This window comes from Schistocerca gregaria, chromosome 9 (genome assembly GCF_023897955.1).
Source record: "Schistocerca gregaria isolate iqSchGreg1 chromosome 9, iqSchGreg1.2, whole genome shotgun sequence".
Taxonomy (NCBI): Eukaryota; Metazoa; Arthropoda; class Insecta; order Orthoptera; family Acrididae; genus Schistocerca; species Schistocerca gregaria.
In genome coordinates this window covers 30,015,738-30,592,453 of record NC_064928.1, presented here as the reverse complement: position 1 = coordinate 30,592,453, position 576,716 = coordinate 30,015,738, and the positions used below count along the sequence as shown (strand labels likewise).

Sequence of the window (576,716 nt, the reverse complement as noted above, 5' to 3'; positions counted from 1 at the left end):
CAATGGCAGACAACAATGCAAACCAGCCACTGACTGCACACAGAACAGCCAGTTTTCATACAGAGCGCTATGTGGCGTTACCAATAAAAATAACCTTAACAGCCTTCTTGCAAGAGAACCACTTCTATGAATATCAAGAGCTCAGATGGCAACCCAGTTCTAAGCAAAGAAAGGAAGCCACAAAGGTGGAAGGATTTATACAAGGGCAATGTGCTTGAGGACAATATTATGGAAATGGAAGAGGATGTGGATGAAGACGAAATGGGAGATAAGATACTGCGTGAAGAGTTTGACAGAGCACTGAAAGACCTGAGTCGAAACAAGGCCCCAGGAGTAGACAACATTCCATTAGAGCTACTGACGGCCTTGGGAGAGCCAGTCACGACAAAACTCTACCAGCTGGTGAGCAAGATGTATGAGACAGGCGAAATACCCTCAGACTTCAAGAAGAATTTAATAATTCCAATCCCAAAGAAAGCAGGTGCTGGCAGATGTGAAAATTAACGAACTATCAGTTTAATAAATCAAAGCTTCAAAATACTAATGCGAATTCTTTACAGACGCATAGAAAAACTGGTAGATGCGGACCTCGGGGAGGATCAGTTTGGATTCCGTAGAAATGTTGGAACACGTGAGGCAATACTGACCTTACGACTTATCTTAGAAGAAAGATTAAGAAAAGGAAAACCTACATTTCTAGCATTTGTAGACTTGGAGAAAGCTTTTGACAATGTTGACTGGAATACTCTCTTTCAAATTCTGAAGGTGGCAGGGGTAAAATACAGGGAGCGAAAGGCTATTTACAATTTGTACAGAAACCAGATGGCAGTCATAAGAGTCGAGGGGCATGAAAGGGAAGCAGGCGAAAGGGAAAGGAGGGAGACAGGGTTGTAGCCTCTCCCCCATGTTATTCAACCTCTATATTGAGCAAGCAGTAAAGGAAACAATAGAAAAATTCGGAGTAGGTATTAAAATCCATGAAGTAAAAACTTTGAGGTTTGCCGATGACATTGTAATTCTGTCAGAGACAGCAAAGTACTTGGAAGAGCATTTGAACGGAATGGACAGTGTCTTGAAAGGAGGATATAAGAAGAACATGAACGAAAGCAAAACGAGGATAATGGAATGTAGTCAAATTAAATCGGTTGATGCTGAGGCACTTAAAGTAGTAAAGGAGTTTTGCTATTTGGGGAGCAAAATAACTGATGATGGTCGAAGTAGAGAGGATAAATGTAGACTGGCAATGGCCAGGAAAGCGTTTCTGAAGAAGAGAAATTTGTTAACTTCGAGTATAGATTTATGTATCAGGAAGTCGTTTCTGAAAGTATTTGTATGGAGTGTAGCCATGTATGGAAGTGAAACATGAACGATAAATAGTTTGGTCAAGAAGAGAATAGAAGCTTTCGAAATGTGGTGCTACAGAAGAATGCTGAAGATAAGGTTGATAGATCACGTAACTAATGAGGAGGTATTCAAATGGCTCTGAGCACGATGGGACTCAACTACTGTGGTCATCAGTCGCCTAGAACTTAGACCTACTTAAACCTAAGTAACCTAAGGACATCACACACATCCATGCCCGAGGCAGGATTCGAACCTGCGATCGTAGTGGTCCCACGGTTCCGGACTGCGCGCCTAGAACCGCGAGACCACCGCGGCCGGCTGAGGAGGTATTGAATAGATTTGGGGAGAAGAGGAGTTTGTGGCACAACTTGACCAGAAAAACATGTTTTGAGGCATCAAGGGATCACAAATTTAGCACTGGAGGGCAGCGTTAAGGGTAAAAATCGTAGAGGGAGACCAAGAGATGAATACACTAAGCAGATTCAGAAGGATGTAAGCTGCAGTAGGTACTGGGAGATGAAGAAGCTTGCACAGGACAGAGTAGCATGGAGAGCTGCATCAAACCAGTCTCAGGACTGAAGACAACAACAACAACAACAGGGAACCGTATACACAACGGTTTATCCCTGGCTTTGTTCGCGACGGCAACAGGAAAGGAAATGACTAGCAGCGGTACAGGATAGCCTCTGCCATGCACCGTACGGTGGACTGCGGAGTTTGAAAGTGTATGTAGATGTAGAAAGTTAAACGGCTTTTTATAAATTATGTGGGTTACTATCGAAATATCAGATTCTGTTTCCTAATGTCCAGTCACCTGGTGAATAGTTGTAGGTATAGTTAGAGATTGTGGTGTCCCTCCACTATTCTTTATAATATATATAAATACTTAAAGTTAACGCTTTTAGAGTCAAAAGAGTACAAATCCGAAAACATTTTATTTACTGTGCTATATTTTGAAGCTTTTAATACACAGTAAAATACATGCTCATTATAACATAAGAATACGTGAGTAATTAAAGCGAAATCGATACGACAATCTTAAAAACAATAAGTAAATATGGCTACCTGACATGATCAATCAGTGCAGGAGGCGATCAAAAAATCTGTATACCGGCCCTCTTGCGAAAACCAATTCATTTGCCTAGGTCGTTATGTTCTGTTTCTTTACTGGATTACTAGTTTCAGCAATATGTATTTACCAGAAAATATGTATTGTCATCATCAGATGGTAGTTACATCGCACAATGCTTAAAAAACTCTGTTCCGGTAGGACTTTGTTACACCTATTGCACTGTCCTAATGTGTGAGAGTGCTTTAAGCACTGTATAAGATAAGTACTACCGGCCGGTTTTATGGCTTTGAATATGGCACTTCATCTTGTCCAAACTAATAATCCAGTAACTGCATTAACATAGTGATCTTGGGAAATAATTTAGTTTTCACAAGAAGACTTCAGTACTATAAGTAAACAGCAAATAAAATGAAAGTACCAAAACGAAAATATATATTGGTGTAGTTCCAGGAGATACAAAAGATCATTCACAATCACTTTCTATAGTCCCCGCTCAACCAGCGTCAGTAAAGTCATTTCTTTCTGTGGTTCCTCTCGAGAAATGTCCGTCCGGGTCAACACGCGTGATGTTTTACCATTGCGTTGTGCATTTTTCAGTTTCCCTTGTTTGATCTCATCCTCCTCTTTCTGCTCTCCCTTTTCTTACATCCATGGTAACTGCTATCTGCGAATGAGGTGTATTGTTATTTTAAAAAAATGGTTCCAATAGCTTTGAGCTCTATGAGACTTAACTTCTGAGGTTATCTGTCCCCTAGAACTTAGAACTACTGAAACCTAACTAACCTAAGTACATCACACACATCCATGCCCGAGGCAGGATTCGAACCTGCGACCGTAGCGGTTGCGCGGTTCCAGACTGTAGCGCCTAGAACCGGTCGGCCACTCTGGCCGGCGTTATTTTTAAGTGGAGGGATGCAGTGCATCACCTGCTGAAGACAGGGCAAAATCATCATTTTAGCGTTCAATATTTTCCGTTGAGCGCGTGCACTTTACACCCGCCTGGAGTAGCTTCTTGGAAAGTGGTCTAATAGAAGAGTCAAATGCTCTTTAAGGCTCTCTGCCTCGTGATGACTGGGTGTTGTGTGCTGTCCTTAGGTTTTTTAGGTTTAAGTAGTTCTATGTTCTAGGGAACTGATAACCATAGATGTTAAGTCCCATAGTGCTCAAAGCCTTCTTTAAGGCTGTTCGCAGATGATGTGGTTGTTCGTAACAAAGATACTAACGATTTGCAGAGTGACCTCCAGAGAACTGATGAATGGTGCAGTGTCTGGTAGATGACCCTGAACGTGAATAAATGTAACGTATTGCGCATACATAAGCAAAGAAATCCGCTGCTGTATAGCTACACTGTTGATGGCAAACCAGTGGAAACAGTGTCTGCCGTAAAATATCTCGGAATTACTACCCGGCGTGATCTTACCTGTAATGACCGTATATAACAAACAGTGGGTGAAGCAATGACAGACTCAGACTCGTAGGATGAGTCTGATGAACTCACCCACGAAGGAAGCGGTTCATAAGCCGCTTGTTCGACCCATTCTCAACGACTGTCCATCTATCGGGATCCCTACCAGATAGGACTGATAGAAGACATAGAGAAGATTCAACGAAGAGCGGGATCGTTTAGTCGGCACGACACCGTTACGGAGATACTCAACAAACTCCACTAGCAGACGTTACAAGGGAGGCGTTGCGCATCACGGCGAGATTTACCATTGAAAGAGCGCTTTCCGGGACAACATATGACTTCTCCCCATATAAGTCTCGAGAAATGACGAAGAGGAGAAAATTCGAAAAATTAGATCTAATACAGAGGCTTACCGAAAATGATTCTTTCGAAGAGCGGTTTGGAAGGCTCAGTTAGTGGTACAAAAGGCACCCCCGCCACACACCGTTAGGTGGCTTGCGGAGTATGCTGTAAATGTAGATGTTCTGCTGCTCGGAGACCATTTGCAGCCGTTCACGGAGTTGATGTTTCCAGTCAACGATGTCGACGGGAAACAAACGTTCGCAGTTGGCTCGAGGAATGTTCCGAGAAATTACAGCGAATAATGTGGCTACCCAGATCGCCCGACACGAATCAAATCGACATTTGTGTGACATAATCGGGAAGTCAGTCCCCGCACAAAATCCTACAACGGCAACACTTTGGCAAATATGGACGGCAATACAGGCAGAATGACTCAATATTTGTGCAGGGAACTCGTGAAGTGCATTGCCGCTTCGAGCTGCCGCACTGCGCCGGAAGAAAAGGCGGTCCGGCTCGGTAGAAGCAGCCGTCCCACGACTCTCGTCGCCGCAGTGTACTCCAGGTCTGCACGCGCTTCTGCTCCACGGTACTGCCCTACACTGCTGCACAATTCTCTACTTCAGTATACAACACAACGGTACACTACGCAGCAATATGCCACAGAAAATAGCTGTAATCGGTACCAGACTTGAAGTAAATTTCCTCATTCTGTCTGGATAGTTAGCGTCTGACACACTGGGGCACAACTCAGGATTCACAGGGGCTGTAGTGTCGTCCCATGCGTGGTGCAGAGACTGGGAGATGGCTGTCGAGATCTCAGGGAGTCCTTCCCACTCATCCTCGAGGCTCATCTTCTCACTGCTTCCGGAATGTTGTGGGTGCTCTGCCACGGCGTGTCTCGTTGCCATGAGGTACGGCTTCCTCTTGCTTGTCTCTCGGCCACGTAGGTTTGCAGCTCGTAAGCTGATATTTTGGCTGTTAGCAGTTTCAGCTCGTGACACGGCTTCCTTCCTTTTATGCTATGCACCGAGGTTTTATCAAACACATCCGTGTCCAGGTCAGCTGGACCACTCTCAAGTAAAGTGCCCCACAGTGCAATTTCCTCCGCATTGACAAGTGTCCTTGGTGCGATGCCGTACTTTCAGCAAGCAGCTGGGATATGCACCGAGCCCTGACAGGTACTGTATATTTCCGTAGTTTGGACGTAGGTATGTCATTCTTGTTCTTTCTTCTCTGTTAGGAAGGAACTGATAGGTTCTGCCCTGTCCCAGATTTCTTGCCTTCATTCCCTTGTATGACATGACTCGTGTGCCCAGCATCTCCTTAACCTTGTCATATTCGCAATGTTTGCGCACCTCTCTTTCGCACAGCTAGGTAAGCTGCATGTCTTGTTCTGTATGCACCTGCCAGGCGCAGGAGTACACTTCTCTGTGCCCGCCGGACACCATGTGCTGCCTCTCGTTTTCCGCCTCTGTGACGCCATTACTTCACAGTAGCGCTCACGATTGCGCTTTGGTACATTCTCATTGCACTCAGAGGCGCTGAAAGAATTATTTGGGCCAATTTTTTCTCTTTGCTTCTAGATTTTGATGCCTCTCTGGCAAACGATTTCTGCATATGGACTGAAAGTTTTGATTTTCGTCGATGTTTCGACAAAGGTGCCTAAAGACTTCATTTCTCTTCACGGATCGATCATTTATTCTCATTGTAGAGTTTCTCGTTCTTGAAAAGGTTCCATTCAGTAAGATGTAATTCATTTTCTTTGCACCAAATACTGTTTCAAGCACTTGCCTATTACTTTCCTCTACTTTAGCTCTTGCGTTGTCGGACGCTATTACTATTGGAACGACTTTGTAGTCCAGCGACACTCAGTGACACTCCGAGACGCCGCTCTGCGAGGCCTCTGTGGGGGCTACGCCAAAATAACATCAACTGTAGAACAAACTACATCAAGTCCTGTCACACACCGAGAAATATCGTATCCATGTTGATATCAGAAAAGTTATTTTTACTCTCAGAGAGTATTAGCCGAAAATGAGGTGACAAGTAGCATAGTAGATTTAGTCAGGCTACGATCAAAACGTAGAAACAAAGAATGTGGTTTTTACGAGTAGGTGTGTGGAGACTCGATACTAATCACTGTACAAGAAATGAACGGCCGTGCTGGAGCTTCCTCCCTCCCTTCCTCCCACCTTCTCTCTCTCTCTCTCTCTCTCTCTCTCTCTGTCTCTCTCTCTGTCTCTCTCTCTCTTTCTCTCTCTCCGCAACATGTTTCACCTACACACGCGGTATATATATATATATATATATATATATATATATATATATATATATATATATATATATATATGAACCCCTCTAATCCGTAACCTTCGGGACCATGGTCGGAACGAAAAAAAGGTCGGATTATCCGAAAAATCCAATAGTTATTGCAAAAAATATAAAAATTATTTAGTACAAAAAATTAAACGATTTAACGATTTAAGAACTAAAAGACGTCTACAGTATAATAAAAAGATGTTTTTTACACAGTGTTAAACAATATATTAACTAAAAAATGTCTACACACGTTATAATACGTATTGGTTATAAAAGGAAAAACGACAAACAAATTACGGTACTGTAATGTACTTAAAACGTATATACGATGTATGCTGTAAACTAAAAATTGTTTATAGCACTGTATATAAAAATTTTTTTACAAAGAAATAAACTACTGCGTGTGTAAACTAAGAAATGATTATACTGTATGCATTGTTTTTACAGTAAAACGAAAACAAATTACTTGGAAAAAAGGGCAATATTACATTTTTTGTTTAGCAGATGTTATTCTAGATTCAGCTGCAGTTACCCTGCATTTTTTTTATTCACAAAACGTCCATTGGAGTTGGATTCTGCTCGATGTATTGAAGGGCGATGTCAAAGGCGTCTTCTGCATCGTTGTGTGAACCCGGTGGGGGGTTCGTCTTCGCCGCCCGAGCCCTCACTCACAGTTTCCTGGCTAACAGCGGCGACAGTCTGGTCGTCACTCAGCTCTTCCAAAGTGGCACAGTCTTTCTCACGTTCGTTGATCCACTCCACTCTTCACCGTCATTGGCAGGGACGTTCGGCTCCAGAGTTTGTAGATTTTTTAACGATTTCCAGTGCGTCGTTGTTTTGCTCATCTTCGGTATGCTCATTTTCAGTCATAACTTGTGGCCAAAGCTTACACCACGATATCCGCAGTGTGCCAGGTTGCAGTTCATCCCATGCTGCAGCGATTGTGTAGATAGCATCTTTGATGTTCAGGGATTTCATTGCCTCAAGTAAGTTATGACCTCCTTCAGATTTTTCCAAGATTGAGTTGATATACTTTCTGCGATATCGCCTTTTTAACCATTCGATAACGCCCTGATCCATTGGTTGGATGAGTGAGATCACGTAAGGAGGTAGAAAGAGAACTTTTATGTCCCCTTTCACCAAATCTTCCTCAGACGAATGTGATGGTGCGTTAGCCAACAGCAGTAGAGCACGAACAGGCACATTTTTTTGCTTCAAGTCTTTTTCGACCGATGGCACAAACTCGTCGAAAAACCAGGATTTAAAAAGGTTGCCGTCTATCCAAGCAGGTTTTTGATTGCGGTAATAAACCGGCAAGGAAGATAAGTTTATATTGTTGAATGCCCTCGGCTTCTTAGATTTGCCAATGACGAACAAGGGGGTCTTCGCCAGAAATCGCAGTTTATTAGAAGTTAAGTGACAGGAGATATGTTGTTTCATTTACTTGTTAAATTCTACTTGTTTTCTTGGTGAGGTCACCAGCCGCTTTGTTTTGGGGTCGTCCCCCATTATTCTCCGTTTGCCCACTGGACTGCCGTGGCGACCTCACATGCGCCGACGCTCAAGACGGGCAAGTCATCTTGTGTCCCAGTGCGCGACCGACCAACCGATCGATCCAACCGCCAATGACCATTGCCTGAGCAAACTCAAGCAGACTGGCGGCCTAACACATACTAGCACTCCGGACGACAGACAGACACTGACTATCACGCAAATGGGAACGAGAGACAGACCAGCAACCGGTGACCAGTGACTGACCCAGACTCACTCCGGCTGACCCACTGACTAGACTCGACGAGACTGACAGACTTCCTACCTTTTCGAGCTCATCGCGCCCCCTTAAATGCACCTGAACAGGCAACTTTTCCCGTTTCCACCAGAGGGAGACACCAAAGCTGCGATTGCCACAGCGGCGCTACCGCCAGAAACAGAGGGCGACTGCTTCACAGTACGCGCTGCGGAGCGCTCTTGAAAACAGCAAATTTTACCATGGCTCAGTAGACATGAAGAACAAAGATGTAGAGTGTTAAGGCATTTTATTATATTTAAAACGCTGTAAGAGTTATCACGTAAACCGGTTATCGATGTAGCGTCCGTCTGTACTAAGTCACACTTACTATCTGATTCAACTAGAAGCAATGCGAGCCGCAAATGAGGAACTCCTGTGACATAAGGAACTTGGACAGAGGAAGGGGCATGGCGGAAACGGCGAATTTGGTCGGCTGTCCCCGGACTGGTGTCGTGAGCATTTCTGGAAAGCTGTTGAAGGATGGCGAGACCACCCGCGGACTACGAGGAGCTGGACGCGCTATTCTGGAGAACGCTCTGGACTGCACGTGGATGAAGAAGAGCCTCCGCAACGGACGGTTCCAGCCTGTTACCACGTTACCGCGGTGACAACGTCAGCCGAGATCGCAGTGGGCGTGAATCACGGAGACTGGACCGTGGATCGATGGAAACCTGTGAACCGGTCTTGTTACACTAGGCCCGGATGTGGCATCATACCTCTGAAAATTTACCAAACAGGTTTCGAGTCCATGTTACGCAGAATAGCAGCTGCATTGCCTTCCAAAGGTTGACCAACACTCGAGTGACCAAATGGTCATAATATACTGTAAGATAAAAGAAGAGAAATACCACGAAGCAGGTATCCGAATGGGACGAAATTGGCCTATCTGATGTGCATGCACAAACAAGCAAATGATTACAATTCCAAGAAAAGTGCGTTATTTATTCGAGAGAAAGAGCTTCACAAATTGAGCAAGTCACTAACACGATGGTTCACCTCTGGCCCTTATGCGAGCAGTTATTCGCCTCGGCATTGATTGATAGAGTTGTTGAATATCCTCCTGAGGATATCGTACCAAATTCTGTCCAATCGACGAGTGAGATGGAGAAAATCCCGGAGGCCCTGTCCTTAGTGCTCAAAACGTTCTCAGCTGGACATAGATCCGGCCGAAGTAAGGTTTGGGAAGCACAAAGACAATAAATAGGATCTCTCGTCATGTGCGGACAGGCATTATCTTGAAACTTCCTGGCAGATTAAAACTGTTTACCGGATCGACTCGAACTCGGGACCTTTGCCTTTCACGGGCAAGTGCTCTACCAACTGAGCTACCCAAGCACGACTCACGCCCTGTCCTCACAGCTTTACTTCTTCGAGTATCTGGTCTCCTACCTTCCAAAGCTGTGAGAACGGGGCGTGAGTCGTTCTTGGGTAGCTCAGTTGGTAGAACACTTGCCAGTGAAAGGCAAAGGTCCCGAGTTCGAGCCTCGGTCCGGCACACAGTTTTAATCTTTAATCATATCAGCACACACTCCGCTGCAGAGTGAAAATCTCATTCTCGGGGCATTATCTTGCTAAAATGTAATGCCAGAATGGTTTTCCACGAAGAGAATCAAAACGGGTCCCAGAATATTGTTGTGCTGTAAGAACGCTGCAGTTGGCAACCGAAGCGGTCCTGCTGTGAGGTGAAGTGAAGCGGCACCCCGGACCACCCACCACCCACGTGCGTCGGGACGCACGCTGCGTGTCGCACAGTGGGGCTGGTGTCCCACCGCCGTCCATGGCGCCTCCAGACGCCTCTTCGCTGGCCACTGGCGCTCAGTTCGAAGCAGGACTCGTCACTGGAGACAATTCTACTACACTCAATGATATTGCCATGCGTAAGGCTTGTCTGGAGTCCCCGTGGACAGCGGCGCAATACCATCCTGACTGGGGCCCGGTAGTGAGACGGTCTGGGGACCCATTTCTTCTTAAAACATGACGTGTTTGTTTGCCATTCGCTGCACCATCACAGCATACAGGTATCTCGACAATATTCTGCGCCCCTCTTTGTTGCCCTTAATGGCAAACTATCCTGTGCATACATTTCAGAAAGATAATGCCCGCGCGCACACGACGACATTTTCTACTACTTGGTCAGAAAGGTCGCCAGATCTCTCCGCAACTGAGAATGTTTGATGCATTATGGACAGAGCCCTTCAACCGTCTCCAGATTTTGACAATCTAACTCACAACTTCGACAGAATTACTGCTTGCGTACAGGCCAGAGCTGTACTGACACTTTATTGACGTGCTCAATTTGTGAAGGCCTTTCTCTTGAATAAATAACACAGTTTTCCTGAAACTGTAATGACTTGCTTGTTTGTACAAGTGCATCGCGTCTGCCGATTTTCTACTCATCCGACTGTTTTCCTCGGTGGTCAGCCTTTTTTTTCTGTGGCGAATTTCCGCCAGGTTTGCTGGTGAGAGACTGCGCCCCGAGCCGGCTCACGGCCCGGACCACCCGACGGCCTCCTACACACGACGCCTACGCCATATTGGCGCGTGACTTCACAAACTGTTGGCCATCTTATCGTTACTCGGCAGTCCTGTTGGAGTGTATGTTGTGTTGAAAGTGTGTGCGCCGTGAAACTGATACACTCCTGGAAATTGAAATAAGAACACTGTGTATTCATTCTCCCAGGAAGGGGAAACTTTATTGACACATTCCTGGGGTCAGATACATCACATGATCACACTGACAGAACCACAGGCACATAGACATAGGCAACAGAGCATGCACAATGTCGTCACTAGTACAGTGTATATCCACATTTCGCAGCATCGCAGGCTGCTATTCTCCCATGGAGACAATCGTAGAGATGCTGGATGTAGTCCTGTGGAACGGCTTGCCATGCCATTTCCACCTGGCGCCTCAGTTGGACCAGCGTTCGTGCTGGACGTGCAGACCGCGTGAGACGACGCTTCATCCAGTCCCAAACATGCTCAATGGGGGACAGATACGGAGATCTTACTGGCCAGGGTAGTTGACTTACACCTTCTAGAGCACGTTGGGTGGCACGGGATACATGCGGACGTGCGTTGTCCTGTTGGAACAGCAAGTTCCCTTGCCGGTCTAGGAATGGTAGAACGATGGGTTCGATGACGGTTTGGATGTACCGTGCACTATTCAGTGTCCCCTCGACGATCACCAGAGGTGTACGGCCAGTGTAAGAGATCGCTCCCCACACCATGATGCCGGGTGTTGGCCCTGTGTGCCTCGGTCGTATGCAGCCCTGATTCTGGCGCTCACCTGCACGGCGCCAAACACGCATACGACCATCATTGGCACCAAGGCAGAAGCGACTCTCATCGCTGAAGACGACACGTCTCCATTCGTCCCTCCATTCACGCCTGTCGCGACACCACTGGAGGCGGGCTGCATGATGTTGGGGCGTGAGCGGAAGACGGCCTGACGGTGTGCGGGACCGTAGCCCAGCTTCATGGAGACGGTTGCGAATGGGCCTCGCCGATACCCCAGGAGCAACAGTGTCCCTAATTTGCTGGGAAGTGGCGGTGCGGTCCCCTACGGCACTGCGTAGGATCCTACGGTCTTGGCGTGCATCCGTGCGTCGCTGCGGGCCGGTCCCAGGTCGACGGGCACGTGCACCTTCCGCCGACCACTGGCGACAACATCGATGTACTGTGGAGACCTCACGCCCCACGTGTTGAGCAATTCGGCGGTACGTCCACCCGGCCTCCCGCATGCCCACTATACGCCCTCGCTCAAAGTCCGTCAACTGCACATACGGTTCACGTCCACACTGTCGCGGCATGCTACCAGTGTTAAAGACTGCGATGGAGCTCCGTATGCCACGGCAAACTGGCTGACACTGACGGCGGCGGTGAACAAATGCTGCACAACTAGCGCCATTCGACGGTCAACACCGCGGTTCCTGGTGTGTCCGCTGTGCCGTGCGTGTGATCATTGCTTGTACAGCCCTCTCGCAGTGTCCGGAGCAAGTATGGTGGGTCTGACACACCGGCGTCAATGTGTTCTTTTTTCCATTTCCAGGAGTGTATATATTTCATACAGTATTCGCCTACAGTTCTTCGAAGTATGGGATACACGTGTTGCGTTCCCTATTGCCAGGGAAGTTATAAATCCCAAAAAGGCATGAAAGTGTACATGTTTCGATTTCGCTAATGTGTGAAGTTGACAAATCGCTGGATTGCAGCTATTCCGAGACAGGAATTTGTGTCTACGCAACATTCGAGGGTAAGTAAATGATAAAAAAAATTAATAGCCTGTTACTTGTTCCCATTGCACCATATTTGCCAATTGTTTTTAAAAGCAATTATGTATCATGTACCAGTATAATTTGTTTCTTAATTCTGGACCATTGCTGCGAGGTTAATACGAATCTGGCTGTGAAATGTGTCTCATATTTGCATCCATTGTCACACAGAATAGTCGTATTAATTAGTGTGGCTCGAAAATGTTTAGTATTCCTTATCATTCCTACCAGATTGTTGTGTTTCCAATACTTTTACTTGGAAGAGCTACAGAATGATTTTGTTCAGTTTTACACATTTTTACAGTTATTAGGAAATAATTTCTACTTGAGTAAACTACCTTAGAAAATTGCTTTAATGAATTCAGTGTTCGACAGATTAAGCAGTATAGGAAGCAGAATTTCGAGGTAAGTGCATTGTGATTAAATTAGCATCACTCTGTCATTAAATTAACAGCACTCATTAAATTCACAACACTAAACTAGCAGCACTATCCTTCTGTCAAGGATACAGGAGAAACAATATTTTCATGTTTAAGGTTCTAAAGTTCTGGAGAAACAGGGAAATAAAATATTTTTTCGGGTTTTTTGATTCATTAAACATTATGTCAGGAGGTGCCACATTTCGTCGAATGATTTGAGTTTCGTGCAAGGTCAGCAAATTTTGAAGTGGAGACGAAAATGTAAGAAAATAACCGGGGAAACAAATTCTTAAATTCTGTAGGAGCTCCAGCTGCTTTATTTAAAACCGAAAACGTCTGGTTGTTGTTGCATATTGCCGATTTTTTACTGCAAGAAAACGTAGCTCCTGAGGTAAAAGACAGAATTTATAATTGTTGTTGTGGTCTTCAGTCCTGAGATTGGTTTGATGCAGCTCTCCATGCTACTCTATCCTGTGCAAGCGTCTTCATCTCCCAGTACCTACTGCAACCTACATCCTTCTGAATCTGTTTAGTGTATTCATCTCTTGGTCTCCCTCTACGATTTTTACCCTCCACGATGCCCTCCAATACTAAATTGGTGATCCCTCGATGTCTCAGAACATGTCCTACCAACCGATCCCTTCTTCTAGTCAAGTTGTGCCACAAGCTGCTCTTCTCCCCAATTCTACTCAATACCTCCTCATTAGTTATGTGATCAACCCGTCTTATCTTCAGCATTCTTCTGTAGCACCACATTTCGAAAGCTTCTATTCTCTTCTTGTCTAAGCTATTTATCGTCCATGTTTCACTTCCATACATGGCTACACTCCATACAAATACTTTGGGAAACAACTTCCTGACACTTAAATCAATACTCGATGTTAACAAATTCCTCTTCTTAAGAAACGCTTCCCTTGCCATTGCCAGTCTACATTTTATATCCTGCTTTCTTTGGGATTGCAGTTTGTATTCGAGCCTAGAAACGAGTATTTAAGGTAAATCGTCAAGATAATCTTACATCTTGAAATAACATATGGCAGTTTTGTTCAGTTACTTCACGCAGTGATATAAATTTCCACGCTTTCATTACAAGGCCATGTAGAAGTGGAAGCACGAGAATCCCTATGGAGTTTCAGCTCTAAAACACGTAAAGTTGGTATAACTGCAGAGTGCTTAGCAGCGTTCCCATACAGACCCGGCTATCAGTATGTGACGTCACAAGTGTGGGCGCAGGCGGTGTTGCGCTGAGGCGTCTGCCGCTGCGGGCGTGACAGCAGCAGCAGTCCGGGGAGGAGAGAGGCAGGCGGGCGTCCAGTCCAGGGAGGCCGCTCCTCTCGTTGCCCAACGCCGCGGCAGGAAATCGTCCGCGCTAAGCAGGCGCTGCGCTGGCACTAATGCTTTTTGCCGCCGCTTTCCTGTTATTACGCCGCTAGCTTTACGCGCAATGAAATCGTGCCGTAATCACTGTTAATGGCCAGTTGACGTGGCATTAAAACAATCGCTGATGGTGGTTTAAACAGGCACTGCTTTTGTCACCTCTAAAACGTTCTTCACAGATTTTATCTACCGTTGATGTCTGGATGGTTTTGATTCGCCCTCTTTTACAGCAGTGCCCGGATAATAACGCGTACAATATACAATTTTACCTACAAAGAGGTATCGTTGGATTCAATAAATATCTCGTGGATGTGCGGTCGTGATGTGATGTGATTTGTGTCGCCGTTGATGCTGATGTCATCACAATACATACAGTGCGAAGCAATCGTGAGCTAAACGTGAGACGCCTCACGTTATAAAATGGCCACCTCACAGCGTTACGACAGCCTGTTGCTCCTGAAGTAGTCGTGGAAACCTGTCATTTACACCTTGATTTGGCGTTACACGAATATCAGGAATATTTTATGCACGGTTGTCGACGCCAGAAACTTTGATCGTAGATAATGTCTTTAGTGAATCAAAATACATCTGACGGCAAAAGTTACTTGCACCGTACTTCTGTTATTTCTTATATCATGTTTTAATACAAGTGAAAAGAGAACGGGGCCAGTAGCAATCAACAGAGGAGTACGTCAAGAATGCAGTCTCCCACGCACATTATTTAACGTATATACATACCGATGACATATTTAGACAATGGAAACAAGAAGTAAAACCAGGAAAAAATTAATTTCTAGAAACATACATTTAAATACTCTACTCCTTGCAAAATCAGGTAGGAACGGAATATGTGGAAAACTTCCGTGGTCCTTTAGGGTGCTGTAGAGGGCAAAAACAATAGAGGAAGATTGGGATAGATCCACCAATTGAGTACGTAAGTTGCAAGTGATGAAGAGGTCGGCAAAAAAAAAAAAAAAAAGAAAAAAAAGAAAAAAAAGTCGTTGCTAACGGCAAAATAATTTGACGACAGACAGAGGATGAGTTACGTTTTGTTCTACATCGCTTGAACTTAACGAGAAAACCCTATAATCTAAGAAAATATAATCAAAGTTATGGCTTTTAAAGGAAACTATTCTATAGATTGTAAAAATTGCTAAATGGAAAACTACTGGAATATACATCTCGTTTCGTTTTCAGCTCTTAGAATTTGATATAAATTGTGGATATGATACTATGATAAGAGCCACTGTACGTAGCACTTCAGTCAAAAAAAAAAAAATAGACGGAAAGACAAGAAGAGAAAATTGAACAAAGTAATGCCACCACTTATGCACAGATACCGAAGTGAGACCTCGCCAGTAACTAAAGAAGACCAAAGAAAATACAATCAGCTGAAACGTAATTTTTAAATAAGACAAATGGATGAACTCTGAGGGATCAAATAGAGAATTCTGAAATAAGGAAAGAAATATTTTTAATGAATGAAAGAACAGAATACGAGATAATAAAATGTATGATACGTTTTGAAAGAATGGGGGGAAATAATAGTGAGACATACAATAGCTAAGAGATGCAGGAAAATCAAGGAAAGGCCTGTGTTGCTGTAATATACTAATGTATACACTGTGCAGTCACGTTAATGTGACCGCCTGTGAAGAGCCTGCCGCAGCGCGGACCGGTACGAGACACGCTGGAAGTGAGTGAGTCGACGGTGCTCTGGAAGGTAGCCTACTGCCAGGGGTGAGGTAGCGTGCCGGCGGTTCCAGCACCGCGGCCAGCTGCGCAACGTTTCTCGGTTGAGGATCCGTGGTGCAAACAGCCCGAATGAGGTGGTCCGCGGTTTGTAGACTGGCTTTTAATCCGAGGAGTTTGGTGGCGAGGGGAGTACGGAAAACTCGTGCCGGTCCTCAGCCAACCACACTGCTGCCTTTGTGATATGTTGCACGATACATGCCACTGCGCCGAGGAAAAACAAACTGCTTATAGACGTGGACGCGGTTTCCAAAGATAGACGTGTACTCGATCACTTTTGCCTTCCACAATGACGAGCTGGTCCAGCGAAAGCCTTCTGGCCCCTACCCTTCCGACGAGTGTGCGGTGTGTTTGCCTTCAGATGTTCCACGTCGTACTCGCTAAAGGCCATTTGTCCGATGAAGCGTGAAAGGTGATCCATCTGTAAAGGCCACCTGTCGCCACTCAGTAGACGGCAAGCTGCGGTGCTGGCGTACAAATTCCAGCCTTTGTCGACAATGAGTACCATTCAGCAGCACGGGTGCACGAACTGGGTGCCTGCGGTCTGGTCGGGTTATCGTCGTAAGTGACATTGCCATGAGCGATCGCGGCCCGAAAGCCAGGAAACTGGAAGGAAAGTTGGTGCCTGCTCCAGAGCCCCACACAGAGCATCACCTGCTGAGCGGTCATCGAGGAGACGGTGTCGGTAGCCCCTCGGTTCATCCGGGCCCTAGGTTGCTCACCAGTTGCTCGTCTGCTCGCCCTCAGACACATCCGCAGTCGTCACTCACCCCTGTCATCCGTGGCACTTGCTTCACCACAGTTGCCCCGCTCTCCGACAGCTCCATTTTGTCATGCACCGTACACTTTAACCACGGTCTCAGAACTTAGTTGTAAGGTGTCAGGCAAATCTAACACCTTCCATGAAAATCCTGACATGATAGCAAATCCAGCAATATGTACATAGCTCTGAATAAGTCCTGACATTAAATTAACCAAACTAATACGATCGACGAGTGAGCAAATGGAATACCACAATCTAACTCAAGGAGACCTAAATGCATGTCATACCTTCCCACCGTGAAACAGATGCAGTTCCAAGGGAAGAATCGAGAAGCAGAGAGCAGAGCTGTGTAGGCTAGAAGGCCCTACGATAAAAGCGGGACGGTGGGACACCCACATCGCCGGCCGACCACCAAGAGATCCACCCTCCAGCCCATGTTAAAAGATAGAGCCCTCCAGAAGAACAGTATAGATCTTACGATAACACTAAAAGGGCCACACCAGCTGCGAGTTTTAGCGTGACACTATAGGCGTTTCTGTTACGTTACAAACATTAAAAACATTTCCCCACCACGAAAAGTATAACGTTTCTCATTGGATAGACAGAATTTTTGTAGGCGGAGCTTAAGGTTAACATTGAGACACTGATTGGTCAGTTGAAAACACAACCACATACTTTTTCTTAAACCAAATTCGGTAAACAGTAGTAAGGATAAGTTCGAGAGTTGCTATCGAGACGGCGAGGTGTGTGGAGCTGCACAGCCTGCCCCCCCCCCTCCCCCCTCCCCCCAAATCCGCTTCTAATGCTGCCTAAGCACCGACAAGGTAATGGACGCACGCGATGCCGCATAAGATCGCATAAGGCTTCTCTCAGAACTGCAGAAATCTCTTCTGTTACATCCTCTTTTTATGTAATACTAGTGTCGATCGTCAATTAAACTTCATGGTATTCACATTTGCTACTTGAAGTTAAAATCTGAAGCGCGATGATTTTTCTGTTATATAATTATTCAGAAGCCACATCAGCCACTGTAATTTACGACAAGTTAAATAACTAATTAAAGAGAATTGAGGGTCACTGTAGACAATTTTTGATAGTTTTCTTTTTTTTTACCCTTAATTTTAACCTAGATTATAGATGTGATAGGGCACAGGGCACAGGTCATCCTTCGATCCACTGTAGAACTTGGAAACCCATTCAGGGAATATTCGTTCACATTTTTGTTGAATGCAGTTGGTTTTTATCATCCTGTATTAAAATATTTCCTTTTATCAATAGTAAAATTTATAAACAATGTTTTGTGAGTAGAATAAAAATTCCAATGGTAAACTTAACTGCTTTGAAATCCTTGAACCCCTTCCACTAAATTTTTTAGTATTAAGATTATTTTACAGGGAGTGCAGTGGAGCTGACGCTGAAATAATGAAGTATTTGATTATATCGTCGCTAGTCTCACTGAACTCTTCTGAACTCTACATGGCATGTGTGATCTGGCGTCTCCTTACCAGCAACAGGTCCCAGGTTCAAACTAGTCAATTCCGTAAAAACACGCTCAGAGCGTCGTTGCGTGAAAGTGGTAGGGAGACAAGACTTAGAACAAACAGACACCACGCAGAATGTTAGATAGTCACTTGGTAAGTGCTTCCATCATTGATCCGAAAGGAAATGATCATGTCCTCTTGGGCGTCAGATAAATCGCTCAGATTGCCCACAACGACAATAAGTGCGCTGTTTCTCGCATCCCCGCAACACACTTGTTATATCTCAGTTACACGTTGACGTCGTCACACGAATTCGAGGGAAAATATAAAAAAAAGCTAGACAAAGGTTACTAGTTGCAGAGTCATAGTGAAGAGAGCAGGTTTATGCACAAGATACTTCCGAAGAAGCTGTCCATCTACTCTCAGTCCCAAGAGTTTAAAATGGTGAACAGCACTGACTGTTTCAACACCTAGGGATAGTAAAATTTGATGGGAGAAACTGCTGCCATAGAATTTTGCTGAACTTAACTAACTGCAGAGGGAAACTGCAGGGATGATAGCGAAACAAGTGGTGGGTGACTTGAATGAGTACGTGGGACAGCAACATATCCAAAATTTCGATTAGTATTTAATGAAAGCCATTATTCCTAATTAGTTTTTCCCCAACATTTGTTTTGAGGCTAGCAATAGTACATCTACATCGACAGAGATACCCTGCAAGCCACCGTGGCGGAGTGCACCCCCGTACCACCACTCGTCACTTCCTTTCCTTTTAAACTCGCAAACAGAGCGAGGGAAAAACGACTATCTATGTGCCTCCGTATCAACCCTAATTTCTCGTATCCTATCTACGTGGCCCCCACGCGTAATGTATGTTGGCGGCAGCAAAATCATTCGACAGTCAGCTTCAAATGCAGGTTTGCTGTAGTTTCGCAATAGTGTTCTTCCATTTCCCTCCAGGAATTCCCATTTCTGTTCCCGAAACATCTCCCTAACTTACCGCTAACAAATCCGCCTCTGTATTGCTTCGATGTGATGCTCCAATCCGACGTTTTACGCATCCAAAACACTCGAGCAGTATTCAAGAACAGGTGGCGTCAGCGTCCTACATGCGGCCTCCTTTACAGATGAATGACTCTTTCCTAAAATTCTCTCAATAAACCTAAGACGACCATTTGTCTTCTCTACCACAGCCCTCACAAGCTGTTTCCATTTCGTTTCACCCACATATTTAAACGACGTGACTGTGTCAAGAAGTACACTTCTAAAGCTGTATCCGAACATCATTTACTTCTATTTTCCCATATTCAGAGCTAGTTGCCGTTCATCACACCAACTATAAATTTTGCCCAAGCCATCTCCCATGTTGCTACAGTCACTCAACTCCGACACCTTACCGTACACCACAGCATCATCAGCGAACAACGCCAGATTGCTGGTCATCTCGTCCGCCAAATCATTTATGTATGTAGAGAACAACAGCGATCCTATCACGCCGGCAGCGGTGGCCGTGCGGTTCTAGGCGCTGCAGTCCGGAACCGCGGGAGTGCTACGGACGCAGGTTCGAATCATGCCTTGGGCATGGATGTGTGTGATGTCCTTAGGTTAGTTACGTTTAAGTTGCTCTAAGTTCTAGGGGACTGATGACCTCAGATGTTAAGTCCCATAGAGCTCAGAGCCATTTGAACCATTTTTTGATCCTATCACACTTCCTTGTATTCCTGGCGATAACCTTATCTCTGATGAACATTCGCCGTCGAGGACAACATACTGGGTTCTACTGTTTAAGAAGTCTTCGAGCCACCCACATATCTGTGAACTTATTCCGTATGTCCGTAATAACCTACCTGCAATGCGGCATCGTGTCAAATGCTTTCCGGAAATCTAGAAATATGGAATCTTCGCAGTGAAACAAGGGCATGCTGATTTTCACACGAATGATTCCTTCTAAAACCATGTTGATTTGTGGACATAAGCTTCTCGGTCTCAAGAAAATTTATGATATTCGAAAGGTGAATATGTCCAAGGATTCTGCAGGAAACTGAAGTTAGGAATACTGTTCTGTAATTTTGCGTGTCCGTTCTTTTGCCCTTCTTATAGACAGGAGTCACCTGCGCATTTCTCCTCTCGTTTGGGACTTTGTGCGGGTCGATAGATTCGCGATAAATGAAAGCTAAGGCTGTAGACTATCTTTATAAAATCAAATCGGTATTCTCTCCGGACATGGTGACTTTTTCTTTCAAATCTTTTAGTCATTTCTCCACGCGAGGGATGCTTATTACTATCTCATCCATACGGGAGTCTGTCCGATGGTCAAACGACGGTATATTTGAACGCGAAATTTAAAACTTCGGCTTTCGTTTTGCTATCTTGAATTGCCTCTCCAGACTGTTCAAAAAGGGACTGAACGGAAGCCTTAGGCCCACTTAGGTATTTTGCACAGGACCAGAATTTTCTCGGGTTCTGCGCCAGATTTGTTGCTAAGCTATGACGGTGGTAGTTCTTGTATGCCTCATACAGAGATTTTTTTACAGTCGTCATTTGTGCCTTCTCTTTAGAACGGAGAGTGCAACGGCCTCTGCGTGCTCGGGATTTCTCAGTTTCATTATTAAACCATGATGATGATGATGAGTCCCATACTCCGTTTACCGAGCGTAGGGGAGCGACGCGGGAGACCCGCGCCGCCATACTAGGCAAGGTCCTAGTGGAGGTGGTTTGCCATTGCCTTCCTCCGACCGTAATGGGGATGATTGATGATGATGATGAAGACGACACAAACACCCAGTCATCACGAGGCAGGTGAAAAATCCCTGACCCCGCCGGGAATCGAACCCGGGACCCCGTGCTCGGGAAGCGAGAACGCTACCGCGAGACCACGAGCTGGTTCTTTTCGATGCTTTATCCGCTTACTAGACACATAACAGCAAGTAAAAAACCGTTAGCGGTAGAGATGTTTTGGGAGATTCAGTAGCTGCAGTATACTAAGTGGTAACACAGTGTAAAATTAGAGATATGTATCTGTAATAGTTCCTGAGATAATGGTTCAAATAATTTTAAAAATGTCATTTCCGGCAAATCAAGATCAAACATTTTATTTGATATCAACTTACACATGGAGGCATGCCAGCTTCTAGAAACAGCCAGGCCGATAATGAGCATTATCTGGATCCTGTACTTGACTATCCTGCAAACCTAGAAGCTTCCTTCTTTTCCTGTCTCTTGCTTCTTTAGTCATTTCCTCTTCTGCACGCTGGGCTTTCATGATCCTAAGTCGATTCATTCACTTAAAGGCCTGCAGTGTGTTGGCACCTGGAGTGATACCAATTTCCTTTAGTACCCCAATTCTTCCCTTTATACCATCATTAAACGTTATCACAGCATCACAAACACCCAAGCATGGAGTTTTCATTCCTACAAAGACTTTTTTGGTATGCGGGTCCAAATTACATTACTGAAAGACTCATTCGGGTTTTGTGTTCGACCATGGAGACATTTGGAAAAAAGGTCTCTATATATTGGTTTTACAGCTTACATCACTGCAGATGGTTCGCTATTTTTGTGCCTAAATTGTCCCTCGCTACCCGGTGCCTGAGCTTTGCCGTACTTGCACCATGAATCAGCACCAGGTGGACAAAGACCGTGTATAGGTGTGTCATCAGTGGGAGATTTGTGGAAGAATGTAGCCCGCACTGCTCGTTTCATCTCTTGTAGGTCATCTGCATTGTTTCTTTTTGCCATTCCATAAAAATTGCTGGAGTTCATCAATTTTTTTGTCTGTAAGTCTTCATTTACCATTTAGAGTCTTTCCATCTGATAACTTCTCTTTTCCTTTTGTCTGCTTCAATTTTCGGAGACGTGTTCCCATCCGTTTTTGAACGTGACCCACACATTCAATCTTAACAATCTGCTTATTATCATAAGGTTGGCTTTCCACTACTGATCTGTAAGCTTTCAAATCACCATCCCCCCAAGTACTGAGTGTAACACACACCTCTCTCCTGTTGTGAACGTCTGAACACAGAAACAACTGCAGTAGCCTCCATACACCCACTAGTTCTTAGCACAATTTGTTTTATGGCTTTCACTTGTTTCATCAACTGATTTACACTGATGACAGTATTTAGTTAGCTCTTCAAAGTCTAAAACTTTACCTGTGTCAACACTAGTGACAGTTGCAACTGCATTTTTTGATGTGTGACCTCTCTTCTGTCATGTGCCATCAATTGCCACAGATAAGTCTGTTGTGTTATTTAATTCTACTGCTTTCTTGCAAAACTTGTCCTAACACACTCAAATCTAAAAGAACATAACCTAAACTCCGCACTAGTAGGCGTGTCCTTGTCACGGGTCTGTGAAAAATCTATTTCAGGATCAACATTGGATTCAGATTTTGTGATATGCTGATTTCCATGGAAACGTCGCTTCTCAAAACAACCCTTTTTTTCGTCATGTTGAAAAGAGGTATAAGAGCGTATAATAACACACCAAACCACTATGTTTTCAGTTCAAAACTTATGAAACACGACAACCACAAAGTAAATAAACAAAATGCATGTGCTACACCGCCATTTCTGTTTACACAGTGCATCCAACCTCTTAACACGAACATTAACATGATTTCAAGGAATAAATAGCTGAAAACCACAACGTTCTAGATTGAATAGTTCAAGAGATAGAGATACTTAGGCAAGTCAGTGCACAGCGACCAGATGATCTTACATACGCATTATTGAAATGATAAAAACTACACTTCCAATTGGAATTTTTCGACAAATAATGCATCAAATTATTCAGGAGAGATCAAATATTAATAAGAGATAATAATCCGAAAATATCTCTTTTCGACCAATTCCGCCATACGTACTCCCCTTAAACGTGGTTCAGGAATGTAACTGAGGACTTCAGCTCTCCAACCATCCCCCGAGTGCAAACACGCCCGTGCTGAACTGTAACTTGTTACAGACACTACTTGGTAAATCGCTACTACTGGGCCTTCAGCCATAGCTGCTTACTCTCAAAAGCTTCAGCATCATCTGATATTAAGTGCACTGCTCTGAAGCACCAGAAAAGGTTTAATACGTCCTAGTCTGAAAAAATGTGAGCGAAATAAATAATGTTTTAGTTGTACTAATCAAGCTGCCACTTCCAACTCTTTTCTATCCACTGAAATCTCTTTATCTATGCACAAATGCTGCAGCCGATATCCGCCTCCGTCGGCTTGCTATGGTCAAGCCCAAGTCTCCCTCCACAATTTTTAGCCTTTTGTGTAGCAGTAGTTTCTGCCTAAAATCACAATTTATTAATTTCGTTTTGGAGTGCCAATGCCTTTAACATGAAACCACCGTTACTGTTGCAAGACAGAGACATCTGGTGTACTTCTACGAATGTAGTGCATGGCAGCAGTCACTCACAACTTTGGAAGCATCAGTCGGGCAAAAATCGGGCTACGTGATTGTAGGTGGTTGTGATGTGTTGTTTTCATCATGGTGACGTTACTGAGGAGATTATCGGCAGTGGAACTAAGTGTGTCTAAGGTTTCTGTAAATTAAATTTTAGTTTTTACTACTGCTTTTACGAGTGGTTCTGGTAATAGAGCCACTGGCGCTGAATGTAATTCTGAATAAAAATTTATTAAATTTTAGGCTCATTTTTTTGTTATTTAAGACTATATTTTGTTTTAGGCGTTATGAGGACATGGAAGTTTCGATATGTGGCATTTTGTCTAGAAAAATGTGAATTTACGTTGAGATATATCGCATGAAATTATGAGTGGTGGAAAAATATATGTCCCAGTGGTTCCAATGTGAAACCACCTCCTTAAAACAACTGACTGTTAACTTTTGCCGATTTCTTTTTGTATTCTTACTATAATAATAAAAATTAATTTGGTGAAAATTCTAAATTTATATTTCAAAGTGAAGCTACGTCCTTAATATAGCTGACTGCTTCTTTTTGGATGCATTTCAAAGCCCACGTATACTGGACATTTTTGTCCTATTTTGGTCTATACTGCAATCTGTAACAATATGGGATACTTTTAACATCATCCATACAACAGCCTCATGCATACACTGACGATATCCATCAGAACCTTTAACAATCTCTGTCTTGTAATATAACCTTGGCGTATGTACGAAACTACATTCACACATACGCCAGATTTTTCCCGCTACAAATGATGCATCGATTCTGACGCCTACTAGGTCTTCTGCGCCGTTAGGAGGCTAGCTGAGGATACTGTGAGCTCGTTAGACCGATAGTCTCCGTACCAAACAGGGTTAAAGAGAAGACAGAAACAACCACGAAGGTGTTTATCAAACTCCCGTAACAGACACTGCACGAAAGTCGTCGTGCATCGCGAAGAAATGTTGCGTTAAAATCCCGCGAGCCTGAATTCCAAGAGGAGTCGGACAACATTTTACTGCCTTCCACAAACATCTCGCGAAATGGCGCGAAAAATGTGAGAAATCAGTGCTCCTATAATAGCCTTATCAAATCGTTCTTCCCGACCGCCGTCCCTAAACAAAAATGGCTCTGAGCTCTATGGGACTCAACTGCTGTTGTCATCAGTCCCCTAGAACCTAGAACTACTTAAACCTAACTAACCTAAGGACATCACACACATCCATGTCCGAGGCAGGATTCGAACCTGCGACCATAGCAGTCGCACGGTTCCGGACTGCGCGCCTAGAACCGCGAGACCACCGCGGCCGGCCGTTCCTAAACGCATAAGAACATGTGAAGATTGTTCTGACGCAGGATGTATCCTCCGCTAGTGTCAGGAAGTGACTCTTGGATTACGTATGTAAGCCTGAAAGTGTGCGGTGTGTCGACATTTGGCGACGGGAAGTGGCGACCCAGAGGAAAAGGAGCCAGCTCGCTGACCCGGTAGCCGACTTCTCTAACAGCGGCAGGGCTGCGCGCAGATACTGCATTCACATCCCCACTCACTTCTCGTAGACATGTAACGTAATGAACATCATGTAGTCCAGCTGCAGCGTGCGCTGGAGTCAGTGTAACGGATCACGTACTTCGCGCGGTTTTTCCATCTGTGCTTGTATTGGAGCAGAAATCCAAAGGCACTACATGAGTAGAAATTTATGGTTCCTTGCCGCTATTTTTTTTCGACTTCCTAGAACAATGAATGAATTAAAATGGTATGCCTGAATCAAAAAAATAAATTCTATCTTTATCGATGAATTAGATATGAAAAAGCTGACCTATCTCAAAATCACACTCTCACTTCAGTAGTGGAGGGCACTGACAAATGGACAAGTACAAATTTTTCCTAATTTTATTTTATCAAATAACTCTAAAGGAGCAGCTAGCTTAGAAAACCTGATGTCACAATAAACCCACCTATGGAACCACCATGTATTTTTAAGACACGTGCAGATTAAATGTTTAATTAGATACAGTCCGACATTTTACAATCCGACATCTTACAACAAGTCAATTGCAGTAGCTGCAATGTAACATTTATTTGCTTGTATGTAGGTATTTCTGCACAACAAACTTGCCTGTTGCGAATTACAATGCCATTTTCAAATGCACCTGTGGGTGTTGTGAATAATTTATCTTATTTACGTCTTATCTTATTTACATCTTACTTACGATCTAGAGGGTATTTTTTATAGATTATATTCCTCTAAGTCGAGTTGACGATCGTGTGGCATCCATCTGGGAGCTTTTTGTTGTGAAACATCGTTTTTATAATCACGCAGCTCTTATGATACGAAATTTTTCGTCTGGTATGGTGTGTTTGTTGCATAGATATTGTATGGTTAAAGTTTTCTGTGTATACGTTATCTGTGATTACATACGCTTATTCTTTCTGTAGTCGAAAATTTCAATTAAACTTTGTAATCCCATCCCGACTTGCTTCTCGTATCGCTGCACAATCTCCCACAGTGTGTGATAAAACAGACACACCTACTCTTCTTTGCATTTGAAGTACGGCTTTTGTTTAAGATCAGTTTGTTTATTCAATAAGCCGTTCGAGAAATTTGTCCTCTGAAGTTATATCTCCAGTTCTTCCAAAGTATTCATAGTGCGTCCTTAAGATACATTGTGTAAAATTTGTTCGCTGTTTTCACTGTCTTCTCCTTCCTGATTCTCATTTTTAAGATGTAGCTAGAACGTTGACTGATTGCTTTCAGACGCTGTCGTATGTTCTTCCCTTTTTGGAGTACATCTCATAACAATTTCAAAGACTATCGCAGAATCTGGCCTTCAGAGATGTTCCCTTCTCAAACAGGTTAATTACGATTTAGGGAGGATAACACTCTTCAGTGATAAAACTCACATAAGAAACAATAATAATACATGTCTTAAAATGGAAAGAGCAAATATATTCTTGAATTCTAAACCGAGATGGAATTTCTTGGGGAATGCGATTTGAAAACCAAGTAACGGATGTAAACGGGATTATAAATCAGGGGCCCTGGTGAATAAAGTTCTACTATTAAATGTTGTTGTTGTTGTGGTCTTCAGTCCAGAGACTGATTTGATGCAGCTCTCCATGCTACTCTATCCTGTGCAAGCTTCTTCATCTCCCAGTACCTACTGCAATCTACATCCTCCTGAATCTGCTTAATGTATTCATCTCTTCGTCTCCCTCTACTATTTTTACACTCCACGCTGGCCTCCAGTACTAAATTGGTGATCCCATCAAGCCTCAGAACATGTCCTCCCAACCAACCCCCTTCTTCAAGTCAACTTCTGCCACAAATTTCTCTTCTCCCCAATTCCATTCAATACCTCCTCATTTGTTATGTGATCTACCCATCTAATCTTCAGAATTCTTCTGTAGCACCACATTTCGAAAGCTTCTATTCTCTTCTTGTCTAAACCATTTATCGTGCATGTTTCACTTCCATACGTGGCTACACTCCATACAAATACTTTCAGAAATGACTTCCTGACACTTAAATCTATACTTGATGTTAACAAACTTCTGTTCTTCAGAAACGCTTTCCTTGCCATTGCCATATCCACTCTACTTCGATCATCATTAATTATTTTGCTCCCCAAATAGCAAAACTCATTTACTACTTTAAGTGACTCATTTCCTAATCCAATTCCCTCGGCATCACCCGACTTAATTCGACTACATTCCATTATCCTCGTTTTGCTTTTGTTGATATTCATCCTATACCCTCCTTTTAAGACAATGTCCATTCCGTTCAACTGCTCTTCCAAGTACTTTGCTGTCTCTGACAGAATTACAATGTCATCGGCGAATGTCAAAGATTTTATTTCTTCTCCTACTCCAAATATTTCTTTTGTTTTCCTTACTGCTTGCTCAATACGCAGATTGAATAACATCAGGGAGTGGCTACAACCCTATCTCACTCCCTTCGCAACCACTGCTTCCCTTTCGTGCCCCTCGAATTTTATATCTGATATCTGGATTCTGAACAAATTGTAAATAGCCTTTCACTCCCTGTATTTTACTCCTGCCACCTCAAGAATTTGAAAGAGAGTATTCCAGTCAACGTTGTCAAAATCTTTCTCTAAGTCTACAAAAGCTAGAAACGTAGGTTTGCCTTTTCTTAAACTAAGATAAGTCGTAGGGTTAGTATTGGCTCATGTATTCCAACATTTCTACGGAATCCAAACTGATCTTCCCCGAGGTCAGCTTCTACCAGTTTTTCCATTCGTCTGTAAAGAATTCGTGTTAGTATTTTGCAGCTGTGACTTATTAAAGTGATAGTTCGGTAATTTTCACATCTATCAACACCTGATTTCTTTGGGATTGTAATTATTATTTTCTTCTTGAAGTATGAAGGTATTTCACCTGTCTCATACCTCTTGCTCGCCAGATTGCAGAGTTATGGCAGGGTTGGGTGTCCCAAGGCCGTCAGTAGTTCTGAGCTGTCTTTTCCCGAGTTCTGGTACCGCGCACTGCGGAATTCTAATCCGCGCCAGACGTCATGGACGTCGAAGGCCCATGGAGGTCGCCGTAAGCTGTGGTGGCGCGCGCTTCCTGGTCCGCTTTTAGTGTGGGAGCGCCACGTGGTGCCAGCGGCCAGTAGTGGCGTCCCTGATAGCGTACTTAAGCGCCGGCCTCTCGCTCAGCCTGCCCCTCACCCCCTGGTGTGTCCCTTCCTCTCCACCCCCAACCAGTTGCCGCCCCTTTACCGTTGTGTCCCACCCTCTCTCCATCTCCACACCCTCCATCACCTTCCCCAACGCAACTTCCACCGCCTACCCCTCCCAGATGGTGAGCTTTGCCCTGACATCTACCCTTCCTACCAACTCTAACTCCTACCTCCTCCTCCCCCTCCCTCTTCTTGAGCGGCTTCCCCCTCCTACTCCCCCTCTCTCTCTTGTGCCCCCTTTCAGTGTCTCTGCACTCCTTCCTGCCCAGTCTTCCCTCTTCATCTCCCACCCCACGTGTCTCCTGCCTCTTCGTGTACACGCTGACGCTTGTACTCTCTTCATACTGCCGCTTCCCCAGCTGCCCTTTGCTCTTCCCTCCTTTTCCATCCTCTCTGACCTTTCCCTCAGCAGGTCCCACCTGACAGTTTTATTCTTCGTCGTGTGTGCTACAAGTGGGTTTTAATTGTATTGTTCTGGAGTGTTTTTAATACTGTGGCCGACTTTTAACCTGTGGATGTTCATTCAGTGTCTTCTCTGTGTTTTAAGAATCGGCGACTGTGTTTTTAACTTTATGGTGACTTTTTTAACTGCCCCCCATGAACGTCTCCATGTCAGTCTATTTTTCCCTTCATTTTCTCCCATTACTCTGTTTTATGTTCCCCTTTATTATCACCTTATGTATGTACCATTTTATTCTCATTTTAGTTGTCATGTCACTCGGCTGAAGAGCGGCGGATTGTGCTGTTGACAGCCCTCCCCTGCCCATATGGGGCAGGGGAACGAAATCACAATAAAGGAAAAAAAAGCTCAGCCAGCAGTTTAACATCGCGTTGTGTCTCAGTACATATAGTCTCAGACAGTGTATTGACTTCGTGTTTCGATTCCAGTGGATGTGGTTGTCTTGTTTGGTTTGTGACTCTGTTGTCTATTCTTGTTGTGTTGTTGGTCGTGTCTGTCCTCTCCCATTGTGTTGTGTTTCGCGGGCCGCTCCATCACTTCAAACCCGCGACCGTTCCAGTCGCCATTACAACAGGGGTTTTGCGTGTTTCAGTGCTCTCTCAAATTCTTCACGCAGTATCGTATATCCCATTTCATCTTCATCTACGCGGTCTTCCATTCCCGTAATATTGCCCTCAAGTACATCGCCCTTGTATAGATCCTCTACATACTCCTTCCACATTTCTGCTTTCCTTTCTTTGCTTAGAACTGGTTTTCGATCTGAAATTCTGATATTTGTACAAATGGTTCTCTTTTCTCCAAAGCCCTCTTTAATCTTCTTGTAGGCAGTATCTATCTTACCCCTAGTGATATATATACGTCTACATTCTTACATTTGTCACCTAATCATTCCTGCTTAACCATTTTGCACTTCCTGTAGATCTCATTTTTGAGACGTTTGTATTCCTTTTTGCCTGCTTCATTAACTGCATTTTTATATTTTCTCATTTCATCAATTAAATTCAGTATTTCTTCTGTTACTCAAGGATTTCTACTAGCCCTTGTCTTTTTACCTACTTGATCCTCTGCTGCCTTCACTACTTCATCCCTCAAAGCTACCCATTCTTCTTCTACTGTATTTATTTCCCCCATTCTTGTCAGTCGTTCCCTAATGCTCTTTCTGAAAATCTCTACAACCTCTGGTTTTGTCAGTTTATCCAGCTCCCATCTCCTTATATTGCCCCCCTTTTGCAGTTTCTTCAGTTTTAATCTACAGTTCATAACCAGTAGATTGTGGTCAGGGTCCACATCTGCCCCTGCTTCCTAAATTTCTGTCTTACATTTATATAATCTATCTCAAACATTCCAGTATCTTCAGGTCTCTTCCATGTATACAACCTTCTTTCATGGTTCTTGAGCCAAGTGTTGGCTATGATTAAGATACGCTCCGTGAAAAATTCTACCAGGCGGCTTCCTCTTTCATTCCTTACCCCCATTCCACATTCACATACTACGTTACCTTCTATAAATTTTCGTCTCCCTTCACTATCTGAATAATTTCTTTTATCTCATCATACATTTCATCAATCTCTTCATCAACTGCAGAGATAGTGGACATATGAAGTTGTACTACTGGGGTAGGTGTGGGCTTAGTTTCTGCGTTGGCCACAATAATGCGCTCACTATGCAGTTTGTAGTAGCTTACCCGCTCTCCTAGTTTTTTATTCAGTATTAAACGTTCTCCTGAATTACCCCTATTTTATTTTGTATTTATAACCCTGACCATAAGCCTTGTTCGTCCTGCCACCGAACTCGACTAATTTCCGCTATATCTAACCTCACCCTTTGCATTTCCCTTTTAAAATTTTCTAACCTACCTGTCTGATTAAGGGATCTGACATTACACACTCCGATCCATAGAACACCAGTTTTCTTTCTCTCGCCCAGAGATCCGAATGGGGGACTATTTTACCTCTGGAATATTTTACCGAAGAGGACGCCATCATTATTTAACCCTACAGTAAAGCTGCTTGCCCTCGGGAAATATTACGGCTGTAGTTTCCCCTTGCTTTCAGCCGTTCGCAGTACCAGCACAGAAAGGCCGTTTTGGTTAATGTTACAAGGCCAGATCAGTCAATCAACCACACTGTTGCCCCTGCGACTACTGAAAAGGCTGATGCCCCTCTTCAGGAACCACATGTTTGTCTGGCCTCTCAACAGATACCCCTCCGTTTTGGTTTCACCTACGGTAGGGTTACCTGTATCGCTGAGACTCGCAAGCCTCCCCACCAACGGCAAGGTCCATGGTTCATTGTGGGGTAACTCTTAACTATGACTTAAAAATCGTTTAGCATTTCTTTGAACAAAGTAGTATAACTGTACCCCCAACACAACAAAGAGTCCTGTCATAGGAAAAGCGACGTATGTCTCTATTATACGGGGAAGTGTGCATACTTGATATACGTCAAAAACATGCATGTTTTTCACTACTGTCGTATACCTTTAACCCCTTTTACAGGTTTCAGCTTGATGTATGACTAACCGAGATGTAAATCAGATTATTAGTTATTTCCCTGTGTTTTCTAGCTCCTAGAAAGAAATGCACTAAAAATGAAACAATACTGATCTAAGACATTTCTGTACCAAGTTCACTAGGTGGGTTGTCTTATCGATTTACGGTCGTCATCCTATCTAGACAAAAAACAATGGTTAAGTTTGAGGAATACAAAAGAAATAAATTTGGCCTACTTTCCTGATTTTCTCTAATATAATTTCACAAATAAATAAAACTTTTCACTATATGGTTCTGAGAATGACACACGATTCGTTTTACCTACTACACCCACATACGTATATAGTTTTGATTTAGAAAGGTCACGAATTTTTAATAATCACTTCGTGCTAAGAAAAAATTTTGTCCAGTGGGACGTCTGTGTTCGCTTTTTTTATGACCAACAAATAAAATACTCAAATACTCTATAGCATAATACAGACATTTAAATTTATTAAGACACTTTGTTTATACCTTCTCTTTAAAAATGATCTGTCAAAAGCCAAAGGTAGGGTGTGGTAACTCTGTATTGTCATTAAGTACTTTTTTACTGAGCTACATAAGCAACTTTCGTTTTATAACTCTTTTTACTTTACGGAATTTCATTTATTGTTGTTGTTGTTGTTGTCTTCAGTCCTGAGACTGGTTTGATGCAGCTCTCCATGCTACTCTGTCCTGTGCAAGCTGCTTCATCTCCCAGTACCTACTACAACCTACATCCTTCTGAATCTGCTTAGTGTACTCATCTCTCGGTCTCCCTCTACGATTTTTACCCTCCACACTGCCCTCCAATGCTAAATTTGTGATCCCTTGATGCCTCAAAACATGTCCTACCAACCGATCCCTTCTTCTAGTCAAGTTGTGCCACAAACTTCTCTTCTCCCCAATCCTATTCAATACCTCATCATTAGTTACGTGCTCTATCCACCTTATCTTCAGTATTCTTCTGTAGCACCACATTTCGAAAGCTTCTATTCTCTTCTTGTCCAAACTAGTTATCGTCCATGTTTCACTTCCATACATGGCTACACTCCAAACAAATATTTTCAGAAATGACTTCCTGACACTTAAATCTATATTCGATGTTAACAAATTTCTCTTCTTCAGAAACGCTTTCCTTGCCATTGCCAGTCTACATTTTATATCCTCTCTACTTCGACCATCATCAGTTATTTTACTTCCTAAATAGCAAAACTCCTTTACTGCTTTAAGTGTCTCATTTCCTAATCTAATTCCCTCAGCATCACCCGATTTAATTTGACTACATTCCATTATCCCCGTTTTGCTTTTGTTGATGCTCATCTTATATCCTCCTTTCAAGACACTGTCCATTCCGTTCAACTGCTCTTCCAAGTCCTTTGCCGTCTCTGACAGAATTACAATGTCATCGGCGAACCTCAAAGTTTTTACTTCGTCTCCATGAATTTTAATACCTACTCCAAATTTTTCTTTTGTTTCCTTTACTGCTTGCTCAATATACAGATTGAATAACATCGGGGAGAGGCTACAATCCTGTCTCACTCCTTTCCCAACCACTGCTTCCCTTTCATGCCCCTCGACTCTTATGACTGCCATCTGGTTTCTGTACAAATTGTAAATAGCCTTTCGCTCCCTGTATTTTACCCCTGCCACCTTTAGAATTTGAAAAAGAGTATTCCAGTCAACATTGTCAAAAGCTTTCTCTAAGTCTACAAATGCTAGAAACGTAGGTTTGCCTTTTCTTAATCTTTCTTCTAAGATAAGTCGTAAGGTCAGTATTGCCTCACGTGTTCCAACATTTCGACGGAATCCGAACTGATCCTCCCCGAGGTCCGCATCTACCAGTTTTTCCATTCGTCTGTAAAGAATTCGTGTTAGTATTTTGCAGCTGTGACTTATTAAACTGATAGTTCGGTAATTTTCACATCTGTCAGCACCTGCTTTCTTTGGGATTGGAATTATTATATTCTTCTTGAAGTCTGAGGGTATTTCGCCTGTCTCATACATCTTGCTCACCAGCTGGTAGAGTTTTGTCATGACTGGCTCTCCCAAGGCCGTCAGTAGCTCTAATGGAATGTTGTCTACTCCGGGGGCCTTGTTTCGACTCAGGTCTTTCAGTGCTCTGTCAAACTCTTCACGCAGTATAGTGTCTCCCATTTCGTCTTCATCTACATCCTCTTCCATTTCCATAATATTGTCCTCAAGTACATCACCCTTGTATAAACCTTCTATATACTCCTTCCACCTTTCTGCCTTCCCTTCTTTGCTTAGAACTGGGTTGCCATCTGAGCTCTTGATATTCATACACGTGGTTCTCTTCTCTCCAAAGGTCTCTTTAATTTTCCTGTAGGCAGTATCTATCTTACCCCTAGTGAGATAAGCTTCTACCTCCTTACATTTGTCCTCTAGCCATCCCTGTTTAGCCATTTTGCACTTCCTGTCGATCTCATTTTTGAGACGTTTGTATTCCTTTTTGCCTGCTTCATTTACTACATTTTTATATTTTCTCCTTTCATCAATTAAATTCAATATTTCTTCTGTTACCCAAGGATTTCTAGCAGCCCTCGTCTTTTTACCTACTTTATCCTCTGCTGCCTTCACTACTTCATCCCTCAGAGCTACCCATTCTTCTTCTACTGTATTTCTTTCCCCTATTCCTGTCAATTGTTCCCTTATGCTCTCCCTGAAACTCTGTACAACCTCTGGTTCTTTCAGTTTATCCAGGTCCCATCTCCTTAATTTCCCACATTTTTGCAGTTTCTTCAGTTTTAATCTACAGGTCATAACCAATAGATTGTGGTCAGAGTCCACATCTGCCCCTGGAAATGTCTTACAATTTAAAACCTGGTTCCTAAATCTCTGTCTTACCATTATATAATCTATCTGATACCTTTTAGTATCTCCAGGGTTCTTCCACGTATACAACCTTCTTTCATGATTCTTAAACCAAGTGTTACCTATGATTAAGTTGTGCTCTGTACAAAATTCTACTAGGCGGCTTCCTCTTTCATTTCTTAGCCCCAATCCATATTCCCCTACTATGTTTCCTTCTCTCCCTTTTCCTACACTCGAATTCCAGTCACCCATTACTATTAAATTTTCGTCTCCCTTCACTATCTGAATAATTTCTTTTAGTTCATCGTACATTTCTTCAATTTCTTCGTCATCTGCAGAGCTAGTTGGCATATAAACTTGTACTACTGTAGTAGGTGTGGGCTTCGTATCTATCTTGGCCACAATAATGCGTTCACTATGCTGTTTGTAGTAGCTTACCCGCATTCCTATTTTCCTATTCATTATTAAACATACTCCTGCGTTACCCCTATTTGATTTTGTGTTTATAACCCTGTAGTCACCTGACCAGAAGTCTTGTTCCTCCTGCCACCGAACTTCACTAATTCCCACTATATCTAACTTTAACCTATCCATTTCCCTTTTTAAATTTTCTAACCTACCTGCCCGATTAAGGGATCTGACATTCCACGCTCCGATCCGTAGAACGCCAGTTTTCTTTCTCCTGATAACGACATCCTCCTGAGTAGTCCCCGCCCGGAGATCCGAATGGGGGACTATTTTACCTCCGGAATATTTTACCCAAGAGGATGCCATCATCATTTAGTCATACAGTAAAGCTGCATGTCCTCGGGAAAAATTACGGCTGTAGTTTCCCCTTCCTTTCAGCCGTTCGCAGTACCAGCACAGCAAGGCCGTTTTGGTTAATGTTGCAAGGCCAGATCAGTCAATCATCCAGACTGTTGCCCCTGCAACTACTGAAAAGGCTGCTGCCCCTCTTCAGGAACCACACGTTTGTCTGGCCTCTCAACAGATACCCCTCCGTTGTGGTTGCACCTACGGTACGGCCATCTGTATCGCTGAGGCACGCAAGCCTCCCCACCAACGGCAAGGTCCATGGTTCATGGGGGGGATTTCATTTATAACGGAAAGAATTTTATTTTTACTTTACTGAAAACTTAATTTTGCAAAACCTCCGTATTTATTCATTACAAATTCGTCATTTTAGCAAAACTTATTTAGACACTTTAACTTTACTGATTACCACAAGAAGAGTAAGAACAGTGAAATCGTTATCTGAAAACATTTACTTCAGCAGTTAAGAAAAGTGTCACCTCAGGACATCTACTACATAAATCTTACAGTACTTTTACCTACACTTTAAAAGTGAGTCTACAACTATTATTTTCAGACATTTACTCAGAGATGAAAATTAGTGCTTTTCGAAACTGAATAAAGCATTTCGAATGTTTTTTATAACAGGTTCACTTGAAATAATCAAACTCCAGGAAAAGACCCTATATAGGTGAAATATTAGGAATAAAATAACAGGGTGAGCCAAATTTTATGTTTAACACAATAATTAGTGAAAAAAGTTAATGGCTCACAGTTCTTCAATTCTAGTGTTACAGTTCATAACTCGTTGGCTATTTTCGTTGGGCGTGGCGGGTAGTAATGGTGACAATACTACCCATGGTACGGCGTACAAGTTTCTTGAAGTGTGGACTAATTAATTCTTGTTGTCGTTTTGAAACGTCCCCCTAGAAAAATTAATGAATTACTGTGCTGATAAACCTCGTACATAATTTGATTTTCAAACAGCTGAGCAGAACTGAACGTACTCAGACATTTCACTCTTTACCTGTTCTGATCAACACTAAAGTGACACACAACATTTTTACCGCAACGCAATCTGACTTTCAATAATCCCTACAAGAGAATGGCCCTGACTAACATTAACCTATACCTTTCACGAATCACTTACCTCACAAAAATCTTCGTTACTCGAGCTACTGCAATACAGCGAGCGCCACTACTGCCAGCTAAATAAAAGATTCAAACTACGGAAGGCACTAACTACTGATAGGCATAGTTAGCGAATGAAAGATTTTAATAGAGAACAAACAATGTATTTACCTTAATAGTCATAATATATATAGCTGTTCATGACATACAGTCTTACAAATTTCAAAACTCCGCCATCACTCTCCCCACATCAACCACTGCTGGCGGCTCACCTCCAACTGCGCAACGCTACGCGCTGTTCACATCCAACTGCCCAACAATACAATAGGGAATATCCCAACAAGGCCACCCAGCCACAGACTGCACACAGCACAGCCAGTGATTTTCATACAGAGCGCTAGGTGACGTTACCAACATAAAAACCTAAACAGCCTACTTACAGTTTTAACGCGCAAAACGTAACCCACTAACTTGTACCAAAGCCGTAATTATTCAGCAGTCGTCACCCAAGACTACTGTGCAACAACTTTGAGGCAAGGCATCACCTGTTCCGTCCGAGTCCTCTCGTTACCGCTCCCTCTACAGGTCGCGCGCTAAGTAACCCAAGCCACTTTTCACGCATGCCACAGTAGCTTTCGTACATTACAAAAGCCCTCCATATTTTCCATAACACATATCCTACTACCAAAAAAAATTAGTTCTGCCTCTGAATAAATTGTAACTTGATATTTACAGGGTGCTTTCTAATTATAATTTTAAATTTCCATTTATTGAAAAAAAGTTTTTTAAATTTGTTTCTTCAGTTATCATTTGGCAACTACTTCCACGCTCGCATAGTATGATTAAATGTATTAATGTTCTTGATGAATCGCTAGGAAATAAAGTAAATTTTTAAGAAAAGATTTTGAAAGTAAATTCACGGTTCACCTGCGTTTTATTGGTAAGACATTTAGTTAATGTAATAGATCTACTTCTTCGCTTGTCCGTCCTCTTTTAGAATACTGCTGCGCGGTGTCGGATCTTTACCAGGTAGGGTTCATGGAGTACATAAAAAAAGTTCAAAGAAGGGCAGCACGTTTTGTATTATCGCGAAATAGGGGAGAGAGTATCACTGAAATTATGCAGGATTTTGGGTGGACATCATTAAAACAAAGGCGTTTTTCGTTGCAGCGGAATCTTGTCACGAAATTCCAATCACCAGCCTCCTCCTCCGAATGCGGAAATATTTTGTTGACACCGACCTACATAGTGAGAACCGTCACCATGGTAAAATACGGGAAATCAGAGCTCGTAGACAGAGATATAAGTATTGGTTCTTCCCGCGCGCTAAGAGAGATTGGAATAATAGAGAATTGTGAAGGTCGTTCGATGAACCCTCTGCCAGGCACTTAAATGTGATTTGCAGGGTATCCATGGAGATGTAGATATAGATATCAGAAGTGCCCCTTCTTTCAAAAGGCGCCATACCGAAGGTTTACACCGCATAAAGGCGAAAGTGTGTTTTGAGTAAACGGATGGACCGTCATTGAAAAGGACTGTAACGAAAGATAAGAGGGCGACAGCTGCAGAACTGAGCGCCGCTGTCGCGAATCCCATCAGCACCAAAACAACATGAATCTTCGTAAGACGTTGCAGGTTGCGCTCGAATTGCAAAACCACTCATCAGAGATGCTGGCCCAAAAGTGAAACATGGCGCGGTTTCGGTAATAATATGGGCAGCCATGTCGTGATGTTTCTGCAAGTTACTCTGTAAGGTCGCATTACACGGATTATGTGGCCACCTTCGCTGATAAGGTCCGTTCCACGGTGCAGTGATGATGAGTTGGAAGAAGACAGGGCATCTGTTCACACAGCTCGTATCGTCCGGGATTGGTTTTGTCAGCACGAGGATGAACTGTCGCATCTCTCCTGGTTGCCCACGTCACCAGATCTGAATATTGTTGAGCCTTTGTGATCTCCTTTGGAGAGGAGATTGGGTGATCGCTATCCAGCATAACCGTTACCTCAACCTGCCGCTATTTTGCAGAAAAACTGGTATAATATTTCCTCGGAAAATACGATATCCATTTATCCGTTTGCTTGACGAATCGAAACTTTCCCGAATGCCAACGATTTCACTGCACCGTTTTAGGCATGGTAACACGTCGTATGTTTGGTGTTCCGACACTTTTACCCAGCCCCTGTATATCCTTTTCAGGAGACATGCCGTAACTATAGCTGATTGAAATACAATAGTTGTTCAGTGCCGTTGATCACAATTTTGCCGACACTCACGCGTATTGCAGAGAGGTGGCTGTTTAACGTTAGTCCTTTACGCCTTGCCGATCGACCTTCTCGTGACTGACAGTAATTATAGCGCCGGCTAATGGCAACAAGAAGGCAAAGAGTACAGCAGAAAAGAATTTCACTGCGCCTCATGCGTGCGTGTGCGCTTAATTTACGAGCAGACAAACCTGTTGCAGAGGTGAGCCTGTATCCCAGAACTGGCGATGACGCCTCGCGGTTACGCTCTGCAGCAACTGAAAGTCTGGTAACTGTGCGTGTGCCCAGAAGCACAGGGCACCCGAGGAACAGTAAGGCTGGCGAGGTAAGCACACTCTCAGGTCCATATGCTTAGTAGCAAAAACAGGTGTTTCAGAACCGCCCAGAGCTGCTGGTGACATAATTGTTTATCCCAGGATCAGATTTTCACTCTGCAGTGGAGTGTGCGCTGATATGAAACTTCCTGGCAGATTAAAACTGCGTGCCGGACCGAGACTCGAATTCGGGACCCTTGCCTTCCGCGGGCAAGCGCTCTACCATTTTTTCGTTTATTTAAATTTTTTTTTAAGGAACCACTGCAGGAGCAGGACGACGGGGTAGACACCCGAGGTGTGGCCTGATCGAAGCATCAGGAAGAGGATGTATCGGTTTGTGTATGTTGTTTTATTTATTTATTTAATTTTGATAACTTAATTTTTTAGTTTTCTTTGTATTATATTTATGGAATTCTTTTTGTTTCATTAAAAAAAACATCCAACAACTGCAGTAGCCCAGCCTGCGAGTCGCCTTCTCACCAGTTGTAAGTAGGCTGTTTAGGTTTTCTTATTGGTAACGCCACGTAGCGCTCTGTATGAAAAATCACTGGCTGTGCTGTGCGCAGTCTGTGGCTAGTTTGCATTGTTGTCTGCCATTGTAGTGTCGGGCAGTGGCAGCTGGATGCTAACAGCGCGTAGCGTTGTGCAGTTGGAGGTGAGCCGCCAGCAGTAGTGGATGTGGGTAGAGAGATGGCGGAGTTTTGAAATTTGTAAGAATTGGTGTCATGAAGTGATATATATATTATGACTACTAAGGTAAATACATTGTTTGTTCTCTATTAAAATCTTTCATTTGCTAACTATACCTATCAGTAGTTAGTGCCTTCCGTAGTTTGAATCTTTTATTTAGCTGGCAGTAGTGGCGCTCGCTGTATTGCAGTAGCTTGAGTAACGAAGATTTTTGTGAGGTAAGTGATTTGTGAAACGTATAGGTTAATGTTAACAGGGCCATTCTTTCGTAGGGATTTTTGGAAGTCAGATTGCGTTGCGCTAAAAATATTGTGAGTCAGTTTAAGCACAGTCTTGTATAAATTTTTCTAAGGGGACGTTTGACAGTTGGTAGAGGTTCCCCCCTGTTCAGTCCGAAGAGCATCAGCATGCACGAGGGTCCTTCTTCATGTTCAGCGTCTCACACGCAGAACGCCCCAAGTGAGCACGAGGATCCCCAAATAATGAGCCTAACGGTTTCTGTACTTCGGTTGGCGGCTGAAAGCTGCACGTGTCGTCATCAGTAAGGACCAAAAGTCGGGTGTGCCTTCATGAGCACCTCAAAATATGTAGTAAAGGGCCATGCTTTTTAGTCAGTTAACGGCGTTCGTCCTGGTCGATGGAAAGTATACGCCGTCGGAGCGTAATATATCACCAGGCGAGATAGACTCCGGTAATCGCCGCAAGAGTAACGCCAGCATGCGCTGCGTGAATAGCCAGCACCAGCTGGTCGTGGCACAAGGCAGGTGGTGTGCATCCGAGTCAGCGACTCAGCGTGTCGGACACGAGGGGTCGTCCGCCAGATGTATGGAATGTAGCGCCGGCCTGGGTGGCCGAGCGGTTCTAGGCGCTACAGTCAAGAACCGCGCGACCGCTACGGTCGCAGGTTCGAATCCTGCCTCGGGCATGGGTGTGTGTGACGTCCTGTTTAAGTAGGTCTAAGTTCTAGGGCACTGATGACCTCAGAAGTCCCATAGTGCTCAGAGCCATTTGAACAATTTTTTTTGGAATGTAGCCTCTGACGAGTAGCGAACCCGTTCACAACCAGATACCACAACGAACGCACCGTCGTAGGTAGAAAAGGCGTGTGTACTGCTCGCCACACCGTGTTCCAGGCAACTTCCGGATGTCTCTGTGCGACCGTACTGACAGGCTGCCGCTGTTGCTAAAGACGATAATAGCATCCGTGTCGTCGGAAGGGCTGATCTTAAGTATCTGAGGTCAATCAAGAACTCTCTGATGTGGGCGAGTGTCGGTGAGATGTGTCGTACAGAAACAGGAGGATGCAGAGAGTCTTCCGCTATCAGGGTGCCCGTCAGAGTGGCGCGGGCAGAGGTCCACGTGCGACGCATAGTGTGGAGACAAAGTGGACGCGCACGGTTATAGACATGATGAATTAAACTGACACCGCCCCTTCTCCCCCCCCCCCCCCCCCCCGTGCGGTAGTGTCACGGTGGCGTATCGGACTTCAATAAAATCAAGGCCGGCGCTCACCAAATGTCAATACGCTGCCTGAAATCTGTCGGTCATCGTAGCCATCAAGGGAAGGACATATGCAAAATAATTCAGTTTGGAGACAAGATAGGTGATGACATAACGTGTTCTGAGGAGCATATCCATGCGATGCAATTTGTTGTCCTGCAGCAGAGCACGCGCGTGGTGTAGGAGCCGGCGGTACGTAGCCGCCGCCGTGCGGCGAACATTGCTGTAGAATTGCACTCCTAAACATTTGAGTACGGGCACCTTGTCAAAGGGCACCGCTGTTGCGTGGGAAAGCCCTCCTCCCACATCCACGTATTTTGTCTGCTTCACGTTGATGACGCTCCTAGCGACCGCCACGTACTGGCGTAGCCACTGAAGCGCCATATGTATTTCATCCTTTGATCTGGCCAGGAACACAACGTCATCGGCGAATGCATCACAACGAAAGGTCACGTCCCGCATGGAAATGCCTGTTAATCGCTGCCGCAGACCATGTAAAGCTGGTTCAAGCGCTGCCTCAAATAATATACTCGACAGGGGGCACCCTTGTCGCACTGACCGTCCAACAACAATGTGACCAGACTGATAACCGTTGACCATCATGCGGGAGCGCGCTCCGTGGACCAGTCAAAGGAGAACCGGCAAGACTCTGCAGAGAGCCCATTGCGCTCCCAAAATTGCGCGTATTTTGCAGGCCGCCGTCGAAGGAATGACGTCGCAGTATGCTCCTACCGCTGTAAGAATGTTGCTGACACCACCTAAATGTGTGTGATCGGTGTGGATGTCTTTCCCGATAGCGGTGTGGAGACGCGCGCGGAGGATGCGAGCGAAGATCTTGTAGTCGTTGTTGAGGAGTGTGAGTGTGTAGCCTCCCCGTCACTTATCGACCTTAATGACAGTGAAAAATTAAACCGCGTGCACCTAATTTGGGAAAAGCAATCGTCACCAAAGTTAATCTGTTAGTACAGAGGGAGGAAGGGTTACATCTAAAAGAAAGGAAAAATACAAATGAAATTGGTAGAAATTAATTTTGAAAAAGGGTAAAGTTAATAAAGAAAGTAAATGTACAGTCGTTACGTTAACAATTAACTAGCGTTAATTACATATTTGAAATTTGGGGAAAATTACGGTCCCCATTTCTATGGACAACTACCGTAATAACTGAAAAAGAAAGGTTAATGCACATATAATTAGCACTAAAAGCGTGGCAACTGAAGGTTGAAACGTGTAGTGTGGAAACTGAATGTTTGTCAGAAGTTATATATTTCGCTACACTCTGACTTAATTTAGCAAAAGAATTAATAATACCGTAAAATTGAACGTTAATATAGTGACTGAAATTAATACTGAACTTTGTTTGTGAAGCACTACGAATTTAAATAAAATGAGGTTAGTTTCGGGCTAGCTCAACAATCATCTCAAAAGCAATTTGAATCTACGCAATTTAGAAATAAGTGATTTAACTTTGAACTTGAATTAAATGATTTTGAACAATTAACAATAGTAAAATTTAGTACGTACCAAGCTGAGCTGCAGTCACAGGTAAGCTAAAATATGGTAACAAAACTCGCACTCTTAATTTGTGCTTGTGTAATCTAAATATAGTTCTGTTTGGTTATTTCAGCCAGCTATGAATACTATAACTGAACTTCGAAATTCGAGCAGTGAAATGGAATGATATTGCTGTAATGCTGGCGTTTGAATTTCAACGACACTCGCGTTCATTTCGGAAAAGGAAGGGACCCTGTTTGGTAATGCAATTGGGACAACGAGCAGCAAAGGTTCATGCTAAGTTGCTGTATTTTAGTGATGCAAATGGAACGGTTTGAAAATCTGAGGTCTCCCATACAGTTCCAAAACATTACGTGCTTTCAGTCTTCCTTGTTTCTTGGTTCAAGGTCAGAAGTCGTCGATCGAGGAGGTGGCGACAGTTACTTATAGTCGACCGTCGCTGTTGCAGAAGCTGGATGTTGGCGCGCTTTCTTCTCGACACGGTCACCAGGCGAAACGGGCTCTTGATGTGCGCCAGCTAATGCTTCCTGTCCGCGACATCGTGCCAGAAACTATCATAGCAAGTCGCACGCAATTACATGCTGCCAAACTCCGAAAGCGCGGCAACTTGCGGGAGCGTCACTCGACACACCTCCTCCATCGCCCTACTCTAGCCAGACTCTGCTCTGCCCGCGCTCCACGCGGCACACTTAACACTACCAAAGATCCTAAACACTTTGGTTCTCCACACGACCTATCGATGTAATCGTTCGATAGCGTAGTTTTCCCAAGGCAAGACCCAGCGTAAAAACACAAATAATATTTACAAAACAAACCAATTATACATTGACATAAATGCATATATATATATATATATATATATATATATGTATATATATATATATATATATATATTGTAAAACAATTACAATATATAAAGACACAGAAATTTCTTCAGGTAATAAAATAAGGAAAAATTTATAGTACAATAGATGGGAAAAGGAGGATACGCATTTCCGGCGTGGCCCACATTGTGTGAGGATGTTCGTGTAACCTAAATAGACTCAGAAAATGTCCCTAAAAAAGAAAAAAAGCAGCGGAGATGCATATGCTCAAAACATCGAGAAAAATTATCATTAGGCTAATTAACCACTAATCAATTTTTAGACCATAATAATTGAGTGGAGACACACCTAATCTTATTCCACTCTGTCATCTTGCACAAAAGAAAACAGGTTGACAACATATTAAAATTCATAGAAAACATAGAAAATGGTTTAGCTACTCTAAAATCAGCAAAATTCCTCACAGTATCAAGAAATGGAATACTATTTACAAAATTAATCAGAGTACATGGTCATAAAAACAGGTAGATAAATTAATTACATAGATACAGATTTTTATATAACCTTTTCAGATTTAATATTCTCGCTAGGAGAGTCCACTTAATGCTAAACAAGAAAATAATATACAGCAGATCGAAAAAAACATAAATATTGACAGTAGTATTCTTTCACATCAGCTGTCCGGGAAGAAAAACAACTCCGCCTTCCGTACCCGCAAGTACAAAGAATGCCGACAGCGGCACAACAGCCGACAGCGGCTCCATCTCGCCACTATGGTTGCGCCCACCTGTGCGGCTCGCTTGATCTCACTCGCCTCTGCAACGGCATTTCCAAAACATCCGTTTCACTGAATTCTTTCGGAAAAACTCACTCCCGAGTAATCTCAAGGAGTCCCTTAATACTATCACAATGGACTGTCCATCATCACACGCATGTACTAGCCTGGAACTTATAACAGCGTCTAAGCACGTCGGCAATGACTAGTAAAACACATATTCATAGTCTTACAGCTAGTTACAAAATCATATTTACATGACTTAACCTACTGTTACTCGGCTGTAAACTTAAACTAGCAGCTTGGATTTTTCAATTGATTAATAATCAGTTACTCTTAAATCATTTAATCAAAATCAATTACTTATTAATTAAAACTTCTTTAATGACCTCTTGGTCAAGCAAAAGCATGGCAACATGATAAGTCCTTAAATCTTACACTCTATATTTACATACTGTACAAATTACCCATTCTGTGGTATTAATCAGTCCTTCGTTGGTACAATTTCAAGTCTACAATGTTCCGTATATCTAATAGTTTATCAGAGCTTGGATACTCTAAGCAATAAGCAATTGTGTGAGGTATACCAATGACTTTATATGGTCCATTATAAACAAACTTAAAGATTTCACTGTCTATCTCGCTCGATTTCTCATGAGCTTTTACAAGTACTAAGACTCCGATTGCAAGCTTAGCAAAATACGCTTTAGCGTCATGACGACGTATGCGATCATCGGCTTTTAACTTCATTATTTCTCGCAAACGATCTTTTTTCACACCAATACTAATGTCAATCCGTGAAGGGAATCTGATTATCTCTTCCACTAAACTTTTACTTCTGTCATGTAACAGGATTTCCTCTGGAGAAAATCCCGTAGATTCATGTCTCAAGGTGTTCATAATTCTCTCAAATTCTGCTATATATTTCCCCATGCCCTATGGTTGTGTTGGCAATAGGTATGGCAAAGTCGGCCGAGCTTGCGCATATACCTCTTACGGGATTTTCAGCACGACAGTAAGCTGAAATATGGATCACTTCGACCCCATTACTTACCATGCCTCCATTCCACAACTTAGAAATAAATTGTGCCTCATTGTCTGACAGACTTGGGCTTACCAATATTAACAAAAGAATCGTTCACAAGCTTGCTATAGACCGCTTTGGCTGTAGCTTTCCTAATCGGGAATAGTTTGATGAACTTGGACAAAGCTTCTAGCACTACAAAAATGTAGGCAAAGGTCCGTACAATTCCACGCATAGTAATTCAAAGGTGTCGTTAGGCCTTATACTTTGCATAGGACCACCGCTCGTACAGTTGGTAACCTTCACCTTCTGACATAAATCGCAGGTTTTAACTCTGTCAGTGAACGTGTTAAAATGCACTGCTTCACTCAGCTTTTCTATACATTTCTTTGGTCCACAGTCACCACACGCCAAATTGCAGTGGTCTATTAGCTCCGTGACGTATTTGGTGGGCCAGCATACCCGCCAAATATTACTATATTCACCCTTACGTATGATCGTATATCTTGTAATACTTCCTTAATTTCTATCTGTGGTAGTTGGCAGGAGAGCCAACACTGTGTAACTAAAGGAGGCCGAAATGCACGCGTTTTAGCTCACGCAGGCTGGCGTGAGGTCTGGAACATGACAAGGGAATTAGAATTGAGAAAAACGGACGTAGCTGGTGGAATACTTAACTTTCATCCATTAATGGCGAACGTCGCTCTTGACGGTACATGATTTACAATATCAATAGAAACTGATCATGGCGCCTTGCTAGGTCGTAGCAAATAACGTAGCTGAAGGCTATGCTAACTATCGTCTCGGCAAAGGAGAGCGTAGAAGTCAGTGTACCATCGCTAGCAAAGCCGGCTGTACAACTGCGCGAGTGCTAGGAAGTCTCTCTAGACCTGCTGTGTGGCGGCGCTCGGTCTGCAATCACTGATAGTGGCGACACGCGGGTCCGACGTATACTAACGGACCGCGACCGATTTAAAGGCTACCACCTAGCAAGTGAGGTGTCTGGCGGTGACACCACACTCTCCTTCTGGACTCCTTTCGTTATATCGGGTTTTCACCATATTTAAACAACCGTCCTTGTTCTGATGACGACGTAGATTCTTACAGATGTTCACTATTAATTTACGTCCCTCAACTTCTTTAAAATAGTATAATTTGACCACTCCATCTGACTCATCTTTCAATACATCTTGATTAGACTCGGGCAACCGCGATAGCGCATCCGCTACGCAGTTGTCGGTCCCTTTTACGTAACAGGAGTCACAGTTAAACTGCTGTAAATACAGCGACCACCTAGTCAGTCATTCGTAAAGTAGTTTACGATCTTCAGATAAGTGAGTCCCTTATGAATAATCACCTTATGGTTCCAAAGGTAACCTCTGAGCTTCTTGAATCCCCATATGATAGCGAGACACTCCTTCTCAGAAATCGTGTAGTTGCGCTCACTTTTTGATAAATTCCGACTCGCGAACGCTATCGTCCGGTGTTCCTTATCCTCTCCTCGACCAACTTCTTGGAACAGTTCTACCCCCACCCCGTCATTCGACGAATCGGTCCCCAGATGAAAGGGTAGCGATAAATCAGGATGAAATGGTATGTTACATCTTAACATCTCTCGAAAGCTGCCTGACACACGTCAGTCCACACAAACGGAACATTTTTGCGTAAGAGGTTTTTCTAATTTTCATCATTAAACACCTATCCTTTTACAAATTTACGGTAAAATCCTGTGATCCCTAGAAAACTTTTCAACTGTTTCCTAGACTTGGGTGGAGGACAATTCCTTATTGCCTCTAGTTTCTCTGGGTCCTTCATAATACCAGCAGTGGTAATTACATGCCCTAAAAATTTCAGTTGCTGCTTCACAAATTCGCATTTCTTTAGCTTTAGAGACATTCCGCCACGACGCAATGCTCTAAAAACTTCATCTAACAGGTCGCAATGATCATGCCAAGTGGCATTGGCCAACAACAGGTCGTCAACATGTACAGTTAATCTTGAACTCAAAGCCGGCCCTATCACTTTATCTAGGGCCCTGATGAATACGGACACAGATATATTTAGTCCAAACGGCATTACTCTATACTGATAACACCTGCCCGCAAACAAGAAGGCGGTGTATGGCCTAGATTCTAATTCGAGTTCTACTTGCCAGTAACTAGCCATCAGATCGAGGCTAGTCATGAACTTAACGTCATGAAAACGTTGCAAAATCTCCTCCATACTCTCTGGTCTGTTTGTTTCGCGTTGAACGACCCTGTTCAACATGCGTGCGTCAATCACAAAACGCACACTACCATCCCGTTTTGCTACGATGACCAAACCGTTATTGTGTGTACCCGTACTTCTTTCAATCACTCCCCATTCGATCATCTTACCTATCTCCCGTTGCACTGCTTCGTTTTTGGACAGCGGTATAGCATACGGCCTCACGAAGACAGGTTTGTGCGGAATTACATATATATTCTTCCACAAGTCCCGGTTTGTCTGAAAACACACTCTTATTCCTCATTATTACTTCATACAGGCCTCGTCTTTGTTCGTGTGTTACGTTTGACACACCGTCTACAATTCTTTCCAATTGACTTTCTACACTATTGTCAATGCCGAGATTCCTCACGTTCAAATTCATGCCTACGTCAGTGGCATCCGGCCAGTTAACAATGCGTAGAGGCTGGTACTGCCTATACACACCGTCTCCTGCCTCGTCAAAACTAACTATTATTGTTTTATCTTGTGACGTACATGTCAAAGTTTTGCTTTTGCAATTAGTCACTGCACGGTCTTACCTGAAAATTACTTCCGCAGTTAAGTCTAGCACGATGACAAACTCTTGTTCAAATCGTGCCCCACATATCTCGAAGTTGACAAAAATCTGTATTGTGACCGGTTTACTGGACTTCCCAGCAGCACCGATAATTTTCACTTCTGTTACTTTCGTAACTACGATACCAGGTCTGTCTTTCAGTAACTTAAACATTTTCCCAGATACAGCACTCAATTCTGCACCGCCGTCAATCAACACGTTTAGTTGTAGGTCGTGCGTATTAGCAGACACTACTATCTGTCTACACTTGTCCTCGACTGTTTCTTTATTTTCCCACAATAAATCCTTGTCTATCTCCAGGTCATTCCAGAAAAAACAATCCGGCTTTGATCCTAAATCCGGCTTATTTGGCGGCTTTTTCAGCCTCTGTTCACATACAGTTTTAATTTCAAAACGTTTGTCCTGAGGCTTAGTCTGTAGCTTTGCCTCCAATACCGAAACCTTTTCCTGTAAATCGTCAACTAGTGATTGTTTCTTTGCTATCATTTCGCTAATTGTCATCTTTGTTGATTCCTCTTTGGCCAGATTGATCTCATCTGCCAATCTACCTGGAGGAATGTGCTCCGTAGTACCTGAAATTACTTCCTCTGGATCTGCGCAACCCACGCTGCTACCATCCGAGCGTATAACGTCAGTTCTAACCTCATACACGCTGTAATCTACGTGCTTTTCTACCAATCCGGCAATCACTAAAACTCTCGTAATCTTTCTCCTTAATACTTTCGCAATGTTTAAACTGGAGTTTTGCGTCGGGTGAGTCGGCTACTTCTACCACTATAACTTTCGGTAGTCTGCCTGTTAGGGCCAGAACTGTCCGTTTCTACTTCAACATCCAACTCCCGCGGGATAAAACACGACGACTCTTGCTCGTCCTCCCCATTGACATCAACTATTTCTGGTAAAGTCTGCCGGTTAGGCCCAGAACTTTCTTTCACTTCAGAAACACTATCTTCCTGCCGGACGAGACGCTTCAAATTCTGCCCGCGCTCCCCATACAGGCTCCCCATACAAGCCCCTATAATCTCTTAGTTCATCGAATAAGCGACCGTACTGCCTTAACCAGACCTCATCCCTCTCTGCATCCCCTCGTTCGATGACGGACGTGTTATCCGACATCTGATCTTCTCTCAACACTTGCGAATCATTCTCAGACTCAATCTCCAGTTCCGCTGTGGGTGTTACAGCTGCCACTTTATAATCGATTTCCGGAACACTACTTAAATTGTTCTCACTGACAGTGAATGTATTTTCTGCTGCCGTGTCTACAGCTGATCTACTACCCGTGGGCGCACTCCTTTCTCCTAACACTGGCACACTCTCCCGCCGTTGATTATTCCATACGGAGTTTTCATAACGACGACACCTCGGTTTTCTGCTGTCATAGAGCCGCCAAAATTGCTCCACGCGCCTCACCGGCGCGGCTAATGGTTTCCCTGTCTCGTCCCAGCAGATCCGCTTCCCGGATGTTGCTGAGGCGGCTGACCACACCCTCTGGCGTTGTTACTATTCTGCGAAGCCCGTATCACTGGTTTCCGTCATTCCTGTTATTATTTGCATTGTACCGATTGTCATTACGCCCGGAACCATTATTATTATTTCTGCCATGGTTGCGGTATGCATTACTCCCATGGTAATTTTTGTTGTGGTACCCGTTGTTGTTACCACGGCCTCTACCAATATCGCGATTATTGCGCCAATTGTCCTCGTCTTCAACTCTTTCCAGGAAATCATTGATTCTCCTGTAATTGCTTCCTACGTAGCGTTTTGAATCATCTGGAAGCTTCTTGTAGAGTTCCTAGACTATTCTGGATTACGTGCGGCGATCACGCAAATATTCCAACTTGCGGATCCAGCCATCACACAACTCCTTCATCGAGCCGCGCGAATATGCATCGAAAGGCCTCGATACGACAAATTCGCGCCAGATACTTTATTGTTTTAGCTCTGACCAGTATTCAGCCAGAAACAAATTTTTAAACTCGCCGAAAGTCAGGTTAGTGATGTTGAGGTTTAAGTCTCAACGCTTGGCATCACCAGCCAACACGTTAATAACCGCATTAATTTTTCTCTCCGTAGTCCATGATCAGGGTAAAACTCTTTCACAATTTTTAATAAAATTGCATGTATACTGCCTTTTTTCAAGGGGTCGAACCGCTCCTCTTTCGTCAATGTTCCCAAACTACGAGGCGCAATCAAGTTCTAAGGCCTCCGATTCCATGATTCCATGGCAGCGGCGAAGGCTTCTTTAGGAGTCTGTTTTGACCACTGGAAAATCGCTGAGGCAATAGCAGCACGGCTGGTGAATGTGCGGCCACAGAGAGTGTCTTTCATTGTTGGAAAAAGCTGAAAGTCATTAGGAGCCAGGTCAGGTGAGAAGGGAGCATGAGGAATCACTTCAAAGTTGTTATCACGAAGAAACTGTTGCGTAACGTTAGCTCGATGTGCGGGTGCGTTGTCTTGGTGAAACAGCACACGCGCAGCCCTTCCCGGACGTTTTTGTTGCAGCTGCAGGAAGGAATTTGTTCTTCAAAACATTTTCGTAGGATGCACCTTTTACCGGAGTGCCCTTTGGAACGCAGTGGGTAAGGATTACGCCCTCGCTGTCCCAGAACATGGACACCATCATTTTTTCAGCACTGGCGGTTACTCGAAATTTTTTTGGTGGCGGTGAATCTGTGTGCTTCCATTGAGCTGACTGGCGCTTTGTTTCTGGATTGAAAAATGGCATCCACGTCTCAACCGACGAAAAGAAAGTGCCATTCATGCTGTCGTTGCGCGACAACATTGCTTGGCAACATGCCACACGGGCAGCCATGTGGTCGTCCATCAGCATTGGTGGCACCCATCTGGATGACACTTTTCGCATTTTCAGGTCGTCATGCAGGATTGTGTACACAGAACCCACAGAAATGCCAACTCTGGAGGCGATTTGTTCAACAGTCATTCGGCGATACCCCAAAACAATTCACTTTCTCGATCATGTCATCAGACCGGCTTGTGTAAGCCCGAGGTTGTTTCGGTTTGTTGTCACACGATGTTCTGCCTTCATTAAACTGTCGCACTCACGAACGCACTTTCGACACATCCATAACTCCATCACCACATGTCTCTTTCAACTGTCGACGAATTTCAATTGGTTTCACACCACGCAAATTCAGAAAACGAATGATTGCACGCTACGCTGTTCAAGTAAGGAAAACGTCGCCATTTTAAGTATTTAAAACAGTTCTCATTGTCGCCGCTGGCGGTAAAATTCCATCTGCCGTACGGTGCTGCCATCTCTGGGACGTATTGACAACGAACGCGGCCTCATTTTAAAACAATGCGCATGTTTCTATCTCTTTCCAGTCCGGAGAAAAAAAATCTGAGGCCTTAGAACTTGAATGCACCTCGTATGTGCACAGATTGGCACATAGCTGTTTTTTGTCAAGTTTCTTTTTTAATTCAGACATTGTCGTAATTACTTGGCAAGTGGTTGTCGCAAGCGTTTCCACTTCCCTCTTTTTCTCTTCGCAGGTATTAACCGGCTTCCTCAATTTGGTATATACCTCGGATACTAAAGCCTTTAAGGTTTCCAACTTCTGTTGACCCTCTTTTATCACTAATTTAATTTGTTCCGTCACCTTTATTCTCGATGATCGGAGCAACTGATTCTCCTACACTTTTCTCGAGCTTGCTAATTTCGGAGTCAAAACGAGTATTTATGCTCGCAACAACTCCAGCGTTGTTGTTAACAACATTAATAGTTTTGTTCTGATTGTCTAGCTTCCTGTCAATTTTTTCACCCTGAGCTTCTTGCTTGGCAGACTAAACTTTCATTGCCCGCATCTCGTGGTCGTGCGGTAGCGTTCCCGCTTCCCGCGCCCGGGTTCCCTGGCTCGATTCCCGGCGGGGTCAGGGATTTTCTCTGCCTCGTGATGGCTGGGTGTTGTGTGTTGTCCATCGGTTAGTTAGGTTTAAGTAGTTCTAAGTTCTAGGTGACTGATGACCATAGATGTTAAGTTCCATAGTGCTCAGAGCCATTTGAAGCCATAAACTTTCGTTTCTGCCGATTGAGTTTCTATCTTGCTAGACTGAGCCTCAATTTTGCTCGACTGAGCCTTGATTTCTTTAATCAAAACATTCAATAAATCGATTAAATTCCCGGAAACTACCGGTTTTACTTCCGTAGCGGGTTCCTCTTTAACTGTCCCTCCCTATTCGTCATCAAGGGGTTCAGATCTGATTTTTACTTCCGATTCCGAAACATTTGCTAAAGTTTGGAATTCCATTTCTCCTCCTTGTTGCGTTTCGGCGGTCGCGTCTTTCATGCTAGCCGCCTGCCCCTGAACAATGGGTTCCGCGGTGTGCGTTTCCCACTGTTCAACCGGTTGTTCCGTATCGAAGTCTACCAAATTTGGGTAATTATTGCCTTCACTCATTTTACTAATTTTCAATATAAATGCCAAATCTCAAATCTTATTAGAATTCCTCCCACTACTTATTCTCGCTGACGTAACGACCTGTTCGTAACCAGTGCTTTGTTACGAGATTTGCACAATGCCAAATTCGTGTCCAGAACAACCTCAAATCCGAAGATTGTCCTGTCACCAGGTCGCCACGTGTAGCCTCCTCCTCACTTATCGACCTTACTGACAGTGAAACATTAAACCGCGTGTACCTAATTTGAGAAAAGCAATCGTCACCAAAGTTAATCTGTCGGTAAAGAGGGAGGAAGGGTTACATCTAAATGAAAGGAAAAATGCAAATTAAATTGGTGGAAATTAATCTTGAAAAAGGGTAAAGTTAATAAAGAAAATAAATGTGCAGTCGTTACGTTCTCAAGCACTACGAATTTAAATAAAATGAGGTTAGTCTTGGGCTACCTCAACAATCATCTCAAAGGCAACTTGAATCTACGCAATTTAGAAATAAGTGATGTAACTTTAAACTTGAATTAAACGATTTTGAACAATTAACAGTAGTAAAATTTAGTACGTACCAAGCTGAGCTGCAGTCACAGGTAAGCTAAAATATGGTAACAAAACTCGCACATGCGGTTCTAGGTGCTGCAGTCTGGAACCGCGCGACCGCAACGGTCGCAGGTTCGAATCCTGCTTCGGGCATGGATGTGTGTGATGTCCTTAAGATTCAGTAATTTTAAGTTCTAGGGGACTGATGACCAAAGGAGTTAAGTCTCATTTTGCTCAGAGCCATTTGAACCAAAACTCGGACTCTTAATTTGTGCTTATGTAATCTAAATATATTTCTGTTTGGTTATTGTAGCCAGCTATGAATACTTTAACTGAACTTTGAAATTAAAGCAGTGAAATGGAACGATATTACTTTAATGCTGGCGTTTGAATTTTAACGACACTCGCGTTCATTTCGGAAAAGGAAGGAACCCTGCTTGGTAATGCAATTGGGACAACGAGCAGCAAAGGTTCATGCTAAGTTGCTGTATTTTAGTGATGCAAATCGAACAGTTTGAAAATCTGAGGTCTCCCATACAGTTCTAAAACTTTACGTGCTTTCAGTCTTCCTTGTTTCTTGGTTCAAGGTCAGAAGTCGTCGATCGAGGAGGTGGCGGCAGTTACTTATAGTCGACCGTCGCTGATGCAGAAGCTGGATGTTAGCGCGCTTTCTTCTCGACACGGTCACCAGGCGAAACAGGCTCTTGATGTGCGCCACCTAATATTGCCCGTTCGCGACACCGTGCCAGAAACTATCATAGCAAGTCGAGCGTAATTACATGCTGCCAAACCCCGAAAGCGCGGCAACTCGCGGGAGCGTCACTCAACACACCTCCACCATCGCCCTACTCTAGCCAGACTCTGCTCTGCCCGCGCTCCACGCGGCAGACTTAACAGTACCAAAGAACCTAAACACTTTGGTTCTCCACACGACCTATCGATGTAATCGTTCGATAGCATAGTTTTCCCAAGGCAAGACCCAGCGTAAAAATACAAATAATATTTACAAAACAAACCAATTACAGATTGACATAAATGCATAAATATATTATTATTATTATTATTATTATCGTTAATCCCCCATTATGGAGAGCGTTAAAACACTATCAGTATTCACAATGACAATATGGTACATAAATTGGTACATTTCAAATTCATTTCACTTTTTTCTGTCTCTTTCTTTTCTCTTCCCAAAAACCTCTCATAAATTCACTGTGTTTCTTCTTCCTCTCTTCTGTCCACTTCTTTCCTGATTTCTTCTCTTTTGGTGTTTCTTCAAATTTCTGTTTGTTGATTTTTTTCTCTGTATTTTCCTCTGTTTGATATTTCTTTTGTGGAGATGTTTAGATTTTGAGGTCTTCCATGGTTTCCTTTACCCAGTTAGTTTTCACCTTATTCGACACCACTATGTTAAAAATCTTCTTGGTCAGCCTATTTTCATTCTTCCTATGAATGTGCCTGTAGAATTTTGCCCTTCTTTTTCTGATATTGTCTGTAATTGTCTCTCCTGTTTGTACAATTCCTTTGTTGGTCTCTTTATCCAGATTCCCTGTCTCTGAACTGTCCAATAGATCATTCTCAGAATTTTCTTCTCTTGCTTTTCCATTTCCTTCATTTTAGTTGTTCCTCTGATTACTGTTGTTTCTGAGGCATACAAGACCTCAGGTAAGACTACTGTTTTGTAATGTCTTAATTTTGCATTGACCGAAATATTTCTTTTAATGTAATGGTTCCATGTAAGTCTGTATGCTTTTTGTAGTTCTGTAACCCTTTCTTCATTGGCTGTTGAATTCAGACCTGTTTTCTGTGTAATCTCTCCCAGGTATTTGAAACTTTCTTCGTGTGTTATCTTTCCGTACTTTGCTATCAATGGGCTTCTGTCTGTAGATTTTGTGTCCACGTGCTGGGTTTTTTCATATGATATTTGTAGTCCTGTTCTGGCTGCGATTTCATGCAATATCTCTAGGGCTTCTCTGGCTTCTTTTCTGTCATTTGTAATTTTGGCTATATCGTCGGCAAAGGCCAGACGTTTTATGTTGACGGTTCTATTTTTCTCTCTCCCCATCTTTACCCCATTGACTCCTTTGTCCCACGTCCTGATTATTTTCTCTAAAACAGTGTTAAATAAAATGGGTGACAGGCCATTTCCCTGTCTCACTCCTGTCTTGATTTCGAAAGATTCTGAGATCTCGCCCATGAACTTCACTTTTGACTTTGTATTTGTTAATGTTTCCTGAATTAGTTTTCTGGTCTTATTGTCTACCTTCATTTCTTCTAGTGTATTAAAAAGTGTTTCTCTGTCTATGGAATCGTAAGCCTCCTTGGAATCAACAAATGTTACTGTGGTCTTTCTGGACTTTCTCGTTGTTAATAATGTTCTCAGACACCAGATCTCCTCACTGCATGATCTTCCCTTCCTGAACCCTTCTTGGTATTCTCCGATCTGTGGATCTATCTGAGGTTCTAGGCGATTTAACAGAGCTTTTGATAGAATTTTGTATGCCACCGGCAGTAACGAAATTCCTCTATAGTTATTAGGGTCTGTTTTGTCTCCTTTCTTGTGGAGGGGGTGTATTAGCGCTAACTTCCATTCTTCTGGTATGTTTTCTGTTTCCCAGATGTTTTTGATTATACTATGAATTTTGAGTGTAATGTTTTCATAGTCTAATTTCAAGATTTCTGCAATCAGTCCATCTTCACATGGTGCTGTTATTTTTCAATGATTTTATTATTTTCTCGATTTCTTCATATTTTGGGGGTTCGGAGTCCCGGTTGGGTTCTCGTTTTGTGAACTGTAATCTCTGTTTTGGTTTATCACATTTAAGCAACGTGTCAAAGTATCTGGCTAATATTTCACAGTTTTTCTTCGGATTTGTCTCCAGTGTTCCATCCTGTCTTTTGAAGCATAAGCTTGCTGGCTGATATCCTGTCATATTTTCTCGATATACTCTGTAAAAATTTCGTGTGTTGTTTCTGGTGAAGTCTTCTTCTATCTCCTTCAACCTACTGTTTTCGTAACCTCTTTTTTCTCTTCGGATTATTTTTGAAGTGTTTTTCTGTATCCTGTTGAAGTCCTCCCATTTTTCTTGTGTTTTATGGCTGTTAAATTTTTTCCAGGCTTGTATTCTGTCTTCTATGGCCCTGTCGAATGTCATGTTCCACCATCGGTGTTTCCTTTTTCTCGGTGGCTGCCCCAGTTTTATCAGTTCTTTTATTTTTTCTGACAGTTCTGTCCAGTTGTTGCTATTGATTTTCGTAATTTCTTCTATTATTTCTTTCTTGTTTATTTGTAGGTACTCTGGATCTGTTCTGAAAGGTCTGTTGGTTCTCTTGATTTGTCTATTGAGTATAAATTTTACTTTAATTTGGAGAAGGTGATGATCATATTCGAAAACTCCTTTCATTCTTCTTACGTTCATTATTTCTTTAGTGTTTTTTGGGATATTGCTACGTGGTCTATCTGAAATTCTCCTAGACCATGGTTGGGGGATTTCCAAGTTACAAGTTTTCTGTGTGGTTTCTGGAACTGCGTTGACCTGATTTTCAGATCAAAATTTCTGCAGAGGTTTATCAAGTTCTCTCCATTTTTGTTTGTTCTCATGTGGGCCGTGTTTTTCCCCGTCGTGTCTCGGAATTTTCTTTCCTTTCCTTCCTGGGCATTGAAGTCTACTAGTAACACTTTTATGTGATTCTTGGGGATTTTGCTGGTAATTTCTTCCAGATCTTCCAAGAATTCCTCTGGGTTCTTCTTGTTATAATTGTTTGTGGGGGCATGTCCATTGATTAATGTATATGCTTTGTTTCCAGATCTTATCGTGAGTGTCGACATTTTTTCTGATTTTGAGGTGAAATCTATTACGGAGTCCAGTATCGATCTATGTACTACAAAACCAGTCCCGAAGAGTTTGAGATTTCTTCCTCGGATGTTTATGGCTGGTTTTCCCTTATACATTCTGTAATTTTCAGAATCAAAGTGGTTCTCATCTGCAAATCGTGTTTCCTGTATTGCCATAACTTTGATGTTGTATTTATCCATGGCGTTTGTTAATTGTTTCAGTTTACCTGGACTCAGTAGTGTGTTGGTGCTGAGTGTTCCCATGTAAAATACTTTCTTCATCTTGAGGGTTTTTGAGATGCTCCGATTCTTCTCTTCATGACATGCCCGATCCCCTGGAATCCGATGATCAGGTCTATTACTCAGTCTTACTGACTGGGGCCCAGGGTAGTGGATTCTTTCCCGTTGTTCTGTCATGATTATTGGTTTGTGTAGAGGTATTGGTGTTGAAATCACTAAGGCTCTCACATAATTTCCACTGGAGTTTTGAGTTCCAGAAGATTAACCTACAGCCGAGCTCACAGAGCCAACAGGCGCTGACCAGAGTACCGGCGGCTGACACGCAGACGTGTCTGGACTTTGGGGCTTCGCATGTAACCCTGTGCAGGGGCCCTCACAGGGTGCTACCATCCGGAGCCAGATGGACCCCGGTTTTTTTTTTTACGAGGTGTTACTCCTTCCCCTCCTCCTTCGTCATCACTTGCGAGATGAGGCTTGGGAACGGCAGTGGTGGAGTTGCAGATATATATATAGAAAAAATTTATAGTACAATAGATGGAAATAGGAGGATATGCATTTCCGGCGTTACAAGTGGGCGAAAGTCATGCCACCTACAACTACCTTCGGTTTCGGTACTGGAATTAAGAAGCCGTCTGTCAATTTCGTGGGGACCGTGAAATCAGGGCGGATCAATTCTTGAAACATTTGGAGCCACTTGTCGCCCATAAGGTCATAAAAACTGTGGTAGGATTCCAGGGGTAAACCGTACGCGCCTGGCGATTTGTTCGGTGCTCCACGTGCCATGGTCGATGTCAGCTCGTCGGATGTGATGGGCAACGACAGGGTATCATCGGATGCCACGTCCCTACGGCGAGAAAATCCTGCAGCAGCTCGCCAGAATCACGTACGTTTCGCGGATCTGCCATGTACAAGGTCCCATAGTGTCGGGCGAACGTGTGCGCTACGTCCGTTTGCGTCGCTGCGCGGCCGCCCTCCTCCGTGTTTACCGCCGTAATGAGCTGGCGTTTGCGGTGGCGCCTCTCGCGCTCAATCTGACAGACCTTTGCCACTTCGTCGAGGATGCAGTCTTGCACTCGCGCACGGATGCGGACGCCTTCTTGGTGCTCTGCCCTGATGTGAAGTAGACGAGCTTTGATGCGTTGTACGGATATCTGACGTTCGGGAGACAGCGGTTGCGTCTGCAGTTCACGTAACGCTGTGTAGTAAAATTCCGATGTCGCCTGCCAGTTCGATCTGTCACCCGTAGGCCATCAGGGTATTTCGGAGTGCAGGTTTGACACTTCCAGCCACCTCAGTAACATGGAAGCGTAGATAGGCAGGCGCCTGAAACAACGACGCCACGTGACAGTAACTGCTTGCCAGCACGTTTCCTCGCGTCGGAGGGCGACGTTTAGCGTCCACGGGCCTCTGATGCGCCTGGTAAGTTGTCAGGGTAGGATATACGCGAGATGATCAGTGCATGCCGTCGGCCAGAGTTGTGCATCGCGGGTCGGAGGGCACGCGAGACGTATATCCAGTCAAGACTACTGGCAGAGTGGCTGGTAAAGTGGTTCCCATGATGTAAGAGCCACGTGTCGTGGAGCGCGAGGTCACGCACCAGTGCTTCCAGAGCCGGACATGGGCCGTAATGCGGTACCTGGTCCTCGGGCCGCAGAACACCGTTAAAATCGCCGCCCACTATGTAATGGTCCATATTTCCTCCTCCGAATAGAAGACATGCCTGTCAGCGCAATGCGAATCACCTGAGGGAGCGTAGACGTTATCGAGGCGGTCTGCACTAAGTGTGAGTGCGATGCCTCGCCCGTTCGGCAAGTACGTCACGTCCGTCGCGTCTGTGCCGTCTCGGAGAAGGATGGCCGTTCCTCCTGCGCCGTCACCTGGAGAAGGGCGATGTCCAAATCTGCCGCTCTGATCATGTCGTGTAACATGCGGGTCTTGACAGTGGAGTGGACACCATAGACGTTGACTGTTCCCACACGGTACGACTGAGACATATCAAGTGGCGGTGGCAGCGTGCTGGTGCACGCCCACGGTGATCTCGTAAAGCACACAGCCATCCAGCCACAAGCCGGGCATTACTGTGCAGTAGGATCCCCTGACTGGCAGAGCTCTCCGGGCTCAATGTTAGCCGTGGGCTCTGCTGGAGGTATCGATGTGTGCTGTGCATCATCGGCCTCCATATCCTCTGCCGGATCACCAAGAGAGGATTGGGAGGTCAGTGGTGGCTGGTCGCTTTCACAGGAGCCCAAATTTTGGGAGTCGAAGTGATGCGCCTCGTTTTCAGGGCCACCAGGTGTAGGAGAATGTTATTTTTCTTCCAGGCGCCTTCTGGTGAATGAGGCCACTGGAATTAGTTGCAGCTGTTGATGTGTCGACGAAGTCGATGTCTTCCGCCAGCTTCACATTCCTGTCCCATTATTCGCCGGACGTCGTGGCTGAGCGGTTCTAGGCGCTTCAGCCCGGAACCGCCCTACTGCTAATCAGTTCGGGTGCACTTCAAGGCGGTACTGTCTCTGGTCACTTGACGACACTTTCGGAATGAATTTTGCGGACACTCGATGCATGTTCAGACCTTCAGTCAAAATTGACTGAACTAAATAGAAACTTAAATTAAGTTTATCAGGCTACGATCAGAGCGCACGAAGTCGCGACATTTCCGCCGGGCGGTGTGGCCGTGCGGTTCTAGGCGCTTCACGCCGCTACGGTCGCAGGTTCGAATCCTGCCTCGGGCATGGATGTGTGTGATGTCCATAGGTTAGTTAGGTTTAAGTAGTTCTAAGATCTAGGGGAGCGATGAGCTCAGGTGTTGTCCGATAGTGCTCAGAGCCATTTTGTCCCATTCTTCAACTAACAATCGCCTCTTCTTGAGTCGCTTGGGGGATTTTTGCTTGCAGGTCCACCGGAGGGCGGGGTTCAACACGGTCTCGGTCATCGGGAACCCCTGTCACGGCCGCGGTGGGCAGAGGCTGCAGGAACCTCTGCACCGTTTCGCTGCGGTGGCGTCGTCGGCGGCGGCGGCGGCGGCGCTGGCTCTCCAACGGAGCTCGCAGCGGTTTGATGTGGTAGAAGGTTTTGATCCTCCGTCACATCATGTCGTGCCGCCTCCACGTACGTCATCGTGGATCGTTTGGGAAGTTCATTGCGGGGCACCTGGACGATGTGGCGCTGCAGACACTCAGTTCAACATGGCCCTCCTGGCCGCTGCCCGAGAAGGTCCTCTTTTGGCCATCATGTTTAACAACGAAAACATATGATGGAACGTGCTTCTTAAGTTCTATGCACACTTGTCGTACCCCGTTAAGGACAGGGTACGTTTCGAATGTATTCCATTTCTCCTCTGTGTGGCTCAGAACTGTGTCACACGGCCGCAGCGCGCCGACGACAAGGCTGGCGGGAAGTTGGAAACGTAGTTCAGAGATGCAGACAGTACGCACCCCCGAACCGACACGGTCAACTGCTATCGTTGTCACGTTATCGTCTGCGTGGCAGAAGCGGAAGCCGGGTTTATATGGTTGCAGGAGTCTTTCGCTGGCGGCTTCGTCAGTCGGTCTGGGGTACAGTGTGCTGGATACAATAGGCAAACGGATGCCTTTCAGTTCTGGCGGTTCTACGTGTGTGACGTCTTGAAGAAAGCGTTCTATTTCGTGGCCCTTCGCTCTCGTGTACGATGCGTTGAACGTGAGTTTGGGTTGTCTATATGATAAAGCCCTGGCGGGTCGGTACCCGTACAAGGACGCAACCGCGTGCTAGCGGGTAAACAACTAGGCCTGCGGGGCGCTGCCCGGAGCGCCGAGTCCGTCAGCACGGTGTCAAGCCTGAAAACAAATGGTTCAAATGGCTCTGAGCACTATGGGACTGAGGTCATCAGTCCCCTAGAACTTAGAACTACTTAAACCTAACCAACCGAAGGACATCACACACATCCATGCCCGAGGCAGGATTCGAACATGTGACCGTAGCAGTCGCGCGGTTGCAGACTGTAGCGCCTAGAACCGCCCGGTCACTCCGGCCGGCATCACGCCTGAAAGCCGACGCCCATCCGAGCTACCGAAGCACGACTCACGCCCGGTACTCACAGCTTTACTTCCGCCAGTACCTCGTCTCCTACCTTCAAAAACTTCACAGAAGCTCTCCTGCGGACCTAGCAGAACTAGCGCTCCTGGAAGAAAGGATATTGCGGAGTCATGGCTTAGCCACGGCCTGGGGGATGTTTCCAGAACGAGATTTTCACTCTGTAGTGGATGGTGAGCTGATATGGAACCTCTTGGCAGATTAAAACTGTGTTCCGGACCGCGACCTTTGCCCCTCTTTATTAGCTACTGCTTGCGGTCATCTTATCACTGATTGCAACAGTCTTGATGGTAAATATCTTACTGTGGCCTTGTATAAAATATAAGCCATCCTGCGCTGCTGACGAAGATGAAAGAAGATCGCAAACGTATCTGTTCGAGAGTATTCCCCTGGACACCCGTTACTGGTTGTTAACACGGTGTGCCTCCACCCTCCGCCTTTGAGCCCGTATTGCTAGATGTGTCTAAACCGTACACTTATGCACCAGCTCCCCAAGCGTGCATATCTGTAACTACAGGCTGGTTCACGTGGACCTATTACACCATCCACGCGGCCTACACCTGGCGCACATACGCAGTGGGCAATAATAACGCGGGAACCGCAAACAGGACTGTCTGATCTCATTCATCCTACTGCGCGAAACACAAGGGGAACCATGTGACGTCATCCATTCTAATTATTTATGTGGCTCCAGGTTTATGTTTCATAAGAAATTGTTCAAAAAAATGTTCAAATGTGTGTGAAATCTTGTGGGACTTAACTCCTAAAATATCCTGAGGCCAAACACACACACCCATGCCCGAGGAAGGACTCGAACCTCCGCCGGGACGAGCCGCACAAGAAATTGTTTTTTATCATTATTTGTTAAGTAACTGTTATTCTCTTATGTAGGTTACCACTGTTCTGATTTACAGACCCAACAGTTAGTTTTATATTATGACACTTGGTTACACAGGTATATGTATTTATACAGCATTTTGCACATGGAGAACCCACTTGTTTTGCCCTGGCAGTGATAGCAAATCTTCGGATTGGGGCAGAACAACAACGAAACTACTTCACCAGTAGACCCAGAAGAAGGTCGCTGCAATCGTGGCCGAAACGTTGGTTCTCCTGTAGCAGCAGTAGTTTTTACATCATGACGCGGTACCAAACCCAGAAAACTTTTATGTCGACTGACTCTGGCCGCGGAAGCCTACGCAAGTATTTCAAAAATCGTTGTGGATATATGGACTGCAATTTGCAACGCTTTAATGGGCCGGTACTTATAGGTGCACTTGTGTTATTTTTCCAAGTTTGGAATATACGAGGTGTGACTGGAAAGTTTTAAGTATGGGCTCGTAATTGCACATTGTACTTACATGCTACTGTGGTGCATCCCCTTCAAAGTAGTCCCCTCCTGACTGAACACACCGACTCCAACGGTGTTCCCACTTCTGGAAACATTCCAGGAAATTTTTTCGTGAAGTGTGTTGCCTGAATGTCTTCAATCGAGTCAAAAGCGCTTCCCTTTCAGTGAAAATTTCAGTTTAGGAAACAGGCAGAAGTCCGCAAGGGCTAAATCTGGGGAAGATGGCAGTTTTGGAAACACAGGAACTTTGAATTTGGTCAAAAATTCAATGACGGAGAAGGTACAATGATCCGGAGCATTGGCTTGGCACTGCGTAGCACTGCACTCCTGTCTTTCCACAGTGCAGGTCGCGCAACGCTCAAGGAGCCATTGTAGTATTTCTGGTTAATTGTCTGTCCTCAAGGAGAAAATTCACGATGCACAATAGCGACAGAATCGAAAAAAATCACCAACATTGTCTTCACCTTCTACAGACTTTGCCATTTCGGGTCGCGGTGGAGTCTTCCACGGCGAAGACTGCATTTTTATTTCAGGACCATATCCATATACCCACGATTCGTCACCTGCAATTACCCTATTTAAGAAATCTGCGTCATTTTTTGTCCGATTAATCAGTTCGGGCGCACTTCAAGGCGGTACTGTCTCTGGTCGCTTGACGACACTTTCGGAATGAATTTTGCGGACACTCGATGCATGTTCAGACCTTCAGTCAAAATTGACTGAACTAAGTAGAAATTTAAATTAAGTTCCTGAGCCATCTCTCTAATTGTAAGCCTACGATCAGAGCGCACTAAGCCGCGAACTTTCACAACATCTTCATTTCTGAGCTGGAAGGACGGCCGGTCTGCGGTTCATCTTCAAATGATTCGTGGCCCTTTTCATATCTGTTGAACCGGACAAAAACAATGTATCGTCTCATCCAATATCACCAAGAGCTGTTTTTAATTGTTTGTAAGTCTCAGAAGCTGATTTCCCAGTTTAAAAGAAAAAGTTCTCGGAAACTCGTTGCTCCGGTTTTACATCCATTTTCACAGAGACAGAATCCGGCAACAAGGTCTAACAGACCTGCACTCAACCAGCTGCCAAACGAACAATAAAGGAAACGCAGTTTCCTGTCACAGGGCGTTCAAGGACAAAGCAATGACTCATTCCCCACCCTTCGTTTTCCTGCCCGCCGAACTAGTGCGCAGTAGCGGATCCATTCTTAAAACTTTCCAATCACACCTTGTACATATGTGCTGCTCAGTTTTTGCAGCCCTCGTGTGGCGCACTGGGCCAAACTGTACGGACTTCCTCCCCATCACTGCCAGTTCATCTTTTCTGGCATGCTGAAATAAAGCAAGAGATGAAATCATATCAAAGATGAACTTTCGTAAACGATACAAATGGAAAATCACCGTATACGCATATTACTCAGAAAGAAACAATTGCCGACGTACATTGTCGTGCTGATCCAAACAATCACCGAGTTGGAAATGTTTTTGAGTTCTGTGGAGTACAGAGCGCTGTAAAGCGTATTCATATCCTTCCTCATTTAGCGTTTTCTTAAGCGCAATAAGGGGGCCACAACTTACTGCGAGAAACACATCCAGACCGTAACACAACCTGCTAGCATTACAAACGACGGTCTGCATTCGCCAAACGCTAGCCCTTCCATCGAGCCGCCGCAGGGTACGCGTGATTCGTCACTACAAACCACTCCTTTCCAGCCAGCCGTTGCCTTTACACCACGTCAAGCTACAGGAATGCGTAGCTCTTGAGGTGTTGCTCGACCATTGTCCTCCGCCCTGGTTAGCTCCTTGTGTTAGCTTTACTTGTGAGGTAGCACTTTGGAACTTATTTCTGCCGATTACACGCGGTCTTTTAGAACCACCCTCCGCCGTGGTCGTCCGTCTGCAGTCACAGTGAGTTCCGATCTGCTTGTTCCTTCACCTTTCTGCTTCACGCACACATGACCGCCAGCTGACTTGGACAACTTTACTAGCTAAACTCCGCCCGAAGAGGCTACGAAGGCACAACGGTACCGACCGGCCGCCGTGTCCTCCCCATACCACTGGTGTCACTGGACGCGAATACGGAGTGGCGTGTGGTCAGCACACCGCTCTCCCGGCCGTATGTCGGTTTACGAGACCAGAGCCGCTGCTTCTCAATCTAGTAGCTCCCGGTTTGCCTCACAAGGTCTGAGTGCTCCCCACTTGCCAACAGCGCTCGGGAGACCGGGTGGTCTAGTGCTAGCCCATCCCGAGAGCGCTTAACTTGGGTGATCTGACACTTAAGCAACGTTAGAAAGGGTAAAATGTCCCTGATGGAACTGTTCCTTACATGATATCTGAAAACTAGCTCACGTTCAAAGTGACTGAGCTCTGCTGACGGACACATTCTGCTGTTTGATTCTCTGTTGACAGCACAACACTGCCCGCTTCGTTTTATACCGCCAGGCCCGCTTCTCGTGTCATTCCGCATTACATAGAGGTATCTGCATACTTTTAACCAGACAGTGTGTGGAGATAGGAAGAAAACAACAGATAAACAACATTTATAGCTTAAACGAAACAGTCTTATAACATCGGCAAAATTTTAGATTTAGGATAGAACATATAAGCGATCAGCGTTTGCCAGATTCGGTATAAACTATAGTGATTTCCGTATGTGCGTGGACCAGAGACAAGACGGGCAGCAAAGTATTCCTTTTATAAATCGAAACGCCGCTTTGTTAGTGCACTCTATATTTATTTTAAGTTCTGCACATATTCTGTTCATCCGGAATGATACAGATTTATTTTTTTATTCGATAGTAGTAGGTTACAAAACGGTGCACGTCGTACTTTTCACTTTAATAATTTATTACTTACAGTTATTCGATCGAGCAATCGCAATCTGCGTTTAATCTCATCTCGTCAGGGAGGTCACACATACATTTCACTTATAAAACACCGACAGATCTTTTTGTTTAGTAGTTTTCATACAGCGTAAGCTGTCTGCTGTTCAACACGGTTACCGGTCTGGCAAGTGCTGCTTACTTTTCTTACGATATCTGTAATCGATTGCTGTCGATACTTTTTTGTTCATCTGGTGTCTATTGTCTTGTTCGTCAGCGTAACTGTTGCAAAACTGCCGACTGCTGCAAACTGGGTCTGCCTGTCTGCCTCTCTCTGTGTCTGTTCTCTGCCACTGCGTGTGTCTCGCTATGCTCGTCCACGTAGATCTGCCTGGTTTTTAGGGTTCCACGCTTCTATCTGTAGAGCCCTTTAGGATCGGTTTGCTGTCTGTGTCTATGTCTGTCAGTTCGACTGTTAAAAATCCTTTTCCTCGGGATCGGTTAGACGTATTAACTTGAAATACGCGCCACTTACTCAGGTCTACGGTCCCTTGACGGTGTACAGACCGAAGCTTCTAAGCCCATAAAATTAGAATATATGAGCATTTATGTCAGATATTCTCATATTTGCAAACTAACTCATTAAAACCTGTGTGGTACTTCCCCTTGACCTAGAATCATGAAATTTGGCAACAAGCAAGATTTCACAGTACAAGTAAAGGAAAAGAAATTAGAAAAAATATTTCTTTTGTCATTTCTTTATCCGTCTGTGTGTTTTTCTGTACATCCTTTAAGATCCTGTGGAAGAGGTTTGTACATCGAGTTCAAATTGGTGTCACATATTAAGGTCAATAGTCGCTTGGTAGTGTGAAAAATTTAAGCTTCTAAAAAATGGTTCAAATCGCTCTGAGCAATATGGGACTTAACTTCTGAGGTCATCAGTCCCCTAGAACTTAGAACTACTTAAACCTAACTAACCTAAGGACATCACACACATCCATGCCCGAGGCAGGATTCGTGCCTGCGACCGTAGCAGTCGCGCTGTTCCTGACTGTAGCGCGTAGAAACGCTCAGCCACACCGGCCGGCTAAGCTTCTAACTCAATGTGATGATACATGTTTTCAAACTCATGAACTCACTCATCATAGCCTATATGGTACTCCAGATTAATCTAGAATCGTTAAATTCCTCAAGAAGCAAGGTTTCTCAGTACAAGTTAATTAAGACATCTGAAACTTATTATATTGTAATTATGTCACATACAAAATATATTTTTTGCCATTGCATTCATTATACGTCGAAAGCAATAGACGAACATTACTCCATGCAAACGTAAAATGTAAATAAATTTAGAAAAGCTTTATTAAATCCTCCCTCTCCACATAATACATAAATCGAAGTTCCCTGCTCGCTTTTCTTCTGTGTCTAGGCTCGTCTGAGGGCTACTGTAGCGATTCTGACACGACCTCATAGCTTGTGGGAGCAGTGTCTTGCCGGTGTTGACACCCACAGCAGGAAAAAGTGCTTGAGATTCTTGGTTCCCGGCACGAACTATGCGAATGGGCTGTTCGGAAAGTCCCGTTACAGACTTCTACGACTCGTAGGGAGGGGGAGTGAGTACGTAACATTTTGAACAGGAACTGATGATCGTTCTACGGCGGTTTCAATCCAAATGTGTAACTCATCGACTTCTGCTTGAAGAGCTGAATTAGGCGTGACGCAGTAGAATTATAAGGTAAACAATTCGAAAGGGAACAAAACGAAACACCCACTTATCACTTAACCGCATCTCTTTTGTATTAACACTTAAACATTACGTAATTACATTATTCCGAAACAAATAAGAGCCGGCCGCGGTGGCGAAGCGGTTCTAGGCGCTTCAGTCCGGAACCGCGCGACTGCGCGACCGTAGGGTCGCAGTTTCGAATCCTGCCTCGGGCATGGATGTGTGTGACGTCCTTAGGTTAGGTTTAAATAGTTCTAAGTTCTAGAGAACTGATGACCTCTGGTGTTAAGTCCCGTAGTGCTCAGAGCCATTTGAATCATTTGAACAAAAAAGAGTCCAGCATAGTGTACGTACAGAAGAGTTCTGACACTTTACAGCAGCGGCGACCACGACACGCTCCCCACCCGGCATGGCGTCTTGTCAGTTTCTGGTGCAGCGGCCATAACCTGATCCCGCACATCTTCCTCTGTTTCTGCAGGAGTACAGCCTATCAAACTTTGCGCTGTAGTCCGTAGGAGCTAACAGCGACGGCCACGCGGTTGCTCCACTTCGGCCTGTTCATCCTTCACGATACGGTCTGCTGAAATGTCTCGCACAAAGAGTGACAAGTGACACGGGGTGACCGTCTGGCGCTGTATACGACACCTTAACTACCCTGTTGTATACCGAGACAAGGACGTCTGAGACTTTTCTCTTTCCCTGGGCGGACGTGGACACGTTACACAACCGAATTGAAACCGTCGTAGAACGGAAACGGTACGTTTCCGGACATGAGTTCCTCTTCAAGGTATTATGTACTCACTCCCCTCTACACGTTCTACAAGTCTTTAACGTGAATTTCCGAACACCCTGTACAGACAATGAATTATACACATGGGGTGAATATTAATAAACCGACAAACTGCAGGGACGAATTTCTGAATGGATATAGAGCAAAAAAGGTCCTACGAACAGGTGACCGGAAATGCTTCGTTGCCACGGTATATGGCGCTGACGAATAAAAGTTCCTCTGGCCACGTCCCGTGTGTTCCCAGTGAGTTGCGGGCTGTGCGATTGACGCTGCGGACTGTGAGCAGCAGCGGGATCCAGTATTCGTGTCGCGAACAGGCCGAGATGATGATTCTGTACGGCCAAGCAGGTGGGGACGGTCGAGGCGTAACACGGCTACACCAGCGCCGACACCAGCCACATCACGCGGTATTTCACGTTCTTCTTGGGCGTTTGTGTGATCGAAGGTCCTCTGAGGGACGTGCAAGGAGGCGTCGGATTGCGCGTGTGCGTACACCAGATTTGGAGGACCGGCTTCAACAGGGTGTTGTCACCGTGGTCCACACTCCAGGCAAGTGGCCCGCCGACAGGCTGTAAGCGATAGTACGATTACGTGTAGCCTGCGTGACAACCGCTGCTACCCCTGCCAACTGCAACGGATGCGAGGATTATCAGCAGCCGATTTCCCTCTACGGGAAGGAGTTTTCTGTGATCAGCCCTCTTTACCGACGAACCAACGCGTACACTGCATCCCATGGAGGTCCCTTTGAACATCCGTTGCGACGTGGATGCGATCCAGCTGTGTGTACTGTGTTGTTGTTGCACGCACACCTCTCCTTACTGGAGACATGTTCACAGTACCTTTCATCCTCCATTTCATTCAGGAATCCGTCCCAGCAGTTTGTGGGTTTTATTAGTCTCCATCCTGTATGCATAATTAAGCTTGTAGGGCACCCTCAGTGCTCGCACTACAAATTTTTCAAAGAAATGGTTCAAATGGCTCTGAGCACTATCGGACTCAACTGCTGTCCCCTAGAACTTAGAACTACTTAAACCTAACTAACCTAAGGACATCACACACATCCATGCCCGAGGCAGGATTCGAACCTGTGACCGTAGCGGTCACGCGGCTCCACACTTTGGCGCCTAGAACAGCACGGCCACTACGGCCGGCCAACAAATTTTTGATCATCATCTCGCACGTACTTCGATGCGAGATGCCTTTAATAGGTTCCACAACGAAACATTGTCTCGAAATTTGGTAGAAAATCCGAAGAAATTCTGGTCGTATGTAAAGTACACAAGCGGCAAGACGCAGTCAATACCTTCGCTGCGCAGTGCCGATGGTACTGTTATCAACGACTGTGCCGCTAAAGCGGAGTTATTGAACGCAGTTTTCCGAAATTCCTTCACCAGGGAAGACGAATGGAATATTCCAGAATTTGAAACACGAACATCTGCTAGAATGAGTTTCTTAGAAGTAGATACCTTAGGGGTTGCGAAGCAACTCAAATCGCTTGATACGGGCAAGTCTTCAGGTCCACATTGTATACCGATTAGGTTCCTTTCAGATTACGCTGATACTATAGCTCCCTACTTAGCACTCATATACAACCGCTCGCTCACCGATAGATCTGTACCTACAGATTGGAAAATTGCGCAGGTCGCACCAGTGTTCAAGAAGGGTAGTAGGAGTAATCCATTTAACTACAGACCTATATCATTGACGTCGGTTTGCAGTAGGGGTTTGGAGCATATACTGTATTGAAACATTATGAATCACCTCGAAGGGAACGATCTATTGACACGTAATCAGCATGGCTTCAGAAAACATCGCTCTTGTGCAACGCAGCTAGCTCTTTATTCGCACGAAGTAATGGCCGCTATCGACAGGGGATCTCAAGTTGATTCCGTATTTCTAGATTTCCGGAAAGCTTTTGACACCGTTCCTCACAAGCGACTTCTAATCAAGCTGCGGAGCTATGGGGTATCGTCTCAGTTGTGCGACTGGATTCGTGATTTCCTGTCAGGAAGGTCGCAGTTCGTAGTAATAGACGGCAAATCATCGAGTAAAACTGAAGTGATATCAGGTGTTCCCCAGGGAAGCGTCCTGGGACCTCTACTGTTCCTGATATATATAAATGACCTGGGTGACAATCTGAGCAGTTCTCTTAGACTGTTCGCAGATGATGCTGTAATTTACCGTCTAGTAAGGTCATCCGAAGACCAGTATCAGCTGCAAAGCGATTTAGAAAAGATTGCTGTATGGTGTGTCAGGTGGCAGTTGACGCTAAATAACGAAAAGTGTGAGATGATCCACATGAGTTCCAAAAGAAATCCGTTGGGATTCGATTACTCGATAAATAGTACAATTCTCAAGGCTGTCAATTCAACTTAGTACCTGGGTGTTAAAATACGAACAACTTCAGTTGGAAGGACCACATAGATAATATTGTCGGGAAGGCGAGCCAAAGGTTGCGTTTCATTGGCAGGACACTTAGAAGATGCAACAAGTCCACTAAAGAGACAGCTTACACTACACTCGTTCGTCCTCTGTTAGAATATTGCTGCACGGTGTGGGATCCTTACCAGGTGGGATTGACGGAGGACATCGAAAGGGTGCAAAAAAGGGCAGCTCGTTTTGTATTATCGCGTTATAGGGAAGAGAGTGTGGCAGATACGATACACGAGTTGGGATGGAAGTCATTACAGCATAGACGTTTTTCGTCGCGGCGAGACCTTTTTACGAAATTTCAGTCACCAACTTTCTCTTCCGAATGCGAAAATATTTTGTTGAGCCCAACCTACATAGGTAGGAATGATCATCAAAATAAAATAAGAGAAATCAGAGCTCGAACAGAAAGGTTTAGGTGTTCGTTTTTCCCGCTCGCTGTTCGGGAGTGGAATAGTAGAGAGATAGTATGATTGTGGTTCGATGAACCCTCTGCCAAGCACTTAAATGTGAATTACAGAGTAGTCATGTAGATGTCATGTAGATGTAGATTCCAAGTATTAGGCTTCTTGTCTTCTTACGATCTAGTTGAAAAGTTATCCAATCTTTTCACTGTTCGATCGATCTTACACTGCTGGGGTGGTATTGTAGCATGGACTTTGGGATCCTCTTTGAGCTCATTCTCTACAGATGTTTTCTCCGGTCCTCCAGGTGGTTTTCAATACAGGCGTACATAAAAGAATGTCCCAGTTATAAATCGTAATAATATCAGTGGTAATCGTCGCAGAGTGCTGGTTCGAGGTTAGATAAGCTGATGCGTGAGTACTGCTTTGTTGTTTTCCCTTCTTGCAAAGCCACATCCGCCACATACCCAAAATGGCGATCCCAGAACATAAAGCTTTTTGTGCTCTGCTGTTTGCTAAGTCTGAATCTGTAATTTGAGTTCAACTTGCGTTTCGTTCAAAGTGATTCCCATGTGGTAAAAACATTCGCCGATCCATAATCAATTCGATACCACCAGATGTGTGTGTGTACGGGGAAAACAACGGGACACGGAAAGTGTCTGAAGAGGATGTTGACTGTCTCAGAGCATCTTGCCTTCGTAGTCCTAATAAATCTGTTCGGCTAGCAACTGTCAGGCCTTAGCTACCATAGGAGACAGTGTAGAAGACCTTAAGGAAACGTTTACGCATGCGTCCGTCCATACCGGTGAGTACGGTGTACGTTACAACTTTGCAAGTGAAGTGGTACAAATGGGAAGATGACTTCCTTGATCGTGAGTTTAGCGACTAGGGAACTTTTCATTTAACTGGGATGGGATATAAGCACAATGTTCGTATCTCCAATCAGATCTTCCTCACGAACCTGTAAAATACCAGACATATTCTCCAAAATTCGACGTTTTCTGCACTGTGTCGCTACGTCAAGAAATTCGATGAAGCTTCCGTAACAGGGGTGGCTTTTCTGAATATGTTGCAAGAATGGCTCTTTCTCCAGTTAGAAGTTGAACCTGAAAGCCATACATGGTAACAAGAGGGAGGCCCTCTGTATTGGCATTTCTTTGCACGAGAGTGGCTGAACTTCCAAGTTCCTTACCATTGGACTGATCAAAATGGTCAATGCGATTGAGCTCTTTTCTGCTAGTCTCCTTTGTTCATCTGACCTCAGGTTATGATATTTTCTCCTTTAGCTCTTTATAAAATATCGTGTCTACTTTCTGCTACCACGTAGTGATACGTCAGAGTTGAAACACCGAACTGAAGAGGCTGTTGCTTTCATTCCTCCGGATTTCTTAAGGAATGTATGGGAAGCATTGGATTTTAGGTTAGAAGTGTACCGTAAGAAAAAGATTTATATACTGAACATCTCGGTTTGATACGTAATTTGTTGTAAATAGTCAAAATTAAAACCCTGATGTCATGACATATGTTCTATCATTCTGTCCCTTCCTCGTGTCATTTTTTTCCATATGTTCCCTTGTTTGCCAACTCTGCAAAAAACCTCTTCTTATCAGTTCACCGGACTTTCAACATTCCTTTGTAGAACATCATCTCAAACTTTTCAATTCTCTTCTGTTCTGTTTTGCCTACTGTCCATTCACTACCGTGCAACGTTGGGCTTTTAACGCATGTTCTGAGAAATATATTCCTCTAATTAAGGCATATTTTTAATACCGGGTGACCTCTCTTGGCCAGAAACGCCCTCTTTGCCTGCGCGAGTCCGCGTTTAATGTCCTCCTTGCTTCGCCCGTCGTGGCTTATTTTGCTTCCAAGACATCAGGATTCCTCAACTTCATCCACTTGCTGTACTCTTTCAACCTATCCGCTCTCTCCTCTGTGTTTAACAATGGAATTCCCATTACACTCTCAATGATAACACCGTAGCTTTTACTTTCACCGAAGGTTGTTTTGACTTTCCTGTGTGCTGAGCCAGTCCCTCCCGACGATCACTTCTCTTTCGATTTCTTCGCGTATTTTCTACGGCCAGTTTGCCTTGGCTTCCCTCTACATCGTATTTATTTCATTCATAACTGATTGACATTACTGTATTCCTGTCTTTTCCTGAACATTTTTGTACTTCTTTTTTTGTCGATCAGTTACAGCATTTCTTCTGTTACCCAAGATTTATTCGCTGTACCTGTGTTTGCCTGTCTCGTTTCTGCGATTGTCCTTTGTAGAAATATCCACTCCTCTTTAACTTAACTGCCTACTGTGGTATTCCTTTCCGCAGTATTCACAACCTTATCGAAATTCATATGCATCTAATCATTTCTCAGTACTTCAGCATCCCACTTCCTTCCACACATTCTTCCATACGATTCTCTTGACCTTTAATCTGCTCTTCATCATTACTGAAATATTTGCATATTGGTGCGTCTTGCAATCGAACAGCTAATTTCGAAATCTCTGTCTGAATACGATTTAATCCAAGTGGTATCTTCCTGTGTCTCTGGGTCTCTTCGAAGCGCAGCTCTTCCTCTTGTGATTTAACTGGGTGTCGTAATATACACTCCTGGAAATGGAAAAAAGAACACATTGACACCGGTGTGTCAGACCCACCATACTTGCTCCGGAAACTGCGAGACGGCTGTACAAGCAATGATCACACGCACGGCACAGCGGACACACCAGGAACCGCGGTGTTGGCCGTCGAATGGCGCTAGCTGCGCAGCATTTGTGCACCGCCGCCGTCAGTGTCAGCCAGTTTGCCGTGGCATACAGAGCTCCATCGCAGTCTTTAACACTGGTAGCATGCCGCGACAGCGTGGACGTGAACCGTATGTGCAGTTGACGGACTTTGAGCGAGGGCGTATAGTGGGCATGCGGGAGGCCGGGTGGACGTACCGCCGAATTGCTCAACACGTGGGGCGTGAGGTCTCCACAGTACATCGATGTTGTCGCCAGTGGTCGGCGGAAGGTGCACGTGCCCGTCGACCTGGGACCGGACCGCAGCGACGCACGGATGCACGCCAAGACCGTAGGATCCTACGCAGTGCCGTAGGGGACCGCACCACCACTTCCCAGCAAATTAGGGACACTGTTGCTCCTGGGGTATCGGCGAGGACCATTCTCAACCGTCTCCATGAAGCTGGGCTACGGTCCCGCACACCGTTAGGCCGTCTTCCGCTCACGCCCCAACATCGTGCAGCCCGCCTCCAGTGGTGTCGCGACAGGCGTGAATGGAGGGACGAATGGAGACGTGTCGTCTTCAGCGATGAGAATCGCTTCTGCCGTGGTGCCAATGATGGTCGTATGCGTGTTTGGCGCCGTGCAGGTGAGCGCCACAATCAGGACTGCATACGACCGAGGCACACAGGGCCAACACCCGGCATCATGGTGTGGGGAGCGATCTCCTACACTGGCCGTACACCTCTGGTGATCGTCGAGGGGACACTGAATAGTGCACGGTACATCCAAACCGTCATCGTTCTACCATTCCTAGACCGGCAAGGCAACTTGCTGTTCCAACAGGACAATGCACGTCCGCATGTATCCCGTGCCACCCAACGTACTCTAGAAGGTGTAAGTCAACTACCCTGGCCAGCAAGATCTCCGGATCTGTCCCCCATTGAGCATGTTTGGGACTGGATGAAGCGTCGTCTCACGCGATCTGCACGTCCAGCACGAACGCTGGTCCAACTGAGGCGCCAGGTGGAAATGGCATGGCAAGCCGTTCCACAGGACTACATCCAGCATCTCTACGATCGTCTCCATGGGAGAATAGCAGCCTGCATTGCTGCGAAAGGTGGATATACACTGTACTAGTGCCGACATTGTGCATGCTCTGTTGCCTGTGTCTATGTGCATGTGGTTCTGCCAGTGTGATCATGTGATGTATCTGACCCCAGGAATGTGTCAATAAAGTTTCCCCTTCCTGGGACAATGAATTCACGGTGTTCTTATTTCAATTTCCAGGAGTGTATCATTTAAACTGGGCCCTCCTTTTATGGACACCCTGTACAATTTGTGATGTGTTCCATTTCAAGTTCCCTCAACACATCTTCGTTCCTTTTGTCAACCGAACTGCTGCAACCAAATGTTGGTATCAAGAGTTTTGTGGAAAATTGAAGTTTGTGTCAGTTTCCAATAACTTCAGTTCGAAAATGTTTTTTTAAGTTGTTACTAGTTTTTGATTATATGTCTACTTGATTTGATTTCACTTGCTGATTATTGGTGTGTGGCAGAGCAATAATGTAGCAAATAGACGACCAAATTCAGTAGTGACAAGATTCCCTCGATTTCAACGCGTTTAGATTTCAATAGAACAGTTATTCCTAGTTACATGACCATGTTGTACCTTTGGACATATTTTCACATATATAGAAACCTTAACTTCCCGGTGTCATTTTTTTAATTTCAGAAAAAGGACTGCAGTGCATAAAAAATGAATGTCATCATTTAAAAATGGGATAAGAAAAAATATTAAACTCATTTTATTGGGCTGGCTAGAAGCAACAGTATAAAAAGTGTTCGAAGGTGCAGCACTATCCCCTACTTGCGGCAGAGAATGGCCGCACAAACAAGCCTGGAAAAATCAGCTTAAAGGTTCGCAACAAGTCGAAGGGCGAAGGGCCTTGTATGATAATGATGATGATGGTGGTGACCTGTACTGATCTATTTAGATCTTTCACTGTTCTGTCATATTATTGTGTTAGTATCATGTCTCCCATCTGATCTCGATGTATTTCCTCTAACCACTCCATAATATTGCATTCAACAAGAGTTACTTCACTCGGTTCGTCTCATTGAGAATTGCTTTTGTGGCACAAATAATATCATTGATCCATATAAAAAGCATAGTTGCTGCCTGCATCTCGGTGATTAATTAAGTTTCGAAAGCACGTTTCGTAAGGCCATTATCACTGTTATTACAGGTGAAGAGAAATTACGTACAATGGTATATTTATCGATTCAAAACTTATTTGAGGTTCATAGACTACTGTGGCAGTACGGGATGAACATCTAGTCTAGTTAGCCATTAATGGAATGTAGTGCCGTGGTGTTTAGAAAGAAACATTGCACATTCACCGATACCTCGAGATGAACCGCGCCGTCGAAGACAAAAAAGTCTTCCTAGACACCAAATTCCACCACTGTGACCCGTCTTCGCTGTACCACAACATATCTCATGGACCGGTCATACCGGATAGCAAGTCAGAGATATCCTGCTTCTTAAGGGAGCACAGTGTTTGTAAACACGTAGCAGAGCTTGCTTCGGAAAAACACAGGTTTAAATGTTACGAAGGACGACCAGTGGGGTCTCCAAGGCGTCGGCGCTTGCTGCCCAGTAGAGAGCATATTTATGGGCCTCTGAAGTGACGCTGGCTCTTTTCGTTCACGAGGCCCAGATTACGTCAGACAGCGGTAAGCAAGATGGTGGATTTCTTCAATTTAGTACAGCGGCTATCTGTCTTCTTTGGAGGGGGGGGATTCGGCTGTTAAACAACTTGGTAAGAGTATCTCTACACAGAATTCACAGTATACAGAGTTCTAACAACAATTTAAGGTTCTTTAATAGTTTCCACATAGGCACAATACTTGCAGTTAAATAATCTTCACGTCATATCTACTACAGACAAAATAGAAAAGGGAGCAAAGGAAACACATAAAGCGTTTATGAAACCTCTGACTGGGCACCAAATTTTATGAGCACACATTATTCATGATTGGTGCCCGTTTATTCGGCACTTTCATTTCTTCCCTGTGTATCTTGTTTCTAGTAGATAATGATATTTACCTTTACTAAACTGTAGGCGAGCTGAGTGCGGTCAGAGTTGTTTAGTCGATACAAGCTGGTGGCTCACTGCGACAGTTTTAAGTCTTTGGAGTCAGTTTTTGCTTTCGACCAATCGGAGTTGTTCGCTTGAGGAGTTTTCTTCATTATCACACTGCATACGCTGTTCGGATATTGTTTTGTGAAGTCGAAGAGTCCGTTCCGTGGTGTGGTGGGGTTAGTTCAGCACTGCTCAGACAAGATCTTTCTACGAGTGGACCTCGTGTCGCAGTGAAACAGGAGCTCATAGCTTGCTTACACGTAACTAATTAAAAGCTAGCAATAGCAATGTACAGTGTTTTATTCCATTCGCTAGATGTTACCCTGTTCTGCAGTATGGATACTAACCTTAAACTCAATAACAGTCAAGAGTTATGAAAACGATGTTGCTTCCGCTTGCAAATTTGAATCTTGCAACAGGGCTGTATGGTTGTTTTCTTATATTCTGTCAATATACTCCTTGATAATTCACTGTCCTTCGTTTCACTGTACCACGAATCTTACCATTCTTTGTACTTCGTTACTTGAGTGCGCCACGTTGCTTCGGCGTGAGCCAAATAAACAACTGAGAGAGCACGACGTGCAGAGCTGGCACTAAGCAACGTTAGTAACGGGTAATACTTCTCTGCGTGCTACTATGTTTCATGTGCTAATAAAGGCAGTTCGACGTGAGCTGCTGTGCTGATTGGTGTTGGTAAGGTATTCTGGTGCGTATTCTTTCTCACTATTAATGTGTTATCTAGGAATACCGCACAATACTAATTTGAGACCGCTCTGTCAGAAGGGAACGTAAAATTTCGCTTTAAAAATTATTTTGGTGTGTATATGTAGCCTGAAGCGAAGAACGAAAATTTCTATCAAGGCCGCCTTTGGAAACCTGGTGACATGGTCATTAGGCAGACGCGCGAACGGTAGCCACCCTAGCACACTAGGTTTGTACAACACCCTGGGACGCCTCACTCCTCAAAGCAAATTTCCATTCACGCCTCAGCCCAGTTGTTAACCCCCCCAAGCATCGCAGGGACTCTTTAACTGTGTTGAGATAGCACCTCAACATGGGACGAAAGTGAGGGATCCTGCTGAAACTGTTTTGTTCGATGCTGAAGTGCTATCCCGACACACTCGGATAGCCTCTACAATGCTGTTCAAGTTTTGGAGAACACAAAGTGGTCTGAGGCTTGAATGAAAATTTGGACTGAGGAGGTAGGCGTGCTAGGGCACCCCACTCCATCCAGCTGTGCAGAGCCACTGTGGCAGGGTGGCGTGGTGGTCAGCGCGTGTGCCTACTGAGCAGCAGACCCGTGTTCCAAGTGTGGCTGTGGCACACATTTTTATTCGTCGTTTCAGCCTGCAGATACGCCATAGATGTGTGAGACTTGAAAATGTCTGTAGATCGACACCGTTTCATTTGAAATACAAGTTTACTTCTAACGGCAAACTGACCGATGCTTTCTGTCTACGCTGGCATTTCATGTGTAGTATTTGTTTGGACTGACTCCAGCTACGCATTGCAAAAACGAAATAGGAAATATCTGTCGGAACACCAGAGGAGGCGCGCCTGACTACTTTTAAAAGAGACACCCTGTATATCACGTATTATGTGTTCTACAATGATTCAATTTTTCAGATACATTCAGTGCTACATGTGGGTACTGTCTGCAAAATGTCTACATCCCACGATTGTGCATGCATGAATGTAAGTCTGAAGGCAAATTCCATCGAACTCTACAGGCATTGTAAAATACATCCTCTGCTCTACTGCATTTCATTCCAAAGCAAGGCAATATGTCTAGGAAAATAATGTGTCTTCTTATATGAGAATCATACAATTTGTGTGCGACCACTACGGGGTGCGGAAATTAGGACGTATGGAAGTTTGGGGCGATTTTGGAGGCGTGCTCTGACACGCCAGGCGGTTAGGTCACCCGCACGAGTAATGCGGGAAATGTAGGTTCGAGTCTCGATCCAAAAAAAATAATTTATATTACTAGTAAATCGTATAGCCGTTGTACAACCGTGTTCGCAATTTGTGAATACATTCCGTAAAATGTAAGTCCTTCATTTGTAGTTTCTATTACTGATTTTACGAGTTAATCACATTTTTATCCCTTAGTATTACTCATAAACACTTATACGATGAGCGCAACATGTTCGCCATTAATCTAGTAATGGCATAGTACCAGGTTCCGTGTCTATGTGACGTTACTGTCACATATCGCTGTACAGTACACTTCGTTTTTCGGCCACTATTTTGCGGTTACATCTCCGGCGCTGGAAGTGTGTCCTCGGAGAGGAAGCTTCGTACCCTCGTAGCAGTTCCGGTGCGGCCCAGTACGGTCTAGAGTTTTCTTCGTCGACAGAGGGCAGCCTGTGAACCTCGTTACGTGAAGCGCGGATGGCACGCCGTGGCTGCCGCATACTGGGCAGTGAACGGCGCACCCACCTCGCTTCTTGCTTTCCCACGGGATGATTCGAGCGAGACATTTTGACCTTTCTGCGTTCCAAAATCCCACACGCCACGGTGTTGGTCAGCTAGCGTGCTAGCGCCGGTTCCGTTTCGCTACAAAAGTTTGATTTATCCGTTGCGATTGTGTCGTGGCGCCAACCAATCAACATAGCACTGCTTCAGACCTGTGCCAACCTCTTGGTGGTAAAATGTGTGTCTTGCACACAAAACCTGGGTAGTTTGCTGTCCTTTTTGCGTGATTTTTCGCCTGGCTTATTGATAATAGCTAGGAGTCGTCACTTCCACACCGAAATTTTGAAAGGTTGGAAGCTGTGCAGGAGGAATTGATTGTTTGGGCAGTTGGCAATGGACTATGTGAGGAGTTAGGAGCTAACCGCCATCTGGGGCACTCTTTGCTCATCGTGAGGGGGTGTCAGTTTTCACAGGCTGTAATAGTACAACCCGTATTTGACCAGGTCGCTCCTGATATGTTTTCGATACGCACCCTGAATCCCTGATTTACTTACAATTTTTATTTCGTTTCCTTATGTTGCATTCTGCAAGCTGAACAGATAAAGATGTCTTGGTGCTTCATTTTCCAGGCAATCTTCCTTTCATTTGGTACCTCCCACTCTTTGTTAACGCAATTCGTAACTATATTATTCTTAGATATGTTAAAAGTAGACCTGAACTTAATTTCAATATCCCTAACTTGTCCTACAACTTTCCTGGTTATGTGACCCATTAAAAAATAAATATACTGCGAAGTAGCGTCTTGCTCTGTCGGCGCTTTCCTTTCCGTTCAATGACAAGATTAGACGATACGTTATTGATTATTTGATTCTGCAGTTGCAACGAGCATGGCACTCCGCTTGACGTCACTATGATATTTACTCCTGAATTGCCTTGCATTTATCTCCAGTTAAACTGATGTCATTCATTGCACCAAATGCAGCTTTGTCCAAGCCTTACTGCATTCCCTTACGATGATATAAACGACGACGATACTTCTGTGTAGACAACGGCATCATCAGTCATCACTCCTATGTTGCCACTGGTCCTGTCTTATAAATTATTTATGGACAGGGTGATTTTAATTAAAATTCCATTTTCAAAACACTGCAAAAGAACGATAGAACGATACTCAGAATGACGTCACGGAATGTTATAGAAGAACGGTAAACATTATGGAAACAAAAAAAAAACAATTAACAAAATTTTTAGCATTAGATAGAGCTGTAAGGATCAGAATATCCAAAATAAAAGATGCGGGGTACACGTATGTTCCTCACAGGTTCTGATGAGTCTTAGTTGTGTCGTAAAGTGACCTGTCCGGAGTATGTCGCTAGCGACGGCGAATACTTCCGAACAAATCGATTTTGAAATTTGTTTTTGCTCAGATCCGTTACCCGTAACGCTAGTGTCTTGTATCGACGTCGCGAGCTTTGGGCGTTCACGACTACCTTAAGGTACGATTTCAGCCTTGTTTGTGTATCTTTTCATTTCTCCTTTTCAATTTTGTCGTACAGAATATTATTAAATATTGAAAAACAATTTTTGCCGTGGTAATTTCATTGATAAATCAATCGTTACAGCAGACTTTCTTAATATGTGTATCCAGTCTGTTGCAGAACAGATTACAGGATCGCTTGCATCGTATGCCCTGCTAGGGTGTTTGTCTTAGAGGTAATGGAAACATAAATCCGTAAAGCACCAGCCACGTGTAGTGAAAGCTACAGCGCGGCAGCCACGCGGATTTTTCACGACGGATTCCGGGAAACAGAGTTTTCCTCAATCAACTTCGACGTGAACCACACTTATTTGATCATTCCTGAGGGAACAGGGGCACAGAACTAATGTAGATTTAAAGAATGTATTGTTGTGGAATCTTTCCTGGAAGATATTTGTCTATTAATCTTCAGCAATTTTGAAATTTTTTCTTGAAGAATTTAACATACCTGTAAAAATTAACATCAGAGGGACGTGCAGAATGAAGCACCTTTCGGTCCGATAACTGTTATGGTGAAAGGTGCTGGGTTCTGTTTTTTTTTTCTTTTTTTTCGTTAAGTGTCTGATGAGCCAGCCTTTCCAATGTAAATCAAATGTGAAGAACATTTTCTTTTCCTATGTTCGGAAGAGTTATATGTTTTAAAAACTCTTCGTATGGGACTTTTGTGAACCTCCCTCATTTCGTGGGTGTTTTAATTTATGAGTCAATGAGTCAACTCTATTTCTTGGAGAATCCGACCAGATATTTCGAATGGTTGTTCCATACCTAATAAAATTTACTAGAATATATTTTTTGACGCAAAAGTAGTGTACTGTGCTGTGAAAGAATGAGTAATCTTGTTCAGATATTCTTTCTGCACAGAAGCGGTTTTCCCTCCTTGTTCCGCATCTGTTGTACGCCCATTAGTACCGGCACCCGGCTGATCGCTGTGAAGTACATAATCGAGCACAAAATTAAGAAAGAGTCATTTCATCTGTACCTAACATCCTCCGCAGCTGCATACACCATTTAATGATATCCTGTAACATGAAACTGAAAAAAAAGGAAAATGTAGACACGATGGGCTGGAAACCGCACAGCCAGCGTCGTAGCCGTCAACGTTAGCACCTGCGCTACACTTTCTCGATGACGTGTGAGTAACGTTAGAGGTACACGAGATACGCGTAAACCGGTGTTATCGGAAACCAGAGGACGTTGCACAAAGTCGTAAAGTATAACACACCTATGACTCTTAAAAATCCGTGATTAACAGGTCTGATGCTGCCCTCGTGAGACACTCAGCATGACTGTCTAAATGTAGGGTCGCCTCTCGCTGATGAACAGTAGTTCAAATTAAATGCCGTGTGGCTGGGGCCTCCCGTCGGGTAGACCGTTCGCCGGGTGCAAATCTTTTGAGTTGACGCCACTTCGGCGACCTGCGCGTCGATGGGGATTAAACGATGATGATTAGGACAACACAACACCCAGTCCATTAGTCGGGAACCGAACCCGGGCCCTTAGGACTGACAGTCTGTCGCGCTGACCACTCAGCTACCGGGGGGCGGACATGAGCAGTAGTGACTGTGTGCCAGTTGTTGTGCAATTGAAAAGTGTACTGGTCCCATGTCTGCTAAGAGTCTGGAGAAAATGATTAAGAAATTCTAAGGGGCAGGTCCATTTCAAGTGCAGTGTGGCAAACAAACAAACACCGTCCGAAAAGGCCTCGAAGGCCCGACGGTGGCGACCGGGTGCCGCTTCATCCTCAGCCCGCAGGCGTGGCCGGCGCACCGCCGTCCCAGCCGTCGTCAGTTTCCGAGACCGGTGCCGGCACTTCTCAATTACTGAGCTCCTCAACTGGCGTCATACGGGCTGAGTGCACGCTGCTTCCCAACAGCGCTCGGTAGACCCAGATTGTGATCCAGCCAAGTGCCAGCCAAGCCCGACAGCGCTTATCTTTGGTGATCTGCGGGAACCGGTGTAACGGCTGCGGCAAGGCCGTTGGAGCAAGAGGGAAGAAAACAATTGATCGAATGCCAGTGGAAGATGTGGGGGGACAGTGCTGCGGTAGGCAAACACGCGGTGCACGAGGCATTGCCCGAACTGTGGAAATGCCGGTGAGCACGGTGCATAAAATTCTACGAAAGATCCAGCACTGCTATCCACACAAAAGATACATGTCCGAGAATAGCTTCCTCCTAACGTTTACTCTAGAACTTCTCGAATGGAAGTGGACAATGTCCGACAATGGAACATTCTAGGGACAGATGAATGCCATTTCCATCTCCAAGGAGATGTCAATACACGCAATTGCAGAACACGGACAACGGAAAAGGCACCTGCACATCAACAGGTACTGCTTCATTCTGGCGCCACCGTAATGGCCGAAGAGAAGGGTCCCGTGGGTCCTGTTGCCTGTGCCGTCACTGGCGAACGTTATGAGAGTCTTTTGGGCACCGACGTCATGCCAACAATTGAGCAGCGTGCCTGAGTGGGTCGCATCGTCGGTCCTTCTGTACAACAAGTGTAGCGGCTGCTGGAGGGGCGCACCGGAAGTGCTACAGTCATCAGCCGTCATTTCCCTACAGGCCGGCCGTCCAATCACCTGACCGTAATCCGTGTGCTTCTGGCTGTGGGGTTATCTGAAAGATGCTGCATTCAGTGCTCCGACTACAACGTAGCTGAAGCGAAGGCATGCATTGCGCAACGCTTTATGAATGTGAACTCTGGAGAGACACTCCGACCCGTTGTGGAACATGCTGTTTCTCCGTTCCAATCTGTGGCAGAAAACGGTGGACGGCATATTGAACATGTCATACTCCAGCCTCGTGGCAGTTAAAATCGATTTTATTGTTGCTTTTTGTGCAGTCTTTGGCCTCGGAACAATTAAAAACTCATGTTATTGTTACTTTTACGCAGTTTTCTCAGAACAATTAAAAACCGATCTTTCTTGCCAGATGAGGTACAATCTTGCCGTGGTAGATGGGGCATATCTAACCAACAGTGCCACAGCTGTTAAATGCTAAACCTGTACGGTCACGCATATTACATAGTACTGTTCGTTTAATATGCAAGTCACTCCACAGCCGTCGCATTCCGAGTCGTTTCTCACTTGTAGCCAAGCCCATTCACGTTATGACGCTTACGAAGCCATCCAGAGCGAAAATTTTCGTTAAAACGGTTTACTTGCCTAAAGTCTGCCCCTTCGTCGACAGTATTCCGTTCAAATTTGACGTCATTCTCAACGGAGGTCCTTTTCTACAACGTTTTGGAACTGGAACTTTAATTAAGATAATCCTGTATGTCGAAAACATCAGCTCTCCTCTTGTGCTTGCTTTTGACTCAGCCGATGTTGCTTTCGTTTCGGTGGAGCAGTTCCGTCCAGTACAACACAGGGGGAGCACAGCGAAGCGGCCTCGGTGGGCAAAGTGGGCCGTGAGGAACTGTCAGGTAGCGGGAGGGTCCAGTCACACAACGAAGACTGACCTGCTTACTGTGCCGCCGCTCACATTTACTGTAATTTTTGTGCTTTTTAGTTATCCTGATGTAAGGTAAGCGGTCAGTTTGTGTATTTATTGTGGAGAGCTAATGTCACGTACGTCTTTTTAATGACATTGTGTTTTGTCATATCAGTCAATCCTATTTTAGTCATACAAGTTTCGGTCATGCTATTAGACTATACAGCTTACGTGTAACTGGGTCAATGCAGGGAAACTGGGCTTCTCGGCAATGGCTCCTCGGCACTTTGTGTGTGTGTGTGTGGGCGGGGGGGGGGGGGGGGGGGGGGGGGGACGTAACAGCAGCTCACGAAACAAGGGCTCCACTGCGAAACTCAGAGCAAGTACTTATAATAGCTAGCAGCGGCAAATACAGAAAGGGAAGGAAACGAAGGAAAAGCGGAAAGCAGGCAGAGCGAACAGCACGAAACCCAACCCTAGACGAGGATGAAGACAGAGAGTATACGCCCCGGGGAAACAAAATATTCAGATTTGAGGCCAGAGGAGCAGTGGATTTACCGCCAGTTGTGCTCCCTCTGGGCCCACGAAACTCCTACACCTGTTGGAGAACACAGCTCAACTTTCATTTGTGAGAAGTGTTAATAATGTTTCTCGAATCATGTTTTACAGTAACGTATACTTCATTCGTTCTTTGATACAATTTTTTTTTATCCCTTACTTTTGAGTTTAAGGGGGGTAGGACGTGAAACAGGACGACTTGGAGCAGGAGAGGCACCAGAGGACATTTTAATTTCCACTGTCTATACTTTTACGAATAAATTCATAAAACTTTGTCAAAATGACCAGAAAGGATTCAGGATTTACAGTCATAGCAGTGGAAATTCAAAAATATAAGAAAATATATTACTTTTTTACATTTGAAATTTGACCTTTTTGCACTTACCATTGGCGGCATTTGTTGCTATAGGTACACTTTCCTTCATAAGTAAGGGAGATTCTTCGATGAATTTTGCACAGCTTACAAACAGTACTTACAGGTGTATGAAACTCTAGAATTTTCCAAATCTATTGAAAACTGTGGTAACAATTGAGATAATTAACTATAAAATTTGAGTTTTTTGTAAACGTGAAGTTTAAAATGTAACAGCACCTTCATTTTTTCATAAATTAAATAATTTCTAGAGTTTCATACACCTGTAAGTATGGTTTGTATGCTGTGCAAAATTCATCGAAGAATCTGTCTTACTTATGAAGAAAGGTGTACCTACAGCAACAAACGCAGCCAATAGTAAGTGAAAACATTATGAACTTTCAGATGTAAAGCAAAATTTATTATGTTTTCGAACTTCCACTGCTATGAGTGTGGATCCTGAATCCTTCCTGGTCATGCTGACAAAGTTTTATGAATTTATTCGTAAAAGTATAGACAGTGGGAATTAAAAAGGCCTGTGGCGTCTCTCCTGCTCCAAGACGACCCGTTTAACGTCCTACCCCACTAAGCGGATACTGTGTAAAAAGGAACTGTTTAAAGCACATAATTTGATCCTGCGGTAATTAAACTATTCAACATTGTACAGTGAGCTGGGCACCTCCGAATAACTTGCAGGACCTCCTTTTGCCCGGCATAGGACACCAACTCGATGTGGCATGGACTGAATAAGTTGTGGGAAGTGCGCTGCAGGAACATTGAGCCGTGCTGCCTCTATGTTCGTCCATTGCCGGCGCTGGTTCTTGCGCACGAACTGGTCTCTCGATTACGTCTCATAGATGTACGATGGGATTCATGTCTGACCATCTGGTTGTCCAAATTATTCGCTCGATTTGTCGAGAATTTTCTTCAGACCAGTCGTGAAGAACTGTGGCTCGGTGAACGACATGCTGTATTGTCATCCAGAAAAATTCCATCGTTGTTTCGGAACATGGAGTCCGCGAATGGCTGCAGATGGTCTGCAAGTAGCCGAACACAATCATATCCAGGCAATGAGAGGTTCAGTTGGACCAATGTGCGCAGTCCGTTCCATGTAAACACAGCTCACCCCATTATGGAACCACCACCGGCTTGCACAGTGCCTTGTTGACAAACCTTCGTGGGATCTGCGCCTCACCCGAATCCTACCATCAGCTCTCACGAACTGACATCGGGACTTATCACACCAGGCCACAGGGTCGAACCGATACGCTTGTTAATAAAGGCACTCGCGTCGATTGTCTGCTGCTATAACCCATTAACGCCGAAGTTCGACGCGCTGTCCTAAGGAATGCGTACGTCGTACGTTCCACATTCATTTCTACGGTTGTGTCGCTCACTGCTGGTTGTGTATTACCTCTGACAACTCTACGGCACTGAGTTGTCGATAGTGAGAGGTAATTCCTGAAATTCAGTATCCTCGGCACACTCTTGACACTATGGACTTCGTAATAATGAATTCCCTAACGAGTTCCGAAGTGGAATGTTCCGCGCGCCCTGCTCCACCTACAATTGCGCGTTCAAAGTCGCTTAATTCCCGTCGTGCGGACATAATTACGTGGGAAACCTTTTTACATGGATCACCTGAGTACAAATTTCAGTTCCGCAATTCGCACTGCCCTTTTATACCTTGTATAACCGATAATACCATCTGTATACGTGCATATCGGTGTCCCACGATTTTCGTCACCGCAGTGTACTTCAGTAGTTGCAGATCATAGGCATTCATTTTTATGCATTTTCGTGTGTTGCTGTTCAGCTTAAAAAACAAAAGTAACTTAGACTGGCAGTTTATCTCGGCTGGATTCTGTCAGTCAAATATTCCCAGGGATAGTGACATATATGCGAAGTACTCAATATGATCGTATGTCGGTTAGTAGTTGACAATTTGGTGCAGTGTCTAAGCCTTCTGGGGATCTAGGAAGGCGGAAAGTTTGTGTTCTCCTGCACCTACTGTTCGTAAGATGTCCTGTATTTGTATAGAGAGCTGCGTTTCACAAGGTAGTTTTCCTGCACCTTGTGGATTGTTGGAGAGAATGTTACATTTCTCTAGGCCCGTTATAATGTTTCAGCTCAGAATATGCCCTGGGATCTGCTACAGCGGGTGTCAACGGCTTTCGTCTGTGATTCTGTTTATCTTTGGCCCTTAACTTTCAACGGGACTCATCTCTGCTACCTTCCTGTCGCCACGAGTTACTATTCGCTGCGGAAGATAACCTCCATAAAAACACTGACGGAAAAAAATCGCGATACGAAGAAAAAAATTGTGCGCCGTAAACGAAAGTTGTTAGGCACGTTTCTACATCTAGGAAACGACATTTTTGCGCCATTCGCAGAAGAGTGATGCTCGCACAATGAGGATTTGAAACAAGTTTGCTTTAAATAAACGCTGTAACGGTCGTGAACATTAGTTACGTTTCAGATTGAACGTGGTGAGTTGATGTGAGCCAGGAATGCCTTTAAGGTGACAAAGAAGCCATAATCAACACTTGAGCCTGTACGACGTGGTGTAGTAGCCTACAGGGAGCTGGATGTTCCTTGTGCGATGTTCCGGGGGTGCAGCCACTGTACGTGACTGCTAGCAGCGGTGGTCACGAGAATGTACAGTCAGTCGCAAGGAGACCGGGTTCCGGACGGCCACGCGCCACTACCGAGAGGCGCCTGCCTCTGGCGCATCGTACCGTGCAGCAGCAGTGTGAGCAGCATTTGCCACCACCGTGATACAACGAGCTGCTACAAGTCGGTTACTGGAGGAAGCTTCGAGCCAGACGCCCTGTGGCGTTCGTTCCACTGACGCCAAACCACCTCCAGTAGAGACTCTAGTGGTGTCAAGCCAGATGTCGTTGGAGGGCATAGTGAAGCTCTGTCGTGTTTTCTGATGAAAGCTGGTTCTGCCTCCGCGCCAGTAACGGCCGTGTGTAGATTACAAGGAGGCCAGGTGAGGGCTGTCTGCATGCTAGACACACAGTGAAACGTCCCCTTTGGAAAAATTTTAATGACTGTGCTGATAAAACCTCTTACATTTCGCTCTTCACTTATTCTGATCAACACTAAACTGACACACAATATTTTTAGCGCAACGCTGTCTGACTTTCAATAATCCCCACAACAGAATGGCCCCGACCAACAATAATCTATACCTTTCATGAATCACTTACCTCACACAAATGTTCGTTACTCGAACTGCTGCAATACAGCGAGCGGCAATATTGCCAGCTAAATAAAAGATTCTAACTACTGAAGGCACTAACTACTGATAGGCATAGTTAGCAAATGAAAGATTTTGATGGAGAACAAACGATGTATTTGCCTTAATAGTGTTCAGTTCATGACATCCACTCTTACAAATTTCCTTTTTATGACGGATACACGTCCAGATGGTCCGCTCTCAAAATTCTGCCATCTCTCTCCCCACATCCACCACTGCTGTCTCTCTCCCCACATCCACCACTGCTGGCGGCTCACCTCCAACAGCGCAACCCAATGCCCTGTTCACATCCAACTGCCCAACACTACACTAACAAATATTCCGACAATGCAAATCAGCCACAGACTGCACACAGCGCAGTCCGTCATTTTCATACTGAGCGCTACGTGGCGTTAGCGACATAAAAACCTAAACAGCCTACTTACAACAGCTTAGCCAAGCTGCGTAGCCGCGCGGTCTGAGGCGCCTTGCCACTGTCCGTGCGCCCCCCCCCCCCTCTCCCCCCCCCCCCACCCCCGTCCGAGGTTCGAGTCCTCCCTCGGGCATGGGTGTGTGTGTTGTCCACACCTTAAGTTAATTTAATTTAGATTAAGTAGTGTGTAAGCTTAGGGACCGATGACCTCAGCCGTTTGGTTCCATAAGATCTTACCACAAATTTCCATTACTTACACCTGGACTTATGGTGTGGGGTGCATTTCTTGTCACAGCAGGACCATTCTTCTGGTTATTCCACACATCCTGACTCCAAATTTGTACGTGAGTCTGGTTATTCGATCTGCTGTACTATTCAAGAACAGAATTGGAGGGGGCGTTTTCCAACAGAATAACGCGCGCCCACTTACTGCTGTGGTAACCCAGCATGCTCCAAACACTGCCGGCGTGCTGCCTAGGGCTCCTCGATGGCCGGCCTGCCTCCAGTCGAGCACACACACGACGTCATCGGCCGGCAGCTGCGACGTCACGCACAGCCAGCACTATTCGAAGTTGCACTGACGGAGCAAGTGCAACAGGCACACAACTCGATCCCACAAACCTGTGCAACACAATGCATGCACGTTTCCACGCTTAAGAAAATGGCTCCCAGCACTATGGGACTTAACATTTCAGGTCATCAGTCCCCTAGACTTACAACTACTTAATCCTAACTAACCTAAAGACATCACACACATCCATTCCCGAGGCAGGATTCGAAACCGCGACCGTATCGGCAGCGCGGATCCGGACTGAAGCGCCTAGAACCGCTCGTCCACAGCGCTTCAGTTCCACAATCTGGCGGTTACACGGGTTATTAACGAACAAATATTTCACATTTTCAATGGTTTATCTCGCGCTTATGTTAACCTGCGACCTTTCAATGTTAATCACTTACATATATTACATAGTCAAATGTATTCCCGGAATTTCATTGTTCTACACTAATTATTTTTTGTTTTCTCTGTCAGTGTGTGAGCTACGAAAGGAACTAATTATACAGGCTTTTTAAGAGAAATTTCCCCTATTTGATTGTTAATTAGTATTCGTTTATTTCACAAAATGATTGTTTCGGTATTACAACCATTCTCAAGTGCATGTTGAACTGAAAATTATTATAACAGACATATCATATAGTGCAGGGCATAATATGAGGAACATGAGGTCATTACATAATTTAAGAACATGTTACGAAATATCCAAATTCCTAAATGGCGTAACATCGTCGAAATAGCATTATCCGGTCTTACAAACCAGTCGTCCTATTACAGATGAGTATATATCAAATACCCATAATAAATAAGACATGGTGCGACTGACTACATTGCCAAAATTTCCTTATTAAAGAGTAAGTATTGGAATTAGTACTGATTGACGAACTTCCGACTGTATGCAGAGAAAGTCCTGAACCTTGTATACATTTGCTAAAATGAGTTGTAGCTACCGTGGACGAAGTCATGTACACAGAGCCGGTGACTAACTATTATCGTTCCGTTTACTAAAGAAACGTGCCAGTACCAAGTGCGGCTGCACGCACGACACGATACGGAGGTGTCCCCAGCTGCCCAGCTACAACTGCGTCTACTCTGCCCACCCCAGCTCGGCTACTAACTCCGGCTGTCCCTGACAGCGCCGCTGCGTGTCCACTTCCAGCAGGGCCTCTGCCCTGACGACCCTCACTCTCTCTCCGGAACGTCCGCATACGAGTTTTAATCAATTTGCCAAAGCCCCCCCCCCCCCTCTTCCCCTTCCCAGTCTCTCGCTTGGCGTAGTGTTGAAGGGCTGTTTTTCAGAAACTGGGTGGAATAACGGAGGTGTTCGTTGTAAATTCGTGTCCTGCACTTGATGTAGGTTCGTCATGACGTATATGTGTCCCTTTCAGAGACTCTCTTCTTTGCCACTCTCTTACTCTCGCTCTGAAATTTCCGGCTCACAGTCTTATTTCTTAAGGGCCCCTGCCGTCTCCACGACGCCCTGGCTTACAGGTGACTCGAAGCAAGTAAACCTGTTGCCGTGCTCTGGTGCTCAGTACTGCCTACCTGGTTAGTAGCTTTATCCTAGTAATGCTCGTGAAGCTTCTCCCTGTTATTAGTTCCTCAGACTTGTTTGTCACTTCCGTGGATACAAGGCAGTGTGGGCCATATGATCTTTCGATTGCAAAGGGTATTACCATTAAGGGAAACTATATTATTTATTTGGTTACATGCTTAAATGCAACCATTTTTCGATGACATTTAAACATGATCCCAAGAAGTAATCGCAGCACCCATTTTCGAAATATCACTTCTACATCCCGCTCACTCCTAAATGATCCTCCTGAGCACTTCACCCTCACCATCCTTCCACCAAAACTCACCCTAAACCTTGCCACAATCTATCGCATGCTGCGCTTTCCTAACCTACATAGTATACATCTTCATCGCATACATAATTACTGCCGACCTCAGCCTTCACTCCCGCACACCTGCCGAAGAAAAACGGTGGCGTCAGTTTACCAGCATCCTAAATGGCAATGATATCCACATCCCTGTCCACATCCATGCTGACATACTACCCCGATGCCGTTATTTCCCCTGCACCACAGTACAAGTCCTAAATCCAACTGGGAGTGATCACCTACCTGTTCTTCTCCATATCTCACAGTGTGTACTAAACCCAAGTCACTGTGGCAAATTATGCCAGCCGAACGGAATGTATGCCATGCCCAAGTCCGTACCAGAATCGGAAGCCATATTTCTAACCTTCAAACTCCTGATGAAATCAGACTTAAGACTGACTTCCTTCAAAACAACATCTCAAACGCAGTTTCCAGTCATATCCCACACCGAACTATCTTCCATGACCGTCGTGTTCTCCCCCCAGGTGCTGTTGCCGCGCATTAAGAACCCCTGCGTCTACAGGGAAGTCCTTCGTACCCTACAATGGGGAACACTCTCATGCCACCAATAGCTCCACCGACATGTCTGTAGTAACCTACAAGGTGCATGATGTTGCAAATGGTACATGACATGCAGTAAACTAAACGAAACATCGACAAACTGTACGAAGTTTTGGAAAGCAGTCAATAGTCTCTCCAGAAACAACAGACCACTTCCTAGTAATCTCACCTAAGCCAACGACTTCGCATCCCACCATCCCACATGATCCCAACTTTGATTACTCGAGGGATCCTTACGTTACTAATGCACCAACACAGTTCTCTCATTTTAAACTTCCAGTGTTTACACAGCACTCGACGAACAAGAGAAAAGACGCCAGTAACACACGCTAAAAAGCGAAACACTGCACCATTACCTACCACCACCTCAAGGAATGTCCCAGCGCCTTACACGAAGCCCTTGCCGAGCCTTACACGAAACCTTTGCATCGTTTATATCATCCTCCACACAGATTGCGTGTTACACAGAACAGTGGAAAACTTCCAAAGCCCTCCTCTTTCTGAAACATGACAAGTCACCCTCAAGTCAGATTTCAGAACATTATTTGAAATCATTCTTACCACACCAATCCATCAGCACCGTGCATCTCACCTACCCATTTCCAACACCCAGTGCGGCTTTCTTCCCAACTATTCCACTGACGGCAAACTTTTTTACCTTATCCACATAACCTCCAATCAACGTATCAAATAAATACACTAAAAGTTGCCATATTTGTCTCCCTTGATATCCAAAAAGCCTTTGACCGGGTATGGCACTCTGGATTTCTCTTCAAGCTACAACCATATCCAGTCCTAGTTAGCTATGTCCACCTTATAGCATTCCTCCTTCACCACCGTCCCACAGTCAACCACACCTCCTCTCACACCTTTCACCAGACTGCAGGTGTGACCCGAGGCTCCGTCGTTTCACCCCTGCTTTACATCTTGTACAATGCAGACATTCCCAACCCGCCATCCCCGACCTAAATTATGCAATATGCTCGACCATTCACTCAACCTTTGTGATGAATAGTCCAGTTGTATCACGTGCATGTATAAGTCGTATTAATGATTTAAGTTACATTTACTGCACTGACGATGACCACACAATCACTAAAATTTGTATATGAAAAAGTCATTGTTTGCGACTGATTGCTTTACCGTTTAATACTTCCAATTTTATTACAATACAATAAGTAAACTTTCCGCTATACTTTTCTGTCGTGGGCGCATTTTAAATTTAACACAGTATATTATTGATTTTGGGAAAAATCTGTTCCTTGTTATTGGTGATATCCTGTTGATCATCAAATTTTCGACAAATAATGCAATGTAGTATTCCAAATTCCCCCATTTCTATTACAAGTGGGAAAAGGAACTGCACTGTTGATTCCATTGTCGAATTCGTCTTCGTCGTTTACATCGATGCGGTCTTTTGAGCTCTGGCCATCGTCTAAAATGTCTGTTAATATCGGAGCAGTGCATGCATCATCATTAACTGCATCAAACTCACTCAGTGACGGGATTGTTTATAAATAAGTATTCCGCTAACAGTTACGGGTTTCTTTTATTTGCATTTTACGCAACGCGTTTCGTGAAATGATTCCCATTTACTAGAGCATTTTTCTCCGTGTGATATTCCATTTTGGCGTAATGTGTTCGATGCGCAAAACGCCCATCTACTGTACCTCACTACATACCTCCTTTGTGTCTGTGTCTCAGTACTGTTTGCTGGAATTTACAGCTTCTTGTAAACTGTTACTCCTGTTGGGTCCAGACGGTACGACTAGAGCTCAACAAATATTCAACTCTCTATCCGCAGCTTTTGAAGCAATTCTGACAGGATATACGACGAACATTTTATTGCTAACTTGGATACATAGCTACCAATATCTGCTGGATTGGGGGTATTGCAAATGTGTGCCGGTAGTTCTACCAGTACGGTTTTCACAGTGCACTATCACTAGGTATCCTGTGTTCCATTTTAGTGTAGTTTACGCGTTTTGGTATATTCTGATAGTAAATCTTGTTTTATGTCGAATGGGGCGTTTCTTAATCCTTGGTAACATCGTACCAGGCTATGATGAAAATAACGGCCTCCGTAGCTCAGTAGGTAGAGTGTCCGGCTGTTACGCGGAGGTGCCGGGCCAGATTCCCCTTACTATCTAGCATGTTGTAGGGGAGAAGAGTGACCAGTCTTCTGACTGGGGATGTTGTAGGGGAGGAGAGTGACCAGTTTTCTGACTGGGGATGTTGTAGGGGAGGAGAGTGATCAGTCTTTTGACTAGGGATGTTGTAGGGGAGGAGAGTGATCAGTCTTCTGACTGGGGATGTTGTAGGGGAGGAGAGTGATCAGTCTTCTGACTGGGGATGTTGTAGGGGAGGAGGGTGATCAGTCTTCTGACTGGGGATGTTGTAGGGGTGGAGAGTGATCAGTCTTCTGACTGGGGATGTTGTAGGGGAGGAGAGTGATCAGTCTTCTGACTGGGGATGTTGTAGGGGAGGAGAGTGATCAGTCTTCTGACTGGAGATGTTGTAGGGGAGGAGAGTGATCAGTCTTCTGACTGGAGATGTTGTAGGGGAGGAGAGTGATCAGTCTTCTGACTGGAGATGTTGTAGGGGAGGAGAGTGATCAGTCTTCTGACTGGGGATGTTGAAGGATTGGAGAGTGATCAGTCTTCTGACTGGGGATGTTGTAGGGGAAGAGAGTGATCAGTCTTCTCACTGGTTTGATGCAGCCTGCGATGTCTCAGAATAGCACTTGCTCCTTACGCCCACAATTGTTTGCTGGCTGTGTCCCAATCTCTGTCTTCCTCTACAGCTCCCTGTATAACCATGAAAGTTATTTCCTGATGCCTTAACAGATTGCCCATCATCGTGTCGCTTCTTCTTGTCAGTGTTTTCTGCACTTTCCTGTGTTCGCCGATTCTGTGGAGAACCTTCTCATTTCTTACCTTATTAGTCCACCGAATTCTCAAGATTCTTTTGTAGGACCACATCCCAAATGCTTCGATTCTCTTCTCTGCCGGTTTTCCCACAGTGTATATTTCAATACTATAAAGTACTGTGCTCCGAACTTACATTATCAGAAATGTCTTCCTCAGATTAAGACGTATGTACGATACCAGTAGACTTCTCTTGGCCAGGAATGCCCTCTTTGCGTTTGGCTAGCTTGCCTTTATATCCTCCTCGCTTCGTCAGTAGTCGGTGGTTTTGCGACCAAAGTAGCAGAATTGTTTAAGGGCGATGTAACGTAAAATATTTCTTTAAAAAATATTTCTTTAACAAATAAAAAATAATGGTTCAAATGGTTCTGAGCACTATGGGACTTAACTTCTGAGGTCATCAGTCCCCTAGAACTTAGAACTACTTAAACCTAACTAAGCTGAGCACATCACACACACCCATGCCCGAGGCAGGATTTGATCCTGCGACTGTAGCGGTCGCGCGGTTTCAGACTGTAGCGCCTAGAACCGCTCAGCAACCCTGCCCTGCTTAAAAAATCATTACAGCCATATTTTTAATGTACAAACCTAAAATTTTGCATGTGTAAAGCAAAAGAATTGTGTTTTAACAGAAGATTATAATAAAACATGCAGGATTAACATTTTACAGAAGTTTGTTTAATTTTTATTGCTTTTTTTATTAAAAGCCATAACTCAAAATCTAAACATGTAATTAATCTGAAAATTTTATAGTAGTTTCCTGAAAAGGTTATAAGACCACTGAACTACAGTTATTAATTTATGGTACAAATTGTATCATTAACAGAGTTTATCATTTTGTACATCCAAATTAACTTTTTTTCTGCATAAAATCATCTAAAAACCGAAATGTAATTGCAGGATCGTGTAGTTTTCAGTTCCAGGGAGACAGCAACACGTTGCGAACAGTTCCTGAAAATTTCATAGCATTAGCGCAAATACCTTTTGAGAAAAGGCTTCTAATAATGTAAAAAATGTAAAACAGAGAAAATGAAGTTCAAAGATTTTCTTCTCATACTTCTTCATGTAAGAATCTTACCTCAGTTTTAAAATCCTCCATACTGATACTCTTCATCTTCCAGGTTTCTCTTCTCTCCTCTTCGAATCTGCCTAGTCTGTATTTGCAGGTAATATACTGATGTGTTAGCTTTCTTGATCTTGCTTTTCTTCTAAACGGACGAAGATATATACCAACTCTCTTCAGCACTTCTGTCATTATTTCCATTATTGTAACATAAAACTGCATCATAGAGGCCTATTTTGAGTACTTTAAGTCCACAGAATATCCTTTTTGAGCATCCAATCCAAATTAAATTATTGAGGCTTTCATTTTCATTTTGTGTCTTTCTTTGATTTCACAGGTACCAGTGTAAATTATTTTAGAAGAGGAAAATGGAAATTCATAGCCATACGAATTACAAATTAATTTAAAATATCAAGCTATTCCCACTCTTCTCTCTTCAACAACAATAATGCATTCCGTATTTTTACAGCTAACACATGAACATGAAAACTTTATAGCCTCGCAGAGAAGCTCTAAGTCATAAGTCTGAATCCAGTGGAATCCATATCAACATCATTCACGCTCCAGTACGAAGCTCCTCTCCCAAGTTTCGATGCTGAAGCTAAGAGTTTATGTTCTTCATTCAGAGCTGCTTCCTATTTTTTGTTGGTAAACCGATTTCCATGTATCCTCCGTTTCCTAAACATAATTATTCCTCCACCCATTTGCATAAATCTTGACTTCCACGTAAAGGTTTGCAAATTCAACTTTCCAACTACTAATATGTTAATAAACCACACGCAAGAAAGTTTTCAGGCAAAGATATCGATGTCAGCTAGAGACATAGATGTCAGTCAAAGATATCGAAAGAAAATAGCCTTCACACACAAGAATTCCGCAGAAGCAAGCAGTTTCCCACATGTCGGAAAAGATGGGAGTGACCACCAGGACAGAGTTAATCAGGTTAATAATTTAAAGGCATCTCTACAGCTCCTATCACGATAAAATTCACATACAACATAGATTAAACTGTGTAGATCAAGAAAATAACATTTTTGAAAAATCGATTTTTTCGGCCAAAATCGATTACATCCCTCTTAACTTCGGCTACTACGCGATATCCAAGTTTGATGTTAAGTTTCTCGCTGTTCTCTTTTGTGCCACGCCTCATTACTTTCGCCGGCCGCGGTGGTCGAGCGGTTCTAGACGCGAAGTCCAGAACCGCGAGACTGCTACGGTCGCAGGTTCGAATCCTGCCTCGGGCATGGACGTGTGTGATGTCCTTAGGTTAGTTAGGTTTAAGTAGTTCTAAGTTCTAGGGGACTGATGACCACAGATGTTAAGTCCCATACTGCTCAGAGCCATTTGAACCTAAAGCCAAACTGAAGGCTCTCAATTTTCTCTTCCATTCTTTTGTATATTATTCTTGTCAGCAACTTGGACGCATGTGCTGTTAAGCTGAATGTGCGATGGTTTTCGCTCTTACCCGCCCCAGCTACTTACCAGAATTGTGTGGATGATATTGTCCAGAAAGTCTGATTTTGCGTCGCCAGTCTGATAGATTCTACAGAAGTATTTGAATTGTTCTTTGGTCGCAACTTCCCCCCAATGATTTTAGAAAGTTCGATGGAATGTTACGTATCCGTTCTACCACATTTGAACTCAGGTCGTCCAAGGCTCTGTAATTTTCAACTCTTTGATGGTGATTCGGCGATTTTCCAGAATCATTTTTCTTTAGTTCTGCCACACGTTCGTCAGTAACTGATGTGCTAGGGTGCCCTGGGCGGTCGTCGTCTTCAACGTCTTTTCGACCCTCCTTGGAACCACTCATGAATTCTTGTCTTACTCATAGTAGATTCACCAAAAGCTCCAGTCAACAACTGGAGTACGGTGCAGCATTTCTTCTATTTTTCGAGCAAAATTTAATGCAAATTCTTTGACCGAGCTTTTTTGAAAGTAAAAACTCGCCAAGCACTCGAAAACACGTGTAATCTTTTCGACTGCCAACAATAAAATATGCTTTCAAAACAGCTGAAAGCGCAAAAGTCCATCAGGTATACGTGTACCAACGAGATCAAAAAAAGTTGGAAATCGAAGCGAAATTACGAAGGAAATTCCTTACTTTTTAATCAGACTTCGCATATTGTGAAGAAAGTCGAAGCGCCTTATTGCGTAAAATTCCCTTGTAAAATGGAGCTTCCGCATCCTGTGGTTTGTTGAGGAGTCAAGCCTGACGTATGCTTGCTCATGAAAGGCGTGCGGCCGTGAGCGCTCTCTCACACACACACACACACGTAGACAGAATCGCTGGTGTGAATACGGCCGCAGCGCAGCAGTACAACAGAGCAGTTCTTCGCGCGCCAAGTCTCCGGGCGTTAGTGTGTTGTCTCCTCGTCCCTCCCCCCCCCCTCCCCCCCCTGCCGTTCCTAGACACGGATACAGTCCGGCTACACTCAGCCGCCCGCCGACGCCGCCACGGCCTCCAAGCGCGCTCCACCCCCACCACGCCGTCTCCGGATTACATCATTGCTGGCCGGGCGGCCAATGGGCGCGCTCGGAGTGACGTTATGCGGCTATTTTTAGCCGGTATATAAGACCCGGTTCGGGCGCGCGCGTGCCCCGTTCGCGCCAGTCCGCCGCTCCGTGCACGTCGCTCCGACAGAGAGGAAAAACAAGCGAGGATCGCGCGTCGCGCCGAGGCTGCTGTGTGTTCACCGTCGGCCGCGTTTGTTTACGAGTGAGCGTGTTCCCGCAGCGCACCCGCGGTGCCAAACACCCCCTCGCCCCGCGCCTGGAATGATGCCTGCCTGCCCGTGCGCCGCCGGGTTCCATTGTTGCTGCCAGTGCTGCTTCCGCAATCGACGCCGACGCATCGACAGGCGACCGTAGCCTACCGCCGCCATTTTCGGGAGGTCGCCCAGTTGTGCCACAACAGCCCGCCTCCCTCCTCAGCACGCACTTCCGCCGCCTCTCCCACCCCAGTAACCCCTCCCCCACTCTCTAGCCCCCTACCCTTCCGGCGCAGTGCCTAAGCGTGCGCGACGCCTGACGTCCCAAGGCGTCGCCCGTTGTTGCCGCTGTCCATTACCGACCGCTTGCTGCCAGCGCCTACGCGAAGACAACAGGTGGTCGGAGAGAGACACTGGGACACCGTACCCTAGCTTTACCGCGTTCCTCCTCTGCATTCCTGACAGCCTGGACTGAGTTGGTTGTGTGGACTTCTTGCGGTTCCAGTTCCGACCACGGCCCTATCCGGCTAATTCGACAATCGCGCCAACAATCGAACTAAGGCGACGACCGCTGCTTCGTGCTCAGCTGCTTACAACTAAAAGGTGAGTACTCACACTGTTTTTCGCCTCTCTTTCGTCCGTTCTCACGCTTTTTGCAGATACTCTTTCTGTGTTTCAATCTCCCATTATACATCTACTTCTCTTATTTTCCTGTCCAACTCTTTTGATTTTTTTGTTGTTGCTGTCATTATTGGTGTGATTAAAACTACATTCAGATAAATTTATAGCGTAAATTCCCCTTGTTAATAATCCGATCGAGTAAAATATAGTTATGGCACAGATAAACTGCCGTAGGTAGCGTATTATTTGATTAAAATAGTGGCGAGCAGTATTTTAAACCTCTGAATATTAATTACAACGGCCACTGTGTCACAATCAAACGAAGCCTTCTGCTTGATAATTTTTGGTTTTGGATTTCTAATTTTAATTTGGTAGATGTCACGATATTGTGACGTCCTCGTCAGAAAGTTACAATGCATATTTTTCAGACGTATTTCATTTTTAATATCATCGTCAGTGATTTGAATATATTACAGCTATTAACATTTGTATGTGATTAAATTTTTAAGAAAACCTTCGTACGTCTGTAAAAGTTGGATTAGGAGCATGCACGACTTGTTAATTTGTCTAATAGTTTGGATTTGTGGTTAATATTTCTTTGACATTACAGTAATTGCATTGGCGCTGTCGTCAGTCCCCAACGTTGATAACTGGTCCGTATTTGAGCAACGTATACCATCACAATATTTTACTCAAATTCAAACTTTCTTGCAAATTCACCGGATATAGGAACCGACATATCAGATGGATGTAAAAAAATAACGACAAACAGATGTTTGCAAGTGTAATGTCATTTTTTTTCTTTCAGGACAGTGATGCGCCTAGAGTACCAAGAGTGAAACTTGTCTATCGTAAATACGCCTCGCAATTTTTAATCACCCAAGTGCGGATGTAAACTAACGTAGTGTATGTTAACACGCAGGCAATTGTCATGCAGCCAGAACGGCATGATTTTTATTTTTTATTACATCGTCATCGTGCACATTTCAAGAACATTGTAAACTTAGGTTATCAATATTTTGACAATATACGGATACATTCTGAGCTGGATAATTTCTCTCTCCAAATTTTACTGTACACAGAAAATATTTTACATAACAAGTGATTTTTTTTAATAAAATTATGTTTTGATCTTTTTGAGGTCTACTTTTTGTCAAAATTATTTGAGTCAAATCTGTCACGCATTCTACTTCAGTATTTCCTAATTTCTAAAACGAGAATGTCATTATTATTATTTTTTTGTAAGAAAATTCATCTTTGATTCTTCAAAAATAATGCTATGTGTGTATGTTAGACGATGTTACATTTGTAGCATGTGGCGTATCACGTCATTAAGTCCAATTATGGCCATATTAACCCTCGAACACTAAACGAAGGAAAATTTTACATTGTTACTAAATAATCGTAATTTTTACTACACCTTGTTTTATTTAAAGGAAGTCATAATTTATAGTTTATGCACTAGTTAATTACGATGATAAGGTCTTCAGTGGTATATCACATACAAAATAAGTAAAAAAAAGTTCTGTTTTACACCACACATTGACAATACCACAATGGCGGAGACCACGAGTTGGTACCAGCAGCAATCGTAAATGTTTAGTACTCTAGGGTTATGGTACGATATGGCTTCAGAAGGCGCTGAATGTTTGTCAACACGGCCTGATCGATATGCACTCATGCGCCCAGATTGCCTCCTTGCGCTTACATCTGATTTCCTGTTCATGATACGAAGGCTGAACCATTTACTAGAGACATGCTGTCCGAACTCGCTACCTCCTTATTGTCTGTTGGTTGTCTGACACGTTTAGAATTTGAAACTCCACTTTTAAGAACCAGAGTCACTGTTTTTTGCGGTACATTTGCGCGCAGCTTATCACCGTCTAATAAATGTCACCTACATCAGTGAAAAGCTTAAGCATTTTTCTATCTGAAAACGTCAGATGGTGCAGGAATGACCACGTATGGGCGCAAAACACTATACAACATTATCGCCGTTTCTGGTTGCTTACTTTGTTCAACAGCGCCTTTCCGATTGTACAGGATATTTTCTTATTGAATAGTATTGTATTATTACTCGGAGTGCTTTTCATCTGGTCACAGCGTAGTAGTGAAATTTTGTGAAGTACAGATGTACTTAGACGTTTTCTTTAAAAGCAATAGTACTAGACTTCATTGACAAGGTATACTTCCTTTGCCTTTACTAGTTTGCTTGTTGTACTTTCTTTGCTCTGTCTGTCTTGCGTTATTTCGCTTCTAATCCAGCAATATTCCTGTACTACATTTATTACTTGCTCCCCTATTTTGATGTTAAGTTTGTATTATACGTCTTCTCCTCCTCATTAATTCCATCTTTGTTTGGTTTACTCTCAGTCCATATTCAGTAGTCATTAAATTGTTTGTTCAAAAGAGATCCTGTGTTTGGATGGCAGAGTCGTCTTTTCCCGTGGATTTTAATCAAATACTTTTATTTCTTCAATTAAGCTTTTATTTCTTGGCAGGGCATTCAATGATTGTAATGAAAGCCTGAGTAAAGGGGTTGTCAAATAATAGGAGAAATAAAAAGTAAAGCATTGCTACATAAGTCTACGGCTGTGTAGTTTCAGATATCGCTAAGGCAAACTTAATGCATTTTTAATCCAAATTTTCCGTTTCGTACTTGTGTCTACCCCTTACGTTTTTATTGTACTCTTTGTTTTTTTATGTTCTGCGAAGGAGCACCTTGGTGTGGTATTTTGATTGGTTGGCTTGGTTGAATCGCGTTTCCCGTGCAACGTCGTACTCTGTAAATCGGTAACTATCCCAGCTGATTGCGTATTCATAGTGAGTTCATGGTATATCGGTGGAACTTAGAACACCGCTGCAAGTATGCGAGCTACGACCTCTATTACAAAGGGTCAACAGAAAATATTCCCCACCTGCTACGCAACTGCGCCATTACAGTTCGCTCTAAGCATTCAACATTTTCTACACATTTTATGTTCGTTTGTAATGCAAACTCGTTTAAACAGAACACAGGCGTACTTCTGCATTCAGCAGTAACCAACAGGACGTGCGAGAATGTTCTGGATGCCGCTCCTAATTGAATCGACCTTGCGGAAACCGCACCCAAGAATTTGAGATTTTCTCCTTTCGGCGTGCGCAATGTGGCCTTAACGAAAGGATTTTCTGTTACTTACGTCAGTGTCTTCTGAAATATTGCAATCATTTGTTTTGGGCATTGTGTCTTATGTTCACCTCATATGAAATTGCAAATTAATCCGTATTTATTCAAGAAACATCTGTAAGAATCCTGGGGGAAAAAAACCGCTATCGAGTTCCCGTTACTGCTCATAATCGAGTTTGCATAATAACTTTCCTTCAGATTTGTGAATTTATTGAAAATGCCTTCAAATTGCAGAAACGTGGTAGTTTTTGCTAACAGAGCAGTTTCCAACCGACACACCTGTGACGCAAAATTGATGTTTCTCATTTACCAAATATTCTTAGCAGGCACCGATTTTGTGGTCTTATATTATCTTATTCTGTACCTTATTATACGATCACAGACTATGTCGCAACATTAAATATGAAACAGAAGAGTAACAATTATAACAGCAATAATGCTGATATTTTGTTGTTGATGTCTTTAGTGTGAAGTCTGAAATCATGAAACAATTGAAGCTAGTCTACACCAGGCAAATCTCTTCGCCTCCCGATAAAGACTGCCCTTACGCACAATAATATCACTTCGAACAGATACAACAAAACAGTCACGAACCGAGGGTGTGAAACGAAGACATTATTGCACTGCAACAAATCTTGAACGGTTGTGCACACAAGACGGATTGATAATGAAAAATATGGAGAAGTAAGATAGAAAAAGTCCAATAATTTTTGCGTTTTCTACAGAAAGACTGTATATTTAAAGGAAAACCGGGAACTTCATCATCAGTGTGAAGAAAAAAATATCGAACACTTACAGCAAGAGGCGACTAAAATTTTACGACTACAATATGGGAATGAACAGTTACAATTAGAACAGTAGTCATCAATTGAAGACATAAAGTATGAGAATTAGTCCATGATCATGTTTTGGCATTTATTTTACAGGTCCGCATTGATAACACAAAGTTATACACTTCATACCGGTGTCAGCTACTGCCATCTACAGAGCAAAAAATATATTCTGATGTTGGCATCAACGTCAATCATACATGTAGGTACAAAGTAATATTCGCTGTCAACGAATCTTGTGAACAACTGGCGTAAAGAAATAGAAGGAGATTTTCTGGTAAATAGCATCGCAGTGGACTTTAGACAGGACAGAAACAAATTAAAAACTGATACATTACCTTCGGTTTAGACATAAACAGAATACTAGATTTAGAAGAGACGTCTACGAGATGCAGGAAGTTCTTTTTTGTGGGGGAGGGGAGGGGACTCCAGTTAGGAAAGGACACATATCAGTTATTTGTTTTAACTTACTATACTCTTTCACTACCAAAATTTTTTTAAGCTGCACGATTTTGAAAATTGAGAAAGTGTCCCATGGTTTCATGTGAACCTAGGATTTTCAAAGTCAAATTTTTAATTTTAGAATGACTTTATCAGGATGGCAACTATGGAAAAAGTTTAACAAATCAGTACCAAAACGCATTTAATCTTCTGGCAATGAAGAACATGAAATATCCCACACAAGTCTTCTACATAACATTTGACAATGCCTTTAAGATATCACAAAGAAATGTTTTCTACATTCTGTGAAGTTTTTGGGGCATATACGTCCGCCTACGCACAAATTATGTACAGAATTACTGAGCGTATACTACTGTTTAAAAACAGCGACTATGATGTATCAGAAAACAGAATCAGGTACTTCAGACATTCTTCGAATGGAGTAGATGGTAAGACGATCTGATTTTCGTGAAAGAGACACACCATTAGCACACGCTGCCCTGTTTGATCGCTCACAGCCCTGTATACAGTATAACTTCGTTAACACGAATCCGAAGGGACCGATAAATCAGGAGTTCCTGTTAAAAAAAATTCATGTTAAAAAGGTGAAAAACACGGATTTTAATAAGTATACACGTACAGCAGTACACTGATGTGTAATACACTACACTATCAATCACGTTATTGTAGACTTATAACACTATAAAGTGATTGCAAAATTACAAGTACTCACAAATTATGTACGTTACTTTCTTGGAGAAAATTCAGCCATGGTTCGCTGACGTTAATGGGAACGATAATATTTCGTAACTTCAAAACCAATTGTAGTGATAGCGTCGGTAAACCCAGCAGTGACGTCGGATGTTGAAGCGAACCGTTCTAAACAGTCCAAGGCTGTAAACATCTCCTGACGGGTAGGTGGAATGGAATCTGTATTCTCTTCCTCTCCACTTTCTTCTCATGGCCCTTCTTGCGCCTCGTTCACAGCTTTTGGCACATCCGATTCCACAGAAGCACACACGGCAACATCGTTGTCTACACTAATGAACTCTTCGAAGCTAATCCCAGGTTCGCAACGTCCTGCAGAACTGTCTGTTCATCAGGTGAAGTGGCATCTTCTAACTCGTGGACATCTTCAGTGTTGCTATGTCTCCAAGTTCTGTTAAAGCACTTCCCTATATGATGTGGCGATAATGAGTTCCAGGCTGCTGCAAAGGCTTTTATTGCGTCAAAATGGTTCAAATGGCTCTGAGCACTATGGAACTTAACAGCTGAGGTCATCAGTCCCCTATAACGTAGAACTACTTAAAAATAACTAACTTAAGGACATCACACATATCCATGCCCGAAGCAGGATTCGAACCTGCGTCCATTGCGGTCACGCGGTTCCAGACTGAAGCGCCTAGAACCGATCGGCCACACCAGCCGGCTTTTATTGCGTCAAGCAGATTCCAATTTGGGGTTGCACTGTTGCTTTCAGCAGCACGAATTGCAGCTCTTACAAGTCGGTTTCGATAAGCTCTCATTATGAGTGACATTATGCCTTGTTCCAAAGGCTGAAGGCGGCTTATGGCGTTGGGTGGAAAAAACCGAACCTTTATGTTGGATAGGTTCAGATCATTAACGTTATGGGCATTAGATCTGTCCAATGTAAGAAGAAAATTTCTATTTTGACCAACCATTCGACTGTTGAAACGAAGAAGCCACTTGCGAAATGATGTGCCAACGATCCAAGCTTTCTTGTGGTGAGAGTAGGTGCAAGGTAAAGTGTCCACATTTATGTTTTTAAAACAACGTGAGTTCTCGGATCTACCGATAACCCAGGGACGAAACTTCTCACTGCCGTCAGCATTACAGCACAGTACAACAATCACACGTTGTTTGCTTCGTGCTCCACCGTGAGACTTATCATCTTTCATCCCCAGGGTGTTATTTGGAAAAAGATTGTAGAAAAATCCAGTTTCATCCATGTTAAACACATCTCATGAGGCATACTTTTCCTTCACTCGGTTGAATTCATGCAACCAGCTGTTCGCACTTTCTTCATCAACTTTATTTGCTTCACCAAAAATCTGTACAGATGAAATTGAATGTTTCTTTTGGAACCAATACAACCAACCAGCAGAACAACGGAAGTCTTCGATGCCCATATCTTTAGCAATATTATTTGCTTTTCACTGAATCACAGGGCCAGTTAAACGTATGTTAGATGCACGCATATGATTGAACCATTCTAGCAGTAATGTCTCGATGTCTTCATACTTGGTGGTACGAAGTCGTTTAGATTTGTTTCCAGAACCTGATGCCGCGACATTAAAAAAATTTTCTCGATTGTCAATAATCGTAGATAAAGTAGGTTTAGGTATTCCAAACTGCTCTGCAATGCTGTTTCTTGGTACCACGGTCCACTTCATATGGAATCTTAAGCTTTAACTGTACATTTAGAGCTGTCTGTTTCCTCTTTGCCATTTTTGCGTGCTACGGTACCGGTTGTAACTGTAGTTTATATTCAGTATTCCAACTCAGAACTGCTACGACTAACAGAACAGCTGTCAAATCAGGCACTGAGTACGTTCCTAAATGCTGCTGCACATATTACTGAGTGTCTTACAATGTACAGCATCGCTGATTGTTGAGGTGATAATCGCGGCTACCGACCTGCAATACGTTACAAACGAGTCAACAATAAGTATAATTAGCTTTGTAGCCACATTTCCTACATTCATTTCGCAAAAAAAATACGCTTTGGAATACTCTAAGGTCGGAAGTTTGTGTTACAGTGAAATTTAATTACGCTAGGAACTGAAACAGAGTTCGTAATTCGCCTTAACCGAAATTCGTGTTAACCGATAAAACATACCATAAGGACTAATGTATTCCTGGTGGGACCAATATTTTTTTCGCGTTAACCGCGAATTCCTCTTATGCGAGATCGCGCTAACGAGATTATTCTGTATATATATTCAATCCATGGTCCGTAGATTTTTTCTCCAGGTTTCGAAATTAGATAGATGTGAGAGGTAGACTCACAAAGCGTATTACGTTAATGGCGCATAAGTATCCCATCAACCACGTAAGTCTTAATGACGAAGTATTGTCTACTTTTACCACAATCATTTTTTATGACACAATCATAACCAGCTTCGGCGTATTATGGTCATTTGGTGATGCATCTTGACGTCGCCGGAATATATAAAAATTGGTGGTTACTCCCTCATTGCCCAGAATTACTTCATTTCATAATCTGAATGTTTAACACTGCCATCATATTCCCTTAAGGGGCCCTCCTTGGGCTTCGGGTAAGTGACGCACGGAAAACGGTACTGCTTTGTAATAGCAGTCTGCGACGTTACCGAGGGAGAGTGAATTACCATTGCACAAAAAGCATATAGTAATTTTATTACTAGCAATCCTGGATCGTTCCCATGTGGTGTTAGGAAACCAACACACAAGAAATTCCCTGACACCGACAATGACATTGCCGCATATGAGAAAGGCATCTCCCTACCAGAAAATTAGTTAGATAGCTCCACGCGTGATTTTCACTTGGCGAATGTTTTCTGGCTCCAGTGCCTATGGGTGCTTCGTTGTCATTTACGCAATACCAAATAAAACAGTGACTTATATTTAATAAAAATGAACATGTTAGTCTTTCTCACTATTTGTGTTGCAAGTGAAATAAAAAATTATTTGTTTTTAATTTGTGGTAAGTTCCTAGGGATCAAACTGCTGAGGTCATCGGTCCCTAGGCTTACACACTACTTACTCTAACTTAAACTAGCTTAAGCTAAGGACAACACACACACACACACACACACATGCCCGAGGAAGGACTCGAACCTCCGGGGGGTGGGGGCAACGTGCCGAAGACCGCGCGGCTAAACGAGGTAAATTTGTTTGCTGTTAAACTAGTGTGAAAATCAGTATTTAATTCAGTATTTGTCAAAGGAAGAAAAAAAGTTGTACGAAAGAAATGATTGAGTAAATGATCAAAGTCACTGGCAACTTTAGTAACGAGTTAACAAATGTCAGTTTTTCTGTGGATGTTACTGTTCTCCTCATATTACGATGGATTATTTATGACAAATTTCATCAGAGAATAGACTTATTGTGATGCTGCAGTTATAACATGCAGCGCGTTGAAGAAGCACCTACATTTGTTAAATCAGTACCTTCTTACTAACCTATGAGAATATAGTAAATAGCAAGGTTTCTTCAGTCTCAATAAACTTTTCGTACTTTTTGCATAATCTTCAGAAACGGAAATGTGTTTTGTATTTAGTAAATTAAGGCGATTAGGTGCCCTTTAAATGGTTTTTGAGTAATGCCAAATTATCTACTTTGTTGCAATAAGTGCTTCTCTCGTCATTACAGAATCGTAATTACAACAGATTTTAAAAAACAAGTACAGTTAGGTTATAAATTGTTCTCCCCCGCATGTTGGTTATCAGATGTATCTCAGTGAGGTGGGAAATTTCTTGTAGCTCTATTTTAGTGTCGGGAATATGGCTATTAGGCGTGTAGTTCAATGTGTAATAAAAATTATATCGCATGCATCTGGTAATAGTATGACTCAGGACTCCCTCTTATATGCAATTTGGAAAGCGACGCACAAGAAATAGCTTACTACGGAAAAATCTGCGGTACTGCGTCGACTGGAGAAAAAAATCGGTATAGTCAGACACAGCAACCTGTCCGAATTAATAAAGTACAGTTTACATATATATCTTGCTCTAGGAGAAGTCTCTGAACTAGGTGGAACACGCTTGTCAGTGAAATCGTTGTGAGCACTATGGGACATCAGTCCCCTAGAACTTAGAACTTCCAGTCTGAAGCGCCTAGAACCGCTCGGCAACACCGGCTGGCTACCAGGTTTCAGATGTTCGTAATTTCTAATGATCCACAGATGGGTGTCCACAGGAATTTATCCAAGAGGGGACAAGATTCTAAAGTTGACGCTCTTATATAAGTGATTCAGTGAGTCTCAGAACGTTTTATGCCCTCAAGAACTTTAGTGGGCAGGAAGAACATAAAACGTATCTCAAATTTTGGCAGTTACCCACTCATCATATTTTTAGATCATATCTAAAAAGTATGCACATTTCTTCTTCTTTCGTTTCACCTTCTTTGGGGTACGCTGGATCAATCATTTCTTTGTGCGTTGTTCTTTTCTTAGGGCCCAGTATTCCTTCATTCTTTCTGATCTTCTTCTCCTCTCTTCTTCCGAGATGAACGGTATGGACTTTTGTGTGGATTTGCCTTGGAACCTTATGTTTTCATCTTTAGTAATTAATTTAGGAGTTCGATCAATAACTGAATGTTTTGAAATCTTTAATTCCACTGGGTCTTTCTCAGTTTCTTTAAACCAGTTGGGCTTCGTGTTTCGGTTACGGAAGAAGTCAAAGATTTGTTTAGTTAATCTGTTGGAATTCATTTTGAGAAGATGACCATAAAAATTTATTCTCCTTTTTCGCATAGAATATGAAAGATTTTCAATTTTCTTGTAGAGAGTTTCATTTTTGATGTATATAATCTTATTTGGCCCAATGATTTTTCTTAAAATTTTTCTTTCCTTTACCTCAAGTTGCTCCATTTGGCCTTTGAAATTCATGTTAAGTGTTTCTGCTGCATACAGTGCTTCTGGCTTAATCACTGTCTTGTAATGTGTAATTTTGGACCCCCACGAAAGGGATTTTTTGTTGTATGTATTTTTTGTTAGTTGGAAGGCCAATTCAAGTTTATTTTTTCTGGATTCCATTGCTTTGCTTTCCCCAGCATTCCACCTAATCCATTCTCCGAGATATTTGAATTCTTTTACTATTTCAATCTTCTGTTCTTGAACTTTCAGTTATTTACATGAGTGCTTGATGTTTATCAATATCTTAGATTTTCCAAAGGAGATGTGAAGACCTATTTTAGCTCAGTCTTTAGTTCAAGGATTTGCTCCCTTGCTTCTTCCATTGTTTCAGCAAACAGGACCATATCATCTGCAAAAGCAATGCAATTTACTTTAAGGTTCTTCTTTTTACAACCGAGTCTTATACCACTCTTTAATATTTGTGTTCCATTCTCTGACTACTTTCTCAAGCGCACAATTGAACAGCAACGGCGAGAGCCCATCGCCCTGTCGCACTCCCGTTTTTATTTCAAAGGGTTCCGATAGTTCGCCCATAAGTTTAACTTTCGAAAATGTATTTGTAATGGTCGTTTTATAATATTAGTTGTTTTCTTATACAAACCCATTTCTTCCAGGACTGATAAAAGATATTCCCTATCAATCGAATCATATGCTTTTTTTGAAATCAATGAAGGAGATTACGTATGTCTTTGCCCTTGATTTTTGGCATGCCATAATGTTTTTGAGGTTTAGTATTTGTTCCGAACATGATCTGCCCTTTCTATAACCTCCCTGGTATTCCCCGATTTGCGGATCCAACTGCGGTTCTGCCCTGTTCAAAAGGACTTTAGAAAGAATCTTGTACGTTATATCCAGCAGTGATATTCCTCTGTAATTGTTGAGGGTCTGTCTTCAAACCTTTCTTGCGGATAGGGTGGATGAGAGCTGTTCTCCATTCTGCGAGGATCTCTTCTTCTTTCCAGATTTGATCGAAAACACACTTTAGGGATGTAACTGCATTTTGGAAGCCTTTTTCCATATTTCGGCCACTATTTGATTTTCTCCGGACGCCTTGTTGTTTTTCAGTTCTGAAATGACCTTCTGTAGTTCTTCAGTCGTCGGTGGTTCTGAATCCGGCTTCTCACGGTTGTTTGGGATGGATTCAAATTTTTCAAGGATTGGTCCACAATTGAAGAGTTTCTTAAAGTAGCCTGCTAGTATTTTGCAGCTTTTCGTGATGTTGTGAGCGATGGTCCTATTTACATCTCAAAATTGGAGGGTCGGTGCTTTGTATCTTGATAATCTTTGAAAGTTCTGTAAAAGCTTCTTGTGTTGTTCTTAGCAAATTCTTCATCAATTTGGAGGAGAGTTTTGTTTTCATAAGTACCTCTTTTTATATTACATCCACCGGTTTACGAAATAAAGGTCGACAGTTTTTGCAAAATATATACTTTATTCATGCGTCATTAATGTTATCTGAATATAATTTAAAAAAATCTGAAACAGAAAGAGGAATCAGATCCGTTGAGAAATCCTCTTGGATATCACCAAAAATATCCAACAAAAAATGTCCTGTTGATACTCCTCTAAGTGCATAAACAGGAGATAAACTTATAGGCAAACGCTTATTCAACACTGACACCATCTCCCAACATAATAGCAAGTTTATTTCGTTATTTTCACGAGTTTTATATTTTTTAATATTGATTGTCAATCTAAAAGTTCAACAAATGTTTATAAAGAAATTTTCTTATATCCAAGAAAGCTTTCAGAACTATTTTTTTTTACTGTAAATGGAGAGCGTATTGTAAATTCTACATAGGTTTGCCAAAAATAAAATTTCAAACAAGTTTGTCACAAGTAAAATACAGACAGCTGAAATGCACGCTGTGTATATTTCACTTGTGGCAAACTTGTTTGTAACTTTATTTGTGACAAATCTCTTCTGGAATGTACAATATACTCTACACTAAAATGTTAACGCGGAACGAGTAACGAACGCACGATGGAACATGAAGCACAACCAAAAAGGTTTTGAAGATCTGAAGATGACAGTACTACGTGTCGAGAAAAAAAAAAGCTTTGAACGCGATCTTGGCTATAAAAGATTTGTTTAAAGTACATACAAGCCACTCCTTTTAATATCTCGTTATTAAAAGCTTCAATCAACAAAATGAGTTTTGAAGGATACATTTTTGTATTGTTTGGCTACGATGTAACCCAGGGCCAGTATCCGACCAGATGAACGTGAGAGCTCTTCCATATCGACCCTCCAATGTACCGGTAGGTTCGACTCTTTAACGTCCTGGGACTGAATCAAATGCACTCCTCGTCTCCCCAGTATCGATACCATGTGGCGCAGTCATGTCGGATCAACTGCACATTTGGTAACACGTTGCGTGCATGTTGCACTCTGCCGTATTTCGGTAGTGTTCTGTAAAGGTCCGCATCCTCCATCGCGCCGAATCCGCTGTGGGTTACCTGGGTGGGACATCCAGACAACCAAGCTTGCTGAAGACACACAGTGCTTCCCCGTCGCACTCGTCACTGCTGCATCTGCTGTTTCACCACATCGCAGCCACTCATTCCTAGAAAACTGTGAGTATCATGATGCGAGACGGCAAGCGAAATGTTCCGAGGAGCCAGATGCGTCCTCGTTGCTAATGATAAATGGGTGCAAGGTGGCCAAAGGGATCTGTCGTCGTAGCAGTCAGATTAGTTGACACAAGTGCACTTTAATTAAAAGAACTGACAACGTGGAGCATCCGTGGCTGGCTATAAGCAGAGATCTGTCTATGTACACTGAGTGTATGCCGGTGGCGGAGCTATCAACAGCACCAACTAGCGACACTAGAACTACAAGACTAGGTCAAAATTTCTGGAGAAATTTTAGGCTGTACAAAATTAGATCGGAATGGTTATTTTATTTAAAAGCAGCTACAGCAGTTTCAGCGATTGAGGTTTCCTGACTGTTCTGGCCATTGTCAACTTCAGCTGATGGTGCTATTCCGAAGATGTCCCAAGACTAGGCAGAAACCGGTCACATTAAATAACATAACCATTGCGATCTGGAGTGTTTTTCACTAATTCTGTATAGAAGAGCGTGTCAAGGTGCCCGCAGCTTACAACGCCGTCGTGGCGGTCTTCATTGGTTGGCAGCTTGGAGGTTGTTCATTGGTCAGGTCACCGTATGGGTGGAGATATTCAACGCGTAAATTATTTAGGCAATGCCATCCTCCACTGTAGAATGTTGTCTTGATATCTGACTTCAAGACGGGAAATTCTACGAAAAATTAGAAATCCGGTTTTTTAAATTGTGCCACTGAGTGCACAATTTGTACCACCCTTGTTTCTCTGTTTTTCTGTCGACTTCCACGCAACTCATTTTCTGGATTTCTTCACCACTGCTTGGGTAGGCCTTGGAGATTTTGTTTCGGCGGCAATATATCTTGGATGGATACCTTCAGTCCACGTTCTGCTTGTCATGGGTTCTTCTGCAGTGACGCTACGGAACAGTCCGTTTCATTTTCCAATATCGAAGTTTTTTTACGGGCAACATGCTTCAAGTGAAAACCATCTTTTCAAATGTAAGAACATGCTCTTCATTTCGTTTTCAACTTCACAGGAAAACGCTTTTCCCCACCCAAAAATTTTAATGTCTCAGTTTGCATTTTCGTTTTTATTTTAAGCGCGCGGCTTAACTGGTACCTGAGGCACTTTTGATACATCTGCACATTCCTTTAATCCGTGATCGCCATTTTAGATAGACTGTTACAGCCAAATGCAATACATCTGCGACCCTCTTTCCATAGCGCCTTTCTATCGCCATTGTTAAATTGAGAATAAATATTTAATTATTAAATTATGATAAAGAAAACATTATAAAATTCCCCTCACCACTTCTAAACATAATACTGCACTAAAAATGCTAAACGAATTTTTTTAAAGCTCACTATACGACCAAGTTTCTCAAACTGTGCCGGTACAGTATCGAACACCTACTGCGGTAGATTTTAGGCCAAGTCGCCACTGTCCTTGCTACAAACGAACCACAACGAATACAAATACATTAATGTCTGAAAACTAAGATTATTTCATCTATATTCACCCATGAACGAATCATTATGTTACCACTTACTTTATAACGGTAATTCTCTTCGCCACGCACTCTAAAATGTAGAGGAAAACTACAACAAAATCAGCGTTGTCTTCAGTTGATATGTTCAATACACAGAGTTTGTAGTTGGCAGCATAGCTTCGAGAAGCAAGCAGTTCGCTCTGACCTCACTAAATGCCTGTAAGATTTTCACAGTAGTGGTACAAATGAAACGTCGTGTGTCTACGACTTGCAATCTTTTTCGTTGACGCCACATTGAGCCACTTGCGTATCGGTGAGCACGAACTGGTGATGTGGACAACACAACACCCAGTCCCCGAACGGAGATGTCCCACCCGGCCGAGAATAAAATCCGGGACCCTCGCATGTCATTCTGCCACGCTAGCCACTTTTCTTTATCAGATTTTTTTCGTTATTGTTCGTTGCATTTGTTCGGGACGGACATCCTAGGACACCAGTTCAAGTTTATCGTTGACCCGTTCTTTCAGTTTTTTATTACATATGGGAGCTCGCCATCTGACCGAACACGCTCTTTTATTCTTTTTTACGTGTCAAGTTTGATCGTCACCACAGAGTACAAAATAATGCCACGTTTTACAAAACTTTCAGTACTGCAGCACATAGATATAAACTGTATCGTGGCCAGAATGTAACTCGTTCAGTATTAATATTCAGTCGTGTCTCTGTGAACATTCATAATCGTGCGACGTCACGCCAAGGCTTCGGGCTCCTCCTTCCGATAATGAGCGTCGCCCAGGTGAAGATTCAATCCGGCAAAGGAGAATTCCCGAGCCGCGCGACGGACTACCGCCAGCTTGTGTGTCTGTTGTCCTTCCGTGCCGCAGCTATAAAAGTGTGTCCTCCGGGGCGGATTCGAATATGACGTGTGCATCTTTGTTTACTTGCCGTCTTTGTTATCAGATATTGACAGGGTCCACTTTAGCCCATAACAGAGAAGAAACTTTCATCAGTTTCTTTGTGAGCTGATTTACCCGGTAGCTGTAGCGACGGAGCGGATCGTGAGGAGAATTTACCCAATCTCTAGTACGGAAGCGATAAGCGACAGGAGTAACTTTCAGTAAAACAAGAGGAGCGGCAATAATTTCTCCGTTGGACCTTAACGGGTAAAAAAAGAGAGAAACCCATTTCTGGAAAAGGTTTTTGCTGACATGGGCACTGTGAAGTAACACGTCATGTCGTAATCAATTACCCGTTTTGTACATTTCATCTTTACGAACCAGGCTTTTGAGCGAACACCGTAACATCCGATTATCTGATATGAACAAATTTCTTGCTTTCCTGTATCACTGAACTACATAGTGCAGTCAGCCAAAAAATCATTCAGAACTCTCATTTTCCTAAATTTATAATTCATAGGCTGTGGCATCGAAATATTTCAGTTTCGCAATTATCTTTACTTTATTACGGCCTAGGTTGGAGAAAACTGGTTCAGGACGCGTTAAATTATCGTATAACATGGAAAGTCGCGTGTTTAAATTCTAATTAAAACGTGCTCTAACACGCACCCATGAAACATAGTACTCTTGTTATGTGCCAACTGCGCTTACCGGTTGTTCCTGCTCTTCGTAATCCAGTTGATGAATGTTTCTCTATGTAATGACCTATGTTCACCTCGCTAGCTTATTTATTAACAGCCTGTTTTAATTTTTATTTTCAGAATCTTATTATCGTACGGCGGATATTTTTCTGTTATTTCTTGCACTTTCCTACATTTTTCCATATTTAGGCCTAGCTGTCATTCAGCATACCATCTGGAAATTTTGTGTAAGTCATTTTGCCTCTTCCTGCAGTCACTGTCACTCAACTTCCAATACCTTAGCGTACACAACAAACAACCGCAGTTTGATACCCACCCTGCGCGCTAGATAATTTATGTACGGGCTGTTCAAAAAGTCTCTCCGCAGTGCCATTGATTGTCCACCTGCTTGGGTTACTTCCCTTCACGTGGACTCTCCCAACATTCCACTCTTTCGTTTACCTCAGCCAGCGTTAGTAGTATCGTTGGTGTGTGTCGTTACGTGTTGACGTGAACGTTTAAGTTTAGTTCATTTGTTCGTTTGTGTCACTGTTAAAATGGTGTTTTTAGTCGAACAAGTGTTCAAAGCTGGCGGTAAATGCACAGTTTCAGTGCGTCAAACATTTAATTCAGTGTTCCCGGAGAGAACGCTCCCACATCGCGATACTGCGTGAGATTTGATTAACAAATTTCGAAGTGCGGGTTCAGTGACAGATGCACCGAGAAGTGGTCGTCCTGGCGCTTTGTCTGAGAATAAACTACTCGATATTTCCGATAAAATGTCCACGAGTCCGAACGAGTCAGTAAGAAAACCCGCCCAGGAAATCGATGTTAGTGTCGGAACGGCCCACACATTAGAACTTTTCCCGTACTAAGTGACAGTCGTGCAAGAACTGAAAAATACTGATCATGGCAAGAGACCGCATTATTGTGAATGGTTCAGAAATTTCGTTCTACAAAATGGAAGGGATATTCTCAATGAAACGTTTTTCACTGATGAGGCGTTGTTTCATTTATCCGGGTACATGAACTCGCAAAATTCTCGTATGTGGAGTACTGCAAATCCATTGTGTATTCATGAGGAACCACTTCATTCTGTCAAAATAGGAGTTTGGATTGCAGTTTCTAGACGTCCGATTGTGGATCCCATATTTCTCAACGAAACAATAAACGGACAACGAGACTGCGGTGATATTCTGTGCCCATTCATAGGAGAACTTGTGTTAAGTGAAATACTGAACGGTTAATTTCAACAAGATGGTGCAACCGCGCATACGGCTCTCGTTTCAATGTCACTGCTTGCTGAAGTTTTTGGTGATCCACAGGGACTTTGGCCTCCACGATCGCCTGACCTAACACCACCTGACTTTTTCTTCTGGGGTGCAGCGAATGCAACTGTCAATAAAAACCGACCAAAATTCATCGATGAATTGAAAACTGCAATATCCACTTTCACTGCTTCTGTTACAGAAGAAATGTTACAGCTTGTGTTTGGAAACATGACTAGACGAATTGACTTGTGTATTCAACAACAGGAGGAGGGGGGGGGGGCACTTTCAACATTTAATGTGAAAATTTGTAACTAAAAATGAATATTCTATAAATTAATAACTTGTATTTCACTGAGTTTCATTTCGGTATATTCACTGCGGCATACGGCACGCACGGCTAACAATCTCACGGCGCTGCGGTGAGACTTTTTCAAGAGCCCGTCTATAGAGAGGAACAGTCGTCCCATCACACTTCCCTGGGGCACTCCTGACGATTCCTTTGTACTATTTTCCTTCTCTTGTTTAGCTGCCTACACCAACGGGAAAATATCTCCTACTAACATTTCTATTCCCTGTTCATTTTCTGCTAATGCTATAGTGATGACACTGTAATTAGTAAAAAGAGCATTTTAATTGTCTTACAAAGTGTTGCATATGTCCTTTTTTTTCATCAAAGTTCTGTTACACAGTGTTTGAACATTCCTCGCACGTTTCCGCTCCTTGCTACTGACGCGGAAAACACATGACGTATGCGCCTGCTTAAAATCATTTTGATATGTATATAGAAGGGATACGTAGATTGCAAAAATCTTACGTTCGTTTGTTCAAAATCTTAAATCTCCGAAAGTTCTTCATCATTCCTTCAATTTTTGATGTGCATGTTCTTCAATACCTACTGGGACGCTATATGGTACATCTATTACACGCGTGATAAGTATGTATTGTATATACCATATGGCGCTCCAGTATTCGAATGCAAAGTTGGAATCATCCCGTTGCACGGCCATTCGGGCGAAGGTTACGATTCAGCTATTTGGTTGGGAAACGCTGCAACATTCTCTGTCAGCGTGGGTGTTTTACACCTTTGGCGACCTGGAGAAAGACCCGCTCGGACGTCGGTTTCAGTCAGACGAGGAATTACAAGAGTGGGTGTGGTTGTGGATTCGTCAGCGGCCGTCAGGAACTGATCTCGTCTCCCAGTGGGATAACCTGTTAACGCGTGTGGTGGCTACTTTTGGATGGAACGATTCCATAGTACTGTTGTTGCGGGTGTTCGGTTTTCATCTTTCTGCCCTTCATAGTAAGAAACGACTAATTTTGATTTTCCTCTATATTTAATAGTGTAAATTCTTAAATTTCAGTTAAGTTTGTGTATTTACCAACCACAGTTCCGTATTTTAATAATTGTTTAGTTCACTTTTCCACCTTCTTCATTAAGTTTAGGGGTTGCGATTCCTATGTTCGATGCTGGTTTTAAAAAGACTGCTTGCTACCACTGTGAATAATTTTGTAGCCATGTAAACGTAAAGGTTTTTGAGCATGTTTCTTAACACCAGTGCAACAGTTTTGCGACTTGACAAACATGTCCATGTTGTAGCTGAGCGTGGGCTAATGCCTTTTATGGTTCACTCAGTTCACAACTTCGTGGTGGTGCCAAATACAGAGTTCCCGTTTTGTTTGGAATTTTTGTAATTGTTAAAAACGATCATCCGAATGATGTATGTAACATTTCTGTTCACAATACGTCAGTTTAATTTTGGTCCACGTATGTAAGGTGTTCAGATATTTGCGTTAACCATTTCTCGAACTATATCACTATTTCCGTTTTTTTGCCTTGAAAGATAACAATTGCGAAAAATAAACACTTACCACTCTCTTTATCGTTGTCACACGGTCTGTATTAAGATTAAAGATGATTACGAAACGTCAAGACGATGTAGGGTCGGCGTGTTCGACGCCGAGCGACGGCAACCGTTGTTGGTGTTTTATTCTTTATACATTCTTTTTTTTTACCTGCGAAGGATTTTATTTTTCTAACTACGTAATAAGAACAAATAATATGCGACCTACACAGAAAAGTGTTTTGTGTAGAAGTTGGTCATGGTCTGCCTGTCTCGAATTACGAAATTTATTATTTTATTTTTTAATACTCAGTTTGTGACGAAACGTACTACAATAATGGATGAGAATACCTTGTCATGTTAATTGCGAGGTGACAATCAGTTTATACCTGGATCATTACTGGGACTACCAACAAATAACAGAAAAGGTTACAGTCTCTAGAGAAAATTTTTTGGCAGTGTTATTTTAATCGGTATTTATTGATTAACAAATATGACGTTAGATGTATTTGTACGTCGCTTTTTACGTCATTCCATATTTTCATCATTTTATATAAAAATATCGATATTCTGTGGGCGATTATTATCTGATATCGATATTAGGACGATGGTGATGAAATCAAAATCAGTGTCGATGTTTTGCCGCTATCGTACATCCTAGTGAAGGACGCAAAAAGACTGCTTGCATATAATACCTAGAAAACTACCACGTTCTCGAGATGAAGAACTGTACGTGAAAATACGAGAGAGTTTTAGTGATTGTTGAGAATTAGTCCACCATTTGGATAAGGTGCTGCCACGCAGTTTCAGCTCGTCCGAGGAATGGGATCGGCCGCCTTATAAACAGTTACACTCTCCCGCTACGCAGGCTTTCTTTGCGACCTACACTGGTTTGCCACCAGGAGAGCAATAAATCGCGATTAGCAATAAAGGCGTGCGGTGAAGATTGGAAAGCAATGCGGAGCTGTTGCTGTGATGAGAAACTCTCTGTATTTAAATGCGCGGCCCTACTCGGCTACAAAATGGCGTCGGCGGCGAGGCCTTGAGGCTGCAGTCGGCTCTCACCCGGTGGCCGCCAGTAGCCTATACGTCGCTTCAGCACGCACTTCAGCTAACGAGCCACAGTTATAGCTTCCAGCATACAAAAAAGAAAATTGTTTATGTATCCTACGAACATCGAGTGATTTGTGACCTGAATGTTTTTCCCCTCAAGTACCATTTGCTCTGTTACGCATGTTACGTGTTATAGGTACTACGCATATTTATATACGGTGCAAACCTATAAAGTATTTATAAGTAAGCAGGTTTTATCAGGTGCGACCATCACCGAACCGTCTGTTTAATAAATTATGATTGAAAAATACTAGCACGAATTATTTGCACAGGAATGGAAAGATTACTAGAAGCCGTCCTCGGGGGAGATTAGTTCTGGTTTCTGGGTAGATGGTGGAAGATGTTGGAAGAAGTATATGTAGTGAAGGAAGACAATCCTACGTGTATAACATCTGTAGATTTACAGAAAGCTTTTGACAGTGTTGACTGGAAGACAGGTTTGGAAATTCTAAAGGTAGCTTGGATAAGGGTGAACACTTGCACTAAAATCAGAGCGCAGTTCTAAGACTCAAAGGACATGAAACAGGAGCAGTGATTCGAAAGGGAGGCGGGACTGTACGTGATCCCAGGTGTTATTCAATAAGTGCACTAAGCGAGCAACAGAGTCTGCCAATTACTGGACGTATTCTGAAACAGTACTACACATTTGATAAATCACACTCAGTTAAGAACACAAAGGAATTAGCAACTAAAATTAACAACATATATTTTCCTGCAGGTGGTAGGCTTATCTCTTTTGGTGTAACTAACCTATTTACAAATGTAACAACTGAAGAGACAATAGACATAATTTTTGAAAACTTAATAAAACATTAAAAATTGTCAGTGGGAGAAATATCAGAAGTCAAGGACGTGTCGCAGCTGATATTATCTCACAATTACTTTGCATTTTTAATGCGAAAGTTTACCAACAGAATGAGGGTCTTGCCATGGGCAGTAGCATATCAAGTTTTCTGGCAGACATATTTCTCAATCATCTGGAAAGTAAGTTCTTTAATGAAAACAACAGATTCAAAAGTAAAATAATATATTATTGGACATATGTTGATGGCACCTTTCTTCTATTTCACGGAGCAAAAGATGAGATCGAAGAACTACTAGCAGTATTCAATTCTTTCCACAAAAACATAAAATTCACAGTAGAAGTGAGGACAACAAAAGCACAACATTCCTGGACCTTAAAATCATCAACCATCAACAAAAACATAAGTTCAGAATACACAGAAAACACACATAAAAAGCCATAACCCTGGACAACCCATCATGCCATCACATTACACAGAAACATGTTGCATTTATGTCCATGCTACACAAAGTACACTCTCTTGATCTGGAAGAAAACACCCTCAAGAATGAGATAGATACAATAAAGAGCATTGCCATAACCAATGGCTACACAACCAAAACAACTGACAATTTATACAGGCAAATACACAAAAGAAAGACAACGAATGGCAACACTATGAAAAAAGAGAAATCATTCGCCAGTATCGCATACCTGGACCCCTTCTTCTAGTGTTCAACCCTGAGGCTGGTTTGCAGCAGAGCGCCCTTCCTCTCTTCTGTCTGCCTTCCTCTTCATTTCCACGTATGTCTTACAGCCAACGTCATTCGTGATCTGTTGCATGCATGATATCCTTGGTCGCCCCCGCCGATTCCTTCCCTCAATAACTCCTTCTGCTATTGTTCCAATGATATTGTTGTGTCGTGGGATGTGCCCTACAAGTCTGTCTCTTCTTGTTTGGATGTGCCTCCACAGAGATCTGGTTTCCTGTACTCTTCTAAGCACCTCTTAATTTGTTACTTTTTGTCTCCAGTTGATCTTCATCATCCTTCTATAGCCTTCAAAAGCCGTTTTCAAGAACATGTAAATACTTTCAGGCTCAACCACTTTGTAAAATCAGTCACTGCACAACATATGTTGGAACCGAAACATGTTATCAAAATTCTACAAAACAATTTGGTAGTGTTACATAATGAAGCCAATGGTAATACCGTAAATCCCTTAGAACAACTGGAGATATACCTCCACAAAATCAAAAAACTAGAATCGATGTTAAATGAACAAACAGATTTCGCAAGCCACAGCTAATTCAGTAATTTTAAAGACCTATTCTAAAGTTATTTCCTGCATATGTCAATTATTTTCTGCATATGTCAGTTGTTTAATAATTATTTATTTCCTGCATATGTCAGTTGTTTTCTGCATATGTCAGTTGTTTAATAATTATATCTTTAGTACTATGAAAAATTCAACTTTGACCACACCATCTACAACATATGTGAAGTGTTTACAATTATTTGAGAATGTATCTCTTGACTGACGTGATATGTTTGAAAACGATGGAGAAAAAATCGTATGCTGTAGCTAAAATGTTAAAAACACTTTTCTTGGATTATTTGGTAAGTTTACACTATTTATCTTTTCCACTATTTCGTACATATTTACCGGGTTTTACTTACGAAATTCGTAACCTTTTCGTGATAGGAATATGCTTTGCACCTCATTCAAAAAAAAAAAAAAAAAAAAAAATGAAGTATGTATTAAGACGAATTACACCTGAAGATGGATGCACAGGGTCCGAAATGCATCGTGTACTGAATAAAACACGAAAAATTGTGACTGAAGGCATTTTTTAATCGATACCTCGAGTGTAAAAACTTTGATGCATGATCTGTCAGCGGTGGATTAGATGAGTGAATGTGAGGACATGCTGAAAAGTAATGTCTCCGAATTTTTAATGTGAAAACTCTTTAAGCTTTTTCAATAAAACAAACGTTATTAATATTCTACATCCTTACTCTTCATGTCTACATATTTTCAGTCCTTTGCAGCTAGAGAACTCCGAATTGTAGTGTGTAACTATGTGTGTGCGTGAGAAACAACGTGCCTTAATCGAGTTTCGAATTCGAAGAGTTGGCTCACACGCGGAGCTACAGCGTGACGACGCCAGACCGCTGCCACGTCTGCAACAATCCGACTCCTTCGGTCCACTGTCATCGATCATCCTTCATACAGTCCCGACTTGCCCCCTCCGATTTTCACCTGTGTACAAAACTTAAAATAAACCCTTGAGGACAATACCCTGAGAGTGATGAAGCTGTGCTAGCAGAGGTGAGGCAGTGGTTCTATCAACAAAGTCAAACATTCTACAGGGGCGCTACCAAGCAACCGTTGGGAAAAAGATGTTCGTCGCCAGGGTAACTATGTTGAGAAATAAATGTATAGGTATGAAGAGCAAAGACGTAGATTGTTAATAACGTTTGCTGTAATGAAATAGCTTTAAGAGTTTTCACATAAGTAATTCGGAGGCATTATTTTTAAGCGCGCTTTCGTAGAATTGAATGTAGAGTGTCTTGAAAAGGGGCTAAAATTTGAATCTTGTCATTATAGAGGTAATGAATGTTGGAGAATTAAACGACGCGATGGTGTGGATATGAGACACACAGTGTTGTACATGGGGTTTGCTATTTGGATAGTAAAATGGTTCAAATGGATCTACGCACTATGGGACTTAACTTCTGATGTCATCAGTTCCCTAGAACTTAGAACTACTTAAACCTAACTAGCCTAGAAACATCACACACATCCATGCCCGAGGCAGGATTCGAACCTGCGAACTTAGCGGTCGCGCGGTTCCAGACTGTAGCGCCTAGAACTTCTTGGCCGGCGATAGTAAAATAACTGACAGTGGTTGCAGTAGAGGCGATGTAAAATTCAAACCGACAATAACAAGAAAAGTGTTTCTGAAAAAGAGAAATGGACGATAAACAGTTCAGGCAAGAAGAAAATAGAAGCTTTTGAACTGTGGTGCTATAATTGATCGTTGAAAATTAAACTGGTGGTTCGGACAACCCAAGAAGTCGTATTAGAAGGAATCGGGGACAAAAGAAATTTGTGGCACTACTTGACTATAAGAAGATATGGGTTGATAGGAAACATCCTGGGACGTAAAGGAGTTTGGTAGTCGGACGCGAAGGCGTTACTACAGTAAAAAAGTTCACACTGGTGTAGTTGGCAGTAGTTACGGAAAGACGAGAAGGCTTGTACGGGACTGACCTGCGTGGAGCGTTTCATGAACCCGTCTTGACGCCAAGATCGCAAAAACAATGCAAAAAGAAATCGCAGAGAAACACTTTTTTCTACAGGAAATTGCAGCGGATGATTACCGTTATATCAGTAGCAGATAATGACGATTATCCCGGAATAGTGGGTTGTTTCGTGAATAATATTGTTCCATATCATTAGTGGTCTGACTAATACACGTAAATGAAGTTTCAACGTGAATTCCCCAGAAAACGGCGCACAAGTGTCAGCTTTCTGAGGAACATAAGCGTAGTTTCGGAGGTTTCGACGGTTTACTGAGTTGATGAAAGTCGCTGCCCTCTCATTTATCGTTTGACATAAGGAAGCAAGAAGAAGAAGGTGTTGGCCTAAAAATCAAATGAATATCCGGACTGAGATAATAATTGGATGTGTTTCTTCGACAAATACACTTTTTTCCCCATGCTGGCACTGTCATGATCCAGAATGATTCGACGCTTTCGGCTGATTTTCATGATTTCATAGGTGATTTGTAGCACACGAATTGCTCTGTTCCATTCAGCACTGCCAGTTTCTCCGTTCTCTAGTGGATGGTCACGACGTATCCGATGTAAGAACCGAGCGTTAATTTTCTAAGAATTGATTCTACAACGAAACTCTTTTATTGGCATCGAACTGTTTATTGCTGCTTAGGTACCGACCCACAACAATGTATCACATTTTCGTCTCCTGCTTCGATGTTGTGTACGAGCCAAAGTTTTTGAGCATTTGCTTACACCAGTGGACACAGCCAGTTTTTCAGCTTCGATCACTTTCTGCTGACGTGAAGATCAGAAATCGTTAGATTGGAGGAAAAGACAGGATAGGTAGTAGATCCGAAAACGACATACCGGTATTATGTCTGTATTTTGGAAAAATTCATGCCAACATAAATATACCGAAGGTTTCGGTCTGACAGTCTTTTGTAACGAGTATATAAATATTCGATTTATAAATTAAACGCCTTTATCTTGCTGGAAAAGTAACATTTGATGTATTGTTATCCTCTCGTAATATAGAGTTCGCCTCTCATAGTAAGAACATTTTTTTCCCAAACTCGTGATGATATCGATATCTGGCTTACGCAACATCGTCTCTCCCCAATTTCGGTTGCTGCAGCTAATTTTTCCACCTCTTCTTAGGACGCTCAAGTCTCTATTTCCTTGGGGTGTATATTTGTATATTAGTTTATGTATTCGTTCATCTGACTTCCTTTGAAAGTGTTCATGCCACTTGTTTTTACATGTTTTCTAATTTCAGTATTCTTTTTCCGATATGTGAGTTTGGAATACATCTCTGGTGCCTCAGCCCACCTCCTTTGAATTGCGGTTAGGGCACGAGTTTCTGGCCCGTACATTAGAACTCGTACTGTCACAATATAAAACTTTACTACTATCTAACTGTATTGAGCACACCGCGATATGTGGTACCTACAAACTGTTGAGATTTTTACAGTTTGAATTCCTGATAATTGTACGTAACGCATGACATCTCACATAGCAGGTATTTGGAAGTATTTGTCTGTTCTAGTAGCTTATCATCAGTTATAATTTTTGCTCTTAAATATTCCTTACCGTGGAATGCAGTTATCCTATCTTATACAATATTCTAACCAGGCTGTCTCCATAAAATTTCTTGAAATACGTAGGCTTACAACGTCCGTCAAAAGGTTCCGATAGTGATTTTATTACTGGCGTATAAACATCAGCGCAGTATGTACGGTGGCAGCTTGAACAAACAACTGCAAAAAATAGATATGCATTCGACCAGTTGTTTGTGAGCAGGCAGTGTTAAGTAATGGACGTACGGCAGTCGTTTGTCAATATTCGTGCGTCACAAACCGCAACAGAGCTAATCTGTAACTCAGGTGTTAAAGACACTTTACAGAATGTTTGTAAGAAGAGCAAAATATGTGCAAAGTAGCTCCTGCACACCTTGACTCGGTGCGTGGACGCCTCACGTGACGTGTTTGAAATGCAAAACGCGGACAAATCTTTTCTGAAAAAAATCATCACGGGTGACGAGACTTGGTGTTGTCGGTACGAATCTACCGCCAAACGACACAGTGTAGAAATTCACATGAACGGTCAACGCTTTGACGACATAACCGACATTCAAACCAATGTGACGCGCCAGTTGAACAACATCGGAAAGGACTTTTCTGATAGAATGCTGTTCGCAGTTGTACTCATGTGTGTGTGTGCGCGGGAGGGGGCAGAGTCTATGTATAACACCATCTTAAAGTTTTTCTACTTTTTATTGATTCAGTCTGGAAACTTTTTGGCTGACGGGGCCGTAGTGACAAGTTTAAATCCGTATATTTATTATTGCAGCAAGATGAAGCCCCTTAATTTAGAAAATGAATTGTTGTATTAATAGATTCGATTTTTATCGCTTGTATAACAATTCTGTTACTATAACATACGACACTTTCCAGGAGCCATGCTCCCACAGAAACCAATTACGACCGAAGCTTTCACATCGTAACGCTGCGTGGTAATATATTTCAGAATCAACTTGCAACTGGAAACGATGCATTTGGAATGAAATTGCGAATGGATTCGATATTTTGCTTTTGCTTCCATTTCGACGTTATTGCAGGTAATAAATTTAATTTCCGGTTGCGAAGAATGAAGACTAATGCACATGTTGGTTAATGATAATTTCACTAGTATTATTATTATTTATTGGAATTACGCATTAACAGAGCACGTCAAATCAATGTTTCAATTTTTGCTGCATGCTTTGTCCTTCGCCTTGACCCACATTCGTTTTTATATTTTCTTATCTCTGCTTCCGGAGCAGTTAGATGTTATGAGGCTGTGCCTGAAGATAACTCTCTGGATTTTGTTCTAAATAAATTCCTGTTATGTGTGTCCATCATGCTGAATATTGCTCCATTGAGGTTATTTAGAGTCTCTGTAAACTGTGCTAGTTGTCCTTTCAGCTTCATAATTCAGTAAACATTAGATTCGTCAGTCTGTTATCATCCATTCTAGCAAATGGCCGAAGAACATTATTCTTCCTTTGCGCGTGATGTGTATTATGTTCGCTACATGTTCATTTCTTTTTTAGGTCTCCGCCTGTTATATTCTGTTGTCCTTGGGTCAAGTATGCTTCTAACCACCTTCTCTCTATTTTCATGATTTTGTTGATGCCGCTCTATTTTGTGAGTTTCGGCACCGTAAAGAGCTTAAGAGCTCACTGCTGTATTGTAGTCCCTCGATGAATCTTTCTTCTTTTGTATGTTTCTGGTGCTCAGGAATGCAATTTTCACTTCTCTACACTGCCCTTCACATAGTTATTTATGCTTGGCCGCTCACCTAAATATTTGAATGAGCTCACTTTTTTGATTTTTTCATGTTCTATGAATAATTTATGTGGATAGTTTTTTTTATAAATTCTGTCTTTGAAAAAGAGTTTTTTCCTGCCTGCACAATTAGATTTTCTACTTGGATTTTGGAATTTCGTGGCTTGTCTGTTGCCAAGGCAGTGTCATCTGTGAATGCCAGGCAGTCCACATGGATGTTCCAGTTTTCGTTTCCCCATTTTACGCATTTCACTTCGGACTTTCTCACCTCTCGAATTGCCTTTCCCAGGGCACAGCTGAAAAGAAAAAATAACAGTACATCCCATTCGTCCTGTTTTTATCTTAAAATGTTTCGAGGATTCTCCACAGAACCTGAATTTAGGTGAAGCATTCGTCGATGTGTGTTGGATAATATTCCTACTTTTTGGATCCAACTTGAATTCTTTCATAATATTGATGAGAAATCTTCTGTGTCTGGTTTCATGCGCTATTCTTGAAATACACATATGTAGCTCCTGTGTCACAGTTTCTATGGCGTCTCATCTGCAAAACAGTTTTTAGGTCCAGATCGGTTCGTTGCGTGATCGCTAGCATTGTACTATATTCCGTCTCAATATTTTGTACTTGTGTGTACGTGCAACACGTTTCCAAGGTATAACTCTATATTAAAGGACTACCTCACTTTTTTAAAAAAAAGTTTAAATGCAAACTTGGAGGCTTATCACCAGCTCAGGAGACGAACATTCTGAGGCCAAATGAAGTTCGTAACTAATATTTTTATTTTTTGTTTTAATTTTTGGCGGTTCGGCCATCTAGGGACCACACTATTTTAAGCGTGCTTTTTTTGCGGCTGGACTTCAAACCCAGCATTGTGCATTGTATTTCTGTGGTGTTCTTTTCTCGCTTCAGTCCGCGTTTTTCGAGTTTTTATTTTGGAAACCAACGTATCAATGTGGTGTTAGAGTTTCTGAATATCCTCATGTCCACTTCCTGCAGATTTTTTTCTACCTCTTCCAACTATTCCTCCTTGGTTTTCTTGTTGAGAAAGTGGTGCAGGATCAAATTTCTCAACCCTGTGGGACTCCTACGAGTAGTGCTATCATGGAAAACAATTCTTTTGTACGAAGGGCGTCCGTGGTCTTTTTTACATGTATTTGGAATTCATCGTTGTGTCATCTTTAAATTCACCATTTTCTTTGACAGGATCTAGGATTTTCCCCAGAATTTATTTTTACTTACCCCTTATTTCTCGCTTTATTCATAGCATGGCCTTCTATGACGTATAGCACCTCTGACACTACTGCCGTGCCTTAGGGAAATGAATACTGATTTTTTTCTTGTAGACTCTTTTGATGAGTATACGTATAATCTTCAATTCACTGACACATAATGCAAAGACTTCTTTCTCGGAGAAGTTAGAATCTATCAACTCCTATAGGCAATTCACATTTCTGCGTGTGTTTGATTCCCTCTCCTCCTACTTGACAAGTGGTGGCCTGATATTTTTTTAATAAATTCTATTTCTCTAAGTCCCCAATCACACCGTAGCGAACAACGAACAAGCAATCTCTCTAGTGTGAACTGCATGCATGCGTCAGTAAACGCATTCGGTCGCTTTCGGTTCGAATTCATTAGTGTTGGCTCGTGTGCCGCTGGTTTTCGGTCCTTTAGCCCAACGTCAAAGCAGATCGCGCATTCACTTCGGCGCTACCAGTGCAGGTACTTTTGGTCTGCTGTCATGTCTACTTCTGTTTTTTGACATAGGTTGCGTGAACGATGGAGTAGGCCGAAGGAAAAGAAATACAATTAGTAGGAAGACAGTACTCAAATGGCCTACTGTGGACGAAAGATCACGGTGAATTAATTACATGTTTGCATTTCTTTTTATATATACGATATACTAGTATATAAAGACAAGTCGTTAAACGTTGTGACCAAAAATCTCGAAAAGTACGCCACTGATGTACTCCAACAGCGCGAGAAATGCAACGCAATGTTCATGGGCTAGGTTCTTCACGACTTTCGCTCGCTGTCTGGACACTGGGAGTGTTTCAGGTTCATCAGTCCACCATCTCGTTTTCTTATAGTTTGATCTTTAGTCTTCCATGTTTGTTTCCGTTTCTTAGTTCACAAAAAGTGGCTTCAGCTCATTGTTCAAAATGGCTCTGAGCACTATGGGACTTAACTTCTAAGGCCATCAGTCCCGTAGAACTTAGAACTACTTAAACCTAACTAACCTAAGGACATCACACACATCTACGCCCGAGGCAGGATTAGAACCTGCGACCGTAGCGTTCGCGCGGTTCCAGTCTGTAGCACCTAGAACCGCTCGGCCACCCCGGCTAGCGTGCTCATTGTGCTTCTGATTACGACTTCTCGTGTGCATTGCACTCTTCGAACTGCATCGTGAATATTTACCTCACATTCTGAGTTCTGCTCCCAACTTTAATATTGGGTGAGGTAAATAATTTCGTATTTGGTCTTGTTTCATACAAAACAGGAATGGGCTTCATCACTTTGTGTCCTGTGGACTTTTGTGTATTTGTTACTGCTTACGAATCTGCGTGTGAACTGCTCTATTTAAATGTATGTTAAGTCCATTGCTTTTGTTATACTTTATTTTCGTCAGCATCTGTTTTCCGTACTTTCTCACGTGGGGAACTCTAGCAGGTTTTGTCCGTATTTGTATTTAGCTGTATTGCAGATTGTCACGGAATGAGTATGTAATTCTGCGTCTAACTGTTTTGCTTCTTGCCAATAAGTGCCACGCATTTTACAGTGGCATGCATTTTACAGTGGCATGCATTTTACAGTGGCATGCATTTTACAGTGGCTTGCAGAGTACAGATGTCGATGTACACGAGTGTGCTTTGTAGTCCTGGTAGCCATGCAAATGTCTGCACTCGTTATTAACAGGTACTACAAACAGGACACTTCAGTAGAACTTAATAAAAACTTTGGTGGCCTCCGTTAAATGCGAGATGCACGATAAATCAGTAAATGTAAAGGTCGTAAAATCAACTGAACACCTAGGAATTAAAATTACGAACAACGTAAATTGGAAGGAACACGTAGAAAATGTTTGGGGAAAGCTAACCAAAGTCTGCGTTTTATTGAGAGGACACTTAGGAAATGTAACAGATCTACTAAGGAGACTGCCTACACTACGCTTGTCCTCTTTTGGAATACTGCTGCGCCGTATGGGATCCTTACCAGGTAGGACTGCGGAGTACACCGAAAAAGTTCAAAGAGGGGCAGCACGTTTTGTATTATCGCGAAATAGGGGAGACAGTGTCACTGAAATGATACAGGATTTCGGATGGACATCATTAAAACAAAGCCGTTTTTCAATGTGAAGGTATCTTCTCACGAAATTCCAATCACCAACTTTCCCCTCCGAATGCGAAAATGTTTTGTTGACGCCGACCTACATAGGGAGAAACGATCACCATGATAAATAAGGGAAATCATAGCTCGTACTAAAAGATATAGGTATTTGTTCTTCCCTCGCGCTATAAGAGATTGGAATAATACAGAATTGTAAAGGTGGTTCGATGAACCCTCTGCCAGGCACTTAAAAATGATTTGCAGAGTATCCATGTAGGTGTACATGTAGAAACTTCTCTTATCCCAATTCTTTTTAGTACCTCCTCATTAGTTTCGTGATCTATCCATCTAATCTTCGGCATTCTTCTGTAGCACCACATTTCAAAAGCTCCTATTCTCTTCACACACAGATTAGTAAACTGTAACAAAGAGACACGACGCCACAGAATACCACGAGACAAAACCAGCTTTTGTTTCGTTTGAAAGAAAACCAAATTCACTGCCCGCCCCAACCCCTATATTACAATGAGAGCAAGGATGATGCAGAATACGAGCAACATATTGACAATGCAGTTCAAAGAGTGCAACATGCACGAGAAGTTTGTAATCTGGATGATAACTTCCGGTTGGTAACATCCACACGATCGAAAATGCAATATTGTCTTTACAAATAAATACACTTTACCACCAGACTACCAATCTCACCCGTAAAGAATAAATGATAAATATTATCGTCTAGCAGTCGTACGTAGCAAAGCAAGAATGTAGATTATCGCGCCATATTTTCCGGAATTGGCCAGGGTACTGGGAACGCTACTGTCCGTTTGTGTTTCCGTACCGTAACACGGGCCTTGCACTTCCCATATTTTGGTGTTCTGTCACTTTCGGTACCACCTCCTCGGGTCCCCCTTCTGCACTGGGAACGCTACTGTCCGTTTGTGTTTCCGTACCGTAACACGGGCCTTGCACTTCCCATATTTTGGTGTTCTGTCACTTTCGGTACCACCTCCTCGGGTCCCCCTTCTGCAGACGCTTTTTCACATTTACCAACGACTGGTACTCGACGCTGGCGAATTGTTAGCGAATTCTCAGTGGCTGGTGTTCTTTTCCATTCGCTGCGGTGTAAAGCACGTGGAGTGGCGCCTTTGCTGCTCGTGTCTTCGTTTCATTGATTTGTTCAGCAGCTGTGTCTAGCCCGAGAATCAGAAAAGAACACCATTCCGTTAGTTGGCACAACCCATCTGTCGTAAAACCGACGAATATGGCATTCCTTCACTGCTGGGTGGTAAATTTAAGCAGATGTTACTAACTACCTATAACGTTACTGTAGTTAAAATATCCCTAAACTATAAGCTACAGCTATTCAGAAATTGCACCGACATTTTCTCCCAATAACGTATAACACATGTTCTTCTTAAAATATAGTGATTAGCCATTCAGGGTCTCAGATACCAGAACGGGGCGAAATGTTGGAAAGTACGCCCTACTGAAATTAGCGTTCTCGTCTCTACTGACCCCAATATCGACTGTACCTGGACCCTGCCCTTCCTTCCTTTTCGTTCGGAACGAACTTTCCGTGTCGCAATGCGGAGAAAACTCTCGCCGCTGCAAGCGCATACTTCTTTAGACTCTCCTTGACCTCATTCGCAACCTAGAGCTATGAAATACGGAGCCCGGTCGAACATCTAAATACTTTCTTCGGGACGTGTGGGAGCTACAAAAGTGCCTCCAAGTAGAACAGTAAAGCAAGGTGCGAACTGACCTAGCAGGAAAACCCGACCGCCCGTCACAGATTCTACGCCTTGCACCACAAACGCGCAAATTAGTTTGGATTCCAACTATTGAAGGAAAATCATCGGAAATAAATGCGAAGAATTAACGTGATTTCACTTTCAAATATATAATAGGAATGATGGTACAAAATTAATCAAACTATAATAATTTATTACTATTGGATTGTTCAAAAAATGTGTGTGAAATCTTATGGGGTTAACTGCTAAGGTCATCAGTCCCTAAGCTTACACACTACTTAACCTAAATTATCCTAAGGAGAGACACACACACCCATATCCGAAGGAAGACTCGAACCTCCGCTAGGACCAGCGGCACAGTCCATGACTGCAGCGCCCGAGACCGCTCGGCTAATCCCGCGCGGCACTATTGGATTATTATTACTAGTATTATTATTACTCATGTTTGGCCGCTATTGCACCATGCAATGTGCAACATTACTACGTAGCATTTCTGTGTCCAAAGTACTTTCATTCTCTGAGAATTTGCCACTCCTCAGAGCAAGTTGTTTTTCTGCGAGGCGAACCGTGCAGTTGCAAATTTTCAGATTAAATATTTTCCTGTCTTGTATATCACGCTTTCTTATTCCTGCTTCTTTCAGAACTTCTTTTACTGAATCGATTATTGTTTCTATTTTTGTTTTACAGTGATTTTGGTGGAGTTCTACAACCTTTCTACTTAATCTGGTTGGTTTTTAGTTTGCCCATAGAACTTTAGCCTGCGGTTTTTCACACCCGGTTACATTGATGACACATGTTTCAATTTCCTTATGCTCTCTTATTCTGTATGTTCCTTTTGCAATATAATTTAGATGTAAAATTTCCTCCCTATTTTCCGTTCTCTCTTCTGCATTTCTTCAGTGTCTCTCTGTCTGTTTAAAATGAGTTTTTCAGGACCATAAATTCGTTGATGATTGTGTTGTGTAGGCTGCGTTTGGGGCAGAGGATGATTCAGAAAGATACAAGACTTTCATTTTTATTACAGGAAAACGATGAAAGATAGAAACACATTGACCATGTCACTGGAAAGAGAAAGGTTCCAAATTTTATGACCTCAAAGGTATAATACCATATATTCACCATGAACACCATGCGTTGCTCGTGAAGCACCGAAAGTGTAGCCCTTTTCATTCCACACCCCTATTTACTGAATAGAAAGTTTCAACAGTTAGTTTCCCAGCAGTTGAAGAGTATCTGCCATAGGTGGGACAAAGACTCCGTCTTTTATGTACTCCACGAAACAAAATTCGCTACGTGTGAGGTCTAGTTTCCTCGGCGCTCAACATCTTGTCCACCTCTTCCAATCCGTGTTCATACAAACAAAAAACAGTGCACATGTGTCAAAACTTTCAACTTTCTTCTATCCATTGGCACGCGCCTTGTTTTACGATCTTTTATATCTACAATAAGTAGTTGAAGGATGTACAGGCCTAGATGATGGGGTCATGTTACACGCATGGGAGAAACAAGTTTACCCAAGAGACTCAAGGGTTCAGCAGTAGAGAGTAGGAGGAGTCAGGGCAGACCAAGGAGAAGGTACCTGGATTCGGTTAAGAATGATTTTGAAGTAATAGGTTTAACATCAGAAGAGGCACCTATAGGCACTGAATAGGGGATCGTGGAGGAATTTTATAAGGGGGCTATACTCCAGACTGAACGCTGAAAGGCATAATCAGTCTTAAATTATGATGATGATGATAAGTAGTTGAAATCTGTTCTTTGTTTTTGAATCAGCTAGTATTTTGAGATATATCTTTTCTGATATCTGTTCCCTTTTCGCCGTGAAAGGGGTACCCGACTTAATTCGACTACATTCCATTATCCTCGTTTTGCTTTTGTTGATGTTCATCTTATATACTTCTCTCAAGACACTGTCCATTCCATTCAACTCCTCTACCAAGTCCCTTGTCATCGGCGAACCTCAAAGTTTTTATTTCTTCTCCATGGATTTTAATACCTACTCCAAATTTTCCTTTTGTTTCCTTTACTTACAGATTGAATAACATCGGGGAGAGGCTACAACCCTGTCTTACTCCCTTCCCAACCACTGCTTCATTTTCATGTCCCTCGACTCTTATAACTGCCATCTGGTTTCCGTACAAATTGTAATAGCCTTTCGCTCCCTGTATTTTACCCCTGCCACCGTTATAATTTGAAAGAGAGTATTCCAGTCAACATTGTCAAAAGCTTTCTCTAAGTCTACAAATGCTAGAAACGTAGGTTTGCCTTTCCTTAATCTTTCTTCTAAGACAAGTCGTAAGGTCAGTATTGCCTCATGTGTTCCAGTATTTCTACGGAATCCAAGCTGTTCTTCCCCGAGGTCGGCTTCTACTAGTTTTTCCATTCGTCTGTAAAGAATTCGAGGTAGTATTTTGCAGCTAACTGATAGTTCGGTAATTTTCACATCTGTCAACACCTGCATTCTTTGTGATTGGAATTATTATATTCTTCTTGAAGTCTGAGGGTATTTCGCCTGTTTCATACATCTTGCTCACCAGATGGTAGAGTTTTGTCAGGACTGGCTCTCCCAAGGCCGTCAGTAGTTCCATTGGAATGTTGTCTACTCCGGGGGCCTTGTTTCGACTCAGGTCTTTCAGTGCTCTGTCAAACTCTTCACGCAGTATCGTACTCCCATTTCATTTTCATCTACATCATCTTCCATTTCCATAATATTGTCCTCAATTACATCGCCCTTGTATAGACCCTCTATATACTCCTTCCACCTTTCTGCTTTCCCTTCTTTGCTTAGAACTGGGTTCCCATCTGAGCTCTTGATGTTCATACAAGTGGTTCTCTTATCTCCAAAGGTCTCTTTAATTTTCCTGTAGGCAGTATCTATCTTACCCCTAGTGAGATAAGCCTCTACATCCTTACATTTCTCCTCTAGCCATCCCTGCTTAGCCATTTTGCACTTCCTGTCGATCTCATTTTTGAGACTTTTTTTGCCTGCTTCATTTATTGCATTTTTATATTTTCTCCTTTCATCAGTTAAATTCAGTATTTCTTCTGTTACCCAAGGATTTCTACTAGCCCTCGTCTTTTTACCTACTTGATCATCTGCTGCCTTCACTACCTCATCCCTCAAAGCTACCCATTCTTCTTATACTGTATTTCTTTCCCCCATTCCTGTCAATTGTTCCCTTATGCTCTCCCTGAAACTCTGTACAACCTCTGGCTCTTTCAGTTTATCCAAGTCCCATCTCCTTAAATTCCCACCTTTTTGCAGTTTCTTCAGTTTTAATCTACAGGTCATGACCAATAGATTGTGATCAGAGTCCACATCTGCCCCTGGAAATGTCTTACAATTTAAAACCTGGTTCCTAAATATCTGTCTTACCATTATATAATCTATCTGACACCTTTTAGTATCTCCAGGGTTCTTCCACGTATACAACCTTCTTTCATGATTCTTAAACCAAATGTTAGCTATGACTAAGTTGTGCTCTGTGCAAAATTCTACCAGGCGGCTTCCTCTTTCATTTCTTAGCCCCAATCCATATCCACCCTACTACGTTTCCTTCTCTCCCTTTTCCTACACTCGAATTCCAGTCACCCATGACTATTAAATTTTCATCTCCATTCACTATCTGTATAATTTCTTTTATTTCATCATACATTTCTTCAATTTCTTCGTCATCTGCAGAGCTAGTTGGCATATAAACTTGAACTACTGTAGTAGATGTGGGCTTCGTATCTATCTCGGCCACAATAATGCGCTCACTATGCTGTTTGTAGTAGCTTACGCGCATTCCTATTTTCTTATTCATTATTAAACCTACTCCTGCATTACCCCTATTTGATTTTGTGTTTATAACCCTGTAGTCACCTGCCCAGAAGTCTTGTTCCTCGTGCCACAGAACTTCCCTAATTCCCACTATATCAAACTTTAACCTGTCGATTTCCCTTTTTGAATTTTCTAACCTACCTGCCCGGTTAAGGGATCTGACATTCCGCGCTACGATCCGTAGAACGCCAGTTTTCTTTCTCCTGATAACGACATCCTCTTGAGTAGTCCCCGCCAGGAGATCCGAATGGCGGACTATTTTACCTCCGGAATATTTTACCCAAGAGGACGCCATCATCATTTAATCATACAGTAAAGCTGCATGCCCTCGGGAAAAATTACGGCTTAAGTTTCCCCTTGCTTTCAGCCGTTCGCAGTACCAGCACAGCAAGGCCGTTTTGGTTAGTGTTACAAGGCCAGATCAGTCAATCATCCAGACTGTTGCCCCTGCAACTACTGAAAAGGCTACTGCCCCTGTTCAGGAACCACAAGCTTGTCTGGCCTCTCAACAGATACCCCTCCGTTGTGGCTGCACCTACGGTACGGCTATCTGTAACGCTGAGGCACGCAAGCCTCCCCACCAACGGCAAGGTCCATGGTTCAGGGGGGGAAACTGCCGTATACGATGGTTTTCCACATGTCAACTTGTGTGCGTCGAGAATATGCGATTTCGATGCAACGGCACACGAAGGTCTCTGAAAAACGCTTCGCTTTTTTTCGATTTGTGGCGAGAAAATGTCGAGAATGTGGCAACGGCACTTGTTTTTTCTTAAAACTCCTGAACCTGCTAATGTGATGAGAGGGTTTTGCTTTTTTTCCTCGTCATGCTGCTGTTCCGGAATTACTGATCGTAAAATTAACCTGCCGCATGAAATGTTTTTCTCCATAAAATCTCTTTTTTTCCTTTTTTCTTGGTTACACGGTAAATGTCTCGATTATTCTTCAGACACGCCTGAACGAAGCTGGGATAGCGGGGAGGAAGGTTATAAGAAATAAAAATAAAACTTCAACAAGAACTCGCAAACTGCAGACGCTATGATTTCCAGGTCGCCATAATGCAACTCTTTCGGCAAGTGTGTGTGTGTGTGTGTGTGAATAACTAAGAAACGCGCACGAATTTGCTCGTGCTAAGCTGACTAGCCTCGGCTTCCTGTCGCTTCTCAAAATGGCGGATGTGCGCGCGCAGCCGTCACAGTATGAATTGCAATATGTCTGCCACAGTACGCGCCGTCAACACGTTACTGTGTCAGACTATAGAATATAAATATCTATGGAGTGAACATACGAATGCGCAGAATGAAAATTCTGTTCGCGACAGCTCCTGTAGCTGCAGTCGCGTGATTGCGGGACGGCGCATTTTAGCCTGTATAGCGCTTAGTGTATTTTTAATGCAATTATTTGGCTGCTACAAATAGTCACCTTCAGAAGTCCCGTGAAACTTTGTACAGACATCTTAAATATTTGATACCAGGAAGTGAAATTAGCTTGAAGATGCGAAAAGCAATGGAATTGTGCTTTTCGCCACAGTATCTTAGCTCAGATTCCACTTTATTTACGTTATTTTTTTCGTTGACGGGATAAGAAATGAAAGCCAGCGACATTTTTTTAAATATTTTCTACTGCATTTGTTCACATTGTCGAATCTCTGTTCTAATGAAATACATCACAGTGATCCTGTTGATGGCGTCGAAGTGTCACGAACAGACAACGCACTTGGAAGTATGAATTTGCTGCTGTAAATACCGCAAGTGATCTGCACCTCCTGCTTGTCCATTATTATTTTCAGTTTCTCTTTATTTGCCCATATGCTTTCTACAGACAAATAAAATATCTGTTTTTTCGTCATCTCATGAGAAAAATGTAACCGTACACTAAGCAGAAAAAAGTAAAAAATACAACATCATTGCTCAAATTTTAGGGTAATAAAAGAAGTGACAGTCAATAATATTTCCTTTACGTTTTCTATTGCACTGATTCATACTGCCGAACCCGTTCTAGTTAATTACGTTACAATGACGTTATATAGGCAGCCGTCCATGCAGAAATACGTAGATACACACAAGGGTTTGAGAACCGGCATAAGTAGGAGGATATTAATCCGATTGTAATGTATAAATTTTATCTGCAAATGAACACAGCAGAAATATGTATATTGTCTAGCACTTTTAAACATATGGCCATAAAATCACAGAAATTATCTCTGCAACACACTTTATAGTACCGCGTCTCGATATTTATCCACATATAAAGTGCCTCGTGTTCATAGTATGCATTTATGGTAGATACCTATGAAAAGGAACTGGTCTTCCTTTCGGATACTTCTCTTTACGTTCACAGCCACGACAGTACTGCGCCATAGCTGTTACATGCAGAAATGTATATAAAACAAGGCGAAACTGTGTAATATTCAAGTTTCGCTTTTACTACAAATTGTAGACAAGCAACGTCGTCCTAAAATCACATGAATAGCCAGGTGAGATGTTACAGTGGACTACGGTCGCTCCATAGATATACACACTCTATGGCCATAGATACAGATTGACCGCTCACGCCCATATCTCTGCTTTGTTAGTTTCTTTCAAACATCTAAGTAAAGTCCCTTTTATATCGGAACGAATGAATGCTAACATAAATGAATGGACATTCGAAGACAGTTTGCCATGTTTACCATTATTCGCTTGTATCTCTGAACAAGCGTTATACTGCACAGAACGGGAGAGAATATGATAATGAACCTGGCGTATGGAAGGTGCATTTTTGTTTTTTGGCGCTAATAAAAGGCACAACATACTTAAAGCCACGGTACAAACTTTTCAATACAGAAAGGGTAATTTTGCACGGCGAGCGCACTGTTCCTAACGAAGTCAGCAAAATTAAGGAAGAACTGAGGTGAAGCAGTTTGTATGTAAATGTGAAATGCGTGCAGGTTGTGCACTTAATACTGCAACCGCATCTCCGTTAGTTCAAATCTGTGCACTAACGTCGGTTCACGCTTTTCGTTGGCTTCTCATTACAACTGAGGAGCAAATCTAAAAGTAGAACACTAATTACCGACGACCAACATAACCAGAGGAAAGGATAGCATTTACACGCTGGCTATTAGCAATCTGAGACATTTGCTATAGTGATTGTTCCACATTTTAACAGCTGCTGTATACCAGATTACAGAATATCAGTTTATATTTTGGCTCTCACTTACTCCAGTAGAGCTGGATAGGTCTCTGTGTGCCCACCTCTTCAGTGATAGCTGTGGGACTCGCCTGTTCGCTACAGGATGTCAAATTTCCAAACTTATTTTATTTGCCTACCATATCTGCTGGTCATGGTTGAAGTGATCACCCTAGCACTAGCAAGAAGAAATCTACAGATACGAGTATTTGAACCGGGGTTGGAATCTTTCTCCACGGTGGTTAGGGGTCTCAAGATGGCATAGTATATCGCCGAAACTGGTAGCCAAATAAAATAAGTCGAGAAATTAGACGGCTGAAAGGTATTTGATTTGACATAGGATAAGGGGCATAGTATATTGTAAATCAGTTATAGAGAAAACTCTTGAAGTGATTAGACACGTTGTCCCAAGATCTTCGTCATGCTTGTTTTAGATCTGATATATGCGTTCAACTCGTGGAAATATATTTACGGCATTGCTCTGTGCAAGGTCGAAACATTCCTTTGTAACACATCAGTGCTGGTTGAAATTACATGAAAACAAATCGTGAAAAAACGGGGAAAGAAAGACTTAGACATGCATATTTCATAAATTTCCACACTTACCTATTAGATACATTAAGTGATGAAAAGTAACCGGACATCGGAATGAAAATGACTTACAAGTTCGTGGCGCCCTTCAACCATAATGCTGGAATTTAGCATGGTGTTGGTCCACCCTTAGCCTTGATCACAGCGTCCACTCTCGCAGGCATATGTTCAGTCAGGTGCTGGAAGGTTTCTTGGAGAATGGCAGCCCGTTCTTCACGGAGTGCTTCACTAAGGACAGGTATCGATGTCGGTCGGTGAGACCTGGCACGAAGCCGGCGTTCCAAAACATCCCAGAGGTGTTCTATAGGATTCAGGTCAGGACTCTGCGCAGGCCAGTCCATTACAAGGATGTTATTGACGTGTAACGACTCCGCCACAGGATATGTATTATGAAGAGGTGGCAAGCAAGGAGATGCTTGAAACATCAATGTAGGCCTGTGCTATTATAGTGCCACGCAAAACAACAAGGGGTGCAAGCCCCCTCCATGAGAAACCGACCACACCGTAACACCACCGCCTCCGAATTTTACTGTTGGTACTACACACGCTGGCAGATGACGTTCACCGGACATTCACCGTACCCACACCCTGCCATCGGATCGCCACATTGTCTACCGTGATTCGTCACTCCACACAACGTTTTTGCACAGTTCAAACGTCCAATGTTTACGCCCCTTACAGCAACCGAGGCGTCGTTTAGCATTAACCGGTGTGATGTGTGGCTTATGAGCAGCCTCTCGACCGTGAAATCCAAGTTTTCTCACCTCCCTCCTAACTGTCATAGTACTTGCAGTGGATCCTGATGCATTTTCGAATTCCTGTGTGGTGATCTGGATAGATGTCTGCCTATTACACATTACAACCCTCTTCAACTGTCGGCGGTCTCTGTCAGTCAACAGACGAGGTCAGCCTGTACGTTTTTGTGTTGTACGTGTCCCTTCCGGTTTCCACTTCACTATTACATCGGAAACAGTGGACCTAGGAATGTTTAGGAGTGTGGAAATCTCGCGTACAGACATATGACACAAGTGACACCCAGTCACCTGACCACGTTCGAAGTCCGTGAGTTCCGCGGAGCACCCCATTCTGCTCTCTCACGATGTTTAATGACTACTACGGTCGCTGATATGGAGTACCTGGAAGTAGGTGGCAGCACAATGTACCTAACAAGAAAAACGTATGTTTTTGGGAGTGTCCGAATATTTTTGGTAGCGTATATCATTCTGTTGATATATATAAAATAAAAAATCCACTTCAGGTGCCAGTTAAATTATTCTATAAATATGTTCCTCACTTGCAGATGTTCACCTGATCAAATATTTTACGTCAATTCGTAATATTTAGACACAAATAAATACTCTCGATTTGAAGACCAGTCTCATATGTTTAGTAAATATATCTGTCCTTATCTTCTACCTGTAAATTCGCTGACTTAATCTTGCAAAATGTGTTCGCAAATTAGTTTTTATATTGAGTACAAATTTATCCGTGGAAGTAAATAGTACATCTTTTCACATATCTTTTGGTGCAACTAGTCACGGCAATCTTTTCACCTGTTTAGTAAAGAAAATACTGCAACTGTTCGGTATACCTAACAGTATTAATAGTATTCCTGCAGTCGGCTGCAAATGAATTCCGCCACCAGTGAACTATTATCGATGTCGCTTTCGATATTGCAACGTCATACGCACGCTACATCATCAATACCAGTGGTTTCTAACATTTCTGAGATCATTACCCTTCAGTGCAATCAGGTATTAGCCAGTGTCCTCCCCCCACCATTATCGACATTAGAGCTTTACTAAACTTTATAAAGAAAAAGAATTTTCTTTGAACACTTTTATTTTTAGAACGGCCGAAGATAAATGATATTTTATTTCTGTAGGTTCTTTTTCAAACCAAAGACTAATACGTCATTGACATAACTGGTATTTCTTATTTCTAACAATCATTTTTATACAGTAGTGAAGGAATTCCCAGAGCACTGCAACGCGTTCTCGGGGAAGATAGTCACTTGCTAACAAAACAGTCTTCTTCTGCACCGCTCATCCCCCTGGTGACACTTGCTTCACCCACGCCCTTCTCCCCGACTTAAAATTCACCAGGTTAAAATGCGTACAAAATACTCACTGTAAATGAATTGATTGCTAGATTCCGTACTTCTGAACAGGCAAAGATTGAGACTTCACATACAACTGCTTTGTGTCCGACAACTGCCACTAATAATTACAATAATACTGTGTACGCCTTACAGCAGTAAAATCGCCATTGCATGGTTACTGTTACGTTGAAACTACCAATTAGTTTGTTGTTGTTGTACAGCGTATAATAAAGCAATTTCTGGTGTATTTCGGGAACTACGTACAACTCGTAGGAAGCATTTTTATGAGATGTTAAAGCGTATGTGGTGTATATGTACGTGACGTATATATATATATATATATTTTACTAAAAATTGGGCTGTCTTGAGAATCAGCCTCATCCAAACACAATTAGTTAATTTTTATATTTCCCCAGGCGTGTTTCGACACCTATGTGTCATCTTTCGTTGGTCAAATTTTTATTTCTGTAAAATACAATATCAAATTTATAATAATTTGTCTATTGTAGGCCTAAGAATTACAAGATATCAATTTTGCTTTTGTTTTGTTTAGACGCTCACTGTCAAATTACATCGCTAAATGAACTGTTGACATCTGCAAACTAGCCACGAAGAAAGTTTATGTGTATTTGTAAAGAACTGTTTCGTGGGTAGAGGTGTCACGTGCGTTTCTGTACCTACATTTTTCGTCCTGTTGCGTGTCTCTGGTTGATGTCCCGATCAACTGCTACTCAGTGTACCGTTTCCACAGTTTTTCACAAAAGTTTTGCTGACTGGTTGACCTCACCTGTTCTTTCACAAAATGTGGCGAAATGTGATCTGGGCAGACAATTCTGACTCCATACTCAGTGAGAAGTGTTATGTTATTGTCACTGTTCACTTGTTCATCGTTGGTCTTGTGCTTGTTGTAACGCAAATTATGAAAATTAAAAAAAATATTAATCGTGTTTGCGTGAGGCTGATTCTCAACCCAATTTTTAAATCTCAAACACGGAAAAACATCAAGAGGAGCTTCAGATCTTTGTAAAATGAATCAATTTTACTATCGTAACTCTAAGATACAAAGTTCAAAGTATGTTCGTATAGGTTCGGCTGCTTGACGAACATGATGTTTGACAAACTGCAGTCTCCACCATATTTTGAGTTGCATTAATGCTAGTACAGAGTATGAAAAAAGAGAATTATTGATGACTTCTGTAATCAGAATTACAATCTTATGAAATAGTGATACTTTAACAACCTTTTAAAAATAATAGAGGGTAGCGACTGAAACACAATCGAATCCTTTTGTTTTTACCCCTTTTAAATTCAGTTTCACCCCTCAGGGGGTTATTATCCCCAGAATGAGAACCACTGATCCGTATTTTAAGGTCAAGACGTTAAAACGTGTTCTGCTGCCAGTTTTGGTTGCAGCTTGCTCTAGAGGCAGAAGAGCCAAAATGACGTAACGCGACCATCAAGAGATTCCGGTACAAGGAAGTCGAACACGTAACGGTGCCATAGTCTGGGATACAAAATTGCACATGGCGCCATTTTATTAGTAAAATATTTTCTGTAAGCTTTTTTGTAGGGTGCACATTACATTTCATCCCCATTTCGGTCGAAGGAAGGCAATGGCAAACCGCCTCCGCTAGGACCTAGCCTAGACGGCGGCGCGGGTCTCCCGCATCGTCCCCCTGCGCTCCTCGGAGTATGGGACCCCACATTACATATGGTTGGCGAAAGCAATGGATTTGTATTTAAAATAAGTTTTTCTGCTGCCAGTCGCCATTGTTCTTGCGTGACGTGTTTCGGGAAACGGTTCTCATTTTAAAGTGCGTGCTTTCCTTTATTATGGCGTTAATAAGTTATGTTTTCGATGTGTGAGGCGCTGTATTATTCTGTTACCTTCACTGTTATCTAAAAAGGGCAATTTTGTAATTAATCGTGGTCCTTTGTATAGAGCTGATGAAGCCTACAGGTCCGAAGGAACAATTTTTTCGTACTTTTTAATATCACAGACATTAATATCTCGCATTTATTCGCCAATACCAGCACCTCGACTCCCAATAAAAATATCCTTCGTGGGCGGAAATATACAGAGTGTACGAGTACAGGTTGTGATGTATGTGGAAGTTTAAGTGTGGCAGTGAGTCGTGTTCGGGTAGTCGAAGCGGTTGCCGCGACCCTCGCCTAAAGCCCAGAAATCCTCGTTCGAGTCGCGGTCCGGCACAAGTTTCCATTGTCTTCATTCCAGTATAAACTGATGCTGACTCATATTCGCAACTGCGAACACATTTCCTCTAATTTTACGGCAGATAGGCAAGCCTTGCCCAGTAAAATTTCGCGTCTGTTGTGAACAGCTGTGGATATAAGTTTGAAGTCTCCCTTGATTTGACTGCCGAGCTGAAAGAATGACCTTCAACTAATTTAATTAGCAACTACGCAGTTGTTTAACATAACCAGGGGCAAATTAGTTTAAATGCTCGCACTTGCACGCCTCCTTCTCTGATTAGCTGCTGTTCTACGGCAGTATTTACGTGGCGGTGCGTTTCCGACTCGTAACTTTCTGAAAAATTTGCCTTTTCGTCACCGTGCACTTTCGGTTCAAAAAAATGGCTCTGAGCACTATGGGACTTAACATCTGAGGTCATCAGTCCCCGAGAACTAAGAACTACTTAAACCTAACTAACCTAAGGACACCACACACACCCATGCCCGAGGTAGGATTCGAACCTGCGACCGTAGCGGTCGCGCCGTTCCAGACTGAAGCGCCTAGAACCGCTCGGCCACTTTGACCGGCTGTAGTTTTCCTACGAGTTTGTGCACAGCTCGCCCGATTCATTTTTCTTCGGTCTGTTGTACTTTTGTATAAAGGCGTCTGCCGACACTTAAAAATGTTTCTCATCGCCGTAGTTGCTGTTTAGCAATACTATCTGCTGTTCCGCATGCTTTTATCATACAGTGATCTTTTCATGAAAAACATTTTCATTAGGCGTTTAGTGTCTTGTATTTCTTCTAAGACGTTCACTGTTCTACGTGTTACTGTGTCATTCACGTCGTTGGCGTTGTTAAATTCTAGATTCCTCCATAAAGAACTGAATTTCTGATGGTAAGAAGGCGTCGTCATATCGCTATAAGGCTAAAACTTTCATTTCCCAGAAAATGCTCTTGGGTGTACAACACAAGTTATTCCGTGGCGAAACAGGAATTCCAACATCAGCCACAGTCCGTCACTGAAATAAACTGAATGGCTGCCAGTGAAAATCTGTGGCGGTCCGCGACTCGAATCCCATATTCCCCGCTTTACGCGAGCGGCTATCTGAACAGGCTTCACGTCCAACCCAAGTTACCGCCGTGTCGCTCTATTTTCGTAGCGTCCCTTGTCCATCATCCCCATTGCTAACAGCGTCACGGTCACGCTTACTCCCACAAGAGGTCGGAAGAAGAGCGCGTCTGCACTGAATGATCATTAATTGCAGTCGACGCTTATGTACTTATATGTGCGTTGTGTGCTCTTTCGGACGTGTCCAAAAGAACAGGCATCAACACAAACACATTATTTCACTTATCATTCCAAACCACTCAGCTCTTTTACAATCACTGTTATGAACTGATGAGATTCGGACGTACAGAATGCTGGAAAACTATCTACTTTATTTTTGTATTTTACGTTTTGACGAATAAAGTACTTCCAACGGCAATAGAAAATTATTTTTTATACGTAAACATTTGGATTTTACATTACGACTAATGGCGCACTAGATGATGGTTCGATAAGGAAAGGGATAGTCAGCTCAACTGAAACAGAAAAAAAAGAAATAATAGGGCTGAAAACAGTCGCTGATTCTTCTGCCTAGGCAGTGTTGAAGTTCCACGAAGATATATAATGTTTTCCATCACAGCTTGTATTTTAGCTTGCAAGAGTAAATGAAGCCGTGATTTACTGTCAGGAAACAGCTTCTTCTGAGGAAAGGCGCGCTGTCGACTAAATTAACACGGCAATTGTGAAAGACTATTGGCAAAAGCTGGTGTAAAGGAAAGGAGAGTGCGATGTGATATTGTGTCATAAAATGGGTAGAGCGTAGGGAGGGGGGTGACGGTGTGTTGTGTAACGGGAGCCGCTTTGAAGTGAAGCCGCAGAAAACATGGCGAGGCGAACGCAAGGTGTAGGCCACGCCCACTCAGTTAACGGCGCAGTCATTAATTAAGAGTGCGCAGTAAACGTAAGGGAGGTTGCGAATCACACTCGGCCACTTCACCGCTGCCGCTGCCGACCTCAACGTTGTGAGGGCAGCATGGCTGCATGCTACACGTGGCGCCACTGAGTGCGTCCATCACACTATGTGTGTACGTCGCACGCAAAGAGTGGCCACATAGTTCTACTTATCACGTATAAAAACGCTAGCAGAACTTCACGAGGAACAAGAGTGCTCCACGGCAGACTTTACAGGAAATAACACAAAACGCAGAGAATGTCAGAAATTGCTTCTATCGAATTTAAAAAAAGCTTCCGACAACGTCCGTAGACATAAAATCTGGAAAATGACGACAAATCGCGGATACCCCAAACTTTTCATGAATAGCATAGAAAGGTTATATCAGAACCGACTGTCACTTTCGATCTGAACGGAGAAATGACCAGTGAGGTACCAACCAACGGAGCAGTACGGCAAGACAGCTTCCCAAGTTTGTTCAAGATTGACATACGTGAATTTCGGAACGATATATACCTAGACAGCGGAATTTCAGTACAAGACTTGCTACCGGGTGTTCACCTACGGTACCGCTATCTGTATCGCTGAGGCACGCAAGCCTCCCCATCAACAGCAAGGTTCTTGGGTGATCAAAAATTCAGTATAAATTTGAAACTGAATAAATCACGGAATAATGTAGATAGAGAGGTACAAATTGGCACACATGCTTGGAATGATATGGGGTTCTGCTAGAACTAAAAAAATACAAACGTTCACAAAATGTCTGACAGATGGCGCTTCATCTGATCAGAATAGCAATAATTAGCATAACAAAATAAGAAAAAGCAAAGGTAATGTTCTTTACAGGAAATTCTCAATACATCCACCATCATTCCTCAACAATAGCTGTAGTCGAGGAATAATGTTGAGAACAGCACTGTAAAGCATGTGCGGACATATGGCGAGGCATTGACATCTGATGTTGTCTTTCAGCATCCCTTGAGATGCCTGTCGATCACGATACACTTGCGACTTCAGGTAACCCCAAAGCCAATAATCGCACGGACTGAGGTCTGGGGACCTGGGAGGCCAAGCATGACGAAAGTGGCGGCAGAGCACACGATCATCACCAAACGACGCGCGCAAGAGAGCTTTCACGCGTCTAGCAGTATGGGATGGAGCGCCTGGTTCTAATACAACCCCATGTCATTCCAAGCCTGTGTGTCAACTTTTACCTCTCTATCTACATTATTCCGTGGTTTATTGAGTTTTCAAATTTATACTGACTTTTTGATCACCCAAGAACCATGAACCTTGCCGTTGGTGGGGAGGCTTGCGTGCCTCAGCGTTACAGATAGCCGTACCGTAGGTATAACCACAACGAAGGAGTATCTGTTGAGAGGCCAGACAAACGCGTGGTTCCTGAAGAGGGGCAGCAGCCTTTTCAGTACTTGCAGGGGCAACAGTCTGCATGATTGACTGATCTGGCCTTGTAACACCAACCAAAACGGCCTTGCTGTGCTGGTACTGCGAACGGCTGAAAGCAAGGGGAAGCTTAAGCCGTAATTTTTCCCGAGGGCATGCAGCTTTACTGTATGATTAAATGATGATGGCGTCCTCTTGGGTAAAATATTCCGGAGGTAAAACAGTCCGCCATTCGTATCTCCGGGCGGGGACTACTCAAGAGGATGTCGTTATCAGGAGAAAGAAAACTGGCGTTCTACGGATCGTAGCGCGGAATGTCAGACCACTTAATCGGGCAGGTAGGTTAGAAAATTTAAAAAGGGAAATGGATAGCTTATAGTTAGATATAGTGGAAATTAGGGAAGTTTTGTGGCAGGAGCAGCAAGACTTCTGGTCAGGTGACTACAGGGTTATAAACACAAAATCAAATAGGGGTAATGCAGGAGTAGGTTTAATAATGAATAGGAAAATAGGAATGCGGGTAAGCTACTACAAACAGCATAGTGAACGCATTATTGTAGCCAAGATAGATACGAAGCCCACACCTACTACAGAAGTACAAGTTTATATGCCAACTAGCTCTGCAGATGACGAAGAAATTGAAGAAATGTATGATGAAATCAAAGAAATTATTCAGATAGTGAAGGGTGATGAAAATTTAATAGTCATGGGTGACTGGAATTCGGCAGTAGGAAAAGGGAGAGAAGGAAACGTAGTAGGTGAATATGGTTTGGGGCTAAGAAATGAAAGAGGAAGCCGCCTGGTAGAATTTTGCACAGAGCACAACTTAATCATAGCTAACACTTGGTTTAAGAATCATGAAAGAAGATTGTATACATGGAAGACCCCTGGAGATACTAAAAGGTGTCAGATAGATTATATAATACACTCCTGGAAATTGAAATAAGAACACCGTGAATTCATTGTCCCAGGAGGGGGAAACTTTATTGACACATTCTTGGGGTCATATACATCACATGATCACACTGACAGAACCACAGGCACATATACACAGGCAACAGAGCATGCACAATGTCGGCACTAGTAAAGTGTATATCCACCTTTCGCAGCAATGCAGGCTGCTATTCTCCCATGGAGACAATCGTAGAGATGCTGGATGTAGTCCTGTGGAACAGCTTGCCATGCCATTTCCACCTGGCGTCTCAGTTGGACCAGCGTTCGTGCTGGACGTCCAGACCGCGTGAGACGACGCTTCATCCAGTCCCAAACATGCTCAATGGGGGACAGATCCGGAGATCTTGCTGGCCAGGGTAGTTGACTTACACCTTCTAGAGCACGTTGGGTGGCACGGGATACATGCGGACGTGCATTGTCCTGTTGGAACAGCAAGTTCCCTTGCCGGTCTAGGAATGGTAGAACGATGGGTTCGATGACGGTTTGGATGTACCGTGCACTATTCAGTGTCCCCTCGACGATCACCAGAGGTGTACGGCCAGTGTAGGAGATCGCTCCCCACACCATGATGCAGGGTGTTGGCCCTGTGTGCCTCGGTCGTATGCAGTCCTGATTGTGGCGCTCACCTGCACGGCGCCAAACACGCATACGACCATCATTGGCACCAAGGCAGAAGCGACTCTCATCGCTGAAGACGACACGTCTCCATTCGTCCCTCCATTCACGCCTGTCGCGACACCACTGGAGGCGGGCTGCACGACGTTGGGGCTTGAGCGGAAGACGGCCTAACGGCGTGCGGGACCGTAGCCCAGCTTCATGGAGACGGTTGCGAATGGTCCTCGCCGATACCCCAGGAGCAACAGTGTCCCTAATTTGCTGGGAAGTGGCGGTGCGGTCCCCTACGGCACTGCGTAGGATCCTACGTTCTTGACGTGCATCCGTGCGTCGCTGCGGTCCGGTCCCAGGTCGACGGGCACGTGCACCTTCCGCCGACCACTGGCGACAACATCGATGTACTGTGGAGACCTCACGCCCACGTGTTGAGCAATTCGGCGGTACGTCCACCCGGCCTCCCGCATGCCCACTATACGCCCTCGCTCAAAGTCCGTCAGCTGCACATACGGTTCACGTCCACGCTGTCGCGGCATGCTACCAGTGTTAAAGACTGCGATGGAGCTCCGTATGCCACGGCAAACTGGCTGACACTGACGGCGGCGGTGCCCAAATGCTGCGCAGCTAGCGCCAATCGGCGGCCAACACCGCGGTTCCTGGTGTGTCCGCTGTGCCGTGCGTGTGATCTTTGCTTGTACAGCCCTCTCGCAGTGTCCGGAGCAAGTATGGTGGGTCTGAGACACCGGTGTCAATGTGTTCTTTTTTCCATTTCCAGGAGTGTAGTTAGACATAGATTTAGGAACCAGGTTTTAAATTGTAAGACATTTTCGGGGGCAGACGTGAACTCTGACCACAATCTATTGGTTATGACCTGTAGATTAAAACTGAAGAAACTGCAAAAAGGTGGGAACTTAAGGAGATGGGACCTGGATAAACTGAAAGAACCAGAGGTTGTACAGAGTTTCAGGGAGAGCATAAGGGAACAATTGACAGGAATGGGGGAAAGAAATACAGTAGAAGAAGAATGGGTAGCTCTGAGGGATGAAGTAGTGAAGGCAGCAGAGCATCAAGTAGGTAAAAAGACGAGGGCTAGTAGAAATCCTTGGGTATCAGAAGAAAAATTGAATTTAATTTATGAAAGGAGAAAATATAAAAATACAGTAATGAAGCAGGCAAAAAGGAATACAAACGTCTCAAACGAGATCGACAGGAAGTGCAAAATGACTAAGGAGGGATGGCTAGAGGACAAATGTAAGGATGTAGAGGCTTATCTCACTAGGGGTAAGATAGATACTGCCTACAGGAAAATTAAAGAGACCTTTGTAAATAAGAGAACCACTTGAATGAACATCAAGAGCTGAGATGGAAACCCAGGTCTAAGCAAAGAAGGGAAAGCAGAAAGGTGGAAGGAGTATATAGAGGATCTATACAAGGGCGATGTACTTGAGGACAATATTATGGAAATGGAAGAGGACGTAGATGAAGATGAAATGGGAGATACGATACTGCGTGAAGAGTTTGACAGAGCACTGAAAGACCTGAGTCGAAACAAGGCCCCCAGAGTAGACAGCATTCCATTGGAACTACTGAAGGCCTTGGGAGAGCCAGTTCTGACAAAACTCTACCATCTGGTGAGCAAGATGTATGAAACAGGCGAAATACCCTCAGACTTCAAGAAGAAAGCAGGTGTTGACAATGTGAAAATTACCGAACAATCAGTTTAATAAGCTACAATTACAAAATACTAACACGAATTCTTCACAGAGGAATGGAAAAACTAGTAGAAGCCGACTTCGGGGAAGATCAGTTTGGATTCCGTAGAAGTACTGGAACACGTGAGGCAATACTGACCTTACGACTTATCTTAGAAAAAAGATTAAGGAAAGGCAAACCTACGTTTCTAGTATTTGTAGACTTAGAGAAAGCTTTTGACAATGTTGACTGGAATACTCTCTTTCAAATTCTAAAGGTGGCAGGGGTAAAATTCAGGGAGCGAAAGGCTATATACAATTTTTACAGAAACCAGATGGCAGTTATAAGAGTCGTAGGACATGAAAAGGAAGCAGTGGTTGGGAAGGGAGTAAGACAGGGTTGTAGCCTCTCCCCGATGTTATTCAAGCTGTGTATTGAGCAAACAGTAAAGGAAACAAAAGAAAAATTCGGCGTAGGTATTATAATCCATGGAGAAGAAATAAAAACTTTGAGGTTCGCCGATGACATTGTAATTCTGTCAGAGACAGCAAAGGACTTGGAAGTGGAGTTGAATGGAATGGATATCGTCTTGAAAGGAGGATATAAGATCAATATTAGATTAGGAAATGAGGCACTTAAAATAGTAAAAGAGTTTTTCTATTTGGGGAGTATAATAACGGATGATGGTCGAAGTAGAGAGGATATAAAATGTAGACTGGCAATGGCAAGGAAAGCGTTTCTGAAGAAGAGAAATTTGTTAACGTCGAGAATAGATTTAAGTGTCAGGAAGCCGTTTCAGAAATTATTTGTATGGAATGTAGCCATGTATGGAAGCGAAACCTGGACGATAAATAGTTTGGACAAGAAGAGAATAGAAGCTTTCGAAATGTGGTGCTACAGAAGAATGTTGAAGATTAGATGGGTAGATCACATAACTAATGAGGAAGTATTGATTAGGATTGGGGAGAAGAGAAGTTGGTGGCACAACTTGACCAGAAGAAGGCATCGGTTGCTAGGACATGTTCTGAGGCATCAAGGGATCATCAATTTAGTACTGGAGGGCCGCGTGGAGGGTAAAAATCGTAGAGGGAGACCAAGAGATGAATACACTAAGCAGATTCTGAAGGATGTAGGTCGCAGTATGTACTTGGAGATGAAGAAGCTTGCCCAGGATAGAGTAGCATGGAGAGCTGCATCAAACCAGTCTCAGGACTGAAGACCACAATAACAACAACTGACTTTTTGATCACCCGGTATATGATGACGATGAAGTGATCCTAACAGATAAAGACAAAGACCTCCAGAAACGAATTACCTTACCAAAACAAATATGTGCGAAACTTGATATGGAGACCACAACAGATAAAACTAAGACAGTGGCATTCATGAGGAGAGCCCAGGTTATGAGTGAACCAAAAAACTGTGCAGATCAGAAGATTCTAGAACAAATAAACTACCTTAGCTACCTAGGATATGAGGTGACATACAGCTGCAGCAAAGGTGTAAAAATTAAGCTCAGTAAATTCAGCCGGGTATTTCGACCAACTAAAAAAACAAAACTCGGAAATTTTTACAATGGTCTTGATTGACAGCCGTTCGAAACTAGATCGAAATAAATTCGCTTAGTGGGGAATAACCTGGCGTTAGCTGTATTAGGTACAGATGTTCTGCCTATTTCTGACATATGAGTATTTGTACCACACCCGGACCAGAGATCGGGATTGTCGCTTATAGCGAGGGGTTTACTTACCATACTGCTATCCGGTTCGCCTTCCCACCGATGCAGAAATAGAGCAAGACCGCGGCTGCGTTTTATTGCCAGGGCACGTAGAAAATGTAACAGAGCTACTAAAGAGACTACCTACGCTACGCCTGTCCGACCTCTTTTAGAATACTGCTGCGCAGTGTGGGGTCTTTACCAGACAGGATTGGTGGAGAAATTTCAAAGAAGGGCAGCACGTTTTGTATTATCGGTAAATAAGGGAGAGAGTGTGTCTGAAATGGTACAGGATTTGGGGTGGATATCATTAAAACAAAGGCGTTTTTCGTTGCGGCAGAAGCTTCTCACGAAATTTAGATCACCAATTTTCTCCTCCGAATGCGAAAATATTTTTTCGTTGCCGACATACATAGGGAGAAACTGTCATAAAAAAAGGGAAATCAGAGCTCGCACGAAAATATATAGGTGTTCCTTTTTTCTGCGCGCTTCACGAGACTGAAATAATGGAGAATTATTGTGAAGGTAGTTCAATGAACCCTCTGCCAGGCACGTAAATGTGATATGCAGAGTAACATTGTACATGTTGATTTTTTTGCGTGTTGTGTACAAAGAGTGATCGCCTTTGGCGATTTTTTCTTTTGGGATGGCAAAGTATGGATAATAGTTAGCTTTATTGTGTATTCGCTTTCAAAGGGACGCGGGCTCTGTGTGGATCCTCGAGTTCTTTGAGAACGTCGGTTATGTACTCGTACTAACGATTGACAGTAACTGTTTACATGTGAGATACTCAATAACTGAACATTGCGTAATCTTTGCTGGTCCTATAGGGGTACAATAATGGCTCGAGGCACCTTGCATTTGTGCGAGTGTCGTGGTAGGGTCTCGCCTACATTCGCAAGTTGACGGACTTTCCTCGGATATTCGTCTAATTTGTGAAAAAGACGAGTTGCCTGGTCTTTTATCTTCTCAGCGACGTATTTATAACCAGTCAGCTCGTGCATTTCTCTCGTCCTGGGCCACCTTGGGGAGCCTAGGCTCCACTTCAAGCAGCTGTTTTGTAGTGGCTGGAAACTGCGTATATTAGAGTCATATGTTGTTCCCCAAAACATCAAGCCGTACTGCAGGGAGGGTATAGATGTAGAAGATGGGTCCTGTAACAGGCTAGTTTACCTAATATATGAAGAGAAGAAGAAGAAGAAGAAGAATATGATGATGATGATGATGAGGATGACGATGACTTGGAAAAAACTCAATCTGCGATTATGAAACTTGGTTTGGTGCCAGCCTTTTTCTCCGTATTCACCCTTAAGCACGACACATTTTTCCCAACGGCGGATGGCTTGGAGGACACGTTGGATGTAGGAAGTTTGCATTTTGGGTGACCAGGAATCATTCCACGTTGACGATCTCCTCTTCTTCATTCCCGAAGTTGCTTCCACGCGATGCTTTCTCCACATGAGCAAAGAGAAAGAAGTCACTGGGTCTGATGTCAGCGGAATGCAGAGGATGAGGTAAAGTTTGATAACCCAGAGAAGCTGCACGTGGGACTCTGTATTGCGTTGACACGGAGCAGAAACACCTTGCTGGACACTTGTGCGGTCTTTCATAACCTCGTCTTGTAGGTTCCGCTAGTTTCGTGCTGTGACGGTTCGCCCATCACGGGTGTAGCCTGATAGCAGCTCACCACAGCAGGCACAAAGACCACTCATGGCCGAGTGCACCAATCTCGATTAACAGTTTCTTATTTTCAAGAACGGATGCATTTGCACCCACCAGTTCAAGAAGTACATCTATCTCGTACTTCGAGAAATTCGGTGTTCTTCTTTTATTCTCCATTATTCTCCAAAGAAGAAACCAACAGATCAGAAATAGGTACCGAGGTACGTACACACACTTCTGCTTGCCGACGGAAAAAACAGCAAAGATAGAACGTGGCAGCAGCGATTATCTGTGCAATTTCATGTTTACTAACATCTTTGCGTTGCCAGGGCACGTTCCATTGCAATGTAGAGAGTTTACCGCGGTCGAATGCACAGTTGTCTGACGACGGTTTGCTGACCAGCGATTAACGTTGGTGCACTTCAGAAACATTTTAAACGCGATTTGCTTTGAACCATGATCGTGGGACATTGGTTATCATGTTTTTTGACCGGGGTTGGTGTACTCGGCCATCAGCGTCGTCACCTCGGCGCACTATGGTTCCACATACAACTTTTGAGAGAGTACTCTGCAGCATGGGTCCTTGCTTAGCCTGCACTTACCTTGAATCTCTCGCCCAGCGAAGAGTCTCAAATGAATGGCCAAAAAGTTCAGGTGGCTGGTGTATATAAGAAAATGGCGGTTGCGCTTTCGTCTTTTCCTTGCTTTCCTCCTTTGTGGGTATCGCAGTGATAAACCGAACACCAGCGGTGAAAGAAGGCATCTGGCTCGGCGTCACACAGCTGCAACTTTTCCGCCGCTGCCTGTATTCGTCAAACTAGAATGAGTGAGCGGCCGCCGACATTCCTCACGTTCGGAATGTACTGCAGGGTGGCGAAAATCAACCCATGGCTGATTTTCACTTTTTGCACTGTTCCTTCTATTCTGCTACTACGGCGTTCCTGCCCCAGGGTCACCACGTCTCTTGCTGCTCCCGAGAAGAGATGGTCTGAGAGGTGGTTGGCTCTGGCTTCTTCGTCGTTCAGACTTGTTTAACCACGCTGGAAGAGTGGCGTGTCGAATGATGGTGCATTAACTGAGCTGCAGCGTTGCTCCCCTGGATATGTGGGAAACGATTTAGCTCGCGGCACTCTCTCACTGGTCTGCGTCATTCTGCTTCGGCTGCTCTAGCGGCGTGTTCCGGTACTGCGTCGCGGGGGTTTCACTGTGTCAACCACGTCTGCGGTCCAGCGTAAGGTCCAAGGCGTCATACCTCGCAGCCATCCACCCTGACGGTAGTAGTCGACACAAACAGTTCCGGCTGTCGCGTGATGCTCTACAGCTTTCAGAATAGTAAAGTTCATCAGACTGTTGCCGTAGCATAATGGTTATCGTGGGTTCCTGAAAACGAAAAGGTTGTCGATTCGAGTCTTGTCAGGTGCTTTGAAACGTTCTTTTTTCTTTAAATCTTTAACAAAATGACTTTGATCATGTATTATTCAGTTAACTGGTTTAAATGTAAATTTTATTTCGACTCCTTTGTTACGTCATTTTTACACTTCGTCCTTCCATCTTTTTGCTAGTCTTCTAGTGCGTCTTTAACCTTGCCCAAATTGGCAAAAATGAAGTATTAATCTTGACTCCTCCATTCGCAACTCGTGTAGTATCCATTTTTGTCCATTATCGTCTACCTTTTTGTTTTGATCAGATGTTTTAAATTCCTTCCTTATACTTAAATTTCTTTTTATAATCTAACTTCCTGTATGCTGCTATATTTTTGAGGAACTACGTTTCGTTGACCTATACTCTTATTTTTCTTTTTATTCTCATTATTCAAGTTTCACTCCCGTAGAGCAGCGTTCATATCGACATAACTTGATACAATTCAAGATAAGTTTCTGTTCTTACTTCCTTTTCGGGAGATCTACCCATGGTGCCGACTAGTAACTTCGCAGTTCTCTCTTATTGCTCTAGGTCTTCTCTGTACGTTAGCTCGGCCATTAAAAGTTTGTCTATCTAGTAGACGAAAACTTTACAACGTAGACGACAACATTACACTGATATGCGGAGTGCTTAACTTACCTGCCAGGATAGCAGCACGTATCAGCACACCGCTTCTGGTATTTATTCTCATTATTCAAGTTTCACTCCCGTAGAGCAGCGTTCATATCGACATAACTTGATAAAATTCAAGATAAGTTTCTGTTCTTACTTCCTTTTCGGGAGATCTTCCCATGGTGCCGACTAGTAACTTCGCAGTTCTCTCTTATTGCTCTAGGTCTTCTCTGTACGTTAGCTCGGCCATTAAAAGTTTGTCTATCTAGTAGACGAAAACTTTACAACGTAGACGACAACATTACACTGATATGCGGAGTGCTTAACTTACCTGCCAGGATAGCAGCACGTATCAGCACACCGCTTCTGGTATTTGGGAACGGTGGCCGGCCGCCTCGCTGTGGTCTTTAGGTGGTTCCTCAAGTCCCATTACGTGAATATCGGGCTGGCACCCGTGTCCCACCTCACCTGCACGATTCCCAAACGCTTAGATAACGTTCGCATAATTTCACACGGATGTCATTAGAAGTAGGCAGTTGTGTTACACAAATTCAGTCCCGGAGAATAAAGGGCTAAGGGTAGAAATTGCATCTGGCTACCCTCTATCGTTAACAATGATAATTTCGTTGATTAAAATGCCGACCCCTTGTAAATGCGGCGTAAAGGCAAAAGAAAAAGAAGATGGGGAGCATGTAACTACCTAACTAAGCAAGTAGAAAACATAACGCAGCCGTATTTTTTAAAAAAAATTTTGTTTTTTTGTTTTTTCGTTCTCAACTTCCGTCACACATTAGAGCCAAAGCGTCTGTAACGCGAGAGGAAATTGGACGCTGTTATTTAACGCAAGATTCAGCGTATGACAGCTTCATAAATAAATAAAAATAAATACAAAAAGGAGATGTACTCGCCATAAGGAGCGACTGCTACCGCAGCGGGAGTGGCTTCATCTTTACTTTTAATATCGTCCACTTCCTGGTGCAGTAGAAGCTGGTCACGTAAGCACCACATCCATCCAGTTGCGTACTATCTCCGTTTCCTGCTAACTTGCTTCATAGGTTGCAAAATTCTATTAACGCCACCCGTTTATATAAGCGCGGCTAGTCTGTACACCGGCACTGTACTGCTTTTTGTCCCGTTTCCTGCAATTCAATTAATGAGCAATTTTATGTCTACATTTATAGCCCCTCTTCATGTTTATCTGGAATAGTTTCTTCAGTGTGTGTGTGTGTGTGTGTGTGTGTGTGTTGGGCAAGGGGGGATGAAAGAGGAAGAGGAGAGACAGAGAAGGAGAGAGAGAGAGAGAGAGAGAGAGAGAGAGAGAGAGAGAGAGAGAGAGAGAGATAAGAGGGCCTATGAAAAAGGAAAAGATACATACACAGACGGGCGCGCGCTGCGTTACTTTGAAAGGATCGTCCTCTTAAAACGATTACAAAAGACCAGTAGATGGCGCTACCGAGATATAACGTAGCTGTTGTTGTCTTCAGACTGAAGAATGTTGCACCTCTCCGCGCTAGTGTATTCTGCCCATGACTCTTCTACTCAACAGGAAATGTATTCGAGGATGCGAACCATCTTCGCCTGATATTACATTTACGAAAGTGAAACTGTGTACCGGACTGTGACTCGGACCCGGATTTGCCGTTTACATTAGCGATCGCGTCAACCGCTTCGGCCATCCGAACTCGAACCGCGGCCAGGCGCCAACTCCCACATCTCGTCTTCCCTGTGTCGCAACCTGCAGTCGTACGTTACGTATATTCCCGTCCAGGAAAGACATATTGATTGAAAGTCGAGGGCTCGGTATTGTCGGATAAATACTAAATAGCAGTGCGTTTGTTATTGAGAAGTACGACTGAGTGTTCCTTCGGACATACATGAATGCCTCACTGTGTGTCCTGCCAACCGATCCTTTCTTTCAGTCAAGTTGTGCTATGAATTTCTTTTTCCCCAAATATATTCAGTACCTCCTCATTACAAACTTTACCCCATCTATCTTCAACATCATTTTGCAGCACTGCTCTCTTCTTGTCTGCCACTTTTCACTTCACAAAAGACTTCCTAACACTTAAGTTTTTCTTAGACGTTAATATATTCCTTTTCGTTAGAAATGATTTTTTTATGTTTCCCCTGTACTCTACTTCAACAGTTGTCATTTATTGTAGCTCCAAAATATCAAAAATTTTGTGCCTCTCTTTGTTGAATCCTGCCTAGTCGTCGAATGTGTGGTATCTAGGAAACATGCTTTCTCGGATCGCTAGACAACATTCAAACAAATCATATTAAAGAATACATATATTTCTGAAAGGGGTCTGCCATTAGCAAAACACAATTTTGCATTTTATCCCAAACATGTTTCACTGCTCTCTGCAATGGAACTCTGTTCTCTGACCTCACGGAATTATTAGAAAACACCAACCTATAGAACGCCCCCTACACACACAATAGTAATAACAATAAAATAATAATGAAAAATCTTCAGAGCTACTGTCTCTCTCTCTCTCTCCTTTTTCTCACACACACACACACACACACACACACACACACACACAAAATGCACAGACACCTCTGAAACATTTAAAACAACCGCCAGGAACACCTTCAACTGTTCCACTGTCCGCCATCTTGTTTTTACAGTTGGTAAACAATGAAACAGTGACAGCTCAATACATAGAACAGTGAAGAAGATGAGGAAAAAAAAACGTAAGTGAAACATAATGCAAACACACACACACACACACACACACACACACACACACACACATAGAATTAATTTCAGGTATAGCCAGAACAGCTTCCAAATCGTAATTTTTGCTTAAATAATTTGTCTACATTAAGTTGTATATGGTTGCAGACTACAAACTATGAAAGAAAACAGTCACTGTAAAAACATAATATATCAGCAAAACCACACCATGTGGTAATAAGGTATAAATTCATAAATTTATGTTTTGTTCAAAAATCTGTAATTACGATTTTAAAAATTAATGGTTACATGTGTGCAAATAGTAAAGAACATTCTTTATGTTTAACAGTCATAAAGTAAAAGCCCACTGATGATGCTGTAACTGCAGTGAAACATGTATGGGACCGTTACGGTCGCAGATTCGAATCCTGCCTCGGGCATGGATGTGTGTGTTCCTTAGGTTAGTTAGGTTTAAGTAGTTCTAAGTTCTAGGGGACTGATGACCTAGCCGTGGTCTAGGGGTAGCGTCTTTGATTCATAATCAAAATGTCTACGGTCCTGGGTTCGATCCCCGCCACTGCCTAAATTGATAAACAATCAGCATTGGCGGCCGAAGACCTCCGGCATAAGAAGTCAGCCTCATTCTGCCAACGGCCTTGTCAAAGAGGGCGGAGGAGCGGATAGATTCAGGGCACTCTCTTGCCCTAGGGGTGGGATATTGCCCCTAAAGGGGAAGAATCAGCAATGATCAAAGACATGAGGATGCAGAAGGCAATGGAAACCACTGCATTAAAGACACGTAACATGTATCCACAGGCATGTGGCCTGTAGTTGAAGAAGTGTCATGATGATCTCTCCATTGGCAAAAGATTCCGGAATAGTCCCCCATTCGGATCTCCGGGAGGGAACTGCCAAGGGGGAGGTTACCATGAGAAAAAGATTGAATAATCAACGAAAGGATAATGTTCTACGAGTCGGGCGTGGAATGTCAAGCTTGAACGTGGTAGGGAAACTAGAAAATCTGAAAAGGGAAATGCAAAGGCTCAATCTAGATATAATAGGGGTCAGTGAAGTGAAGTGGAAGGAATACAAGGATTTCTGGTCAGATGAGTATCGGGTAATATCGACAGCAGCAGAAAATGGTATAACAGGTGTAGGATTCGTTATGAATAGGAAGGTAGGGCAGAGGGTTTGTTACTGTGAACAGTTCAGTGACTGGGTTGTTCTAATCGGAATCGACAGCAGACCAACACCGCCAACGACAGTTCAGGTATACATGCCGACGTCGCAAGCTCAAGATGAAGAGATAAAGAAAGTGTATGAGGATATTGAAAGGGTAATGCAGTATGTAAAGGGGGACGAAAATCTAATAGTCATGGGCGACCGGAATGCAGTTGTAGGGGAAGGAGTAGTAGGAAGTTGTAGGGGAAGGAGTAGAAGAATAGGTTACAGGAGAGTATCGGCTTGGGACAAGGAATGAAAGAGGAGAAAGACTAATTGAGTTCTGTAACAAGTTTCAGCTAGTAATAGCGAATACCCTGTTCAAGAATCACAAGAGGAGGAGGTATACTTGGAAAAGGCCGGGAGATACGTGAAGATTTCAATTAGATTACATCATGGTCAGACAGAGATTCCGAAATCAGATACTGGATTGTAAGGCGTACCCAGGAGCAGATATAGACTCAGATCACAATATAGTAGTGATGAAGAGTAGGCTGAAGTTCAAGACATTAGTCAGGAAGTATCAATACGCAAAAAAGTGGGATACGGAAGTTATGAGGAATGACGAGATACGTTTGAAGTTCTCTAACGCTATAGATACAGCAATAAGGAATAGTGCAGTAGGCAGCACAGTTGAAGAGGAATGGACATCTCTAAAAAGAGCCATCACAAAAGTTGGGAAGGAAAACATAGGTACAAAGAAGGTAGCTGCGAAGAAACCATGGGTAACAGAAGAAATACTTCAGTTGATTGATGAAAGGAGGAAGTACAAACATATTCCCGGAAAATCAGGAATACAGAAATACAAGTCGCTGAGGAATGAAATAAATAGGAAGTGCAGGGAAGCTAAGACGAAATGGCTGCAGGAAAAATGTGAAGACATCGAAAAAGATACAGGAAAGTCAAAACAACCTTTGGTGACATAAAAAGCAACGGTGGTAACATTAAGAGTGCAACGTGAATTCCACTGTTAAATGCAGAGGAGAGAGCAGATAGGTGGAAAGAATACATTGAAAGCCTCTATGAGGGTGAAGATTTGTGTGATGTGATAGAAGAAGAAACAGGAGTCGATTTAGAAGAGATAGGGGATCCAGTATTAGAATCGGAATTTAAAAGAGGTTTGGAGGACTTACGGTCAAATAAGGCAGAAGGGATGGATAACATTCCATCAGAATTTCTAAAATCATTAGGGGAAGTGGCAACAAATCGACTATTCACGTTGGTGTGTAGAATATATGAGTCTGGCGACATACCGTTTGACTTTCGGAAAAGCATCATCCACACAATTCCGAAAACGGCAAGAGCTGACAAGTGCGAGAATTATCGCACAATCAGCTTAACAGCTCATGCATCGAAGCTGCTTACAAGAATAATATACAGAAGAATGGAAAAGAAAATTGAGAATGCGCTAGGTCACGACCCGTTTGGCTTTAGGAAAAGTAAAGGCACGAGAGAGGCAATTCTGACGTTACGGCTAATAATGGAAGCAAGGCTAAAGAAAATCAAGACACGTTCATAGGATTTGTCGACCTGGAAAAAGCGTTCGACAATAGAAAATGGTGCAAGCTGTTCGAGATACTGAAAAAAGTAGCGGTAAGCTATAGGGAGAGACGGGTCATATACAATATGTACAACAACCAAGAGGGAATAATAAGAGTGGACGATCAAGAACGAAGTGCTCGTATTAAGAAGGGTGTAAGACAAGGCTGTAGCCTTTCGCCCCTACTCTTCAATCTGTACATCGAGGAAGCAATGATCGAAATAAAAGAAAGGTTCAGGAGTGGAATTAAAATACAAGGTGAAAGGATATCAATGATACGATTTGCTGATGACATTGCTATCCTGAGTGAAAGTGAAGAAGAATTAAATGATCTGCTGAACGGAATGAACAGTCTAATGAGTACACAGTATGGTTTGAGAGTAAATCGGAGAAAGACGAAGGTAATGAGAAGTAGTAGAAATGAGAAAAGCGAGAAACTTAGCATTAGGACTGATGGTCACGAAGTCAATGAAGTTAAGGAATTCTGCTACCTAGGCAGTAAAATAACCAATGACGGACGGAGCAAGGAGGACATCAAAAGCAGACTCGCTATGGTAAAAAAGGCATTTCTGGCCAAGAGAAGTCTACTAATTACGAAATGAATTATTACAGTACTTAACTTTGACAAAAACACAGAAGTGTCTTGAGCACAGGGCGACATGCGAATAAGAAATCTCTGCAGTATATACAGACTGAAGTAAAACAGTTGACTCTTCTATTCAGGTCGGTACTCGTGAAGCTTCTGTAGATGTGGGTCGCAGCCAGTTCTCTTCGCATAAAGGCCGGCGCTGTCGCGTTGTCGTCCTGGAGAGGAGTCGCTCAGTGTGCAGTTGGCTGACGTCTTCTTCACAGCCCCCTCTGCCCTCTGGTTCTCGGCTGGCGTGCCGGGGCTTCACTTCGTGCTATAACACTCTCCGTAACCAATTCTGTCAGCACCACCTTAATTAATTCGTCTACCCTTGGTTTCTTTTCTCGGTGTTCATAACCTGCTGTGTCTTCCAAACAAGACACAACCCGGGCGAATGCAGCACAGGAACAAGTATCGAGCTGGTGACAGTGCCATAGAGACTCGCCACGGGCGGCGCTGAGGGTGAAGACACCGACTTCGCCGGCCGAGTACAATCCACCAATGACCGGACGACAACGGACGTAAGCCTGTTCATAATGTAGATAACCAACTCTCGCCCACTTGGTTATACCCGTCCAGGCCTGACTTGGACCGGGAACGTCGTTTGGTGAACTCTTAGAAGTGAACCGACAGTTGTAAATTGCATTTGATATATGCTGTGAAGTTTATCTCTGATTATCTGCATTTATCCATTGATGGCCTTTTTTATATTACATGCAGTGTTGCAGCCATCAATGGTCAACTATTCAGAAACCTAAGTAAACCTTTTCCCTCATTAGTGACTTTGTTACTAATTTGGTGGAGAGTTGTAGAATATTCGTTCTCCTATCCTGTTACCTGACCCTGGAACATAGCTGTGTAATAGTGGCAGGAAGAAATTGTCTTAGCGGTGTACTGCGAAAGAAGCTGTATCACGAACTCACAAATTGGATGGACTTTACAAAGCTGGCGACGAGGGTTTACAAAATAACGCCTTTTCAAAACACTATCCATCCTCTTGAACTGCTCTTCGAAGCCACTTCTGTCTCTGAGAGAATTACAATGTCATGTTTCTATTCCTTTTACCTGAACCTTTATTCATCTTCTAAAGTTCTGATTAGGTTTTCTACACAGCTTGCTCAATGGACGAGTAAAGAAATATCGGGGATAACCTACAACATATCTCACTTCTAGATATTGCTTCACTTTCATGTTCTCCTACTCTTACAACTACGGTCTATTTTTGTACAAGTCGTAAATAATCTTTCGGTCCCTGTATTTTATCCTTGCTACCTTCAGAATTTCATAGAATGTATTCCAGTCAACATTGTCGAAAGCTTTCTCTAAATATACAAATTGTATAAACGTAAGTCTGCCCTTCTTTAACTGTTCCTCGGAGATAAGTCAGAGTGTCCTTTTTGCCTCGCGTGTTCCTACATTTCTTCGGAAGCCAAGCTAATCTTCCCCAAAATCTGCCTGTATCTGCTCCTACAGTTTTCAACCACGAGTTACTAAAATAATGGTCGGTATTTATGCCTGCGACCAACAGATTTCATTGGAATAGGCGTTATTACATTCTTTCATATTTCTGGAGTATTCAGTCGGTTCTTGGAGGACTGTAGACGTATTAAAAACTTGAATATACGATATTAATGTTCCACGTCAATATTTATGTTATAGTCCATTATGAACCGGCTTTCTGCTTCCTAGGTCATTAGTTAATACTAGACAGATAACTAATACAAAAAAAAATAGCCCACAGAATTTCAGCGGAAGTTAATAGCTATAAAAAGATTGTTTTTCAAATATATGCGGCATTTTACGCCTGTATCTCTACAAAAATGCTGGCACAATGTAATATCCATTGAGGCTCTGAACAAATAAATCTCATATTACAGTTTATTGAAAGATTAAAATTATATGAATGTAGAAGCCAAGTACGTCATATAGGCGAGTAACGGCACAAACTACTGTGTTGTAGAGACAAACTGGTGAATGCGATTAACAGACAAAGAAAAGGTGGGGGGGGAGGGGGGGGAAAGGATTCTGTGGAGTGTCAGTGTGGTAGAGTTGCAACAAGCCTATTACCCAATACTGTCTGCTGCTACTCTCACCTTCCCTCAACATTAGATAATATCCTCAAATAAAGAACAACCGCCCTCAGTCACAATCGTGATTTTATTTCAAGGCACGATGGATTTCGAGCCCAAGGGATTCATCTTCAGGTGATTTTACAGTTTACATCGATACTTTTTTTCAGATTTAGGTTAACTGTGGTCCTGGTAACATTGAAATGACATATTACAAAATGGCACGTTGTGAATATAAGTTTACAAATTTAATATAGATCGAAAAATAATTTACTTTTTCAAGTGATGGATACATGGTTTTGAAGCACGTAGTAAGTGTGAACATATTTATGTAGACGTATACACTTTTCAGTCTATAGCACATTTTGTAAACACAGGTCAAAATAAGTCAAAGAATTTCAAATGTAAAAATGCTACAATAAACAGGTGTTATTATTTCAAAGAAGATACAAAATATTACATCATTAGTTTTACAGGATATCATTTGCAAAACAAATATTTGTAAATATGACAAATGTCGATTATGGTATCAAACGATTGCACTATTAACTACTTGTTTCTTTAGAAAATATTATAATTACTGGAGAAATTGTGACTGCTAAAATCTGTTTGTTAATTCAATATGTAACATTATTTCCAACTAAAACAATTAGAATTAAAGTTAGACAAAGATAAAAATTCGATGTAGACTGCCAAAGCAACTGAAGATGATCCCCCAAAGCTCTAAATGGATCGTGCGTTGAAATAAAATCTCGATTGTAGTCGATTGTTCTTTATTTTTCGAAAGTAACGCAGTCACGGAAGAACCACTGACAGCAATGGATAACATTAAATTAGATAGTATTGGCCTGTTAATCACATTCACCCGTCTGTGTGTATAACACAGTAGTCTGCGCCATTACTCACCTGTACAACATATTTGGCTTATACATCCGTATACTTTTAATCTTTCACTGTACTGTAATGTAAGATTTACTTGGTAAGAGTCTGTTTGGGTATTTCTGTATCGATAGTGTCGTAAAAAAAAATGGTTCAAATGGCTCTGAGCACTATGGGACTTAACAGCTGTGGTCATCAGTCCCCTAGAACTTAGAACTATTTAAACCTAACTAACCTAAGGACAGCACACACACCCATGCCCGAGGCAGGATTCGAACCTGCGACCGTAGCAGTCGCGCGGTTCCGGACTGCGCGCCTAGAACCGCGAGACCACCGCGGCCGGCTATTGTCGTAAAATGTGACACGTTTTCGAAAAACAATTTTGTGTGCCTACGAATTCTCGTTGCAATTTGGTAGATTATCTGTGTAGTATTAAGTTATGGCCTAAAAAGCCGATATCAGGTTCATGAAGAATAAATGTTTTTGTGGGACATTAACAGTGTGTTTGAAGTTTTTAATATTACGTTCCTCTGGACGTCTTGAAGGCATTTCGTCTTTCTTATACATCTCGCACTACAAATATTGTCATGACTCGTCCCCCAATAATCTTAGTAATTCTAAGAGATAGATGTCTCCTCCAGGGGTCTTAATTCCACTCAGGTTTTTCAGTGCTCCGTCAAATTCGTCTTGCAATATCATATCTCCCATTCACATACTTCCTCTCCGTTTTCTATAATACTTCGTTGAAGTTCATTTTCTTTGCATAGCCGTTCTATACATTCCTTCCACCTATCAGATTTCTTTGCTTAATACTGGCTTGCACCTTAACTGTTCATATTCATACAGTTACTTCTCATTTCTCTAAAGGTCTCTTTAACTTTCGTATAGGCCGTCATACATCTTTCACCTAGTTCAGTCGCATTCCTGCTTAGCCGTCTTGCACGTTCTGTTAATCTCATTTCTTAGACGACTATATTCCTTTTGCTACTTTATTTACTACATTTTTATATTTTCTTCTTTCACGAATTAAATTCAATAGCTCAAATGTTATCCAAAGATTTCTTCTGGGCCTTTCCTATTTTTACCTATTTGGTTCTTTGTTGCCTTCTCTATTCCATCTCTCAAAGGTAGCAATTCGTGTTCTATTTTATTTTTAATGCAGTGCCTGTACTTGACAGCGTCTGTATAGTTTTATGCTCGCAAGACAGGAGGAACAGACACTGCTGACGATCGATAGCCGTATTAAATTATGCAGTGTATTCGTAAACTGCGAATAAGGTACCACAACAGCAAGCAACACGGTTCGCTAGAAACATAATAGAATTTGTGCTGAGCCAGGAATCGAACTCGCATTTACCACTTGTCGCGTGTGGTCGACTTAACCATTCGGCTATCCGAGCACACTGCCAGACTAACCCAAACCTTCATAGGTCCCAGTGTCTGCTCCCCATGTTATATGATTCCCACACAGAGAGAGACTTATTTGTTTATCTCGGCTATGGTGTGAAATACCGCAGCAAAGCATTCGTGTCCGACAGAATATTGCATCGAACTATATTGTCACTGTCAAATACAGACATTGCACTAACGTATTTCATGCTAAAACCAAGGATAGCCGAAGAGAAAAATGAGTAAGTCTCTCCGTGCGCAGGTATCACATAACTGTGCGAGCACTATCGAAAGCAAACACTGGGACAGACGGAGATTTGGGTCGGTTCTGCAAGCGTGCTCCTGCAGCCGTCTGTCTCGGTTAAGGCGACTGCTCGCGACAAGTGGCAAGTCGGTTTTAGTCCTGGTCGGCACAAATTTTCATGTCACGTAAGTTGCATATCTGTTGTGGTACCGTATTCGCAATTTGCGAAAACGGCTCGTGTTCTATTTTATTCCTTTCCCATTCTTCAGTCGTTACCCAGCGCTCCCTCCCAAACTCGAAGCAACGTCTAGATGTACCACATGAAATGGTAAACTATAATAGTAGGAAAATTATAAACATTGGTTTACTTACTGTGAATTCAAGGAACATCACAGAGATATGTATATACATTTTAATTTGGCTGTCAGAGGGTTCCTTGGTACGCCGCAGTGGGCAAAGCGGAAGGAGCAAAGACGCCGCAGCAGCAAGAAGCAAGGGGCTAGCAACACGAAGAGACGTGCAGAACGATCGCCGCCAATTAGCGCTCTGCGCCGGCAGCCGTTTCACGTCCGCAAATCACAGTGCTCTGGCGGTCAGGTACGTTTGCTCGGCTCTGGGATCCTGTAATCACTGTCCGTACAATTTAATATGACGAGCTAACCCTTACTAGTGGTTATCTAATATCAGCATCTACTTATAACTTCACCTCTGTAGCTACGTCCAAGTCACCATACAGTGCATGGCAGAGGGTACCTTGAGCCACCACTAGTCAATCCATTTCCTGGTTCAAGAGGAAACAGAGTGAGGAAAAAAATGAATGTACGAAAAAAAAATACACGCACAACGAACGAATTATCCGAATTGTTAGCTGTTATGTACATGTACAAACAAATAAAAAACGGAATTATATTTCGAAGAGAAAGTGCTTTCCGCGACTAGGACTGTCATGTTTTATACCTTCAGCGCCCTTTCTAATAGCGAGGCGACACTTCTGAAGACACTTTGACCGGCTCGGAGCACTGAGGCGATGTTTTGCAGACTGGACGTCGCACTGGTCGGTTCCTCAACAAACTTCGTGAAACAACGCAATGCACAGGTTTCGCTGCAGTCAACACGTCCTGTCCTCTAAGTTTCCTTTTACTACCACTGGTCGGATGTTGCGTAGCAATCGTCGGTTGTTCCGTAGAGCAGTTGTTCCTTAGTGTCAGTTGCTCCTCAGCAGTTGGCAAGCTGAGTGAATAGATATTCACACTTGTTCGCTCTCAAGGAAATTTACTGTCCTTTCTCTTTTTAATAAAAATAATCATAGCTTTGTGGTTACTTGATTCCGTTCCCGCGGGGTGCAACCATCTCACGATCCCTACGTCCGCAATAAGGATTTTGGGCGCTTCGGCAGTATTCTACAAACCATGTTTCCTTTCCTTCGTCATTTGTGCTGTGGATCTCTCGGATGCCTGACGTAGATATGACATCTATATGTCGTTCAGCCAATTCTCTCCTGTGCGCTCTACGGAACACGGAAGCCGTGTCAACAGGATGAAATGGTTCAAATGGCTCTGAGCACTATGGGACTCAACTGCTGTGGTCATCAGTCCCCTAGAACTTAGAACTACTTAAACCTAACTAACCCGAGGACATCACACACATCCATGCTCGAGGCAGGATTCGAACGTGCGACCGTAGCAGTCGCACGGTTCCGGACTGCGCGCCTAGAACCGCGAGACCACCGCGGCCGGCGCCAACAGGAGATTCAGACAAGTTGCTGGAGGGAAGAGGAGAGCGCGCAGACTCGATTTGAAGGTTTGATATAAGAACGGCAATTACTTTTCGGGTGCTAGGCACTAGGTCAGTGAAGCCCAACGAATGACAGCTAGGGGATCGGGCCGAGATGTTTGGCGTTTGGCCGCTAATCCTTGCCAAAACCGAGGAGGTCAGACAGAGGGATTCGGCCACACGAAACCGCAGTTGTCTCAGACAACTTATCAAACATGCTCCCATTTTGTTAAAGTTACAAAACAGTGTTTAATTACAATGTTGGGGGAGGGACCAAGCAGTGAGGTCATCGATCCCATTGGATTAGGGAGGAATGGTGAAGTAAGTCAGCAGTGGCCTTTGAAAGGAACCGTCATTTGCCTGAAGCGATTTAGCGAAATCACGGAAACCTACATCAGGCGCGTTTGGACCGACGTCCTCCCAAATGCAAGTCCAGCGTGCTAATCACTGCGCCGCTTGGCTCGGTGGGCCATACTGTGGATGAGGAAGAGACTGAGCAGTCGTGGCACGAGCAGCATTTGTTGTACTGGAAGAAGCGAAGGAGAATGGAGCTATGTGGTGGGACAAAATTAATGCCCCACCTAAAAGCTGAATTGAGATTCGGCCTTTTCGTAATTTTTTTTTGGAACGAAAGCTATAGATTTCAGTTTGTTATTGACTTGTGTAGGCCCTAAAATTTCCGGATATGGCAATTCGTTGAGGAGAGCTGTGCCTACAGTGAACACAGGCCAATAAAGACTCAGTTTTCTTTTTCACATCCTGCAGATTGTTTTGTAACGTCTCACTCCTTTCCTTCCAAGCACGTGATCGCAGTTCGAGAGATTCCAGAAATATTCTCGCTCAGGATAAAAAAAGCTATCTATATTCCACCGAATACTGAAATATTTTTGAACACAATAAATGCAAACCTGTTCGACAGACGCAGCATATTGCTGCTGGACAAACGAACATTCGACCCAGCGTCCAGACAAGGAGAGGGATCCCAAGCCGGGCCCGCAGTTAACGCTTTGAGGTTACCGCCGGCAGTCCGGACCGCAACCACCGCCAAAAGCTTCGTTGCCTACGATTCTCCGTCCGTTCGCACCAAGCAAACCTTGTCCAGCGAACCAGTTGGTTCTCTCTCGTTGACCTTCGTTGGTCTAGTGTGTACGCACCTGAGCGAACATGGCCGATTGCCGTTAACTGAGGCGCGCCTTGCGTTCACACCAGAGAGAATTCTCGTAAGTCGTTGCATTTTTGGTTGTGTTCTCGTCGGCCTAAAGGGTGCTGAAGAAATCAGCACCACGCCAGCAATATCTGAAAAACAGTGTAATACCCGACCACGATATTGCTGCACTTGGTGTCGCGTGACCGTTAACGGAAATACAGTGGGAAGTTGCACTAAACAAATACAGGGGTGGCTAAGGAAAACACATCTCTCTGTGCGTGATTTTAAGACAGTTGTGTATATTCGAGTAATTTATCGGGTTCTCGTGAAATGTCACTATAAAAACTCACAATAAGCCGACTCTCACTCCCAGGTATGAGAGTTATTCAAAATTAAATAAATGAAATAAATAAAAATTGGTCTGGAGAAAAAAGTTTATTTTTACAAAAAAATACTTGTTCTACTTTTCAACATAACCCCCTTGAACATTTATGCACTTGTTCCAATGGATTACATTTTTTTTAATTCTGGCTGCAGAGATCTTTTTGATGTTTCAACCAACTTTTTCACTTCCTCGTTGTCCTGGAAGCTCTTCCCACATGATGTCTCCTTGAGTGCACCAAACAAATGGGAATCACGAGGACAGTAAGGGGGATGAGGCACTACTTCTCACCACATTTTGTCGATGGTTTCAAGGGTTAGTTGAGCAATACGAGGACGTGCGTTGTCTTGCTGGAGAATCACACCTCTCCTCTGAGATCCACGACGTCTCTCTCTCACGACTGTTCATCACCGTGTTTAAAAGCAAATCCCAGTAGTACTGGCTGTTCATTGTACGCCCCTCTTCGAGATAATCACAAAAAACTGGACCTCCAGCACCCCAAAACACCAGCAACGTCACTTTTCCTGCTGATGTTTGGGTTTTGAATTTTTTCTTCACAGGTGAGTTGGTGTGCTTCCATTCCGTGCTTTCTCCTTTTCATTCTGTCTCCTAGTAGTGAACCGAAGATTCACCACGATTGAAAATTTTATTGAGGTAGTGCTCACCTTCTCTTTCATAACGTCCCTTTAGCTCTCTGCACTCTCTCAACCTTGTTTCCGTCGACTCCTTTGGGACGCATCTTGCACATGTTTTGTGATACTTCAGGTTGTTACAGATAACGTTGTGAACTTACCAGTACTAATTTGAACCTTATCAGCTATCATTCCCACAGTCACACGGCGGTCAGCACCAATAACGTCATCAATTCGACTTTCAAGTGAGGGAGTTGAAACTGCAACTGGTCGGCCAGAACGGTGTTCGTCAGACACTGAATCGCGACCATTTTTGAACTGCTCTACTCGCTCGTAAAAAATTGCACTATTCACAGAACCTTCACCATAAACTTTAGACCTTCTACAGTATATATTCACTGACAATTTGTCCATTTTATTTGGACTGTTGAGCTCCGTGGCTGTGGATAATGATATTTCAATGAAAAAATTCGGCAACCAGCCACTTTTTAATGCGTTTTTTTTTTACGCCAATATGCATTTCGGGTTTGCACCCGTCTTCAGCTGGCAAATTACATGGATCTTCAGTTACTACAGTAGTACAATCTCGACAGCAGTTTGGATGCTGCAGCAGGCATTCTCCTCTTCTTGTTTTTTCTTGTCTTTTCTTCTTTTTTGCAACAACACAAACACTTTTTATCGCGTATTTTGCACAGGCGCACTGCGTTATCCGCCATGTTGTCGAAATATCATATATTCACTGGTTTCTCGCCTTCAGCAAGTAAAAAACGAATAACAGAACGTTGTTCAACTAATGTGGACGTTTCAAGCGGACTCGCCATCTTGAAATGTATTTTTGAGGTTATAAACAAAAGAATGTTGATACATGAGCTGATCAGGCCTCATCTCAGTGATACCAACTTCCAAAGCAATAAAAGTACCAAACTTGCCCTACTAACAGTTTTTTCGCCAGATCAATTTGTCTCTTTAATTATTGAATGGCGCTCGTTCAATAATATTAGGTGGTAGACTAGTAGATGCCGCGTGTCGTCTGCTGTGCGGCAGACAGTGGGAGCTGGAGAGAGCGGCGAAGCAGCAGCCAGCAGCAGCGGCGGCGCGCTCGCCGTGTGTTTACCCAGCGCGCACATCTGCGAGCCATAACAAAGCATCCGGCGCTCCGTGTGTGTGCAGCAACGAGCTCCATTCAAAAGGCCTCCACTGGCAGCTAGCTTACCACTCACAACGCCAATGTCCCACGAAGTGCCGATTACCAGAGGATACCTTCTAATATCTCCACAACTACTGTGCAGTTTACGCTTAACTGTTCGGAAGAAGCTTCACGAGAATCACTTTCACACTACTACTCTGCCGTTCAATCTTGAATAGCACGTGGGAAAAATTAACACCTACATTTTTCCCTCGAATGCTCTGATTTCTGTTTTCTACTACACATTTCCTCGAACATTATAAATTACTTCGAAGAAAACGTTTTATTAATACACGGTCAACACGGATTTAGAAAACATCGTACTTCTGAGACGCAACTAGTTCTTTCCTCACACGAAGTGCTGAGTGCTATTGACAAAAGATTTCAAATTGATTCCGTTTTTCTAGATTTCCAGAAGGCTTTTGACACCGTACCACACAAGCGGGTTATAATCAAATTTCGTATTTACAGAATATCGTCTAAGTTATGCGACCGGATTCGTGATTTCCTGTCAGCGAAGTGATAGTTCTTAGTAACTGTATCGAGTAAAGCAAAAGTGGTATCTGACGTTGCCCAAGGTGCTGTTATAGGCCCTCTGCTGCTCCGTATCTATATAAACGATAAGAGACAATTTGAACAGCCATCTTCGATTATTTGCAAATGATGCTGTCGTTTATCGTTTAGTAAATTCATCAGGGGATCAAAACAAATTGCAGAATGGTTTAGAAATGGTACCAGTAGGAGTAGCAGTGGTGGTAGTAGTATCCAGCTACTGCCGGGTCTAGGTACTGACGAGTCCTCTCCATTTGGTTCGGTCTTCCCACCGCTTGCTGCCAGGTCATACCTCTCCTTCCCACAGATACTACTGATTAGTAATCAAAGATGCTACCTCTACACCACGGGTTATTTTCTTTAGTTAGGACAAAGGCACCATGTTCGTCACCAGTAACGAAACAGGATAGCAATGGTCGGTGTTGTTGACGAGCAAGGGGAGAGACACGTACGGCACTCGTTTATTTTGTGATTTTAGCTTAGAGCATGTGGTAGCCGTACACCCGATATGTGAACTTTCCCCATTGCATGCGAATGTCGCGCCATGGTGGAATGATCACAGTTCGTCATATCTGACAGTTCTCTAGTTCACTGACGTGGATCATTGTGGATTAATTTAAAATACTGGCCTTTACTTAAATTTAATTTCTGATTCTTGAATGCCTTATTTACATCATTGTATCGACTTTATTATTTTGCACAAATATATATTTCAAAGAGATGAATGCAGCTTGCGTTTATATTTTCTCATGGTGAGATTACGTTTTAAAAATTTACATCATTGTATCGACTTTATTATTTTGCACAAATATATATCTAAAAGTGATGAATGCAGCTTGCGTTTATGTTTTCGCATTACGAAAAAAAATGGCTCTGAGCACTATGGGACTTAACATCTATGGTCATCAGTCCCCTAGAACTACTTAAACCTAACCAACCTAAGGACATCACACAACACCCAGTCATCACGAGGCAGAGAAAATACCTGACCCCGCCGGGAATCGAACCCGGGCGTGGGAAGCGAGAACGCTACCGCACGACCACGAGCTGCGGACTATCGCATTACGTTTCAAATGTTTTTATGAAGACGACTATCCAACAAAATGCACATAATCGTTTTAAAATAAAGTATAACGATGTTTTACGTTATATCCTGAAGACTGGGCCCTGAAGCAAACTAAAGGCCTCAGTTTAACATTGGCTACAGGCCTTGCGCTACCGTAACGCGCCACTCCATCTCTCCCTATGACCGTGTGCGCCAGTAAAATATTTTCGCGTTAGGAGGAGAAAGTTGATGGTTTTAATTTCGTTAGAAGATCTCACCGCAGCGAAAAAGGCCCTCGATTTAGTGGTTGTTAGCCAGCCGCTGTATCTTGTCCGTGACACTCTCTCCCCTGTTTCGCCATAATACAAAACGAGCTTCGATGTGCTCCACGACTCCTAGCTCCCCACACCGACCAGGAATACTCTTAGAGGACGGCCGGCCGTAGTGTGGGCAGTCTCATTAATAGATTTATTCTAAGTGTTGTGCCACTGAAACGCTGTCCTCGGTTCGCCTTTCTCAAGTTATTTTCTGTGTGATGCTTATGATTTAAGATGTTTCCAACAGCAACACGTAGGTGTTTAACTGTATCGACACTGTTTAGATATTTGTGATTTTTTCGTGCAACAGAAATTTAACAACTTCTTTAGTGCTAAATCAGTGTGCAATGCGTTTTGATCTTCTGATGACTCACTTGATTGTAAACACCACCATCATCTGCAAACCATCTAACAGGGTTGCTCACATTGTCTCCTAAATCGTTTACAAAGATTAGAAACAACAGAGCGCCTATAACACGTTGTTGGGCAACCTGAGATATCGCTCTCTTGCAGTAGGTGACTTCCCGTCGTTTACTACGAACTGCGACCCTTCTGACAGGGAAAATCCACTCACGTAACTGACACGATGCTCCGCAGGTGTGCAGTCTGGTTAAAAGTCTTTTGTGAGGAACAGTGCTAAAAGCCTTCTCGAAATCTAAAAAAATTGAGTCAACTAGAGAGTTTCTCCCGACAAAACGCATTGTTTGTGCGAATAAAGGGCTACCTGTGTCTCACAAGGTCGTTATTTTCTGCATCCATGATGGTTAAGTCTCAATACTCGTTTCCGCCGAGCTATTTTATAATGTATGAATACTGTGCATGTTGCAAAACCCTACTACAAAATGGCGTTAGTAATACGGGTGTGTAATTCAGCGAATTACTCCTGTGTGATCTGTGCGACTCTCCAGTCTTTAGTTACGAATCTTTCATTGGGAGTTACTACACCAGCATACTCCGAAAGGAACCTAATGGCACTTAATCGGGACCGGAAGACTTGCCTTTATTAACTTACTTAAGTTGCTTCGCTACTCCGACGTTGTCTACTTCTAAATTACAGTTTATTTATTCATAAAGGAAGTTAATTCGTGGAGCGAGTCCGCGATTATTATGATCCCTCTCTTCGTTTAGGGGACACAGTGGCCAGTAGATGTCGGTGCCTCAAATGTGTGCTGTGTTCCTTGACATATAGAAGGCGCTCGATATAGTTCGCCGGAATATCGTGGACCTTCGACGATTGGAAGCGGTTTATATGCCGAGTAAATTATTGTCATATATCACTGAACGTGCCTGGGAAATGGCATCGTCGTACGATACATGGGTCAGGAGATATGACGTCATAAAAGCTGACGTTTCTTACAACGGAGCACAAATGACACATATTGTGCTCATACAGTGACTAATCCGAAGCTAATGAAACCAACATAATTAGGGTTTTCTGTCTTCATCCGTAAAGGTTCTACATGCTTGGCGTCAAATATTTTTCACATTGGTTCATTTGTAACGTAATCAGACGCCTGAAGCCGTTTTATACGTGGCAGTCCGACTCTTTGTGGACTCGGGCTATTTCGGCTAGCAGCGGGGTGTGCACTTTTCTGACATATCCGGGCAGATTAAAAGCGTGTGCCGTGCCGGGACCTCGCTTCTGGGTGGCAGAAGTGAAGCAGTGAGAGGTGGGTAGCTCAGCTGGCAAACCGCCACATTCCGGGTTCCACTACCGGTCTGGCGCACAATGTTGCTCTGGAATGGTGTTTCGGCCTGCAAACAATTTTTTAGCTTCTGATGTACAACATTTCCGTCATCTTCAATCATTTAGGTTTGAAATGCCGTCAAATCCTCGAGTGTACACTTACTTCATATCATGGATGAGTTCTACGGAAGATGCAGTGTCAGGCACTGCCTCTGGAAGCGACGTTGGATATTACCCTTTTTTGGACCTATGTTGGGCGTCCCCTGAAGGTGTTGTCGCCTTCTGCAAGTGTTTTATGAAGCGAGTGCCGACAGAGCGTGTAAACCTACACGGCTGGGATCCCGCACTGTTTGCCCCCCGCGTAAACACATTTCCTCAATGGACGGTGGTTTTACGTAGTATTTCCGCGCTCTCATGCTGTGTGTTTGTACCACACATGAGGATGCGTGTTTCATCACCTGTGACATCACCATAGTTATGTTCAAAACGGAATAACTGCATGGATACAAGGAACTATGGCTATTACATCGGTGATTTTTTTTTCCAATGACCATATTAGGCAGAAGAGAAGAGTAATTAATAAATCGATTGAGCAGGCTAAAAGAATTAGTGAGCCGATCGTAGTTGAAGACGAGCTGGATCGTTTAAGAAATACTTTCAGAAGAATTTATTACTCTGAAAAGTGAATAAGTAAGGCAGGCTTAAGGAACACAACAGAAATTCTAGTCTGGGCAACAGGGATAAATCGGAAATAGTAGATCATATCCTGGGACCAAGAATCCGCCAAATTCGATTATCCTGTGCGGTAGTTTTATCAAGATCGCTTTATCACTCTGCTATATGTGAAGAAGGGGTCACGGGAATTTGACTTGCGGACCATACAGAGAGACTAAACTAAAACAGATGGCCCGAAACAAAGCCACGACGATACGGTTTGGAGGTTTTTAATATACAGAGGCGTAGGTTATGCCAGATTATGCTGGAAAATGTGGTGAATTTTCTGTAGGATGGAAGTAAACTGCTGTACAGTGAAGAGACTTTTGTGAGACCTCTTCTTCTAACAGCGGAACTGTGGTATCCAGCTGTGTTATTGTTTTAATTAATTTATATATGTTTCCGTATGAGACAATATTGATTACTTTTATTTCAATTGTTTCTTCTTTTTATTCTTTCTAATTTGTCTCATCATTTCTCGATGTTTCTCTTCTTTTCTGTGTCCTGCTTCAAGCCCTCTTCTTGGGCTTGTAGTAGAAACCTTAAAGCCAAAACTTTCCATGAAAAGTCCAACTTCTTTCTTAGTGGTAATCGGACCTCCAGTACCCTGAGGAGCAATTCCGAGTCGGTCTTTGGCCCACCGATTTCTTTGCACCGTATGTTATCCATTTTTAATTTCGGCAGAATCAATGAACAGTCTTTTTGTCAGTCTGTTGGGATTCATTCTGTGGATGTTCCGACGGAAATCAGTCCTTCTTTTCTTAATCGTGTCATTAATTTTTTCAGTATGTATATAAATTTTACTGTTATGACGTCGTCTGTGTTGTGTTTGCTGTTTAACTGGTCCAAAAGTTTTCTGTAGTAATTTTCTTTCTCTATTTCCAGTATCTCTACCAGTGCTTTTCTATTTGGAGTGAAACATTGTGCTGTATGAAAAACATTCTGGTATGTAAAGGGCTTCTACGCCAACTACCGTAGAGTAGTCCTTAAGTTTAGCATTGAGAAGGTTATTGAGTTCTTATTGTATATACCCCTTAGTGAGGCAGTACGCTGCTTTCATCTTATTAAGTCTTGCTTTGATGACTTCTTTCTCCGTAACGGCTTGTTGAGTTAATTCTGTTGCGTTGTAACCTTGTTGTTATTTCATTAATTTCCGTATGTGTTATGTCCAAGTCCCCTTCAAAGGCTATTTCCAATGCTACATGAAAAAAGAATGTAGGTAAGTCCATAAAAGAAAGAAAATTGGTGACATTCGGCACCTATAAATGTTGAAAATGTGCACGTCAGAAATTTCGTTATATTTTGTGTTATAATTTAGCGAAAATCGTACCTCGATCTGTTTACCCAGTGCTGATATATTTGGGAGTGCGTGTCGTAGCTGTCTCAGGCTTTATTTGTAGACGGTAGAAGCAGATGTAGATGTCGGTTACAGCTGCACTTTAGTCAGGGCTACGTTACGAGATTAAATTATACTGACAGTAATTACACGATAGCTAACAACGGTTAGAGCTGGAAGAACGTACCGGACAGCCAAAGCACTGTGATTTGCCGACGTAAAACGGCTGTTAGCGCAGCACGCCAAGTGCCGGCCGTCGTGGCGCAGGTGTCCTCGTGCGTCAGTCGGGTAGCCCTCGCTCCCGTGGCGCGCTGCTCGCTCCGCCTTGCCAGAGGCGGCGTACTTGTCAGCGCTTTCACGGCAAGTTCACTCCTATAGCCCGCACGCCTGAGCATTACTGGGTGAACCGAACCTATTCGTTCAAATCAATACGGAAGGTAGAGACCCTCAACACAAATATGCTTAGTTATATTACGTATGCTTCCCGAACGCAAGTTCTGATCTTACGGACGATTTACACAGGAGGTAATTCAGCAGTGGCGTTCACAGGGACAGCTCGGATGCGCCATCATTGGCCTCTACCCACGCAGGACATTGACTGTCGTGTCCGTCAGAGATTCGTGGCACCTGTAATCGGACAACGGTTCGCGTTTCTTGGACTGAAGATGACTGGCAACGCTGCAATGACTCAGGGGAAAGATGTGTAGAACGTCTCGAAATTTACTATGAAACCGCATCTAAACAGACAGGCTACAATATACACTAAGGTGACGGAAGCTGGCGGTAGTATCGTGTACACAAGGTACAAAAGGGCAGAAGAAGATTGGCTGGGCTATGATTTGTACTCAAGGGATTCAAGTGAAACGGTTTTCGACGTGTTTATGGCTGCACGGTGGGACTGAACAGACTTTGAACGCGGCACGGTAGTTGCAGCTAGACGCATGGGGCATTCCATTTCGGAAATCGTTGCGGAGTTGAGTATTCCGAGATCCAGAGTATTATCGCGAAATATCGGAGAGAGTGTCACAGAAATTATACAAGATTTGGACTGGAAATCATTAAAAGAAAGGCATTTTTCGTTGCGACGGAATCTTCTCACAAAATTGCAATCACCAACTTTCTCCTCCGAATGCGAAAATATTTTGTCGACACCGACCTACGTAGCGAGGAACGATCACCACGATAAAATAAGGGAAAACAGAACTCGCACGCACTATTATATTTGTTCATTCTTTCCACGCGCTATACGAGATTGGAATAATAGAGAATTGTGAAGGTCGTTCGGTTAACCCTCTGCCAGGCACTTAAATGTGATTTGCAGAGTACCCGTGTAGATGTAGTTGTAGATGTAGATGTCGAGAGTGTGCCGAGAATACCAAATTTAGAGCATTACCTCTCGACACGGAGAAAGCAGTGGCCGGCGGCCTTCACTCTGAAGGACCGAGAGCGGCGGTGTCAGTGCTAACAGACAAGCAACACTGCCTGATATAATGGCAGAAATCGTGGCCATTTCGGCTGGACCCTAGATGACTGGAAAACCATGGCCTGTTCATATGAATCCCGATCTCATTTGTTAAGAGCTGATGGTAGAGTTCGAGTGTAACTAGCGCTGACCCCACATTTTATGGACGCAAGTTGTCAAGAAGACACCGTACAACAATGGTGTGCGCTGTCTGTGTTTACGTGCAATAGGCTGAGTCCTGTGGTCCATCTGAACTGATATAAATTGAAAATGGTTGTATTCGGCTACTTGGAGGCCAATTCCAGCCATTCGTGGACTTAATGTTCCCAAATAACAATAGAATCTTCGTGGATGTCACTGCGCGACATGTTTGCGATTGAGCATTCTGAACAGTTTGAGCGTATGATTTCGCCACTCCGATCGCTCGACGTGAATCCCGTCGAACATTTATGGGGCGCCACGCGAGGTCAGTTGGTGCACAAAATCCTGCACCGGCAGCACTTTGGAACGACGGCTGTAGAGGCAGCACGGCTCAGTCTTTCTGCAGAGGACTTCCAGCGACTGGTTGAGTCCCTGCCTCGACGTGACGCCGCACTGCGTCGTGCAGAGGGGCGTGCGAGCGACCGACATCAGCAGCTGTACCACTGCTTTCGTCGTGTGGCGGTTAAAGTACGGAAATCATACACTTCCGTATATTCAATAAGTCACTAATAAATTGTGCTCTGAAGTGTAATATTATTCTCTTTTGGCAATACATTTCTTGTAGTTTATTCAGCTCTAGATCGTAGCAATGTCCCGAATACCAGTGCATAGCGCACCTTAAAACACAGAAACTGCAAAATACAGCAAGTTCCGAAACTATTCGTTCAGGTTAATACAAGAGGTACATACGCGATCGATTGAGACTATCTCCAAGATGCGATCCTCACAATTTCATGAACAGCGCCGACTGGGACGGCGCATGCGCGCCGGTGACATACTTACCTCGGAATGCTGGTGAACGTTGTAGTCAGGCACCTGCCTCCAGACGTCATTTTCCAGCAGGATGGTGCCACACCCTACTATCGAACGGATGTTACCACATTTCTCCGCGAGACGCTTCCTAAACCTTGAATCGGAAAGTGGGTGGGGGGGATCGCATTGCCTGCCTCCTTCGGTCTCATTCCGGATCTGACTCCGTTGGATGTCAGTGCACGGGGAATTATCGAGGACATTGTTTACAGAATAAGGGTTCGGGACCTGGTAGATATGAGACAACGGATCTACGCCGCACTCGAGGCCGTAACACTTGTGCGTATCGAACATGCGTGTAAATGTTTGAGCTCCTGTGTGCACTGTTGCACAAATAAAGTTGTAAACCTCAATACTTACTGCAACATAAATAAATGTTTTTGTATACCTCTAGCCCGGACATCTACTATATTTTGATAAGAAACACAGGACCTCCGAAACCAACTCGTGATGTTAGCGAACATCCTGTTAGTGCTGCGCCTGAGGTGCCGCTGACTGGGAACCTCCACAGTTGGCAAGTTCACCCACGTCTGAATTCACGAGGTATTCGACCTCGTACTCACCAACAGCGACTCGGTGGTAAAGTGTGGGACGGCGTCCCGCTTACACGGGCAGAGATATCTTGTATTTATGGAACATGTGTTGCCGCAACTGCTGGAGGGTGTGCCTCCGAGTGTTAGACAAAGGATGTACTTCAAGCACTGCTGTGAGGAAACATCCGAGAGCCACTTTTGGGGATCGACGTGTCGGCCGAGGTAGCCCTGTGCTCACCTGACCTCACGTACCTGGGTTTCTTCCTCTCGGGACACATGAAGCAGGTGGTGTATGAGACCGCTGCGGAAACGCAGTATAACAACCCTACCACAACAAAGGTCAATAATTAATTATGATTGTAGTGTTGCTCACGCTGCTAAATATTGGGTTTTCGGGCAACAACAAAGTTATATTATGTGGCAAGTGTCATAAGAGCACAGTTAATAAAGTCATTTCTTGAAATAATGGATAAACTAGGCACTCATCTTTTCATGTTTCCCACGCTGGTCTCGTTGTGAACTCATGGCTCAATCGCCGAAAATCTAGGTAGTGATGATTCCAAGCTCGGATGCAAAGAGGCTTAGGTGTAATTCTGCGATATTCAAAAGTTTTATAGATGTGTTTCATAAACTATTCTTGAATATTAAACTTCTGCAAGTTAGGACACTGGTGATGTAAAAAAAGTAATCAGCTCTCCGAATTTAAGTTACACTTCTTTTTTATTACTTTTGTTGCAATATCACGTATCTCGTTCCAAAACAGCACTTCACAATACAAAACATACTTGAAAATATCTTCCTCACTGTTAAAGTTCACATTTCATAAACTGACTACAATTTGCGTCTTTTTAACAAGACGACCAAAGCTTTGACCCTCTACTGACCGCTTACGCGTCCAAAAATCAGAGTTACAAGTACGTCAAAGATCATAGTGACAAAATAAATAATACACAAAAGAATAATATCATTGCAATATAAACATATCGATGTATCGAAGTACCTCTACATTAATGAAACCAAATCTGAATGTTGTCAGAGAAATATGTTAACAATCTTACAGAACAGAATGTTGTTGGTATCGAGAGGTTGAGATGAGGTGCTGTAATGGTTACGTAATTCAAGTACCATTACAACAGGCACACCTGTTATTTATCTCTTATAATTTGGTTCGGCATTGTTCGTTTGGTTTGGTCTGGGCTGACGTCACATGACTTCTGTTGAAATTGATCGTTGATTCTTTGACTCTTTTTTTTTTTTTTTATTAGTGAGGACAATCGGCCCTCTGACCGAACACGCTGAGCTGCCGTGCCGGCACCTCGTCGCTGCAACTGCGGTCGCCGCTGCTAGCATTGAGGCGAAGAAGCACGTCTCAGGTGGCTGAGGCAAACTGTGCTACACCGTGAGCGCGAAATCACCGTGCAATAAACTGACACGTTTTATATTGGCGTGTTCTCTCCAACTTCTTTCGTGCGTCAACTGTCCTAAAGCGGTAGTGAACAAGACGCACCTTCCCTTTCCGGTGTAAACATTCCCGACTAGCATTAAACACGCCACACGCCATTAAGATTAGCCTATCTAGCGATATGGTCGCTATTTCTACAGATTTTGCAACGCACTGCGCTCTACAACTACTAACTCGCTACCAACAGACTGGTGCTACCACATACCGGCAAGTGTGATAACGAAAACTAGCATCTTCTCTCCCACGCGCGTCAGCTGTACTAGCTTTAGGTTGTACGTCAAATGTAATCTTGACAGCGAAATGTGAAATACCGGGGACGTTACGCTGACAGCGCGGTCATTACAGCCAGACCACGTGCTCAGTATGGAGGAGGACATCAGCGATGCCATTTTAAAGCAACCATCCCAGAATTCACGTAACGGAATATTTAAAACTGGTTACGATGGTTATTTATTAGAAAAGCTCCCCCTACAAATGTTACCACCGCTTCGACTTTACTAGCCTCATGTGTGCTGATACTGCCGTCCACGTGGGGTTCGCAATTGGACCTTAACGCATCGGGAGAGATCGCAGAGCTCCGTGAAAAGACTGCGAAGGTCTGCAGAAGTTATACACCCGGCGTCTTGAAATTCCTACTACTTGCATATTCAGGCTCTGGTATGCATCTGCACCGCGAGGTGCGTGGCAGTGGGTAGGAGTTATTAGGGTTCCTTCCTGTTCCATTCACGTATGGAGCGCGGGAAGAATGGTTGTCTGAACGCCTCAGTGCGTGCAGTTATTATTCTAATATTGTCCTCGCGATACGTGGGGGTTGTAGTGTGTCCGCAGAGTAATCATTTAAAAGCGCTTCCCAGAATGAGATTTTCACTCTGCAGCGGAGTGTGTGCTGATATGAAACTTCCTGGCAGATTAAAACTGTGTGCTGGACCGAGATTCGAACTCGGGACCTTTGCCAAGTGGTAGAGCACTTGCCCGCGAAAGGCAAAGGTCCCGAGTTCGAGCCTCGGTCCGGCACACAGTTTTAATCTGCCAGGAAGTTTCATTTAAAACCGGTTCTTGAAACTTTGTTTACAGATTTTCCCAGGATGGTTTACGTCTGTCTTCAGGAGTCTCCCATTCAAGTTCCTTATGTCTGTGACACTCACCCACGGATTAACCTAACCTGTGCTGCCCTTCTCTGTGTACGTCCAATATCCCCGTCAGGTAGACTACTAAACGACGGAGTCGAAACTCCACAACGGATGCCAGTCAATTTATTCGCGATGCTGGCGTCGGCAAGACCACAATCATGGAAGCGTGTAGCAACAACGGTGGACGATGTACAGTCACCACACAAGGCGATGCGCGTCTCTTGCACGTATGCCGAGTATAACGGTTATGAGTCTATATGTTTTTATATTTTATGCCGTAATATGTACACACATAATAGTGTTTTCACGGCTTCTTCCCATAAACACGTCACATAGTTTTCTGCTCGGTCGAGCTGTACCACTCAGTGGATTACACATAAAAGTACAGGCTAATCGTTTCGAGTCCGCGCACGTCTGACCTGCTGCCAAGGGGAAAGTAAGCACTAATGGCTCGCTCTTGCCACATCTACTTGTAATATTGTTCAGTACACCGTCCTCTATCATCAAGAGAAATATGTGCACTAATGCCCGTTACATCTTGTGCATTGAACCATCAAAGGAACTGACATAGGCGTGGTATTCAAATACAGATATATGTAAACACGCAGAATAAGGCGCTGCGGTCGGCGACGCCTATATACAACAAGTGTCTCGCGCAGTTGTTAGATCGATTACTGTTGCTACAATGGCACGTAATCAGGGTTTAAGTGAGTCTGGTGTGGTGTTAGAGTCGGTCCTCGAGCGATGGGACGCAGCATCTCCGAGGTAGGGGTGAAGTGGGGATTTCCCGTACGACTATTTGACGAGCGTACCACGAATAGCGGGAATCTTGTACAACAACAACTCTCCGACATCGCTGCGGCTGGAAGAAGATTCTGCAAGAACGGGATAGACGACGACTTAGGAGAATCGTTCGACGTGACAGGAGTGCAAATTGCTGCGGACTTCAATACTGGGCCGTCAACGTGCCAGCGTGCGGACCACATCCGTCACAGGGCGAGAAGTGTACGAGGGGCAGCGCGCACGCTGAAAATCACGGTTGCGGAATGGTGCGCCAAGTTGCACGGTGACTGCGGTTCGCCAGTCGGTCTGGGAGCCCAGCCTCATCCATTCGAGGAGCTTAGTCTCCGTCAAAGGGGTACGGCACCGCGCTACGCCGGACAAGTTACGGCACGTAATTTAAGGCCAAACGTCCGTGAACACGGCGACGAGGGGCGCTCCTGCCTCATCATGACACATGTCCCCGTATCGCAAATGTAACGCACAACTTAACGCCAACTCAGGTGGGAGAGAGTGGAGCGCCCGCCCGTCTGAAGTCTTCCCGTGCCACTACCGTGCCTTTGGTCCCTTAAAACCGGCCTTCGAGGATCGACTATTCCTGTCGCACGAGCCAGTTACGGACCTCTCCACGCCGCGTTCCACCAGACGGTGCCAAGATCTCCTCAGTGCTCACCGGCGATTCTGCCTGACCGGCATATCGATTCTGGACTGTGCGGCCTTCCAGACTCGCACCGACACGCAACCTCGCAGTGGCCAACAAAGGGCGGACCAAACTGCTCGTTGGGGATGACTTGTTGGGCCATTCGCGACAGCGCACAAAGTGATCCGAAGCCGGAAACTTGTTCTGACCAGTTACGAAGTGTTACGGGCGCCCGCTCTTAGTGTGAAGGTTGATGTGTACGAGTTACAAAACGTGTACGAGTGAGAAAAATTATTCGCAGTGCTAATGAGGCGAAAGAGGAAAGCGCCGACCAGTACGGCCGTCCCTTTTTACTAGTTTCACCGTATCAGCCGCGCCCCCTAATGGCTCTCCATTCTGCCAGAGTTTTGCTGTCACACCAGGACAAATGGCGGGCGTAACTTAGAAAACTGTTCTAGTGAGCGACACGCTAATGACGTTCTACAGATTTCAAACTAGACACACATTCTTTTTATTTTCTTTCTAGTTGAGACTCTTAAGGTCTTCAGTCGCATGTTTAGTCGGTGTTTTTCGGTTGAAATTGCGGCGGCTTGTTCTGCTATCTGCCACCAGTAAAAAAACAGAGTTGACAATTACATTTACGAGCGCCACGAGGATTGCTGTCTTCGGAGTGCAGACTTTTTTCTCGGCATTTTCGTGCTTCGAGGTACCTACAACGAATGAGGAGTTATCTTCTTCAGGAACAGGGTGACAGCCTGTATAAACTGACTCGACCGAGTCCATTTATGACTCTCCACAATTTATGCGCCTCCCGCGAACCGTGAAGCTAGCCGCGGTGGATGGCTCGAGTAGCTCAGCGATGCAGGTAGCCGTTCCGTAGGTGTAACCTCAGCGGAGGGGCGCAGAACAGAGAGTACGGAAACCACAGCACGGCTGCTCTGCGTCGTGTGAAGAGCTGTGCGCCCGACGCCACATTGAAACGGAGTAAACGCCAGACGATAGCTGCTTACTATTACGGCTCGGAATGGACAGTCTTACGAAACGGAACTAGTCTAACTTCCTAAATGAGAACTTTTACGAAAGGAGACACTAAGGAAACAAGTTGTGATACATTTTAGTTAAAAACTTATCACATAAGCTTTTAAATTCATTACCGTTCACGTGTGTGTGTGCGATGAACTGCCACTGCTTTTAGCTGCAGATGGTGACGAAAATTCTTTGTTTTCTAAGTACCGGTTTTCTCCTTTCAGTAATTTTATTTTACTTCCTAGTTTTTTTTCTTTTCTGGGACTGTGACATGGAAAATCAAGTTCACTTCAAACAGAAACAGCTACAGGATTTTCAGCGATTATATCGGTGCTGGAATTCTAGCTCATATTTTCAACCCGAAAACTAACGCACAGGTATTCCTTACTTGCATCTCTGGATCGTCGTTAATGAAGACTGATTTTTTGGGGGGGGGTCATCAGTCTACTGACTGGTTTGATGCGGCCCGCCAAGAATTCCTCCCCTGTGCTAACCTCTGCATCTCAGAGTAACACTTGCAACCTACGTCCTCAATTATTTGCTTGCATATTCCAATCTCTGTCTTCCTCTACAGGTTTTTGCCCTCTACAGCTCCCTATAGTACCATGGAAGTCATTCCCTCATGTTTTAGCAGATGTCCTATCTTCCTGTCCCTTCTCCTTATCAGTGTTTTCCACATATTCCTTTCCTCTCCGATTCTGCGTAGAACCTCCTCATTCCTTACCTTATCAGTCCACCTAATTTTCAACATTCGTCTATAGCACCACATCTCAAATGCTTCGATTCTCTTCTGTTCCGGTTTTCCCATAGTCCATGTTTCACTACCATACAATGCTGTACTCCAGACGTGCATCCTCAGAAATTTCTTCCTCAAATTAAGGCCGGTATTTGATATTAGTAGACTTCTCTTGGCCAGAAATGCCTTTTTTGCCATAGCGAGTCTGCTTTTGATGCCCTCCTTGCTCCGTCCGTCATTGGTTATTTTACTGCCTAGGTAGTAGAATTCCTTAACTTTATTGACTTCGTGACCATCAATCCTGATGTTAAGTTTCTCGCTGTTCTCATTTCTACTACTTCTCATTACCTTCGTCTTTCTCCGATTTACTCTCAAACTATACTGTGTACTCATTAGACTGTTCATTCCGTTCAGCAGATCATTTAATTCTTCTTCACTTTCACTCAGGACAGCAATGTCATCAGCGAATCGTATCACTGATATCCTTTCACCTTGTATTTTAATTCCACTCCTGAACCTTTCTTTTATTTCCATCATTGCTTCCTCGATGTACAGATTGAAGAGTAGGGGCGAAAGGCTACAGCCTTGTCTTACACCCTTAATACGAGCACCTCGTTCTTGATCGTCCACTCTTATTACTCCCTCTTGGTTGTTGTACATATTGTATATGACCCGTCTCTCCCTATAGCTTACCCCTACTTTTTTCAGAATCTCGAACAGCTTCCACCATTTTATATTGTCGAACGCTTTTTCCAGATCGACAAATCCTATGAACATGTCTTGATTTTTCTTCAGCCTTGCTTGCATTATTAGCCGTAACGTCAGAATTGCCTCTCTCGTGCCTTTACTTTTCCTAAAGCCAAACGGATCGTGACCTAGCGCATTCTCAATTTTCTTTTCCATTCTTCTGTATATTATTCTTGTAAGCAGCTTCGATGCATGAGCTGTTTAGCTGATTGTGCGATAATTCTCGCACTTGTCACCTCTTGCCGTCTTCGGAATTGTGTGGATGATGCTTTTCCAAAAGTCAGATGGTATGTCGGCAGACTCATATATTCTACACACCAACGTGAATAGTCGTTTTGTTGCCACTTCCCCTAATGATTTTAGAAATTCTGATGGAATGTTATCTATCCCTTCTGCCTTATTTGACCGTAAGTCCTCCAAACCTCTTTTAAATTCCGATTCTAATACTGGATCCCTTATCTGTTCTAAATCGACTCCTGTTTCTTCTTCTATCACATCACACAAATCTTCACCCTCATAGAGGCTTTCAATGTATTCTTTCCACCTATCTGCTCTCTCCTCTGCATTTAACAGTGGAATTCACGTTGCACTCTTAATGTTACCACCGTTGCTTTTAATGTCACCAAAGGTTGTTTTGACTTTCCTCTATCTTTTTCGATGTCTTCACATTTTTCTTGCAGCCATTTCGTCTTAGCTTCCCTGCACTTCCTATTTATTTCATTCCTCAGCGACTTGTATTTCTGTATTCCTGATTTTCCGGAACATGTTTGTACTTCCTCCTTTCATCAATCAACTGAAGTATTTCTTCTGTTACCCATGGTTTCTTCGCAGCTACCTTCTTTGTACCTATGTTTTCCTTCCCAACTTCTGTGATGGCCCTTTTTATAGATGTCCATTCCTCTTCAACTGTGCTGCCTACTGCGCTATTCCTTATTGCTGTATCTATAGCGCTAGAGAACTTCAAACGCATCTCGTCATTCCTTAGAACTTCCGTATCCCACTTCTTTGCTTATTGATTCTTCCTGACTAATGTCAGCCTACTCTTCATCACTACTATATTGTGATCTGAGTCTATATCTGCTCCTGGGTACGCCTTACAATCCAGTATCTGATTTCAGAATCTCTGTCTGACCATGATGTAATCTAATTGAAATCTTCCGTATCTCCCGGCCTTTTCCAAGTATACCTCCTCCTCTTGTGATTCTTGAACAGGTTATTCGCTATTACTAGCTGAAACTTGTTACAGAACTCAATTAGTCTTTCTGCTCTTTCATTCCTTGTCCTAAGCCCATACTCTCCTGTAACCTTTTCTTCTACTCCTTCCCCTACAAATGCATTCCAGTCGCCCATGACTATTAGATTTTTGTCCCCCTTTACATACTGCATTACCCTTTCAATATCCTCATACACTTTCTTTATCTCTTCATCTTGAACTTGCGACGTCGGCATGTATACCTGTACTGTCGTTGGCGGTGTTGGTCTGCTGTCGATTCCGATTAGATCAACCCGGTCACTGAACTGTTCACAGTAACAAACCCTCTGCCCTACCTTCCTATTCATAACGAATCCTACACCTGTTATACCATTTTCTGCTGCTGTTGATATTACCCGATTCTGATCTGACCAGAAATCCTTGTCTTCCTTCCACTTCACTTCACTGACCGCTACTATATCTAGATTAAGCCTTTGCATTTCTCTTTTCAGATTTTCTAGTTTCCCTACCACGTTCAAGCTTCTGACATTCCACGCCCCGATTCGTAGAACATTATCCTTTCGTTGATTATTCAATCTTTTTCTCATGGTAACCTCCCCCTTGGCAGTCCCCTCCCAGAGATCCGAATAGGGGACTATTCCGGAATCTTTTGCCAATGGAGAGATCATCATGACACTTCTTCAACTACAGGCCTCATGTCCTGTGGATACACGTTACGTGTCTTTAATGCAGTGGTTTCCATTGCCTTCTGCATCCTCATGTCGTTGATCATTGCTGATTCTTCCGCCTTTAGGGGCAGTTTCCCACCCCTAGGACAAGAGAGTGCCCTGAACCTCTATCCGCTCCTCCGCCCTCTTTGACAAGGCCGTTGGCAGAATGAGGCTGACTTCTTATGCCGGAAGTTTCAGCCGCCAATGCTGATTATTTATCAAAATTTAGGCATTGGCGGGGATCGAACCCAGGACCGAAGACGTTTTGATTATGAATCAAAGACGGTACCCCTAGACCACGGGTTCAATCGGGACCATTGATAGCCGTCCTATATTAATTCGAAATACACTGGCGTGCACGGATAGCCGAAGCAGTTAAGGCTAGCGCTCGCAGTAAGCGGTCCGGCACAAATGCTGATACGTCACTAATAAGCAGTATATCTACACCTAACACAGCTGGCGCCAAGATATTCGGCGTCAGCAATTTTTTTTTCAGATTATTTGGTATTAATTTCAGTGAAAACATTAGCTGCACTAAAATGTAATTTATACAAATGTTTTGAATTACGCCCATACCTATAATTTCACCCTAGTATATGAGTCGTATTCGTTTAACACATGACGTCTGATAGTTGTCGCAAGGAAACTTTTGTCAAACTGTGTCCTAAATGTGACCCATGTTCCATCTTTTCGATTATGTGACTGTCGGTGTGCAATGTCTTCGTAATTTTCTTCCAACCTTAAGTACAACAATAAATCGTGAGCACTAATTTGAGAAATGTGCGTCTATGTGGAGCAACTATTCTCGAGTGAAGTACAGGCGCGTTAAAAGAAAATATTTCTACCTCTGCTTTCTTCACGTTGTAGTAGCTTTCCTCTCCCCTTCAAAAGCAATTTCGATATGATGAATTCTTCTTGGGTTATCAGCCGAGTCAAGACGTCGTTCTGCGCCAACGTTTAGACAACTTCCGTGCTCTTTATTTTCATGTCCATCTCGGCCACTGGCTCCTCTGCCTTGTTTGCAACGGCTGGGCCAATGGTGCGCCCCCGGAGGGAGAGTCGTGGAGAGGGAGGGAGGGGGCGGGGGTGCAGACCCTCGCAGTGTTGGAGGGTCCTGGCATCGTGTGTCGGTGCTGCCCGTCTGTTCCGACCACTGCCTTCGCCGCTTTGGCATCAGAACGCTCTTGGTGTATTCCTACTATCGCTATAACCCATGCAGAGCTCAGATAGAAACCGCTGTCCCGGTTGACAAGTCACGAACCGGTATCATCATTGCCTCTTCGACAACCGAATTCCAGAACCCGTTCGTCCGTCTCTTCAAAATCAAACATATGACCTTCGTTGGGGCTGCTCTGCCAGTGCAGATTTGTCCGTTTGGCCGAGGCGATCGTTTCTCACGTATTCTGAGCGGCGTTGCGAAATACACCTTTTCTGTCGGGCCGATATATTGCTTGCCGCCTTCGTAACTGATGCTGCAGATCCCGGTGACCGTTGTCCTAGTTGGTCTTTCATTGAGGCAGTTGTTAGGTCTTTCTCCCGTTCCGTTCACGGGTGGCCCGCGGGAAAAACGACTGTTTCAATTTTTCTGTGCGTGCCGTAATTAATCTAATCTGCCCTCACAATCCGTTCGGGGGTGATATATATGGTGTTCTAGAATATTCCCACATTCAGCCTCTGAAGTTGGTTCTCGAACCTTTTTAAGTACGGTTCCTCGCGACAGTTTGCGTCCTTTTTCTTTAAGATTGTAACATGGCTACGTGATCAGCGACCGTTTACAAATTGAAAGTGAAGTAATTACACACCTTGGTCGCAAAAATTAAGTCTTTTGACCTGGCTTTGGCACTACTATGAGTGCCTTCATCAGAAGTAAGAAGTTCAATGTAGCCTATAACATAAGTACAAAAATTACGTGAAATTTTTTTATACAAGGGGGGGGGGGGGGGGGTTGAAGTGGGACGACCTTTGGATTGTGGTACGGAAGGTGACTGGTCGACTGCGGGTCATTAGTAGAATTTTGGGAAAGTGTGGCTCACCTGTATAGGAGACAGCATATAAGACGCTGGTGCGATCTATTCTTGAGTACCGCTCGAGTGTTTGGGATCGACGCGAGATCGTATTAAGGGAAGACATCGAAGCAATTCAAAGGCGATAGGTTCCAGTAACACTCATATGGAAAGTCGATGTTCTTTTCGAGGAGCACTAATGGCTTACTTTAGAGAACCGCCATTAGAAGCTGACCACGGAATGGCTACAGCCGCTAACGTAAATTTCGCTTAAGGACCACGAAGATAAGAGAAATTAGGCTCATGCAGAAGCGTAGAGATAATCGTTTTTCCCTACCTGTTAGTGAAATAGGAAAGGAAATCCGTAGCAGTGGTATAGCGTACCCCCCGCAACGCAACATGCGGTGAATTGCGGAGTATGTATGTAAATGTACAGTAGGTGTACCTGACAACCTCGAACCACGGATTTCAAGATCGCAGCAAGAATGCAGCATGTCATTCTAAATGGAGAGGAGTCTTCCGAAGTAAGAGTGATTTTAGATGTGCCGCAGGGGAGTGTCGTAGGACCGTTGCTATTCACAATATATATAAATAACCCTTGTGGATAATATCGGAAGTTCACAGATGGTTTTTGCGGATGATGCTGTAGTATATCGAGAGGTTGTAACAATGGAAAACTGTACTGAAATGCAGGAGGATCTACAACGAATTGACGCATGGCGCAGGGAATGGCAATTGAATCTCAATGTAGACAAGCGTAACGTGCTGTGAATACATAGAACTATAGATCCCTTATCATTAAGCTACAAAATAGCAGGTCAGCAACTGGAAGCAGTTAATTCCATAAATTAACCTGGTCATCACGAGGATGTCATTTTGTTCGAGACACCTTGCAAAGTTGTAACTGGCAGAGGAATGCCGCAGGCTGCTGCGTCGTGCAGAACGCACCTCGGCGGCAGCGCTGACTGGGGCAGCCATTATCATTCAGGACGCGTCGGCCGTCGCTGCAGCCGAGCACCCACTTGCTGCTCTGCCCTCACAGCGTCGCACTGGACTACGTTTAGTGTATTGCTCCGTACACGGAATCGAGTATTGTAACATCTTCACATTTGTTGTTCATTATTTCACGTTGTATGCAGTGAGTGTAGATTACATACCTACTGACGATAAACGCAGTGTGGCCTCTACAAATAACGTACACTGAGGTGAGAGAAAGTCGTAGGACGCCGATATGCACACATACAGTGTCGCTTACACGTGGTATAAAAGGGCAGTGCATTGGCGGAGCTGACATTTGTAGTCAGGTGACTCGTGTGGAACGGTGTCCGACGTGATTATGGCCGCATGGCCGAAACTAACAGACTCTGAATGCGCAATGGTAGTTGGAGCTAGTCGCATAGGATATTTCGGAAATGTTACGGAATTCAATGTTGCGAGCTCCACAGTGTGAGTCATTACCTCTCACCACGGACGACGTCGTGGCCAGCGACCTTCACTTAACGATCTACAGCACTGCTGTCTGTGTAGGGTTGTCCGTGGTAACAGACAAGCAACACTACCTCAGATAACCGAAGAAATCAACGTGGGGCGTACAACGAAAGTATCCGTTAGAACAGTGCGTCCAAACTTTGCTTTAATGGACTATGGCAGCAGACAACCGACGCGAAAGTCTTTGCTAAGAGAGCGACATCGTGTGTAGCGCCTCTCTTGGGCTACCGATCATACCGGCTGGACCCTGGACGACTGGAGAACCGCGCCCTGGTGAGGCGAGGCGCGACTTCAGTTGGTAACACCTGATGGTAGGGGTAGTCATGGATCCGATTTGTCAAGATCCATAACGGTGGGAGCTGTGTTTACATCGAATTCTGGATCCGCTGGTCCAGCTGAACCGATTATTGACTGGAATAGGGTATGTTCGGCTACTTGGAGATCATTTGTTGGCAATTCCAAACAACGATGAAATTTTATGGGTGACACTGGGCCACAATTGTTCGCGATCGGTTTGAAGAACATTCTGCACAGTTTGAGCGTGTGATTCGGCCGTCCGTATCGCCCGAAATAAATCCCACAGAACTTTTGTGGGACATAATCTAGAAGTCAGTTCGCGCACAAAATCCTGCGCTGGCAACCCTTTTGCAGTTTTAGACGGCTAGAGAGGCAGGGGACTTGCAGTGGCTTGTCGAGTTACTCCGCTACGCCAGGCAAAAAGAGCTTCGGTACGATATTAGGAACAATTCCGTGAGTTTTGTCACGTGAGTGTATTTGCGAGAGTATATTTAGCTAAACAAAATTGTCAAATATAAAAAAAATATGTACTTGATTTGGTAGTCTTTTTCAACGTAAAATTATCATTTTGAAGGTTCCTAAATACTGGATGAAAATCATAACGCTGCCCCGATTTTTTTCAGTGTGGAACTCCCCTGTATAAAACAGCTTCAAAGTTTTGATTACTTCACAAATGATTTGGTGTCTTGAATATATTTGACGTTAAAGATGTAATCCAGGAAAATATTAGAAAAGCCATGAAATGATGTGTAAACTGCGTTCGAGGTCACAATCGGGTCTCTGGATGAGTACACTCTGGGTCATTTGCGCTCCAATTTAAGCAGAAGCTAGTGCTTCACGCATCTCTTTTTATGAAGTCATGTTTCTTGAATTATGTGTCGTACAATGACATAATTTTGCAGATGCACTGAGTGGTTATGTGGGTACTGACTGCAAATTTTGTTGCAAATACAGTTAGTAATAAAGGAGTAGTAGATTAAAACTTTATTCGTGATGCAGACGTTTTACAGCATGATCATCGAAAATGTAGTAGGTGATAAAAATTTTCCTTTTCATTATTTTAAGGGGCGTTATCAGCGAGAAATAGTTTTTTAAAGGTTTGAAATTGGGTGTCAAGCTTGTCGGAAGCCGCCAAGTGCTCTGATTCTCCGGTGCCGGATGAATGTACTCTGAGTGATTTTGCGCTGTCAGTTCCACTGTCTCTGGACGTAACACTGTCATACTTGATTCATTGTGCTAAACCTTTAACATAGGGTTGTGCCTCATAACTCTTTGAGTCCGAACAATATAAAAAAGTAATTTTAAAATGTTTCACTAAATTGAGCATTATCATCATAGAATTGCAAAAAAGTAAACAAACAGTCATTATAAGGAGGTGGTTTCGCTTTGGAATATAATTTTAAAAAAATTCACAAAATTAACCTTTATTATCACAGTAAGCAATTAACACAAGAAGAAATTGGCAAAAAGTAAACAATCAACTACAAATGAAATTACACAATTTCAGACACTTTACTGGTGTCATTCAGATATGATTGTATGTACATAGACTGAAGTGTCGAGAGAAAATTTGTACCGAGGCCGGGAACCGAACCCGGGTCTCGTGCTCAGTGGGCAGGCGCGCCGGCTGCACGGGTCACCCCGGCACGCGTCCCTCGTCGATCGACGTGCTGGTTGCCGCCCCAGTCTTCTTCAAATTCCCCCTCACACACGAACAGAGCTGCCGAGGCTCTCCGTGTTCTGGAACAGCACCTCAGCATCGAACGTAAATGGGGGATCCAGCCTGAAACCCAGAGGCATGTACTCATACAAATGAAGTGACACGATTTCAGTGACTTTGCTGGTCTCATACAGGTATGGTTTGGAGTCATTTCATTTGCATAAATACTGTGCGATGACAATAATAAAGTTTTCATCAGCTCGAAAATAACAAACTGTTACTCTAAAACTTGCTGTTACTCCTTCTCCACATCTTCAGTCTCCAATGCAACATATTTTTCACGATGATGTGGATTTTTGGAGACCTCGGTGATGCATTTGGGCTGTTCACGGAACGTTCTACCTCGAGTCTCACCTCATTGTTCTTCTGGGAATTCTACGAAGCAGTGGGTTCCTCATTCGAAGAAAGATGAATAAATCATTGTGTTCCGTGTAATGAATTAGGGGAAGTGAGGCAAAATCTGGTAACCTAAAGAGGCAGCTTCTCGGGCCACGTCCTGTGCTGCATCCAAGTGTGGGTGAAATTCTTCTATGATATACTAAAATAAACGTTGTCGTGGAGGAAAACGTGTCCCTGGACGGCTTGCCGCCACCCTTCGTCTTGATAACTCTCCGTGCCTCGTCACTAAATTTCTGTGGCACGCTCCTGTGACGGATTGCCCTTTACAGTCGGTTTTTACTACACCAGTCCCGCTTTTGTTGCACTTACAATCACAGTAGTTTCGGCCTTGTTGCTCGGGATATATAACTGCAATTAGTGACAGTTTTTAAGTGCTATTCCAATGACTTATATGTTACAAGCGTTACCTCCTTATGATTCTGCTAAATACCTCGGTCCCCCCCCCCCCCCCCATCCATACTTAAAGATTTATGTTTATTGAACTATTTGTAACGTTGATGCACGATATAAGACTGCTTTTAACATTCTGAGTATTTTTTTTTTAAATTGAGCTACTTTCATTTGCCAATTCCTGTGTTCAAAATCTAGCATCTTCGAATGTAACAGCTGCGACTTTGTTATAGTGTGGTACCTTTACTATAATTAATTCTTGTACTTTCTTAATAAGCGCTGTAATATAACTGCTTCGGAATTAATTCGCCGACTGCTAGCCAATAGTGACATATAAAAATATTATTGGTTCGTATGTCATAACTGCGTAGTACATCTATACCTAATAGAGCTGCTATCAAGGGATTGTGTAGATGGTCGAGTATGTAATGATGTTTTGTTGTGTACTTAATTTCTGAAAGATAAAGATATAATTTGTTAACATACCTGGTCCTCAATTATTACAATTTTTGAAAGGTTAAGGTATAATTTGATGACATACCCAGTCCTCAGTTAATCCTCAATTGAATGTGGCAGACGTTCAAAGTCATGTTTAATTTTTTTGAGCAGTGTATGAGAAAGACAAATTAAAATTAAGAAGTGTTTGAAAAAATAAAACAAGCATTGGACACTATGACAAAGAAAACATGTATTTTATATGGACACCTAAAACGGCTAGATCAAAAAAGAATAGAAAAAAAGGTCTTCTTAACTTTTTTTATACAAACCCAAAAACATACAAGAAGCGGATTAAAGAAGTTAAAGCAGAACGGAAGAAACTGTGAATAACGGAGGAAGAAATAGGAGGAAGAGCAAAAGTCAAAACTTACGAGGGCTTCCAGGGAAAACAAAAAAAGAGACAGTAGAAATAAGAGAAAGACCTAGGCAAGGAATGGAAAATAGCTGGAAAGAAAGAAAGAAAGGATAAAAGAAAGTAGACGATTTATTTCATGTGGTCCTTAGTAGACGAAACGCAAAATAAAGCAAATCAACTATGTCGGTATATCAATCGAACGTACACAGGCTCTGCTTGATTTTGGACAGCATAATATCCAGCGCGCTTTCTGAAATGTCTTTCACTGGTTGATCACGTGGCATGAGGTGAAGAAGTTCTGCTGCGTCAGTGTGAACGTTCTTAACTTAGTTCGTCTCTCTCTCTCTCTCTCTCTCTCTCTCTCTCTCTATCCCCCCCATCTCCCCCTGCCCCTCCCTCCCGGTGTGTGTGTTCTGCACTCGGCGCCGTCTCGTTAGCGATTAGTCTTGTCCTCTCTGCAGAACGCCTGCGTACACACGCTGCCACTTAGCACAGACGGGGTTCCGGCCACGTGTGCCCGCGCCCGCAAACAAAAACCATAACTCTACTTTCAGCTACACAACCCCCACATATCGAGAGAGTCGGGCGCTCCTGCGTACCGGAACGAACTGATGCGTTTATTAAGGCACTGGACTTGCACAGCTGTTGTCACCACCTGGCAGTCAGCTCGATTTAAGTCTTCCACGGCTTTTTGAACACATTTATGGGGAAAGCCGGTGTGGCTGTGTAATATTTCTGGCTCTTGGAGCCAGAACTTTATTCCATGTTTCGCTTCTCATTGACCGAAGATACAAAGAAGGAAGGAAGGAAGATTAGGGTTTAAAGCGCCGCTGATATCGAAGTCATTAGAGACGGACCACAAGCTCATATTGCTTCAAGGCAGGGGAAGGAAATCGGCCGTGTCCTTTTCAGAGGAACCGTCGCGGCATTTTCCTGGAGCGTTTTGGAGAGATCACCGTGGTCCTCCAGAATGCCTGATTCGGGATTTGAACCGTCGTCCTCCCGAATGCGAGTTCAGTGTGGTAACCGCTGCGCCACCTCGCTCGGTAGCGAAGCTGCGGTGGCTGGCGCATGACGTCGTAAACCGAAGGACGAGCTACCTTTGTGTCATGAGAAGCGCTTTACTTATGTAGATGGAAAACGCATCTCGCATGCCCCAGGACATAGTAAACAACTGAGTACATCACTCTGTAGCAAATCATCATCATCACTATCGCTAAAGTACACTAAGTATCCGGACACCTGGCTCAAAATGGCTTACAAGTTCGTGGCGCCCTCCATCGTAATGCTGGAATTCAGTTTGGTGTTGGACCACCCTTAGCCTTGATGACAGCGTCCACTCTCACAGGCATACGTTCAATCAGGTGCTGGAAGGTTTCTTGGGGAATGGCAGCCCATTCTTCATGGAGTGCTGAACTGAGGACAGGTATCGATGTCGGTCGGTGAGGCCTGGCACGAAGTCGGCGTTCCAAAACATCCCAAAGCTGTTCTATAGGATTAAGGTCAGGACTCTGTGCAGGCCAGTCCATTACAGGGATGTTATTATCGTGTAAACATTCCGCCACAGGCCGTGCATTATGAACGGGTGCTCGATCGTGTTGAAATATGCAGTCGCCATCCATTAATTGCTCTTCAACAGTGGGAAGCAAAAGGTGCTTAAAACATCGATGTAGGCTGTGCTGTGATAGTGCCACGCAAAACAACAAGGGGTGCAAGTCCCCTCCATGAGAAACATGATCGCACCGTAACACCACCGCCTCCGAATTTTACTGTTGGCACTACTCACACTGGCAGATGACGTTCACCGGGCACTCGCCATACCCACACCCTGCCATCGGATCGCCACATTGTGTACCATGATTCGTCACTCCACACAACGTTTTCTGAATGTTCAGTTGTCCAATGTTTACGCTCCTTACAACAACCGAGGCGGCATTTGGCAGTTACCGGCGTGATTGACTTATGAGCAACCGCTCGACCATGAAATCCAAGGTTCCTAACCTACCACCTAACTGTCATAGTACTTGCAGTGGATCCTGATGCAGTTTTGAATTCCTATGTGATGGTGTGGATAAATTTCTGCCTATTACACATTACGATCCGCTTCAACTGTCGGCGGTCTCCGTCAGTCAACAGACGAGATCGACTGTACGCTTTTTTGCTGTACTTGTCCCTGCATGTTTCCACTTTACTATAACGTCGGCAACAGTGGACCTGGGAATGTTTAGGGGTGCCGAAATCTCGCATACAGACATATGAGACAACTGACGCTCAATCACCTAATCACGCTCTAAGTCCGTGAGTTACGCAGAGCGTCCCATTCTGCTCTCTCACGATGTCTAATGATGTCTGTGCTTTGTCGTTGCAATCATGCACTTTTATTCTTGTTGTTTGCATAGAACTGGATCACAGCTTTTCGTTTCTTTAGAAGTCCTGCTCATCCTAATTAATGAATGCACAGGCTATTACCACAAAACCGCTAAAAAGTAAGCTTACGTTGTATGACGTTATTCCAGAATGAATTTTCACTCCGCAGCAGAGAGTGCGCTGATTTGAAACTTTCCACAAGATTAAAACTCTATACTGGACGCGAACTTGAACGTGAGACCGTTAACTTTGCCGGCCAGTGTGGCCGAGCGGTTCTAGGCGCTACAGTGTGGAACCGCGCGACTGCTACGGTCGCAGGTTAGAATCCTACCTCGGGCATGGGTGTGATGTTCTTAGGTTACTTAGGTTTAACTAGTTCTAAGTTCTAGGGGACTGATGACCTCAGATGTTAAGTCCCATAGTCCTCAGAGCCATTTTAACGATTTTTGAACCGTTAACTTTGTCAGGCAAGTGCAACCAACAACTGAGGTATCCAACCACAACCCACAGTTTTGAAATCAGCCCCCACGCTGCCACAGAATGAAAATACATTCCGGAACCAAACCCACATGCTGTGGCTACGCCATGTCACCGCACTGTGCATTCTTCCAGGAGTGCTACTGCTGCGAGTTTCGCAGGTGGGCTTGTGTGATGTTTGGAAGGTAGGAGATGAGGTACTGGCGGAAGTAAAACTGTGGGGACGTGTCGTGAGTCTCGCTCGGCTAGCTCAGCTGTTCGTAAACTTCCCCACAAAGGCACAGCGCCCCCTCCGCTATAGAGGGAAATTACATTCTGGAAACAATACCCTAGGCTACCGCTAAGCTACGGCTTCACATTATGCTGTCTTCCAGAAATATGGCTGCGTACTGTGGTTTAGAAGATCAGTGAATGAGGACTATAATGGGTTACTGCAATCAGTTACGTTAAGTCATATGCCCTTACGTATGGGCTTTTATGCATCCCGCAACGCCTTAAAAATCCACGTGCACGGATTCCCATATTCTCTGACTCACTATATGCAAATATAAACGGGACATTTTTGTAGAAAGTTTGTTGTAGGTAAGATTTGTACTGTAGGGTAAGTTTCCGCAGCATGCCACGATTTTCGAGTTGCACAGAAAATCTCGTTTGAAGGTCTGTTTTGCACATTTCATTTGAATAATTCGACAACTACGGCTCTGATGAAAATGTATCCTACAACATAATTTAACTGCACTAAATTGCGTACAAAAAGAAAGTGTTCATTTTTTCTGTAGGACAGATAGTTTGCGCATATCGAGTGAGTGAATTTGAAAATCTTGCAAGTGGTATTCGAAGGCGTTGTGGGTTGCACAAAAGCCGCAGGTGTTGCAGCTGAATCGCCCTCTGCATACAGGGTATTTCTCCTAAGACTCATCAGGCGCATATTCTCTGCTGTTTCGGGAGGTATTTCCAAATTCTTTTCTGCACTTTGTGGGTGTCATCCCAGACAAAAGCTGCTCAGCACGTCTTTCATGTGACGCCCTTTATGTACAAAAAATGTCGGTTTCTATACCGTTGCAAAGAAAATTATTTTTTAAAATATCGATACGACATTAATCTATTGCCCTATTCTTTTTATCGTATTGTTTTAAGGGCGGATACGACGTCAAGCTGGCCGACTTGGATTAGGAGAGACGCCACACGACATCTTAATTTCCACTGTCTATACTTTTACAACTAAATTCATAAAACTTTGTCAACATGACCATGAAGGAGCCATGAATTTTGCACAGAATACAAATCACACTTACGGGTGTATGAAACTCTAGAATTTATTTAATTTATGAAAAAATGAATGAGCTGTTACACTTTAAATTTTATGTTAAGAAAAAAATGAAATTTTATAATTAATCATCTGAATTTTTACCATAGTTTTTAATAGATTTGGTATACTCTGGAAAATTCATCCAAGAATCTTTGTTACTTATGAAGAATAGTGTACCTATAGCAACAATTAGAGCCAATAGTAAGTGAATAAATGATGAACTTTCACATGCAAAAACATTTAATTTGTTATGTTTTTGAACTTCCACTTCCTGAATCCTTCCTGGTCATGCTGACAAAGGTTTATGAATCTATTTGTAAAAGTACAGACACGAGAAGTTAAAATGTCCTGTCGTGCCTCTCCTGCCCGTTCGACGTCCAAACAGGGGCAGCAAATCACGAAGAACAACGACGATTTCAGCAGTGACAGCTCTGCCTTGGGCACCACCGTCAAGCATGCAGCGCTAGTTAGTCGCTGTTGGATTGCTTTTTGTTCTTCGTGTTTCAATGTCCTTTCTAACAGACAGCGAGAAAACGGATATCGGGCTAATTTGGGAGCGCTGTATCGAGTGGGCACGTAAAATTCCGATTTAAAAATACTTTTGTTTGTAATGGGAAACAAACCGACGCATTCTGTTGAGACTGGGCAATGCAGAAAGACGCGACCAGCAGTAATTTTGGAGGTTTACTCCAAGTACACAGTGCATACAGGGAGAGAGTGGCGGCGTTGGGAGCTGAGCATTTCGTACCCAACTCGATTGGTGCAGAATGTCTCGTCGAGCTTGATGCACGAAACATCACCAACAATGAGCCACTTGTAGAAGTCTCCCTCGTCGCAAGTGACAGGCATTGCCGAACAGATCTGCATAAGAATTTGTAGTCCATATCTCACCTCTACCCCGTACGAATTGAACAGTGGGAGAACGCGTGATGCATCTGGAGGCGGTGGTAGGGCCGCATATCCGCCCTTAAAACGCACGCTGTTCTCTCTCTAATTCATTTGGTTGAGAGTAGAGAAGACAGACGATCTCGTCAGTTAGTCCCGGAGGAAGCGGAAGGCTCATTTGGACGCGTTCCCAGGCCATTGAAATCTGGCGAGAGGAGGGAGAGATGGAGAGAAAGACGGAGAGAGAAAGAGCTTTATCTTTGTGGGCCGAGCCGGTTCGACTGGGCTGCGCTAAATGGACCGCCCGGGGCCCACTCGCCGCCACTGGCAGATTGCTCGCCTCCCATGCCTCTCTCTCTCTCTCTCTCTCTCTCTCTCTCTCTCTCTCTCTCTCTGTCTCCCCACCACGCCTAAAGGGAAGCGCGAGCAGCGTCCATTCCTATGGCGGCGCAGTGTGTTCGAAGCGTAGCGATTGTCTAGTTCAGTTGTGTGAGTCGACAATCGGTCGTGTTCGCAGCGTCAGACAGCATCCTAGGACCGGCGTTTCACACTGAACCTATTATATTCAGCATCGAACACACCCCTTATCACCATCGTCATCGTCATCATCAAGGAGGAAAACAATTATTCTAAAGGAATCGGTACCCGTCAGACAGAAATGATGGTACATTTTCCACAGCGATGCATTCTGGGAGCAGCTTTTTTTCCCACTGAAACGATTACACCCAGCAACAAGTACACACTTCATAATCATCGTTATCAAGGACATGATGGATTAAAACAACTACTCTAAAAGAATCAGCATGTGACAGACGGCAAACAATAAATTTGACCTTAGTATATTGTAGTTTTTTTAGCTGTGGACGCCCTACTCATAAGATTGTTCTGAAATCCAGCTTAGAAAGTGATGTGTGCAGCTTCTGTCTGGTCTGGAAGCGGCACGTCCTCCACGTACGCATGCTGGGTGCAGACCGTAAACTGTACCCAGCAACGATCACACTCCTCCTCCTCCTCATGATCGTCATCGACATCCGGGTGGTAAAATGCTACTTTAAACAAATCAACGTGCGACAGACAGCAAATAGTAGATGTCCTACTCGGACAACCGGTCTTTCTCATTGGAGCGATTACACCGAGTAACGAAGAACCATTCGTCGTCATCTTCATCATCTTCATAATCATAATCATCATCGTCGTCATCGACATCAATGAGAAATACAACTGCTGTAAAATAATCACCCGGCCGTTGTGGCCGAGCCGTTCTAGGCGCTTCATTCTGGAACCGCGCCACCGCTACGTCGCAGGTTCGAATCCTGCCTCGGGCATGGATGTGTGTGGTGTCCTTAGGTTAGTTAGTTTTAAGTAGTTCTAGGTTCTAGGGGACTGATGACCTCAGATGTTGACTCCCATAGTTCTCAGAACCATTTGAATAATCAGCTTCTATTCGGAAAAAATCCACTAATACTAATGACAGCTTAATTATGAAACTTTCTGGCAGATGAAAACTCTGTGCCAAATCGCGACTTGAGCTAAGGACCTTTTCCTTTTGCGGGGAAGTGCTCCACGAGCATTTGCTGGAACATAATCTGCCAGGAAGTTTCTTATCAGCACACGCTACGCTCAGAGTGAAAATTCATCTGAGAATAGCTTTATTCCTGTTGAAAATATTGTAAATACATCTGCAAAACTACAAGAAGTTCTTTTTTTTCATCAGTCGCGTTTTATTTTGTTGACAAGCAACAGCGGTTCCCGACCTTTCCGATACCATTACCACTGAAAGAGTACGGAAGAAATATGGAAACTAATCGCTGCCCAGAGTTTAGTATCTAAAAAAAGCTAAGGTTGGATAAAATGGTTTGAACGTGGTTATTTATAAAATTACGTAAAAATAAATATTTCATTGAAGTTAAACAAATAAAACTTACATTTTTGTAGGTACATTAAAGCAATGGGTGCAGTGGCAGATGCTGGAAGTGACGCGTCGTGTATCATGGTGTGATTTACTCTTAAAAGTTCCGAGAGCATTACGTTCCTGGAAGAAATACCGATGTCTTGATTCCTCTTGTGTACATCTGGCAAAAGGACAACGAACGCAAAACTAGAGAGATTCATTTACATGCAGTCGTTCTTCTCGTGAACCAATTGCTACTGGAAAACGAAAAGGGGGAAGTAACATGGGTGCACAAAGTACTCTACGCCATATACCAAAATCGTGGTTTGTGGAGCATCGATGTTTATGAGTATGTAAATGTGAACGAGATGATTGGAATTGCTTGTTTCTGACAGTCCTTTTAATCCTTTTTGGTTTCGGACAATGCACACCGTAAATCGTGTTCCAATGTCAATTCAAATCCACTGTCGGGTATGAAATTAATATTCTTAACACATTTTCTGATAATAATGGATACTCGACAACAAACTTTCTCAAAAAAGTTCTGTTTTTAGAAACATCTATTATCGGTGTGTTGTCTTCACCTAGTCCAAGAAGTTATACTTTGGCTTGAACTCCACTGTCTGAAAATATTCCTTCACCCACTGAAAACCTCTGCCACCCAGGGATTTACTTTTCAGTTGCCGACTGCAAGAAGGCGTTACTAAGATAATTTATTACTTACAAGTGCTGACTTACTTTACGTGTGGACGAGCATCTGTCTCTGTTCACGTCGAGGATTACTATCAGTTCTGGGAACGTTAAAATGTCTTCAACTTCAACCTTGCTTTAGTTAACTTCCAATCTGGGAAGAGAACCGGCAACTTTATCTTGCGCTTTCGATATATTCATCACATTTCCTTCTACAAAGAATTTCGCAAGTTACATTATCTGTTATTTTGGCATGATCCTCTTTCTCCTTTCCTCCTCTCGTGCATTCCAGAAACAAAGCAGTTTCTTGTTGAATGTCGTGCATTTAATGCAGCACCTTGCCAGGTGATAGCCAACGTACTTCTGTGCCCAACAAGAGCATATCTCGTTTGCCCAATTCTCGGAGGAAGTTTACAATCTTCAGTAACTGAGTGAGCACATTTCGACAAACCAATGGATGTGTTTTCACCGCCGAAGCTTAACGATGCATATCGGTTTGCGGCACTACACATTTCTTGATGTGAAATAGTTAGCTTCACTCCCAGACGCCTGGACACTTCCCCTGCTGAGAGCCCTTCCTGGCAAAAAGTAACAAGCGCGATCAAACCGCGGTATTGACCGTCTAGCCATGTTTGGACTACAGACAACACGAACCGTGTACCTCCTTTCTGGTGGAAAGTCTAGGACTGATCGGCCGTCGGACCCCCTCCGCCTAATTGGCATTGGTCATGCATGGTTGTTTACATCTTTGGGCGGGTTTAGTGACATCTTCAAAATGCTTCAAATGGCTCTGAGCAATACGGGAGTTGACATCTGAGATCATCAGTCCTCTGGAACTTAAAACTACTTAAACCTAACTAACCTAAGCACATCACACACATCCATGCCCGAGGCAGGATTCGAACCTGCGACCGTAGCGGTTGCGCGGTTCCAGACTGAAGCGCCTAGAACCGCTCAGCCACAACGGCCGGGTTGGTGATATCTCTGAACGGCCAAAGGGACTGCGTCTGTGATACAGTATCCACAGTCAACATCTATGTTCAGGATCTCTGGGAACCGGGATGATGCAAACCTTTTTTTGATGTGTGTTGTTCTGAGCTTTCACAAAAAATAACACTGGACACATCCTTCCTGCTGAAGGCAAACCCACTGAACGCTCTGGCTCGCTTCAAACCGATATCGGATAGGTCTGCCAGGAATGGATGCGAGTCAGATTTCTCAAGATTTGTTTTTCTCAGGTCAGGAAAACTGCTGGTGAATCCTGTGGATGCCTTGGGCAGATGGAGGGAATATTTTGAAGAGTTGCTCAATGTAGGTGAAAATACGATCAGTAATGTTTCAGATTTCGAGGTAGAATGGGATAGGAATGATGATGGAAATAGGATCACATTTGAGGAAGTGGAGAAAATGGTCAATAGATTGCAGTGCAATAAAGCAGCTGGGGTGGATGAAATTAAGTCGGATCATATACAGTGGAATGTCAGGTCTTAAATGGATACACAGGATAATCGAAATGGCCTGGGAGTCGGGACAGGTTCCATCAGACTGGACAAAAGCAGTAATCACAACAATCTTTTAAACATGGAAACAGAAAAGATTCTAACAACTACAGAGGTATCTCTTTAATCAGCGTTGTGGGTAAAATCTTCTCAGGCATTGTTGAAAGGAAAGTGCGAGTATTAGTTGAGGACCAATTGGATGAAAATCAGTGTGGGTTTAGGCCTCTTAGAGGTTGTCAGGACCAGATCTTTAGCTTACGGCAAATAATGGAGAAGTGTTACGAGTGGAACAGGGAATTGTATCTATGCTTTATAGATCTAGAATAGGCATATGACCGGGTTCCTAGGAGGAAGTTATTGTCTGTTCTACGAGATTATGGAATAGGAGGCAAACTTTTGCAAGCAATTAAAGGTCTTTACATGGATAGTCAGGCAGCAGTTAGAGTTGACGGTAAATTGAGTTCATGGTTCAGAGTAGTTTCAGGGGTAAGACAAGGCTGCAACCTGTCTCCACTGTTGTTCATATTATATATGGATCATATGTTGAAAACAATAGACTGGCTTGGTGAGATTAAAATGTGTGAAGACAAAATAAGCAGTCTTGCATATGCGGATGACTTAGTTGTGATGGCAGATTCGATTGAAAGTTTGCGAAGTAATATTTCAGAGCTAGATCAGAAATGTAAGGACTATGGTATGAAGATTAGCATCTCCAAAACGAAAGTAATGTCAGTGGGAAAGAAATATAAACGGATTGAGTGCCAAATAGGAGGAACAAAGTTAGAACAGGTGGACGGTCTCAGGTACTTAGGATGCATATTCTCACAGGATGGCAACATAGTGAAAGAACTGGAAGCGAGGTGTAGCAAAGCTAATGCAGTGAGCGCTCAGCTACGGTCTACTCTCTTCTGCAAGAAGGAAGTCAGTACCAAGACTAAGTTATCTGTGCACCGTTCAATCTTTCGACCAACTTTGTTGTATGGGAGCGAAATCTGGGTGGATTCAGGTTACCTTATCAACAAGGTTGAGGTTACGGATATGAATGTAGCTAGGATGATTGCAGGTGCTAGTAGAAGGGAACAATGGCAGGAGGGTGTCCACAATGAGGAAATCAAAGAAAAACTGGGAATGAACTCTATACGTGTAGCAGCCAGGGCCAACAGGCTCAGATGGTGGGGTCATGTTACACGCATGGGAGAAGCAACGTTACCCAAGAGACTCATGGGTTCAGCAGTAGAGGGTAGGAGGAGTCGGGGCAGACCAAGGAGAAGGTACCTGGATTCGGTTAAGAATGATTTTGAAGTAATAGGTTTAACATCAGAAGAGGCACCAATGTTAGCACTGAATAGGGGATCATGGAGGAATTTTATAAGGGGGGCTCTGCTCCAGACTGAACGCTGAAAGGCATAATCAGTCTTAAATGATGATGATGATGGTGGTAAGCCGTTTACTATCATGTTGATTAAAGCATGCCCCCCCACTTCCAGTAATTTGTAATCGCTGTGTGAAATTTTTTGCGTAGAGCTATCCTGCACAACTCACGATGACACTTAATAATGGTTTCATTGTTTGTCTGTTGTTACAGGTGAGTCGTACTGTACGTGTTGGAAAGTCCATGAAGCTGAAATCCTAGTGAATCTTGGCCGTTTGCAAAAGTTGCTGACATTCGTGCTGCAGTACGTGAGTAAACTTGTAATTAAATATGGGCTCGTGTCTTGATATACGTGGTGTTTGAGGAGTAGCAGTAAATACACAGTGCACCACAGTTAGAGGCTAACTTTTTAGAAATCCCGTAATTGTCTCCCATTGCGACGGTACACATTTCATATTTGGGTGGAAGATGCCTGTATGGTACACAAGTATGGCGCCCTGCGACGTGATCCTCGGCCCAGATGACGCTTCAGACAGGGAGGTGTCGACTCTTGCGGAGAAGTGGCCGCAGGTCAGGGGTCGGTGTGACGTGTGAGGCGCGTTAGTGGCGTCACGTTGGCAGCTCAGCCCTGGCCAGCGCCGTCACACAGCCTCGTACCCCCCACGGCACCCCGTCTTCTGACGGTCACGACCGCGAAGCTCGGCGCTGAAATCGTTCGCTTTTCTTACGGATAGCCGAGGAAAACATTTTGGACAGACCGTCGCTCAGAATCGACATCAAAAGGTCTCATGGGTGGCGTGAAGGACAGCAATGAAACGCACCATCCCTTGGGGCGTTGATTCCCATACAAGACGAAGGAGGGGGAGGGTGCGACATTGAGACATGCACGAATAAACTGGGGCAAAGAATTTTAAAAACGCGCCCTTATAGAGGCAGTCCTGGCACGCAGACAGCCCTGCCTGTAGGCGTCTAGGAGTACTTGGCAGTGTGTCTCTGTAGAGGCACATTTTCAAAACTTCCAATAAAGATGGGCGGGTGCCAACGAGTGCATTGCCGAACTGCGTCATCTCAGACGTTAGCTTTGCCGGTTTGTTAACGCGCGTGTCAGTGTTACGCACCCTTGTAGTCACGCCTGAAGGATAAGACTTCTCCTTGGGATCACCTTCACATTTCGTTCAACGGTTGTGAACGACCCGTAGTGGTTTCAACGTGTACATAAAAGCGCAAATTCCAGTCATCCTGCGTTCCAGAGACCTGCTATCACATTCGAAGGGGATCCAGCAGTCTTCTTAGAGACAGGTCGTAACGTCTGGGGGTCATGAGCAGTGTCAAAGCTCACCAAACGGTATACATTCGGGTCTTCAAAAATTTTTAGATTCAGATAAATATGAGAGTGCGATTTTAATAGCATCTGCTGTACAACAATTATGTTTATCAATATATTTATACAACTACAACCATTGGCAATAATAATAATAATAACGGTAGTAACTTGTCTGTTTTGGGGAAATGTTGTTCTGTACATAATTAAGTACAGTTTAAGTCGAGAAGCAAATAACGTTTAAGTTTTCCTTATTCTCCGTTTCGCATTTTTGTGTACGTGGGAGTTTTCGTGCTTTTTTATTTTTCCGGACAAATCTACAATATCTCTAACACATGTATTAGTCAAGGAAACTTGCCGGTTGTAAATCAGACATTCTTACGTTGCACCCACTTAGCAATTTACGGTTATTACAGAGTTATTAGTTGGCTTGTAGTCACGCGTATCTGACTTCTTCACTCTGTCAGTCAATGGATTGGTCTGCGAAGACCTAATTCCTTAGCCGCTAATTTTTCCTGCTACTTTTTTTTCTGTCGACACCACACACGAAAGCAGATTGGTGCACAGTAAACAACCACCTCCAAACACAAACTGCCGTTTGTGTAAATGATTAAATCCAAGTTTTACCGTCTACCAACATGCAATAGAAGTGAGGCGCGGAGAACCAAAAGAGGCCAAAGTACGGACATCGTCGATCCCACATTTAAGTGAAAATCAGAGAAACCAGTCAGACAAATTCTCGTGAATGTTCATAGATACAATGTGGGCCTACAGCACACATAAATGTGACCCATCATAAGATCAACAGACATCGGAAGCGCGAAGAAATTCTGCAGACTCACAATCGACGGTGATAGACTTTATTGTTCTCAGGACCTGAAATGGATTACTGCATGATAAAATCCATAACTTATACTGCTCCTCATTCAGAATCCCACAAAATAGGTTTTTCTGTCAGTACGACATACATTGAGCTTGGTCTAGTGAGTGAATCGGCAATCTGAGGAGTGTGCTACAGTGTAGCAGGATCTGTGCCAAACCAAGTCTGCTGCAGTGTGCTGCCACACGGTGGCTCCGACGTAAGGTTTGTGGTCGAATAGGGAGGGCTATCTGTGCACGCTGTATACCGTGCACGCCGCTTATCAAATCGGCACGTATTTCGTCCGCAAGGCAATTGCGTCACGCCAGTTGCGCATGCGCAAAAAGCTCCTTAAAGTGTGCACAAGTGAAGGTGTGCTCGCGACCCAGACGCCAAGTTTCACGGAGCAGTGTAGTACAGAGCAGTAGATATATTGCGGCGTATTTCAGATTACCGCAGTTGTATTGCGTTTAACAGCATTCAAGGAAAAATAACCAGTAAATCTGGAAGGTGGCAGAGGTGCTGTTCTGCTCCCACACCAAAGCCGCCACTGGCCGCCAAGAACTTCTGCCTGCTGCTCACCGCAGCGCGAACTGTCGTTTCCGACCGCGGGAATCGACGCCCTCAAGAAAGGATTCGTTTCGTCGACGATGTTTATACATCACCACCCACTGATTCCGAGGGACGGGGTGTCTGAAAGGGTTTCCTCAAGAAAGGATTCGTTTCGTCGACGATGTTTATACATCACCACCCACTGATTCCGAGGGACGGGGTGTCTGAAAGGGTTTCCTCGGCCGCTCATTGCAAAACCGTTTGGTTTCAACACTGGGCGTAGCGGTTCTGACCTCCATTACAGAGGCGTCGGAGGAAGGGGTGTGTGACGACCTTCCCGACGTGAGACACGCCCACAGTTGCGGTGAAATTCGGTGCGCATGTGATGTTAACTCACCTTACGGCCCACGTGGTGTGTTGTTTCTCTTGTTCCGCGTGTCCACACCGCTGTGGCAGCGGCGCGCCCCGCTTCTGCTACACCACACGGGAAACTTGTAGGGCAGGACCTTCGAGCGAAATTTCGAAGTTCTGCTTCGTAGTTGGAGACCGTTTCGGGGTTTCGAAAAGATGATCCTTTAATTGTGTTGAGCAGTATGTTTAGTAGTGCAGACTAATCCGAATGAAACATTCCACGTAACACCTGCGTAGTTATTATTGTTTCCAGAGACACGGCTGGTTACAGAGATAGGTTTTCCATTCCTGTGTTGGTACTCCAGTTGCCGCTTTTGATTTCAATTTGCGCAGATGTTGTAAATTGCGCATAATTGAATTTTTCGCCTGTCATTGTCATTGTGATTAGCGGTGATTTCTCTGTATTGTTTAAGAACGCCGCATATATTTGCAAATACTGAATACGCCGATGCGGCATTTGTGTACGGATTTGTCGATGGCAACGCTACTGCTTGCTGTAGAGAATGCCGTACACGAATCCCCTACCTCAGAATTCCAGGTCTTAGTGACTCACTTACGTTGTCGCCACACTCGCTATGGGAAGACGACTAGGGCATGGATGATGAAATTTTTTACGTCGATTCTATAATCGACATGTCTAACGAAAGCTTCCTAAATTACTGAAGTTGTCGCTCTCTTGAAAATGAATAAACCTTCATACTAAGTAGAAACTTGTCGTCGAGTAGCACTCCACTGTTGTGGTTAAAAACTTTACGAGAGGCTTCCACTGAGCAGGGAGGACACAAGTATCCCTCTAGAACAAGCAGCTTTCATAACAAACACAAGCTCCACGCACCATATTGTAGGCTGTATTTCGGAACAATCTTATAAGCAGAGCACCCACAGCTAAAATAATTATGCACCACGAAAGGAACACAATATACCGAGGTGTTAAAATGCTGGTAAAACTAATTGAGAGTCAAATTTGCCAAGTTAGCTGTTTTTATCGTAATCGCTTAGAGACTGGTACAGCCGGTTTCGTAGCATGGAGGTACATCCTCGGGTGCATATAAGGTCTAATGAGGCATATTATCTCATTGGCTTAATTCCCTGTTACAATGAGGACCACTACCAACGGGTGTCACACTTAATAAAACAAATTTTCACTGAAAATTTACGTTTGCAGAGCGGTTAACGTCCATGTGGCAACGTGAAACCGTCCACTCTGTTCAACATCCGAGTAATGAGATGACGTCGGAGAATGCACCGGTGTCTACTGTTCCCATTTCGACAATACCTAAATCATCAAAAATGGCGTCTTCCACGAAGTGGTGCTAATTATGTGTGTGTGTGTGTGTGTGTGTGTGTGTGAAATGAGGCTTCATTCCAATTCTGCATAGCAGTAAGGCCGCCAGAATTGTCTTCCTGGGTTGAAGGACTGCTTATCCTCCGTGACAAACGTGCAGAGTCCAACTAACAGCATTATGTTCTGTTTCTGCATTGCCTTCCATAATAAATAACTCTTCAAGATATTCTTCAGTACTCTTCCTTACATTAATTTTATTGCGATTGTCAGTTTAATTTAAATTGGTAAATACGCTTTTACATTGTTGTACTGCATGTAAATCCGCTTTTCTGCTGACCGTAATTCTATGCTAATGCTGTCCATCGTTCCACATCATATTCTCGCGTGTGTAAGTGTTCTTTGTCTTCTTCTTTCAGTACATCTGTCCTCAGAGAGTACCAACTGGACGTCCTCTATATCTCCCTGTCCTGAGCATCTTCCTTCATTTGCTTGTAACTCCCTCCCCTCTATTTGCATTCCAAACCTTCTCCCTCTAACTCTTTTCCGACGTACTTTTCTCCTCACAAATCTCCGTTCCACGAAATCTCTAAGTAATATGTTTTTTAAACACTCGCCGTCGGTTATATAAAGTAATCTGTGACGACAGTTCCTTGACAATCCCAAAAAACTGTGGTCACCTTACGAGCTAACAAAATGGTGTTTCTCTTCTTCGGTCTCTATCCACTGTTATGAATCAGTGATTTCCTTTGTGGTTACCTCGGATGGCCGGAGCGCGCTCCGTCTTGCGTTTCTGTCCGACCACATTTAAATGAATTGCTCCAAAAGTAAATGGTCTTCACTGATGGCGGAGAGTCCGCCTGCACACCATCTAATTCTGTTTTGATTTGTGCGGCAGCCCAACCCTCCAAATGAAGGTGTTTAGTTATACCTCGTTTTCTCCATTTTGAAATGCATCCGATGTACGGTACAACTCAGACATGTGTGAAGAATCAACTGTGCACTGTATATTGTTGAAATTCCTTACACGATTCTTGGAATAAGCAAGGTAACCAACCGTGAAGTCGCAACAAAAATGTTCCATTCTTTCAGGGAAATTTACCAGACAGTCCCGTGAACCTCGCGGCGATTAATCTTCGTTCCGCCTTCTTCCAGCGCGACAAATGGAGGGCAGCGCTGTTGTTGTGTGCAGAGATAAGGCGGCCGGCTGGCCTTGCCCATTCAGCTGCGCTCCGTCGATAACGACGGGCAGTGCGCAGCCAGCGCGGCGCCCCAGGCCTGCCAACTTTACGGCCACCGCAAGCGGCTTAACTGCCGGCCCTTTTCATTCGCTTTCCGAGAAGCGTCCAATGGCAGCGCCGAGTTTTCTTTGAGCGCTCTTTGTCAAATGTCGCCTCTTTACTGGGATTACGAGGGCCTCTTAGAAGCCGGCACTGTAAACCGCAATTGACTCGCTCCTCCACCACACTCAGTCTTTCGCGACTCTATCTCTTGCGTTATCGTATTTGCCAATGTGGTAGAAGTGCCAGCCATCCCATTCAGCGGACGTAGCGAAGAGAAACTGTTTTAGTTTTAATGAGGAGAAATCTGACTCGGTTGTTACTTCGAAGATCAATCAAGTCGCCTCAGTTAGGCAGGACACGAAAAAAAAAATTAATTAAACTCGTTTATTCTTACAGTTTCAGTTTGCTGAGTCCCAATATGATAGCAAAAAAAAGTTGTAGGAGGCGCGTTCAGTGTGTAATTTCGACTGAAAAAATGCGGAATTTGCTGTGGGGGACATGGTGGAATATTCGCCCCTGTAGTCTCATGAATTCGTGATAGGTCGCGGCGCTATACATTGCCTTCAAAATGTCCTCTGTAACGGAGGTGCGATCCAATCAGAGAGCTGCCACTGAGTTTCTTTTGGGTTAAAATCAGAGCATCGCAGATACTCGCAGACGCTTGCAGAATGTCTACAAGGGCCTGGCAACGAAATAAAGGAAGGTGGTTCTTTGTGCCAGACGTCTGTCGATTGCAACGAGGTCCCGCAAACCTGTACCATGTCCCGTGTTCTGGCCGGCCGCACACCGCTTTGGCTGCCACAGTGTCGGAACGTGCGGACACGCTCATTCGAGGTGATCGACACAACAGGGGCAAACAGCTTGACGTCCCTGTTGGTAGCGCTGACACTCTCGTGCACCAGTTGTGGTCCTCGAAGGTGTGCGCTCGCTGGGTTCGTCGCTGCCTATCAGAAGAACAGAAAGAACAACGAGGGACCAAAGATGCAAACCAACTGCTCCTTCCCTGTGACAACGCAAGGCATCACAGGTGACAGAACTTGATCGGACTGTGCTTCCTCATGCATCCTACAGCCCGTATCTCGCACCTCCCGACTTCCATCTGTTTCGCCCAATGAGGGGTGCACTCCTCAGGGAGCAGTACGTGGGCCCCGACGTCGACCAGCGGGGCGGTGCCGTGCCGTGTTGGCGCACGGGCCCTCCCACTAAGCTGGCGTCCGACTGTCGCGGTGCACAGCGATTCTAAGGTCCCTCCTTTGCCACTGGAAAAATGATTAAGTAACAACAAACAGGCAGTCAGCCTCGAATCTTTCCGCTGCAAAATTGTGACTACTATTGCCTGCTCTTATCAGTGTTAAATGATTTAAATGATCTGTCCTTTGGTGTTACTTTTGCATATGAAAATTGAAATTGACTTTTTTTTATCAAAAATGTTCATATGTGTGTGAAATCTTACGGGACGTAACTGGTAAGGTCACCAGTCCCTAAGCTTACACACTACTTAACCTACATTATCCTAAGGACAAACACACACACATGCCCGAGGGAGGACTCGAACCTCCGCTGGGACCAGCCGCACAGTCCGTGACTGCAGCGCCTCAGACCGCTCGCCTAATCCCGCGCGGCTTTTTCAAAAATAAAATATTTTGTGATGTGGATCTTAATTACTGTCTTCTTGGCTGAAAAAGAGTATTTATTAATTTTGCAATAATGCGTGGCGTCTCCGGAGTGCAATGTACCGCACCCAAGGGTAAGGTTGTTAGCAGCCAGCGTAAGAAACCGGTTTTCAAGATCTGCGTCGTATTGTAGGTCTGAATGATTGTTGACGCTGTTACTGAAGGGCAAGTCAGACTATACGATTCTGAAGAACTGTGATAGTCTGTGTCGATAGCGCAAGTTCCACAAATTTTCGCGTTTCACAAAATAGAATCTGTTCATTCAAAAACACCGTGTTATTAAACAGGGATCGCACAGTACTACCTAGCATTTAAATCCTAAGTCTTCTGCTTGATTGCACTTTGTGTTGTAATTACTAGGAGAGGAAAGATGAGCATAATATTCACTTCAAAAATGAGAAAAATTTTACAGCATCTATTGACAAAAATTAATATTTTCTGACGTCTCGTAGCAGTGGCGGCTGCCGTTTACTTTTTTAACAACAGAAGTGCACCTCCTTTGAAAACACGTCCTTCCGTAGTCAAGTCTATTATCAGCGAAAAAATTCATTTGTCAAGTCACGAAGTACACAAGTTTGTTAAAAATCACGGAACTCTTAAGACGCCAAGGATGTTATTTACAACGCTTCGCCTTCGCAGGCAAGCGATAATTCAGGTTATTTATAACTGAGAGTTATTCCGTCTTTCTAAGTAATCCAAAATATAATGAAACAATAGTCTTCTTCTACCAAATACTCTCTTTCACAGTGTACTGTTCGAGCCGTCGTCGCAAGACTCAGTATTTAGATTTATCTCAGACTGCATTACATGTTTTTAAGTGATATTATAAGATTATGTTGGAAAATACGGTTTTTGTATCCGTAATAGTGGGGAATAATATGGTGTATTGGAATCCTGAATGAAACCAACCTGCTTTCAGAAAAAAATGTGTTGTCTTACATATTGAGTGCCGTTCATATTATTCACGTTTCTCTTACAACAGGCGGAGCAATAATTGAAGTCCATAATGAATGCAGCGGAGAGTGCGCCGATCTAAAAGTTCCGGACACGATAAAAAAAAAAAAATTGTACCCGAATGGGACTGGAGCCGTGAAGCTTATATTTCGCGGGCTAACACAATACCGACATTTTTCAATTTTATTTTTTTATTTTATTCATATTTTTGTTTGCTTTCTTTCCGTTTCTTTTTTACCTTTTCGTGGTGTGTTTTTTATTTATTTGTTTATTTTTTGTTCCGGGCGGGAAAGGGGCGGTGCGGTGTCTCATATCTTCCGTTACAGCGCATGTAGCGGTTGTTGGTTGCTACAAACCGATGGCGTAAGCACTAAAAATAATTGTTTACGCAGACGACTTCTCTGTTTCCCTCCAGTTAGTGAGGTTCGTCATTCATCTTCCTGTTGAGTGCTGTCGGACCGTGGCTGGCATCGAACTAATTCACTTCTAGCAGGGGTTTTGTTGATGGTTAATTAATGTTATGGATAGGTCAATTGAGCTTAAGATAGCCTGATAGACGAGTATAAATGTAAATTAATAAAGGCCAGGTATTACTGCTCCTTGGTAGCAAAAGAATATAAAATATAAATCATTTAGTTGTACGGAAAACATTAAATTAAAACGGTCCAGCCCTCGAACCACGAGAGAGTAGAAGCACAGAAAAGCTGGAGAACTGCTCCCGCCACACAGTTCACCTCGGTTTACGTCGGTCAGCTCGCAGCAGCTGGGGCGACCGTGGCAGTGTGGCCGGACAACAGGAGGGCCGTACAGCCGAGCTGAGCAGAGCTGCGGCTACCAGGGGTCGGCATCTCTCAGGAGGCGCCAACTTCCGCTCTTTTGGCCTTCCGCAGCCCGAATCTGAAAACAACAGCTGATTAGCCTTTGCAGATATTTTCTATCTTCCAGCATTGCGGAGTTAATCCTTAGGGGCCGGGAAATTCGCGCACCCCCACGAGTCCATAGTCAGCTGGTTTGGCACGGGACGAATGAGACGGAGAGCTTCACAAATTGTGCAAGTCAACAACGAATTGGTCCACAGCTGGCTCTTATTCAGCCAGTTATTCGGCTTGACATTGAATGAAGTTCGGTGTCCTCCTGGGGAATAAAAACTGAACTAAGCTCCGTCCGAAAAGGCCACGTAGGTTCAACGGTACCAGCTGGCCGCCGTGTCTTCCTCAGCCCACTGACACTGTTAGATGCTGAGATGGGAGGGGCATGTGGTCCACACATCACTCTCCCGGTCGACATCAGAGGCACTACTTCTCAATCAAATAGCTCCTTAGTTTGCCTCACAAGGGCTGAGTGCACCCCGCTTGCCAACAGCGCTCGGCAGACCGAACGGTCACTCATCCGTGTGCTAGCCCAGCCCGACAGCGGTTCAGCTCCGGTGATCTGACGGGAACCGGTGTTGGTACTGCGGCGAGGCCGTTGGCCCCTCCTGGGAGAATTCTGTGCAACTGGCGCTTCAGTTCGTCAAAATGCCCATAATGGTCCAAGCGTTCTCACTAGGGGCAGATCCGGCGACCTTGCTGACCGACGTCTGAAGACAAGCAGCAGAAAGTCGCGCCGCGTGCGCCCGGGCATTGTGCTGCTGAAAAGTGAGGAGGACAACGTAACCCGCACCGCTGTGCTGCAAGAGCGCAGCAGGCGACGACCAGAGCACTCCGGCGGCTGGCAGCCAGGTCAGCCACCCCACCGCTGCCCGCCGCGCCTGCAGTCTCCACCCCCGGGGGCCAGCGAACACCGGTCTGGAGAATAACACTGCTGTTCTCCAATTCTACAGTTTTCTCTTCCGTGGCGTTCTTGCGGGGAAAACAGCCCAGAAGGTGAGGCTGCTATCAGGCTCGTCTGTCGTATTTTCCGTTCAGAGAATGACACCAAACGCCCTGTTATGCTGAAAAATGGGAGAGCCAGCAGACCACGTGCACGGGCCGTGTGCACTATATGTGTCCACCGTAAGAATAAACCCGATGTACACATTACATCGTGTATTCTTCCGCGTTTGCTCGATTCGCGTTGCATTTTGTTTCACGTGGGGCGGGATCCAAGCTTATTATAAGAATAAGTTTTATACTTAATTAGACGCAGATAGACGGGGCGATAACGCGGGACAACAGCTGTACCGGCGAATTTAACTTGGACTTCACTGGCCAGCCAGTCGGTCCAACTAACCTGCAATGACGTGCCCAGTTGCAGTTCATACGTAAAAAGACACGAGCAGAGGAACAACATAGCTTCGAATCCCATTTTACTTTTAAAGAGAATGAAATAATATTCGGCAAACCTCCAGCACTACCGCACGCTTCTTAGATAACCACATCTAAGGAATAAAATGCTCTCGTTCCCACCTAATATAGTTTTCTAATTGCAAACAAGAGTGATGAAAATTCCTAACTTAAACACAGGATAATTTTTCTGATCGAGCTATGTCTAATACAAAAGCGTACTGCAGAGATTTCACCGTATTGTTGAATACTGAAGCCACTGAATGTGTTAATTACAGTCAGTCATCTGGTAATCTCTCAGCTCCTCCCTTATCCGAATCCGAGAAGTACACTTCAGTTCTGCAACATAACAGGCCGTTTACCGCTATTTCATCAGTGATATAGTCTGGTATGATCACAAAACGTACAATTAACGTATGATTTCGAGAATGTGACATAGCCTTCCGCATGACTTGTATCACACTTGCTAAATCCTTCTTCTATCACAGACAGCAGCTTTTCGAAACAGGCCAAGGGTGAAATGTGTCAAGGCTGTTATGTGTGACTGCTTCCTCGTGTTATGACAGATTGCCTATGGGGGGTGAAACGTTACTGACTTCGGTACTCGATACTTGTGCCATCTTGCAGGGTTTACCGTTCCTGCCGATTACAATTGTCGAACTTCGTCCCTAAGGGCATCGATCTCGTCAAAAACTCGTAGAGCCTTGTCATGGACCTTCTCTTGTATTGTGGACTCGTGGAGTGCGGTGCGGTAGTCGACGTTTCTTGTCCACCATGGAGCTCCTGCGATCCATCGGAGGCAAATGTTTTGCAGCGCTTGGAATTTGTTGTAGTTGGAGACGCACCTAGTTCCCCACGAGGTGGAGCCATAAAACATTGTGGGTTCCACCGTTGCCTTACACAGTTGGAGTTTTGTCTTAGGGTTGAGATTCTTACTCTTCAGGAACGGAATCAATGACCTGGCTGCCGTCTTCTTGTCGTCAATATGCTGCGTAAAGAGTAATTTTTTGTCAAGGTAGACACCGAGAAACTTCATTCCCGACGACCGTCGGATAAATTGGTTAGCTATTTGGAGTCAGAACTGGTTTCCTCCGTGTGAACAGAACGGCTGCCGTCTTCGTCGGGTTGATCGTTAACTTATTTTGCAGCGCCCAGCGTTCCATTACAGCAAGTTGCCGTTGCATCCTAGCGATTAGCTGCTCCAAGTGTCGTCGAGTTGTCAGAAAGGCAGCATCGTCCGCATTAAAACACTTCGTAACAAGGGGGACTGTTGGGATCGTGTAATAGGTCTACGTGAATGAGCCTGGAGCGCTGGTGCGGAAGTGTACGGATTAGGCGCAACGTGTAATAGGGGCTTTATGCCCACTACACTCGTGCTTGCGTTCCAGCCCTACGTCGCCGTACTAGTACTGCCGCCTAACGGCAAATCGTGGCACTAGCAGTACGAACAAAAGAAATGCCGCAGCTCACATTCTTAACAACATACCTAGAAGGCTGGGTACCCACACGGTAAATAATTTTCTGTGTACTCCGCCTCAAGTAGCGAAAGTTTGACAGAGCTATCCTGTAGATTGGTAGACTCTGCTGGGGACGCACGCTCTCGGAATATTACGAGTAACATAGCCTGCCTGAGGCAGAACGTTTCTCTCGTAGCGTCTGCCACAGAAGTTGCTTTAACATCTCCACGCTTACTGTAATTATGAACCTGTACAGAGATGGTGTTTATCTTTGGATCTTCTCTATTCCTTCTACAACTCCATGCAGCTAACCATCTGTGCTTTGCCGTTTCTGACAGAATTGCAATTTCATCGGTAAACGATAAAGTTCTTGTAGTTTGAGAAAGTTCTGTAAAGTGACACCGGCTCGCAGGTGGGATGTGTTGGTATTTCTGCGTAGCAGAGCGCACGGCACTCCAGATGGCTCAAATGGATCTCAGCACTATGGGACTTAACTTCTGAGGTCATCAGTCTCCTAGAACTTAGAACTAAGTAAACCTACCTAACCTAAGGACATCACACACATCCAGGATTCGAACCTGCGACCGTAGCGATCGCGCGGTTCTAGACTGAAACGCCTAGAACCGTTCGGCCTCACCAGCCGGCACTTCAGATGGTTATTTCTCCTTTCACATTCGTTGATTTCACGCCCAACGAGAGAGTCCGTTTCCAACACAACCAAGCTAGACTTCGCGATTAAGCCATGTCGTAGGCTCACATATTCGTTAGCGTGACCAACTCACAGACTTCTTGCGGAGAAGACGCTTATCCCAGGCCAGGCTGCGCACGAGTATCGATCGCTTCGCGCAGATGTTCCATTCCCGAGGTCAGTTACCATCTCCTATTCCATATCTCCTTTCCTAAATTTCTGTTTGGTTTTTACCTCATTATGAACGCCAGGAGAAAAGAGGAGCAAACAGTGAAAAGGCTCAATGTGAACCGTTCCTTTGTGCTGTTGAGCTGGCTTCACCCTTTATCTACATCTATATCTACATCCATTCTCCGCAATCCACCTTACGGTGTGTGGCGGAGGGTACCTTGAGTACCTCTATCGGTTCTCCCTTCTATTCCAGTCTCGTATTTTTCGTGGAAAGAAGGATTGTCGGTATGCCTCTGTGTGGGCTCTAATCTCTCTGATTTTTTCATCATGGTCTCTTCGCGAGATATACGTAGGAGGGAGCAATATAATGCTTCTCCTCGGTGAAGGTATGTTCTCGAAACTTCAACAAAAGCCCGTAACGAGCTACTGAGCGTCTCTCCTGCAGAGTCTTCCACTGGAGTTTATCTATCATCCCCGTAACGCTTTCGCGATTACTAAATGGTCCTGTAGCGAAGCGCGCTGCTCTCCGTTGGATCTTCTGTATCTCTTCTATCAAGAGAGAGACCCCACACTGATGAGCAGTATTCAAGCAGTGGGCGAACAAGCGTACTGTAACCTACTTCCTTTGTTTTCGGATTGCATTTCCTTAGGATTCTTCCAATGAATCTCACTCTGGCATCTGCTTTACCGACGATCAACTTTATATGATCATTCCATTTTAAATGACTCCTAATGCGTATTCCCAGATAATTTATGGACTTAACTGCTTCCAGTTTCTGACCTGCTATTTTGTAGCTAAATGATAGGGGATCTATCTTTCTATGTATTCGCAGCACATTACACTTGTCTACATTGAGATTCAATTGCCATTCCCTGCACCATGCGTAAATTCGCTGCAGATCCTCCTGCATTTCAGTACAATTTTCCGTTGTTACAACCTCTCGATACACCACAGCATCATCTGCAAAAAGCCTCAGTGAACTTACGATGTCATCCAGAAGGTCATTTATGTATATTGTGAATAGCAACGGTCCTATGACACTCCCCAGCGGCACACCTGAAATCACTCTTACTTCGGAAGACTTCTCTCCATTGAGAATGACATGCTGCGGTCTGTTACGTAGGAACTCCTCAATCCAATCACACAGTTGGTCTGATAGTCCACATGGTCTTACTTTGGTCATTAAACGACTGTGGGGAACTGTATCGAACGCCTTGCGGAAGTCAAGAAACACGGCATCTACATGTGAACCCGTGTCTATGGCCCTCTGAATCTCGTGGACGAATAGCGCGGGCTGGGTTTCACATGACCGTCTTTTTCGAAACCCATGCTGATTCCTACAGAGTAGATTTCTAGTCCCCAGAAAAGTCATTATACTCGAACATAATACGTGTTCCAAAATTCTACAACTTCTTTATGCTTATTTGCACCTCTAACAGTCAGTAGATCTGTGCTTTTGATTCTGAGGAAGGTGAGGTACAGAATGTTTCATGAGACAGCTACAGTGGTACTTTAACAGCCAAATACTGTCAATTATCGACTTATGCTTCGAATTTCGTACACCTATAAGTCTATTAAGTGTATATACAATCCTGTGTTTCCTTTTCCCGTTTGTCTATTAGTCTACTTGTTACGTTTTTTGTGCTTCCGTATTCCTTTCCTTGTGTCTTTTAGTAGAGAGAGTAGGTGTGAATTTTTACCATGTACTTTGGTTCCTCGGCAGGGGTACTTTGAGGGGCAGAGGCAGTGCAGCCAACAGACCCACCGGCTTCTGGCGGGCCAAAGAGTTATTGGAGGAGACTGGTCGGCAGCTGTTGTTTAAGATGGCACAGGAAGGCAGAACGGGCTGGCCGCGCCCGCTTCCGCTGCTGTACGTCCGGTGCCGCCGTACCGTACTGTTCGCTAGTCTTCGGAAGCTGAGCTTGTCTGCTCTGCTCATCTCTTGTTAGTTTAGGTAGTTGGAAATTGTACCGATCTGGTCGAGGTTGAGGGGCTAACACGTTCCTTAGCAGTATAGACATGGTAAATCGTATCGGAGTAGCCGTTTCAGTTAGCGAGTGCGCCTCTGCTTAGTAATATTTTAATTATTTGATACGGTTCTAGGCGCTACAGTCTGGTGCCGTACGACCGCTACGGTCGCAGGTTCGAATCCTGCCTCGGGCGTGGGTGTTTGTGATGTCCTTAGTAGTTGTAAGTTCTAGGCGACTGATGACCTCAGAAGTTAAGTCCCATAGTGCTCAGAGCCATCTGAACCATTTTTGATACGATTCTTTGTCTTACCGCTACTCGCCGACGGGAGGGTTCGTCGTGCAATGTATGTCTCGCTTTAGTTACTGTGAATCTTTTATGTGTGAATGTCTTGTGTCACAATTATTTTCCCATGATTCAGTTTTAATTTCGTATCGCCACGCGCCTTACGCCGCGTGGAGCGTCTTCAGCTCTGTGGTGTGCGTGCGTGCTGTACAACGTGAATGCCGAATCCTATGAGAATTTGCTTTCCATCTTATGTATTTCCGTATTTTACCGTAGCTCCGGGATGGAGAGTTTGTACACGAGCTACCGACCACACGGTAGGCGAGTAAAGGTAACGTCTCCGACCCATCGTGTCTGTATCTGGTCCTTCTGTCCGTTTCTTTGTGTGTGTGCGTCGTGGGATGAATGTGCGTCTACATAATGGTTAGACGAATCCTTTTTCATACGAAACCGGCGCTTTTCCTACGTGTTGAGAAACAGACATTGAAATTATTGTATCATACAAACAAAATCAGTTCCTTTGACTGGTTGCTTATTATATCGTTACACAATTCCTTTAATGATCATTACTGATACTAACTGCAGTTACTTTGATTTTATTCGTGAATAAATATTAAATCGTTTTTAATTCGTTTGCACACTTTATTTGCATTAGCTGCCCAACTTTCAGTGTGATTTCCTCAGAGGCGCTTGATTTGAATATTTGGTTTGTTAATACTATTTTGTTGTCAATACGAAAGTTTTGTCCGAGTTGATCAAATGCTAGCCATAGAGACAATATGCCAGTCATACAGTGCAGTCTAAGCTAGGTTGATGGCCACAGTTGATAAAATACATACAAACTAATGTAACTCTTACTGACTGAGAGATAATTGCATCAAATTTTGCACGTGTTGCCAGCATTTTTTTGCTTGTAATCTGGACATTTTTCAATTTTTGTGTCAAATAATTTGACCAGGACGTTCGTGGATACTTTCGCAACACATACAATCACACGAGGAAGATTTTCTCAAAGGTTACTTTACTTATGACATTCAAAATGTGGTTGGTTGTTCTTAGTCAGTAGATAAACAGAGCTGTGTAGCAGTTTTTGTTTTAGTCTTAGAAGTCTTGCACATATTTTAAATTTGTATGTATGATACATAGCAGTTTTTTATTTCACAAAAATGGCTCTGAGCACTATGCAACTTAACTTCTGAGGTCATCAGTCCTAGAACTTAGAACTACTTAATCCTGACTAACCTAAGGACATCACACACATCCATGCCCGAGGCAGGATTCGAACCTGCGACCGTAGCGGTCGCGCGGTTCCAGACCGTAGCGCCTAGAACCGCTCGGCCACCACGGCCGGCCACAAAAACTTAAATAAATTTCACATACTGTATTTTTTAAAAAATATACTGCACGAAGTTGGTTTTGGAAGGTGATTTCATCACCATTATCCTGATATCGACAAGATGTGGTTCATACAAAGTCTATAGCAAATGTCATCTTTTTATTTGAAATACTCCAGAAGAAAATGTTCCTTATACACTGAAACATGAAACTTCTGGAAAATGCAGAAGAATTATTTTATCAGCATCTATACCACAAACAGGTACCTTAATATTGGTGACAATCATACATTTGGTCTTCACGTAGATCACTGCTTCTAGCCTGACCCTTGTGGTCTTCTTTTTTGGCAATATCATTCACTGACTTTTCACTACACACACCATCAACCTTCTTCAGTAGGTTTTGAGTGAAGCAACCTCCATCAAATCCTAGTTTGATACGGGTCCTGAATCTTCTGCTGTTACCATCACTGGATACCGGATAAGCATCATCAAGCAAATTTTAACAATAGTAGGTGAGTAGGCCTAAAATGCGACCTTCAAGTCGCTCCTCAACCAGGTTATTACAGCTTTCGTTCGGGTTTTGTGTTCCATTATACGTGCATTTATTTAATACACCGTAATTAATCGCATCTTTAATGTGAGCGACGGGTGGGTGCTATTCCGTCATTCTGCGCAACGGATTAATCTGAGATGTATCCTTTACCCTGTGGCTCCTGCAAGATGCAGTTTCCATCCCCACACCACTACAGAAGTCAGACAGACGCTCCTAACGCTCTAAAGAGAAATGCATGAAAAACTTTAAGCAATAAATATCTTCTGGAGTCGTCCGCTGTAAGGAAATGACTCCAAAAAAACACAAAAACTTCTTACGTAACTAGTGGGATACTTGGGTACTGCAGTAGTGCTAGTTAGTGTAAGAAAAACATGAAACTAACGAAAATTATTATTTATTTTGCTAAAATTCTGAGAAATCACATTGGCACTTTTAGTTATTAACTGAACAAGTTATTTCCGGGTTCTTTTCGGAATGTGAAGTTACTTCTTAACGATAGGATTCGCTAATGAAATTTCTATACAAGGTTTAAGATCGTTAATGACTTGGCAGAATGGCTGAGAGCCGCGCCTACTCAACTTGAATAATTATCCGTTAGAATGTTGCTAGGTACGGTCGTGGCTGTCGGGTGTGAAATGCAGTGAAGTGTACTGTTGTGGAGGAAATATGGGGCTCGCAAGAGCTGTAGCGCACAATACCGTAAGCTGCGATGACTGCTGTCTGCGCCGCTCACGTTCCATCTGGATTGACCTTCGCCAATCAAACTCTCCCACGCCTTGATGAAGTCAAGGATTCCTATTCGCCCCTAGTCTAACTATTGGCGTGGTACACCGGTCAGATAACCACTCCACCGCGATGACTCTCAAAATTCGCTCTCAGGCGTTTAACTATAATTCTGTCCGTTCACACCGCACAGTAAGTGTGGCGACCCAGTAATCGCAAGGACTCACTATAGAGTTGCACTCCGATTCGCTCTCGACAGAGGTGCTCTCCCAGTGAAGTACTGAGGAGAGACTTGTTCCTCGCTCTCTGAGTACACGTACGAGCGCGCACGGTCCCGTTACGAGTTCTCGCTCCAAGAGCGACAACGGAACGGCTCCTCTCCATGCCAGACGTGAAGGGGTATATCTTCCGGTCTCTTCCATTACTCATTCAGCTCGAGGCATCAGAAATATTGTCTGCCAATCAGAATTGCTCTTCTAAAAGACGAGAATGACGTTTCGTTTAAAGCGATCAATCCGGAAATCTGTAGTATCGGCATTTAGCGTTTTCTGTCTCCATGTGAAAATCTCTGAAACTGCTTGCTGTGTGTAAAGAACGCGTACGCTGGGCGCTAGCACACAGTGTAGCGGAATTTGCTTTTAAGCCGAACACGGTGTCGTTCTTCCTTTCACTCGGGCAAACGCTGTCTGCTCTGCGGGCGGTCACCGGCCGACATAGATAGGCCGAGTCGTCGTCTGAAGGACCGGCCCCCCGGCGTGCGGTTTGCGTCTCGCGAACTAAAACCCCCTGCGACCGTCGTGTGTTGAATGTGTGTGTGTACACGAACCTCGGAGCGCATATGCGATTTACTAGGTATTTGCATATCGTTTCCATGAATTCATACAGTATTGACTTTATCTTATCGAGTTTGGGTTCGAATGAAGCGTCTTGACGGGCGGCATATGATTGTCAGGACGGAATATGTAAGCAGTGAAGGAAAAGAGACCACGACGTCTTACATTAATGGTCTTGCAGCCTCATATACTGAACAGATGTCTTCTCTGGTGGTAGGAAATAGTAAAATATCTCGAAGAACGAGATAGTCATCTAGTAAAGAGGGCGTGACACTGCACATTGGTTGAAATAACATTTCTTTCACATCATTTGTGGCACGAAGTAAACTATGAAAATATTCGAGACAATATTTGTTACATGCTAGAGAACTGTATCATAACAATAAAAACAAACAGTTTAAACGTTTTAAACGTTTTCGACGAATCCCACATACAGCGTGACAAGTATTGAACTATATGAAACAAAACTGCCATAACTTCTGGACAGTTTGCATTAGGCCGTTCAATCTGCACGGTTGGCCACAGGACACGATGGGAATTAGGATGCGTATTATTGTTTGGCTCAGCGACGAAGCCCAATTTTATTTGGATGGGCTCGTCAATAAGCCAAGTGTCCAGAAACGGAGTAATCGGTGCGATGTTCCTTAATGGCACGGTGACTACCGAACGGTACGTGAAGGTTTTGGAAGGTGATTTTATCGCCATTATCCCGATTTCGACAAGATGTGATTCATGGAAGACGTAACTCGACCTCATCGAAAAAGTAGAGTGTTTGATGCCACGCAGGAGCGCTTTAGGGGGCGCAATCTGGCTGTGGTGTACCCAGAGGCCACTGGTATAGGCCCCGATCTGCCGCCGTATTCTCCGGAACACATTCGACTCCTTTTTTGTGGGGCTATATTAAAGACGAGATGTGCAGCAATAGGCCGAAAAGAATTGGTGAGCTGAAAAGAAACATTCAAGAGGTCATCGACTGCATCGATGCTCCGACACGTCAGCGGGTCATGCACAATTTCGCTATTCACCTGCGCCACATCGTCGCGTTGGCTGGCATATCGAACATGTCGTAAGCTAAATACGAATGCCTGTAGTGACGTTTAGATGTTGAATGACACGTATGTGCGCGTAGTTTGTAACTAATTTACGTATTCTTTCATATAGTTCAATAATTGCGACCGTGTACATTCCAGCTTAGTAACTAATGACTCGTAAACTTGAGTGATTGAGACTTGCTCCGTGGAGGCTCGCTTTCAGTTTGACCGTTCGGACAGGATGTGTGGTTGAAGCTCGAATAGTTGTTGTCTCTCTGCGTGTAAGAGGGTAAAGAGGGGTGGGGGAGGCTTGTTCTGCGGCCGAGCACGGAGAGTGTTTGTGATCTGTGTGCGAGCTGGTGAGGTGGCGGCCGTGGAGGCGGCGGGCGAGGCCTGCAAGCGTGGGCGGCGAGGCGAGGCGACGGCGGGGGCCGCTGCGGGCGGCCTCTTACAGGTGGCGCCAGCGGACACCCCGCCCGTCCGCCGGCCTCTGGCCTGCACGAGGCGGGGCACAGCAATGCGAGGCCGCGGGAAGAACGAGCAGGGAACCTGCGTAGCAATAGTCGACCTACATCGAAACGTACTCCGTAGTCACTATTAGGTGCGTGGCGGAGGCTACCTCGTACCACTGCTAGTCACTCCCTTTCCCGATTCACTCGGAAACTGAGCGAAGCCAAAATGACTCTCTATACGCTCCGGAACGAGCCCTAATTTCTGCGCACTGAGCAGTTCAGCATTCAGCCGCACGTGTCGGTTCTCTCAACTTCCGAGTATCGCGAGAAGAAGGACGTCTTCCCTTCAGGGGTTCCCATTTGATTTCACGCGGCGTTTCGGTAATACTCGCATATTGGTCGAAACTACCTGTAACACGCATGTGAGTTGCTTCACATCTTCCTCCAATACGACCCCGTGGTGAACCCGAACACTGGAGCGATACTCACGAACAGGTAGCACTAGCCTTCCGTTCGCGGACTTCTGTATAGATGAGCTGCGTTTCCTGGAATTCTCCCAACCGACGGAAAGTGGCCGTTCGCCTTCCCTACACCCGACATTAATTGCTCTTTCTATTTCATATCGGCTGGATATACAGGGTGCTTCACAGTTTGAAGCGTCATAGAAAATTTATTTCCCGTTCTACAATGTAAAATTTCTGGAAATAGAAAGCTTAAACTCCAATTGGAAAAATAAATGTACTTTGCAAATGTGGTTAATGTTCAAACTGGTCAGCTCGTGGTCGTGCGGTAGCCTTCTCGCTTCCCGCGCCCGGTTTCCCTGTTTCGATTCCCAGCGGGGTCAGGGATTTTCTCTGCCTCGTGATGACTGGGTGTTGTGTGCTGTCCTTAGGTTAGTTAGGTTTAAGTAGTTCTAAGTTCTAGGGGACTGATGACCATAGATGTTAAGTCCCATAGTGCTCAGAGCCATTTGAACCATTTCATTTTCAAACTGGTGGCCTTCAGCATCAATACATTTCTGAGTACGCGTCACCACTGATTCTGTACATCGTACCAAAGTGTCCAATGAGATTCCTGCGCACACCGCCTGAATCTCATTCCAAAGAGTGTCCAGGTTACGTCGTTTACGTTTGTGCACCTCATCTTTTACTGTGCCCCATAAGAAGAAATCGAGCGGCGTGAGGTCTGGAGAGCGTGCAGGAAACTCGATCGGTCCCCTGCGTCCTATCTACTGGTCCGGCACATTGTGATCCAGGTATGCTCCTACGTCCCTATGATAGTACGGCGGGGTGCCATATCGTTGAGAATAAAATTCATCATTACCGTATAATGGCAGGGAATATGGAGTCAGCAAGCATTGTTAGGTACGTTTCTCCAGTAACAGTGCTTTCAAAGCGGAAAGGCCCAATGAGTCCCCTTGCAGACAAACCACACCACACATTTACACCAGGCAAATCCACAGCCCTTTCAACTGTAATGTGAGGATTATCTTCAGCCAAGTATACACAATTGTGCCTATTGACAGTTCCATTGAGTTTGAATTGGACTTCATCCGACCAAATTATGCTACCCATAAACCCGGTTCACGTCTCACCATCTCCTGAACCCATTCACAAGATTCTAACCTTCGATCTGGATCGTCGTCACTTAGCTGTTGCACCAACCTTGGAATGTAGACACAAAACTTGCCTTTCTTCAGAATGCGTAGCACACTACTAGCACTTACATTATTCTCACGTGCCGCTTGCCTTGAAGATTTTTGAGGCGAACTCTGAAACACTTCCGAGACCGCAGTTGTGGAATCATCACTTATAGCTGTACGAGGTCGCCCTGATCGACCTTTATGCACATCACACACTGTTCCACGAATTTCGAATTTGTCTCAGAGACGTGTAATTGTTAACCTTGAAGGTGGTTCTGTGCCAGACTCACTTCTCCACTGTCTTCGAACCGCAGCTACATTCTCAAACTTACAGTACGACTTAATTATCTGCTTCCGCGCTTCTGAACTCAAACGCATGTCCGCCGTGTTGCAGCTACTTCCTTGCCATTGCTGCCACCTGTTGAAGAAACGTATTATTACTTTCTCACAGATATTTAACCTTGTAGAACGGGAAATAAATTGTCTATGACAGTTCAAAGTGCGTATACATTTTTTGACGCACCCTGTATAACCGACGTGACTGTGTTAAGCAGCAAACAAATAATACTGTATTCGAGCATCACGGGATTGTGTTTGCTACCAGTATGCATTAGTATACGTTTATGAGAAAACAAAGAGGCCAGCTAATGACAGGTTTCCATGGAGAGCTACATGTGAACACCTTCACTAGGGCGGAAAACTGGTGTGTGTTTCTACATTGAACGCAAACTGCCATTCATAACGGCAATTACAAACGTTGTCTAAATAATCGTGTAGACTTCGTTAGTCATTAACTGACGCTTTCCCGCACACTGCAGCGTCATCAGCAAACAGACGCAAACTGCTGTCCACTTTACCCGTCAGATTGTTTATGCACATACAGGACGAGGGCGATGCCGTCACACTTATCTGCGACAGTGCACAGACTATTGGTCAATGTCAGGTGTAAGAACTTCTTCACAATACTTTAAAAACTGCGAGCGCAGTAAGAAGGCGGGCGAATAATCTATGCCATTTCTATCGCGTGAATCGAAACAGTAACCACAAACTTTTGAGCTTATTCACTGATATTTTCTTAGGATTTTGGTTTAAAGAATACGTTATTTTCGGTGATTGGTTACAGAACAACAGTGTAACTGTGGTTTACCCGATTCGTTACCACAGTTTAATAACGAAATTCGGAAGACTCTGAGGAAGCAAAGGGTCAGAAGAAAACTCGCAAATGACAACAGGGAAAGGTTACTAGAGATTTCTGCGTCTGTGGAAAGGTCCTCGAGCGAAGTATACGACACCTACCGCCATTATACGGGCATTGTGACGAACCCGTTCCTCCGGGATGTTTAGTTTCAGAGGTTTGACGCCAACGGCCACTCGCCTATCACGTCCAGACTGCAGCCCTCTTCGCCGCTGCGCCCGCACACACCCCCGCAGCCGCCGCCCCCCCCCCCCCCCCCCCCGCACCCCCCCACCCCTCCGACCCGCCGCCTTATACAGGAAATGTATTCGCAATTGCGAATACGAATGATCGTCGGGATTCCTTTGCAATGACGACAATCAAAGCTTCTGCGTACAGGGACTCGAACCCGGACATCCCGCTCTGCGCGTGCTGTCGCCTTAACTGCTTCGGATATCCGTGCACGAACCACGGCCAGACCCAAATTTCCAGATGTCGTTCTCTGTGTTTCACAAACTGAACTCGTTCGGTACGTATATTCCAGTGCAAGAAGAACACATTTATTGAGACTCTAACCGATCTGTTCTAGGCACTTCAGTCCGGAACCGCGCTGCTGCTGTGGTCGCAGGTTACAATCCTGCCTCGAGCACGGATGTGAGCGATGTCCTTAGGTTAGTTAGGTTTAAATAGTTGTAAGTCTGGGGGACTCGTGACCTCAGATGTTAAGTCCCATAGTGCTCAGAACCATTTGAACCATTTTTTTATTGAGAGTCTCAGGCCTGATATTTGCGAATAAATTGAAACAGCAGTGTCTGCGTTCTTAAGAAGCGCGATGCATGTCCTGAGGAACGTTGTACGGTACTTCTAAATAACACAGGCGCCGCTATGTGAGGAACTTGCTTATGATGCCGTCCACTGCTTTTGCTGCTATCTGCCGTGTGTGAGTGGTTGTTGCACACTGACGAACATAGGCGGTGGCCACGTTAACACGACTGGACCGTGTAGGAGAAGTTAGTTAGAAGCAGCAGATGAGGAGAATGACTGATGACTGAATAATATTAACAAGAGTAACTAGGAGAGGATAACTGCACACGTGTTCAGTGCGAGGTGTAACAGGTATACGTAAGCAGCCACGCTGCTCGATCAGTTTGAGCGTTTCGACACGCTACCGCGGTGCGGCGAGTTCACGTCGGAGTAGCGAGACGTGAGCCCCGCGCAGTGGCACAGTGGCCGTGTTGTCTGAGACCCGGCACGTGCCGCCAACAGCTGTCACGTCCGAGTGAATCACCCTCTGCAGACGCCCGCGCGCCGCTGCGACGTGTGTCCTCTGAGAAGCGAAGCTCGCCGCGAGCTTCACCTGCATGCCGCCTCCACACAAACGTCTCACCGCTTGCGCATTCTCTACGCTCTGCGCTGAGAACTCGTGTGGCGGGCCTCATCGTTGCATCGGCATGCATGCGACACCGTGGGCAGCTTATACGTTGCAAAACGCCGCACATAGAAACGGGATTTTCCAGTCCTCGTACCTCGGCTTCTGTTGGGTCAAGTTTTCTGGAACCGTTTGTACAGCGAACAGTCTTCGTGTCACTACCTTACAGCTGAGGGTGGCGTTATTAATACTGCACACTTTTTCCTGCATAGGGAAATGGAGCAAATCGGTTGGTTTTTATTTGCATTTGCTCTGTTCTACGGTGGATTTCATAGAAATTACGAAGGCGCCATTAATTCCTGGGCGGTTTCTCGGAAAACCTCTTAAACGAGTTTTTGAACTATATTTTCGCCGTCACCAGCGAACTAAAACCCGTCCGAGGATTCCGAGATTCTTATGCACAGGAAATGGCTGAAATTTTACGCTATGTTCCAAAGATCCAGATCTTGAACAGCCTTAAAATTGTTTTTGGTATCTTTATTCGTTTCCAAGAAGCAGACGTACCATGTTAACCCATACACGTAAAATCAAGTATGAGGCGAAATTTAAATAATAAATAACCGCAGAAAATTGCTCAAATTTTAACGGTATATTCTTTAAGTATTTATCTGGAGGAAACGTCTCCCACTTTTCAAAATCTTTATCGATTATCGAGAAAGGCCCCCAAAAACTTGTTTTTTTGGTACCTACACCCAGCCGCGGATTCCGAGAAGACGGTCCGTCCTCGAAGTGGCTTAGTCAACCGCCACGTAGGAATTCTTGCTATCTGTAACGTGGAGATGCTCTCGCAGTGTTATGTCCCCTTGCACAACCGTCGCTTCCAGAAAGTGCAATACTATTGTTTGTTTTTCACATAATGGAGCGGGAAGAATTTTCTTGTGCAAGTAATTTTTACATGGACTGCCGTTATGGTGGATTTATTTAAGATACGCTGTAAAATGAACTTGTTAACATCGATCATAAGCTAACTGTTAACGGCAGGAGAGCGCGATCCACCACGTGACCAGATAGATGGAAAGGCGCCCTAACGACTGCAGCCGGCTACGGGGCACAGCGTGCAATTGGTGTGGTCCGTGTAACATTGTATGTCTTCGGTTAGCACAAAGCTATTCATTTATTTATTAATATCAACGTTTCCTGGCATTGTAAAATTACTGAAAGATAGTGTTTATCACATGTAGACTCCTCCTAATGTCTGGCTGGCACAAGGCAACTTTTGTTAGCAAATATTTGTTAATATCTGTTACTTCAATCGCCCCAGAATAAGTGCACTCTCCCTATCTATCTCTTTGCTGACGTCACGAACGATTTCTGCATCGGCACCTCACGCCGCCGGCTCTGAAACCTCCAGATGGCCAGGCGCCTCTGGTGGGCAGCGTGCCAGCCTACCGCCCCCGCTCCTTTCCGTGTACGTACTGCAGGTGCAAAACTGGAAATAAAGGAGAATGTGCTCTTACCTGCAAATAAGGGGTACCTTATAAGCTGCGATCTGCAAATGGGATCACCCAAACTGGTGTTCTGTAAATATTACATTCCAGTTCTTTTAATTCTATCCATGCGTCGCTTCACAACACAGAAACAAGCAACACCGTAGCAGAGGGGAGGAAACACAGTTCTGATTTATTTACTTTATTATCGAGTTGTACGTAACAGACGAATGGGAATAGGAGGACAGGTTGCCCCTTATCTCAGCAGTACTTGTTTCCGGACATAACGTTATAGGAACTTTTCTTCTGGCTTTGCGCAGTGCTACCTTCTGCAGGAATATATGGTGCTTTTTAAAACCCCTATGCATAAATTTAAACCTGCCACACAACATATGTGACGTAAGTGAAAATAAAGCAATGAATCAAAGAAAAATCGATCACAGTGTTTATAAATATAGCAAACTGATGCGGCGTTTCGAAGATTTTATTTACAGATGGAATATTTCTCACAAACTCGGGGAAAATCAGCCATCACAATATGTACGAATGATCAGTTCAAAATTCACACCGGCTGAGGAAAGTAGATAAACACCGATCTCGGTCTATACATGGCTACTATAAACGATTCATTAGGTTTCAAATCTCGATATTTTCGAAGGTGTTCGTTAGCGTCCGCAGACGGAAATGTAAACCGTAAATGTTACCGGAGGTCCACGAATGTAGGAGCACTTTATATTGGTTCAGATCCATTCCGGTTGTAATGAATGTCGACAGCTGTTATTGAATCACTTATTATTCACATTAAGTTCAGCTTCGTACCCCAGAAGGTACGGTTACCGTACGTGGCGCACGGCCACGAGCTTAGAACAGCCGCCGGACGGAGATTCCGTGCAGGAAACTGTTGTCTGTCTGGCAGGGCGAGTGTACCGTCAGCTGCGTCCGTGGAGAGATCGCCTACTGACCGTATAAGTACGTCCAGGGAGGGCAACACCCTCCACTGACCTAGTCGAACATACCGGCCGCCAAAGAAATATTAATTTATTTACAAAATTTTACAAGTTCTGACTAAGTCACTGAAAAGAACACAAGGTAAATACACATCTAACTGCGTCCTCCAACCAGGTATTCTGTCCGTAGGGGGCGCCTCAAGAGACATAAACGTAAAATTGGAGTAGGGTCGCGCACTGACGGGTCCGTACAACCTTAACAGTGAGTGTGTATATATATGTATATATATATATATATATATATATATATATATATATATATATATATATATATATATATATATATATACAGACAGATCTTCCATGACGCGAATCGAGAATTTCGCCTGCTTTTGCCCGTTATCGACACAGATACTGGCAAGAGATCGGTCCCAAGGATTCCAAGACTTTCGCGGATCTTTTAATTTCAAGTCAGTACATCATTATGCGGCATGGTTGACTAAGTTTGGCTGTTCAGTGTAAAACAACCAAAACACCTTAAATCGTTTATATTTCAACTTCTAATTTACTAACGCGGCCAGTTTCGGCGATACACTACGCCATATTCAGGCCCCTGACCGATGTGTAGGAAGGATCCAGTGTCATGTGCAATCGAAATAAGGGCGAGCATTCAGTACTCGGTATCTATAGAGTACTTTTTTGAACAACGGGATCGCCTCGTTCATCAATTCTAGACTGCTGTTGAACGGTTCAGAAGTTGGGATGATAATTCGGAAGACAATTTACCACATGAATCTATCCGGCAGATCAGAACGTTGTGCCGGACCGAGACTCGAACTTGGGACTTTGGCTTTACAGGCAAGTGCTCAAGCCGCGGATCTACTGAAGTAGGATGAAAATTTCATTCTGGAAACATCCCCCAGGCTACGGACAAGCCTCGTTTCAGCAATATCCTTTCTTCCAGGTCTGCTAGCCCTGCACGTTTCGCAGGAGAACTTCTGAAGTTTGGAAGGAGATGAGGTACTGGCGGAAGTAGAGCTCTAAGCACGGGCCGTCTTTGGTTAGCTCAGTCGGCAGAGCACTTGCCTACGAAAGGCGAAGGCGCCGGGTTCGAGTCTCCTACAGGCACACAGTTTTGATCTACCAGAAAGTTTTATATGAGGGCAAACTCCGCTGCAGAGTGAAACTTTCATTCAGTCCCGTCGACAACTAGGTCATTAGAGACGGAGCGCAAGCTCGGTTTGGGAAAGGACTGGCAAGGAAATGGGCCGTGCACTTTCAAAGGAACCATCCCGGCATTTGCCTGAAACGATCTAGGTAAATAACGCCAAACCTAAACCAGGATGGCCAGAGACGGGTTTGAACCGCCGTCCTCCCGAATGCGACTCCCGTGTGCTAGCCACTGCGCCACCGCGCTCTGTTTCATCCTTTAATTTGCCTCGTAGCCCACTATAAGTTTGTGGAAACCGTGTCTCGATACCCTCATTCCTTCCGGTTATATTTTGGGCAGACCACCGAAAGTGAGCCAGCAGTGAAGGAAGCAAAAGAAAAATTCGGAGTAGGTATTAAAATCCATGGAGAAGAAATAAAAACTTTGAGGTTCGCCGATGACATTGTAATTCTGTCAGAGACAGGAAAGGACTTGGAAGAGCAGTTGAACGGAATGGACAGTGTCTTGAAAGGAGGATATAAGATCAACATCAACCAAAGGAAAACGAGGATAATGGCATGTAGCCGAATTAAGTCGGGTGATGCTGAGGGAATTAGATTAGGAAATAAGACACTTAAAGTATAAAGGAGTTTTGCTATTTAGGGAGGAAAATAACTGATGATGCTCGAAGTAGAGAGGATATAAAATGTAGACTGGCAATCGCAAGGAAAGCATTTCTGATGAAGAAAAATTTCTTAACAACTAGTATAGATTTAAGTGTCAGGAAGTCGTTTCTGAAAGTATTTGTATGGAGTGTAGCCATGTATGGAAGTGAAACATGGACGATAAATAGTTTGGACAAGAAGAGAATATAAGCTTTCGAAATGTGGTGCTACAGAAGGATGCTGAAGATTAGATGGGTGGATCACATAACTAATGAGGAGGTATTGAATAGAATAGGGGAGAAAACGAGTTTGTGGCACAACTTGACAAGAAGAAGGGACCGGTTGGTAAGGCATGTTCTGAGGCATCAAGGAATCACAAATTTAGCATTGGAGGGCAGCGTGGAGGGTACAGATCATAGAGGGAGACCAAGAGATGAATACTCTAAGCAGATTCAGAAGGATATAGGCTGCAGTAAGTACTGGGAGATGAAGAAGCTCGCACAGGATGGAGTAGCATGGAGAGCTGCATCAAACCAGTCTCAGGACTGATGACCATAACAACAACAACCGAAAGTAAGGTGGTGTGCAAAACTCAGCGAGGAAAGTAACTTTCACATAATGTGTCACTGCCGAGTAACAGGCAACTGAGAGAAATGGTGATCCCTTTGTCATTACAGAAGACAGTAGGAGGCTGTTCCCAGGGTGCGTGGCCACCACGGACGGTGGTGCGTGCTGTGCAGAGTGCTGCCACGAGCTCGGTAAGAGCTTTTTGTGGTGGGTGGTTGTGTTCCTCCACCACTGGCGGACGGTGGTCGGCGCAGGACGATGCTGCATCCCACACGTGCTCAGCGGGATTCAAGTCGGGGGAATAAGCAGGACAGGTCATTCCAACAGCGCAATTCGATGAGACTACGCATTATCGCCTACGATAGTAAAGTATCACACTAGTGCGGCATTCAGAGATAGTGGGGCCACCGCACCGAAGCGACACTATTCGTCTCCACAACAGGCGGACCACCAGAACGTTCCTGGGTGCGTTATATGTTCGAGCCGTATGATGGGCGAAACGTGATCGTTTTGGTGGCTCGTGTGTTACGGTGTGGGGAGGCTGAATGTTGCGTGGACATACAGACCAGATCTTTAAAAATGGCGCACTTACTGGTCTGCCACTGCACTCCTTCCCCATGTGCGTTTTTTAAAGGATACATTCGGCCCTGACTGCAGTTTTATGGATGACAATGCGCAGCCGCACCGAATAGCGCACGGTGCAGGAGGTCTTGAAACGAGATGATATTAAGCGCGGCCACTGGCTTGTCCCTTCCCCTTACGCAAACTCCTTCCAGTACGGTTGGAACGTATCGCAGCGCCAAGGGCCGTCCGGCAGTTGTGAACACCGGAACGCCCCGCCCTGTACAGGGACAGCTGGTAGTACAAAAGGTGAAGGCGAACACTTGCCGTTAGCCCTTATGGTACGCATTTTAGAGCCAATGTTTTCTTTTTTCGATCTGTACCGTCACCTCTGAAAGTTGTCTGTCTGTCAGTGTCTGCGACAACAGTGCCGGTACATGTATTCCACTGTCAGAGATATCGCTTACAGCTTTCTACTCGTTCGTCTCTGGCCCAAGGTCCCTTATCACAAGTCGATACATTTACCCTTGTCCATTATCCGTCAAAGTTAGTTGCGTCATCACGGCAGCACCTTGCCTGTAGTGTTCGACTCATACAAGTACAAGCGCCGCGCGGTCTCGGCCGCCCTGCCACGGTGCGCGCGGCTCCCCCCGTCGGAGGTTGATGGTGATGATGATGATGTTTCGTTTGTGGGGCGCTCAACAGCGCGGTCATCGGCGGCCGTACCGAGTCCCAATCTTTACACTAATCTAGCTACTTTCACGAATGACGATGAAATGATGAGGACAACGCAAACACCCAGTCCCCGAGCAGAGACAATGCCCAACGCGGCCGGAAATCGAACACGGGGTCCCGTGATCCTGAGGCAGAAACTCTAGCCACTAGACCTCGAGCAGCCGACTCGAGGGTTCGAATCCTCCGACATGGGAGTGTGTGTCGTCCTAAGCGTAAATTAATTTAATTTACATTAAGTGGCTTGTAAGCCTCGGGGCAGGTGATATCAGAAGTTTGGTCCCATTAGAACTTACCACCACCACCACCATCACCACAAAATAGGTACAAACGAAAAGCGGCGCGTAGAGGACAGAGAAAGAAGCAAATGATTCTAATAAACAGAGGTGTGGAAACTAATAGGTGCCGTTCGAAGTGGCCGTGCGGTTCTAGGAGTTGCAGTGTGGAACCGCGAGACCTCTACGGTCGCAGGTTCGAATCCTGCCTCGGGCATGGATGTGTGTGATGTCCTTAGGTTAGTTAGGTTTAATTAGTTATAAGTGCTAGGGGACTGATGACCTCAGAAGTTGAGTCCAAAAGTTCTCAGAACCATTTGAACCAAACGAATAGTTTACGAGATGCGACGTATGCATGTCAATGTTAGAGTACTGTTAATGCCTGTGTTACATCTATTTCGAAACACCGAAAGTGATAAATTGCCTCCGATTCATTTCATCATTAATTCCGGATACCTAAGTAACGGCAAACAGAGTTTCAACAACAAGGGTGTCGATCGTGGACCATCAGTACCCGACATGAACCCGCAGCATGTTTATGTGTAAAGGATATTTGAGAGCTTTGGTGTCTTCTTGCCCTGTGGATGGCGTCAATGAACTTTCTGGCGTCAATAAAGTACTGGAACGCAATGTGGATTAGAAGTATATTGAAACATCAGCTGTACCCTTTCTTAGTGACAGTGAAAATCTGTGCCGGCCGGAACTCTGACTCTGACTTGCAGTGTTATGCGGGTGGTGAGCTTAGCAGGCTGTGGCCAGAGGAGCACGCTCTCTGCACAGACGCCGACTTCCGTGGCAGGAGGGCCAGCACCGGGTCACTAGAGGAGGCCGAAGGGCACTCGTTGTAGCTCACGCAGGCTGGCGTGAGGTCTGGAACAGTACAAGGAAACTAGACTTCAGAAAAACGGACGTAGCTGGTGGAATACTTAACTTTAATCCATTAATGGTGAACGTCGCTCTTGACGGTACATGATTCACAATATCAATAATAACTCAAAATGGCGCCTTGCTAGGTCGTACCAATAACGTAGCTGAAGGCTATGCTAACTATCGTCTCGGCAAATGAGAGCGTAGAAGTCAGTGAACCGTCACTAGCAAAGTCGGCTGTACAACTGGGGCGACTGCTAGGAAGTCTCTCTGGACCTGCCGTGCGGGTCCGACGTATACTAACGGACCGCGGCCGATTTAAAGGCTACCACCTAGCAAGTGTGGTGTCTGGTGGTGACACCACACTATCTCCACTGCTGGTGGAAATATAGCCTCCTGAAATCAAGCCGGCCGCAGTGGCTGAGGGTTCTAGGCGCCTCAGTTTGGAACACAGCGACCGCTACGGTCGCAGGTTCGAATCCTTCTTCGGGCATGGATGTGTGTGATGTCCTTAGGTTAGTTAGGTTTACGTAGTTCTAAGTTCTAGGGGAGTGATGACCTCAGATGTTAAGTCCCATAGTGTTCAGAGCCATTTGAACCATTTGAACCTCCTGATATCTTCCAGTATCTGTAATCCCTGTGTGGACGTCGTGCACATTAATTCGTTATTTTGGCTTTAGCGTCTGGTTTCGACAGAAATTCTGGAAAACGTTCTTTTACAGGTTTGCTGCCTCGCCTGTGTACGTCACGTAGTAACGTCTTGCTGTTTGTTTCCTTTGACAGGTGAGTCGTGCAGTTCCCATAACACGTGCCAGACACTGCCCGAAGCTGAAACGTGCACGGGCTGCGCCTGCCGCGACAACTGCAATAGGACGTGAGTAAACGTTCAATAAAAGCTGTTGCGTGCCGATTCCTGGCCAGGTTGCCATGTGTACGCGGCGCTCGACACCACTTTTACGAGAGAAAATGGCAGCTTCTGAGGACTTTACGGCCCTGTTTCCCCCTGTCTGCTGGCTTCCGTCGTAACTCTCGGCTGTCTGCGTGCCGCATGTGGACGCCGCCGGTCCGTCAATTGTCCCCCATCAGCTGGGCGGCCGGCCGGGGGCGGCGCTGCTAATGACAGCGGCGCACCGCCATCCGAGCTCTGTACAAAGCGGTGCGTAAGAGATACCTCCCTGTACTCATTCTGGCAGGTCGAGGTGGCCGGTACGAATCCATATATATTATAAAATTTGATGTACAGGTATGTATGTAGGTGTAAGATGTATGTATGTCCCAAACCACTGGAAGTATATCAACCAGTCTGAAAGTAATCGCTGTGAGGGTACGTACTACCCACTTATCACGTGGGCGGAAGTGCGGGTGGAAAAGCAGGTAGCCGTCGACGCGCACATATTCATTTATCCAGTGTTTGAGAATAAGGGCACTTAGAGACTTGCAACAAACTTTGCAAATAATTTCAGATCTTTACGAAACCGTTTCTCGCTGACAACCGCCACAAAATGCTGAAGTCGCTTACTATATTTTCGTTGTTCGGGCAGTAAAACTGTACTTCGTCACTACTAAAAGTATTCGCGACACATTTTTCCGACAGTATTCACATATAGCGCCGAATGTAGCAGCAAAATTATACTACTGTACGACACGGAGTTCAGCAGCTGTGACGTCTCAAACACTGTGATACGTGAAAAACTGCCGCATCACGCACGAGCTCTCAATATATGATTTCTTCGCGACTAACTCTATTCGCAAAACATTACGCGGACAGTAGCCACGTATGCTGCTGGGTCTACCTGCAAAATTATGTCATACGATACATAGTATAATAGAAAAATTTAGCTACGTGACACCGTGGCGAAATTCGCTAAAGGTGTGTGGAAACACGTGTGATGTACGTTAAATGGATTTGAAAAGTGTGTACGTGTGCAAAGGGACAGGTAAAAAACTCATCCCAAACCTCCTGAAACGATTTCAACCATATTTGGTATACATTCGTTAAGATCTGGAAAGAATTAATGCCGCAGTAGCAACGACCAGCCACCCATTAGTATATAGGTGGTGAAAGCACTGGGGAGGAGGTGGTGGACAGAGAGGGAATGAGGAGAAGTGGGGTGGGGAGGAAATGGTCGGAGAGAAGGTCAGGAAAAGATGGAATTACATGGGGCAGGGGCAGATGGACAGTGAGATACCAGGGAGACAGACAGGAGGATATGGACAGAAAGTGCGAGGTAGAGGAAGTGGACAAGGGCAGGGGTGGAGGAGATCGACAGAGAGGAGGGAAGATGGGAGGAGGAGACGCACAGAGAGGGAGAGGGGCAGATGGACAGAGAGAGTTGTAGGAGCAGGTGGACAGGAGGAGACAGACAGTGAGTGCGGAATGAAGGAGGTGGACAAAGCGACGGGTGGAGGAGATGGACAGAGAGGTTTGATGGAGTGAGGATAATGCACAGGAGGGGTGACGCATGTGGAGAGAGTGACGGGTAGCTGTAGATGGATGGAGAGAGAGGTGGGACGATATCGACAAAGACTGCGGGATGGAGGAGATGGATAGGCGGAGGGGAGCAGCAGATGTACAAAGGGAGGGTAAGGAGGGGTTGGAGTAGCAGCTGACTGCGACAGGTTGATGCGTGGGTGACGCGCTCATCCTCGCAGGGGACGCGCCGCGTTCGCGCGGCAGTGCAGTCACACTGCAGACCAGTTGCTTATGTATTTCACATTTCGCAACAACATAAGTCACAAAGAGAACAAATTTTCGGCATTGTTTAATTATTTTTGTCGCGTTGAAGACGTAATATAATTTTTATCTGGTACAAACGGTCGGGCTACGAATAGAAGGAGACAATTTCAAGATTTTCGCACTGTTGTTGCCACGGAGTCGTGACTTAGTTTCATAATCGATAAAAGATCTTTCACGCAAATATGTCCAGCGAAATACTGTAGCACTTTTGCAACCTCATTGTGGAAAGAAACGCCACGTACCTGAGGAAAACTTCCTTGATGGTCAGTCAGTTATATCTGCACATGCACAGGGTGCTTTCAGCTGAAACTGGACTCTGTCTCGAAAGCAGCTCGAAAAAAGACATAAGATTGGCAGTGTCCCCAAAACGTTTACGAAACTACCCTCGTAATTCTCTCAAGACGACAGTGAATTCCGCACATCTCGCGTTTTCATTAACGCCAGTGAGCTTAGGGAATTGGACTCTGTTTGTCAGAATGTGTCCCTTCTATGAAGCGATTTTCTTTTTGAATGCATCCCCATCATTTCAGGAAGAATTGTTCCTAACCTAGCACTGTGCAGTGAGCTCCACGTAAAATACAAGGTCTGCAGTCCATTCCGGCTTCACGATGTTCTAATTTTTGTCCCTTCTAGGCGCTACAGTCTGGAACCGTGCACGTTCGAATCCTGCCTCGGGCATGGATGTGTGTGTTGTCCTTAGGTTTAGGTAGTTCTAAGTGTAGGGGACTGATGACCTCAGAAGTTGATTCCTATAGTGGCTGAGCATTTCTAGGCGCTTCAGTCCGGAACCGTGTGACTGCTACGGACGCAGGTTCGAATCCTGCCTCGGGCATGGATGAGTGTGATGTTCTTAGGTTAGTTAGGTTTAAGTAGTTCTAAGTTCTAGGGGACTGATGACCTAAGAGGTTAAGTGGCATAGTGCTCAGAGCCATTTGAATCCGGCACCGCCAGCGTTTCCGCAATTATGGACGGCATTAGACGCAGGAGGGCTCAGTGTTTCTGCGGAGGACTTCCGACGACGTGTTGAGCGCACGCTACATCGAGATGGTGGACCACACCGGGCATAAAGAGGCCCGACGCTACAGTACGGGCTATCCCATGACTTTTGTCATAATGAGGCACATAATTGTGAAGATAGGACGTTATAAACAGCGGATACGCGAGAAAAGTGCCACATGTTGCATGACGTTGCATGACATATAGCAATGGATCTACCCGTAAAATTACGTCTTCGCAGCACGTAGTTCAGAAGGTGCGATGTCATCAGTAGTGAGCTGCAGGGCGAAATTTGCTAGTGGTGCAGCTGAAATATGTGTAAAAACTAAAACTAAACTCCCCCCGAGCGGGCCACGACGGCCCCACGGTACCGACCGGCCGCCGTGTCTTCCTGAACGCATAGGATTCACTGGATGCGGATACGGAGGGGCAGGTGGTGAGCACAGCGCTCTCCCGGCCGTATGCCACTTTCCGAGACCGGAGCCGCTGCTTCTCAGCCGAGGAGCTCCTCAGTTTGGCTCATCCCGCATCCCGCTTGCCAACAGCGCTCGGCAGACCCAGATGGTTACCCAGCACGACAGCACTTAACTTCGGTGATGGAACGGGAACCGGTGTTACCACTGCGACGATGCAAATGTGTAAAGTACGTCTGAAATATTTCAGATGCATATGAAATAAATTTGATATGTGCGTATGTGGACAAAGCCACGGTTAAAATGCTGAACCTACAGCACTCGAAGGATTTCAACTGAATTTGGTTCTTATATTAGTTACAGTGTGGGGAGGAACGCTATAAGGATAAGAATCACCAGCCTCTTAACGGGTTGGCCGTGGTTAAGTGGGAGAGAAGGGCTGGGGGGGGGGGGGGCGGAGGAGCTGGCTAGGGGAAGGAGGAGTTGCGCTCAGGTAGCGGCAGGAGGGAGTGGACAGGGACAGGAAGAGGCGGGGCAGGGGAGGGGACGGACAAGGGTCATGTAAATAGGTGCACGTGCAGCGCCGCCTGCGCGGCTAGTGAATGACAAATTAAAACGCTATACTTGATGCTGAAATTTTGTTGCATAATCAGTGAAGGTGAAGCTATACTAACCGATGAACTTTCTTCCTTCCTTTTTTTTATGCGGTGGCGTCAGCGGGGAAAAGTTACGGAAAGGTTTGAAATTATGTGCGTAAAGTGTGTTGAAAGTCGCTAAGTACCCTCGTTCTCGAATACAGGACAGATGTAACTTGCCTCATCAGTGCGTTGTGAGTTACGCTGCCCCTACACAGCTACACAGTCGCTAACTTGTCTTACTGGTGGGTCAGCCTTTCAACACACGATTACAGACCGTAGAGAGCGCATTATGACGGTTTTACAATTTTACGTTAGGCCCATCACTGTACCAAATACAGAAAATCAAATTTTTGCAGCCCGCGGAAGCCGTTAGGTAGGCGACCTGCCAAGACTGGGTGGGGACTGTCTCAGTACCTCCACGATGTCGGTGCCGTAGACTTAAGAAGGTGTGTAAATATTATGTCGTGTTTGTACTTGTGTAATTCTCGTATACATGCGGATTCTGATGGTAATGTTATTTTTCACCTGGTAATTATAGACCAGAAGATAACAAATACAGTATGTCGAAACCGGCCATTTATTAAATAAAATAGATATAAAAATATTACAACACGTCATCCAGGCTGTCAAATACTCTTATTTATCAAATAATATCGTATCCCTCCCACCAACACGCGCAACTTATATTGTAGTAAAATGATTCGACGAACACCTTCGAGCTCGGAATTCAGGAATACTTTACACCCCTTCCGCGTGTCGCATTCGTGGAAATCCCTAACTCAAGATGACACTATTAACCATTCGCACGAAGCCGTTTAGGCAGCCATTCACCCTTACCGCGATCCGTACGCTAATGGAAGTTCCGATAAGTGGCACACTGGGAGGTACCCACAGCCACGCAACACACACTCGTTCGCAGAGCAGAGATGTAGATGTGGCGACGGCGGCGCCTCGCTGGCTGCCGCGGCGCTTCTCGGAACTAGCGATCCCGGGAAGACGTGCCAGGCAAGGCCGCAAACCAGAGAGAGAGAGAGAGAGAGGCTGGTTCCTGGAACTCCAGCTGCCGCCTGGCCTGGTGGTTCCCACTGCTTCCTGCACGTGCGCCTCTCCGGCGTCCCATTGCTCTGCCCCGGGGAGACCGCAGAATGCAGAGCAGCGCGGCGCCTGCGGCAGCAGCCGGCGTGGCGTGTCTTGTGTGTGGCGAGCTGCCAGGGGCGTATGTGGCGCGACGCTGGTGGCCATTAAACTAGCAGGTCGGGGAGGATGCGAAGTAACCAAGTCTTTCTCGTTATACTGCTTAGTTCGTAGAATACATGGTTCAGTTGGCGGTGATTTCCGTGTTTACAGGACAGCAAGAACGTCTGTAGCCCGCTTGAGTGACAGACATACTGAAATCCAGTAAATCAATCTCGAACGAAAAACCTGTTTCATTTGGTTGGGAACCGCCTTCGGTGTATAATTTACACCATCTTAAGGCCGTAAGCTCTTCAGTACAATAGTAATACACATCTGAATGCGTTTCTATAAAAAGAGATGGTAGTGGGGCTAAAAACATCTAAAATAAAAGATACAGTAATAAGAAAAGATGATGTTTTAGAGATGATGGTGGATGGCGGCAGTGGACGGACCAGGACCCGTAACTACCGAATAAGGCAGCATTACTAGGGAATACGTACTGCAAACCCCACCTACTGGATACGACATTACATCATTGACAGACAATCATTATGTGAGGTATATCACGTCAAATGGTATTTTTGAAATGTACAAGAGAAAATACATCTGATAACATGTACAAAAATTACATACCTAATGATTCACAACAGTGGTTGGCACTCTGCCCTCGCATTCGGCAGGACGACGGTTCAAACCCGCGGCCGAGCATCCTGGTTTAGGTTTTCCGTGGTTTCCCTATGTCACTTCAGGCAAATGCCGGGATGGTTCGTTTGAAACGGCCCGGCCGACGTCCTTTCCGTTCCTTCCCTCATGCGATGGGACCGATGACCTCGTTGCTTGATCATCTCTCCCTACTCGACCAACCAACCAACTGCTGTTCATCGGCGAGGAGGGTCGCAATTGTTGTTGTTGTTGTGGTCTTCAGTCCTGAGACAGGTTTGATGCAGCTCTCCATGCTACTCTATCCTGTGCAAGCTTCTTCATCTTCCAGTACCTACTGCAACTTACATCCTTCTGAATCTGCTTAATGTATTCATCTCTCGGTCTACCTCTACGATTTTTCCCTCCATGCTACCCCCCCAATACTGCATCGGTGATCCCTTGATGCCCCAGAACATATCCTCTCAACCGATCCCTTCTTCTGGTCAAGTTGTGCCACAAACTTCTCTTCTCTCAAATCCTATTCATTACTTCCTCATCAGTTATGTGATCTACCCGTCTAATCTTCAGCATTCTTCTGTAGCACCACATTTCGAAAGCTTATATTCTCTTCTTGTCCAAACTATTTATCGTCCATGTTTCACTTCCATACATGACTACACTCCATACAAATACTCTCAGAAACGACTTCCTGACACTTAAATCTATACTAGTTGTTAAGAAATTTTTCTTCATCAGAAATGCTTTCTTTGCCATTGCCAGTCTACATTTTATATCCTCTCTACTTCGACCATCATCAGTTATTTTTCTCCCTAAATAGCAAAACTCCTTTAGTACTTTAAGTGTCTCATTTCCTAATCTAATTCCCTCAGCATCACCCGACTTAATTAAGCTACATGCCATTATCCTTGTTTTGCTTTTGTTGATGTTTATCTTATATCCTCCTTTCAAGACACTGTCAATTCCGTTCAACTGCTCTTCCAAGTCCTTTGCTATCTCTGACAGAATTACAATGTCATCGGCGAACCTCAAAGTTGTTATTTCTTCTCCATGGATTTTAATTCCTACTCCGAATTTTCCTTTTGTTTCCTTTACTGCTTGCTCAATATACAGATTGAATAACATCGGGGAGAGGCAATAACCCTGCCTCACTTCCTTTCCCAACCATTGCTTCCCATGTCCTTCGACTCTTATAAATGCCATCTGGTTTCTGTACAAATTGTAAATAGCTTTTCGCTCCCTGTATTTTACCCCTGCCACCTTCAGAATTTGAAAGAGAGTATTTCAGTCAACATTGTCAAAAGCTTTCTCTAAGTCTACAAATGCTAGGAATTGGAATTGGATAGAATTAGCACGCCCATATCGCAACTGGACGGTCACTGAGGGCTGACAAGTGGCGTTTCCAGATCAATGACGTTTCGTGTCCCATCGTACGGGCACGGCTTGTACGGCCCTGCAACGACCGTCGGAAGGGTCCAGGCCTGAAGAGACCTCGTTACGCTCTGCGGAATATTTTCGTCGCATTCTCTGCATCAGTACAAGTTGTCGTCTATCCTCGGGGAGCAGGTCCGCCCCTAAATGAAGTTTCTTTTTTTCCTCGGCACGATGGCATCTACCAGCCGGACAATACAACGTTTCACACAACTCGCAGAGAACGTTCGTCGTTCGAGGAGGAGCAGGAGGAGCTTAGCGTAATCCCCTTACCAACACACCTCCGGATGCAGACCCAGTCGAGAGCCTGCGGGACCACCGCGGCAGGGCTGTCCACACCGTGCGTCCGCAGCCGAGCAGTGCGGCGCAGCTGGCCACGGCTCTGCACACCCCCGGCGGTCCCCTGCAGGACGTCGCCCACGCTACTTCTGCCCATTTCGCAGCGGTTCTCACTGCGAAAAGTTGTTACACGGGTTTAAGTGTGCCGCCTTCGTGGCGATGCAGTTTCAGTGAGCAGTAATGCGAGTTCAAAGCAACTTCAACTGGAGAATACACAAATCCTGTAACGACCAAATTATTCAACTCCGCTTGCCGGAATTGGGCCCAAAATAAATGTGGGGGGGGATAACCAAAAGAAAGATGAGGATCTAAGGCTCAGTCTACTGCGTGGTTATTGGAGTACAGACTCGGTTAATGGAAGTAATTGATTACCATAATTGTTGGTAGGTTGGTGCATAGCGTGAGGGTCTGGTAATTTTGCTAGCAGCAATTTATCTTTTACTCTGTTACAGCACAAAAAAAAAATGACTTCTGTCAATGGTGACTATCTTCAGATGAGTTCAAAACGTGTCCTAATACAGTATTGCCAGGGAGGCATTGCCAAGACGTACAAACAAAATCAGCAAGACAACTTCGACCGTAATCACATTTTTACACTACTGGCCATAAAATTGCTACACCACGAAGATGACGTGCTACAGACGCGAAATTTCACGGACAGGAAGAAGATGCTGTGTCATGCAAATGATTAAATGATCAGCTTTTCAGGGCATTCGCGGAGTCCGGAACCGTGCAACTGCTACGGTCGCAGGTTCGAATCCTGACTCGGGCGTGGATGTGTGTGATGTCCTTAGTTAGGTTTAAGTAGTTCTAAGTTCTAGGGTACTAATGACCACAGCAGTTGAGTCCCATAGTGCTCAGAGCCATTTGAACCATTTGAACCATCAGGGCATTCACGCAAGATTGGCGCCATTGGCGACACCTACAACGTGCTGACATGAGGAAAGTTTCCTGGTGAAACGTTGTTGTGATGCCTCGTGTAAGGAGCAGAAATGCATACCATCACGTTCCGACTTTGATAAAGGTCGATTGTAGCTTATCGCGATTGCGGTTTATCGTATCGCAACATTGCTGCTCGCGTTGGTCAAGATCCAATGACTGTTAGGTAGAATCAGTGGGTTCAGGAGGGTAATACGGAACACCGTGCTGGATCCCAACGGCCTCGTATCACTAGCAGTCGAGATGACAGGCATCTTATCCGCATGGCAGTAACGGATCGTGCAGCCACGTCTCGATCCCTGAGTCAACAGATTGGGACGTTTGCAGGACAACAACCATCTGCACGAACAGTTTGACCACGTCTGCAGCAGCATGGACTATCAGCTCGGAGACCGTGGCTGCGGTTACCCTTGACGCTGCATCATAGACAGGAGCGCCTGCGATGGTGTACTCAACGACGAACCTGGATGCACGAATGGCAAAACGTCATTTTTCGGATGGATCCAGGTTCTGTTTACAGCATCATCATGGTCGCATCCGTGTTTGGCGACATGGCGGTGAACGCACATCGGAAGCGTGTATTCGTCATCGCCATACTGGCGTATCACTCGGCGTGACGGTATGGGGTGCCATTGGTTACACGTCTCGGTCATCTCTTGTTCGCATTGACGGCACTTTGAACAGTGGACGTTACATTTCAGATGTTTTACGACCCGTGGCTCTACCCTTCATTCGATCCCTGCGAAACCCTACATTTCAGCAGGATAATGCACGAACGCACGGTGCAGGGCCTGTACAGGCCTTTCTGGATACGGAAAATGTTCGACTGCTGCCCTGTCCAGCACATTCTCCAGATCCCTCACCAACTGAAAACGTCTGGTCAATGGTGGCCGAGCAACTGGCTCGTCACAATACGCCAGTCACTACATTTGATGAACTGTGGTATCGTGTTGAAGCTGCATGGGCAGCTGTACCTGTACATGCCATCCAAGCTCTGCTGGACTTAATGCCCAGGCGTATCAAGGCCATTAATACGGCCAGAGGTGGTTGTTCTGGGTACTGATTTCTCAGGATCTATGCACCCAAATTGCGTGAAAATGTAATCACACGTCAGTTCTAGTATAATATATTTCTCCGATGAATACCCGTTTATCATCTGCATTTCTTTTTGGTGTAGCAATTTTAATGGCCAGTAGTGGAATTATGATCCGCGACGCGTAGCTGATTTTGTTTACACATCATGACGACGCCACACTGGCTTTACTATGTTAGGACTATTTTTTAAACAGATTGAATATCGTTAACACTGACCAAATTTATAGGGTGATCTGTTTATTACATGAGTAAACTGACAATATTTACAGTTTCATTATAACTTTATTTGACCACAGGTTCATCCCGTTTGACAGGTGTAAAACTATGTGTAATGAGCGCACACTCCGCTGCAGAGTGAAAATCTCATTCTGGAAACATCCTCCAGGCTGTGGCTAAGCCATGTCTCCGCAATATCCTTTCTTTCAGGAGTGCTAGTTCTGTAAGGTTCGCAGGAGAGCTTCTGTAAAGTTTGGAAGGTAGGAGACGGATACTGGAAGAAGTAAAGCTGTGAGTACCGGGCGTGAGTCGTGCTTCGGTAGCTCAGATGGTAGAGCACTTGCCCGAGAAAGGCAAAGGTCCCGAGTTCGAGTCTCGGTCGGGCACACAGTTTTAATTTGCCAGGAAGTTTCAGATCTGTAAAAAGTTATGAATCATTTTTTTTGGCTTGACCAGCTTCTGATGTATTCAAATACGTATTTCATTACGTGTCATTTTACTAGGAAGACCAGTAATATCTTTTATGCCTCTAATTAGCTTGTGATCTACAAACCGGACAGCGTTTAACTTGTGAACAGTTTTTAACTCGTGAAAGTTTAAAAAGTGAAAGAACATTAATACAGGGTGTCCCAAGACCAATGCTGAGTATGCGGGGATATGACAAGAAACAGCCGGCTGCAGTAACCAAGCGGTTCTAGGCGCTTCAATCTGGACCCGCGCGACCGCTACGGTCGCAGGTTCGAATCCTGCCTCGGGCATGGATGTGTGTCATGTCCTTAGGTTAGTTAGCTTTAAGTAGTTCTAAGTTCTAGGGAACTGATGACCTCAGAAGTTAAGTTCCATAGTCCTCAGAGCCATTTGAACCATTTTTGACAAGCAGCATCATCTGAGCAAAAAGACCTCATATGGGCATGTCCCCTATTCCTAATGGTTTCCGAGATAGTAGACATTTAATGTACATTGTTATTTATTTTCTGTATTATTCAATATATCGTCAGGTTTATACATGTACAAAAGGTAGTAAACATTACAATGTTGAAAGGAGTATATTGGGGCACATTTGTATGTGACACCCGAATATGATTTTATAAACGATGTATGCCTTTGATAGCCTTTATATCGCAGTCCCAGAGACACTGCTTCCGGTCGGAGTTGTAGCGAGGTGTCTGTGAGGGAAAGACGATGGAGTAGGCAGTTTTGATTGTGTGCTAGATTAATTTAGGTATGTCAATATTGTTGACCATAGAAGGATAAGTCTTCATGCAACCAAGGTAAAGATGTTAAATAATTATGATTTCTATTTTTGCCAGCACTTTAGTATAGATGAGTTGGCTGATAATTTCTAATTGTTGATTAATCCCAGAATGTGGGAAAACCGATCTGATAAAAATGCTACTTAGATATTTCACTTTGTAATATTTCTAAGATTTGTTAACACAGTTATATCTAATTTGATGGTGTGGATTAATAATGTTAGATGACACTTGCTGTTTAAATCTCCTTTTTGTGAGTCAGTTGTGAGTAATGTAACTTCAAATGTCAGATGTTTTTGTAAAGCCAAACTTAAGTTGCAAAATAATTTTTGCTAAAAAAAGTCAGTGTTAATAATTCACCATAATCGCTATCGCCTCCGTATCCAGGTAATATGGTTTTTAAACAAGTTGGATTTTCTTGAATGTTCTCGTTTATCAGCCAAAAGAATTTCATGTGCATTTCAAAGTATTATTGCCAGCACGGCACAGTGCTGAGCCCGCAGCTAGGATTTTTTTTAATGAGAGACAAGAATACATCGCCTTCAACCCGTGCGCTCTAGAGATAAGACAATTTGATTTATTTGTTATGTGCACAGGCACCAAAGTTATCAGTTTTGAACAGGACCAGATGATTCAGTGCCTAAGGGGCTGAATATGTTTTGGAGTGACTGTATTTCTTTATTGGTATTGGGAGTTGCATTGGCCAGTCAATTCGTGTAAAGTTTTGCTGGCAATAACACAGAGTAAGCACACCACTTGCAGTTACAGCGCGCCTCACGGTAACTCCAGGTTTGTATCCATTCCACAGATCAGACATTCATTGAACGTAATCGTAAAGTTCATTATTTCATTTATTTAAAGAACGTTACAAAGTGTGAACTGAAAAATACGTATTTTCATCGCACTTATTTCCCTTTCGTTTTAACATCACGGATATCATCAAATCCCTTAAACAAAAATCTGATGGAATAAGGTCTGGCGATCTCGGCGTCCATTAATAGCACTACTGTGACCAATCCAGCGGTTAGAGGTAAGTGCGGTTGAGATGTTCCCCCACAACTCTAGTAAAATGTCTCTTACCTCGGAGACCTCACGCAATAGGGCATATGTCCATACGAAGTTTTTTGCTCCAGGCGAATTTTTCGTAATACCACTGAATGTTGGCCATTCCTCTTGGGACAACAATGGGCCCAAGTTCAATCCGTGTGGTACTTTAAGACTGATTATTTATTTAGAATTAAGAATGCCTTCCGCCGTATGATGCAAGGGGATCATATACAGACCGTCTGAGTAGCTAGAAAGTATATCAGCGTTGAATATGAGTTCATGCGACACACACATGCAATGGAACAGATAAACGGTGGATCGTCGTGGGCTTGCAGTCGCACGGAATACGGGACCAAAAGTTGTGGCTGTGAAAGTCAGATCACGGCGCAGCCACGCACCGTGTGACGCTAGGACGTGAGCAACTGAACAGGGCCGAGATCGTGCAGGAACAAGTTGGGTTCTAGCCCGCGCAACTTTGAACGTTCGGCGCGTGGAAAGGCGGGCGCTAAAAGATTTAGGGCCGACGTGTTTACAAGGGCCAGCCGGCTGTTGTTGAAGTCGGACACGAGGGCGGACGACAGGCGCCTGCACGTGGCGGGTGACGTCACCAGGACACGCAGCCGCCTCGTCTGACGCTCGCATCCGTGTCAGCTGACACAAACCACTGGCGAAGGTAGGAATACGCAAGGATTTTCAACTGTCCCCGTTGATGTATACCAACGCTTGTCGGCCGCTTAGGGTCTTGATTTAATTACCGTTTCATAATAAACATTAGTTGGTCACGTAACTTCTGTTGTTATGCAACCAAAACAGCTGCTCCTCATGCAAGTACACTTTACATGGGCAAACGTAAAGAAATCTATACAATTATTGTCGTTATTTTGTACTCAGTAGTTAGTTCTTCATACTGATCAGAGCCAGGAGTTCCCTTTCACTGTCGGTAAATGCGAAAGTTGTCGGCAATGGCGGAAACATGTTTTATGTAAGCTCTACGAAGTATTGAAGCGATGTTTTTATGTGTTTTTTTAATTTTACCTTTTTAGAAAATTGCGTTTTCAAGCGCTATATTATAAATCCATATTTTTTAAATGTTTTGCAACACCCTTAAGTTGTTCGCAACAAATCAACAATTTTCTAGTAAAACCTGAATCGAACATTGGCAATTTCAATTCTGCTGTAAATACTGGTGATTTTTAGGAAGATAACTTTGTGGAACAACAATGTTCCGTTGGTTATGCTGCCTTTTCTATGGCTCTGAGCACTATGGGACTTGAGATCCCTAGAACTTAGAACTACTTAAACCTAACTAACCTAAGCACATCACACACATCCATGCCCGAGGCAGGATTCGAACCTGTGGCCGTAGCAGTCACGCGGTTCCGGACTGAGCGCCTAGAAGCGCACGGCTGCCGCGGCCGGCCGGCCCTTTCTACTTCCTCAGTCAGTATGTAGACGGTTCCCTGCATGTGGTTACTAGGGGAGCCTAGTAACACCCTGATCGCATACGCAGATGAAAAGATCGAACACACGTAACGCCCAATAGCTGTGCAACGCACATACCGCACCGATAACGCGGTTACGATGTTAACTGGCCAATGCTAATAACAAAAACTACCGTAATCTCCCTCACTTATGACAGTCTACGGTAGCCTATAGTATTTGTACAACTCTATGTACACATCGAAACACGTAATTGAAGTATTCACTACACAACCTTCACATCACTTCTAGAAACAAAGATACTTTGGAAGAAACTTTAAATTTGCTAGGCCTATCCCCTATCATACGGAGCAGATTACTGGATTACGGGCATTCGCACGCCGAAGATTGCCTACACCGTGCAGCCTCGCTTGGGCATAACCATGAGAGGTGACTGCAGCGGCACCGCAGATCACCATCAGGGCGTCGGCACCGTTTTGTCCACTCACAGTAATCATCATAACATCAGGGATACCAGTGTATAAGGGGCGATCAAAAGGTTTCCCATTCAGGGGGTTATTGTAGCGTATACAGGATGTAACGTACAGCGACGTGTAGGCGAGGCATTAGTGTGGTATTCGTATCTCTCCGACGTGCGTGCGGTAGATGTGGCAACCCCAACTGTGGCGACGTGACTACCAAACGCGTACAAACGGGAGCAACGAGCTGTTCTGCTTTTCTTGTCCGCCCGAGTGTAAACGCCGGCAGCTGTTCATCGCAGAATGGAGAATCTGTATCGGACAGGTGAAAGCAAGCCAGCTCAAGTGCGGGACAGGCGAGCAACCGCTCTATAGTTCTGGTATCTCGCAGTGCGATCATCGCGCATTCCGTCCGGCCTTTAAGGGCCGAGAAGTCCAGGAGGAGGAAGGCGCGCAGCACCCGGTAACGGACTTCTTCACGCAGAACACCGCGCCCCCCTTTTTTTTAGTCACCAGTCTTCCTCTCCTCTCCCAAGTTTTTCATCTCAAAGTAGCACTTGCAATCTACGTCCTCAGTTATTTGCTGGACGTATCTATCTTCCTCTACCTCGATTCTCTTCTCTTCCAGTTTTCCCACAGTCCGTGTTTCATTACCACACTGCTTCAAACGTAAGTTCTAGAAGTTTGTTCCTCGGATTAAAGCCTTTGTTTGATGCTAGTAGACTTCTCTTGGGCGGGATTCCCTGTTTGCCTCTACTGGTCTGCTTTCTGTGTCTTTCTTAATTCGTTCGTCATGGGTTATTTTGCATTCAGTGTACCAGAATTCCTTAACTTCGCCTATTGATTACAAATTTTGATGTTAAGGTTCTCGTTACTCTCATTTCTCCCACTTCTGATTACTTCGTTCTTTTTCCGGTTTATTCGCAGTCCATTCTCTGTACTCATCAGTCTGTTCATTCTATTCAGCAGATCCTATAATTCTTCTCCACTTTCGAAAACGCGAGGACTACACATTGACATACGTAGTGTGCTCCCCCACCCCAGTCACCATTTTATAAAGCCTATTCACAATCAGCGTGCATTCCAACACATTTTTCGAGAACTAGCACCGTAATCCAAAAAGTGCTTGTCACAGAGTAAAACAGCGAATCTTTGTTTACAAAACAACACGATATAACGGCAGTAGTGCTATAGAAAGAATAAAAAAGCGGGCAGGGTCCTATTATGCCTTAAAAAGTCGTGAGAAATGAGAAACAGAACCATGATAAACCTTTGTAATTGCAGATGACATACTGCAAGGAAATAATTAAAACTGTTGTTCAAAACCCACACAGGATTGTCAACGCCAACACGTAATAATAAGGTACATATTTATTGTCGATGTTAATATTTCTGTCAATACTTATAGTAATATAAACATTATAATCTCAAAAATTGATAAATATCATTATGCATAAATTCTTTGTATGCTGTTCAACAGATAATAAAGAAAACCCACGAAAGATGGAAAACCTTCTCCAAAACATAGATGGGTAGTAAAACAAGAAAAACTGTGTTTGCTCAAGGTATAACCACATTTCCTTATTACGTATAATACTTGTATTTTGTAAAACCGTTAACGTAAGATTATGCCTGTTAACGAGTGCATTATGCCAAAACATTATTTTTAGTTCGGGCAATGAATGCATAAAATTTTGAAAATGAAATTTTTGTTACCTATCAAGCAGGAGAAGTCAGGACATAAATGGTACGATAACAACATAAAGGAAGATGTGGAAAAAGTCAAAGATATTGAAAAGACAATAAGGTAAGCGAGTTAGAATGATTCAAGGCCAACACAGTATAGTAGATGATAGACTGAAAGCTTTAGTGGCGAAACAGGGATGTGGCCATGAAACCTGATTTAGGAAGTAATTAGTTTCTTCTTTATTTTTCTTAACTTTTTGAAAACATTCAGATAAGGACAGGAAACAGTATTACGGTCACGTTAAAAATTTAGATTGCCATCTTCTGCTTTTCAAGTAAAGATAAGTTGTTTCATCTAGTGTGCAAGTATACAGAGCAACTGAAAATAAAGCATTGGTTCAGTAAGACAAAAGGGAAAGCGGTTAAAGACTTTTACTTTATTCTGTGAAAAGATATGAAGACTTTAGTCTGAGGAAGCAGAATCAGTGAGTTTGCAGCTAGCAGCGGGTTTCACCAAGAAACAAGTAGACGGACTCTGTGACATTCAAGTTTATAACGATGAAATTAAAATATTTGCAACAAAAGTGACTTTTTCGCTCATTAAAATTTCATATACGATACAACCCTCTAAAAATTTGAGCTACTTGAATGCAAAGGGTGGAAAAAACCGTCGAACGTATGTCCTTACGACATTGCGTTTTGTGACTGTATTGAGTAACGTATTATTTAGTACTGTTTAGTGTGGAAAATGTTACACCATAATCTTCAGAAAAAAGACTAGAATGTCGAAAAAGCGTACGTGTTCGATACTACGCGATTTCCATTTTTGCTTTGAATACCTGAGTTCCTGTATAGGAGGATTAGCTCATCTCGCAGTGTTACTATAAATAGCGGTATCGTCAGCGTACGCTAGCAGGGCTTTATCTGTGGGGCTCCCGCTTTCTTTTACAGACGGCACTCAGTTGCTAAGCGGCTGCCGGTTGAAACATTAAATCGGTGTCAGCCAATCAGCAACGTGCACAATTGAGAGCCCTCTGTATCTCTTGGAAAATTTGACACAGGAGCTATAACCGAGTTAGGTCACCTCACCTCAGTCTTGCATCAGAGATAGGGCTGAAGCCAAGATAAAATTTAAAAGAGTGCCATAAAAGAGAATGACATCAGACCGTGTCAGCCGTTCAAGCGAGGGAGTGGACGTCGATTAATGTTTCTCTGTCCACCAATGGGAATTAATAGCTTCAGAACTCCATGAAAATTTGCCTTCTATTGTTCTCGACTGTGTGACAGTGCTCCATCAGAAAAGAGTCCGGACGCAGCAGTAACCGGGCGGAAAACTCATGCGGAAGGCTTCCGCTTGCCTCGGTGCCCTCCCGAAATTTCAGAACGTACAGTGACGGGAAAAAATCGTCAGACAACACCAGAAAATAATTAATGTCATAAAATTTTGGGAATATATTTGTCTAGGTAACACGTATAAGTGATTAAGATTGCAAGACCACAGGTTAATGTAAGTGCGGGTTGCGCCATTGATAATGTGAAATGCTGGAACATTAATAACCGGTCTAACATGCAGGATGCCGAATACAAGCATGCAGATGTGCGTACATTGTGCTGTACAGGCGGCAGATGTCAGTTTGTGGGAAGGTGTTCCGTGCCTGTTGCATTTGGTTAGTCAATACAGGGACGGTTAGTGCTGTTGGTGGATGAAGCTGGAGTTCTCATCCGACGATGGTTCGAGACAGATTTGGTGATCGAGTAGGTCAAGGCAACATGTCGACACGCTGTGGAGCACGTTGGGTTACAGCAGCGAGCGTTATCCTGTTGGAAAACATCCCCAGGTATGCTCTTCGTGAATGGCAGCACAATAGGTCGAATCACCAGACTGACCTACAAATCTGCAGTCAGAATGCGGGATAACCGCTGTAGTGCTCCTGCTGTCATAACTTCAGTTGTGGGTGCAGTGCATCTAGCACGCAGAAAGGTTGGTTGCACACTCCCGACTGCGTTCGTCCCAACCACTACACGGCTATTACCGACACTGACGCAGGAGCAGCTTCCATCGGAAAACACAACATACGTCCTCCCTACCCTCTGGTTGACATCACTGAAGTCGCTGGTGGCGCTGGTTTGGGGTCAGTGGAATGCACACTACACGGTGTCCTGGAGGTGACGGATTTGTAACAGTTCGTTGTATCGCTGTCGTGCCAACGGGTGTTCGAATTCCTGCTGTAGATGCAGTACGATACGCCGAACGCGACGGTCTCCCCTCGCGGTTGTGTCATGTAAAGTGTCTACATTCCTGCCAAGTCTTCCTGCAGTATCGCAGAAGGAACGAGCAGCTTCCCGCAGCTCTAGTACACGGCGCCGTTCATTGTCAGTGAGGTGTTGATAATGGCGTCTTTGTCGCCTTAAAAGCATTCTTGATTCACCATATCCAATCTCAAAGGTAACTAACGCTGACGAACGTTACAGCAAACCTGATGTGTGTCCTCCTACTGGCACCGTTAGGCTCGCGAAAATTTTAATAGACGTCATCTTCCACATCTAGAAACACGGCTACCAATTTCCGTTTATGTCGCACAGCTCCTCCTTGGTGTTGCGGTTTCCTTTTTCCGTCATACGGAAACTTGTATTCCCGCCGACCTCCACTACCGCGACTTGACCCAGCTGGACGGCTTTGGCTAGCCGTGAACGCCGCGTGCAGCATCCGTCAGTGTGACCACATCAGTGCACGTGCGCCCAGCGTGATTGGCTGCGGCCCGAGAAGCCACGTGACTGCCGTGCGCTATGTGCACTGAGGGAACGACGCAGGTCGAGTACGTGTCATCTCGCCCTACTCGGAACGGGAGGTCTCACTTACCTAGTACCCTAGTTCTGCCCACTCATAAAAGTACAAAAAAATAATCAGAAATTACTCGTTTGCTGCCGATGTCCCCCACTCGAAAAAGGTCCCCTGCAGTGTGCGCATAATTCGACGCGCTGTAGCTTTCAACAAGAAACTGATGTGGCAATTCGGTCTGTAAGCCTCATAGCTTTCCTCCAAAAATTAACGTATACGACCAGTTTTGCCGCTGTCAAACAGTAAAGCAAATTTGATGATGACTGAATACCACCTCAGCTGTATAATCGGTACGCACGTGACAGCATGCGTTTCCTAACACGTTTCAAAAAGCTGCGCATAAAAACGGGACTTTGCGGGTGCTCATAGATCGGGTTCTGTTCGTGATAGAAAGTTAAGGTCAAGTGTTTTCGATATCCCGTGGGCTAGAGACCATCTGTATATCCAACAGAAGGATCGTCTTACTGTCACTATCTTAAGTATAGAGTTAGTTTCAGTACTACCGGCTGATTCACTGTGCATTACATGTGATCTACTGTGCGCCTTAACGGGCTTATGGAGGCACAATTCGTGGGTGGTCCCTGAGAAAAACCAAAAAACTTGGTTTTTGGGTACCAAAACCGAACCGCGGATTCTAAGACGGCTATACACAGCAAATCGCTCAAATGTTTACGATGTATTCGTAAGATACAGATCTCGATGAGCCTTGAAAATTTTCTTGATATCTTTATCCGTTTCTGAGGTACGGACGTTCAAAGTTTTCCTACTTGTTTATGTAAACTTCGGAAGTAAAATCCGGTGTGAAACGAATGAATAATGAATAATTGCACCAAATTGCCCAAATTATAACGGTGTATTCTTTAGCCACTTATCTAGAAGTCTTTCCAGTTTCCAAAAATCTGTAACCATTATCGAGAAACTTGGTTTTGGAGTACCAAAACCGGTCAGCGGATTCCAAGACGGCTGTGCTCAGATAATGGCCGACATTTCTACGACATATTCTAAAGTCCCGATATCGAACTTTGAAAGTTTTCATGTTAACTTCATCAGTTTCCGAGATCCACTGTGTCAAAGTTACCCTACTTGTGGACGTAAAATTCGATGTGATTCGATGTGAAACATAGTTTATGAAGTGATGTAGTACGGACCATTATGGTCAGAAGGTTTCCGCAACTCCACGTTGTTGTAGTACTGAAGCCCATGCAGAATTTTTGTGCACATAAAATTCAGTCTGAGGTAGAAAATTGTATAGTTTTCGTCACTGCAGTTTCACTTAAGCTGACGAGCAAAATTTTACTGACGCTTTCCTTTCGTAACAGTCAAGTGACGTGCTTTAACAGATAATAGAAGGGAACTGGCGGAAAAATGCTCCTGTCGTAGCGCTAAATATGCGAATGTGTTCCTTTTTATTTAGAAGATTCTGAATAAAAAGTGTGGTGCCTTCCTCAGCAGCTTTTAAAAATTTTCCCAAAATTTGTGTCATGCAAACATGTTCACGCATTTTTATGCTGAGAGAGAATGAGAGAGTGGCCGGAGGAGCAGACGAAAAAGTTAGAAGTGAGTGGAGGAGACAATGACAGTGGCAGAGGAATAAAGATAAGTTGAAGGTGAAATTGTGTGGGAGCCAGTGATAATGAGAGATTAGCACAACAAGGGAGAGAGATATCGCGACTCTGAGGAGAGACAGCAGCAGTGGAAAGGAATGAATCAGATATTGCGGTAGCAACAAAACAGAGCAGGAGAGAAAGAAAGGCTGTGAGGGGAGACAGCGGTACCAGGACAGAAGGAAAGAGAATGGGGCTGTGGGACAGGAGACTGGCGGTGACAGCGGGTTGGGGTGAATGAATGAATGAGTGAGTGAGAATAGGCAAATGGGAGTGGGTGGATGTGAGCGACTTACGCCGACAGACAAGTGGCTATGAGCAAATTACAGTTACGACAGGTTGTCGGAGTGAAAGATGGGTTGCGTGTTAAAGAGAGCATGAGTATATTCGCATACCAAAATTTTTGGGTAAAATTTGAAAGGTGCTGAGGAAGGAAGAATTAGGCAGCTGGTACCCAACTTTTCAGTCAGTCTTTTAAACAGGAGCATATTCGTCTTTTTCCTCTGGTTACGCATTTATTGTCCTACGACGTGTTTCGTTCTTCGAACATCTTCATATTGCCGCGTTGTGTTAGCCTGAAGATGAAACATTGGGACAGGAAAGAAGATATCTTGGATGTGCGTTTGGAAGAAACTGCTTGCAAAGAAAGACAACGAAGGAAAAAATGCACATCAGAGAGGGAGACGAGGAGAAATGGGACAGTTATGGATAAAATTAGAAATGGAAGAAGTTGGTAGTAGATTAAGGAAGAGGGAGAAACACAGAAGAAAGCGGAGAGTACTCAGTCGATTCCTGTTATAAGTCAAAACTACCAGAGACAAAGAAGAATTTTCAGTTCATTTGCGTTAATTAATGACCATTGGTACAGCGTGCACGAAACAAAGTTGCTTCGGAAAATATTTGACGCGCCTTAAATAAGGCGACGCAACGTATTTCATTTTGCTCGGGTACGGATGATGTAACATGAGTTGCCTATGTTAAGGTGCATCAAATATTTTCTGAGGCAATTTCGTTTTGCCTAACCTTTATACGCGCCACGTTTATTGCCTCTGTGAGACAAGTAGACTGTGTGTACATCAACTTTCTGTGTTTGTTGTGACGCCGCAGGTGCGCAGCTCGGCTTTAGTGGCACGGAATTGTGTGCGGGTGACACCGGTGCTTGCTTGAACAAAGCTATGGTCGGCTTCCAGTTACGTGGCTTGACAGTCGTCGGGAAACAGTGAAGCGGAGGAGGACACATTTTTCAGATACTGTTTTTGTGGCCTGTTTGACACATGACGCAGCCGGCCGCTGTGGCCGAGCGGTTCTAGGCGCTTCAGTTTGGAACCGCGCGACCGCTACGGTCGCAGGTTCGAATCCTGCCTCGGGCGTAGATGTGTGTGATGTTCTTAGGTTAGTTAAGTTTAAGTAGTTCTAAGTTCTAGGGGACTGATGACCTCAGATATTAAGTCCAAAAAATGGCTCTGAGCCCTATGGGACTTACCATCTATGATCATCACTCCCCTAGAACTTAGAACTATTTAAACCTTACTGACCTAAGGACATCACACAACACATAGTCATCACGAGGCAGAGAAAATCCCTGACCCCACCGGGAATAGAACCCGGGAACCCGAGCGCTCAGAACCATTTGAACCATTTCACACATGACAGCGCAGTTGAAGGGTAAAATACGACGGGAGCGGTAAAGAAGGTATGTTCAGTGACTTTGTGACCAATGTAATGAGGTGTATCTACTTAAAACTAAACAACTACCGATTTGATCCGCAATGGTTTTATCCGCGCGGCTCCACTTCTGTAAATGGCTCACCTCATACCTTAACACTACAGTTAGCGACTCAAACATATTTGCTTGCGCTTATTTGCTTGTGACGGTCATTTACAACCCTGCGATTGTGACACACGGTAGACATTTATTGTGCAATACTGCAAAAAACACTCTGTAATCGTGCGCAATATTGTGGAAATTATGATAATGCTCAGTAACTATTAAATGAATTAATAATGAATTAAACAACTACTTCATTATGGAACTGAAAACTAATCAACAGACAATGTATTGTGGGTAATTCTTTAATGAACTTTTTTAGTGATTTCTTTTTCAAGTTCGCGTCTGTGCAGCGAAATTTGTCTGACGACAGTCTATTTTAGCTGACTACTTCTAGTGAAAAATACTTGCGATTAATTTTGTCGAAATTGTGGATACGGTGAAACCAAGCTCAGGGTCGACCGTTTGACGTTGCCAGTAAACAGTTCGTTATTAGCGAGCACACGATACATTATATCGGAAGTATTTTTGGGATGCATAATGTTGGATCCAACACATTTAATTTTGTAATTTTCACTCTGATTCTTGATCATCGATCCCAAGAATCTAAAAAGAATAGAACTTTGTAGTTTTTTGATATCCACTTTTTCACTCACTCCAGGTTGTGAAGCGACTTGGCCCACTGTGCGGCCGTGCTAGAGTCAGCAATGAGGAGGTTCGGCCGTAGCCTAGCATTTGCCACTGTCCAAATGCCTCTGCACACTTTGAGACTTAACATCTGAGGTCATCAGCCCCTAGACTTAGAACTACTTAAACCTAACTAAGGACATCACACACATCCGTGCCCGAGGCAGGATTCGAACCTGCGACCGTAGCAGCAGCGCGGTTCCCGATTGAAGCCCCTAGAACCGCTCAGCCACAGCGGCCGGTTCCTTTCGCATGTGACGGTACGATGTACATTCATTGACGTATTTTATTCTTCATGATGTTCAAAGTGTCTGTGTCATTATATCTTGATGAATAAATCACATCTGAAGATGTGCGGAAACCGCTACTGGCATTATAACACATTTTTGAGCTATAGTGACGTATGAAATTTTTATACAATGTGCCTACCGCTTTACAGAGACTAATTTAATTTCGTTGTTAGGATTTCACAGATGTTCCATTGTTTCAGATTCTTTATAACAGTGAATCATAATTCATATCTGAGGCATCCATCGCAGTATCGTATGGTAACATTATGCAAATTGTAATTATGTCAGAGTTTATTAATGCGTAAAATTGCAGGTAACGTACTAAAACTCCGGAGCGCTATAGCAGAGTGAGTTGTAAACGTAATGACGACATCTGGTTGTTGGTTGATTTGGGGCAGGGGACCGAGCAGCGAGCTCATCACTCCCATCGGATCAGGGATGGAAGTCGGCCGTGGCCTTTTCAAAGGAGGCGTCCCGGCATTTGCCAGGAGAGATTTAGGGACATCACGGAAAACGTAACTCGGTATGGCCGGACGCGGGTTTGAACCGTCGTGCTCCCGAATACGAGTCGAGGTGTGCGACCACTGCGCCACCTAGCTCGGTACATTTGATTGTAATCACATGTGAGTTTATAGAGTGTGTCTAACGTTGGCGTACAAAGTGGCATGTTACGCATCAGTATTTTCCTGTGTTCCTCCAGTTTGTATCTCACATTGTAACAGAAAATATTGTTTCATTTTTATCGGACTGATGAAGAAAACAGCAAAAATAGTAACGTGCTCAAATAATGGTAAAAAGATTAATTTTCCTGACAGAAATCAATTTAATAGATCGATTTGCCATCGCAAGTTATCAAGTTGTGTGTAAATCAGGCACGTTTTCTGGAAATGAGTGGTTGGAAAGCGTTATTTGTGATATCACAGTCAATACCTTGCGCTGAAACTTGCGGATTGGCTATTTAAGGCGCGAAAAGAATGATTTTTGATATTTTTTCATAAATGTAGCCATTGATCTAATTTTAAATTTTTCTCATTAAGACGTATAATTTGACTTTAAACGTGTAGCACAAACAGCCTCAATTTAAAATTGGAAACTGAGTGTACGTCTGGAGGCAGCGCAACTCGTGGCGAACAAAGTACCCAGAATGTGTTCATCGAGTATTGGAGAATGAGGGCACTTGCCAACATCCAATAAACTGGAACGTCCTGGCAGATTAACACTTGAGTACCGGACAAGGACTCGAACCCAGGACATTTGCTGTAGTGACTGAGGTACCCAAGCTCTCCCACCTGCACCTCATCTGCTGCCATCCAGACGTGACAGACGCGCGGGACCAGCACTGCAGCACTCCTGGAAGGCAGCAGCCGACATAGCGCAGGCGCCGCTTAGCCGCTGCCTGGCTGACTCGGCAGCCAAGTGTGCGCTGGAGTGAAAAAAAGTTCCCGTCACATTAACACTGTGTGTATTACCAAACATTTTGCCGCTGGTACTCTCATAAAATGGTGAAAGAGAAAAAAAAAATCTCTTACTATATTTTCGCATCTTCCTTAGTAAGACTTGAGCATCAGACACGTGGCTTTAATTTAGTACTGCTTTACTACTGACTCTCTTCACAGTACACATATACCACTGAATGTACGTACAAAATTATATCATTCTGCAACACACAGTTCAGAAGATACGACGTCATGAGATGCTCGAAATACTAGCTTCTCTTACAGCGAAACGCACATCACCCAGACTATACTCATCCAGTGTTTCAGGAAGGGAACACTTAGCGACTTCTAATAAAGTTCAAAGATAATTCAAATTTTCGCCGCACTTTTTCTCGTTTACAGCCCCGCAAAATAGTGGAAGAAAAACAGCTTGTGATTTACTAAATATGTAAAACTTGGGCAGAAAACGTGTTTCATACTAGAGAGTTCGAATCTTTACTGGCGGGTGGGCGGAAGACCTTGTGTCGTAACTGACTGATCTTCGATACTGAAATAGGATGCTGATGAGCGTGCTGCTTAGCGCGCAACACTTTTAAATCCATCCATGCAGAAAAGCGAAAGCTTTTCGTTCTTTCAGTGCTGTGTGATTTCTTCCCGTCTAGGTTCTTCAAGTAGTGAAGTTTTCACCCTTCCACTTTGAGCGTTGATGGAGTTGGAACTGCTCGGTGCGGTGACTTGGAGCAAGCATCCGCAGAGCCCGCCCACCTCCTGCCCCACCTCTACACCCAAAAAGCTCGGAGGTGAAATCATGTACAGAGTGGCGGTTGAAATGTAAACTAACCAAATCGTCGAATCATTTTGTAATGGCTTTGTATATCCTGACAATTGAGGATGCGTGACACAGCAGTCGGAGATACTAAACATAAAGCCTGTCTTAAGATTCGACAAAAACGTGATGTTATCTGTCAGCTTAAGGCAGCGTCAGAAGCGTTCGCATTTTGTAGGAGACCTAACGTACCGCCTCGAACCTGTTGTAACTAGTCACGTTAGTTCCTTATCCGCTGTCTATTAGCGGACGAGGAAATTATTAGTATCCTACAGAACAATACTACTAGGATTACGACATCATCAAGGTAAGGCAGCCGAGACGGAGCGAGGTCATAAGACGCACAGCTTCTGAGAGGCGGCAATCTGCAGAGCAGACAACCTGTGATGAGATAGTCGTGCGTGCTTCCCTCGCCAAGGACGAGCGTGCACGTATGCAGGCCGCGCCAGCGAGAGCAGAGAAACTGCAGCGGGCGCAAGCGTGTCTCAAACTGCGTACCGTCACGTGTCTACGTTCTGTTCGTTGTGAAGTTGCGACACTTTGGCGCTGATGCGTACATATGATCAGCAACACTTCCCGTTTACTTGGTGTAAATGTCGGATTCATTTCACCCACTCATATATATACAGGGTGTTACAAAAAGGTACGGCCAAACTTACAGGAAACATTCCTCACACAGAGAGAAAGAAAATATGTTATGTGGACATGTGTCCGGAAATGCTTACTTTCCATGTTAGAGCTCATTTTATTACTTCTCTTCAAATCACATTAATTATGGAATGGAAGCACACAGCAACAGAACGTACCAGCGTGACTTCAAACGTTCAAAATGTCCTCCGTTAGCGAGGATACATGCATCCACCCTTCGTCGCATGGAATCCCTGATGCACTGATGCAGCCCTGGAGAATGCGTATTGTTTTTTTTTTACAATTTGATCTCGTTGGAATGAAGCCTCATCCGTAAAGAGAACATTTGCACTGAAATGAGGATTGAAACATTGTTGGATGGACCATTCGCAGAAGTGTACCCGTGGAGGCCAATCAGATGCTGATAGTGCCTGCACACGCTGTACATGGTACGGAAACAACTGGTTCTCCCGTAGCAGTCTCCATACAGTGACGTGGTCAACGTTACATTGTACAGCAGCAACTACTCTGACGCTGACATTAGGGTTATCGTCAACTGCACGAAGAATTCCCTCGTCCACTGCAGGTCTCCTCGTCGTTCTAGGTCTTCCCCAGTCGCGAGTCATAGGCTGGAATGTTCCGTGCTCCCTAAGACGCCGATCAATTGCTTCGAACGTCTTCCTTCGTTCTGGAAATCTGTCTCGATACAAACAGACTGCGCCACGGCTATTGCCCCGTGCTAATTCATACATCAAATGGGCATCTGCCAACTCCGCATTTGTAAACATTGCACTGACTTCAAAACCACGTTCGTGATGAACACTAACCTGTTGATGCTACGAACTGATGTGCTACGAACTGCCGCCTCTCTGCTCGTTTTGCAGGGTCTTCTGTGTCGAGCAAGTCGTACCGCTTCAGCATTCTCCCGGGAGCAAGCAGGCTTCGGGAGATGTCGCTTCGCTGCCAATATTGATCAGTTGCCAGTGGAACAGGAAAAGGACAGTAGTGGTACAAGGTACCCTCCGCCAAGCTCCATCTTGATAAAGTCAGGAAAATCTTGCATTCCGCGACTTCTCCGTACAGATGATTTAGCGACACCAAATACTGGCGTCGAAGACACGTGATAAGTACGTAGAAAGATTCACCCCAGATTGTGCGGACGTGCACATTCCCGCGACTGCACCCTTTAACAAGCCAGCCCTTTTCTTTCTTCGCTTCCTCGCCACGTGGTACTTCGAGGTCATCGAGAAATACAGAGTTAAAATACATAGCGGAAGTTCTCACGTATTACTTATAGCTTGTTTCTCGGTTATTAGCCTGCGATAATTACAGTTTATATTCAATAAAACAATAACAAATTATTTATTCTTCCACCTTCATTTAGATAATACCGGGGAGTAATGAGCTGCTGACTAGTCGATACCTTAGTATCGATCTTTCATGACTTCAGAAAAAAATACAAAGTATTTTGCGAATGTTCGTTACAATATTAGCTGTCACGTTACAAACACCAAGAACGAAGTGGTTAGACCAAAACGGTGGTAAGAGAGGGTGTGAAAGGAACAATGACTGAAATAAAATAAAAGTTCGAAAGTGGGATTAAAATTCGTGGTGGAAGGATGTGAGCGGTAATATTCGCTGACGCCATTGATATCGCTAGTTACGGTAAAGAATAATTAGAGGACCTGTTAAATGGAATAAACAATGTAATGACTACAGAATATGGATTGACAGTAAACGGCAGAATGACGAAAGTAATGAGGAGTAGCAGAAATGAGATTATAGCTAAACACCAAAATTGATGGCCTCGAAGTACGCGAAATCAACGAATCCTGATGCTTTATAAGCAAAATAACAGGTGACGGACGAAGCATGGAGGCCATTTCTGACAAAAATAATCTAATATCGGCCTTCTCTCAGGCATAAATTTCTGAGAATGTGCACTTGGAGCACAGCACTGTATGATATTGAATGATTGACAGTGAGAAATACGAACACGCTGGAAGCATTTAAGATGTGATGCTGCAGAAGGAATTTGAAAATTAGGTCGACTGCTAAGGTCAAAAAAGAGATGAAGAAAGGCTAATATTGAAAACTCTAAGAACAAGAAGGAACCGTGTGATAGGACATGGTTTAAGACATCAGGGAATAACTTACATAATACTAGAGAGACCTGCAGGATGTAAAAACTGTAGGGGAACATAGAGATTGGAATACAAGCAACAAATAATCGAGAAAGTAGTGTGCATATAATGAGCAATTATATAGCGAGTTTCTTTTTCAGAAATCGCATTTGAATGTAGGTTATTTTTGAGAAAATCTTTTCCCTGCAGAACCTAGTTAACCTCTTTCACTCTACTCTGTAATGAATGTCGTATTGTCCTGCATCTTCCTAAATTTCTTCGGATCACAAATGGTCTCGTCCGAAGTCGACCTCTGCCAGTTATCACAGAATTCTGTAAATAATTCGCGTCTGCACTTTGGTAGTATTACACTTGTCAGCACCTGACTTCAACGCGATTATAAATCCATACTGTGGTTCGCGTGGAAAGCGAGCGCTAGACAAAACAGAACTCGACGCTCAGGAGACGCGTACGTAACAAAGGGACAAGCGCTTTCGCTTGTCGCGAAACGTCACGCCGGAGATAACGCTGCCGTCGCCTTAAATGGCGACCGGGTGGCGCTGACGTCGCAGGGTTATCTCTGGCACCCGCCCACAAAGCTAACCCCTCTGGCCAGCATTTGTTTTCGCTGCCGCTGGCCGGAGAGTACACCAACAATGCATAACTCTTCCATATATGGTTGTTGACCGTCTCATCACGTTTCCTGAGCTTATCAGGAGGATTCCAAAAGTCGAAATTTATGAGTTATGGAAACAAATCAATGACGGAAGTGTTCATCATAAAATCTTGTATAAAACATGTAATTTCTGTTCAGTACTGCGTTATAAAATACCTACAGGGTGACAATAATTGAACTATATAAAAAAAACGTAAATTAGATAAGACTACGGCGTGCACACACTTTATTCAACACGTAAACGTCACTACAGATTTGGATTATGAGATGTTCGATATGCCTTCCTTCGTATGCCATGATGTGGCGCAGACGAATAACAGAAATTCTGCATGACCGCTGAAGTGTCGGAATATTCATGATGTGCTGTCGATGACATCCTGAATGGCTGAAAGTGGACTTCCGCTAAACCAAACCATACAGCGCATCATAATTCCCGTCATCTCCCGCGGCCAATCGTGCAGTTTGAACGTCCTAACGCAAACCTTTCAGACATTATGACGATTTTATTTCGTATAGTTCAGTAATTGTGTCAGGGGTAAAATACAGGGAGCGTAAGGCTATTTACAAGTTGTACAGAGACCAGATGGCAGTTATAAGAGTCGAGGGGCATTAAAGGGAAGCAGTGGTTGGGAATGGAATGAGACAGGGTTGTAGCCTCTCCCCGATGTTATTCAATCTGTATATTGAGCAAGCAGTAAAGGAAACAAAAGAAACATTTGGAGTAGGTATTAAAATTCATGGAGAAGAAATAAAAACTTTGAGGTTCGCCGATGACATTGTAATTCTGTCAGAGACAGCAAAGGACTTGGAAGAGCAGTTGAACGGAATGGACAGTGTCTTGAAAGGAGGATATAAGATGAACATCAACAAAAGCAAAACGAGGATAATGGAATGTAGTCGATTTAACTCGGCTGATGTTGAGGGAATTAGATTAGGAAATGAGACACTTAAAGTAGTAAAGGAGTTTTGCTATTTAGGGAGTAAAAAAACTGATGATGGTCGAAATAGAGAGGATATAAAATGTAGACTGGCAATGGCAGGGAAAGCGTTTCTGAAGAAGAGAAATTTGTTAACATCGAGTATAGATTTAAGTGTCAGGAAGTCGTTTCTGTAAGTATTTGTATGGAGTGTAGCCATGGATGGAAGTGAAACATGGATGATAAATAGTTTGGACAAGAAGAGAATATAAGCTTTCGAAATGTGGTGCTACAGAAGAATGCTGAAGATTAGATGGGTAGATCACTTAAATAATGAGGAAGTATTGAATAGGATTGGGCAGAAGAGATGTTTGTGGCACAACTTGACAAGAAGAAGGGACCGGTTGGTAGGACATGTTTTGAGGCATCAAGGGATCACAAATTTAGCATTGGAGGGCAGCGTGGATGGTAAAAATCGTAGAGGGAGACCAAGAGATGAATACACTAAGCAGATTCAGAAGGAGATAGCTTGCAGGAAGTACTGAGAGATGAAGAAGCTTGCACAGGATTGAGTAGCATGGAGAGCTGCATCAAACCAGTCTCAGGACTGAAGACCACAACAACAACAACAACAACAACATTACTGTATGCAGCTGTTACGCGAAATGACTTTAAATGCATCACATTCTTACATCACCATTTATCCTCTTAAGCGTATCTGTGTAGAATACTTATGCACTGAATAAAGTAGGTCAAAGATTATTTAATGAAGCAGTTAAGGCAATGCAAAGATGTCCCAGCCGCTGGATAGCTCCGTTATCACTGAAGTTAACATTACACACAATAACAAACTCAGATTGGAAATATTTCAACATTAATATCCAGTTACAAGTAATGTGCGGTTTATGGTTGTTGTATAACATTAGTAGAAATACAGACAGACACACTTCAGTTTGACCAACTCTCAAAGTAATTTAGGCACTAGTAGCAGAGATGACGTCATCGTGACATTCAGGGCCAACTACAATTTTATATTTTTCTCCTCCCTTGGGTACGTATCAAGATATGACATATAGTTTGATAATCAATACATAGTTTGATAATCATTGCTACTGATCAACATCATTATATCTGACTATTATTGTAGTACCTTTTCTGTTAATACAGCATTTGTTTATATTCATAGAGTATATTACTGGAGAGAATGTCAGTGTGCTACCATACCAGTTGTATTCAGAGAATTTACAAACCATGATATTTTACATTATACCTCTGGAGTACTATTGTGTGTCAACAGTTTAAGGGACACTAATATTTTATTAATTATGGTCTATTTACTGTCATAATTTATTCATCTCTGTTATATGGCAAAGTTTGATATGCTCCTGTACATATCATCAGAGTAATAGGAGTGGTTTTACATTATACCTCTGGAGTACTATTGTGTGTCAACAGTTTAAGGGACACTAATATTTTATTAATTATGGTCTATTTACTGTCATAATTTATTCATCTCTGTTATATGGCAAAGTTTGATATGCTCCTGTACATATCATCAGAGTAATAGGAGTGGTTAAGAATCACATATCACCAATCACGCATTTAAGGTCATCTAATTGCTTACTATTATATCACTGTGGTTTCTAGATAATGGTATTAAATCTAGATAAAAATTTTATGAGCAGAAAAGAAAAAAATTGGCGTAGTTAGGTAGATGGTGCCACAAATTTTCTAATGGCGATATCTATCACTACTTATTACCTCTGTCAGGCTCGTAATTCTGGTACAATCAATTATTTACTAATCATCCATAGTTAACTTTTCATCACGAAAACCAGTAAAAAATAAAAAGGTTACTCTACGACTTATATACAATACATATTTTTATTAGAGACAGAGTCTTTCTGTATCTTTTCACAGTGTTAAAATGACGATATAACATAAAGCCGTCGAGGCGGTGGAAGCGCCGTCAGGCACGCCATGACTGCCAGTCTGTGATACCCCAGAGGCTCGGCACGAGCATTTCGAAAACTGCGCGGCTCGTCGAGTGTTCGAAGAGTGCTGTGGCGAGGGTCCTCAACACGTAGCGAAACCGAGATGAAACCACGTCCAGACGTCGTGGGGTTCGGGGGCCACACCTCATTGCAGACGTCGGACCTCGTAGGCTGGGCAGACTTGTGAAACAGGACAGTCGGCGAACTGCGGCGGAATTAACATCAGACTTTAATGCTGGGCCAGGTACAAGCGTGTCTGAACTCATAGTGCACGGACCACTGCTCTGCAACCGACGACCCACGCGTGTGTCGACATTAACATGACGTCATAGACATGGGAACGTGCCCACCGGCGGTGGACGTCGGCGCAATGTCAGAGCGTTACGTGTTCTCGTGAAGCCCGATACCTTCTTCATCGTGGGGATGGGAGGGCGCGTATCTGTCGTCCTCCAAGGCAGCAGATCCTGACATCTGTACTGAAGGCAGCGGCTCCACGATGCTCCGGGGATTACCCACGTGGAGCTCGTGGACGGCACCTTAATGGCCAAGGCCTGCAGACTACATAGACCGCTTCGTGACGATCGTGTTTCCCGACGGCAGTGGCATTTTTCAACAAGATAATGCGCCACGTCTGAAGGCCAGCAGTGTGTTGGAGTGGTTCGAGGAACACAGTGTCCAGCTCCAATTTATGTGCTGCCCTCCATCCCACCAGATCTGAAACCAATAGAACACACGTGGGATGTTATTGAACCTGGCGTCAGAATTCGTCACCTCCCTTCGTGGAATTTAGAGGAATTAGGTGACGTGTGTGTTTGTGTGTGCAGGTATGGTGCCAGCTCCCTCCAGCCACTCACCAGGCTGTCCTTGCTTCCATGCTACGGCGCATCGCCGCTGTTATCCGTTCCATAGGTGGATATACGTTCTTAGGTAGTTGATCAGAAGACCTGGCTGATCACATTACGTTAAGCAGATACACTACACGTTACTGATTTGTGGTGCATGCAATATCATGTCTTTGCCTAAGCTGTCCCTTCTTAATTTAATTACGCCTACTTTAGTACCGAGGTCGCTCATGCGCTCTTGTGCGGTGACGATCGAGTCGGAGGTATGCCAGTTCGTTTCCTGGTGAGGGATGAAATTTTGGCTGCTAGTGTTTGCCGGCAACCTGTGACGTGAAGTTCCTTGTCTTTGTGGGAGTGACCTGGACTAAATTCCAATCCTCCCGCAGTGTCTTACGAAGTGAGAACACGAGCCATCCTTCACGGTGATCCGGCCGTCAGATGGGGCCGAGCAGGTAGGCGCCTGCCTTGGTGCTATTCCACAGGAGCAGACCCGCTTCCAGCCTGTACTCACGTCTGGCCGGAGGAAGGCGGTGGTAAACGACGTGCAGCAGGATTGGTGGAGCTGCTCCCAGCGCTCATTCTCTCAATATGGGACGACTTCTACTTACTATAGGACTACCTCAGCTTACTACGAAGAGAACAGCAACTACTGGTTTAAGACAGGAATCAATATTGGCTGTGTTGTTGGTTTTGTTGTACTCGTGTACCACAGGAAATGTCGCCCAGTCTGCTCTTGTTCCAGCCAGGTAGGATATCCCATTTATCTGGAGCACTCGCAATAACTTTTTGCCCAAACGAAAGAAGAAATACATCAGGCAACTGTTGCATAACTACCAGCTTGACTGCCTTCCTTGTTAGTTAGTACGTTACGAATTATTAACAGCGGTACGTCTTTTTTAAATGGCATCCTGTACTTTTTATTCGGTATTTCGCTTCCTCTCCTCAGTACCTGTTCAGAAACGCATTACAGAGTACGATTCACGTAAACGTGACGTTATTAGAAACGTTAACACAAAATTAATTGAGACTCTCCTTTCGAGTAGTGGGAATCGGTATAAAGGCATGGATATTTGTAGGAATGAACATTGTCGATTGGAATACTTGTGCACACCATAGATGCAGTAATATGAGGTCCAGTACCCGTCAAATGCAGTCAAGTGGTGTTGCGTTTGATGTCAGTAGTACAGTATATAACGAGACATCAACGACTTGAAACACCCCCGATTAAAATTCCTTATTGGGTTTTGAGTAATTTATCGTAGCCGCCAACCAGTTAATTATCATGATTATATGACCGTGTGCTTAATGGAAGAAAGGCTATCGGTTTTTCTCCTGGTTTCGGGGGTATTTCAACCGAGTGCGGCTGTTCTGAGATTGAATAGTGCAAATGATAGAAAGTTTGTCTACTATTAAGTACCACAAAGATTGCGATTTACAAACTGATATATATTTCCTACTAACACACAAATGCTGAGGCAGTTGCTACCTTCGCCTTACACGTTTAATCACAGTTATATCTTTTCATTAGTTATGGATTTGCAGTACTTCAGTACTGGCCGACGCGGTTGAAGCGAAACACGAAATTCGGCACTTGTCACTTTCTGTTTCACATCACTCGCGAATCGGTATTAGTGAGGGTCAACCCCACGACGATCAGGGGGACGTGCTCACTCGTCATACTGCGGTGAATTTTACTCGACCATCATTCTTGCCCGCCTTTCCCGTACTCCTTTTCACTCGACACTCTCTAGTACTACTCCGCAGTCGACACTAGGTCTCACTGCCTCCAGCAGCACTTGACAATCGACTCCTGTCTACTATCGACCTGGGCGTCGGATACCAGCATCTCTGTTTGTGGGATCACGGATCCCTCCCGGGGTGGAACTCAGTATGAAGGCGGTCGGGTCTGTGCGCTGTTCGGGTGTACGTACGTGTCTTTCGAAACAGGCGCCATTAGTGTCAGTGCCTGTTGTGTACATAAACCACGACTGTTACAGTCACACGCGGAAAGCAGTTATCGTGTGACAAAAGAGAAAATATCGGCACGTAGAAGGAAATCGGGGTCTCAAATAGCCGAGAAACTAAACCGGTCAAAAACAGTGACATATAATTTCGTTACACTGGCCGCACGATGTGCACAGAACTAGGTTAGGAAATGAGACACTAAATGTAGTAGAGGAGTTTTGCTATTTGCAAAACAATTGATGACGATCGAAATAGATGAGATAAAAAACGCAGACTGACTGTTGGAAGAAAAACTCCATGACCAGGAATTAAAATTAAAAACATCGTGTCTAAGAAATTCATTGTAACTCATTACATGTTTAGTAACATATTTGATTAATATATTTATATGTAATTTACATAAAAGTAAAAATATTCTTGTTGTGAAAATTAAATCTATAACTATGCATAGTACAAAATTTCTTCGCCACACACAGCATCGCTACACTTAGCTACTGGCAATTAAGCTGATCAGGAGGAATTTCTTTGCGCTTAGTAATGGTTGAACTGTGTAAACATTCACTTGAGCACGAACAAGTTCTACAATTCCGCACTGGTATACAATGTTAACATTAAAAGACAACGATGTGAAGGACTTATAACTTTTGTATATCACATTGTAATATATACTCTTGTATTTGTTTTAGCATTGATAATGACCTGACACAGGTCGAAATTTGATCTGCGTTGTGACTGTAAATGTCATATTAAAGCAACTTAATTCGACGACTGATTGCTGCTCTATGTAGCCCAAAATAAATGACTGTTTTATGCATTGCGGGTATGCCTCATAACAGGGTATTAAGGTAGGCGAGCAGTATGTCATGCAGTCAACACTGAAAATATATTCGCGCATATTTTCTGGAGAGCGATAAGCGGCGCGCGGACAAACAGTCGGCGTCGCCTTATCGTCGATACCAGAAAGCCGGCCCTCGGTGCACCTGAGAGGCTGTAGTGGTCAGATAAGCGCTCTTCAGTCCTCCACGCTACTCTGACATAATCTTCTGTGTATAGAGATGATACACTCACCACAGGTCGTGGGAACCTTCCTTATGTTTTCAAAGCCACGCACTTATTACGTAGATGTTTGACACCAGAAGGAGAGGATGACATAGCTACTCGGTCAAGATACACACTTCATTTAAGTGTTCCTCCTCGTTTAGTTTTCTAGTTTCTCTGCGGGTTCGGCACTGTGCCAGTGGGCGCCGCCTCGCTGATACTGAGTACGCGCGGGCCACCTGGCTGCGTCCAGTGTTCACGTGTCAGAACGTTCTCCAAGTGTTTGCCTGGCTTGCAACAGAAGCGGGACTCGGCTACCAGCCAGATATTCACCTGGTCGGCTGTGAGAAGTCGCCTAAAAACCGCATCGACGCCAGCCGGCTCACCAGCGCTGTTCGTTACTCCGAGAGGCGGATTCGGTACAGGGCACCATCGCCTCCCCGAATCCACGAAACGCGACGTAAAGGTGCTCTGTTATCTGGGCGGAGACCATTTAAATAAGAAGAGATATTTTGTTCTGTGAATATATTAATAATCATTATACGGCCTGTCCACATTAAATGTGACCACCAATGGTGCAATAAATGTTCACGAACTGCAGGTGGCAGTAGTAGTGGAGAATGCATAGTACTTGTTGGGGGGGGGGGGGGGGGGACGTGGAAAACAGTGCAGTTACTGCTCCAAGTAATCCCGTTTGACGTCCTACCCCCCTTAATGTCTTTTGTTTTATGTAAAAAGCTTCAAGACATTCACATAAAAAATTCCGAGGCATTAGATTTCAGCACTCCCTCCTATTAGCGTTCCATTTTTTACAGAAACTTCACTGTTATCCGACTAACTGTTCACAGTATAGATAAATTGTTTATCAGGTACTTGTAAGTAATTTCTTAAACAACTTCCTTTTAATAGCGCCTTTATCCTCTTAATGCATTGTGCACTTTTATTCCCTGATGGAAAAAACTGTCCAAAAATGTTGTTGCGGGGTTTTAATTTGACTTTAAGTCTGGATATTGTTCCATTGCATACCAGATTGGTAAAAGTACTCCCACGGTACGGTAAAATCTTTCTATTTGTACTGTTCAAGTATTTCCTCTCAGAAAGCTGCATTCAATTTACTTTTACTTTTATTTTTTTGGGACGTAGACTGATGACGAAATAATGTCTGGTAGATGGGAGAATAAATCGAAACACTGAAAGGAGACAGCAGTCGTAGCAATGATGGCGTTTTTAAAGATACCGAAACATTTATACTACGACATATGCCGTGGTAACCGAGGTCAACCCTCATATTACTGCAATTTATTACTGGATAATAGTACATGTAGATCACAGAACCAGTTTTAAGGGGTCTCAAGATGCCCCTGAGTGACGAAAGCGGTAATCAAAGAACATGTTTTGTCAGGGAGTGGCACTATTATACCGTAATAAACCAAACGTATCTGCTGAAAATATAGCCATTTTTCAGTTGCAAAACGTGTCATAACTAAGATTATATCCTCTGCGGCGATATCAACACCCTTCACGGAAAGCCCACTTACGCTGCTCCTCTACCCGCAGTAAAGGCCAGCTGTGCGGCGTAGCGTGCCTCGCAGGGGCCACTGCGTTCTGTGATGGAAGAGTCGTGTGGCGGCTGTCGAGTCGCCTGCGATGACGCTTTCAGCAAGTGACCGCAGCCGACAGCTGAGTGCTGTACTGTTCCACGTTTGCAAAACCCTTGGTCATTGTTTCTGTTTACAGAACATTCCGAACTTCCGAAAGGCTGTCGTATACGTGCTGTAGGTTCTCTGTAGAAATTAGACACTCCAAATAACGTTTTTACCATACCTGTCGCTATTAGTCGCAAATCTTAATCAGCTGCCTGGTAGATGTAAAACTACGGGACATCTTACCGCAAAAGCCGACAATAGTTGCAAGTGATGGGCTGCTGGGTTTCGTCTTTCTTATTTTTTGCTAATAGACGCTTCTCTGCAGTCGCTACAGTACACACTTTGCAATGAGATTTCTCTGTTTTTGAATACGTTGCGTTTCTGCATAAGAAACAGTAACTCATCTCCTGTTAGTGTACATAATCTTGGGCAGCTCTTTGTCTTATGTTACTGAAGATAGTTTAGCAGAAGAAAGAGCACTCTTCGAACGTGCTCACATGACGCAGTCGTTACAGGCACAGACGAAAGCGGCGAGTAGAGGATAACGAAATAAGCAAATACGACAAATAAATACAGGTTCGTAAACCAGTGATATACCCAGTACGACGCATTGCGACTCAGTACATGAGCAACTAGCAACGGAGTCCTCGAGGATCCCAACTGCAGATATGCGCCACAGGTTTTCCAGATGGTTACTGCCCGTGCGAAGCCGGGCCTTAGCGTATCTCCGCGTTGTTGCCTGCAAACATTCACAGCCCCCGGGAGTGTTCTGAACGCACTGACAGCCATCCATAGTCCAGCGACACTACGAATAGGATTGGAATACACCGAAACTTTTAAATACGCACACACACACAAAAAAAACCAGAGGATGATGTCGGGAGAGAAGAGACCGACGCAGATCAGTGCTTCGTATTCTCGAACAGACAGATGCTCCTACGCCTCCTTTGACCGAACGGAGTGTCATCAACACTTAACCTTAGACATTCACACTTTTGTAAGATTAGCGTGACTGCACTCATCGGAGAAGCCATTGGTTTGTTGATCTTTCTTCGTTAGGATTATTTACTTGTTTCACTGCCCTTTATTGACCCCTGTAATAGTTAAACGCCCTGAATTAGTTATATAGCTAGTTAGTTCATTGTTACGTAGATCAAATTCACGTTAAACATTATCGTGTGGAATGTGTCGACAGGGGGTGAAGAAAAATATGGAAACAATAAAAACACATTAGCGTGCCTAAATCGGTGTAGGAAAACCGTCGGCTTTCCAGTCGTCTCGGATTGGGTAAATATAGGTGAAACGTCCCCTTAGAAAAATTAGTGAATTACTGTGCTGGTAAGTCCCTTACGTTATTTGATTTTCAAACAGCTGAGCAGAACTGAACGTACTCAGACATTTCGCTCTTTACCTATTCTGATCAACACACAATATTTTTAGCGCAACGCAATCTGACTTTCAATAATCCTTACAAAAGAATGGCCCTGACTAACATTAACCTATACCTTTCACGAATAACTTACCTCACAAAATCTTCGTTGCTCGAACTGCTGCAATACGGCGAACGCCACTACTGCCAGCTAACTAAAAGATTCAAACTACTGAAGGCACTAGCTACTGATAGACATAGTTAGCAAATGAAAGATTTTGATAGAAAACAAACAATGTATTTACCTTAATAGTGTTCAAAAGTCATAATATATATAGCAGTTCATGACATCCATTCTTACAAATGTACTGTTTCTGATGGACACACGTACAGATCATCCGCTCTCAAAAATCCGCCATCACACTTCCCCACATCCACCACTGCTGGCGGCTCACTCCAACTGCGCAACGCTACGCGCCGTTAACAGCCAACAGCCCAACACTACAATAGTGAATATTACAACAATGGTACCCAGCCACAGACTGCACACGGCACAGCCAGTGATTTTCATACAGAGCGCTACGCGGCGTTACCAATATAAAAACCTAAGCAGCCTACTTACATAGGTTTTGTGTGTTTTTCAAGGCAATAGTCCAGCATTCTTTCTCCATGACAGTGCAAAGTTCAGTAACGATGAAGGAGGTGTATGGCGATCGTGCACCCTTCTCTCCAAAGTAGATCGCAAAGGGCCAAAAGCACTGAGACGTGACCGACAACTCATGCTGGTGGTGAGGTGATCAGCGATCTGCATGGACGGCGGCCGCGGGTCCGAACTGGCCACAGAGTGCTCGGCAGTGATGCCACCTTGCAAAGCGACAATCGGCCGTATTGAATACCACGATCTTGTTGCCCAAACTATCACGCAACCCTCGCCATGCTTCAATTTTCAGACGTAAACTTGTGTGCAATAAGACTCACCCCACCAAACGTCGTTCTTCTATCGTTCCGTAGTCCAGGTTCCACGGCATCGGCGCCCCGTATTCCTGCTACTGGCGTTTTCATCACCGATGACTAGTTTTGGAATTCCCGCCCGCCTTGCGATTCCCGGCTTCCGGAGGACTCTTGATGCTGTTTCGGCACTGACGGGGTTCGCGAGTCACTTTTCCAGCTCTCATCATGATATTTTCCGTCAAAAACCTCTTCAACGACCGTCCATCACGATCACCCAACACACATTTCCGTCTGCGTTGTGACTTAGCGGATTATGTTCTTCCCCATTCCCCGTGTGCTGCACGAATCTTCGACACAGAGCCTCTCGAAACATCTGACATTTGTGCTTCCTTCGTTACGGAAGCGCCATCGTAATGGCCTCATCAACTTGCCCACGTTTATTCACGGTATTGAGACGGCCGTACCGCTGCCGTTACAATGTTATACATACCCGTCATAAACCACGCTCGAGTTTTTCTTATTCTCACTCACGCTAAGCGCAACTGTTAGTCCTACAGAAAAAATGAATAGGACCTTTTAGTAGGAAAATTTTGTATTGGGATATATTTTCGCTGGAGCGCACGGTTTTCGAGTTATTCATGAAAACCATAGAAAAGTGAGTTTCAAGCGCACCTCCATCCCACAATGATCTCTCATCAGTCAACACTTCTAGTATTTTGTTCGTGGCACTCCCTAATACCACTGTAGAAAAATTTCCGACCATATTTGGTCTCGCATACGGGAGGACGACGGTTCAATCCCTTCGTCCAGCCATCCTGATTTAGGTTTTCCGTGATTTCCCTAAATCGTTCCAGGCAGATGCTGGGATGGTTCCTTTGAAAGGTCACGGCCGACTTCCTTCCCCATCCTTCCCTAATCCGATGAGACCGATTACCTCGCTCTTTGGTCTCTTCCCCCAAACAACCCAACCCAACTGGAACGCCATTCTGGGAAAAGGGGAACATAGTAGGCAGTCTTGGTCTTGGAAAGAGAAATAATAGAGGTGAATGACTAATTGACTTCTGCAGAGAAAGGCAGCTAATAGCGGCAATCACATGGTTTAAGAACCACAAGAGGAGGCTCAATACCAGGGGATAAATACAGAAACAAAATCGATTTTATACTGGTAGAAGATGCAAGAAAGATATACGGAAGGTTAAATAATGAACTGCGAAGATAAACAGAGCAGGCTAGGAAAAAATGGCTAAAAGAGGACTGTGATGAAATTGAAGAACTTGACAGGAAGGGAAGATACGACTTACTATACAACCGAGTAATGACTATGACATGGGATCAAAACAGAGCAGGAAGTGCTACTATGGAAATTGTGAGTAAAGACGAAGAGGTAGTGTACAAAGATCCTGACGATGTCTTCCAGGGATGGGAAGAATATCGGAAAGAGCTGTATGACCCAAATAGCAAACCGCAAACTCTGGAACTTGAATCACACAACAGTGTAAGTGATGACGAGAAAGGACCAACCATCATAATGGAAGAAGTAAAGTCTGCCATAGCTGCAATGAAAAATGGCAAAGCGGTAGGTACAGATACAATACCGGGAGAAATATTAAAATGCTTGAACCAAGATGGAATAAGAGAAATATTGAGGTTATTTAATAAACTATATAACAGTGGCGAATGGCCTGAGGACTTTCTGACAACAGTAATTATTCCATTACCGAAAAAACAAGGAACCAAGAAATACAGCGAGCAGAGGACAATCAGTCTCATTTCACATGCAGCCAAAGTGATGTTAAGAATTAATAAAAGACTTGAAAAAGTAATGGAGGAGAATCTTGGCGAGGAGCAGTTTGGCTTTAGACGGAGTACGGGTACCGGAGATGCAATGGGGATCCCACGGATCCTTGGAGAAAGGTTTATTGAAAAAGTAAGAGATCTATATGTGTGCTTCATCGATCTAGAAAAGGCATTTGGCAGTGTGGTTTGGGACAAGCTGGCGACTATAATGAGGGAAAAGAGAGTGGACTTGAAAACCAGAAGACTTGTAAACTCATTATATCTTAATCAAAAAGCTTCAATTTAAGTGAGAGGGGAAAGTACAAACTGGATCGGACCAGGAGAAGGAGTAAGACCAGGGTGCTGTCTTTCACCTACTCTTTTCAACCTCTACTTGGAAAATATGATTGACCAATGCTCATTGGATGACAAGGGCGTAGAAATTGGAGGAAGAAGAGTAGGGTGTTTGAGATTTGCTGACTAGCCACAGAACTACAGGATTTGGTGGGCACCATTGAAACTAACGGAAAAAATTATGGAATGAAAATTAACACCAATAAAACAAAAGTATTGGCACTAGGAGGAAATAACGAAATAAAAATTGTGCTGAATGGAGAAATACTGGAACAGGTGCAAAATTTTAAGTATCTTGGTAGCAGGATAGACACCGACTGGAAGTGCACCACAGAAATTGAAACAAGGATAGCCATGGCAAAAGAGGTGTTTTATAAGAAAAGCGGTGTGGACAGAGAACTCAGGAAGAGACTCCTAAAAGGTCTTGTGTGGACTGTTCTTCTATATGGCGCTGAAACATGTACTATGAGGAAGAAAGACAGAGAAAGGCTGGAGGCTTTTGAGATTTGGACATGGCGGAGGATGGAAAGAATAAGTTGGATGGACAGAGTAAAAAATGAAGAGGTAATGAGAAGAGTGGGAGAAAAAAGAAAGTTACTAGATGTAATAAAGAGGAGAAAAAGAAATTGGATTGGGCATATATTAAGAGAGAATGACGGACTGATAAAAACAGTTTTAGAAGAGATTCCAAATACTGGATGACATGAGGACGGTACAACATACAGCAGCCTTAAGAAGGAAGCAATGGATCACAGAAAATGAAGAGGCAAAGAACCTGCTAATGTAGCAGATAACTGATGATATGATGATGATGGTGATTGGGCTATTGCGTCGCCAGCGTAGTGGGCTACTTCGTTAACATTAACAATTTAAACGTTCCCGTGATGGTAATCTAAGAAAAATGACTTTTGTAAATTTTCGATAAAACTAATTGTGTTCACAATTCGATTTAATCTTCACCAGTAGAAACACAGTGGTTTTGTCGTCAGAAGACCAGACAAATACGACGATCTAATTGTTTATTTTATGCTGTTAAAGTTCACAAAATTGTTAAGTTAGATTTACACAAACGTCAATTTTACAACTTGTAAGTGCCCGACTAGACCGGTGGCCCAATAATGCCAGTCAGTGAAGACCAAAAAGAGTCGAATGTGGGAAATATTGGCGCAGTCGCAAATATTTGTACAATCGTACGAGCAAGTGCAACGACCAACATATTAGAAATCCTGACCGGTGAGGGCCGAGTGGGGAAGGGGGGATGCGTTTGAAGGTCACATTCGCATGTTTTTCATGAATAAGTCGAAAACTACGGTCTTAGTACAAAACTTGTCTGCATTAAATTTCCTAGAAAAACGTCTTATTTTCTCTGTAGGACTAAATGTTTGCGCGGGAGAATATGAAATTCTCGCGCTACGTATATATGAATGCCAAATACAACAGTGCAGATAGCATAAGATGACAGCGGTAGGGGCAGCTGATATCGGCCTCGCTATACAAACGAAACATGCGCGTGGCCGAGATCGGCAGCCAGGTCGGTCGGCTGGTCAAGTTCTTCTTTATTAGTTCACCACCTCAGCGGCTTGTGTATCACTGACGTGGGACTGAAATGAAGAAGACAATAGCCAGTCCCCGAGGGGAGAAAATCTCCAGTGCGGCCGGAAATCAAACCCGGGCCCCTCCCAGGGCACTCTGCAGCTCTCGCCACTCGGTTATATATGAATTAGAGGAAGAGAGAGATCAGACGTCTAGGGGTGATAGATCTCGTCAGAGGAAATAACTTTTGTCAGAGGCAAAGGAGGCTTTTAGTATTGGTTACGCCTCCGACAGGCGACAGCACTTAAACACTGCGGCGTGCGAGTTCCGGCTTCTCTTATTTTATTACGATGGTCGCTCCTCCTTTTGTATGTGGGGGTAAACAAAATATACTCGCATTCGGAGGAAAAAGTTGCTGGTTGAAATTTCGTGGAAAGAGCTTGCTGCAATGAAAAACGCCTTTGTGTTAATGATAGCCACCTCAACTTGCATATCACATCCGTCACGATCTTCAGAAATTCGTAATAGTATAAAACGAACTGCCCTTCTTTGGACTGCTTCGACGGCCTCAGTCAGTCCAATCTGGAAAGGATCCCGTACCGCGCAGCAATACTCCAAAAGAGGACGGACAAGCGTGGTGTAGGCAGTCTCTTTAATACAGTACTTTTCAGAAGAGTCGATCAGTCCTCTTCCTACTATGAACAGACACGAAGGCAAAATGAGACATTTCGGCTTCCGTGGAGGCTCGTTCTTTCCGTGAACCATTCGCGACTGGAACGGGAACAAGTGACAGTGGAATACACAGTACCGTAAGGTGGCTTGTTCAGTATAGACGTAAATGTACAGGGTCATTCCGTGATGGTGTTGCAAACCTTCAGGGATGAGGGATGAGGTAACCGTATCAATCTGAGGTAAGGGACCTTGGTACGGAGACAACCGAGTCGAAAGTTATTGGCGAAAATTCTTCTGATGCCTCTGACAGTGGGCCTCCTCCACTGCGCGCTCCTTGCTTTACATATTTTGAGTGGTGGTTGTGAAGTAAACATGGCCTATAATATGCATGCCTTATGAGCTGTGAGGACTTGTTTAGTAGGAGAGATGTGAATCACACTAGGGAGATGAACAAGCGGTCGTACCTCCAGTGATTTCAACTCTTTCTTACACCATTACATCTGAGTGCAATCAGACATTCTTTTGGAACAATTCTATTTTTGAAATGACGAAAGATGAGTGATAATTAGTTTGTGTGTGTGTGTGTGTGTGTGTGTGTGTGTGTGTGTGTGTGTGTGTGTGTGTGTGTGTTAGAAGGAATGACGAAGAGAATCCGAAGTGCACCGCAAGTGCTACTCACAACTCCTTCCCAGGAAAGAAAACCGACTATCGACAGATGAGGGCAGACACTGTATTACTCCTCTCCATTGCTGCACTTGCTTGACTCGCACACGGCAACCCATTTTAAAATGAACCAGTTTGGTATGTGTTCCCTGTATTTAGTGCTCGTAAATCACTTCATTGCTGCACTCCTGGCAAAAACTGGAGGACTTCAGGTGGCTAATGCGTTTGTATCCAACCACTTAATAACAGAACACTACAGTAGCCAATTTTTAGACAACAGACTTGTGTGCAGATAACAGCGATTGATTTACTTATAATCAATTATTCAAAATGACAGTCATAATCGCATTATTTATTTTGCCACCAACCGGTTTCAATCCGCAATGGGTCATCTTCAGGACAATTTACACAACTGTGTGACGACTCCAACGAGCGACCAAATGGTGTAAATTGCAAAATAAATGATGCGATTGTGACTGCCACTTTCAATGCACTACTGGCCACTAAAATTGCTACACCAAGAAGAAATGCACATGATAAACGGCTATTCAGTGGACAAAAACATTATACTAGAAGTGAAATGTGATTACATTTTCACGCAATTTGGGTGCATAGAACCGGAGAAATCAGTACCCAGAACAACCACCTGTGGCCGTAATAAAGGCCTTGATACGCCTTGGCATTGAGTCAAACAGAGCTTGGATGGCGTGTACAGGTACAGCTGCCCATACAGCTTCAACACGATACCACAGTTCATCAAGAGTAGTGACTGGCGTAACTGGGGTAACATCAGCCATGGTGTCCGAGCTGATAGTCCATGCTGCTGCAAACATTGTCGAACTGTTCGTGCAAACGTCCCCATCTGTTGACTCAGGGATTGAGACGTGGCTGCCCGATCCGTTACAGCCATGCGGATAAGATGCCTGTCATCTCGACTGCTAGTGATACGAGGCCGTTGGGATCCAGCACGGTGTCCCGTATTACCCTCCCGAAACCAGCGATTCCATATTCTGCTAACAGTTATTGAATCTCGACCAACGCGAGCAGTAACGCCGCGATACGATAAACCACAATCGCGGTAGGCTACAATCCGTCTGAGAGGTGATGGTACGCATTTCTGCCCCTCACAGGAGGAATCACAACAACGTTTCACTAGGCAACGCCGGTCAACTGCTGTTTGTGTATGAGAAATCGGTTGGAAACGTTCCTCATGTCAGCACGTTATAGCTATCGCCAATGGCGCCACCCTTGTGTGAATGCCCGGAAAAGCTAATCATTTGCATATCACAGCATCTTCTTCCTGTCGGTTAAGTTTCGCGTCCGCAGCACGCCATCTTCGTGGTGTGGCAACTTTAATGGCCAGTAGTGTGATTGGCTACTACCTGCTTGTCGTGCTGTCAAATAATTCATTCATCTGTTTCGAAGGAGTAATGAAGCAATTTCTGGACTGCTGCAAGTAGTATCTACAACCTGGAGAAGACGTACTATCTACAAGTTGGAGAAGACATTTTCTTGTGATATTTACTATCTGTTATGTATATGTTTCACTTTTGTTATGAACAATGAACAGACCAAAGCACAATAAACCTACGCAGTGGGTGAACTACGTGAAGAACCTGTAACCTTAATCACACTAATGCTACTAATTCAGAAAATTGTGATAATAGTAATGATTTTTTGAAAATAGTTTAGTTTCGTGATTGAAACCGAATGTAATCGTTCAGTTTTTAGCTCTCAGAAAATTTCATTTTGCCCCTCGCGGGGTAATTACCTCCAGGTTGCGAACTATTGCCTTAAGCTATGCGCATTTGACCCCACGTTTACCGGATATTTCTTTTCATTTTGTTGTTCCACACTACCTCCTGCCAAAACACGGAAAGCAAAGAGCTTGCAGTAGAAGAGGTTCGCTGTCAGAGGTATCAGACACATTTTCACTTATAACTTCCGACTCAGTCGTTTCCGGACCGGGGTCTCTTTGCTCAAATTCATACATTTGCTCCTCTGCATCACTCCTAAAGGTTTTTTTTAACAACATCGCGGAATCACCTTGTATATTTGCTGACCCTTCTGTTCACCTTCGGTTCACCTTTCCCAGGGAATTTTCTCTCCGGTAATTGCTCGTAATCGGAATCCCTATCGCCTAAGTAGCGGAGCCCTGTGTCAGAATCCTGTTCCGGGACAAAGCTTTTTTTTTTTTTTAATCTCAGTGCGCTATAGCATGAGAGACTCATTCTCGATTTTGAAGAAAGCAGTAAGACCGCTTCCCCTCTATCCCTTGTCTCCGTCTCGACAAGTGTTATAGTCGGAGAAGTGTGTATCTGCAGCGTGGAACGTAAATCGCGCACCGTGCAGTAATTTCCGCACACCTGTTGCTGTGGTTATGGCTGCAGTGGGCCCCCCGCTGAACGTTTCCGCTCTGCGTTTCTTTTCTTTTCCTCCTTTTTTTTCTAGCAGCCGACCCGCAGCGTGTGTACCCCTGTCCGCTGTGCTGTCAGATAGTGGGGTCGGAGAAGGGGGGGGGGGAGATAGGAGCAAAACAGTGGAGCTGTAAATTCACTTAGCGGCGGGGCGGTCGGCCTTGGCTGTAATGGCCCGGACGGGACGCGGCAGGAAGCCGTTCGCCGTGCCTCTGCTTCTGCCCGCGCCACTTCTTTTTCCTCTCTCCTCCGCCGCTAATGGACGCCTTTTGATGGACAGGCCGCTGTTTACTCGACGCGTCGCTCCAGAGCACCTGTGCCCCCTGGTGGGTAGTCAGGAGCGGAAGAAGAGACGGCAACAAAGTGCACCATCGCTGAAGGCCCCTGGGAACTATCAAACTTGTTTCTCAAATCCTCAGTTTCCAACCCAGGGTTCAAATGGCCCCAAGTAATGTGGGACTTAACATCTGAGGTCATCACTCCCCTAGACTTTGAACTACTTAAACCTAACTAAGCTAAGGATATCACACACATCCCGAGACAGGATTCATAGCTGTCGCGTGGTTCCGGACTGTAGCGCTCGGCCACCGCGGCCGGCCCCAACCCAGGGGTTTGTTAAAGAAGCACGAGGCGAATCAACGAAATCCGTCAAACTTAACCTCATTTTGGAGCAGCTGTGACACTGTACGTTCTTGTCGCGAAGTATTTATACGCTAGCTAGAACGGTACCAATGTACACAAAAGATTTCTTGCATTCACTTTAACATTATAACATGAAGAAAAGAAAAGAAGACGATGGTCCAACTGATCCCAGTCCGCAGCTGAAGACGGATGGGAAGGGAGTCAAGGAGATTGAGATCTCGAAGTGACGGACAGGGGTGTCGAGCCACGCTGACTGCGCTGCCGTGACAGGCCGTGTTAGGTGAACAGCCCGGTCGAGGTGGTCCAACAGGTTATCGACTGGCTTTCAAATAGGAATAGTCCGTTGGCCAGGGGACTAGGTAATCTCGTCCTGTTGCTCTTTCAACTACGCACGTACACCGTGTGACACGTTGTATTCTCCTGCTGGTAGATGTCGTTGTTGTTCTGGTCTTCAGTCCAGAGACTGGTTTGATGCAGCTCTCCATGCTGCCCTATACTGTGCAAGCTGCTTCATCTCCCAGTACCTACTGCGACCTACATACTTCTCAATCTGCTTAGTGTCTCCCTATACGTTTTTTACCCTCCACGCTGCCCTCCAGCACTAAATTGGTGATCTCTTGATGCCTCAGAACATGTCCTACCAACCGATCCCTTCTTCTAGTCCAGTTGTGCCACAAGCTCCTTTCTCTCCAGTTGTATTCAATACCTCCTTATTAGTTATGTGATCTACCCATCTAATCTTCAGCATTCTTCTGTAGAACCACATTTCGTAAGCTTCTATTCTCTTCTTGTCAAAACTATTTATTGTCCATGTTTCATTCTTCATTCTACACAAGTACTTTCAGAAACGACTTCCTGACCCTTAAATCAATACTCGAAATTAATAAATTTCTATTCTTCAGAGACGCTTTCCCTGCCGTTGGCAGTCTACATTTTATATCCTCTCTACTTCGACCATCATCAGTTATTTAGCTCCCCAAATAGCAAAACTCGTTTACAACTTTTAGCGTCTCATTTCCTAATCCAATTCCCGCAGCATCACCCGATTTTATTCGAATACATTCCATTATCCTCGTTTCGCTTTTGTTGATGATCATCTTATATCTTCCTTTGAGGACACTGTCTATTCCATTCATTTGCTCTTCTAGGTCCTTTGCTGTCTCTGACAGAATTACAATGTCATCGGCGAACCTCAAAGTTTTTATTTCTTCTCCATGGATTTTAATTCCAACTCTTAATTTTTGTTTTGTTTTCTTAACTGCTTGCTCAATAACAGATTGAATAACATCGGGGATAGGCTACAACCCTGTCTTACTCAGTTCCGAACCACTGCTTCTCTTTGATGCCCTCGACTCTTATAACTGCCATTAGGTTTCCGTGCAAATTGTAAATAGCCTTTCGCTCCCTATATTTTACCCCTGCCACCTTTAGAATTTGAAAGAGAGTATTCCAGTCAATATTGTCAAAAGGTTTCTTTAAGTCTACAAATGCTAGAAACGTAGGTTTGCCTTGCTTAATATATCTTCTAAGATAAGTCGTAGGCCATAATGAAGTTTTCACTTTACAGTGGAGTGTGCGCTGATATGAAACTTCCTGACAGATTAATATTGTGTGCCGGACGAGGCTCGAACTCTGGACCTTTGGCTTTCGCGAGGTACTGCTCTACCAACTTTTTTATCATACTAATTTATTGATTTATTTATTTCACATATATTTGTTGAGATCATTTAGGACGCCCTGCTGGCGAAAAATAATTATGTGTATTACCATCAGTAACAAAGAAAATAAAAAGGAAATTATAGAAATTAAAGGAAACGCCCTCCTGAGAGAACAGAGAAAATCGCATCTGCGTCCCGCCAACTTGAGGGGAGATGCACACTGAATCCCAAGGCAGTCACGAAGAACATTGCACTTTGCCGGTACATTGGATCGAGTTCTGGTATTACACATGCTCACTGAAATCACCCTCTCATGCCTGGGACACCCCAGCTGCAAGGGGGATCGAAGAAGGCACAACCCAAAAAGCTTCAAATGGTTCAAATGGCTCTGAGCACTATGAGACTCAACTGCTGTGGTCATCAGTCCCCTAGAACTTATAACTACTTAAACCTAACTAACCTAAGGACATCACACACATCCATGCCCGAGGCAGGATTCGAACCTGCGACCGTAGCAGTCTCACAGTTCCGGACTGCGCGCCTAGAACCGCGAGACCACCGCGGCCGGCCCCTAAAAAGCTGGCATAGTACTGACGGTATCGTGGATGGTGCACGAGACAAGTAAAGCGATCATGCAGGAACGTCCAGGAATCAAGAACTCTCTTATCACCTTCGTGGAAGAAATACGAGATCGAGAGGCCTTTTATCCAGATCACAGCATTGTTCTTCGTACGTGGGACGTGTGTCTCACTGGGAACAGAAGAGATGCGGTGTTATGGCATGGGGCGCCGTACTTGGAAGAAAGGCAAGCATCTTCTGAAACAGCTACCACACCCCAGCAGAAGATCCACACGTCAGTTAACGTTCGTCCGTATCAAGCGTGTGGCAACGGGGGCACAGCGGCGAGTCTGTCATTTTCTGGCAGGTAGACGAAGCGTCCCGCACGAGTTCAACGTCCACGAGTGGCAGCTGGACGCAGGTAGCCAGAGGACTCAGCTGGCACTGTAATGCGTGACAGCCAACAGGCGGCGAGTGACTGCAAAGGTCTCAAGCCGCGGAATAAGATCACAGGTACCGCGTGTACCAGAACATGTTTAGCATACCGGACGTTGATGCTCGTGTTCCCCCAATTCTTCTGAACGGTGTGTAGACTTCCGTTGCAGAGACTGCTTTTTATTTGTTCCGCCCGCTGCTGCCATCCTAATGGACGTCTTCCGACGGTCAGTGCGCTGTGTGCTCGAGGCGTCACGCTGGTACACCTCTCTTCGGAAAGTAGGGAATAAGACTGAAGTCCCCGTGACGCGAACATTGTGTGTGCGGCCTGTGTTCGGGGGCAGTGGTGCAGCTACGCGGGAAGGGGGCTGTCTGTACTGGGGGTCCAGTCCGTATGACGACGCTGCTCGCTCGTCTGCGCGAGCTCCAGAGTCGGCTTTTCCGTAATGCACGTCTCTCGACTGACAGGCTGCCGTGTACGGACATCAGTCGTCAGTTTACAGCAGCTCCGGCCCGCTGCTTGGCGAGAAAGTGAGAATGAGGAACGGGGCTCGTATTTACGTGCACGTCTCCGCATGGCGGATCGGTCAGGCAGTTCAGGGTCGTCGATCGTCTGACTGTGCGCTGGCTACTTGGGACACGACACTGGCACGCACAGCGGCTTCGCTTCTGCCCTCGCGGGTGGTCGGCTGTTTGCCTGTCATTCATCTCCCGTCTTCCTCTGAAGCGGGCCTGCTGCCATGTTGGAACCAAGCCAACTGCTATTGTCTCGAAGCGTGGGTAGGCATGCTGAGGAAGTGTGAAGAAATAGCGAAACCTTCAGCTGACTGTGGCGTCGTGTCATCGAAACTGTAATATGAGTACATTATGCGGCTAGCATAACTAGGCCGACTTTTTCGTCTTCCCGAACGTGACGCTCAAGTGCCGGATTCAGAAAAAACCCAGATGTAGGTTCTAACAACCCCACCACAACAAAGGTCAAAATTTAATAATGATTGTGGTGTTGCTCACGCTCCTAAATACTGCATTTTCGGTCAACACCTAAGTTATTATGTGGCAGGTGTCATTAGAGCACAATTAATAAAGTCATTTCATGTAATAATGAATATACTAGGCACTCATCTTTTCGTGTTTCCCACGCTGGTCTCGTTGTAAAATCATGGCTCAATCGTCGAAAATCTATGTGGTGATGATTCCGAGCTCGGATGCAAAGACGCCTAGGTTTTATTCTGCTATATTCAAAAGTTTTATAGATGCGCTTCACAAATCATTCTTGAAGATTAAATCTTTCAAAGTTAGCACAATAGTGATGTAAAAAAAATTATCAGCACTTCGAATTTAAGTTACACTTCCTTTTAATTGCTTTTATTGCAATATCACATAACACACAAAACATCACTTCACAATACAAAACATACTTGAAAACATCTTCCTCACATTTTATAAGCCAACTACAATATGCGTCTCTCCAATATGACGTCTAAGACTTGACCCTCTCAAGGTCCGACTCTAACAACTGACTAATAATCTCTTACGCCCCCAAAATTCAGAGTTACGAGAAAGAATGCACATAAGAATAATATCATTGCAATATAAACATATCGATGTATCAAAGTACCTCTACATTAATGAAATCAATTCTCAATGCTGTCTCAGAAATATGTTAAGTAGTTAACAGAAACACAGTAGAATATCGCTGGTATCGAGAGGTTGAGTTGAGGTGCCGTAATGGTTACGTAATTCAAGTACCATTACAAGGTCCAGGCAAATTTTTTACAATTTATTCACGAAATGCTATATTTTGTTGCTTCGCTCTCGTAAAATCATTCTGACTATAACGGATTATGCAAAAGAATTAGTGTTATATACACAGTCCAAAGGAACATTAACTAAACAATGCTTTTCTTTGTGCTTTCAGGTAGGCGACATCAACTGTGTACCGTCTCCTGTAGTCGCAAGCTGCTCGTTCTAAGCTAATGGTAAGTTCTGCCTCCAATTTTATTCTTGTTTTCTCCCTGTCTTTGTCGTCCTACATCAAGGTGCTTAATATCTGTAGAAAAATCTCGCCTTCTGCAACCAAATGTCTGGTAAACTGGCAGCAGTGCTTGGAAACCACTGTTCTGTCTGTATCTAGCCAGTGTGTGAGAAGTGCACCCATTTTGTTTTGTGATGCCTTTCCCCAGACCTTTGTACAACATCTAGCGTAAGACTTACGATCAGTATCCATACTGCAGATATTCACCCCATATTGAACTGGCACGTTCCAAATCTATATTTCGATATCCTGCATTGTTTAGCAATTACTGAATATTCGTATACGACAGTTCGTCCGTCCCTCCCTTTCTCCCTCGAATTAAAGAAAACATACATCCAATCAAAGATAACCTCAGGTTTTTCTGATACTTTCGAGTTAGAAACAGTCAGAGTTGATGGATTCATTTTTTATTTAATCCATGTCTAATTTCGTGTTGCCTAAACCAGTTTTCAAATCATCCTGCGTGACAGAAAGTCAAAATTACAAGTTATCGAATAAAACGTTAGAAAAATTATTGTGTGCGTGTAACGAGATACAGAACGTATCGTCGAAGATACATGTACGAAATAGGTAAAACAGTATTCTACGAAATAGCATTAAATCGTGCCATTATTGTACATATACGTATAACAAAGTCAACTTTAACCATGAATGGTAAGAGAACAAACATATAACTGCTTCGTTACTACAACGAAATGTCAGATAGGGGCCACCCTTTCAGGATGTAGGAAATGTCTTTATTACAACTTCCAACCGTCAAGGATAAAACAATAAATATAATAAAAGTGCAAGTCAACTGTCATACGTAAACAGTTCAACTTTTTTAATTTTTATATTTCGAAACAGTAGCAGCGCCACATACGGCGTATACAAACAAAAGTACTCATCGTTCATTCTGGACACACTACCATCTGTGTAACGGTTTAATGCCTCAAATCCATATATATATACACTCCTGGAAATGGAAAAAAGAACACATTGACACCGGTGTGTCAGACCCACCATACTTGCTCCGGACACTGCGAGACGGCTGTACAAGCAATGATCACACGCACGGCACAGCGGACACACCAGGAACCGCGGTGTTGGCCGTCGAATGGCGCTAGCTGCGCAGCATTTGTGCACCGCCGCCGTCAGTGTCAGCCAGTTTGCCGTGGCATACGGAGCTCCATCGCTGTCTGTAACACTGGTAGCATGCCGCGACAGCGTGGACGTGAACCGTATGTGCAGTTGACGGACTTTGAGCGAGGGCGTATAGTGGGCATGCGGGAGGCCGGGTGCACGTACCGCCGAATTGCTCAACACGTGGGGCGTGAGGTCTCCACAGTACATCGATGTTGTCGCCAGCGGTCGGCGGAAGGTGCACGTGCCCGTCGACCTGGGACCGGACCGCAGCGACGCACGGATGCACGCCAAGACCGTAGGATCCTACGCAGTGCCGTAGGGGACCGCACCGCCACTTCCCAGCAAATTAGGGACACTGTTGCTCCTGGGGTATCGGCGAGGACCATTCGCAACCGTCTCCATGAAGCTGGGCTACGGTCCCGCACACCGTTAGGCCGTCTTCCGCTCACGCCCCAACAGTGGTGTCGCGACAGGCGTGAATGGAGGGACGAATGGAGACGTGTCGTCTTCAGCGATGAGAGTCGCTTCTGCCTTGGTGCCAATGATGGTCGTATGCGTGTTTGGCGCCGTGCAGGTGAGCGCCACAATCAGGACTGCATACGACCGAGGCACACAGGGCCAACACCCGGCATCACGGTGTGGGGAGCGATCTCCTACACTGGCCGTACACCTCTGGTAATCGTCGAGGGGACACTGAATAGTGCACGGTACATCCAAACCGTCATCGTTCTACCATTCCTAGACCGGCAAGGGAACTTGCTGTTCCAACAGGACAATGCACGTCCGCATGTATCCCGTGCCACCCAACGTGCTCTAGAAGGTGTAAGTCAACTACCCAGGCCAGCAAGATCTCCGGATCTGTCCCCTATTGAGCATGTTTGGGACTGAATGAAGCGTCGTCTCACGCGGTCTGCATGTCCCGCACGAACGCTGGTCCAACTGAGGCGCCAGGTGGAAATGGCATGGCAAGCCGTTCCACAGGACTACATCTAGCATCTTTACGATCGTCTCCTTGGGAGAATAGCAGCCTGCATTGCTGCGAAAGGTGGATATACACTGTACTAGTGCCGACATTGTGCATGCTCTGTTGCCTGTGTCTATGTGCCTGTGGTTCTGTCAGTGTGATCATGTGATGTATCTGACCCCAGGAATGTGCCAATAAAGTTTCCCCTTCCTGGGACAATGAATTCACGGTGTTCTTATTTCAATTTCCAGGAGTGTAGATGTTGACTGTGGATACTGTTTCACAGACGCAGTCCCTTTGGCCGTTCAGATATATCACCAACCCGGCCGTTGTGGCTGAGCGGTTCTAGGCGCTTCAGTCTGGAACCGCGCAACCGCTACGGTCGCAGGTTCGAATCCTGCCTCGGGCATGGATGTGTGTGATGTGCTTAGGTTAGGTAGGTTTAAGCAGTTTTAAGTTCTAGGGGACTGATGACCACAGCAGTTGAGTCCCATAGTGCTCAGAGCCATTTGAAGCATTTGAACCGTCCACACATGGCTGTTGAGGAATAGGAGACACCGGAAAGTGAAGGTATTTGAGATGCGTAGTGGGCTTGCCTGTTATCCACACCTGAACCCTACAGCTAGAGCCTGCCTGGGATGCTCTTGGCAGATCTGTTCCACAACAGACACCTCTCTCACTGACCCGTGCTATAACTCGTAATCGCCACGACGGAGGAGTGGGACAATATCCCCCAAGGACTTCTTAACAGTTTAGTAGCCAGCACGAATAACTCGTTAGTGACCTAGGACGGCAAATTCCTCACTGAGAGTTCGATATCGACCTTATGTTCTAAGTCCGACCTGTGTTAAACATGAACGTTATTTATGTCCGTTGTCCCACTTTCCTCTGTGCTGAAATCTGTACCATTTTTCGTTATAAATATGCCGCTCCAGCTCTGTTACGTGTGTACTGTGTTTCATGTCATCCGTCGTTGTCGAGCAGTGTATATATATTTGTGAAACAAAGTAGTTGCCGTAGAGCCAGAGGACAGCGTACGGAAATAGCTGCAGCGACTACGCGTGTGGTCCCGTGGCGAATATTAACGCCGCTGTTGTCTACCACCCGTCTGTCAGTGAAGAAGGACGCATGTGGGGGAAACAAATGAAGCACCGTAAACAAGCTCCACAAATATTCTGGCATTTCAGAAATGGGCGAAATGGAACGCTGCTTGTGTTACATAAGCGACCTGAGCACCTAATAATCTTATTTGTGGTCACTTTCGTATCAACTTTCGTGGTGTGCGGCGACTGGTGGTTGGCACTGAACGTAAAAGAAAGTGGCGTATTGAGTACAAATATACGAAGAGATATGCCACTGAGCTACTGCGTTAAATCACAGGAAACAGTAACAACCTTATGAGCAACGACTTAGTGAAACAAATAGTAGAAAAAGCAGATATCGGAGTCAGTTTCGTAGGAAGGATCTTACGGACACTTAATTCATGTACAATAGAAGTGGCTCACGAAATAGGTGTTCGTCCGACTCTTTGAGTACTGTCGGATTAATAAAAGCGAGACAGAAGGCCAAGCGACGACGTCTGGCGCGCTCCGCAGCAGGGCGTTACGGAGGTGGCGCACACTACAAGGGGGGCGTGGCGTGTCGCGGCGAGGTGATGCGGGCTACGTATTACTGCCTCCCTCGAGCGTCTCACCAAGTGACAAGAGCGAGAACCATCAGAGCTCATAACGAGGTTTGTCAACAGTCGCACTTACCATATATCTTCCGTGAATGGCATTGTGGAAGAAGCAGTTGAGGAGCGGCGGGGGGGGGGGGGGGGGGGGGGGGGGGGAGGCGTGAAATAGTGGCATCAAAAGTACCAACTGCCACACACAGAGTAAGGTAGTTGGCGGTCAAGAAGATGTAGATGTTCCCCTTAACTGTTCTCTGCCGGCGAAAAAGGGGAGAAGAGCGGTCACACGAAAAGGGGGCTTCTGAAAAGGCAACCACACTGCAAGTCCATACGTATTGTAAGAATGGACGTACATATACAGGGGGCCATCCGCTGTGGCCGAGCGGTTCTAGGCGCTTCAGTCTGGAACCGCGCGATCGCTACGGTCGCAGGTTCGAATCCTGACTCGGGCATGGATTTGTGTGATGCCCTTAGGGTAGTTAAGTAAGTTCTAGGGGACTGATGACCTCAGATGTTAAGTCCCGTAGTGCTCAGAGCCATTTAGCCATATACAGGGTGAGTCAGGAGAAAAGGTACACGGTTCGAGGGCTGAAAGTATTAGTTATTCTGAACAACAAACTTCCTATGGACGTATGTACTATTCCGAATGGTTTCCTAGATAGAACACGTTTAATGTACACTGTTGTTTATTTTCGGTATTACTCTAATAACTAGGCGCGCAGTCCGGAACCGCGCGGCTGCTACGTTCGCAGGTTCGAATCCTGCCTCGGGCATGGATGTGTGTGATGTCCTTAGGTTAGTTAGGTTTAATTAGTTCTAAGTTCTAGGGGACTGATGACCACAGTAGTTAAGTCCCATAGTGCTCAGAGCCATTTGAACCATTAGTCTAATATTTTCATTCTTTACAGCGTACCAAAGTAATGTAGAGGAAGTTGGGATGAACAATTTAGTACAGGGAACTTGCGTCTATGAAGTCGTCAAATTGCCTCAATTTGCCCTACATAAATTGCCTACGCTACAGCGCTTGCGCGTCGCGCGAGATTGTCAACATTCTCGCGCTCTCTTCGCGAAATCTGTTACCCCTAGAGAAAAAATGATCAGCATATTTTTGTAGGGAGCTTGATGTAGTTTAATTTTGTACTGCGACCCGTTTTCGATGGAGAATGCGCTTGTCGAGTTATTCGAGGAAAACGTAGAAAACATATTAAATGCATTGCATCTCGGAAACTATTCGGAATAGGGCATTTGTCCGTGTGAAGTTTTTTGTGCAGAATTACTTTTACTATCACCTCTCAAAACATGTACGTTTCGTCCTGACTCACCCTGTGTATATGTACGTATAGTCCACATCAACTCCTAAATTACTGGGCCAATTTCAGCCAGAATTGGTATACACATCACTTACATCCACATCTACATCTACATACGCAGCAATCCACCATACGGTGCGTGGCGGAGGGTACCTCGTACCACAACTAGCATCTTCTCTCCATGTTCCACTCCCAAACGGAACGAGGGAAAAATTACTGTCCATATCCCTCTGTACGAGGCCTAATCTCTCTTATCTTATCTTTGTGGTCTTTTCGCGAAATATAAGTTGGTGGCAGTAAAATTGTGCTGGACTCACCCTCAAATTCTGGTTCTCTAAGTTTTCTCAGTACCGATTCACGAAAAGAACGCCTCCTTTCCTCCACAGACTCCCACCCGAGTTCCTGAAGCATTTCCGTAGCATTCGCGTGATGATCAAACCTACCTCATTTTACAGATGTTGTTGCTGTAGTCTTCAGTCCTGAGACTGCTTTGATGCAGCACTCCATGCTACTCTATCCTGTGCAAGCGTCTTCATCTCCCAGTACTTACTGCAACCTACATCCTTCTGAATCTGCTTAGTGTATACATCTCTTGGTCTCCCTCTACGATTTTTACCCTCCGCGCTGCTCTGCAATGCTAAAGTTGTGATCCCTTGATGCCTCAGAACATGTCCTACCAACCGGCCTCTTCTTCTTGTCAAGTTGTGCCACAAACTTCTCTTCTCCCCAATCCTATTCAACACTTCCTCATTAGTTATGTGATCTACCCATCAAATCATCAGCATTCTTCTGTAGCACCACATTTCGAAAGCTTCTATTCTCTTCTTGTCCAAACTATTTATTGTCCATGTTTCACTTCCATACATGGCTACACTCCATACAAATACTTTCAGAAACGACTTCTTGATACATAAATCTATACTCGATGTTAACAAATTTCTCTTCTTCAGAAACGCTTTCCTTGCCATTGCCAGTTACATTTTATATCCTCTCTACTTCGACCATCATCCGTTATTTAGCTCCCCAAATATCAAAACTCCTTTACTACTTTAAGTGTCTCATTTCCTAATCTAATTCCCTCAGCATCACCCGACTTAATTCAACTACATTCCATTATCCTCGTTTTGCTTTCGTTGATGTTCATCTTATATCCTCCTTTCAAGACACTGTCCATTCCGTTCAACTGCTCTTCCAAGTCGTTTGCTGTGTCTGACAGAATTACAATGTCATCGGCGAACCTCAAGTTTTTATGTAATCACATATACCATTAAATTTACCTACAAAACTCTAACACGGTACGACATATAATTGAGAAGATATGACGTCGTGAACATATAGCTGCGTGAAAAAGAAATTTCAGATTCAAATATGTGTGAAATATATTAAATATGTGTTCAGCATTTATGGCATGTGAGAACGCGGGCAAAACCGTGGATAAAGAAATTCCTCCTAAACTGCTTGGTCAATTTCAACCAAACTTGGTTATCTGCAATCTAAAAAGAAATTCTGTGAGGGTACGAGGAATCTCCTATTGCGGCGGGGGTGATGACACGGAAAGGGCGGAGGAAGAGGTGGAAACACAGAGAAGTGGATAGAGGAGAGGGGGAGGAGCAGGAAATCGATGAAGGGAAGAGGATGTGATGGGCAGAAAGATGAGGGGGGAGGCGTTGGACAGAGAGAGGGCAAGGAGAAGGTGGACAAAGGAGGGACCGGAGGGGACTGTCAGGGAGAGGGGGGAAGACGGACTAATAGAACTTAAATAAATGTAAATAGTAGGGCAACACCAGCTGCTCAGAATGGCAAACAGCCTCAATTTCATGACTAAATATTTAGTTCTTTCCGTAGTTAGCTTCACCGATAAGCACATCTTCAGACAACAACACACTATCTTGGTCAAATTTCACTTGTTTCTCCTGTAGCATGAAAGAATATAGCTACTTAACGCTCTACAAAAACAGTGTTATGTTTAGACGGGGTCTCAATCGTAAAGTTCACATTTCACATACATTTATAGTAACTTGCATAGTAATGTATTCCGTACTGACCTCAGCGACGGTTTGTAACCACTCATTCGTAATTATGCCTACAACCGCCTTATTTTCAAAGACGTGCATACTGTAGAGGTTTTGTTCTCATTATCGTACCTTTTCAGCCGTGTCAATTTCACTATAAATTATGTTGCACCCTGCAGAGTGCAGCCAAGACATATCCCTCGTCTCATTATTTGCTATCCTGTTCTTAGAACTACTTCTTCATTCCTTATTCCATCAATGTGTTTTAAAGTAACAGTTCAGAGCTGTCCAGCTTTTGTACTTCTTACTTTTGTCTACACAATCCATAATTCGCTCTCACTGCACTCCAATCAGAACTCCTGGAAAAATTCTATGTTGTCAAAAGCCTTCCATCTTTTCGAAAGCTCTTTCACCCACTGTAATGAAATGCCGTGTGGCTAGGGCCTCCCGTCGGGTAGACCGTTCGCCTGGTGCAGGTCTTTCGAGTTGACGCCACTTCGGCGACTTGCGCGTCGAGTTCACCCATAAATATTCTACCTATTCTTTCTTCCAAACAGCTTCAACTTCTTACTTCCCCATTTGCCTTGATCACTCCAAATAACTTTTTGTCCAGAAACAAAATAAAAAAAACAATACCGAGCAAATTTGTTTCTCTACCATGGTGACATTACCCATCGTAGTTAGACTAGCTGTCCATGTTTTTTAAATAGCACCCCATACTTCGTATTCAGCAGTCCACTTTCTTTACCTTTAGACATGTTCAAGCACTTGTCACAGTGTACCATTGACGTAAACATGACGTTATTAAAAACGTAACGAGGTTGACTCTCCTGTAGTAGCACACGTAACTTGTCCACCTGAGTTGATACCAAACAAATGAAAGCACAAGGAAAATGAACGCCAGTCACTTTGAAGAACTGGTGCACGAAAGACATTTTCTGCTCGACGTCCATCGTATTCTGGGCCTTGGCGGCAGTTCAACCAAAAGACGAAGAAGAATTCGTGTGAAAAGCTGCTCTGTCCTTTAGCATACCATTGATGAAATAAAGACCAACAATTTTAGTACTTTACATCGCGCGGAAGACGTTAGCTCTCCGTTGACACTGTTCTTCAACCTGTCTCGGCCACCGTGGGTTTTCGCTGGACAAATAACGCATGCTACTTGTGTTTACCTGCCCTTTGTTTGAGAAGGAACATTTGTCGGTAAAAAACACCAGAGAGGAGGTTCCCGTTGGCGAAGATTTGCTACTGTGCCCACTGACAGAACTGTACACTATTCTGGAAATCATTTCCATGCAGTTCTTCGTGTAAGTGTACGTGATAAAGGTGGAGCTGGTGACGTATTAGAATGCCATGTTCACTGGCTTTAAGAATGTTTACCTCCTGTTCTCACTGTCGTGTTTTCGCGTGTGGATTCTTTGCAACAAAAGCTACCGTAAATTGAGTACCTACAACAACTAAAGATCATAATAGGATAACAAGTTTCATGAGAGACCACTGATTTGAGTAATTCCAACAGAAGTTGTTGTGATGTGATACAGAAATTCAATTAAATGAATGATTTCATAAGTGACGTTCATTCACCTATAACTAGAGGGCAAAAGGTCATGTTTCACACACACAGCTGTCAACCTAAACGCACCACGAAAATTAATAAAATGTCAATCATAATGTTAAATTCTCCATAACTTCGGAAATATTAGACTCTGAAAATCAGCACAAAATTTCTTAAGATCCGATATTTTACTCACCTTTTCACAGTAGTTTTAAATTTCGTGAATATTACATCTAGTCTGTTTTGCTGTGATGGCAGAACTGGTTGTGGAAGGAATATATGACTCAAATCTGGTTGCTACAACTCTGACCTTACATGTAATTTAAGAAAAAAATACACTTATACTGAAAGTAGTGTAAAGACCGCTAGAGATGAGGCAGGTTAATTCTGATATGAAGAACGTATTTATACATCTTTCTCGTGTCCTCAAATCTCTTAAACTAGTGGGTAGAGGCATGGTTTTATACACGTCATCAGAGGTGCCAGAAAGTAGATTGGTGTGAGTTGAAGTCGCGGTAGCTCGTTGTAACCGATAGAACAGGCACATACGTGAATGCCTTTTAAAAGGAGTTTGGAAACAGTGTAAAAATGTGTTCGAAAGCCGTTGTTATTGTGAAATCTCATTGCAAACTGTGTTGGCGTAATAAATATTTCAGTATGAATACATGTTTCTGGCTTATTAGTACATACCTAGCACAACGGAACTCTGGCGCCAAACTCCTGGAATGCACAGCAGCCAGTTTCATCGACGGAACCTAAAAGTTCGAATTGTGAGACGTCCGTTGAATGGGACTTCAGAATTTAATTTTTTTACTGACTTCGACCTTAAGAAACGCCACATTGTACAGGAGGATCAAAGCTAATTATGTGTTATGTTTCTGATTTTCACGTGAATGGTACACTGTAAGAAAATTTTGAACAGTGTTGAGGAGAGGAAGATGATAATTGAATCCATACATGTTATAAATATTTATGTATGCATGTATGTTTATATATGTGTGTTTGTATGTATGTTCCACTTCTCCTCCTAAATCACCGGATCAGTCTCAACAGAGTTACGAGTAAGGGAATCGTACTGGTTAGTGTCCTCATGGTAGATAACATTTGCTTTAGATATGTATTAACTTTTGTTCTGCACGAAAAGGATTTTGGGTGTTACCGTAGTTTAGTCAACGTACAATGTAAATCAGAAGATGTAACAGGTGACCTGATGTGGCACACGCCGAGAGTGTCTGTCATACGCCAACTTCAGGTTACACAGGCAGCACAGGTGACGTCTGGAAGAATTTTGATGGCAGCGTGATTTGCAGTTTGGGCGGTGGGTACGTCGAGTTCTTTGATGAGGCTTCTGTCTCTCTCTCTCTCTCTCTCTCTCTCTCTCTCTCTGAAGTGAGTGTCATTAGCGGTCGCGGAGCGCCAAGGCTGCTCTCCAGGGACTCTTGCGTCTCTTCCCTGCACATTACGACTGGCGAGGTCGCGGCAAAACACACCTGCCCCATCAGGAGATTAAACAGCTCCCACAGGGTCGCAGCAGACGGCGCGCTGCGAGAAGTCGTCGCTCGCCTAACAAACACCAGATACATTTGCTGCTGCTAGACGAGAAACACAATGCGGTAAATATAGCGTGATCGTTCGTAAGCTTAGAGCAATAAGGCATTTAGACTGTCACATCCCCCATTTCTTTCCAGGTCAAATATTTGAGCGGAGCGAGAACAAAGACTGCGTATCAACTACACAGTGGGGATTTTGCCCAGTTTTCATACTTAAGCGAATAGCTGGAAATGGGTAAATGCTGTTAGCTACGAGGGTTCACTGAAAAATAATGCGTCCACCTTCGTAACTCGTGCTGAAGAGATGAACTTCACACTGAGGTGACCTCGCGGACCCACGAGGAACACAGGCTGCGGCGTGAGCGTCGTCTTACACACGTATTACACTGTCAAATGTCTTTGTCAAAGATTTGAACAAAGATATGATCAAATAATCGTCACATTTAATGGCAAAGATCTTTGACGTGGTGCTAAAAAAAGGTTATTACACTGTCATCATATTTTTCGTCAAAGTTCAAGATGGCTGACACCAACAACTTGTTACTGACCGCAGCAGCTGCATGTACCGCAATTGTACTGTGTGGACGAGAAGCGCTGGAAAGCCGTGGGTTTTACGACGAGACGATAAAAGCACTCAACAAAACCTGTTACGTGAGTTTGTAGTGGGGGACGACAAGTCGTACATAAATTACTTAAGACTGGATGAGCACACATTTCAGTGTGTCCTCATATCACAAGGGACAATACTGACTAAAGAGTTGCGTTATGTGCAGAAGACCGGCTCACTGTAACGCTCCGATTCCTTGCTACAGGAGAGAGTTACTCTAGCTTACAGTACAGCACTCGAATATTGCAGCGCACATTAACGAAAACAATACCTCAAACGTGTGCAGCTATTTATGAGGCACTAAAAGACCAGTATCTGAAAGTAAGTAAATGTTCAATACACTTGATGTGCATTAAGAACTATTTTATTTTGTAAACAAATCAATTGCATTTTGCGTCCGAAAACTACGAAATTAATAGAAATGTATGAAGCTGATGAGGCGTTTTACAACGTGACGCATCTTGAGTACAAAAATAGATTAAGAAAATTGGAGAGCTATATATACTGTTCTACACCAGCCTGCTGCCAGGCAGGCTGGACATATCCAGAAGTGGACGGTTGTGGATGTCGAGATGTGGCACGCAGCAGGTCCCACCTGTCCATCAAATGCCGCTGCAACCCTCGACTAGTGCCCGCTACCACCCACATTCTCCACCTCCCGCAGTGTAGCTGCGATGCGGGTGGCGAGGGCGGTGCGTCGGTCTGCTCGGGCAGGCTCTGGCTGGGGCTGATTTCTGGCCGCCTCAGCCACAGCCCTCAAAGTGCTGGCGGCCGCCAGCACTGCGCCGGTTGCGCCTCTCACCCTCCGCCCTTGGCGCTGGGCTGGGGTTCACTGCACGCCACAACGGGCTCTTCTTCAGCCTGCAGTTCTTGCTGTAAAATTGAAATCAAAGCCATTAGTTTCATACTTTCTCGCACATACATAAATCTCATTTACAGTTACCCACAAGCAGAGAAGAGTGGGAGCGCATTGTAAAGGATTTCGAGGACAAGTGCAACTGTTATAACACTATAGGAGAAACGGACGGAAAGCATATTCGTATTAAATGCCCAAAAGCTAGTGGATCTCAATTTTCAAATATAAATCCTTCAACAGTATCATGTTATTTGCCACGGTACATGCTACCTACAAATTTTTGTATGTTGATGTGGGAACTAATGGGCGCGTTGGTGATGCTGGAGTGCTTTCAAAAAGCAAACTACGGGAGTGTCTCATTAGCTGTTCTATCCTGAACATTCCTGAAGGCAGGAAGCTTGGGAACACAGACATTACAACTCCAATGGTTCTACTGGCGGATAATGCTTTTCCTCTGAGTTACAACATATGAAGCGGTACCCGTTAAAAGGAATCACTGAGGAAGAAAAGGATTTCAGTTACAGACTTTCACGAGAAAGAAGATTAGTCGAACGCAGCTTTGGCATTCTTGCCACTCGTTTCAGGATTTTTGTTACTACCATTAATCTGCCTTCAGAAAAAGTTACCACAATTACACTGGCTGCCTGCACACTGCACAACTTGTTAACTGAGAGAAGAAAACACCTGTTCACCCTCAGGAAACGAAGTCTGCCGTAGTAGGAGACTGCACTTGTCTCGAGTCTCAAAGCACTGAGGAGCTACAGCGAATGGAACGAATAGCTTTCCAAGGTGCTTCTAGATGTCCAGTACACGGGAGAGTAGTCAGAGAATGCTTCAAAACATTTTACAATGGCGCTGGGAAAGTGATAATCAGATTTCGTTACGTAAAATGTTGACAAATGTACATACGCGAAACATTTCTTGGAGCGTCGGTGTAGCACGCTCAGTGCCACTTTCCGCGCTCTCGACGTTGCTGACACTTTGGTCCGGGGAACTTGAGCGTCTTAGACCGCTACACCTGCCGAGTATGAACCGCCTCTGCACTGGCTCCACTTTTGCTTTTAAGCATCTACAATAATAGTAATGAAAGTAATGTAAACTACTTGTAGGTTATCTAAACAATATTGTATGCTCCAAGTAGCCGCAGTGAACAAATTTATGCAAATCCTTTGTATCTCATGTAAACTTTACTTGCAGGATTTCCAATATTTTTAAAATTATTGTCCTACTTCCTGTCCACTACTTAAGTACGTTGCAATCAATTTCGTTTACATCGTATACACACTAACCTCCCTTGCACGTCAGTCTGCCTATTAGTAAAAACAGTATCAAAATACCTACAGTAAATTCTGAAACCAGACTTCACATTCAGACAGAAAGTCGCTGTGTGGGACATTGGTTTAGTAATGTGTATCATGTACCCTCCACCACACACCGTACAGTGGTCAGCGTAGAGACACACGTAGAAACTGGATTGTGAGAGAGAACCAGTTACGCCGTCGGCCGAAAGAAACGTGGGCAGGGGAGTTGGGAGTTACCAGCCGTCGCCTAATTCCGGTAATGGCGCCCGCCCTCGCTTCGGATTGCAGTTTGACGCGGTTAATCGCCGGCGAGGAGACTCGAGCGTGACCAGATGGGACGAGCCGACAGGGGCGACTGCCTAGCCGTGATGGGTGTGTGGGCCGTGTTAGCTGCACGTTCGTGCCGTGGCGGTGGGCGGCTGTCAGTGAGAGTCATGCTGTCAGTACTGAAGGGAAGGATATCACGAAGTGAACAGCTCGTGGAAGAGGTATTTAGAGAGCCTTAAGAAAGCCTGAGACAGCATTCCCGTCAGTAATTTCTGATTGCAGTACTAGAAAATCTAGTGTAGCGACTCCCAACCTGGAGGTAATAATTTTCTGAGAGCTGAAAACAAAAAGTTTGATTGTGTATCGGTTACGAAATTAAATTATTTTTAAAACATGATTATTATTGTTATCATCACTATTTTGTAATTCTGTAATACTGACTACGAAACTTGCCAACAATTTCATTTTTAACGAATACTATCATTAACACATGACACATTGCCTTGTTTGTTAGAGCTTATGAGCAGAATATATCATCATCTTCCTCATATAGTCCACTGGTTCAAATTCCTGTAAGCACTATCGCACTTAACATCCGAGGTCATCAGTCCCCTAGAACTTAGAACTACTTAAAACTAACTAACCTAAGGACATCACACTCATCCATGCCCGAGGCATGATCCGAACCTGCCACCGGAGCAGCGACACGGTTCCGGACTGAAGCGCCTAGAACCGCTCGGCCACCCTGGCCTGCTCCAGAAAGAAATGGACAGCATCTTTTTTTCTTTTACAGTTCTTTATTGAACATAATGATAATTACACACACCGAAGAATGGTGTTTTGTCTACACACCCTATTTTCCCACGTGACCTCCATCCCATTCTGTGGCCTTCCTGCGGTGCGAAATGAGGGCGCGTATGGCCTGTCGGCGCCAATCCTTGTCCCGGTGGCGGAGCCAGTGCTTCACTGTGTGAGCCACCTCCTCATCACGCTCCAGATGACTTCCACGAGTGCATCCTTTGATGGCCCAAACAGGTGTAAGTCCGAGGCGGCTGGGTTAGGGTTGTAGCGTGGAGGGGTAGCGCCGTCCAGCCCTGTTCAGCGGTGCTCAGACTTGCTGTGGCGCCGAAGTCGCCGGGAGCGCGTCTTGAGTTCTGTTAACGTCTTCACACACGCTTCTGAATTAATGGTATCGCCTCGTGGCATCACATCAAAGAGAGTCACACCTTCACAGTTCCAGAACACAGTGATCATAACACCGGCGGAAGCAGTTGCGTTCTATTTTTTTCTTCTGTGGGCAGTGGAAATGGCGCCATTCCGTCGACTATCGTTTTGTTTCTGGCTCAGAATGGTGAACCCAGGTTTCCAGGTTTCATCACCTGCCACAATGTGGGACAAGAAGGCCTCCACCGCAGCTTCAAAACGTTGCAAACCGATCTCTTTTTTTGTGTGTTTTGTGATCCACCCTTAGACACCGTGGGACCCATCTAGCACATACTTCTGAATAACCAAGAGTGCGTATAATTGCACCCACACTTCCTTTGCTGACTGACAGATGCAGCGCCAACTGCCGAGCCGTAATGCGTCTGAGCTCGCGAATGACAACATCGTCAGCTCGCTGTGACGTGTCAGGTCTGACAGCCGACCGCTGCAAATCGTGCAGCTTTGCCGAACCGCCTTCTGATGACCCCACCCTCCGTGCCCGGCAACTAACTGGACTTCTGTCGACAGCAGGTGCTCCACAGAGTTTGCACAAGCGTTTCTGAATATTCCCCACAGTTTCTTTCTGTGCGGTGAGAAATTCAATGACGGAACGTTGCTCGTAACGTACATCACCTATAGAGCCATTCTGAAAGTGTTCTGCAGCTACGCTATCTGTCGGAAATGACGAAAACTTCGCGTGCTTACTCAGGAGACTTCAAACAATACATAAATAACGTTTCGCATGCGTAACCTTGTTTTCTCCGCTCCGGGAATCGAAGATTTTTACTGTTTCTGCCTGTTGGCCACCAGATATTGGTCCCACCGATTCCAAGACTTTCGAGAATGTTTTAATTACAAGTTTACAGTCGCATAACAAATTTCGTGTGATATAATTATAAATTAACAACATTTAAATTTTTTCCTTTACTTGTACTGTGAAACAGTCCTTCTTGCCAGGTTTCACGATACAGCGTCAAGGAGAACTACCCTAGACGTTTTAATCAGTGAGTTTGCGATTTCAAAATGTGTGCCATAAATCGCTGTATTTTTTGATTCCATTGACTTAAAAGCGTAACACTTTTACCACTAAACGACAGTAGCCCTCTCAGCTCGTGACTTAAATTTCCACGTGCTACGTCTTCCCATTCCTGACGAAGAGGGTTTTGAACAGTGCAACAGTGAGGCAGGCAGACAGACGGACAACAAAGTGGTGGTATAATGGCTCCATGGAGCTGCGGGACACTAATTAGTGGAAATTTCATGTAACTCATTGCTGAATATCCGATGTGATACCAGTGTTTCCTTTGTACGGACCCTAGGCCACGTAAGGTTGTTACAGAACAACAATACCGACGAGTTAACGGAGCAGGGCCGCGTTTCTGTCCCTAAAATGAAGTTTAGTTTACCATCCTCCGACTTCAGGTTGTGGATGTGGGCACTGGCTGAGGAAGAATGGACAGAGATTTGGCGCCTTTCAGTTGGTCATCATGAGCATTATTGCGCTGCGATCCGACCAGTATTTATAGGCTCCCCCCTCGTGTCGAAAATTGCAGCTGAGCAGGAAGCTCATAGCTACCTTGTACGAATTGCTACCAACAGTGGTTCAGCTCGGATAGGCATAAAACGTAAAGGCCCTCGCAGATTATCAAACGTTCTGCCAAAATGGCTCTGAGCACTATGGGACTTAACATCGGAGGTCATCAGTCCCCTAGAACTTAGAACTACTTAAACCCAACTAACCTAAGGACATCACACACATCCATGCCCGTGGCAGGATTCGAACCTGCGACGTAGCAGCAGAGCGGTTTCAGACGTTCTGCCAAACTTCATGTACTTGTAAAATTATGTGGCAGTCTGCTGCTCCGTTCGACATATTTGTGAATCACAGATTGTCTTTGACTCAGTTGAGACCAATTATAATTGACGGCCGACTTGTCAAACATGTGTGACTGTTTACGCACGCGTTTAACAATAGTCATTTACTGGCCGGACTGTTATGTACGATTTTGAGATAAGTGGCAACTGGAGTAGATTTCTAAGAAGTTTGAATCCTACATTGTTCCTCGTACATTGCCCGATACACACAGCCTGGTGGCTCCTTGAAATCTGAGATTAAATTCGACAAACATTGTTGGTAAGTCTTCATGCTTGTTTGACCAAGCCGTCGATAGCAAATACCGAATTTTGCGAAGAAGTTTGATCGTTTCCAGAGTCATTACCCCTTTTTGCGACTTCCTATTCGCTGCTGTTTGTTCGAAGTGCAGCAAAATTGCTGATCTTGTGAAACTGAAGGTAACGCTTCGAACAAGTAGTCCTGTTTTGTTGTACCACGAGCGCGCATACCTGCGGCAGTGGGAACGTTTTCATCGAAGTGTGCCAGCTGCAACCTATATCCTCAATTATTTGCAGGATCAATGTCTCCCTCTACAGTGTTTACGCTCTGCAGGTCCCTCTAGTTTCAACATGTGTGCTATCTACCAGTTCCTACTTTTTGTTATCAGTCCACCTAATTATTAACATCGGTCTGTAGCACTACATTTCAAACGCTCTGATTCGCTTCCATTCCGGTTTCCCTACAGAGCGCTGTGCTGCAAACCTGCATTCTCGGGAATTTCGTCCTGAAGTTAAGGAGTACCGGACTAGGCCAGGAAGTCCCCTCGTCGCCCTCGCTACTCTCCTTGCTTCGTCCTTCACTTGTTATTTTGTTTCCAAGGTAGCAGGATTCTGTAATTTCATTTACTTACTGGTCACTAATTTTGATACTAAGTTTATCTCATGTCACGTCCCCCATCCTTCTTAGTCCTGGAACAGCAGTATCCAACGAACGCAGTGTACGATACATTGTGTCAGTACTAGTTTCCTTTTCCTCTGGACTGTGCTGTCTATTAGTGTAGACTGCTAATCATTGTTTTCTTGTGCAGCTATTGCAGTGTTTCAACGAGAAGGAAAGGAAGATGAGGATATGGCGTCCCAGCGGTGCCGAGCTCACCAGAGACGCAGCACAAACTATGATTGTGAGAGGACGGGGAGGGGAAGCTGCCGTGCGGTCTCATAGGAACCTTCCCGTCATTCACCCTGAAGGACGTGTTTTGTGATAAAAACCAATGATCATCTCCATAATTAGCGATAGCTAATCTCCGAAGCCTCCAGGCTATGCAAAAACAGTAATTCTTCTGCCCCAGAGAATGATTTGGAAACTGACTCATGAAACTTACTATCAACTGTCACATACACACACACACGCGCGCGCACTCACTCTTTTATAATCCCGTGCAACTAAGCAAGGGGCTTGCACAGCTTATATGTTGTCCAGTCACATTACTGTGACCCCCATAAAAAGCCCGAATAAGCACTTAGCGGAGACAGCTGCGAGACGTGTAGGAAGAGCGTCAGCGAGCTTCTGGAAGGTGTGAAGGCGTGCCTACTCCATTCCTGCGGCCAGCTGCGCTGAGGATCCACGGCGCCCCACAGATCCTCGACTGGGTGTGAGTCCGGGGAGTTTTGCGGCAGGGGAGAACGCTAAACTTATACTGGTACTCACCTGCACTGTGATGTGTGACGCGTTGCATTGTCCTGGCAGTAGGTGCCATCGTACCGAGGTAAAGCAAGTGACGTGCAGGAGTAGACGATAGATACATACTTGTGCTGATCCGTTGTACCTTCCAGAATGACCACATCACCGACGGAATTCCACGAAAACATTCCACAGACAACGCGCTCGCTCCTGGTTGCAAGGTGTTTGCTTCCAGCCGTTTCGCGCGGTACAAGTCAACGGCCATTTGTCCGGTGGAACACAAAACGTCATTCGGCTGAAATGGCCACCTGTCACCCATGAACAGCAGCTGGCGTGGGTGGATCGACCAGGCGCCCGCTGCGGGGGCGACGTCCTCTGGACGGACAGCGAGGAGACACTTCTACTCCGGCCGCCAGATGCTCAGCAGCGAGACAACTCTCCACAGCCGTCTGCAGCCCGCGGTGCACCACATTTGCACCGGCGCCGCTTTTGGATAGCGTCGTTTTCCCGTGCAAGGTTTACTGTAACCATGGCGGCAGGCGCGTATTTTCTAACTTAGCGGCTTCAGATATGCTCTCTTTGACCGTAAGCCAATGGATCGTGCCCTTTTGGACGTCAGACAAATCGTTCGATTTTGGCATTACGACACGGACTGCTGTGTTTTCCGCCCCCACTTCCCCTCCTCCGTCACGCTTCATACACGCTCCACTGCTAGTGATACAAGCTGCCATCTGTGAGTCGTTATTGCACGCTGAGGTCGGACATTTGTGCTGGTCACATTAATGTGATTGTACCGTATGTTTGAATATCACACACTGAGTAATAATTAATCGAGACACTGATCCCAAACTTAACAAGTGTTAGCCGTCTGCTTGTAGCGTACAGTGCTACATCTAATACGTACTTCGCAAGCCGCTTTACGGTGAATCACGGGGTGTACCTTCTTCCTTTCCTGTTCCATTCACAAATAGAACAAGGGCAAAACGACTATCTATGTCCTTTCGTAAGGGTCCTAATTTCTCTTATCTTCGCGGTCCTTACGCGAGATGTACGTTGGCGGCATTAGAATCGTACTGCAGTCAGCTTCAGATGCCATCCGTTGAGGGTATCACCTTAGTTTTGTAATTACTGACTTTACATACGAAGAATAATTCAATGATCTGAATGAAGACATAAATCCTGGATATAATTTCTACGTAGCATCGTGGTAACATCGTGTATCCACACGATTTTCAAGAAACAGCACCCGCCGATCTACCTTCTCGGCATCTGTAACCAGGTAGCGAGCAAAGAGAAAGTGGTTATGCTAAAGCCCCGTGACTGCAGCTCAGTACGTGATTTTTGATGCGACGGGATGTTCTTGGGTCTTGATCTGGACCCACAACATGCAACAAGATGGCGGCCGTGCAACGTGGTACGATACTGAGCGTAATGACAAAGAATGATTAGCTATATATTGAAATAAATCCGAAAGGACTAGATTGATAACCAGTTATATTGTTATTCAACACAAATAAGATTTGCAGTCCCATACGAATACTCAAAGCAAAAATGGTTCAAATGGCTCTGAGCACTACGTGACTCATCTGCTGTGGTCATCAGTCCCCTAGAACTTAGAACTACTTAAAGCTAACTAACCTAAGGACATATCACACATCCATGCCCGAGGCAGGATTCGAACCTGCTACCGTAGCGGTCGCGCGGCTCCCGACTGTAGCGCCTAGAACCGCTCTGCCACTCTGGCCGGCATACTTATTCTAATAGCTACGTAAATTCGCAGTCACCAATTTTCAGGACAATCTGTAGGACGGGGCTAGGAGAAATTATCTTATACTCTTCAGTACGATTTAAAACAATGGTAAAGCTTCGCCGTGGCAACTAATTGAAATAGTCTCAACCAATTCTTTCTTCCACTGATTTCTCGACTTACTTTTATATGGATTATTTGCTTGTTTCGTGGTCGTCTGCACGCCCATGTCATTTTTATGTAAATAATAAGTCTGAACATCTTGTAAGTAATTGGAGACAAATGTGTGTGGGATCATGGTAACTATAATAATAGCCGGCCGGAGTGGCCGAGCGGTTCTAGGCGCTACAGTTTGGAGCCGAGCGACCGCTACGGTCGCAATTTCGAATCCTGCCTCGGGCATGGATGTGTGTGATGTCCTTAGGTTAGTTAGGTTTAACTAGTTCTAAGTTCTAGGCGACTGATGACCTCAGAAGTTAAGTCGCATAGTGCTCAGAGCCATTTGAACCATAATAATAATAATAATAATAATAACGAACGACCGGAGACAAATGGTCCCTTATACCAGAATATCCAGAAAATATACACGAGCAACCTCCGATATTATTTTTTCGTTGGTTATCGGGCTGACCTCTGTGCGTTGTGTAATTCTAGAGGAAATTGCCGCTTAAGATAATTTCCCACAGTTCGACCGAATTTTCCGGCGCGACAGTAGCGGCGCCATTACTTTCGCCGTCGGCGTTGCGCCGGATTCCTCGTGTTTTGAGCCGGCCGGGACGTGTTTCTCCAGCAGGGAGCAGGGAGGTGAGGGCGAATGGCGAGCCGGCCTCTGGTGGGCAGTGCGCCGCCTACATTAGGGTCGCTGCCCAAACTGCGTCCGGTTAGGCTCAGCTGCAGCCGGTGGCCGCTTCAGGCAGCCATTACCACGACGGGGACTTTCTGCGGACCTCAGTACTCACTCACAATTTTGTGTCGCCCACTGTTGTTGCCCTGGTCTTCAGTCGCAAGGCGGGTTTGACACAACTGCAGTGTGCCAGCCGGGATTCGATCTCGCCGTTCCTACAGACCACCCCCGTCAGATACGAATCTGGTCGCCATAGCTGCGTTCTCGACGCACTGCTGCTCTCTCCAGTTATGGCGGGAACCTTCCTCGTGAATCAATGTGCCTATCTCGCGTTTTCTGTATATGCACACTAATCTCAGCAATTGCTGCATGGATTTTGGTCTGGTTTTGACTAATAGGTACATCGATTCACGATGAACATATATTTATATATATGGTGAAGATGATAAGATGATTTGGACCCTCAGATCGCCTAGCCTAATCCCTTCGAGGTTTTCCTTTGCTGCTGTGGTGACCATTGACAGAATGTTGCTGCATAAGGTAGATAATGAACTTGAATACCGCTCGGAGGTCTGTCCTATTACTTGCAAATAACTCACTGTATTGAGCAAAAGCTGTCAGCAAGGGAGGAAGTGGTTAGTAATTGAGAAGGGGATGACCGCAGATACGGCGAACCGATTCGTATCATATTTAGCAGGTCACGTAACCGACTCGAAGGCGACGGAATCGATAGATAATTGAAAACAGCATTTTTCTTCATCATATATCGAGTATACAAACAGTTATTTTACTAGAAATCGAGAAAAGAAAGCACTACGGCTGTAGCTTCTTCTGTACGTGCCCGTAAGGTATATCCTGGTTAGCGACCAAGGCATCTGGATTGCCACATGTATTCAGCGTGCTTTCGTTTATTTGTATTTTTTTCGCGTCTTAATTGGTAGTAGTAGGAGGGTTAATAAAGTAAGTAAATCAGTAAGGAATAAAAACGAAGTATAAAAATAAATTTCTCACTTACTTGGGTCAGTAAATAATTAAAGTTTTAAGCCTCACTATATGAAAACAATTCCGAGTATCACTGCTAAGAAGACGAGCATTGTATGCGCGTTGTCGCATAAAGGAGAAAAATCAACCCTTCTCGCAATTGGTAGTATACATAAAATAACGCATTCGTTTGCGGCGCAATAATACATCAAAGCGTCCGGAAATTTGTTGCCTCAAGTTTTCCTGTGCTTATAAGAACCAAATGATAGATTTGCTCCTCGGCACATGGAAGATGTCAGTTGTATAAACGACTCGTTAAAAAAATTTTGTGTCGCTTGTTCCAGATCTGGGAAATTGACAAAGTGAGATTACAGAACGTATATTGAGAACGTTTTAAAACCATACATTACTGATAATAAGTTTTGTCTAATACTGGTTTCCTGCTGAAGGACAAACTAACAGCATCATCTACTGGTAGCATGTTTATAAGTGACGAGGCTCAGCTGACTTGCACGGTAGAAGTAATACCGCCAAACTGCACACCTATGCGCCAACTACGTGATGTTTATTTTTGTCACCAAGCTAAAAATCTTATTTCGAGGCTTCAAATTGCAATCTGCATCTGGAAAGCCAGCAGCACGGATGAAATAATAATTCTCATTATAATTCGTGACCAATTTTCAGCACCGATTTTTGAGGCATCAAAATTTAATTATTGATTCTATTTGCTTCGAACGACCGATTTGTTCGAACGGAACTGAGGAAGAGTATTTGTAAAGTGATCAGGATTAAATTATTAATTTTTTAGTAATTGAAATCGTTTGAGAAGTTTATATCCTACCTCGTTGTTGTTCCTTATTTATGTACTTATCTGAGTAATCCAATTACCACCAATTTCGAAACGGAAAAAAATATAAAAGAAAAAATGGAGAATCAATGTGAGAATCGAAGACGGGTTCTCTGCTCCATAGCCAGATGCTTGGCGATATGTTTTTAATTACTCTTGATTTATTTATTATTTTTTTGTACGCCAGCGCCTTTTATGTTAAATAGCGTTTACCTCATAGATAAATAAACAGATATCGTAAAAATTCATTCTCTCAGTTTCTAGGAAAATATGCGTTTGGGTACCGCGTATACATTATATCGTCACTTTTCCATTCAAAATATCTTACACTCTTTCATGTTAGGCTGCACCCAAGCTACCTACCGAACCTGAGCCTGATCTTTCGACAAAGTATCACTACACTGCGACACTTTCTTTGCGGTGGGTTTACACGAGCCTTATTGTAATCGAATGTATGGCCGCTGTAGGGTTTCCATTAACACTGCTACAATGTGGCTGCAATACACGGAAATACTGCGACGTGGCTGGACAACACTGCTGCACTACCGCTGCAGTACACGGAAAAATATTGTGGCGTGGCCGTGCAACATTGATACAGTGTAGCTGCATTTCGCGAAAGTATTGCGGTATGTCTGCACAATATTGCGGTAATGTGGCCACAACATATGGAAGTATTGGATTATATCCAAGCAACAGTGCTGCAATGCACGACAATATTGCGGTGTAGCCTATAACGTAGCACTAACGTACTACAATATACGGCATTATTGCGGCGAGATCAAATAGTATTGCCACAATAGTGTTGTTATAATTTGGCTGCAACATATGGGAATATTGCCTTACGGTCAGGCAGTATTGGTATAACGTTGCTGCAAAAGACGTCAGTATTTTCGAATGACTGAGCAATATTGCTGGTGGAACAGTATTGTAGGTGCCGTGGAGTTGCCGGTGCCCTCCACCCAGTGTGGGGAGCATGTCGAATGGTCTGGTCATGCAGGTCTGTCTGCTTGACCTAATGTGCCTCCTTCTGTCCCAAACTCTAGCCTTACTTCCTCTTTCTCGTGCCGACAACGCTGCAGTTAGAAAGTTTGAACGCGTACGTAGAGCCGCTCAATTTGTTTGTATTTCACAAAAGTGTTGAACTGAGGGAGGAAAATGAAGAACCTCTGTACGTAGGGGGCACTTGTAGCACTGCTGGCCGCAGTTTGCGCCTACTTAAAGCTTAGTTTTGACCTTTTCTTTTAGCTTTTGTGTGTCCATCCTTTTGACTGGAGGTCTTGGGGACCACGGCCGTTCACTGTCGTAAGAAAATGGAACGCCCACAGCCGTCCTTATGATCTTAATTACTGTGTAGCGACCAGTTTCGGCGCTTCAGTGCGCAATCTTTAGGCCTTAGTTGATGCTGAAGGGGCTGTCTTGATCCATATATACGCTGCACCAGTGGCCGACATAATTGGTTTACGCAAACTATCCGTAACTTTGATGTGAGCAACCATCAGCTGGGAACTGACTTCTTTTGGTGTTTGACACGCCTACTTGGGAAGCGAGCGTGACGATTGCGTGCTAGGGGTAAGAGGCTGCCTACACACATCAACAAAAAGTGTTGGTTCACCCCGATGTGCCTAAATTACACGTGAGGAAGGAATGCAAAGATAACACCACCCGAAAATTTTCACAGTTCTCAAATCAGTTTTTACCAATTCAGATTTCGAAAAGACAAAATCCCACATTTGTATCTCTGCTGTGGAAGTTATTTCCGGACCACTCAGTAGCGTAACCAACGCCCGACTCTCTTAACTTCACTCTGAATGCTACTTGGCAGCGACGATACTGCTGAAAAGAAAAGGTCGCACTGCTTTTACTCAGAACCTCTGTGGTCTAACATATCGACTACTGAAGACTGCTGTTAAAAATAACCAGTCTACAGACATGATGTATGACGCATGAGATGAAAATTGATCTCATATCACTTTCACTGTATACGGAAAATAAGCTAGAAACCTTACAGTTGTTGCATGTGATCTCACACCATAATGTGGTTAACAGGCTTCAGTCTCAAAGCTCGTTCGACCATTTGGGTGTGTGTGTGTGTGTGTGTGTGTGTGTGTGTGTGTGTTAAAGGGAGAGAAAGACCATGTGAGCACGTGAGCCAGAATCGGTTGATCTGCACCTTGTGCCCTCTGTAGGAGAAAATTTATAGCTCTCTCTTGCGTCTTAGCGTACGCAAAATAATGGACGGGCCAGTAAAGACACGGGTGGAAAAGGGCTCCGAGATATTTACTGTCAGCTGCTGACAGCAAGTGTTGCCTCGCGTTGGCGGTGGTCTCATTCCAGTAGTAACAACTTTCGTCATTCTCCCCTTCTCTTCGTCCTCCCACAGGCGTAGCTAAAACCGCTCGTGGGGAACACAACCTGTTTTACACATGCGCGATATAATGTGAATAATACGTACAGCTGTCTTTCTAGCACCTTCATATGAACTATCTATCCATGCGTGCGACTGGCAGGAATGTTTAGATACTAGATATCAGGACACCATATTGTACGGCGAAAGCTCAACGGCCGCAATAGCAGCAGTGCCCCAAGGAGGACTTAACTGATATACACTGTGACGTGAAACGTGTCAACTGTACAAATGCCGGCCGGGGTGGCCGAGCGGTTCTAGGCGCTACAGTCTGGAACCGCGCGACCGCTGCGGTTGCACCGGTCCTGCCTCGGGCATGGACGTGTGTGATGTCTTTAGGTTAGTTGGATTTAAGTAGTTCTAAGTTCGAGGGGACTGATGACCTCAGATGTTGTCCCATAGCGCTCAGAGCCATTTGAACCATTTTTGAACTGTGCTAATATTTACTGCTTGAAAGCCGCTGAGGAGCAACTGACACTTGGATAAGTGCCTATTGCTACGGAGCAACAGATAATTGACACGGAACAACCCATCAGTGACAGTAAAAGAAAATGTAGGCGGCGGAAAATGTGAAGTTCAGCGAAGCGTGTGCACGGACGCTCTGTGTGCATTCGATAGCTCGTGCGGTTCGACATTTGACGAATGTTGTTGCGGACGCGACAAGTGCGATATTACGTACGGTACGACAACATGTCTGCGAGACATCATTTGAGTAGTGAGGATCGTGGACGAGCAGCTGGACGGCTCGAAGCCGGTCAGTGTGTCGACACTGGGGCGGCGTTAATGGGTGTGTCCAAAGGTGTGATGTCGCAGTTGGTAAAGGCCGCTGATGGCGGATATGCTGGCGAGAGCAAGCTGGTGGTCGCAGCCGGACCGCCTCACCGCGAGAGGGTCGATACGTAGTCCTGGTGGCAAAAGAAAAAGGCATCCCACTCCTACACAAATTGCTGCTGACCTTGCAACCGCTGCCGGTACACGTTTCTCTGCCGGAACCATTTCGCGGCCATTAAATCACGCTGCTTTGCATCCTAGGAAGCCTGATAAATGCGCCCCATTTCAGCTACGCCATCGTCACGAAAGAGTTCGTAGGTGTATGGAGCACATTGGTTGGGTTCAGTAACAACGGCCCGGAGTGATGTTCTCCGACGAATCCCATTTCAGCGTGGCAAGCGATTCTGCCCTCCACTTACTGTAGACGGAGAGGGGAACGTGTTACGCACCAAAGAACGTTGATGAACGTCGTCCGTATGGCTTAGGCGTTATGGTGCACGCAGCATTATGCACAATGGCCGAAGACCACTGTGTGAGGTACCGTTAAAGCATAACGGTATTGCAGGGCGATTACTCTGGAGCATGTTCGTCTGCCTGGGGAATCCGACTTCCTGTTCATGAACGACAATGCCCGCCCACGGAGGACCGCTGAGGTGTCGGTCAGACTGGGCAATGAAGCTACTAAACATATGGCCTGCGTACCCCTCCTAGTATCTTAGTTGTGAATGTCGATCGTCAAAGAGTTTCATATCCGCATACTTTACCTCCTTCCGTCTCAAAGTTAGGTCCATTTTTCCTTCTAGTATCTTAGTTCTGATAACTCAGTTACACTCAAACTGAAATAGATTGCTAATGGCAAATTCCGTAAGTGAACAAATGTGTAACGTAGTTACTTATTCTATGACTGAGAACGGCTGTGTAAGTTGAAATGACGTGCTTAATGTCCCAATTTTAGCACAAAAACACACGCTTTTACACAGTTTTCAATTTGACAACATAATAACAGTTGTCAGGATAACGCATCTCGCCAACATCAAAAAGCGAAACAGTCCTATACACAACAATATTAAATATTAACTCTCAGAGAGAATATTAATCCTAAACACAACAATATTAAAGTTTAATTAGAAGTATTTTTACAAACTTGTTCCTACATATATGTTATAATGTTGGTCAGTACTACAAAAATCGTCCAATTCCGCTTCAAAGTCTGGTACTATTTAGGATGAAAATCAAGTGCACGGTGTATGGTTAGTTACGTGACAAATTGAGCAAACGTTTACCCAAGGCTGCTCTACTTTACAGTGGACGCAAGCTGGTGAAGCATGAAGTTTATGCCTCTGCACGCAGTATTTACCTTAAGCTGCGACGAGCTGCCACTTGTTAGGCCGCTCTCTTATGCTGAAATTCCTATAAAACTAATCAAACCTGAACTTTCCAACAGACACTTTCCCTATGTTTCTCGCAATGCGAGAAAACATTTACTCAGCCCTAGTCTTGGAATTTGGCGATATACACACCCACGGTTGGAGCAGCAGCGTGCATATTATAGTGCCCCCTCAGTTCTTGCAAGAACAGTTAGCTAACTGGCTGGTTCGTTTCTCCACAGTTAGAGTTAAATGATGCTACAGCTAATTTATAGCTGGATTTCAGCCACTGTGAATGCAGTGTTGCCACAAATTTCTCCTCTGAGACGTGCAGAGCGTTAAGCACTCTGTTCTGCACTTGACGCCAGTTCAGAGAAGAGCCTGTGAAAATTTCTCTCTTGTCCTACTCGTGGCCAAACTGCCTCCCCATCTGGGTTCATTTGTTTTTCAGGTCACGGCCTTTTTCGACCAATAGGAGTGTTCCCCTTATTTTGTGGAAACACTCTCTACCAATCGCAATGTCCCTTGTATTAAACAGCATCAAAACTTTAGTATTTTTCTCCTTCGTAGAGCGTTTCCGCTAATCGGACGTTTTGTGCCCATTCTACATGTCTAAAATACATTGACCTTCATGTGTGTTGCACTTTCCGGACACATGATTGAAATGCGTCACTGTTTCTTGTTTGTATGCCTTTGGAATTCCGAAATGCAGCTTTCTACAGCTTTTTCTCTGTCCCTCTGCAGATGTGCCGCTACACGCGTTTCTCCCACTGAATCACCCGGTCGGGGTCGCTGACTTTCTTCCTGCCATCCCTTTAAGTGGTTTCTGGGGCAACCACTGCGGCGCCCCTTTGCTGCTGCCCTTGTCCCTTTGGCTTTCAGACTAAAACATCTTGTGTGGCTTGTTGCACCTTCTGCTCAAAGACATGCATTATGTAGGAATGGTGTGTTAATTACCATCAATTGACCTCTTCCCTTTTTGCATTACATACTCGTAGGCAAATTTGCTCATAACCGCCGTATTATGTTAGATGTCATATTCATCTTCTCGTTGCGATGTACGTCAGGTGCAGATCTGACCTTCATTTGTCCTGCCACCTTACAAATGTACTGTGAGGAGAGAGATATCTGTGAGATGTAGATGCATAAACCCCACACATGGTTCTAATAGTTTCTTTTGTGGAATGAATACTTTTGTATAAGTGAGGAGTTACCACAGAATATCATCCAGTAAGAAATATGTCAAAAACTAGTCGAACATAAACATTGTAGAAGGTCTTCTGTATATTTCAATATACACAGCTGAGGAGTTACGAATGCGTAATATTTTTTTTATAAAGGGAGTTGAGTAATTGGTGTTAATAAAAAAATTGCAACCCAGATTGCCTTTGTTTGCAAAATATGATCACCAATTGCTGTACCATACGCCAACGATGGACTGTAACCAGTATTACTTAGAACTAAGCACGCTGTTTGTGTACTTTTTTTTAAAGGTAGCCCATGATGAGATGTTGTGTGTAGTGTAGAGTCCTGTGTGGATGATGGGAGTGTTGGTTCACAGCAACATTTTGTAGGTGAGACATTTGGACACAATGGAACTGGAGAAGGAACGGATTCGAGAAAGAATGTGGTATTAGCATAGGGAAGGTTCAAATGGCTCTAAACACTATGGGACTTAACATCTGAGGTCATCAGTACCCTGGCCTTAGAACTAATTAAACCTAACTAACCTAAGGACATCCACACATCCATGCCAGAGACAGGATTCGAACCTGCGACCGTAGCAGCAGTGCAGTTCCGGAGTGAAGCGCCTAGAACCGCATAGCGAACGGCCAAGGGGCCGGCTATACGGGAATGTGGGTTGGATACCAGTGTCATAGGGAAAGCGTCGGTTGTAGTTGATAGGATAGACAGGTCTGGACCAGTTTTTCATGATATAAGGACTTGGGCTTCCGCGGCCGGTGTCATAGTGATTAAAATTCTTCTGGGTATTACGCCGCGTCATTGCTAAAAACTAGCCTCAGGGGAAGACTGAGGAAGGCCGTTAAATTCGGCCGAAACGTCGGTTTTAGTTTATTATTGTTGTTAGGTTTTAGCGATGACGCGGCATAATTCCCAGAAGAATTTTAATCACTATGAGTTTTTCAGGGTCTGGGGGAGGAACACAGTTGAAATTACGGTGGGAATATAAACTATAAGAAAGGTGGCCACGGTACTCGAGGTTGTTGGGTATCGTGGGGTGTTGGGATTTGATGCTGTAAGAGAGTATTGTGGGCAGTGCCCTACTACCACCTCGGGAGTTTGGCGATGTGAAGGGTCAATTGGGCAGAGTTTAGCACGATATCCGTCAGAACATCCAGTACCGAGCCGAAAAACTGCTTACGTAAGGGCCAGAGGTGGACCGGCGCGTTACTCATGTTCCCAATTTGCGAAGCACCTGCTCCTGCATAAATCATACAATTTTTCTGAGATTGCAATCATCTGTTTTTCTGTACGTGTAAGTAACATATACAGATTTCTGTTCCATTCAGATAATTCATTGATGGTGCGCCGGTTTTTATGTTTTATATACTTTTTTTTCCTAGAACGTATGTTACATCCTGATGGCACATTTCCAGACATGGATTCGTTATCAAAACTGTATCTACCAAGTCCCCTCTACAGTCCCTAAAGGCTTTATAAGGCATTGTGAAGCACAGCTTATTTTTCGACGTGTAAGCCAAAGGAACGCAGAACTGTTCAGCCCGGGTCATTCGCGGTCCCCATCATCTTGGTGGGCGTTTAGCTCCTCCCGTTTCCCCAGCTCCGGCAATTGCCTTCCGAAGCGCAGATCGCGCCTTTCCTCGAGAAGATGCAAGTCACGTCGGATAATTCCCACAGCTTCACTCGGCGACCATACAAACAAGACCCCGGCGCTGAGCGAGTGCCTAGGCTTCGCGTCAGGTGGTGCGAGCGCTGGCGCGTAATGGGCGCCGTCCCAGAGTGACTGATTCATATCCCCGAGCGCGAGGTGTGTCGCACTCCATCGTGGCGTGGGCGGTGCACAGCCAGCGTCGAGCGCCGCCACCCAGCGAGCGAGACGTCGGGCAACGCTGCAGGAGACTGTTTGGGGTCGCGAGGAGGCTCAGTAAACTGAGGTGCTGAGCCGACCTTACAGTTTACGATGTTGTGATTAGCATTAAACACCGGGTGATCAAAAGGTGTGTATAAATTTGAAAACTGAATAAATCGCGGAATAATGTAGATAGAGAGGTACAAAATGACACACATGCTTGTAATGACATGGGGGTTTTATTAGAACAAAAAAATGCAAACGTTCAAAAAATGTCCGACAGTTTGCGCTTCATCTGATCATAATAGCAATAATTAGCATAACAAAGTAAGACAATGCAAAGATGATGTTGTTTACAGGAAATACTCAATATGTCCACCACCATTCCTCAACAATAGCTGTAGTCGAGGCATAATGTTGTGAACAGCACTGTGAAGCATGTCCGGAGTTATGGTGAGGTATTGGCGTCGGATGTTGTTTTCCGGCATCCCGAGAGATGTCGGTCGATCAAGATACACTTGCGACTTCAGGTAACCCTAAAGCCAATAATCACACGGACTGAGGTCTGGGGACCTGGGAGGCCAAGCATGACGAAAGCGGCGGCTGAGCACACGATCATCACCAAACGACAAGCGCAAGAGATCTTTCACGCGTCTAGCAATACTTTTTTTTTGTTCTAATAAAACCCCATGTCATTCCAAGCATGTGTGTCAATTTTTACCTCGCTGTCTACATTATTCCGTGGTTTATTAAGTTTTCAAATTTATACTGACTTTTTGATCACCTTGTAGAGTGATATCTGGGTTTTAAGTAAGGATGCAGTAAGGATAACTGTTATCCGTCTTTTACCACGGAATGTGTTACATAAAAACCAACTTTTACTGCATAGAATATTTAGATTATGATGAACAAAGCAATTTTCATTTGAAGCAGTCGGTTTGGAGTGGATTTATTTGTAGGAATGGATCTCGGATTTATTAGAAGTAGAATTGTAAAACTATAGATTAAGATAAGTAAGACTACAGCAGTTTTCCTAGTAGGTGCGGTCAGTTTTTACCCACGGTAGATATGCGTTACATGTGTCGCGTACGCATTGGGCATTACTTCATAACGATCGCTTTTTTTTACTTATGCAGTGAGTATCTTACTAGATTCCACTAGAAACGGAAAGTGGTGAAGCATTTAGAAACTGAGTGAGGATATAGCGGGCTAGACAACCTACGAAACATTTCTGTTCTACATAGCTATACTCATGTCTGTTACTTAAACGTAAACAGTATTTATAGCAAAATTGCGATTGTTGTTTAATTCAGGTTCTATTCGAAAACTGATTTTTTAACGTGAAACAGAGGGGTGTTGTACTAAAAATAAATAAAACCTTACGGATTTATGGTATAGCGCAGGAAAACACAATTTCCTGCACAAAAAGGAAAATGAAAAAAACCCTGCAAAACAAAAATGTATCAGACATCTCTTCCGTATTTAAATACATGTGTCTGTCATTCATAAACTATACATATGAATAGTAACAGGAAACTCTTGCCTATGAACAAGGTGAACATTCTATTGAGTACAATATTACAACTATATATATATATATATATATATATATATATATATATATATGTGTGTGTGTGTGTGTGTGTGTGTTTGTCCATGTAAACTGTGCTCGCATCAAAAGTAATTCCTTTGATTACATAAAAGCGCAGAGGTTAAGAGATAAACTAATTTTTATTACTTATAAAATGCAGTTTGTGTTCTGAAAGGATATAAATACACAATGGACTAACAGTGAAGGATGTGCGGCACTAATTATGTGCAAAACAAACTACCAAAGAAAGACAAATCGTCGGCTCCCATTTTCCCTCCTACACGTCCATTTATGGTTCTTTCCGTACCAACTGCACGAGTTCTACCGATAGTGCCACCATTTGCTACGTCATTTATCTCGTGTAGCAACAGCACCGCAGCTCCAGTCGCAAGAGTTTCTGCTGCTCTTCGTGTTTGCCACCACTTGCTGTGCCGTAGCTCTACTAGGACGGGGCTGATGTCCCTCTGTCTTCAGTCTTGCCACGTTCTCGGCCGGCGCGTGTTTTGTTGTTATGCTGCGTAAGCCGGCCGCCTGCTTGGAGCACGTTGTCCCGCACACGTGTAGTTTCCCACAGTGTTGCTGGTGCGCGCCGATGCGTGCACGTGCCATCGCGATACAGCCTGCCTCTTGTGTGTGTGTGTGTGTGTGTGTGAGCGGTCGTGGTCGTGAGGCTCTTCCGGCCGGCGCCCGTGGCTCGTGACCCGTGCACCTGCGCACGACCCGCCGTACAGTCTGTGCCTCTCGCTTCGAGACCGGCGCGCAGTACACTCCCTTCCTGGTCCCCACCTGTCTGGGAGTGCAGACCTCCTGCACCGCTATTCGGACGGAGAGTCGAACCGTCGTCTCCACGAATGCCAGTGAAATGCGCCACCATTGCGTCAGTCCGCTGATTTGCGCGGTCCGACAGCATCGCGTGAGCTGATGAGTTCCATTTATAAAGGCGGTGAAACAATTGGTTTTCGGATACGCCGGTTCTTTTCGTGTAATGGTACTGGTAAACCCTTAAAAAAACGATTTTAGGTTTTTTATTGCTATTACTTCTAGTAATATATTTTGTACAAAGACTGAAAAATTCTAATGGAGTGAAGGTGTCGCAGATCACTATCGGTACAAGGTTGAGGCCGTGCAGAAATCGGCCTCATTGTTCCAGCAAGAATGGCGAAGGGAAGGAGACTGGCGAGACGGCAGCTATAGCGAAATGTCAGAACCTGCTGACTGTTCTACATCGTTCGCCGGCACGGTAGCTCAGTGTGTTCGGTCAGAGGGTTAGCTGCACTCCATAATAAAAAAAATGAATTAATGGATCAGTAACGAACTTTAATGGGCGTCAGGTGACGTCCGCCACGAACAATTGAAATGAACAATAACGAACAAAATGAGATTACAAAAAAAAAAAAAGGGTAGCGTCTTTGATTTGTAATCAAAAACGTCTTCGGTCCCGGGTTCGATCCCCGCCACTGCCTAACTTTTGATAAATAATCAGCATTGGCTGCCGAAGACTTCCGGCATAAGAAGTCAGCCTCATTCTGCCAACGGCCTTGTCAAAGAGGGCGAAGGACCGGATAGAGGTTCAGGGAACTTTCTTGTCCTAGGGGTGGGAATGCCCCAAGAGGCGGAAGAATATGCAATGATCAACAACATGAGGATGCAGAAGGCAATGGAAACCACTGCATTAAAGACACGTAACGTGTATCCACAGGACATGTAGCCTGTAGTTGAAGAAGTGTCATGAAGATCTCTCCATTGGCAAAAAATTCCGGAATAGTCCCCCATTCGGATCTCCGGGAGGGGACTGCCAAGGGAGAGGTTAACATGGGAAAAAGATTGAATAATCAACGAAAGGATAACGTTCTACGAGTCGGGGCGTGCAATGTCAGAAGCTTGAACGTGGTAGGGAAAATAGAAAATCTGAAAAGGGAAATGCAAAGGCTCAATCTAGATCTAGTAGGGGTCAGTGAAGAGATGTGGAAGGAAGACAAAGATTTCTGGTCAGATGAGTATCGGGTAATATCAACAGCAGCAGAAAATGGTATAACAGGTGTAGGATTCGTTATGAATAGGAAGGTAGGGCAGAGGGTGTGTTACTGCGAACAGATCAGTGACCGGGTTGTTCTAATCAGAATCGACAGCAAACCAACACCGACAACGATAGTTCAGGTATACATGCCGACGTCGCAAGCTGAAGATGAACAGATAGAGAAAGTGTATGAGGATATTGAAAGGGTAATGCAGCATGTAAAGGGGGACGAAAATCTAATAGTCATGGGCGACTGGAATGCAGTTGTAGGGGAAGGAGTAGAAGAAAAGGTTACAGGAGAGTATGAGCTTGGGACAAGGAATGAAAGAGGAGAAAGACTAATGGAGTTCTGTAACACGTTTCAGCTAGTAATAGCCAATACCCTGTTCAAGAATCACAAGAGGAGGACGTATACTTGGAAAAGGCCGGGAGATACGGGAAGATTTCAATTAGATTACATCATGGTCAGACAGAGATTCCGAAGTCAGATACTGGATTGTAAGGCGTACCCAGGGGCAGATATAGACTCAGATCACAATATAGTAATGATGAAGAGTAGGCTGAAGTTCAAGACATTAGTCAGGAAGAATCAATACGCTAAGAAGTGGGATACGGAAGTTCCAAGGAATGACGAGATACGTTTGAAGTTCTCTAACGCTATAGATACAGCAATAAGGAATAGCGCAGTAGGTAGCACAGTTGAAGAGGAATGGACATCTCTAAAAATGGCCATCACAAAAGTTGGGAAGGAAAACATAGGTACAAAGAAGGTAGCTGCGAAGAAACCATGGGTAGCAGAAGAAATACTTCAGTTGATTGATGAAAGGAGGAAGTACAAACATGTTTCGGGAAAATCAGGAATACAGAAATACAAGTCGCTGAGGAATGAAATAAATAGGAAGTGCAGGAAAGCTAAGACGAAATGGCTGCAGGAAAAATGTGAAGACATCGAAAAAGATATGATTGTCGGAAGGACAGACTCAGCATACAGGAAAGTCAAAACAACCTTTGGTGACATTAAAAGCAACGGTGGTAACATTAAGAGTGCAACGGGAATCCCACTGTTAAATGCAGAGGAGAGACCAGATAGGTGGAAAGAATACATTGAAAGCCTCTATGAGGGTGAAGATTTGTCTGACGTGATAGAAGAAGAAACAGGAGTCGATTTAGAAGAGATTGGGGATCCAGTATTAGAATCGGAATTTAAAAGAGCTTTGGAGGATTTACAGTCAAATAAGGCAGAAGGGATAGATAACAATCCATCAGAATTTCTAAAATCATTAGGGGAAGTGGCAACAAAACGACTATTCACGTTGGTGTGTGAATATATGAGTCTGGCGACATACCATCTGACTTTCGGAAAAGCATCATCCACACTATTCCGAAGACGGCAATATCTGACAAGTGCGAGAATTATCGCACAATCAGCTTAACAGCTCATGCATCGAAGCTGCTTACAAGAATAATATACAGAAGAAAGGAAAAGAAAATTGAGAATGCGCTAGGTGACGATCAGTTTGGCTTTAGGAAAAGTAAAGGCACGAGAGAGGCAATTCTGACGTTACGGCTAATAATGGAAGCAAGGCTAAAGAAAATCAAGACACGTTCATAGGATTTGTCGACCTGGAAAAAGCGTTCGACAATATAAAATAGTGCAAGCTGTTCGAGATTCTGAAAAAAGTAGGGGTAAGCTATAGGGAGAGACGGGTCATATACAATATGTACAACAACCAAGAGGGAATAAGAGTGGACGATCAAGAGCGAAGTGCTCGTATTAAGAAGGGTGTAAGACAAGGCAGTAGCCTTTCGCCCCTACTCTTCAATCTGTACATCGAGGAAGTAATGAAGAAATTTTGGTCCTATGTCAAAGCGGTAGGTGGATCAAAACAAAATGTCCAGACACTCTGTGACCAAAATGGTACTGAAACAGAGGATGACAGACTAAAGGCCGAAATACTAAATGTCTTCCTCCAAAGCTGTTTCACAGAGGAAGACTGCACTGTGCTTCCTTCCCTAGATTGTCGCATAGTTGACAAAATGGTAGATATCGAAATAGACGACAGAAGGATAGAGAAACAATTAAAATCGCTCAAAAGAGGAAAGGCCGCTGGTCCTGATGGGATACCAGTTCGATTTTACACAGAGTACGCGAAGGAACTTGCCCCCCTTCCTGCAGCGGTGTACCGTAAGTCTCTAGAAGAGCGAAGCGTTCCAAAGGATTGGAAAAGGGCACAGGTCATCCCCGTTTTCAAGAAGGGACGTCGAACAGATGTGCAGAACTATAGACCTATATCTCTAACGTTGATCAGTTGTAGAATTTTGGAACACGTATTATGTTCGAGTATAATGTCTTTTCTGAAGACTAGAAATCTACTCTGTAGGAATCAGCATGGGTTTCGAAAAAGACGGTCGTGTGAAACCCAGCTCGCGCAATTCGTCCACGAGACTCAGAGGGCCTTAGACACGGGTTCACAGGTAGATGCCGTGTTTCTTGACTTCCGCAAGGCGTTTGACACAGTTCCCCACAGTCGTTTAATGAACAAAGTAAGAGCATATGGACTATCAGACCAATTGTGTGAATGGATTGAGGAGTTCCTAGATAACAGAACACAGCATGTTATTCTCAATGGAGAGAAGTCTTCCGAAGTAAGAGTGATTTCAGGTGTGCCGCAGGGGAGTGTCATAGGACCGTTGCTATTCACAGTATACATAAATGACCTGGTGGATGACATCGGAAGTTCACTGAGGCTTTTTGCAGATGATGCTGTGGTGTATCGAGAGGTTGCAACAATGGAAAATTGTACTGAAATGCAGGAGGATCTGCAGCGAATTGACGCATGGTGCAGGGAATGGCAATTGAATCTTAATGTAGACAAGTGTAATGTGATGCGAATACGTAGAAAGATAGGTCCTTTATCATTTAGCTACAAAATAGCAGGTCAGCAACTGGAAGCAGTTAATTACATAAATTATCTGGGAGTACGCATTAGGAGTGATTTAAAATGGAATGATCATATAAATTTGATCGTCGGTAAAGCAGATGCCAGACTGAGATTCATTGGAAGAATCCTAAGGAAATGCAATCCGACATCAAAGGAAGTAGGTTACAGTACGCTTGTTCGCCCGCTGCTTGAAAACTGCTCAGCAGTGTGGGATCCGCACCAGATAGGGTTGATAGAAGAGATAGAGAAGATCCAACGGAGAGCAGCGCGTTTCCTTATAGGATCATTTAGTAATCGCGAAAGCGTTACGGAGATGATAGATAAACTCCAGTGGAAGACTCTGCAGGAGAGACGCTCAGTAGCTCGGTACGGGCTTTTGTTGAAGTTTCGATAACATACCTTCACCGAAGAGTCAAGCAGTATATTGCTCCCTCCTACGTATATCTCGCGAAGAGACCATGAGGATAAAATCAGAGAGATTAGAGCCCACACAGAAGCATACCGACAATCCTTCTTTCCACGTACAATACGAGACTGGAATAGAAGGGAGAACCGATAGAGGCACTCAGGGTACCCTCCGCCACACACCGTCAGGTGGCTTGCGGAGTATGGATGTAGATGTAGATGTAGAAATAAAAGGTTCAGGAGTGGAATTAAAATACAAGGTGAAAGGATACCAATGATACGATTCGCTGATGACATTGCTATCCTGAGTGAAAGTGAAGAAGAATTAAATGATCTGTGGAACGGAACGAACAGTCTAATGAGTACACAGTATGGTTTGAGAGTAAATCGCAGAAAGACGAAGGTAATGAGAAGTAGTAGAAATGAGAACAGCGAGAAACTCAGCATCAGGATTGATGGTCACGAAGTCAATGAAGTTAAGGAATTCTGCTACCTAGGCAGTAAAATAACCAATGACGGACGGAGCAAGGAAGACATCAAAAGCAGACTCGCTATGGCAAAAAAGGCATTCCTGGCCAAGAGAAGTCTACTAATATCAAATACCGGCCTTAATTTGAGGAAGAAATTTCTGAGGATGTACGTCTGGAGTACAGCATTGTATGGTAGTGAAACATGGACTGTGGGAAAACCGGAACACAAGAGAATCGAAGCATTTGAGATGTGGTGCTGTACACGAAAGTTGAAAATTAGGTGAAGGTAAGGAATGAGGAGGTTCTACGCAGAATCGGAGAGGAAAGGAATATGTGTAAAACACTGATAAGGAGAAGGGACGGGACGATAGGACATCTGCTAAGACTTTAGGGAATGAGTTTCGTGACAGTAGAGGGAGTTCTAGAGGGCAAAGACTGTAGACGAAGGCGCAGACTGGCAAACATGCAGTAGATTGCAAGTGCTGCTCTGAGATAAAGGGGTTGCCACAGGAGAGCCGCATCAAATCAGTCTCTGATAACTAACCGACACTCATTTAACGGATCTTCAATTTTTTTTTTCCTTCCGCTGCGCATTATTCTTGTCACAACTTGCATCAGCTGTTAATCTGATTGTGCGATAGTTCTGCCTTTTATGGATTTTATCTAGGAGGGCGATGTCTCTTGCCACAGGAGGCGAAATGAGGCGCAATAACAAGGTATAGCCGCACCCTGTGCATAACTGGCACCCGCGGCCGGGAACGTCGGCTGTCACTCACTTCGTCCCGAGACCGACCTCCTCGGCCTGTGTTGCCGCTGTGACTGCGAACGGCCCGGGGGCGCGTGGCAGCGGCGTCTCGTCGGCGCCGTACATTGTTTTACGAGTGCCAGCTGCCCACCAGCCACTGCCGCAGCTCGCCAGTGCTGGAGGACGACAGAGCAGTAAAGCCGACGAGCACGGGGGACAGCGGCTACCAGTAACAGGCAGTCGGCCGCCGTGGTTCTGCGCAGGAAGGCGTCCGTCACCGCGGGAACGCCGGGCACCACACACACACAACCACACACACACACACAACTACGCGGGCCGTTCAATACGTACTGCAAACACCTTTTATTTCTCGGCCAATTCCGGCTGAAATAATGCGGAATTAGTTATGAAAAATTCAGCCGAAGTAGTTTCGTCAAGCTCCGATAGGAGGCGGTGCTCTACGTAGCCTTCAAAATGGCGTCTGCAACGGTGGTGCCGTTGATTTTGTTTTGGCGGGGACCAGAGTATGGCAGACATTCAAAGGCGCTTGCAGGATGTCCAGTGAAACCTGGCAGTGAACCGACCCCGGGGGCGTCTGTCCTAGTCGCAACGAGGTCGTACAAGCCTGCCCCACCTCCCACGTGCCGGCCACTCGCACACAGTTGAAACTCCTGCAGTGTTGGAACGTGCGGACACTCTCAATCGAGGTAATCGACGGATGCGAACGAGCCTCTCCTCCTCCGTGACAAAGCCTCACGCAATTCTGACCGTTCTAGAAGAGCCAAGTCATCCACTCTACGGCCCATATCTCGCAATGGGATGTTGTGCCAGTCTTCAGTTGTTGTTGTTGTGGTCTTCAGTCCTGAGACTGGTTTGATGCAGCTCTCCATGCTACTCTATCCTGTGCAAGCTTCTTCATCTCCTAGTACGTACTGCAGCCTACATCCTTCTGATTCTGTTTAGTGTATTCATCTCTTGGTCTCCCTCTACGATTTTTACCCTTCACACTGCCCTCCAATACTAAATTGGTGATCCCTTGATGCCTCAGAACATCTCCTACCAACCGATCCCTTCTTCTGGTCAAGTTGTGCCACAAACTCCTCTTCTCCCCAATCCTATTCAGTAACTCCTCATTAGTTATGTGATCTACCCATCTAATCTTCAGCATTCTTCTATAGCACTACATTTCGAAATCTTCTATTCTCTTCTTGTCCAAACTATTTATTTTACTTCCATACATGGCTACACTCCATACAAATACTTTCAGAAACGACTTCCTGACCATTAAATCTATACTCTATGTTAACAAATTTCTCTTCTTCAGAAATGCTTTCCTTGCCATTGCCAGTCTACATTTTATAGCCTCTCAACTTCCAACATCATCAGTTATTTTGCTCCCCAAATAGCAAAACTCCTTTACTACTTTAAGTAGTAAAACTCCCTCAGCATAGTCTTCAGTTATAAGACAGGTTTCACGAAGCTCTCCATCTGTGCAGGTCTCTCCATCTCCCAATAACTACTGCGAGCTACATCTTTCCGAACGTGCTTACTGTATTCGTCCCCTGGTCTCCCCCTACTCTTCCCTCCAATATTAAATTGTGATCTCTCGATGCCTCAGAATGTATCCTACGTGTCCTGTGTTTCAGCCAAGTTGTGCCACATATTTCTTGTCTCCTCGTTACATACGCTATCTACCTACCTAACCTTTAGCATCCTTCTGCAGCACCACGTTTCAAAAGCTTCTGTTCTCTTCTTGTCTGAACCTTTCATCATTCACTTTTCACTTCCAAACACGGCTACATTCCATACAAAAACTTTCAGAAAAGATTTCCTAACACTTAAATCTATATTCGATGTCTACAAAGTTCTCTTCTTCAGAAATGCTTTCCTCGCCTTCGCCTGTCCACATTTTACATCCTTTGTACGTCAGCCATCACCAGTTATTTTGCTGCCCAAATAGCAAAACTCATCTGCGACTTTAAGTGTCCCGTTTCCTACTCGAATTTCCTCAGGATCGTGTGATTAAATTCGACTGTATTCCGTTATCCTTGTTTCGCTTTTTTTTATGTTCATCTTATATCCTCATTTCAATACACTGTCCACTTCGTTCAACAGTTTTTCCAAGTTCTTGGCTGCCTCTAAAAATGGCTCTGAGCACTATGGGACTTAACATCTATGGTCATCAGTCCCCTAGAACTTAGAACTACTTAAACCTAACTAACCTAAGGACATCACACAACACCCAGCCATCACGAGGCAGAGAAAATCCCTGACCCCTTCGGGAATCGAACCCGGGAACCCGTGCGTGGGAAGCGAGAACGCTAGTGCACGACCACGAGATTTGGGCTTGGCTGCCTCTGACAGAATTACAATGTCTTTGGCAAACATCAAAATTTTTATTTATTTTCCTAGAATTTTAACTCCTGTTCCAAATTTTTCTTTCGTTCCCTTTACTGCCTGCTCAATGAACAGATTAAATAACTTCGGAGATAGGCTACAACCGTGTCTCACTCGTTTCTCATCCATAGCTTCCCTCCTATGTCCCTCGACTTTTATAACTGCCCTCTGGTTTCTATTCCCGTTGTAAATAGCCTTTCGATCCTTGTAATTTACCCGTGATACCTTCATAATTTGAAAGACGAGTATTTCAGCAAACATTGTCAAAGAATTTCTGTAAGTATACAGGTGCAGTAAACTAGGATTACTTTTCTTATCTCCTAACAAGTAAACCTACCAGAGGGATATACTTGATTCTGATCGGCTTTGAATATGATGTATAACAAACAAGAGAGAATCTTTTATACATGCTCATAAAGCGGTTACGGGGTTCAAATACCGTCTTGAAAAAGAAATCGAATATTTCTGAATAAGTACTGTTGAAATGGTAACAGATATTAAAAAAATTTTCGAAAATACGTTAAATGGCGTTTAATGTACATTACAACGGTGCACCCAGACGTGTCGTAAAAGCTATTTTTTCGAAATACGTCCCCGTCACTATTTTGATTTTCATTTCGACATTTGACTTACAGCAAAACTTACAGTATCACTGACAGCAATTTGAGTCACATGTGATGAAGTGATATTGCAGTTGTTCGATGTGCTTGCAACACAGAATCAAAGCGCTTTCAGAATTTTTCTAACCTGAACAATCCTGTGTTTCCTCATTACTATAGTAATTTACAATAAAGTTACAACAATTATGTACAAACAACTTCTAATATAACACAATTAAATCTGCAATAGTTAAAACTTGAAAAGAGACAAATGTGTTATAATTTACTCCAAATGTAAAAAGCGAACTGCAGTATAATACCCAGAATGAGATTTGCAATCTGCAGCGGAGTGTGGGCTGATATGAAACTTCCTGGCAGGTTAAAACTGTGTGCCGGACCGAGACTCGCACTCGGGACCTTTGCCTTTCGCGGGCAAGTGCTCTAACCAGTATATTTTACATGTATGTAGAACAATGTACGTAGAATATGCATTTACAATACATTTACAAGGAAAAGAGTTATTAAAGAACCTAATATGACAATTTACATTGAAGCAGAGACGTATGCATAATGCGGTATAGCTATACTTCAGCAATATAATAGCGATTTCCGACCTCTGTGGGATCATATATGATTGAGTGTTGTATTAAGGATCTTGTGTCTTTTGTTACTAGTCAAATATCGAAATAAAAAGCAAAGAAATTGGTGGGAGGAGATTTTTAAAAAATGACGTCTTCGTTGACTCGTGGTGCACCGTTATTATAACGTACATAAACGTTTCACTGGAAACTTTTTTTTACATCTGTTATCGTTTCAACGGTATTCATTCAGAAATATTAAACGTATTTTTTTAAGGCGGTGGCTCACCCCTTTAACGGCTGTACGGGCGCGTATGGAAAAACTGAGTCTATTTAGATGTACACTGCAACATATTCAAAACCGATCGAAATCTAAGTGTATCCCTTTGATAGTTTTGCTTGTTAAGGTAAGTGGTAGGGTAAGTATTGCTTGGCGAGATCGTAGATTTCTCCTGGATCCATATACATACTCGTGGAGATCGGCTTTAGCTGTTTTTTGATTCTTACCTAAGAAATTCGTGTTAGTATTTTGTAGTCGTGACTTTGCAGACTGATAGTTCGGTAATGTTCACATCTGTCAGTAGCTCCTTCCTTTAAATTCGGATTATTACATTCTTTCTGAGGTGTGAAAGTATTTCGCCTGTCTCGTACATCTCGCACAGGAGATGGGTCGTGATCGAATGAAATCAAGCGATCCGGAGGGAATTATATGGACTGTGTTATCACATTTTCTGTCGACTTGACTGTCTCTTGTTTTGCTAAGAATAGCCACCATGGCCAACACTGGAAACAAAGGTACATAGCAGTATCAGAGGACAAGGCTGTGGAATGCCGGACATAAACTGTGTTTCACGGCGCGGTGCGAATAATTTCGGTTGTTTGTGGAAAGCTTCGAGGCGGCTAACAGGGGGGACGACGTGTGGGAGCAGGAGCGCAGGGCGCGCTGGCCCACGCAGTCCGCTGCCTGCCGTGTCCTGTCCTGTTCTGCGGCGCTGACCGGCTGTTAGCGATTTTCTGCCGGCGCACTTCACACGGCGGCCGATGCGTAGGTGGCGCGCCGCGTGAGAACCTCTGGCAGCGCGAGAGCCGTGTACACACGGGGTGCGGCTGCGGAGCTGCCGCTGGGTGGCTGTGGCTCTGGCTCTGGGCGGCGCCAGACGCTTCCCACCGTGCGTTTTTCCCTTTTTTGTGTAGTTTTAGGGCGCACAACGACAGTGGCCATTAGCGCCCAGACTAAATTACGAATGCACTGCGAGGCACAAGGTTAAAACAGCAACTAAAAAGGACAACACTATAAAAGGCACATTAACAGGCAAGGGATTAAAAGAAAACAGCATAATCAAATGTCCTTAGACAGGTTTGTCAAGTGGATAAAACGAAGAACGCGAGCAGCTGCTCCTGGGCCATAGCGCCCGGCCGCTGCGGCCGAGCCTTTGTAAGCGCTTCAGTCTGGAACCGCGCGACCGCTACGGCCGCAGGTTCGAATCCTGCCTCGGGCATGGATGTGTGTGATGTCCTTAAGTTAGTTAGGTTTAAGTAGTTCTCAGTTCTAGGGGACTCATGAGCTCAGATGTCAAGTCCCATAGTGCTCAAGAGCCATTTGGGTCATCCGCTAAAATTTCAACCAGAGTACATGGCAGGCCAAGATCAATGCGCAGTGTAATAAAATTCGGACAGGACGTTAAAGTGTGGCGTACCGTCAGCAACTGCCCACACGGGTAGAACGGCGCCGGCGCAGCCGTCAGCTGATGGCAGTGGCTGAACCGGCAGTGTCCAATCCGTAACCGGGCCAAAACGACCTCCTCCCGCCGAGAAGGCGTGAAGAGGTCGTCTGAGCCGTGTGGAGCGGTTTCGAGGCCCGAAGCTTGTCGTCAGTAAGTGTAGATCAATCGGCATGCCACAGCGATAAAATACACTGACAAATGGCACTGCTAAAATCAGATGAAGGCACACAACAAGAAGCTGTCCGAGGCTGGAGCACCGCAGCCTTGGCCGCGGCAACTGCAGCTTCGTTCCCAGGGATGCAGGGATGGCCAGGAACCCACATAATGGTAACCGGAGAACCGTCGTCCGCCAGCTGCTGAAGAGAGCGTTGGATCCGGTGGAGGTGGGATGGAGAGAGAGAGAAATAGCCCAAGACGTTCATCTCGGCGCCGCCTGGTGGCACGGTCGTTGAGTGGACTGGCTGCCTCCTTTCTGTTCGACCGTGGGCCAGGTGCGCATGCAGATTCCCAGCCTTCAGATCGTGTTGCAGAGCAGTCCCGGTCGCCTCGCGCATCTCTTCCTCTTTACTTCCACTATGCCGACTGTCGACTGCCTCTGCTGTAGCATCCTCCTTTGCGCGCAGCACACGGCCAATGTCCTTCCCCATCCTTCTCTCCTCTGATGGGACCGCCGAACTCGCTGTTTGGCCCCTCCCACAGAGCAACCAGACAACATTTTGTAACTCGTGGCAGATCTCGTCTGTCGACGTCCACGGCCCCATCTTCTCCTGGGACGATGTCACCTAATCAGTTTTCTTTCTGTTGAGCTGCACCCTAATGGGGCTGAAATAGGAGATGAAAATTTCTATGAAAATATTTCGCTACATTACAGTATAAGCTAAATCTATAAAAATGGTATTCGACTTCTAAAAAACTATGCGTTAGGGGTATAAAAGTCCTTTTTGTGGAAATGGAACTCAGAAGGGAGGATTAGCAAACACCCCTCACTCCAGCTGCCAGAATCGCTTTTTGCTCAGAAGTACGTTCGGAAAGGTCGATGCTTATGTGTCGTTAATTAGAAGATGTTGCAGTTTGTGAACAATATAAAAATTGGATTGAATAAAAACAAAATACAGACCATACAGTGTACGCGAACAAAGCATCGAGCACCAAGTTAGCATCTTAATAAATTAAACAGCGAAAAGTCGATGATGGAATGTAACAACATTATGAAAAGGAAAGTTGCTACCCACCACATAGCGGACGGATATGCTGAGTCGCAGATAGGCACAACCAAAAGACTCTCCCAATTGCGACTGCAGTCGTATGTGCGAGTTGCGTTTGCCTGTGTGTGTGTGTGTGTGTGTGTGTGTGTGTGTGTGTGTCCGTCGTCTGTTGTTGACGAAGGCCTTAATGGCCGAAAGCTATAATTGTGACAGTCTTTTTGTTGTGCCTGTGTGCGACTCAGCATCCCCGCCATATGGTATGATATCTTAATAGATTCTGATACAGTAACCGAAGTAATTCACTAATAACATAGAACAAGCAACAAGATAAATTGTCCGCAAAATGGTGTCAAGAACTGAGTTACACTCACAGCGTAGTTTAAATGAAACACGTTAGTGCCAATATATTGAATCACGCTCATATTGCGTCGCTAACTAATAGAACTAGTGACGCTCACAGCACTCGCGCGCACACACACACACACACACACACACACACACACACACACACACACACACACACACACGCGCGCGCGCGCGCAATCTGCGTGCCTTCAGTAAACAAGCGCAGCTCGTCAGTCGACTAGCACAGACTTCCGCGGAGAACCTGTGGCCAGCAAACTCACCCAGCGTGCCACACAGGGAACTGTATGAATCACCTCAAAGGCACTCAGAAGTGCTGCTCTTCACATGACATGCAGCAGGGGTTATGTTGAGAAACAAAGGAATGCAAGACAGAGAAAACAGGGGTTAGACGTATTCACGTACATTATGTATTTCGAATATGTTGTTAAGTGTATCGCTTCTTTGAGTCCTAGTATCATATTGTTCAGTTGACCTATACAGCTCAACTGAAGAGTGGGTATACTAGCGCAAAAAGGAAAGAAAGAAAAAGAAAGGGAACAGAAGTTGACCTCAGTTGACATATATGAGTTGTGTCCCGAATTTCCATTGATCTTTATAGGTCAACTGAAGTACGGGATAAAAATTTTCCGTATGTCGGTCTTTTCGTCTTCAAATGAAAAATATGCTGGCGCAGGCAAAAAGAAGCGACAACCGTAGAATTTGTATTCCGTACTGAAGTTGACGAACTCTGCTTCCAGTCTTTTACATTCGTAGGAACAGATATATTCGTACCTACAAACGAAAACCGAAAAGTAATGATTGTCAAAAATGTTTCAAATGGCCCTGAGCACTATGGGACTGAACATCTGAGGTCATCAGTCCCCTAGAACTGAGAACTACTTAAACCTAACTAATCTAAGGACATCACACACATCCGTGCCCGAGGCAGGATTCGAACCTGCGACCGCAGACTGTAGCGCCTACAACCGCTCGGCCGCCCCGGCCGGCAACCCAGCGATGACCACTCAGCTGCCAGGGGTTGACATACAGGGTGAGGAGAGCCTGGGTAGTTTGCGCGGCACGAGTTGTGCTCCTTTTGAACACATACACAGATTCCAGCTTTTGTACCTGACGTAATATGATAAACCTTTAAAGTAAGTTAACAACTCTGAACGCGTGATTGATGACACCATTTTAAATCTTTAAATTCTTTCAATAATTATACGAAATATTGAAAATAATATTTTTGCTGCTCTCGGAAGGCAAAGTCGACCGTTTTAGCTGCTTACTGACGTACAGGATCGAGTCACACTAATGTAACCGCCGCCTTTGTTTGACATCAACACACAGGGTGACAATTATTTAAGTCTATGAAATAAAATATAAATTAGTTACCAACTACGGCGTACACACACTTTGTTCAAAATGTACGTCACTACAGGTAGTCGGATTTGGGTTGTGACGTGTTGGATATGGCTGCCATCATTGGCGATGACATGGCGCAGGCGAATAGCGACATTCTGCGTGAAGTGTCGGAACATCGATACTATCGATGACCTCCTGAACGGCTGTTTTCAGATCACCAGTGGTCATCAGGTTATTGCTATTCGCCTCGCCTTTAATATGGCCGCACAAGAAGGAGTCGAATGCGTTCATCTCCGGAGAACATGGCGACCGATGAGGCCCGCGCCAGTGGGCCACGTGTAGCCCGGAGCCGGAACTGCTCCTCCAGGACATCAGGCGCTGTGGTCGAGTTCCGTCTTGCGTGAACCGCGTTTATCACTGTGGATGATGGGGACGAAATCATCTTCGAAATCCTCCACTTACCGTTCGGTAGTCACCGTGCCACCGACGAATACCGCGCCGATTATTTCGTGACTGGATGTTGCCCACCACATAATCGACCGTTGAGGGTGAAGAGACTTCTCGATCGCGAAAAGCGAATTCCCAGTCCCCAAAGTGCACCAGTTTTGCTTATTGACGAATCCACCCGAATGAAAGTGGACTTCGTCGCTACATCAAACCACACAGCGCTTACTAATTACCATCGTGCCCTGCCGTTTGAACGTCATAACGCAAACCGTTCAGAAGTTATGACGATCTTATTTCGTATAGTTGAATAGTTGTCGCCCTGTGTGTTGAGCGTTGTGTACGCATGAGTTCGCGTCTCGCTGTAGAAAACAGTGTCAGTGAACGCACGTGTGTACGTCATCGTCAGTGACGGCGTCCGTCTCGGAGAGAGAGGGAGGGGGAGAGCGAGACGTAAATGTGGCGGCGCTCTCGGCTGCGGCGGCGGCGTCGCTCGTGCCGGGACTGCACAGCGGCCGCTGCAGAGGTTGCGAAACGCCGGCTGGTCGCCGCCCCCGGCGCCCATCTCAGCCTCTGTGAGCCTTGGCCCCGATGTCTGCCGCGCACCACGCGCCCGCCGCACCTTGTGAAACGCGCGCTGGCCCGGCCACGCCACGTGTCGTCTACCGACGACTGCGCTCACGCCATTAAAGTCGGCCTCATCCACACTGATTACTGACCTCTCCAAATGCCGAGTACTACCGCCAAAACTCCCACACCATTGCAACATAGGGATGTTCCCTTGTTCTCGTTGTTGTTGTTGTTGTTGTGGTCTTCGGTCCGAAGACTGCTTTGGCACAGCTCTCGATTCCACTCTATCCTGTACTAGCCGCTTCGTCTCCGAATAATTACTGCATCTTACATTGTTTTGAATCTACTTATTGCATTTATCTCTTGCGCTCCCTCTACAATTTTTACCCCTCCAATGCTAAATTGGTGATCGTTTGATTTCTCAGAATGTGTCCCACCGACCGATACTTTCTCCTAGTCACATTGTCGTATAAATTTCTTTTCTTACAAATTCTATTCAGTTGCTTCTCATTACTTACGTGATCTACCTATCTAATCTCCACCATTCATCTGTACCCAATACTTGTATTCCCATCTTGACTATACTGTTCTTTGTTCATGTTTCACTTCCATACATACCTACACTCCATACAAATTCTTTCAGAAAAGACTTGTTACTGCGTAAATCTATATTCGATGTTATAAATTTCTATTCTTCGGAAACAATTTTCTTGCCATTTCCAGTCAACATTTTATATCGTCTCCAATTTGGCCATCATCTAATTTTTTTACTGTCCATACAGCAAAACTCATCTTCCTTTTTAAGTGTCTCGTTTCCTAATGTAATTCCTTCAGCAGCATCTGATTTAGCTCCACGCCTTTCCATTACCCTTGTTTTGATATTGTTGAAGCTCATCTTATATCCTCCTTTCCAGCACTGACGTCTCTTCCAAGTCTTTTGCTGTTTCTGACTGAATTACAATGTCGTCGGCTAAGCTCTCCCTGAACTTCAATTGCTACACCAAATTTTTCTTTTCTTTCCTTTACTGGCTGCTCAGTGTACAGACTGAATAACTGTTCAAATGGTTCTGAGCAGTATGGAACTCAACATCTGAGGTCATCAGTCCCCTAGAACTTACAACTACTTAAACCTACCTAACCTAAGGACATCACACACATCCATGCCCGAGGCAGCATTCAAACCTGCGACTGTAGCGGTCGCGCGGTTCCAGACTGAAGCGCCTAGAACCGCTCGGCCACACCGGCCGGCTGAATGACTCTGAATAATTTCGCGGATACGCTTCGACCCTGTCTCAGTCCCTTCTCAACCACTGCTTCCGCTTCGTGGCCTTCTATTCTAATGACTGCCGTCTGGTTTCTGTTCACGTTGTAAATACTCTTTCGCTTCTTGCAATGTACCTCTGCCATCTTCATAATTTGAAAGAGAGTATTCCAGTCAACATTGCAGAAAGCTTGTTATGCGCCTACAGATTTCATGTACGTAGGTTTCCCTTTCCTTAATCCACCTTGTAAGACAGGTCGCGGCTTCAGTTTTGCCTTCCCTGTTCCAGTATTTTTCCGGAATCCGGACTGGTCCACTTCGTGGCCGGCTCCTACCGGTTTTTCCATTCTTCTGTAAAGCGTTCTTGTTATTATTTTCCTGCCGTGACATCAAACTGACAGTTCGGTAATTTTCACACCCGCTTTCTTAGGAATTGGAATTATCATATTCTTCTTGAAGTCTGAGGGTATTTCGCCTGTCTCATACATCTCGCTCATCACGTGAAGGAGTTTATTCGTGGCTGGCTCTCCAAATGCTATCAGTTAATCGATATTTACAAAATATCGTTTACAAAATATCGTTGTTTCTACGATATCAGGTTTGATGTGGAGGCAGTACTGATCCGACAACTTATCCTAGAGTGAAAGTTTATTCACAGGTTGTACAAACACCAGACTGAACAGGGTCGAATGACATACGAGGAAAGCAGTGGTTTATAACGCAGTGAGATGTGGTTGCAGCCTGTCCCACATGTTACACTGGGGAAACCGTTAAGGAAAGCAAGGTGAAATTCGGAAAGGGTTCAGATGATTCAAAGCACTATGGGACTTAACATCTGAAGTCATCAGTGCCCTAAAGTTAGAACTGCTTAAAGCTAACTAACCTAAGGACATCACACACATCCATGCCCGATGCAGGATTCGAATCTGCGACCGTAGCAGCCGCCTGGTTCCGGGCTGAAGTGCCTAGAACCGCTCGGCCACCGCCGTCGGCTTCGGAAAGGGAATTAAACGTCAGGAGGAATACATAAAAACGGCGAGGTTTTCAGACGAGATAGTAATTCTGCCAGACACAGCAAAGTAATTGGAAAATCAGTTGAACAGAATGCATAGTATATTGATAAGAGATTACAAGGTGAGTATCAATAGAAGTACATAAACGGTAATGGAATGCAGTCGAATTAAAATAGGTCATGCGATAGGAAAAGTAGCCAATGAGTTTTACTGATTGAGCAGCAAAATAACTGAGAACAGGCGAATTAGAATCGCAATAACAAGAAAAAAATTCCTGGAAAAAGGAATTTGTTAACATCGAATTTAAATTTAAGTTGTAGGAAGTCTTTTCTGAAAGTATTTGTCTGAATTGTGGCTTTGAATGTGTGTGAAACCTGGACGAGAAACACTACAGGCAACTAGAGAACAGAAGCTTTTGAAATGTGGTGTCAACAAAAGAGCGGTTACATCGAATAAGTAGTGAGAAAGTACTGAACTGAACCCAGAAAAAAGAAATTTATGAGACAACGTAACTAAGGTGTGTGATCCATTGATAACACTCAAGTTGAGGCATCAACCGACTGTCATACGTGCACGACTGTGCGAGCAAATTTTCTAACCCTAAGTCAGAAAATAAAAAGTTCAACGATCTTACTGTACTATCCGTAACGATTTCAGAGTATCTCTCTCTTATACTTTCCCACGCAGTGAGGTACATGTGACATTTATGTGAACTATTATATATAATGATAGTAGTAAACATTAAAAGATTTATTTGCTCGGCATTCCTGGCTAGACATGACATTTTAATGGGGTAGTAAAGTTATTGCTCCTGAAAGCACTTTAATGCCACGCATGTAATATTTTAGAAGATGACCGTTAACGATCGTGTTGTTCACAAAATTGCATGACACGAGAAGGCGAAGTGACAACAACGTATCCACACCTGTTGCTGTGGTGGCTACTACTGAGCTGTGTTAACACTGCGTCCAGTGTGGTTACAAGAGGGACGTTCAGTAACTATTGGAACAGTTCCTGTTGATAAAATGCAGAATTTCTTGTGGGACATCACGGAGTATTCCCTCTTCACCCCTTCAGTTTAATGAAGTTTCCGTAGGAGGGGGCGCTACTTTTTTTTTTTTTTGTGTGTGATCAGTCTACTGACTGGTTTGATGCGGCCCGCCACGAATTCCTTTCCTGTGCTAACCTCTTCATCTCAGAGTAGCACTTACAACCTACGTCCTCAATTATTTGCTTGACGTATTCCAATCACTGTCTTCCTCTACAGTTTTTGCCCTCTACAGCTCCCTCTAGTACCATGGAAGTCATTCCCTCATGTCTTAGCAGATGTCCTATCATCCTGTCCCTTCTCCTTATCAGTGTTTTCCACATATTCCTTTCCTCTCCGGTTCTGCGTAGAACCTCCTCATTCCTTACCTTATCAGTCCACCTAATTTTCAACATTCGCCTATAGCACCACATCTCAAATGCTTCGATTCTCTTCTGTTCCGGTTTTCCCACAGTCCATGTTTCACTACCATACAATGCTGTACTCCAGACGTACATCCTCAGAAATTTCTTCCTCAAATTAAGGCCCGTATTTGATATTAGTAGACTTCTCTTGGCAAGAAATGCCTTTTTTGCCATGGTGAGTCTGCTTTTGATGTCCTCCTTGCTCCGTCCGTCATTGGTTATTTTACTGCCTTGTTGTTGTTGTGGTCTTCAGTCCTGAGACTGGTTTGATGCAGCTCTCCATGCTACTCTATCCTGTGCAAACTTCTTCATCTAACAGTACCTACTGCAACCTACATCCTTCTGAATCTGCGTAGTGTATTCATCTCTTGGTCTCCCTCTACGATTTTTACCCTCCAAGCTAAATTTGTGATCCCTTGATGCCTCAGAACATTTCCTACCAACCGATCCCTTCTTCTGGTCAAGTTGTGCCACAAACTTCTCTTCTCACAACCCTATTCAACAATTCCTCATTAGTTACGTGATCTATCCACCTTATCTTCAGCATTCTTCTGTAGCATCACATTTCGAAAGCTTCTATTCTCTTCTTGTCCAAACTATTTATCGTCCACGTTTCACTTCCATACATGGCTACACTCCATACAAATACTTTCAGAAATGACTTCCTGACACTTAAATCTATACTCGATGTTAACAAATTTCTCTTCTTCAGAAACGCTTTCCTTGCCATTGCCAGTCTAACTTTTATATCCTCTCTATTAGGACCATCATCAGTTATTTTGCTCCCCAAATAGCAAAACTCCTTTAGTACTTTAAGTGTCTCATTTCCTAATCTAATTCCCTCAGCATCACCCGACTTAATTCGACTACATTCCATTATCCTCTTTTTGCTTTTCTTGATGTTCATGTTATATCCTCCCTTCAAGACACTTTCCGTTCCATTCAACTGCTCTTCCAAGTCCTTTGCTGTCTCTGACAGAATTACAATGTCATCGGCGAACCTCAAAGTTTTTATTTCTTCTCCATGGATTTTAATACCTACTCCGAATTTTTCTTTTGTTTCCTTTACCGCTTGCTCAATATACAGATTGAATAACATCGGGGAGAGGCTACAACCCTGTCTTACTCCCTTCCCAACAACTGCCTCTCTTTCATGTCCCTCGACTCTTATAACTGCCATCTGGTTTCTGTACAAATTGTAAATAGCTTTTCGCTCCCTGTATTTTACCCCTGCTACCTTTAGAATTTGAAAGAGAGTATTCCAGTCAACATTGTCAAAAGCTTTCTTTAAGTCTAAAAATGATAGAAACGTAGGTTTGCCTTTCCTTAATCTTTCCTCTAAGACAAGTCGTAAGGTCAGTATTGCCTAACGTGTTCCAGTATTTCTACGGAATCCAAACTGATCTTCCCCGAGGTCGGCTTCTACTAGCTTTTCCATTAGTCTGAAAAGAATTCGTGTTAGTATTTTGCAGCTGTGACTTATTAAACTGATCGGTAATTTTCACATCTGTCAACACCTGCTTTCTTTGGGATTGGAATTATTATATTCTTCTTGAAGTCTGAGGGTATTTCGCCTGTCTCATACATCTTGCTCACCAAATGGTAGAGTTTTGTCAGGACTTTCTCTCCCAAGGCTGTCAGTAGTTCTAATGGGATGTTATCTACTCCCGGGGCCTTGTTTCGACTTAGGTCTTTCAGTGCTCTGTCAAACTCTTCACGCAATATCGTATCTACCATTTCATCTTCATCTACATCCTCTTCCATTTCCATAATATTGTCCTCAAGTACATCGCCCTTGTACAAACCTTCTATATACTCCTTCCACCTTTCTGCTTTCCCTTCTTTGCTTAGAACTGGGTTGCCATCTGAGCTCTTGATATTCATACACGTGGTTCTCTTTTCTCCAAAGGTCTCTTTAATTTTCCTGTAGGCAGTATCTATCTTACCCCTAGTGAGATAAGCCTCTACATCCTTACATTTGTCCTCTAGCCATTCCTGCTTAGCCATTTTGCATTTCCTGTCGATCTCATTTTTGAGACGTTTGTATTCCTTTTTGCCTGCTTCATTTACTGCATTTTTATATTTTCTCCTATCATCAATTAAATTAAAATTTCTTCTGTTACCCAAGGATTTCTACTCGCCCTCGTCTTTTTACCTACTTTATCCTCTGCTGCCTTCACTACTTCATCCCTCAGAGCTACCCATTCTTCTTCTACTGTGTTTCTTTCCCCCATTCCTGTCAATTGTTCCCTTATGCTCTCCCTGAAACTCTGTACAACCACTGGTTCTTTCAGTTTGTCCAGGTCCCATCTCCTTAAATTGCCACATTTTTGCAGTTTCTTCAGTTTTAATCTACAGGTCATAATCAATAGATTATGGTCAGAGTCCACATCTGCCCCTGGAAATGTCTTACAATTTAAAACCTGGTTCCTAAATCTGCCTAGGTAGTAGAATTCCTTAACTTCATTGACTTCGTGACCATCAATCCTGATGCTGAGTTTCTCGCTGTTCTCATTTCTACTACCTCTCATTACCTTCGTCTTTCTCCGATATACTCTCAAACCATACTGTGTACTCATTAGACTGATCATTCCGTTCAGCAGATCATTTAATTATTCTTCTTCACTTTCACTCAGGATAGCAATGTCATCAGCGAATCGAATCGTACCATTGATATCCTTTCACCTTGTATTTTAATTTCACTCCTGAACCTTTCTTTTATTTCCTTCATTGCTTCCTCGATGTGCAGATTGAAGAGTAGGGGCGAAAGGCTACCGCCATGTCTTACACCCTTCTTAATACGAGCACTTCGCTCTTGATCGTCCACTCTTATTATTCCCTCTTGGTTGTTGTACATATTGTATATGACCCGTCTCTCCCTATAGCGTACCCCTACTTTTTTCAGAATCTCGAACAGCTTGCACCATTTTATATTGTCGAACGCTTTTTCCAGGTCGACAAATCCTATGAACGTGTCTTGAGTTTTCTTTAGCCTTGCTTCCATTATTAGCCGTAACGTCAGAATTGCCTCTCTCGTGCCTTTACTTTTCCTAAAGCCAAACTGATCGTCACCTAGCGCATTCTCAATTTTCTTTTCCATTTTTCTGTATATTATTCTTGTAAGCAGCTTCGATGCATGAGCTGTTAAGCTGATTGTGCGATAATTCTCGTAATTGTCAGCTCTTGCAGTCTTCGGAATTGTGTGGATGATGCTTTTCCGAAAGTCAGATGGTATATCGCCAGACTCATATATTCACACACCAACGTGAATAGTCGTTTTGTTGCCACTTCCCCTAATGATTTTAGAAATTCTGATGGAATGTTATCTATCCCTTCTGCCTTATTTGACTGTAAGTCCTCCAAAGCTCTTTTAAATTCCGATTCTAATACTGGATCCCCTATCTCTTCTAAATCGACTCCTGTTTCTTCTTCTATCACATCAGACAAATCTTCACCCTCATAGAGGCTTTCAATGTATTCTTTCCACCTATCTGGTCTCTCCTCTGCATTTAACAGTGGGATTCCCGTTGCACTCTTAATGTTACCACCGTTGCTTTTAATGTCACCAAAGGTTGTTTTGACTTTCCTGTATGCTGAGCCTGTCCTTCCGACAATCATATCTTTTTCGATGTCTTCACATTTTTCCTGCAGCCATTTCGTCTTAGCTTCCCTGCACTTCCTATTTATTTCATTCCTCAGCGACTTGTATTTCTGTATTCCTGATTTTCCCGAAACATGTTTGTACTTCCACCTTTCATCAATCAACTGAAGTATTTCTTCTGTTACCCATGGTTTCTTCGCAGCTACCTTCTTTGTACCTATGTTTTCCTTCCCAACTTCTGTGATGGCCCTTTTTAGAGATGTCCATTCCTCTTCAACTGTGCTGCCTACTGCGTTATTCCTTATTGCTGTATCTATAGCGTTAGAGAACTTCAAATGTATCTCGTCATTCCTCAGAACTTCCGTATCCTACTTCTTTGCGTATTGATTCTTCCTGACTAATGTCTTGAACTTCAGCCTACTCTTCATCTCTTGATCTGAGTCTATATCTGCTGCTGCGTACGCCTTACAATCCAGTATCTGATTTCGGAATCTCTGTCTGACCATGATGTAATCTAATTGAAATCTTCCGTATCTCCCGGCCTTTTCCAAGTATACCTCCTCAGTTTGTGATTCTTGAACAGGGTATTCGCTATTACTAGCTGAAACTTGTTACAGAACTCAATTAGTCTTTCTCCTCTTTCATTCCTTGTCCCAAGCCCATATTCTCCTGTAACCTTTTCTTCTACTCCTTCCCCTACAACTGCATTCCAGTCGCCCGTGACTATTAGATTTTCGTCCCCCTTTACATACTGCATTACCCTTTCAGTATCCTCATACACTTTCTCTATCTGTTCATCTTGATCTTTTGATGTCGGCATGTATACCTGAACTACCGTTGTCGGTGTTGGTCTGCTGTCGATTCTGATTAGAACAACCCGGTCACTGAACTGTTCACAGTAACACACCCTCTGCCCTACCTTCCTATTCATAACGAATCCTACTCCTGTTATACTATTTTCTGCTGCTGTTGATATTACCCGATACTCACCTGACCAGAAATTCTTGTCTTCCTTCCACTTCACTTCACTGAGCCCTAGTACTAGTTTCCCTACCACGTTGAAGCTTCTGACATTCCAGCGCTATACGTACCATTCGAAACGGCGCCTGTGTCGGAGGAGGTGCGTTCCAGAGAGAGAGCTCTCATTTGAGTTTGTTTTGGTGGAAAATCAAAGCATCTCAGATATTTATAGGCGCTTGTAGAATGTCTGTAGACGACTGGCAGTGACCAAAAGCGCTGCGCGTCTTTGAGCGAGGCTTGTGTCCCCGTCGCAGCGAAGTCGCGCAAACCCGTCGGATCTGCCGCGTGTCGGTCGGCCGCACGCAGCCGTGTTGGAACGTGAGGACAGTCTGATTCGAGGCGGTCGACGGATCACTGTCAAATACTCCGCTGCACAACTGGACGTCTCTGTCGCCACTGCTGACGCAGTGCTCCAGCAGGTGAGGTGTGCGGCCGCTGTGTTCGCCGCCGCCTAACAGGAGGCCGTAAAGGGCAACGGAGGGCGGCCTGTGCGCAACTGCTTGCACGGTACGACGGTTACGAGGCTGATCGCGACAGTTTTATGCCCAACACCGCCACAGGCGCTGGAACACGGGCTCCTCACTTGCAACCGGCAGTCCAAGGAGCGGCTCCACACCACGAAGAAAGAGCCCCAAACTGCACTCACAGCCAGTAAAGTCACAGCTCTCTGGAGGGGTTAACCTGATTAATGTCCTCCCTTACGGTGCGAAGATCAACTCTCAAGTGTATTGTTCTACCCTCGGGAAATTGAAGAAGGGACTCGAGCGTGTTCGTTGTTACAGCAACGCTTGGGAAATTCTCCTTCTCCGTGAAGAAGCAGGGCCTGGCAAAGTCTGCGCACCCTAGAGGAGCTCGCGAAACTTCATTGGACTGTTCTTCCTCGTGCAGTCTACAGCCGGGATGTCGCACCTACCCACTTCCTTCTGGCCCAGTGAAGGATCCTCTTCGCTGGAAGTCGTGCGGAGGTTATCGACGTGAACGGCCTCCCAGCGAGGTGGAGGCAGGCCGTCGCACTGAGGGGAAACACTGTGCTGAGAAAATAAGAGTTTTGTGAGGAATAATATGGTGTATTGGAATCCTCAATAAAACGGACCCGAGTGCAAAAAATTAAATAAATAAAAATGTTGTATTACGGCCCTCGATTTATATGTAGAGTATCTCGTTCTTGTTTGTTAGTTGTTTCTTAATTTTATAAGCTATTATTTAAATGCACGAACTGAATGATTAATATCATCGACTTTTGAATTGTTTCGTTCATAGGACCGTGACTACTATCTCTGGACTCATGATTATTAATGAATACGGATCCGCTACTGGGAAAGCGGTTTGGATTTAATTCCTGGTCTTTCTTTGCAAGAGGCCCTGACAGGACAGCTCCTGAGATTTCTGAGGTGCTTCGGAACGGCCAGAAACGTTTCGAGGTTAGAGTGCGTGTGCAGGCAGGTGAGTCACGCGCCCCGCGACCCCAGCTATGCTCGCTTCGGCTCCGCAAACCCGCAGGTAGGCACAGCTTTCCGCGAGGTGGACTCGCCTGGCTCAGTTTCGCCGTGCGTTACGATTTTATCGTCGACGCCCCGCTGCCCTCGCCCCTGCCGATACAGCGGCTTAGCGGTTCTTCATTGCGTATTGTTCCGCTCTGCCCATTGTTCTCCCTCCTATATCTGCCCCTTTATTCTGACGCGAGTTTCTCGCCGCAAAACTGACAGCTCGAATCGGCGTTATTTACCGTTTCGCTCGTAAATGCTTACATATCAGACGGCCATCACCCAGTTCCACCTGTTGCGGGCTTCGGGTCCGTACACCGCTCTGCCGGTGTGACGCCCATCGGATGCTCCTTAATTCTGCGCAGCATATAGTCCGGAAGTCAGCCGCTATTGTGAGAGCTAAGGCGGAGGGCGCCCTCGTGCCTCGATAAAATGGAGATAAACACTGCGGAGAGCAGTGTAGTGCGTTCCCTTTATAAGATAACGTAGACAAGTTCTTGACAGGATCCAACCTTTGTTTCTTAAGGGTCAAACATATAATTGTTTCAGGAACAGAACCCCTCGCACAGAAACTACTTGTTTGTGAGGGTCATGCTTGCATGCAAAAATTACAAAACTTTCGCAAAGGGCCAAATGAAGTTAGGCTAGAGGACGAGCAAAAATAGATGGCAGCAATGTTCAGTGATTCATCGAAAGAAACTTAATTATACTCAACTGAAGCAAGAAAACTGCGCGTAGCAGTGTACACGGTGGAGTCACATCAGTGTCACCGTCGGGGCAGCGCTAGCAGTGGAAGTTATACCAGGCGCGTCAGGGGAGAAAAGTCGTAACGCGGAATCGGAGCGGTTTACCTGACGTCCACAAGTGCACGGACGTCGGCTTTCCGGCCGAGGGTGGGACTTTTCCCGAAACACGGAACGGTGTAAACTGCTCGCGTACCGCCAATGTTAAATTACGTCGTGCCAAGAGGCAACTGTGGTCCACCACGGGCCACAGTTGGCGTAAGGAAAGTATGCGTGCGACTGTGGAGCAGCTGAGCGGCCAGGCGCTGCCGACAGAGCCTGCACAGCCTTTCAGCGGAAGTCGCTGCGAGCACGTGGTCCGTACGTCGGTGCTGGCTGCAGTCCACTCCAGTACTGCAGGCGAACGTCCGCTGAGGGGCGAGCGTGACCGTTGGCGTGCAGGGCGTGGAACGTCTTAAAGCGCACACACACTGCAACAGCTGCGGTCTGGGGAAAGTATGCATCTACCCGTGGAGACCGTGTTCACCCCTACATGCGCTTTATTTTCCCTCGTTACAAAATTGCCCTGAACTAAACTCAGTCGAGAGTCTGTGGGACCACGTCGGTGGGGGTGTCCGTGCCTCGGATTCTCAGCCGAGCGACCCGCAGCAGCTGGCCACGCGGTGTAGTCGGCGCAGTTCTTCACACGTCCGCACTTTCCGAGCCCTCGTTGGCATTCTTTCTGCACGTCTCAAAGCAGTCCTTACTGCCAAAGGCGGGTGTCGACCTGTCTTTAACCGCGGTATAGACCCAGATGCGGTAAACGATGGCCGACGTCACTCGTATACACTGCAGCTCACTGTTTTTGGCAGCGGCTGTGGATGAGTGCCGTCTAACAGCAGAGCCGTGCGCCAGCTGCCCACTTGGGAAGTGTTGAGCGAATCCATAGCATAGTCCTCATCGCGGCGCTCGCTTTTGGTTCAAAATGGTTCCAATGGCTCTGAGCACTATGGGACTTAACTTCTGAGGTCATCAGTCCCCTACAACTTAGAACTACTTAAACCTAGTTAACCTAACGACATCACACACATCCATGCCCGAGACAGCATTCGAACCTGCGACCGGAGCGGTCGCTCGGCTCCAGACTGTAGCGCCCACAACCGCACGGCCACTCCAGCCGGCCTCGCTTTTGGAGTGTGACTTTAACTAAGGTGTGGCTGATGCGAGCAGCCCAACACTCGTCTATGGAGCATGTATCTCGTCTCTTAAGGAGGACACAGCCGTTTCTGAGAATGAAATTTGTAATTGAGGTGTAACTCGGCCGAGTACACGTTATATACTGTCAGACTTGCAGATTAGCTTCAGAAAAAGCGCAATAAAAAAATAGTGGAAGTTGTTCATTTCTGAATGAGGCTCTTTTGAAGAGCTAAACGTACTTTTGCAAAAGTTGGAACTTGATGTAACTAAGGGAAAAGATGAACAACGGTTCTTTTCATATATAGAAAATAGCAGGTTAACACGAATAAGGATATTGTTCTGTGCGTGTTACCTGTCTTTGAGCCCGATATACTAAAAGAAAAATGCCCCAACACTAACAAAGAGTTGTGTGGCATAAACGAAAGTTGGTGAGCGTGTTTCTACGTTGAAGGATGATCTCAGTTTACATTTCGCGTCAGTTGCATAGGCCGGTATTACACAATCAAATTTCCTTGTCAAAGATTTGATCAAAGATCTGATGAAATATTCCGTCAAATATATTTGACAGAGATCTTTGACGTAGCGCTAGACGGGATATTACACTGTCATCATATTTTTCGTCAAAGTTCAAGATGGCTCACAAGAACAACTTGTTATTAACTGCAGCAGTTGCATGTACCTTAATCACCCTGTGTGCACATGCGGAAGAGAAGCGGGGAAAAAAAAAAGGGAACGCACGTGGGTGAAGCCGTGGGTTTTACGACGACACAATAAAAGCATTCAACAAAACTTGTTACGTGACCTTACAGTGGAGGGCGTCAACTCGTACATCAATTACTTACGGATGGGTGAGCATACATTTCAGTGTGTGCTCAATGAAGTGTATCCTCATATCACAAAGCACAATATTCACTTAAGTACTGCTATATCTGCCGAAGACAGGCTCACTGTAACACTCCGATTCCTTACTACAGCAGAGGGTTAGGTTAGGTTCGGTCAGGTCTCCAATCTTTGTAATCTATTTTTGTATTCAGCGTGCCTCATCAGTTTCATACATCTCTATTAATTTTGTATTTGTCGGCAAACACCAATTGTATCTACCGGTAGTGTTTATAAAAACACTACAGACGACAGACTGCAGCGATCCAAGCGCTGCAGGTGGTAACATGTCACATTGCGGGGAACAGAAGACCGATTTCTTTGATCAAATCTACAGCTAGGCCAAGATTTGATCAAATATTGGACACCATTTGACAAAGTTGCCTATTACACCATCAATTATCTTCGACAAATATATTGGACAAAGATATTTGACAAAGAAATTTGATAGTGTAATACCGGCCATAGGGGTTGGGTTGTTTTGATGAAGAGACCAAACAGCGAGGTCATCAGTCTCATCGGATTAGAGAGGGACGAGGAAGGAAGTCGGCCGTGCCCTTTCAAAGAAACCATCCAGGCATTTGCTTGGAGCGGTTTAGGGAAATCATGGAAAACCTAAATGAGGACGGCCGGATGCGGGACTGAAGCGTCGTCCTCCCAAATGCGAGTCCAGTGCCGGTCATAGGGACGGCACCAGCAGCGCCACTGTGGGGACGCAAACCAGGTTTGTTTTAAATACGGGCTTAACGGTCCTCAGCGTCAGAATGGACGTCGTGAGTTGGTGTTAGACAAGAATGCCTTTAAGGCGACAAAGACGCCACTATCAACTTGAAAGAAGTCCTGTAATGTGGCTACGAGAAGGCCATGGTGTTGGGCGTATCGCTCTGGCGCCTCGTACTACATCAGCAGCGGCAGTTGGCGCCACGGTGACACGACGAACCGATACAAAGTGGTTACTTTGAGGACAGCTCCGGGCCACACAGCCTGCAGCGTGCATTCTGCTCACCCCGAACCACCGCCAGTTGCGACTCGAGTGGTGTGAAGCGAGAGCAGGGACCCGCACCACGAGTTGCGTTCTGGGGTGATCTGTCGTGCTTATCGCATCCAGCCTGACTGCAAATCTGTACCTCAGTCTGGTAATTCCATCCGCTGTGGTACCATTCGTGAACACCATTCCAGGGAGTCTTTCCCAACAGGACAATGTCCGCAGACACATCGCTGTTGTAACCCGATGTGCCCTGCAGACAGTCGACTGCTCAACCAGCAGATCTGTTGACGTCATCGGACGGCTACTGCAGCGTCATCCACGAACAGCATTAATCGTCCCCGTATCGACCGACTAAGTAAGTGCAACACGCACGGAACTACATCCCACAAAATAATATCTGCCATCTGGCACCTGTACGATACAATTCACGCACGTTTGCATCTCTGTATTCAACATTTGGCGGTTTCACGGGTTATTAATGTACGAGCATTTCACATTCGCAATAAAGTACCTCGCACGTACATTAAACTGTAATCTGGCAATGTTAATCGCTTACATAGGTTACCTATACAGATGTATTCTCGAAATTTCATTACTCAGGATTATTTTATTATTTCTTTTTTTGTGTTTGGGGGCGCTACTTGTGCGTGACGGGTCGAGAATTTGGGTCAGTCCGTAGCGCTTAGCATCTGGATGGCTGAGACTGTTAAGGCAACTATTCCAGAGAAGCGGAGCATCCAGGTGCAAGCCCCTCTGCAGCACACATTTTCAGTCATCACCTCAGATTTATTTCAGTGCCCATAAGCGGCTGAAGTCCTGATTTCTCTTAATATTATTACTACAATTATTATTATCGTTCCTTTCTGAGGAAACATGATTAGTCGTAGCGATACAAGTTTTTGGCGCAAGGCTGGAGTGACTGGAAGGCAGGTAGCAGGTTCAGAGCTAGTGGCTGCCGAAGCTGCAGGCACAAACTGGCCAGCACTGGAGCACGCTCGGCAGCAGCCGTGGCGCTGAGACGCCCCCGCACGGCAGCCACACCGCGCTACTGAGCGTGCAGGGTCTCTGGACGACACCACGTGCACTCTGGCCGTCCACTGCACGCTTCCCTAGTTAGAGGAGACTGAGTCCACTCGGCACCTCTGCCAATTGGCACCGGCTTCGGTTTGCTTTTTTCTTGCCTGTGGCACGCATTACGCTAACGAGAGCTCTTCCGGTAACGAGCAATTAGCCGTAACACACGGGCGGCTGCGGGCCTCGTTTCTGCTTCTCCTCCCACCCCCCTCCCACCCCACCCCCCTCTCTCTCTCTCTCTCTCTTCGCAGTTCTCCTACGGGACACCTATCATAAACTTGTCTCCAACTTACAGCACCGCCAGCGGCAAGCTGCAGCTGCACTGGGTCCATTCCCCTCTTTACAGGCTCCACTGCTGCGATTACCATCTACAACACCCGCCACTCCATTCGAGGCGAACACCGCACGCTGCCTCTAACCGGTCTGATCTGGAATATCCGTCACATTAGTCCTGTTTCTGTAACCGACGAGGCATCACATTAGGATTAACACTGTGTTGTCGAAACGTGGCTGTAGCAGAACTGTAAGTACGTCTTTCAAACAGCAGACGCTCAAAGTTCTTTTAAATGCTGACTTCCTGGATTTTCGAGAGAATTTATACACTGTGCCCCATCGACTGCGACCGCGCAGGTGTGTGAGTAGCTCGAGAGTAACAGAAACCCGGAAAGAATGCTCGACGACGAATGCTTCACAGAAACTGAAGTACCCTGGTCAGTGTCTCGACGAGGCATAATAGTGGCCCACTGGGAGCGACCGGCCGCCGCGCCACGCTACGCCGCTGGCGCCAGCGGCTCTGCAGCTCGGCGTGAGCACACCGCGCCACCCCCGCTGCCCGAACTTCTCATCTCGCAGTCGCTGACTCTCACCGCAGCTGGCATCGCCAGGCTCAGCACACCTTGTGCCGGGACTCGAACCCAGCAGAGGAGCCAAACATTCTATGGAGCCGGAATGTCCTGTATACGCAGCGAATCGACACAGCAATACGATTCCTCGCATACTCTATTTGTAGAAGGAATTTCCCAGAGCGTACATTTGAAGCAGGTCATTATATGGTTGTGAAACGTGGACTTGGGGGGCACAGAAGGGAAGTGAATCGAAGCATTTGAGATGTGGTGCTACAGAAGAGTGTTGAAAATTAAATGGACAGGTGAGGTAAGGAATGGGGAGATTCTCCGAAGGATACGTGGACAACAGAGCATCTGTTAAGACATGAGGGAATGACTTCCGCGGTACTGGAGGCAGCTGTAGAGGAAGAAGACAGCGACTGGAATACGTCCAGCAAATAATTGGAGAGCTACTTCCTGGCAGATTAAAAGTGTGTTCCGGACCGAGACTCCAACTCGGGACCTATGCCTTTCGCGGGCAAGTGCTCTACCAACTCAGCTACCCAAACACGACTGACGCCCCGTCCTCACAGCTTTACTTCTGCCAGTACCTCGTCTCCTACCTTCCAAACTTTACAGAAGCTCTCCTGCGAACCTTGCAGAACTAGCACTCCTGAAAGAAAGGACACTGTGGAGACACGGCTTAGCCACAGCCTCCTTTCTTTCACGTACGTATGTTCACTAATCGGTGCGCTCGTGGAGTGTGCTGAAAAAAAAAAGGTTCAATTTTCTGCTACCAGGTGAAAACATGGCGCCGTAAGCAGTCAGAGAACGTCGCGTGGGTGCAGGAGGAGCGGAGCAACGATCAAACACGCGACAACGGTAGTTCTGGCACGTCTTTTGGATGTGGTCACGAGTTACAACACGGTTATCTGAGTCAGCAACACAGCACTGTCGACAGCTGCTCTCAGCATATCCGATGTAATCAGAGCTATATGTCGTCATGTACTATCCTTCAGATAAGAAAGATTCCGGATACATTCCTGATAGACACGATCTTTCAGATAGTCCCACAAACACAAGAGCTGAAAGGCCATACATCTTAAAATTGCCTAGGGATGGATGCAGCTGTTACCGAAAGCTGGTCGGAGCAAATCTTCCACCCGGCAAGCGACGTGTATTCTAGCCCCATCTTGCATGAAAATAGTAGTGTGCACACAGTTGGGTTGTTCCAAAAATGGAATCACTTGTTGGACAAGAAGGTCCTTATAACTGTAGGACTAACGGGCCCATAAGGTGTCATCTCCTCAAAGAAAAACGGACTGAGGATGAAGGAGCTTCTGAAACCACATCACGCAGCCAGATAAGCACTGCAGATTCCTACACAATATGCGGCTGAGTAGATCGCCACATGCGACGGTTCTGAACATTTATAGCACTGTGAAGAGTAAAATGTGCGTCGTCTGTCCAAAGAATATTCCCCAGACACATCATCCATTTCCACGCATCCCAAAAACTAAAGAGCAAAGTGACGGCATTGCACCCTATTTTGGGTGCACATTATGAGTCTTGTAGGGATACATCTGTACAGTGCGCAGCAAAATTTTTGAACTGTTGACGAGGAGGGAGGCAGTGACGGTGACGCGGTTCGAGCCCCGGCTACAGCATCTGAAGTACCTGCTGCGCGGTCGGCTTCAGCTACAGCACCCTCATCAACAACCGCCGTCAGACTGGGTCCCCGTCCTCTCCCCGCTCCACCTAAGTTACCTGTTTCGTCAAATTTCTCGGTCTTGTCCTTCAGCCCTTTATTGACATGGGACTTCGTCGGAGCCTGTTTCTGTCGACGACAGTCCTTCAGTGCAGTGGTGCTATTATTGCCGTTCTGATAAAACTACATTTCCATCAGTGCAACATCTTCCTCTTCAGTAGCCGTAGCACTACCTACGGAATTTTCAACCTTCTTAACCCTTTACACCAATAGTCACTGCACAAAAGAAATCAACACGCATCGCCATCAACAAACAGCGTACTGGCATCAATGCAGGAAGCATTGCAAATTCTGACTGCTTACAGCGCCATATTTTCATCTGGTGCCAGAAAGTAGAACTACTATTTCTTCAACGTACTCCACGCACGTAGATTAATGAACGTACCTACGATGTTTGAGTGTCGTGAGAAGTACACAGCCGGCAGTGCGGCACTCGGAACACCGTCGGTTTAACTACCAGCACCAGTTGCATGGCTCTAGTGCGGTCAGTGTTGTGTTTGGGGCTCTCGTCAAGTAGGCATCGCAACAGACATCGACTGAGTTCAGGGATTCACTGCGAGCGTCGTAATAGGTCGGCATGGCCCAAACGACAGTGTAACAGACGTGCTTGGAGAAATTAAATGGGAATCTGCGGAAGAAAGGCGACGCAGTTCTTGAGTCAACCTGTTGGGCAAATTTAAAAAAAAAAAAATCGGAGAAGTTTGCGCGACCATTAAACTTCCATCATCGTGTATCTCGCTCAGGGGATATGCGATAAGGTGATCGGGACGCGTACAGAGTCATTTAAACAGACATTTCACCTCTCTCAATATACGAATGAAAGAAGAAAGAAACCTGATAATATTGGTAAGGTGTAATCTCCGCCATGTACTGTGCAGTGGGTTGAGGAGTAAATATGAAGATATATATGTTGCGGTTACAACTTGAATACATCAAGCACCTACAATTGTTGTCTGAACAATTCACATTTAACTACACTGTCCATTCACGTTACCGTGAGCTCGAGTAATCACGTTTTGCGTTTTAATAATTACTTGAGCGCCTAACTTCTGCGATTTTATGTAAGCAAAGGAATTGTTTTTGATGCAAGTACAGTATACATGCGCAAACATAAAGAAATCTCTGTAATTATTGTTGTTGTATTTTATACTCAGTACAACGTGTTTTCGTGTTATTATGGCCAATTGCGGGAGTTGTTTATGAACAACAGAAAAATTTTTTACGTAAGCTGGTCTAGGTATTGAAGTGGTTTCATGTGTTTTTGTTTTGAGCTTTCTTTTTAATTTTACCTTTTCTTGGAGAAATTGGGTTTTCTAGCGCTTTGTGATATGTCTGTATTGCTTTCTATGCATTTTTACTACATGTTCTCTGCCTCACGTTACAAATCAACTATTTTCGAATAAAACCTGAATGAAACATTGAATATTTCAATCATGCTATAAATATTGTTAGCTTTTAAGTAACAGACACGAGGACCGTTATTATGTAGTACAAAAATGTTCCGTAGGTTACGCGGTCCTTTATATATCCTAAGACAGTTTCTAACGATTGAATTTTTGCGATTTCTAGGGCAATCTAATAAGACACTGATCGCATGCGCAAGCAAAGCAGTGGAAATGAGGTTACGCCCGATAGGTCTGGAACACTCCTGATGTACACTTAGTGTGGATACCAAGGCAGCTACTGAAACTGCGGTAGTCTTCGCTTACTCGTAATACTGTGCGGCAACATTACAGTAGCTGTCTCCGGCTTACGGGTTACGTGACATCACAGTGGTGATGGTTTGTGCGGCAGCATGTCCACTCGTAATACTGTGCGGCAGCGTTACAGTAGCTGTCTCCGGCTTACGGGTTACGTGACATCACAGTGGTGATGGTTTGTGCGGCAGCATGTCCACTCGTAATACTGTGCGGCAGCGTTACAGTAGCTGTCTCCGGCTTACGGGTTACGTGACATCACAGTGGTGATGGTTTGTGCGGCAGCATGTCCACTCGTAATACTGTGCGGCAGCGTTACAGTAGCTGTCTCCGGCTTACGGGTTACGTGACATCACAGTGGTGATGGTTTGTGCGGCAGCATGTCCACTCGTAATACTGTGCGGCAGCGTTACAGCAGCTGTCTCCGGCTTACGGGTTACGTGACATCACAGTGGTGATGGTTTGTGCGGCAGCATGTCCACTCGTAATACTGTGCGGCAGCGTTACAGTAGCTGTCTCCGGCTTACGGGTTACGTGACATCACAGTGGTGATGGTTTGTGCGGCAGCATGTCCACTCGTAATACTGTGCGGCAGCGTTACAGTAGCTGTCTCCGGCTTACGGGTTATGTGACATCACAGTGGTGATGGTTTGTGCGGCAGCATGTCCACTCGTAATACTGTGCGGCAGCGTTACAGTAGCTGTCTCCGGCTTACGGGTTACGTGACATCACAGTGGTGATGGTTTGTGCGGCAGCATGTCCACTCGTAATACTGTGCGGCAGCGTTACAGCAGCTGTCTCCGGCTTACGGGTTACGTGACATCACAGTGGTGATGGTTTGTGCGGCAGCATGTCCACTCGTAATACTGTGCGGCAGCGTTACAGTAGCTGTCTCCGGCTTACGGGTTACGTGACATCACAGTGGTGATGGTTTGTGCGGCAGCATGTCCACTCGTAATACTGTGCGGCAGCGTTACAGTAGCTGTCTCCGGCTTACGGGTTACGTGACATCACAGTGGTGATGGTTTGTGCGGCAGCATGTCCACTCGTAATACTGTGCGGCAGCGTTACAGTAGCTGTCTCCGGCTTACGGGTTACGTGACATCACAGTGGTGATGGTTTGTGCGGCAGCATGTCCACTCGTAATACTGTGCGGCAGCGTTACAGTAGCTGTCTCCGGCTTACGGGTTACGTGACATCACAGTGGTGATGGTTTGTGCGGCAGCATGTCCACTCGTAATACTGTGCGGCAGCGTTACAGCAGCTGTCTCCGGCTTACGGGTTACGTGACATCACAGTGGTGATGGTTTGTGCGGCAGCATGTCCACTCGTAATACTGTGCGGCAGCGTTACAGTAGCTGTCTCCGGCTTACGGGTTACGTGACATCACAGTGGTGATGGTTTGTGCGGCAGCATGTCCACTCGTAATACTGTGCGGCAGCGTTACAGCAGCTGTCTCCGGCTTACGGGTTACGTGACATCACAGTGGTGATGGTTTGTGCGGCAGCATGTCCACTCGTAATACTGTGCGGCAGCGTTACAGTAGCTGTCTCCGGCTTACGGGTTACGTGACATCACAGTGGTGATGGTTTGTGCGGCAGCATGTCCACTCGTCCTGCGTCCAGTTTATTTGTCGCTGTGCCGTTTTGTCGCCGAGGCAGTGGCGACACGGTGTACACCTGTTGTACACGCCGGTTTTGTTCCTCTGCGATAACGCGGCGCTCAGACTGCGGTACGTATCTGGAGCCGCCTCGTATAGTACGTGCTGGCAGCGCTGAACGAGGCCGCCGTCGATCCAGGCAGCCGGCATCAGCAAACTGGAACGGCCGACAGGTGCTGCTATAGATGCGCTCGATAACTCGCCTTACGTACAGGTGTCGACTTAATAATGGGGCGGTGGCTCTAACATTCAGAGGTTTCTCTGCAAATAGCCGATATTATCAGCCGAGGCGTGGCCATAAGGGGGGGGGGGGGGGGGGGCTAATACTGATGGCGTTCTCGGGTATTTTTTGTTGCAGTTGTCAATCTTTGTCGTACCACAACTTTCTCGATCTTTCGATCTCTGCATGGCTTCTGCAGCCAACGCCCTAAACAGTCTGTTTTGTAGACTGTACTCTTAATGTGATCCTACTATTTTCTGCCGTAGCAGAAATTCCACTAACGTCAGCGTGTGAGGATATCTCAATACCTCTTTCATCATCCAACTTTCTCAACACATCTCATATCGTATGCAGGCATTACAATCAGCAACAAGACCGTGTCATCATCAACCTACTCCACTGCTCGATAAAGCCTTCCTCTACACCTTGTTCTACACTACCATCCCCAGCTGTGATCATCAACGTTCCTTCCGCATATTTTTCGGCCGTTATTTACTCTGTGAAATTTTATCCTTAGATCATAAGCATTCGAAAAATAAAACACCGCGTTATATTTGAACGGCTAACAGCTGCTGATAACTCGTTCTTTGTTTGCAACTGGTTCAAATTTTCAGATCATTTCACTTACAGTAAAGCTAACTGCAACACTTTCACTATAATTATTTTCAATAATTAATTACGTAAGACGTCTCAAAAATGAGATCGACAGGAAGTGCAAAATGGCTAAGCAGGGATGGCTAGAGGACAAATGTAACGAAGTAGAGGCTTATCTCACTAGGGGTAAGATAGATACTGCCTACACGAAAATTAAGGAGACCTTTGGAGATAAGAGAACCACTTGTATGAACATCAAGAGCTCAGATGGCAACCCAGTTCTAAGCAAAGAAGGGAAAGCAGAAAAGTGGAAGGAGTGTACAGAGGGTCTATACAAGGGCGATGTACTTGACAACATTTTGGAAATGGAAGAGAATGTAATTGAAGACGAAATGGGAGATACGATACTGCGTGTAGAGTTTGACAGAGCACTGAAAGATCTGCGGAGTAGACAACATTCCATTGGAATTACCGACGGCCTTGGGAGAGCCAGTCCTGACAAAACTCTACCATCTGGTGAGCAAGACGTATGAGACAGGCGCAATAGCCTCAGACTTCAAGAAGAATATAATAATTCCAATCCCAAAGAAAGCATGTGTTGACAAATGTGAAAATTACCGAACTATCAGTTTAATAAGTCACAGCTGCAAAATACTAACACAAATTCTTTACAGACTAATGGAAAAGCTAGTAGAAGCCGACCTCGGGGAAGATCAGTTTGGATTCCGTAGAAATACTGGAACACGTTAGGCAATACTGACCTTACGACTTATCTTAGAAGAAAGATTAAGGAAAGGCAAACCTACGTTTCTAGCATTTGTAGACTTAAAGAAAGCTTTTGACAATGTTGACTGGAATACTCTCTTTCAAATTCTAAAGGTGGCAGAGGTAAAATATAGGGAGCGAAAGGCTATTTACAATTTGTACAGAAACCAGATGGCAGTTATAAGAGTCGAGGGACATGAAAGGGAAGCAGTGGTTGGGAAGGGAGTGAGACAGGGTTGTAGCCTCTCCCCAATGTTATTCAATCCGTATATTGAGCAACCAGTAAAGGAAACAAAAGAAAAATTTGGAGTAGGTATTAAAATCCATGGAGAAGAAATAAAAACTTGGAGGTTACATTGTAATTCTGTCAGAGACAGCAAAGCACTTGGAAGAGCAGTTGAACGGAATGGACAGTGTCTTCAAAGGAGGATATAAGATGAACATCAACAAAAGCAAAACGAGGATAATGCAATGTAGTCGAATTAAGTCGGGTGATGCTGAGGGAATTAGATTAGGAAATGAGACACTTAAAGTAGTAAAAGAGTTTTGCTATTTGGGGAGCAAAATAATTGATGTTGGTCGAAATAGAGAGGATATAAAAGGTAGACTGGCAATGGCAAGGAAAGCGTTTCTGAAGAAGAGAAATTTGTTAACATCGAGTTTAGATTTAAGTGTCAGGAAGTCATTTCTGAAAGTATTTGTATGGAATGTAGCCATATATGGAAGTGAAACATGGACAATAAATAGTTTGGACAAGAAGAGAATAGAAGCTTTCGAAATGTGGTACTACAGAAGAATGCTGAAGATTAGATGGGTAGATCACATAACTAATGAGGAAGTATTGAATAGGATTGGGGAGAAGAGAAGTTTGTGGCACAATTTGACCAGAAGAAGGGATCGGTTGGTAGGACATGTGCTGAGGCATCAAGGGATCACCAATTTAGTATTGGAGGGCAGCGTGGAGGGTAAAAATCGTAGAGGGAGACCAAGAGATGACTACACTAAGCAGATTGAGAAGGATGTGGGTTGCAGTTGGTTGTGGGAGATGAAGAACCTTGCACAGGATAGAGTAGCATGGAGAGCTGCATCAAACAAGTCTCAGGACTGAAGTCCACAACAACAGCAACAATTACGTAAGAATTTTCTTATGATTACCATTTTCGGCGTTAGTTTGCTTCAGATATGTTACGGTAAATATGAAAGAAAAACAACCGGCCGGGGTGGCAGAGCGGTTCTAGGCGCTACATTCTGGAACCGCGCGACCGCTACGGTCGCAGGTTCGAATCCTGCCTCGGGCATAGATGTGTGTGATGTTCTTAGGTTAGTTAGGTTTAAGTAGTTGTAAGTTCTACGGGACTGATGACCTCAGAAAGTCATAGTGATGAGAGCCATTTGAAGCATTTTTTGATCCCCACGCTGAAAATTTCGGAAGTGTATCAGCTGTCTATGTTCTGTTCACAATAGCGTTCTTACGGCCTCGGAAATGTGGCACTTCTCCTCCTTCGACATTCAAGTTGTTAAAAAGGACTTCCGATGGCCCTGCAGTGTCCAGGGCCGGCTCCTCAAACCGAAGGTTAGCTCAACAAATGGCACCGGCGGCGAATTCTTCTGCGACTTCTCCTGGAGATGTGCTTGCAGCCCAGCTCAGTGCGATTCCTGGGTGGCCTCCCATTCAGTTGAACCCTAGCAAGCACTCCTACTGATACATCGCTCATTTATTGGTTGGTATTAATTATTCTGATTTTTTTGTTTGTTATTCCGCTTATAACAGTCATACGACAGTGCTGGGGGAAAAAAAACTGTCACATAACCCACTTGAACTTCTGTTGTAGTTTCTTTGACAAGCAAGAGGCTATATTATATCCTTGTTATGTTTTATCATTCATGCACGTATGTCCGATAGAGCCCTGTGTCGTACTGCTCGATAACACAGGCACTGCACTTTCTTCGTAAAAATCTGCCTCGACACTGCACGGAGGGTATCTCGTAACTCGGAAGTTCCAGCAGGACAGCCTCTGAAATGTTTTGGGTTGCCACAGCCTGTTTCGGAGCTCGTCGAAAGTTGTGAAAGTTTTATCGGAAGGCAATGTGTGTGTATCTCCTGCTATTTGAGTTCCCTTATATGGCGCCGTAAACGTGTTGCCGCCGTCGTTAGTTTTCGTGCTTAGGAAACCTCACTGCCGGAGACTTCGGCGGGGGACGCTTTCGCAACGCGTAAGGCACACACTTACACACACACACACACACACACATAGACGCCAGCTCTCATCCAATCAAGCCACGTCCAATTAATTAGAAGGGCGCTCGCGCATCTGGAACGCGCCGGTCGATCTCTTTTTGTTTCGTTTTTTGTTTTTTTTTCCGGGAAGCCGGTCCCATTCATCGCAACCAGATAACGACTTGTTCTCTCGGCCGGCACATATTTTCCGGCTTACTCGCGCCCCAGGGGCCTGCGTCGAGTCGCTCTCCTCCTTCCTTCCCCCTCCTCCTTCCCCCCCCCCCCCCCTCCCTTGGTTGCTCAGCCTGTTTTTAGGAGAGACGAGACGAACGACGCGTATCGAAAATGAAGCGCGCACGTGCACGGCGGATTTACGACCTCGAGAATGAGCTTTTTAAAGTTAATGCACGTCCGATGCAAGAGTTATGCGCTCTCAAGTAATTATGACCGCAGGTAATAAATCGTAGCCGCTTGTTTGGGAACGAGCGTTCCTTATCGCATTTATTTTTTCCGTCGTTTACGCTTTCAGCTTCTCCCCGCAGGCGCTAGGAGGAACGAAATGTTTTACTTCACATTGGCATTAAAAATTACTTTTTCGCTACAATTTTCCCTACAAGTAATGTCTAACTCTTCAGACTTCGTTCGAACGAAACCTAATGTAACAAAAAGTTTATTCGTCCAGAACATACGAGGAAAAAGAATTCCGTCTGCTCTTTTTTCTCTGTGTCGTGTGCAATAAATTCGTACTTTCTTCTTATTTTTGTCCCTTAATCTTCTTACTCTGGGTAACGAACGACGCCACTCGAAAATGGACTCGCGTCTGTAGCCGCGCACGGTGAATTTAATACATCGAGAGTGAGGTTTCACACAGTCGATGCACATCCGATGCGTGACTTTGCGCTCCCGAGAAGCTGTAATCACAGGCAATACATGACGGTGCTTGTTTCCGTACAGAAATTCCTTTTTGCATCTCCTTTGTTTGGAATACGTACTTGTCTATCACGACTGAAAACTGGAGAAAGTTTCCTCCATACAAACGAATCGACTCCAAGTTGAGCATGAAATATCTGCCCACTGCCCTTAAATCAGTTAACTACAATAATATCTCTAATCCAGAGTGTAGTATTGTGAACAGTCCGAATAATTAATCTCACTGAATTGAAAATTGTATCCATTAATCCGGAATGGATTGTCTTTAATATGTGCCCACTTTAGAGGCTTCTGTAACTCAGAAAATTAAAGGCTGTTCTTCGGGTCAGTGCTCTTCATTCAAAATTCAGGAAAAATAGTAGTTGATACTTAGTGGATTTACCGTTGGACATTTCCGACGAAGTCTCGTTGTTTACTCGGTGAGGTATCTGTAACCTCGTTCAGAAACCTCACATCAGCTTGTGCCAGAAGCTTTATAGAACCACAACATTTATCTTCATAGACCGTCTGGAGTCAGTTCGTGTGTTAATATGGCACTGCCGCCGGAAAGTGCATGACACTCGTCATATTACTGTTGCAAAGAAATTCGTACACATGAAAAATTTTGAAAACTGAATGTGACACTGTGTGCGGGCCCTAATTATCCATCCATCCTTCATGAATCCGCACGAACACATATCTCGGCTACATATAGTCCGATTCACAAAATAACAAATCCTATATAGCTTTTGGAATAATTAATAACGTCTATTCTTGAAGGAGCAGTATACTTTTTCGCTACACATTCAGTTCTATACATATCATGTTTAACATCACCTCGATTCCGAGAGTTCCGGTACCTGTACACAAAGTTGGAGTAGAGATCAACATAAACATCATTGCCGCCCTTTTTATTGCTCATGACAGGCACACATTGCACGTTGTACCACCATACAGCGAGACCTCAGACGTGGTGGTCCAGACTGCTGTACACACCGGTACCTCTAATAGCCAGCAGCATGTCCTCTTGCATTCATACATGCCTGTTTTCGTCGTGGCGTACTATCCACAAATTCATCAAGGCACTGTTGGTCCAGATTGTCTCAATCCTTAATGGCGATTCGGCGTAGATCTCTGAGAGTGGTTGGTGGGTCACGTCTTCCGTAAACAACCTTTTTCAATCTATCCTAGGCATGTTCGACAGGGTTCATGTCTGGAGAACATGCAGGCCACTCTAGTTGAGCGATTTCGTTATCCTGAACGAAGTCATTCGTAAGACGTGCACAATGGGGACGCGAATTGTCGTCTATGAAGACGAGCGCCTCGCCAATATGCTGATGATACGGTTGCACCAGCATTCGGAGGATGGCATTTACCTATCGTGCAGCCGTTACGGCCCCTTTCGTGACCACCAGCGGCGTACGACGGCTCCACATAATGCCACCCCAAAACAGCAGGGAACCTCAACCTTGCTGCACTCGCTGAACAGTGTGTCTAAGGCATTCAGCCTGACTGGGTTGCTTCGAAACACGTCTTCATCAATTGTGTAGTTGAAGGCATATGCAACACTCATCGGTGAAGAGAAGGTGATGCCAATCCTGAGCAGTTCATTGGGGTGTTGTCGGGCCCATCCGTACCGCGCTGCATGGTGTCGTAGTTGTAAAGATGGACCTCGCCATGTACGTCGCGAGTGAAGTTGCGCATCGTTCAGCCGATTGGGTACAGTTTGAGTCGTTACACGACGTCCTGTGGCTGCACGAAAAGCATTATTCAACATGGTGGCGTTGCTGTCAGGGTTCCTCCGAGCCATAATCCGTAGGTAGCGGTCATCCACTGCAGTAGTAGCCCTTGGGCGGCCTGAGCGAGGCAAGTCATAGACAGTTCGTGCCACTCTGTATCTCCTCCGTGTCCGAACAACATCGCTTTGGTTCACTTCGAGACGCCTGGACACTTCCCTTGCTGACGCGATCGAACCGCGGGATCGACCGTCTAGGCACGGTTGAACTACAGACAACACGAGCCGTGTACCTCCTTCCTGGTGGAATGACTGGAACTGATCGGCTGTCGGACCCCCTCTGCCGAATAGGGGCTGCTTATGCATGGTTGTTTACATCTTTGGTCGGGTTTAGTGACATCTCTGAACAGTCAAAGGGACTGTGTCTGTGATACAATATCCACAGTCAACGTGGGAACCGGGATGATGCAAAACTTTTTTTGATGTGTGTATTTCTTTGATAATTAAGTCACAGTAACGACATTAAGTGAACGCAAAATAAAAGTAATGCAGTCGCCTCAACAGATTGAGAAAAAAGGTGACGAAGTGCAGAACGTGTTTGAAGAAGTACGATGTCACTGGTCGTGAACTTTGCGAATATGGAACACCGAACACTTGTCGGTTTGTAGGAAGCTGAGCGAACCCTGTGAAGTGGAAGACTTGTTCGCAGAGAATGATTGTTCCTTTCTGACCGCTGAGCAATGCGCGAAATTTTGTATCTTTAGTATTGGATCATAAACACTGCTTGATTCTGTTGACGGTAGAATTAAAGGCGATGGACGACTTCAAACATAGTGATAGAAGTGGAGTGGTATATTTGTAACGTAAAATGGTACGACTTTCACCAAATGGGAAATCGGGATAACAGACGCGTTTGACACAGGACAGACTCCCATATGATGGTAGATATGGGTGTGGCAGTAAGGAATACGCCCTCCTCGACCACTATTGCTCATTCTGCACCTGTTAGTGGTGTTCACTACTAAATTGTTTAGAAGTCCTCGGGAAATAATTGTCCCAGTCGTCTCTCAAGGCGGTTTCTCAATTCTTGCTGGGTTCTTGGAGGGGGTGCTGGTCGAGAAACACGTCTGCCGAGAACATCGCACGCTCTATGGGGCTTAGGTCCAGGTTGTACGTACGCCATTCAACACGTTCGAGGTGGTACCAAGAAAACTCGTGATTATTTTTTAAAAGCTGTATATTTTCAAAAACATTTACAAACCAACTTGATCCCCTTCAACACACTGTCAATTACAACTAATACATTTGTCCCACCTGTGTTTCCACTGTTCGAAACATTTTTTGTAGTCATCTGACAGACTGTGCCCAATTTCTTTCTTGACTTCTTCAGTGTTGTCAAATCACTGTCCTTTCATGTGTGGAAACAAGAGAGCGTGGCAGGGAGCCAGGTGAGGCGAGGGAGGTGCGCGGGGCAGCGGGACCGTGCTGTTTGCAACCAAACCTTTCCGGACGTGGGTTCCTGTGTAAAACGTGATCTGCGACCTCTAGAAATGTGAAACGCACGCGTTTGTGACTGACAGATGATCCAATTACGTATTTTACGGCAACGAACCTTCCGTAAACCTGATCTGCTTCTGATCTGTGACTTGAAATGGGCGTTTCTCGGAGACCGGTTGTCTCTTTGTGCATATTTACTGCAACAGCTTTTGACGTATACATCGTGTCGTGTTTCAAATTAGTCGAAGATGTACATAATTTTCCACAGGAAACGCTCGCTGTCTGTGGTGCTTCTTGCCATGTTTTGGAACGGCGTGTTCTGTCGTAGTTTTGTTTCCCCCGGCTCGCGGTTTAAAGCGGCGTCAGGTCAGGGACACCGCGTGCTTAAGGCGAAAGGAAATGAGAGTGTGTTTTCCGTGTCTTGTCCCGGTATGGTTCAGCCGGCCATGAACCCAGCTTGTCGACGAAAAGACCAGCGCCGGCAAAGGCAAGGCACGCTTTAGACACGCAACCAGTGAAGGGGAAGTTGGTATATGGCTGGCTGTCGTTCGAGCTGCCAGCTGTCGGTCGCTGGAAGGGGACATGGAGAGCGAGAGGGAGATTATTGCGAACCAAATCAGCCGCAGCTAAAGAGGCTGGACAGTAGATGGGCTAGCTACAGACAGCCGCTGATGAAAGAACCAAAGTAAAGGCTGTTTCATCTGTTAAAACAAATAAATCAAAAGTTTCGTGTACAAGGCAATGTACAATGTGTGATTAACAGTATCTGGGCAGCTATTACTGGGGGTTAATATTGGACGTGTCCACCGTTCGCCTTTACGGCGGCCTGGATTCTCCTGGGGACAGTTTCAATCAGGTGAGACGCATTAATGGCTGTAGAGTAATGGTAGCGCAGTTTTCCTCTAGAGTCGAAAGCAGAGAGAGTACTCCAGTGCCCGGAGCGAAGTCAACACTCTGACTCGTCCCAAAGGACTTCCTCGGGGGTGAGGTCTACTCTCTAGACATGCCAGTCAGTTTAAAGGATGTTATTGTCTACAAACCACTAAGTCATTTGTATACTGTTGTGCTGATACAAACAAGTGTCGTCTCTGAAGTGTTCCTCTGTTATTCGCAGTGCTGTACAGTGTGTTCACATCCTCCCACATTTAGGGTTTCCTTAAACACGACCAGGGGACCACACCCTAACCACGAAAAACACCCCCAAACCGTAACACAACTTGCCCTGTACTTCACTGTTCCCACCACGCACGATGGCAGATGAACTTCTCCAGGCGTCCGCTAAACCCATACTGTCCCACCAGATTGCCATAGGGTATGGCTTGACCATCTCTCCCAGTCACTCGTTTCCAGTCATCCTCGTCCAGTGGGGTCGTTCTTTACAGCATCTCAAGAGTCACTTAATATTGACTTCATAAACGGGTCGCATTTAAGGAGCTAGTCGGCCAGCGTACGTCACTGCCTTTGGCCCCTGTGCCAGCTTTGGAGCTGTGGTGGGATTCCTGGAAAGCCGCCCTCTTCGATTCCCGACGGTCCACGTCCGTCCGTACTTGAGGTCCGCCTGGTCTTCGCTTGGACGCGGTCGTTCTTTCCCTTTTCCGCTTCAATGTCAACATCACCAATTTGTGCAGTTTTAGAAGGTTTGAAATGTCCGTGATGGGTTCGCTACCCAGGTGACAGCCAGTGACTAGCCTACGTTCGAAGTGACTCAGGTCTCCACTCTGCCGTTACTGTCTCTCTACTGACAACGCTTCGCCTCCTTTCGTACTGGGCCCCCTGCTGCTTGCGACTGCTAGCGGTCGGTTCCGCATTACGTACTGGTGTGCCGAATACTTTTGATCAGATGCTGTATATCCAACAGATACTCGTGTTAGATTTTTGTAAGCATATAAAGTGCATATATGCTATGCTTTGTACAAAGTCTCCACACATTTGTATTTTTAACTGTTCCTTTAGGTGCTGCAACTCGTAGCAATTATGCAGTGGAAGACAAGGACCCTTGGCTGAACTTGACTTGACGGTCTCCGTCAGCATATTCTGTCCGCAGTGCTGCGCTACTCTGGCCCCGACGGGTCAGTCGGCACCGACCGACCGCCGCCTCGGCCTGCTCGGTGTCTGCACGCTTCCCTCGTGGCCCATGTCGGCTTCCTCGACGTCGGCGCCGCTGTTTCTCCCTCACGTAGCTCTTCACTTGGCGTCACGAGGCCGAGTGCACCCCACTCCAGTCCTCTCACCAACGGGAAGTCCACGACTTCCGCGTGGCAGCCAAACACGCTGACCACTCAGCTATGGAGGCGGATTCCTATCACAATTATTGTTTGGACGATTTCTATTTGTTATCCGTTCCTGCTAATAGGTAGGTGAATCGAAGATGATCACTTGACCGACGCTAATTGCCGGTAAATACGAGTGGTGTTCAATAGGTAATCCAACACTTTTTTCCTCCAATAATTTCGTTGAAAAATGCCTAATTAGTTGTCTGACGTCGGTGAGTATTCTCACTTCAGATACGATAGTGCTGGGAGTACGCTGATTCCATCCCAGACGGTTCGGGGTGGCGACAGGAAGGGCATCCGGCGACCCGTTCAGTTAACCTTGCCAAAATACGACCTGCCAGTAGCTGCGATTTGGATGGAGCATGAATAAGATCTGACGATGAGTTTGCTACCTGGAGTGGAAGTGAAGAAGAATTAGGGGATGTATCGAATGGAATGAACGGTCCACTGAGTACGGAATATGGATTGAGAGTAAATCGAAGAAAGACAAAGGTAATGGGAAGTATCAGCAATGGGAACAGCGAGAAAAAGTCAGAATTGGAAGTCACGAAACAGACGGAGAAATTCTGCAACAAAATAACCCATTAAAGACGGAGCAAGGACATAAAAAGCAGACTAGCACTGAGTAAAAGGGCATTCGTGACCAAGAGAACTCTACTAGTGTCAAACATAGGTCCTAATTTGATGAAGGATTTTCTGAGAACGCACGTTTGGAGCACGTCATTGTGTGGTAGTGAAACACGGACTGTAGTGAAACCGGAAAAGAAGAAAATCGGACTATTTGAGATGTGATCCTGCAGAGGGCTAGTGAAAATTAGGTGGACTAATAAGTAAGAATTGAGGACATTCTATGCAGAATAGTCGAGGAAGGAATATATGGAAATCACGATCATCTGTTAAAACATCAGGGAGTGACATATGTGATACGAGAGAGAAGTATAGAGCGTCAAAAATGTATATTTCGGGTGATCAGTGTTCGGCCATTTTAGATGAGAGTCGGCAACGGAATTAAAACCAAGTCTTTACTATAAATTGTGATCAAGACTATTTTTGATAGTAAATACACTACTGGCCATTAAAATTGATACAGCACGAAGATGACGTACTACAGACGCGAAATTTAACCGACAGGAAGAAGGTGCTGTGATATGCAAATGATTAGCTTTTCAGAGCATTCACACAAGGTTGGCGTCGGTGGCGACACCTTCAACGTGCTGACATGTGGAAAGTTTCCAACCGATTTCTCATACTCAAACAGCAGTTGACCGGCGTTGCCTGGTGAAACGTTGTTGTGATGCCTCGTGTAAGGAGGAGCAATGCGTACCATCACGTTTCCGACTTTGATAAAGGTCGGATTGTAGCCTATCGCGATTCCGGTTTATCGTATTCCGACATAGCTGCTCGAGTTGTTCGAGATCCAATGACTGCTAGCAGAATATGGAATCGGTGGGTTCAGGAGGGTAATACGGAACACCGTGACGGATCCCAACGGCCTCGTATCACTAACAGTCGAGATGACAGGCATCTTATCCGCATGGCTGTAACGGATCGTGCAGGCACGTCTCGATCCCTGAGTCAACAGATGGGGGCGTTTGCAAGACAACAACCGTCTGCACGAACAGTTCGACGACGTTTGCAATAGCATGGACTATCGGCTCAGAGACCAAGGCTGCGGTTACCCTTGACGCAGGAGCGCCTGCGATGGTGTACTCGACGCCGAACCTGGGTGCACGAATGGAAAAACGTCATTTTGCGGATGTGTCGAGGTTCTGTTTACAACATCATGATGATCGCATCCGCATTTGGCGACATCGCGGTGAACGCACATTGGAAGCGTCTATTCGTCATCCCCATACTGGCGTATCACCCGGCGTTATGGTATTGGGTGCCATTGGTTACACGTGTCGGTAACCTCTTGTTCGCATTGACGGCACTTTGAATAGTGGACGTTACATTTCAGATGTGTAACGACCCGTGGCTCTACGCTTCATTCGATCCCTGCGAAACCCTGCATTTCAGCAGAATAATGCACGACCGCATGTTGGAGGTCCTGTACGGACCTTTCTGGATACAGAAAATGCTCGACTGCTGCCCTGGCGACTACATTCTCCAGTTCTCTTACCAATTGAAAACGTGTGGTGAATGGTGGCCGAGCAACTGGGTAGTCACAATACGCCAGTCATTACTCTTGATGAACTGTGGTATCGTGTTGAAGCTGCATGGGCAGCTGTACCTGTACACGCCGTCCAAGCTCTGTTTGACTCAATGACCAGGCGTATCTAGGCCGTTATTACGGCCAGAGGTTGTTCTTCTGGGTACTGATTTCTCAGGATCTATGCACCCAAATTGCGTGAAAATGTAAGCACGTCAGTTCTAGTATAATATATTTGTCCAATCAATATATTTGTAACACACTGATCACTGTTCGCTCCCACAATGTATACGGAAGTAATAAAACCGAGTGGTCTAAATTGAGACGCGTGCTCCCCTCGATGGTGGCTGGACTGTTGTGAGCCGCTTAGTAACACAGGTGTCTGATCTCATTTGTGTCAGCTATCAGAAGGTGACGTCTTCCAGACACCGGGCGTGGTAGGGGCAGCTGCAGCTCGCGGCGATGGAGTGTCTAACAACCCTACCACAACAAAGGTCAAAATTTAATAATGATTGTGGTGTTGCTCACTCTGCTAAATACCGAATTTTTGGGCAATTATATGGCAGGTATTATTAGAGCACAGTTAATAAAGTCATTTCATGTAATAATGAATAAACTAGGCACTCATCTTTTCGTGTTTCCCACGCTGGTCTCTTTGTAAAATCATGTCTCAATCGTCTAAAATCTACGTGGTGATGATTCCGAGCTCGGATGCAAAGAGGCCTAGGTTCTATTCTCCTATATTCAAAAGTTTTGTAGATGCGCTTCACAAACCATTCTTGAAGATTACACTTTTGCAGGACAATGGTGATGTAAAAAAGTAATCAGCACTCCAAATTTAAGTTACACTTCTTCTTTTATTACTTTTGCTTGAATATCACGTAACACACAAAACATCACTTCACAATACAAAACATACTTGAAAACATCTTCCTCACTGTTGAAGCTCACATTTTATAAACTGACTACAATATCCGTATTTTCAACATGACGACCAAGACTTGACTGCTCCAAGGTCCGACTCTCTAACAACTGCTTACGTGCCCAAAAAGAAGACTTACAAGTACGTCAAAGATCGTAGTGACAAAAGAAAGAATACATATAAGAATAACATCATTGCAAAAAAAACATAACGATGTATCAAAGTACCTCTACACTAATGAAATCAAATTTGAATGTGGTGTCAGAAATATGTCAACAACTTAACAGAAACACAGTAGAATATTGCTGGTATCGACAGGTTCAGGTGAGCTGCCGTAACGGTTACGTAATTCAAGTACCAATACAAGCGGAGCCGGGCAGCGGACGGGCGTCGCCAGGTGACGTACGCGGTGGGCGTGTCCCCGAAGCGACCTCGTCGCCTCCCATCAGACGGGCGCCGGCCGTTATCCCGCGGCAACGCGATACCTGAGCGCTCCCTGGACGTCTTGCCTCCCCGCGACGACCTCCGCCGAGCGTGAAGCTCGCGGCATAATTTGTCCCCCCGGGACGCCTAGCGACACGACTCCGCACCTAGCGCGCCGTAAAATTTGATTTTAAAATCAGCGTTCCAGGGCATTACCGGGCGCAGAGGGCCACGGAATGTTGGCCGCCTCAGACGCAACGACGGCGCACTCAGCGCGGTCACCATCAACGTCAGCCAGCGGCCGCTTTCCTCCCGAGCAGCGTTAGCCTGGCTGTACTCACTTCTATTGCACTTCTTTGGTCTTCTTTTGTTTCTTTCAAGTTCTCCTGAGACGTCTAGGACGTCTCATTAAACATCCTACACCGTTTTTTTTGTTTATTGTTTTTTTGTTTTGTTTTTAGCACTATGGGACTTAACATCTATGGTCATCAGTCCCCTAGACCTTAGAACTACTTAAACCTAACTAACCTAAGGATATCACACAGACCCATGCCCGAGGCAGGATTCGGACCTGCGACCGTAGCACCCCCGCGGTTCCGGACCGCAGCGCCAGAACCGCACGGCCACCGAGGCCGGCAATAATATATTAAAACTTCGTGCAATATCCAGCAATTTTTTTCATGGATCTGAGTGTTTATGATGTCTTATCTCACGAACTGTTTGTCGTACAATATTAGTGTAGTACATTCACCGCCAAACGTGGATACCGTCTACGAAATAAGTTGCGAAAAGAGAAGAAGTTGTAAGTTTTAACGTCAGGCGTGATGTAGCAGATCCTCATGCATATCACTGTTTTTGACGTCATACCTCCTGAACTATGGTAGGTAAGTGGTTGTCATTCCCTCAGTGATTGTTGCCTGACGATAAGGGAAACGTGTATTGAACTTGGTTCAAATCGGTCCAGTGGTTTTGGAGCAGATTTGGAAAATACAGACATACGGTGAGGATATAATTAAACTTTCCCAATTTAACACGTTACGAAACACGTTTTGAAACGTGAACTCATTACCGTACGAGTAGTAAACTTGGTAGCATTAATGTCTAGAGTGTGGGAAACATGATTTGCATGAAGTTCCAACTATGGCCGCCAAGTGCCGTGATCTGTCATCGTGATTCACAGTGTCACACACCTGACCAATCGCAGTGCTCTTCTTGAGATGCTCGGGCAAAAGGATCAGCGCATTGCTGGTGGAGCTCTGTTATCAAACAAATGGTTCAAATGGCTCTGAGCACTATGGGACTTAACATCTTAGGTCATCAGTCCCCTAGAACTTAGAACTACTTAAACCTAACTAACCTAAGTACATCACACAACATCCAGCCATCACGAGGCAGAGAAAATCCCTCACCCCGCCGGGAATCGAACCCGGGAACCCGGGCGTGGGATGCGAGAACGCTACCGCACGACCACGAGATGCGGGCGCTCTGTTATCAAAACAACAATAATGCTTTGAGAACATCGCCCGCTGAAAGGATGACCGGGGGGGGGGGGGGGTCCTGTTTCTCTCCCTGCTGTGCAGAGCATGAGGAAGAAATTCCAATCAACTGGAGAACTGGGCGTCGCTCCGGGAAGAGACCGACGGGCGGTTGCAGCACGGGTTGTCAGGTTGTCGATGTTGCTGCGGCAAACAACGCTGCGCCCAGTTCCCCATAGGCAGGCAGTGGGCGTGCTGTGTCACGACAGTTGAACATCTACTGGTCGACTGTACGGAAGGTGCTTCGAACTATTCTCAAATGGTATCCGTACAAGATGCTTATCATACAGCAGGTTGCCCCACGGGAGGCACAACAACGTGTTGGCTTCGCTTTCCACTTCCCGTGTGGACAGAGGAAGCTCACTTTTCTCTGACGGGTGAGGTGCACAGACGGCACTGCCGAGTGTGGCGATGCTCGCCTCCAGTCACTGTGCATGAAATTCCTCTGTACGGTGAACTTGTCAGCGTATGGTGTGGCTTCACCGCTGCGTTCATCATTGGTCGACTCTTTTTTGAAAAATTCGGCGCTAGGTGACCAAAGACTGGCCAGCGCTTGTGCGACATGCTTCGCCAGCACGTCATACGTGCCCTACAGGAGAGAGATGAATTTTGATGTGGGGCCCAACCGTACATCGCTCGTGAAGTTGACCTGCTTCTGCCAAACACATTCGGCAACGGTGGCATTACAAGCCGATCGCTTCCAAATGTTTGCCCAGCACGGTCACCTGACCTCACTGCCTGTGACTTCTGGTCGTGGGGCCAGCTGAAGGACAGGATTTATCACAGGAACATTCACTCACTTGTTCATCTCAAGGACAGCATATCAAAAGAGGCAGCCCGCATACCTACGGACAAGCTCCGTTCTGCTGTGTACAATGCGAACCTGCGCTTCCAGACTCTTCTGGGCGCTGATGGGCGCCACTCTGAGCCCCTTGTGCAGTAGTAATGGTACCGGTATGTAATGGTATGATGTACCGTGGCACCACATTAAAAGAGTTGATTCTGCATTATTTCTCTTCCCCATGTCCTTGACACGAATGCTACCAAGTTTGGTCCTCGTACGGTAATTACTTTCCGTGTTAAATAGGGAGAGTTTAACGTCAACCACCCGGTACAACGATTTTTATATGTACGAATTTTCCGTATCTCGCTGTTTACTGATGGTAGCAGTTCACCTGTCCGACTTCTCGTCCGCAGACGCCTCTGCAGCCGTCGCCAACCCGTGGCATCTGCGGTGCGCCACAGTTGGCTGCAGAGCGGTTTTGGACGGCGCCATTTTGCCACGCGTGGTATGCTTTAACCATAGCGGCACGCGAAAACTTTGTTAGGTCAGCCGTTTCGGAAATCCTTCCACCACTGGCCCGAAAGCTTAAGGTCATGTCTTTCAGACGTTTCCGCATTGCGACAACGACTGGAGTGTTTTGCGTGCGCCCTCGACACACTTCGTGTACCCACTAGTGCTCTGGTGGTAGCGGTGCCGCCTCTCGTCTGTTTGTGGCTAGGGAACGTCGACGTCGAGCATAAGCTGCTCCGTGTAAATGTATAACTGCTGCTTATTATGCTGCTAAGTTACAGCTACTAACGCAGATCTTCCTTTGCGTAGGGTTACTCATATCTGCAGGGTTTCAGAAAACTACTGCTTGAAAACTAGGAAGCAGACGGGAAAAGGACGCATATCTGTGCATAGAGTGACTCTGCAAATTTTGAATTGACATTACAAGTGCTCGATACGGGCAGACTTTGTGATGACACAAACGTCAATACGTGTGTGTAATTCAATTAATTCGCTGGCACAAATCGCGTGTAAAGGCGCGACAACAACCGGCTTTGGAAATCTGTTCATCAAGGTATCGTATATGCAGGTGTGAACTAGTAATTGGATGCTGAAGAAGAGAGCGGATGATTTGTCGTGTTCCGAGTCACCTGCCTCGTACAACAACTACGTCAGGCCCTGTTACGCATCGAGACGCGGAGGAACGCCCTAGCCGATGATGCGTCTCATTTCTCGCGTGTCTTGTAGTTTTCGTCCAGACATCTGAAACACCGCAGTTGCTTATGAATAACCCTGTACCCTGAGGCAACGAAAGTCACGGGACAGCGGCGATGTCGGTAGTATCACGTGTACCAGCCATATAAGGTCAATGCATTGGCGGAGCTGACATTTGCACTCAGTTGATTCGTGTGAAAAGGTTTTCGAAGTGGTTGCGGGCACAGGACGGGAATTAACAGACTTTGGACACGGAATGGTAGTTGGAGCTAGACGGCTGGGACGTTCAGTTTCGGAAATAGCTAGGTAATTCAGTATTCCGAGACTGACGGTGTCAAAAGAGTACCGAGAATCCCGAGCGCCAGGCGTCACCTCTCACCGCGGACAATGCAGCACGCGGCGGTGCTCACTTAAGGACCGAGAGCAGCGGCGTGTGCGTGCAGAAGTCCGTGCTAACAGACAAGCAAAACAATCGCAGATGTCAATGTCGGGCTACGACGAACGTACCCTATGGGACGGTGCGCGGAAATCTGGCGTTGATGGTGTGCTGACCACGACATCGCCTGCAGCGCCTCTCCTGGGCCTGGACCCAGACAGCTGCAAAGTCGTGGCCTGGTTAGATGAGTCCAGATTTCAGTTGGTAGGAGCTGATGGTAGCGGTCGAGTGCGGCGCAGACCTCACCAAGCTACGGACCCAAGTTGTCCACAAGGGACTGTGGAAGCTGGCGGTGGCTCTGTCTACACTCTACCTACATGGGTACTCTGCGAATCACATTTAAGTGCCTGGCAGAGGGCTCATCGAACCTCCTTCACAATTCCCATTATCTAGTATAGCGCGCGAGTGATCAAAAAGTCAGTATAAATTTGAAAACTGAAGAAATCACGGAATAATGTAGACAGAGAGGTATAAATTGACACACATGCTTGTAATGACAAAAAAAAAAAGATACAAACGTTCAAAAAATGCCCGGCAGATGGCGCTTCATTTGATCAGAATAGCAATAATTAGCATAACAAAGTAAGACAAAAGAAAGATGATGTTCTTTAGAGCAAATGCTCAATATGTCCACCATCATTCTTCAACAATAGCTGTAGTCGGGGAATAATATTTCGAACAGCATTGTAAAGCATGTCCGGAGCTATGGTGAGGCATTGGCGTCGGATGTTGTCTTTCAGCATCCTAGAGATGTCGCTCGATCACGATAAACTTGCGACTTTAGGTAACCCCAAAGCCAATAATCGCACTTACTGAGGTCTGGGGGCCTGTGAGGCCAAGCATGACGAAAGTGGCCGCTGAGCACACCATCACCACCAAACGACGCGTGCAAGAGATCTTTCACGCGTCTACCAAATGGGGTGGTTCTAATAAAACCCCATGTCTTTCCAAGCAAGTGTGTCAATTTTTACCTCTCTATCCACATTATTCCGTTAAGTTTTCAAATTTATAGTGACTTTTTGATCACCCTGTATATCTTACCGTGCGAGCTGTGTTTGCATCAAATCGATTAGAGCCCCTGGTCTAATTGAATGGATCATTGCCTGCAAATGGTTATGTTCGGCTACTTCATTAGTACCCATTCGTGGACTTTATATGTTCAAAGAACGATGCAGTTTTATCGATGATAATGCGCTATGACACCAGCTCATCATTATTCCCGATTTGTTTGAAGAACATTCTGGACATTTCGACCGAATGATTCGGCCAACATCCTTGTAACATGCGTGGGTCTTCATCTGGAGATCAATTCGTGCACAAAATCCTGCAACGGCAATTGTGGACGGCTATAGAGGCACCACGAAAAAAATGGCTCTGAGCACTATGGGACTTAACATCTATTGCCATCAGTCCCCTACAACTTAGAACTACTTGAACCTAACTAACCTAAGGACATGCGGCCCCTTAGGGATACGACGGCTAAGGAGGGGAAGAAATCCAGTGTGCACTCCGTGTGCATTCCGGGAGGAGTCATTCCTGATGTGGAAAGGGTCCTTCCGGATGCCATGAAGAGCACAGGGTGCAGCCAGCTGCAGGTGGTGGCACATGTCGTCACTAATGACGTGTGTCGCTTTGGATCTGAGGAAATTCTCTCTGGATTCCAGCGGCTATCTGATTTGGTGAAGGCTGCCGGTCTTGCTTACGAGATGAAGGCAGAGCTCACCATCTGCAGCATCGTTGACAGAACCGACTGCGGACCTTTGGTGCAGAGCCGGGTGGAGGGTGTGAATCAGAGGCTCAGACGGTTTTGCGACCGTATTGGCTGCAGATTCCTAGACTTGCGCCATAGGGTGGTGGGGTTTCGGGTTCCGCTGAATAGGTCAGGAGTTCACTACACTCAGCTGGCGGCTACACGGGTAGCGGAGGCTGTGTGGCGTGGACTGGGCGGTTTTTTAGGTTAGAAGGCCTCGGGAAAGTGCGGGATGGGCTGCAATGTCAAAGGGTGCTTCGCAATTACAGGACGTGCTTGGATCAAGGAACAGTCGGAATTTTAGTTGTAAATTCTTGTAGTTGTGCTGGAAAAGTCCCTGAGCTTCAAGCGCTAATAGAAAGCACAGAAGCTGATATCGTTATAGGTACAGAAAGCTGGCTAAAGCCTGAAATAAGTTCTGCAGAAATTTTTACGAAGTCTCAGACGGTGTTCAGGAAAGATAGATTAGGCAGAATTGGTGGTGGAGTGTTTGTGTCTGTCAGTAGTGGTTTATCTTGTAGTGAAGTCGAAGTAGATACTCCGTGCGAATTGGTGTGGGTGGAGGTTATACTTAACAGCCGAATTAAGTTAATAATTGGCTCCTTCTACCGACCCCCAGACTCCGATGATACAGTTGCGGAACAGTTCAGAGAAAGTTTGAGTGTCGTAACAAATAAATACCCCACTCATACGGTTATAGTTGGTGGGGACTTCAACCTACCCTCGGTATGTTGGCAAAAATACTTGTTCAAAACCGGTGGTAGGCAGAAAACGTCTTCCGAGATTGTCTTAAATGCATTCTCCGAAAATTATTTCGAGCAGTTAGTCCACGAACCCACGCAAATTGTAAATGATTGCGAAAACACACTTGACCTCTTGGCCACAAACAATCCAGAGCTGATAGAGAGCATCATGACTGATACAGGCATTAGTGATCACAAGGTCATTGTAGCTAGGCTCAATACCATTTCTTCCAAATCCATCAGAAACAAACGCAAAATAATTTTATTTAAGATAGCGGATAAAGTGCCACTAGAAGCCTTCCTAAAAGACAATTTCCATTCCTTCCGAACTGACTATGCGAATGTAGACGAGATGTGGCTCAAATTCAAAGATATAGTAGCAACAGCAATTGAGATATTCATACCTCATAAATTGGTAAGAGATGGAACGGATCCTCCGTGGTACACAAAAAAGGTCCGAACGCTGTTGCAGAGGCAACGGAAAAAGCATGCGAAGTTCAGAAGAACGCGAAATCCTGAAGATGGGCTAAAATTTACAGACGCGCGAAATTTGGCACGTACTTCGATGCGAGATGCCTTTAATAGGTTCCACAACGAAACATTGTCTCGAAATTTGGTAGAAAATCCGAAGAAATTCTGGTCGTATGTAAAGTACACAAGCGGCAAGACGCAGTCAATACCTTCGCTGCGCAGTGCCGATAGTACTGTTATCGACGACTGTGCCGCTAAAGCGGAGTTATTGAACGCAGTTTTCCGAAATTCCTTCACCAGGGAAGACAAATGGAATATTCCAGAATTTGAAACACGAACATCTGCTAGCATGAGTTTCTTAGAAGTAGATACCTTAGGGGTTGCGAAGCAACTCAAATCGCTTGATACGGGCAAGTCTTCAGGTCCAGATTGTATACCGATTAGGTTCCTTTCAGATTACGCTGATACTATAGCTCCATACTTAGCACTCATATACAACCGCTCGCTCACCGATAGATCTGTACCTACAGATTGGAAAATTGCGCAGGTCGCACCAGTATTCAAGAAGGGTAGTAGGAGTAATCCATTTAACTACAGACCTATATCATTGACGTCGGTTTGCAGTAGGGTTTTGGAGCATATACTGTATTCAAACATTATGACTCATCTCGAAGGGAACGATCTATTGACACGTAATCAGCATGGCTTTAGAAAACATCGCTCTTGTGCAACGCAGCTAGCTCTTTATTCGCACGAAGTAATGGCCGCTATCGACAGGGGATCTCAAGTTGATTCCGTATTTCTAGATTTCCGGAAAGCTTTTGACACCGTTCCTCACAAGCGACTTCTAATCAAGCTGCGGAGCTATGGGGTATCGTCTCAGTTGTGCGACCGGATTCGTGATTTCCTGTCAGGAAGGTCGCAGTTCGTAGTAATAGACGGCAAATCATCGAGTAAAACTGAAGTGATATCAGGTGTTCCCCAGGGAAGCGTCCTGGGACCTCTACTGTTCCTGATCTATATAAATGACGTGGGTGACAATCTGAGCAGTTCTCTTAGACTGTTCGCAGATGATGCTGTAATTTACCGTCTAGTAAGGTCATCCGAAGACCAGTATCAGCTGCAATGCGATTTAGAAAAGATTGCTGTATGGTGTGTCAGGTGGCAGTTGACGCTAAATAACGAAAAGTGTGAGATGATCCACATGAGTTCCAAAAGAAATCCGTTGGAATTCGATTACTCGATAAATAGTACAATTCTCAAGGCTGTCAATTCAACTAAGTACCTGGGTGTTAAAATTACGAACAACTTCAGTTGGAAGGACCACATAGATAATATTGTCGGGAAGGCGAGCCAAAGGTTGCGTTTCATTGGCAGGACACTTAGAAGATGCAACAAGTCCACTAAAGAGACAGCTTACACTACACTCGTTCGTCCTCTGTTAGAATATCGCTGCGCGGTGTGGGATCCTTACCAGGTGGGATTGACGGAGGACATCGAGAGGGTGCAAAGAAGGGCAGCTCGTTTTGTATTATCGCGTTATAGGGGAGAGAGTGTGGCAGATATGATACACGAGTTGGGATTGAAGTCATTACAGCATAGACGTTTTTCGTCGCGGCGAGACCTTTTTACGAAATTTCAGTCACCAACTTTCTCTTCCGAATGCGAAAATATTTTGTTGAGCCCAACCTACATAGGTAGGAATGATCATCAAAATAAAATAAGAGAAATCAGAGCTCGAACAGAAAGGTTTAGGTGTTCGTTTTTCCCGCTCGCTGTTCGGGAGTGGAATAGTAGAGAGATAGTATGATTGTGGTTCGATGAACCCTCTGCCAAGCACTTAAATGTGAATTGCAGAGTAGTCATGTAGATGTAGATGTAGACATCACATAAGAGCCAGTCATCACGGGGCAGAGAAAATCCCTGACCCCGCCGGGAATCGAACCCGGGAACCCGGGCGCGGGAAGCGAGAACGCTACCGCACGACCACGAGCTGCGGACAGAGGCAGCACGGCTCGGTATTTCTGCACACCGAGTTGTGGAGTCCGTGCCGCGTCGAGTTTTCGCTCTACACAGGGAAAATGAGGTCCGACACGATATTAAGAGATATCTCGTGACTTCTGGCACTTCAGTGTAGATCTGAAAATGGCGAACGCCGAAACCGGTTATCACAATACAATGTACAGCCAAAAATGCCTCTTAAGGCTTCTACCCTCATCACAAGCTCTCAGTATGACGCTGTATTGATCTGCCAGGAAGATGCAAAACGGCGCACACGCAGCTGCAGAGTGAAAGGTTCGTTGTGGGAAGGACAGGAATGCGACCTTCCTATTTGAAAACAGTACGTGATCGCGGCAAGAAGATGGCTCACAAAAAGAGGGCTTTAAGGAGGATCCCTGAGCATTCCCCGCGTCGGACACGTGGTGAGGGGTGGGGGGAAACGTTCGGATACGACGAAGCAATTTCCGAAGCCGCCGTCCGCACGGCTATCGGCTATCGGCGCACGAAAACACACGGCTGGGTGCGCCGCATTCCGAATACGGCGTGAAAGTGCCGGCCGGCGCGGCTGCGGTACGATTAAAAATGCGGAAGAAATGCGGCCCTGAGGACGGCGGCTGGAGAACAGAGACAGCAGACAGCAGGCCGGCGAGCCGATAGGCGGCAGATTTACGGGGGGCCCGCGGAGTCACGGACTACGAATGCAACGACAGTGCGCGCCCGGGGCGTTGCAACACCTGCGAACAACTGCCGACCGTCTGCGGAGCCAGGCGGAGGGTGCCTTACACCGCGGCGTGCAGGTATTGGCAACACCTGCGCGGGCGAGGGACACGGCGAGCTCCTCGTCCGGGCCCGGAAGGCCCGCGAGATGTGGACCGGCCGCCGTGTCGTCCTCTGCCTAGCTGCGTCACGCGTATGCGCTACAGACAGCACACCTCATCTCCTGCCCGTGCAGCCGCTGCCTTTCGTTCCAGTAGCTCTTCAGTCGGAATCGCGAGGCTGGGTGCACCCCATACCACTCCTCCCCCCAAGGAAAATTCCATGCCAGTACTGGGAGCCGAAGCCGTGTCTTCTACGTGGCAGCCACCTGTGCTGAGCACTCAGCAGCGGAGGAGGACGTGGGTAGGACATACATTGACGGAGGTGGAAAGGTTACATAATGGACACCGTGACGCGAGCCTTTTGTTTTTGAGTCAACGGTCTTCTGGTTTGTTGTGTCCCGCCACGAATTCCTTCCGCGTGCTATCTCAGAGTAGCACTTGCAACCTCTGTCGCTGGATGTATTCCAGTCACTGTCTTCCTTTACAGCTTTTACCCACTACAGCTCCTTCTAGTACTGTGGAAGTTTTTTCCTGGTGTATGAACAGATGTCCTACCACTCTGCCGCTTCTCCTTCTAAGTGTTTTCCGTGTATTCCCTTCCTCGCCGATTCTGCGGAGAACCTGCTCATGTCTTACTTATCAGTCCACCTAATTTTCGTCATTCTTCTGTAGAACCACGTCTTAAAAGCTTTGACTTCAGAGGGATGAAATATTCCGGAAAGCGTTCGACTCGGTGCCCCAATGCAGACTAACTAAGGTACGAGCATACGGGATTGGTTCTCAAATATGTGAGTGGCTCGAAGACTTCTTAAGTAACAGAACCCAGTACGTTGTCCTCGATGGTGAGTGTTCATCGGAGGTGAGGGTATCATCTGGAGTGCCCCAGGGAAGTGTGGTAGGTCCGCTGTCGTTTTCTATCTACATAAATGATCTTTTGAACAGGGTGGATAGCAATGTGCGGCTGTTTGCTGATGATGCTGTGGTGTATCGTCGTTGAGTGACTGTAGGAGGATAAAACATGACTTGGACAGGATTTGTGATTGGTGTAAAGTATGGCAACTAACTCTAAATACAGGGAAATGTAAATTAATGCAGATGAATAGGAAAAAGAATCCCATAATGTTTGAATACTCCATTAGTAGTGTAGCTCTTGTCACAGTCACATCGATTAAATATTTGGGCGTAACACTGCAGAGCGATATGAAGAGGGACAAGCATGTAATGGCAGTTGTGGGGAAGGCGGATAGTCGTCTTCGGTTCATTGGTAGAATTTTGGCAAGATGTGGTTCGTCTGTAAAGGAGACCGCTTATAAAACACTAATGCGGCCTATTCTTGAGTACTGCTCGAGCGTTTGGGATGCCTATGAGGTCGGATTGAGGGAGGACACAGAAGCAATTCAGAGGCGGGCTGCTAGATTTGTTACTGGTAGCTTTGATCATCACGCGAGTGTTACGGAAATGCTTCAGGAACTCGGGTGGGAGTCTGTGGAGGAAAGGAGGCGTTCTTTTCGTGAATCGCTACTGAGGAAATTTAGAGAACCAGCATTTGAGGGTGACTGCAGTACAATTTTACTGCCGCCAACTTATATTTCGCGGAAAGACCACAAAGATAAGATAAGAGAAATTAGGGCTCATACAGAGGCATATAGGCAGTCATTTTCCCTCGTTCTGTTTGGGAGTGGAACAGGGAGAGAAGATGCTAGTTGTGTTACGAGGTTCCCTCCGCCACGCACCGTATGGTGGATTGCGGTGTATGTATGTAGATGTAGACTTTCTTCTTTTGCGTTTTTCCCAGAGTCCCATGTTTCACATTTCAATCCTCTGCACGAATCGCACATTCTCAGCAATTCCATCCTGAAATTAAGGCCTGTTTTTCATACTAGTACAATTCTCCTGGCCAGGAATGTTATTTTTCTCAGTGCTAGTCTGCTTTTTATGTTATACTTGCTCCGTCTGTCACGGCTTATTTTCCCTGCCAAGCTAGCAGAATTCTTTAAAATCAACTGCTTCGTGATCACCAGTCTCGATATTAAGTTTTTCACTATTATCATTTCGGCTACTACTCGACAACAAACTGTAGTTGTTTGGTCCCTTAGCACCCGTCAAGTGAAACAGTGGGCCAATAACTCGACCGTGCGGGGCACCTCTATTTTACGCCCCAAATTTGCGCCCTGCTTGCTTTTCTTGCCTGCAGAGGCGCGCAGAACTGAGCAGCAGTAGATTAGCTCCGCCTTTGCTGTAGTGTACGAGCCCGCCGATCGCGTGACGCCTCGCAGCGGGAACGGGTAGTGTGGCTGCGTTCCTATTACGTGCGTCGGCGGGAGGAGGGAAACGCAGCTGGCCGGCAGGCGAGTCTCCAGGCGCTGCTGGCTGCTGTGGGGCGGGTCTCAGGAGCGGCGAGCCGCAGACGCACTCCTGTTCGTCCTATCACACTCTATTAGATTCATGCCTAGACACATGGGACTGTTTCGGGTATGTGTGTGTGTCCGTATTCTTCTGTCAGCACACAAAGATCAGTGTGATATAACAGAATGAGTAACTGTATTACATATACACAGATACTCCTCAAGCCACTGCACGGTGGTAAGTGGTACATGGAGGAGGGTACCTCGAATCAGTAATAGAAGTCACTGACTTTCCTATTGCACTTGTAAGTGGGACGAGAGGAGATATATCGTCTGTAGTTCTCTGTACGAGCGTTAATTTCTCTTATACTCTGGTGACGGACAATGCGCAAGATGAACACTGGACGTATTAACATCCTCGTATAGTCTGTCGGACGTACAGGTTCTCTAAAGTGAGACCTGAGTTTCTCCCGCCGTATACAATGTTCAGAAAACTTACGGGAATGTAGCTGGGCGACGTCGTCAACAACCGCAGATATTTCGATAGGAACACACCGTGTCATCTGCAAAGCAAAACTGCAGCAAGTAGGAAGGTTAGGGGCACGTGGAGAAATGCCGTTTGCGGGAAGCCTACTCACGCTGACTCGTATCCACAGGCTGATGGCGGTCACCCGTCGGCTCAGCACGAGGGATTCACAGGACGGACGTCATTTCGCAGCCTGAGAGACTGTCGGCTGAGTTAACCCATCCCGAGGTCGCCTTTGGCCAGAGGTAGTACAGTGAAAAATTAACGTGCGCTGCACTGCCGATCAACCGTGCAGTTCCTCAGTACTGATAGTCTCGACCTGGTGTCGCAGTCCATAGTTCATAATGTTTGCATCTTAGAGCCAATGTTTACTCGTGTTTCCCGCTTCGAATGATCATTCCTTGCAAGTGACCTCGCTCGGAGGTCAATATAGAGCCGAGCGTGGAAGCGGTCTGCCCCAGTTCATGACCTCAGCTGACTGCGTCAGCGTCACTGAGTAAGGCTCAAGAGTTATTCGAGTATCAGATGGAAGCGCACTTCTGTAAATGATCAACATTGAACTTCAATTAGAGCATCGAGTGATGCTTTAATAGTGCCAGTTGCAAATTATCGAGCACTCTTGTGGCAAATGATAGCACCAAGTGAAGCAATTGTTTTTGTCGTTCATACAAGAAAGTGAACTGATATTTCATATGTTGTAGTTGCAATCAACCAATTCTCATAGCAATCACAGCAGCTTTACTTATGGTCAGACAGTCGTAGTTTCGTGTGATCGTAACACTCATTGCTCTTCCATAACGGGTCCTTTCAAAATATGAAAAGGAAAGAAATTGCATTAGAAGAGATTTGTATCACAGTATCAAAGACGAAGAAGTTCTCGTGGCTCTTAGGGTTGAAAGCCCACGTTTACGAGACTTTTTTCTTGGAACGATCGTTCGTGTGACGTCGCTGAAGACTGACCTCTCCCCCTGGGACGCCTTGTGGTGGCGGCGGCTCCAGTGTAGCGACAGTTTGGTGAGAGTCATAGATGGCGGTCACGTGGATCTTACAAATACAGGGCGTCCGTGCTAGACGTATACAAAATCATTCGTTTGTATTTCAGTATCGATTAAGGTTCATAACTATTGGTGTAGCACTCTAGACACGAGTTCAAACATATCTATGCATTCCGGTACAGTTGAGTGTAGGCCTAGCCATCGTTTGTAGCCTCCATCCTCACCACATGTTAATAACCAAGACACGTGTCGAGACCTCACGTGCGGCGTAGATCCATTGTCCCAGATCTACCAGTTATGGATTCTACGTTCCGTACAGACACTTATGGATTCTCCGTTCCGTATAGAATGTCATTGATAAGCTTAAACTCAGCTGCACTGAACTCCAGCGGAATCAGATCGGGAGACGATAGACGCGGTGGGGGGGGGGGGGGGGGGGGTGGTTAACAGGCGGAGACGGCGCCTCCCTCCGATACAAGGAGACGGGGGGCGTGGCATCACCGCCCATCTTGCTTGAAAATGAAATCGGGAGGCAGCTGTGAAACTGCACAGACCGCCGACAGGTGGAGGTAGGGTTTGCCCTGCCAGTGGCGCCCATGTGGAATGCGACTCAGCGCTGGTCACGAAATGGCGAGGACAACATCCTGGGGAGTGTCTCTGTCGATAGCGTGTTTACCCGTCCATACGAAATGTCGCGTTCTTTAGTTATAAGGATTTGTACCCGTATACCTCTAGCCTCGACTTTCTGTATTACGTCAACTTGAAGATTCAGCTGCGAACCAGTGAAGACTATCACACACAGAGAGATCGGTTGAAAAGAATTGTTGTGTAGCTGCTCTCCCAACAGCCTCGGAATGCTGGAAAACATTTTAAGAATGTGAAATCGTGAGAAAGACGCCGATTCACGAGCCACACGCCAGACAGGAAATTTCCAGCCCGCACGGAGAGCAGTGGCGATGAAACGGCGATCTCTGATTGGGTCGCATCGAAAATTTCGTAAGCCAACGACAACGACAATATTTCGGTGAGGAGCTGAGCTGGGAGATTGATGAGGAACGAGAAGAGGAGAGTCGTGGAGGCACCGCGGAAGGCAGAGGACACGGCCGCTGCTGCAGCCACCGCCGACACCCGCCTTGCGACGCCGCAGCAGCACGGCTCCGGCCACGCGACCGACGACGACAGAAAACGCGGGCGTCGAACCCGGGAGCGATGACTGATGGGGCCAGCCAAAGCCTACAGCGCAGCTCCGAGGCGACGCGGCGCACCGAAGCAGCGCCTGCCGCCGAGAGCAGAGTACGGCCTACGATAACGGAGAATGGGGTGGGGGGGGGGGCGATTCGTTCCCTCCTTCTTCCCCCCAATAACTGAGTCATGTGTACGCGCTGTCAAATCGCCTTTCAGATTTGTAATTTTGTACGAAAATAAATACATATCTTTTATCGTTTGATCATATAAGCAATCTTTTACATTCATACACGAAAACCCTAATGTCGTATCACTTGTGTTCGATTTAATCTACTTATTGATGTCAGTTAATTGTTGTTTCGTAACGTGGGGCAACCTCGTCGGTCATCGGTTCGTTATTTGATGTTCGACAGCAGAGAGAAGAATTTCTCTAGTTCCTGCCAAACGACAGGACAACACTCACTCCGCGAGTGGACAAAATCTGCGACCCGGTCGGGAATCGAACCGGGGCTCTTTCGGTTAGCAACCTGCCAAGCTGACCGCGCAGCTACGGTGGCGGACGTCCTCTGTATTACGTTGATCAGTGCGCAGGTGCCTTACACATAAAAACCATTTTGCCGCAGTTCTAGCTTTGTGCACTGAATTGTAAACATTAGAGATGAAAAAGATGGCTCTGAGGACTATGCGACTTAACTTCTGAGGTCAGCAGTCGCCTAGAAGTTAGAACTACTTAAACCTAACTAACCTAAGGAGATCACACACATCAACACCCGATGCAGGATTCGAACCTGCGACCGTAGCGGTCGCTCGGCTCCAGACTGTAGCGCCTAGAACCGCACGGCCACTCCGGCCGGCATTAGAGATGATCCTGGGTCGCAGACTCGCTGGCGCCTGGTGAGAGAGGAGTGAGCGAAGCGATGTGAGCGTCGAAACTGGCGCCGCGCCTTGCTGGCGGCGCACAGGTGCGAGGCGCGGCAAAGACGGTGTTTATCGGCTGTGCTCAGTCGGGATGCGTCGGAACGCCTGCTCCGCCTCGCGGCCGCAATTAGGCGTTCGCAGCCAGACGAGCGTAGACGCGGCGTCGCGTGCCTGGATACCTGCACGCAACAGCCGGGGCTGTGAGCGGGGAGGCGGGAATGAAGCAGAGGCTGCATCTGCAGCGGTCGTCTCGTGGCCGCCGCCAGCTCCTGAACACGATAAGAGATTCAGCGGTACTACGCCTGCGGAATACGCCAGCAGGAATGAAGAGTACACTGCCTGTCAGGGAGAGGTGAAACCCCCAGAAGAGTAGCACAGAACGAAATGAAAGTTTACGAGTTGACACGTTATGTGATTGTAGTACGACACATTATTTCGATGGAAGCAGTCCCGCCGACAACGAGGTCGTGGCGTGTGGAATCGCAGACCGGTACCACCTTCGCCGGCGCCTCACAGGGGTGGTGCAGCGACGCGCGCCCCCTGGCGCCGACTAGGAGCGCCGCCCAGGCTCGGTGTCAGTCGCGGCCTTCGACAGTCCTCACTCGTCGTCAGCCTACGACAGTCGGCTCGTGCTCCAGTAGCGGGGCCCGCAGCTCGTGCTCGTGCGGCAGCGTTCTCGCTTCCCACGCCCGGGTTCCCGGGTTCCATTCCCGGCGGGGTCAGGGATTTTCTCTGCCTCGTGATGGCTGGGTGTTGTGTGCTGTCCTTAGGTTAGTTAGGTTTAAGTAGTTCTAAGTTCCAGGGGACTGATGACCTAAGATGTTACGTCCCGTAGTGCTCAGAGCCATTTTGAACCAGTAGCGGGTGCCTGACACTGCACGATCATCTTCAGTTTACTTACTGTAATAGCTGGACTTGTTGCTCTTTCTTCACAAAGCTTCGAGAAAGCTACCAGTTGAGTAAAACTTCTGTTTACTGTAATCACGTGTTCGCTACTCACTGATGCTCCTTTCCAGCCTTCCTACAACGAGGGCTGCTGCAGCACTGTCTAGCCAACTTCTCCTTACCGTTGTGCATACAAGCTGCAGCTGAAGCTAGGATTTTTTTGCTGACCATCCCGGCATTTTCCTGCATTTGTTTCAGGAAGCGCGAAAAACCTAAATCGGAATGACTGGACGTGCATTTGAACTGTCCTTCTTAAGAATGGCAGTCCAGTGTATTACCCGCTACGGCGCCTCACTCGGCTACATAGCGAGTCAAATTTACAAACAAGTTGGCAGTACGGCCGACAGTCTCGCCGCAGTTGTAACACAGGCCCCCATGAGTTTAGCGCCTGTCAGGCTACCGTCCGGATGGGTGACCATCCTGGTCTGCTGAGCAGTGTCGGCCAGCGAGGTGCCCGTGACCGTTGAGAGGACAATTGAGGTGCTACTTGACTGAGAATCGGCACGTCCAGTCACCAAAGTTGACACCAGTCTGCTGACCAAAAGCCCATCCGTACTCCTATCAGCTGCGGCTGACACGACTATCGGTCGCTACTATTCGGCCTTCCGAGGCCTGCTTGTCCGGAGTTTTCAGTTTTACAGTATGGGCCGACGTTACACTCCCTCTGTCCTCGTTGGACGCAATGATTCGGCTGGGTGAGATGTCATAAAACCGTTATATCTTCACCTTAGGCTACCTGGCCTCAACTGTTGAAAGTGCCCTCCACATGTCGGATACTGGAACTGGGACGGAGATGGTCGATGTTTAACTGGAGACAAATTTGGGGATCTTGCACCTCAACATCACACAGACAGTTCATAGAGACTTGAGCCATTGTGGAGATGCGTTGTTGTGTTGAAAAGCTGCGCCATAAGAAGTAGTACGTGAGGACGGAGGATGTCCGTGCCGTACAGTTGTGGCTCCAGAGTTCTGCCGGTCACCACCAGCCGTGACCTCAAGTCATGTCCAAAACATTGCAAGAATGGGAGCATTCCTCAGCCCGCCACTATAGACGCCGACCCAGTGTAGTGTAGGGCCACGATTCATTCCTTAATACCGGCTGACGTCACCCATCAGCAGTCGCCGCTTCCCACTGGCGACACCACTGTCTTGCTGCGGAGCGGTAATTCTGCTGCTAGGCTCCGACCACAGAACGGTGCGGTGCGGGAAGCCCGTTACTTGTTCTCCGATAGCAGGCGTAGAGGTGAAGGGGCTACAGTGTACGGCGACCACCAGTTGTGTCTGTCGCATGCGGTCGACTGGAAGCTTAGCGAAGACACTGCCTGCCCTCACGCTCAGTCCAACAGTCCGACATGTTTCTGCAGAATGGTTTCGTGAGAAAGCAAAACTGCACGATTTTAGAACACAGGAAACCCTCGAGTGATTATGGGGGAGCCACGCTGTATCCGCAGCGAATGAGTGCGAGGTGCGGCAGCTGGGGGCGGCGAGCGCTGCCGCATACGTCGAGTCAGCTTTCGTGGTCTGAAGGGGTTTGCTTTGAAACAGATGTCGCAACCTCTCCCGCACTGATTGCAACAACGGACTTGTTACGATAGATGATCCCTGGCCAGGTTAACTAGACACCCAAATCATACGACGTGACCTTGTGTGTTTTCCTCTTGTAGGTGTATTTGAAAATTTGTGTGTACGCAACTGATGATCACATGCGGAACACAAGACTGCCATTCTGCGAGTAATATCAGGACTAGAAGCGCAAGTATGCCAAAAAGTTAAGGAAAATTTCATCGAAAGGAGTGTGGTGTGCAACAGGCCCCGTCCATACTGAATATCTGTCTCAGGACCCATCCAAACTGCACGGACATTCCTCTTTCCTTGTTCTGCATTGCCCTTCCTAGACGATTCTCCGGAAGTGCGTGATGCACACACTGAACACAACCATCGGTCCACACCTCCTCCCTTCCGTGACCATTTGCATCGCCAACATTTGAACACCCTGCTTCCCAGTTCCTCTGCCACCGCCGCACTTGGCTGTCACTCGCGACAGTAATGTGAGCTGCACGAAGTCTGACGGAACCCCTCAGCATGCAGAAACCGCACGACGGCACACACTTCACAGTTGGCGGGAGAGCTTTTTGTTGCAGGCTGTGCGCTCACAACTGAAAAGCGTGACGTGTCCCGATCTGCGGGGATACTACAGACACTGCTCAACGTGCCTGCGCAAAGCTTGACTTATTTGTCAGTATGGTCTTAATTTGGCGACAGACCGGTATCTCAGAGAGATGTGGACCTCTTACTAATCTGTGTAACCAGGGTATTAAAGAGATTGATAGTTAAATTACGTACTAATACGAAACTTTTGTTACGTTTTTATCTCGGCATCTCCATGAAAGATGTACGGCAAGGAACCCAATTGAGCGCAGAGGATTTCTTTTCTTTCCACTTTTCTCTTTCTTTTTCTGCACTGACAGATGGATTTGGCGACTGGTCTGTACGAGTGAGTGACGCGCTGTGACGGTACGGCGAAACGGGCGTGCCGCGCTGCCAGCAGGGAGCCGCAGTCAAAGGCTTGGCCGGCGCCCAGAGGCCTCCCCCTCTCCCCGTCTCTCTCTCCAGCTGACCGGGACGCCAGTGCGAGGTTATTTCTCAGGCTGTCCGTGAGCGATGGGTGCTGGCCGACACCGGCCGACACCGCGGGACAAAGTCTTCTCTGGGCAAAGTCTCGTCTTACACTGGCGCGACCTTCTCTCGTGTTACGTAGAGGTCATAAGGTGGTGAATAGCTCATGAGACGGGTTGTAGCTTTCCCACGATGTCATTCAATGTGGACCTTCGAACAAGCAGTAAAGGAAACCAAAGAAGAAATTGAAGTAGGAATTAAAGTTCAAAGAAAAGAAATAAAAACTTTGTTTGCTGCTGACACAGTAATTGGGTCAAATCAGGTGATGATAAGAGACACTTAAAGCAGCAGTTGAGTTTTCCTATTTGGGCAGCAAAATAACTGACGGAGGCCGAAGTAGAAAGGATATAAAATGTACACTAGCAGTGGAAAGAAAAGTTAACATCGAGCATAGATTTAAGTGTTACGAAGTATTTTCTAGAAATATTTGTATTGGGTGTAGCCATGAATAGACGATACACAGTTTAGACAGAAAGAGAATACAAGCTTTAGAAACGTGGTGCTACAGAAGAATGTTGAAGATTAGATGGGTAGATGACGTAAGTGATGAGGAGGTACTGAACAGAATTCCGGAGAAGGGGAGTTTGTGGCACAGCTTGAATAGAAAAAGGGATCGGTTGGTAGGACACGTTCTGAGCCATAGAGGGATCACCAGTTTAGTACTGGAGCGAAGCGTGTGGGGTAGAAAATCGTAGAGGGAGATCAAGAAATGAGTACAGTAAGCAGGTTCAGAAGGACGTAGGCTGCAGGGATAGAGTAATATGGAGAGCTGTATCAAACCAGTCTTTGGACTGAAGACTACTACTAAAACAGCAATGTGTGTCTGTAGTTTTGCACAGTCGAAAGTTGTCGTTACATTGTCGAACCAACCTGAAGACAACAGAGTAACGCTCTTGTCCTATGCCCAAAGAGTTCCCTGCTTCAAGAGTATCGAAACTGACAGGGTTCGTTTCCGTTAACTCGTAGGTGTTTCGCCTGCTGAAGGCTGACGAAGCATTAGAAGCATCGTCAGAGTTAACGTTGTGGATTTTTATTGCCGCGCAGAGCACTTTTCGACTGTAACGTTCTGAGACAGCTTCTCGAGTTGTCGCTTGCACAGGGAGTGATTACCACAGCTGGCAACGCAGCTCGGTGTGTTCGCCTCGGTAGCTGAGAGGTCGGCGCGGCGGCTGCTAACCGAAGGGGCCCGGGTTCGGTTCCCGGACGGGTCGGAGATCTTCTCCGCTTAGCAAGTGGGTGTTGTGTTGCCCGTAAGTTCGTACCGTCATAATTGACACTACTGTTGAGAGGGCTCGACCCGAAAACCAATTAAGCGATAAGAAAGGCCGGTTCGGTGTGCGATAATGAGAAACCTGGCGCCGTAGCGAGCCCAGAAGACAGAGCGGCGTGGGATGCGTCGTGGCGAATCCGGCCTAATGGGTGTGGGCCGCGCAGCCGCCCTAATTACCGGCCGTCTGAGACTGCCGCCGCCGCCGCCGCCGCCGCCGTCCCGGGGTCAGCGACCTCCGCCGCTGCCGGCTGGGCGCTGGCGACGCGCGACGTCGGCGCCACTCTCGCTCGTACTCGTGACTCAGTTCACTCCATGTACTCGCAGGATACCCGGACGAGTGTGGACGAGCCAGAAACATTGCGACCACCATCTAAGTATCGCGTGGGTTCAGCTTTGGGACGAATACAGAACCCATTCTGCGCAGACGATGTCAGACGATCTCTCGATAGGGGAACGTGCCGTGCTGCTCGACGAGCGCTCTAGTTGGCAACGAACAGCCCCCTCACGCCGATGTCGCAGCGTAGACATATTGTGTCACGATGACCGGTTTCGACAGTGTTATGCTGCCAGCGTATGATCTTACGGAACTTGTTATAAAATTGCCATGTTATAAAACTTCAGATGACGGCAGCACAAGACTGCTGAAAGCGGAAGTCCTGGAACAGTAGAAGTGTCTACACCGCGATCGCGGCGTACGTAGTGTGTCCCATTTGCATGTTCTTGATAGTTTCCGGGGTTAGGTGGCGCCAGACACGCAATTCCTGTAACTTGTCGACTGTCAGTTCGCAGGCGCGGAGCTAGCAGATGATAGCGTCCGAAATATGATCCATCGGGCTTATGGTTCAAATGGCTCTGAGCACAATGGGACTTAACATTTGATGTCATCAGTCCCCTAGAACTTAGAACTACTTAAACCTAACTAACCTAAGGACATCACACACATCCATGCCCGAGGCAGGATTCGAACCTGCGACCGTAGCGGTCGCGCGGTTCCGGACTGAAGCGGCTAGAACTGCTCGACCACGCCAGCCAGCGACCCCGCCGGGAATCGAACGCTGGACGCAGTGCGCGGGAAGCGAGAATGCTACCGGAAGACCGCGAGCTGCTGACAGATAAACGCAACATAACATAAATTAAGAATTTCAAGTGATTTTTACCTAAAATTTCAGTTTAAACGACTAGAGGTCCCGCAGACCCCCCCCCCCCCCCATACTCTTATGTTACAGAAAAATCGGCTCGTGACTTAAATAGATAATTACACGTCATGTATTACGTCCTGCGACTTTCGTGCCGTCCAGCGTATTTCTGTTTTAACCACACCCCTGTTAATTTTTATTACGCATGTAGTGGAGGTACGCTACAGTGTTTTAATCTACACCTGCACTACCTATCTGCAAGTCACACTTCATCGACCTACAGAGGGTTCATCGAACCACCTTCGCAATGATTCTGTAAATCCACTCTCAGATAGCGAACGAAAAAAAACAAACACCTACATCTTTCCGTGCGAGCTCTGATTTCTCGTCTTTTGTTACGAAGATCGTTTGTCCCCGTATAGATCGGCGTCAATAAAACATTTTCGCATTCGTAGGAGAAAGTTGGTGATTGAAGTTTCGTGAAAAGATCCCGCCGCAAAGAGTAACGCGTTTGTTTTACCGATACCCGTGACACTGTCTCTCCTGTTTCTCGATAATACTAAACGTGCTGCCCTTCTTTGAACTTTCATGGTGTACTCCGTTTATCCTGTCTAGTAAGAATCCCTCAGCGCGCATCAGTACTGCAAAAGAGGACGGACAAGCGTAGTGTAAGCAATCTCTTTAGTAGATCTGTTGCGTCTTATGACTGTTCTGGTAATAAGATGCAATCTTCGGTTTGCCATCTCCAAAACATTTCTATGTAATCATCGCAATTTAAGTTCTTAGTAATTGTAATGTTATTGAATTTATGGCATTTAGAAACTGACTTATCGTGTAACCCAAGTTTAACGGATTCGTTTTAGCACTTATGTGGGTGACCTAACACTTTCCATTATTTAGGGTGAATTACCGATTTTCGGACGATACAGATAGTTTATACATAGGTGTGCAATTTGTTTTCATCTTCTTGACCAGACGATAACCGGCAGCAGCATCTGCAAGCAGTCTAGGGCGCCTATTCAGATTGTCGCCGAAATCGTTTATGTAGATAAGGAACAACACAGAGCCTATAACAGTACCTTCTGTCTTACCCGATGACTTTCCGTCAATTAGTGCGAACTGTGTCTTATCTTAAACGAAATATAACTGAGACGGCATTAGTTAATCACGAAATTTGATTACAAGCCGCTTGTGTGGTACACTGTCAAAAGCCTTTTGGATAACTAGAAATAAGGAATCAATTTGAAATCTTCTGTCAATACCACTCAACACGTGGTGTGTAAAGAGCTAGTTGTGTTTCACAGTAACTATATTTTGTAAATTCGTATTGACTATGTGTCAATAGAGCGGTTTCTTCGAGGTAATTACATAATCTTGGAACACAATATTTGTTTCAAGATCCTGGTGCATATGGACGTTAATGATTTGGACCTCAAATTTAGTGAATTACTCCTACTACCTTTCTTGAATATTGGCGTGACCTGTGTAATTGTCCAGTCTTTGGGTACGGATCTTTCGTCAAGCGAGCGATTGTATACAGGGTGAAAAGTATTTAAACCGACAAACTCTGGGAGGTTGTAGGCGACATCAAAACAAATATTTTTCCCTAATGTCATTTTTACCTATGAGGAGTATTTAAACAGGTAGAGGAAGATTTCTCTGGCGGCAAATTAATTAAACCAACAAACACTTTTCCATTTTTTATGACCAAGAGACAACACATTAACACAACCCAATTTCAATTACAGTAGATTTCCAAAAGTGCCTCCAGTGAAATGTAAACAAAGATTACACTATCGGATCATCTGACGCGGGCAAAACCCCAGGAGTATCCTGAATTGTTCCTGCTGCTGCTACTATCCGGGCAACCAGATCCTCTCCTGATGCAACAGGAGTTGCGTAAACAATGTTGCGCATCTCTCCCCACACAAAAAAGTCCAAAGGGGACATATCTGGGGACAGCTGCAAGACAGTTTCCTCAAACTGCAGCGTTCTTACCGTGCGACGGCGTCCCTGTCCAGGTAATCTGCTAAATGACCCGGTATCAAGCAGAAGTTGGTAAACAGCAGCAAAGGTCGTATGGTGCGGGATACGGCGATTAGGGTATTGTTGTTGAAAAACCCGCTGAGCAGCTCGTCCGTTGTGGTGCGCTACGTAGTACCCACCAACCATATCAGTGTACTCACACAATGCACTACTACACTGGTGGACAGCAGTTGCCTACAACTGAAAAGCGTAATACGGCCCCCATCGCTTTAAAAATCCTCATAGGAATAATTTGTTTTGATGTGTCCTACAACGTCCCAGAGTTTTTCGGTTTAAATACTTCTCACCCTGTATGATTGTTAAGTACGGAGCTAGTGCATCAGCATACTGTGAACGGAGGACTTTTGTGAAGTGATTTAAGTTGCATACGACACGAGAAATCCGTAGCCGGTGGTCAGGGCAGGTAGGTGAGACGTGTTCTCTTCTGGCTGGCTAGCGCCTCGGCTGAGCTGTACTGCGCTCTGGTGCCTCGGCCAGGCTGCAGCGGCGCGTGGGTCTTGCCGGCGGCCACATCCTGCCCGCAGCTTCCTCGTGCCAGCGTGTCACAGGCACACACTGGCTTCCAGGCACTGCGAGGCGCCGCGGGTCGCACTGTGCAGCGGGGCGAGGGCGAGGCCGGCAGCCGTCGTGTCGCCTCTCTCGGCCCGTCCACTGGAGGAGGCGTTGGTGAGTACGGGAGGGGCAGCGCGGCGACACGCGAGCGGGCCAGTCCTGTCACCTCGGCAATCTCACCAGTTACGGTCGGCTCCGTGCTCATGATTGTGCCACTGTTCCTTACTCGAGAAATCTTGTCAAATACCTAATTCACTGGAGAAGCCTACGCTGAAAACCCTTTTCCTCGTACACGCGTAGACATATCGAGCTGACATTTATGCCACACATTAAGGTCTGCAGTCAAAAGGGACGCCATTCGTGTGACGTAATTCGAATCTCGCGAACTCATTCGACAAAACGTCAGTGTTCTTACTGTTGGCCTTGACTCCTGAAACTTGGCAGTTGTGACTGTGCAACTAAAGCAAATATTTCTTCTGCCATTTGTTATACGACTTAATACCTGAAATAAAAACTTCTCTTGCCATTATCAACGTCGACAACCGGCACAAATTGTTGACAGCCTCGATTCTTGGCACGGATGAACTGTCTGCATACATAATTACGTCTGTACAGAACCCTCTACTCGGACCTGGTCTCTTATTATTATTATTATTATTATTTGTGCATAACCTCATTAGAACTACGCAAAACAGTAACAGTTGGGTATTTCCCTCCCTCAGTGTGCAATTTTATTCCATTTCCGTATGGGCTTCCTGTTTCTTTTCAGCCGTCGTTGTTCCAGTCTTCATCTTTGGTTTTTCCTCTTGGTCACCTTACTGTTTGCGAATGTTAGACCTGAAGATTTCACTGTGTTCACACCTTCAGGTGTTATTTTCACCAATTTCAGATCATTTGTGAAGTCACCATTGCTTTTCATCTTCTCCGTTTCGACTGTTTGGTTTGTCTCTCTGCGTTCATTCTTTTAACTACTCCATGACTCCGTACCATGTTCACCTCCTAGTTCTACTGTCACGATAGATGTTTCTGCATTTTGTTATTTCCTGCTTGCCACTCAGTCGGTATTGTTCTTGTACAAGTCTTGTACCCAGAATTTTTCTTAACATTTGGGTTCCTTTTTCTCAGAGATTTCAGTGTCTACTCTGAATTCAAGTGGTTCAAGTGGCTCTGAGCACTATGGGACGTAACTTCTGAGGTCATCAGTCCCCTAGAATGTAGAACTACTTAAACCTAACTAACTTAAGGACATCACACACATCCGTGCCCGAGGCAGGATTCGAACCTGCGACCGCAGCAGTCGCCCCGTTCCAGACCGTAGCGCCTAGAACCGCTCGTCCACACCGGCCTGCTCTAATCAGAATTAATATTTCTTGTCCATAGAGGTATTTTGGTTTAATTACTGTATTTCAGTACCTCAGTTTGCTGTGCTTGGAGGTACTTTCTTGTTGCAGATGGTGTGATGAGATCTTATCAATTTTATGGCATGTAATTTGCTTTGCTTTCGTTTTAATCCGGTTTCCTGGATGGTTTCCCGGAGATATTTAAATTTTGAAACTGGTTTAATTCTGCCATATTTTCTTATTTAAATGTGTGTGTTGTAAGCTATTTTGTAGGTTGTAAATATTTGTTGCTAACTTTGAGACATATCCTCTACAGAGTATGTTTGATCGCTATTGACAAATGGATGTTGCACGTTACCCTGCTTCACTGTTACTCTCTAAAAAGAATCTGGAAATAGTGAGTATTTAAAAATGAGACCTGGTTCAAGACTTCCGTGGAAGATCTGACGCTGACCCGTCTCTCATGGCCCCGATGTCCACGAGACGTTAAATCCTAATCGTAGTGCGAACCACAGGTGATCGTTTTGTGCACCCAACCGGCTGTGTCCAGAGAACCAACTGTGCGAACCTCATGCCAGTAGCTGTGCATTACTTTCGTGGTCTCCGCGGCGTTATCTTTCAACAGGTTAACGCAAGACTCCATATCTCCTGTGCCGCCTCGGCTTATCTCGATACAGAGTGTAGTGAATATGTCAGCCGCTGCAAACATGTGGTTATGCGTTGGTGAGACACTGGCTTGCGACCGCTCCCCAGGCACTACTGTTCACAAACTCTGGCACAGAGTATAAGTGGCACGGAACGAGGTTACACCCGTCGCTACAGGCAGCCCTGTGTACTAAATTTTCTGCAGTCCCAATCATCAACAGATTTAAAGTACTACACAGTTGTGGCACTTATTTCCAACGTCAGTTTTCAATAACCACTCACAGATAGCAGCTAGCTGGAGGATATACGAAATGTGTCGGAGGGACCCCGAAGAGTGTGCAGCCGTTGTCTTAATGTGGAAACGCGGCGATTAATCCGACGTCCAAAAGGGCACGATCGTTGGCTCTGAGGCCACGAGTGAAAGCACTTTTCAAATGGCCAGACTTGTAAGCTGTTCACGTGCCGCCGTCATTACAGTGTATCGTTCATGGCAGTACCCGCGCCCGGGCAGCTGCGGTACATTGCTGGCTGTAGAAGACGGAGGCGAACAAAAGCGGAGTTTCGCACGGGCAGTAAATGTGGAACTGCTGAGCGGCAGTGTCTTCCCCGCGGCCGTTCGGTGGGCCAGCGCCTGCGGTTCTGCACCCGTGCTGACTGCGGCCGAGGCCGTGATTTGCACGGCAACGGCGCCGAGTGGCTGCAGGTGGCCTTCTCAAACGAACCACTCTGTGTGCTGCGTCGGGCAGATGGCCGCCGACGCTTACGACCCCGCAGCGGTCGTCGGGAAGGTCCGTGCCGGAGGAGGGACCGTTGTGACTGGGGAACGTTTCCTTGGCATTCCCTGCGTGGTCTTGTCGGATCGACAAAAGTACGCTTCTATCTGTGTCCACCCGCTCCTCGACACGGCGCCGTCTACCAGCACAATAGTTCAACTCGCAGAATTCGAAGACAGCACCAGAATGAGTTTAGCGTACTGCCCCGACGACCACTAAGCCGGCGAATTTATATGAAATCGAGAAGCCGTGGGACCACCTGGATGGGACTGTCGGCGCCACGGATAAACCCGGCGCTGCAGACGCCGGCGTCGCCACCCTCACCCTCACCCCCACCCCCAGAAACTCGCCGGAACCCCTCCTGCACCTCTCGCAGTGGATCGCGCTGCAGGAGGGTGTCACATTACTGTGACGCAGAATAAGGAAAACTTCGTCATTCACTGCCCTTCGTGGTGTCGCATTTTAGTGGCTTCCGGTGTACTGTACTTATCGCGTGTGTAACCGACATACACGGACGCTAAAACTGCTGCCGTATGTGGGTCCGAGTAGAGGAATTTTTTAGATGCGCGTGGCGACCGAGGGGAGGAGAAAAGGTGAGCGGGAAGCCGGTGAATACGAGAACGGGGCCGGCGCGCATTTGCGTACGCCGCCTTGTAATTAGGCGGCGTGTCCGACACGCAGGCGCGCAGGTGCGTGGCGTGGCGTGACGTGACGACACCGCCGTCGAGTCACGCACGCGTGCCTGCCGCGCCCTCCTGGCTGGGAGTGGCGCCTCCACACACACACGACGACTCGCACTGCACGCATTGTACTCAAGTCACAAAATTAGCAAATCAATTAAACATACGAGCCTTGTTCGGAAAGTAAGATCCGATCCGTCGCGGAATGAAAACCACAGTGAAAATCAAAAATTCTTTGTTCGCAAACGTTACCGACACCTTCCAGCTACCTCTTAGAGTAGTCACCACTCCGACTTCGACATCTGCCGTGGCGTTGTACAAACTTTCCAGTACATCTACATCTACATTTATACTCCGCAAGCCACGCAACGGTGTGTGGCGCAGGGCACTTTACGCGCTACTGTCATTACCTCCCTTACCTGTTCCAGTCGCGTACGGTTCGCGGGAAGAACGACTGCCGCAAAGCCTCCGTGCGCGCTCGAATCTCTCTAATTTTACATTCGTGATATCCTCGGGAGGTATAAGTAGGGGGAAGCAATATATTCGATACCTCATCCAGAAACGCACCCTCTCGAAACCTGGACAGCAAGCTACACCGCGATCCAGAGCGCCTCTCTTGCAGAGTCTGCCACTTTACTTTGCTAAACATCTCCGTAACGCTATCACGCTTACCAAATAACGCTCTGACGAAACGCGCCGCTCTTCTTCGGATCTTCTCTATCTCCTCTGTCAACCTGACCTGGTACGGATCCCACACTGATGAGCAATAAGTATAGGTCGAACGAGTGTTTTGTAAGCCACCTCCTTTGTTGATGGACTAGATTTTCTAAGGACTCGCCCAATGAATTTCACCTTGGCACCCGCCTTACCAACAATTAATTTTATATGATCATTCCACTTTACATCGTTCCGTACGCATACTCCCAGATATTTTACAGAAGTAACTGCTACCAGTGTTTGTTCCACTATCATATAACCATACAATAAAGGATCCTTCTTTCTACGTATTCGCAATACATTACATTTCTCTATGTTAAGGGTCAGTTGCCACTCCCTGCACCTAGTGCCTATCCGCTACAGATCTTCCTGCATTTCGCTTCAATTTCCTAGTGCTGCAACTTCTCTGTATACTACAGCATCATCCGCGAAAAGCCGCATGCAATTTCCGACACTTTCCAGTAGGTCTCGTCTTCAGATCTGCCAGTGCTTTCCGCCAATTCCCTATGCTGGCGTGCCTTTCTTTTTTTGTGTCAAAATGTTGTCTTCGTAGCTTGCGGTTCGTGTGGGCGGAGATGACCAACGGAGGGAGCCAATTGAGAGCTGTATTGTGGGTGCTCAAACACTTCCCATCAGAAACGCTGCAGGAGCCCCTTCATTAGCCCTGCAGAATGCGGCTGAAAATTGTCTCGAAGAAATAGACGCGTGACATTTATCTTACTTGGGTTGCATAGTTTCAGGCGAAATCTCTCGCCAGATTCACATTCTTGGCAGCATACACCATTGTTGTAAGCGTTTCTACATGATCACTCTGCGATAGGAAGCGATCGACAGACACACCGAAGGCACTGTCCAGCACACCTTTGCAAAGTTCCGTCGGATTTTCACAGTAGTTCCCATTTCGCGCCTAATCGGACCTTACTTTCAGAATACATCTCGTACTTGCCGATAACGCTTTAAGTGGTACACATTCGTGGTCTCAGGTGTCTCTCTGCGCCTAATCTTTGCTCTCCTGCACCGGGATAAAATGTAGACAGGCTATGTAAAGACGTAGGACGACTCATTGGCAAAGACTGAGACTAATTTTATTCACAGTTCTTTCAAAACGGTTCAAATGGCTCTGATCACCATGGGACTTAAAATCTGAGGTCATCAGTCCCCTAGAACTTAGAACTACTTAAACCTAACTAACCTAAGGACATCACACACACCCATGCCCGAGGCAGGATTCGAACCTGCGACCGTAGCGGTCACGCGGTTCCAGACTGAAGCGCCTAGAACCGCTCGGCCACTCTGGCCGGCCACAGTTGTTTATTACTCTATTTCAGTGTCAGCACGATCTTCTTCAAAGTACTCCTCTCTTACTTGAATGCACTACTTGTAGCGTGTCTGCACGTCTTCGAACCCGTGCAGGCTGCTGCTTGTCATGTCCTCGAAAATCGCCTCACTGCTTCAGAGATCTCAGACCGATTGCCTGGGAACTTTGCCTTTACTGGTGGAAGTGAAGAGGAATTTACGTCAGGCATAATTGCGGCTATAAGATGGCACACGAGTAATGTCGAACTGAGCCAGAAACGGCACGAATCGATTAGCGACCTGAGGCCGCGCGTTGTCGTGATGAACTCGCCGCCAATCTGAGACAGCTCCCTTGCAGTGTGCTTCCTTAGGTTAACCAATACTAACGTGTAGCGTAGTATGAGGTGGCAACCTGAATAAAAATAAATCGTCGTGTTAGGGAGCGTCCTCTCCAAGGGCTAGCTTGGGGGAGCTACCTCGTCGTGCACCCACATTTTCTTGTTCTTCTTCGTCGGCTAAGATCGGCCTGCTGCCTTCTGGCTCTGGAGTCATCAACTATCCGCCGCCTTTCTCGACAGTAGCGCACCACATGTCCGGGTCGTCCGCAGTGGAAACACACTGGTAGGTTATCCTGGGCCCTCCAGACGTCAGTCTCCCTTGGTGCCCAAACAAGTTCTTCATGCGGCACTGTAGGAATTAACTCCGCCTGGGTTTTAAAGGAATACGAAAGACGAGTCATTGGGATCAATGTCTGTTCCACTTCATCCCTTATGATCTCTTGAAGCGTCTCGTTTTTTTCCTCCCCGTGCAATCCAGGTGCCTTCCGAGCTCTCTTACTATTTGGCGACGAACACATGTGAAATCAGTTGCTTCCTCCATCATAGACAACGATACGAGGTCTGGAAGCCGTTCAAGCGTCTTGCGTGTAATTCTTTTTTGACGCATCGTCTCGATATACCAGCCGCGCGGAGTAGCGGCGTTGTCTGGGGGCCTCGTCACGGTCCGTGCGGCTCCCCCGCAGGAGGTTCGAGTCCTCTCTCGACCAGGGGTGTGTGTGTTGTCCATAGCGTCAGTTAGTTTAAGTTCTATTAAGTAGTGCGTAGGTTTCGGGAACGACCACTTCAGCAGTTTGGTCCCATAAGACCTTACCACAGATTTCCAATTTTCTTGATATACTGGTACCATTTTATGATGTCGTCTGCTGCCGAAACCTCCTACAGGAGTAGGGCTTCATACATGTCCTCAGCAACACCCTTCATGAGATGTGTAACCTTATCATCCTGCTTCGTTCTAGGATCCACTATATTACACAGCTCCAAGACGGCTTGAATGTAGGTTGCTGTAGATTCTGCTGGACGCTGTGCCCTGCACTTTATCTTCAGCCTTGCGCTTCCGTCGTTGTATGTCGCCGAAATACTTTCGCAGTTCCTCCTGGATTACTTTCCAGCTTGTGGACTTCTCCTCCTTGTTCTCATACTAATGCTTGGCAGTGCCCTCCAAGTAGAAAAACACGTCAGTCAAACACACGGTGTCATCCCATTTGTTAAATTTGGCTGTACGCTCATATACCTTCAGCCGCTTGTTTGGATGTTGGCCATCGTCACCAGAGGACCCGGAAGGACGTCTCATGTCGTGGCACAAAGTTGCTGCCATCGTAACTTCTTCTTCTTGCTCCGGTAGGTTGCGATCTGCTGAATATGGCTCGGGTTTCAACGGCGGCTCTGTCGTGACCTGATGGGAGCCACTGTGTCGACGATAGCGTGCGCTGTCACAAGTTCCAATACCCAGCGCCTCTACCAGAATAATGCCACGTAGGAGAAGGTGTAAGTAGATGAATGACGAACACTAACTTCACTTAACGAAAGTTTATTCAGCACATGCACATACAAGAGCGCGGAGCGAACTGCCTCCGGCCAGAACACATACAGTATGTCTACGGCTACAGAACATTCCAGTACAATGATTCTTGACATTTGTGGATGCTTCTAGAACGTACTCGAACCGAATATAAAAGTTAAAATTGCACAGTCCAGGTGAGTTTTGAACTCACGACCCTCCATGCAACACTACTAAACCACGGTGCTACTCAGCTTCTTTTGCAAACAATATTAATAATATTGCGACTTCGATCTCAATTCTTGATTTTCTAATAGCTTACAACGTGTTTCGGAGCTGCAGCAACGGTTTCAAGGACTGTGCCGACATAATGGACGTTCCATCTGCATCAGTTTTTCACATAACAGTAACAGGACCGAATTGTTAGATTTACGGGGAAAACCTGAAGAAATGAGTTAAAGTATTGTAACATAGGCTTATAGCCGGCGTGTGACACAACATTCGTCTTCTGCAGTGATGAAAAACTTTCATATCCGCAGTTATTTTTTGAACGATTTAACATTTTTATGTGAGTAATAAATAACTCAAATAAAGGATATTCAACATATGTTGCCATAATTCCGTAGTGTATTCGTTTCTGTTTCCATAGTTTGACGAAATAAAGTACGAAAGGAAATGTGACAGGTAAAACTTCCTGTTTACATGCATTCTTACATATTTAACACGAGATTTGATTAGCGTATTAAAATACAGAGTGACTCTAAGTACTCATTACAATTTACTGCTTGTATTGCTAAGTGTGTAATTGATAACTGTTGAGATTCTAACATAGTAATAACTTCACATTATTTTAGTTGTACGTACAGATGGAATGGAACAACTATATCTGAAAAGTGTGAGAGGAGTCCGGGGTTATTGAGAACGGGCGTGGAAGGGGGGGGGGGGGGGGGGGGGGCAGGTCGAGTTCACAGGCGGCTGCATTTCTACATATACATGGCTGCTCTGCAAACCTCATTTAAGTGCCTGGCAGACGGTTCATCGAACCACCTTCACAATTCTCAATTATTCCAGTTTCGTATAGGGCGCGGAAAGAACGAACACCTATATCCTTCCTTACGAGCTCTGATTTCCCTTATTTTATCAAAGTCATCGTTTCTCCCTTTGTAGGTCGGTGTCAACAAAGTATTTTCACATTCGCAGGAGAAAGGTGTAGATATCCAAACAAAACAAACATTCATTTCACTTATTTTGTGGATTTCAGAGAAAATGCACCTTATTTGAAATACGCTATTTGTAAATATATGGTCTGCATGTAATTTTGTAGTAAATAAATGGTTTTGTGTTTCTGTTACAGGTGAGTCCTGTGAGAACGTCGACCATTCTCCGTACGCTGCATTCTTTGGACCTTACCGTGGTAATGTTGCACAACTAGAGTATTATTGTGTCTCTAGCTGTAGTCCTGACACAGTTGACTATTTGTCTACGGCTCTATTCGTGTTACGAGGGCTGTTCGTATACTAAGGTACGATAGGGCGCGAAATGGAAACCACCGTGGATATCCTACGAAGCTTTGCAGAGGTGTGTTGGGCCGTGTCTCCAGTATGGCAGTCGATCGCGTCACAGAGATTCCCCTGATTTGATGCAACCTCACATAACGCACCTGTCATGCAATTCCTTCGTCATGACAGCTGGGGCAATGAAGACTCTCCTGCAGCGTTTTCGGTGGGAAGTGTTTGATCATCCACCGTGCAGTGCTCTGAGTACCATCTCTGCCCGCATGGACGACGCTTTGGCACACACAACGAAGTGCACACGCGCGCTGAGAAGTGGCGGGAAGCACAGGCAGCCGGCTGCTGCTGCGACGGACAGGACAGTTGATTCACCGATACGACAGTCGGAGCAGCGACTGTGTAGGCAAGTCGCTGAATGGCGGAACTGATTGTTGCAAGTAAAATAGTTCTCATTTTCATTGCTGTTTCTTATTTTGCGATCGACAGGACGTTAATAAACGAATAGCTCTTGTATTTAAGTACCGTTTCTGTCCTTTCTTTTGGTCTTTGACTGTTCAAGAAAAAAACGTAAACATTTAAGTTTTTATATTATCTGTTTTGTTAGGTGCAAACCTAAATTGCTTTCTCCGGTACAACTTGAGCGTACTGCTATGGTAGTTTAACATTTCCATTGTTATTACTCAGGGTAGACATTTGTGGCAGCCTGCAATATAATATCATAAAAATGAAAAGAAAAAAAAACACTCAATAATGCGAGTTCGCGCACCGAGAAATACACTAGGAACAATAAGTTGTTGCCACTTTTCGTTCAAATATGTGTTCCGGTTAGCGTTCCCCGACTTCCCCCCCGCCCCCCCCCCCCCCCCCCGCCCCCCTGCAGAAGAGTTAGTGCTGTTTATTTCACGCTAAGCCTGACAACTAGTGTTAGGGCAATTGTTGTACTTCCCTATTAAAGCTGTTTATGAATGTCTGTGGCCTTCTCGTACGTGCAGCAGTAACTGGATAACAACAAAGTGTCAGAGAAGCTGTCAGGCCCCGGCGTCAGTTGCTCCTGTGTTGTTGCAGCTTACCGGCTCTTAGCGCCGAGGGTACCAGCGCCATACGTTCTTCGTGCAGAGCGTAACGCGACCGAGCTTGGATGGAAACTACTGAAAGAATCATGAAAACAGGACTTATTGAAGTTGAGGGATATCTTCCACAGCAGGAGGTGGAAAGGTGGCCACACTACGATACAACAGGGCACGCTGTAATACCCGTAAAAACAAGTGTCACGCACCATATTCCAGGGCCATTCTAAAAGTGAACAAGATTGTTTCTTCAAACATTTTTGTTCAAGAAAATGGAAAACAAGTTCAAATAACTCGCGGGAATGCAGCCGCGTGACGTTCCCGACAACCGCTGATATTTCGACAGGAGCTCACCCCTCCATTATCAAGGCAGGAAGGTGCTGCACAAGGAAATTTAAAACTTCGGTTTGCAGAGCAATTTTGAATTTCGGAAGGATAACACACACACACACACACACACACACACACACACACACACGTGAACTTTAGTGTCATCACACAACCAAAGATGACCAACACCAGCTACCGATGGTGAAGATGCTGAAGAACGAGTGACCTAGCATTGGCTCTGCCCCTCTGTTTTTCGGCAAGGGAGGGATCAGGTTTCCACGCAGAATTTTACCAGAACTCTTCACCTCTATTTACACGGTTACTTGGTTACTTAACTTCAACTGCTTCCTTAGAAAGACTATACCAATAATTAGAAATGCATGCCAGAATCTCCGTGTTATATTCCATAGGATGATGGGAGCAAAGACAAAGTTCTGCAACGGCCAATTTGCTCTCTGTCGATAACTTCTGGTGTCAGCCATCTGTGGTTGGTGTGGTGGCGTTAGCGTTTACAGTTTACTTTTTGGATTTGCTGTGCATACCAAGGTTGTAAATTTCCTTGCACAGTGCTTTCCTACTGCAGTTTTACCTTGAAAACTAACAGGGTAGTCTTCTGTCGAAATATCGTCAGTTCTCGACGTCAGCCGGCTGTATTCCCGTTAAGTTTCCTGAACACTGTATATACCGAGAGAAACTCACGTCGTCGTAGCCACAAACAAAACTTCTTTTAGATCTTATTTTGATATCTGTTTTTCTACATAGTCGTCGTTCAAATTTAAACATTTGTTGCAGAGCTCCACAAGCTTTCCTGTGACTTCTGCGAAGTTGTTGTACCAGGTACTAACGTCGTCCTTCAGTTAGGTGACATTTTCACACTATCTTCTGTCGAAAAAATAAGGGCTTGACGAAAACTGGTGGAAACCACACGGAGCCAATACGTTTGTACCAATAATAGTCAAACAGGGTTTTGAGATGCTAGGCGAATTCCCTCTCTCGTTCCCATCTGTCTGGGACATCATAACGAGTGCTGAGACATCCTTCAGTCCTTCTTCACAGTGAATCGCGCACTCTTCCAGGTGCTCGTGTTTGCATTCGGATTGCATCACAAGCGTCAGTTGCAAGCTTCTATAAAGTCTGCACGTAGGTCGCCGGGTGCCTCTAAATGTCGTCGTTGCCACAGGGTCAACGAATTCAGATGTGGAGAACGAGGACGCCGCGCTACCAAACTTCGTCGACCAGTCCATCGCCGACGAAACGCGACCTAGAATCATTAAACTTGGGTAGAAAAAGAGTTTCACAGTACAGGCAAAGGAAAGACTCAAAAAATTGCTAATTTTTAATTATATCAGAAGGAAAAATATACCATTTGGCATTTGTTATCCGACTTTAGAAATGAAATATAAAACATCCTCGAAGGTCTTGGAATGCCTGGGACCTGTACCTTGTCGTTATAAATGTCAACAACAGGAAGAAATTCTCAGGATCCTCGGTTCCCAGAATGGATCAACTGTCTGTATACGTAATTAATATTGTGTGTAATGTCCTACTCGCACACAGCCAATCTTTTGTCCGAAATAATAATACTAATTTCCGCATGGTGCTTGGTAGAAAATTACTCAGGATGTAATTCGAGAGTTCTTTGCATCCTCACTTTGCAAACTGCTACTATACGTACTCCGTGTTTATTTAGGTGTATCCGTTTACCCATATGTTGTCGATATTACCTAGTTACTGACAGGTAACAACATGTGTACCCCATGTCGCTGCGTTGTCGACAGTGTGGGACAACTACACCCAGTTGTACGCATACCACAGTCCGCGTGCTGCGAAGTACAACTTGTTCCATTGTGTTGTGAGGGAGTAACAAGGAGCGTTATCACGTATCTCTGCTACGTGCGCGCTGTGTAGAGTTAACTGGTTGAGAGCGGCCTACTTTACGACTTTCCTGTGTCGTCTCCGTTTACGTAAGTGGCGACGTCTGCGTACTGAAGACAGTATTTCCGAGCTGTCGCGATGCACAACAATCTCGAAATTATGTAGAAGTTGTTCGGTGTACGCATGTAAACTAACGAAGTGACGTTAGGGGATGAACCCATCGTAGGATTTGAAGCTCAGTGTCCAGACGTCAATTTCCCAAGTCAGTACGGCGTAAGTTACAAAAAAAGATGTAAAAACTTGCCCTTGAAGATTATTACTGCATGCAAACATAAAATTTAAGTTTTATTGATGTTTTAGTAAATAAATCAAATATATTTTATTAAACATTCTATTTCTACATATTTGAACTGACGTCCCCTGTTCTCTTCTTTTTGTACGTCCGGGCCAGTATGAGGACCAACTTGATGTATATTCCCAGGACCAATATCTCTCGACTATCGATAAAGACAACAGCCAAAAATCGTCTAGATTCTCGATTCCCTGCGTGGATGAACTGTGTACCGTACGTAATTTCTGCGGAACCCTCAGTGTGTGAAGTCGGGTCGCACTTGAGCAGTTTATGTGTTTGTATAGATTAAGCAGAAACAGACTTAACTCCGGAAGTGGTGGCCCGTTTTAGCTGTCTCAGCGTCACGCGCTCTATGAACTTTCCACGGAGTGCCGACACGCTTTATTTACAAACTAAAGCCCCAGAAGTGTGCGGTCAGCAGCGGAAGCTGTTATCTCGTCCGAGTCGCGGAGTCGCTGAAATGGCAGCGCACAGGCGGCGTTTGGACTCATGTGTACAGTGTCGTCTTCTGGGGTCTCGGTAGCGGCGAGGCGGTGTCAGGCACGCGTGCCAGCTGGTCGGCGGCGAGAATCAAAGAGGCCGGTCCAATCTGGAGTGGCCAGCACGCGCTAACAGGCGTGTAATTAAAGGCCAGCTGGCGGCCAGCACAAGGGGGGCGTGCCACACGCACCTCATCTCAGCTGCCAAGTTGCCAGAAATATGCACTAGGAAAGTGAGAAAAAAGCGAGATGGCGCACTGGACTCGCATTTGCAGGCGAATGTGGATCTAACTGGCATTCGGTACGTGCCTATTCAGCCGTCTCAACACGTATAATCCGCCTGCGTGGCCGAGGTCGCACGTTTGTGCGGTGGTGTTCAACTCAGGGGTAAGCCAGTTCGAATCCTGGATGCGGTGAAAAAATGCCACTGCCAGGATTTGGCTGGTAGGGAGAGGAGAGGTGGTGACGTGCAGACATTGTGCCAGTGTCCTGGGTTCAATACCAAACTTCTCCGCAGTGTGTCACCAGGTGTGGGCGTGTGTCACAGTTGATGGTGATCCGCCCATCGAACATTGGCGTTGAGCTCGGCGGTTTCCTTGGCGCTCTTCGAGAGGAGCGGTCTGTGTGTCGGCACCGGGTTTCACACTCCCCTTTGTCTCATCGTCATCATCATCATCATCACCATCATCATACAGCACAGATATTACACTCCACACACACACACAGACGGACAAACACCCACCCACCCACCCACCCACCCACCCACACACACACACAATATATACATGTACTATACAAGTATTGTAATGTAACTTATTGTAAATAAATAAAGAAAAAAGTGGCAATAGTATATTAAAGTTTGTTATGATGACTCAAAGTAGACAGTAGTTCAATACGCACTCTGGTACTATGTTACATAGGCTTAACAAAAGAGTAATTCTGACATGGAACGAACCTTTCAACAAAAAAAAAAAAAAATGGTTAAAATAGCTCTGAGCAATATGGGACTTAACATCTATGGTCATCAGTCCCCTAGAACTTAGAACTACTTAAACCTAACTAACCTAATGACATCACACAACACCCAGTCATCACGAGGCAGAGAAAATCCCTGACCCCGCCGGGAATCGAACCCGGGAACCCGGGCGCGGGAAGCGAGACAAACCTTACAACCAAAGTGCACTGAAGCGAGTAAACTAGACTGAAATGTGACAGAGGATAAGTACGTAGTAATGTACAAAATCCTACTGCTAATGTTGGTAAACATTTAGAATAATCCCAATACAATACATTTTAATGACTATAGGTTTAAATGAACAATGAAATGTTACTTTATATGTCAAAAGCTGCAGACACAGAGTTGAATATTTGTGCAGATCTGTAAGTACCCTCTAGACAGAACGTGGCAAGAGTATACAAGATCCAGATTTGGGTATCGCTGCCACACATATAGATACTCCTGTAGTCGTTCAATACATATATATAACGTACATAGTGACGTAACAAAAATCACGCGATACCTCTAATATCGTGTCGGACGTACTGCAGCAACTCCACACGGCACGTTGGAAGCCCGCTGCACAAGTACTGAGCCTCTGCAGCCATCCTTAATAGCAAGAGTGGTGTCGGTGCACGAGCTGGCCTCTCCATCGTTCGATCAGATCCGTGTGGGGCGGTCTCGATGGCCAGACAACTCGCGCGATGTGTCCGGCAACGGCTGACAGTTGTGGCCCGTTGTGGCGGCGCTGCCCTCTCCACGTAGGGGCCGCTGCGCTGGCGTCGCGTTGTCGTCCTGGAGAGCGTGCTATTGGCTGACGGCTCCTCGCAGACGCCTCTTCCCTGCCGTTCCCGACTGCCGTGCCGGCGCTTCACTTTGCGCCCTAGCGCAGACGGTCTCCGTGCAGCCGAACACAACCAGTGCTAGCGAATGGTCGGTTTAGTTGTAAGCACAGTCACCACCGCCTTGCACAGACTGCGCCCGTGGCTTGGTGCGCTGTCCGGCACACTCAGACCCTACCGTCGGCTCTTACAACCTGAGGCCGGGACTCCCCCCGGCAGGCCACGATTTCCCCGTCGTGTCGGGTGCTGTCGGTGAGGTTGCGAGCCCAGGAGAGGCGTTGTCGCCCTGTTAGGCGACGACATCGCGGCGGTCATCTGCTGCTCAAACTCTTTAATGCCAGAATTCGCCGCACTGTCTTAACGGGTACGTTCGTCGTACGTCTCACATTCATTTCTCGGTTAGTTCACACAATGTCATTTGTCTGTGAGCTCTCACAACTCGACGCGAACACAACTGCTCTTGGTCGTTTAGTGAAGGCTAAGTGAGAGGTGGCGCCTGAAACTTGGTATTTCGTCACACTCCTGCCACTGTGGATCTCGGAGTATTGAAATGCGCGCGTCTCCAGCTGACAATCCGCGCTCAAAGTCAGTTACTTTTCGCCGTTCGGCCATAGTGTCGTCGGAAGCCTCTCTCAGGAACCACCCGAGTACAAGTGGCTGCCCCGCCGGTGCCCCGCCCCTGTACGCCCTGTGTGCGCCACACTGCCGCCACCTCTACACTGGCATATCGCTGTGGCACCAGTTTTGTCAGCTCATTGTACGCGAAGGGGCTGAAAGATCCCAATGCTACTGAGTAGCACGTGCGAATTCAGTTAATCGAGCGATCACCGTCGCTTGGTATTCCGAGACCATTACGTTACCAACGGCGGGAGCTATATCTCGATGTTGGCTCTCTTACCGAACTCGTACAGTATTTTATGCGTTGCAACATCTTTGGATGCTAACAAAGCTGCTTCGAAACTGATAACCGAGAAGCGGAAGATTACTTGCAAAGTCTCTTATGTGATACGTGTTCCGAAGAAACTGTAGGGATATATGGTTTGGATCTTCTTCCTGCACGCCAAACACATAGATGATTTCAGACGTGCTATAACTGTCGTGTGAAGCTCCTTGATGTTTGTGTCTGATTATACCATCGTGGGTTGAATTAGAGCGTAGTGACTGTCTCTTATTTTAGATGACCTCTTGCTGGTCCGATGACAACCGCTGTCTGACCACCGTTATCGTTCCTGTGAAAGGATCATATTTACGAGCTAGATGTAGAAATGCTTCCTTTTCCAGAATGTCTATACGTTGATTTTCAGGTGTCCCAGCGTGGTCTTTCATCCGTGCCATCACCACGTTGCGGTACCTCTGCTGCAACGGAAGCACAGTGTCGATAATTGCTGCAACTATGGGGTAGATACAGCTGTTACGATGGTGTGGCAGTCAGCTCGGCTGTCATAATGCCGAGCATGGCCCCTGTTTGTACAGGCCCTGATCTTTGCTTCGCCGTATCCAGTGGGCTGCAACAGCGCCGTGACTGGACTTGGACCCATCTGTACACACTAAGCACGCATCATGACAGTGGGACAGTAGTTCCATTGTCGTTGCGTAACTGGGTCCTGGTTTCGTGCCATCAGTCTGCAGAATCCAAGTTTCGTATGGCCTGCTGTAATGGGAGGAGAATGGTCCGCATCCTTGCTCGGACACGGATGTGTGTGATGTCCTTAGGTTTAAGTAGTTCTAACTTCTAGGGGACTGATGACCTCAGATGTTAAGGCTCATAGTGCTCACAGCCATTTCAACCACTTTTTGAGCCGAGTCCTCTCCAAACAAACCTGATGTTTCTTCCGTAATGAGGTTCTCGTTTACAGATGGTAAATTCTTACGTTCCTGTCTTCGTTCGTCAAAACCATTAGAGTTGCCTACTGGAAACAACCCCATTGCTGTTCATTATGACCTCACTGTTTCAAAAGTCAGTGCGGTTTGGAAGCTTGTGAAAATAGTGATTCAAGGTGCAACTGGCTGTCCAAAAACAAATGAAACACCTAGAAGACACGGTCGGTTGTACACGTACACACCATCTGCATGTTTGTTGACAAATAGAGTTGGAATGCTGTGTGACGTCACCACAGTGCATTAATGTCGCTGCTTAGTGTTGTTACCCGGTCCAGTGGGCTGTGTATTCGGATACGTGCTGTTAAACAGTTAATTTCAACATTGCTTTCATTCATTAGCGACCGAATATTTGCCGGCAAAGGATTCTTGATTTTTTCGAGGTTGTGCCATTTTTGTGTGGAGCATATTTAGAAGATCCAGACGTGATGGGTTGGATCTTTTCTGTCTTCTGGATGTTCGCTCCACGTGGGAGGGTATATCACTCCAATATTACAGAGGCGTGCAGGGAGACATACGTGTCCCAATCTCGCTGCAATAAGTGATGTCACAAGTCTTCTCGGAATATCCATCTGGCAATAGCGGCCTGTTGTAGGAATAGTGCGCTAGACTGAAGCGAAGCAAAGGCCCTTTTTCTGCTCAGATATTTGCCATTGCTGTTCCCATTGCTCGTATGTCTCTTTTCTTGAAACGTGGGAGAAGTCTGAGTACGTAAGCTGTGTAAGTAGGGGGTCCCCTTCTGAGGTTCTACACCTGGACGACACGGTCTTGTGTCGATACGCGATCATCCGGGCGAGCAGGTGCTCGAGACTCGGACGCAGGTCGATGGGAGCAGCATTACGCCGTGGAGGGGCCGTCTTCTGCCTCCTACTTGGTCCTCTGCTGGCTGTCGACAGGCGTGCCTTCCTGCTGGACAGACTCCCCAGCAGAGATGCCATGTGCCAGCTGAGCGACACGAGGCCGCAGTCGCGTTGTAGTGCTCTGAGGAGAATCACACTGAACTCGTCACGGCCACCACTTCCGCACCATGAGGAAGACTCTATCTGGACCCAGCTCCGTACCTAAAAAGCATCGGGATCCAGTTTATGGGAATTGCGTGACTTCTCTGGAAACACATTAAGGTACGTCTCAAATGGCTCTGAGCTCTATGGGACTTGACATCTGAGGTCATCAGTCCCCTAGAACTTAGAACTACTTAAACCTAACTAACCTAAGGACATCACACACATCCATGCCAGAGGCAGGATTCGAACCTGCGACCGTAGCGGTCGAGCGGTTCCAGACTGTAGCACCTACAACCGCTCGGGCACTCTGGCCGGCACGTTAAGGTATTTTCGAATCCACGCCACGGAGAAGCGCTGCTGTATTGCGTCCCGTGGGTGGACCAACACGCTGTTTAGCAGTTGGTGATAACGTTTTGGCTCATCAATGTAGATAAATATGCAGTTACTGTTCACTTCTTCACAGAGGCATGCAAGAAAATGATGGCGACGTTGTGTGTGTGTGTGTGTGTGTGTGTGTGTGTGTGTGTGATGATGTATGGTGTTGGTATTGATGATGAGAACGTTGTGTGTTCTAACGATGACGATTATATGTGTGATAGTATTTATAGGAGTATGTGTTGTGTTGGCAGAAGAGCCAACACCGTGTTACTAGTGGAGGCCGAAATGCACGCGTTTTAGCTCACGCAGGCTGACGTGAGGAGGGAAGAACTATACTGACGTGAGGTCTGGAACATGACAAGGAAGTAGAATTGAGAAAGTGGACGTAATGAGTTTGATACTTAACTTTAATCCATTAATGATGAAGGTCGCTCTTGACGGTACATGATTCACAATATTATCTGTTCAGAATACATATAGTAATTGAATGTGGCGCCTTGCTAGGTTGTAGCAAATGACGTAGTTGAAGGCTATGCTAAACTGACGTCTCTGCAAATGAGAGCGTATGTAGGCAGTGAACCATCGCTAGCAAAGTCGGCTCTACAACTTGGGCGAGTGCTGTTGATTCTCTCTAGAGTAGACTTGCCGTGTGGCGGCGATCGGTCTGCAATCACTGATAGTGGCGACACGCGGGTCCGACGTATACTACCGGACCGCGGCCGATTTAATGGCTACCACCTAGCAAGTGTGTTGTCTGGCGGTGACACCACAGTACGAGTGCTGGTGTAACAGCACTGCGGCCCAGCAGTGCGTCAGCAGATGAAACGTCAGACCTCTGCGTCGGACCTGCAGGCGGCGGGGATACTGCCGCTTCCGCGGGACTGCGTGGCGTCACTGGAGGAAGCTGAGCTCACGGCGCGACCGACCGCAGAGTGGGACGAGCGCCTCGTACAGCTCCACTCAGCGCACCCGGCCTCTGCATTTCCGTGGAGCGGCGTCTGCGGCGGCGAACGTGCCACAGTGAACGAGAATTCTCTCTGCTGTCAACGGCGGGAGCACGTAAGTAGACACCAATTGGTCGTGTTCGGTTCGTATTCGCTCGTGTTCGTCAGTATTCCACTGGTTGCCGATCGCTCAGCGAATCGTCAAAGGAATTTCGCGTCCTCTTCGCTTTGACGCTTGCAACACAGTGAGCTTTCCTCTCCCATCCTGTCTACCGTTTTCGTTGTTGACATGAGTGGTTCAAAAATTCAAATGGCTCTGAGCACTATGGGACTTAACATCTGATGTCATCAGTCCCCTAGAACTTAGAACTACTTAAACCTAACTAACGTAAGGACATCACACACATCCATGCCCGAGGCAGGATTCGAACCTGCGACCGTAGCGGTACCGCGGTTGCAGACTGAAGTGTCTAGAACCGTTCGGCCACACCGGCCGGCGAAATGAGTGGTGTGAACGGTGCATTTGGCAGAAGAAAATCTAATGTTACTGACAAAAGACTAGAGATATGATAGATGCTTCTGGAATCCAAAAACCGAGGAAAGAGAAATATCTTTGCTTGAAAATTGCCGAACCACTCAAAAGTAAAACTAGTGACGTGAAAAAGAACGCGGATAAATCAGAAGGCTGCACAGTGGGAGATCAACAAGAGCAAACTTTACATTTATTTTCATAAAAACTAAAAGCGCAAAACGTTTCCTTCAAAGTAAACAAGTGCGAATATGCAGCTATTACGCAGATTTAAATTAAAAATTTGCGAAAGCTGGCATCATCTTCTTACGTAGGTTCAAGGTATGTGCCATTTTACGCCGCACGCGCGTGACTCGGACTGCCTGCAGTGGTGTGCCCCGCTTGGAACTGAGCCCCGGCGGCCAGCGGGCCGTGTCGCGAGGCGAGGGTAGCAGCCAGCCTACGTGGCGCCCCAGCAGCCGCACGGCTCCACAACCAGCAGTGCTGCTCCGGGCTTCCATTTCGCTTCCCGACAGGACTGTCTGGTTGCGACGCGCGGCACCATTGCAGCACACCGCTACTCAGGCGATATTCTTCTCCCCGTTTTGTTGCCGTTCGTGCAAGCCACCCCGGGCGTACATTTCAGCAAGGTAATGCCCGTCCGCACCCGGCGAATGTGTCTGTCGGTTGTGTCGGTGCTTGCCAAGCCCTGCCGCGGCCTGCAAGTTCGCCGTCTCCCTCCCCAACCGAGAATGTTTGGAGCGTTATGAGCAGGGCCCCCAAACAACTCCGGATTCTGATGATCTAACGCGCCAATTGGACAGAACTCGGCGCGATATCCCTTAGGAGGACACGCAACAACTCTCTGAATGAATGCCGAGCCGAATAACTGCTTGCGTAAGAGCCAGAGGTAACCAACATCTTATTGACCTGCCAAATTTGTGAAGCTCTTGAACAAATCATCGAGTTTTTCAGAAATTGTAGTCATTCGTTTGTCTGTACGTGTAAATCAGATCTACCGATTTACACCCTATTCCGATAATTCCATCGGGGAACGTCGTTACTTTAGTCTTAGAGTGTACTGGGAAGTACTAACCAACCTAAAAACGTATAATTTGTAATAGCCATAATTCCTGACGTAATGTTGTTCAGTGCAGCCACCTCAGTCGCCAATAGGAATACCTGCACTTATATTCGTTACGGTCTGTGCAGCGGTTACTGAAATCCGAAACCATCCCTACTGTAAATGTCCTCGGCTGCTACTGACCAGAGTTGTGTGCGTCGTAGGTAAACACTCTTCTGTTTTTAAATATCCTGTTCATTTCCAATGAGAAGCTAACGAGAAGCACGTGTCTAAAAAAAGGATTTGGTCTATGCTAAGGGTAGCTAGAGGTCTAATTCTGTGTCTAGTGCCCTACCTCCACGATTTCACGTTTACGCACAAACTGAGACACCTAAGATTTTTTTTTCCTTACGTCATATAGTATTATACCCCGTGTACCGATTAATAGCGCTAAGAGACCATAACGCAGCGTTCATATTCTGAGTTCATGGAACTCATGGGATGGCGATATGCCCATGTACAGGCGGCGCAGTACTGCGTGCACAGGGTACATACGGGCAGCGCGTTGTACCCTAGTGGTACACGTGAAAAGCCTGCCGACGCGAACTAACAGCCTTTGAACGCGGCACGGTATTTGCAGCTAGGCGCATGCGACATTCCATTTAGGAAATAGTCAGGAAATTTAATATTCGGAGATGCACAGTGTCCAGAGCGTTCCTGCAGTACCTCTCTTCTGGCGTCACCTCTCACACTGGACGACGCAGTGGCCGACCGAAAGTCTGTGCAGAGGTGTTAGGGATAACGCACGAGCAACACTGCGTGGCATAACCGCAGGAGGCGGTGTGGGACGCACGGCGAACTGCTGTGGCAGCAGGCGATCGGCGCCAGTGCTTCTACCAACAGAACATCACCTGCACCGGCTCTTCTAGGCTCGTGACCGATCGGTTAGACCCTAGATGACTGGAAAACTGTGGTCTGGTCACGTGGCGGCCGATTTCAGATTGTAAGAGCTGATGGTACGGTTCGTGTGTGGCGCGGACCGCACGAAGCCGTGGATGCAAGTTGTCGACAAGGCACTCTGCAAGCTGTGGCGCCTCCATAACGGTGGGGGTTGTGAGTACATGGAGTGGAGCGGGTACTCTGGTCCAACAGAACCGACCATTGACTGGAAATGGTTACGCTCGTCTATACGGAGATCATCTGCAGTCATTCACGGATTTCACGTTCTCAAACAGCGATGTCATATCACCGGTTCATAGTTCTTCACGACTGGTTTGAAGAAGATTCTGGGCAGTTCGAGCGAATGATTTGGCCACCCAGATCACCCTACATGTATCCGATCGAACATTTATGGGACGTAATCGAGAGGTCAGTGCGTGCACAACCTCCGAACCGCTATAGAGGCAGCACGGCTCAATATTACTGGAGGCGACTTGCAATAACTTGTCAGTACCCGCCACGTCGAGATGGTCGACTGCGGTGGGCTAAAGGAGATCTGACACGATGTTAGGACCTTTACGACCTCAGTGTAGATTGTGTTCGCTATGGTGTGTTCTCCAGCGTTCCCTCCAGTGTAAACGCTTGTTCACAACTGAATGGCAGTGAGCACTGACGAGCAGCCTGCGAATGCAGATCCGCTGTGTTCGCTCCCATTTACTCCGATATATAAGGGGCCTGACGTGCGGACAAGGCAGCGAGTGAAGTATCCTGCTATCTTGCCACACCGCAGCAAAAGCCCATGTTCGTCATTTGTTATTCTAGTTATATGATACAGGAAAAAGGCTTCCTCCAGAGATTTCCACGAATAATGATAAGCGAAACGCGATCACTTCCCGCTTGCCTAAGTTTCAAATGGCTCTGAGCACTATGGGACTTAACATTTGAGGTCATCAGTCCCCTAGAACTTAGAACTACTTAAACTTAACTCACCTAAGAACATCACACACATCCATGCCCGAGGCAAGATTCGAACCTGCGACCTTAGCAGCAGCGCAGTTCCAGAATGAAGCGCCTTGAACCGATCGGCCACAGCGGCCGGCTGCGTAAGTTTCCTGTCTCGTGCAGTCCAGCAGAAAACTGCCTTGGCCCTAGAAAACTGTCTCATGGCGTAAAAATAAAACCGCGTGAATGTGAAATGTAAAAATTCAGGGTGTCAAGGTCTCGTATCTAATGTCAAGTGTCTGGCATCCAGTACACTAATGTTGACAAGTCATGATGTACGGTGTGGCATTTTCTGCGCCTGAGGTCGATAAAAAAAGCTAAATTATGCATCGCCCAGTCGATGATGCCACGAATGTAGCTTGTGAGTTTAATCTGTATTGTCAGATGAATTTACTGTCCGCGGTCAGTTTCAAGTCTCTGGTCCAAGAGCCGGAGTGCGCTATCGAATTTTTCTGTGTTCCAACTAAATGCTGACAGAGCCAGAGGGTGTCTTCATAGTATAACATTTTCTTTTCGTACACACGGTAGAAACGAATTTCGCTGTAATGATAGACGTCGGACATGTTGTCAAGCTCTTACCGATCCACAGTTGGACAGCATTCACAGAGATAGGTGTATAGGTCAACACGACCTACAACAACATCTGTTCACTCTCAACTGGCTTTCCGCGTGTCTCCCTAAAATTCCCACCTGTGTAAGGGTTGTGTGGTTATGAAAAAGGAGTATGAACATGAGCCTAAAAATAGAAATAAACTGGCCGAGAATGTTGCTATTTTTATTTATATTAGTATTAACTTAAAACAGTTTTCCCTTTTCATATTGAATTTACTTGAATGTATTTTAATGCGGCAGCAACGGTACTTGAGTCACTATTATTTCTACCGCTCTGTCTGGCATCTTAGCAAAATAATATGAATGTAATTTTCACGATATTTAAAACGATTGAGAATTGATGAGTAAACTTACATATCTTAAAGGAATTTTCGTTCGGTTATTGCGGGTCAGTAATATTTTCAAATTTAATAATATGGATAATTCGTCTGATGCATGTCGATTACAATTTTTTGTGGAAAAGCTGATCGTTTGTCTTACAGTATCACTTGAATGAACGTCACTTTTCAAAATCGTCTTTTAACATTGCACCATGATTTAGCCAAACGAGTACGTCCCTCGTGAAACCTAAGTTATTGGTTTATTATGGTAGCAAAATATGCAGTGATAAATTAAACACATTTCAATATTCGAATTACAGATTTGTTACAGGAATCCTAAACTGTAATTTCAGAAGCACCGTATGGTATTCTGTTAGTGTGGGAGCACTTTCCAATATGATCCAGGCTTTGATTTTTGTCATGCTTGAGGCACTTCTGTTTCTTGCGTTATCATGTCGAGATATAATTTCATAATCGTTTATCGAGTATTGAAGTAAAGTCGGTCGCGACATCTTACAACAAGCTCTTCGACTGTAACCTAAATTAATATCACGTGACTTATATTTTTTCGTATACATAAGACAGAAGACAGCAGCTCAACACTGCCGCCCGCTTGCTGGTTCCACACGAGCGCATACAGTGTCGTACAACGTGGACTCAGTTACAAAGGTGACGATTACCACACGCAGTAAGCTTTCTGGTTTTAACTTTGACGCTGCACGTTATGTGCTCGCTTTCAGAGTGGCTACAGCCGTCATTTACTGAGTGGATAATTGTACAACTCATCGACACCTACTGCGCTAGAAAATCACTTGTAATGTCGAAATCTTACAGTCGTCCAAGATCCAATAAATTCACTACTTGGGAGAAAGCCGAGATGGAAAACTTAAAAATATCATGTGACTAACAATCAATTTCCCCTCTGGCAGAGTAAGACAGGGTGCAGAGAGTTACGTAGATTCTGTCCATGTGCATCTCTTGCGTTAGTATTGTTAGTAACTCATATCCGTATTCATTAGTGTTGACGCACTTTGTGGAAAATGAACATACAGGGGGCTTGTCTGCGCACTGCATCGCCAGACATTCATAAGCTTTCTGAAAGACTCTGTAGTCGCTTCTTGTGACTGTGGGGTAGACAGAGTGTGGAATGAACTGCTCCCTCTTGTGTTTGCAGGCGTTTGTGCGATGGAAGTGCGTGACCAGAATCCGGCGAGCAGCCTTCCCTCCCTCGCAGCTCTACCCTGCAGCCACTCCGCCTCCCCTCTATTACACCCGGCCCCTCCCCCAAGAACACGATGTCACCCTCAGTGCGGCTCTACTGCGCGTAGGCGTGCTACACACATTTAATACGTGTTCTAAACATCCTTCATTTAACTGTAAACATTTATTTATACCACAAATACACTGTTTTTAATAAGCGGCGATTTTGGCATCCCCTACAACGCGCAAACTGTTAGTCCTACTTTAAAAAATTAATAGAAACTTTTCTGTAGTAAATTTCATTTAGTTAAATTTTGCTATGGGAAACATTTTCGACAGAAGATGTGGCATTCGAGTCATGCAAGAAAGACGTGAAAGTGTGACCTTTGAACCCCACACCACCAGTCACGGGTTTTTAGTACGTTGCTGTTGATACTCGCTCCTGCGAATTGCGACGGGGCGGCTTGCTGTCTCACAATCTGTCCACCGACCTGGATAGCCTTCAGGCTTTCTGCCCCTTCACTCTGCGATGGTAGGTACTGGTTTAGCCGATAAAAGCACCGTTGACGAAAACACCCGCCACGCAAAGGCTACATGGGTAGGGGGATGGGCAGTTAGTGAAACTATCGGTCGTTCGGAATTCTAACATGGCACGTTTGAGAAAAAAAAGTCTAAAATTTCCTGTAAGCTGGGTTTCTGTCTTTAAAACACAGAAGATCGCTATCAAGTCAATTATTTAATATCCCAACGCTAGTTACGCAATCTCACTGTGTAACAAGTTCACACCCAGAAGCAATCAGAAGACATTTAGTGCGAACCGACATTTTCAGCGTCCTAAACAGTCTTCGGACCACGGCCACTTTCGAGCTAACACAGTCAGTCGTTCAGCAGTCTTCTTGTAGGGAAGTGTTCGCCATAATGTCTCGTAATTTGCACGAAACACGCCACGCGGAGTTTATGGGCGATTTGAACATCTCCCAAAATAAACCGCTCACGAACTTCAAACTTTCACAAAATACTGAACACAGCAGTCGCTTTTCATAAACGACACGAGAAGCGATGAAAGGCGCGAATTTCTACATTTGGGTACTGCCTCGATCAGTGCGGTTTAACATAGGTGTTTCCCAGAAGTCGGCTGCCGAGGGACTGGAACGACTCATAGATCTGGGGCACAAAGCCGGAAACTCCGACTTCCTGTTGCCCGGTACGTTAAGCAGCCAATCGGATCGTCTCGAGCAGTTCTATATTCGCGGTATTTCTAGAGTCAACCAATCAAAATAGGACAGGCAATTTTGACTACAAATCTCTTAATTCCGAAAGTAGGTTCAATTTAATGCAAACAGAATACGATTCCTTTCCACAAAATAAGTCACTGATAAATTTAATATTCAATGCCCATTCTGGCTGCCTTTTGCGAAATCTCCTGCGGACGAACGTCACAAATTCTCATATTACACGCTAACATAAAAAAAAAATCACATCCACGCTTTACTTTTGCCCTCCATTCACTCTCTAAGTCTCTCCGAAACATTTACACAACCAAAACACGATGAAATAATGAAACTTCCTGATAGATTAAAACCGTGCGCCGGACCGAGACTCGAACTCGGGACCTTTGCCTTTCGCGGGCAATTGTTCTACCCTTTGCCCGCAAAAGGCAAACGTCCCGAGTTCGATTCTCGGTCCAGCACACTGCAAGCAAGTTTTGCTGCGAGTAAAAATCTCATTCTGGAAGTATCCCCCAGGCTGTAGCTAAGCCATGTCTCCGGAATATTCTTGCTTCTAGGAGTGCTAGTTCTGCATGGTTCGCAGAAGAGCTTCTGTGAAGTTTCGGGGGTGGGAGACGAGGTACTAGGAGAATTAAAGCTGTGAGGAGGAGCGTGAGTCGTGTTTGGGTAGCTCATTCGTAGAGCACTTGCCCGCGAAATGCAAAAGTCCCGAGTTCGAGTCTCGGTCCGGCACACGGTTTTAATCTGCCAGGAACTTTCATATCAGCGCACTCTCCGCTGCAGAGTGGAAATCTCGTTCTGGACGATGAAACAATATTTTTTTCAGTGTGCTGTTAATTAAGTCATAAATCTGTGGTAATGAAAGTAAAGGAAATTCCAGAAAATTAGATTGCATGAACCTGTCCTGGTGGTTGTAGTTTCATTTGATACTATAGATGAATATATTACACTCCGTAGCTCGGTTTCACAATGCCAGCACAGTTATTATGTGTTTTAGGTAAAAATTTATACCTCCTAGCCGAGCGAAGTGGCGCAGTAGCTAGCACACTGGAATCGCATTCGGGAAGACGACGATTCAATCCCGTGTCTGGCCATCCTGATTTAGGTTTTCCGTGATTTCCCTAAATCGCTCCCTTTGAAAGGGCACGGCCGACTTCCTTCCCCGTCCTTCCCTAATCCATGAGACCGATGATGTCGCCGTCTGGTCTCCTCCCCCAACCAAACCAACCAACTTATATCTCCTAAAGCACTGTAGTTATTGATTTGAAATTTTAGGGGGCTGGATCTGTTATCTATAGAATCTGGTATACAAAGTTTGGAAAAGGTCGAATAATGTTTAAGAGTGCATCTTCGGATTCACAGACAGTCCGCCTTTAGCCGCGGAGCAGCTCGGACTTGTTTACGTCCCGGCTGCGAACGTTCGCGGAAGAAGCGGTGTTTACACCGTCGTCAATCGCGTGTGTTACTGTTTGAATCGAACGCCATGGCACATAATTTCCGAAAAACCACGATACAGTTCACGTTCTGTAACGAGTATGCACGACCGAAGGCTTTCGAAATCGAACGTTTCTTGAGGGACGAAATGCAACTTAATTACACGGAGATCATTGGAATTCATTTATCAATGGTGAGCAGCACTCTTTACGTAAAGATGATTGACGACGCAGCATGCGATAGGATCATTGAAGCCGCCAAACGAGGATTCCAGTTCCGACACTCCGATGGTCATATTGGCGAAGTTTTAGTCGCTCATTCTGGCCTGGGCGTGCGTACGATTCGAGTCTTCGAGCTGCCTTTCGAGGTACCAGAATCATTGGTCACTGAATCGCTCCAGCCATATGGCAGAGTTATCAGTCATACGGCCGAACGTTGGGCAAGTTTTAGCACGTATCCAGTGGTCAATGGTGTCCGAAAGGTGCGAATTTCCCTTACGAAACATGTGCCATCGTACATCAACATCGGCGGCTGTCGAGCTATTGTCATCTATGATGGACAGCCCCGGACATGCTCCGGGTGTGGTGGTGAAGGACATCTTCGATCTGCGTGTATGCAGAGGAGACTCGTGCAACTCCCTAGCGGAGACCTCCAGAATCCGACTACACCAACGTCACTGCCGATGACTTACGTGGCGGCGCTTCGTGGGGAGGTGACGCCGAGGTCGGAACGCACTATCGAACCGACGCCGCAGTTGATTGAGGCGCCTTCGGACCCCACTGACGAAGGAATGGCTCCGACAAACCTCCAATCCCAGACATTACAGGTGGTGCAAAAAGAGGTTGACAGCGTCACAACAGGCATGGAGGCAGAAGAGGAACGGCCCAAGGGCGTTGTGGCGACGGCGAGACTGCAGGAGATACAAGATTCACCGACACCAGAGGCCGAGGTGAGGGCCCGCAAACAACGCTCGCCAAAGCGCCGCAAGAAGCGCCGACTAAACTCTTCGGAGACGCTATCTTCTCTTCTTGGAAGCCCAGAGGAGACTAACACTATGGACCTGTCTGACTTGGAACCACAAGCTTCCGATGTCGCAGACCATATGAATTCGGACAGTGAAAAGATGTCATGTCGCTCAGACGACGCATCCGCTCAGGGGCCTGCTACCCCTTCTGCGGTGGAGTCTAAAGCTGCGAAGGAACAACAGCTGTCACTCATCAATGCTGCACAGGAAAATTTGGAGCACCACAATGATATCAGCTGGTATGAGCAGGACGATGAAATCACCGATGCGGACCATTCTACTGGTGGGGACTCGCATCCGTCGGCATCTCAAGAAACCTAATACCGCAGGGACACGTCCGTCGGGCGACCCTCTGCGGATGTGCAAAGGGACTGTCGATACGGTGCAACTTTGTCATTTTAACATCATGTGGAGATGACAGCTACTCGACCCCAGGCATACAGAATAGGGACAGTGAATGTAAATACCATTAGATCGCCCGTTAAACAGCAGTTGTTTAGGGACATGATATACGCGTCGGATGTGGATATACTGATGGTACAGGAACTCTACATTCCTGAGTTCCAGGAAGTCCATGGCTACATCTCCTACACCTCGCCGCACTCGAACAACGACAGTGGAACGGCAATATTGGTCCGGGACGGGATTCCGGTTCGCGACCTGGCTTATCTACCTTCGGCACGAGGACTGGCGATAACTGTTAATGGAATTCGCATTCTCAATGTTTATGCCCCTTCCGGCACCGACAACAGACGGGCGCGTGCGAGATATTATTCGGGAGAGATTGTGCCCTTATTTACCGGCAGATTCGATCATTTCATTATAGGTGGTGACTTCAATTGTGTTTTAGCCCAAAAAGACCAGACTCCACATTACAATACCTCTCGTGAATTGCATGTGCTATGCCGGGATCTGGAGTTAAGCGACACCTGGGACATGATTCATAGCAACCGTGAGGGATATACTTTTTATACCAGTCACTCGGCGAGCAGACTCGATCGAATACATGTTTCGGTTGGCCTACAGGATAAGGTGATCGACGCGGAACGATGGCCTGCGGCATTTACTGATCATCTGGCTTACATTTGTACCATAGCACTCAATAGGCAAAGTGTGTGGAGAAGCCGCGGGACATGGAAGCTCAATTCGTCACTTTTGGCAGACACCGAATGTCGTCAGAGAGTCGAGGAGGTATGGGCCACATGTCAACGCCGTCTACCAACATATACCTCCGTGCTTCAATGGTGGCTCGAGTGTACTAAGCCGGCAAAAAGAAGAGCGCTCATACAGTATGGTCGGGATAAGACGAGATGGCAAAGATACACTCTTGATTATTATTACACCATGCTTCGTGAGCTGTCCTTCCAGGTGCCGTCTCCAGAACATCAAGCGGAAGTTCATCGTGTCAAGGCACAAATCCTATCGATCACGCGACGACGACTGGGTGGCATCCCAATACGGGCACGATGTCTCGACACCATCACTGGGGAACGTACCTCGATGCACCATGTGTCGCGGGAACATAAACGTTACCGCCGGTCATTGGTAACAGTGCTCCACGGTTTAGATGGCCGTCAACTGACAACACAACAGGACATTGCAAATGAATTTTTAGAGCATTTCCGCCACCTCTATGCCGGTACACCGACGGACCGTCTCGTGGGGGAAGAGATACTGCAACATCTGCAAACGACACTGACAGAGACGGATAAGGCAGCGCTTATGGAGCCACTCACAGAAGACGATATAAAGGTGGCACTCAAAAAAGGAGCGGCCCATAAATCACCAGGGCCAGATGGGATTACGCTAGAGTTTTATCGAGAATTCGTGGACATGATGATGCCACAGTTGGTGTCGATGTATAATGAGGCGATGCGTCCGGACATGCGCCTACCGTCGGATTTTGTAACGTGCTTTCTTCTTCCCATCCCGAAGATGGCGGGGAGTCGCAATGTTAATCAATATCGGCCTCTCACTATGCTAAACACCGATTATAAAATCTTTGCAAGACTACTAGCGTCTCGTCTCAAGCTGGCGATATCCAGGACAATATCCCCTGATCAGGCTTGCCTAGGGGTGCGAAGCAACATCTCCTCGGCGTTAAGTGAATACCGTGACGTTATCGCCCTAGCGGAAACGTGTAAAATGCGAGCAACGATGATATCTGTGGACTTCGATCGTGCGTTCGACAGGATAAACCATGACTTCTTGGCGTCAGTCATGAGCCGAATGGCGATTCCACCTGTTTTCATCTCCATCGTTATGAGGCTAATACGAGGGGCTACATCGAAGGTGATTGTAAACGGCCGGGAAGCGGGCTCGATTTCCATTAACAGCTCAGTCCGACAAGGGTGCCCACTCTCCATGATGCTGTTTGCGGTAGCGCTTGAGCCGCTGATGTGTGTTATGAGGCGCTCACTTACTGGGATAGTGCTTAATGAGAACTCTTTCGTTTGCCGCGCATATGCGGACGACATGATCCTCCTTGTCAGATCAGGACATGAAGTGCGACAGGCTGTTGAACATCTAGCCTCTTACGGGACGGCGGCAGGCAGTGTCGTTAACATGACGAAATCCAAAATTATGCACATTGGACGGGGTCTGGAAGACATATCGGGACCGTTTCAGACGGTGGAATCGCTGAGATGTCTGGGGATTACATTTACCCGTTCACTACGGCGGTCGGCGGCGGCGAGTTCACGGCGGCTTCTGCAGAATGTTCGTCTGACGATACGCAACAATTCACTGAGAGCCTTTGACATGATACAACGTGTGGCATACACCAACGTTCACATAGCGTCACGACTGCCCCATTTAGCGCAGATCCTACCAATACCGAAGGGTGTTGCAGATCGCCTCATGGCTGCCTTTGGTTACTATGTTAGTACTGGGACGTTATTTAAGATCAAATATGATACGTTAACGCTACAGTTCCGGAACGGTGGCCTCAACCTTACAAACGTGAGAAACAAAGCTCTGGCGCTTTACATGCGAGCGATGATACGAAATTGGCAACAAAGAAGGCATACCATAACGTCAGCTCTGATAGAAGTACTTGTTCCGCCTTCGTACGAACCCCCTATTGCGATGGGCAATATTTCGCCTTCTCTTGCACACATTGCCTCGTTTCTTGTTGAATACAGTTATGTTCGTCTGAAAGTACCTTCGACGAGAATACCCACGACTCGGGAGATCTATAGATGCTTGATGGATCACCATGGCCGCAATATAATGGAATTCAAATACCCGTCGAGAACGTGGAACCACATTTGGTGTGCAGTGCATACTCCATTACTGTCTACAGCAGCGAGATCGATGTGGTATATTCTTACAAACTGTAAACTTGTGACCAGGAGTCGATTACATACAATTCATATGGTCGATTCTCCTCTTTGCACCAACTGTGGACTGTTAGCAACGGAAGAACATGGTTTAATGTGTGGCGCAGCGAGGGACGTCTGGATGCTGACGCGTCGAATACTGGCCTTCCTTCAGCGCACTAACTACACAGAAATCACATCGGATGTACTTTTTCTACCGGACAAGACCTTTTTTCCCAAACAAAAGACATATGCGGTCAATTGGATCGCTGGACATGCGACGAAATATTTGTTTTCGTACGATATTAAGTCCGTGATGGATTATTGGATGTATTTACAAGAACAACACGAGCTCATACGGAGTCATACGAAATACAGGACTTACTTTTCCAATTTTTTAGGAAGTGTTTTTCACAATCCTCCCGATAGCTGGGGGGTCCGCGCGTGACTAGGATTGTCATTTACTTTATTGCTGTTACAAAAAAAAAAAAATGAATAAATAAATAAATAAATAGAAAATAGGGCTGTCTTTGTGTTGATTTTTTGGTTTCTAAATTGTTTTTGCTGTCTCGATACTTTTGTTATCCCTAGGACAGCACAATTGTACGAATAACGAATGTTTGCTTACCCTGCCTTCCTAAAAAAAAAAAAAATCCATGTGACCGATGATGTCGCCGTCTGGTCTCTTCCCCCAACCAAACCAACCAACTTATATCTCCTAAAGCACTGTAGTTATTGATTTGAAATTTTAGGGGTCTGGATCTGTTATCTATAGAATCTGGTATACAAAGTTTGGAAAAGGTCGAATAATGTTTAAGAGTGCATCTTCGGATTCACAGAGAGTGTGTGTGTAACGTGCTACACGCAGCGGTGAGCAAGTGGAGCGGCTCTTCCGGCCCGGTAGCCAGCGGCAGATGTGCGAGCGTGAGAACCAATACGTCTTTCCGGGTCCACGGCAAGCTACGTTGTCACTGCGGGGTGGCAATTTGCTAGGTTGCACACTGTACAACAACTTGCGACTACACTACTTTCTGGTCCTTGGGCTACATTGAGGAAGGGCCGCCGGCCGTGCTGTCGGAGTGGAGAAGGCCCTCGGAGAGCGTGTTGGCAGTACACAGGGCGCTCCTGCTGCGGGGCCAGGCGAGGACAAGGGGCGCGGCTGCGGGCTGGCGAGGTCGCCGCTCAGAGGGACCAGCCGGACGAAGTGGCGGCCAAAGACGGTCATCCGATATCTTCTTACAAAAATCATAACTGTTATGTTATCTGAGGTATGTACTGTTGGAAAGAGTAAACTCTCGAGTTTTGCACGGTTCCCGCTAGGTAGCAGCAGCGTGCACCCACTTCAGTTCTAATAGAAATGGTGTCGGGATTTCAGAAACTGGTTTGCATTCTACGTTTTACGCAGTGCGGGTCAGTAATAAATGTTCGGCGCGACTTCGGTAGTAGGTACGGTGTGGATCCTAGTACAGCACAGAGCATTATACGATGGCCTGAACAATAACGAGAAACAGCTTGTTTGTGTAAAGGCAAATCGCCGGGCCTTCCCCGAGTTTGTGACGCAGACGTCGAAAGCACCCGCCGTAGTTTCACGAGTGCACAGAAATCCGTTGGCCGTGCAGCTCGACAGCTCAGAGTTCCCACGACGTCCGTCTGAGGTGTGTTGGGCCGACGTTTACAGGTGAAACCGTGCAAAATTCAGCTGCTGCAAGCTCTTCGTCAAGGTGAATGTTCAATTGGCTCTGACCACTATAGGACTTAACTTCTCAGGTCATCAGTCCCCTAGAACCTAGAACTACTTAAACCTAACTAACCTAAGGACATCACACACATCCATGTCCGAGGCAGGATTCGAACCTGCGACCGTAGCGGTCGTGCGGTTCCAGACTGGAGCGCCTAGAACCGCTCGGCCACTCCGGGCGCCTAAGGAAATTGCAAACATCCGGCAGTTGCACCGAAATTTTGTGGAACATTGTATATGTTCATTAGTTCCAGAAATATAGACCTGCCAAATCGGCTGATTCTTTTTGATACACCCTGTACTCTTCATGTTCTTGCGCCGTAAGGTAGGATAAAAATTCCGTGTCTTGGAGATAGCCTTCATCGTCTTCGTCATCAGCAACTGTCGTAATGCTGTCAGAGAGTGTATCGATACCAGAGGGACTGACGGCACGCTTGGTAAAGTCAACATCTCGCAAATTTCAGCAGAGTCCTCCATAGTCGAGAGGTCGGTTCGACGGGCCAGTAACGACGAATGAAACTACTCACGGTGTTGCAGGAGGAATTGTGAGTATTGAGCGATGTGACAGGAACGATTATTCGGCTCTGAAGGGCGTACCTCAAGCGCTACGGCCAGCTCTCCGCCTTCGATACTGTGAAACAAATGTCGTCTATTGCATCCTCTTTGCTTTCCACATTTTAGAAAGTGGTAGTATGCAAGGAAACAAGAAGGAATTAAACACGGGCTCTGATTTCAAATGGCTCCAATCACTATGGGACTTAACATCTGAGGTTATCAGTCCCCTACACTTAGAACTACGTGAACCTAACTAAGCTAAGGACATCGATGGCCGAGGCAGGATTCGAACCTGCGACCGTAACAGCCGCGTAGTTAGGGATTGAAACGCCTAGAACCGCTCGGCCACACCGGCCGGCACGGGCTCGGAAGTGGATACCATAAGAGGTTTGAGCAATTGTTCACATTCGCTTGTCTTCTAATGGATAAGTGCGTCTTAAAACCCATCTTCGCCAGACGTTTTTGCTTCATGTGATCTTTCCTGTCATGTCCCAATATTGACCGTTCCTCCTGGGACGGCTAAAACGATCATCCTTTTCCAATTGCGTATTGCGTATGTAACGGCTTCCAGGAGGAACAAAAACACGATCTTCAGTATTTTATAGAATTACTGACCCAATTTAAGTATTTAGAATGGTGTCAGAACCTGACCGATAGAGGGGTATAATCTTGCGTTAAGGATTTAACTCGCCATTTCAAGTAATAAGGCCACAACTTTGTACGTGTGTTCAGTTAGCATAACTGATGACGTGCAAATTACCCAGACGATATTCATTCAAAATTCCAGAAGCAGAGAACTTAGCTACTTCAAACAACTTAACTCGTAATTTCAAACATTTGAAAATGTCTGAAATTACGAGTTAAGTTGTTTGAAGTAGCTAAGTTCTCTGCTTCTGGAATTCCTTTCCTCGCTGGTACCTGCCACAAGACGATAAATGGAAAAAAGTTTGTCGCTTAGTTCGTTTTCGCTATTCCTGCAGTAAAAGTTCAGCGTCAATCATGGTATTTAATTTGATATTACATTTCTGCTAAGTCTATTCGCAGACAAAATCCAAATACACTACCGAATGTACCTGAAAAATTACATAATTGTACGAAAGTTTTTATTTTGCAGCTGCAGCTGTTCGTTGAGAATGAGGCCATCATGACGAGAGAGATGTTTGAAAATCTCCACTTCCTCTAAGACATCTAACCTACGCCCCTTCTTTTCGGTATGCAGAATATTGTTACCGCCTATGGCTTTTTTGACTGTATAAAGCCATTGCTTGATCTTTGATTCAGATTTCCTCATGCACTTTACCGAAATGTCATAAGTAACGTTTTTACGTTACAAAATGTATCTCTATTTAAAGCAGATAAACATGTAACTTAATCCTGTTACTATTAATGCTTACGTTATGCCTGAATCAGCTGCATCACAATTTCGTGTGTCCAATTTTGCATGTACAGTAGCCTAGTTGTTTCTGCGGCTACTAGATGGCCCTCGTAGCAGCAACATGTTTACTTGCCCACACTTTCTAAAGTGGGCGCCTCAGTCTTGTTGCAACCCCTGTCCACAGTACGAGCAGCCCTTAGCGGCTCGCCATCTCACTTACAACTGTTCGTGACGTCGCCTTTCCGGCTCAGGTCTTTTTTAATGTGTGACTTGCAAGTACTGCATCTTTCCGAGTCAGTACAAACTTTAATTTTATTAATGTACTATATACCTAATGTTTTAGTACAGTTAGTTTAATTCTGAAGACGACGCTCATAGTAGCGTCGAAACTAGGTCAATTTTGACTCAATATTTGTGAGCGACGGCACGGTCACTGAACCTTAGCAGCTATGTTTAAAGTTTTAAAAATCTCTGTATTTTTCTATTTTACCTTTTATAATAACTGTTCCGCACCCGTCTTTTCATGGGCGTCGAACACGCAGTGTGAGTCAGCCGCTGCGAGTCGCTCGGTACGGGAACTTGTGCGTCAGTGTGTTTCCGTCGAGCAGTCACTGTGTGATTTTCCGCGTCGGTCAGAATCTTCGTACACTCAGTTCGTCACTATATGTAGCTACAATTATTATCACAGTGAAAAGAACAGTATTTGACCACTCGTTTAGTTGCGGAAGATCACGGACGATATTTTGCTAGGCCGTTTGTTATCCATTTAAGTTGCTGATCTGTATTACATTTGTCTAATTTACTAATAGCTCATTATCATGTCTTATAACAACCAGCAAACGATCGTGCCTGATGTTTTAAAGAATCGAACTGCCATCTATAAAACATCTTACATATTTTATTAATGAGTTAATGGCTTAAATGAAGTTAAGCATGTAAAAACTTTATGGTTTAAGACACGAAATCCTAATTACGTTGGTTTATCAGTATCACATTTTTCATTCATAGACTGATGAAACAGTCAGAAGCGAAACTAATAAAGCAAAAAAAAAAGGTAACCATTTTACATGTTTCGCTTCCATTGAAAGTAACTAAGCTCTCGTTATCAAACACTGGATGTATGTGGGTAATTTTCGCTCTGTTTTAAGAACAATATAACCGACACGCTAACGACGTTCGTGAATCTGCAGCAAACCTGTGGACAGCCATTCAGCACGCAAGTGCCGATTTACTTACACTATTACTGCCGGCGCAGAGCGTAGGTTTAACACATAACCCGTCTAAAACGCAAGCAAACTTAGTCCCTCCGAGAGAATTATTACCACTCAGTTCAGAGACTCTCTTCCACCATTAAAACTAAACGACACAGAAGTAACGCTTCCTTCCTCATACGTTTCAAGACATTTTATATTCCGTCCAGCTTCTCTCCCATATTCTTTGCTATCTGTCAGCAAAACGACGTCATTCGGAAAACTTAAAGTTTTAATTTCTTCCCTCTGAACTCCATTTTCTAAATTTATTATGCTATTCCGTAATAATTTCTGTATACAAGGTGTTGGTTTTAATGGAAGACATTGAAATGTCTCGAAAACTATATCATCAACCATTACATCTCTTTCATGTCCTTCGACTCTTAAGCCACAGTCTAGTTTCTGTGCAAGTTGTTAGACAATAATCACACATTGCTCGTGCTATCTTCATATTATCAGAGTATTCCAGTTAATCTCTTTTGAAGTCTTCTAGGAATGTACAAATGCTGTAAGCTTAGCTTTGCCTTTCTTTTTAGCCAAGTCATAGGGCAGCATTGACTCAAGAGGTCTGTATTCCTCTAGAACACAAACAGATCTCACTGGCGGTTAGCTTCTAGCAGTTGTTCCATTCGTTTGTAAATAACTTGTCAGTATTTTGGAACTGTGACTTAATAAACTGAAGATACTGTTACGACCTTTCAGCTTCTGTTTCGTTTGGAGCTGAAATTATTACTTTCTTTTTGAAATATGATACTATTTCACTTTTTGGATCCATGGTGATTCACCTGCCCCTAACGCTGTTGTTTTATGCAACCCGCTATATTATATATGATCTTCATAAACCACGTGCGAGATTTTCTTCGCTCGATACGTGCAAATTATTAGTCTTGTAGAAAAAAAATGAACAAGATCTTGTTGCAGGACCTTTAATGTAGTTAAATTCTGTACTCGGATGCGTTTTACGCAGACGCTGCAGTTGTCGAATTATTGAAGAGTAACGTACAAGAATATTAAGTCACAATATTCTTGAGCAACACGAAAACCGTATCCTCCAGCGAAAACATATTCCAGTACAAATTTAACTACTCTAAATGTCCTACATTAAGGCCTTGTTCATTTCTTCTCTGCGACTAATTGTTGTGCTCAGCGAGCGAGAGAATATGAAAATATCAAGTTTCCAGAAAGAGATTTTCACTCTGCAGCGGAGTGTGCGCTGATATGAAACTTCCTGGTAGATTAAAACTGTGAGCCAGACCGAGACTCGAACTCAGGACCTTTGCCTTATGCGGGTAAGTGCTCTACCAACTTTTTTTTTTTTTAATCTCATTTTGTTCGCATTTGTTGGTTGCATCTCCTCGGGGCGGACGTTGTAAGACATCCGTTTTAAGTTCGTTGTTGATCGATTAACTCAGTTTTTTTATTACAGAGGGCAGCTAACCCTCTGACCGAACACGCTAAGCTACCGTGCCGGCACCAACTCAGCTAACCAAGCACGACTCATGCCCCGTCCTCATAGCTTTACTTCCGTCAGTATCTCGTCTCCTACCTTCCAAACTTGTCTCCGCAGTATCCTTTCTTTCAGGAGTGCTAGTTCTGCAAGGTTCGCAGGAGAGCTTCTGTACGTTTGGAAGGTAGGAGACGAGATACTGGCGGAAGTAAAGCTGTGAGGACGGGGCGAGAGTCGTGCTTGGGTGGCTCAGCTGGTAGAGCACTTGCCCGCGAAAGGCAAAGTTCCCGAGTTCGAGTCTCGGCCCGGTACACAGTTTTAATCTGCCAGGAAGTTTCATCTCACGTGTCGTTTATGAAGGCCAGGTATAACATTGGGCATTGCATAAATCGACAGCAGTGGGGGCTGCTGAGTCACCCTGTATGGCTTGGCCGTGAGGCGGGGTAGTTTTGTTGCGGTTGGCACTCCCAAGGATTTCCGTAACACGCAGGCAGGTCTTCCAGTGCTCTGTCAAATTCACTTGCGCGTGTTAGATCCCCACTGCACCTTTACTTACTTTATCTTCCTTTTCTATAATATCTCAAAGTTAATTTCGTTGCATCAGATTACCCAGCCTGTTGTAGTGGGATGAAATTGTTGTTAGAATTCAAAAGTACTTGTGAGATCACAACTGGAACCCGGATTTCCTGCGTATAGAGTGCAGTCGCCTTAACCAGTGGGCGATTCTAGAACATCGCTGTTCCCGCCCCCGGGCCTGTCTGAAACTTTCATTTTGAAGAAAATGTCACCGCGAGTTGTAGTTGTGCAATTTCAACAGATTTAGTCAAACGGTAAAGAACGTAGCAATAAGCATGATGAACACCAAAGTCAAATATATAAATGTCCAAAACAATTCGCCCAGGTACCTCATAAAACGAGGAGTTGTCCTGAATATATACATATTTGATTTGTCGTTGATGATGCTTATTCCTACTAGATTCTTTACCATTTGACTATTTCAGTCGGAATTTGCTGTTTGATAGTATACCTGGGACCAAAAGACCTTGAGGGCCGAAACCAGTCGTGGTTTAAAATAAAAAGGAATACTACAAGTGACTGACATTTCCGTCGAATTCGCCACCACAATCGCGTAACTGTCACCGAGCTGTTCTACGTGTCAGCTGTTCTACGTGTCGATCATATTACTGATGCTTCCACTTACGATTTCTGAACGTTACTGACAGAGGCTGTACCACAGCGTGTGTGGAATGGAATAGCACCACTGAGTATGTGCCAGCAGAATGCCAGCACTGGGCATGTGTGAATAAATTTTACCACTGGGTAAGTGGCAATACAATAGTGTCACTGGGTGTGTGGAAACGGAATACCACCACTGGCTATTTGGGAATAGAATACCATCACAGGGTATTTGAGAATGGAATAATAACACTTACTATGTGAGAATAAAATAACCTCACTGTGAATGTAGAAATACAATAGAATCCCACTGGGTATGTGGAAATAAAATACCACCACTGGCTATTTGAGAATAGAATAATTCCATTAGGTATGTGGGAATAAGACAGAAGCGCGGCGTGTATAGGAATAGACTACAGCCACTGCGTACATCGGAATAGAATAGCGTCAATGGTTATGTGCGGAAAAGAACGGCATCGCTCGGCTTGTGGGGGTAGAGTAGCACAATTGGGGAGGATGGAGGTCGTGGAAGACGTGCCACAAGATATGTTTACTGAAATATAATTAAGGATCGATCTGGATAAAGGCAATGAAAATATAATGACTCAAATGATTCCAGTGCAAAGTATTAAAATACGCTGGAAATGATAAGATACTAGTTCAATTTATCTTAGTGGTTTACAATGATGCCACTTAAAGTCATTATAGCTTCACTTATTTTTCCCCATCGCCCATTCATTTCGTCCAATATATTTAATTATTTTTGTTTACAATTGTACTTGTACATGTCACGTCAGTTGCTCAGTTTCCTGAGGCGCTAGCGACAAACTGACTCTTGGCCACAATACCTTGATGGGTTATTAGTTTGTCAGCGTGGAGCTGCCACTGGGTTTTCTGGTGTGCCCACCTCCTTGTGAGAAGAGAAGCGGAATCGTCGCCAGGAAGAGGAACTGCTGCAGGAAGCTGCTATCTGCCTCGCTTTCCCCGATCCCTGTCTCAGAGAAAGCCCGCACGCTTTATCATCAGAACTGAGAACAGTGCGAGCCCCCGGCAGGGTGGACTGCTGTCCGCCCACCAGTCTATCAGGAATCAGCACTGCATCCCACGGATGACCGCTATGCTTCTTCATTGTGGTGTTGCGCTCGTGTTACTTTGAACGAACGGAAGGAAGAAGGTTCAGCTAAACGTGAATATGGTTCAAATGGTTCTGATCACTATGGGACTTAACATCTGAGGTCCTCACTCCCCTAGAACTTAGAACTACTTACACCTAACTAACCTAAGGTCGTCACACACATCCATGCCCGAGGCAGGATTCTAACCTGCGACCGTAGCGGTCGCGCGGTTCCAGACTAAAGCGCCTAGGACCGCTCGGCCACACCGGCCGGAAAACGTGAATACCAGATGATGACAGCAGAGGGGTGGAAACGTAGATCGTGTAGAAGAAACTGAAGAGGCGCAGGGCGCGAGTTAACAACCTAGAAGATTTTACTTTCACTGACGAGGCCGCGAAAGTTTGCAGATTTACATAAGACGAAAAATGGTGCAAATGCCAGCACAGAGCGCTGTCGATGATCTCAAAGGATGCTGTGGACAAGTTGGTTTTACTGCATGTATTTGGAACAGAGAGAGCAGCCAGGAAGCTCAGCACTGCCGGCATCGTGGGAGTCCTCTGGAACAGCACAGAGGCGTGCACGTGCCTGTGGTGTTGTTTCGACTGGCAGAGGACGGGCACGGTGCAGTGACTGTGCCCACCGCAGGTGGCAGCACTAGCAGTGCAGCTGCTGTCGTAAGGCGAAAACGGAGCGATTTATCTCACATCCAAAAGGGCACGATCCTTGGTTTTCGGGCCACGGGTCGAAGCATTTCCGAAACGCCCTCAGCGTCAGCTAAGGCCTGACGGTCGTGAAAGTGGTTCCCGTGTAATAAATAACATCGGAAGAACGTGTTCGGGTGTTTTATTTTATTATGTAAGTTTGTAAAGTCTTGTGGTGCATAAGGGGCCGAAGATGAGAGCTGCGAACACACGTGCAGCTGATCCGCCAGGGGAGCCGAGGGGCTGCCAGGAGTGTCTCCTGGACGGCCTCCGGCGGCCGCCGCCCCCTCGGCCGAGCCCGCCGCTGCAGCTGCTCGGCCGCTCAGTGCCCACTGCTGGCCTCTTCACATGGATCACGTTTTGCGATCCATCGCATAGGTGAGCGATGGCGTGTACGGCGTGACAAGTCTAAAGGCAAAACGGTTGGTTCAGATGGCTCTGAGCACTATGGGACTTAACTGCTGTGGTCATCAGTCCCCTAGAACTTACAACTACGTAAACCTAACCTAATGACATCACACACATCCATGCTCGAGGAGGATTCTAACCTGCGACAGTGGCTGTCGCGGAGTCCCAGACTGTTGCGCCTAGAACCGCTCGGTCACTCCGGCCGGCGTCTGTAGGCAAACACCCTACAAACAGGAGAGAGCGTTATGGTCTGGGGAACGTCATCGTGGCATTCCCTGCATGATTTCGTCATTCAGGAAGGCACATGATCGGAGGAGAGTAAATTGTATATCCAATTCACACACTTTGTATATCAATGACCAGCAAACGTTATATCTACATGTAATCCATTTTTTTAAAACAAAAGTAAGGAAGAGTTATGGTTCAAATGGTTCAATTGGCTCTGAGCACTATGGGACTCAACTGCTGTGGTCATAAGTCCCCTAGAACTTAGAACTACTTAAACGTAACTAACCCAAGGACATCACACACATCCATGCCCGAGGCAGGATTCGAACCTGCGACCGTAGCAGTCGCACGATTCCGGACTGCGCGCCTAGAAGAAGAGTTATGTTCTTATTGTTTCCTTAATTAGCAGAAGTACATTTAACGGCTTTGTGTAATTTGTAATTACTATCGAATAACAAGTGTTAAATTTCTGCTGATGTCTCTGCAGTCATTTGTAGAAACCCTTGTGACCAAATTACTTGAATCTGATTTATGAATTTCAACATCTGGACAGGTCTGTGTATCAGGACTGCGCACGCATTGTTTGGAAACGCAGTTGTAAAAGTACCGTAGGCTAGTGTGGGCTGTCGTCAGTAAGCTAGGCTGGCAGCTTCGGTCAGTTAGGACTGTAACCGCGGTACCTGCACATTAAGTGTCTTGCATACCTATCGTGCGTTACCCCATTTCGACCGCTTTGTTTCCACGAAGCACCCGTGTCTTACTACATCCCCCTAGAAACCGGAAGTGGTGAACCGTCTGGAAGCTGACTGAGGATATATAAAGAATCGCAGAACCTACTGACCATTTCTTTTTTTATCTTACGTAGTTATCCTCTGGTAGGTTACTTGAAAATAAAAACTGTTTATAGAAAAATTGAAATTGTCAATGTGTAATTGAGGTTTTATTCGAAAATTGTTGGTCTGCAACCTAAATCAGAGAGATGTTGTAGTAAAAACGAAAAAAATACGGCTTTATCACTTGGCGCTAGAAAACCCAGTTTTCTATACAAAAAAAGGTAAAAGTTTTAAAGAACCCAAAACAAAACCGCATCAACATCGCTTCAGTGCTTCGGTACGTTGTCGAGCTTGTATAAAACATGTTTCCGCTATTGCCAAACAACTTTCACAGTTATCAGCAGTAACAGGGACTGTTACCTTCGATTGTGCTTCACAGCGTTTTGTTGACTATATCGTAACAATAAGAACTATACAAACACTTCTCTGTTTGTGCATGTAAACTGTACTTGCATGAAATGTACATAAAAGCGCAGAAGCTACGCACAATTGGCTAAAACTTAACGATGTGCGACTCTAATTAGGTGCAAAACAAATAAACAAACAAGACGCAAAGAGAAATCATCGGCTCACAGTTCCTCTTTCACAACTTTATTTATCTGTTTTTCGTTACCAATACCAGCAATACTACCGTTTACTACTTTATTTATGTAGCGTACCAAAACTTCCGAACCGTGGTTTTCGTAAAGTGCAACTCTGTTTGGATGCAAAACGACCGATAGCTTATCGCTTCGTGTCATTTTATCATTACGTGCAAAGTCGAACGTTCGCATTATTTTTGTACGAAGCCGATGTTACGCTTTTGCCAACTTATGTGTGTAAGTCAGTCTAATATTTTTGACGGTCACTGCTTTCAAAGAACGACGATGTACCGTAGCCGCCTGGGCGTGGTACAGCGATCGAAATCGCGATGGGATAATTAAGACGCTCAACCTATGAGAATTAACCACATGATTAGAAATTATTTTATGTATGTTACACAGGTAATCGCATCGTACCATTGCATTCGTGACATGTCTTTCGTGAGGTAAGAAGAGCGGCGCGTTTCGCCACAGGGTTATTTGGTAAGCGTGATAGCGTTACAGAGATGTTTAGCAAACTCAAGTGCCAGACTCTTCAAGAGAGGCGCTCTGCATCGCGGTGTAGCTTGTGGTCCAGGCTTCGAAAGGGTGCGTTTCTGGATGAGGTATCGATTATATTGCTTCCCCCTACGTATATCTCATGAGATCACGAATGTAAAATTAGAGAGATTAGAGCGCGCACGGAGGCTTTCCGGCAGTCGTTCTTCCCGCGAACCATACGCGAGTGGAACAGGAAAGAGAGGTAATGACAGTGGCGCGTGAAGTGCCCTCCGCCACACACCGTTGGGTGGCTTGCGGAGTATAAATGTAGATGTAGATGAGGGCAAACTTTTCTTGCACGCATTAAGTACATTTTCGAATCAACTACATACTTGTTCGTAATTTCTGCCAGTAAGGAAAGACATGTTACACGCTGTACGCGTTACGGGTTCTGAACCCGGCAGCAGTGGCCACGGGGCTCGAGCACACACTCCCTCGCTGCCCCTCCTCACACCGGCGCGCACTGACGTCGCTGGACGGCGTGTGTATGAAGCGGCGTGTGTCCTGGAGGTGACCGTGGCTTGCGTGCTGAGGAAGTAGATTTGCATGTTTATGCGGCGACCGAAGGACCGGTCGAGTGGACTTGTCAGCCAGTTACTGACGCTGTCTGGCATTTCCCTCGGGCGTTCTCTCTAGACCAAACAGCGGACTGCCTGCCTGAAGCGCAGAGCAAACTCGTTAGCCGGGCGCATCTGCCGTCGCCCACTCTTCAGACGGGACTAACGGTGCCCAAGGCCGTCCCCTGTCCTCCACACACTCGTATCGCCTGTGTTCTTTTGGGATTAACGCCGGTGTATGCGTCGTCACTAATGTTTACTCTGAACTGTGGTGGAAAGTCTTGAAGCATTTGAGATGCTTACCGAAGACAAATGAACACACCAGGAGACAGGAGTAATCCGCAGAATTGCACACCCATATCTCTGACGTCGATACGTGTTCATTACGTCGAAGAACACGCGTTATTAATAAATAGCCAATGCTGTTTCAGGAAATATCGTTCTGGTTAGTCACAGCACCCTTTTATTCTCACAAAGTAACGAGTCCTATCGACTGGGGATATTAAATTGATTCCATATTTTTGGACTTCCAGAAGGCTTTTGACATTGTTTCTCACAATACGGAGTATCGTCTCAGTTGGTGGATTCGTAATTTCCTGTTAGAAACGTGACAGTTTGTAGTAAGCGGCGGAAAGTCATCGAGTAAAACAGAAATAATATCTGGCGTTTCCGAAGAAGAAAGTCTTGTAGGCCCTTCGGTGTTCCTGATCTTATATAAACGTATTAGGAGACGATCTGCGCAGCCACCTCATATCGTTTGCGAACGACGCTGTCATTTACCGTCTGGTAAAGTCACCAGAAGATCAAAACCACTTGCAAAATGACTCGGGTGCGACATTTGAGTCTGTGGTACGAAGAGTGGTAATTATCTATGAGTAAGAAAAACTGTGAGGTCATCAACGTGGACACGAAAAGAAACCTGTTTAATTCGGGTTACACAATAAATCATACAAATAAAAGTCTCAATTCAACTAACACCTAGGAATTTTAATTATTAATAAATGACACTGGAATGACCTCATAGAGAATATTGTGGGGCAGGCAGCCAAAGACTCCGTGTTAATGGCAGGACACTTAGTAGATCAACTGATCCAGTAAAGATACTGCCTACACTACGCTTGTTCGTGCCCTGCTGGAGTGCTTCTCTGCGATGTGGGGTGCTTACCAGGTAGCATTGTCGAATATCATCGAAAAAGTACGAAGAACAGCAGCTCGTTTTGTATTATAGTGAATTAGGAATGGAAGTGTCACGAATATCACAACTGAGTCGGGGTGGCAATCGGTAAAATAAAAGCGTTTTGCGTTGCGACGACATCGTTTCACGAAGCTTCAGTCACCAATTTGTACCTCTGAGTATGAAACTATGCTACTGTAGCCAACATACATATGGACGGATGACCATCGCTATAAAATAAGAAAAATCAGAGATCGCGCAGAAAGAGCCAAATGTTTGTTCTTCCCGCGCGCTGTTGACAGTGGAACAGTAGACAAATAATCTGATGGTGGTACGAAAAACCCTCTCCCAGGCACTTACGTGAAAACTGCAGGGCAGTGATGTGGGTGTAATGGTGAAAAGGCGAGCCACGAGATACGTAACGAGTTTTTTTTGTCAGCGCCGGAGTACCGCAAGGATGATCGCCAGCACGCACAGCCAAACCCTGCTTGGAGTTTCCCTAAGAGGGTCCCAGAATTCAGTGGGGCATAGAGGATGCTCCACTCAAAAATTTCTGGTGGGGAAGTCAGCTAAAGGAGATCACAGGAACAAAATCACATTACTGTGTAGTTTTTTACTTACAGTAGTTACAGTTAACTGCAAATACTATCACTGACCAATGAACGTGCCATTTGTACTGAATCAGGCAGTTGCAATTCTGCCAACTAGTTCCATCTCCGTAATCACTGAGGACATAAAATGTAGACCGGCAACGGCAAGGAAAGCGTTTCCCAAGAAGAGAAATTTGTTAACATCGAGTATAGATTTAAGTGTCAGGAAGTCATTTCTGAAACTATTTGTATGGAATGTAGCCGTGTATGGAAGTGAAACATGGACGATAACGAGTTTAGACAGGAAGAGAATAGAAGCTTTCGAAATGTGGTGCCACAGAAGAATGCTGAAGATCAGATGGGTAGATCACATAACTAATGAGGAGGTATTGAATAGGATTGGGGAGAAGAGAAGTTTGTGACACAATATGACTAGAAGAAGGGATCGGTTGGTAGGACATGTTCTGAGGCATCAAGGGATCACCAATTTAGTATTGGAGGGCAGCGTGGAGGGTAAAAATCGTAGAGGGAGACCAAGAGATGAATACACTAAGCAGATTCAAAAGGATGTAGGTTGAAGTAGGTACTGGGGAATGAAGAAGCTTGCACAGGATAGTGTAGCTTGGAGAGCTGCATCAAACCAGTCTCGGCACTGAAGACCACAACAACAATCACTCAGGACTCATACACAAGTGAGTTTAGATACCCCCAGAGGTAATAATGAGGGAATTGAGGTCAGCTGACCTCGCAGGGCTTAGAACAGCACCGCCCCTTCCGAACGGGAGGCCAGGAAGTTCAGCACTGAGATGGTCGCAGACACCCACACTGAAGGGAGGCGGCTCACCGCCACGTCGTATCCACGTCCTCTCACCAACAGCCCAGGGCACGCGCTCCAAAAACTCAGGTACAACTCTTTGGACGGATCTCAAGTACAGGTGGCCATTCAGACGTGCAGGCAGAAGATATTGCCCAGTGAGATTGTCGCCTACAGAGCTGGCCCAGATATTCACAGCAGAATCTACTCGATGGTGTGACTGCACTACAGCGTAAGCTTTTTCCTCATCCCACACGACGCTATTCCTGCTGTTCGAAATATCATCACGATCAACTGAGGCCTCGTCAGTAAACAGCACGATTTGGAGGAAATCTGGTCTATCAGTCCATTGTCGGAGCAACCAGTGACACAGTGTGTGTCCAAAGTCAGTGAGAAGCACTGCACGGGCTCGCTGTGGCTGATATGTGTGTAAGTGTTGGCCGTGGAGTACACGCCACACGGCAATACGCGCAGCGCCGCCTCCACGTGCAGTACGGGGAGTGCTGGCAGCGGGGCCCGCTGCAGCGCCTCTGGTCCTCGTGTTGTCAGCTCCCTCGTTTCTTCTCTCCAATGGACCAGTCTCCCGCGTTCGTCAGTCGAGAGAAATAAACAGTCGACGTGACAGACGATGCCTGTTAAGAATCATTTCGTGTGCAGCCTTTCAGCAGCGAGAGCGTTGCGACATACTTTCCCATACACTATGTGTATGTGAACGCCTTCTGCGAAACTGTACCGGTACCGCTCCATCGTATTCTACTGTACGTCTCTGAATAGCACCGAGTAGTGGATGGGTCTCTCATTGATTCGTAGCGCACTCTGTCATGGGACAATGCAAATACGATACAACAGAGCCACCTTATGGACAAGTAAAGTAAACAAAACCTGCACCATGACTCCCTGGTATCAGGCTCGTCCTCCCTGCTCCCTTGCACGAAATAAAGGACGTACGTGTCAATCAACAGTACAGTACGTGGCGCGTGTTAGTTGTAAAATCAGCAATACTAGACAAAGCGGTAGACATGTTTACTTCCATATCTCCTTAATCTGATTTCTCCCACCCCAGGTTCCTATCTCAGATTGTTCAGTGGAGGAAAAAAATGGCTCTGAGCAGTATGGGACTTAACTTCTGAGGTCGTCAGTCCCCTAGAACTTAGAACTACTTAAACCTAACTAACCTTAGAACATCACACACATCCATGCCCGAGGCAGGATTCGAACTTGCGACCGTAGCGGTCGCGCGGTTCCAGACTGAAGAGCCTACAACCGCTCGGCCACCCCGGCCGGCAGGTATTCATGCAGTAAGGTGTATTACTCTGGCAATTCCGAGAAAATCGTAAGAGAAGTTTTACGCGTCTACTATGTGAGTGGTGTATCCATCCGTAGGTGTCGGTCACGGTAGTCAAATGATTAGCGTTCGAGCTTACTAACACGAACGTGTATGAGTGGACGGTTCGACTCCAGTTCAAACCTTCATTTTTTTAGTACAAGTATGAATTCTGTGATACTTAAAAAATTTGCGCTTACATTATTTGTTCTTGCTACGTGAGCCTCATCTTACCACTAAGCGCCGGCGGGAGTGGCCGAGTGGTTCTAGGCGCTACAGTATGGCACCGCGCCACCGTTACGGTCGCAGGCTCGAATCCTGCCTCGGGCATGGATGTGTGTGATGTCCTTAGGTTAGATTTAAGCAGTTCAAAGTTCTAGGGGACTGATGACCTCAGAAGTTAAGTCCCATAGTGCTCAGAGCCATTTGAACCATCTTACCGCTAAGCAAGTTAATTGCCAAACTGGACCTGCCTCTTTGTCTGCATTTCGAAGCGTCGAGATGCAAAGTAGTACTGGCTACCTTACCAGATTGCACGTATAAGGAATTTCGCAAATCACGACCGGCTTACATTTTCAGGGAGGCTCTTTGTATTTCTTCACTTACTTGTCGCTAGCTACAAATATCTTTGTTGTAATAATTAAATTTGATTAGAAATAGTAAGTAACATGAAATACACTAAAACTTTATGCAAATGCGCGTGGTTTTATATGACATCTCTCAGATGTCAAATAATTAAATAATGTGACCAGTGATGAAAAAATATAGATTAAAAATTGTAGGTTCGAGTCTTTTACGAAGCTCGAATGGTAACCAATTTTCTTTTTTTTAAAAAAAAAAAAAACAATCTCATTTTGTTCGGGGCGGACGTCCCGTGACAGCCATTCAAGTTCTTCGTTGATCCGTTCTTTTTTTTTTTCTTTTATTACGGAGGGCACCAAACCGTCTGACGAACACGCTGAGCTACTGCGCCGGCTTCCACTCAAGCAATGAACTCCTAGTTGGCGTTATATCGTCTACGTAATGGACTCCTTAAACTTCTCTTGCGATTTTCTCGGACGTGCTAAAGTACTGCTTCTTACTACTTGCACACTATGTTGTTTTAATGACCGACTAAAGGTGTACAAAGTTTGAAGTAAATCCGTGGACCCAACGTGGCCACCTACGCTTGCGCGGTACTACAAGAGACGGCTGACGGCTCTGACGGCGCAGAGCAGAGCAGAGCTGCGCGGCACGGCGGGCCCACCCGCCGCCACCCACGCCGCCTGCAGCGGGGCGAGGCCACGCCCACTTCCGGCGCCATCCGCCCGCATCGTGCCTCCTCATAAGCGGCCGCCTGGCCCTCCTCACCCCACTGCCTCGCCATGAGAGGAAGCGCAGTTGATTTCTGTCGACAGCCCGTGACCTGAGGGAACGTCCCAGTCCATTCCGACCCGCTGCATAAGAGAAGGGCACAGTATCCCTCACACCATCGGCAGTCGCCTCGGGTAGCCTCTGAAGACGTCCCTGCCGGGTTTGTCACTCAGCTGACACGCAGTGACCAGTCGGCGTTGCAAGTCACTGTTCCCTCCTGTGCGAGCATTCGTTCCTCCATACTGACAAACGCTGCACTCGTCTCCTCCATTTACACTGCCGTGTCCACCTCTCGCCAGAACTCCGCTTCACACAGGGTGTTCGGGAAGCTCTGATCGGATAGTGTACTCGTGAAGACCCTCCGTATGATGCAAGATAGTGCATCAAAGAGGATCTTCGCAGACACACTAGCTGATCAGCCACTTACTAAACTTCGTTCTTCAATTACGACGAAGATCGGGCTTAGCTTCATCATGACGGCAGTTGTTGTTTTAAGCTCAGCCGCATTGGATCTGGAAAGGAATGCTCGAGTGTACGCAGTCCTGTGCATTCACAGCGAGATGGCTGATTTTCAGCCTCACAGACTCACTGTTCACAAACACGCACCGTAGTTGCACAAGGCTGTAAGAAAACTGTGTCCTCGTTGCGCCGTCGGAAGCAATGTTGCAGAGTGAAAAATCGGAACTGTCGCGTGATGCAAAGTTTTCGTAATAGAACAAAAAAATTTAGTAACCAGTTACGTTGTAGCCTGTAAGTGTATGTAAATATATAATGTTTTTCGCCTGTACACAGTTCTGAAGTAAATAAATAATTTGCGTGTTTCTGTTACACGTAAGTCGTGCAAGAATGTAGCCCATTGTCTTTACGAAGCCTTCGTTGTACCTTACTTAGGTACTGTTACACAACCAAAGTATTATCGTGCCCTCCGATGTCGTCCTGTAGAATTCAAACAAATTTAGCTACTGTTTGGTTGGCAGAGGAGCCAACACTGTGTTACGAGTGGAGGCCGAAATGAAAGCGTTTTAGCTCACGCAGGCTGGCGTGTGGTGGGAAGAGCTATACTGACGTGAGGTCTGGAACAAAAGGAATGAGTATTCAGAAAGAGGACGTAATTAGTTTCATACTTAACTTTAATCCATGAATGGTGAACGTCGCTCTTGACGGTACATGATTCACAATATGAATAGTAACTGATAATGGCACCTTGGTAGGTCGCAGCAAATGACGTAGCTGAAGGCTATGTTAAACTATCTTCTCGGCAAATGAGAACGTAAGTAGGCAGTGAACCATCGCTAGCAAAGTCGACTATACAACTGGGGCGAGTGCTAGGGAGTCTCTCTAGACTAGACCTGCCGTGTGGCGGCGCTCGGTCTGCAATGACTGCTAGTGGCGACACGCTGGTCCGACGTATACTAACGGACCGCGGCCGATTTAAAGGCTACCACCTAGCAAGTATGGTGTCTGGCGGTGACACCACACCTACCGCCTCTCCGTGATGTGTATTTTCCTGTTACTGCACAGAAGAGACCAGTTTTGTGTGCAGAATTTTGAACACCGTATTCCACTTTATTCAGATATTTTCCTTCGCTTCTTTTCCTAAAGTCGTTAACTACTAACTCTGTTCAGAACACATTTCGCAGGCTGTAACCACGTATACCACTTAACGTATCTGCGAAATAACATCGTTGTACGACGTGCAGTTAACGAGATATGACGTCACAAACACCGTAAACTAGCTTTTCTTAAAAGCAAATTATCCTGCCTACGGTCGTCCACTGTGTGCGAATTTCAGCAAACTTTAAACATAACTTCAAAGCATTTCTAAATTCTCTTCCCACTTGCAGAGTTAACGTCAAATGCCTAACACATAATATCAGTTGTCAAATAATCAGACGTTTGAAGCAACAAACAATAAAAAACCGCTCACAAACTTACAAGAATAATATTATATTCACAAAACCAAAGCACAAAAGAAAACCGTTTCTGGTGAACAACTAAGCGTGACAAACAACTGAGTAACGGACAAAATAGTAGAGCGACGATTCCTGGCTGCTTCGTTCCCTGTAACTGGGAAACGAGAGCTGCAGCCGTCCGAGCACACAGCACAGCACAGCACACCCTGTCGGCTGACAGGTCCACAGCAGCCGCAGTGCCGCCTTGCCACTGCCTCAACGTGCATCAAGCTAAAGGGCCGGGGCCCGTAGTATACACCTCATCGTCACACTAAGCCTGTAAGAAAATGCCAGAGGACTATGGATCGGCAGTAGTGAAATTCGCAAGCAAGCGAAAAGACAACCGAGTGGTCGAAAAGAGTTGCACCAGAAAACCATTCACATATGTGTTACGATAAATCAGCAGTTCTTGCCAGTCAAGTCTTACACAGAATTTAGCTTACGTTAAACGAAGTATGAAAATTACAAAACCAAATGATGTGGACGTAAATATGTGGTGATTTTTTTTTTATAAGTGGGTTGGAAGAGCGCCCTCTTACCTACGAGCAGATGAGAGGAAGCTCACTTTTAGGCAGGATAATCTACTAAGTCAAATTTTTATTCTTGTAAAATATGTGGTGTGAGCTGGCACCAAAAAAACTGTGTTATGTTCTTCCTCTTCTCCTTGTCCTTCTTTTCCACTTTATGGATCAGGCACTGAGCGTGTTCCTTCTGTCCGACTCTTCATACGTCTTCCCAAGTGCTTTCTTGCTGTTTGTCAGTTGAAGTCTGTTAGTGTCTATCCCTTGGTATGTGTTCGTACCAGGTGTTGAGGAAGTTTTTATCACTCTACTTTCAGTTGGCTCTCCTTTCATTTCTTGTCGCCCTGTTTCCTTTGTATGTGGTTTGCTTTATATTTCCCCTAATGCTATTTCTGTAGGCACCCAGCGTTCATCCCACGAAGAAGTGCAGGAACAACCGGTTTTGTAAAATTTAACTCTCTTCTCTTGTCGGGTCTTATTTTTGAAGACTGTACAGTTTGAACGGCGCCACATATGATACCAAATGTAGCTAATTTGACATCTATTAGGTTGCAGCGTTTTCCCACATGTTTAATAAACACATCGAGAATATATTCTTTCACCATTTACAACAGTCTGACACCGCTGGGCCAACTTCTCGATTCCGCGGCTGTACAGATCGTGTGGTTGTTAGGTGAAGAATTCGTCGAGCCATATGCGGAGCACATTTTCATTTGGAAAAACGTTGTTCGACAGAGAGCGGAAAAGATGAAAATCCGAGGGCGCAAAAGATCAGGTGAATAAGGAGGTACAGAACCAACCCAACTAGTGTACAGTGATTTCTGGCGGCCTAGTGCAGTGCGCCCCAAACATTTTTGCTTCAGAGCCAACGTTGACCCTGCAAGGGAAGGGGGACAAGTGGACACTCAAAGAAAAACTGAATTTTCACCAAGCCCTCATTACTGGTACAAACCTACCACCTACAAATTTTGAACCTACGTACCAGATAATTTTAGGTTAAAATGACATACTTTTTTGTGAAGGCTTACGCAATGGCCCATTTTCCGTACACAAGCTGACACTGTAGGCACTGCCATCGCAACAGGACGCCATGTTTGTTTCCGTGATTGCGGGGCACGTTTGCTAGTCGTGTTTACGCTTAGCAGCTTAAGGAATATCACGCGGTTGCACGCGATAGCACGCCGTGTCGGCTCTACTGATCCACGTAAGAAACTATCAGACTGAAGTAAATTACGAGCAACTACATTTATAGGCGAAAGGACGTTTTTAAAACTTTTGTATGGTAAAACATTATTTCCCTCCATACAAGCGAGGTAACAAGAATAATACAAATGACTAAAGTTACATGAGACGACTCAAAAACAAGAACGTTTTTATAAAAAAAAAATGACGGAACTAGCTTCATCTGTCAGATTCACAACGATGGCGATGTATATTAGAACTTGTTTGTCCATTTCTCGACAGACTGCAGCACTGTTGAAGCCAAAAAAAGTGCTATGACACACTTTTCCGAGGCTGGCCACTTTACCATACGTTTTCCTATCGATCTTGCTATTAATTGGTGATCTCCATAAATCAGTGTATTGTGTTAATAACAGTACACACGATCACACATGCTTCCTAAGTGTTTTGAATGTCATCTTTCTTTTACTCGGCGCGTTTTATTATAACAGCCTTAATTTTTTCGCACATAACTTGCTACAGACATGTACCACTTCTGAATGATATGACACGCACTCACGAATCCAGGCGACGTTCGTGCCGCAGCAGCAGTGCACACTCGTGAAGTGTCGCTGTCGGGAGGCAGGCGACAAGACGTCGCCCCTCTCGCTTCTCTTAACCTCAGTAGTGGCAGACATGCGTAAAACACTGCCGCTGACGCAAGCAGCGAACTTTTTGAACTCGCGGCGATTTAACCGACGACAATTAAAACTAAGCACGTCTTATAATACCACTGTCGCCGCAGTCTTCCTGGCCGTTGTTCTTTGACTGCACCTGCAGGACGTCTCAGTCGTTGACGGTAAAGGTCGGCAGTGATGTGATCACGCCTCGGGGAAGCCACCACGTCGCTGCTCCATCGGATGCATAACACTGTCTGTTGTGGATGCGCGTAAATCTTTCTACGGGGAGTTGTTGCTTTGTTTGGACTCAGCCATTCCTATCTTTCCCTCATGTTAGCAGAAAGAGACCCTCCTCGTCGCCGGTAACGATGCAGGATAGGAATTGTCGGTGTTGTTCACGAACCAGTTGTCCAGATAATGACGAGCGAGCAGAGGTGCACGTCCGACCACCAGCTGATTTGTGTGGTTTTGCCTTCGAGCATGCGGTACCCATACACACGGTAATCGGACTTTCCCTATTGCATGCAGATGTCGCACGATGGCGGAATGATCATAGTTCATAACATTTGCCAGTTCTCGAGTACACTGACGGGGATCGTTGTGGATTAATGCTTCTAAACAATCTTCATCGAACCCCGAAGGTCATTCTGAACGTGTGAGGTCACCGATGTCAAAACGATGCCCCTTAAAACGGGAAAACCATTTCCTTGCCCTTCTCCGTCCAATGGCAACTATCCCCATACTGGACTCTCATTCGGGAGGACGACAGATTAATCCCGCGTACGGCCTTCTTGATTTGTTTTCCGTGATTTCCCTAAATCACTCCAGGCAAATGCCGGGCTGGTTCCTTTGAAAGGGCACGGCCGACTTCCTTCCCCGTCATGCCCAAATCCGATGAGACCGATGACCTCGCTGTTTGGTCTCTTCCCCCAAACAATCCAATCCAGTATCCCCATACACGGCGGAAACGTTTCTGGGCACACCCTCCACTGCTCTCACCCCTGTGCTGAACTCGAACCGAAGAATACGTCGGAAATGTTCCAATTTTTCCACTCGGCGCTCCATCTTCTAGCGTCCACAGCTCCACTCACTATCTACAAATGACAGAATAACAATATGTAAACTCAAATAGCAAAACTGAGGTACAAATGAAAAGTGACAATCGATAAATAAACCCATACCAACCGGAATACCAAGGTGCAAAGCAAAAACTCTACAAACTTATGCACCTATGTAATGTTTCTTTATTCCTGTCTATGCCAATTTGACAACCTTAATAAGTGACTGGCGACACTTGTTTCACAATCACATAATCTATAATCATTAGGATCGCTCCGGGTCTTTGCTCCAGAAAGACATCATTTGAGTGTTGGTTTTAGACGCCTCAGCGTCGCGTATTGACGAAGGTAAATTCGGTACTGGAGGGCACTTTCTAAGTCGTGTTCTCTCTCTTGCAACGTTAGGACATCGTTTGCCTAAAGTAAAACATTTAACATCGTGTGTTTTGATATTTTAACATGTTTCTGTGCGTGTTGCCTCTAATTCAGTACAGAATTAACTACTACAAAGAATGGATGGTATTAGACACCATGTCGTACTTCTTTGTTTATTAATATTTTTTTCATCTTTCACCTGTATCTATTATAATTTTCGATTATTTGTATAGGCTTCTTGTCGTCTATACTAATTTGATTTCGTTGCTTTCTTTCATAGTCCAAATCTTATTATTGCAGATTAAATACATTAAAGCTGCTTTTGACGTAAAAGGAAAAACTCGTCTGGAACGTAAATGAATATTTACAGTGCAGCGAGAACAACGGATTTTGAATTTACGAAACGACTATTTAAAATCGACCATTAGCTCCTTATCTGAAAGTACTCACAGGACCACCCAACAATCGGATTTTTAAATTTTTTTAAATTTATAGTTCGGGACTCAACCATCAATCCCACGAAGCACTTCGATGCCGCTCTCATAAATTCTCGAGGAAATAGACTTTATTGAAATTATCCGAGGAACACCGGTAACATTACTTCTCTAAAATAGGTGGATTTTCAAGACAGGCAGCGTGGCTCAGTCGGTACCAGGTACGAGGTAATTAACAATTTGCTGATTCGAATCTGACTATACTCATTTTTTTCATTTTATTATTTTTTTCGTTCAGTTCAAATACCTACATAATTTAAATTAGAATTCATCACGTACATCATAATTAACACATATGTAACGATTATTTTTATGAAAAATGCACGTCTCCTTGTTTCTAATTGCATATCACACACAGAATTTCAGAAGTCATTGGGGATATAACTTCTAAACTTTCGATGTTTTATAAAAAGATTGTTAAAATTGATGGCGTTTTTTAATTATCAATCTTTATTAAGAGTCGTTTATATCATGTCAATGAAGAATTTGTAATTTCAACGGAAATTGGAACTTTGGATGCGAAAGACCTATTTGGGAGCTAATTAGTCATCAATTACAGCATTCGATGACTGAGCAATGACATTCAGTCTTTGACAGTAGCACGTGGAAATAAAATGTAACAACGTCCTCTATTCGAGAGGCATTTTCAAGTGGTGACGGTTGAGCATTCACGTTTGTTCTTCTGCAGCCTGACGTTCCTCTTCCTACAGACCAGTAAGTCGTTTCTGTACGCACGGTGGTCTCCTGCAGAGTCGACTAACGGACAGAGCAGCAGCCTCGTCAAGCGTCTCGTCAGTTCCGGACTTGTGACATTGTCGCCAGGGAGTTCCGGACTTCCCTCTGTAGTGCTTGCCGTCGTATTCTTGTGTCTGCTGCACTGCTGATGAACTTTTTAGGTGTGACTGGCGGTGGAGGTGAGGGTGGGCGAGGCGCCGCAGAAGTAGCGGCACTCCTAGAGCTCCGTGGCCCATCACGTCCCCCTCCACGGGGCAGCCGCGTGTCCCTACCCCACACCCATTCTGCTGAAGGCACTTCGGGGCATGTTACCGCATTAGCTTTTGTGGTCCGGACACTTTAGTGTATTCAGATTCCGTATACATTTTGTATTCAAGCTGTTCATCACTTCCAATGTTGTTAACAATGTAGCTACTATATTTGCCCATTATCAGATCACTGTGTTATTTTTCGCCTGAGGGAAGTAACTTTCTTCTGGTCTGTAGAAAATGTCGTTCGCTTCATTGTTTGCGGAAGTCCTTGTTGTTGGAGCAATGTTCTCTTTTGTCCTCTTTGAACTGATAATACGATCTCCACAAGTCAACCGACGAGCCAAATTGTCAACAAGGTTGCACTTGCTGCAGAGCTCAGTGGCAGGAAGATGCCACGCTATCTGGCATGTTAATCGATTTGATTTTGGAAAATTTAAATTCCTCAAGTTCCTCGGAAAGTACAGTAGATTTTCTTGAATTTTGGGGAGTTGCATCGAACGGCTTTGGGTGATTCATACCTGTGTTCTGAACCAGAAGCATCAAACATTACAAAAAACCGATTCTACACATGTACATCTGCATCGACACGTACATCTGCACAGATACTGCACAAGGCAGGGTACGGTGCGAGGCGGAGGGTGCCCTCTGCCACTTCCAGTCATTTGCCTTCCTGCTGCACTCGCGAGTAGAGCGAGGCGAAACGGCCGCATGTGCGCCACCGTGTGAGCCCCGATTTCTCCTGTCGTTATATGTCGGCGCTCGTAGAATCCCCCGAGAGCTAACTTCAAATGCCGACTCTCTAAATTTTCTCGATAGTGTTTCTCGAAAAAAAGTCGCCTTCCGTCCTGGAATTCCCATTTGAGATCCCGAATCGTCTCCGTGACACTTACGTGTTGTCAGAACCTAACGGCAACAAATCTAGCATTGCGTCGATGTCTTCCTCCAATCCGATCTGGTACTAATCCCAAACACTCGAGCAGTACTCAAGAACAGGTGGCTCCGGCATCATATACGTGCTCTCCTTTACAGGTGAACAACTCATTTCTGAAACTGTCCCAACACACCAAAGTCTACTACTCGCCCTCCCTACCACAGTTGTGACACGGTCGCTCCGGGTCACGTCGCTGTGCAACGTTACGCCCACTTACTTCGATGACGTGACACTATCGAGCAGACACTAGCAGGACTGTATCCGTACTCCCCACTCATCCGCATTCACCCATAACTGGAATTTTCACCTTAAGTCGTCTGGTACCTTCCTGCAGTCGCTCAACTCGCGCACCTCACCGGACACCACGGCATCACCAGCAGATTGCTGGCCACCGTGTCCGCCAAATCACTCAGACTCCTTGTCAGTCCTGGTACGCTTTCCGCTGCAGAGGTCTCGACACCGCTGCGTTTAGTGCAGGCGAGCTGAGTACGTAAACGTCGCCGTATCTTCATTGCTCGTCGGCACGTGAATTGCGGCTGCAGTGACGCACGCCGGCCCAGGTGTGGCGAAATCGGATGATTAAAAAGAGGAGACGAAGGCTTTGGCCCCTGCGGGGGCCGGAATCTTGCGAAACAGAAGTGCGCGCCCGCCGCCGCAACCGGTGTTTTGCGAACCCCTCTAACCTCCCGAATACGAACCGCCGGCCTGTAATTGCGAAAACGAGCCAACTGTGAAACAAAAGGAGCAGCAAGAGAGTAAGTGAAACGCGGCGGGCCCCTGTCGCGGCTGCGGGCCTTTCTTGTGGCCGTGTGTGGCAGCCACTGCGCAGTGGCGCCCTGTCCGTGGCCAGAGCTGGCATATCCGAGCAAGATCGTAGACACGGCCATTTCCAGCTCGTTCCAAACCCAACATTTCTCTAAATACTGTGCCTGCAACTTGAGTTTCCTCAACTTCAGTAGTTGAAATTTGTTCTCCAGTACTAGACATTTCATCAAAGAAGGCGGTTCATTAACTGTATTTTCTGAATAAAGATTGTGTGATACATTAGCCCATAAACTTAAACGCTGTCCACTTCACTTCATTGTTTGGCTACAACATTATGATTCAAGAGTTGTATGACAAGTACTCGAGTATACACAGTAAACCTCATGGGAATTTAGCTGTAGTCAGTTATGGAAATTTAACTGTAATCAAATAACATGTCAGCTGGATGATGCTGTTTTGCAGTTACCTAACTGCATTTATCTTTTCACGGTTCTCATTCGCTATACCTGGCTGTATCACGTTTTCACCCTTCACATTCGCTACATCTGGCTGTAGTTACAGCTTGTAAGTTGAAGATTTACGGATTTATTTTTCATAATAATGTAACACTAAATCTGTATTTAAGTGTCCCCCCCCTCTCTCTCTCTTTCTCTATCACCCATTCACATGTCGGGTTATATAATGAACAGTGGCGTTACATCAGGTTATGTCTGGTGGTTGTGATAGGATTGTTCGCGCTGCTAATCGTGACCCTTACCGCGCAAACTAGTTTTACATTTATCACCTCCAGTATTGTTTTGAAATCCTGTACAGCTATTAATGGCCTACTTTCTTTTTCTTAATATTTCTAAATCTAAAGGCCTTTATCCAGGCAGACATCTACATACAATGTATAATCATCAGTATTCATTTCCTTAGAAATCTTAACACGTTTATTAAATATAGGCCGTTTGCAACATCTTGCTTGGATACATGGCGATATATAACAACTTAGAACAAAGTAAATAAATGAACGCTGTGTACAGTTACAATAAAACAGTTACAAAAGCAGAGAAAGAGAGATGGAATTAGTTCCAAAAATCAGTAGGCTATTAGGACAACTTATTTCAAACACTGGTAAACGTGAAATATTGTGGGCTCGCCTATTATAACGAAAAAAATGAAAAATCGATAAAAGTATTAGGTGAGTATCAATCGATAACCCAAATTCAATATTTTGCTGGACGCTTTCGCCTTGGTCTTGCAAAGCCATTTCTTATTGCTGCCATACCATGATTAATTAAAAGAGAGATTCAGCTGTAAAGTGAACTGCAGTATGAATCCTAAAATGTTGCGGGCAACTCCATTTTTCTGTGTGGAGAAAACAGATACAACTGAGCTGTGACACTTTTCCAAACAACGAAGCTGCTCAAATGATTCAAATGGCTCTGAGCACTATGGGACTTAACATCTGAGGTCATCAGTCCCCTAGAACTTTGAACTACTTAAACCTAACTAACCTAAGGACATCACACACATCCATGCCCGAGGCAGCATTCGAACCTGCGACCGTAGCGGTCGCGCGGTTGCGGACTCAAGCGCCTAAAACCGCTCGGCCAAGCGAAGCTGCCGTGCATTTATCTCTTCAGTAGTTAGGATCATTTTACATATAGAATGCAAATTGCTAAGATGCGTATGAAACACGTGTAAAGCCGGTCGGAGTGGCCCAGCGGTTCTAGCCGCTACAGTCTGGAACCGCGCTACCGCTACGGTCGCAGGTTCGAATCCTGCCTCGGGTATGAATGTGTGTGATGTCCTTAGGTTAGTTAGGTTTAAGTAGTTCTAAGTTCTAGGGGACTGATGACCTCAGAAGTTAAGTCCCATAGTGCTCAGAGCCATTTCAACCATTTGGAACGCCTCACAAATACGGAACATACTTCGACGAATGTTACATTTATCTTTCAGATCGGATGACAAATGACAAAATGATCAATTTTTGTATGATATGATTTGAAATTAACTACTTTCTGATTTTTTTCGTTTACCCGTGCTATGAAAGCTAGCTCCCTACCGAATTTCATAATTCAAGATCAACGGAAAGTACCCCACAGGTTTCAATAAATGAGTATGTGAATATCAAAATATATGGTATTGACTGCATTGACTTAGAAACTTAACTGTTTTACACTGCCGAGGGACGACAGGTCTTAGTATGTGGTAAAAATTTCAACTTGACACGTGTGCCAGATTCTGAGAAAAAGTCTAATTGGATGGACTGGCAAACAGACAGACGGTCTGATGACAAGTGAGAGATATTTTTTTTCGTGTTACACAAGGGTTGGAACTTGAAATAGTGGCAACTACTTATTTACGGCTCTTACAAAATAGACACTTGTTTCGAAGTTTTACTGACCTTCAAAGCAGTCACCAGAATTGTGTATAACCCCTTTCCAGCGATGTGAAAGCCGTAGGATACTCTTAGCAGTGCCAGTTGTGTTGACAGTTCGAGCGGTGCGGTCTGTTGCCCGACGAATTTGTAGCAGTTCTGAAGCGAATGCCGTGAAGTGTTTCCTACGGTTTAGAAATCGAGTTGAACTGACGAGGGCTTAAGTCAGGGGAGTGCAGTAGGTGGTATAGGACTTAGCAGTCCCATCAGACAAACAAATCAGTAAGAGATTTCACTGGACGTGCTTGAGCATTGTCCTGAAAATGGTTCAAATGGCACTGAGCACTATGGGACTCAACATCTGTGGTCATCAGTCCCCTAGAACTTACAACTACTTAAACCGAACTAACTGAAGTACATCACACACATCCATGCGCGAGGCAGGATTCGAACCTGCGACCGTAGCGGTCACGCTGTTCCCGACTGACGCGCCTAGAACCGCACGGCCACATCGGCCGGCAGGCCATTGTCCTGCAAAATTATGGTAAGATCCTGCAGAAAGTGTCATCACTTCTGTGTGTAAGCTAGACGTAGACTCTGTTCCAAAAATGAACAGCACAGAGACAGAAGTGACGACACTTTGTGCAGGACGTGACCATGATTTTGCAGGACAATGCTCAAGCACGTCCAGTGCAAGCTGTTACTGATTTGTTTCACTGATGGGGCTGCTAAGTGGTACACCACCTGTTACACCCCTGACTTCAGCTCTCGTGAGTTCAACTCGATTTCTAAACCGTAGGAAACACTTCAAGGCATTCGCTTCAGATCTGCTACAAATTCATCGGGCAATAGACCGCGCCGATCGAACTGTCAACACAACTGGCACTGCTAAGAGTATCCTACGACTTTCACATCGCTGGCAGCGGCTTATACACAATGCTGGTGAACACTTTGAAGGTCGGTAAAACTTTGAAACACGTATCTGTTTTGTACGAGCCGTAATTAAATAATTGCCACTACTAAATTTTCAACTGTTGTAGGTATATATACATATTAATCATTTTCGGATTTTTTTCCTTTAATTGTACTTTGGAAGCTCGCTTCTCGACAAATTGCATTATTGTAGGCCAAAGGGAAGTACGCTATAGATCGTGTCGAGTGAGTCTGCGAGTATCAAAATATGTGTAAAAAGAGTCCGTCTCTTTTGACTGCACTGACTTTGAAGCTTCAGTTTTGTACACGGCCAAGGGACCGAAGACCCTACAATATGACAAAAATTTCAACTTAGTACGCGTATCGATTCTTGAGAAGAAGGGTTTTGTTTGTCAGTTGGACGGGCAGACGGTCAGCAGAGCGATCATAAAAGAGTTCACTTTTTACCGAGTGAGGTACAGAAATCCAAAGAAGGAAAGGAAACCTGCGGAGCGCTTGCCGTTTGAGCGCACATTCCTCCTGCGCGGACCGGGCAGTGAGACGCGTCCGAGAAGTGGCAGAAAGGGCAGCCTTTTGTCAGGACAGAGGTGCGAACGCGGAGGGCACACACGGCGACTCCGGCCCGCCGCCAGGCTGCGCCGCGCACACACACGCACACGCGCACGCGCACGCACACGCACACGCACACGCACCCCCTGGCGACGCGGACTTGAAAGCGGCCGCCGGCCTTGTTTGCGCCGCCTATTCATAGCCGGCCGCCGCCGCCAACGACAGACCTGCGGCGCCCGCCGCCCGCCCGCTGTACGGTGCCGTCCACACCGGGGATAGCAAAGTGTCGCAGCATCGACGACAAGTCCCCGTACCCCGAGTATCCAAAACTAATTTCATTGATTTCATTCGTTGTAGCACGAGTACTAACTTAGCTATTGATTGTACAGTATACCCCCATCAAACTGTGATGTATGTCCGTAGCCTCCGTGTTCTTCTTGACACACCGGGTGATCAAAAAGTCAGTATAAATTTGAAAAATGAATAATTCACGGAATAATGTAGATAGAGAGGTACAAATTGACACACATGATTGAAATGACATGGGGTTGTATTAGAACCAAAAAAAAAAAAAAATACAAACGTCCGACAGATGGCGCTTCATCTGATGACAATAGCAATAATCAGCACAACAAAGTAAGACAAAGCGAAGATGATGTTCTTTACAGGAAATGCTCAATATGTCCACCATCATTCCTCAACAATAGCTGTAGTCTCGGAATAAGGTTGTGAACAGCACTGTAAAGCATGTCCGGAGTTATGGTGAGGCATTGGCGTCCGATGTTGTCTTTCAGCATCCCTAGAGATGTCGGTCGATCACGATAAACTTGCGACTTCAGGTAACCCCAAAGCCAATAATCGCACGGACTGGGGACCTGGGAGGCCAAGCATGACGAAAGTGGCGGCTGAGCACACGATCAGAACCAAACGACGCGCTCGAGACATCTTTCACGCGTCTAGCAATATGGTTTCCTTTTTTGGCTCTAATAAAACCCCATGCCATTCGAAGTATGTGTGTCAATTTTTACCTCTCTATCTACATTATTCCGTCGTTTGTTAAGTTTTCAAATTAATACTGACTTTTTGATCATCCGGTATTTCGAGTGTTTCCGGTGTTACAGTGCGAAATCCATCCTCAGCAGCGCTACCAAGTTGTTCGTTTGTAGCACAGCAACGTGCAGGTATATGGCGCCTTAATGACTCCCGTAACGAGTTGTCAGCTGCAGTGAGGTCCGGACTTGTTTGGCGGTAGCTGGTGTTGCTGACGAACCGCGACCTGCCCGCCGACCTGGAAAGTGCTCCTTTAAGTACTCGCGCACTGTAAGAGCGCGGTGATCGGCCGCTCTATCTTGATGTAATCGTATGTCTTCTGTGAGGCCCCTTTCCTCCAACTCAGGCATTAAACGTGTTTCTAACAGGTGTAAATAATCTGCAATATACATAGCCCCTTAAAAAAAAAGTACGGTCGAAGAATGTTTTGTGATGTCATCGCTGCCCGTATCGTTACGTGAGGCCTCTGTGTAACGAGGATTCTCTTCGCCTCAAACGACAGTATTTCTGGGACGTGAGTTGCGATAAAAGGTACGTCCATTTGAAAACGTAACCTTGGCAGGGTTCACTTCATTTGGAAACGCAGTTAAGAAAGCATTGCCTGCTAAAACGCACACATTTCTGCCTGTATCCAGTAAGTCGCTTAGGTACGTCGATCGAAAAGGTCTTACCTTGAGGTACTTTTTCACGTGATCTCGAATTGTTGTCCTCGTTACGTCGAGTTCCGAAGTACGTTTGCATGTGGACTTGATAGGAGGCTATTGAGCCGCAAGAGGCACACGTTTCTTCTACTGTCTTCTTCCTTCCAGTCCGCCGCCTGTGTTGGACAGTGTCTCATTTCACCGTGCAGCCCTATCACGTCTTTTCTGGAGTGGAGGAGGAGACTGGTGTTTAACGTCCCGTCGACAACGAGGTCACAGAGATGAGGCGAGAGCTCAGATTGGGGAACGACGGAGAAGCCAGTCGGCCGTGCCCTTTCCCGTCATTTGCCTGACGCGTTTCAGGGAAATCACTGAAAAATCAGGATGGTCGGACGGGGAAGTGAACCATCGTCCTGGAATGCTCCCATAATCTGTCTCATTATCTGCCCCGTGAGTTGTTGGTGCGCCCCTAAACTCTCTACTAACCGCTCGCCAGTAGTACAACTATGACCGCTCACATATGCCGTGGCTTCAAATTACAACCCGATTGCGACAACATGTAAACACGAATTCACCAATAGATTCCAGCATGTCGATCAGCGTGCCTAATAACAGTTGATACTAAGAAGGGTTACGGGGCCACGGGGGCTCGTTGCCGATCCTGTTGTAACAGCCCACCCGTCACTTGGCTGGTTTTGCGTGCGTTCACCGCAGCTCATTGACTAACATAGCAACAGAGAGCGCAAAACTTCCGCAATGTCGGATAACGCAAAGAAAGTAATAAGACGCTGTGACTCCTGATTGAACTGTGGTGGATGTTTTGACATTAATTTATTCAGAATTGATCCCTTTTAATTAAAAAGAGGTGTACATTGATGTTATATTCAGCTATTGAACACCAGCTGCAAATGTTGAACATAAAATTAATTAAGAAAGTGACTTGGGATTTCAACTACTTGATTGACATCAGATGCAGTCGATTAGCACAGATTTATTTTAACTCACGACCTTCAATCATCACATTACATGACTCCCCTAACAGGCAGTGGTAATAAATTGCGTTTGCGTGCAGTAAAGCTCGATAAATCAAAAGTAATTCCTATCGACTGACCCAGGTGTAATGCGAAGTGCGACATAAGTCCTAAACTCCAGAGATGCTCACTCTCTCTCTCAGGCAAGCTGAGTAAAAAACGCCACCTCCGCACTCTAGGCAATCTGGGAACGGAACACCACTATGGAGACTTCTCGCAGTCCGCTCTTCGCCTTCGTTTCCCCTCAAGCAAATTCGCTTACGCCAATTACAGAGCCAGTCGCGTTAATTATGCATCGCATCCCAGCGCCGACCAATGCCTGCTCTGGGAAGTGAACAAATTGCCACAAAATTTCCCTTCCTCTCAACTTCTGCTATTTAGCTCCTCCCAGGCCACTCATCTAGGTTAGTGTCTGCACAAAACACCAATTTTTCCGGAATTCTGACTCCCAGGAGAGTACTTCAAATTACTCGTTTCTACGTTCCCATCGGAGGCCGTCGTATTTCATTCTGTCGCTCTTCACCTGATTTACGTTAGACTCAGCGGACCGTGAATTCAGTGTGAAGTTGCTATAGTCACGAACACGCATATTTTGACCTCTGTTGACCGCTCCACCGTAGCTTTGCGCGGCTTTCTCGCATGTTTCACAGAAAATGGGACGACGGACATTTATCAACAGGCGTACAAGTTCTTGGTCTGCTTCCCAGTACACCAGCATGGGGTCGGGGTCAACCACCCACGCTGTCACTCATCTTAGGCAGCTGGAGGCCGCACCCCGTTACCGCTTTCTCAGAGCTTGAGCCGCCGTAAGCTGCCTATTGTCGCTCCCCTTCGCCGTTCCCCCGCCGGCCACGGTCAATTCTGAATACTTTCCTGGGATAAACTAGCCTCCAGTAAATCGACGCGTTTCCACAAAGTTTTCATGTCGTGTGAATTACTTTAAAACCATCATCTGACATTAATTATTCCAACACGTCAATACTATACCCTCTACAAGATGCATTGTGCCTTGTCAGTCATTTTTGTTCAGCCCTACTGTTCGCTCAACGCGAGTTAGGTGATGTTTAATGACTTCATGTAAGGGGCACAGTTCTTGCCATCTTACACTGTAGGTAAACGACGTACCGGACAGGGCGGGCCGCGTCGGCCGCTGACGAGGCTGTGGTGTCGACGGTGAATGGCTGTAGGGGATACAGGACAATTTGCCCACAGCTTGGTGAACGGCAGCCTGCGCTAAATGTAGATGAACATACCTTGACGGGAATATCGAGCGGAGTGGAACATTGTTGTCCTGAGTCCTACTTGACACAGTGGCGACAATCACGTACAGAGGCGCAGCGTTGCGGAGCGCTCAGAAGTGGAACGACGACGTGACGCCGGTGGTAGGGAAGGCGAGAGGTCGACCAGGGTTCATTGGGAGAGTTGCAGGAAAGCGTTGCTCGCCTGTACGAGTGGCAGGGCGCAGAACGCCTCTGGGAACCATTCTCGAGAACTTCCCGCGTGATCGAGACCTCGGCCAGGTCCGGTCAAAGGAAAACGTCGACGCAATTCAGGGGCGTGCTGCTAGATTTGTTACAGGCCGGGTGCACGCGAGTTATGCATAGATACTTCGTATTCTCGAATGGGAATCCCTCTATAGAAGTCTACATTCTTTTCGCGAAACGCTATTCGGAAAGTTTTTAGATTCTGTTGCCGACAACGTACATCCCGTGTACGGACCGCAAAGACAAAGTAAGAGATATTAAACCTTGTACTGGAGCATACAGACTATCGTTCTTCCCTCGCTCCATTTGCGAGTGGAACGGGAGAGCGAATGACTAGTGGTAGTAGAAGATACCCTCCGCTGTGCACCTTACGGTGGCTTGTAGAGCATGGGGTTGAACAAAAAATGTACACACCGCCAGAAGTGCGTGCCTGAACACAAACGCAGTGTCCTGAGTACGTTGCAAGCGTCGGAACGGTCTTCTGTGTACTTGAGCCAGCACTGATATGCGAGATAACAGAATTCGAACGTGGGCAAATTGTCGGTGCTCGGATGGTGAGTATTTCCATAACCGAGGTAGCCAAAGTGTTTGGTGTTTCGAGACGCACGGTGTCGAACATTTTTACCGCATGCCGCACAAGCGGAAGAACACCATCCACTAAGTCACAAAGCGGACGAAAGTGTGTGCTGAGTGTAACGCCGATGGCGGCACGGGGCAGGTTTTCGATCAAAGTCTCACAGGACGTTTTTCGTGAAACACAGTCCCGTGCATGAAGAGTGCACGAGCTCCAGTTTGCACGGATGAAATTTCCAGTCTTAATGAAGACTTCCATCACAGTGCGTTCAGAAACTGCAAAAAGCAGATGCGTGTTTCCGTGCAGATCGTTCGGGGGAATTCAGTATGACTGGCCTCGAAAGTCCTGCTTTCTTTTTGTGCACAGTACCTATGTCTAAAACGTCTCCACCAACATAACAACAGATGTTCGTTCAGGAACAACTGCTTCAGGCTCTATGTCGAACTGTTCACCGGATGCCTTTTCGAAGCGCTCAGCCCCACCGAACAGCGAGCAACGGCCGCTGTGTGGCGCGCGTTTCAATGTTTCTTGTGAGTACGGCGTTATCTGAAATAAGTAAGAGGAATGTGTTTCGCTCCGGGGGGGGGATAAAGTGCCCGTTCCGCGTTCCGCTTCGCGAGAAGATGCCTGCGCAGCGGCTTGTTTTGCAGGACGCCGTTGCTAGGCTACGGGCGCAGTGATTGCGGCGACGGCCGCCGGTCGGCAGACTTCAAAGCGGCGCCGCGGCCCCCACGCCCACCTCGCCCTGCGCAGCTCCTCCAGCTGCGCTCCAGCGGGGCGCGGGGTGGCTCGGTGAAGTGCCCGGCGTGCAGGACGCACGGGCGTAGCCGCTGCCGCAGCCGCAGCTGTCGCCCCACCCACATCTGACCGCTTCCTTCCTGCTGCTCCATCGCGCCTTCGCCTCACTCGCATTCGCTGTGGACACGTTCTCACGTCCGATACGGTAACGCCTGTTAGTTATCTGGTTGAACGAACACGGCTGCGCGATACAACTTTAAACTTGTCGGCATTATGTCTATTTGCGTGGCCATCTTACGCAATAGCCGTTATACTGGACATCCATTTTGGCCATCCCAAATGATTTCTTTTTCTGAAGAAAAATAAAAAACTGGACAGCTTTGGGCAGGTGCGGGTAGGACTACTGCACCGAGTGTTCCGCACCAACTTAATTGTGTACACAGACCAGTGTTTCCCAAACTGGGGGATAGAATAGAATTTCCTGAAAGATGGTTCGATTCTGTTTCGTTAAAGAATACATTCTAATTTCTGCCAGTTCAGAAGTAAGGAATGCAGCAATCGAGTGATTTCGAGAGTTAACTGTACCGCACACTTTTCAACTTGTTTGCTTTCAAATGAGGTTGCAGTGTGCTCGTCAAGAAAGTGCGTCAGTGGAGAGGAGTAATGCAGGGGAAGCGTGTTTTGTAACAGGTGTTCACCCTCTCTGCGGATAGTTTATTGTGTGATTCCCCTAAATCGTTTCAGGCAAATGCCGGGATGGTTCCTTTGAAAGGGCACGGCCGATTTCATTCCCCATCCTTCCCTAACCCGAGCTTGCGCTCCGTCTCTAATGACCCCGTTGTCGACGGGACGTTGAACACTAACCACCACCACCACCACCAGTTAGTTGTGGCACCACTTGCGGTGCACCACCAATTCCTTCGTCATTTATTCTGATACACGTACACACAAATAAATTAAATATGTTCCATATTTCATCGTCATTTTAAAAATAAAAGTGTTCCGAGGAAAGTCTCTCTCTCTACAGATTAATTAGATGCTGAAGTCGTTGATAATGTGGGGGAGGGGAGCAACAGACGGCAGGGAGGAAGGAGGGGCGGTGTACTAGGTAATGTCTGGTTGCAATGAGGAGTAATGGTCCAAGACATGATACAGATAGTTGATCCATCCTGGGAATCGAAGATCTCGGCGAATTTGCCTGCTACCGACACTGGTACTCGCAAGATGTCAGTCTCGATTCAAAGATTACAGAGGCGGTTTTAATTTCAGGTATGTAGCCCGATAACAAATGACAAAAGAAATGTGTTTTTCTGATATAATTAGAAACATCGTTTCCTCTACTTGTACACTGTAATTTTTTTCCCCAAAATTCCATGGTTCTACGTCATGACGAGGTGCCTTGTAGGTCTTAATGGGTGGGTTTGCGAGTGTCAAAATGTCCGACATAAACGGCCGTAAAGTAAAAGAATACATTATCCGTTATAAGGAACAGATACATCCGGCTGGTCCTGGCGGAGGTTCGAGTCCTCCCTCGGGCACGGGTGTGTGTGTTTGTCCGTAGGATGATTTAGATTAAGTAGTGTGTAAGCTTAGGGACTGATGACCTTAGCAGTTAAGTCCCATACGATGTCACACACCTTTGAACATTTGAACAGATAGATGTGCCAAGTTGAAATATATGTCGCGTACTGAAGTTAATGATCCCTTGACGTTGTACAAAATTTAAGCTTGTAAGTCATAGCAACCGAAAGTTGCGACCATTTATATCACATATTTTAATACTCGCAAATCCGTTCTTCGTAATCTGTAAGGTACTCCCCGGTGGTCTATAATCACGAAATTTGACAAGAAGGAAGATTTCACACTGGAACTAAAGGGAAAATAATTGAAAATTGTTAATTTGTAATTACATCACGCGACAGAAATATTTATTTTTTTATCATTGTGGACGGTCTTACAATGCCTGGGGCCGATACTTTGGCAACGTCGATATTGGTAACATGCTAAAACCGACGAGATTGTCGATTCCCTGGGTTGGATGAGCTATCCGTATAGGTAATTAATTTTATACGGAACGCTGCATGCGGATTTTTTAAATTATAGCACTCGCTGCTGGAGAAAAGCGAGAGCGAGCAAAAGGTAGCCTGGCCACCCACCCCTGTTTACGAAGCTCGTTCAGAAATTACTGTTACACTTCTGAAAGCAGATAGTTTTATCAAGGATTCTAATAGCTGCGTGAGTGACCTCTGTGTCGTCCACTGCTTGCCGCGGAGTCCACCCTTCTTTGAGCCAAACAGATGGAAGTCGGGACGTGTGAGCCCCAGCGTGTAGGGTGGAGGGGGGAGAACGGTGCGGCGACGGTCTGCGCTCTGCGACCTCCTGTCGTGGGGCAGGAGGAGCAGGCAGGAGCCCGTGGCACCAGACCAGCCGGAGCCGCTTCTCCAGCCTCCTGGGGGCAGCGCAGCACACGGCAGGGTGAGGCGTCGCGCGCTGAGCGAGGAGTCCCAGACCACTGTGGCCGGCTGACGGTGCGCTGTGAGGCGCCTCTTCGGAGGAATGCTGGTGTGGCGCAACTGCACCGATTGCCGTTTTGTTTCCGTTTCGAAGCGATGAAGCCACGTTTCATCTCCTGTGACGATGTTCGACAAAAACTTGTCACGATCAGCCGCCTAACGCGCAAGCGATTCCTCGCAGACGATCCTCAGTTGCTCTTTACGGTTTTGTGTTAGGTGGCGAGGATCCTATCGGCCGTGTCAGCACCGACAGCAGGGGCGTCCAGTGGAGCAGCCGAGTGTTCCAGTGTGATGCGTCGGTCACCTCGAATGTGAGTAAATGTGGCTCCGTCCTGGGTTCAGGAGCGTGCGACAGCGGCTCCTCCGTAATACGTAATAATAATACTGTACTAGCAGCCGCTATTTTGGTATTGTTTTTGCATCCAATTGCGACCCTCCAGTCTTCAGGCCTGCCGTACGGATGGCAGCAACTGCCGCTCGTGAATGTATAAGACGAGGCAGAGATATTTGTAATGGTGCAGGTAAAGTCTAAAACAACAAACCAGCATATACGTAACAGCGAGTGCAATTACCGAGAGAGGCGGCAGGCACGCTGGATTCGGGAGGACGACGGTTCAAACCCGCATCTGGCCATCCTGATTTAGGTTTTCGGTGATTTTCCTAAATCACTTCAGGCAAATGCCGGCATCGTTCCTCTGAAAGGGCACGCCCGAGTTCCTTCCCCATCGTTCCCTAATCCGCTTGGACCGATGACGTCGCTGTTTGGTCCCTTCCCCCAAATGAACCGACCAACAAAAGCCAGTATTTTTAAAACCCCCGAGGTCGGGAGTTGTGTTACACAGTTGCAGCAATTATTGCTAAAGGATACTGTCGTGGATAACAAGAAGCTTTAAGAAACCAAATTTAAATAACAGATACACGGCGTCAGCTAGTGGTGCGGTAACGATTACTCATCCGTTAATTTACTTGTAAGAAATGAAACTCAGCCACTACGCGTCCAGTAGCAAAAGAATTCCCCAACGGTTACTGCCGTAAGGTGAGCCAGTGATTGCAAATTAGAGTAATTAAGTAAGTGTCTGTTTGAATAAGCTCAACACCCATTATGTGGGGTAGGACGTGAAACTGGACGTCTTGGCGTAGGAGAGACACCACAGGACATTTTAATTTCCACTGTCTATAGTTTTACGAATAAATTCATAAAACTTTGTCAACATGATCAGGAAGGATTCAGGATTCACAATCATAGCAGTGGAAGTTCCAAAAAATAACAAAATAATTTTTTGTTTAAGTGTGAAAGTTGATCATTTTTTCACTACTATTGGTGCGTTTATTGCTATAGGTTCACGTTTCTTCATAAGTAACAGAGACTCTTCGATGAAATTTTCAGAGCATACAAACCATACTTACAGGTGTATTAAACTCTAGAAATTATTTAATTTATAAAAAAATGAATGTGCTGTTGCCTTAGAAACTTTATGTTTAGAAAAAACTCAAATTTTATAGTTAATTATCTCAATTTTTAGCATAGTTTTTAATACATTTGGAAAATTCTAGAGTTTCATACACCTGTAAGTATGGTTTGTATGGTGTGCAAAATTCGTAGAAGAATCTCCCTTACTTATGAAGAAAAGTGTACCTATAGCAAGAAATGCCGCCAATGGTAAGTGAAAAAAGGTGAAATTCAAATGTAAAAAAATGAATTATTTTCTTATATTTTTGAACTTCCGCCGCTATAAGTGTAATTCTTGAATCGTTTCTGGTCATTCTGACAAAATTTTATGATTTAAAAAAAAGTATAGACAGTGGAATTAAAAATTCCTGTGGTGTCTCTCCCGTTTGACGCCATACCCTCCTTAAGGTAGTTTAACAAAACAAATCACAGAAACATCTTTAAAACAACTGTAACAGTACAAAACCAAAAAAAAAAAAATTGTTCAAATGGCTCTGAGCACTATGCGACTTAAGGTCTGAGGTCATCACTCGCCTAAAACTTAGAAGTAATTGAACCTAACTAACCTAAGGACATCACACACATCCATGCCCGAGACAGGATTCTAACCTGCAACCGTAGCGGTCGCTCGGTTCCAGACTGTAGCGCCTAGAACCACACGGTGACTCTGGCCGGCAGCACAAAACCCCTGTGTTTCAAGTACACTCAGCACATCGGCTATAAAGATAACATTCGAGACTCACATAAAACTAAGAGGTCAGAGCGAAACCTACTAAGACAATGAAAAACGTTTTGTACACTTGCAAGATGCTCACCCATATCATGGCGAAGTAGAATTGACCTTTACCCAAGCTGATAGAATGAATTTCCTCCGGCCAAAAGAGTCTGTAGTGTGCCACCGAGCGAGGCGACGCAGGCGCGCGGCGCGGCTTCGACTCCCGACTCGACCCGCGGCAGCGCGGCGCTTCCTTCGTAGGCAGCGCAGTCCCGCCCGCACACGACGGTTTGCTCACACCTGGCGACACGGCTCGGTCTCCACCACCGTCCGCCCGCCGGCGAGTAACCGCGGCTCTCAGCTGGCCTCGCCACAGCTCAGTCCCCGCAGGGCTGCTTTTTCCTCCTTAAGGCCTGTGCGCCCCGTGTCCGCCACCTCGCGGCCAGCGATATGTACAGGTAGGAAGGACTCTGGATATTTTTCAAAGTTTCTGCAATATGATATACCGATATTTAAAAATGTGACACCAGCCTTTCGATATATCGAAAAAGGTACCGATTAATCGAAAGATAAAATGTCGACGAACAGTCCTATAAAAATGTCGACTCCATATAGTAAACATAATTCCGGTTTTAGCGCTGTTTATTTTAGTATTGGTTTTAGTATTGAATATCCTGCACATCGATAAGTTAGCAGCCAGATTATGCCCACGAGAGCGAGAATTCAAACCAAAACGGTGCACGTTGACGCTTGGCGATAACCACTTTGCAACAGTGGTAACTGCAGGTGGTACGTGTCCGATGCGTCCGTCACTCGGTTTCGTCAAATATCGGATTTGTCCCGAACACTTCATGTCGACTTCCCTGCTCTCTCATTTCTGCAAACGAAAGCGAGCTAGCAGTTGTAGTGTCAAAATTGTGTGCTCAAGTTGGACGCTGCAGTTGGTGTCGGTAGCGCCGGGTGCCGGTTACGTCAGCGTTTCCCCTCACACGTCTCCGCACCCCTCTCGTCATCTCGACTCTTCTTCATCGTAGGTGTTTTTTTAACGCAACTGGTGCGCTATTTCTTCACATCGGAAATCGTGTTATGCCATCCACACCGTCACCCCGAGAGCACTCGCACTTGTTCTTTCAGCCTCTTGTTTTTGCTTTACACAGACAAAGACTGGGCGTGCTGAAAGCTCAGAAAGCAGTAACACTCCATCGCACACTGAAAGTAAAATTATATTCTAGTAGAATTTCAAAAGAACAATTTCAATCATTTCCCGAAACTTGGGGAAGAAATATAATATAAAATAAAACTATCGCTACTTGATACTATCGTTTCGACATCTGTATACCGGTATATTGGGGGATCGGCGATATATATAATATTCTTGGAATGAAGTCGATGTACCGATATTTTACCAAAGGCCCTATATAGCGAACCGAAAGCAACACTCTCTGGACTCGACTACGGACCATCTCACAAGAGGAGGCCACGACGTTTGCAACGCGGATTTACTGCAAACTTCGCACACTCGTAGTACTCCACGAGGACAACACAATGTGTGTGCAGTAGCGCGCACTTCTCAAGCGTTACTGAGAAAATCGCGAGGTAATTTCAGTTGTCCAACACTTATACCTGTCCGCGGCCATTTTTATCATGAACTGGCGGCAGCCGACTGGTTACCTTAAAGCCCCGTAATCGCTGGGCCGCTGGATCGAGCCCCGTTCCTCAGGTTTTTTTTATTTTCAAGAGTCATTTTTTTACTATTGATATAATGGGAAAAATACATGAAATCGGATAAACTTTTATTAAATTTACAATGTTATTTGGCAGTCTACAAATTTTTATTGTCACAAATAATATAATTTACTATCGACTAGTAAACGACCAAACGCATAAAGTGATACTGAAAATTATGCTTGACCGTGTCTTCAAAATTGTTCGTATTTAATCGAAAGAGAACGAAAAGTTGCTTCTCGCGAAGACGCTATTAAAAATACAGTCGACATTGCGTGACCAATTAGCAGCGCCGATATTTAAGGAAATGCTTCGTTATGCATGGCTTGCTTCCAAATTATCGCCTGAAACAGAGGTTTTCGAAAATGTTAACGAGGTTTGTTTCCTCACGGGAAACCTCAAAAGACCTTGCGTATGCGGAAACATAGCATTTATTCACTGTAGCTGGTGCCGTTTAACTTTGTTTCCCATGTTTTTACGAAAAATACCATCCTGTAACTGGTACTCGTTATGAAAATTCCTGGCAGATTAAAAATGTGTGCTGCACCGAGACTCGAACTCGGTACCTTTGCCTTTCGCGGGCAAGTGGTCTACCAACTGAGCTACCCGCATACGACTCACGCCCCGTCCTCACAGCTGTACTTCTGCCAGTATCTCGTCTCCTACTCGTAATGTAGGAAGCGACGATTAACTGTACATCTTTCGAAAGCCGTCTGTGCCGCTCATAAACTTGGAGGTAACAAGTCGCTACGGGATCCTTACAGTTATGAGGGATTTCTCAAATCACGGACAAGCATACATTTTCAGTATCACTTTATGCGTTTGGTCGTTTACTACCCAGTAGTTATGAATATTATATTATTTGTGATAGTAAAAATCTGTACACTGAAAATAAATACGTAAATTTAATAAAAGTTCATCCGATTACACGTATTTGTAATATAAATAGTAAAGAAAATGACTGTGTTGAAAATAAGAAAATGACGAAAGAGACTCGATCCAGCGACCCAGCGATTACGGGGCTTCAGCGCTAACTACTCAGCTGCCGCCGCTTCCCGGTAAAAATGGCCACGGACCGGTGTATATCTGACGACCGAAATGATCTCGCGATTTTCTCAGTAACGCTTGAGAAGTCCCCGCTACTGCTCACACATTGTGTTGTCCTCGTGCAGTACTACGAGTGTGCGAAGTTTGCAGCAAATCCGCGTTCCAAAAGTCGCGGCCTGCCCTTGTCAGTAGTGTTCACACCTGCCAGCTCCTGCCTTCTTTGCTGCTGGAACTATTATAGGCATGTGAGAGAGATGTACAGAGATGGTTTCGCTGCGGAAAGAGGCCACTGGCTCCGAATGGTGGACTGCCGCAGGAGGCTGTGTGGTGGCAAGTAACAGGCCGTGCGGTAGTGCGTGGTGGCCGGCGGGGGCGGAAATTAATGGCCGCTGCGGGCACAGCGGCCGCCTTGTGTGTGTGCGGCGGCGTGCGTGGCGCAGATAACCCCGCCGGCTGTCTCCAGGGCGCGGAAGTGCCTACACCCAGCGCTCTGGGCCACTGCTGACTCACGAAAAATATTCACACGTTACCTAATACATCAGCGCTAACAAGCAGGGAGCAATAGCGAAGCACTTACGAACGATTCAGCGACAGTTACAACTAAATCTATACTCTGTCAAGTGCGTGGCAGAGAGGACTTCTCGTTGTTGCGTATTTTGAGGTTCCTTACCGTGGGGCGTCGGAAGCGTGGCTGCTCGTCTTCGGCAGGTTTCTGTTCCCAGTGTGTCACATACTGTTACTGTCTCGCTACCTTCCCCCGCCCCATATTATAGTCTGTCGAAGACAATATATTAATAAGAATGATACGTTCTTCGCAAATATCTCGCGTTCGTTTTTTCAGAATCTTAAATGTCCGAAAAAATTCAAATGGTTCTGAGCACTATGGGACTTAACACCTCAGGTCATCAGTGCCCTAGAACTTAGAACTACTTAAACCTAACCTAAGGACATCACACATATCCATGCCCGAGGCAGGATTCGAACCTGCGACCGTAGCGGTAACGCGGTTCCAGACTGAAGCGCCTAGAACCGCACGGCCAGAAACGCTGGCGCGGTTTCGGACTGAAGCGCCTAGAACCGCGGCCGGCTTCGAAGAAATTGCTTCGAAATTTTGACACAACGTTCTATTCGAATAAGCATGTGTTTTTATATGTCAGTCTTTTCATATATACACTATGTGATCAAAGATATCCGGACACCTGGCTGAAAATTACTTAAAAGTTCGTGGCGCCCTCCATTGGTAATGCTGGAATTCAATATGGTGTTGGTCGACCCTTAGCCTTGATGACAGCTTCCACTCTCGCAGGCATACGTTCAATCAGGTGCTGGAAGGTTTCTTGGGTAATGAGAGCCCACTCCTCACGGAGTGCTGTACTGAGGAGAGGTATCGATGTAGGTCGGTGAGGCCTGGCACGAAGTCGGCGTTCCAAAACATCCCAAAGGTGTTCTATATGATTCAGGACAGCACCCTGTGCAGGGAAGTCCATCACAGGGATGTTATTCTTGTGTCAAGACGTGCGTGGGTAGCTCAGCCGGCCCTGCCAGGAAGTTTCATATCAGCGCACGCTCCGCTGTAGAGTGAAACTTTCATTCTAGAAACATCCCCCACGCTGGGGCCAAGCTATGTCTCCGCAATAGCCTTTCTTTCAGGAGTGCTAGTTCTGCAAGATCCGCAGGAGAGCTTCTGTAAAGTTTGGAAGGTAGGAGACCAGGTACTGGCAGAAGTAAAGCCGTGAGGACGAGACGTGAGTCGTGCTTGGGTAGCTCAGCCGGTAGAACACTTGCCCGCGAAAGGCAAAGGTCCCATGTTCGAGTCGGTTTTAACCTGCCAGGAAGTTTCGTATCAGCGCACACTCCGCTGTAGAGTGAAAATTTCATTCTAGAATCATAAGTCTTCTTCTTCTTCTTCTTCTTCTTGTTCCTGAAGCGTTTCTGCTTACGTTAGTCATTACCAGAGTCTCTTCCTTAATTCTCTTTTGTCCCGCAGTGATTTAGCTTCTCCTGTCATTGCAGTCCTCTTCGTTTCCCAATCTACGGTTCTTCTCGGAAGTCTTTCTGCTGTTATTCGTTTCATGTGGCCTAAAAATATACTATCCAGAGAAATATTTGACTAGTTCTCGAGCATTGAAGTAATGTTTGAAAAGCACGAGATGGGTTTCGAGAGTGATGTTTTGTCTCGGTCAGGTCATATGGAAGACCAGACAGGAGACATTGCCCAGATCTAGAAATATTCACTTAACAACCATGATTCTAAAAGTAAGAAACTCAGAATCTGGAACTGTGTATATGGAGAAAAATATTTTGTGGCCATGAAGTGATGGCGTGTGAAAACAGAAAGGAGAAAGCAGAGTCATTTAATGTAGAATGCAAGCAAAGTGTGTTAACACCTAGGTAGACAAAAAAAGTGCGAAATAATCACCATGTTGCACAACAGACGAAGAATGAAGCCTTTCCCTATCAATACCTACATAACACTTTCACCACCCTCAACTGTTATTTCCTGTCTCTCGATGTTAAATTTCTCGCCCCCCCCTCCCCTCCCTTGACCCACTGGTCTCTCTCTCTCTCTCTCTCTCTCTTTGTAGCTAACTATTTATCTCCCTCGATGTTTGTCGCCCCCAGAGTCGTTTTCTTTTCTCAGTCGTTGGCTGGCGCCAGACTTTCCGCCTCATTTGTCGAAGACCTTCCTCCTTAGCAGCAACAGACACACACACACACACACACACAGGGGAGAAAGCAGCCACTGCTCCCTACACACTAAATATAGTTTCTCTCTTCCGTCCACGTTTCACCAGATCTGTGCAACGTTTGAATTAAATGGCAAACTGCACTGATTGTGTACATATAATCACGCATATTGTAGAAGGTTCGCCAATAAAATTGTTAAAACATTGACGAAAGTCCTAAAGACTGGAAAGTAGCATAGGTCACACGAATATTCAAGAAAGGAAATAGGAGTAACCCATTCAATTACAGACCCATATCACTGACCTCAATTTGCAGTATGATTTTGGAGCATATACTGTACTGGAACATTATGAATCACCTTGAAGAAAATGACTTATTGATACATAACCAACACGGATTCAGAAAATATCGTTCTTATTCCCATGAAGTAATGAGTGCTATGGACAAGGGATCTCAGATGATTCCATATTCCTATATTTCCTAAAGGCTTTTGATACCGTTCTTCACAAGCGACTATTAATCACATTGCATGCATATGGAGCGTCGTCTCAGTTGTGTGACTGGATTCGTGATTTCCTCTCAGAACGGTCACAGTTCCTAGTGGTAGAGAGTAAATCATCAAGTAGAACAGAAGTGATATATGGCGTTCCGCAAGGTAGTGTCATAGGCCCTCTGCTGTTACTGATTTATATAAATGATCCAGGTGATAATCTGAGCAGCCCCCTTAGATTGTTTGCAGATGACGCTGTTTTTTACAGTCTAGTAAACTCATCAGACGAGCAATTCCAGTTACAAAATTATTTAGAGAGAATATCTGTATGGTGTGAAGAGTGGCAATTAGCACTAAACAAAGAAAAGTGCGAGGTCATCCACATGGGTGCTAAAAGAAATCGGACAAATTTTGGGTATACAAATTGGAAAGATCACATAGATAATATTGTGGGGAAGGCGAAACAAAGACTGCGCTTTCTTGGCAGAACACTTAGAAGATGCGACATACCCACTAAAGAGACAGCCTACATTACACTTGTCCGTCCTCTCCTGGAATATTGCTGCGCGGTACGGGATCCTTACCAGGTAGGACTGACGGAGGACATAGAAAAAGTGCAAATAAGGGCAGCTCGTTTCGTGTTATCGCGCAATAGGGGTGATTTGATACGCGAGTTAGAGTGGCAGTCACTGAAACAAAGGCGGTTTTCTTTGCGGCGAGATTTATTTACGAAATTTCAATCGCCAAATTTCTCTTCCGAATGCATAAATATCTTGTTCACACCCTGCTGCAAGGGAGAAATGATCATCATAATAAAATAAGAGAAATTAGAGCTCGAACGGAAAGATTTAGGTGTTCCTTTTTTCTACGCTCCATTCGAGAGTGGAATGGTAGAGAAGTAGTATGAAAATGGTTCGATGAACCCTCTGTCAGGCACTTAAGTGTGGATTGCAGAGTAACCATGTAGATGTAGATGTACTGAACAATGGTTTTTTGAGTGTCTGCGTAAATGTAGATTACATCTCTAACATGTACATCCTTAGAAAAAGTGTCAGTTTTCCCGAGAGTTTCTATATGATTACCTCAACATCCTTCGGATTGTCTGAGAAGCTGAAGGTACTTAGTCATCGAATGTGGTCGGTATCCTCCTAGAGTGAACACTCATCAACGCTGGCCGATACACCAGGGCAATTGTGCGGAGATCCAATTCGTGCCGACTCTCTTCCGTCTCGTGCAAACCACCACACCACATGTTAAATTGTATGAAAGAGAAAGAATAAGACGTTAAAGAGGAAGGGGAACTTGGGTGGTGATGAAATATAAATGGGTAGAGAAAAGAAAGTGAGAAGATGAGAAAGAGGGCGACAAGGAGGGGCAGTACTAGGAGTAGAGGAAGGTGATGACGCACTGTGATGAGCAGAAGATGACTGTGGAGTTTATGGAGAAGAACGAGGAAAAGGAGAACTAGGGTTGCTCATAACGAGTGGAGGAGAGAAAAGGTGAAGGTTCGACGGTGGTGAACAACAAGTAGAAGACAAATAAAATTGAGAAAATGGGAAGCATAAATAGATAAGTAAGAAGGATAAGAAGATAATGGTGGAGTATATGGATAAGCTAAGGAGGAGGACAAGGAACAGGAGGAAATTAAAAAAAAGTATTGTAATAAGTGCTGAAGAAGAAGGATTGATGATGATGGTGCTGAAATTAGACTCAAGAAAGAAATACTTCAGACATTAAGGAACATTAAGAATAATGTTTCTCAGATCTATAAAAGATGGAGGACTGAAACGAACATCTTGGAACGTCGGGCGTGAGGCTCCGCAAAGCGAGTCTAAAATGATAAACCTTTGGGTAAAATCTCGGCTCATATCCCCTAGCGACCACAAACTGGTGTAGCAGTGGCGCTCGCCTCGGTGGGAAGGCGACCGTCTGGTTAGTAATGCGACCGCGTCGCTGCCGTCGAGGTTAACTCGGGACGGGAGGGAGAGGGGCAGAGTGAAGAAAACAGTGCAGGAGGGAGACCGAGGGAGGTTGCCGGACATCGTGGGGGGCCTGCCAGGGACCGGGGCGCGCGTGCCGGAGCGTAGAGCAACCCCCCCCCCCTCCCCCCCCCCCCCGTCACCCTCCGTTAAACCCCACTGTGAAGGCGAGAGGTCAAAACAGGCTGGTACATCGCTCTCCCCGTGGACGCAGCTGCACGCGCGCCTGAGGCTCCGTGCTCGCGGCCGGAGCCGTTTAGCAGTACTCGTGCACAGTGGAATCAAGTGGCGAACTCGCCCCGGCGACGCTCGTCAGCCGTTGTTGAGTCCCAGCGCCGTCGGCGATCGCCGCCAACCAGCTGTCGTTGTGGAAGAAGCGAGCAGTGATTATATACGCAGTATATATGGTGTATTTTCTGACATGTCCGAAAGAACATACAACACACACACACAAGGCGGAAGGCCGGTGATCTCTTCAGGTTCAGTCGCCGTGAATGGTACACAAGGGGCGCTACATTGGTAGTGTGTGATGAGTTCCGTACACTCTTAATTGCGTTCAGTTAATCGATTCCAGGGATCGAGAACCTCGACGATTTTGCACTGTTATCGACATTTATACTGGAAACATGTCGGTCCCCAGAATTCCAACACTTTCTAGAATGTTTTCATTTCAAAGTTTCATGTCGGATATTTTTTTCGTTTAACATAATCATAGATTTACATATTTCTTTGATATTTTCGTATACTTGTATGGAGAACCATTGCTTCTTGGCAAAATCCACGACTGAAGGTCAATGAGAAGTACCTTATAGATTTTAATCGGTCATTTTACAAGTATCAAGATTCACTTCCATACATGGCCACACTCCATACAAACACTTTCAGAAAACACCTTTGTGACACTTAAATCTATACTCGATGTTAACAAATTTCTCTTCTTCAGAAACGCTTTCCTTCCCATTTCAAGTCTACATTTTATATCCTCTGTACTTCGACCAACATCAGTTATTTTGACCCGTGAATATAAAAACTCATTTACTAATTTAAGTGTGTCATTTCCTAATCTGATTCCCTCAGCATTAAAAAATCGTTCAAGTGGCTCTGAGCACTATGCGACTTAACATATGTGGTCATCAGTCCCCTAGACCTTAGAACTACTTAAACCTAACTAGCCGAAGGACATCACACACATCCATGCCGGAGGCAGGATTCCAGGATTCGAACCTGCGACCGTAGCAGTCACGCGGTTCCAGTCTGAAGCGCCCAGGACCGCACGTCCACACCGGCCGCCCCCTCAGCATAACCCGACTTAATTCGACTACACTCCATTATCCTCGTTTTGCTTTTGTTCATGTTCATCTTATATTCTCCTTTCAAGACACTGTCCATTCAGTTCAGCTGCTCTTCCAAGTCCTTTGCTGTCTCTGACAGAATTACAATGTCATCGGGAAACCACAAAGTTTTTATTTCTTCTCCATGGATTTCAATTCCTACTCCGAAGTTCTCTTTCGTTTCCTTCACTGCTTGCTCCATATACAGATTGAATAACATCGGGGAGAGACTACAACCCTGTCTCACTCCCCTCCCAACCACTGCTTCCCTTTCATGCCCCTCGACTCTTATAACTGCCATGTGGTTTCTGTACAAATTGTAAATAGCCTTCCGCTCCATGTATTTGACCCCTGTCACCTACAGAATTTTAAAAGGAGTCTTCTAGTCAACATTGTTAGAAGCTTTCTCTGAGTCTACAAAAGCTAGAAACGTAGGTTTGCCTTTCCTTAATTTCTCTTCTAAGATACGTCGTAAGGTCAGTATTGCCTCGCGTGTTCCAACATTTCGACGGAATCCAAACTCTCCTTCGTCGAGGTCGGCTTCTACCGGTTTTTCCATTTGTCTGTACAGAATTCGTGTCAGTATTTTGCAGCCGTGACTTATTGAACTGATAGTTACTAAACTTGTAGTTCAGCATACTAGAAAAGAGAAACTGGGAGTGATGGCGAGAAAGTCCGTGCAGTTTCGACCAGTGCGACAGAAGAGGACTGTTAAACTCTGAGTAGCACATTGCATTCCATTTTCCAAACTTGGAAAAATAACACAAGTGCACCTCTAAGTATTGGTCCTTTAAAGTGTTGCAAACTGCAGTGTATACACCCACAGCAACTTTTGAAATGGTGGCCTGTGTTATTCTGTGGCTAAGAGGCAGACTCGTAAAAGATTTCCCAGTCGCCAGGAAACGTAATGTTACAACCAGCCTGCAATATAACAGGACTTGTACTGGTATTTTATCAGTGATCTAGGCTGGTATGACCACAAAACATATAATCATGTGATTTAATTCTTAGTTCCTAGAAGGGGGGTCAGCCTCCTTCATGATTGTGTCACACTTGCTGATTCCATCTTCTGTCACAGACAGCAGCTTGTCGAAACAAGCCATGTCCGTCCTCACCAAGTTCCGAAATTGTTGCGGATCTTCGGGCCTCAGTTCTTAAGCAGTGCCTTCGTCCGGTCCTTTCAGCCAGGGTCGAACTCCAACGTCAGACTTTTCGTTTTCGTCGTCGTTCTGCCCTAATCCGAAGATTTGCTCTCACTGCCACAGCAATAGCTCCAACTCAAGTCTGTCCTCCATGTGCAAAATGTAAATTTTGGTATATATGTACCTGTGTACCCAAATGCCATAATACAAAACTAACTGTCGAGTCTGTAAATCAGAACAGTAGTAACCTACATAAAAGAATAACAATTGCATCATAAATAATGATAAAAACAATTTCTTATTAAATAGGAACCTTGAGCTCACATAAATAATTTGAACGAATGACTTTCCTATATGTCACTCGGTCACCCTTGTTTCGCGGGGTAGAACGAACGACTTTACACGAGAGCAGACGCTTCTGTCTTCGTTTCACGTGTTATTACCGCCTACTGCAAATGTACGCCACGTATATCTTGTGCGGACCGTGTAATATGTCTACGTGAACCAGTCTGTAGTTACAGATATGCACGCTTGCAGCGCTGGTGCATAGGTGCACGGTTCGTATCGGTAATAGGGGCTTAACAGTCGGACAAACAGACAGACAGGCCAGCCGCTGTAGCCGAGCGGTTCTAGGCTCTTCAGTCTGGAACCGCGCGACCGCTACGGTCTCAGGTTCGAATCCTGCCTCGGACATGGATTGTGTGATGTCCTTAGATTACTTAGGTTTCAGTAGTTCAAAGTTCTAGGAGACTGATGACCTCAGATGTTAAGTCCCATAGTGCTCAGAGCCATTTGAACCATAAAGAGACAGACAGATAGATAGACAGACGGTAAGTGATCCTATAAGGGATTAGTTTTTACCTATAGAGGAACGGAACGCTAAAAATGTTGCTTTGAAGTATTGGGTTCTTAAAGAAAATTGGAAACGTGAGCATTGCTATTTTAATAACGGCTGTGACAGAAACGAGCAGCATACCCATGGCGTAAGAATCATTGCAGCACTGCCGGGGCGATAATTTACAGGGCGACAATTGTTGAACAGTACGAAAAAAAGAAATCGTAAGTTAGTTTCAAACCACGGCGTGCACACACTTTATTAAGCATGTAAACGTCACCATAGATATTCGAATTTAGGTTATGATATGTTCGATACGCCTGCCATCATTGGCGATGGTGCGCAGCAGATGAATAGCCAAATTCTGCATGACCCTCTGAAGTGTCGAAACATCGAAGCTGTCGATGACCTCCTGAATGTCTCCTTTCAGGTAAGCAATTCTTTTCGACCTATTACTGTACACCTTGTCTTCAATATAGCCTCACAAAAAAGGAATCGCATGAGTTCAGATGTGGAGAACATGGTGGCAAATCGAGGCCGACGCCAGTTGCCTGTGGGTAGCCCAGAGCCAGAATGCGGTCCCCAGATTGCTGCTCCAGGAGATGAAATACTCTCTGTTTCGAGGGAGTCCAGCTCTGTCTTGTATGAACCACATCTTGTTGAAATCAAAGTCACTTTGCATAATGGTGATGAAATCCTCTCCCGAAACCTCCACGTACCGTTCGGTAGTCACCGTGCCACCGAGGTATATCGCACCGATTATTCCGTGACTGGACGCCGCACACCACACAGTCGCCCGGTGAGGGTGAAGTGGCTTCTCGACCGCGAAATGCCGACTCTCAGTCCCCCAAATGCGCCGACGATTTCTCTAACTGGCGAACCAAATGAAAGTGGGCATCGTCGCTAAACCAATCCATATTAATCCCCATCATGCGCCGCGGCCAAACGTGCGGTTTGAGCCGTTCAGAAGTTATGACGATTTTATTTCGTACAGTTCAATAATTGAGTCCTTGTACAAACATGCTGCCGTACGTCAGTGCCTTATTGGACGGTATGGTTGCACGTACTGTGTGCAAGACCTGCCCGCACCTGGTCTGAATGATAGTTTCTTGCTGTCGTCCTAGGTCATCGGAATGGCGCCATCCCTAGTCTGGAACTATTCTGCGAAATCCTGTGGCAGTGCGATAAAATTTTCTATCTACTGTCAAAGATTAAAAACGGCAGGAGGCACAACACTTGCGACTTAACAACTGGATCGTAGTTTTTTTCTATAATAATAAAAAAGTAGTGTATGTGGTGCCATGGTGTACATAAAAAGCCGTTATCTGCTAGTGGCCCTGGCAAACGGACTAGTGAACAGGAAAAATACGGTTGTCCAATCTCATTTTTCACTCTGTAGCACTGACTGTTCACGATGCCCAAATAAAGGTATCTTTCTCGATTACAACATGAATTAGAACAACGTTTCAAAAAATCAGAAGCAATAGAAGAAAAATGGTGATTTCTTGCAGTATTGAACCCCTCATTACTTTTACAGAAAAGCAGCGAACAGTGGACACACTTAACTTTTATTTACGAATTTTATTTGACATTTTGATTTTGTACGTCTTGAAACGTATACTGCGAAAGTTTGAGGCTGTCATAATTTTCATTGTTCGATGTCTGCGTTTATTGCTGGAAATAATAGCAATAGAAAACCGAAAATCGGTTATTTCAGAAACCCGTTATTTTGAACGGATTCAACAGTCAGGTGAAACTGGTGACGGAAAAACCGGTATAACAGAAAACCAGTTTTTTTTAAAAAAAATTATTTCCCATAACAATGTTTATGAAAATCGGTTGTTTCAGCGATAATTATCATCCGTAATTTAACCGAGGTGTCTGTGTTAAGTGGAACACAACTAACGCCGTTTTCGAACATTGCAGCATTGCGGGATTCTTTTTCCCTGCATTAATTTACATTTACCATATTTAGAGCAAGCTGCCATCTATTCAAGTTATTCTGTGTCTTCATACAAGCACCTGAAAACGGCACTTTCACTTGTATCAGACCGAGCGTTAGAAGCTCTTTGCTCCGTTCCCTCCTCCGGAATTCCCATACTCACTGTATGGAGCACATGTGTGTTTACAGGGCCGTATCGTATGTCAGCGTGGCAGTGGGAACGCGAGTGTTTGTAGCATCTGCTAAGCTGTCCGGGCGTTTCCTCCACCGTCAGCTGCGGCGAACACATTTCTTCGCCTTATTGGAGTAACAGCTTCATTTCTCGAGCAGCAAAGCTCAGGTCCGAGGAGACGAATTATTTACACTTTCATTTTTTTGCCAGGACCTACTGGTACGAGGCCGTACGCGTCACACTCCGGACGGCGCGCGGGAAGGAAGGACTGTATGTGTGTGTGTGTGTGTGTGTGTGTGTGTGTGCGCGCGGGGGGGGGGGGGGGGGGGGGTCACAGTGTCACGACATACAGGAGCGGACAGAAGTATTCAGACTCTGCATTTGTCCATCGTATATTTCCATTTATTGGCATTTTTTTACATAAGGCGTCTTTTGTTACTTGTTCTTCTGCTTATATTCAGTATAACATATGTATTACTTATTCGTAAACAATAAAATATATGTTTTGAGTTAAAAATGCATTCAGACACTCAGCATTCAGTATTTGGTAATGCGTCCCCTTCCATCTATTACAGCCCCCAGTCTCTGTGGCATGGTGTAAACAACCTTTTTCTTTATATCCGAACCGATAATCCTCCATTCTTCTTCTATCAGCGCACGCAGATGCGTCAGACTGCTCACATGTCGTTTGTGCAGTCTCGCTTTCAGTTCATTCCGTACGTTTTGGATGGGACTGAGGTCCGGAGACTGCGGTGGGACAACGAGGCGCTGAGGCGTGTCGTATAGGATCAACAGTTTGACAGTTTACGCCGTATGTTAAGGATCTTTGTATTTTTGGAAATTAAAAGTCACCTGCAAGATCCAACCTCGCAGCACTTTTCGCCAGATTTTGTTTGAGTAAATAGAGAAATTTGTCCACGTTGCCTTCAATGAAGACTGGGTCGCCAACACCTCTGGAAGACACGCATCCCACACCATCACACTGCCGCCGCCATATTTAAAGGTTGCTTGCATGCTCCCACTTCGTGTTTTCTTGACGCAAAAGTAAGCTGCGGCCATCCACGTGGCTCAAAGTAAATTTGCATTCATCACTGCACAGAATCGTGTCCCGGAAGGTCACATCCTTGCCGACAAATTCTTGTACAAAAACCGCCCGCTTTCTGCGTTGTACTTACCTACGAACGGTTTGCACCTTGGCACTCAGGCGCTGTACCCACCACTGTTCAGGCACCTGCACACTGTTCAGACTGTGAAATGCGTACCAACGCTCTCCGGCCAGTTCTGTCACTATAGCAGGGGCCGTCGACTGCGGGTCGTTTCTCACCATTCGAACTATCTTCCTTTCGTCTCTTCTTCATTTTCTGAGGACGCCCCCGTCGTGGACGCTTGACGAGAGTTTTTTCTTCTTTCCATTTCTGTACGGTACTAAATATAGATTTTCGGCTTTTGGTTGACGACCTTGCCTATTTCTGCATACGATGTTTCCTCACCATGCAGCCGCACAGTGAGCCTTTGGTCTTCCACTCTCGGTTTCCTACCTTTACGGGGCATAGCCGTACGTTGGTCTTTTTTGACGAGGCCTGTGCTCTCCTGTAGTATGAGACGGCTGCCTGGGGTACACTGACTGCTCGCTGCCGCCGAGTTGTGCCTTCAGACTGCGGTACCCTTGTCAAGCGGGGCGGTATCTGATCACTTTGTGAAACGCCTCTGATGGTAATACGGAACTAACCTGTCCAGGTAGGGGGTACGGTGACATTCGCACAGTCGACGCCTTTCCAGATATTCCGCACATTACGGCACAGACGCAGATACACAGTCCGTGTATGCGTCAGTCACAACTGAACGTGAGATCCGCGTCCGAATGCTGTTGCCCACTTCTGTATACCCGTCCGCGGTGTGCTCGCTCTCCGTGAGTTCGACAGATATATCCGTCCCCAGCATTCTGTGGCTCGTAGCTAATGGCAATAACGAGTTTCAAGCCGGCAGCTGTTAATAATTCTAGACGAAGGGTAGCACACGGCCGTAAGAATATCGTTCTCCGATCTGAGTTTTCACTCTTCAGCACTGACTGTTCGCGATGCCCAAATAATTTTTTAATCTTATGGGACCAAACTGCTAAGGTCATCAGTCCCTAAGCTTACACACTATTTATCGTAAATTATATCCTAAGGGCAAACACACGCACACGCATGCCTGAGGGATGACTCGAACGTCAGCCGGGACCAGCCCCACAGTCCATGACAGCAGCGCCCAGACCGCACGGTTATTCCCGCGCGGCCCAAATAATGGTATCATTCTCAATTACAACATACATTTGAACATTGTCTCAACAAATTAGAGCCAGTAAGAGAATACTGCCGATTTTTTGTGGTTTTCAACCTCCTATTACTTTCCAGAAAATCAGCGATCGGTGGACAAACGTAAGTTTTGTTTACCTGATTTTGTGTATCCGGGAACGAAAGTTTGAGGAAGGACATTTTAGACCGTATGCGTTGAAATAAACAGAACATGTACTGGTATGAGTAAAATAATCTCTCAGATTACTGTATCTTTGAAGCGAAATGATAATGATTGTGAGAAACAGTAGCATCTGTAATCCGTATAATGTTAAAGAAAATGGATTTACCGCAAAATGTTTGCTTCGGACTGCACCGTGGGACACGGGAAGCTCGGATTCTACCCTCCCCACGTATCCTCCTCTCCCCCCCCCCCCCCTCCATTTGCCTTCGCTGCCGTGCGCAGCCATGATTAACCTGTTTTTGAGATTGATGATATTTTGATAGCTTCTTGTCCGTCGTTATTCGAAATTTTATCGTGGCGCTTCGCAGCTGCTGCCAACTTACGCGGTGTACCAGTGTGTAGCGATGCAGCAGTCATTACTCAGTGGACTGTTTATTCTTGGTGTTGTCGGTTTGTTGGGTGTTACCCTGAAAGAGATCGAGATACGAAGGAAGCTTGCTTCTTCTGGAACCGGAGTGTACGTATTGGAGCTAGCTGATTCCTGACTGCTATATTTGTGATGTTGCAGTTTAATTGATTGTGTGGCTTACACGCGATTGTGTTTTAAGTTATCCGTGAAGTGATCTTTTAGCCAGTAAGTTCCTTCTACCTCGAAGGACAGCAGTACAGCTACCTCGTTCCTCAATGTGAACGCGGACGCGTCTGTAAAAGTGTTTCCGCGAAAATTCATTACTTATGTGCGTCACATTTCCGCCAACATAGTAGCTGATCAGGACGACACAAAAACAAAATGTGCGTTGCCACCACTGAGCAAGACGGCGGAAGTTATCCTCACACACACACACACACACACACACACACACACACAAAGGGTTCATTAGACAGTGGGCAAGCTGCACGGATACTCCCAAATTTCTACAAATGTCAGGTCATGCTCAGTGACAGGTCTGGGCACCCCTGTCCTAGACCACAGGTGATGTACACAGCGCGTGACGTTATAATATTAAAGCCAACATCACCATCTCCATCAGCTGACAACTGCCGACATCCATTTGCAGACACCTGCTGGAATCCTGTACAGTTTATTTTAACTATCGTATTTTCAAAGTTTCTTCAATACAGAGGAAAAATTTCTTTGCAGCATTTGGTTGTACTGAAAGATATAAGAAAGGCAGTATTATTTTGTTCCACACATAGTTATTTTCGAACGTAAAAAAGTGTGAGAACACATTTTTCGATAGTAAGTCAGTGAATCCACAGGCTGAAGCTAAGGAACGGTATAGTTACCAAACAGATGCGAATGGTCTTCTGCTTATTTATTTTTTTAATTTTTTTATTTATTTATTTATTTATTTTTTTTTTTTTTTTTTTTTTTTTTTTTTTTTTTTTTTTTTGAATCATCAGTCTTCTGACAGGTTCGGTGCGACCCAATACGAATTCGCCTCCTGTCCCAAGCACTTCATCTCAGAGCAGTAACTGCAGCCTACGTGCTGCTACACGTATCCCAATCTCTGTCTTACCCTCTACAACTGCCTCTAGTATCCTGCTGCCTTCCCACGCCCGGGTTCCCGGGTTCGATTCCCGGCGAGGACAGCGATTTTCTCTGCCTCGTGATGACTGGGTGTTGTGTGATGTCCTTGGGTTAGTTAGGTTTAAGTAGTTCTAAGTTCTAGGGGACTGATGACCATAGCTGTTAAGTCCCATAGTGCTCAGAGCCATTTGAACCATCCTGCTGCCTTCCTCTTGTCAGTGTTTGCTACATACAGTATTCCTTTCCATCCCTCTAGTATCCTACTATGTTGACACCCTGTCCCTTCCTCTTGTCAGTGCTTGCTACATGCAGTATTTCTTTACATGCTGACTGTGCGGAGTACCCCATCACTCCTTACCTTATCAGTCTACCTGATTGTGAACATTCTTTTCTACCACCATATCTAATGATTCGATTCTTTTCTGTTCCGGTTTTCCCACAGTTCACGTTTCACTACAATACAATTCTGTGCTTGAAACTTACGTACTCAGATAGCTGGCGATCCACTCTCCCGATGCCTCCCCACTCTCTACCTACCTACTTTCAGTACGCGGGAACCTCTCAATTCTGATTGGCTGAACAGTCTGACTCACCAATCAGAATCATCCTTCTAGACCATTCATGCGGCTAAACTTGCCTTAGCCAATCACTAAGCAGAAAGTCATTGGCGCCATTCCAATTGCAAATACTACTATATTATTTACTGAAAGTGACCGCAATGAAAAATAATTTTGAAATTAATTTAGAAAGTTATTACACTTTAGACAGCTATTCCTGCTGCTCTCTTACAAAAGCAATCACACCTTGACATACGTTATCAGCAAAACTGCTTTCTCACGATCGGATTGCGTAATGTTTTGCAGAAAATAATATAAAATTTTACATACGTCCTATATACGCACTGTCATTCATTTCCGTTTATTCCCACTGCAACATAATAAACAAATATTAATTTTTCATGAATTTCATACTACGAAACGCGAAATAATAATTTTTTTGAAAATGAAAATTCCAATTAAATGATACTACACATTGAGAACTTTGGTTATGATTTCGAAAGACCAACGGTTATTGTTCCTAACTGAATTTTGCACCGTAAGTGTCGGCTTTATGGTTTTAGGTAATTTTCTCAGTCTCCGAAACTATAATAACAAAAAGTAGTATACCCAGACTGAAAACAATTGGTTAATATTTGCTATGATTTATTTAGATTCGTGGGGGGTATGAATATACGTTCGTACTAGGCGACACGGTAGCCCGTTCGCACGGCCACATAGCGGCAGCTGCGCGGCGATTCGTAGCTGAGGCGTCTTCCTGCAGCTCCCTCACAGCCACCGACTCCACATCTACGTATCTTATGGTATCACGTAATAACTTGCGACGGCACAGACTGACATGATGAGGAATGGTGAAATTGTCCGTAGAATCCACGTGTAAAGGAATACTGTGTATGGGAAACACTGACACGAAGATGGGACAGGATGTAGGAAATGGGTGAAGACACGAGGTAATGACTTCCGTGGCGTCAGAGGGAGGTGCAGAGGGCAAAATCTGTAGACGAAGATGGACCCTGGGATATAGCTGGAAAATAGTTGAGACCTGAGGTTGCAAGAGTTACCCCGAGAGGAGAGGAGTGCGTGGCGGGCAGCACCGAACCGGTCACAAGAGTGGTGACTCCAAAGTCGTGAGGAGGGACAGCTGGTCCACGGTGGCACGGCGGCTGGCCTCCTCCTCCCGACGACCCGTGCGTTGTTTCGTTAACATCCGCATACAGGCAGCACGTTTTGTGATGGGACTGCACCGGCGAGGTGAGCGGTGGCGGGCTTTTCTCAGACGACGAGTACCTTCATATGGCGAGATCTGGGAGCACGGAATGCACCCAGGAAATAAGAAACACGTTCGTTTCGGTAGTCCTGGTGTGTTGTGGGGAAGCATAACGTTGAGTGGGCGTACTGATCGGCATTTTTTGGAACACGGTGCCCGACTCGGTCAGCATTATTGCGACGTTATTCAAGTCCCCGTTGTTACACTGAAGCGCCAAAGAAGCTGTTACAGGCATACGTATTGAAGTACAGGTATATGTAAACAGGCAGAATACGGCGCTGCACTCTGCAACGCGTCTATAAGACAAGATTTGAGCGAGTTTGAACGTGGTGTTATAGTCGGCACCTGACCGGTGGGATACAGCATCTAGAGTAATGAAGTGGGGATTTTGCCTTACGACCATTTCACGAGTGTACCGTGAATATCAGGAATGCGGTAAATCATCAAATCTCCGACATCGCTGCCACCGGAGAAAGATCGGAACCAACGACGACTGAAGAGAATCGTTTACCGTGAGACAAGTGCAATCCTTCCCCAAATTGCTGCACATTTCAATGCCGTGCCATCAACAAGTGTCAGCGTGCGAACCATTCAACGGAACATAATCGATACGGGTTGTCGGAGCCGAAGGCCCACTCGTGACTGCACGACACAAAGCTTTACACCTCGCCTGGGCCCGCCAACACCGACACTGCACTCTCGATGACTGGAAACATGTTGCCTGGTCGGACGAGGCTCGTTTCAAATTGTACCGAGCGGATGGACGGTGGAGACAACCGCGTGAATTCGTGGATCCTGCATGTCAATAGGGGACTGTTCGAGATGGTGGAGGCTGAAATGGTGCGGGGCATTTGCAGTTGGAGTGGTGTGGGACCCCTGATGCGTGCAGATACAAGTCTGTCAGGTGACACGTGACATCCTGTTTCCTCACTGGACTTCAGTCGAGTCCATGGCACGTGCTCGTGGGGCCCTGCACGATATTACGCAGGTGTACCAGTTTCTTTCGCTCTTCAGTGTAGCAGTCGTCCCTTCCGCCGATTGGGCTTACCGTGTAGCCGTTCCTAACTCCTCATTTGTCTTCGTGTTCTGCCGTTCTGATATCGGTGCCAGTGACCCTAGTCGTTTTTCCAGCCTAAAACAAAACAAGACAAAACAAACACTGTACTCCTTACCCAGGTGCGTCTTTTCAGGGATGCATTCACGTCTGACTTCACTTTTATCGATGACGTGGCGCGACCTCACCAAACAGCACAGATGGAAGAGCTCTCGGAACAAAAGGATCTTCGCCGAATAGACTAGCCTGCGCCTTCCCCTGGCGACTTAAATCGCAGGCCACGTGTCGGATGCGTCGGGGAGGCGTTGCCTCACGCCCACCGCACTGCTGGAGCAGTGGCGCTCTCTGCCGCAGGAACTCGGCGTGGGAGGGAGCACGCAGCTCCAGCCGGCAGTCAGTCATTTCAGTTCGTCTCATTGCGTTTGTTTCACTTACCTACTGAACTTTCATCTCGGTATGTTACTTGGGAGTACCGTCATGCGGAGGTTACTTTCGCCCTCAAGCTGTGCACACCAGTGTATACTGTGAACAGCATCGGGTCCGTCACCATTCCTTGGCGTACTTCAGCAGCTGTCTTTACGCGTGTCCAACTTGTTCAGTTAAGAAAGACGTTTTGTGTTCTTTTCTGACAGCAAGTCCTGAATTCATCTTAAAATCTGGTCCGATACTCGCTACTCTCGTGTTTTACGCACTAACGGACAGTGCCGAATTATACCAAATACCTTCGGGAAAGTCGAGGAGTACAACATTAACGTGTTCCCTGTTGACTACGGCAGTCTGGATCTCGCACAAAAAACAAAGCGAGCTGAGTTTCGCAAAATATCTTCGCGGAATCCACGTTGACGTTTATAGAGGATATTTTTGTTCTCTGAAAACAACTCAAAACGTGAGCGGGAAGCGCATTCCACAGTTGTGCAACACACTAGTGTCAGAAATATAGGCCTGTAATCATGGGCATCTCTCCTACGAGCCTTTCTGTTTCAAAAAATGTCCAAATGTGTGTGAATTCCTAAAGGACCAAACTGCTGAGGTCATCGCTTCTTAGACTTACACACTACTTAAATTAGGGTCTGAAACGCTTAGATTCCACGTTACAACTCATTGCCTCCAATCACAGTAAACACACACAGGAACAGAACGCACCAGCACGCCACAGCAGCTCTATCCCACAGGAGATGTTCAGTACGCCCCCCGTGATTCGTGCATCAACCCGCCGCAGTCGTGAATCTCGGATACGGTGAGGTATACCTGGACCGTTGCGCAACCTTCCATAATACGGGCACGGAGCCTCTCAACATCTTGCACTGGGGTCCCTCACACGAGAGCCTTTCAGATGCCTCCACAAATGAGAGTCCAGTGGGTTTAGGTCCGGTGAAGGCCAGGCAATCGGTCCATCTGTACCTATCCGTCTGTCACCGAATCTGTTATTTAAAAGCCGGCGGACATTAACACTAAAATGAGAAGGTGCTTCATCGTGCACGGAATACATGTTTTGTCGCACATGTGAAGGCACATAGTAACAGATCAGGTAGATTATGGTACTCTTGTTTGTTGAGCCTGGTAAGGATCCACCAGTCAGCAACGATGGCGGCCCAACCATTGACAGAAAATGTAAGACATTCACAGGAGAGTACCCGTGCAGGAAAATCGGCCGGTGATTGCGCTAGCACACGCTGCAAATGGTATCGGCACAACTGGAGCTGGTGTAGCAGTCGTGAGACAGTCGTGTGGTCCAAGATGAGTGCTGCAGCTGCAGCTGCGTGCCTTGTGGTGGCGCCGTCAGCTGCGCCAACAACTGCCGCCTGCCCGTCGTTCTAGGCCTCCAGCGGTCCTCATTGTCGGGCTGAAATGTCCCGTGTTCCCTGAGACGACAATCGGGCACTTCACACGTTTCACTGTCGGCGCACTTTCGCCCCAGAAACCTCTGCCGGTACAAAAGTTGAGCGCCAGCGACACTGCCGTCACGTAATCCACACGTCAGACGGGCGCCTGCCACCTCTGCGCTGCTGTCCACTAACACTGCACGAGACGCATCTGTGATTAACTCTAGGCAGGAACCCGTGTGATTGACAAGCAACACCGATGTCGCATGGCGACACGGATACGTAAAACAAAACATTCGCCGTGCAGAACGTAACCAGACGTCGCCAATAGAGCATGTTCCCGATGATACTAACTTGCTGTGGTTACCATGATTAATGAGTTGAAGAAAATGAGTACTAACATGGAAACAAAATGTTTCCACATCCATGTTCATGTAACGTAATTTGTTCGTCTACGTGTGACGAATATCTCTTGATATTTGTGCCATGTATTTTTGTTACACAGAGTACATCAAACGTGAGAGACCGTAGTCAAATTACTTATATCGCATGCCCAAAGGACTAGCTGCTGTTGTTTATGCCAGTGAAAGTCAGTTTCCTTAAGTTTTATTCTGATATTCATGCCGCATATGTACCGGGTGATCAGAAAGTCAGTGTAAATTTGAAAACTAAATAAACCTTGGAATAATGTAAATAGAGAGGTAAAAATTGAGACACATGCTTGGAATGACATGGGGTTTTATTAGAACGGAAACAAAAAAAGTATTGCTAGACGCGTGAAAGATCTCTTGCGCGCGTCGTTTGGTGATGATCGTGAGCTCAACCGCCACTTTCGTCATGGTTGTCCTCACAGGTCGCCAGACCTCAATCCGTGCGATTATTGGCTTTGGGGTTACCTGCAGTCGCAAGTGGATCGTGATCGACCGACATCTCTAGGGATGCTGAAAGACAACATCCGACGCCAATGCCTCACCATAACTCCGGACATGCTTTAAAGTGCTGTTCAGAACATTAGTCCTCGACTACAGCTATTGTTGAGAATGATGGTGGACATATTGAGTATTTACTGTAAAGAACATGATCCTTTCTTTGTCTTACTTTGATATGCTAATTGTTGCTAATCTGATCAGATGAAGCGCCATCTGTCGGACATTTTTTGAACGTTTGTATTTTTTTGGTTCTAATAAAATCCCATGTAATTCCAAGCATGTGTGTCAATTTGTACCTCTCTATCTACATTGTACCATGATTTATTCAGTTTTCAAGTTTATACTGACACATTGATCACCCGGTCCTATCGATGTCGTATCGCCTTTGTGTACCGGTCGGGCTCGTTTCAGGGATCAAATGCCGTAAGTGCTCCGAATCAAGGCAGGCGCGCATAATGCTTATCGCATGGAGTTGGATGATTCTTGTCAAACGCTGTCTACTGTCTGCGACAAAACGAGTAACAGGTACCTGAAGATGAGGGAATACTGAAGTCGATACTGCCTGTGTGAGATAAACATCAAAATTATGGCAAAATAGAAAAAAATAGCTGCTGTGAAATTGTTTTTATTGGAATAAAAGAAGGAATAGTGAAATTATTTTTGGACTCGCGTCTTCCGCGCATCGTCGAAGCTCGAGCAACATATTAGGTGCTAGTCAGCAGCTGCCATTTCCGAGCCACGTACATAACATTGCTTACGTTCTCCGGTTATAAAACACGCCGGTGTTTTTACAGCAAGCCGCGGTCGTAGTGCGACAGTAAGTAAGTGACGCCGCTTCTCGGCCCAGACGAGAGCTCATCTTTATGGGCGGGACAACACTGACGCCACATTCGGCTCCGCTTTAAGGCGCGGCGCGCCGTTTCACCGTGTTCCTCCCCTGCAGTCGGCAGCCGCGGACTCTTGACAGCCGGGCGCAGCCTCCGCGCACAGAACCCCAGGCCAGGGCACGAGCTGCTGTTCACTTACCGCTCAACTGGCTGTTTCTCGTGCCCGCCCTTCCGCCTGTGGCTTGACTGGCACAGTCGCGACGAACGCATTCCTCAGTCACAAAAACATTTCTGTGTTGATTTTAGTTTACGGACCGAAACTAAAGTGAATTAGGACAGAAGAAGTAAATCCCCCCTCTTTAAATAATCAAACTTCCCTGAATGAAACATCTTCAAACGTTCGATTGCTTTACAAATGTGTCAAGGTGTTAAAGATATGATGTTAAGCGTATGAGCGAGAAAACTACTGGAAAATATCTGAACTTAAGGAACCTGTTAAAAAAAAAAGCGGAACTATGTCCACAAAATTTTTCTGCGCTTACCTTTTACTTATTGTGCAGTCTCCTCCACAGTTGACACTCGGCTCCTAACGCCCTGTCCACTTCTGGAAGCAGACTCGGTACGGCTCCCGCTGGACTGCGTGAAGCGCCGTCTCCAGTTTTCCTTTTTCTCGTGTACCTCTGCAACGATGTACGGAGGGTGACACGGCACAGTGGTTTCGTTTCTTATGCAGTAGTCGCGCACCGACAGGGATGAATGTGTGGTCGCGTTAGTGTGATGCGAGAGCCACGAATTTTCTCGCCACATTTTAGGCCGTTTCCTTCTCACATGATCCAACTGAAACGTTACAATCTTCTGCAATGCCCCGAACAGTCTGTCTTCGCCTGTCTCGAGCTTCGTCGGCAGACGTCGAAGGGAGTCCTGAACGAGGCTCGTCTTTAATTTCCGCCGACCGAGTACGGCTGGAGCGGCCACCACCGTCGCCTTCCTGCACCACTCGCTGTGTCTCTGTAAACGTTTTCTCGAGTTTCACTCAGAATTTAATGCAGACGCGTCGCTCCACTACGTTTGTCATTTCGAAATTCGCAAACTGTGCGACACAATGTTCTACTCAATTCAAGCACTGAACGACAACTAACAGACATACGACAATGATACTTTCGGCAGTTTACGGAATTTCTTGAACAGACCACTTGAAGTTTTGTTAGAAGCCAGCATTCCAAGCGTGAAAGGCTGCAGAATTACAGTGTAGATAATTTGCGTTCCACTCCAAGCAAAAGCAAGTGGTTTTTTTTTATCGCATCTCAATATTTATGACGTCATATCTCGTCAACTATGTACCGTATAGTGATATAAATTTTCGGGTACTGCCTGTGTTAAATGTAGATACTGTCTGCGTCTTAGCATTGCGTGTGTGGGAGGAAGTATCAGAGCGAAAAAAGTTCCTAAAAGGTTTGAAATTTTGTATAAAGTTTGTTGCCTGTCACTGATTCTTCCATTTTCTTCCAAATTCCGAGGCGGCTGGGGTGGTCCGTTCAGTTGTGCAGAGCCGCTCTGCCAGGGTGGCGAAGTGCTTAGCGCGCCAGGAGACCCTCGATCGAACTCAGAGTCGGTACTAATTATCATCCGTCGTTTAAGTGTGCGCACATACACTGTAGATGTTCAATACCTGAAAAGTCTCTGGAACCGTATAGTTATACGAACGGACTTCAGTTTTACGCGGCCGGTGGCAGGTAATTGCGGCAGTCTCTCGCTGTCCAACACTCTTTCTACGGCGGTTAATTCCCAGACGCGACCGCCAGCGGCTAATTAGGAAGGGCCTACCAGTTGCGAACGAGCGTAATGCAGGCAAATGTATGCGCACACATTAGGCCGGCACTTGGCACGCCCGCGGGCGCCGCTGATGAAGCCGTCACAAGCCCCTCCCCAACTTCCTCGCGATCGCGTCCTCTGACAAACACAAGACTCCCTTGCGGAGCCGCCGCTACCTCATCATAGCGCTGCTTAAATCTGCAGCAGTAGCTGCATTGATAAACACTGCATCCAACTAATCTTTATTTTTCTTTTTAAATTAATGCAGTAAATGAAGCAGGCAAGAAGGAATACAAACGTCTCAAAAATCAGATCGACAGGAAGTGCAAAATGGATAAGCAGGGATGGCTGGAGGACAAATGTAACGATGTAGAGGCTTATCTCCATAGGGGTAAGATAGATACTGCCTACAGGAAAATTAAAGAGACCTTTGGAGAAAAGAGAACCACTTCCATGAATAGCAAGAGCTCAGATGGAAACACAGTTCTAAGCAAAGAAGGCAAAGCAGAAAGGAGGAAGGTGTATATAGGGGGTCTATACAGGGGCGATGTGGTTGAGGACAATATTATCGAAACCGAAGAGGATGTAGATGAAGATGAAATGGGAGATATGATACTGCGTCAAGAGTTTGACAGAGCACTGAAAGACCTGAGTGGAAACAACGCCCTGGCAGTAGACAACATTCCATTAGAACTACTGACGACCTTGGGAGAGCCAGTCCTGACAAAGCTCTACCATCTGGTGAGCAAGATGTATGAGACAGGCGAAATACCCTCAGACTTCGAGAAGATTATAATAATTCCAATCCCAAAGAAAGCAGGTGTTGACAGATGTGAAAATTACCGAACTACCAGTTTAATAGGTCACGGCTACAAAATACTAACAATAATTCTGTACAGAAGAACGGAAAAACTGGTAGAAGCCGACCTCGGGGAGTATCAGTTTGGATTCCGTAGAAATTTTGGAACACGTGAGGCAATACTGACTCTACGACTCATTTTAGAAAATAGATTAAGGAAAGACAAACCTACGTTTCAAGCATTTGTAGACAGAGAAAGCTTTTGACAATGTTGACTGAAATACTCTCTTTCAAATTCTGAAGTTGGCAGGGGTAAAATACAGGGAGCCAAAGGCTATTTACAATTTGTACAGAAACCACATGGCAGTTACAAGAGTCGAGGGACATGAAAGGGAAAGAGTGGTTGGGAAGGGATTGAGTCAGCGTTGTAGCCTATCCCCGATAGTAATCAATCTGTATATTGAGCAAATAGTAAAGGAAACAAAAGAAAAATTCGGAGTACGTATTAAAATCCACGGAGAAGAAATAAAATCTTCGAGATTCGCCAATGACATTGTAATTCTGTAAGAGACAGCAAAGGACTTGGAAGAGCAGTTGAACGGAATGGACAGTGTCTTGAAAGGAGGGTATAAGATGAACATCAACAAAAGCAAAACGAGGATAATGGAATGTAGTCGAATTAAATCAGGTGATGCTGAGGGAATTAGATTAGGAAATGAGACACTTGAAGTAGTAAATGAGTTTTGCTATTCGAGGAGCAAAATAACTGATGATGTTCGAAGTGCAGAGGATATAAAATGTAGACCGGCAATGGCAAGGAAAGCGTTTCAGAAGAAGAGAAATTTGTTAACATCGAGTATAGATTTAAGTATTAGGAAGTCGTTTCTCAAAGTATTTGTATGGAGTGTGGCCGCGTATGGAAGTGAAACGTGGACGATAAATAGTTTAGACAGGAAGAGAATAGAAGTTTCCGAAATTTGTTGCTACAGAAGAATGCTGAAGATTGTATGGGTAACTCACATAACTATTACCTTGAATGTAATTGGAGAGAAGAGAAATTTGTGGCACAATTTGACTATAAGAAGGGATCGGTTAGTAGGACATGTTCTGAGGCATCAAGGGATCACCAATTTAGTATTGGAGGGCAGCGTGGAGGGTGAAAATCGTAGAGTGAGACCAAGAGATGAATACACTAAGGAGATTCAGAAAGATGTAGTTTGCGGTAGGTACGGGGAGATGAAGAAGCTTGCCCAGGATAGACTAGCAAGGAGAGCTGCATCAAACCAGCCTCAGGACTGAAGACCACAACAACAACAACAATTCGTGTACAGCAGGTCACGTGCTGGTGTAGCGTGTTAATCGCAGGCCGCGTTTGACAATTAGTGGTGCTCGGTATGGTGAGCCTGGAGAAAGGCACGCTGCAGACTGTGATGTCTTAGAATACATTTACTCACCACCGGTCTCGATCACGGACCATCTTCACAGTACTGGCATATAAATGGAAACAAAGAGAAAACTATCAACGCAACACAAGTTATATTTTCATCAGAACTATTAGTCGCACAATTTCGTGTACTGGCGGAAAATATCTGTTGTGGCAGTTTCACGTGGCGTACGTACTATTTAACCAGGAAGACATACGCCATTGGTGACTTGCAAACGTAACAAAACTGATGCTTAACGCTGTAATACGCGCTTAATCATGCAGGAAACAACGCTGAAAACATTTAAGACGTGTAAGCAAGCGCACAGCGCCATTGCTGAGGCTCGACAAGGCGCAGCAGGCTGACACCCAAGAGTTGATAAAAAAAGCCACAAGACAAAAGGCAAACTAGAACTTAGCAGGTACCGTCAGGGATAAATAGACATGATCTCAAATTAAGAACGTATATAAAGAATATTTATTTCTCAGTACGACAATTTTTCAGTACATCATGTAATACAAAAATCACATGATAGTATTATATTGTCACACGATATTATAACTTCACATTATAAAATCAAACCGTCCGTTTTGTGGAAACCACTATATATGAAAATGTAGGTAGACATGTACAATATTTTGCAGTACAACAGTCACGTGATGGTATTGCAATGTCGCATAGTGCTTCACCGTCACATGATGGAAACAAACTGACAGTTTGGCAATAACTACAGTATATGAAAGTATACATAGACTTATAATGCTGAATAATTATATGGGCTAGTCCAACTACCGCGAATCATTTAGACTAACAACAGCAAAACAACTCGAACGGCAAATCTACACCAGAGGTTCGAGGATACAAATAATGTAAGCAAATGAGGAACTGCATACAGTATTATGTAATGTAATTATCATATGATACTATTACAAAATCCAGTGATATCACAATGTCACAAATTAACAACAGACTAATCATATATTGAGACTACACCGTACGAAAAATATACAAAGAGCGTAAAGACGAAACAACGAACAACGAAAACAGTGGCAACGTCAAGTCCATATCAGAAAATCGAGGATACACGTAGGGTAACCGATTGAAATACCAAGGCTAAAATCGCTTCTAGCGGTGTCCTACACAAACTGCAATTCATCGTATTTTTACAACATGTGTGACCCTACCATGAATCACTGATCTATTTTATTGAACTAATTTGCCAGTAATCTGAAATTGACATGTGCCCAATACAACTTATATTATCCAACAGCATCAGTCTGGAAATCCTATCAGTGAATTTAGCAGTCAGAAAATATGTACACATTTTTTATTGTAACCATTATTGTATTGTAACTATGAAATTATTCCTATATCATTAAAGAGTCAAAGTCTAAAAAGAGGGGTGGGACAGAGATGTGAGTAATACAAACTCGATGTCTCCACGGCCTTTCCCATGGTATATACAGGGCGAAAAGTATTTAAACCGACCAAATCTGGGAGGTTGTAGGGGACATCAAAACAAATATTTTTCCTATGAGGAGTATTTAAACCGGTGGAGGCCGTATTACGCTCTTCAGTTGTTAGAGGCCGTATAACGCTCTTCATTTGTAGGCAACTGCTGTCCACCAGTGTAGTAGTGCATTGTGTGAGTACACTGATATGGTTGGTGGGTACCACAACGGACGAGCTGCACAGCGGGTTTATCAACAACAATATCCTAATCGCTGTGTCCCGCATCATGCGACCTCTGCTGCTGTGTACTAACACCTGCGTCAGGCCGGGTCATTTAGCACGTTACCTGGACAGGGACGCCGTCGCACGGTAAGAACGCTGCAATTTGAGGAAGCTATCTTGCAGCATGTGGAGCAGAATCCTTGTGCAATTGCACGTAACATGGGGACGAATCAGACGAATGTAAGAACAGTCCTTCGAGAGCTATTTTTACGTCCATTTCACTTACAGCGTGTCCACAACCTGGAACCAGTCAATTATCCACCCAGAGAACAGGTTTTGCAGTGGTACCTGGAACAGTGTGAAATGTATCCTACATTTCCGTACTCTGTGTTATTTACCGATGAAGCAATGTTCGGGCGTGATGGAGTCTTCAGCATGCACAATTCACAAGTTTGGAGTGAGGATAACCTACACGCCACAGTTACTACCGCTCATTACGTGCGGTTCTTCATTAATGTGTGGGCCGGTGTTGTTGGGGACTGTTTAATTGGGCCATTAAATGGCAGGCACCATTACAATTTCCTCGCCAGAGCATTGCCAGAATTGCTGGAAGACGTCCCGCTTCCTACAAGATAACGCATGACGGGGCGCCGGCACATTTCAGTCGTCGTGTGCTTAGATTCCTGGACCGATGGTTCGACATTTCTGAAAATCTACTATAATTGAAATTGGGTTGTGTTAATGTGTTGTCTCTTGGTCATAAAAAAATGGAAAAGTGTTTGTTGGTTTAATTAATTTGCCGCCAAAGAAATCTTCCTCTAACGGTTTAAATACTCCTCGTAGGAAAAAATGACATTAGGGGAAAACGTTTGTTTTGATGTCCCCTACAACCTCCAGGAGTTTTTCGGTTTACATACTTTTCACCCTGTATATGTTATTTAATAAATTTTAATATTGTTACTATGTGTGTGGACGCGTTATGGTATTAGATCCTTAATGATAATGCAAAATAGATATTAAAAGTTGCTAAAAACATTCCTACGTCATGACAATGTGAACGCCAGCGTCTGCTTTCCGGTTTGCGGGTAACGGTGGGTGTTCTCCAGTATGAAGATAATGGCCAACTGCTCTAAACGTATGTAAACTGTGGTCTGGGCCGACGGTACTGTTCTGCAAGGCCAGTGATTTCTATAGGATGACCACTGTTTAATAATACCCTTTAGCAAAAAAACCTTCCCAAAGCGTTGGCAGGAAGCTGTACCTTGCACGAGTACACTGCTCTGGAAAAGTTTAGTGTGAGTTAAATAAACCAACATAACGTGTTTACTGCTCTGTGGAACTGAATAAAAGTTGCCAGAGCCGGGCGGAGTGGCCGTGCAGTTCTAGGCGCTACACTGTGGAACCGAGCGACCGCTACGGCCATGGTTGTGTGTGATGTCCTTAGGTTATTTGGGTTCTAGGCGACTGATGACCTCAGAAGTTAAGTCGCATAGTGCTCAGAGCCATTTTGAACCATTTTTTGAAAGTTGCCAGTGTTCCCCCAGTCGCGCCCACAAATCTGGACGTCACGTGGCTTGAGGTCTGCCTGACTGTAGCGTCAAATGGGGCGGGCGTAGCAACGTGAGGCAGCTGGAGCAGCGGGCAGAGACAGCGTGTGTCGCTCAGCACTTTGAAGCACCAGGTGGCCGCTAGCTGCAGCCGGACAGGGACGCGACTGCTGCCGCGAGAGGCGGTACGTAGAGGTGGCTGCGTGGGAGGGGTCGCTCCGTCCGACGATCGCTACACTGTCTTCCCCTGACAGACGCACCGAGAGCACACACATTCTCGGTGTAGTGAAGTAGCTAAGATTTCTTAATACAGGCATGGCTTTCGGTCCGGACAGCAAATCACTCAGGTTCATTTCAGAGTATGCTGATACAATAGCTCCATATGTACCAATGATATACAACTGCTCGCTCATCGAAAGATTGGAAAGCTGCATAAATCGCTTCAATACCCAAGAATGTAAACAGGAGTGATCCATATCATTAACTTCGATTTGCAGCACGGTTTTGGAACAATATCGAGTACCTCAAAGAAAACGATATATTGACACGTAATCAGCACGGATTCAGAGAATATTGTTCTTGTGAAACACAACAAGCTCTTTATACTGATGCAGTATTGACTACTATCGACGGCGATTGTGAAATTGAGTCCGTACTTTTAGATTTCCAGAAGGCTTTCGACACCTTTCTTCACAAGCTTCCTCTAACCAAATTGCGTGCCTGTGGAATATTGTCTCATTTCTACAAGTCAGGTAAATCACAGCTCTTAGTAATTAACGGAAAGTCATCTACTAAAACAGAAGTAATATCTGGCGTTCCCAAAGGAAGTGTTGTAGGCCCTCTGCTGTTCCTGATCTACAAAAACGGCGTAGGAGACAATCTGTGCAGCCCTCTTAGATTCTAGCTGATGATGCTGCCTTTTACTGCCTTGTAAGGTCATCAGTTGATCAAAACTAACTGAAAGAGGATTTCAAAATGGTTCAGGCGGCTCTAAGCACTATGGGACTTACCTTCTGAGGTCATCAGTCCCCGAGAACTTAGAACTACTTAAACCCAACTAACCTAAGGACATCACACACATCCATGCCCGAGGCAGGATTCGAACCTGCGACCGTAGCGGTTCCATACTGAAGCGCCTATAACCGCTCGGTCACCTCGGCCGGCTCAAGATGATTTAGGCAAGATATTTGTATGGTGCAAAAAGTGGAAATTGACTCTAAATAATGAAAAGTGTGAAATTTTCCACACGAGTAGTAAAAGAAATCCATTAAATTTCGGTTACACGTTAAATCACACAAACCTGAAGGCTTTAAGTTCAACTAAATACTTAGGAATTACAACACGAATAACTTCAGTTGGAACGATCACATAGATATTGTTGTGGGTAAAGCAAACCAGAGACTGCAATTTGTTGGCAAAACACTCAGAAACTGCAGTAGGTGTACTAAAGAGACTGCTTAAGCCACGCTTGTCCGCCCTATCCTGGAGTACTGCTGCGCGGTGTGGGACTGACAGACGACATCGAAAAAATTCAAAGAAGGGCAGCTCGTTTTGTATAATCGTGAAGTAGGGGAGATAGTGTCATAGACATGACACGTGAATTGGAGTGGCAGTCATTGAAACAAAGGCGTTTTTCGTTGCAGCAGAATCTTGTCGTGAAATTTCAGTCACCGACTTTCACGTGCGAAAGGGAAAGTATTATATTGGCTCCCACGTCAACAGCCAGAAATGATCATCACGATAAAATAAGAGAAATCACAACTCGCGCAGAATGATTTAGGTGTTAGTATTTCCTGCGTGTTGTTAGATAGTGGAACCGTAGACACAGAGCTCGAAGGCGGCTCGATGAACCCTCTGCAAGGCACTAATTGTGAATTGCAGAGTAATTACGGAGATGTAGAGGTAGCATAGGAGCTGGAGCAACCACCAGCGTTGTCGCGTGCCTTTCTCGGGAGATAGATAGATAAAGAGACAGAGAGCGTCTTTTTTCCTTTTTAACTTTGGACGGTTTTCCACTCCACTGGGCCAATGTGAGTGTCGTTTGAAAGTAGCTGGGTTCATTAATGGTACAGGAGAAGTGACAGTATTAATCCCGTGTCGCGGGCCACAGCGAAGCTGGCGATAGTTATGTAGCGTGATAGCAGTGCATGGAAATACACCGGGGGCGCCAAAAGACGATTTGGAGGTGATGATTTTCTCTTTTGCAGCGGTCCTCTGACTAGTCTCATGAGCCCCGCCGCAATTCCTCTGCTAACCTTTTCATCTCAGTGTAACAGTTATGGCCTAAGTCGTCAATTATTTGTTGGATCTGTTTTAGTCCTCTACAGTTTTCCCTACTACAGCCCCCCCCCTCCCCCCTTGTACCATTGTACCATAGAGATCTCCTACCACCCGTCTCTTGTTTTTGTCAGTGATTCCCACATATCCTACTCTACTTTTTATGTCCTTGCGCCGTCAGTCACAGGTTCTTTTGCTGTCCAGGTAGCAGAATTCCTTAACGTCGTCTACTTCGTAATCCCCAAATCTGAGTGAAACTGAAAAAGAATTGCAGGACCTGCTGAATGGAATGAGTAGTCTAATGACTACAGAGTATGGATTGAGAATTAATCGAAGAACGGCGAATGTAATGAGAAGTAGCAGAAACAAGAACAGCGAGAAACTTTTTAACATCGGGACTGATGGTCACGAAGCAGATGAAGTTAAGGAATTCTGCTACCTAGGCAGCAAAATAACTCATGACGGCGGAGCAAAGAGGACATCGAAAGCGGACGAGCACTGGCAAAGAGAGCATTCCTGGCCAGGACAGGTGTGCTGGTGTGAAGCACAGGCCTTGATTCCAGGAAGGACTGTACGTCTGGAGCACAGCATTGTGTGGCAGTTAAACGTGGGCTGTGGGAAAGACGCAACAGAAGAGAATAGAAGCATTTGACGTGTGGTGCTATAGACGAATGTTGGAAATTAGGTGGACTGATAAGGCAAGCAATGAGGAGCTTCTGCGCAGAACCGGAGAGGAAAGGAATATGTGGAAAAAGCCGACAAGAGGGTGGGACAGGATGATACGCATCAGGGAATGACCTCGTCGGTACTAGAGGAAGCTGTAGAGGGCACAAAGTGTAGAGGAAGACGTAGGTGGCAGGTAGCACTCTGAGAATAAGACGTTTGCACGGGAGAGGAATTGGTGGTGAGCCGCGTGAGGTCGGTAAGTATAATAGTGGCTAAAAAAAAGAAGAAGAAGAAAAGGAGCGCTGGGACGAAACTGCTGGTACCCGAGGCGTTGGGTTAGGTGTAACTCACGACGCAGTGGCCTGGCCTCAGTAGCCAAACGCGGACGGATGTCGGCGTGGCGCGAGGGCGAAGCGCCTCCCTGCCGAAAGCACAGTCTGCGAGAGACTGGAGGGGACGTTTGAAGTCTGCGGAAAACAGCCCGGGCCTCACGAGCAAATATCTCTGCGTCGACGGCCGATTACGCGCATGTTCCTTGCGGGCCGGCTGCCCGTACGGCTTACGGAGGAATCGAATACCGGGCGGATACAACAGGTAATGTCCACAATATTCTTATATGTGGAACAGCGGTACGTGTAGAAAATCGACGCACGCTTGTTCGACGACTCCTTTCTGCTAACTGTCTGTTCGATCCAAACTCTCATCATTTCAATGTTCTAAACAGTCAGTCTGCATCAGTCTCACGTGTCAATACTCTGGAATGCTGTACCCTGCTGTTTGGAAGTTGTATGCTGTATTACCTACGAACAGCAGCAGCTTTTCCATTACCAAAAGGCGTTCAGAAATTCCGTAACGCCGTAACCAGCATTCGTAAATACACTCTAAGGCAGAATAAAAATCGCACCTTGAAGGAATTGTCTGAATGGGACGGGAATCGTCAGGAATATTGTACATGAGCACACAAAGAAATTATCCTAATTTGAAAAAAAATTGATGATGGTTCAAATGGCTCAGAGCACTATGGGACTTAACAGTGGAGGCCATCAGTCCCCTAGAACTTATAACTAGTTAAACCTAACTAACCTAAGGACATCACGCACATCCATGCCCGAAGCAAAATTCGAACGTGCGACCATAGCGGTAGCGCGCTTCCAAACAAGCGTCTAGAACCGCTCGGCCACTCCGGCCGGCAAAATTTGATGATTGATTCGACACAAAGAACTCCACCAACTGAGTTTGTCAGTAACGCGCTGATCCGCGTCTGTGCATTATGCGAGCAGTTATTCAGCTAACTTCACAAAAATTTGATGATTTATTTGACAGAAAGAACTTCACCAACTGAGTTTGTCAGTAACGCGCAGAACCACGTATGTCCCTTATGCGAGCAGTTATTTGGCTATTTTCAGAAAAAAATTTGATGATTTATTCGACAGAAAGAACTTCACCAACTGAGTTTGTCAGTAACGCGCTGATCGACGTGTCTTTTATCGGAGCAGTTGTTTGGCTAGTCATTTATCGATAGGGTTGAGGATGTCTTACTGAGAGATATTTTGCAAAATTCTGCCCGCGGAAAGAAGCAGTAGAAACGCGCGCCGTGTGCGAGCGCGTATGATGTTGCTGAAACGTATGCTCAGGATGACGTGCGCGGATGGGCAACAAAACGGGAGCAGCGTACCGTCGCTGTACTGCTGTGCCGTAAGGATGTCGCGGATCAGGAAAACAGGTCCTGCCGCCAAAGAAACGGCACCCCAGACCGTGACTGCCGGCTGTCGGTCCGTACGGTCGGTATTGCAGGGCTGTGCAGGGCATCCCAGACACGTGTTGCCTGGTCACCGGGTGTCAGTTCGAAGCGGACCTTACAGTGGCAGCTGTAGCCAGTCACCGACGCTACTGGCCGAGGGCGCGGACAGCGGCAGCGTTCCCGCGATAACGGCTCACACTCAGCAGCAATGGTCTCGGGTCCCATTTTTTCAAGGTAGGACGTCTGCAGCAGCCTTACAGCACACAGGTACGTCGATGATGTTTTGCGACCCGTTTTTTTTTTCACCTTCGTGATAAGCAACCCTGGGCTTACATTTATGCAAGATAGTACCCGTCCGCTCGCTGCTTGAGTTCCTGCTCGACTTCGTGCTAGCCAGCTAGGTCGCCGGATAGTTGACACTCTGGCGCTTTATGCGCACAGGCCTCCCAGTTCGGGATTCTGAAGACCTGACGCGCCGGTCAGGCGGGACTTGGCAAGATATGGCTCACAAGAACATCCGACAATTGTATCAATCAATGCCGAGCCAAATAATTGCTTGCATAAGGGACAGAGGTGGGCGAACGCGTTGCTGACTCGCTCATTCCAGTTTCTCTCGAATAAATCATTTGATTTTTCTGGACGTATCATCATTTGTTCTGCACATGTACATTATATATACCGATTTCCGTTCGTCATACTCCGACAATTCTTTCGTAGTGCGTCCTTTTTTCTAATTGTAAAGCAAAAATCCATCGATGAATAAAGGAAATAGAGGTAGGAAATAGAGTATGAACACTGGAGATAAAAACTTATCTCAGTAACTTGCTGCACCGCTGTAGCGAACGAAAACTGGACTTTTGTTATACGGCTTTCTGAATAGCCGTGCCGGGTAGCCGCGCTGTCTTGGGCGCCTTGCCACGGTTCGCGCGGCTGCCCCCGTCGGAGGTTCGAGTCCTCCCTCGGGAATGAGTGTGTATGTATTGTCCTTAGCATAAAGCAGTTAAGTCAGGTTAAGTAGTGTGTAAGCCTCGGGACCGATGACCTCAGCAGTTTGGCCCCATAGGAACCTACCACCATTTAAGCATTTAATTTTGAATAAAAACCACCGTCTGGTTCGCTACTTGTTTAAAAATTAATGATGACCTGTTTTGATTTGATTACTAGGTCCTCTTCAGGTCCAGTGCTACGAGGTGCACGTTGACAGAAATGGTAAGAGTTTTAAGTCATTGTTACCACCACTGACAAACTGCTCTGTATTAAGCGACATTGCGGTTGATGATTGAAACGGCACTGCAGGAAAATCGAGACTCATTCGTAGAGTCTGTCACCCTGGAAAAAGCGTCGGCCAATGTCAAATGGTTCAAAATCTTCTGTTAATAGGAGTAAGCTATAGGGAAATACCCGTTTTATACAGTGTGTTTGAAAACCACAAAGGAACAATAAGACTGGAAGACCAAGAACGAAGTGCACGGATTAAAACGGTTGTGGGATACAGATGGAGCCTTTTCCCCCTACAGTTCAATGTATACATTCAAGGATCAATGTTGGAAATAAAAGAAACATTCAAGAGTGGGATTAAAATTCTAGGTGAAAGGATATTCGCTGATGACATTACTATCCTCAGTGAAAGTGAAGGACAGTAAACGATCTTTCGAGTGGAATGAACAGCCTAATGAGTACAGAATCTGCATTGAGAGTAAATCGAAGAAAGATTCATCACCGAATCGTGTAATTGATATCCTTTCACCTTGAATTTTATTCCCACTCCTGAACCTTTCTTTTATTTCCGTCATTGCTTCTTCGATATACAGTTTGAAAAGTAGAGGTGAAAGACTTTATTCCTGTCTTAACACCCTTTATAATCGGAGCACTTCGTTCCTGTTCGTCCGTTAATATTATTCCCCCTTGCCTCTTGTAAATAGTGTACGTTATCTGTCACTCCCTACAGCTTTCCACTATTTTTCTCAAAATCTTGAACATCTTGAACCACTTTACATTTTCTTCAGTTTTCTTTAGCCTTACTTCCATTATCAACCGCAACGTTAGGATATCCTCTCTGGTGCCATTACCTTCCATAAAGCCCAACTGATCGACATTAAACGCATCCTGTATTTTCGTTTCCATTCTTCTGTATATTATTGTTGTCAACAATTCGGATGCTTTAGCTGTTAAGCTGACCGTGCGATAGTTCTCACATTTCTCCGCTCTTGCATACTTTGGAATTGTGTTAATGATATTTTTCTGAAAGTCAGACGGTATGTCGCCAGACTCGTACATTCAATGCACGAAGGTGAATAGCCATTTTGTTGCCACATTCCCCAATGAAATTAGAAATCCTGATGGAATATTCTCTATCCATTCTGCCTTATTTGATCTTAAGTCCTCTGAAGCTCTTTTAAATTCTGATTCTAATACTCGATCCCCCATCTTTTTTAAATCGACTCCTGTTTGTTCATCTATCATATCGGATACATCTTTCCTCTCATAGAGGCCTTCAATGTGCTCTTTCCACATATCCGCTCCCTCTTCTGCATTTAACAGTGGAATTCCCGTCGCACTCCTAATGTTAGCACCGTTGCTTTTCATTTCACCTAAGGTTGTTTTGAGTTTCCTGTATGCTGAATCTGTCCTTCCGACTATCATTTCTTTTTCGATTGCTTTACATTTTTCATGCAGCTGTTTCGAAAAAAATGGCTCTGAGCACCGTGGGACTTAACTTCTAAGGTCATGAGTCCCCTAGAACTTAGAACTACTGAAACCTAGCTAACCTAAGGACATCACACACATCCATGCCCGATGCAGGATTCGAACCTGCGACCGTAGCGGTCGCGCGGTTCCAGACTGTAGCTCCTAGAACCGCTCGTCCACCCCGGCCGACACAGCTGTTTCGTCTTTGCTTCCCTCCACTCCCTATTTATTTCCTCCTCAACGGATTGTACTTCTGTATTCCTTAATTTTCGTGAAGATTTTTCTACTTCATTCTTTCTTCGATCAGCTGAAGTATATCTTGTGTTGCCCATGGTTTGTTCGCAGTTACCCTCTTTGTACCTATGTTTTTCTTTTAAACTTCTGTGATTTCCCTTTTTAGGGATGTCCATTCCTCTTCAACTGTACTGCCTACTGAACTATTCCTAATTGCTGTATCCACAGCCTTAGAGAACTTCAAGCGTATCTCGTCATTCCTTAGAATTTATGTATCTTACTTCTTTGCGTATTGATTCTTCCTGACTAATGTCTTAAACTTCAGCCTACTCTTCATCACTACTATATTGTGATCTGAGTCTATATCTGCTCTTGGGTACGTCTTAAAATCGAGTATCTAATTTTGGAATCTCTCTCTGACGTTGATCTTACTCCCGTATCACCAGGCCTTTTCCAAGTATACCTCCTCCTCTTGTGCTTCTTGAACAGAGTATTCGCTGTTATTAGCCGAAATTTATTACAGAACTCAATTATGTGCTGTCTCATTCCTTGTCCCAAGCCCATATTCTCCTGTAACTTCTCTGCCTCGTGATGACTGGGTGTTGTGTGCTGTCCTTAGGTTAGTTAGGTTTAAGTAGTTCTAAGTTCTAGGGGACTGATGAGCATGGATGTTAAGTCCCATAGTGGTCAGAGCCATTTGACACATTTTTCTCTCCTGTAACCATTTCTTCTACTCCATCCGCTACTACTGTAATCCAGTCCCTTATGACTATTAGATTTTCATCTCCCTTTAGGTACTGTATTACCCTTTCAATATCTTCATATACTTTGTCTATCTCTTCATCTTCAGCTTGCGAAGTCGGCATGTATACCTGAACTACCGTTGTCGGTGCTGGTTTGTTGTCGATTCTTACAAGAACAAACTTGTCACTGAACTGTTCACAGTAACACACTCGCTGCCCTACCTTCCTGTTCATAACGAATTCTACTCATGTTATACCATTTGCTGCTGCTGTTGATATTACCTTATATTCATCTGGCCAGAAATTCTTTCCACTTCACTTCACTGGCCTCTACTGTTTGTAGGTTGAGCCTACGCACCCAGGTTATGCCAAGGAAATATTTCGCAGATGACAATGCTTGGACTCTTTTTGGAAATTTGTGGTGAGGTCGTATGGGACCAAACTGCCAAGGTCATCGGTCCCTAGACTTACACACTACTTAAGCTAACTTGAACTAAATTACGCTGACGGCAACACACACCGCCATGCCCGAGATAGGACTCGAACCTGCGACGGGGGTAGCAGCGCAAAACGTGGCAAGGCGCCTCAGACCGCACGGCTACCCCGCGCGGCTCGGACTCTTTCGACGATCAGCGGCCATCTGCCCAATGAAGCACGGAGCGCGATTCTTCTTAAAACGCCTCCTGTCAGCACGCCGTGGACGTCCGCTTGCAAACTACGGCCTATGAACAGCAGTCAGCACGGGAGCGGGAGCCAGGCGCTTGCACGGGAGAGCCGCCCGCAGCAGCCATTAAGGAGGCATTGCCGGTAGCAGCGTGGCTCACCAGGGCGGTCCGGCGTTCTGCGGCCGGCGCTGAAGCCCGCCATGAACCACGGTTGCCTCGTGCCTCGGCGCCTCTTATGGATTGCGCCATTTTGCCATGCACGGTATACTTTAACCACGCCGGCACGGCAAAAGATTACAAACTTGGCCGCTCTGGGCATGCTTCCGACTTTGCCCCATAGCCAGGACTGTACCCTTTTGGATGTTTCCGCATTGCGACAACGACTGCACCGGAAAGCAACCGCGTGACTGCCAATATTTCGACGGGGGTCGGGGGGGACATCCTATAATTTTAAAGGCAAAACTGCAGCAAGTAAGCGCTATGCAATGGAACTTAAAACTTCACAACAGAACAATTCCGAAAAGCACACACACACGCACACACACACACACACACACACACACACAACACTCTGCGTAACACCAGTACCATCACACAACCAAACTGACCGGCGTCAGAAGTTACCGACAGTGAATAATCGTAATCAATGGGTGGGGTAGCATTTACTCTGTGTCTCTGTTTTTTCACAGGAGGGATAGCAAAATTCCACTCACAATTTAAACAAAACCCTCCATCTCTATTTGTAAGCGTATTTGCTAACTTAATTTCTACTGCATCCGTAGTAACACTATCCCAATAGCTGAAGGTCCATGCCAGATTCTCCATGTTGTTATATTCCAAAGGATGACTGACGCCCAGACGATGTTCTCCAATGGCGGATACTCTAGGTCACGCCACATCAGAGACTTGCGAATTAATGATGATGAAAGACACGCAACATCCAGTCCCCTGCGGAGAATCGAACCCGAGCCCCCTGCGTGGGAGGCGGTAACGCTACCGCTACGCTACGGAGGCGGTTGCTGTAAGCGTGTGTGCGCTTGCGCTTAGTACACCGGTCCTCTATCGACCTGATAGTCGACTGATACACGACGCGACACAACTGCAAGGAAGAGTGTGGACACCCGTATTACGCAAAGCGAGACCACCCTTTGCGGAACCTGAAAGGATCCTAATGTTAGATCATGGCGAACAAAAACATTTCGCATTATATCTAAGCTAAATACTACAAGTCCTGTAGCAAACGCAGGTCTCACAACAAGTGCACAGTTTTCCGCGTTCAACCCCCCCCAACATAGACACACACACACACACACACACACACACACACACACACACACACACACCTGCACGCGTCATTAGCTGAGGTGACAGAAGCCATGGGAAAGCTGCTTTTGAGTGGCGCAGTGCGTCAGCTCGCAGCTTGACGTACCACGGGCTCAACCAGTCGCTGGAAGTCCCCTGCAGCAATAGAAATATTGCGCCGTGCTGCCTCTGTACCCGTTCACAGCTGGTAAAGAGTTGCCGGTACAGGATTACATGCACGGACTCACCCCTCTGTTATGACCCATAAAATTTCGATGGTATTCATATCGGGAGCCCTGAGTGACGGCCGGCAGGAGTGGCCGAGCGGTTCTAGGCCCTACAGTCTGGAACCGCGCGACCGCTACGGTCGCAGGTTCGAATCCTGCCTCGGGCATGGATGTGTGAAATGTCCTTAGGTTAGTTAGGTTTAAGTAGTTCTAAGTTCTAGGCGACTGATGACCTCAGATGTTAAGTTCCATAGTGCTCAGAGCCATTTGAACCCTGAGTGACCAAATTACTTCCTCCAACTGTCCAGAATGTTCTTCAAACCAGTCGCGAACAGTTCTGGCCTGGTGATATGGCGCATCGTTGTTTGGGAACAAGAAGTCCTTGAGTGGCTACAGACGTCGTCCAGGTAGCCGAACTTAGCAATTTCCAGTCAATGATCGGTTCAGTTCGACCAGAAGAGCCAGTCCATTGCATGCGGACACAGCCCACACCATTATGCATGCCACCATAAGTCAGCACAGTGGCTTGTTGGCAGGGCATTCGCCTTGCCGTAGTGGTTACACCGGTTCCGGTGCGATCACCGAAGTTAAGCACTGTCGAGCGTGGTCGGCACTCGGTTGCCATTTTACGGGGTGCACTCAGCCTCGTGATGCCAATTGAGGAGCTACTCGACCGAATACTAGCGGCTTCGGTCAAGAATACCATCATAACGGCCGGGAGAGCGGTGTGCTTACCCCACGCCCCTACTATCCGCATCCTCCTCTGAGGATGAAGCGGTGGTCGGATGGTCCCGATGGGCCACTTGTGGCCTGTAGACGGAGTGTTTCTTGTTGGCAGATACAGGCCTTCGTGCGGTTTGCGCGACATTCGTACACTACCATCTGCTGTCACCAACTGATATCCGACCAGGCCACGAACCCAGGGGTCCAGGCCATATGGTCACGAACCGAGGAGAGACGTTGAAAGCCGGTGTCGTGATGTTAGCAGAGGCATTCGCGTCGATCGTCTGCTGTTGCAGCTCATTAACTCCAGATTTTGCTAGACTGTGCTAACGAATACGTCCGTCGTAGGTCCCACATTGATTTCTGCGGTTATTTCCGGCTGTGTCCATTAGCACTGACAACTCTACGCCAAAGATTGCTCTCGGTCTTTAATAGAAGGGCATCGGCTACTGCGTTGCCTTTGTTGAGAGGTAATGGCTGAAATCTGGCATTCCCGGTACACTGTCGACACCTGGAGTTTCCGATGCGTCCAGCACCGAGTACCGTTGCGCATTCAGGGTCTGTTAATTCCAGCCGTGCGCTCAAAACCTTTCCACATGAATCACCTGATAAAAATGACAGCTCCGCTAATGCACTGCCCTTGCATACGCTGTGTGCGCGACACTCCCATCGCTATTCCACGACTTTCGTCGCCTGATTGTGTGAAGTCCGCTGCTGGTGGTGCATGCTGAGTGTTTGTTGCACGTTGACACTGAAGAAAGGCGATGGTGACTGGACCGTGTGGAAGAATACTTCCTCCAGCAGTCGGACTCGAAATGACTGCTCAGGCGTCGAGAGCGTGTGTCTGCGTGCGCTCTCGTGACCTCGGCTGTTGGCCACGGCGGCCTGCTGTGTCGGCAGCCGACCTCGCGAGCGCCGCCGGCGACGCCCCGGATCGCTCATTGTGCTCTGGAGGCGCCGGTCGTTTCGCTGTCGGCGCGGTCGATGGGTCGATTTCCCGCCGCTCGATAACAATCCGCGCTGGCGAGCCCCGCCCCGCTAGGGCGCGACGGGCCATTAGTACCAGCCTCGCCCGGTACTGTCGCAGTGGCGCAGCCGTCGCTCTGCCTGCCACAGTGACGCGACAGGGGCCGGGTGTGCAATGTCAGAGGATGGTGGAGTTAGTCAGTGGCGGACGTGCTGGCTGCGTTAAACGCAACTTTGTTCTGTGGCGTAGCTACCTGTCGCTCATGGTGCAGACAGCTTGTTTCGTCCAGAACGATTGCACGGCGACTGCATAGTTGTGAATCTTTATATTTTCCTGCCTCACTAAACGCCCAATGTTTTACGTACATCGGTGTTCCTCGACCTTTCTGAGGTCATTAGCCCTGAGTGCAGTCAGATACTAGCTAGTACCCGTCACCACTAACGTCATCATCAGTGCCTAAGTAAATTGCAGAATGAAAAAATTCTGTTTGAACACTTCCATTTCTAGAATGGCGAGAGATAGTGATTTATTGTATCTCGGTCTAGTGATGCTGCTTATCTCCAACAATCTTTTTTATTATTATTGAATGATGAAACACTTAAGAGTGCGCCGCGAGTGCTACATACAACACCTCTTCAAGAAAGAATGCTAATTGTCCACATTGTGGATAGACATTTGTTACAAAACATTTTTCCTCTGCACCACTCCTCTCCCTGGAGACTTATTTCAACCACACTCTACACCACCATTCAAAACGAACACTTACTGTTTGTAAATTACTTCATTGCTGGAGTCATTGCTTCTGAACTGGAAGACCTTAGGCAGCCAAAGCTTTATGTCTGACAACTAATAGTAATAGGGAAGGCCCTGCAGGAGTTTAGTAACCATTACCTAGTTACCGTTGCGTCGTGTCGTCAATTAGATAGTTTACCTGTAGCCAAATGAATAATAAAGCAATTGTAGCGACTACCTACAACTTAGAGACGACATTTTGATGAGATATTAAAGCATATATGATGTATACGTCTCAGTTTTGCTTTTATAGATGCACGGCACATTGTAAAATAATTTATATTTAAAAAGTGGTCTATATGAGTAGAAGACGACGATACATTCGTTTCAAAAGCTTAAACCGCAACCAGATTGTGTAACAGATTAACCCTCGTGTTTAAAAAAAAGATAACGACTGGCAACTTGATAATCGGTATAACAGTCTTATGAAATAGTGATAATACTAATGATCTTAAAATATAATTTTTGTTTCGTAACCGTAACACACTAATTCTTTTGTTTTTACTTCTAAGAAAATTTCATCCCTCCTCTCAGGGGGCAATTACCCCCAGGTTGGCAACCACCGACCCGCATCTGTACACTCCACGGCAGAGGACACCGCGCTCCCTCTGCTGGTCACGTCCTCTCCCGTTCCGCTCGCAAATGACTGTCTGTATGCCTCCGTACGAAATCTAATTTTTATTGCCTTGTGTTAGCAGTCACTACGCGAAGGGTATTTTCATGGGTGTACAATTTTCTGCAGTGAGCCTCAGATATCATCTAATTTGGAAATTTGTGGTAAGTTCGATGAGACCAAACTGCTGAGGTCATCGGTCCCTAATCTTACTCGCTATTTAAACTAACTTACGCTAAGAACAACACACACGCCCATACCCGAGGGAGGAATCGAACACCGGCCGCTGTGGCCGAGCGGTTCTAGGCGCTTCAGTCTGGAACCGCGCTGCTGCTACGGTCGCTGGTTCGAATCCTGCCTCGGTCATGGATGTGTACGATGTGCTTAGATTAGTTACGTTTAAGTAGTTCTAAGTCTAGGGGACTGATGACCTCAGATGTTAAGTCCCGTAGTGCTTAGAGTCATTTGAACCATTTGAGGACTCGAACCTCCGACGGGGGGAGCCGCACGAACCATGACAAGGCGCCCTAGACCTTGCGGCTGTGTGTTATCTAAACTTTCTCAACAGTGTTTCTCTAAAAGAAGCGCGGGGATCCCAGTCTGCGTTCTCAAAACGTCTGCACAATACTTGCGAGTTGATCGAACCTCTGCCGCAACAAATCTAGCAAACTCTCAATCTCTTCGATGGTTTTCTGTAATCCTATTTCGCAGGGATCCCAGACATCCTAGTAGTGCTCAAGAATGGGTAGGACTAGTGTTCTGTGTGCGGTGTCCTTTACAAATGAACGACGCTTTCATAGGTTTATCCCGAGAAGCCGAGGTTGACCATATGCCTTCCCTATGAGTGACTGTACATGCTCTTTCCACTTCATTCCACTCTGCAACGCTACACTTACATGCGAGTAGACTTCAAATAGTAAGTTACACATTATTCTGACATACCAAGTAACTTTTATTGAAGACACTGTTACACTTAAAGTGATAGATATACATCGAACTATATGAAAGAAAATCGTCGTAACTTGTGAACAGTTTGGGTTGAGACGTTCAAACCACACGATTAGCCGCGACGCATCGTGGGAATTAGTATGTGCTGTATGGTTTCGTTTAGCGCTAATCCCACTTTCATTTGGATGGGTTCGTCACTAGGCAAAATTGCCGCATTTGGGAGACTGGGAATCCACATTTCGCTAACGAGAACTTCTTCAGCCTCAGTGGGTGACTGTGTGGTCGGCCATGCCCAGTCGGTGCGATATTCCGGTGACTACCGAACGGTGCGTGCTAGTTGTGGAACACGGTTTCCGTCCCATTATCCAAAGTGACCCTAACTTCGACGACATGTAGTTGGTGCAAGACGGAGCTCGACCTCAGCGAAGCAGGAGAGTGTTTGATGTCCTGGAGGAACGCTCTGGCTCTGGTGTACCCAGAGGCCACTCGTATCACCCTGGATTGGTCGCCATATTCTCCGGATCTGAACACATGCGACTCCTTTTTGTGGCGCTATAGTAAAGACAAGGTGTACACCAAGAAACCCAGAATCATTGCTGAGCTGAAAACAGCCAGTCAGGAGTCATCGACAGCACCGACGTTCCGACACTTCTGCGGGTCGTGCAGAAGTTCGCTATTCGTCTGTTCCACATCATCGCCACTGATGGCAGGCATAATATGAAACGTGCCGCAAACTGCATCCGAATATATGTGGTGATGTGTACACGGTGAATAAGGCGGGTGCACGCCAGAGTTTGTGACTATTTTACGTTTTTTCGTGCAGTTCAAGAATTGAAAACAGTTTTCCAACATAATCACCAAATCTCTGTAAAGTACGCACGGAACGTTCCGTAGGTCCGTTCCTCGAGAACAATAATCCACTACTCATTCAAAGAAATGTAGACGTGGCTGAAAGCACACCTGTAAAGACGGCCGGGGGGAAGCAATACAGTGTCAGAATAACGCAGAATAATAAGCAATGTGAACACTGAAAGGTGACGGACGAGGTGTGATATCACAAAGCTATGTAATTTATGTAACTTGTGCACAACGTGTGCGCATTTATTCTAATAATAATAATAGAATAACGTAGAAGTGAATGGACCGTGTTCAGAGATTTGGAAGTTAGTTCGCCCACGCAGTAGTATGCCTCCCCACACCTGGACTACGGAAACGATCATGATCGATAACGCTCATCGGTGCATTGCACGTTCCCACCTCCCGCCGTATGAGGGTGCGTAACGCGAAATGCACCCACAAACATCGTCGAACACGATCGTCTTTGCGGTCCAGGTGTTGTGGTGTGCGGAAGCGTAATGTAACGTGGGCCTACTGACCTCCAGATCCGTAAAGACTGGACTCTCACCGTTCGCGGCAATGTGACACGGTACTCCTTCCTCGCGTGCGACTTCCCAGGAGAACACTCGGCCCCGGCTTCAGTTTCATGGACGAGAATGCGCGACCGCGTCGAGGTGGAGTATCTCTTGGAACGAGGAAACATCCTGCGAATGTACTGGCTCTCCCGTTCCCCCGACTTAAATCGCGTCGCGCTCGTGTGGGATGCGCCGGGCTGGCGTGTTGCAGCGACTGCCGTCCGGCAGCTGTTGAGCGCGCCAGTGGAGCAGCGGAAGGCCCCGTCGCGCCAGCTCCTTACCAGCGTGGCTTCTCCGTGCTGATCACACGCCTTAATCAGAACCAATCCTGCCTCCAGTAATGCGATTTCTGTTCGTCTCTTTGCGTATTTGGTTCATTTACCTTCTTTACTATGGTAGACTATGCTACAGTATACTACACTGTACTGTATTGTACTGTAGCAGGTCTTCCTGTGTGTGGTCCAAGTTGCGTCGAGGTACGTTACCAGGCAGTGACACACCGTGTCAAAGCTACTTTCGTCCTTACAGTGTACAATCAGTCCGTTGTCTGAACCAGCTTTATTGTACGCATCCTGTGTAAACTTCAAGCATGCTATGTTACACACTGGAACATGTTAAATTACGATTAAAAGAAAAACAGCTTTTGATGATGCTATAATCAGTACCTATTGCTTTCTATATTTCTTACGTACTTACCACTTTCGTGGTCTTTCGTCAGTTTCTCCTACGGCATGTCATCCTCAATATAAGTGTCTATTACAATGAAGAGCCAAAGAAAGTGGTCCACCTCCCTAATATCGTGTAGGGCCCCTGCGAGCGACTAATGTCTGACGTAGTGCTGGAGGGATCTGACACCATGAATCCTGCAGGATTATCCAAAAATCCGTAAGAATACGAGGTGGTGGAGGCAAGCCATCCCAGATATGCTAAATAATGTTCATGTCTGGAGAGTTTGGTGGCCAGCAGAAGGGTTTAAACTCAGAAGAGTGTCCCTGGAGCCCCTCTATAGCAATTCTGGACGTGTCGGGTGTCGCATTGTCCTTCTGGAATTGTCCGAGTCCGGTGGAATCCACAATGGACATGAATGAATGCATCTGATCAGACAGGATGTTACGTACGTGTCATTTGTCAGATTCTTATGTAGACGTATCAGGGGTCCCATATCACTCCAACTCCACACGATCCATTCCATTGCAGAGCCTCCACCAGTTTGAACAGTCCCCTGATCGATACAATTTGAAACGAGACTCGTTCGACCAGGCAACCTGTTTACAGTCATCAGTATTCCATTGTCCGCAGCTCGTGGTCTTGCGGTAGCGTTCTCGCTTCCAGTGCACGGGGTCCCGGGTTCGATTCCCGACGAAGTCAGGGATTTTCTCTCCCTCGTCATGACTGGGTGTTGTGTGTTGTTCATCATCATTGACTCGCAAGTCGCCGAAGCGGCGTCAACTAAAAAGGACTTGTAATACGGCGGCCGAACTCCCCCGCATGGGGCCTCCCGGCCAACAATGCCATACGATCATTTCATTTCAGTATTCCAATGCCGGTGTTGACGGGTCTAGGCGAGGCGCAAAGCTTTGTTTCTTCAGTCATCAAGGGTACACTTGTTGATGGCCCAGCATTGAAATCTGCAGGGGTTGCACTTCTGCCAAGTTGAACGATTCTCTTCAGTCGTCGTTGCACACGTTCTTGCAGGATTCTTTTCGCGGCCGCGGCGATGTCGGAGATTTGATGTTTTATCGGATTCCTGATATTCACGGTACACTCGTGAAACGGCCGTACGGGAAAATGGCCACTTCGTCGCTACCTCGGAGACGCTGTGTCCCATCGCTCGTGCGCCGACTACAACACTACATTCAAACTCACTTAAATCTTGATAACCTCCCATTGTAACAGCAGTAACCGATGTAACAACTGTGCCAGACACTTGTTGTCTTATGTAAACGTCGGCGACCGCAGCGCCGTATTGTGCCTGTTTCCATATCTCTGTCTTTTTATACGCATAAGTATGCTACTTTCTTTGGCGCCTCGGTGTGTTAATGAAATTGCTTTGTGATCCTACGTTACGCCTAGGATCCGAAACTGTGAATTTACGCTTGTAATGAGAAGATTCGGCAAATCTTAAGAGTGCGCGTACTACATGTTAATTAGCGTGTTCGCCACAGTTTACTATGCGACATCTTTTTAAACACCTAAATAACTGACGCCCATGTTGGAGATGATATGCTATTTGACAAACACATGAGAGACCATCGAAGTAGTAACATGTAAAAAACACAAGTGAAAGATAGTGTGTAGGAGGTTAGCAAAAACAACACACAGTTTCTCCGCATTCATGAGCATGTCCACAGAGCTCTCGCACGCACTGAAAGAACGTATCTAGCAAGCGTCCAAGACTGGCGTATAACACTGAAGAATCGCTCGAACAACTGATTTTTAGTGTACAGTTTCCCTTTTAAAAGAACACATGTCTTACCTTGCTCGATGCTCGTCCAATCGGAGCTTAAATGGTCTCAAATGGCCTGGTCGTAGACAGCACCTGCCTCCATTCAGGCTCGGCTAGATACCTACAAGCAAACAAAAAAGAACAATAGAACTCGAATTAATGATGCAATACCGATCTAAAATGATTCAATACTGCGTCGCAGAGTACAACTCAGCAGATACGGCGTCAGAAAGGCAACAGTAGATTCCATCAGAAGATAACGATCCATATCTAAGTGAATGTGCTGTTGGTTGGTCCGCACCTTTTATCTGCTCGGTCAGGGCGCGATAACTGTACAAGGATCAACTGACAAGGCGACTGCCCGTCATAACGATTTGCTAATCGACCCAGATAATGCACTGGCTATCTTTGTGACGCGTACATGACATAATGCCGGCAGATAGCGGGGAGGTATAAAATCCATCAGGACGTATTCCTCGTCCAGTTTGCAAGATGCATAGCGTTTTGGCTGGAGGCCAGGATCGAACTCCTGGTCTTCTGGCCTAGGATGACGTTTCCAGCGGATGCTCGATGGCAGAACAGACGCTTCCCAAAACTCGGTAAGATTCGTCTTGTTTAATTTTCGAGCAGAAGGGTATGTTAGAATAAACAAAACAACATTGTGGTGATACATGTGATGGGACAGCCAGTATACACATGGCTGTAATACGGCGTTGCTGTAAAGAAAGGTTTGATGGTTTTGAAGTAATCGCGGCAGTCCACCAGGACCGCTGGCCTGGGCTGCCACTTCTGCCCCTCTGGTTGTCAGCCGCGGCACGGCCGCACGTCGGCGGTAATATTGCCCTTCTGGTTTTAGTTTCTCCAATTTTTTGAGTTTCGTTCCCACTGCTGCTGGTTTCCAGTTTCGTTTTTTCTCTTTTCCTAAGTCTCACACCGGGCACTAATGAGCGTACCAGTTTTGTGCCCTAAAACCATAACAAAAAAAAAAGAAATTGCAGCAAGATAATGCCCGGCGCGAATTCCCACTGCTTGCCTCCGTACTTGTCAATCTCTGCCTAAGCCAGCACGGTCGCCGGATCTCTCATCAACTGAGATCATTTCTAGCATCGTGGGCAGGGTCCTCCAATAAGCTAGGGATTTTGAATGTGTAACGCGCCAGTTGGATAGAATCTGGCACTGTAGCCTTCAGGAATTTAGCAAATCTATCACTAAATGCCAAGCCGAATAAATGTTTGCTCAATTTCTGCAACTCTTTCTCTCGAATAAATTATCCATTTTTTTCTGAAATTGTCGTCTGTTTCCTCCCCATTGGGATAAATCCTTCGTGGTGCCTTAGAGTGTATTTGTGTGGAAGTGTTTGTGTGTGGAATTATTTACAAGCAATTGATTGTAGGTGAAGAAATCGTGGAATGGTACATGAGACCAGTAAAAAGAGAGATAAGCGAAAAGTAATTAGTTTGAAAACATAAGAAAATGAAATAAAATTGGAAAAATGGAAGACAGTGTGTCCAAAATATGTCTCTTTAACACAGTGAAATGTTTACCTTTTTTTCAGAATCGATAAGTACACATATCCTGGCGGATTTTCGGTCAGTTGGGCTGTGTTTCGGCGGAGCCGGTCGGACAGAAAATAACACGAAACGCGGCCCACTTGTCACTCACTGGTCGTCACGCAGCACCCAGAATAGCGTTCGCAAATGGCGCGGACGCCATCTGGCAGTTAGTCATTCAACTGTTTACCCGCCATCTCACATTTCCCGGCCGGAAGTGGGGGCGAGCCTCAATCGCGTCCCTGTCCCGTCTGTTTGCGCCGCAGCGCGAAACGTGGAAACGTGCCAGAGAGCGAGGACCAGCAAAATAAAGAGAAAGAACACACAGAGAGACCAGCACCGGTCGCTGCTGAAAACTAGGGCGCCGGCGTGCCCTTGCACTCCCCCGGCACAGCTTTCAAAACAGTCGCGTTTACATTAGTGTCTCGCTCTCGTAGACTGCCGTCCCGCCGTGGCGCGCTCAGCAGATGTATTAAACTGTCTTCCCCCAATCACCCGCATAAAGAACGGCTGCAACACGTTTCTTCCAGACTGCACGCGGGACGTGCACAAAAAAAATGTCATTGCATTTCTTATGTGAAGATTCTAGAAGCTTTTGAAATAAAACAAATTTTGTTAACGTTAGATTGACCGATCTAAATATAATGCAGCTACTCACAGAGGTACAGTGTAGGACTGCTGTTGTGGTTGTGGTCTTTAATCATGAGACTGGTTTGATGCAGCTCTCCATGCTACTCTATCCTGTGCAAGCTTCTTCATCTCCCAGTACCTACTGCAACCTACATCCTTCTGAATTTGCTTAGTGTATTCATCTCTTGGTCTCCCTCTACGATTTTTACCCTCCACACTGCCCTCCAAAACTAAATTGGTGATCCCTTGATGCCTCAGAACATGTCCTACCAACCGATCCCTTCTTCTGGTCAAGTTGTGCCACAAACTTCTCTTCTCCCCAATCCTACTCAATACTTCCTCATTAGTTATGTGATCTACCCATCTAATCTTCAGCATTCTTCTGTAGCACCACATTTCGAAAGCTTCTATTCTCTTCTTGTCCAAACTATTTATCGTCCATGTTTCACTTCCATACCTGGCTACACTCCATACAAATACTTTCAGAAATGACTTCCTGACACCTAAATCTATACTCGATGTTAACAAATTTCTCTTCTTCAGAAACGCTTTCCTTGCCATTGCCAGTCTACATTTTATATCCTCTCTACTTCGAGCATCATCAGTTATTTTGCTCCCCAAATAGCAAAACTCCTTTACTACTTTAAGTGTCTCATTTCCTAATCTAATTCCCTCAGCAGCACCCGACTTAATTCGACTACATTGCATTATCCTCGTTTTGCTTTTGTTGATGTTCATCTTATATCCTCCTTTCAAGACACTGTCCATTCCATTCAACTGCTCTTCCAAGTCCTTTGCTGTTTCTGACAGAATTAGTATGTCATCGGCGAACCTCAAAGTTTTTATTTCTTCTCCATGGATTTTAATACCTACTCCAAATTTTTCTTTTGTTTCCTTTACTGCTTGCTCAATATACAGATTGAATAACATTGGGGAGAGGCTACAACCCTGTCTTACTCCCTTCCCAACCACTGCTTCTCTTTCACGTCCCTCGACTCTTATAACTGCCATCTGGTTTTCGTACAAATTGTAAATAGCCTTTCGCTCCCTGTATTTTACCCCTGCCACCTTTAGAATTTGAAAGAGAGTATTCCAGCAAACATTGTCAAAAGCTTTCTCTAAGTCTACGAATGCTAGAAACGTAGGTTTGCCTTTCCTTTATCTTTCTTATAAGATAAGTCGTAAGGTCAGTATTGGCTCACGTGTTCCAACATTTCTACGGAATCCAAACTGATCTTCCCCGAGGTCGGCTTCTACTAGTTTTGGCCGGCCGCGGTGGTCTCGCGGTTCTAGGCGCGCAGTCCGGAACCGTGCGACTGCTACGGTCGCAGGTTCGAATCCTGTCTCGGGCATGGATGTGTGTGATGTCCTTAGGTTAGTTAGGTTTAAGTAGTTCTAAGTTCTAGGGGACTGATGACCACAGCAGTTGAGTCCCATACTGCTCAGAGCCATTTCTACTAGTTTTTCCATTCGTCTGTAAAGAATTCGTGTTAGTATTTTGCAGCTGTGGCTTATTGAACTGATAGTTCGGTAATTTTCACATCTGTCATCACCTGCTTTCTTTGGGATTGGAATTATTATATTCTTCTTGAAGTCTGCGGGTAATTCGCCTATTTCATACATCTTGCTCACCAGATGGTAGAGCTTTGTCAGGACTGGCTCTCCCAAGGCCGTCAGTAGTTCCAATGGAATCTTGTCTGCTCCGGGGGCCTTGTTTCGACTCAGGTCTTTCAGTGCTCTGTCAAACTCTTCACGCAGTATCATATCTCCCATTTCATCTTCATCCACATCCTCTTCCATTTCCATAATATTGTCCTCAAGTACATCGCCCTTGTATAGACCCTCTATATACTCCTTCCACCTTTCTGCTTTCCCTTCTTTGCTTAGGACTGGGTTTCCATCTGAGCTCTTGATGTTCATACAAGTGGTTCTCTTATCTCCAAAGGTCTCTTTAATTTTCCTGTAGGCAGTATCTATCTTACCGCTAGTGATATAAACCTCTACATCCTTACATTTGTCCTCTAGCCATCCCTGCTTAGCCATTTTACACTTCCTGTCGATCTCATTTTTGAGACTTTGTATTCCTTTTTGCCTGCTTCATTTACTGCATTTTTATATTTTCTCATTTCATCAATTAAATTCAATATTTCTTCTGTTACCCAAGGATTTCTACTAGCCCTCGTCTTTTTACCTACTTGATTATCTGCTGCCTTCACTATTTCAGCCCTCAAAGCTACCCATTCTTTATCTACTGTATTTCTTTCCCCCATTCCTGTCAATTGTTCCCTTATGCTCTCGCTCAAACTCTGTACAACCACTGGTTCTTTCAGTTTATCCAGGTCATATCTCCTTAAGTTCCCTCCTTTATGCAGTTTCTTCAGTTTTAATCTACAGATCATAACCAGTAGATTGTGGTCAGAGTCCACATCTGCCCCTGGAAATGTCTTACAATTTAAAACCTGGTTCCTAAATCTCAGTCTTACCATTATATATAATCTGATACCTTTTAGTATCTCCAGGGTTCTTCCATGTATACAACCTTGTTTCATGATTCTTAAACCAAGCATTAGCTATGATTAAGTTGTGCTCTGTGCAAAATTCTACCAGGCGGCTTCCTCTTTCATTTCTTAGCCGCAATCCATATTCACCTACTACGTTTCCTTCTCTCTCTTTTCCTACTGCCGAATTCCAGTCACCCATGACTATTACATTTTCATCACCCTTTACTATCTGAATAATTTCTTTTATTTCATCATACATTTCTTCAATTTCTTCGTCGTCTGGAGAGCTAGTTGGCATATAAACTTGTACTACTGTAGTAGGTGTGGGCTTCGTATCTATCTTGGCCACAATAATGTGTTCACTATACTGTTTGTAGTAGCTTACCCGCATTCCTATTTTCCTATTCATTATTAAACCTACTCCTGCATTACCCCTATTTGATTTTGTGTTTATAACCCTATAGTTACCTGACCAGAAGTCTTGTTCCTTCTGCCACCGAACTTTACTAATTCCCACTATATCTAACTTTAACCTATCCATTTCCCTTTTTAAATTTTCTGACCTACCTGCCCGATTAAGGGATCTGACATTCCACGCTCCAATCCGTGGAACACCAGTTTTCTTTGTGCTGATAACGACATCCTCTTGAGTAGTCCCCGCCCGGAGATCCAAATGGGGGCTATTTTACCTCCGGAATATTTTACCCAAGAGGACGCCATCATCATTTAATCATACAGTAAAGCTGCATACCCTCGGGAAAAATTACGGCCGTAGTTTCCCCTTGCTTTCAGCCGTTCGCAGTACCAGCACAGCAAGGCCGTTTTGGTTAGTGTTACAAGGCCAGATCAGTCAATCATCCAGACTGTTGCCCTTGCAACTACTGAAAAGGCTGCTGCCCCTCTTCAGGAACCACACGTTTGTCTGGCCTCTCAACAGATACCCCTCCGTTGTGGTTGCACCTACGGTACGGCTATCTGTATCGCTGAGGCACGCAAGCGTCCCCACCAACGGCAAGGTCCATGGTTCATGGGGGAGGCTGATGTTGTTAAAAATATCGGAAATCCGATATATCGATATTTAAAAAAATTGTCGTAGTCGGAGTTCGATAAATAGAAATTATTTATAGTTTTATCGACGAAACATATATCGACGGCAATGCCTATAAAAATACCGGCTGCAAATTGTAAATTTGTTGCCAGTCTTAGAGCTGTATATTTCAGTACTGATTTATTATTAGACATTATGTCCGTCAACAATGCTGATTATTCTCCTTAGAGCAAGAATTGAAAGGAAAACGATGCACGTTTGCGCATGGCGATAACCACTTTGGTACCTGCAAGTAAGTGGCACAATAGAAAACGTCCGATGGATCCCGTCTTTCGGTTTCGGTTTGACTGGAACACTTCATGCCGACTTTCATATTTTTTCATTTCAGCAAAGTCCAGTGACCGTGCAATTTTCTTGCCAAAATTGCGTTGTGAAGCTAAACGTTGCAGTTTCTGTTATTAGCGCCGAGCGCCCATGACGTCAGCATTTCAGTTCATACGTTTGCCCCCCCATTGCAGAGACAGACAAGTCTTGTCGTTTAGATTTTTGCAGCAGCTGTTTTTGAAGAATGCCGATGAGAATAAATAGCACACCAGTTGCGTTTTTTAACGCAGCTGGTGTGCTATATCATCACGTCGAAAGTCATGTTATTCCATTCACACCGCCACTTCTGCCTGTCCCCGTTCATTCGGATTTCTTCCTTGTGCCACCTATACTTGATTCACACAGTCAAAGAGAAAGAGAGGGCATGATAAAAGCTCAAAAACTCGTAAGACTCCTTCAAACAGTCAAAGTAAAATTATGTTCCACTACAGTTTCAAAAGAACAATTTCAAATATTTATCGAAAATTGCGAAAAAAATATAAAATAAAAATATCGGCACCTTATTGCCATTTCGATATCGATATATCGGTGAAAAAATATCGCCTATAAGTCTCGATATTTTATCAACAGCCCTAATTCAGGGTAGGCTGTAACTATCATAAGGCAAGGAAACGTGGTAGATACGCTAGTGCGTTAATGCGGAATCGATTTATGCTGTAAAAAGAACAGTTCCAACGTTGGCGACCAGATGCAATTCTGGCGCTGTACAGTATCCTGTCGACATCTGTGTTGTTCGTATTGAACAAACTGTGTAAGTGACAGTTAATAACAAAATCAGCATTATGCATTTCTCACTTGTATGAGCTTTTCTGCCCACGTCCTGTTTCTAATCCATCGCGTATGCAAACATTTCTGTTCGTCTTTCTGGCATTCGTAGCGCCATTTTTGCACTTAGTGACCAAAATTGACACTAATTTTTCCACGTTACCACATTAGAATATAGCCCAAACTGAACCTCATCACATGGTTCTCTAATATCTGCACATCGTCGGTGCGTTCGGCGTACATCAATGCCTTTACATGTCCCCATAGCCAGAAATTCAACGGATTCAGGTTATATAAACGGAGAAGCCATGCTCTTGAACCTCCTCGACCAATCCGTACGGTCCGTAAAATATGGGATTGTGCCCTGTGGTGCATGAAGCACAGCCGTTGCCTTTCTGCTCTCCAATAACATTGATAATTCATCACACAGAAATCGGTGATGCATAGCACCTGTTCATTATAGGTATTTTGGTACAGTGCATCACGCTATGAGTCTGTCGCAGACAGTTATTCCCAATACAGTGATCATGAAGCAGTTCACACGCCTTACCTTCATGAAGTGATTCTGTTGCCTCACCTTGATGACAGGGTTTGCATCTGCCCACCCCTACTTGTTGGGTTAGATTACTATATCATGTAGGTCGTCACACAGTGAGTCGGCAGGACAGCGGGACCAGCCATACCTCTGAGGATGTCCAACGTAGTATTGGACGAAACGTTAGGAATAGAAGAATTCCATGGACCACGTCCATATAACCCGGAAGAATTATCAACAACAGAAGTGTGACGATTTACATCACAAAGTACTACACATTACTCGTCACAAGTAAAAGTACACCATATCTCAACAGATATTGCTTTCCAGCCGTATAATTATAGTAAATGCCCTTCTGGTTTTGACCAATACTACCTCCTTCAGGAATAAGTTGCATTTTTAGAAATGGTATTCCTTGCCAATCATTTCTATAACCAGTTATTTGTCCTGTGAATTTGCATGAAGATTGATTAAAAAATCAGTCCATCAGTGAAAGGTACGCGATTTATAAATTGGATGTACTGCTTCAGACATACCGTATCTCACATAATGTAAATCAAATTCTTCGCACTAAAAAATCACTGCTAGGGATGAAGAAATGGTAACTCAAAAAAAGTGTTACGCACTAAATTAATACCATTAATGATATTTGAGGACCAACTACTAGAATTATCATCTGACAACGGTTCATCAGTAAGAAATGTGGCCTTTTCTATTCGTCCCTATAGTGGTAAAATACAAATTGTTCACTACAACACTGAACATTAGGCACAAAGAAAAGCGGGTGCAACGAAATGTTATTGGTTAAACATTGATAATGGCACAGTATAAACTCTTCACACTAGAAACGAGTAATTTGTCGATTTCCACAAACCTCCATTACGAGCCAGCCGGTGTGGCCGAGCGGTTCTGGGCGCTTCAGTCTGGAACCGCGCGACCGCTACTGTCGCAGGTTCGAATCCTGCCTCGGGCATGGATGTGTGATGTTCTTAGGTTAGTCCTGTGGTGTCTCTCCTGCTCCAAGACGGCCCGTTTGACGTCCTACCCCCCTTAAGTAGTTCTAAGTTCTAGGGGACTGATGACCTCAGATGTTAAGTCCCATAGTGCTCAGAGCCATCTGAACCTCCATTACGATTCCTGTCCTCCGGGTTAAAATTTTAAGTGACTACTGTTTGCGTCTTTCATGTATAGGAAACAGTAGCGACCCAGGGCGATTTCTACGTTTAGGCGAGAGGTTACTGATTAAATAATAGTAGGACATTTGCCTTCTGTTGCACCATTGGATTTTTGTGGTCGTGGACCGGTGATAGTAAAAGAGGGGGGCCGTCTGTTTTCTTTTCTCAGTTCTTACCTAGGGTGGCAAAATACCTGGCAGGGGCCCGTAGCCACCTCCACTGCTCTTTCTTACCCTGAAAAAATTACATAAGTCGTATTGGGCACATGCGTAAAATCTGTCAAAATTTAGTGCACAAAAATTGGTGGGTAAATCTATTGTGAATCGCCACAACTTGATTACTTTATTGGTGCAGATTACATAACGAACGGACAAAGGAAACGCAGAAGTGTATTTCCACCGGCAAATATTCCGCCACTGAGTTGTAATTTTGAACGTCAAAATGTGCCTATAGCTGCAGCACACACTCTACTCCAGCCACAGTAAACAAAAGGCAGGGTAAAACATGGCGCCCTGAGTTCCCAGCCAATCAGCGGCGATGTCAACATTGCCCCCCCCCCCCCCACCCGCTCACTCTCTCTCTCTCTCTCTCTCTCTCTCTCTCTCTCTCTCTCTCTCTCACACACACACACACACACACACACACACACACACACACACATTCTCTGTAGGCTCTCCCCATTCGTTGTCCAGTACTGCCGTCTGTCTGCCGCCACTTGAACCAACTATATTTGGCACGGTGAAAGTGGGTACCCGCTGCCGTGTCGAATATTTCTTTTCCACGGCCTTTGCATAACCGTAACTTCAAAGAGCGGCCGTCGCGGGTGTACACACACGCACGCACGCACGCACGTCGCAGCAGACGCCGGCCGCCCCGTCGTGAATGAGTAACGACCAATTGTTTCCACACGACACGGCAGCGAGGCGCGACAACATCGGGGGCGCCCGCCGTGTTTGTTTGGAAGCGAGACATTTTCCCACGCTCCACCAAAGGGAAGCTGTAGCAATGCAAGTCCGTACAATGTTTTTTTTTTCTTTTTACTCCGATGATCGTACCTCAAAAACATCTTGGCACGATTCTACGGCCTCGAGCTAATGAACTTATCGTTGTGGACTCAGTTTAGCTTGACATAATCGATCATAAAGAAACCGTTAGGCGCTATGAGCAACACTCATTTCAGAAGACTTTCTAACGGCACACGCAGTATCAACAACCATAGGAACAGCAATAGAACTTTGTTAGCGGTCGGTACGAGGCTCTCGCAAGACTTCATGCACCGATATCGGAGACTTTATGAAACACGCCATCCTTGGTAGGATTTATTATAATTATTGTTTGCTATCGCATAATGATTCATCGGCAGTTAATGTTTTCATCTAAGTGCTCTCTCTCAATAATGAGTTATTATCGTCAATAATTTAGAAACTGAGCATGAAACACGCTTTTATGATAATTTGGAGCAGGCTATTTCAAGGTAACGGAACACTGAAATTTTATCACAGGCATGGCACCGTTAATTCATTAAAGATATAAGGCTTCAAGAGATTTCATCATAACCGAGACAGGAGATCAAGTGACGAAGTAATGGCTATTGTTGTGATTTCTGGACTCGAAACATTAAGTCCGCATCACGCCGTATTTTATTCGTCTTAGCGTTGTTAACACGTTCTGTGACTTTCTTATGCATGTAATGCAAGTATGTTCTGCTATATTCGATGTTATTTACATTTCCTTCCGAGTAGAGAACAAATGATGAAATAAATATTTGGCGATTTCCGAGTGTGTGCTTAGACAGGAGCCTAAACAGGACGGTTAAAATTGCTACGAGTGAAACGAGACTCATTAGCATACATTTTCTTCCTTAACACGAATATTTCGCTGTCTATTTCCGAATATGCAGAGATTTCCGAATTTATAACAGGTAGAAACGCAACAGGACAGTTTTAATAGCTGTGGGCGAAACAAGGAGCAATAACGTTCATATTCTTCTTCTCATACAGCAGGTAGCACTTTCTGCGGTTGTCGATGAGAGTGTTGGCCTATAAAGAAACCGTTAGGCAAAGAGTCGAGTGTATTCACACAGTAAGATCAGTTTTTCATCCCCGTAGATCCAAAGCGAATGCGAATTAGCACCCGTTCCCTGTTCCCTGTGAACAAGCTTTCGTACCAGAGCAGTGTGTGCTAAACGCAGTTCTGCGGAAGTGGATTCTCCTCCACAAAAACTGTTAATAACGTGGCGCTGTATCTGACATTTTTATCTTATTTTGTCAAATTTTTTAATGACTTCTGTATTATTAGTTATGATTTAAAATTAATCACTGAGTATAAGTTTTTCTCATTTTTTTAAATCCTGTTGATTTCATTGCCCTTCAAAATAAGCACGGTGTCCCATCGAAGTACCAGGATTCTCAAAGTGTTCCGTCAGAGGAAACGTTTTGGAATAAGTGCACTAGCGCCAACGGAAGAGAACAGTATAGAGTATAACGAACGTAGCCTACGAACGCTTCGTTATTGTTTTTTGCGCCAGCAATCGGTACACGGAATACAACAGTGTGTAGTCACAACCACGCCGCAAAACGTTGGTATTCACAGAGGATTATTTTTCAGGGCGAGGACACTCTTCTTTAAAGAAGTAAGCAAATCGGCGTAGAAAAGGAGGACTCCAGGTGTCATAAGTTCGTACGTAAACGTGAAATACGTGTAGATAGTGTACTTAATACGGAATCACAGCTTCAACTATCCTTAGAATTAATCCAAAACTTTGCACATATTTCGCTTGACGCTTTTCGGAAAATTTGGTGGTAAGGCCCTATGGGGCCAAACTGCTAAGGTCATCGGTCCCTAGGCTTACACAGTATTTAATCTAACTGGAACTAACTTACGCTAAGGACAACACCCATGCCCGAGGGACGATTCGATGGTTCAAATGGTTCATTTGGCTCTGAGCACTATGGGACTCAACATCTGTGGTCATAAGTCCCCTAGAACTTAGAACTACTTAAACCTAACTAACCTAAGGACGTCACACACATCCATGCCCGAGGCAGGATTCGAACCTGCGACCGTAGCGGTCGCTCGGCTCCAGACTGTAGCGCCCAGAACCGCACGGCCACTACGGCCGGCGAGGGAGGATTCGAACCTCCGACAGTGGTAGCCGACGCTTTTCGATGGGTTCTCATTACAACCCAGTAGGAAATCTGAAAGCAGAACACTAATTACAGATGTCCAACATAACGTGAAGACATGCTGGCACTTTCTCTCTATTTTGAGAAGCTGGAGATAATTACGTTAATGATTGATGCGCATTTCGATAACCGCCACATCTCAGATGGTTTGTAATGTCTGCAATGATGTATCCAAAGCTCTTCAAGGACTTCATTAAAGTCGCTAGAAGGAAGATAATGTCAATAAAACGAAGTTAACAAAATGTGACATAATTATACGACTGTGACATGGGTTACTTGATAGAATCTACAGTATTTTTTTTTAGTGGATTAACCACTTTTATATATCACCAAAAATCTCCTAACAGAACAGCGATGCCGGCCGATGTGACCGAGCGGTTCTAGGCGCTTCAGTCAGGAACCGCGCGACGGCTACTGTCGCAGGTTCGAATCCAGCCTCGGGCATGGATGTGTGTGATGTCCTTAGGTTAGTTAGATTTAAGTAGTTCCAAGTTCTAGGGGACTGATGACCTCAGATGTTAAGTCCCATAGTGCTCAGCCATTCGAACCAGAACAGCGATGCATAATCCGTGTAATAACAACTACTATGGGAGTAAGCAATGAGAATCATGATGTCTTTTGTATATTTTTATTTCAATCAGCATAGGACACACATATTTGCACTTGCTTACTTTCGAAGAAATTTATTGCGCTTCTCATTTTTAGCAAGATGAAATAGAAGTTTCACACTTACTCACTCCGTTCCATCCTGATGAAAGCAACAGATCACTCTATCGCTCATGCAGCTCATGGCAGCAACGGAAGTGGACAGGATAGCCGGCGAAAACTCTGTGTAGTGATAGCGCCGAAGCGGTGGGGACGCAACTTCCTGTTAAAAGACCGACAACGAGCGGAACGCGAATGAACGCCAGGGAATGAGGACGTGACACGACCGAATGAGTCGTTCACACCACAAAGAATCACGGTTCACTGGTGCTCGTTTGCTTCTGTCCACTCTGGTTTAAACGAGGCTTTCTATAGCTTTGTAAAATGAAAACGGAGAGTTCGTAGCACAATAAATTGTATCTGTAACAAAAGTCAGAACCCAGATTCGTCATTCCTTGGGTTTTCTAAGGATTTCGAGACGTATGAAGCAGCACATGATGGAAGCGTTTAGTCACGATTTCTGTGTACTGCGTCAAGAGCAGAAGGCGCGAGGGACTGCGGGCAGGCTAGTACTTTTACACAATAACGTGACGTTCTGTACACTATACTCGACAATAAACCACGTTATAAATGTGCAAAACAGGGAACTGGTACGGAATGCAGTAGTTTAGAAGTTTCTGGTAAGTTTATGTGGGACCAAATTGCTGAGGTCATGGATCCTTAGGCTTACACGCTACTTAATCTAACTTCCGCTAAGAACAACACACACACACATGCCCGAGGGAGGACTCGAAATTCCGAGAGGTGGAGCCAGGCGGAACGTGGCAAGATGCCTCGAACCACGCGGCATGGAATGCAGTACCTACATTGTTTAGCGTACAATATAAGCTCCATAAATGTATCACAAGAGGCAACTATCATATACACACGATTATAAAACGTCAAAAACAATAAAATTGTCTCCCGACTAAGAGTAATTCCGTAACTGTTGCTACATCGGAATCAACAACTCAGAATTTTTCAACAGAGGCCTCTTTCGACGAACGAGTATTTGCATTAAATAAATATTCGTGGATTGGAAACGTCGAGTGAATCGCAAAATAATTGCGCGTCAAAGAATGTCCCAATTATAACAACAGTCAATAAATGAAATATCTGCCTCTTATGGATGAAATACTGTGTTTTATATTGTCTTGATTTCAGTGAATTAATTTGTAATTAGATGCAGATCGTGAAATCATTGTAGCTAACGTCATTTTATTCATGAATTTTGGACTGTGGTTACATTTATTTTACGATTGTTCAGGTCTCTTGATATTTTACTAATGCCGGGAAGGCCAAATGCGATAACTATTTCGTAAATTAAGTAGAAAAGAGCTAAAAACATTAATCTGTTGGTACATCTAACGTTAAGTGAGAAACCGCTTTCTCGCCGCTAGGAGCGCTAGTGTGACGTCAATTGTCACACGATAGGAACTTCTGCAGCAGTGAGTGTCTTTTGATTGTGTGTGTTTGACTCTGACAGTACTGCGATTTCTGAGAAAAACTATCGGATCGGCGTCCGGGCGCAAAGAAAAATAAGGGGGGACCAACAAAAGTAAAGCAGAAGCAAAAAAAAAGTGTAACGAAACGAGAAAACTTACGCCGACAGCAGACGAGCGGACGTGCTGAGCAACGTAACACAAGGAAAATTAAGGCTATGATTTATTACCCAATTATGGCGGCGACCGCCAACGGAGCAGGTGGGCCCGGGCGTTTCCGCTAATTTCATTAGTTTTTAAGAGTGTAGAAAGTTACGGCGCGGCTCCGGTGAGGGGGAATAAAGTATGCCGGGGGCGGAGCCACGGAGAGGCCGCGTGTTGAAACACGGCGTGATGGACGGGGCTGCAGCTGCCTGCACAACAATGCTGCGGCCCCATTCAGCCGTCACCGGCTGTGCGTCCGCCAGCACCATACGGCCGGCCGTGGACGGCTAGCGTACTGGTACCGTTCACGTGCGGCGACCACCTGAACTGCATCTCAACAGCTGTTTATCATTTACAGAGCAAATCATTTACGCTACCCGAAATGATTCCCAGTAGCCACGGCGACACGTCGCTACCACGGCTTGGGTTCCATCCCGGTGTGCTTCTAGAATTTTTTTCCCGCAGTTACTGCGATTTTTCCCTGTATCAACAATTTATACGACGGTTGGAACTGTAATAGTGGCGACTATTTATTTGCAGTTCGTACAAATTAGATACGGTTTCAAAGTTTTACTTACCTTCAAAGTAGTCACCAGCATTGTGTATATCCCCTTGCCAGCGATGTGAAAGTCGTAGGATACTCTTAGCAGTGCCAGTTGTGTTGGAACGGCGCGGTCTGTTGCCCGACGAATTTGTAGCAGTTCTCAAGCGAATGCCGTGAAGCGTTTCCTTCAGTTTAGAAATCGAGTTCAATTCACGAGGGCTGAAGTCAGGGGAGAGCAGTAGGTCAGTAGGTGGTACAGCACTTAGCAGTCCCATCAGTCAAACAAATCAGTAACAGCTTGCACTGTAAGTGCTTGAGCATTGTCCTGCAAAATGATGGTAAGGTTGTGCAGAAAGTGTCATCACTCCTGTATCTATGCCGTTCATTTTTGGAACATAACCTACGACCGTCTTAGAGACGTAAGTACCCGTTAGGACAGTGAGGCCAAATTTGGCGTTAATGGGATACGATAGCAGAGTGGCTTTGCTGTCAGCACGAGACATCGCCTGCAGCACTTCGTCTGGACTCCAGACGACTGGAAGACGAAGACCTGGCCAGATGAGTCCCTATGTCAGTTGGTGAGAGCTAATGGCTGGGTTCGACTGTGACGCACACGCCACGAAGCTCTTGACCCAGCTTGTAGGTTACTGGCTAACAGAAAAACGTCTCGCTCAGTTGTGTCCCGAGCCCAACGATCTCATTTCTCTACCTATTAATGACAATTATTGTTGTTGTTTCTACTGTTGTGAAGTCTGTTCAGAATTAGCTGAAGACACAAAACGTTGTCACTGAATAGCACTGTTTTGTTCACGAAAACGATGTTGTTTACATACTGCTGCTGATCCCTCATTTGAAGCCAGTCCATGTTTTGCGAAACAAGTTGAAGACCATCAGAGATAATGTTCACATGTCTGCAGTCTTCATTTGGTTGATCTGCTTGCAGTACAGTCTTTCATTCGTGTTCGTGTCTTTAGTTTAGAATGTGTGACGTGTTTGCGGTACTTCTGTTGTTTATATGTGTCTCCACAAGATATTTCTGTGTGCAAACGTGCTGATCTAAGAACTTTTAACAGCAGTAGTCAGAGAAATCACGGTGCAAGTGTCTCTTTTAAAACAAAATTAGAGATCAGAGTGAATGTATGCTTTTTCCATAAAGTTGTCATATATTACGAAACACACACGAGAGAAATAATTTACTAAGTACTTTTACATATCATTATCATCATGTTAAGGAAATATGTTAAGACATGCCAACAAAAGAATGTGAATGCCTCGATTTTTATCTGAGAGAGTCCGTGTGCATAAGGGAGCGGGGGCAGTGATCAGCAGTCATCATTCATTCAGTATTTGCTTCTGATGAAGGCATCTATTTGTATTATAACTAGTTTCTCATTTCTGTTCCAGGTCGCAGCCCAATTCCACATCCTCCATCAGGACCCAGGGAAGTGAGAGAACTGTTCGAATGAAGAACATTAGAAGCTTCCTCAACTGTTGCTGCCGGTCTTACGTTAGTGACTGAGTGCCATCTGCAGTAGATAGTGATTACCCGGCAACTGGACTGAACTCGACGTGAAAGATTGTGTTTCTTTTTATATGAGCATTATATTTTTATACGAACAGTTTGGTGTAGTTTCGCAAATTATATTTAGTTTTATGCAGACTTTTTTATAATATAGGAGTTAGTTATCACCGCTGTAACATATTTCATGGGAAAATTGCTTTAATAGGAAGGTTGGTGCAGTGTACAACATATCGAAAGGTTTCAAGCTTTAATATAATAGGCAGTAAGTAAGCGTCTTTGTGATAAAATCGTCTGCGGTTATTCGGCGTAGCGAGCGCAGGGCAATTAGGCGAAGAAGTTAGTGGGCGTGCCGAGCAGAAAGCCCTCGGCTGCGTAGTTCAGAAGTCCCCGGCGGCTGACAAGGTGGCGGCAAAGCGAGGCGCCACCATGTACAACCTGAACGTCAACGTGAACCTGACGCCCGGTGGCGTCGGGGGCGGGCCCGGCGGCCTGCTCGGGGTGGAGGGCGCGTGCACCACCCCCAAGACGCCCGAGATCCTCAACTCGCTGATCGCCATGTCCAACCCGTTCGACGGCTACCCCACGGCGGCCGGCGGCGGCGCCGGCGTGCGCGGCGCCGGCGGCGGCGGGGGCGGCGTCGGGGGCGGGCCGCGCATCGCCTCCGTGCCCCCGGGTCACAGCAGCCTCGGTGACGGCGGCTGCGCCAGCGGCGGCGGATCTGCGTCGCGGTCGCCTCTGTCCAGCCCCACAGGTAAGTGCCGCACACGACCGGCCACGACATTACGACCACCTAGCCAGCCAGCAGCCCGTACGTCGACCGACGGCACGGATGACGGCGCGGACACAGTGACGCCTCGGTAGGGAGCTGGCGCCACATCTGCGCTCACGCGCCGCGTAATTCCGGGCAGGGGCCATGAGCTCTGACGCCAGGGTCGATCGGATTCAGATATGTCGAGTTGGCGGGGCTCGTTATCCTGTTGAAAAATGCCACTGCCGTCGGAAAACGTGACCGTCACGAAGGGGCGCAAGTAGTCTGCAACCAGTGTACGACACCTTTTGGCCATCGTAGTGCCTTTCACGAGCTCTACCGGACCCACGGTTGCCCACCCGAATGTTCCCCAGAGCATCGGGGAGCCGCCACCAGCTTGTCTCCCTCCCACGGTCAAGGAGCCGTTTCCCTGGAAGACGACAGATTCTCACAGTCCGATCGGCACGATGGAGAAGGTATAGGGATTCGTGAAAACGTGCGACGCTCTGCCACTGCCCGACGTCCAGTGGCGACGGTCGCGCGCCCTTTCAGTCGTAGTTGCCGGTGCCGGGTGTCAACACTGGCACGTGCCAGGGCTGTCGGCTGCGGAGCGCACAGCGCGTGCACACACAGAGCGAGAGTGCGAGCTCCGCCACAGTCAGGCGCCTGTCCTGCTTCACCCAGCCCGCGATGTCCGACATCTGTGCTGCGGGGCGACCGCCCGGCCCCTCACGTTGCTTTCGCCGCGTGTTGAGGACACTCATTACAGCACTCCTCGGTGCGACAAGTCGCGCAGTTTTCGCAATGCTCGTGCCGAGCCTCCGGGCCGCCACAATCTGCCCTCGGCCGAACCCAGAGAGATCCCACGTCGCCCCCGTTCTACACGCGGACAGCACGCACATTGACGCTACGTGCACCGTGCGTGCGTCTTAACTAGCAGTCGTTCCTCGCCAGGTGACGCTGCTACCTGCTGGACGGCTTTGTGTAGTCAGTAGTTCGGTGGTCATAATGTTCTGGCTGATTATTGTACCTTACTAGTCTCATAATAACACCATCGCATAACCAGGTTAAACATCGCCGTTCTATGGATTACTGGGTGGCACGATCCATTACTGATTCATGTCTCTGCAGTTGTCAGTTTCTGAAAACTTCCGCATATCGTTCGGTAGTGTTGTTCATTAAATAGGGCCCCGGCAGCTGTATTTAGCCTCATCAGTCGCAGGGCGTCAAATACGATGCTTTTAGTTTTTATTCTCTGACACATATGCAGTTGAACTTTGCGTGGCCTGTGGTATCGTGTAAATAGATTTCGCCACTTGCGGCAGCTGACTTATTCGTTCTTCTGCCGAGCAATATGAGGGGTCAACACTAATTGGAAAGTTCGGATTACCCGACTGCACAGCACGTCTCGGCGAAATGAAGGTAAAGACATTTGTTTTTCTTAAGAACTTTCAACATCGCAGCGCGTCAGCAATCGTTGGTTAATATATTAAAAAAAACTAAAAACCCGCCTCGATTGCGAAAAAAGCACCTAGTGTTAAGTGTTAAGCCAGGTTTCGGCGTAGATAACTGCAGCTTCTTCAGAACAACAATAAAACCCACAAGTGCCTAAGAAGACCTTTGTCAATGATTAAAAGAACACCATAGCTATACATTTATAAACGAAAAAGAAAGGAAAACACAAACAGTACATATGTACAAAGTCAAAACCACTACTCAACTTAATGGTGTACGCTCCACCTCACATCGGCCAGTATTCGATGAGCCATGACCCGCTATATGGCGTGTGAGGTGGAGCGTACACCATTAAGTTGAGTAGTGGTTTTGACTTTGTACATATGTACTGTTTGTGTTTTCCTTTCTTTTTCGTTCATAAATGTATAGCTATGGTGTTCTTTTAATCATTGACAAAGGTCTTCTTAGGCACTTGTGGGTTTTATTGTTGTTGTGAAGAAGGTGTAGTTACCTACGCCGAAACCTGGCTTAACACTTAACACTAGGTGCTTCTTTCGCAATCGAGGCGGGTTTTTAGTTTTTTAATATTTGTTTTTCTAATTATATGTGTTTTCACATGCTTTAATATTATATTAAAACTGTACAGATATCCCTCAGTTAATAGGGAACTGTAAATTAATGCTATAATGGGTTTATAGAGTTTAAACTTGAAGGTACGAAGGTACCATAGGTGATACCTCGGGACTCAATGCCAACTTTGTTTACGTAATTGAATTGTGGTTGTATTTTTCTCCGCGTCGTCACCGGGCTTGACTGATGAATAGATCATTGAGTTCGTTGACAGAAGTAATCCAGATGAGTCTTACACAGAGTTTGACGAACCTCATGATGAAGATGACACTTTGCTGCAAACTGATCAAAACTGAAGAAGGGCATAAGAAAAGGAAATTGTGCATCATGCTCAAACTCGAAAAAGAGTTCTGGAAGCATGCAAATGAGAAACAATAATGTTTTCCAATTTCAGTTTCCCAGTAACTTCCGATGTAAAATCACTGCCAGCAACTGAGCAGTCACAGACGAACTCAAGAAGCCATTTGAATATACGCCTCGGTTCATTTTCTGAGGATATGTCTCATTTCACAAATATTAGGAGCTTCATAAAAACAGGAAAATAGCTTCATTCTACTTTAGGGAAAGTGCACAAGTTTTGGGGAATCAGTATTGTTGCAACACTTTTGGGCGTAGCACAACGAAGAATGTGCTGGGAAAGGAAAACTAGGTACATACTAACTGCAGACAGTGTTTCAGGGGACAGGGTTTACATTCTGAGGAATTCACTGCCATCGGTTGAGGACCTACAACTGCTGAATGTTTAGATACCAAGTTTGTAGAAGAGGCGAGGCTAATCGAATGTTGCGCGAACGTTGAACCAGACGAACGCGCTGCGGTTCCCGGCATGCCTTGCTCGTCAAACGACGGTAGCTGGCTGGGCTAGCGCAGTTGCTCGAGGGCTGAGGTCTCGTACGTTAATTTAACGGGACGCGAGAGATTCGAGTTTTCGAAAACGGTTGAGAAGTGCCACGTACAGAGCAGCATAGGTTACATCTGAGCACGCACTGCAATTGTGCGAAAGATAAGCAAAATCCGTGGGTGACGTTTTGCGAGCGTGCTTCTCTTGTAAGAGCGAAGAATTTAGTGTCGGAGAATGTGGCACCTGTTCGATTGCGAGGCGGTGTAATCGTTAATAGTAGGTCACCATTATTCTTCCGAGTGCTCCAATGGGGCGACAGAAGCCGGTCGACGACGTCTGTAAAGAAGCGACTGGAGGCCCCGAGGAAGGGTGCTGCAGAAACTGAGTTGCTCGTCTGTTTGTGTGTATGCAGGCACCCCGCCGTCGGTGCAGCACATGTGCTCGCAGCTGATCAAGGACAGCCTCAAGATGACCATCCAGAAGAAGCGCGAGGCGACCGGCTCGGCGCTGCTGGACGACGGGGCGTACGGCCCGGAGCGGGGGCCCAAGGCGGCCAAGCGCGAGGGCGACGACGAGGTGGGTGCTCCAGCTCCAGCTCCAGCTCCGGCTCCGGCGTCCGCATAACTATAAAACTGTCCGACGAGGGGAATACGGCAAGTGCCGTAACAGTTTCCCAGAAACTTCGCTGGAGGAGAAGTCACAATAAGCCAACACTTGCCTTGCCTCGGCTTATCCTGAGAAAACAACGGTCAAAGTTTTCCACGTACTTTAGGCGCCTTTTAGCGATTAAATAGTTCTGCCGACGTGGTGCCGCAGTGGTTACCCTCGTGGCCTCACACTTTGAACAACGTGGTGGAAATCCCATTATTATTTTTATTTCTGTTTCTCATTTTTATCTGCCCGTGTCCGATGTATAGTGAAATACCGTTCTCCGTACTCGTCAGCAAATTGTATGTCTGGTGAATGGATTTAAAAAAATGACAAAACTATTCGAAATTTCTTTGAATTACTTGGAATTCCTTTAGTGTATCTTGATTCGTAGTTTGCCGTGGAATCATTGCCAACACGTGAAATATGGAGCAGTCTTGACAGTGCTTCTTTCCCAGATGAGATTCGTGCGAAGAAATGTCACCGTGGCAAACTCACCTTCGCGCGAGCCTCGTCCTGTTCGGAATTCCTTTGTTCCGAATGTCTCTGCGATCGATATTCTCCAAAGGAATGCACCAAACCTTCCTGAACAATAAACAACAATAATTAATGGAAGAATTAAGTATAAGAACATGATAATTTGAAAGGTTGTAACCTCTGAAAATACCACAGAGAAGTACATTATACGAGGTATGTCCACAAAGTAACTTCCATTCTGTTATATAAAACAAAGGTGTACAGATACAGCAAAAATATTTATTGTACAAAAATCTATAACTGCCACACTACTTTTCTACATAGCTTCCGAAATTTTGTATGCCTTCTTCATAGTTTGCCGCCTGTGTATTCGACCATGTGGTAACACGTTCTTTCAGCTCGTCATCATCGCTGAAGTGTTGACCACCGAGGACAGATTTTAGGTTAAGAAGAGATGGAAGTCAGTAGGAGCGAGGTCCGGGCTGTACGGAGGATGATCAAACGCGTCCCAGTGAAATTCCCGTAAGAGTTGTTTGGTCACATTCACCGTGTGAGGTCGGGCATTATAGTGGAAAAAACAACACCTTTTGGCAGTAATCCTCGGCGCTTGTTCCGTATTGCGCTGCGCAATTTCTTAATGGTCTCGCAGTAACCATGTGCATTGACTGTTTGGCCTCGTGATAAGAAATCAATCAGCAAAATGCCTTTTCTGTCCCAAAGAACGGTGCACATGACTTTTGGAGGTGTCATGATTTGCTTAGGCTTAGTCTTCGTTGGGGATGAAGTGTGCCTCCATTCCACTGATTGGAGTTTTGTTTCAGGGGTGTCGTACGATACCCAAGTTTCATCCCCCGTGACTAACGGAGAAAAAGAACCATCGCCTTCTTCATTGTAGCGTGTCAAAAACTGAAATGCACTCCCCATCCGTTGTTTTTTGTGTTGTTCACTAAAAATTTTGGGTACCCAATGTGAGCAAAGTTTTCCAAATTTCAGCTTTTCAGTAACGATTTCATGAATTAGTGATCGTGAGATTTGCGGGACTTCCACAGCAAGGGCACCAAGTTTAAACTTACGGTTGTGCTTAATGTTCTCTTCAGTTGTGTGAACCAGTTCATCAGTAACCACAGACGGGCGTTCACTTCGTTCTTCACCATGCACTTCATTATGTCCTTCATTGAATAGTCTGACCCATCTTCTAACCATTGAATTTTGTCCGTTAACCTCGCAGATTTGCCTTTGGTTTAACTTCCTTGGGATTTAGAAAACGAATCACAGATCTGATTTCACACGTGGCAGCATTTTCAATTACGGCCTACATTATAAAGAAGCACTACAAAGCACACGTCGGCAGCAGCGATCTGAAAATGGCGTACGTGTCTTCTCCTCGAGCCAGGGTAACGGCCGCGGATGCTCGGAACTGCGATCGTAGCGCTGCCGCGGATAGGAACAGGAACGGAACTTACTTTGCGGGCGCTCGTCGTAATTATTCTGAATCGCAGTCCGCCTGCTTAGTTGAATGGTGACGTGCTTGTCTTCCACGTAGCGGGCCCGGGATCGATGCCCGGCCGGGCTGGAGATTTTCTCCGCTCGCTGACTGCGTGTTAAAGACTCGCCGCCGTCACTGCCACCCAAGCCTCCCACTATGGCGGCCACTCAGCTAAGACTCGCGCTCGGCGGCCGAACGTCCCCGGATGGCGCCTCCCGGCCAACGTGCCACACGATCATTTCATTTCATTGTGAAACGCAATTGTAATTTTACAGTTAGTTTAACGCCATTGTATTCCCTAATTCAGTAAGAAACATTCGTATAGTAAGCTTCTACGCAGATCGGTAGCAAACTCGATATAAGAAGTAAAATACATAAAAGCAGTGCACGGGTTTGGAACACGGAGTACAAAAACGTGAAACTGCGACGCTACCCACTGCAGCACCACTTGGGCTGACGTTATCGCGCGCGAGAACGCATCTGGCTTCGAAAACTTTGACTCTCGGTTTCTTTCTTGAGAAACTGTCGAGTATTTACGGATAAGCCGAGACACGTGATAGCTTCTTTACTCTCCTCTTCCACTGAGCGAAGCTTGCGGAAAATCTGGTTGTGTGCGCGTGCTTGAAAGTGCGCCATGCGCCAGCAGCTAAGTTTCACAAAAAGTACACAAAACTCGTATTACTGCAAACGACTGCTAGCTGTCCCTCTAGTATTTTAAGGTATATCACTATTATATGTAGACGGTATGCAAAGGACATCATTTTGACTGTGTGTGAAGGCACACATGAAAATGTATGCCAGACCGGCGCTCCAACGCAGATTTCCAGCTTCTCGCAAGCGGTCGCCTTAAACACGCAGGCTATCTGAACACACTTCCAAGACATTCATATGTCATACTGTCGAGGGCCAAAATGAAAATCCTAATACTAACGCGGAATACGACTGCTGCTTGAGAGCCTGAGTGCGAAAGCAAGTAAAGTTGCAAGTGACAGGGTTGTAGACAGTATGACGTATGGAAGCCTTCCGCGTTGGTCTTGAAAGTGTACTCGGACAGCTGCGGTGGCTACGGCGACCACTGGCGACGAGCGGGAAATTCGGGTTGGAGTCCTGGTCCAGCACAACTTTCATATGTCCGCAATAGGTAATATCTTCATACGTAATGCAGCTAATGTCAAAAAGATTGTGCAATTGTGAACAAATTTCATAGAGTTATGGACTTATAATTAGTCTACTGTTTACGGAAAGCCAAAGCTTTTGTTGTAATTGTTTCTTTTGGTACGGCAAACCAAGTACATGTTTTTGATAAACGCATTTATAGATCCGTCTATAGTTTTGAATCTGATTGCATATATGAATGGCAAGTAACTGCAGGGAAAGTTATTTAGCTATTCTTCGACAAGCAGATAACGCTGACACTCCCAAGTCTGTATATTTGAACGGTCTACTCCTCGCCAGAAGAACTGTGCTGGAACTCCTGCAATTAGAATCGGTTCTTCGTTGCCTTAGTGCGAGGTTCAAAGGTGATGGAGTGCGTCGATCCTTTCGTCAGATAAATTTGTGGGCAAATCATTTATTGAATTTGGGTTTCACATAAATTTCCTCAGCATGTTATAGTCTTAGGTGGAGATTTCAATTTATCAGATATAGACTGGGACACAGATCTTTAGGACAGGTGGTAGGGACAGAGCATCGAGTGACATTACACTGAGTGCACTATCCCAAAATTATCTCGAGCAATTAAACAGGGAAACAACTCGTGGAGATAACATCTTGGACCTACCGATAACAAACAGACCAGAACTTTTCGACTCTGTAAGCGCAGAACAGGGAATCAGTGATCACAAGGCCTTTGCAGCATCCCTGGATATGAAAGTAAATAGGAATATAAAAAAAGGGAGGAAGGTTTATCTCTTTAGCAGGAGTAATAGGAGGCAGATTTCAGACTACCTAACAGATCAAAACGACAATTTCTGTTCCGACACTGGCAATGTTGAGTATTTATGGAAAAAGTTCAAGGCAGTCGTAAAATTCCTTTTAGACAGGTACGTGCCAAGTAAAACTGTGAGGGACGGGAAAAACCCACCGTGGTTCAACAACAAAGCTATGAAATTACTGCGAAAGCAAAGAGAGCTTCACTGCATATTTAAACGCAGCTAAAACTTCTCAGGCAAACAGAAGCGAAGCTAAACGATGTCAAAGTGGCGCTATGCGTGAAGCATTCAGTAAATTCGAAAAAAAAATTCTATGTACCGATTTGACAGAAAATCGTAGGAAGTTCCGGTGTTACGTTAAGTCAGTAAGTGGATCGAAACAGCATATCCAGACACTCTGGGATGATAATGGCATTGAAGCAGAGGATGACACTCGTAAAGCTGAAATATTAAACACCTTTTTCCAAAGCTGTTTCACAGCGGAAGACCGCACTGCAGTTCCTTCTCTAAAGCCTCGCACGAACGAAAAAATGACTGACATCGAAATTAGTGTCAAAGGAATAGAAAAACAACTGCATTCACTCATCAGACGGTAGTCCACTGGACCTGACGGGATACCAATTCGATTCTACACAGAGTACTCGAAATAACTTGCCCCCCTTCTAACAGCCGTGTATCGCAAGTCTCCAGAGCAAGGTTCCAAATGATTGGAAAAGCGCACACATAGTTCCAGTTTTCATGAAGGGTCGTCGAGCAGATGCGCAATGCTATAGGCCTATATCTCTGACATCGATCTGTTGTAGAATATTAGAACATCTTTTTTGCTCGCGTATCACTTCATTTCTGGAAACCAAGAATCTACTCTGTAGGAATCAACATGGATTCCGGAAACAGCGATCGCGTGAGACCCAACTCGCTTTATTTGTTCATGAGACCCAGAAAATATTAGATAAAGGCTCCCAGGTAGATGCCATTTTCCTTGACTTCCGGAAGGCGTTCGATACAGTTCCACACTGTCCCCTGATAAACAAAGCAAGAGCTTACGGAATATCAGACCAGCTATATGGCTGGATTGAAGAGTTTTTAGCAAACAGAACACAGCATGTTGTTATCAATGGAGCGACGTCTTCAGACGTTAAAGTAACCTCTGGCGTGCCACAGGGGAGTGTTATGGGACCATTGCTTTTCACAATATATATAAATGACCTAGTAGGTAGTGTCGGAAGTTCCATGCGGCTTTTCGCGGATGATGCTGTAGTATACAGAGAAGTTGGAGCATTAGAAAATTGCACCGAAATGGCGCAAGATGTGCAGCGGATAGGCACTTGGTGCAGGTGTGTGGCAACTGACCCTTAACATAGACAAATGTAATGCATTGCGAATATATAGAAAGAAGGATCCTTTATGGTATGATTATATGATAGCGGAACAAACACTGCTAGCAGTTACTTCTGTAAAATATCTGGGAGTATGCGTACGGTAACGATTTTAAGTGAAATCATCATATAAAATTAATTGTCGGCTAGGCGGGTGCCAGGTTGAGATTCATTGGGAGAGTCCTTAGAAAATGTAATCCATCAACACAGGAGGTGGCTTACAAAACACTCGTTCGGCCTATACTTGAGTATTGCTCATCAGTGTGGGATTCGTACCAGGTCGGATTGACAGAGGAGATAGAGAAGATCCAAAGAAGTGCGGCGCGTTTCGTCACAGGGTTATTTGGTAAGCGTGGTAGCGTTATGGAGATGTTTAGCAAACTCGAGTGGCAGACTCTGCAAGAGAGGCGCTCTGCATCACTGTGTAGCTTGCTGTCTAGCTTTCCAGAGGGTGCGTTTCTGGATGAGGTATCGAATATATTGCTCCCCCCTACTTATACCTCCTGAGGAGATCACGAATGTAAAATTAGAGAGATTCGAGCTCGCACGGAGTCTTTCCGGCAGGCGTTCTTCCCGCGATCCATACGCGACTGGAACAGGTAAGGGAGGTAATGACAGCAGCGCGTAAAGTGCCCTCCGCCACACACCGTTGCGTGGCTTGCGGAGTATAAATGTAGATGTAGGTGCAAAAAGTAGCCTTGGTAAAATTTGAGCGCAATTAGACGACGGCGTAACCGAAAAGTTTAGGTCTCAAATACAGTTATATATTTTTGATTTTTTTTTGTATTTTTTTTTTTTTTGTACTGAGTTTATTAGAGGCTTATAACAACACATACGCAAATATCCCACAAACGGCTTGTTTCCGGATCGTTGTTGAGTAATTTTTCCCTTCTGCTATCATATACAGTCACCTCTGCCAGTTTTCGCTTCAAATTATGGTTTCACGCAATACACAGATTTTGCTCTTTGATGGCTTCGGCACTCTTCTCAGCTTCTTGCCCAAGACAGCCGCTTGTGTCATTTCGGCACTGCACCGGTGTCGGCTGCACCAGGCAAACAACACATGACCAGCAACGTACAACTGCTGCCAAGCCAAACTTTTAGTTGCTACCACACGTTTCTATTCTCATTTATGTTGCATATAAGATGTTGTGAAATCGGATCAATGTTTTGGAAATGCGCAATAGCTTTTAAATGTTTCAGCTTTACACAGAATTCAGTTCTAGCGAGAAAATAGTTTTAAAATTGTTTACGGTAGTCTCATAAGAATTTTCAAACCTTGCAGCTGACGCCAGAAGACGAAGAAAGGCGAAGAAGGCGAAGAGAACGAAACAAAATCGCTGCGACGAAGTGTAGGCTGAAGAAGAGGGAGAGGACCGTGAATCTAGTACAGGTAAGCTCGGATACATACTGATTCACGCCGTGCACGACATGACACTAGAAAGGAGGTCGAGACAACATATGTACAAGAATTATACTGCTGAAAATTTTTTGTGTATAGGCAGGAGAAATTCTGTTACTAGAGTTGCTTTAGACACCATATGTTAACATTTAACCGGACATAGAGTAAAAATAACAATGATGTTTATGTACGGTGTAATAATAACAACAGATATAGGGTTGTTCGTCGTAAATCATCACTTGACAATATCTGCATATTCTTACAATTACTTCTCTTCATATGTAAAGGACAAATACACAGTTCTGTGCAACCATTGATTCCATTTTGCTGATAATTTCAACTCCAATCTTCCACCAAGTACAAGAAAAATCTAAAAACGTAACAGTCTGTCATGAAAAATAGCTTCTTGATTCTGTTACATTAGTAATGTCTGCAGTTCAGAATTACACGTTACCATAATAGTATGTTTTACAGTAAAAAGTAAAATATTTAACTCAGTCAGATTTTTAACATGCAAAATTTTGTGAAATATTCATTTTCAACAATTACTTTTCAAATATACTAATTGGTGCTGCATTATTTAAATCACTAGCATTTACAGAGGCTTGATTCTAAATTTTATTCATTTGGTACCTGCTACTATCTTATGAACCATGTTAAAGATTATTATCTAGTAAGCCATCTATAGTTTCAGTAATTCGTCATAGCGTTAGACAGTGTTTATTTTCAGTACTTCCTATAATTCACAGCTCTTCCATACAACATCACGTAATGGATAATCGGTAGTCGTATATAGGGATACAACACCTAATACACAGTACTGAGCAATACAGTAAACTAACCACGTATTGCATGCTCTTATACTAAAACCAAGGCTACTACATTAAAGTGCTCTTTTTGCCCTCCCGTGTTTTATTCACTGTGCTCCGTTTAATTTTGTATTTAGCCATCAATTACTATTTTTGGAGTCATTGAAAATGAGTGATGAAGATTATTAAGCAATTTTTAAACCAAGATGTCACCTCTGCTGTTGTATACAAAAGCAAGTGATACAATAAATTCTGTGCTGTTTCCTAGTGGCAATATGATGTGGTGATAGTGCCGATCGCGGTCCTTCAGAATGTATCGATTCAGTTACTACCGTCAGTCACCATTCAGTTACTACCATCATTCACTATGCTCAGAGCCTTCATGGAATTCACTGTTGGTCCAATAAGGCAACCATTATTTGGGCTGACTTTGTATGTTACGCCATTCCATATTTGTTGTTTACATTGTATCCTTTTTATGTCCTCATTTTCTCCTGCCTTGCATCTCTGAATTGTGCACATTGTCTAACATCTGCTGCCACTATTTTCCCCATCCATTGCTTGTTCTGGTGCCAACTCAACTATTACGGGGCGCAGGATGCCACTGACCTGTCCGTCCTTTTCGTAAGAGGGTCTTCCTTAGACTATCCTTTTCACTATTTGTTCACTTTATACATTATCAGTACATTTTTAAACATTCTTCATTGTACCACAATTCAAATGCTTTTCATTTCAAAGACTCAAAGGAAGTCATTTTCATGCGAAGATTGTTCTTACTTTTATTATTCGGGAATAAACACGTTATTTCACTACAAAAACATGTACGTCGCCACGCGTCATGCCGTTAAGCCACATGGAATTGTAATAATTGTTGTTAATTCATTAATTAATAAATAGCTAATGTCAGCCCTCGGTCATTGTCAAATAGTTTCACAACAAAAACTGTTATCCTTACAGCGCATTGCGGCCCACACAACAGTAGGGGGAAAAAGAATTATGTGTCTCAGCTGCATCATTTCTACTTTTATTTTCTTTGGTAGGTGAGCACCTTGCTCGCTGTAGCTGACGTAACAGCAAAAACTAACGTTAAATGTTGTACGCACAGCCCAGATTGCACTCTAGAATCAGCTGTGCCAAACTGACTACAATGACTGGTAGGTGGGCCATCGCCACACCCTGCGCCGCCCACCAGCTGTCGTCTTAAAAGGACGCCATTCTGACCATCGGCGGCCATTCACATTTATTCTCCTTCAGGGCTCGTCGCCGTGACTGATGCTCAACTGCAGTAATTGTTCCACTCCACAGCAGTACTTCATTTTGACACACACACACACACACACACACACACACACACACACACACACACACAGTATCAATATGATTATAATTAACATCAGTAGGATTATAACTTAAAATTTCATAAAAAATATTGTTTGAGTTGTCTTAGCACATGTTAGCTCCTAATAGGCTATATTAGCTTAGTTCAGTTTTTATTAAGTGCTTCTGACGTAAGTATGACTGGAAAACAGCCTGTGAAGACTGTTAGGAATTTAAATTTTATGTTTCTGATAACCGATGCAATCAAAGTATCCATGTAACTTCGGACTATGCACTAAATTAGTGTTTTGTCGTCTGCTGCCACATAGTGTCATAGCTTATGCCAAGGTCATTCGTTCACATTGTCCATAGTTTATTCACTAACATAAATCCCCTTGGTGACGGAAGTGGAACCCTCCAAAATGCATAGTGGAAATAATAATTAATGTAACACCTTATGGTTACTGTCAAGTCCAACCTAAAGTGTTCACATTAAGGTTGTAGTTGGGGTACCAGTAAAAGTAAAAACTGATAAACCAGTGCCTTAGATATCATCAGTGTACCTGGACCAATGACGTAATAATAAACCTCAAAGTGCAACATAAACATCATTATAGACTGGCAACCAGTGATATCATAAAATTGAAAACTGTACAGTTTCTTAATAATAAATACTAATACTAACGGGAATACCGTGGTAGAACGGGGGGCGGGGATTTAGAGTGGACAGATTAACATAACAAACATAAAATCACGAAAACAGGAGAATATGCAAAACGAAACAACCAGAGAAACACTGTTCAAAACTATGACCACCACACGAAATCGTGGTCAGACCTCAATGAACGCCATGCACATGACACTTACAATATCCTCCGATTACACGCAATTCTTGCAAAAATTCAATAGTAGACTCCTAATCCTCCATCTCCCGACCATGAAATACATTCCCTGGCAAGAAAGGCCAACCGCCCATAAGGGGGCTGGGGTTGGAGGAGGTGCAGACGAGACTTCGTGGGTTGAGAGGTTATGTGATGTAATTTCAGTGATTAGAAAATCGAGCTAAATTTGCAAAGAACTTGACGGCATCAGCCCTGCTATTTCTATGACGTTTCATTGCCTGTGACGTGGATGAATGCACTGATTCAGTTGATAACGGCGTCATAAAACTGTTGTACCCTCTGCTGAGTCACAGTGGCCCACAACTGTTGTAATTGGTCCTCTATAGTCTGAACAGCGGCACTGTAATGGATTTGACGTCCAATTTGGTCCCATACTTGTTCTGTTCGGTACAAATCGGGAGATGTTGCTGGTTGGTTGGTCGATTTGGTGGAAGGGACCAAACGCCGAGAACATCAATCCCATTGGATTAGGGAAGAATGGGAAAGGAAGACAGCCATGCCCTCTCAAAGGAACCATCCCAGAATTTGTCTGAAGCGATTTAGGGAAATCGTGGATGACCAGACGTGGCTTTGAACAGTCGTCCTCCCGAATGCGACTCCAGTGTGCTAAACACTGCGCCGCCTCGCTCGGTGAGACGTTGCTGCTGGCCAAGCAGTTCGTAGAGCAGTGTGCCACGTGTAGATGACCAATGTCCTGCTGAAGGATGGCACGAAGATTCTGTCACATGTGAGGTAACACACGAGACTGCAAGATGCCCATGAAAAACGGTGGAAGAGTGCGACTTCTCCCCCAGGTCACCGCCATCGATGGTGCCGAACCGCAACTCATCGCTAGACACGAAGGAACACCATTGGCGAACAGTCCACGGCAGCTGTCTGCACCGTAGAGTTAACAGAAACTTGCGCGTGGGACACTAATCCCCAAGCCTGCCTGCTGCTAGTCTCTGACCAGTGATGCGGTACGGCACGGAATGTTTTCCTGTGCAGGCAGCTCATTACTTGTCCTTCGATGATAGGTGCAGACAAGAAGGGACAACAGTGTGGTTTGTGCATTCATATGCTGTAGAGTGGAAGCTTGCCGACGAGTATGCCTGTCCTTACGTTTCCGTACACACACAAACCTGGCTGTTGTACAATCCGACCATCTCTCGAAATGGGGACCGACGGTGAGGCCCCTTTCAGACTGTCGCTCGTGCTGATAACGTTGTCTCACACGAGTGCACACCAGCTCTCTGCGCTCACAGCTTTCACAGTGAGCACTCAACATCTGCTGCTGTCCGCGTCCCTTTTATACGCTTTCACATGCCTCGGCACGAAATAGGAAAGATACTAAGACACATCGGCGGCCGCTCTTCCTTCCACGGGGCATTGCAAAATGGTTCAAATGGCTCTGAGCACTATGGGACTTAACTGGTCAGGTCATCAGTCTCCTAGAACTTAGAACCAATTAAACCTAACTAACATAAGGACATCACACACATCCATGCCCGAGGCTAGATTCGAACTTGCGACCGTAGCAGTGGCGCGGTTCCAAGAGCATTGCAACTCTAATCGTTTACATACATGCCGCTGGTGTATATGTACACAAAGTGTCTTTTGCATGCTTCCCTTTTTTAGCCAGGCTAGGTATAGTGGAAGAATCAATTTAGCAAAAATTACAACGTGAAAGCTGCAACAAATAAAATAAATGACTAAGACAAGGAAATAAAACTTGGGATTTATTGGTTAACATCATTGTAACCCACAAACAGAGGCTCAATCCCTGAAACCGGTAGTACGGCAGGTAAGAATTTAATATCCGAAAGGAAAATATATTTATAAATAATTCCAATGTCACGTAAATTGTTCGTAATCACTATTATCGCTCGTTATTAGAAGCACCAAAGATAATGTTTAACGTCCGAATGATTAGGATGGTAAACCTCGTTAATGGATTATGTCACCCGCTACAGTAGTATGCCGACATGGCTGAAAGCCGACTGTAGGCATACAAGTCCCAATTTCAACCAAAAAACACACGTACTCGTACCCAGTGAGTGCATCACACGGTTTTTGTCTGCAGGAGTCCGAAATCCTGGAGACGCAGAACCACGACCTGAAGAGCCAGATTCAGGACCTGGAGGCGCAGCGGCGCCGCCTGATCGACATGCTGTCCATGCACACGCCCACCTGCCTCAAGAACTCGGGGGGCGCTCCGCCGACGGCTGGCTCAGCAGGTGAGCGACTCAAAATGAGACATCTTCTGGCTAGTTCCTCTCCTGTGGAACCTCTCTATCTCAGAGCAGCACTTGCCCCAGCATCCTTGGTCATCTGTCTTACCCAACAATTTTTGCCCACTACTGCCGTCTCCAGTACTAACTGTCCCATCATCAGGGCCAGTGGAAGGCTCAGGCAAAACATGTAGCCGCTTGTCTTGCCAAAAGCCAAATGATATCAGGGACGATCAAAAATGTTCCGTTCGAAGGGCGTACAATCCAGAATGGGTATGCCAATCAGGCAACATCGCCACAAACATTGAAGGAATGATAGCACCGATGCGCCAGGTTGCACATACCCATTTGGTGAAACACCTTGTCCTGTTGCACGAGGAAGTGCTGCGTGTCATCTCCCATCAGAAATCGTCGACCCCTCGAGACGGTTTTCGAGGGACTGAAAGCGCGATAATCGCACGGGGACATATTGTGGCTACAGGGCAGTGCCTGCCACTTGTCTGCAATGAACGACCGATCGACTTCCGTCTCGTGTCGATCTGCGAACTTGGCGCACCATTCCACAATGGTGGTCTTGAACAGATATGCTGCCCCGTGCACAGTCTTTATTCTTTTGTGGGTGTCTACTGGTGTTTGTCCCGCAGCCAAGGAAAAAATCTCACATTGGCCTTGTTTGGAGGCATTTGGTAATAATATCGCCATATATAACGTTTCCGCATATACTGCACAAACGTTAGAAAGACACAAATGCCACAATAATCCCTTGCTTACATGTCAGTGCTTATATACCTGCATCGCAGTCCCGCTACGTTGCTTACTCGTACATCCTGCCGCAATGGAAACTTTTTGATTGCTCCTTAAATGACGTGTGTGTGAAAATTTCCTCCCAGAGCGGCCCGGCTCATCGTAAGTCAGGGATTTCCTCACATCCCTCTCCTTGCCGACTGTAGGGAGGACCTCCACTCAATTCTTCTCCCTCCTCCTGTAACATATGATCCCAGATTCTTCGATTCTCATCTTTCACGATTTTTCCACAGTTCGTGATTGTCTTTCGCACACTGCTAAACTCTAGACATACATTCTCACAAATGCCTTCATTACATGAAGGTCAATTGTAAACTTCATTTAGTGACACATACCCTTTCTACCTTGACAGTGCACTATAAGTAAACCTACCCACATTCCTGATTCTTAAAAAAATTTACTCCAAAGTTTAAAACAGCTTGTTATTTATTTGTTGTTGCACTTGTAAAACTTTTACGGTTGAAGACACAAAACACTGATTATGATGATTTCATTAGTTTCAGGTTATTTACCCGTACTCTAATGAAAGACTCAAAACCTAACTGGGATGTTTATAGTCAAGGAAATTTGCTCTCCATTTCAATAAAAGCTAGTTTTTCATGCATTTCAGCGGAAACTTTCAGTGATATATGTGAATAATGTCTGGAAATGTATTGCGAATGGAGTTAGTAGTAAATAATTAATAAGTTAAAACGTCATGGCAGATGATGTAGTTTTACTGCACGAATAGTGAAACTGTCGTAAGTGATACACTTTTTTCCCTACTTTTTTTGGGGGGATGTCAGGGAAATAAAGTTATGAAACCGTTCTGAAATAGTGTGTAAAGTTTGGTTTAAATCGCTAAGTGCTCTCGCTCTCAAATACTGAATGAATATTGTACGTGTAATTTGCGTAACGTGAGTTACACAGCATCGAGACAATAAAGGCGTGCAAACAAATCAACAGGAGTGATTTTTTCACCTGTTTTATTCCAATAGCGTTACAATTGAGCTTTGTCGGCTTCAAAGTACTTGACTTAGGAAACCACACAGCGCTGGAGACTGCTCTTCAACTCCTCATAGCACTGCTGGAACGCGGATACTGGAATTACCTTCATCCTGTCGGTTACATCCATTTCGATGTTATCGAGCGCCTCAATGCGACTTCCCTCGAGGTGCGTTTTCAATCGCGGAAAGAGAAAAGAGTCACAAGAACTCAAGTCGGGCGAATAAGTTGGCTCAGGACACACAGGAATGTCCTTAATGGCCAAAAAATGTATTACTGAAAATGTTGACTGACAGGGCACATAGTCGTGATGCGATACCCAATTCTTTTGACATGAATGGTGGTGTGATCCAGATTCAACTCTGCCCCAGCCGTCGTGACTATCAGCCGACGATCTGCACAACCAAAACGCCGGGGCCCTCGGCAGAATGCTGTCTCTGTAGGCTTGCCAGTGTTTTGCGAACGGTTCCACTGTAGTGTGCCCGAGTACGAAACAAAATAAGATCGCACAACATTGCTCGATATGTAAGTCACTTACTGCACGAATGAACAAGCAAAACATACTCCACTGAAGAAAACTCTACGGACAACGAATGTGACGCTAGTGCAGACAGTTACACATTCATGACGTATCACGTGTTCACCCGTGTCTAGCATTGCCAGATTGAACAGTCTTCTATCATTCTTATTACTTTATTTACATATCATGTGGACACAGGTGCTATCTTGAGGCCAGTTTTCAAAGCTGTACCTTTATTATTGGAAAATTCCAGTTAGTAGACCATACATTCTGAAATGTATATATGTGATGTCTGTTCTTTCGGACAAGCCCAAACAACAGACACCATTTTTGATCCAGTAACCATTACAGATTAAGACACAAAGGAATGTCAGACGTCAGCTATGAGTGCGGATTTATTGAAGCCAATGGGGAAATTCGAAAATTTGTGCCAGATCAGGATTCAAGTCTGGATCTCCTACTTATTAGGCAGGTCTTCTGACCGCTAAGCCATCTACACATAGTGTTCATTGCAACTGAACGTACTAGCTTTAGCACGCCTCTCATCAGACCCAAACTCTCAGCTGATCGACACACTACTCAATCGGTGCCCACTCGCAGCCATTGTCTGTAATTCCTTTGTGTCTTAATTTGTAATGGTTGCTGGATCAAAAATGGTCTCTTTTTTTGGACATATCTGAAAGAGCCGGCAGCACTTGTAGAGGGTGCGACAGGAGGCATGCTAGGGTAGTCTGTGCAGTTGCAACGCCCACTATCTGCATGTCGGTCAGAGCAAGAGACCGAGGTTCGAATCCTGGTTTGGCACAAATTTTCAACTTTCCCCCTTGATTTCAGTCAGTGCCCACTCATATACAATGTCTGTAATTCCTTTGTCTCTTAATACTGAAATGTCTTGTCACTGAAGGACTATCTTGCACTGTGCAGGTACACAGTCCGGGGACAACTTCGGCACAAATGGCGACTCTCTGCCGCAGACCTACGAAGCATTCATTGCGAGTAGCACCTACCACCAGCACCACCACCACCACCACAACCACCATGCCCAGCAGCACCACCAGCACCAACCGGAGCAGCAGTACCCATCATCGTGCAACTATAGCAGTGGCTATCCCTCACCGGGGGCCGGTATTGATGGTGGCTGCATGGCTTAACAGGGCCCTGAGCTCTTTACGAGAATCGAGGATCGTAGTAACCTTAATCTGTTGTAGAACTTGAATGTAAGATGTACACTATGAAAAATTGCTTCAGTGCTGGTGTCTACAAAGTACATAAAACCTATTTGTAAAATATCTGGCTTTAGACCCATATGACAAATTGTTCAGTGCATTCAGCAAACAATGTAAACAACAGTTTGGGATACATCCTGAACTATAAAGTCATGTGTACCTCTCATGCTTCCAAAATAGTCATCTTCCACTGTTTTCATTTACTCTACCTTCATGTATGATTCTAAAATACGCAAAGTAGAATAAAATTTGAACTTTATCCATAATTTCTCAAAGTATGTTACTGCTGCCTTAATTGTCTGAAGAACCCAAGTATTCTAAATATCCTGCAAGAAAGAGTCAATACATCAAAGTGCCTTACCAGATTATAATTTTAACATTTTTGCAGAGCAAGCACATAATTGCTATCAGTGTCTAAAAATTTGCGAGAAAAATTCAGAAATATCTGCTTTTAAGATTTCAGGAAAAAGAAATCACCAAGGTTCCATAAAGAATCGGCCACGTACACAGAACAACAGAAATGTCAGTTTTCAAACTGCACTGTGGCAGAAGTGAGTAAGTACTAATATGGTTTATTAGAGAACAATGTGTTATCAAGGACATTAAAAACTAAACTTGTCCATGATTTTCAAAATATTAACTCACAACATTTTTGTACCTTTTATATAACATTTGACACTTGTGATAATGTAATTGCTGTAACTGGAATGTGTGTGTGCGCGCGCGCGTGCGCGCCTGTGTGTGTGTGTGTGTGTGTGTGTGTGTGTGTGTGTGTGTGTGTGTGTGTGTGTGTGTAGGTGTGTGTGTGTGTGTGCAAAGTACTATGATATTTTGTGAGTCAATTGTAAGAATATCACCAAAGCTGACAATATGAGAAGTTGAGGTTTAGAAATGTCCAGCTATTTCATCAACGAAAGCTTCTCTTTATGAAGATCAATGCCCTCATCGCAAATAGGACAATTAACATCATTTTTCGAAAAAAGTAAAATAAAATACACTCAGTCACTGATTGGTGTCTTCCCGTTGTAGATGCTTTAAAAACAAAGGATGTGAACTGAGAGATCATTGTTTGCCACTGTTGAAATTCCAGTTACAGTTTCATATTTTATACTCATTCTTTGTGAAAAAAGGAGTGTTATTTATATATTTTGTACTCTTTAATTTCTTATTGTTATTGCTGCTGCTTGTAAGCATCAGTGATACTCTTGATGTATGTTGAAACTGGTGCTTAACTTAGGTGCTACAAATTTCCTTAAAGGGGATTAAGACTTCTTTTATGTGTTCACTTTTCAGGCCTTTGCACTACTTTCAATGTTTATTTTTCTGTAAACACATTTTGAAAGTCACTAAATTACTAAAATTACATTCTTCTTGCACAACATTTTGTGTGTTCGTCACAGGATTAATAGTCTATGATAATTTATATTCTGTTAGAGCTATTGTATTGAAGCTATAATTCAACATTGTTCTTTATATTTTTATTGTATTTTTTTTCAAAACCATTGCCGCAAGTAATTTTAGCATGTTTTATGTCTTTATGGTATCAGAACAAATGTGTAAAGTAAATAAACTATATTGTAAGTGTGCATAGCCTATGTTCCTTTATTTACGAGATTAAGGTTAATGTTTGTAAAAATGCTTATTGTTTTTATTGTGTTTTATAAGAAGTTGTGTGTTGTGCTTGTATACAATAACTGTTTATATTTTAGTATAAAAGTTAATGGTAGAACATAGGATGCAGACTTTAAGCTTCTATTTTTATAATTTTTTTGCACAAGTTTTAATGAACCATAAGTAATTTTTATAAGAGTGATTTATTCTCCATTTAAACTAGTATAATAATGAGTCATATAGTTCTTACATTAATAACCACGAGTATTTGTATTAATAGTACAATTTTGTGTCTCTTAGTGCACTTTTAGGAACTGCTTCATTAATTAGGTTGCACAAAATATTGAATTTCGACAGGTTATCTGTTACAAGGCAGTTTTTTATATGTTTCAAAATGCTGTTTCATTGAAGCTTTTGCTCCAGTCATATATTAAAATATGAACTGCCTGCAAAATATGTGGAGCATTATGTGTGTGGGGATTGGGGATGCAGCTAAATCTAAAGAAACTGAAAAACGAACTTAGCCACATCTCATACTGAATGTGTGCAACAAGAAATATGACTATACTGGTACCTATTTATAGAAACAATAACAGTTATTGCATTTCATACTGTTCCAAGCACTCCAGGTGTCTCCACACATTGATTTTGTAGTATATATTAAGTATATTTCGTTCTTGGTTTCACATATTTAAATATATAGAACGGGATTTTCCATTAAGATACTTCCATCACTTAGGTGCTTTTTGGACCAACAATTAATTTAATATCGTTAGTTTAGTAGCTATAAAAGGGTAGTAAACTGCTTTTCATTCTTCTGCAGAGTTAACTTCTGAAAGAAACATGCTTAAAAACTCTTCCAAGCTGAACTCATATGTAAATAGGAAAGGGAGTTAAGGAATAATTTTTTGAGGACACTAGGTTTCTGATGTAAAGTATATGCAGTTGTAGAACACGGATTGAGCTGTATGATATGAGGCTATCCATGAACAGAACAATACATTATTTCACTGACTATTCAAAACTCGTGAATGTAAAATTTTTTGCAATTTATGTGAATCAACAGTGGAGACAACATTTTAATAAAGGTAAAACAACTATTGTAATTATACAGAATATAACAGCAAATAGAACAGTAAATTTCCCTCCTTTTTGAACTTGTTGCTACATTTGGTACAGAGAAATAGTAACATTTTTCTGCTGCACCTCAGTTTCTTCACACCTGACAATAACTGTAGTGTACACAAAGTACTATTTTTCAAAGTGAAAAGTATCACCAAAAATTTAATCAGAGAGCTTTTTTTTGCAACGGAATGTTTATTGTTTAGGAATGACACAAATATATTTTGTAAATACCTAAACTAAGATACGTCATTTGTATTTTGGAGGATGAGAGCCTCAGTCTTACCAAAGGAATATCTTCAAATTAACATTATTATTCCATGTGTGCTAAATCATTATGTGCCATTTAGTTTTGATGGGGTCTTTTCTTCCATAAATGCTGATAGTTCACTTTTGGTATCTGTTTTACCTCTAGTGTGATCAACAATTTTCCAAAATGGAAGTGCCTTAATTGTAAACAAATATTTTTGCAATGGATAGTGGTAAATTAATACAGGTCTGACCTGATTACCTCTTGTTAGGCTGTGTTATATGAGAATAATTTTTAGTGTTCAAAACACTCATTGCCATTCATTCTGTAACAACATTCTTGTCATGTTTGCTTGAACAAATTTGACAAAGAAAGTTATAAGAAGCCATTAGTAGCAGTAACTTTAGCTCATCTTTTCTGATATCTGTTCTGATGCAAATTAATTTTTACTTTGGAATGTACACACATTCATGAGCTTCGTTCCTAATAATGTAGTGAAGTGAAAGATTGAGATAAAAGTACTGCTACTGTTTGTTATTGTTGGTATGAGAACAACAATAATTTTCTACATCAGCCTAGACTACTTTCTTGGTAACTGGCTGTAATTTCAATTTACCTTCAGTTTATGAGGTTCAATAATGGCAAACTGTTAAGTGATATACTAATCAGTGCTAATAAGAGTTTTTATTTACTTGGAACATTAGTTTAAATTATTTTCATTTATGTTATTATTGTCACTTCCAGAGAGGTCACTCATTAAGGTGTTTACTTTTGCATATATAACAAAACAGTTCTGAAGACAATCATCTTAATGAATCTGTAACAAGAAATTGACATAAATATGTACAGCTTCAATATTATTTCACAGAGTGAAATACGTTTCTTCAACCATTCCAAATGAGAACTATGTCTGGTATGTCAAACAGCTGGTAATTCCATTTATAGATATTTTGAGTTTCTTTGTGTGGTATGTCACTGTGAGTGTTTCTTTGTATTCTGTGAACTTGTTGCCAAGGATGTGGTTGTTTACTAAATAACACTCTGCTTTACGAATATATGTAATGTGAAATTGTGCACATTATAAAAATATATACTCTGACAATAGAATCAAGTTAATCTGAAGTCAGTACAGTTCGTATCATGAGTAAATAATTAATTCCAATGCTGACAACACAGCATAAAATTGTAACACCTTGAGGTGTACATTTTATAAACATTGCTCAGGTGAAGCAGACTGCACCCTTTCGCTTACGTGTCAAATAAGTATTGTTTATTGCTTGTCTTAATTTTTTTCATCTGCTTATGAATTCATGGAACAGTATAACACAAACTTTGTTTTAAACTGTTTCATCAGCTTATGTATGCATTGTAATACAGTAACACAATAAATTGTTGAAACTCAAGACTTCAGAAGAGCAAGTATCAAAAGTTTTATTAAAGAAATGTTTATAACACTATACACAAATAAAAATCACAAAAATTTGTTTTATATAATATCTATCAAGTTGCTTATTAGCAGTTAATTCTAAAATGTATAATTTCAAGCTTTTACTAAATTACCTTTTTATATGTAATAGAATGGTAACAGTAAGTGTTTTGTACAAATACATAAAATTAATAGTTTGTTGCTTGCTGCTTGGTTCGTCAGAGTGCAGAATCATTCCTTTTATCTCAGTGATGTATTAAGTACTTCAGTACCTGGAAGCTGTGGGCTTTAAAAGTTATTTGGAAAATAATGGACCACATGTATTTTTTCTATAATTAAAACACTCTATGTAATAAAACTATTTCTTACCTCTATATTTTGTCTGATGTTATAATTCATGTTTGTGAAATAGATCCCACTTTTATTCACAGTGACAACCTCAGCTGAATGTTACACATTTTACATGTATGAGGACACTATGGAAAATCTGAGCTTTACAGTGAAAAACTGTATGTGGATACTACGACCTCTTTACTTGACACAAAATGTATTCCAGAACTATTTTTCCCTTCTGGTGACAGATGGAAGATGGAATGTTGCAACAAGAAGGGGATCTGGCCACAAAATTAAATAAAACAAAATTACCAAAACTTGAGTACAGTGGAGCCCATAACTAAAACAGGGTAAACTTGAACGAGAAGAAGAGATACAACACATGGAAGTCAGAAGGTTGTAGGCTTCAGCTGTTTCATAAATGTTCCAACAATTACTTCGTTTAATTCTGAATGCCACACTGCCAAAGTATTTATGTTGGCAGATGGATAGTCCTGATGAAAGCTTTGTTTTCTTTTCTTTTTCCATCTAGATTTCATCTTGAATATGTAGTTATTTTCAAGAAGTATCTGAAACTTTCACAGTTAAGGCTTAACCTTTTGTCAGGTAATGAATAAGATGACTCTTTCACTAAGAAATCAGTAGGATTTGAGCAAATTTTTTTCCAGCTCGATCCAGTTTTTGCTGAAGACCAGTCCACATGATGTCATATTCACTTATGTTCTATGATGTAAAAAGGTGACAGTCTTGTTTATATCACTTCTGATCAAAAATGGAGCCACAGTCAGCCGCAGTGTCCGAGCAGTTCTCTAGGCACTTCAGTCCTTAACTGCGTGACTGCTACAGTTGCAGGTTTGAATCCTGCGTCGGGCATGGATGTGTGTGATGTCCTTAGGTTTAAGTAGTTCTTAGTTCTAGAGGACTGATGACCTCAGATGTTAAGTCCCATAGTTCTCAGACCGATTTGAATGGAGTCACATATGAGCAAGGCATTCTAAAAATAATCAATGCCAGTTACAAGTGGAAGTCCACCAGTGGATCAACTCTTGGTGAAGGGATTGGTATATATAAACAAACACAGTAATGCACAGAAATAGCCAGAAAGTCGTATTATTATTTGGTTTTGCTGTTACTAATCAATGGAAACAGTCACAAGCACTAAATATTTGTAACTGTGTGTATGGAATGATTTTTAAAGTCAAATACCAAAATAAATACAATTGTAGGAAATGTACATGCCATACTGAGATTTGTTGTAAGAATCTGCAGGAACTTTAATTTACTGGTGAAGGGGATTGGTCACAAAATCTACATTTGAAAGGGATATTTGAGTGTTGCATTTCAGCTGGGACTCTTAACCCGGAGTGAATGAGGTGCGAAATTGTTATACCAGCTATGAGGTGGGTGTGAGATATCTGAAACTCTGATGACAATTTTTTGATACTATAGTAGTGTTAAATATTGTTTTTCTTGTGATATTAATAATGATGTCTATTAAACAAGATGAGTAAGTAGAATACTATGTTTAAGATATAAAACCTTTTTTTTGGTGGGGGGGATGGGTTGAAATAATGAAGTGCCTATATTTCCTCAGAAAAAGTACAGGTTTCAGAGTTTTAACAGTTTTTCATACAAAATTCGAAAAAAGATGCAGTTTCTTTCATTAATTAACATAGTGATATTATCTTATAATACCTTTTATGCCCGGAGAACTGTTAATAATATTCTCTGAATGAATACGAACTTTTTGCCTAGGACAATCCTTCATCCATTTTGTACCACCTTTGGACGTATAAAAAATCCCATGTACTTCAGGTGACTAACTAGGAGCCACTATCGCAGATTTTGGCTCTTCTGAATCATACAAAATACCCTCTTGCTCCAAATCACTTTTTCACTTCCTTGAGAAATTCTGTCAATCTCTTCCTTGCCCTTCGGAGTCACAGGATAGCATTTGAACCATTTTCTAAAACTGCTTCTAGAAGTTCTCGTAGTCGACGTTCCTTTTCTTCATAAGACATCCTGAGAAATATAAAATCTAAAAATAAATCAAATAATACTAAAAATTACTTTGTATTTCATAAAATCTATGAAAGCTCAAAAATGTAACACCGACTACGATGTCAGGTATGATGTACCCTAACCACGTTTGCACCCTCTGACGATGGTGCAACGATAAACTCAACACTGCATCTTTCCCCACTCTCCCTTACCTCCAGCTACTGAGACAGCAAGATTTGTGTGGCAACCATTACGTTCAACAATCAGCACTTCAAAACACCTCTGGTATGACTTACCCAACGTCACACTGTGTTAACAGATACAATTCATAATTAGAAATAGAGTTCATTCAAAGAAGAGAATCGTATTTGGTGACAGGATTCTTTAGTAAACGTGACACCATCACAGAAATGCTCATCCAACATCAAGTGTAGACACTACGAGAGAGATATTCACCATCACAGTATAGTGTATTAAAATTCCATGGGTCGACTTTCCTAGTATATTGCTCACTTACATGTATACTTCTTGAGAAGACCGTGAAGGTAATGTCAGAGAGATTCGAGCTCATGCAGAGGGTCAGTAGTTATGGATCTTTCCACACATCATTCACAACTGGGACAGCAAGAAAGCTTTCACATCAGTGGCATTGTTGAATAGTTTGGCGCCCGTGCGGAATTTTTACTCGTCTGTTCTGCCCTCATGATACCCTTGAGACCATAAAAAACATCAACCAATTTTTTTAGGAGAAGTAACTTTTGGACACAAGTGGATGAATAAGCAAAATATAATGGTAAGTATTTCGTAAACAGTCTTTATAAAAGGGGACAAATAAGTGAAATGCATTTTAATCAATAACACAAAATAAACTTCTTCTTAGTCATAAGTACTTCATTTTGCAGTAAATTTGCCAACTGATGACATAAGGAAACTTGTACTGCACTGGTACTCCAACCCGGATTTCCTGCTTGTTGTGAGTGGTCACCTGAACCATTAGCCTATCCGTGCACACCTCCTGATTTGGCCTAAACTTTATATGTAAACCATGTTGTTTTTGTGGTCTCCAGTCCAGAGAGTTGTTTGATGCAGCACTCATGCTACTCCATCTTCTGCAAGCTTCTTCATTTCCAAGTAACTACTGCACCCTGCACCCTCCTGAATCTGCTTGGTGTATTCATCTCTTCGATTTTTACCCTCCACTCTGCACTCCAATACTAAAATTGTGATTCCTTGATGCCTCAGAACATTTCCTACCAACTGATACCTTGTACTAGACAAGTTGTCCCACAAATTCCTCTGCTCCCCAATACTATTCAGTACCTCCTTATTAGTTACATGATTTACCCATCTAATCTTCAAGATTCTTCTGTAGAAACCCGTTCCAAAATCTTCTGTTCTCTTCTTATCTAACCTATTTATTGTCTACGTTTTATATCTATACATGGCTACACTCCATACAAATACTTTTAGAAAAGTCTTTCTGACACATAAATCCATATGTTAACAAAGTTCTCTTCTACATAAACGTTTTTCTTGCCATTGCCAGTCTACATTTTATATGCTCCCCACTTCAACCATCATTTGTTATTTTGCTCCACAAATAGCAAAACTCGTCTACCCTTTTAAGTGTCTCATTTCTGAATTCCCTCAGCATCAACTGATTTAGTTAGACTCTTATAACTGCCATCTGGTTTCAGTGCAAATTGTAAATATCCTTTTGCTCACTGTGTTTGACCCCTGCCACCTTCAGAATTTGAAAGAAAATATTCTAGTCAACGTTGTCAAAAGATTTCTCTAAGTCTACAAATGCTAGAAACATAGGTTTGTCTTTTCTTAATCTATCCTCTAAGGTAAGTCGTAGGCTCAGTATTACCTCATGTGTTCCAATATTTCTACAGAATCCAAACTGATCTTCCCCAAAGTCGCCTTCTAACAGTTTTTCCATTCGTTTTTGAAGAATTCTTGTTAGTATGTTGCAGCTGTGACTTATTAAAATGATAGTTTGGTAATTTTCACACATGTCAACACCTACTTTCTTTGGCATTGGAATTATTACATTCTTCTTGAAGTCTGAGTGAGGGTATTTTGTCAGTCTCATACAACTTGCTCACCAGATGGTAGAGTTTTATCAGGGCTGGCTCTCCCAAGGCTACCAGTAGTTCTAATTCAATGTTCTCTACTCCGGAGGCCTTGTTTCGACTAAGGTCGTTCATTGCTCTGTCAAATTCTTAATGCAGTATCTTATCTCCCATTTCATTTTCATCCTATTTTATTTCCATAATATTACCCTCAAGTACATCGCCCTTTGATAGACCCCCTATATACTCTTTCCACCTTTCTGCTTTCCCTTCTTTGTTTAGAACTGGTTTTCGATCTGAGCTCTTGATATTCATACAAGTGATTTTCTTTCCTCCAAAAATCTCTTTAATTTTCCTGTAGGCAATATCTATCTTACCCCTAGCAAAATACGCTCCTACATCCTTACATTTGTCCTCTAGCCGTCCCTACTTGCCTATTTTGCACCTCCTGTTGATCTCCACCCTATACATCCCTATATTGGAGAGCCTAAGGGTTAGTGGTAAATGGGAAGTCTGATTGTCACCAGTAGGTGGTACAACTGTACCAAACACAGCTGAGACCGAGTTTTGTCTGGCTCGATTCCTTAGGGGAAACAGTTGTGCTTAGTGACTGTATTCGTTTCAGTTAGTAAGGGGAACAGCAATCAGTCACAAATGACCTTTACTGCATATCGAGATAATGGCTACTGTTTGACCATCTTCAGTGCTAGAAACATCTAAAGAACCAGTCACAATAAGGTAACATGCCTGCCTTATTAAATTTTCAGCTTCATAAGCTTTTAATGGAAGTCAGTCGTAGAATACATACCAGAAAATGCAAGTTAAAACATTAAAACCACTTGTATATACTCAAAATCCCAACTGGACTATTCATGTAGAAGGCTGACTTCCACTGAGGGCACTATTTACAATTAAAACACAGCTAGTTTCAATGTATGTGATTCCAATATACAGTGTCCTCCTTACATGTATGATGCAGTCGTGACATGTATTAACGTTATTTTACAATTCGTATGTTTTGTCGTGATATTTATTATTCTATACTTTTTAAAAACGTTTGTACATAATTTAGAGTTATTGTGACTATTGTGACTAATATCTTACTGTGGTACAAGGCGGTGACTGTGTTGACTAGCGAGGTGGGGGGGGGGGGGTCAATTAGTTCTGCACATTTTACAAGTGTACCTAGTTTAAAAAATATAAAACATTTTGTTCAGATATCTAAGTGATTCGTATGTAGCATAGTTTTAATAATAAAAATTTTGTTAACATGGATATCTGAACGAGATGTTATGGTTGATATACATTTAAGGCTTATGCAACTGCACATTTAATAAGGCATGCACATTACCTTATTTCAAGTGGCTCATTGAATGTTTTATAGCAATGAAGATGGCCACACAGTGACCTAAATCTAGATACGCGGTAAACTTCACTTGCGACTGATTGCCGTACCCTTCGCTTGTCGAGGTCAAGTTATTCGCATTCAGCGAATACATTTCGAATTAATTTCGGATGGCCGTCTATTGCCATTAATGTTTTTTTCATCCAGATATGCAACTAAATATTTATTATGCTCCTTACACTCTCCATCTAACTTTTTCCACTACAAATTTTGAAACTTCGTCACAGAAATCGATACCTGTAGCTCCAGGTTGACATAACAAACCAGGCAGACATACTCGACTCATAGTGGATCCAACATAATCTTAATTATTTTGAGTTTTCAGAAACTTAGCTTACCTGAAGCTACTGAAACAGACTAACTTGTGAAAAATCTTGCCACCAAAATGACGTTGGGAACAGATTCAGAAAATTCATATTCGGCAACGAACATTAGGAATCTTAAAGATGTCCAGAGTCGATACTCTCCTATTGGATCTTAGTGAAAAGGAACTAAAACATGTTGTAATTTAATCTCAAAGATACAAGAAGAAAATTTGTTCGACTGTCATACCAGAGGAATACTCTAAAAAACTTTTTTACCATTGAGAGACAAAGGACTACTTTCGAGATTCTTTTATTACTTCTAGTATTAACGACCTTTTTGTTCTGATGTGCTCGCGTATAGACGTACTGTATAGTTTCATGTCTTTGTGTGTGTTACATGAAGGTTTTAAATGATGAAAAATGTGTTTTATAATTTCTGTCAAGATCAAGCCTAAATCCCATACCAATGGAGTACAAATTATTCTGTTAATTCGAGAAGGCGAATTTTAGATGGAGGCGACGATCTTTACGACAGCGCTGCTCAACAATAGAGGTACGTGATTGTGCTCACTATATCCTTTGGTGGCCGCTAAGATTAATTTCGATGTGTTTTTGCCGAGACATTCAGAACCTGCAATCTTCCTTTTCGTATAAAAATAGGAGTCCGATTTAAAAAGAAATAGTCTTAAATTTAAATAATTGCAATTCTTTTACCCAGGCCACGGGGAATGATAGAAAGTACGTGCCTCTACCCTGATTGTATGTTCGAAATCTCCGAGTGTGTTACGACGTAATTATTTCATACAAAAAAAAATTAAGATAGATCTTTCTCATCAGATCGCAACCACTCGTACGCTAATGTACGGACCCTCTGAATGTGTCTAGTCAGTCGTCCGCATTGTTCTAAAGCTTTTCTGTTAATATTCTGTGGATTGCATCTCCTCAATTAATTTTTGTTTATGCCGCAAATCGCACTTCACGCGAAGTATTTATTACGCAAGTTTCAGGCTCCATTTAATGTCAAAAAATTCCGAAGTACGGCTGAGTAAGCAAACCGCTATAATAATTTTATGTCTCTAAACAACTACAATAAAAAAACAAGAACAAAAAAAAAACAAGAGAGAGAGTGGGTACGTCACATTAGGCATACGATTTCTTCAAGAATACCATCTTCAGAAATGTTAAAATAATTCTCACCTAAACTTTTTACAATATGGGAAGTTCCATTTCTGAGATTTTAATTATATTTTTGGGCTCTAAAATTGTAAAAAGATCTGATATTCGTTCCACGGTTTAGCAGCGTGTAACGATTTCTTGTAGAAACCTGTCGGTGCACTGTAACACTGAACTTCTCGGTTTCCTTTGCAGAGTCAGAGTCTCGGCTGCAGCCTTCTCTCGAGGTATCATCGCCTTCTTCTAATTTTTTACGCGGGAATGCCTGTCTCATCAAATGTATCCCTCACAAATCGAAGTCAATAAGATAATTTGTCTCGTCTTTGAAAAAGAGTTTTAAACTTCTCATCTTGGCAGTACGCATTCCGAAGTTGAGTTCGAGGACGTGTAAATGCTTTTGAGTACGGTCGACTTCTTCTGAGACAGCGCTACACTAACGCGAGAGACAAGAACGGGAAAGTGCAGAATGCCGCCGACTGAGCTCTAGCGGGCCCTTCTGGTTTCCATATTTTACGGAGAATGAAGCAGTTCCTCATGTCTAAGATCACACAAGCAGCTCACAATTCGTCATCATCGGCATTGTAAAGAAATTTTGGAAGAATTTTCATATATTCTGCTTCAAGGAAAAAGAAACGTTTGGTCACCATCCTTAACGAATAAGAGATGAAGACACGATGTACAAAAATATTCATGAATAGTTCCATTTTCTTACGTAAAAATGAATAAAATATGTTCCATTGGATCTTTTGTATGCTTGCAGGAGAAAACTCTCATTCGCGTCGGGTCACGCACACTAACAGTCACACTCGAGTCGGTTGAGACACAGTGTTGGCAATTTAACGTGTAACAATAGTATCAAATATGTAGACAATAAAAGAAAGTACATAAGAGTAAAACGTTTCAGAATAGGCAAAAGAAAGCTCTCTCCGGTCATTTTAATCCGAAATGGGTACTTACACACTTGCACAACATAACTTAAGAAATGTGCAACGTTACTAGAAAGAGCGGCGCGCTGTCGGAGCGTGGCGTGCGTTTCCTGCTGCCTCGCGGTGTGGCGGCCGCTGTGTGGATTCCTCAGGGGCCGAGGTAGGCCACCCTGTGCACAAACACCACGACACAGGGCAACTCGTGCACGTTTCTGTGGTTTCATGTAACAGGTTACCTTTTTGTAGTTGCATTACATCAGGCCTACGATTAGGCTTGTAGGAGTCATTCTTGGGAAACGATAGTCGATGAGACCCGCGTAGTTCTCCCTAGAAAACGGTGCCTGCAGCAGGTAAAATTATCGGCTAAAATATCCTGGGGATTTGGGTGGAGGGGGCGGAGGTTCTGACTCTCAACTGAAAAAAATATATAACGAAAGAACGCCAGTAGTGTCCGTTCATTCTCGTCTGAAGAATCCGGTGCCAAACTTTTCAGTTTTTCCCGGAAACATATAAGAAACAAAAGTAAATTAAATAATTGATAAGGAGACAGGGTGGTGGTTGAATATAGTGATGAACAAGACAAAACACACACTCAAACACACACACACACACACACACACACACACACACACTTGACACCTGAGTAATGCCTGTCGAAATACGTGTTCACATAGGCATCATTGCTGGCGTGATGACGTATAGCTGCAGTGCGGGTCCAACACAGAGAGAGATGTTCCGATACCCCCCAGAATAGCACAGGGTTCATTGTTCCTAGCGATCCTAATGGGACAGCCCATTCGTCACTGAATTTACCCATCAAACTGCTGGTGATAGTGGTGGTGTGGGAGCACCGTCCGTCATGGATTTCTGCAGACGAGACATATAGCAGGTAAGTTATTTTGTACAGATCGCTAGATTGCACTGACTGTTAAACCCCGCAAAAGTTGTCTACATATCATCAAATATATACAAGACTCACGAGAATACTGCGAGCCAGTAACACGTTTACTGGTGTAACTACAATTAAATATTACGATTGCTGCTGCAGTCTGACACTGATCGATGTACAGGTAATGTCTCGTCTTGATGGCTATGGTTCTAGAACCAATCTCAGTATCTATAGCATACATAATTTTCCACATAAAAATCTCTCTCGTACCTACACAGTTATCGATGTGCTGAATCTATACGTCCCTCACGATAGGACACACACTCGTCTACTCTGATCGAGCCACAAGATAAACTACAGTAACTTTACACTGCAACATATACGCATTTCAGACAAACAGTGCAGTTATCTTTTATATCTGTACAGCACCTGAAAAAATTATAGTACACCTACACTCAAAACACCTATATGTTTCGATTCTCCTCAGTCCTAGGAAATTATCTGACAAAATCTTTGAATCAGCGCTTCTGGAAGGTGCTGCATCCTGCCAATATTCTCTCCAACAAGTGTTACATGACAGGAGTCCGGCACTATGTGTTATAATCAATACTGCACCCGCAGATATAATGCTTGAAAAGATATCACCGACGTGGGCTGGTGTACCGTGATCAACATCACTATCGATAGAACGACAAGGAAAATGCGAGGGTATGCTTAGGGTGCCGATGAGGGGACATATTGTTACAGCCGTATCGCCTGTCCTGTTTTTACACTGTAGCAGGTCCAGTTGAACACACGCATTGCTATATTGTGCAGCCGTTTACGAAATGAATCTATCACCACTTACGTTCGGTTATACTCCTCAGTGCTCTGCCACTGAGAACATAAGCTTGAATATTAGAGTGTGAAACCGATTTCCAACCCAGCAATATATCACTGGGTACCGTGTCGATGTACTAAACATACAATTTGTATCCTGCGCCTTACAAAAATCGGCCCTTTTACATCATTCGTATAGGTATCGACCACCAGACACTCGTATATGTACCGCAAAGGCAGACAGCACTGCATATAGTCCTTGCAGCACTGAAATTGGGAAACATGCTGTCACATCACAGTACTGTAAAATTGGTAAAACTGTTAACACAATCAATTTCAGTACACCGGGCTATCTTTTCTATCCTATCTGTCCACTGGTACGCTGTTGGTTACCACATAATGATTGACTGACATAGCTTATTTGAGTTGGAGAAAGAGTTTTCACGGATGGACAACACCTTCTGGGCATGGATAGAACTAAACCAGCGATCAAGTACATGACTGCAATGTGGGGAATCAGTGGAAATGGAATGCAGAGCCATCAGCTACTCCGTCAGTGTCTTTAAATGTAGAGCTCATCAATCACCTTTGGACGTGAGTTTGGAAATTCTCCACAACGCCGCTAAACTCTTCCAGTTTCCTTATGTTGTAACTGTCTTTTATTTCAAATAATCCAGTGTGTGTTGTGTTTTATGGTAGCTGCAGTAACAACATGATTTACACCGTGTGACGTCTAGTTTTCTGTGAGAGGCACTGCATCAGAACATCTTGATGTCAGTTTAGAACCTGACACAGACCTCGAAGTCGTGGTGGAAAATCAAAATGTATGGCAGCGTACAAAGTGTGTTACAGTAGGAAAAAATGTTTCAAACAACGACACAAGGTCACACGAAACACCTCTTGCGACTTACAAAAAAAAAAAAAAAAAAAAAAAAAAAAAAAAAAAAAAAATGTGGTTCAAATGGCTCTGAGCACTATGGGACTTAACATCTGTGGTCATTAGTCCCCTAGAACTTAGAACTACTTAAACCTAACTAACCTAAGGACATCACACACATTCATGCCCGAGGCAGGATTCGAACCTGTGACTGTAGCAGTCGCGCGGTTCCGGATTGAGCGCCTAGAACCGCTAGACCACCACGGCCGGGTGCGACTTACAGTATAGTCTCCTACAGTATAGGAGATGAAACTTTAAACTGGTCTGTGCAGTGGATCAATACCTGTATATCTAATAGGATCGTCGCATGTGCTCAAAGCTGGCATGCATGCGGTATTTGTATTCGATATATGGGAGGAGAGAAATGTGGGTAAAATCTTGTCGAGTTCTCTATCGGAGGGGAGGATGAGAGGGGAGAGGGGATTACCAGAGGAAGAGAGGTTAATGAATTGATCAACTTAATTGAGTAGTCACTCAAACTGATAAGAGTGAGAGGGGGTCCTATTCCAATAACTCAGACCTGTAAGTGTACCTGTAGCAGCGAGGGGATGGGGGTTTGGGGAGAGGGAGGGGGTGAGGGGCACAATAGGTTAAGTGGCGGGCAATTGAAGGAGAACAATAGGTTTGCCATGAGTGTACCTTTTCGCAGAACAATAGATAAAGTCCCTGTCAATCAAAGGAGAAGAATATGTTAAGTATGTGTCAATCAAACGAGAAAACTGGTTTTCCCCTGAGTGCATACCTCTCCCTGATGTAGGCAACAAGCACTAACAAAATGAGCTGAAACGAAGGTAGTCCCTCTACTTTGGTCTAGATTGCTGTACACACCGGTACCTCTAATACCGAGTAGCACATCCTCTTGCATTGATGCATGCCTGTATTCGTCGTGGCATAGTACCCAGAAGTTCATCAAGGCACTGCAGTCCAGAATGTCCCACTCCTCAACAGCACTTCAGCATAGATCCCTCAGAGTGGTTGGTGGGTCACATAGTCCATAAACAGCCATTATCAATCTATCCTAGACATGTTTGATAGGGTTCAGGTCTGGAGAAAATGCTGGACACTATAGTCGAGCGATGTCATTGTCCCAAAGGAAGTGATTCACAAGAAGAGCACGATGGGGACGCGAATTGTCGTCCATGAAGACGAATGCCTCGTCAATATGTTGCCGATATGGTTGCACTACCCGTCGGAAGATGACACTGGCATATCGTACAGCCGTTACGGCGTCTTCCATGACCACCAGCGGCGTACGTTGGCCCCACATAATGCCACCCCAAAACAGCGACGAACCTCCACCTTGCTGCACTCGATGGACGGTGTGTCTAAGGCATTCAGCCTGACCGGGTTGCCTCCAAACATGTCTCTGACGGTTGTCTGGTTGAAGGCATATGCGACCTCGCCAGTGAAGAAAACTTGATGCCAATCCTGAGCGGTCCATTCGGCATGTTGTTCTGCCCATCTGTACCACGCTGTCTCGTGTCGTGGTTGCAAAGATGGACCTCGCTATGGGCGTCGGGAGTGAAGTTGCTCATCATGCAGCCTATTGTGCACAGTTTGACTTGTAACACGAGGTCCCGTGGCTGCACGAAAAGAATTACTCAGCACGGTGGCGTTGCTGCCAGGGTTCCTCCGAGACATAATACGTAGGTATCGTTCATCCACTGCAGTAGTAGCCCTTGGGCGTCCTGAGCGAGGCATGTCATAGACAGTTCCTGTCTCTCTGTATCTCCTCCATGTCCGAACAACACCGCTTTGGTTCACTTCGAGACGCCTGGACACTTTCTTGTTGAAAGCCTATCTTGGCACAAAGTAACGATGCGGACGCGATCGAACTGTGGTATTGACCGTTTAGCCATGGTTGAATTACAGACAACACGACCGTGTACCTCCTTCCTGGTGGAAGGACTGGAACTAATTGCCTGTCGGACCCCCTCCGTCTAATAGGCGCTGCTCATGCGTGGTTGTTTACATCTTTGGGCGGGTTTCAAAAATGGTTCAAATGGCTCTGAGCACTATGGGACTCAACTGCTGTGGTCATTAGTCCCCTAGAACTTAGAACTACTTAAACCTAACTAGCCTAAGGACATCACACACATCCATGCCCGAGGCAGGATTCGAAACTGCGACCGCAGCAGTCCCACGGTTCCGGACTGCGCGCCTAGAACCGCGAGACCACCGCGGCCGGCTGGGCGGGTATCAAATGGTTCAAATGGCTTTGATCACTATGGGACTTAACATCTGAGGTCATCAGTCCCTTAGAACTTAGAACTGCTTAAACCTAACTAACCTAAAGACATCATACACAACAATGCCCGAGGCAGGATTCGAACCTGCGACCGTAGCGGTCGCGCGGTTCCAGGCTGTAGCGCCTAGAACCGCTCGACCACATCGGCCAGCTGGGCGGGTTTAGTGACGTCTCTGAACAGTCAAAGGGACTGTGTCTGTTATGCAATATCCACAGTCAACGTCTATCTTCAGGAGTTCTGGGAACCGGGGTGATGCAAGACTTTTTTTTTAGATTATATACCAAACAGTTAAGACGTTAAGTAAGATACATATGTTCAACTTCAGCTCCCACGAACAAGTTAACAAGAAGATGCCAAATAAATAGAACACCTTTACATTTTTCAGTGGCTTTGCATTCCCCGTCTGTACAATTTCTGAAGTATTGCTGTATCAGATATGTTCTTTGCATATTCGTCAAATATTGTTTTTCAGTACGTGGTCCCCTTTTTTTATAAATGAAATTACTTCCTCTTACTACATATCATCACATCATGAATTACAAGAGGAGAAAGTAGAGAGAAAAGGAATAATTAGAATCATGTCAGTAGTTACATGATTTAGTAAACCCAACAGCTGTGACTTTCTTGTACACACACGGAAATGGCTAGAGAACGTGGTCTTCAAGGAAACTATGCTGTAATATACCTACATCGACAAGTATATTCACCTACACATTTTGCCGAAAACCCTCTTTGAATGCAGGAAACTCTAAACCGCATATCTCCCACGTCCACAATCGCAACTTTTTAAAGTCACGGTACCTTCACTACTAAATCATCAGTTCTCTTTATTTCACAATCTCAGATCTTTGCTTTCCACAAAATAATACCACCACGAAAATCTTCACAGCACAAGCAAAACATACAATCTTTTAGCGACTGACAAACTATGTTAACAATGCCCCCTGTACAAATAATACATACATCAAACCAAGATCATTCGCCTTACTGTAGAGCACTGTGTAAGAATAATTTTTATTGATTCGCTATTTCAGCCTCGAAATGCGCGTGTGTACACAAAAGGGTTAGGCGCAGTGCATAAGCCTCCTGCTCTCATAAGTGCCGGGAATGAAACGACGGAAAAAATATTTTTCAGCCTGTGCCACAGAACGCAGCTTGTTTTGTCTTTCTCACGGATCTGGTACCTGGTGGGAATCGTATCCCCGTAATCATGCCTTTGTTGCAGAGGATAAATGTAGTTAAATGAGAGAAGTTAAAGGAACCAACTGAAATTTAAAATAGCCAATGACTGATGCTTGTTTTGTCTATAAAACAATCTAAAGAGTGCTGTTTCAATGTGATATCACAATCCTACAGCCATGCTGGATGAAGTTTGGCCTTGAACGTTCTGTTACACCGAGATGAGACATCAAACAAAAGAGACATCAGACATCATTGCACCTGTGAGGAGGAAGAACAGGGCCTAGGTGGCTAAGAGCGATCGAATAGTTATTCGGTTTGCTCTACGTTCTGCATGTCTAAGGGTAGAATAGAGAGTGTGGTTGTGAGGCACTGGGCGCATTCGAGTAGAGTGCTACACTGTACTGCCCGACCAATGTGCTGCTCTATCTGGGAGGTGAGGATGGTACTCACGGAGGGCTGTCTCCCAGTAGACATCTGGCACGCATAACAGTGGAACTGGGACGATCGTGCGCCATCAAGAGTGTGAAAGGGGACGCGACAGGCGCGGCACGGCGCCTCGGTTTGACGTCATCACTTTAGGATCTAGACATCGTTGTTACGAAATATCGGTAATATAAGTGCATCCAAGATGTTATGCTCTTTAGCAGGATGAATTTAAATGTGCTTACATCCCCTACGTAATCGTTTTACGAAGAGTTTTTCGCTACTTGCAGGGCTGTAGCACTGTCGAAAATAACGTACAGATAATTGAAATCGTGACTTGGCGATTGGTAATATGCATGCGCAGTTTTTATAGGCATGGTGTAGAGCTGTCGGCAGCGGAAGGTTGCGGTTCGAATGCATAACTTGCTCTTCGTCCATAAATTACGCCGCTGGGGAGGCGCACTCTGTAGGTATGGGGAGGGGAGACTGTCGCGTTTCAGTATACTGACTAACCAATAACTTATTACTGGGCTACAAAAAAAATCGATATCTACACTTTTTAGATGTCCTGACACCGTTTTGGGAGAGTATCAAAGTTGGAAGGTATAAACAAAAGTAGCGAAGCTCACTCGGTAAGCAATAAGAGCGTATAGTTATGCGGAAAATATCAGAGCAGCAGAAAAAATCAACTATGTACACGTGTCACCTCCCTGTTGCGCATCCCTCCACGGTAGAGTACGAGTGAAATTAACGTGGTCGAACTGCTCCAGACGTCGAGTTTCCATCAAGTGCGTCGCTACATGAGTATGCAGACAAGCCCTCTGATGTGCTGCAGCATTATACGGATTTCCTTCCGCGATACGATTTTTCAATCTGCACCACTCATTGAGCCTCACCTAGGTGCGAGACGAGTGTTACTATACATTTCATGATATTCCTACCCAAAATGCTTGCATGTAAACCATCGGGAATAGGGAAATTCTTAGGATTTTTCGGTAGGGTGGTGTATAGCACACGCAAATATCTCGTGTAAAATAAAATAACACATGGGTATGCCAGCAATATGACAGAATACGTACGGAAAACTATAGCAAAAATTATGAAAAAAGACATGAAATCGATAAAAATCGAGGAAAACCTGGTGTAATTACGACAAATTCATGGGAAATACCTAATATTGAGGGAAATACCACGTAATATGTAAAACCGCGACAAACTTGCTAAATTACGTAAATTGACTGAAAATACTTAAAATTGGAGACAAAGTACCACGAAACGCGGGGAATTGAGATGGGCTAGAGGTACCTGGACAGTCAAGACTGTCTGCATTCAGTTTTAACCGTCGTCCTGTAAACTATGTGGATTTTCGTAACACATGCTTAAACAAATGTGATACAAGTACTACAGAGAGACGCTATATGAAAGAGGCGAAACACGCAACCACGAATTGTGTTCTCACGCAAGCAGCCGAATATACATATTACCGAATTGAGTCTACGAGCAATGTTGTTTCTTAAGTATTAAGTAGAAGAATCAATGCGTTTATCAGATTTAAGCCATTCCCTAGGGCGTTCTGTAGGAAGGCGAGTGATGCCACATATATAAGCTTTGTGAGGAAGGCGTACTCTAGAGACAAGATGTTACGACGAAATTGCTATATTATTCTAAACGTGAGAAAATCTATCTACCATCAGATCAGGACTTTTGCGCACAGGAGTAATGCTACCAGTGTCTTGGTGACGCTACTGTAAACAGCAATAAGACTGTTACATCTCCATTATCTACAGATCACGGTGCTTACTCCATCGTAAGAAGTTGCAGCTTCTTAGTGTGTATTTTCGAGCAGCAGAGCATGGGTGATAATTCAATGTATCCACTATCGAAAATATACATGTCGTTTCTTTCCTGCTCTATTTCCTAAATAGGCATAGCCACATCCGTCAACACCGCTACTACCACTACCACTACTAGTACTACTAGTATTACTGTTGTTGTGATCTTCAGTCCTGATACTGGTCTGATGCAGCTCTGCATGCTACTCTATCCTGTGCAAGCTTCTTCATCTCCCAGTACCTACTGCAGCCTACATCCTTCTGAATCTGCTTAGTGTAGTCATCTCTTGGTCTCCCTCTCAAATTTTTACCCTCCACGCTGCCCTACAGAACTAAATTGGTGACTCCAAACTGATCTTCCCCAAGGTCGGCTTCTACCAGTTCTTCCAACCGCCTGTAAAGAATTCGTGTTAGTATTTTGTAGCCGTGACTTATTAAACTGGTAGTTCGGTAATTTTCACGTCTGTCAACACCTGCTTTCTTTGGGATTGGAATTATTATAATCTTCTCGAAGTCTGAGGGTATTTCGCCTGTCTCATACATCTTGCTCACCAGCTGGTAGTGTTTTGTCAGGACTGGCTCTCCCAAGGCTGTCAGTAGTTCTAATGGAATGTTGTCTACTCCCGGGGCCTTGTTTCGACTTAGGTCTTTCGGAGCTCTGTCAAACTGTTGACGCAGTGTCATATCTCCCATTTCATATTCATCTACATCCTCTTCCGTTTCGATAATATTGTCCTCAAGTACATCGCCCTTGTATAGACCCCCTATATTCTCCTTCCACCTTTCTGCTTTCCTTTCTTTGCTTAGGACTGGGTTTCCATCTGAGCTCTTCATATTCATACAAGTGGTTCTCTTTTCTCCAAAGGTCTCTTTAATTTTCCTGTAGGCAGTATCTATCTTACCCCTAGTGACATGTGCCTCTACATCCTTACGTTTGTCCTCTAGCCATCCCTGCTTAGCCATTTTGCACTTCCTGTAGATCTAATTTTTGAGACGTTTGTATTTATTTTTGCCTGCTTCATTTACTGCATTTTTATAATTTCACCTTTCATCAATTAAATTCAATATCTCTTCTGTTACCCAAGGATTTCTAGTAGCCCTCGTCTTTTTATCTACTTGATCCTCTGATACCTTCACTACCTTCACTATTCTTCTTCTACTGTATTTCTTTCCACCATTCTTGTCAGTCGTTCCCTAATGCTCTCCCTGAATCTCACTACAACCTCTATCCAGGTCCATTTCCTCAAATTTCCACCTTTTTGCAGTTTCTTCAGTTTTAATCTACAGTTCATAACCAACATATTGTGGTGAGAGTCCACATCTGCCTCCGGAAATGTCTTACAATTTAAAATCTAGATCCTGAATCTCTGTCTTGCCATTATATAATCTATCTGAGGCCTGTCAGTATCTCCAGGCTTCTTCCTTGTATACAACCTTCTTTTATGATTCTTGAACCAAGTGTTAGCTATAATTAAGTTATGCTCTGTGAAAAATTGTACCAGGCGGCTTCCTCTTTCATTTCTTACCCCCATCCATATTCATCTACTACGTTTCCTTTCTTCCTTTTCCCACTAATGAATACCAGTCACCCATGACTATTAAATTTTCGTCTCCCTTCACTATTGGAATAATTTCTTACATCTCCTCATACATTTTATCAATCTCTTTCATCTGCGGAGCTAGTTGGCAAATAAACGTGTACTACTGTGGTAGGCATGGGCTTCGTATCTATCTAGCCCACAATAATGCATTCACTATGGTGTTTGTAGTAGCTTACCCGCATTCCTATTTTCCAATTCATTATTAAACCTACTCCTGCATTACCCTTTTTTGATTTTGTATTTGCAACCCTGTATTCACCTAACCAGAATTCTTGTTCCTCCTGCCACCGGACTTCACTAAGTCCCACTATATATAACTTTAACATATCCATATTCCTTTTTAAATTTTCTAAGCTACCTGCCGGATTAAGGGATATGACATTCCACACTCCGATCAGTAGAACGCCAGTGTTCTTTCTCCT

The 576,716-nt window shown here is 44.9% G+C and overlaps 1 protein-coding gene across 3 annotated transcripts; it reads left to right on the top strand.

Annotated features, from left to right (window-relative positions):
- The first annotated feature begins 97,948 nt into the window (after window positions 1-97,948).
- On the top strand, window positions 97,949-558,515 carry LOC126292124 (activating transcription factor 3). Of its 3 annotated transcripts, XM_049985958.1 has the most exons (8): window positions 97,949-98,659; window positions 289,833-289,893; window positions 404,620-404,679; window positions 533,849-534,717; window positions 538,053-538,216; window positions 544,844-544,951; window positions 550,051-550,204; window positions 553,431-558,515. In XM_049985958.1, the coding sequence occupies exons 4-8, from the start codon at window positions 534,393-534,395 to the stop codon at window positions 553,655-553,657; spliced, it is 978 nt and encodes a 325-aa protein (XP_049841915.1). In that variant the 5' UTR covers window positions 97,949-98,659; window positions 289,833-289,893; window positions 404,620-404,679; window positions 533,849-534,392; the 3' UTR covers window positions 553,658-558,515. The 3 variants fall into 3 exon arrangements, with proteins under 3 accessions (XP_049841915.1, XP_049841912.1, XP_049841914.1); XM_049985957.1 differs by lacking the exons at window positions 289,833-289,893; window positions 404,620-404,679 and adding an exon at window positions 505,202-505,246 and having other exon boundaries at window positions 97,955-98,659; XM_049985955.1 differs by lacking the exons at window positions 289,833-289,893; window positions 404,620-404,679.
- The last annotated feature ends 18,201 nt before the right edge of the window (window positions 558,516-576,716 follow it).

Coding starts and splice junctions, on each gene's coding strand:
- LOC126292124 (XM_049985955.1), top strand. CDS start 534,393: ATGTACAACCTGAACGTCAACGTGAACCTGACGCCCGGTGGCGTCGGG. Junction 544,952..550,050: donor GGACCGTGAATCTAGTACAG/GTAAGCTCGGAT, acceptor TTTTGTCTGCAG/GAGTCCGAAATCCTGGAGAC. Junction 550,205..553,430: donor GCCGACGGCTGGCTCAGCAG/GTGAGCGACTCA, acceptor TGCACTGTGCAG/GTACACAGTCCGGGGACAAC.